This window comes from Oryctolagus cuniculus, chromosome 2, assembly GCF_964237555.1.
Source record: "Oryctolagus cuniculus chromosome 2, mOryCun1.1, whole genome shotgun sequence".
NCBI classification, from domain to species: Eukaryota; Metazoa; Chordata; class Mammalia; order Lagomorpha; family Leporidae; genus Oryctolagus; species Oryctolagus cuniculus.
This window is the reverse complement of record NC_091433.1, coordinates 66,967,568-67,544,283: the sequence shown is the minus strand read 5'-3', so window position 1 is coordinate 67,544,283 and position 576,716 is coordinate 66,967,568. Positions and strand designations below refer to the sequence as shown.

General features: G+C 42.5%; 10 protein-coding genes and 3 long non-coding RNA genes across 37 annotated transcripts; 7 read left to right on the top strand and 6 right to left on the bottom strand.

The window, feature by feature from the left end:
- Positions 1–1,928: 1,928 nt before the first annotated feature.
- LOC103345694 (uncharacterized) lies at positions 1,929–52,634 on the bottom strand. Its single transcript, XR_011386819.1, has 5 exons — positions 52,483–52,634; positions 52,153–52,392; positions 49,834–49,914; positions 2,595–2,680; positions 1,929–2,329 (listed from the first exon to the last, which is right to left on the bottom strand). It is a non-coding gene; the product is annotated as an uncharacterized lncRNA (long non-coding RNA).
- PDLIM3 (PDZ and LIM domain 3) lies at positions 52,262–84,611 on the top strand. Of its 3 annotated transcripts, XM_008250698.4 has the most exons (8): positions 52,262–52,725; positions 62,350–62,501; positions 63,716–63,800; positions 73,596–73,663; positions 78,619–78,882; positions 80,419–80,546; positions 82,610–82,721; positions 83,896–84,611. In XM_008250698.4, the coding sequence occupies exons 1-8, from the start codon at positions 52,633–52,635 to the stop codon at positions 84,083–84,085; spliced, it is 1,092 nt and encodes a 363-aa protein (XP_008248920.1). In that variant the 5' UTR covers positions 52,262–52,632; the 3' UTR covers positions 84,086–84,611. The 3 variants fall into 3 exon arrangements, with proteins under 3 accessions (XP_008248920.1, XP_008248927.1, XP_008248924.1); XM_008250705.4 differs by lacking the exon at positions 78,619–78,882; XM_008250702.4 differs by lacking the exons at positions 73,596–73,663; positions 78,619–78,882 and adding an exon at positions 73,038–73,225 and having other exon boundaries at positions 52,343–52,725.
- Positions 84,612–106,875: 22,264 nt separating this feature from the next.
- On the top strand, positions 106,876–120,551 carry CCDC110 (coiled-coil domain containing 110). The gene is made up of 8 exons (XM_051833153.2): positions 106,876–107,034; positions 107,315–107,419; positions 113,713–113,768; positions 114,139–114,204; positions 115,712–115,822; positions 115,907–115,966; positions 117,695–119,807; positions 120,476–120,551. The coding sequence occupies exons 1-8, from the start codon at positions 107,025–107,027 to the stop codon at positions 120,523–120,525; spliced, it is 2,571 nt and encodes an 856-aa protein (XP_051689113.2). The 5' UTR covers positions 106,876–107,024; the 3' UTR covers positions 120,526–120,551.
- Positions 120,552–124,022: 3,471 nt separating this feature from the next.
- On the bottom strand, positions 124,023–147,892 carry CFAP96 (cilia and flagella associated protein 96). Its single transcript, XM_002709497.5, has 8 exons — positions 147,524–147,892; positions 144,068–144,248; positions 141,619–141,838; positions 137,736–137,873; positions 136,913–136,988; positions 133,591–133,770; positions 129,307–129,476; positions 124,023–124,257 (listed from the first exon to the last, which is right to left on the bottom strand). Exons 2-8 carry the CDS (start codon positions 144,165–144,167, stop codon positions 124,209–124,211), a joined length of 933 nt encoding a protein of 310 aa, XP_002709543.2. The 5' UTR covers positions 144,168–144,248; positions 147,524–147,892; the 3' UTR covers positions 124,023–124,208.
- A 214-nt stretch (positions 147,893–148,106) lies between these two features.
- UFSP2 (UFM1 specific peptidase 2) lies at positions 148,107–171,625 on the top strand. Its single transcript, XM_008250630.3, has 12 exons — positions 148,107–148,244; positions 151,815–151,893; positions 156,472–156,655; positions 156,736–156,802; positions 159,081–159,238; positions 159,603–159,795; positions 161,913–162,059; positions 165,444–165,608; positions 165,788–165,912; positions 168,074–168,150; positions 168,991–169,115; positions 171,461–171,625. The coding sequence occupies exons 1-12, from the start codon at positions 148,122–148,124 to the stop codon at positions 171,545–171,547; spliced, it is 1,530 nt and encodes a 509-aa protein (XP_008248852.2). The 5' UTR covers positions 148,107–148,121; the 3' UTR covers positions 171,548–171,625.
- On the bottom strand, positions 170,574–174,950 carry ANKRD37 (ankyrin repeat domain 37). Of its 7 annotated transcripts, none has more exons than XR_011386314.1 (5): positions 174,628–174,849; positions 174,034–174,343; positions 172,844–172,954; positions 172,140–172,343; positions 170,574–170,806 (listed from the first exon to the last, which is right to left on the bottom strand). XR_011386314.1 is itself a non-coding variant. In XM_070068375.1 (5 exons), coding segments are annotated over exons 1-5 (930 nt in total). In that variant the 3' UTR covers positions 170,574–171,907. The 7 variants fall into 7 exon arrangements, 5 of the variants coding, with proteins under 5 accessions (XP_069924476.1, XP_069924475.1, XP_069924477.1 ...); XM_070068375.1 differs by having other exon boundaries at positions 170,574–171,908; positions 172,844–172,935; positions 174,628–174,950; XM_070068374.1 differs by having other exon boundaries at positions 172,844–172,935; positions 174,628–174,950.
- LRP2BP (LRP2 binding protein) lies at positions 174,334–194,767 on the top strand. 5 transcript variants are annotated; one of them, XM_070068377.1, is made up of 11 exons: positions 174,341–174,470; positions 176,542–176,621; positions 179,014–179,095; positions 181,022–181,148; positions 182,229–182,341; positions 183,485–183,598; positions 188,588–188,730; positions 188,816–188,921; positions 190,896–191,119; positions 191,853–192,027; positions 194,640–194,767. In XM_070068377.1, the coding sequence occupies exons 3-11, from the start codon at positions 179,051–179,053 to the stop codon at positions 194,703–194,705; spliced, it is 1,113 nt and encodes a 370-aa protein (XP_069924478.1). In that variant the 5' UTR covers positions 174,341–174,470; positions 176,542–176,621; positions 179,014–179,050; the 3' UTR covers positions 194,706–194,767. The 5 variants fall into 5 exon arrangements, with proteins under 5 accessions (XP_008248892.1, XP_069924478.1, XP_051689171.1 ...); XM_051833211.2 differs by lacking the exon at positions 174,341–174,470 and adding an exon at positions 175,892–176,028; XM_008250670.4 differs by lacking the exon at positions 176,542–176,621 and having other exon boundaries at positions 174,334–174,470.
- A 2,720-nt stretch (positions 194,768–197,487) lies between these two features.
- On the bottom strand, positions 197,488–349,781 carry SNX25 (sorting nexin 25). Of its 3 annotated transcripts, none has more exons than XM_051833125.2 (19): positions 349,064–349,781; positions 315,181–315,265; positions 294,732–294,948; positions 289,038–289,210; positions 286,981–287,167; positions 269,188–269,258; positions 241,232–241,413; positions 228,301–228,432; positions 226,408–226,680; positions 223,258–223,422; positions 218,191–218,322; positions 214,304–214,444; positions 213,419–213,532; positions 210,126–210,290; positions 208,455–208,572; positions 203,136–203,202; positions 199,239–199,420; positions 198,692–198,792; positions 197,488–198,088 (listed from the first exon to the last, which is right to left on the bottom strand). In XM_051833125.2, exons 1-19 carry the CDS (start codon positions 349,481–349,483, stop codon positions 198,005–198,007), a joined length of 3,009 nt encoding a protein of 1,002 aa, XP_051689085.1. In that variant the 5' UTR covers positions 349,484–349,781; the 3' UTR covers positions 197,488–198,004. The 3 variants fall into 3 exon arrangements, 2 of the variants coding, with proteins under 2 accessions (XP_051689085.1, XP_051689100.1); XM_051833140.2 differs by lacking the exon at positions 349,064–349,781 and adding an exon at positions 348,701–348,887; XR_011386313.1 differs by lacking the exon at positions 203,136–203,202.
- LOC138848483 (uncharacterized) lies at positions 200,116–211,561 on the top strand. Its single transcript, XR_011386316.1, has 2 exons — positions 200,116–207,336; positions 211,143–211,561. It is a non-coding gene; the product is annotated as an uncharacterized lncRNA (long non-coding RNA).
- On the top strand, positions 348,969–402,028 carry CFAP97 (cilia and flagella associated protein 97). Of its 10 annotated transcripts, none has more exons than XM_051833193.2 (7): positions 348,985–349,103; positions 355,129–355,284; positions 356,112–356,401; positions 366,795–367,855; positions 384,931–385,199; positions 396,345–396,495; positions 399,337–402,028. In XM_051833193.2, the coding sequence occupies exons 4-7, from the start codon at positions 366,811–366,813 to the stop codon at positions 399,462–399,464; spliced, it is 1,593 nt and encodes a 530-aa protein (XP_051689153.1). In that variant the 5' UTR covers positions 348,985–349,103; positions 355,129–355,284; positions 356,112–356,401; positions 366,795–366,810; the 3' UTR covers positions 399,465–402,028. The 10 variants fall into 10 exon arrangements, with proteins under 10 accessions (XP_051689121.2, XP_051689153.1, XP_051689124.1 ...); XM_051833164.2 differs by having other exon boundaries at positions 349,056–349,195; XM_017338577.3 differs by lacking the exon at positions 356,112–356,401 and having other exon boundaries at positions 349,056–349,195.
- Positions 402,029–417,992: 15,964 nt separating this feature from the next.
- On the bottom strand, positions 417,993–421,517 carry SLC25A4 (solute carrier family 25 member 4). Its single transcript, NM_001082686.1, has 4 exons — positions 421,394–421,517; positions 419,703–420,189; positions 419,031–419,171; positions 417,993–418,172 (listed from the first exon to the last, which is right to left on the bottom strand). Exons 1-4 carry the CDS (start codon positions 421,502–421,504, stop codon positions 418,015–418,017), a joined length of 897 nt encoding a protein of 298 aa, NP_001076155.1. The 5' UTR covers positions 421,505–421,517; the 3' UTR covers positions 417,993–418,014.
- Positions 421,518–448,955: 27,438 nt separating this feature from the next.
- LOC138848482 (uncharacterized) lies at positions 448,956–488,425 on the top strand. Its single transcript, XR_011386312.1, has 3 exons — positions 448,956–449,080; positions 449,186–449,408; positions 488,315–488,425. It is a non-coding gene; the product is annotated as an uncharacterized lncRNA (long non-coding RNA).
- Positions 488,426–550,274: 61,849 nt separating this feature from the next.
- HELT (helt bHLH transcription factor) lies at positions 550,275–552,062 on the bottom strand. 2 transcript variants are annotated; one of them, XM_051833099.2, is made up of 3 exons: positions 551,662–552,062; positions 551,292–551,388; positions 550,275–550,935 (listed from the first exon to the last, which is right to left on the bottom strand). In XM_051833099.2, the coding sequence occupies exons 1-3, from the start codon at positions 552,055–552,057 to the stop codon at positions 550,436–550,438; spliced, it is 993 nt and encodes a 330-aa protein (XP_051689059.2). In that variant the 5' UTR covers positions 552,058–552,062; the 3' UTR covers positions 550,275–550,435. The 2 variants fall into 2 exon arrangements, with proteins under 2 accessions (XP_051689059.2, XP_017196423.3); XM_017340934.3 differs by having other exon boundaries at positions 550,275–550,932.
- Between the last annotated feature and the right edge of the window lie 24,654 nt (positions 552,063–576,716).

Below are 576,716 nucleotides of genomic sequence, written 5' to 3'. Positions count from 1 at the left end.
CACAACACCAGCCCCCTGCAAGCCTTTTATTTATTTTTCTTAAAGACTTATTTTATTTGAAAGGCAAAGTTATACACACACAGAGAGAGAGAGAGAGAGACAGAGACAGAGACAGAGAGAGACACAGAGAGAGAGGGGAAGATCTTCCATACTGTGATTCACTGTACAAATGGCCGCAATAGCCAGAGCTGGGCTGATCCAAAGTGAGTAGCTTCTGCTGTGTCTCCCCAATGGGTGCGGGAGTCCAAGGACTTGGGCCAACTTCCACTGCTTTCCCAGGCCACAGCAGAGAGCTGGATCAGAAGTGGATCAGCCAGGTCCCAAACCAGCACCCACATGGCATACTCCCACTGCAGGAAGCAGTTTTCCCACTACACCACAGCACTGGTCCTCTGCCTCCACTTCTGATCCAACTTCCTACTAACGTGCATGCTGGGAGACAGCAGATAACGGCTGAAATAGCTGGGTCTCTGCCATCCATATGGGAGACCCAGATGGAGTTTTAAAGTCTGGCTTAGTTTTGGCTGTTGTGTGCATTTGACAAGTAAACCAGTGGATGAAAGATCTTCTCTACTCCCTGTCCCCAGCACTCTGCCTTTCAAAAACAATTTTCAAAAACTTACAAAAGATAGTTGACATTAAAACTTACAGTGTTCTTTTCACATCAAAGTTCCATGTGTTTCCTGCAAATTCCTTCCAGGATTCTGCACACAAAATCAATGCTTAGAGAAGGCTTATTTGGAAAGCAGAAAAGCAATCAAGGCATTCTACCCTATTAAGTCAGCCAAAAATGTAGTGGGCTACTGCTAAAAATGAAAAAAAAAAAAAAGAAAGAAAGAAAAAGAAAAATCTTCAGCCTCTGAGAACCATGGGATCCTAATGAGGGCATTGTAGTGCAGTGCTTATGAGTACAGTTGTGACACAAACATGGACTCAGGCCACAGCTTCACCATCTACTATGTGTTTTGAATGAGTTAATTATGCCACAGTGTCTTTGTAGAACAGCATAATGGACAGTACCTACCAGGGGCCCACACCGTGGCACAGTAGGTTAATCCTCCACCTGAGGCATCAGCATCCCATGTGGGTGCCAGTTCTAGTCCCAGCTGTTTCTCTTCCAATTCAGCTCTCTGCTGTGGCCTGGAAAAGCAGTGGAAGATGGCCCAAATCCTTGGGTCCCTGCACCCACATGGGAGACTAGGAAGAAGCACCTGGCTCCTGGCTTCGGATCAGCTCAGCTCCGGCCATTGCAGCCATTTGGGAAGTGAACCAGCGGACAGGAGACCTTTCTTTCTGTCTCTCCCTCTCACTGTCTGTAACTCTACCTCTCAAATAAGTAATATTTTTAAAAAAATAAACAGTACCTACCGGCTAATACTGTCCTGAGTAAAGAATGAGTTGATTTATCTGTCAAGAGCACTTAGCATTGTACCTGCTACCTTGTCAGCTGTTGTCTACACGTCATCCAGTGTCATCAACACAGCCAGCATCCATCGCTACTCTCATCTGGTGCTGTGAGATGCTTATCCTACTCTGTGAGGCCTCTTTTTTGTTTTAAGATTCACTTATTTTTAATACAGAGTCACAAGAGAGGAGGAGAGGGACAGGGGGAGGGAAGGAGGGGAGAGAGGGGAAAGGGGGAGAGGGGGAGAGGGGGAGAGGGGGGAGAGAGGTCTTCCATCCGCTGGTTCACTTCCCAAATGGCCGCAACAGCTGGAGCTGAGCTGATCCAAATCCAGGATCAAGAAGATGCTTCCAGGTCTCCCACACATAGGCCTCCTTCTTAATAAGCATCATTACAGGGCCTTCTATTGTGTCCCAGGCATGCACTGTATTTGTAAGATGAAGAACCCAAATAGCCACTGTCTTGGTCCGTTATGTGCTGCTGTAACAGACTACCTGAGACTGGGTAATATACGAAGCAGAAGTTTCTTTTTAAAAATATTTTTAAATTACTTTATTAATATTGTTTGCCTTATTTGGTCATTTTTATGGGGTAGAGTACAACCTTCTGGCACAGACAAGTATTTCACCGTTTTGAGGCTGGGCAGCCCACAGTTGAGGGGCTCTCATCTGCTGAGGGTCTTCTTGCTGTGCTGCCCCATGGCAGAAGGCAGAAGGGCAAGAGAGCACATGCACACGTAAGAGAGAGAAAAGGAGCCAAACATCCTCTTCTCAGGAGCCCCTCCGTGCAGTCAAGGCCTTCATTCATCCACGAGGGGAGAGCACTTGCTCATCACTTCCTGCGGGTCCCGTCTGTCAACACCGTCGCTCTGGGGCTTTAATTTTCCAACACATGAACTTTGGAGGCACATCCAAACCATCGTACCTGCTTACACATGGATGTTAAATAAAAAGACACTACCACCATCCTCCTCTCTTTTCGCAGCATAATGACTTTCTGAACTTCAGCCCAATCCCCCACCATCCTAATCCAGGTCAGAAACATCAGAATGAACAAAATCCAGCCAAACAAAGGGGAAAGGAGGTGAAAATGAATGGACCCACCCCTGGCTTCCTTTTATGGGTTCCTGACACCCCAATCTCTGACCCAAAAGTTAAAGAAAATGGATACAAATGTTGAGTTCTGATACCTGTTAAGCAAAATCTTTGAGATCCAAAAGAAGACAGTCCCATCAAGTCACACAACCCTGGCTGATTTCTGGACACAAATTTGTCCCTGAAAGAACAAGGAAAACACCTTTTAACAAGATGTCAAGCAATCCGTGGACCCACAACGCCAACCACTGCTCTCCAAGGCCTCACTGCGAGCCTTTGTCTTTCAGGGCTGCTGATTGCTGGCCGTCTCCCAGGCTCCCCCCGGGACAGCACCATATTTGTCTTTCTGCTGCCACTATTTGTTAGCAGTCTATAAACAGAGAAGATTCTTTCTTAGTAACCACTGGGGAAAGTAAAGCCACCTCCTATCCCAAAATAAAGCCTGAAAGGAGGCAAGGAAAGAAAATGAACTTGACTCGTGAAAGTTGAAAATGACAATCCAATGAGCAAAGTTTCAAAACTGCTGGCTGCCTTTGGCACAGGGAGAAAGGAAAAACTTCTCAAGCAGCTTGCAGAAGGCAGCAGCCAGCAGATTAAAAGACGACCAGAAATGATCTCACCAGCACATGGAGACGTCTGGCCACACGGGTATCTGTGAGATAACCAAGAATAGTCCAGTTACGTTGGAGTTACACTATCCGATCTGATTTCCTCCAAGAATGCTTCAGAGTTCATCTTGCTTTTCTCAGTCTTCACCATCAAATGCAAGCACGGCCACGGTAGTTCAAAGTCAGGTGCTCATCTAGAACAGGTAAAACTTCGGGAAACTAGGATCACCAGCAACGCAGCCGGAGGTCAGAGCATTAAAGGAAAGAAAACGGGCCTGTTAGCTGTAAGTAGCTGTAGAAAAACTGCCAATGGATGCTGTGTTTCAGAGGCAGAATTATCGAAAATCATCCTATTTGTAGAGAAAGCAGAAACCTTGACCTTAACAAAGAACACTGCCGAGGGTCTGTGGGAGTGCTCCCAGCCATCTAATCTTGCAGGAAGTTTGAATGTTTCTGGAGTTGAGTCAGCTCACTCTTGCCAGCCTGAGGACAGCCAGTTTGGAAAACAGGACTTGTAGACATGGAAACAACAGGCATCTTGGTAACCAAAGTCATGAGAGGGTTTACTACGTAAAAACTACAGAGTCTCCAAGAGGGAAGGGCAGGTTGGTGCAATTCGCTGAGGCCATAGTCTGTAACAAAATCTAAAACGCAGATAAGTCAAACATGCTGAGAGTCACCCAGTGAAGGGAATGAGTGTGTTAACCAGGATCTTGCTCCTCCAAGGGCAACCTTGGACACCCAGAAGAGTTTTTTTTTTTTTAATCCTATTTTCTCATTATGCTCTGGAAGACATATGACAATTAAGAGACTGATCAGAATTGAACTCTCACAGATGTTGTTTCAAAACCAGAAAGTGTGAAAACACTGAGCGAACAGCCCTTCAAACGCTGGCTGTCATTCGGATCCTCATGCTGCCCTTTGATCTGGATGCTAGCACTGCTGCAGGCAGGTAAGGGAACCACGGCCCACACCAGGTGGGGTCAGGAAGCAGCAGAGCCAGGCTCTGGGCTCACGCCAGGCATGGCTCATTCACCGACACGTGCTGAGATCTCGGCAAGGATGTGCAGATGGGGCTGAGGCATCCGGGTCCCCCAGGTCCCTCCTGTGCCAATCTTCACGATGGCATACTGAGGGAGAGAGGGGTTCCTATTTTTCCTATAAAACTGAGAAAGATTGTTGTGTGCCACCTTTTTATTTTTTTAAGGAACAGAGGGAAGGAGACAAAGAGCTCCCATTCACTGACTCACTCTCCAAATGCCCACAATGGCCAAGACTAGACTGGATCAAAGCCAGGAACTGGGAATTCATGGAACTCCCCTGTAAGGATGGCAGGAGCTCAGCTGCTTAAGCCATTGCCTCTGCCTCCCAGGGTCCGCATCGGCAGGAAGCTGGAGTCAGGGATCAGAGCCCGGAATTGAACCTCAGCACGTCAATGTGGGACACAGGTGTCTTAACCAAAATTGAACCACTAGGCTGAATGTCTATCCCTCATTTTTGTATTTTTAAGAAGCTTTTTTCTTTCGTCATAAATTTTTCCTTCTGTTTTTTTCTGTCCCTCTCCTTTTCTTTCCTCCTCCTCTTTTGCACATAGATCTCACACCCTAACTCCACCTGCTCTTAAACATGAGCCCACACTGAACTCAAGCCTTCCCAGTATACTTGCTATAGCCAAATGGTACTTCAGGGACGCCCACGCATATCTTCTTACCCACCCAGGACCTCTCTGCTTTGCTCTACTTCCGGTTGCTGATAACTTCCTGGAACAGGCAAGAATGGGCAGCAAGAAAGCCTTGAGGCAAAGTAGAGAATTCGTCACAATTGCCACCAACTTCTCCTGAACCTGGTCTCATGGAAGACCCTGTTAGCTTGTCCAAGACAACTATGAAGCATGGAAACCTGAGGGAGAGCATCCTAGGGGCTTTCCAGGGGGGTGTGCCTCCGTGTGACTGCCAGCCTTTGAAATCTGTCCATGGAGTTCAAGTTTACGGTCAGCAATATGACCACACACGATCCTAATCACCACCTTCTAACCTACTCTCCCCTCCTCCACACCCAACTTCTAATCACGTTTTTTTCTTCTCCATTCCCCCAGATATAACTTAAACATTTAAGAAATAAAATTTTTCATAGCAGGATACTAAAAGTGATGTCTTTTTTTAACCACATCTATAATGGGTTAAAGGGTTCCCTGGTGGCTTGAAACATAGGAATTTTCTTTCCTAACTGTCTGATATAACATCAGAACAGAACAGGAAAGAAGAGACTCAAACACGTCTTCCATCACTAAAATCAAAACTTCTACAGAATTATTGGAAATATACATAGTTTTATATATTTATACACATTGACTGGCATGAAGTTACACCTTAAGAAAATGTGATTCAAGCCAGCACCACGGCTCACTAGGCTAATCCTCCACCTTGCGGTGCCGGCACACCAGGTTCTAGTCCCAGTCAGGACGCCGGATTCTGTCCCGGTTGCCCCTCTTCCAGGCCAGCTCTCTGCTGTGGCCAGGGAGTGCAGTGGAGGATGGCCCAAGTGCTTGGGCCCTGCACCCCATGGGAGACCAGGAGAAGCACCTGGCTCCTGCCATCGGATCAGCACAGTGCGCTGGCCACAGCGCGCCGGCCGTGGCAGCCATTGGAGGGTGAACCAACGGCAAAAGGAAGACCTTTCTCTCTCTCTCTCTCTCTCTCTCACTATCCACACTGCCTGTCCAAAAAAAAAAAAAAAAAGAAAAGAAAAAAAAAGAAAATGTGATCCACACAGACACTGCCTAATGCTGAAGATGTAGAGTAACCAGAAGACCTGAACACTGCTGGCAGGAATGCAAAATGGTTACAAGCACTCAGAAAAACCACAGGGCCATCTCGAGAAGCACTATGCCTTCCATAGGATCCAACCAGTCCACTCACAGGTACCCACCCAAGAGACGTGAAAACAGATGTCTACTCAAACACTTGTACGTCAATGTTCACAGCAGTATTTATAATCATGAAAAGTGAAAAATAACATTCATCAACAGGTATAGACAAGCGAACTGTGACAGATCACAGATAGAATAATACTTAGCCAAAAAAGAGACAGGGAAAGGTGGTGAGGGGTTGTGGCAATTATGCAATTATGTGGGTGAATCTTAAAACCACTAAGCCGAATGAAAGAAGCCAGACACAGGCATCTCTATGGGATGATACTGTTGGCAAAAAGTTCTAGCAAATGTCAACCAAGTCCAAAGTGCTGAAAGGCAGAACAGTGGTTGCCTGAGGCCGGGGACTTGGGGAGAGAAGAATTTCAAAGGAACAAAGGAAGCGTTCAGGGATCCTGGAAACATCCGTATCTTCACTTGGGCAGTGACTGCATGGGTGTGTACCACTGTCTAAACTCAGCTAGCTGTGCCCTTTAAACGAACGATTCATTTTAAATGGATGTCTTTTGCTGGATGCAAACTATGTCTCAATGATAGTCGTTATAAAGTATCACTTAACGAATTAGGGGTCGGTGGGCATTTGCCCCAGCAGCTACACTGCTGGTCAGGACCCCCACGTCCTGTATCCGAGTGCCCGAGTTTCATCTCTGCTCCTGATTCCAGCTTCCTGGCAATGTGCATCCTGAGAGACAACAGGTAGCGAGTGGCTCAAGTACTTGTATCCCTGCCTTGCACGTAGTAGGCCCAGAATGAGTTCTGGGCTCCTGACTTTGGGCTGTCCATCCCCGACTGCTGTGGGCATTCGGAGAGTGAACCAGCAGTAAGATTGCTTTCTCTCCTTCTCTCCCCGCCCCCCCCCCGCCTCTCAAAAAATAAAAACTAAGAAAATCATGAGTATTTGTACTGATCAACATCCCTCTTATCCTGAAAGAATTCCCCCATGTTAAATATGGTTTTATCTGCAAAAGTAAGACAAAGGATTTCAGCACAGTCTTTTACACGTTGGTTCCTGCATATCATGGGAACCTCAAGGTCACTCTGTTGTGGCATGTGTTCAGGCTCATCACAGCCCTAGGTGTTATATTTCTAACACTAGTGCCACTTGTCTCAATATGCATAACTGTCTGGGTTCCATTCTGCCCTAAAATGCTCTTCTTTAAGCACCTATCATAAACCCCACCAAGGAGCACATAAAGCTGTAGCAAGCTTTGCTTCACTATCAAATGTGTTGATGGGCTAATGCTATTTTATCCTTGCTAAATACCATTTCCCTTCCTAGAGCTGTCTGGAACTTCCAGAGTAAGCTCGTCTCTGGCCTGGAATGATTACGTTTTCCCAGCAGCTCATTCCTGATCGTGAGGAACAGACACTGGCAAACACTCCCTCGCTACACAGAGGGCAGGGTGTGGCTCCTGACAAAGGCTCAGAACCAGAAGTCTGACTGAAGGAGATGCTTTTAAGATCTGAGAACCTGACCTTCATTCTCAGAGCAGCAGGTGCATACTTAAGAGATGAGGCTAAGTACTTCAGGAAGAAATGTCACCCCAACATCAAGACATCATGATGCACAACCCCACCTGAATGGTAGCATTTTGGAGTGAAACCCTGTAGCATCACATCACTGACAAGCAAAGCCAGCTGTGGAATGTTTTTTTTAATCTTATTTATTTGAAAGGCAGAGTTAGAGAGAGAAAAGAAAAGATAGAGGGAGAGACTGACAGACTTATCTTCCATCTACTGGTTCATTCCCCAAATAGCCTCAATGGCCAGGGCTGGGCCAGGCAAAGCCAGGAACCAACAACTTCATCTGGATGGTCCACATGAGTACAGGGGCCCAAGCACATGGGCCATCTTCTGCTGCTTTCCCAGGCCATTAGCAGAGAACTGGATTGGAAATGAAGCAGCCGGGACAAGAACCAGTGCCCATTTGGGATGCTGATGTCGCAGGCATTGGCTTAACCCACTATGCCACAATGCCAGGCTTCCAGTTATGGATTTTTAACACATGAAGAGAATTAAATGGAAACTGGGGCTAGCACCGTGGCATAGTGCGTAAAGCCACCGCCTGCCTTATCGGCATCGTATATGGACGCCGGTTCAAGTCCCGGCTGCTCCACTTCCAATCCAGCTCTCTGCTATGGCCTGGGAAAGCAGTAGAAGATGGCCCGAGTCCTTGGGCCCCTGCACCCACATGGGAGACCCAGAGGAAGCTCCTGGCTCTTGGCTTTGGATCAGCACAGCTCCAGCCATTACAGCCAATTGGGGAGTGAACCAGCAGATGGAAGACCTCTCTCAGCCTCTCCTCTCCTCTCTCTCTCTCTCTCTCTGTCTCTCCTCTCTGTGTAACTCTGACTTTCAGATAAAAAATAAAATCTTTTAAAAAAAGAAAGAAATGCAATCTATTCAAAAAACACCTGAGAACAGAAGTAGTCCTCTATAGGTAAGCAGCATTATACAAGCATAAAAAGTTCATGGTAAAACAGAATTAAAAGACAAGCGCATGTGGATAAGAAAATATTTTTGAAATGTATGTATGGTCTTTTCATTATACACATTTTCCACGAACTTTTTGAAGATCCCTCGTATATGGCATCTAGTCATCCCCATATGGATCTAAATGACATCCCTTTGTTACTTGCTCACAGGTTACAGCACGGGAGTAACTAGGACTCCCAGTGGAGTCCTAGACCCACCAGGAGAGACAGGTTGTCACTTTCCAACAACACAGCCATCCGGATGCCTTCCCCTACGCATCTCATTTTGCAGCCACCAATTTTTTAAGAACCGGGACAGCTACAAGAAGTAAGATTAGGAGCCTGGCCCTTTCTGTTGAAAGACTAAAACTACCAGTTCGAAGAACGGAGTAACCCGAGGTGAGACCCAGGAAGAGAAAACGACAGCAGGCACATCCATCCCAAGGATGGGGCAGGGATGTCTGGAGGGTGGATCCAGACACTGCAACGGAACCTAGGTAACGTAGGAGATTTCCTGCCTTGCGGCACATGCTGACGTGACATTGCTCCCGTCAATCTGAGGCAGTGCACCCACTGGAAGGTAATAGCTGCCCACAAGAATGGAAAGCATCTGGTACTGAGGGCTGCAGCAGCAGCAGAGATGTCATCAAAGACAGGGGGTCTCTGGGAGCTTTGCTGAGGGATGTTTTTGGCTCAACATGAGATAAGGGACCACCAGAAAGAGAAAGCCCAGTCAACTCCCCTGAGCACTGCAGGGAGCCCGAGAGGCTGGTGGCCAGCAAGACCTGGAAGAGCGGAATCCAGCCTCCTGAAGCCAGTGTGCTGATCAGCTCCAAGCCCCCATCTTCTCCAGGAATGCGGAGGGCCCACCAGTTAGGCAAACGCAGTCACTGAAGTACCAGTGAAACAGAAGCAGGTGCTGTCTCGCCACTTGTTTCTAGGCTGCCTTCAGCTTGGGAGGAAAACAAAACTGAAAAACACAAAATTAGATCAGTCCCGTCGTGTTGAGAATTAGTGCTCACGGAACGAAGACACAGATCCTTTGTGAAAACAATAGCGTTAGAAAGTATAGAGGCTGGCACCGCAGCTCACTAGGCTAATCCTCCGCCTGCAGCGCCAGCACACCAGGTTCTAGTCCCGGTCGAGGAGCTGGATTCTGTCCTGGTTGCTATTCTTCCTGTCCAGCTCTCTGCTGTGGCCAGGGAGTGCAGTGGAGGATGGCCCAAGTGCTTGGATCCTGCACCCAATGGGAGACCAGGATAAGCACCTGTCTTCTGGCTTCTGATCAGCGCTGTGCGCCGGCCATAGCGGCCGTTGGGGGGTGAACCATCAGAAAAGAAAGACTTTTCTCTGTCTCTCTCTCTCACTGTCCACTCTGCCTGTCAAAAAAGAAAAGAAAAGAAAAAAAGAAAGCTTAGAGCAAATCCTGCCCCCAAGCTCTCCAATCCCTCAGACATGAACGGTTCTCTCTAGCAGACTCCAGCAGCACATCAATGCCGACAGGAAAAAAAGAATTGGCAGCAAGGGGACCCTAACGAGGAGAGAGAGGCGTAGCCATTTCTGTACTGATCTTTAATATTGGCTTTCCGGATATTTCCCAAGTATAAATGCAAATATATCAATTAATGCTCAACATCGCATATTTGAAATTTATGGTTTTATTTGTAACTTATTCACTAGCGCAGTCTGGGCTTAGTTAGCTGGCCAAGTATAGGGAAACAAGGAATGTATATTCTTTCCAGTTTGGAAAGGAAAGTGTATTTCATGCACATTACTCTTACTTATCATGTTTGCTCAGTTCTAAGGTTTTTGCTCAGGAACCACAGATGGGTTTAAATGAAGCAAAAAGGAAATTGGATTCCATCAATCAATATACTAAAACACAACCAAAATTAGATGTCATGAGGTTACACCATTTCATCACTTGTAATTAATATTGTCTGTGCATGCCCCTTCTGAGAAAATATTTATACAACATTCCATTTCCTACAAGGAAATTCATCTTCTGACTTCCCCACAAACTGAAAAATCACCTAGTGAGTTAGACAAAGAGAAAACTATTGTAGTCCTATTGCTTAACTTTAAAGTGAAATTTATTACAGAAAAATTTTCATCCATCTAAAGCAAAGATGTATTTACTTTGGAGCCTTGTCTACTTTTATTAAGCAAAAAATCTGACTTTAAAATAACTGCAGTTTTTAGGATACATAGTTATTATTTAGCTCAAGCCAAACTTCAGCACTAATATTTAAACCAGAAAAAGTTAAAAGAACATTTCTTTGGTGTACATTTTTGTTTTTTTTATTTATAATTTTTATTTCTCAGATGAGGAGAAAAATTTTTTTCTTCTGTTTCCCTCCCCAAGATACAGTATCCAAGGATACCACACAGATATTTAGTGAAAACTCCTCCCTGGGGGACATGATACCCTGGCTTCTATCCTCTCCCAAGACAAGCCAAGGACAAGCCACTGTGGTACCATCATCAACTGCTCTTGTTTCCTCAAGTAGGACCTGAGTCAGACAGCCCCTGCTATAAATATTTGCTGACTGTGTGATCTTCTGCCAATCTGTTACCTCTCGGAGTTCCAATTTTCTCAGCTGAAAGCAGAGCTATGACTGGACTTACTCTACACTGCTGCCATGTAGCAGCTCAGTCAATGGTATCTGGCAGAAATGTAGCAGTGATTATGCATCAAGGGGAACTGTAGTGTCTTCTGCTTTCTTTCTTCAAGCAAATGCTGAGTAGGAATCAGATGTGTGTGTTACTTAGTCAACTCATAAACTAATTTGAATGAAGGCTTCTACTGTGGAGGAGCTCCTGTGACAGAATTGGCTTTTTCTCTTCTGGGAAGTAATTTCTCATGAGAATTTAACAATTCAGAAGCCCTTGGAGTATATACTAGGAATGAGTTGGTACAAGGCACACAGATATTACAATCCTAATTTTGGAATGCTGAAGGAGGAAGACAATCACCAACAGGAAATTTCCCAAAGATTCCACATCATAAGCAAACTATACAGAATCAACCTTTACAACAATGGTTAAGATATAAGCATGGGTTTCAGAGTTATATCTGCCTGGCTTCCTGCCCTCTATGAACTGGGCTACCCTAAGGAAGTATTTACATTCTTATCTTGGTTTCCACATACATAAAATGGGGCTGTTCATGGCACTTTCTCATGGTATTATGGAAAGTATTCAATGAGTTAATAAACGTCTACAGAATGTAGAACAGAACCAAAATATGGCCAGCATTCAATAAACTAACATTTGTAAGTTCAACCAAAGTTTGAGTTTCTACTACATATCAAGCTTTGAATTGAGCATTGTAAATAGAAAAAGTGATAATGAACAAATTAATGTTTATTTCATTTCTATAAACCAGTCACTATGATAGGTGATGTGTATATTATATTAGGTTTTTGATTAGTAATATAATTAGCTAGATAATATTTGCCTTGTTTTATGAATAAATAGAGTGGAACAAAAAAAGTTAACTATGTTTCTTAAAATCTGAGAGCCAAAACAGCTCAATCCTTACATTTGTTATAGGTACAAGGGTAGTTCAAAAAGTTTGGGGGGAAATGTAATCATAGGATAAGTTTTATTTATTTATTGCAAAAAAATTTGAAATCCATAAATAGCTTTTTTATAATAGGCATTTTTCATGAATATTTTGAAAACTCCTCATAAGTCACAGCCCCTGACCTTGAAGAAAGAGCAATCTAGCGCTGTAAATGACGAAATGTAGTAAGATGCAAGTGCCAGAGTAAACAAATACGCAAAGTAGAAATATTCAGCAAGAGGAGTGAAGGTTGCCTCTAGTGTTACAGAGGTGACATCTGAAGGATGAAAGTGGCTTCAGGCATTCATAAAGTTCACTATTCAGCTTCAGAGGCAAAAAATGCCAGAAGTAACAGAGAACCAGCAAGGGCAATGACCCAGAAGGTTGCCTCCATGAACCAGAACCTGGTGACAGTCCAACAGCCTTTTCCCACAAAGCTTATTGCAATGATGCCAAGGATTCGGCTCTACTTACAGTGTCAATGGTTTCCAATTGTCTGCGGTCACTGCCTTTTTCTAGCAGATCGAACCTGGATCTACCGCACACCTAAACTTCAGCGCATCTTCAGGTTGTTTCTACCGCCCTCTCGGCTGCTACCCAGAGCAGTTCATGTCACAGCATTCACTCCGTTCTCATGCGGCCTGGACTATTCCACAATAGCACCTACAAGCCTGTTTCATCAGTTCTGCCTTCTAAAGACATGTCTTTTTCCCAAGACTTTTCAGGTCTGCTCTCATTCCAGGCAAAAATCAATCTTCTGCTTAAATCATTCTTCATTACTAGGCTGTTTTCTGCAGACCATTTTTAGAGCTATTATTATGTTGTAAGAGAGTATCTATGTGCAACTCTCCTCTATCATGAATTCCTGAAAGCAAGCACTGTTCTTATTCACCTCTGTGTCTATTGCAGGACCTAGTGCAGACACATTTGATAGATGATCAAATGAATGAATCTGAGTCAATGAGTGGATGGATAATCACCAAGAGACCCTTGCCAGACACTTAAGATCTTCCATCAGATGGAACCTAACATATTCAATCTTTCCTTTATTTGAGAGGCAGAGAAACAGAGAAGAGAGGGAGGGAGAGAAAGAGAGGGCTTTAATCCACTGGTTCATTCTGCAAATGCCCATAATGACTAGGATGGGACCAGGCTGAAAACAGGAGGCAGGAATTCAATCCAGGTCTCCCACACAGGTGGCAAAACTATCACTTGGGCTCTCCACTGTTGCCTCCCAGGGTGACATTAGCAGGAAGCTGGAATATGGAGTAGAGCCTGGACTTGAACCCAAACACTCAGATATGGGATGTAGGTGTCCCAAGCAGCAGCTTAACCCACTAGGCCAAACACCAGCTCCAAGAAAAGTTTCAGACTAATCGTATTACTCAGTCTTCCTCCTATCATTGCAATCTTTGTCCAAGCTCCCAATCCCTCTTCCTTTACTTTCAATCCACACAGGATCCTTTTCCCTACCTACGCAGTTTCGATAATGTTTACCATGCTGCAAAGCTAAACCCTCTCTTTCCTGCCAACTGAAACCAAACATTTCCCTCACGATGTGCAAAACACTCAGGTACCCTTCCCTGACTACTCCCATCCCTACAAGTTTTCTTTTTCAGAATTATCTTTAACTTTTGGAACCTCTAACACTCAGTTTATTCTTGTATTACCTTTCATTTATTTTGTGAAGCATATCTTGTCTTCTCAAAATCAGAGATTGTAATTTGTTTTTTTAAAGATTTATTTATTTATTCAGTATTTCATTTGCAAAGGAGGGAAGGAGGGATGGAGAGAGAAGGAGGAAGGGAGGGAGGAAGGGAGGGAGGAAAAAAAGAGATAGGTTGATTGATTGATTTTTCTAACCGCTGGTTCACTTCTCAAATACTTGCATCAGCTAGGGATGGGCCAGAATGAAGCCAAGAGCCAGGAACTCTATCCCAGCTTCCCATGTAAGTGGCAAAAACCCAAGAACTTGGGCTATCATCTACTGCCTTCTGGTGTCCCAAGTAGTGGCTTAACCAGCTGTGCCACAGCACCTGCCTGGAGGTTGTCATTTCTTGTTTCAATTTTAGCTATCATTGCACATCACTAAACACGTAGAAGTTTGATCAACAAATAAGCAACAAGTTGGTGAATTCACAATGGCTACTTAATGGCTAGTTTAATACAATATTACCTAAATTATTTCTTGTAGTGATAGCATATTATTACCATTATCGTTAGTCTCATTTGGAACTGAGCTATACCAACCCTTGTCATGGTTAAATGTTTTCAGACGATATGATGCAATGTGCCAAGACTCAATGCTGTGCAATTGTTCCATGATTGGGTTTTGTTGGCTTGAGATGTGAAGGTTTGATCTGTTAGCACACAGGTTCAAGCCCATAGATTTCTCCTGCATCCCTGTGGTCAGCTCTCATACTGTGGCCCTCATTCTGACCCCTGCTGCTCTGGCAGACACGCACACTGTTCCAATCCAATCCATCTCTTCTGGAATGAGCAGACCCACCTTCTTTGCCAGAATGGGATTTAACCTTAAACTGAAGAGCGCAGGTGTTTGCCAAACTGGGAGGTGACGTTTCGTTCTAACAATCAGCCTGGAACTCGGCCACTGAGGAGTGGAATGACAGAATGGAAAGCAGTGATGCTCAGTTTCCAGAGTAACAGCCATGATGTATTTTGGATGAATCTATCCGGATGGGTCCAGCCCGTAGGGCACACATAAAACTCACCCTCATTATGTTCTTTTTATATGTCAGCAAAGAACGTAAATGAAATATTTCCTTTTATAAATGCCTCTTTACAAAGTTGTAAATTTTAAAAATAAGGAAATGTTAAGCATTTTTAAGATGAATAGGAGGAAAATTTAATGATTCAAAGAAATGGAGTGATTTATTCATTGATTCTCCAAACACCACAAACACCAAAATTTAAGCTGTGTACCTGGCCCCAACTGACCAAATATCATTCTTAGATTGTTCTAGCCTGTGATGAAAAGGGGTCACAGTTAAAGACAGAAGACTACAACAGTTGTGTAGGAACTCCAGCTTCCCTTGAATTCTTTCACAATTCTCTTTTACGTCCCTAGACATCTCTCACATGTGTTCCACAATACCTTCTCTCACAGGCCTGCTACTACAACCCTTCATTCCAATAATAGTAGTTTAAGCCAAGGTTCTAGATGGAATATATACTAATCAGGATTCTCTGGAAAAATATAACCAAAAGAATACACAAGGGTACTCCAAAATGTTTATGGAAAATAACATTTAAAAATTTATTTTGACATGAAGAGATTTTGAAATACATGCATGAGTTTTCAAATTACATGCATGAGTTCATAGGGAATTCATTTTGCAAAAAACACTGTACAAAAATTTTGAACCAAAATAAACTTCTCTTAGTTTCATTTTTCACAACCTCTTTGAAGCATCATCTTATATGTGAATATGTATGTCTATTGATAGCGAGATGAAGAGATTTATGGAATACTGCTCATGCAATCATGGAGGCTGAGGTGATCCATGATCTGCCATGAGCAAGACGGAGACCCAGAAAAGCACAGATTCCAGAGCAGGAGCGAAGGCCTGAGAGGCAGGAGACCCAGCCCAAGCCATCAGGCAGAGCTCTCCAAGCTTCCTTCACCGTTTTGTTCTATTCAGGCCCTCAGTGGATTAGATAATCCCAGCCACCAGGGGGACAGCCATCAGTTTACTCAGTCCTCCAATTCAAATGCTAACTGCTTCCAGAAATGTTTAAAACAAACATTTCAGATAATGTTTAATCCTCTATTTGGGCATTCCATGGCCTAGTCAACACATAAAATAACCATCGCAAGAACAGGCATTTCAGGGCTGCCACTGTGGTGCAGTGGGCTAAGCAGCCGCCTGTGATGCCAGCATCCTATATGAGCACTGGTTCAAGTCCTGGCTGCTCCATTTCCAATCCAGCTCCTTGTTAATGTGCCTGCAAATGCAAAGAAGATGGTCCAAGTCCATTTGCAAGACCTGGATGGAGTTCTAAGCATTGCCACTGCAGCCATTTGAGGAATGAACAGCAGAGGGAAGATTTGTATTCTTTCTCTCTTCCTCTCCCTCTTTCCACCTCTTTGTCTCTCTCTCCCTCTCAAATAAACTTTAAAAATTAAAATTAATCATCACAAAGTCAAAACCACCAACACCCAGAGAGGCTGCCATCATCACTGTCAATATCCAGCACATATTGAGTCACCCATCCCGATAACAGCTCCCAAGAGAGTAGGCAACAAGGCTGGGTAAGTTCATGATGTGCTCACTCCCAGCAACGACAGTATTGCTACAAATGTCTACCTATTTATGTTCCAAGGCTGCAAAGTCCTAATAAATATTCATGTCTTTTGAGGGTACTGTTAACTAAGGAAATTGTCTTCTGAAACTGCTGGTTTTCTGGTGCCAGGATAACTCGCAGTCTGTGTCCTAAAATCTCAGGTCTTTTCATGAAATCACTCTTTCTCATTCATTTGAGAAATAACTTCTTTCTTTAGGACTCAGAAATGCATTGATGGGGTGGGCATTTAGCCTAGTGATTAAAAAAGACTCATGTGTCCACTTCTGAGTACCTAGGTTTCATTTCTGGCTCTAGCCTGACTTCAGCTTCTTGTAATGAAGACCCTTGGGGGCAGAAGTGGTAACTGAGTCCCTGTTACCCAAACAGAGACATGAATTGAGAGCCCAGCTTTGACTGGGCCCATTCCCAGACACTGCAGGAATTGAGGGAGTAAACCAGTAGATGGGATCTCTCTCTCTCTCCCTCTATCTCTCTCCTTCCATCCCTCCCTCTCCCCTGCTCCCCTTCCCACCTTTACCTCAAATTTTTAAAATTTTTAAAAAGAAATGCATTGACATGGCTTATCTGAAGCAACTACCATCTACATTAACATTTAGAATAATCTCTCTTAAATCAGTCTATGGAGTTTTACCAACCTTTCAGTATTTATCCAACCTTTTATTCTCTCTTCCCTTAGGATGAGTTTCTTCAGGAGGGGTTACTCACGTGCATCCTCTTCACTAAATACCTGCATAGCACCCAATGTACTCACAAGTCCTCCATATATGATCAGACCATCTTGAACTACAAGGCACATCTTTCAGAAAAAATGTATTTTCTCTTATTTAGAGGGCTTAATTCAAAAAGAGACCCCATAAAGAAAGCAATGCAAAATGGCTTTTCCTTTATTCAAAAGATACAGATACTTAAACGTTCAAAACTTGAGTTACAAAAACAGGAAAACTGTGGTTCCAAGATGGTGGAGTAGGGAGGGAGCTTACTGCTCTAGCTCAGGAGAAGATAGTTTAAAAAAAAAAAGTGTAGAGAGTGTAGTCCCAGGAAAGAGGGAGAAAGCAGCAGAGGAAACTCTACAAAAATTAGAGGGACACAGTTGACCCACATGGAGGGTGTGGGCTCCCACGGCTTGGGACTCTAGCAACCAAGAATCTAGGCACCAGCATTGGAAAGTGGGGCGAGACCAGACCCCAGCAATCCAAGCCGCTGGTGAGAAAGCCGCAAGAAGAGCCTAGGGGGACTCAGACTTAGAGTCCCATGGGGGAAAGTGTACCAGTAAACTAGAGGAGAGATAAAAAAAAAAATAAGGATGGGACAGACACGTTTATCTCTCCCTGATTACATTACAATGGCATCCTGTAACAAGCCAATAGAGCGCGCACCATTTTGGACATAACATTGGATGTAACAGCTGCGCCAGCTTCTGTCTGTATCCGGCAACCAGCCAAATGGAGACTCCTGACTCTGGTAGGGAGAAGTAACAGGGGGATAGAAGTTTGTGACTGTGGGAGCTTCTGTACCGAGACTGTGAAAAAAACTGAGGGTGTATGGGAGATCTAAGTGTGGCTGGGAGTTTGAAGAGTCACAGTGGGAGACTCCACAAGCTTGGGGGTTCCTGGTAACCTGGTGAGAGACACTGCTGGGGAATCTGAACTTACACTGAGCACTGCACAGATCCTTGGTGTAACCCTTGGGACAGAGTGGACCAGGGCTAGTGCTCAGGCACTGGGCTCCACTCAGGAGAGGAACTCAGCTGACCAGAATAAACCTCCCTTCTGATTAAAAAAAAAAAAAAGAAAAGAAAAGATTTACCACACCAAACATGGGTGTGTCACTTTAGGTACACCCTTAATCCTGGAGAACAGAGCGCTTTGGCCACAATCACTATAAGTCACTAGAGATTCACAGAAAGTGGATATTCTACTTATCTACAGATAAAATGATAAATGATAAAAGCTGCCGGTGGGGAGGGGGACCAAACAACAAATGCACCAATTCAAGAAATGAGAATAAGGAAGATAACATGACACCCCCAAAATAATATGACACTTCAACACTAGATTGTGAAGACAATGAGATAAAAGAAATGCAAGAAATGGAATTAAAAATTTGATAAGATTACATAGAAGAAGCAAATGCACAAACTCCTGAAATCCATACAGGACATGAAAGAAAATTTCACCCATGAAATTGAGATCTTAATCGGACTTGCCCCAAATGGTGGAGTTAGAAACGTGCCAGGGGATTCCAATACAATCCCATCAAGGTGGCATGTACCAATACCATCTCACTAGTCCAAGTGATCAACTTCAGTTCACAATTGATCACACTGATAGGTCTAAGAGTCAAAGGGATCACACAAACAAGACTAGTGTCTGCTAATACTAACTGATAGAATCAAAAAGGGAGAGAATGATCCAACATGGGAAGCAGGATACACAGCAGACTCATAGAATGGCAGATGTCATAAATAGCACTCTGGCCTCAGAATCAGCCCTTAAGGCATTCGGATCTGGCTGAAAAGCCCAAGAGAGTATTTTAGGCATGGAAAGCCAAGACACTCTGGAAAAAAAAAAAAAGACAACCTAAATGAAAGATCTCTGTGAGTGAGATCCCAGTGGAAAGAATGGGGCCATCAAAGAAGGATGTACCTTTCTCTGAAGGGAGGAGAGAACTTCCACTTTGACTATCACCCTGTCAGAGTAAGATCGAAGTTGGTGAACCCAAAAGGCTTCCATAGCCTTGACAACTCATGACTAGAGCCTAGGGAGATTACTGATGCCATAAACAAGAGTGTCAACAACAGGAGTCACTGTGTACTTATTCTCATGTGGGATCTGTCCTTAGTGTGTTGTCCAATGTGAAGTAAATGCTATAACTAGTACTGAAACAGTATTTTTACATTTTGTGTTTCTGTGTGGGTGCAAACTGATGAAATCTTTACTTAATATATACTGAATCTATCTTCTGTATATAAAGATAATTGAAAATGAATCTTGATGTGAATGGAATGGGAGAGGGAGCGGATGATGGGAGGGGTGCGAGTGGGAGGGAAATTATGGGGGGGGCCAATGTAATCCATAAACTGTACTTTGGAAATTTTTATTTACTAAGTGAAAAAAAAAGAAATTGAGATCTTAAAGAGAAATCAAAATGAAATGAAGAATTAAATAAATCAAATAAAAATGCAGTGGAGAGCCTACTGGACTTAGAAGACAAAGCACAGGAAAGTATGCAGTCAAACCAAAGACAAGATGAGGAAATTAGAAAAGTAAAAAACACTGTTGGAAATCTACAGGATACTATTAAAAAAAAAACCAATATACAGGTTTTAGGGGTTCTAAAGGGCATTGAGAGAGAGAAAGGATTAGAAGGCCTTTTTAGTGAAGTAATAGCAGAAAATTTCCCAGGTGTGGAGTAAGAAAGGACATCCAAGTACAGGAGGCACTCAGAAATCCTACTAGATATAATCAGAAAAAATCCTTGCCATGACACATTGTAATCAAACTCACCACAGTGAAACATAAAGAGAAGATTCAAAAATGTGCACGAGAGAAATGCCAGATTACTTTCAGAGGATCTCCAATTAGACTCACAGTGGACGTATCAGAAACCCTACAGGCTAGGAGAGAATGGAGAGATATTTTCGAAGTCTAAGAGAAAAAAAAAATGTCATCCCAGAATATTATACCCTGCAAAGATCTCATTTGTTAATGAAGGTGAAATAAAGACCTTCCATAATAAACAGAAATGGAAAGAATTTGTCACCACCCATCCAGCCCTACAAAAGATGCTTAAGGATGTGTTGCACACAGAAACACAGATACATGGTCATCACTAGAAAGAAGGTAAAGGGGTCAGTGCCGTGGCTCACTAGGCTAATCCTCCACCTGCGGCGCCAGCACTCCAAGTTCTAATCCTGGTTGGGGTGTCGGTTCTGTCCCAGTTGCTCCTCTTCCAGTCCAGCTCTCTGCTGTGGCCCAGGAAGGCAGTGGAGGATGGCCCAAGTGCTTGGGCCCTGCACCGCATGGGAGACCAGGAGGAAGCACCTGGCTCCTGGCCATTTGGGGGACATTTGGGGGGGGGACACCAATGGAAGGAAGACCTTTCTCTCTGTCTCTCTCTAATTCTGCCTGTCAAAAAAAAAAGGTAAAGGAAGAAAAATTCAATAAAAGTTCAAAGTAAAAAATAGTATTATTTTTGGGAAAATGGCAGGGCAAAGTTGTTACTTATTAATCATCACCTTGAATGTAAATGGCCTCAACTCCCAGTTAAAAGACAGAGACTGGCTGAATGGATTAAAAAAATAAAACCCTATATGCTGCCTAGAAGAAACATCTCACCAACAATGATGCATGCAGACTGATGGTGAAAAAAATGGAAAAAGATATTCCATGCCAACAGAAACCATACAAGAGCTGGTATAGCCATATTAATAATTACCCAAAATAGACTTCAACACAAAACTGTTAAGAGACAAAGAAGGGCACTATATAATGATTAAAGGATCAACTCAACAGGAAGATGTAACTATTATAAACTTATATGAACTCAATTACAGGGCACCTGGCTATTTAAAAGCAACGTTAAGGGATTTAAAGGGAGACTTAGACTCCAATACAATAGTATTGGGGGACTACAGTACTCAACTTTCAGCAATAGATCCACCAGACAGAAAATGAACAAGGAAACAGCAGATTTAATCGACATTATAGACCAAATGGATGTAACAGATACCTACAGAACTTTTCATCCTACAGTAGCAGAATACACATTCTTCTCACCAGTGCATGGAACTTTCTCTAGGACTGACCACATACTAGGCCATAAAGCAAGTCTCAGCAAATTCAAAAAAAGGAAATCATACCATGCATCTTCTTGAACCACAGTGGAATGAAGCTGGAAATCAAAACTCAGGAATCTCTAGAGCATATGCAAACACATGCAGACTGAACAACATGCTCCTGAATGACAGTGGGTCATAGAAGAAATAAAATTTCTGGAAGCAAATGAAGGTAACAACACAACATATCAAAACTTATGGGATACAGCAAAAGCAGTGTTAAGAGGAAAGTTTATAGCAATAAGTCCCTACATGAAGAAATTAGAAAAGCACCAAATGAGCTATCAATGCATCTCAAGCATCTAAAAAATAGCAAACCAAACCCAAAATCAGTAGGAGAAAAGAAATTAAAATGAGAGAATGAACAATTGAATACAAAAAAAAAAAAAACAAGCAAAAAATGAAGAGTAAACCAAACCCAAAACCAGTAGGAGAAAAGAAATAATTAAAATGAGAAGAAATGAACAAAATTGAATCAAAAAATACAAAAAAAAAAAAAAAAAAAAAAAACAAGCGAAAAATGAAGAGCTGGTTTTTTGAAAAGAAACAAAATTGACACACCATTGCCAACTAACCAAAAAAAGGAGAAGATGCAAATCAATAAAATTAGAGGTGAAAAATGAAGTTTAACAACAGACACCACAGAAATAAAAAGAATCATCAGAAATTACTACAAAGAGTTGTATGCCAGCAAACTGGGAAACCTAGCAGAAATGGATAAATTCCTGGACACATACAACCTACCTAATTTGAGGCATAAAGACATAGAAAACCTAAACACACCCATAACCATGACATATTTTTAATAAGCAATAAAGGCCCCCACAACAAAGAAAAGACCAGGACTGGATGGCTTCACTGTTGAAATCTACCAGACATTTTAAGAATTAACTCCAATACTTCACAAGTTATTCAAAACAATTGAAAGAGAGGGAATCCTCACAAATTCTTTCTAGGAAGCCAGTATCACCTTAATTCCTAAACCTGAAAAAGATGTAGAGAAACAGAATTACAGACCAATTCCCCTGATGAACATAGACACAAAAATCCTCAAAAAATTTTAGCAAATAGAATCCAGCAACACATCAGAAAGATCATCCACCCAGACCAAGTGAGACTTATCCCTGGTATGCAAGGATGGTTCAACATTTGCAAAATCAATGTGTTACATCACATTAACAAACTGCTGAACAAAAACAATGATTATCAATAAATGCAAGAAAGCATTTTGCGAAATACAACACCTTTTCATGATGAAAACTCTAAGCAAATTGGGTATAGAAGAAACATTCCTCATCACAATTAAGGCAATTTATGACTAACCCATGGCCAGCATCTTTTTGAATGGGGAAAAGTTGGAGGCATTCCCACTGAGATCTGGGAACAGACAGGGATCACTCTCACCATTGCTATTCAATATAATCCTGGAAGTTTTAGCCAGAGCCATTAGGCAAGAAAAAGAAAATCAAAGGGATACAAATTGGGAAGAAGGAAGTCAAACTATCCCTATTTGCAGGCAACATGATTCTTTACACAGGGGATCCAAAAAACTCCACTAAGAGACTATTGAACTCATAGAAGAGTTTGGTAAAGTAGCAGGATATAAAAATCAATGCACAAAAATCAACAGCATTTGTATACACAGATTATGCCACAGCTGAGAAAGAACTCCTAAGATCAATCCCATTCAAAATAGCTACAAAAAATACCTTGGAATAAATTTAACCAAGGATGTCAAAGATTTCTACAGCAAGAAATATAAAACATTAAATAAATAGAAGATACAAAAATGGAAAAATCTTCCATGTTCATGAATTGGAAGAATCAATAGCATCAAAATGTCCATTCTTCCAAAAGCAATTTAAAGATTCAATGCAATACCAATCAAACTACCCAAGACATTCTTCTCAGATCTAGAAAAAAAAATGCTGAAATTCATATGGAGGCACAGGAGACCTCGAATAGTTGAAGCAATTTTATACAATAAATACAAAGCCAGAGGCATCACATACCAGATTTCAATACTTACTACAGGGAAGTTATAATCAAAACAGCCTGGTACTGGTACATAACAGTTGGATAGACCAATGGAACAGAATAGAAACACCAGAAATCAATCCAAATCTCTAGAACCAATTTGATCAAAGAGCTAAAACCAATCCTGGGAACAAGGGCAGTCTCTTCAACAAATGGTGCTGGGAAAACTGAATTTCCACATGCAGAACTATGAAGCAGGACCTCTACCTTACACCTTACACAAAAATCCACTCAACATGGATTAAATATCTAAATCTATGACCCGACACCATTAAATTATTACAGAACATTGCAGAAACCCTGCAAGACATGGCATAGGCAAAGATTTCTTGGAAAAGACCCCAGAGGCATAGGCAGCCAAATCCAAAGTTAACAAATGGTATTACATCAAATTGGGAAGTTTCTGTATGGCAAAAGGAATAGTAAGGAAAGTGAAGAGGCAACCAACAGAATGGGAGAAATTATTTGCAAACTATTAACTGATAAAGGATTAATAACCAGAATCTACAAAAAGAACAATAAACTCCACAACAAAACAAACAACCCAGTTAAGAGAAGGGCTAAGGACTTAGACATTTTTCAAAAGAGGAAGTCCAAATGGCCAACAGACACATGAAAAAAACGTTCAGGATCTCTATCCATGAGGGAAATGCAAATCAAAACCACAATGAGGTTTCACCTCACCTGGGTTACAATGGCTTTCATACAGAAATCAAAAACAAATGCTGGTGAGGATGTGGGGAAAAAAGAATCCTAATCCACTGTTGGTGGGAATGCAAACTGGTAAAGCCACTATGGAAGACAGTATGGAGATACCTCAGAAATCTGAATATAGTTCTACCATACAACCCAGCCATCACACTCTTCAGAATTTATCAAGGGAAATGAAATTGGCAAATAAAAGAACGATCTGCACCTCCATGTTAACTGCAGCTCAATTCACAGTAGTTAAGACATGGAATCAACCTAAATGCCCATCGAAAGAAGACTGGATAAAGAAATTATAGGTTATGTACTCTAGAGAATACTACACAGTGGTTGAAAAGAACCTGAAATTTGATTATTTGTAACAGAGTGGTTGAATCGAAAAAACATCATACTTAGTGAAATAAGCCAATCCCAAAGGGACAAATATCTTATGTTCTCCCTGCTCTGTGACAACTAACAGAGCACCTCAAAGAAAATTTTGTGGAAGTGAAATTGACACTATGAGAAGCAATGACTTTATCAGCCCTTGTCCTGTCAAGGGACAGTTTATTATTTTTTTTTTTACTATTTTCTTTTTCTACTTACTACCATTGGTTGAACTTTTTGCTTAACATAGAATTATTCAAATGTGTTTAAATCCAATTGAAAACAGATCCCAGTAAAAAGAGAGGGATGAGATGTACAGTTCAGCACATGGTCCCATGGACTTACCTCTTAAGGTTAAGGCTAAAAACTTTCCATGGGACTCCAAATTCCATTAAGCTGGCGGTACTAATGCCATCTTACATGTTAAAGTGATCATTTTAAGTGCGTAACTGACCATATAGATGGGAATAAGTGTCAAAGGGATCACATAAATAAGAACAAGTGTCTGCTAATAATAATTGATATAATTAAGGAGAGAATCATCCAACATGGGAAGCAGGCCACACAGCGGACTCATAGTATGACAAACACCCTAAACAGCACTCTGACCTCAGAATCAGCCCTTAAGGCATTCAGATCTGGCTGAAAAGCCCATGAGAGCATTTCAGGCATGGAAAGCAAAGACACTGGCAAAAAAAGGATCTACATGAAGGCTCTCTGTGAGATCCCAGTGGAAAGAAGGGACCATCAAAGAATGAGGTACTTTTCTCAGAAGGGAGGAGAGAACTTCCACTTTGATTATGGCCCTGTCTAAATACTGATGGAATGTGGACTCAACAGGCTTCCATAACCTTGGCAGCTCATGACAAGAGCCTCAGTTGATCACTAACATCATAAATAAGAGTGTCAATTGTTAAACCAACAGGAGTCACTGTGCACTTGCTTCCCATGTAGGACCTCTGCCCTTAATGAATTATACTATGAGAATTAATGGTAAAATAGTATTCAAACAGTACTTTATACTTTGTGTGTCTGTATGACTGCAAACTGTTGAAATATTTACTTGGTATAGAGTTGGTTCTGTATATAAAGATAGTTAAAAATGAATCTTACTGAAGAATGGGATGGGAGAGGGAATAGAAGGTGGGACAGGAATGGGGGTGGGTAGGTGGGTATGTGGGAAAGAACTGCTATATTCCTAAAGCTATACCTATGAAATTTGTATTTATTAAATAAGCTTTCTAAAAAAAAAGGCAATCGATTCCATTTTGATCTACTTGATTATTCTGCTTTTCCTTCTGTGTATTCCCAGATGCAACACCATAATTTTTAAACATGAGGATACTCCAAAAAGTTATAGTAAATTTATTTATTTTAATTTATTTATCATTTTAATTTATTTGAAAGACAGAGCAATGTATATATATATATATATATATAGAGAGAGAGAGAGAGAGAGAGAGATATCTTCCATCCATTGGTTCAATCCCAAAGTGCCCTCAATAGCCAGGGCAGAGCCAAGTTAAAGCCAGGAACCAAGAACTCCAACTAGTTCTCTCAAATGAGTAGAAACCATGATCTGCTGCCTACCACCATGCCAAATATTAGGAAGCTGGATGGGAAACAGAAGTGGGACTTGAACTCAAGCAATCAGAAATGGGATGCTGGCATTCTAAGCAGTGATTTAACTCACTGCTCCACAATGCCTGCCCCTATATTATCTTTTAATTCTATTTTTCTTTTTTTTTAGCTTTTATTTAATGAATATAAATTTACAAAGTACAGCTTATGGATTACAATGGCTTCCCCCCCATAACTTCCCTCCCACCCGCAACCCTCCCCTTTTCTGCTCCCTCTCTCCTTCCGTTCACATCAAGATTCATTTTCAATTCTCTTTATATACAGAAGATCAGTTTAGCATATATTAGGTAAAGATTTCAACAGTTTGCACCCACATAGAAACACAAAGTGAAAAATACTGTTTGAGTACTAGTTATAGCATTAAATCACAATGTACAGCACACTAAGGACAGAGATCCTACATGAGGAGTAAGTGCACAGTGACTCCTGTTGTTGATTTAACAAATTGACTCTCTTGTTTATGGCATCAGTAATCTCCCTAGGCTCTTGTCATGAGTTGCCAAAGCTATGGAAGCCTTTTGAGTTCACTGACTCTTATCATATTTAGACAAGGTCGTAGTCAAAGTGGAAGTTCTCTCCTCCCTTCAGAGAAAGGTACCACCTTCTTTGATGACCTGTTCTTTCCACTGGGATCTCACTCGCAGAGGTCTTTCATTTAGGTCTTCTTCCCCCGCAGGGTGTCTTGGCTTTCCATGCCTGAAATACTCTCATGGGCTTTTCAGCCGGATCCACATGCCTTAAGGGCTGATTATGAGGCCAGAATGCTGTTTAGGACATCTGCCATTCTATGAGTCTGCTATGTATCTCCCTTAATTCTATTTTTCTATGAAAGTTTTGAAGCCCCCTCATAAAAGCTGCACATTAAGCCTGAGAGAATGCATCAAAACCTTTTTAGAAGATATGAAACTTAATGATATCAATAAAAGAAACTCCAAGTTTCAACATTCTGTTAAAGCTACAGTAATCAATGAAGTTTGAATTTCATAACTGGGTACAACAACGTAAGAATCCTAGGCCCTTCTAAATCTGACTGCCTCTGTGGAAAACCTAGAAGACACTATATCACTTTGGACTCAAAGTGTCCTTTTACCACAGCTCTGGCCTGCCCATCACAGCTGGACAGACTAATATTAATTAGTATTAAAAGCTCCTGGACAAACTAATTCTGTGTCTTCTAATTTAAATTAGTTTTAAAATGAAATGGACCTGCCTGCAATTCTAGGAATGCCTGTTAAGCCTCACACCAACCTCTCCAATCAAGGACCATTTCATCCACTTTCAAAGAACATTTAGCTAAAAGACATCTTGATTCCAATTAAGAACATGCACATTAATAGGCTACATTTGACCCGTAAGAACAATAATGCAGCATTCTCCTACAACAATGGAACTTATTTCCACTAAACAGAAGCCTACATAGCATGCCAATAGTGGCAGTCATTACAGTTACTTCATTATGACATTCACTGATGTAAATTTCTTTCTAATCTCAGATTCTTTTAAATATCATGTGCCAGGGAAATGCACAATCTATTACTTATATTTCACTTGAAGACTAGCATCGTGTACAAAATATTTTTCTTATCTTTTTAGGCAGCACACTATCTTAAGAAATACATAATCAACCAACATTTTTCAAGATGTCTGACACAACTCAAAATAGATTTAGCATTTAATTTTCAGGCTATTTGTAATCTGTGACAAGGCAGTTCATTAGCTGGAGAATGCAAATCGAATTAATGCAAATCAAATGATTTAACTGCCATGTTAACAAGCTGGCTCCAACCCCTTTCTCTGCCACAGACCACAGCCATGAGCCCTGCCAAGTATAGAAAGCATGCAGGTTGCTAGTTACAGGGAAGCTAGAGATGAGAAAGTATGCTCAAGATAGCAAAGCATCACTATCTTTTTTAAAAAAGAATTATTGTATTTATTTGAAAGGCAGAGTTACTGGGATGGAGACAGAAAGAGAGAGAGAGAGAGAGATGTTCCATCCACTGGCTCACTCCCCAAATAACCCCAACAGCCAGAGCTGGGCCAGACTGAGGCCAGGAACCAGGAGCTTCTCTCGGGTCTCCCATGTGGGTGCTGCCTTCCCAGGCACATAAGCAAGGAGCTGGATTTGAAATGGACAAACTGGGGCTTGAAGCAGTGCCCATTTGGATGCCAGTATATCAGGCAGTGGCTTACCCACTATGCCACAACACCAACCTCAATGATAATTATTAAAAAAATTCTTAATAGCTGGTCATATTTGCACTTCTATCTACTTTTCCAATTTTCCAAGAATATCAGAGTCCCAAGAACACTGGTACCTCTCACCATATCAAGGACTAAAACTACATGCCAATCTGATATGCCCCATTTTTATCACTAAAAGAGATCACTTCATGATCACAGATCTCAGCTGAATATCACACTTGCAAGTTTACCAAAACATGAAAGAACTCCAGCTACCTCAATGGACATCTTCTGTAAGTTGAATCACAACATACGTTTTATGAGTCCAATCTCTTCCGTGATCCAAATTAACTTTTGATAGTAAGACAGGAAGATTTGGAGACTTTCTTAGGTTTTCTGACTCTTCTATAAAGAAAGATGAGCCAGGAATACTAAATTTCCTATTGGAGTTGTATATCCAAAATTATTGAACACATTTTACATATCGGGCATCATATTAGGTATGAGAAATGGGAAGAAATTGACACTGGCTTTACTGGTAAAAGGCTTAGTATATTTAGAGTGGCTGCAGTCCAACAGTGTGAAATGTGAAGGGTATGTGGAATGCAGCAGCTTTATCTGTGTCAGAAAAGACGCTTACGAAGTGACTGCAGTACGGCTTAGCAGGTGCTAGGGGAATGCACGTGGGCCTGTGGGAAAACAGAGGAATGGCAGATTCCTCCTACTGGAGACTGAGGAGGAGCTCCGAAGTTTTCTTAGACAAAGTAACGCTGGAGCTGAGATTTGAAGACTCTGGAGTAGGCTAAATTAGCTTCAAAGACGGAAGTCTAAACAGCACCCTTAGTGTGCCAAAGCTGACTGAGGAAACATTTAGTTTGTAGTCAGCTTGCTAACACTCTCTACCCCAATCCCTGCTCATCTAAGCCCTGCCCGCTCCAGTCTGGGCACTGACTCCATGTGGAAAGCTTGGGTCTGACGAACAGGCTTATTATCTCACACTGCGGCTGAGAGCAGAGGGAAGAAAAAGTGCAGTCTCCAATCCTCCGACTTTATTAATAAGATGGTTCAGTTAAATGTGGACCGGGGCTAGTGCTGTGGCACAGGTTAATCCTCCACCTGCGGTGCTGGCATCCCATATGGGTGCCAGTTCTAGTCCTGGTTGCTCCTCTTCCAGTCCAGCTCTCTGCTATGGCCTGGGAAATTAGTAGAAGTCCCTGGCCCCTGCACCCACATGGGAAACCCAAAAGAAGCTCCTGGCTTCAGATTGGCCCAGCTTCGGCCATTGCAGCCATTTGGGGACTGAACCAGCAGATGGAGGACCTTTCTCTCTGTCTCTCCCTCTCACTGTCTGTAACTCTCTACCTCTCAAATAAATAAAATCTTTAAAAAAAAAAAAAAGTGGACCAAGTACAGAAGGGGGGGGAACATTGATCAATGGGGACTAAGTCACAGATAGAAGTCCATTCTGGTGTTTTATTGCACAGTCGAGTTTATACATAATAATGTACTCAATGGCTAGAAGAAAGGATATTGGATGCTCCCACCACAAAGTAGTACAGTATTGAGATATAGATATGTTTACCCTGATTTGAACATTATGCAATGCATACATGTACCAAAATATCACATGGTACCAGATAAATACATAGAATCTTTATGTCAATTAAAAATTCAACTTAAAAAAATAAATGTGGACCGGGGCCGGTGCTGTGGCACAGCAGGTTAACACCCTGGCCTGAAGCGCCAGCATCCCATATGGGCATCGGTTCTAGTACTGGCTGCTCCTCTTCCGATCCAGTTCTCTGCTATGGCCTGGGAAAGCAGTAGAAAATGGTCCATGTCCTTGGGCCCCTGCACCCACATAGGAGACCCAGAAGAAGCTCCTGGATCCTGGCTTCAGATCGGCGCAGCTCCGGCCATCTGGGGAGTGAACCAGCGGATAGAAGACCTCTGTCTCTACCTCTCTCTGTAACTCTTTCAAATAAAATAAATCTTTAAAAAATAAATAAATAAATAAATGTGAACCAATGGCTTTCAACTACCAATCAAATACCACTACCATACCCCTCCCTTCCATGCCTGTAATAGTCTCTTAACTGGCCTCCCTACTTCACTGTGTTCATGCTCCACATAGTAGCTGGAATCATCTTTTTTTTATTATGATAAAATATACAAAATTGCTTCCTCAAAAAAAAAATCTTAGGTTGAAGCCCTAAGCCCCCAGTGTGACTGTTTGGAGTAAAAAGCTCATTAAGGTTAAATAAGGTCATAGGAGTGGGTGTGAGAAATCCCACAGGAGTCCCAGAAGAGTTACAGAGCACCGCTAAACCAAAATGGAGTTACTAAAGCTAAAGCCACTAAGCACCAGGAACCGTCCAGACCATCTGTCAGAACAGACTCAGGTGGTGAGGCCTGATAGGGACTGGAGGACATTACATCACAGGAAGCAGCCAACCAGCTGGCTACTGTATTACGTCTCCCACACTACTGCACCACGATTGGCCATACCCAGAAGACCCCTAAAAAACACCATTGGTCACACCCAGACACCAACATCTGGTGACACCCCAGAAGATGAGTTTGTGATTGGTGACACCCCAGGGCACCTTCACCGCCCACCTACCCCAGAGGGGGGATGAAAAGGCAAGCCTCACAACTGCTCTGCATCCCCTCGGGGACCATGGCTCAGTGCAAGGGAAACCCTGCCCTTGTCTTCGCTGACTGAAGCTCTGCTCACCACTCTGCTGGAGCCAGCCTCACCGGGACACCCCAGCTGCTGCCGGAGCTGATATCAGAGCCAAACCAGACCTCTCATCAGAGGACCTCTCCACCCCTTCACCTGATGTCCATCTGGGGACTCCGAGCCTACTACCCAGAGTGCCAGCCATTCCACAACTCCTGCTCGTAAGTGACTGTTCTGAGATCTGGCTTTCCAAGTGGTATTGGAGACTTTAGACTCTGGACTTTGGACTTTGACTTTTTCGTGACCGTGATACAAACCTTGAGAACACAGCATTCATATTACATCCTTAGCCATGAGTGTTTAGATTGGTTATGCTTTTATGCTTTGTATGTGTTATATTCATTACTATTGCTGCATATTTCTGAAAGTTGCCTTACTCCTAGAGGTGTGTTATGACCTGTGGACTAATGACATATTGAGTGGTGTTGACCTTTAGATGTGTGGTATTGAATATTAAATAAATTATATTGAAAAGACTATCACGATTCCGTGGGATTCTTCCCCGTGCTCCGACACGTTGCATTAGCCTCATTGAGCTGCATGACAAGTGGTGCTCGCGACAGTGGGGCTTTGATTTTCTAGGATGAGAGACCCTGTAAGAGGAGACATTAGAAAACTGCCTCTCCTCCCATCTCTCCCTCCCCACCACCACCCAATCACACACCGAGGGGAATCCACAGGAGCACCCAGGAACAAGAAGGCAGCCATCTGCAACTCAAGGGATGCGTCCTCCCACACGTCAACCCTGCTGCCATCTTCATCTTGTACTTTCTAGACTTCAGAACTAGGAAAAAATCGGCTTGTGTTGTTCAAGCCACCATGGTATTTTGCTACGAAAGCCCAAGCAGACTGATACATAAAACGTGAGATTTACCACTTTAATCATTTTAAAATGTATAGTTTAGTGGTAGTGAGTACATTCACAATTTGTGCAACCATCACTAGCCTCTAGTTCCTCACGCCAAACGGAAATCCTGCACACATTAAGTAGTCGCTTCCCGTTTGCCATGCCCTCCAGCCCTGAGAACTATTAATCTGCTTCCTACCTTTATAAATTTTCCTTTCCTGGAGATTCACATAAACGGAACAATGAGTGGTCTTTGATGTTTTTCTTTCATTTAGCATGGTGTTTTCAAAGTTAACCTATGCTGTAATATGTATCAATATTTCATTCATTTTTTGGCCAAATATGCCATTGCATGGTTTAATTAATAGCTAACTGGGTTATTTTTATTTTCTGGCTATTTTAAAATAATGGTGCTATAAACATCAGTGTACATGTTTGCATACTCGATTTCAATTATTTTGGTCATATATCTAGGTGTGAATATGGTGACTCCATGAGATAGCTTTGGGGAACTATTAAACTGTTTCCCACAGTGGTTATACCAATGTTCATACAGGATGCCGGCATCACAAATAGCAACTTAACCTGCTACCCCGCCACACTAGTGCACCAGTCTGCTTCTTCACCTTTTTCTCTGACCACGCCCTCCATCAGTCTCTGAACTGAAATCACATTTACTTTCTAGATGCCCCTCTAGAATACTGAGGGCGTTCTTGACTGACAGGGCTTTTCCACCTGCTATCCCCCAGACTTCATGGCTCTCCCTTCCCAGCAAAGATCTCCATGAAAACAGCCTTCTCAGGAGAACCTTCCCAGAAGGCCTTGTCTGAAGAGTTTCTGCAGATTCATAAATACCTATTAGTATTTTCTATCTTACTACCCTGGTTCGTCACCTTCATGACTGACAGAGCTGCAGGAAATGCACTGTCTGCTTGCTTGCTGTCTTGTCTGTCAGAATGCACCTGTCATGACAGCAGGACCACTGTCATGTGCCATTCACTGCTGTAGCCCCAAGCACTGAATGGTCACTAATACAGAGTAACCACTCCACAAACATCCATCAAAGAAATAATTCAGTAACTGAATGAATAAATGGATTCCAAGCCAAACAAGCACCATGGGCTGGCACTTATCAACCCTAAACAGCTCTGTGATTGCTATTAGCAACAAGACATTTCGCATGGTTGCAGCTTGGGTGTTAGAGGCTGTAGTCTGAAGCAGAGCTTTAGGGCCTTGTGGACAGAGCTAAGGAGTTTGATATTTACCCTGAACCCCACTGGGGAGGCTCGGAGGACTTTTAAACAGATAAGGCACATGGTTGCTCTTATATTTCATAAGTGATCACGGTGGCAGCAGTGTGCAGAGTGAACCAGAGGGAATGAAACCTAATACAGGGAAAGAGGCAAGAACATTCTAGCCCCCTCTAAAAGAAGAGACATGGAGCAGTGCACATTTGGCCTAGCAGTTAAGATGCCAGTTAAGACACTGACGTCCAGGGCAGATGCTGTGGCACAATGGGTTAAGCCTCCGCCTGCGGCACCAGCATCCCATATGGGTGCCCATTCAAGTCCCAGCTGCTCCACTTCCAATCCAGCTCCCTACTAACACACCTGGGAAAGCAGCAGAAGATGGCCCGAGTGCTTGGGCTCCTGTCACCCACGTGAAAGACCAGAAAGAAGCTCCTGACACCTGGCTCCGGATTGGCCCATCCCCAGCTGTTGCGGCCATTTGAGGAGTAAACCAACCTATGGAAGATCTCTTCACCTCTCCCCCTCTCTCCCTCCACTCTCTGTAACTCTGCCTCTCAAAGAAATAAAAAAAGAAGACATTTCTGTAACATGTTGGAGTACCTGGGTTCAAGTCTTGGCTATACTCCTGATTCTTGCTTCCTACCAATGTGAAATTTGGGAGGCAGCAAGTGATGGCTCAATTAGTTGGGCCCCTACCACACATGGGGGAGACCTGGATTGAGTGCTCCTGGCTTCAGTCTGACCCAGAGCTGGTTGTTACAGGCATTTGAGGAATAAACCAAATGGATATAAACTTTAGCTCTCTTACTCTGCCTCTTAAATAAATGAAATAATCTTGTAAAACAAAATGGACCTGGAGACAAGGGTTTAGATACAAGAGACAGTAACATAGGGGTGTGAGCTATGACACTTGGTGACCCTTCATATATTGGAGGTACTTGAGGGAAGAAGTGGAAGACAATGCTCAAAGCAGAGCGTTGCTCTGCACTAGAACAGAGGGGTCAGGAAGGGAAGGAAGCAGAAGATTTTGAACAAGTTTGAGTATTTCTGAAAGAAAAAGTTGACTAAACACTTCAATACATGGAGCTCATGTCCAACAAAAAAAGAAGAAAACAACAATGGGGGGATATAGATTTGATGAAGGATGGTCACCCACTAGCTTAGTTGGCAGAGCATGATATTTGATTGGGGGTGGGGAGGGGTCTTAGTTTTTAAATAGAGAAACTAGTGGGTTTTTATAGAACCACCCAGTGAGATTCCCAAGCCTGGTATGTGTCTGGGGGTCATTGACATTTAAGATGCAATAACAGAACTAAGGAGTTTCCAGGGACCTATTTATGTCAGAGAAAATCTAGAAGCTTCTAGTGTGACAGGATCCAAAAATGAATGATTTTTTTCTTTCCTTTCTAATTAATTATTTAACTTATTTATTTGAGAGGCAGAGAAAGAAACAGAGCTCCTATCCATTGGTTCACTCTCCAAATGCCTGTAAAAGCTAGGGTTGGGCCAGGTCAAAGCCTGGAGCCCAAAACTCAACTGCAGTTTCCTGTGTGGATAGTAGGAACCCAAGTACTTGAAGCATCACTTGTAGGTGTGGAACTGGGACTCAAACCCAGGCATGTTGAGGGATGTGGGCATCTGAACCAGTAGGCCACATGCCTGCTCCAGAAGTGAGTGATTCTCAATAGCATCCATAGTCCCAGATCCTTCACTGAGTTTGACTTTAATTTGTGAAACGAATATCCAACCCAAGTCTAAAACTAAATGATTTCATTATTCTAAGCAAGTGTCAGCAAGTGCATTTTCCTTGAATATGTCTTTACTGTCAAGAGAAGACTCTCCCTCCAACTATGACCTCCTGGCCAAGACATAAAACCTAAAATGGTCATTTGCTACCCAGTGTCACTAGAAAACTGGAGAGGACAGAAGTGATAATTTTCCTCTGCTCCTGAGTCTCTAAGAGGAGTCTGAGCCCAGTATTTTCCATTTAATTTAAATGTGAAATGAAGTAATTTTGTTTTTAGTTATTGCCCTATTTTTATCTCTAAAGAACTTTAAAAGAAAGGAAACTAGACAGCACTAAGATGCCCATATATGGAACCCCGTTCTCTCTCAACTGACATGTCTGGTACAGAACACACACGTTTTATTTGTTAAGAGACCACATGGATTCCAGCGGTGAAACAGGTGGGAATGCTCAGGGAAAAGGCCAAAGCAGCTGAGGCAGATTAAATGCTCACATTAGCGCTTCCCTTCATACCTCCTGAGTCTGAAGTGAACCAAACCCAGGCCAGCATTTAGCCATCCAAACCAAGCACACCCTGCTCGGTTCCCCAGGGTCTCCATTCACTACATCCTCATCTGAAATGTTTTTACAGTGATGATAAACTGACTCCAAATAGAAAAGGCCAAAAACACATGGTCTCTGTTACTCAAGTATGGGTTCAGATGTGTTTCTATCGTAAATATGCATCCTGGTTCTTCTGATATTCTGCAGTATTGTTAAAAACATGCAGAGGTACCTCGAGAGAGACTCTGAGGCCAATTAACCCCAGCAAGTAAAATATCATGTGACTGAAGATCAGGTCTTGTTGATTTTCTGAGACACACTTGGGCCAGAATTTCTAGGCTCCTGATATTAGCATTCAGAAGCTGTGGGACGTGAAATCAATTTCAGCTTTCAGAAGATTCCTTCTCCATGTGGAGTCTACCTTCATCCCCAGAGAGAATGAAGCTTCAGTACAAATAGAACTTGGCTTTTCACGAGCTCAAACCATTGCACTAGTCAGCAGAGGAGGTTAGAAAAACTCTAACATCAGGCCAGGCACTGTGGCATGGCAGGTTAAGCTGCCGCACACAATGCTGGTATCCCATATGGGTGTGTCCTGGCTGCTCTACTTCTGATCCAGCCCCCTACTTATGCACCTGGGAAAGGAGCCAAAAATGAGCGAAGTGCTTGGGCCCCTGCATCCATGTGGGAGAACCAGATGAGCTCCAGGATCCTGGCTTCAGCCTGGCTTGACTCAGCCCAGCTCAGCTCAGCCCAGCTCAGCCCAGCCCAGCCCAGCCATAGTGGCCATCTGGGGAGTGAAGCAGGGAACAGTAGATATCTCTGTCTCTCCCTATCTCTTTCCATAACTCTGCCTTTCAAATAAATAAGTCTTTAAAAAAAGGAAAAAAAAAGCTAGCTAGTTCTTAAGTCAATAAACCTTAGCAAATGTGCATTCTTTTTTTTTCATGTCACAAGCAATTTTTTTTATTTTTAACTTTTATTTAATGAATATAAATTTCCAAAGTACAGCTTGTGGATTACAATGGCTTCCCCCCATAACATCCCTCCCACCTGCAACCCTCCCCTTTCCCACTCCCTCTCCCCTTCCATTCACATCAAGATTCATTTTCAATTCTCTTTATATACAGAAGATCAGTTTAGCATATATTAAGTAAAGATTTCAACAGTTTGCACCCACATAGAAACACAAAGTGAAAAATACTATTTGAGTGCAAGTTATAGCATTAAATCACAATGTACAGCACATTAAGGACAGAGATCCTACATGAGGAGTAAGTGCACAGTGATTCCTGTTGTTGACTTAACAAATTGACACTCTTGTTTATGGCATCAGTAATCTCCCTAGGCTCTTGTCATGAGCTGCCAAAGCTATGGAAGCCCCCTGAGTTCACCGACTCTGATGCTATTTAGACAAGGCCATGGTCAAAGTGGAAGTTCTCTCCTCCCTTCAGAGAAAGGTACCTCCTTCTTTGATGACCTGTTCTTTCCACTGGGATCTCACGATCTCACTCGTGGAGATCTTTCATTTAGGTTTTTTTTTTTCCCCAGAGTGTCTTGGCTTTCCATGCCTGAAATACTCTCATGGGCATTTCAGCCGGATCTGCATGCCTTAAGGGCTGATTCTGAGGCCAGAGTGCTGTTTAGGACATTTGCCATTCTATGGGTCTGCTGTGTATCTCACTTCCCATGTTGGATCGAAGAATCTGGACGTGGCAAAGAGAGGCAGAACTGGGTTTGAATATAACTCTGCCATTCATCAGGTATCTCTTACAGTCTCTGTAACCCAGGATAAGAGTATCTATTTTGAAGAATTGTTTCTGGAAGGAGGATTAATTCAATTGCTAAATGCTTAACACAATGCCTAACAATGCCTGACACTTCATGGTAGCTCTTCCAATCAAGTTTATTTTTGCAGAAACAGATAATTAGTCCACGAAGAAAATATATCTTTCTCAACCCGCCAGTGGCAGGAAGCAGCATGTCCTCATTCAGCTTGAAATCCAACAGAAGACAATCCAGTAAGGGTGGAAATGCCTCAGGGAAGCTGCTTACGTGGGAATGCACATTAAAACCTCCCCTACCTGACCAACACACACAGGCAGGTGACCTCTTCCTTCACAGTTCTGCAATTAGCAGAAGCACTGGGAGCCATAACAGCCACAGGAGCTGCTGCCCAGAAGAGGGCCCTGTGGGCTGCTCACCCCACAACGCCTCTGACCATGTTTCCCAGAATACTAATGATTCCCGCCATTGTTATTAGTTAATGCAGGACAAACAGCGGGGAAACTCAGTGACATTTCAGAGGGGAATACCAAATGAACTTGAGCTGAACCATCACATCGTCCCAAGGAGTGCGATGACGTGGGAATGAAATGATAGAGGCTCCTGCCAGCACTGAAGGCAAACACAAAGCGTGGAATTCAGTGTGGCTAATTCCCCAGAAGAGATTTCAGAAGGGCCCAAATCCTCCAAAGCATGAAAATTGCATGGACTTCTACCAAAGAGGAAGTCAGACACAATGCGTGGAAGGGCTTGGGAGCACTGGCTGGCTGCCCAGACCCTTGGGTAAGTTGGTTTGTGCAGCCAGACCAGCAAGTACAAGCAAATACAGCCACAGCAAGGTGAAGGTGAGGGAGATGAGTTTGTAAACAATGGGTATAATGGTAATTGTCAAGAAAGGTCCTTCTTAGGATTATTGTTGGAGGGAGAACTTGAGAAGGAAGAATCCACTTCCCCTCGCCAACAAATCTCGGGACCAAAACTTGTTTCTACCGATTAGTAACAACTGACCACTTCCTCAATGCCCAGCCCTGGGATGGCAGCTGTGGATGGTCCCAAAGAAAGACTGCCTGTACTGGAGGAACTTATTGTCTGATTGGGAACACAAACAGCAGCCCTGTGCTGAAAAGGCATCCTGTGAGATCACGTGCCTTCAAACTTTCAACCCATGCCTTGTTCCTCTGTCTAAAACCAGCACCTATCATATGGTCAGATGCTTGGCTGATATAACTGTGTTACATTACCTAGATATGCATTCAGTGAGAATGTGTGTTGTAAAGATAGCCAACCACGTCTTCCCAGGAAAAGAGACAGAGGTCTAATGGAGGGAAGAGAATATCCCAGAAAGAAAGAATAACACATATAAAGACAGTATAAGAAATTACGTGCTGATTTGAATTACTGTATCTTAATGTGTGGTCCCCAGACCACCCACAATGGATTTTGGCCCCATCAAATGAATTCAGATCTCTTGAGTGTGGAGCCCAGGAATTTGCATTTGTAACAGGCACCTATGCTTTCTTAATGCACTGAAAAATTGAAAACCACTAGTTTAGGGAATCACGGCCTTAAACAAATACATATTCTTCCTTTAAAAACAGTCCAAAAGAAAAGGAGGTAAGGAAGGAAGGGAAGAGGAGGAAAAGGGGCAAGGAGAGAGGGAAGGACAGAATGTTTAAGTTGTACAGAAAGCAACTTCAGGAGAGGGGTCAGAGCCCACGTGCCAGTCCCGACAATGCGATGAGGAGACCAAAGCTGGACAGTTTTTGTGGCACACATCAGAAGATGAGAGGCCCAGGGGCTCCAAGCCCTTCATGAGCAGGGCTGGGCTATGTCCTAGGAGCGAAGAAGCACCAGTGGAGGTCCCTGGCCCACAGAGTGGCAGTGTTTCAATCCAAAAGCGATCTGTGAAGTAGAAATCACAGGAGATTTTTTTTTATTCATTTATTTGAAACTCAGAGTGACAGAGCGAGGAAGAGAAAGAGATAGATGCAGAGAGAGAGAGATCTACTATTCTGTTTTAGTCCCCAAGTGGCTGCAATGGTCCAGTCTAGGCCAGGTCAAAGCCAGGAGCCAGAAACTCCTTCCAGGTCTCCCACGTGGGTGGCAGGGGCTTTAGCACTTGGATCATCATCTGCTGCCTGCCCAGGTGCAGTAGTTAAAAGCTGGAAGGGATGTCGAACAGCCGAGACTCTAACCAGTGCTCATATGGATGCTGGTGTCACAGGTAATAGCTTTACAACTCAGTACCAGCCCCACAGGAGGGATTTTTGAAAGAAGGTGATCCCAGAACACCTGCTACCATCAAGAGGAAAGACCCTGAGGACCTGAAACAGACAGCTAGAATTTAAAACTAGACAGGGGGTAGGTGTTGTGGCCAGCAAGTTAAACCACCACTTTGGATTCTGTCACGCCGTTATCAGAGAGCCAGTTTGAGCCCCGGCCTCTCTGCTTCTCATCCAGCTCCCTGCTGATGTGCCTGGGAAGCCGCAGAAGATGGCTCAAGAACTTGGGTTTCTACTACTCACATGGGAGACCCAGATAGACTTCCTGGCTCCTGACTTCAGCCTGGCCCAGCCCCGGCTGTTGCAGCATTTGGGGAGTGAAGCAGCAGATGGAAGATCTCTCTTGCTTGCTCTGTGTGCGTGTATAAATGTGTGTTACTCTGCCTTTCAAAAAAAATCAGTAAAAAAAAATTTTTTAATAGATAACCTATTATCATATTACTAACAACCCTCAATGTACGGGAACTCCAACCACTGTCGGAAGAAAAGGTGTCTGCCCTGCTAAAGGCCAGTCAACCCACCTGTCAGTCAATCCTCTGCCACTGCTTCTGGCTTCAACAAACCTCACCAAGCCCCTCCCATCTTGAATCTTAGAGGCTCTGGTGAGCCGCATGCACCTCAGCTCACTGTCCTAGGTCTCCCGCTCCCTTCCATTAACAAACCCCTCGGAAGGAGCCTCTGCGTTCTTCTCTCCTCCTGGTATTCTTCAAACCCAGGCGGCCGGCCTCTGTCCCCGCCACTCTGCTGGCACTGCTTTAAGACCGCCAGTGACTTCCTAGGAATCTAGCAGACACTTTTCACTACACCTTTAGTTCACCTCTCTGCCGTGTTTGCCTTCACTCTGCCTATAAAAAAAAAAAAAGTTATGTTCAATAAATATAATAAATAATATAATAAATAGCCGTAAGATCACACACAGCAAGTACAGTGGAGTTAGGCTATCACCCAAGCAGGCTGGCTTAAATCTTAGTCTTTTATCTAGCATCCTACATGGCACATCCAACAGGCATTTCAAAGTCAGCACAATCAATACAGTGCTCTAGTCCCTCATTCCCTAATTAACACAAAAAGTTCTTGCTGCATTTTTTTTAAAAAATCGATAAAACAAGTTTAACTTCTCTCAGAAGATCATCTCATGAGATCTAAATGCATCTTTGATCATTTTCAACAGGTGGTGTCACCCTACGGGAGCCCCAAGTCCAGGAGAGCTCACACAGAGTGTTCGTGCCTTGCAAAAAATACCACCTGACAGTGCAGTCGGGAGAGACATTTACGCACGCCTGGCCGACCTGGGTGCGAGGCGCTCAACAGCACAGAGGTTGACAAGCACAGCCTGGCTGCTCTACAAGCCACAGCTGCAGCAGGCTTCCACCGCCTCCCCACAGGACTCCACTTAAGATGTTTACCCTGAGAACAGGGAGGGAAGCCCTGGCCCAGACTCCAGCCCCAGGGCATGGAATGCGCTTGTTCAAGGGGAAGGCGCAGCCTCAGGAGCTTTCCCTATGGATAGTTGAACCCTTTGAAGGGAGACTTGATCAACACATGGATAAAGGAGTGGAGTATAGCCTTCCAGGATCCCATTGAGTCACAGCATGCGGACTTTACCTGGGAGTGACACTAGCAGACAAACTAAAACAGCACTTGACTAATAAATAACTAAAACGGCATCTTATTGCTAGAACAAAATACCTGACGCTGCCTCCTGTGAAGAAAGAGGTTTGTGTAGCTTACAGTTTTGCAGGTTCAAGGGCGCGCTGCTGACATTGGCTCTGCTCTGGGGAAGCGTCCTCTTGACTAGGTCACATCAAGGCAGATGGCAACAGCCGAAGGCCCTGTGGGAGCCGGTGCCTGAGGCTCCATCCAGGAAGCAGAGGAGAAGCTGAGTAGGGCCCACCCGGCTAAAGCTTTTCAACAGGAGGCCCACAGCACTACCATCAGCCCTTTTGAGGGCCTGGGCTCCAATGACTTACCAGCTCCCACTAGGCACCACCTCTTAAAGGCTCCACAGTACCTCCCAGCACCACCGCTGCGGAGACCAGGCTATCAACACCGAGACCCTAGGGGGCCAACCACATCCCAGTCATTACAGATACACACTGAAATGCTTACAGACGAGTTGGTAAGCTGCCTGGAAGCTTATCCGAATCATCTGATAAGAAGAACGTGTTGGGGGCAGTGTTGTAGTTGCAGGCAAAACACCCACGAGCAACGCAGGCATCCCGTATGGGCACCAATTCACCACCCAACTGCTCCACCTCCAGTTCAGCTCCCCACTAATGGCCTGGGAAAGCAGCAGATGATGGCCCAAGTACCAGGGTCCCTGCTACCCACGTGAGAGACCTGAAAAAAGCTCCCAGCTCCCAGTTCCCAGCCTCAGCCTGGCCCAGCCCCAGGAATTGCGGCCATCTGGAATGAACCAGCGGATGGAAGATCTCTCTTTTTCTTTGGAACTCTTTCAAATAAAATATAAATCTTGAAGGAAAAAAAAAAGAGTGGATGAAACCAACTGGCTTGAGGTTGATAATGTTTTTTTTTTTTTTTTAAGATTTATTTATTTATTTGAGAGGCAGAGTTTACAGAGAGGCAGAAGCAGAGAGAGAGGTCTTCTGTCCACTGGTCCACTCCTCAAATGGCCACAATGGCCAGAGCTGGGCTAGTCTAAAGCCAGGAGCCAGGAGACTCCTCTGGGTCCCCCACACAGGTGCAAGGGCCCAAGGACTTGGGCCACCCTCCACTGTTCTCCCAGGCCATAGCAGAGAGCTGGATCAGAAGGGGAGCAGCCAGGACTCAATCCAACACCCACATGGGATGTCTGGATTCAAATAGACTCAATGGAAGCAGACTGGAACCTACTAAACAACCTGAGAGAAATCTGAGCCACTGTCTGTTTCTTTATGGCCCACAAATGTATTTGTTTTTACAGATGAACATGTGTAATTGATTTGATAAAGATCCCTGAACCTCAACTAAGGAAAATATTATCACCTTCCCTTTCAAAAGAAAAGGAACTGGGGCCGACGCCGTGGCTCACTTGGTTAATCCTCCGCCTGCGGCGCCAGAATCCCATATGGGCACCGGGTTCTAGTACCGGTTGCCCCTCTTCCAGTCCAGCTCTCTGGCCCGGGAGTACAGTGGAGGATGGCCCAAGTGCTTGGGCCCTGCACCCACATGGGAGACCAGGAGGAAGCACCTGGCTCCTGGCTTCGGATCGGCATAGCTCCAGCCATAGCGGCCGTTTGGGGGGTGAACCAACAGAAGGAAGACCTTTCTCTCTATCTCTCCCTCTCACTGTCTGTAACTCTACCTGTCAAATAAAGAAGAAGAAAAAAAAAGGAACTGTGTTCTTCTCACTTGTAGATTCATGATACAAAGACTATAGTCAATTTTCATTATTATGGTCTGAATTTTAACAATAAACACTTGCAGAAATTTTTCTCCCTTTTCAATAGCATGCTTGTATAATGTCCTCAATTATTCCTTGTGGCTCACAAAACCTAAAATATTTCTTACTGGCTCCTTACAGAAAAAAAAAAAAAAAAAGAAAAGAAAGAAAAGATTTTAGCCACTGAGACAGGGCTTACATATACAAAATAATTCTTACAAATGTAAAAATATGTTTAATTTCCCAAACACGTACAATAAATATTTTACAAATACATAGTAGTATAATTTAAATGCATACAAATAATAATTAACACTTCCATAGTTAAAACCTTTAAAAATTTGTAGCTTATGATTAGGTATTTCATTAATGTATTTGTGTACACTTTTAAAAAAAGATTTATTTATTTATTTGAGAGGCAGAGAGAGAGAGAGACCAAGTAAGAGAGGCCTTCCATCCACTGGTTCACTGCCCAAATGGCCGCAATGGCTAAAGTTGCACCGATCCAAAGCCAGGAGCCAGGAGCTTCTTACAGGTCTCCCACATGGGTGTAGAGACCCAAGGACTTGGCCATCATCTCTGTATTCCCAGGCCATAGCAGAGAGCTTGATCAGAAATGGAGAAGCTGGAACTCAAACCAGCGCCCATATGGGATGCCAGATCTGCAGACAGCAGCTTTACCTACTATGCTACCGCACTAGCCCTGTACACATTTTAATTGTAAAATAATGCCTGGAAATTGTATTATCGAAAGAGAAGGGTAAGATATGAAAGCTGAAAGACTTCCTTTAGTCGCTTTCCAAACCCAACACAACTCTCTGGAGATAACTTTTAACAATTTCTCTTCTAAACTCTGTGCTCACTGCCATGATTCTAAACACACTTCTTCCCAATTTATCAGCTTTAGATGTCAACTTGTTTCCTTTACTACAAGATGAGAGACTTGGCCTACTTCATGCTTCCTCATCCCACCCTCTGTCTTCTTTGATTAAGGAAAGTTATTATTTTAGTTCTATTGATATTATTGTTCCTTTCAATAATTTACATAAATGCACAGTTCTTTTTCTCACATTTTTAATCTTCCCTTGAAGCCGCAGTTTGTTAAAATCTCTGTTTTTGCCTACCCATCACTTCCAGAGCTCTTTCTCTCATCTCTGTCATCTATACCTTTATATTTATACAGGAAAGATGATAGCATTTGTATTGAGATTTGTAAATGTTCCACATTTTTTTGTGTCTTTGAGTCAATTTTCACATTTGAAGATGATAAATATTTCACTTTCCCTCCCCTACCCCACAAGCCTAGTACAGTAATTTCTCCAAGGAGAGACTTACAATTCAACTGAGTTCAGTAAGACTCAATCCTTGATCTTTTGTCTTAACTGTTAGAAAAGAGACACTTTTTAATGGTCACAGATCTCTCCTTTCAAAACTTCTATTATATGTTCTTTTGGGCCATCAGGACCTAGCCTCCATTTCTACTACTGTTTCGTTTATATGACCTCTTTGTCTTTTTGTTCTATATTCTGGGGAATTTTTTGTACTGTATTTTATTGTTGTTTTCATTATTTTTTCAGCTGAGTAATGTGGGCCTCACCTTAGTGGATAGTTACCTGACCACCTTACTTTGAATTTCCTGGAATTATTTGTTAATCTCTGTTGGCTCCTTTTCAGAACAACCTCTTTTAATCTTATGTAACTGTGTTCTCAAATCTCTTAAGAACTTAGAACTGTTTAAAGATTTTTATTTTTTTATTTTATTATTTTTGTTTCCCTCACGACCATTGATCCTCACAATGGTGGTGTTTGTCTTTCACAATTCTTATGTTCCACGAACATCTAATTTCTGCAGAGTTGGACTGTGGTTCCATTTACCATCTTGCTTGGTCATGAAACATCATGGAACATCATACATGGGATTTGCAGAGTGAGGCAGAGAAGTGAGATAAGAGATGATCACCTTTCTCACAAAGAGAAGGCTCCTTTAAAGCATCCAGAGGTCAGAGGGGCATCAATGAGACAGTGAGAGCGATGAAATTCCTGACTCCACCTTCACCTAGATAGTGGGACTCCATTTGCATTCCAATTGCAAGATGTGGGAAAAATACAAAGGTGAGGAACACTCCAACTGACTAAACTATGACAATGGTATAAGTGACCTAGGAACATTCACTGCTTTGAACTTACCAGTATGTTGGGCTACACAGCTGGGCTAGAATTTTGTTGAGGATTTTTGTGTCCATGTTCGTCAAGGAAATCGGTCAGTAGTTCTTTTTCTCTGTTGCATCTTTTTCAGGTTTAGGAATTAAGGTGATGATGGCTTCATAGAAAGATTTGGGAAGATTCCCTCCCTTTCAATTGTTTTGAATAGTTTTAGAAGAATTGGAATTAGTTCTTGTCTAAATGTCTGGTAGAATTCAGCAGTGAAGCCCATCCAGTCCTGGGCTTTTCTTCATTGGTAAGATCTTTATTACTGATTCAATTTCTGCCTTGTTTATGGGTTTCGGTTTTATATGTCTTCATGGCTCAATCTAGGTAGGCTGTATGTGTCCAGGAATCTATCCATTTCTTCTAGTTTCCCAGTGTATTGAAAACAGCTCTTTGTAGTAATTCCTGATGATTCTTACTATTTCTGTGGTGTCTATTGATACATTTCCTTTTCATATCTAATTTTATAAATTTGGGTCTTCTCTCTCCTTTTCTTTAACTAATTGGGCCAATGGTGTGTCAATTTTGTTTATTTTTTTTCAAAACATCAGCTCTTCATTATGCTGATCCTTTTTATTATTTTTTTTGTTTCAATTTTGTTTGTTCTCTAATATTAATTATTTATTTTCTCCTACTAATTTTGGGTTTATATGCTGTTGTTTTTCTTTTTTTTAAAGATCTATTTATTTATTTGAAGGTCAGAGTTACACAGAGAGAGGAGAGGCAGAGAGAGAGAGGTCTTCCATCCACTGGTTCACTCCCCAATTGGCCGCAATGGCCAGAGCTGCGTTGATCCAAAGCCAGTAGCCAGGAGCTTCTTCCGGGTCTCGCTTGGGCCATCTTCTACTGCTTTCCCAGGCCATAGCAGAGAGCTGGATTGGGAAGAGGAGCAGCCGGGACTTGAACCGGTGCCCATATGGGATGCTGGTGCTTCACGCCAGGGCGTTAACCTGCTGCGCTACCATGCTGGCCCCTGCTGTTGTTTTTGTAGGTCTTTCAGATGCATGGATAGCTCATTTATTTGGTGCTTTTCCAATTTCTTGATGTAGGCACCAATTGCTGTAAACTTTCCTCTTAACACTGCTTTTGTTGTATCCCAAAGTTTTGATATGTTGTATTGTCATCTTCATTGGTTTCCAAAAATTTTTTGATTTCTCTTCAATGACTCACTGGGCAATCAGGAGCATGTTGTTCAGTCTGCATGTGTTTGCATATGTTCTAGAGATTCCTGAGTTGCTGATTTCCAGCTTCATTCCATTGTGGTCCAGGAAGATGTATGGTATGATTTCAATGTTTTTGAATTTGCTGAGACTTGCTTTATGGCCTACCATGCATTTGCTGAGACTTGCTTTATAGCCTAAGATATGATCATTCCTAGAGAAAGTCCATGCACTGGTGAGAAGAATGTGTATTCTGCAGCTGTAGGATGAAAAAGTTCTATAGGTATCTCTTAGGTCCATTTGATCTGTAGTGTCAAACAACTCTGTTGTTTCCTGGTTGATTTTCTGTCTGGTTGATCTGTCCATTGATGAAAGTGGAATATTGAAGTCTCCCATTACTGTTATATTTGAGTCTATGCCTCCCTTTAAATCTCTTAACATTTCTTTTAAATAGCCAGGTGCACTGTAATTATGTGCATATACATTTATAATAGCTATATCTTCCTGTTGAATTCATCCCTTAATCAATGCATAGTGCCATTCTTTCTCTCTTTTAGCAGTTTTTGTGTTAAATTATATTTTGTCTGATATTAGGATGGCTAGATCAGCTCTCTTTTTGGTTTCTGTTAGGAATTAGGATTCTTTTTAAAATATCTTTTTCCATCCTTTCACTTTCAGTCTGCGTGCATCTTTATTGGTGAGATGTATTTGTTATAGGCTGCAAATGATTTTTCAATCTATTCAGCCAGTCTGTGTCTTTTAACTAGAGTTGAGGCCATTTACATTCAAGGTGATTATTGATAAGTAATGACTTCGCTCTTTCATTTTTCCATAAATATTTCAATTTTTTACTTTGGATTTCACTTGTACTTTCACTAGGAGATTTTCTGCCTTTTACCTTCTTTTGTAGTGATGATCATGTTTCTGTGTTTCTATGTGCAGAACATCCTTATGCATCTTTTGCAAGGATGGACAAGTGGGACACATTTTTTCAATTTGTTTGTTATGGAAGGTCTTTATTTCACCTTTGTTCATAAATGAGAGCTTTGCAGGGTACAATATTCTGGGTTGACAGTTCTATTCTCTTAAGACTTGGACAATATCATGCCAATCTCTCCTAGCCTGTAGGATTTCAGATGAGAATTCTGCTGTGGGTCTAATTGGTGATCCAGAAAGTAATCTGGCATTTCTCTTGTGAACATTTAGAATCTTTTCTTCATGTTTTACTATGGTGAGTTTTATTAGAATGTGTTGTGGTGAAGATCTTTTCTGGTCATGTCTATTAGGAGTTCTATGTGCTTCCTGTACTGGGATGTCCCTTTCCTTCTCCAAATTAGGGAAGTTTTCTGTTATTATTTCACTAAATTTGCCTTCTAATACTTTCTCCCTTTCCATGCCTTCAGGAACTCTTAGAGCCTGTATGTTGGGTCATTTGATAGTATCCTGTAGATTCCCAATAGTGTTTTTTAGTTTTCTAATTTCTTCTTATTTTTTATCTGACTGTATAATTTCCTGTGCTTTGTCTTCTAAGTCAGATATTCTTTCTTCTGCTTCAGAGATTCTGTTGTTAAGGCTTTCCACCGTTTTTTATTTGACTTATTGAATTCTTCAGGTCCAAGATTTCATTTTCATTTCTCTTTAAGAACTCAATTTCATGGGAGAAATGTTCTTTTCATGTCATGTATGGATTTCATTAGTTCATGCATTTGCTTCTTATTCTAAGTAATCCTGCGAACAATTTTTTGAATTCCACTTCTAGCATTTCTTCAATCTTTTCATCTTCATAATCTAGTATTGAAGTGTTGTGTTCCTTTGAGGGCATCATTTTGTGTTCCTTATTTCTGTTTCTTGAATTAGTGTATTTATTATTCAGCATTTGTGGAGATACTCCTTGGTTTCTTCTTTGTTTTTTCTCTGTGGTGGCTTTTATCTTTGGACTATTCCTCTGTGGATTAGTGGAGTGTCTACTTTTTCTGTGAATACCTAGAGGCATGTGGTGGGTGTAGCCAGCAAGCACTGTTCAGTGCTCCAGGGTGAAGAGTGTCCAAGGTGATGCCCAGGTTGGGCATGGTAAATCTCCTCTTTATTTTTTTAATCAGAGGGAGGTTTGTTCTGCTCTGTTAGTGTAGACTAAGCTCACCTCCTCTCCTCAAAGGAGACCAGTGCCTGGGCACTAGCCCCACTGGGTATAATAGTCATCTGCGCTGCCACAAGAACTACACAAAGGATCTGTGCAGTCCTCGGTGTTAGCACAGAATCCACAGCAATGTCCTTCACCAGAGGACCAGGGAGCCCTGAGCATGTGGAGCTGCCCATGGTGAGTACCCAAAGTCTCAGGCATACCCCGAGACCTCCCATGCAGCCACAGTGTTTCCACAGTTCCAGCACACAAGCTTCCCACAGTAATGAGCACCCAGCCCCCTGTCAGTTCTCCCTACCAGACTCAGGAGTTTCTGCTTGACTGGTTGCTGGGTGCTGTCTCAGCTGTTACATATGTCCAAAATGGCATGCACTCTCTATCGGCTTGTAGGAGGATGTCATTGCAGGGTGATCAGAGAGTATCATGCTCCCCCTTTTTTTCTCCTCTAGTTTGGCAGGTATATTGTCCCCCACAGGGCTCGATTCTGGATTCCCTCCAGGCTCTTCCTTCAGCTTTATCACCAATGGCTTGGGCTGCTTTTATCTGGTTTCACCTCACTCTCCAAAGCTGGTGCAGACTTTTGGCTACTGAGGTCCTGAGTTGTACACATCCACACCCTTCATGTAGGTCCAGTGTCCTAATTTGTATGGAGTTTCCTCTGCCATTTTCTCCCTCTTTCCTGAGATTATACCCTCCCACTTTTTTTAAACTATCTTCCCCAAGATCAGAGTAACAAGCTCCCTCTGTACTCTGCCATCTTAATCCAATCCCTTGCTGTATTTCTTAAACATTTTCTTCTTTTTAGTTATTCCACCATTCATGAAAACCCCAACACAGAAGTCTGGGAGCCACACAAATCTCTTCACTTCTCCCTAGTCCCTCATGTGAGATTTGTTCCCAGGCTGTGTCTATGAACCTCTGAACAATTCCCCTATTTGCCCACTCCTCTGAATCCCAATTGCCTGGATTATTACAGTAAGTTTTAACTGGACTCCCTGCTTTCCATCTTCTTTTAATATGTTTCATCCTCCTTCCCCCACCCTGAGGAAGCTGGGCCAAGGCCAAAGCTAGGAGCCAGGAATACAGTCTAGGTCTCCCAGCTGGGTGGCTGGAACCCATTTACTTGAGCCATCACCACTGCCTCCCAGGGTTCAAATTAGCAGGAACTTGGAGTCAGGATCCAAAGCCAGGTGCTGAACCAAGGTACTCTGATATTCGACGTGTCATCATAAACAGTGGTTTAACCACTAGGCAGGAACCTGCCCCCAGAATGGTGCTATTAAATGTGAATTTGATTATTATACTTGTTTCCTAAAACACTTCAAAGGCTCCTACAGAATAACATCAACATTTTCAAGTAACATACAAAATCCCTTCTGATATGACCCTTGACTACCATGACCCTTGCTTCCTACCTAGCTCAACTCAATGCTGAGCTCTATCCAGCTATCTATTTCCTAAATAGCCCTCTGCTTCTTGCCTCCCTAAACAATCCTAAACAGCTCTTTCTTCCTTACATATTCTCCTCCTATTCTCCTCCCAATTCCAGCTACCGGGGAAGCTCTTACTTACTCTTCCAGATCCAGCTCTGACATCCTCTGGAGTACTTCACTCTTACTCCACCTCTGTGCAGAACAAATGTCCCATTGTTTCCTTTAGAAAGGAATCAAGAAAACAAATGGAAGAGTCATGCCAAAAGGACCTCCTCCTCATAGATCAGCACCCAAATGGAAAGCAGAAACCTCTAGGAGAATTTAGGAGTGGGCCAGAGGTTCTTCCTGACAATACTCCCTCACAGCCCTTCTCAGTCCACTCTGACAGCCACCTCTGATGGCTTCCTATTGACCTCAGGACACCTCAGGACATAAAAAACTGCCACTTTATGTCCCCACTTGCCATACTGCACAGCCTTAAGAACTCACCAGGTAATATATTGATATTGTGCAGAGCTTGCCTACATCTAACTGATGCCAAAATGACCAGTTAGCAGAGAAAAAAAAAATATCAGATAACCACTGGGTTACACAAGCCAGCACATGTGGTAAGGTATAAACAAATGATTTTTTTACAATTTCACAACATCAAATAATTTGTCTGATTTTTTTTTCTGAATTGACCTCTGTGTGTGTCTGTGTGTGTGTACCATGCCAACACAGCCAGTTTCTGACAGAGGAAATGTGTTCTGCACTAATACAGCCAACCCAAATAGGCAAAATCAACAAGAATATATGATGCTTATTTCCCTGATAATCCAACCCAGGTGGAGCACTGGAAAATGTCTGGAACTAAGTAAACATGCTTCCAATGGGACTTTCCTATGGTCCGCCACAGTAGGCAAATAGTACCATCCTGGTTCTGTGATTTACACTTCTCCAGGCAAGTCCAATTTGCCTGTCATTCCCTAAATCTCTTTCCTTTCCTCCATCATTCTAAAAAAAAAAAAAAAAAAAAAAATTACTTCCAAACAGACTGCTCTCTTCAAACTATGTAGCAGCTCTGCAATCCTAGACTGATCATGTTGGCTCATTCTTGGGCCTTTTAGACATTTCGTATTTCTCTTCCTTCAGCCTCCCCCCGGGTCAGTGGCCATCAGGCCATGCTGAGGCATAACATAAGAAACACGTGATCCCACACAGACAGAAACAGAACCCTACCCAGATTCCCCCTCACCTAGCACACACTGGAGTCAGGCAGACGTGGGTTTTCAATTTTAGTTCTACCTTCTATCAGCTGTGTGATTTTATGTAAGTTCTTAACGTCTAAGAATTTATCTCCTTACCTGAAAAAACTATGGGTGTCATGACAGCAATCTGTTGAACACTAAGGATGAACTAAGACCACGTGTGTGAAGCTGTCACTGCAGCTCCTGGTCCACTGAGATGCTCAAAGAACAGTCCTCCCCTTCCTTTTCCTCCCTGCCGTTTCATCTAGTTAAGCGAGTTCTCCTGGCCTGCCTTATTCCAGCACCACTGGGCACACCACTTGCTGCAGCTTGACGCCTAGATTAGTGCGACTGAATTTAAGGGAGGTGACACCTGCTCCATTCAAACTTATTTCTATTTATATTGAGTATGTTGATTAATCATCCATTCATATGCACGTCTAGATGGTTCCATGAGTTGGGAATGTTTGCACATTTTTACTTTTTAGATTTTTCATTTTTTAAATATTTGATTTATTTATTTGAAAGGCAGAGTTACAGAGAGGGAAGGAGACACACACACACACACAGAGAGAGAGAGAGAGAGAGAGAGAGTCTTCAATCCACTGTTTACTCTCCAAGTGGCCCCAGTGGCCAGGGCTTGAGCCAGACCAGAGCCAGACCAAAGCCAGGAGCCAGGAGCTTCATCCAGGTCTCCCACGTTGGTGGAAGGGGCCCAAGCATCTGGGCCATCTTCAGCTGCTTTTCCAAGACCAATAGCAGGGAACTGGATGGGAAGTGGAACAGCTGGGACTCAAACCAGCAGCAAGACGGGATGCCAGCATCACAGGTGGTGGCTTTACTTGCTATGACACAACACCAGCCCCAGCAATGTCAACTCCAGATTTCTTCATTTTAAACAAATAAAGTTTGTATATATGAAGTTCATAAAAATGTGCAATCTCAATTCCATGTTCCTACTATTTTTAAAATTCTCATATCTGCATTGATGTGTAATACATACACATAAATATATACAAATATGTAAATATTTTTAAATATGGAAATACTTGGCATTTATTATTTAGACCACACCAGGCACTGTGCAGGGATGCCTCATTTAATTCTCAGAAAATTCGCACGGTAACTCAATGAGATGGGTACACCTATTAGCCCTATTTTAGGAAACTGGGGCTTAAGAACCTTAGATAACTCGACCTAAGTCACACAGTAAGTTCGTATCAACATACCCAAAATTCCTAAAAGAGTAGTTGCGTTGACGAAGCCTCTGTTTAATCTCAGTTGAAAGCTCGGAGGCTGCGGTTTGAGTGCTTTTAACTTGCAGTAAAGCGCACTGCTGGACTCGGAGAGGGAGATAAACAGGAGGACAGGTGTTAAAGACTGCGATGGCAGCTGTAACCCGAGGCCGGCTCCGCGCCCGCCGCAGCAGGGGTCTGCGAGGCCGCACCCAGCCGGTGCGCGTCGGTGGACTCCCGCGGCCCGGGCGCGCCTCTCACTTCCAAAGTTGGAGCTCTCCCGGGTGGGAGGGGGCGGGGAGGAGGGGAGGCCGGTGACGTCACGAGGGAGAGGGGATAAAGCGCCCCCCGCCGCTGTCCCGGCGAGGACTCTGCCCGGGGTGCCGAGTGGGCTGTCCCTCTCGGGGGAGTGAGGGCCGCCGGTCGCTGCGTCCCGCCGCCTGGGAGCCCCGGAAGGCCGCGCCAGGAGACACCATGCCCCAGACCGTAGTCCTCCCGGGCCCTGCGCCCTGGGGCTTCCGACTCTCGGGGGGCATAGACTTCAACCAGCCCTTGATCATCACCAGGGTAGGTGTTTTGCGGACCCCGGCCTCCGGGCAGGCGCGCACAGAGCCAGGGAGGGCGGGCGGGATGGGGGTGCCGGGGGATCCCCGGGCCTCGGGCTCCCAGCCGCTGGGGCAGCAGCAGCGCGACAAGTGGAGGCTTGAAGGATGCTGCGCCGTGTGGGGAACCTGCAAAGTCGGCTCGGAAGGTCCCGCACCCTCTCGGTCCCCAGCAGCTTCCCAGGGGAGCGCTCCAGGACCGCTGGAGGGCTGCGGAGCCTTCCCGTCTTCCGCACCCCATCTCTCTTGGGCCACAGTTGGGGTGCTGGCATGGGGAGGTAGGGACGCAGGCAGGCGGGTGCTTCTTGGGGCTGGACACGCACCTCGGCGTCTTTTCTTGTCTGGATGTAAACTTCAGCAAGGCGCTGTTCGCGGGGCACAACCTGGCTTGGCCAAGTTGGAGCCGCTCGTATCAAACCAGGCAGGGAAAATATTACTAATGTGTGTTCCTGGGTTTCCAGGCATTTTGAACAAATATTTTCCAAAGCTGGGGACTTGGCTTAGAAACCATCACCTATAATTCAAACTATACAGAAAATGAGTCTGATAGGTTAATTTTCCTGATAGAAAGTAGCCATCCAGACTAACTCTGGAAATAATACTTTAACACACTGTCAAGCTTTTCCTTCCTTAACAGTCTCTAACGTCTTTTCTAATTAGAAGAAGGAAGTAAATATAAAACCTAGTTTCTAGAATCAATATGCTAAAGTGTAAGTCTCTTTGATTTTTTTCCAACTTAGTATCTTTCTCTCTAGAAAATTATTGTTGGTGTTTCAGTTTCTACATATAAATCATTTTAAATTAATTTCAATGCATAAACTTTCAGGATATTATACTTTTATTTTCAAAATGACATGGTATTTTCTTCCTTTATGTTGCTTATATTGTATTTTATAAATGTGTACTATATCATCTGACATAGATTTTGAACAAGATAATACCTTTTAAATTATGTTCTATTTATATATATATCTGTGAGATTTGGGAACCCATGTCCTTTCTAAAACTTTTCAACACATGTATCACACACATGTATACAGTGGATGGAAGATTTCAAGCTTTGTTTCACATTTTTCCAGAACATATAAACACATCTGACATGTGTTTTTATATAAAACGTGAAAACAACGCACCCCAAAAAATGTTCCTAAGTAAATTAAGCAAAAATGCTTCAGTGATCTGCGCCAAACAATTCCTTTTATAGATTTACCAAAGAAAACAGTTTCCATTATCTCTACAGAGAAATATTTTTAGTTTCTGGAGTGTGGTTTCCATTTGTTTATATTAAATGAAATAAACTTTGACTCCTACAAATCATATTTACATTAAATCCTAAAGAGACAACTGTCACAAAAATCCTTTAAGAGATTTATAAAAGAAATATTTTGTTCTTACTAGATAACATGTCAATATAATTAATTATATGTTTCAAATTTTGAGTGTTGACATTATAAATGTTTATTTTAAGACAGTATTTACATTCTAGAATTGGACTCAGCACTACAGCAGTTATTAGTAAATGCATTTTATATAGAGACAGTGATTATTTAAGAATCCAATTCTATCTCAGATTTCTAACTCATAACTAACTGTGTCATTCATTTTGACATTCGGTTCAATAACAGAGCATGACCAGATATGATTATTTCATTTGAATATGCCTATTTCTCTTCCATTAATTTAACCCCAAGACAGCACATAAAACTAAGTTATTTTCTAGCCCATGTGTTCCCAAAGCCATGTACAAGGAGTTCTTGGAAAATGGAATTAAAAGAGAATGTGACTTTCCCATGAACTTTCTGAAGCTTTTTTGTACATAATAGATCCTTGCTGAGACGTGAACACACAGTCACTTGGAATTTTATGCCTAGGTGAACACCGAATTGAGAATATTTCCACTGAAATCATGAGAGTACTTAAAATCATTTGGGAGGCAGAAACTACTGAAAATAATTTTAGAATGCAAAAATAATGATTAGTGTTATTAGGTAGCAGAATTATTCTATTACATTTACATATTTTTAAAAAGGGAGTAAAGTTGTATTTTATTATTATATCTTATGTTTGCCATCACTCTTCTCAGCACTTTTTATCCACTAACTCACTGAAATCTCACAATGACCCCATGAGAGCAGTAGTAGTATTATCCTCTTCTGCAGATGAGGCTAGTGAAGTTTCCAGAGTCCATTTGCCTGCCAGTAATCCAAGTGGCAGGACAGGATCTGATGCCAGGTCTAACAGCCTCCAAAGCCTTCATTCTGAAGTCCACAGAGGTGAAAAATCCCACAGAGGATTCAGATCTTTCTAGATAGGTGTTTTGTGCCATCCAAGTCATCACTGCTCCTGTTGTTTCTGTCTTCAAGATCAACAACTTTCCTTTTTTCCACCACTGTTTTTATTCAAGATGTCAAACCTTCACACCTAGACATTTGTCCTTCTCCAGTTCACCCTGCATATTCTCACCAGCCATCTCTGTTTGCATCACCACTCCACAGAGAATAAAATGTGTGGCCTTTAGCATGGCACTTGCGGTTTTTTGCCTTTTGTCCTAATCTGAGTTTCCAACTGCATTTCCCCCATCTCATCCTTGTCTCTCTGTTCTTTCCCTCTTCTCTCTCCACCCATAGGGAGTAATGCTAGGTCATGTAGGATTTCCCTCGTGTGTCTCTGCTTCTGAAATCATTTCCCCCCAGAATTCTCTGCCCTCCCCCAATGTCATCTCTGTCTGCAGAAACACAAATACTTCTTCCAAGCCTTCTTCTAGTAACAATAATTTCATCCATTTGATGACCATAGAAGGAATTTTCTAATTTGAGGATCACTTAGTGCCCAGTACAGTGTCTAGAAAATCATAAATATTGTATGGTAAATAAATACACTATGTGAATGATTGACTAAATTGTCCTCTCTTTATATAACTGGATTGTCATAAATAGATACACATTGTATTCTCAAAAATACTCCACAATAAAGATAAATGAAACTTGTTTTGCTGTTAGTTGATTTATCTGTTTTAGGTAAGTTCTTAAGCATATAAAGAATTGAACTATCAATGTCTACACTTAATGTCAAAATTTTCTTGTAAACGAAATGAATTTCCTGAAGTCAATTAAATCAGCTTTTGTCCTCCTACAAGCTGTATTCTCCTCTCCCTGCCCCACACTATACAAATGCAGACTATAGAAACTCATAACCAATGGTGCTCCAACCAAAGTTTGTAGGAGGGAGGGCGATGAATACAATTCTCTCCATCAACTGAAATGACTGTTCACAAAATTAGGACAAAGTGTTCCCACCCCACAATGTTTACAATCCAATTAATCAACCAGGTAAATCTTTGTATCATAAAAACATGAAAAGTAAACTACATTCAGACACTGGATATCCTAAAACGAACTCAGTAATTAGTTGTGATACACACAATTTATAGGAAAGTTATTCCTAGGCAATAACTGTGTTATACTTTGTGCAATAGAAAAACCTAAGTTTTGGATCTTCAGTTTAGTGGTTATTACAAACACCATATATACTGGTCTTGGCATTTCACAGAATAAAGTTTAAGTTTCACATATCTAAGTGAGCTTCTATTCTTCCTCTTTGAAGAAGATTCTGAGAAGTCCCTCTCTTAAGTTTTTGGAACATCCAGAAGGTGGATCTGCTATCATAGGTTACATGTTTATTGTCTGCTTTCATAAAGTTCCAGTATGGGTAGGAGGCAAGCTGCTTTTGTGTACATATATAAAGCGATTGTATACCTCAGATGATAGTATGCCCTTTCTCATCATTTCTCTCTTCCCCATCACCACTTCCCTCTCTCACTCTTCTTTTCTATTCGGAGCACACCCAGGGTCATTATTAGAATCCTAACATGAACTTGGGGACCAACAAACGAGTGTCAGTGCATTCTTAATTTTTGCATAGAAAAGTGTATAACTTTAACATCTTTCATATTTAAAATTTGAACTTTTAGAAGGAGTATTTACAGTTGAATGCAATCCTATTCCAGGCTGAAAAATTATAATAGAAAGGTTGATTACCTTTTTTTCTGTTTCATTTTGTTCTAACAAAAATTGTGTCTACATGAAAGCACTGGTTCATATGTTCACAAGTGTCAGACGTCTTCCAAATGTCTACCTAGTGCAGAAGGTCTTGTATATGAAACGCACTGTGAAGGATACAATCACAACTTAGATGGATTTCCACCCTTTGAGAAGTCCACATATCAGTTGAAGAGAAGGGACATGACACAATCTTTCCAAGATCCCACAAGAAAACCAAAGCCAATGAGATAAGATGAGGCAGGGGAAGAGATTACTTGTAGGAGAGGCATTGTGGGATAGTCGAGGAGCTTGGGCCATGAAGTGAGACAGACCTAGGTGGGAACTTCAGGTTTTCACACACTGGATGTGTGACCCTAAACAAGATTCTTATACTTCTGATCATCCATTTTCTCATTTTAAAATAGAGATAAGTATTTCATAAGATTGATTTAAGAAGTAAAATAATATAGTCAATAATAATACAAAAGTAGTTCTCAAGCTTGGTTGTATATTAGAACCACCTCAGATAACTTAAGAAAACATTCAGGGACAGGTGCACACAGAAATTCTGATGTAACTGGTGTGGGGCATGGCTGTAAAAATGCCCATTGCAGCCAAGTGCATCCAGTGCAGGAGGCTATGGATGTCAGATGAGGCATGCGGAGCTTATTACGCAATGGAGAACAACTGAGTGATGGAGTTTGTCACAGTTTTGCTTTGAAGGGCAGTGCAGCCCTTCAGTATATACTTCTCTTGCCCCATAACTATTTCAATCGTTTTTATTCTTAGCATAAAAATCATTTCAGAGCCATGTTTTTATTTCCCTTCTGTCTCCCATGGTAAGTAGAGCACTACAGATGCTTAATCTGTACTTTTAAGCTAATTTTTCTCCCAAACTGTACCCAAGTAATGTGCTGATGTGTTTAACAGAAACCCTCTGACACACTTGTTTAGAACACAAATTCCATGGCTCCTCTTCTCGAGACTCTGATGTCTAACTCCAGACTTCTGGAGTGGGCTAGAGGTCTTTATGTTCAACAGGGACCCCAGGTGATTCTTAGAATCAGACAAGTTTGAAATCATGGTGCTCAGTGGTTGTTGGCAGTACTCTATCCAGTTACCTTTCTAGTAGTTTCAATAGTTATGATCATGATCATGAGTAATAAATAACACATTGAACAACTGTCTGCCTCTTTGTAGCTCTCTTCTAATTTGGGAAAACAGTTACAATGAACTGTGAAAAATAATACAGGAATCATACAAGGCTATAATATTATAATAAAATAATTCTGGGAAATAACAGATTTTTGTGATTAAGCAATAGTTTAACTTACTAAAACCAGGCCACTTTTACATTCACTTTTTGGTCACTAGCATACTAAAGTTGAAATGTAGGAAGAAGTAAAGTCATCTGTCATGTTTTCTCCTCTCATTCCTCTCTCTACATTCTTTTTTCTTCCTCACAACCCCCTTCAGGAACTGAATACAAAGTCAGAAGTGAGGTCTGGCATCACTGTCAACCAGTTCTCCTACCTGATTTCTGAAACAGCTGGTGACATAGCTATGCAGTTTTTCCTAACTTAGTAGAAAGCTGCAGTTACCTTACATACCTCTCCCCCTCTGAAAAATAGAGGCAGTTGTCTTTGTCCAGCCTCTCACAGAGCTGTTGTAATGGTCAAAAGTGTGTTAAGGAGCTTACAAATGTAACATTTTGCATCAATATAAGGTAGTATTGTTAACTTGAGTATTAATACTATTAATACATTTCAGTTACATTCAATATCTAAAATGTTTGACTGAGGTATTCATTATCTGAGCTCAATGGATATCTAAGTTCAGATATCCTACTTCTCATTCAACCTAATAGATCTAAAAAAATGCTCAGTTTTTCACTATCAGAATTGAGTATTATGTAATTTCAAGCTCCTTAAACATATTAGAAAAGCTCAGTGATGTGTTAAAAGTGAACATATTGGGATGGACATTGTGATGCAGGGGGCTAAGCCCTTGCTTGGGCACACACATCCAAGGAATCAAGTCCTGCGTCCACTTCCAGTCCAATTTCCTACAAATATGCAGCCTTGGAGGCACAAAATGATGGCTCAAGTAGTTGGTTTCCTGATACTCACGTGAGAGTGTGGGAGTCTTGGATGGAATCCCTGGCTCCTGATTTCAGACTGGCCCAGATCCAGTTGTTGCAGGCATTTAGGGAGTAAACCGGTGTTTGGAAGATCTCTCTCTGTCTCTTTCTCTTCCTCTGCCTCTCAAATTACATTTATTTATACACATATGAATGTATATATAAATATTATTTTGTAACTATATATTAATGCACTATACACAAAAATATGTTTACATATCAATTAAAGGAAAATATTTTTAATTAGTAAAAAATGAAGGCAAACATGTTTAACCAAGATTTCTGGTGTATTAACTCAAAGAAAAGAATCCTGGCTTTAGATATTTCAGAATACAAGGTACTGATTTTTAACAAGAGAAAATTAAAAGTTTAGGATTATTTTTATCCCTACAAGTCATGCTGAGAATGGACACTCTTGTTCTTCTAACAGTTCTGGGACTGGGAGGATTTCTACATGGAAAATGAAAATCCTTCTAAAGGCTAAACTGTAATAATCCCTGGTTCTCTTCTCCCAGAGTCTATCAATTGTTCCTATTGAAAAATCAACATAATCCCTAAACTGAGATGATTACAGAACTAAAATTAGTACAATAAACATTTGAGTGATAAAATGGAAGATCTAGGACACATAAAAATGTTTCATTTTGGAGATTTTATTTATTTAGATTAACTTGTATCTCTCTTAGAACCACAAAGTCAAATGGAATAGCTAGAATAAGCAAATTGAAAAAAAAAAAAAAACAATTAATGACTAATTCTCAAATAAAGCATTAGGAACAATCTAGTTTGTTCCTGGATGAGTTTGAGATTTAAGTCCTTTGTGTTTTTCTGATCTAAACTGTGGGAATTTCCTACCATTACAGTAGGTTGACATTAATAGCCACAATCTTTGAGTTCATAGGGACTAGTTCATTCTGAACTATGATTTAGGGGGCTTGTTCAATCATTCTTCAATTAAGTGTTCATTAATTTTCTACATTGGGGTATACAATGAGAAGCATTAGAAATTCTATAGGCAATGGGTTACATCCCAATAACCCATAATAAATTGAAAATATTGTAAGTCAAAAAAAGCATCTAATGCACCTAACTTGCCCAACACTGTGGTTGTTTACACCTATGATCAAGTAGCTGACTGGGAGCACAGCCCATTGCTGCTGCCCGACATCTCCATGACCAGTCTGGGAAAAGATAAAAAATCAAAATATAAAGTAAAACTTCCATTGAATGCATATCACTTGTCCACCATGGCAAAGTCAAAAAATCCTAAACTGAACTGTTATAACTCAAGTATCAAGTGAACACATACTATGTACAGCCTCAAGAGCTTCCAGTCTTGTTGGGAAGACAGACAATGCACAAGGAAACAAGCAACAGTACAAATGCTTTTCATGAAGGAACTGAACAGAGCACAATGGTGAAGAATGGTGGTGGGCGAGACAGCAGAAGTTACTTCAGATGTGTAGGGAGATTTCTCTGAGAAAGCAGCATCTGAAGGACGAGAAGGAGCAACCAGGCAAAGAGTGGGTGTAGCATTTCAGGCAGAAACACCTTTGCCTGAAAAGGCCCAGAGAGAGTAAAAGCTGAGTCAACTCAAGGAGCTGAAAGGAAATCAGGATTATTACAGAGCCAGCAGCTTTGTGAGAAGTAGGCAGGGTAAGGCCTACATGAGGCTTAAGCAGAGTAGGTATAATGATTAAGGTAATCATTGCCTTTACTTGAACAGTCAGCATAGTACTAATTTCAAATTTTCTATTTTCAAATATTTAAAATAGTAAACCATATTCTCCCCTATGTCCTTAAGTATTCCTTTTCTCCCCCACCTCAGAAAAAAACTTGTAAATTTCTTGTAGAAATCATAAAATTGGTCTTGCATTTGAATCTAGTTTGATAGTCTCTGTTTTTTAATTGGTGTATTTAGATCATTTAGATTTAATGTAATTGTTGTCATTTCATTAAAATCTACCATTCTGTTAGTTGTTTTCTGTTTGCTCCATCTGTTCATTCATGGAGAAGAGACAATGAGTGAATGTAAATTTCCCTTGTGTCTTTAGTTTACAGAGTTTTATATGCTCATGCTAATTAGTTATCAATTTTCAACAATTTCTTAATAATTATAGATGAATTCTTCTTAACAGCTAATATAGTAGCCACATCTTCCTCCATGCTCTGCTACAGGTGAGCCTGTGTTCACATCTTATCTTTCCTGGAAGGCATTTGGTTTTCCTTGGATTTCAGAAGAAAAGTTACAATTTTGTATATTACATGACTTCTTGTAAGTGCAAGAGGAATTCTTTCTTCCAATTTCTCCACCTTATGTGCCCTGGATTTGTTTAGTCTATTATAACAAAAAAGATAGATTAAGTATCCTATAAATAACAGAAATTTTTTTCTTATAGTTCTGGAGGCTGATCAAGTTACCAGCATTGTTGAGTTCTAGTGAGGCCCCTTTTCCAGGTTGCAAATAGTCAGCTTCTTGCTGTGTCTTCATGTGGTTGAAAGAGAATTAGTAACTCTATCTGAATCCTGTTTATAAGTGCACTAATCACATTCATAAGGGCCCAACCTGACCTAGTTACTATACAAAGCTCCCACCCCCAATTACCACCACATTTAAGATTAGGATTTCAACAAATGAATTGGGGAGACACAGCATATAGTCTATTGTATGCTCTCATGTGAATTTCTAAAGATGATAAACTATTGGAATGCTAAAGCAATTTCAATTCAAATATAAAATTATTTAAATATAGTAAAACTATATAAAGTTCTGGATGACAAAAAAAGCTAAAGAAACAAATTACTAATTTAAAACAGTGAAAATGTGATTCAGACAGGGAGTTATAGAAGATGTTTTCAGGGGCCAGCATTGTGGTGTATTGGATAAAGCTGCCATCTGCGATGCTAGCATCCCATGTGGGCACTGTTGTGAGACCCAGCTGCTGCACTTCTGATCCAGTTCCCTGCTAATGGGCTGGGAAAAGCATTGGAAGATGGCCCCTGCCACCCACGTGGGAGACCTGGAAGAAGTTCCTCGCTCCTGGCTTAGGCCTGGGTCCACACTGGTTGATGCGGCCATTTGGGGAGTGAACCAATGGATGGAAGACCTCTCTCCCTCTCTCTGTAACTTTTTCAAATAAATAAATAAATCTTTAAAAAAAGAGAAGAAAAAGTTTTAAAGAGAATAAGAGATGTGATGTTGGATGAAATGTGGTTAGTAGAAACCAGATTTTTTAACATAATAGGAGAATAGAGTTAACACAGTTAATTAAGAGCTATTGGAAGTTAGATTTAAGATTACCCACCCAACAAAACATGAAAAATGTTACCAAGTTGAAATACAAATATCAGATGCAAAACTCAAGATATTACAAGATTTTTTTTTTAATGATGCCATGATTTCTTCCAGATTACTCCAGGAAGCAAGGCGGCAGCTGCCAACCTGTGTCCTGGTGATGTCATCCTGGCTATTGATGGCTTTGGTACAGAGTCCATGACTCATGCTGATGCACAGGACAGGATTAAAGCAGCAGCACACCAGCTGTGTCTCAAAATTGACAGGTGCTTCTTAATTGACGGTGTCAAAATTTGATCTGTTTTGCAGGAGAACCTGAACCAGACTATAAATGGTTCCGTCCTCCCAGTGTGAAAGAGTGTCACAGGGCTTGGAATTTTGATTGCCTTTTTTATGTATCAGTCGCATAAGTCTCTTCTTCCCTAACATCAGTCAAACCGGTTGTTGACAAACCATTTCTAAAAACAATTCTCTGGGATGTGAGAGGCTAAAAAAAATTTTTTTCCTGTACTAACACAGTGTATTGACTATGAAAATACACCACAAAGCTCTGAACAGCTCAACTAGTTATACTGCTGTTCTCAATGTGGTTGGAGAATGGGATGGAATTTAAATAGCATCCTAAAAGAATCACTTGATTTTCTAAAATATGATCATGTTAAAAACTGGTTCCTGGACGCTGTTGGTTGTTTTGTATACAATTCGGTCCAGAAGAATGTTAGAAAGTATATACATGAATGTGTTAGACACTGGCACATTTCTGACCAAAAAAATAAATAATAGGAAATTGAACTTAATCTCTTGCCATCAGACCCATAATCTGAAACTAAGCCATGAAAATAATGATGTCTTACCATGGGAATTTGTGGTTATCCTGTCACCATGTGTTGACACTTTTCCCGGCTGTGGTACAGAAGGCTCATCCAGCCAATCTGCCATTTCATGGGGTGAAATACATTCTTTCTCTATCTATGCATAACCTGTGTTCCTACCAGGCATGCAGTCCCTTTGGAACCACACGGTTGTAGGTTGATGCATGAGAAGGGTTGGACAAAGACATTTTTCTTAATGCCAATAGCAAATGCACTGGGCAAATCACCTATTGTCTCCCGTAGTAGCTTGGGTAGGCCAGAATGGAAGTAGAAGAGATTCAGGGCATTTGCCTCATGGCGATCTACACAGTGCACCTTCAGAATCTCTCTTGTACTGTTTCCCACATGCAGTAGAAGCCAACTTTCTCCAGAAACTTCACAGTGTACTCCATGCAGCCTTGATCCATTCTAGATTCCTCAAAAGAACACTTAAAGTCAAAAAATAATTGGGTGGGAAAATAGGGAATAATGTTCATAAACAAAAAAATTGCTTTGTCTAAATTAGTGTGAGTTGCTGCTATTTTCACAAACATAATGGGAAATTAAAGTATGCTAAAACTGGAAGTACCATTCAGATTTGGAGTTTATGAAATTTATTTTCTTTACAGAGCGGACACTCGCTTGTGGTCCCCACAGGTCTCTGAAGATGGGAAAGCTCATCCTTTTAAAATCAACTTAGAATCAGAACCACAGGTATGAATTTTAGAGTACATGATATATTTCCTTTTAAATGATGGGAATGCCTTCCCAGAGGGAGAAGAGGCAAATGTAATCACTGGAACAGGTCACCCAATGAAGCAGTTGTGTCTTTACTCTCTGTGATTAATTTACATTGGCTATGTCTTCTCAAACCAAGTGAAAAAGAAAAGTATGGCTAGGCAAACATCTTATTAAAAGACAAATATGTTCTCATAAGGAAAATTTGGCTAAACCTCCACAGAGTGCACTTTTTCAGTTCTTATGATGAACTTCTGCCAAATGGCTGTGAGGTAATCCAAGAAATTCAACTTGTTAAAGCAAAGTAAAACAAAAAGTGGAATTTACCATTTGAAACAGGTGTCTCCAATCTAATAGTTATTGTGAACCTCAACCCTTCAAGATCTTCCCCAGATCTTATTTTACATTCTTCTTTAATTCTAAATTCTGGCATTCTATAATTAGATTTGCTCTAAGAAGAGTTTTACATTGTGTTATCATAGTGAGATTCTGCCCAGACAGCTGAATTGCAAAAGATAAAGGATTTCCCCTTGAGGCAATTCTAGCTAGAGAGCTAAACTAATCTAATCTGATTATTTATCTAACTGTGGTCAGTGTCAAAAGGTCCAAGAAAAACCAAAATTAAATCAAACCTCGATTGGGATGTACTGAAAAATCTAATTAAGAAAAGGGAATTAGAACTTCTACTTCGAAGCTCCCAAGGTATAGAAGTGCAGAGGTTTAAATCTAATATCTCCTTTGAAACAAGTACTAGTCCTAAACTGAGTAGATGTTATGAGTGTGTGGTTTTCCTATGCATCTAATGAAAGTGAATTGAAGACACATTTGTTGCAGCAATGCTTCCCCTGTCAGGATCAACTTCTGAATTTGTTCTTTCAGCTTTCCATGGTCTACTTAAGCTTCTATTTTCTTCTGCATAAAATAAATATAAAATAACAGGGCTTTCCCAATGATTTAAACAAAATAATGCAAAGAACTTGGCACATTGACTTACTCAGAGAGATACACAACTAGGTGGGAGCATTCACTCTTAGTGAGGTTCCCCGGTGCCTCCAAGCTGTGACCAGGAAGCCTCCTGCCCTTTCTCAGTGGTGACCCAAGAAGCTGTCTATGTGATAGGGCTTCCTAGAGACCAGGAACTCCCTCCTCAAGACTGTAACAAGGGCCATGACACATCATGTGTACCAAAGCTCTGTTTTTCACTAAAATACCCCTCATCCCAGGGTAGAGAAACATCCCGAGTAATATAATAGTAATATAATATTATAATAATATAATAATCTTTAGAGGGAATGAGTTAGATTTTAAAATTAGATTTTTGTCCTAGACTTTTTGACTGAAGGGAAGTCAGGGTCTGAGCCTAAAATTTGTTAAGAGCAAAAAGAGGTGCAAACAAATCCAAAAGGAGTGAATGGATGTAAAATATTCATGAAAGCAGGAGCCCTGAGTTTGTTCTCTTCTCTTTGGATTCCCAAGGCAGAGCCCACAGTGGGCACTCAATAAATAGGTGATTGGTGAATGAAAGGAACTCAAGGGCCTATAGATGAACTGTGCCTTTTCTAGCACTGCCCTGGACCAGTTCTGAGGACCAAACGTACACATGATCTTGGGAGTTGAGAGGGATATTGAGACTTTTTGCTCTTCAGGGTGAGTGAGCAAAAGTCAAAGAGGAGGGCGAGCACTGTGGCATAGTGGGTTAAGCATCCACCTGCAGCACAGTCCTGGCTGCCCCAATTCCAATCCAACTCCCAACTGATGGTCTGGCAAAGCAGTAGAAGATGGCCCAAGTGCTTGGGCCCCTGCACCCATGTTGGGAAACCTGGAAGAAGCTCCTGACTCCTGGCTTTGTATCGTCTCAGCTCCAACCATTGCAGCCATTTGGAGAGTGAACTAGCGGATGCAAGACCTCTCTGTCTCTACCTCTCTCTGTCTGTAACTCTGCCTCTCAAGTAAATAAATAAATCTTAAAAAAAAATTTTAAGTTAAAATGGATGAAACAGGTAATAAGTATAGAGAAGGGATCTGAATTCTGATGGGGGCTTACCCTGTTAATCCAAAGTGGATTGGTGAATCATAATATCACTAATCAACATTTTCTCTGATAGGATAAAAGGTTGGGAAAGGGAAACTAGAGTTCTCCCTGCAGGGCTCTCACTTGCATATTGCCCTTAGCAGTAAAGCCCAAGCCTATTTGCTTCCTCCCACCCTCATCAGCTAAACTCTTGGAGACAGACAGGAGAAAAAGAGACTGAATGGTGCTGCAACAAAGGGGATGCTTAAGGCCCACACAAATTCATTTATTGGCCACTCAATCTCTTATTATCACCAGGACAAACTGGATGTAATTCTTATTCCCTTTCCCATGTACACCACAAATCCAAAATTGCACTTTTTCCTTCTGCAAACTAACTTTTCACTCAAAACTTCTTCTAATTTTTAAACTGATTTTTATCAATATAAGATAAAAGATATGGAGCCAATTAGACAGCTTTGGTCAAAGTACCAGCTCTCCAGTGAGCCTTACTCATGGCTGCATCTCCCACCCTAGCATGCAAGTGATTCAGCAAGTATTTACTTATTATTTATTTTAAAGATTCATTTATTTATTTGAAAGGCAGTTTCAGAGAAAGGGAGAGGCAGAGAGAGGAGAGGTCTTCCGTCCTCCACTAATTTCACTCCCCAAAGGGCTACAATGGCAAGGGCTGGGCCAGGCTGAAACCAGGAGCCAGAAACTATCCTGGTCTTCTGCATGGGTTGCAGGGGCCCAAGTGCTTGAACCATCTTCTGCTGCCTTCCCAGGCTCAGCCAAGTATTTCTTATGTATAAGACAACCTAGACCATGCTGGGAGCCTATGTGTTGCTAACCTCCCCCCCAGAACTGGAGTCCAAGGGTAGTTCTCTGAAATGCAGCTCCAACAAGGCCTCTTTTAGAAACCTACAAGTATTAATCATTGAATATGACTATTCCAAAAATTGGATATTAAGGTATAATCCTAATTTTAAATATTCTGTCCTCTCATCAGTCATTTATTAGCCAATGCATCCTGCATTTGGAGGTTAGAAATTATGGGTATTTGTGATACCACAAATGGGAGAAAAGACAGGAAATTGGTTTTTTAAAAAAGGTAAAGATTAGATTAAGGGCTACAGCAACCAGTCAGACAGAGCCTTTGAACATTCCATTAGTTTGAGTCATGACTAATTCTTACTGGCATCCTCCAGAGAGGCCAGTGTTTGAGGAGCTCAGCGATAAGAACAATTTCAGTTCTCCTCCTAATGGACCAAAGGATTTCTATTCCCTATGAGATTCTCAGGGCGGATTTCTGCATGACCAGTTCACATGATTTGGTACTTCCGAACAGACATTCCCTACACAAGATAGCTACATTTCAATGCATCCTTTGCTAGCTGAAAATCCTATAGCACAAACTAGAACAAAACATGATGATAAAAAACAAAGAGTAAATTTAATTTGTGAACTGAGACTGAAGAAAAGCTAAGCAATGGTTATATACCTTAGCTTTTCTTTAAGTGGTACAAAGCATGCATAAAGATAGCTTTCCCCACACAAACACCCAAACAGAGTAGGCTAGAGACAGGTGAATCTTCTAGACCACAAAGCTGTGCAGTCTGAGAAACAAATGCTAATTTATATTGTGCTCTAATGTGTGAATATTATAGATGAAAAGTTAAATGTCATTGAGCAATACAATATTTAAATTCTCACTTCTCAACCCATGTCAAACACTTATTGTTAAGTTATGTGACCTTTGCCTTTAGAATAAAATACTCTTTTTTGTTTGTTTTAAAAGTGGTAGCACTAGCTAAAAAAAAATCTGACTATCCAAGGCCAGTCGTAAATGATAAAATGTTTGTGTATTTATTTTTTGTCTTTTTCCTGATATGTAGATTTAGGCTTATGGAGCTTTTTCTTAAATAGTTATAGTGGTAATTGATATAAAATTTTACTATTTAATTTTTTTCAGTTTCGCATGCTATCTCTAAATAGTTAAACTTTGTTTTTATGAATTTAGACATGAATCTTAGGCTTCAAGGAGACCACAGAAGTTGTTTAGAGCAACTCCCAGCAATTGAATCAAGTTCTGGCACACAAGCCTGAAAATAGTCCCTGAGCCGCATACGTGCATTTCTCTGTACCAGGCATCACTGAAGGCACAAGTGCCTGTCCCTTAGCAAAGCTTTCATTCTCATATGGACCATGATCCTCATCTTTTTAATGTTAAACAACTCAAAGGCATAATGGGCCTATCACAAAAGAGGAAAGATGATCTCAGAAACAAAGATGATTCTTCTCCAACCAAGAAGAAAGCTGTCTCCTTTCACATATAAAGGATGGTGTCCTTTCATAATAAAGATGTCCTGCCGTGCACAGGCCAGTGGTGTGGGAGCTAACTAGTTTACATTTTCAGAAAATTACCTTCAGTCTGCAATATTTTGACAGCTGAAAGGCAGCCTATATGAAGTAAACGTTCATAATCACTATTTCCACTGACTCTTCCCCAGTGAGATGCAGGAAACACTTGAAACAAACCATTGGAGGGAAAAATGATTAAAGGTCAACTTTCTTTTCCATTTGAGAGGTGAGCATGAGGAGGGAGTGATTGTTCATAAATTTCATAAATTGCTGAAATACAGTAATTTCCTCATTGTGTGCTCACTTCATGCTTCCACATCATTTTTCATATATAGTTGAATCAAACACTAGGTTTCCATTGGAGATGGTAATTGCCTGGCTGCTTATCAGGGGAAGGTGGCCGTCTTTGAGTGCTGTCACTGCTGGGGTCATTCCAAGGACTTGGGAGGCCACTGGGAAAAGCCCTGTTCTCCTGGTGCCTGCACACTCTGCCGAGTTCCTTAGCTTTCACTCTGGCAGCTTTAGCATCCCATTAACTCAAAATAGTCTTTCTCACTATAAGCTCCTAACATTGAATAATAATAATTTTAAAATGTGTTAACTATTGGAATAATGACTTACTGAATTCCTAAGAGACAAGAATCATTTGGATGGCTTTGTCTGGATAGAATAAACACAAGAGCTGGACTAAATGAGGTACTTCACAAGGTTTATGGAAAAGGCAATTAAAAGATAAGTTTAGGGACAGGTATTTGGCCTAGTGGTTAAGATGCTAGTTAAGAGGCCCATGTCCCATATCAGAGTGCAGGGGTCTGAGTCTGAGTTCGTGTCCTGATTCCTGCTTCCTGCCAATCAGACTCCAGGAGGCAGCAGTGATGTCTCCTCAAATGGCTGAGTCCCTGCCAGCCTTGTGGTTACTTAGACTGAGTTCCTGGCTTCTGGCTTCAGTCTCGGGAGTGAACCAGCAGATGGGAATGCTTATCTTTCTCTCTGCCTGTCCCTGTCTCTGTCTCTCTGCTTCTTGAATTAAAACAATGTTTAACCAAAAATATAAATTTATTGTGGTGCAAAAAAAATTTGAAACCTATGCATAGTTGTTCATAATATAAACGTTCGTGAACGTTTTGAAGGCCCTTCATGTGCTTTGCACCAGGGCAGGCATTGTGGCACAGCAGGTGAAGCCACTGACTGTGATGCCGGCATTCCATATTGTAGTGCTACGTCAAGTCCAGACTACTCTGCTTCTGATCCAACTTGCCCCAAATGCACCTGGGAAGGCAGCAGAAAATGGCTCAAGGGCTTGAGCCCTGCCACCCATGTGGGAGACCCAGATGGAGATCCAGACTCCTGGCTTCAGCCTGACCAGCCTGGGCCATTGTGGCCATTTCTCTCTGTCTATATGTTTCTCTCTCTCTCTCTCTCCCTCTTTCTCACTTTTACCATTCAAATAAATCATTTTTTTTATTTTGCACCAAAAAAACTTACCTTTTAATTCCATTTTCTACAAACCTTTTGAAGTACCCTCATATTAACTGCTAGATTAAAAAAAAATCACTGGTATTTTCTGTCCCTCATGATTTTCCAGAAAAAGTAAAAAGGAACTATAATGGAATGGCAAACTTCTAATTGGCTTTGTCTTTTGATTCTGTTTGACCATCAACGATGATGTAAGACTTGGATAGAATATTGCCTCTCAGTGCCATACTTAAATTGGCTGTTTAGCTTTTGTGTATACACTGTATTGTGCTTTTTGGAATGACTTTAGAAGCCCATAAACTAATGCTTTGCAAAGCCTAAATAAAAATGTTTGAAGCCCATATCAGAAACCCTTGCTTTTATGATCTGAGTAGAAAAGAAGGATTTTTAAAACAAATTACACATTTGTGACCTTTGTAATATATGTAACCAAAATGAAAATGGCAAAGAAAAAGCTTGAGCTAATTAATTTATGTGCTATTTGGAAGTAATAGTAGACATTATTGTTGCACAAACATTTTCACAGGAGCTGTCTCATTTACAGGACAGTCACTGTCCATGTTATCATTTTAAGACTAAGGAGAAATAAGGGCAGAGTATTTTTCCCCATAAAGCCATCGTAAAGCATGCCATACTTTCTTAAAAGAGAGAGAGAGGGAGGGAGGGAGAAACCTAAGTTCCACAAAGTCTAATTTCTTCAATCCTGACTGATTCACTCTTCAGCAAGCCTGAAAGATTTATAATCCACCAAAACTAAATTAGGCAATTAGCCTTTTATCTTCTTTCATATCAAAAAGTTACAAAGACTTGTATCAAAACCATTGTCATTTACTTACAATTATTTCCAGCCATAATAATGGCTGATCACAACCAGAAAACACAGACAATCCAAATTTAGTGTTAAATCAACCAAAAGACTCAGATTGTACCACTATAAATGCACACATTTTTGCATGTCCTAGGATTTGGCGTTTTTCTAAAGCCACATTTGGTTGTTGCAGTCATTCTGCTCTCTATTGCCAGCAACAATAATGCCACTCAACTCCTCAGCTATGAGCCATGATTATGGAGCAAAAACATCCAGTGAACAGGGAATCAGAGCATTTGATCACGAGATGGACTCATCAGCCAGATTTTATTCAACTCAGGCCCTCCTTTTGGGCTAAGGAAGCTGTACAATCTGCTGCCCAAGGCTGATGAGAGAAATGCTTTCTTTGCCACATCACAGGTGTCAAGTACCAGGAGAGTGGGGGCTGCTGGAGTCAGACTCCGTGGCCTGGTGTTGGAAGCCCCGTTTTCCCTGTCCTGTTTTCCAACAATTAAAGGAGTTACTAACAGGCTGAAATGGGGGAAAAATAGCATGTGTGATGGTTATGCCTGCTCACGGAAACCAATAGCAAGCATTTTGCAGCCTGAGTCTCTACAGGAAGTTGTTCATGTTCACAGGACAAGAATCTCCATGCAAACCTCTGGTTCTAAGAGAAGCAGACCCTCCCATACCTCCTCCCATCATTATTCATCTCTGACAGTCTCTTTTCTAACAGAAATCCCCATGCCACCGCTGACTCATCTGTACGAAAAGAAGAAAAACATGACATAAGCAAGAATGTTACAGGATCTTTTCATTTGTTAATGACAATGACTTCTTTCAGTATTATTTCAAGAGAATACATATGGTGGCACAGGTACAAAAGTAAATGAAATTGACATGGATGTGTGAATGAAAATGATGTTATCAAGGGTTACCTCACTAAGTCTGCCAAATAGAAGAGTCTGTAAAGAGAAACAGCACACATGTACTTTTAAAAAAAAGACTTATTTATTTATATTGAAAGTCAGAATTAGAGAGAGAAAGAGAGAGAGAGAGGAGAGCTCTTCCATCCACTGGTTGACTTCCTAGATGGTCACAACAGCCAGTGCTGGACCAGGTCAAAGCCGGGAGCCAGGAGCTTCATCCAGGTCTCCCACGTGGGTGCAGGCACACCAGCACTTGTTCCATCTTCTGTTGCCTTCCCAGGCACATTAGCAGGGAGCTAGATTGGAAGTGGAGCAGCCAGGACTAGAACTGGTAACCATATGAGATGCCAGCACTGAAGATAACCTGCTGTGCCACAGTGCTGGTCCCCATACTGTTTTTGTTGAAAGCAGGGTATAAATATGGCATAACATGGAATTCAGCACATGTACTTTTGCATTCCCTTTTGGTTTTCTTCTGTTGCTTAGGATAAAAAGTCAAACTTTGTGAAACTGAATAAGCATGAAGAGCTCTTTAAACACACAGCACGAGACCATCACAATAAAAAGGAAGGGCTTCCACATAATCCTGCTTTCATAAAATGCCTTCTAGTTTGCACTATTTTCCTAATTATTAAGGTGCTAGCATAATCCAAATTAAGAGTTTGGGTTTTTTCTTATATGTTTTTTATATGTTTTTTTTGTTTTTTTTTTTTTGTTGTTTTTTGTTTTTTGTTTTTTTTTTTTGGCAGGCAGAGTGGACAGTGAGAGAGAGAGACAGAGAGAAAGGTCTTCCTTTTGCCGTTGGTTCACCCTCCAATGGCCGCCGCGGCCGGCGCGCTGCGGCCAGTGCACCGCGCTGATCCGATGGCAGGAGCCAGGAGCCAGGTGCTTTTCCTGGTCTCCCATGGGGTGCAGGGCCCAAGCACCTGGGCCATCCTCCACTGCACTCCCTGGCCACAGCAGAGGGCTGGCCTGGAAGAGGGGCAACCGGGACAGAATCCGGTGCCCCGACCGGGACTAGAACCTGGTGTGCCGGCGCCGCAAGGCGGAGGATTAGCCTAGTGAGCCGCGGCGCCGGCCTCTTATATGTTTTAAAAAAATAACAAGATTTTACCCAGGTTAGTTAAAATGACTCAGTAAAGTTATTCATAAATGCTCATTCTCTTGAATGTTTAATTCCCCATTTCTTAAAATGAGTGGGGAGTTTATTAAGCCATAAAAGGAAAATTATGTGTAAGCTCTACTTATGTTAAGAATAATTTTTCTATGCCAAAAATCTTATTTCTGACACAGAATTTTCAAATTCAAACATGTCATTAGATTTTCTTAAAGGCTCAAGACAAAGAATTCAGTAGGAGACAGATGAGAGACCATGCTTGAATTATTTTATAACATTTAAAATCCGGTGAATTCCTTTGCACCTTGACATTTGGCAGATGAACAAAGCACATGTAAACTTGAGAAGAAATCATAGAAAGGTTGATGCATAACTGCTCCTTTAACCCCTGCATTAATCTCGTAGTGGGTAAAGATGCCTGTATTAACAATAACGAGGCTGTTGATTTCGCTCATTAATGGCTCTGTTGTGCACTCTGGCTCTGTGTGTTTTGTCTGCCACTGTACAGGAATTCAGACCCATTGGTACCGCGCACAACAGAAGGGCCCAGCCTTTTGTTGCAGCAGCAAACATTGATGACAAAAGACAGGTAGTGAGCGCTTCCTATAACTCACCCATTGGGCTCTATTCAACTAGCAATATCCAAGATGCACTCCATGGACAGCTGCGGGGTCTCATTCCTAGCTCACCACAAAAGTAAGTATTGGATTCTCCATTCTGGCCACAGTGTTCTTGACAATGAGACAATGACAGCACAGTTTCTTTTCCTTTCCCAAGTCCAGCTCTTGTTGTTTTGTTATTTCCTGAAGGCACTATCAGATTTTTCTTTTAAAGACATGCATCTAAACCATGGTTCTAATTGTTCTGAAGCCAAATCAGCCAGTGCCTGAACACTTGGTGAATACATGGTTGAAAGGAAGAAATCACTGTGGTTCTGCCACCACCCGTGTTAGTAGTCTCAATACATGGTGGTAAACAATCCTCTCCGTATAATTACTGTTCATTTCATTTTACCTACAAAATTCATGTTCCACTGAGGGACTCTTTTAACCCTTTGTTTTTACAGGATGTGAACTACTTTGAACACAAGCACAATATTCGGCCCAAACCTTTCATAATCCCAGGCCGAAGCAGGTCATAAACTCTGAGATTGTCAAGTTTGGAATGCATGCTTCTCTAATCAGTGCTTGCTAATCACCAAGAAAAATTAACTTTTAGATGTTTGGAGTGGACTTTTCTCATTGTGCAATATATTTCAAAAGCAAAAAGGAACAAATCTGCTTAGCAGAGAATAGCAGCCAACTAACCTCTATCCCTGAGAGTAAATATTGACAAGATCACAGAGCTGTGAAATGTTAGGCGATCACCATGTATATTTATAACTCATACCCTGCTGCTCTGAGGAGCCTATCCAGAGCACCGTGATATTTGAGTCACACAGATGCACTCTGTCCCAGGTCAGGAAAGCCCAGCCAGCAGGAATGAAATGGAATCCCAGCTGAGGTCAGGAGTAAGGAAACAGACAGGGCACACATGTGAAACACGTGGCAAAGCTGATGTCACTTTAGCCTTTTAACAGGCTCTGGTCTTCCCACCCCAGTACCTGTTTCTCATTGCACCTTCAGATTCTACTAGTGCTAGCTGTTTGACAAAAGTAAATTTGCATTATTATGGATCCTGCAATGGAAGAGAGTCCACTTGAAAAGCAACTTTTTCATTTGGGCTAAAATAAGTACAAAGTAAGAGTTAGGAGGAAGGAAGACATCTTGGTTACCCTCATGGACAGTATTGAACAAATCAGGATAATAAAAAGATACTTCCTCATGCTTTCAGATACCTTCTCTAGGGATTGAACTCCAACCCAAAGGGTGAAAGAAACTAATGCCTTGTGTCCCTGCATCAGAAAATAGTGAGTTCAGGAAATCTCAAACCCATCCCTGTGATGTTGGCATTGGATTGATTGATCCTAACAAGTTAGCAACATTGAATGATCTACATCAGGTGTACCAACCTGGTGACCCATACATGGATTCAAGTTACAGGCAGGTTTTAATGAATCCTCTTTAATTGAAAAAAAGAATTAATATGCCTTTAGATAGGACAGAACTCAACAGCTGTTCAGCATACCTGTAACTCCTAAGTGTATGATACCTGGCCCATTCTCATATATATATATATATGACCCTCCTGGCCACTAGAAATGCCTGAGCTTACAACTCTTGCCAAGCAATCATCACTTGGTGCATGATTTATGATATATGATTTCCATCTGCAAGTGTTTCAGTAAGCTAGAGGCAGGACCAGGTTATGTCTCAATAAACCAGACAATGTTTATGATATCAGACCCAGGAAGAAGCACTAGAATAGGAGAGGGGGGAAAGATGCTAACAAGGCAATGACTACCAAATACATCTTTCCCACAAGAATGTAAGCTCCGTGTCTACAGGGTCCTAGACCACCTGGATCCATATTATATCCTCACCTCCTAGAAATGAAGCTGGGCAGAATAAATGTTCAATAAACGTCCAACTGATAAAAGAAAAAAATCCTAAGGGTACCTGTTAATATTTCCTGAGTGACAAGAAGAATGAAGAGCCATTCTCTCTCCTTCATCCCTGTGAGCCTGCACAGTTCTTCTTGGTTTGTCCCCTTTGTTCCCATTTTGCTTCGCTCCAAAGTTCTTCCCTGTTTCTCCATTTTCAATAGCATAACCCACAACCCCACCCACACCACCCCAATAACATAACCCCAGATTAAAAGTTAGAATGCTATTTAACTGTTGAATTACAAATATATACAACTTTCCAAAGAAGCACAGTAGAATTAATATATGTGGATTCATTTTTATGTTTATTTTTATTTACTTAAAGAGCAGAGAGAAGGGGACAGAAAGAGAAGACAGAGAAAGAGAAAAAGAACGAATATGAGTTTCTTCCACCAACTGGTTTACTCCGCAACTGCCACAACAGCCAGGTTGAAGTCAGGAGCCAGGAAGTCCATCCAGGTCTCCCCTGCAGGTGGCAATGGCCCAAAGCCCTTGAGCCCTCATCTGCTACCTCCCAGGGTGGATAAGCAGGAAGCTGCATCAGAGGGAAGGAGCTAAGATTCAAACAGGCACTCCAATATGGGATGCAAGCAGCTGTTTTCACCTGCTGTGCCACAGCACCTGCCCCTACTTGCATTCTTTTGAAGTTAACCTGATTGTAAGTCCAACTCCAGCCACAGGACTTCGGAAGGCTTGAAAAAAATGACACATTAGATATTCTGCCTTTGATCAAGACTTATAACACATTTAATTTTATAAAAATCCAGAGACCCAAGTATATAATCCCTTTGTTTTATGTTTTCATTTAAATTTAAATGTGTTAATAACGAAAAGCCACTAATAATTTTTGTTATTTGAAGGTACCTTTTAATGTAGAATAATTTGGTGGAGGGAAGGATCACAAAGGAGAGGATTTGCTTAAAAATCCATCTCCAGTACACAGATCTGGTAGTATTATAAGGACGCCTCTATCTGTGCCTCTCACTATTTGCTCTAGCTTCACAACTTCTTACAAAACAATTCTTTATCAAAGTGTAATTTTGAGTGGCTACATGCCAAGCAGTCATTATACAATCAGTGAACAATTTCTTTGATCAGAAGTAAATTGCTCATGCTAAATTTTTAATATGTTCATCTCCCTGGAGTTTTACTACTATCTGTGGTTCTTTTAATTATTTCATCATAGTTGAAACATTTAAAAAAATCAAACATGTAAACTTTAAAATATGTAAAATGTAAAACCTACAATTAAAATATATACAAAATATTTTAAGATCTAAAAAATAAAATACAAGCCTGAGAGTGGTTTTTTGCTCAGGTTGCTTCCAGAAACATGCCCCAGAAAGTCTGTACACACTCCAAGGAAGTTAGTTCTTTGTCAGATGACCTATGTGAGTTGAAGTGCATCACCAACCTCATGATTGGTCTTTGACAAGTCATTGAGTCACCCTCTGGAAATCTCTTTAGTACCTGCATGTCCAGGTCATCAGGAATCAGCCATGATGACTCAGGATGATACCCACAGGGACTGGAGTCCAAGAAAATCATTTTATTTTAAAGCATCAGTTCAAGGGATCTTTAAAAATTATTCTAGAAAATTATAAATGATCATTCTTATTGGTGTAGGGCTTCTTTCCCAATGATTTTGTACACATGGTCCCCTAAATAAAATGATAAGGGAATTAGGAAATAGAAGACACAATTCTTGCTTTATAAGTCCCAGGTTTTCAATTCTGTGAATATTTCAATTATATAATATTTATTTCAAAGTTACCATAAGTAAAGCATATTAAATTTATAATAGTTTATCTAATGGCCACTGGCACAAACAGGAGTCAGTGTAGTTACAAATGCTAGTTCACGGCTGGCGCCACGGCTCACTAGGCTAATCCTCTGCCTGCGGCGCTGGCACCCCGGTGTTCTAGTACCAGTCGGGGAGCCAGATTCTGTCCCAGTTGATCCTCTTCCAGTCCAGCTCTCTGCTTTCGCCAGGGAAGGCAGTGGAGGATGGCCCAAGTGCTTGGGCACCTGCACCCGCGTGGGAGACCAGGAAGAAGTACCTGGCTCCTGGCTTCGGATTGGCGTAGCTCTGGCCGTAGCGGCCATTTGGGAGGTGAACCAACGGAAAGAAGACCTTTCTCTCTGTCTCTCTCCTTCACTGTCTAACTCTATCTGTCAAATAAATTTAAAACAAAAAAAAAATCCTATTGTCAACATCAGCTATCTAAATTAATCAAGCTGCAATGCTGATGCAGTAAAAAAAAAAAAAAATCACTGCTAATGTCACTATGTGTTTTTCCCTCCAAATGGAATTGACGTTAGCATTAAGAGCCCTAGAAAGTAAATGTAGGTATGGGACCATACTTGAGACCTGAGAATACTGACTTCAAGGTAAACACACCTTATAAATCCATTTTCTCTTTTATTTACAGTAGCGCTGATTGGCAGGGATGATAGATATTGACATTAATCCTAATATTTATTTTGCTTTGTTTTAAATGGCTGTGCTTTTTTAAAAAGTTGCTTAATATATTCCTTTGCAGCACTGAAAGTGCACAATAGAAAAATGACTTTCTAGTTACTCGCATGTCAGGTGTGACTTCTTCCTATTGTTTCGTGGAGAATGTGAAATTTCTCGATATCTTAAATTCGCATGATTGGCCTTTCTGATGTTTTAATAAGTCCCTTAAACTTGTCTTTAAAATAAAATGAGAAATATACATGGAAATATATGCATGCTTCTGAAATTTTACATGAAATAGCTATGTGTAAAAGAAATATATCTTAGCCTTAGGGTAAGAGCCAAAGACTCTGAGACCATCTTATTTGTCCTGTAATCATTAATTTTGAGGTGACAAGCATTTATTGGCTATTTCTAGATCCTGTGTTAAGCCATTGAACAGTTTATTAAAGTTATTTTTCACCAAATGAAAAATACAAAATATTGAAATAACAATAAAATGTTACAAAATAGTCTTAAAACATCTAAACCATTTCTCCTATAAGTTGTCATTTATTATCCAAGTAAAGTTCAACTGTGTTACTGAAACCTGCTTATCTTCATGCTGCACAGTTACTATTTCCTCAAAGATTATTCATTAATATCTTCATCTTAAATATTGTACTTTAGGAACGTAAAATGATATCCAGCCAATGTCCCTGTATCATTTGTCTACAATATTGTCAACTTTAAAATGAGATGGCCTATTTTTAAAAAGATTAGTTTCACCTTTTCAACTTACTTCCTATACAAATTTTTGTACATGGATTCCTCAACTTACACATCACTTCATAGAACAGAGCCAAAAAATGCAGTCACCTATACTTTTCAATTTTATTAAGCTTTTTTCAATCATAAATTTTTAAAGATCTTCCCTTTCTAAAATAAGTTCTGGCCAGAAATAAACATTTTGCATTAGTTTGCTAGCATTCACCCCTCACTTCTGGTCTTCAATTCCTTTTAACCTCTCTGTCCTTGTTCTCTGCACTCTTCCCACCTTCGGGTTCCTCGTGTCATCTGTGTGTAATGTGGTCATTAACACAGTGGATGCAGTACGCCCTCCGGAATTGACGGCGGCAGTGGACGTAGCACCCCCTCTTCTGTCAGTACTCTTAGTACTATTTGCCCAGGTGACTTGAAAGTTGCTGCTAAGATGGCCCCTAACATTCCTTTGGAAATGGAACTTCCTGGTGTGAAGATCGTACATGCTCAGTTTAATACACCTATGCAGTTGTACTCAGATGACAATATTATGGAAACACTGCAGGGTCAGGTTTCAACAGCTCTAGGGGAAGCACCCTCAATGAGGTAATACGAATCTTTTTGAACCATGGGCATATTAACTAAACACATGGGCAACGTCAGCTTTACAGTGTCTTTTAACATTGTCTTAATATTGAAAGAAAGTTACATGGAGCTTTAAAAAAATGCTAAAAGTTTATTGCAAATATCTAGACCTGATGATAAAGGTGATCTGAGGAATTATCTAAGTTGACCTTAATGTAATAGATGGCAATAAAATCAACTCATGTAAGGACCAAAGGCATATGACCTTTGAAAGCTACAATGTATTTTATTTACAATGTCTGATAGAATACTGACAAAAGTGATTTATAATCTAGTAACCAGCATGTCTGTCATTTGGGAGTCAAAAATTAGGAAAAGTATCATAGGGTTCAGAGGGTTTTTATCAGAAACGATACCTCTTCTCTCTTCTGATAGAAGCTTGTGGGAAAGTAATTACTTTTCCACTTAAAATGTTTGTCAGGCAAAAAGTTTTATATGTGAATATTTCAGGCTGTTAATGTCGATATTTAGTTTCCATTGGTATCTATTTGACTAATTCCTTCTTTATTATGAGTATTTGTTAAGAATACTTTTGCCATCAAGCTTTTGTTAAGTAAGAATTTTAATTATGGGATAAAATCTTTTTACTTCTTTCAGTGTTACATAATCACTTTTTTATAAAGTATTATGAGGCTGAAGACTGCTATGTAATAATATCCCAATGATATCTCAGACTGAATACACTGAACTAGTAAGACGATATGCCTCAAAATCATTTTGCAAAGAACTTAATATATGTAAGATGATTATTTTCAAATATGATATAGGAAATAAAAATGTGTGGATTAACTTTTCTAGATAATGTGGTTAGTGATATAAAATAATAAAGTAGTATTATAGTGGCATTTTTATTGCTCATCATGAATATATTTGTAGAATGCAAATTAAAGTTATTATCATTATAAATTAACTATAATGTGGCTATTTAAAAATATAGCATCATCAAAACGGGTGCATGTTTATTAAAGTATATGCATGATGTGCTGTCAAAGACTGTCAGGCTGAACCTCTTCATCTTACAAGTTCAATGATATCTGTGTTACTTCCAGGAGTTAACAAAACAATTCATCTTAAACACGAAATTAAACCATGTACTTTTAGTTTACTATCAAAAATGAATCTGGATTTTACTGACAATTTTATGATCAAGCTGGGTTCACTCCTGCACTATCACACAGGCATTGTGTTTTGCCAAGGAACTTTACTTATGTTCCCATCTGTAATTATATATTCACCAGCCCCAAGCCTTGTTTCTTAAAAGGACCACTTAAAAGTTTTCTCCAAAGTGCTTTCCCAAATGGAGAGGTGCTGATGTGACTCCTGAGGTTATTGTTCAGTGATATTTTGAAGGCAAGACGTGTGTTCCGTGGTACCAGAGGGTCAGGGGAAATGACCAAGGCTCTGCAGGGGCTACTATTGATACGGTGATGACTGTGTATTGAGGTCTGGCCCTCACCACGCTCCTGACCATGCTCCGCCTGCCATCCTGTGTTTCAGTGAATCCACAGCCTCGGTGCCCCCCAACTCGGACGTGTACCGGATGCTCCATGACAACCAGAATGAGCCAACGCGGCCCCGCCAGTCAGGCTCTTTCCGAGTGCTCCAGGACTTAGTGAGCGAGCCCGGTGAGCAGCCGCTTAACACCGTCCTGCGGAAGTGTCGCCATACAGGTTCCTGGGAGGGTGGAACATATTGGGAAAGGCTCAAACCCAGTTTTGACCAGTCATCAAATGAGTCTTTGCACAAAGGCTTTTGGTGACTCCATGTTTAGGAAAGGATTTTCCAGGACGTGTCCCAGTAGCCACTAACTGAAACCAAAGACAAATTGGATCCATACTGGTCACAGGCTAGCCCAGCTGATGCATGAGATGTATTTTAAATGGGCACTGTAAAGTTTCTCAGTCTCCCCTCCCCAACCTTAGGGTGGCATAATTACTAAAAAAAAAAAAAAAAAAAAAAAAACCTATAATGAACACTTACTATGTTCCAAGTTCTGTGCTCAGCACTTTGCACACATTATCAGTTATTCCTCACAGTAACTCAGTGACAAAGGAGCTATTGCTTGCTGTATTCAACAAATAGAAATGGAGGTACAGTATTCAGGCTTTGCAATGTCACTCAGCTTTTCCACTCCCCCAAATGTATACTATCCTTTAAAAAAATCACACCAAAATGCAAAACATCCCATTAGGGTTGCTACTATAAAAAATGGAAAATAACAAATGCTGGTGAGAATTTTGGAGACATGAGAACTCTTGGACATTTCTGATAAAAAAAAGTAAAATGGTACAGCCACTGTGGAAAATAATACAGTGATTATTCAAAAAGTTAAACATAGAATTAACAAATGAGCCAGAAATTTCACTCCTAGATATACACCCCCCAGAGAACTGAAAGTGGGAACTCAAACAGATACCAATATTCATATCATTCATAGTAGCCAAAAGGTAGGGAAAATCCAAATGCCCATCAACAGGTGAGTAGATAAACAAAAGGTGATACAAATTTACAACCTTGAAAAGGAATTAAATTCTGGTACATGCTATGACATGGATGCACCTTACCATGTTAAGTGGAAGAAACTGAACACAAATATTGTATGATTTCATTTATATATCAAAAATAAGTAAATCATAGTAACAGAAAGTATAAAAGAGGTTACCAGCCATCAAGGCTGGGAGGAATAAGGAATTATTTTTTAGTGGGGATTCACCTTCTGTTTGATATGATGAAAACCTTCTGGAAATGAATATCGAGGCTGATTGCATAACATGCGAATATACTTAATTCCACTGAATTGCACACTTATAAGTAGGTAAAATAAGTTTTACGTTATAGTGGATGGGTTTTTTGGCACAGCGATTAAGATGCCACATGCAGGGGTCAGCATTGTGGCTTAGTAGGTAAAGCCACTGCCTGCATCCCATATGGGCACTAATGGGATTAGAGCCTGTCACTTCCAAACCAGTTCTTCGAAAATGCACCTAGGAAGGCAGCAGAGGATGGCCCAGGTCTTGAGCACCTGCATGCATGTAGGAGACCCAGATAAAGCTCCTGGCTCCAGCCCAGCCCAACCCTGGCTGTTACATACAACCATTCAGGGAGTGAACCAGCAGATGGAGGAGTCTCTCTCTCTCCGTCTCTCCAGCTCTGCCTTTCAAGTAAATAAATAAGTCTTTAAAAATATGCCACTTGGAATGCTCATATCCCACGCTGGAGTGCCAGGGTTTGATTCCTGGCTCCTCCTCCTCTTTAGCTCCAGCTTCCTGCTAATGCACACCCTGAGAGGCAACAGGTAATGACTCAAGTAGTTGGGCCTTGGCCACTGTGTGGAGACCCAGATTAAGTTACGGGCTTCTGGGCATTCAGGGAATGAACACATGGATGAAAGGTGGAGTTTATGTTGTGTATATTTTAACACAATTTAAAAAAAAAAAAAAAAGGAAACTTCCCTCTGTTCCTCTGAGCATTTTCTAACAGCAACAACCAATTTTTTAATTACTCATGCTTTGTAAGGCTCTATTTCACAACAAAGTGTCTATGCTTGAACTGGTCCTGCTCCTTTTGAAATGACAGTGTGGAAGCGACTTAAGAATTCCTTGAGTTAAACCACACACTTTAAATAGAAGCCAAGTACAAGCTCCAGCCAGCTGTTCCTTGCCATAAATGGAGACGCTGTGTTTTTCAGATGACCGTCCTGCTGGAACCCGGAGTGTGAGAGCTCCAGTTACAAAAGTCCATGGTGGTGCTGGCGGTGGACAGAAGATGCCATTCTGTGACAAGTGTGGAAGTGGCATTGTGTAAGTTTTATTTTTAATCCAGAAATACACTCTAAATCTTGGTGGCAGTTCTTTATTTCTTCCACATTAAAACTTAATATAGAAATGGCAATTACAAAAAACAAACTTCTGTTCATCAACTTGAACTATAATGTCCATGATATGTTGCACATTTTGGCCAATCCCCAAAGGGATATAGAGTGTGAATCAGACATCTTGGCTGGTGACTTCAAATGCATACTCATGAAAAAAAAATCCTAAATGTATATTAAAAAAGTAATTTTGAAGAATCATAACTTCATTCTAAAAAATCTTTCTTTTGCTAATGTCTAGTCTTTGAATACTTTCTTTTCTGTATAAGTCCAGGGAAACAAATTACAGGGCCATCAGCATAATTAAACACATTAACTTTACCCAATTTCCTGTTAGCCAATGTTGAAACAGAGTGTTTAAAAATACAGTCACCTAATAGCCACACTAGCTAGCTCAAATCCTCACGAGAACCAGAGAGGGTTTTAAGCACATGCGTCCCACAGGGCCTCTACTGCATTCTGTCCCCTGCCTTTAGCTCACTCTGGAGGCACTGCCTGTGTCGAGTTATCCAGAGTAACCCCAAAGGGTAGAGGCAGATGGGCCTGGCTAGATGAATGTGAGACAGCAAAAGGCAGGCAGGGAGCTTGGGAGCAGAGAAGGCATTGATAAAATATAGTATTGTAGTTGATGTCACCAAAAGCAACTTTGGCTCCTAAATCCCAATACACTTTTGCAGTAGAGGCATAGCCACCGCCTGCCTGGCAATTCCATCACACTCTTTGCTGTGTTTTCTCTGAGCTCCGTGGAAGAGACGCTGGGCCCCACCAAGAAAAGCCAACAGCGGGACTTTTCCCTGTGCACACAGCTTTGGCCAAGTCAGAGTACTGCCCAGGATTTCTTTAGTCTAAATCATGCCTGCTTCTTTCAAGGAAGCCATGGGGAACATTCATGAAGTAGGAACCTACCATGTTTCTGTAAACTACTCACGTGAAAATGTCAAAGTATGCGCATTTCATCGTCAGAAAGCAGGCAATGATTCCTTGTGGCTATCTGGGACCCTTGTGCCACCGTCATGCACTCCACAGCGGGCGGTGGTTGTGTCCTGAAAGGGAGAGACCACACCTGCGTCACCTGAATGTTCTCTCCCTGTGTGTCCCGACAGCGGTGCGGTTGTGAAGGCGCGGGATAAGTACCGGCACCCCGAGTGCTTCGTGTGTGCGGATTGCAACCTCAACCTCAAACAAAAGGGCTACTTCTTCGTGGAGGGGGAGCTGTACTGCGAAACTCACGCGAGAGCACGCACGAGGCCGCCAGAGGGCTACGACACCGTCACTCTGTACCCCAAAGCTTAATCCTGTGCAGGCGGAGCACGCATGCACGCACCCCGGCACACGGGCGCAAGAAGACAGAACGGCGTTGGGCAGGAACGTGCAAACCATCAACTGCAAAGCTAGAGCTGAGGCCTTTAGACGTTTATCTTATCGTGTATTGGGGGCGGGGAGGGGCGTGAACGGGAGAGAAACTCCTGCTATAGCACAAAAACATGCCTTTAGCTGTGTTTTACTACTCTTTTTATCTTTGGGGCTAGCAATAAAGACATTTAAAATGGTAAATTTTTATATATCATACTCCACAATTTATATCATAACCATCAAACATTTAGGGGAGTCTGATCCTCTTTCCTTGACAAGTTCATTTAGGCAATTGTGGTAAATAGCAAATAGTACTGTATTCTAATGGAGTCTGCTGTTGTCTGTGTTCTATTATAATGCATGTCAGGGAGACAGCGCCTGAATTTCTCCTGTTTCCTCCTATTCAAGTAATTATACCACTGAATGCAACAAGTGTAATAAATACATACATTTTTTAAATACCTAACGAAGTGGCATTCACTGAATTCAGATAAGAGAAACACTAATGAAGGTCTTAATAATACGTTGACACGGCCGGCACCGCGGCTCAATAGGTTAATCCTCTGCCTGCGGCGCCGGCGCCAGCTTCTGTCCCGGTTGCCCCTCTTCCGGTCCAGCTCTCTGCTGCAGCCCGGGAGGGCAGTGGAGGATGGCCCAGGTCCTTGGGCCCTGCAGCCGCATAGGAGACCAGGGGAGGCACCTGGCTCCTGGCTTCGGACCAGCACAGCGTGCCAGCTGTGGCGGCCATTGGAGGGTGAACCAACGGCAAAGGAAGACCTTTGTCTATCTTTCTCTCTGTCCACTCTGCCTGTCAAAAAATAAAAATAAAAAAAAAATACGTTGACACACTAACATATTTTAGGAAAAATGTGGCTTCTTGTTTTTATTAACTCACAGTTTCTTATGAACCAGAACTGTCTGCTGATAGGATGGGTGTTTAAATTTGCTAGTTAAAAGTAATTTATTCTCAGGCCGGCGCCACGGCTCACTAGGCTAATCCTCCACCTTGCGGCGCCGGCACACCAGGTTCTAGTCCCGGTCGGGGCGCCGGATTCTGTCCCTGTTGCCCCTCTTCCAGGCCAGCTCTCTGCTGTGGCCCGGGAGTGCAGTGGAGGATGGCCCAAGTGCTTGGGCCCTGCACCCCATGGGAGACCAGGAGAAGCACCTGGCTCCTGCCTTCGGATCTGCGCGGTGTGCCGGCCGCGGTGGCCATTGGAGGGTGAACCAACGGCAAAGGAAGACCTTTCTCTCTGTCTCTCTCTCTCACTGTCCACTCTGGCCTGTCAAAAAAAAAAAAAGTAATTTATTCTCTTTCCAATTAAAACAGTTTCTTTTGCTTTGACATAGGCTCTTTGAACTTAAACATCTCTTTTGGGTAAATATTCATTTAAACTGAAGGTTCGGAATCCATCAGGGCTGTTTCTCTGTGCTCAATGGTTTACTATTGAGGGAAATAAGTTCACCTGAGACCACCTACCCACCAGAGGATGGATTCAGAAACATGAAGGAAGCAGAAAGTGAAGCATTTATTGTTACCTGGTCTCAAGAGCAGTGACCCACAGGTGGGAGCACACCTCCCTTAGAAATTCAGCTCCTTTTACCCTACCACACTGAGGTACCTTTCCCCAGTTCCTTGTTGGTTGAGCAACTTGGGAGGTAAAATCTAAACTTGACATGGTGCCTAAAGGGTGGGGTAAAGGGGATGAGTGTGTTTGGGCAGATTTAGGACAGGGGAGGGAGGGAGGGAGTTACACTGTGACTACAGCAGGGCTTCCAGGACCTGAGATGGGAGAGCATTGTGCACTGTGTACCAGGCATGAGGTGGTTACAGATTACAAAATTACTGAAGGTTACAAAGATAACAAGTGGTGCTCTGTTTGCAAAGCAAGCTCAGCAGTTGTCCTACTTGGGGTTTTTGCAACCCTCCTTCCTACTTGCTACTGAGGCCTAGTATCGTGATTGCATGAAGACTCAGCTAAGTAAGTCTCTTAGGAAATTACACCATGGGGTCATTTCTCACAACCACCTCCTCCGGTGGCATCTCTGACAATTTAGGAACTCTCCCAAGAAAGGCATGAACTGCTGTTGTCCAGAGGTTCTGCTTGTAGCCGCTGCTGAGATCCATGTTTCCCTTGGGGTCTGTTTTCTTGACATAGTTGGAGCCAGGCAATAACCCGGCCTCCACTATCACCTCCAAAACTCTTGGCCCAGCCTCCCTGAAGTCGTAGATCCTTCGCACCTCGGCTCTGAACGCTGTGTACCCCCACCACTCCCCAGCTCAGGCAGCCTGCCATGCAGATTCTGCTGGGAGTTACCTGGCCTCTTCCAAAGTGGCCCCACGGCAATGCCCTTGACTTACCTCTCTCATCTACTTTCCATGCTCCTCACTGGGGACACACAGAAAGTTTTGAAGCTTTCTCCTCCAAGTACAAACCTTGGCAAGTCAGCAGAATGGGGAGGTGGGGAGGTGGGGACTGCTGGAGCCCTCTGATACAATTCTGAAGTTTCAAATTTCAAAAGAATTCTAAATTCATGCATAATTATGTAATAATGTGCATTTACCATGAATCTCTTAAAGACCCCTCTTATGTATGGATTTTAAAAAGGTTTTGAATCAAAATAAGCACCTTTTAATTCCATTTTTCAAGAGCTCTTTGAAGTGTCTTCATTGCCATGGAAAAGACTGAAACCAACCCGATTACTCTAGAATCTTGAAAAGATGGGATCTGACAGCATCAGGCATTTCTAGACTGGAGTAGAAAGGTGGGGTGACGATAGGGAGGATTGAGAAGCAGCTCCCTGAGAAGCACTTCACCTCAAGGTCTCCCTGTCCCCCTGACACACACATTCGATGACGTTTCCTAGCGAGTATGCTGGGTATCACTGGAAACAGGGAGGCAAATCTCTGAATTAAAGACAGAAGCACAGTTGACAATATGTGTACCATACTGACAAAAAGACAAAAATGAAAGACTCCTGAGCAATCTTCACATTGGATACTGTATTATACATTGTGTATATTCTTAAAATTATATTTTATATGTTATGTAGTCAAGTACATGATGGACTACTTAAGTTCAAATGTTTAAAAAGCTTTTTGTAGTTAAAAAAGTATAATTCTAATCTAAAATTTAGGAAGAACAGAGCTTAAATTTGATAACTTACACTGTGTGATTAAGGCTGTGAAGCATCTCCCAAAATGAAATGTTTATTACTTTGAATAAAAAATATTCTTTTGGCATAATCACAGAGGATTACTATGAAATTAATAGAAATTAATGTTTTATGAAAATTGTTTTAACATGTATAAGGTACAGAATGAAAACATCAGTGTTGAAATGAAGAGGAATTAAAACTTTTTTTAAAATAGCAAACAAACAAGAAAACAGTATTTTCCCCATCCAAGCATTTTTGTCCTTCACACCAGGAATTCTATAGGAATTCAGGCCATGAACAAAGAATGCCAAATAATATTATCAGAAAACAGATTTAGTCACTGTGTTTGGATTTAGAGTTAAAAGCTAATAATAATCCATGCAACTATGATGGCGATCTGGGCATCTATGAACTTTGCACTCATGATTAACTAAATTGCTGTTTGTTCAAAGTAAACACAGGATAGAGTTGCTATACTCTATCAATAGGGTGACTGACTGGATGACAACAATTCTAGTAACCACATAATTTTGCACCTGAGTAAACAAAGAAGAATGAAGCTTAATGGCCAAAGTGACCCATAGTTTACTCATCTCTTCATGAGATAATGTTTCTCAGGGGCTCAACCTGGGAGCTCTCCACGATAAGCAGAAAGGAGCTTTGGCTGTCTTCTGTTAACAACTCTAGTTGCCAGTTTGTCAAGTTGCCCATTAAACAGATCTCATTTCAGTCCTCAGAAAAACTACCACTCATAACCATTACTCTTTAATAAATCATGTCATTATGGCCAAATGTTCTTTTCTTACACTGTGTCATCTGTATCTTAAGCATAAAATTTTTTTAAAAAAAGATTGAAGAATAAGGACTTGCAGATAACTCAAGTAAATAAGCAATTTTCTGTCCTATGTGACTATTTCAAGATAATGCTCTTAGGTCTCTACTCATTTTAAAGAACACTAAATAAAGACTTATGAGGCACCTGCCCAGTAAGAAATGTTGAAGTCTAGACAGAAAAAGATAAGCTTTTGAATACTTTTGTCTATACTTAGAAATGTACACTTTAAAACAAAGCATCTCTTTGAAGTAGTTGCTTGGGGCCAGTGTTGTGGTGTAGTGGGTAAGCCTCCAGAGTTCAGCATCCCATGTGGGTACTGGTTCCCAGCTGCTCCACTTGTGATACAGCTCCCTACTAATGGCCTGGGAAGTTGGCAGCAGAAGTTGGCCCAAGTGTTTGGGCCTCTGCCAACCACGTAGGAGACCCAGATGAAGCTCTTAACTCCTGGCTTTGGCCTCGACTAGCCATGGTTGTTGAGGCCATTTGGGAAGTGAAACAGGTAGATGGAAGAACTCTCTAACTCTGACTTTCAAGTAAATAAATAAATCTTGTGTTTAAAAAAAGGGGCTGCTTTATCATATTTTTAGTCATATAATTTATTTTAAGACATAAAATCAAGCATAAGCATTAGCTTTTGAAAAATACCTGAAAATTTGACCTAAGTGTGCAAATAATGTCTAACAGTATGTTTTAATTTGAATAAGGCACACCTTAACTTATGAGAGCCAAAAGGAAAATTCCATTATCCATTAGCTGAAGAATAATACAATATCCAAAACCTAATTGTTACCCCTATCATAAATCCCTTGTTTGAACATATTTTAAATTAAAATTAAATAAAACACCAATATTGACTTGGGGGTGAAAATTACTTCATTCATTCATTTCTTCAATTATTCATCTGATTAAGTGAATAAGAATACACAGGATATTTACCTCTCCTCCAAAAGCAAATTATATTGTGACTTTGAGAATTTCTTCCCACGAGACAAAGTTCCCCTTCCACCTCATTTTCTGAAGAATTCAAATTAAAAAGCACAGGTGTGGATATAACTCATCAGATGTGTCTGTATGTACCAAGGTGTGCACATATCTGAGGTTCATTATTGCACTGAGGATGTGCAACCAATGTCACATGCAGGAGTCTGCACTATGTACAGTTATATGATGTGACGAGTAACCACACAGAAAGGTGCCCAGCATCATAAGTACAACTCAAAACCACAATGAGATAGCACTTCATTCTCACTAGGATGACTATAATTGAAAAGATAGATTAATATAACATATGTTATAGATCGGTCTAAGTTTAAAAGGGATGATATAAATAACATCAAGTACCCGGTAAAAATAATAGAATTAAAAAGGAAGGAAAGACCAACATGGGAAGCAGTCCACACAGCAGACTCCTAGAATGACATTCACTGTAAATAACACTCTGACCTCAGAATCAACCCTTAAGGCTTCCTGGTCGGGCTGAAAGACCTGCGAGAGCATTTCAGGCATGGAAAGCCAAGACTCTGTGACAAAAAACACCCTACATGGAGGATCTCTGTGAGACCTCAGAGGAAAGAAAGGTCATCAAAGAAGGATACACTATTCTCTGAAGGGAGGAGAGAAAATCCAATTTGCTTATGGCTGTGTCCAAATACAGATGGAGTCTATGGTCACAAAAGACTTCCAAGCCTTGGCAGCCCATGGCAAGAGCCTCTGATGATTACTGATGTCATAAAAAGAGTGTTAGTTGTTAAAGGAGCAAGAGTAGTCACTGTGCACTTGCTCCCCATGTAGGATCTCTGTCCCTATTGAATTGTAATATAAGAATCGATTGCAAATTCTCTCCCCAAACTGTATTCTATATGTTGTGTGTGGGGGCGTGCAAATTGTTGAAGTCTATGCTTAGCAAGGACTTAGTCCTCTGTATATAAAGTCATACTAAAAATAAACCATAATGAAGAAGGATATGGGAGATGGAGGTGGGATGGGAGCTGGGGGGGAACAGTTTGGGGGAAAGAAGCACTATATTCCTAAAGTTTTATCTATGAAAAAATGCACTCATTAAATAAAAACTAAAAAAAATATAACATATGTTAAGGAATGTGGGGAAAATTGCATAAAACTATGTAACTGTTCTGGAAAACAGTTTGATCATTTCTCAAAATCTTGAACATAAGATTACCAAATGACCTGACATTTCCCTACCTAGTATGAGTACATACAAAAGAAAATGAAAACATAGGTCCACATAAAACTCATACATGAGTGTTCCTAACAATGCTATTCTTAACAGCCAAAAAGTGAGAACAATGCCAAGTTCACTGATGAATGGATAAACAAAATGTCCTGAGGTACCGTTCAGCCTTTAAAAGGAATGGAGTACTGATATACGTGCTACCACAGGAACACAAAGAGGAATCCAAGGCTTCTCCTGTAGCAAGTGGTACAGCCAGAATTTGAACCTGGGTGGTCTGGCTGTAGAACCCATGATCCTTGCTTTTCATTTGGGATGATTGTAAGGTTTTCATGGGACAAGAAGGCCCTCGGTAAGCTCTGGAGAAATCCCATTGAATGTTAATTTACTCCAGGTATTAGAGCTTGGTTGCTACAAAAATGGGGTTTGGACTCAGGCTGAGCTAACTGAATCCCAGCTCTATATATTCTAGCTGGAAGATACAGGGAAATCATAAAACCCCTCTAGTCCTCAGTTTCATCAACCATAGATTAGGACAGTCATGGGGCAGGTACTTCATCTAGCAGGTGAGACTCCTGCAGCCCTATCAGAGTACCTGAATTTGAGTTCCGGCTCTGCTCCTGATTCCAGCTTCCAGACCCTAGGAAAAAGCAGCTGATGGCCCAAGTATGGGGTCCTTGCCTCCCATGTGGGAGACCTGGAATTCAACCCTGATTGCTGGCTTTGTTTTGGCCCAGTCTCAGCTCTGAGGGCTTTTGGGGAGTGAACCAGGAGACAAGAGCACTCTCTCCCCACTTCTCTTTCAGTTGCTCTCACTGCCTCTCAAAAAAAAAAAAAAAAAAAAAAAAAGAAGAAGAAGAAAAGAAAAGAAAAATAGGACAATCCTACATAACAGAGTTGTTGTAAGGATTAAATTAAGGTACTTCGTATAAAATTGTTGCACATATTACCTATCAAGCACTGTGTAAACACTTGTTTGTAATGTAAACCCACACTATTATTACATATACTTCTCACTGTTCAATCCCAGATGCAAAACGATGTTCTTATTTTTTCTAATTATCCTTGGGTATCAAAAACCCAGGGCTGATTAAATAAACACGATTGTATCAAGTTGGAAGGCTCCTATAGCTGAGGATCCCAGGAGAGTTGACATTTCTCACTGAATCTGATCAAGTTCATGAGACTCACTTGAACTTTTCTTCATTTGAGGAAGATAATTTTTTTTTTTTTTTTTTGACAGGCAGAGTTAGACAGTGAGAGAGAGAGAGACAGAGAGAAAGGTCTTCCTTCCATTGATTGACTCCCCAAATGGCTGCTTCAAGTGGTGCGCTGCGCCAATCCAAAGCCAGGAGCCAGGTGTTTCCTCCTGGTCTCCCATGAGGTGCAGGGCCCAAGCACTTGGGCCATCCTCCGCTGCCTTCCTGGGCCAAAGCAGAGAGCTGGACTGGAAGAGGAGCAACCAGGACAGAATCTGGAGCCCCAACCAGGACTAGAACCCGGGGTGCCAGTGCCGCAGAGAGGATTAGCCTAGTGAGCCGGCTGGAAGATAATTTTTAAAAGCCTGAGCTAAGGCTGACATTTGGCCTAGAACCTAGGGCACCAGTTAAAATGTCCACATCCCATGTCAGAGTGCCTGTGTTCTAGTCCTGTCCCAGCTCCTGGTTCCCTGGGAGGAATGAAGATAGCTCCAGCAAGGAGATTCTTGTCATCCACAAGGGAGACCTAGATTCAGTTCCTGACTTCCAGGTTCAGCCCTACCCAGTATCAGCAGGCATTTGGGAAGTGAGTCTGTGGGTGGGAGCCCTATTCTTTCTTCTTTCTTCTCTCTCTCTCTCTCTCTCTCTCTCTCTCTCTCAAATAAACAATTTTTACAAAGAAAATCTTGAGCTTACATGCAATGTGACTCTACCAAAGACTCACTGGCAATATTCTCTCTCTTATGCCAAATGGCAATTTCATAGGAGTTCTTGGGTACCTTAAGGGTTAGAGGGTTAAAGGCGTAAGTTGACTCTGAATAACAATTCCAGTTTCTCACACAAAGCAAAGAATGTCAGCAACAACAATAACAACTGTAAGTTATATTCTTGTAGGTATAAAGACTATAGGCTAGATGTATTTTAATGTATGTATATTTTTGTTGACTTATTACATTAATTCCTGACAAGATAATATTACTCATGTTCATATGTTTTTTATCTTAATTACAACTTTGTCAAATAATTATTATACCCATGGGGAAAAGCTTCAGAGAGTTTGACTTTTTGTATAGGGTCAAACTAAAGGAAAAGACAGCATTTAAACTTAGTAACAGGGGCTAGTGCTGTGGCATAGTAGGTAAAGCCATTGCCTGCAGTGCCAGCATCCCATATAGGCACCAGTTCAAGTCCTGGAAGCTTTACTTCCGATCCAGCTCTCTGCTATGGCCTGGGAAAGCAGTAGAAGATGGCCCAAGTGCTTGAACCCCTGCATCCAGAAGAAGCTCCTGACTCCTAGCTTCGGATTGGCTCAGCTCTAGCCATTGTGGCCATTTGAGAAGTGAACCAGCAGATGGAAGATCTCTCTCTCCCTCTCTCTCTGCCTCTGCCTCTCTGTAACCCTGCCTTTCAAATAAATAAATAAATCTTTTTTAAAAATTCAATAATATTCCTTAGTAATAAGGAATATTGTTTGGAAATCTTTAAACCTATGAAGTCTAAATATTATAGTGGGCCGGTGTTGTGGTGCAATAGTTTAAGTTAACCTGCAAAGTCTGCATCTCATATGAGTGCTGGTTCAAGTCCTGTATGCTTGCTTCCAATCCAGCTTCCTGCTATTATGCCTGAGAAAGCAGCGAAACATGACCCAAATTCTTGGACCACTGCCACCCATGTGGGAGACCTGGATAGAGTTCCTGGCTCCTGCCTTGGGCCTGGCCCAGACCCAGCTGTTGCAGCCACTTGGGGAATGAACCAGCAGATGGAAGATTCTCTCTCTCCCCCCCCCTCTCTCTAACTCTGCCTTTCAAATAAATAAATCTTAATAAATAGATACATAAATATTATTATAACCCATTTTCTCTATAGCATTATTTTATTTATATCACCATTAACTTGCAGTCCATGCTTGTTATCTTTATAATAAAGATCTTTTCTTCCATGAGTGAAAGAAGAAGTAGTGTGGAACAAAAGATTAAGAAATGATTAATAATTAAGTAAAATATTGGGGCCAGCCTTGTGGTGCAGCAGGTTAAGCCATCACCTGTGATGCCAACATACCATATGAGAATGCCAGTGTGAGTCCTGGCTGCTTCACTTCCAATCCAGTTCCCTGCTAATGTGTCTGAGAAAGCAGCAGAAGATGGTCCAAGTGTTTGGGTCCATGCCACCCATGTCAGAGACATAGATGGAATTCCAGGCACCTGGCTTTGGCCTGGCCCAGAGCCAGCCATTGAGACCATTTGAAGAAATAACCACCAGATAGAAGATTTCTTTCTGTATCTGTATCTCAATCACTCTGCCTTTAAAAAAATAAAGCTTTAAAAATTAGAATATTAAGATATCAGGGAAGAACTCTGGGTAAAGACTTGGATTCTAATTGTAGCTCTGCCACCAGCTTCACCTTCCTCATCTGCAGAATGAGGGAGATGGACTGAATGACCTCTGAGACCTCTGGCAGCTCATTCCATGATCTGCACTGGGTGCTGTGCTCATCAGTGTTAACTGGGCTAACTATTCCATTTAGTGAGGACATGATGATAGTGTGGTCATGTACTACTGATATGCTGATAGTGTGGTTCAATGTACTACTACTATTATTTAATTAATTTGTGAGACAAACAGACAGAGCTCCCCTCCACCAGTTACTCTCCAAATGTCCTTCATCAAGTGTCAAAACCAAACAGCAGGTTAGCATCAGCAAGCAGGGCACTCATGACCTGGGTTGAAGACTCCCCAGTTTCAAAGCAGCTGCAGAGACTGTCGCCTCCAAATGTACTCAAAATGATCAACAACCACTCGCCCTCAGGAAACCTCTCAAGTAGACACTCATCTGGAGTAAGTGCCTTCTTAGAGAGAAAGTGCACTTCCTGTCGCTTCTGCCTCTGTCATCTCTACCCAATAGCAAACCTTTCCACCAACAGGCTGTTAGTCCCCCGTCTTCTTCTTGCTCCATGTCATATTCCTCAAGTCCTTTTTCCAACTTGGGTTTCTACTCAGTCTCCCTTTGCCACTGACTCGCATTCGCAGCCTACACACATGCTCGTTTGTACTCTACCCCAGGCTATACAATATCTCACTCCCTAGCATCTGTTCTTTCTCAAGCTTCCATGATATTTCTCCATACCTGTGACTTTAGCACACCAAATTTCTTAGAGTGAAACCATCTCACTTAGAGTGAAACCATACTCATACTCATAGAGATGAGTATCCCCACTACCCCATCCAGTAGTCCTCTTAAAAGCAGCAATCAAGAGGCACGTGTTTGGTGCAGTGGTTAATTGCTGTTTGGGATGTCCACACCTCATATCCCAGTACTTGGGTTTGAGTCCAGCTCAGCTCCTGAGTGCAGTTTTCTAGTAATGCATACCTTGGGAGGTATCAGAAGATGGCTCAAGAATTTGGGTCCCTATCATCCACAAGTAAGACCCAGTTTGAGTTCCCACCTCACAGCTTCAGCCAGGCCCAGCCCTGGTTGTAGTGGGCATTTGAGGAGTGAGCCAGTGAATGGGAACTACCTCCCCCAATACTGGCTGTCTTTCAAATAAATAACATACATTTTTTAAATTGAAAAAAGGGGCCAGCACTGTGGCGCAGTGCGTTAAAGCCCCAGTCTGCAGCACCAGCATCCCATAAAGGTGCCAGTTTGAGTCCCAGCTGCTCCACTTCCAAACCAGCGCTCTGCTGTGGCCTGGAAAAGCAGTGGAAGATGGCCCAAGTCCTTGGGCCCCTGCACCCTCGTGGGAGACCTGGAAGAAGCTCCTGGTTCCTGGCTTTGGATCAGCACAGCTCCACTGTTTCCAGCCAATTGGGTAGTAAACCAGCAGGTGGAAGACCTCTCTCTCTCTCTCTCTCTCTCTCTCTCTCTCTCTCTCTGCCTCTGCCTCTCTGTAACTCTTTCAAATAAACAAAATCTTCATAAAAAATGAAAAAATAAAAGCAGCAATCAACTTCCTAAGAGCTAAAACAGGAATATCCATAGTGAGTTATGGCATCCAATTCTCTTCTACAGATGAAATCAGGTTAAAATGTAAATAAAGGCATCTTAGGGAAGGCTGAGTGGGGGGGTTGTTTGCATTTGGATGAAGCTTTCATCTGTGGCAGGCAGGCCCACTACTCACTCAAGACTTCCTAAGTTACTAGTACAAGGATTCCCCTCCAGGATCAAAACACAAGCCAAGGGACAACTGCCCAAATTTATTACATCCTAAGGATGATTTGGTCACTCTTCATACTACTATCGATTTCATCTATGATTAATGGCAGTCTTGTAATCTCAGATTTCAAAACCCAGAGGTATTTTAGTCTGGTAATATGTGGCTAAGAATAGATTTGACTAGCTTGTTTTTGTGCAATGCTCTTGAGTTTGTTCCAGATTCTTGAATCTGCAGCTGTTAGTCAACAGGTGAGAGTAAATTTTCCACGAGTAGCCACTATTTGAAATTTTTGAAACATTGCCACTCACAGATTGTTTTTTTAATTTGGTAGTACGTATTCTAATTCTGTCCTTTAGCAATGATCTTCACTATCAAAAAAGTCAAAGAATTTTCAGGGAAGCTGGTGGACTGGCTGACATACACAACACAAGAAAACATATTTCCTTACAGAATATGCTCTACTGTCTATCTGATGGGAGGCCAAGTGAAAGAGAAGCAGCCTTACCACATGAGAAGGCAGTGCAGGAGAAGGGTGATATCATATCAGGAAACAGAGCTTTTAGCTAGCATTAAATATATCTCTATCTCCTTCATGCTTTTGTAAAAATTAGGTGAAATATTGACCTATCTCACAGAATTACAACTTGTTAGGAGAGCAGGGTGGGGAGATCTTTAATATTGGCTGATTTGGGCAAAGCCAAAGTTTTAGCACCAGGAATTCTAATGCAATTTTAAAGAGCTTTTGAAAAGTTCCTTACCCTTCAATTTTCCCTCATGTAATTCTGGGAAACAACCTTTTTCATAAAATTCTACAATTCTTGTCACCATGAGGTATAAGCAAGACTATTTCGGGAAAGGTGTTTGGCCTGGCATTTAAGATCTCAGTTGAGATACCTGCATCTTATATTGGAGTACCTATGCTCAGTACCTAGCTCCACTTCTGACTCAAGCTTCCTGCAAATACAGAACCTGTCAGGCAGTAGTGATGATTCACATACTTGTGGGAGACCTGGACTGTGTTCTAGGTCCTGGTTTTGGTCTAGCCAAGACCCAGCTGTTTATCTGAGGAGTGAACCCATAGAAGGGAGCTGTCTCTGTCTTCCTCTCTCTACATCTCAAATAAATAAAAATAAAAATGTTTTCTTTAAAAAAAGAAAAACAGAAGTAAACTTTTTTTAAAGAAAGCATATTTCATAAAAAAACTTAATATTGAAGAGATAATTACATTATGGGAGAAGGAAATTTAGCATTCCCAGAGTAAGTGTTTTGATATGGTAAACTTTTTTTGTACCTATATCATATGAGGCAATGAAGTATTCAGCATCACAGGATCAGGATAAATGGGTTGCATTTTTTTCCCAAGCTTTTCAGAAGCTCATTAGCCCTTTATTCCCACATATTGAAAATCTGAATGTTTAGAAGACTCTGGATGCTCAACAGTAATGGAAGAATCTGAGAATCTCAGGTTTCTCCTGGTCTCACTCAAGAAAACAGAACTTCCTCCATTCTGGAAGTTTAAAGAAAATTGCATTGCATTGCTTCTTTTGATCTCAGCTAATTCTAATTTGCTTCCTGAGAAGCAGGTAATCATTTTATGGAACCTTAACCATTTGGCATTGAGGAGCACTGGGATCCAGAGTGTAGACTGAAAGCACATGTGAGAGAAGCACACTTCTGTAACGTGTTAAAAACTACAACTGGTGTGAGAAATTACGCTTTTTACAATGAATGGTGGAGGACTGGTGAGCCTTAGGTTTATTAGAAGTGGATATTGGCCCCTACCAGCCACACTATACAAAGATCAATTTTAGAAGAGCATAAATCTAAATGTGGGCCGGCGCTGTGGCTCACTAGGCTAATCCTCGCCTTGCGGCGCCGGCACACCAGGTTCTAGTCCCGGCCGGGGTGCCGGATTCTGTCCCTGTTGCCCCTCTTCCAGGCCAGCTCTCTGCTGTGGCCAGAGAGGGCGGTGGAGGATGGCCCAAGTGCTTGGGCCCTGCACCCCATGGGAGACCAGGATAAGTACCTGGCTCCTGCCATCGGATCAGTGCGGTGCGCTGGCTGCAGCGCGCCGGCCGCGGCGGCCATTGGAAGGTGAACCAACGGCAAAGGAAGACCTTTCTCTCTGTCTCTCTCTCTCACTGTCCACTCTGCCTGTCAAAAAAAAAATTTTTTTTTAAATCTAAATGTGAAAGATAACACAACAAAACTTTTTTTTTTTAAATGGAAGAATAATTTCTTGACCTTGCAAAAAGTGGACTTTGAGTATGTAATCCCAAAGAGGAAAGGAAGAGCACCCACATGAGAGGAAACACTGGCGTCTGTAGTCATAGCTCAGTGGGAGCAAGCAGGTGGTCCTGCGTGGAACCGCCTGCACATGGTATCTGAGCCCAAGTAGGATGTAAGGTCGTCCACACAGAGAAGAGGCCCGGTCCTGGATGACAGAACCCAAGCAGGGTGAGCATGGTTCTAACTGGAGGATAGGCCTAATAAAAGGCTCAGCATCATGAAGTAGCAGGGAGGTGGTAATGAGGGATATTGGAACCTGAATGTGATGACAAGTGTCTCTAGATGGGGAGCAGGGTGAGGCACTGGCTTGAGAGAGGGATATTCAGCGGCCAGTGCTGTGGCGCAGCAGGTTGAAGACCTGGCCTGCATCCCCTATGGGTGTCAGTTCTAGTCCCGGCTGCTCCTCTTCCTACCCAGCTCTCTGCTATGGCCTAGGAAAGCAGTAGAAGATGGCCCAAGTCCTTGGGCCCCTGCACCCACATAGGAGACCTGGAAGAAGCTCCTGGCTTTGGACTGGTGCAGCTCCGGCAGTTGCAGCCATCTAGGGAGTGAACCAGCAGATGGAAGACCTCTCTCTCTCTGTCTCTACCTCTCTCTGTAACTCTGCCTTTCAAATAAATAAAAATAAATCTTAAAAAAAGGAGAGATATTTAAATCAGTAAACCTACAGAGAACATGGGAATTTGAGAGTCATGTTTCTCTCTGTTGGTATAGAAAATTAGACAGCACTGTGATGTTGAACTGGAATTGGAGATATCATAAACTTATGGTTCTCAATATATATACAGAAATACAAAAATAAATATGGATGAAAATGTGTTCCTATGTGTGCTTGTGTGCATATGTGCACCTACATACACATACAGGCATTCCCTAGCTCTACCCACTAAATGGCCTAGGAGTGGTTACCCTCTGATAACCATACATACACACACACACACACACACACACACACATGCTTAACACTCACATTTTGGCTTCTAGATACTATTCTCTTCTACAAGAAACTAAGCATCCTTGGAGAAATGGCTGGTTTCAGGGCTAGGACAGGGGAACCCTAAGATGAGCCTGAAATATCTGCTTGTGTCAAGATAAGAAAGAAGTGCTTTGGTAATAAAGATATCTCAAAGTACATAACTTGTTTATCAACTAAAGAAACTGCAAATTATCTATTTGAGCTACAGTATAAATAATGTTAGCAACAGAAGATAATCCATTGTAACTCATTTAATAATATAATATCTGAGTCCAAACAGATAATTATAAATAAATGAATTGGGTATTTACATGATTCAGACTATGTCTCACTAAAACACTTATGAATTACTAAAGGGTCAAACCAAACTCATGTGCCTGAGAGATTCCAAGATGGTGGATTAGAGAATGACATACTATGCTAGGCTAGGGATAAACAGTGAAAAAAAAAAAAAAAAAAAGGAAGTGCACTCCCAGAGGAAAATTAGAGAGAGAATGACTCTGGAAATTCTACAAAAGGAAGAGGAACTCCTTGGACCTGTGCAGAAGGTGCAGACACACAGCATGAACATGGACACAACACACAACTGCAGCAGCTGAGGCAGAGCGGGCAGCAGCTTAGAGATGGAGATGAGAACAGATTACAGCAACCAGTATGATATAGCTGGAGGGAGAGTGGTGCTTGAGTCCAGACTGGAGTGAAATAATGAAGGTGAAATAAAGATGTCACCACTCCCCCAGCCTTACAAAAGTTGCTTAAGGATGTGCTACACAGAGAAGCAAAGAATGATAGCCATCATTATGAAAGAATGTGAAGGCAGAAAACTCCACAGTAAAATACAAAAGAAATTTTAAAAATTGGAATATTTATGGGAAAAATGGCAGGGCCAAGACATTACTTATCAACAGTCACCTGGAATGTAAATGGCCTCAACTCTCCAGTTAAATGATACAGACTGGCTGAGTAAATTAAAAAACAGGACCCATCTACTTGCTGCCTACAAGAAACACATCTCACCAACAAAGATGCACGCAGACTGAAAGTGAAAGGATGGAAAAAGATATTCCATGCAAAGAAGGGCAAGTGTAGCCATCCTAATATCAGACAAAATAGACTTTAAGACAAAAACTGTTTAAAGAGACAAAGGTCAACATGTAATGATTTTTTTTTTTTTTTTGACAGGCAGAGTGGACAGTGAGAGAGAGAGAGAGAGAGAAAGGTCTTCCTTTTACCATTGCTTCACCCTCCAATGGCTGAAGCAGCCGGTGCACCACACTGATCCGAAGCCAGGAGCCAGGTGCTTCTCCCGGTCTCCCATGAGAGTGCAGGGCCCAAGCACTTGGGCCACAGCAGAGAGATGGACTGGAAGAAGAGCAACCGGGACAGAATCCAGCGTCCCGACCGGGACTAGTACCCGGTGTGCTGGTGCCGCAGGCAGAGGATTAGCCTATTGAGCTGCGGCGCCGGCCAATATGTAATAATTAAGGGACCAATTCAACAGGAAGATGTGATTATAATAAATTAGAGTGTCTGGCTATTTAAAACAAATGTTAATGGATCTAAAGGGAGACATAGACTCCACTACAATAATAACAGGAGACTTCAACACCACCCCTTCTTCAATGGACAGATTAACCAGACAGAAAATCAACAAAGAAACAGCAGAGCTAGTCGACACTATGGACCAAATAGGCCTAACTCATATCTACAGAACTTTTACCCAACAGCTGCAGAATATACATTCTTTTCATCAGTGCATGGAACTTTCTCTAGGATTGACCACATACTAGGCATAAAGCAAGTTTCAGCAAACTAAAAAAATCAAAATCATACCATGCATTTTCTCTGATCACAATGGAATGGAGCTGGAAATCAACAACTCAAGAATCTCTAGATCATGTGCAAACACATGGAGACTGAACAACATGCTCCTGAATGACAATGGGTCATAGAAGAAATGAAAAGAGGCTGGCGCCACTTCCAGTCCAGCTCTCTGCTGTGGCCAGGGAGTGCAGTGGAGGATGGCCCAAGTTCTTGGGACCTGCACCCACATGGGAGACCAGGAGAAGCACCTGGCTCCTGGCTTCGGATCAGCGTGGTGCGCTGGCCACAGCACGCCAGCTGCAGTGGCCATTGAAGGGTGAACCAATGGAAAAGGAAGACCTTTCTCTCTGTCTCTCTCTCTCTCTCTCTCACTGTCCACTCTGCCTGAGAAGAAGAAGAGAAGAAGAAGAGGGAGAGGGATAGGAGAGGGAGAGGGAAAGGGAGAAGAAATCAAAAGAGAAATCAAAACATTTCTGGAAATGATGACAATACATCATATCAAAACTTATATGATACAGCAAAAGCAATGTTAAGAGGGAAGTTTAGAGCAACTGGCACCTACATGAAAAAAATGGAAAGGCACAAAACAAATGAGCTATAAATGTATCTCAAGGACCTAGAAAAACAACAACAAAATCCAAATTAGTAGGAGGAAAGAAACAATTAAAATTAGAGAAGAAATAAACAAAACTGAAACAAAAAATACAAAAGATCAATGAAATGAAGAGCTGGATTTTTGAAAAAAATAAACAAAATTGATACATGATTGGCCAAGCTATCCAAAAAAAGAGGAAGATTACCCAAATCAATAAAATCAGAGATAAAAAAGAAAATGTAACAGATACCACAGAAATAAAAAGAAACATCAGGGATTATTACAAAGAGCTGTATGGCAACAAACTGGAAAACCTAGAAAAAATGGATGGATTCCTGGATACAAACAAACTACCAAAATTGAGCAATGAGGACACAGAAAACCTAAACAGACCAATTACCAAGATGGAGATTGAATCAATAATACAGATCCTACCAACAAAGAAAAGCCCATGCCCAGATGGCTTCACTGCTGAATTCTACCAGGCATTTAAATAATTAACTCCAATCCTTCTAAAGCTATTCAAAACAATTAATACAGTCCTGGAAGTTTTAGCCAGAGCCATTAGGCAAGAAAAAGAAATCAAAGAGATACAAATTGGGAAGGAGGAAGTTAAACTATCCCTATCTGCACATGATATGATCCTATATAGATACATGGGTATAAAAGACTCCACTGAGAGACTATTGGAACTCATTAAAGAGTTTGGTAAAGTGGCAGGATATAAAATCAACACACAAAAATCAATAGCTTCTGTATACACAAACAATGTCGTGACAGAAAGAGCTTATAAGACCAATCCCATTCACAATAGCTACAAAAAAAATTAAATATCTTGGAATAAATTTAACTAAGGATGTCAAAGATCGCTACAATGAGAATTACAAAACATTAAAGAAAGAAATAGGTGAAGACATTAAAAAATAGAAAAATCTTCCATGTTCATGAATTAAAAGAATATTAACAAAATGTCCATGCTACCGAAACCAATTTACAGATTCAATTTGATCCCAATCAAAATACCAATGACATTCTTCTCAGAAGAATGCTAAAATTCATATGGAAATACAAGAGACCCCAAATAGCTAGAACAAACTTATACAACAAAACAAAGCCAGAGGCATCACAATATTAGATTTCAAACAGCCTGGCACTGGCACAGAAACAGAAGTATAGACCAACAGAATGGAACAGAAATCTAATGTGAACTAGTACACTGTGGAAGACAGTATGGAGATACCTCAGAAATCAGAATATAGATAGACCTACCACATGATCCAGCCATCCTGCTCTTGAGATGTTACCCAAATGAAAAGAAATCAGCACCTGAAAGAGTTGTCTATACCGCCATGTACACTGCAACACAATTTCACAATAGCTACGATATGGAATTAACCCAGATGTCCATCAACTACTGACTGGATAAAGAAATTATGATACACACACACACACACACAAAATGGAGTACTACTCAGCTATATAAAAAAAAGAAATTATGTTTTTGTAACAAAATGGATGCAACTGGAAACCATTATACTTAGTGTAATAATCCAGTCCCAGGGCTGCCACCACAACTCACTTGGCTAATCCTCCGCCTGCGGCGCCGGTACCCGGGTTCTAGTCCTGGTTGGGGCGCTGGTTCTGTCCCGGTTGCTCCTCTTCCAGTCCAGCTCTCTGCTGTGGCCCGGGAAGGCAGTGGAGGATGGCCCAAGTGCTTGGGCCCTGCACCCGCATGGGAGACCAAGAGGAAAGGGCCTGGCTCCTGGCTTCAGACCAGCGCAGTGTGCTGGCCGTAGCAGCCATTTGGTGGGTGAACCAATGGAAGGAAGACCTTTCTCTCTGTCTCTCTCTCTCACTGTCTAACTCTGCCTGTCAAAAAAAAAAAAAATAATAATAATAATCCAGTCCCAAAAAGACAGATACATATGTTTTCCCTGATCTGAGGTAAATAATAGAGTACCTAAAATGTAATATATTGGAATGAAATGGACATTTTGAGATTTGATGATTGTTCACAGTCCTTGTCTCTTCTGTTTTGGAACAATGTTTTTTCCTTTATACTATTTGTTGAAATCTTTTACTTATTATAGGGTTAACTTTACAACCATTAAGTAAACTGAAAGTAAGTCTTTGTAAAAATTAAGAGTGGGAATGAGAAAGGGAGGAGGAAGAAGTGCTGGAGCATGGGCAGGAGGGAGCGTGGGCTGGGCAGTATCACTATGTTCCTAAATATGCATATATGAAATTCATGAAACTTGTATAACTTAAATAAAATTTAAAAAGAAATTCATGTGCCACCTGATAGGAAACAATGAGAAGGACCAAATGTCACTTTTTGAACAAATATGTACTATCTGAATTTAATCACTACAAAACATCCACAAAGCCACAAGAAGGAGCATTTCTAAAATAGCTGGCCTAGAATCTTTAACAGTGTCAAAATAACAGAAGTCCAAGGAAGACTGGTAAACAAACTGCTCTGACTGAAACCTATTAGAGACATGTTATGACAACGAAATGCTATGCAAAATCTTGGATTGGCTCCACTTTCTATAAAGGACAACACAGGTAGAACAAGTGAAATCTGAATGGGATCAAAGGACTAGAAGGTAGTAATGCATCAGTGTCAATTTCTGAAGTTTGGTGGCTTTATTGATGCTTATGTTCTTATGCTTCTTGTAAAGACAGAGGGGACGTCATACAAACAACTCAACCTTTAACAACTGAGGAGAAAAAGAACTCGGGGGAGCAGGGTGCTGGCGCTGTGGAGTAGCAGGTAAAGCTTCCACCTTCAGTGTCAAGATCCCATATGGGCACAGGTTCGAGTCTTGGTTGCTCCACTTCCCATCCAGGTCCCTGCAAATGGCCTGGGAAAGCAGTAGACGATGGCCCAAGTCCTTGGGCCCCTGCACCTGTGTAGGAGACCCCAAAGTAGCTCCTGGCTCCTGGCTTCAGATTGGCACAGCTCCGGCCATTGCAGCCATCTGGGGAATGAACCAGCAGATGCCTCTGTCTATCTGTAATTCTGCCTTTCGAATAAATAAATAAATCTTAAAAAAAAAAAAAACAGAGATCATAGCATCCTTGAACTTTACTGTAAGTTGGTGAAGAACTGAGAGCTAGCTCAAGCCCATTTTAATACTGAAGTAAAGATCTAAATACAAGTGGTGAGTAAAAAGAGAAAGCTGTGGAATAAACTATAAACTATGCTATAACTTATAAAAAGTTTTAAAACAGAGAACAATGACCTATGTTAATCCTGAGCACATTAAAAAAAAAAAAACTGAACTGGAAGACAGCATCCCAAATTTGTGGTGATGTTTTCTTACGGGAAGAACATGAGGAATTAGGAATAGGATAAGAGATAGTGGAGAGCGTCCAACTCTACATGTTTTATTTTTCTGAATAAAAAAACAAATATGGCAATAGAGTGATCACTGTTAATTCTGTGAGATGGAAGCCAGAAGTTAGTTACATCATTGTATGTTTCATTATTTTTAAATTTCTCAAAAAAAGACTTAACAAACAAGATTCTGGAAGGACTTTAAATTTTATAGGCCACCTAAACATGCATTTATGAGAAACCTGTAAAATTGTTCAGGTTTTTAGAAGTTTAGCAACTTCAACAAAGCTGATACATAATACAAATAACAGTCTCCTGAAAGCTCTTCAAAATATACCTTTCCAAATCATATCTGACCTAGAATAGTTAAATCTTTTCCGATTGGAGGAAAAATGTCAACAGTGTTTGGAAGCTCACCCTAAACTCTGGTGTGGAGAGCTGCCCTTCACCATTCGCCTTTTATGTAACTACGGCACCCATCGGAGCAGCGCCCTCTGCCTGGAGTTTTCCTCAGCCTTACCACAACTGGTCCAGTGTTGTGCAGGTAAGTACATCCTGCTCTGAGAGGTCAGGTCTCAGGTCATCCTCAACCTCAACCAGAAGGTTCAGAACGGAGGTAGTTTCCAAGTGTAGGTTGGGATGGGGGACGATGGTTTTAAGTGAGTAGGCATAACCAAACAAGGCTTTTCTCTCTGCACACACATTTCATACCTGCAGTGAGTGCCCAGTAGAGCTGGGTCCACCCTCCACTGCACTGTGTAAGCAACATGTTCATTCTCTTGCTACTATTTCCAGATTCTCTCCTTAAATAACAGGGTCACCCATGCAATTATGCCCTAAGGCCTTTCTAAAGGGAATGTCATTTATATTGTAGAACTCTTCATTTTTAAATCATCTTTCTTAATTTATTATAGTTTTATTAACTTCATAGATAGGGTTTTATATATTAATTACAGTAACTTTCTGACAAGTCAATTGCTTTCTTTCCTAACTAGGAATATGTGTAATTAAGTTTACAAAAGGAAAATGATCTTGATAACCAAAAGGTCTTATTGATCTAATATCTAGCATAAAACTTCTAGTACAAGGCCTGCTTTTCTGACTGGTGAGCTGATTGGGAGGCACTTACAATGAAACTCTTTAGAGACTAGGACACTGGCTAAATTTGAGTTTGATATTATAGTACTCACCATCTGATTTTTATATTTTATGCTAAATGGTGTAACTGACACCTTCAATTTAGACCCACAAGTAATTTCTACGTACTATCCAATATTGATTTGCCAACATAAGTTACAATTACATAACAAATTATAGAATATTATAATAATATTATATATTAATAGCATAAATTATTTGTTAGAAAAAATCCATTTGTATGAAAACTAAATTGTTAAGAAATAGTGACTTTTTAACCTAATGTGGTAGAGGCCTTTGTCTTTTAATTAAACTTCTTTTAACTAGGGCAAACAAAAGTCTTTTCATCATTTCAGCCTCGGGCCAATCCTGGAATGAAACAAGAGGAAGGAAACTGAACCAAAGTAAACCTTGGGGCGGCCACTCCTCAGAGTGTGCCCGTGCCCAGCGCCGCCGCGTCTCCAACACAGCTGAGCTCCCATAGCTATCGGGACGACGGAGAATCCCCAAGGCCAAGGTAGGCAACCGGGTGGGCGCGAGAGAAGAAGGGGGCGAGGGGTCCCTGCCAGCACTCGGCTGCCCGTGGGAAGAGCGTCGGGCCCAGCGGACGACCAGGAGCCAGGGCCCCGGGCGAGCGCGCGCACCTGCGCCCGCGCCCTCCTCACCTGTGCCCGCCCTCACCTGCGCCCGCGCCCGCCTCACCTGCGCCTGCCTCACCTGCGCCCGCGCCCTCCTCACCTGTGCCCGCCCTCACCTGCGCCCGCGCCCGCCTCACCTGCGCCTGCCTCACCTGTGCCCGCGCCCTCCTCACCTGTGCCCGCCCTCACCTGCGCCCGCGTCCGCGTCACTTGCGCCGGCGCCCGCCTCACCTGTGCCGGCCCTCGCCTGCGCCCGCGCCCGCCTCACCTGTGCCGGCCCTCACCTGCGCCCGCGCCCTCCTCACCTGTGCCCGCCCTCACCTACGCCCGCGCCCGCCTCACCTGCGCCCGGCGCCCGCCTCACCCGTGCCCGCCCTCACCTGCGCCCGGCGCCCGCCTCACCTGCGCCAGCCTCCGCTGCGCTCGTGGCCGGGGGGCGGCGCCCAGCGGCCCCGTTACCAGGCAACGGGCTGCCCGGGCGCGAAGCGGCGGAGCCGGATGCGTGGGGGAGGCAGTTGGGAGAGAGGCCTTGAACAGCAGACATGAGCCCCGGTGAGAGCCGGGCTGGGGCTGTTTCCGAGGGGGGAGCCGCGGAAAGTCGGAAGGGGAGGGAGAATAAAAGTGCGTGGCCCGAGGCCCGTCAGCCCCAAACGCCCGGGATTCCCGGGTCCACCTGGAGCGCACCCCGGCCGGCCGCTGCGGGCGCGCCGCTCTGGCGCGGCGGCCGCCTCTCCTCCGCTGCGTGGCCCGAGCGCGCCCTCCAGCGGCCAGCGGCCGCCAGCCGCGCCTCCCCGCCAGGCGGGACCCAGAGCGCAGGGCGCTTCCCTTACAGAAAGGCATCCTGAGGAAGGGGACGACGTCGACTCCGTTCTCCTGTCAGCGGCTAAGATCCTCAAGTCCTCCGAGGGAGGAAAGGAAGGTGGCGGCAGCGACGCAGGTAAAACCTCCCGGGCGAGGCCTCGGGGGCAGCGGTGGGGCGGCCCCGCGGTGCCGGCGGACTGCGGGTCACTGCGCAGGCGACGCTGCCCGGCCCGCAGGGCTTGTGCGGACACTGCTCTAAGCTATCTAAGGGGGCGCTATCGTCGTCCCTTTTTACAAGTGCGGAACCAGGCGCAGAGGGGTTGGCTGAGTCCCCGAGTCACAGGGGCAGCGGGGAACAGAGCGGGCAGGTCCGGGCTGCGGACCTTCGCCTCTGGACAGCACCGCCACACAGCTTCTCTGAGCGCCAAGACTTGTTGGTTTTCTTGAACGCTAAAAAGATACATACTTTACCTCAAAAAATACCCGAACTTCGCATTCGTGTTAAATGTTTATGGGCTACAGGATGTCGTGTGGGAAGGAGGATGTTTGCGGTAACCACTTAGCTTCAGATTTCAGGCCCCACAGGAACCGCGCGTGAGATGCGTGTCGGTGCCCAGCTGAGAATCCTGAGACTCCAGTCTCACTTCCTCCAGAGAAGCCGGGCGAGACTGCACACCCCGGAGGGCCCTGCTGTCAGCATGGCAGGCCAGGGAAGGAGGCAGGGGCCAGAGCCAAACTGATGGGCCGAGTTAGACGCCCCGACACGGTCACCTGTACGCCACGTGGGGCGGCCAGACCCTCCCGACACAGATGTGCTGAGAGGAGCCCGCAACCTGACGAGGCCAGCCTCAGGACACGAGTTCTGCATCTTCACAAATGCCTGTGGAGGATGGAACACATCCCATCACCACCTGGGTGGGCACCGTCTCCTGGGGCAGCAGGACTGTGCCCTGACCGGTCCCCTCTCTGCTCCCTGCCTGCCACCACCCGTGAGGACACAGCAGGACTGTGCCCTGACCGGTCCCCTCTCTGCTCCCTGCCTGCCACCACCCGTGAGGACACGCCGGCTTCCCTGTGCAACCGGGAGGGGGAAAGGGTCTCCATAGCCTACTTGGATCTGAAGTTTGCCCGGTATTTGCCTCTAAGAGGGTATTTATTGTCAGAAGAAATGGAGGTACCTTAATTCACAAGAACATGTGTTTTCCAATATGAATGAGATATAGGGCTCTGGAGAAAGAAGCCAGCACGTAAAGATAATATACACTGTTTAAGAGTTATAGTCTATTTATTTATTTATTTATTTTTGACAGGCAGAGTGCACAGTGAGAGAGAGAGACAGAAAGATCTTCCTTTTTGCGTTGGTTCACCCCACAATGGCCGCTGATCTGAAGCCAGGAGCCAGGTGCTTCCCCTGGTCTCCCATGTGGGTGCAGGGCACAAGCACTTGGGCCATCCTCCACTGCACTCCCGGACCATAGCAGAGAGCTGAACTGGAAGAGGAGCAACCGGGACTAGAACCCGGGGTGCCAGCGCAGCAGGCGGAGGATTAGTCTATTGAGCCACGGCACCAGCCAAAGAGTTACAGTCTTGTTAGCCATGGTGATTGCAAGTGTGTAGGATGGAGCACAGAAGGGGAACTCAATAGATGCTAGCTATCATTTTCCTAAGACAGCAGGAATTGCCTGCCTGCGACTCCCAGCCCAATGAGGAAGCCTGACTTTGAGCCCTCCCCTCTTCCTGTCCTCAGCTCTGCATCTCATTACATCTCCATTCCTAGAATACTGACCAACAGGATATCATCCTGATTAGCATAAATAATGCTGTTACAAGAGTTGTATAATATTCCTAAGGTCTTTGAGTTTAGAACAGTAATTAATTAACCCCCATTAAGCCTTGATTGATTGGAAAGGGTTTTTTTTTTTTTTTGTGCGGGATACTTTTGAACTTCAGGGTGACCAGCATGTTTTACGTAGCACCCCTGATCTACCCAAGCTTTCATGCATACATCCATCACACATGTGAACATCTATTGTACACATATTTTTTAGCACTGGCTATGTATCAAGTGCTGTTTTAGGTGCTGGCATTCCACAATCCCTGTCCACGTGAAGCTAACGTTCTTGCTGTAGGGACAGACAAAGGATGCTGTGTGTGAGCTGGGAGCAAATCCTATGGAGAAAAGTAAGGCAGAGAGGGGGAGAGTAGCAGATGGCTGTCAGAGTCAGGGAGGGAGTGTGCAATTTTCAGCAGGGTGGTAGGAGAAGCGCTCACTCAGCAGGTCGCATCTGCACCAAGAATGAGGTAAAGGAGAAATCAGTGCACATTTCCAACGCAAGCGCACAGCCCTGGGGTGTGGGAGCTGTCCTGTTTCAGGAAGAGCTGTTGTGAATGCAGCAGACTGGGTAAGGGGAGACTGGGCAGGGGGCTTTGCAGTTCCATGTAAGGGCATGGGGTCATATTCTGAGCAACCCTGGAAGCACTGGGGAGTCCTGAGCAGCCTTCCTTCCCATTAACCAAGCCATCATCAAATTGCCTCTGCGATAATGATTCAAGTAAATGTTTCCCAAGCATTTAGTGTATACCATGTACCATGCCGAAGAGCTCTACCTACAAACTAGACATTTGCCCAGAGTTAGCCCTCAAAGAGAGGTGTGGGAAAGCCAGGGTTCAAACCCAGGCAGCCTGACCCCACGGCTCACACTTCTGCTGACCATGACAGCGCCTTGGGCACAAGGTTTTGTGAATCAGTAATTTCTAGAAATGAACTTGAATTTTTGTAGTGATCTCAGTATTTGAGCCAATCTTCAGAGGGACATCCTATACAGAATCATCCCATGTTGCATTTTTAAATTTGTTCTGGTTCCATTAGCTCTGGGTATGCCCTTAATACTTTCCAGATACGTTGACTATGACATAACTTTAAGCAGGCTTCAGAATAAACTCCCCTTATCTTTAATTATCTCACAAGTCATCCTGTTGATAATTGTCTTGTTTTTCTGCTTTTAATACTTAACTATGAAACAGCTGGAGAATTTCAGTGGACTGTAATAGGAATGCTCTTTTTTACATTCCTGATAGACTGTAAGCTTGTTGAGGGTTGGGACTGTCTCCTCCACTGGGTCTGTGTGCCTCCCAGTGTCGAACGTGTAGCTGAGAGTGATTGTGCTAGGTCTCCTGCAATTCTTTGATAATTTCCCTCCACATAGTTCCATGTGGCTCTTTAAATATTGCTGGATTTAAAAATTACCAATCCTTTGGGGGAAAGTAGCAGCCAATGCTTCTGAAACTCATCAGGAAAACAAGTTATTTTAATAGCTTTTAAAAATAGATGAACCCAGCTCCAGGCCTGTTCTCTGCCTGCACTGAATCATGTGGGTATTGCTGGAGAAAAAGGCTGACTTCTGAGTCATCCCAACTCTGAAATAAGCACCGAGAGCTTCTAGCAAATGTCTTTTCCAGTGCTCTCCAAGTTACTCCACTCCTCTTGGTCCTCTCGCATCTCCAGTGCCTCTTCTTCACCACCTCCCGACTCCTGCCATGATCTCATGCACTGTGAAAAACACAGAAGCACTCAGAACAAAACTCCATCATCCTTGCATTTGCATATCCCTAAACAACGGTCGGCTCCCCCAGATTCTGTCGCCCTGGAATTCCCCAGCACTCAGCCCCTGCAGTCAGCCTCCCTCAGTCTCCAGAATTAACCTTTCTCTCCCTTTATGGTTCTTTTATCTCGCTGTATTATTCCAGCAGTGACACGCTTGTTACTCTTCCATGGTTAAAAAAAAAAAAAAAAAAAAAAGAAATCTTGATTTTCGCATCTGTTCCAAAATGCACCATATCCCTGTGTGTATCCTGTCCCTTCCACAGTAAAACTAGAAGGAGTGGACCATCCTCAATGCCGAGTCTTCACATTCCACTCTCCCCTTGAGCCACGCCACTGGGGTTTCTGTGATGTCACTTCACAAGCACTGCCCATCTCTAGGCCAGCAGTGACATCCACAATGCCCAATGAAGAACTCCTTGTCACTCCTGGGGACCACAGACTGGTATATCCATCTGGCTTTTGATATCAGTCCTTGGAGATCTAACAGACAAGCTTAACATCTAAAAGCGGCTTTTCTCCTATGTTTCTATCCCATTTTCAATTTCAGTAAGTGATATCATTCATCCATCTGCTCTCATCAAAAACCAGAGTCATCCTGCATTCCTCTCATCCAGGCCCATCTAACGTCTAACAGTACAGTTGGCTTTATCTCCAAAACAAATCCCAAATTCACCTACTTTTCTCCATCTCCTTGATTATTGTTCTACTCCAAAATATCTTCATCTCACTTGGATTATTGCAATAACCTGGTAATCTCCCCCCCTTACAATCAATTATCATGTAATCTGTGAACTTTTCCAATCAGACTTGAATCATTCCCACCATTGAAACCCCCCGAAGTTTCACTTAAAAGCCAAACCCCTCTGCTTGGCCTGCGAGGCCCTTCACAATCTAGCCCCGTCTCCTGCTCCAGCATCTTCTCAGCCTGTGCCCCCGTGGGTCCTTAAGCTGCAGCCGTGCTGACCTGCTTTCTGTTCCTAAACACACACAACATGTTCTGCTTCAGGACTTGGCAATTTCCTCTGCTCAGCTCCTTCCCCACAGAGTCTCAGGGACTCAGTTGCCCTCTCAGCCCTCTCACCAAAGGTGGGATTCCCAGCTGACGCTGAAGCAGTGCTGGCAGGCTTCCAAGCCACAGGAGAGGATTTGTGGACCTCTCTTAAAACCTCCTGTGGGGGCAGAAATTGTCAGCCTGAGGGAGCATCCAATCCCATCTCTCATTTCATTCAGATACTGACAGTCTATGAAATCCTCTAATATAAAATGTACAGAGAAAGCAGGTAGTCTAACATTTGGACACAGAGGGATGTACGTCAGGAAATTCACCAACACTGTAAAGTGTCTCCCCTGTGGCAGATCTGTAATCTATCTCCTGGAACGGTAGTGAGCCTGTGCCATCTGCTGTCCATCCTGGAGAGAGCTCCAAGCACTTCCACTCACCAAGTCTTGGTTTCAGAGTCACCAAGGAAGACAACATATAGTTAAACACTGGATAGAGCACCGCTCTAGTCACAAGGCAAAAAGACACATCAAGGTCAGCCTCAGCAGTGGCCATCAGTCCCTCAGGGCCAACAGGTCCCTCCTGGAAGCCAACGCAGGGCAGTGTGTCAGCCAACACCCCCAGGTGCTGAAGCAGAATAACTCTGTCCTCTGTCTTCAGGAGACAGATAGTAGGGGTTGCCTAGGCATCATACGATGCACATGCTGCGCAAAACAAAGGGGCACACGAGGTAATTCTTAAGTTCAGGGCAGGCTGCAATCATCTCTCTGTCAGGAAGAAAGTGTCCATGGCCTGCATCCCATTCTCATGTGGCCAAGCCAGGGCTGAAGGGCTGTGCACATGTGGCTGCCTTTCCCAACAGCAGGAACGTATGGACTTTTTAAGAGCAAGGTAAAAGTCATGCTCTATTAATCCAACTTGGTTTTTGTTTTTATTGTGGTTTTTTTTGTTGTTGTTGTTTTTTTGTTTTTTTTTTTTTTTTTTTTTTGGACAGGCAGAGTTAGTGAAAGAGAGAGACAGACAGAAAGGTCTTCCTTTTTTTCCTTTTTTTTTCTGTTGGTTCGCCCTCCCTCCCCACCCCCCCCGCCCCCCGCCAGTGGCCACTACGGCCAGCACGCTGCACCGATCCGAAGCCAGGAGCCAGGTGCTTCCTCCTGGTCTCCCATGCGGGTGCAGGGCCCAAGGACCTGGGCCATCCTCCACTGTCTTCCTGGGCCACAGCAGAGAGCTGGCCTGGAAGAGGGGCAACTGGGACAGAACCAGCGCCCCAACCAGGACTAGAACCCGGGGTGCCGGCGCCGCAGGCGGAGGATTAGCCTAGTGAGCCGCGGCGCTGGCCAATCCAACTTGTTTGCCATGACAAGGACACAAACATCACAGGCAAGTTCCTAAAAACTGAGGCCCATATGATACCTTGTGAAGGGTCTCCCATAACATGAGGACTGTTAACTTTTCTTTTTTTATTTTTTAAGCTTAATTTTATCACTCTTATCAAACACATCAGAAAGCATATCAATGACTGTTACCTTTTCTTAAGGAAAAGAAGATGTAGCCTATATACAAGAAGCAAACAAAAAAAGATATTTGAATTTAGGAGAGTTCCAAATTTGGTATTGTTAACTTAGTGGTTCATTTTACAAGTAAACACTATTATAATCCTCAAGTAGGTATTCTAACTCAAGGAAGAATAATAAGTTTTGTGACTAGCAAGGAGTATATATCAAATGTTCCCAATATCTGTCTAATAGACGCTGCTTTCTATTACAGCTGTCAAGATATAAAATTTAAGAATGAAATCACATGGTTTTTCAATTTTGCTTTTTAGAATATGGCTGCATATCAGAGTCAGAAAATCAAATCCAACCACAATCAGCATTGAAAGTAGGTATTTTTTTAAATATATTTTTTCCAAATTCCTTTCTAAAGGCTGATCTTTTTCAGAATAAATACATCCTAAATATATATGAATTCTTCCACTTTATCCTCACAAACATCTTCTGAAAGTGCATTGGAGGGCTTGCAAAATGACAGAATGTAAGTCACCTGGCCCTCTTGGGATCCTTTTTGGTAAGATGCAACTTTGGGAGATGTAAACTAACTCTCTGTGTCTGTCTCTGTCTCTCTCTCTCTCTCCCCTCCTCTCTCTCTCTCTCTCTCTCTCTCTCTGTCTCTCTGTCTCTCTGTGTGTCTTAAATTCAAGAACACGTTCATCTACCTAAAAATGTTCGATTTCATACTTGGTTTGCCCTAGGTCCTTCAGCATCAGTTGGAGTCATTTCAGGCTCTGCGAATGCAGACTTTGCAGAATGTCAGCATGGTATGCTTCTTCTAATTTTTTAAAAAATATTTATTTATTTATTTATTTGAAAGGCAGGGTTACAGAGAGGTAGAGATCTTCCAACTGCTGGTTTACTCCCCAGATGAATGCAATGGCCATGGCTGGGCCAGGCTGAAAGCAAGAGCCAGGAACTCCATCTGGGTCTCCTACATGTGTGGCAGGGGCCCAAGAACTTGTGCAATCTTCCACTATTTTCCAGGCACATTAGCAGGAAGCTGGATCAGAAGTGGAATAGCCAGATACTGGGACTCATATGGAATAGGGCTTTAGGGTTAGGGTTAGGGTTAGGGTTAGGGTTAGGGTTAGGGTTACGGTGTCTCAGGAGGCAGCTTAACCCACTGTGCCACAATGCCAGCCCCTTCTGATTTATATTTAGGGAATACTCAAATTTTAATAACCATTAGAAAATTGATGCATTAAAATGCAATTTAATATAACAGAGGTCAGAATATATTCTAGGCTCAAAATTTGTTTTCTGGGTTATACATGTTTTGGATATAAGCCAAAAAGAAATATCGCTCACTGATCTTTTTAAATGCACACTTAAAGTGCTACCTATATATGGTCTACAAATAGAGACTCATTGTAAGTCATACAAAATTTAAGTCAAACTGGCCTAGGGAAGAAATGCACTTCAGTAGCTCATGTGGATCTTTTAGAGAGAGCTCACTTCAGGATGGCTTAATCCATGCCACCAGGATTCCTGTCAGGAACAAGTCTCATGTTCTGTCTTGGCTCTGCTTTCCAGACTTCATATGGTGGCAAAAGGGCTGCTAGAACCCACAGGCCTTTATCCCTCCAGATTCAAGTCAGAATCAGAGCAGACCATGCTTTGCTCTTACTAGTTTATATTAAGGTTCTTGGCCTGATTGGGATTGCCTGAGATCACATGATAAGCAGTGCTTGGAACTGTCACCAACCAGAGGCAGGCAGCTGCCGATGAGTTAGAGATGAGTCACATTCCCATCCTTGGACTACAGCTGGAATCAGTATCATCAAAACCACAGGGGCTTTACCCACAAGAAATAAGTAGTAGTATAACTAGAAGGATACGGTATAGATAAGGGGGTGTCCACAACAACACATAATCACTGTCCCAGTATTCTTGCCCTAAAAGTTACTTCAGAAAAGAGGTATAGAAGACACATACTTCCTGAGGGTGCTCATAGAATTGATACTGTTCTGAGGATAGAAATCAAAGATCTCTGACTTAGTCAACAATGCAAAATCAGATGTCTCAAATGATTTGAATATAGCTCATAAATGTTTAAGTCTTTCTGTTATTATAATTGTAGAATAAAGGCATAACTTTCTTAAAGATCCCTTTAGAGATAGTGATTTTTGTAATACATATTCTATATGCTGGGAAATAATTAAATTTAAAAGTAAAACTAAAGGTATCTTTAAAATTATATCTTATTTCTGAACATTAGTGAGTTTATAATTCTAAAATCAAATTCTAACAATTTCAATTCATCTTTTAAAGGTACAATCTGAAATCAGCGAAATATTGAACAAAAGTATTATTGAAGTAGAAAACCCACAGTTTGGCTCAGAAAAAAATCTAGCATTCAGCACACACAATGAAAAGGATTTGGTATGTTATTCTCCACACATTTCTAACTTCAAAAATGTTACTATAACCAGTTTATCATCAGCATTTACTTTCTCTCCTTCACAGGAAGAATGGACTGACAGAGGTGAAAATCAGGAAATTCCTGTCCTGAAAACCTTGAAAGAAGTGCGTTTATCCCCACACTTCTCTAATTTTGGCATTCCTCTTAAGAGAATCCATGCAGGACATCTAGTACAAACACCCAGAGATCCCCAAGTAAATTCAAACTCAGTACAGCTAGTTTTTAAATTTTTATTTAAATTTATTATTTTTATTTTTATTTATTATTTATTTGAAAGGCAAAGAGGGAGAAGAGAGACAAGGGCAAAGATAAAGAGGGAGGGGCCGCGCTGTGGCTCACTTGGTTAATCCTCCACCTGTGGCGCTGGCATCCCATATGGGCGTCGGGTTCTAGTCCCGGTTGCTCCTCTTCCAGTCCAGCTCTCTGCTGTGGCCTGGGAGGGTGGTGGAGAATGGCCCTTGGGCCCCTGCATCCGCATGGGAGACCAGGAAGAAGCACCTGGCTCCTGGCTTCAGATCGGCACAGCGCCAGCCATGGCAGCCATTTGGGGGGTGAACCAATGGAAGGAAGACCTTTCTCTCTCTCTCTCTCTCTCACTGTCTAACTCTATCTGTAAAAAAAAAAAAAAAAGAGAGAGAGAGATACAGAGGGAGAGATTTCCCATCTGCTGGCTCACTCTCCAGTTGCCTGCAACAGCAAGGCCTGGTCCAGGCCAAAGGCAGGAGCTTGAAGCTCCATCCAGGTAACCCACCTGGGCGGCAGAAACCCAATTCCTTAGGTCATCCCTGCTTCCTCCCAGCATGTGCATTAGCAAGAAGCGGAATCAGAAGTGGAGACAGGACTTGAAAACAGGCATGCTGATATGGGATGTGGGCATCCCAAAAGGGCTCTTAACCACTGTGCCAAAGGCCTGCCCTGCAAGGGAGTTTTCATAGCCTACCTGTCCACTTAGGAATGGCCTATACCCTGAGTGAATTCCCCAGAACAGCTGCAAACCAGTGATACCCTCAGGGGGTCCACACTAATTAGAATTCATGTGTCCAGGATAATCACAACCTTAAAATCTGAAACTAGGAATGCAAACTCAGATTGACAAATACTAGACCAGAGTAGAAACACTGTTTCTTTAAACTCCCATCTGATCTGTCATTCCTTTCTTCCCCATCTGTCAAAGGATGCTAAATTGCTGTTTCTTAAATTGAGGTGTTGGCCCATGTATTTCACCCTGTAAGGAAGTCAATCAGATTTGAAGCAAATTGTGAAGACCAGAATTACCCATCACAAAACAACTGTTAGAGAAAATGAATCTTATTTGTTAGGCTTCTTTCCTATAGATGGATAACATTCTTGTTTGGATTGTCTAAATAAATTCTCTACTAAATATTATCTTACTTTCTTGTTCATTTGGCAAATGATAGTGCACTTAGACTGGCACCGCGGCTCACTAGGCTAATCCTCCACCTTGCGGCGCTGGCACACCGGGTTCTAGTCCCGGTCGGGGTGCCGGATTCTGTCCCGGTTGCCCCTCTTCCAGGCCAGCTCTCTGCTGTGGCCAGGGAGTGCAGTGGAGGATGGCCCAAGTCCTTGGGCCCTGCACCCCATGGGAGACCAGGATAAGTACCTGGCTCCTGCCATCGGATCAGCACGATGCGCTGGCCGCAGCACGCCGGCCGCGGCAGCCATTGGAGGGTGAACCAACGGCAAAAGAAGACCTTTCTCTCTGTCTCTTTCTCTCACTGTCCACTCTGCCTGTCAAAAAAAATAAAAAATAAATTAAAAATTAAATTAAAAAAATGATAGTACACTTAAACTGGGCTTTTCATTTTTACTAGCCTAAAGAGAAGCAAGAAGTCACTTCTGTGGAGAAAATCCATCATTTTGAGGATTTCAGAACTCTTCATTCAAAGGAAGAAAAATTCAGCAGCGACAGTGTTAACAGTCTCTCTCAATGTATAAATGTTCCAACCCAGATACATCCCAAGGATATATTAACTCTGAGAACTTCAAAAGATAATTCAGCTTCAAACATAATTATGAATCCTTCAGAAAATTCTGACATGTTGAAAAATCATAACAATTTTTATAGCTTTCTACCTTCTGTGCCTCAACATGTGACATCTCAAGCTGACCCAGGAATTCTGGATAAATCCACAATTACTGTGCCTTTTCTCAACCATGGATTTTGTGCAAATTTAGATGATATTTGCCACTCTATCAAACAAATGAAGGAAGAGCTTCAAAAGTCACATGATAGGGAACTAGCACTTACAAATGAACTTCAAATTTTAAAAACTGATACAAATATTCAAAGTAGTGGTAAATATGACCTGTCCCCCATACACAAGGAAAGAACTAACTTTATTAAGGAAGAAAACATGGAAGGTAATTTAAATGAAGATATAAAATCAAAGAGAATTTCAGAATTAGAGGCACTAGTCAACAGATTACTCCCATTCAGGGAAACAGTGTCAAAACTCCACTTGAATTTTTGTAGGAAATGCAAAAAATTATCTAAAAGTGAAATACACAGAGGAAAGAAGAGTGAGAAGAACAATAAAGAAATTCCCATTACTGCCAAGAATATTACAGATTTAAAATTCCATTCCAGAGTTCCTAGACATACACTGTCTTTCCTTGACCAAATGAAACATGAAATGAAAGACAAACAGAGGCAACCATTTGTAGTACAACAAGGATCAATAATATTTGAAAATGAGAAGACATCCAAAATCAATTCTGTTACTGACCAATGTGTTGCAAAAATTCAATACTTACAGAATTACCTAAAAGAATCTATGCAGATACAGAAAAAAGTAACCGAACTAGAGAATGAAAATCTAACCCTTAAGACCAAAATTAAACCTCTAGTCATTACCATGCAATCTCTGATACAGAAAGTTGAAACTTATGAAAATCAAATTAAGAATTTAGTTGAAGAAAACAGTACCATTCAGTCCAAGTTAATTAAAGCAGAAAATGATGGCAAAGAATGTCTTAAAGAATTTAAAAAAATAATTAGTAGATATAATGTTCTTCAAGGCCAAAATAAAACTCTAGAGGAAAAAAATAGTCAACTTTCTATAGAGAAGCAACAAATGATGGACGCATTGGATCAACTAAAAAGTAAGGATCATAAAACTCAAAATGATATGGCCGTTATCAATAATGAAAATAATCGAATGAATATAGAAATGGAAGCAATGAAAACAAATATTCTATTGAAACAAGAGGAGAAAGAAATGTTAGAGAAGAAAACATTCCAGCTTCTAAAGGAAAAAAGCTCACTTGAAAATGAAATGAAAGAAAATAAACTAGAGATCATGCAGCTAAGAGAGAAAGAAAGATTGGCAAAAACTGAACAAGAGACACTTTTACAAATAATAGAAACAGTGAAAAATGAAAAACTAGATCTTGAAACAGCACTACAAGAATCTACTGCTGCTAGAAAAATGATGGAAAGAGAAATTGAGAATATTCAGGCCTACCAATCTACTGCAGAAGAGAATTTTCTGAAAGAAATTAAAAATGCAAAATCAGAAGCAAGTATATATAAGAATAGCTTATCAGAAATTGGCAAGGAATGTGAAATGTTATCAAAAATGGTAATGGAAATTAAGACAGATAATCAGATTCTAAAAGAAGAACTAAAGAAACATAGTCAAGAAAATCTGAAATTTGAAAACAGTATCAGTAGGCTTACTGAAGATAAAATACTTTTAGAAAACTATGTAAGAAGCATAGAAAATGAAAGAGACACCTTGGAATTTGAGAAACGGAATCTTCAGCGAGAGTATTTAAGTTTAAGTGATAAAATCTGTGCTAAGCAGAATGACCCATCGAAATCAGCTTACATCTCAAGAAGAGAGAAATTCCATTTTGACAACTATGATACTTACGAAGACACTTCTAGTCCTAGAAGTAGGCCTTTACCTCCTGATGTGAAAGGTTTGTATGTTGTAGTGGATCAGTAGCAATATGTTCAAGATTCTTTTGTCTTATTGGGTACCAGACAGAATACAGAAGAAGCAAACAGTAAGTAAGATATTTAGGGTTTTTAAAATTTTTTTTTTATTTTTTGACAGGCAGAGTGGACAGTGAGAGAGAGAGAGAGAGAGAGACAGAGAGAAAGGTCTTCCTTTGACGCTGGTTCACCCTCCAATGGCCGCCGCGGCCAGCGCACTTTGGCTGGCGCACCGCGCTGATCCGAAGCCAGGAGCCAGGTGCTTGTCCTGGTCTCCCATGGGGTGCAGGGCCCAAGTACTTGGGCCATCCTCCACTGCCTTCCCGGGCCACAGCAGAGAGCTTGCCTGGAAGAGGGGCCACCGGGAAAGAATCTGGCGCCCTGACAGGGACTAGAACCCGGTGTGCTGGCGCCGCAAGGCAGAGGATTAGCCTATTGAGCCGTGGCGCCGGCTAAGATATTTAGTTTTATAAAATTTGTATTCCATTCATTATATAGTGGAACTATTTAGCTATTTTGCTGTTTAGATTAAAATCATAGAATTCACATTACATATATATGTAAGGCAACTTTGGCAGGGAGCAGGGGTTTTTAAGTTATTTTTCTTAAGTATGTTAGCATTCTCACCTTTTAAAAAATTATTCTTTTCCAGGAATTCCAAGTAAACTCTATCAATTGCTTCCATCCAAGATATGTAAATAAACGTCTAAAATCAATGTTTCAAAAAACTTTGTCCAAGTATTTTTTTCCACACAAAATATTTTTAAGTTTATTTGTTATCTATTTGAAAGGCAGAGTGACAGTAAGAGGGTTCTTCCATATGCTTATTCCCTGTCCAAATGCCACAACAGCCATGGCTGGGGCATACTGAAGCCAGGAACCAGGAGCCACATCAAGGTCTTTACCCGGATGGCAAGGGTTCGAGCATTTGAGCCATCTTCTGCCTGAAAGGCAGCCATCTCTGCACCTCCCAGGATGCATTAGTAGGAAGCTCTATTAAAAGCAGAGGTACAAGGACTTGAAATAGACACTGAGTTACAGATGTCCCAAGCTGTGACTTAACGCACCATGCCACAATGCCCTCTCCCCACAAAATAATTTTAAAGTCACATTTACATATGATTACAATTTGTAATTGACTAGAGTAGATTAGATTTTAAAATTAGAAACCAGAATTAGGTATATATTTTTATATTGTCAAAAACTGAAGAATCTGAGGTTTTGGCCAACTAGTTAGCTAATTTGGTAACTTGCACAGTTTCATGAATTTTAGTGAAAGAAATGAGACAGGTAAAGGTAAAGAACAGTTTCTTATTAATAATAGCAGTAGCCAGAGTATTAGCATTTTTCATCAGTTCTCCGCCTTAATTCCTGTAGGCAACATGAAGAAGGCTACACAAGGGATTGTTCAGGGAATTCAAATATTCTATTATGTGCAGTAAACATGCCTGCCCTTTGTTCTGGATGGACATGTTATGGTTTTTATGCTGGGCAGTATGTTTGCCTGCCAAGGTTCTAAAGAGAAAGTATCTCTGTTGCTCAAGGCTGTAGGTAAACCTGCCCTTTGCTTCAGAGGGTGACCTCATCTCTTTCCTCCAAAATTACTTGTTATACAATTCCTTGTCAAATACTTCTGCATTTATTTAGGTGTTCATGTGTTTTTTATATTAATATAGTAAATTATAGTAATTCTGGGACCATTATACCATCCTGCATTCCTGGGATAGTTGTGTTGTGCTATTCTTTGAGTATATATACCTCGATTCATTTTGATACTATATTATTAAGGATTTCTGCTTCAAAATTCAGAAAGATACTAGTCTGAATTTTCCCTTAACGTCTTAGTCGGGTTTCAATACCAGGAAATTCCTAGCCTCATAAAACATGGTGAAAAGTGTTCATACCTCTGTTTTCTGAAAGAACTTACATAGGCTTGGTACTATTTCTTCCTTAAATATGTAATAGAATTTGCCCAAGGGCCTAGAGTTTTCTGAATTAGAAGGTCTTAAATTGCAAAAGAAAATTGGTTCATAAATACAGAACTATTCAGGTTTTCTATATTTTCTTACATCAGTTTTGATGATTTGTGTTTTGAAGAATCTGCACATTTCATATAAATTCTCAAATATACTGGAATAAAGTTGTTCATAATGTTCCTTATCTTTTTAATGACCAGAGGACCTGTGATTACATACTCTTTAATTTCTAATATTGGTCTCCTTTGCTAGAGTTTTATCAGTTTCATTGCTTCATTTTAACTGAAGTGAAATGAGTCCTCATTGTGGCTTTTATTTACTTCTCTGATGGCTAGTGTTTGTGTGCATTTTTTCATATGTCCATTGCCCATATGTATTTCTTCCTTTGAAAAATGTCTATTCATATCATTTGTCCATTTCTTAACTGGATTTCATTGTTGTTGAGTTTCTTGAGCTCCTTATATATTCTGGATATTAATCCTTTATCAGATGCATAACTTGAAAATATTTACTCCCATTCTGTTGGTTGTCTCTTCACTTTGTTCATTGTTTGCTGTGTAGAAGCATCTTAGCTTGATACAGTCACATTTGCCTATTTTTGCTTTTATTGCCTCTGATTTTGGGTCTTACCCAAAAAGTCTTTGCCTAGACCAATGTACTGCAACATTTCCCCTATGTTTTCCTCTAGTAGTTTGATAGTTCCAGGTCTTAATTTTATATCCTTGATCCATCTTGAGTTAATATTTGTCTAGGGTGTAAGGCTGGGATCTTGTTCCAAACTTCCACAAGTGGAAACACATTTATTTTGATAACATTTGATGAAGAAACTGTCCTCTCTCCAGGGGATGATTTTAGCTCATTTGTCAAAAATTGGTTGTGGATGCATGGGTTTATCTCTGGGGCTTCTATTCGGTTCCACTGGTCTGCATGCCTATTTTTATGCAGTGTGATGCTGTTTTGACCATCATAGCCCTATAAAATGTCTGGAACGTGGTATTGCGACGCCTCCGGCTTTGTTTTTTATTAAGATTGCTTTGTCTGGCCGGCACCGAGGCTCACTAGGCTAATCCTCCGCCTTGCGGCACCGGCACACCGGGTTCTAGTCCCGATCGGGTCACCAGATTCTGTCCCGGTTGCCCCTCTTCCAGGCCAGCTCTCTGCTGTGGCCAGGGAGTGCGGTGGAGGATGGCCCAAGTGCTTGGGCCCTGCACCCCATGGGAGACCAGGAGAAGCACCTGGCTCCTGCCATCGGATCAGCGCGGTGCGCCGGCCGCAGCGCGCTGGCCGAGGCGGCCATTGGAGGGTGAACCAACGGCAAAGGAAGACCTTTCTCTCTGTCTCTCTCTCTCTCACTGTCCACTCTGCCTGTCAAAAAAAAAAAAAAAAAAAAAAGATTGCTTTGTCTATTCAGGGTCTTTTGTATTTCCACATGAATTTTTTTTATTATTATTATTTTTTGACAGAGTGGATAGTGAGAGAGAGAGAGACAGAGAGAAAGGTCTTCCTTTTTGCCGTTGGTTCACGCTCCACATGAATTTTAGAACTGTTTTTTCTACAGTTGTGCAGAATGTCCTTGAGATTTTTCTGGGGATTGTATTGACTCTATAAATTGCTTTCGGCAGTATGAACTTAAATTTTCTTTTTAAAATACAAACGCCACCACCTTCTTCCCCTATTGAATGAGGACTATTGATAAAAATCTAATTTTGAACCACAGTAATATTAGGTCTTTTACAAATAGATATTTTTAAAAGGGCAGAAATAACTTGGGAACTAGTGGATAAAACCTGGGTAGGATGCTCTGGGAGTAGGAGCTTTGGACACAAGCACATTCTATTCTCTCTCCCCAGCAACTCATTTTGGGGTTGCCACTGACTAAATAATCCTATGCTTTACAAAGCCATAAATAGAAGGCATAAATAAAGAAGCTGAAAACATTCACTTCACTACATAACATGCCTGAGTATGAACCTATGCAACATAAATGGATTGAATATTTGTCTTTGACACTTGAGTAGCCATCAATCAGTCCAACCTCAGGTACCCCTGAGAAGGAAGAGTAAGTTAAGAAATTACTGTTTTCTACCACTCCAGCCTCAGCACCAAACCCTCACTTTTTTTAACATTAGGAGTAAAAGCTTTCAAGCAATCAAGTACACTTCAAGATTTTATAAAATTTCTGAAAACATGAATCTAAAACCAAAGTAGCACTCACACATCAAATAATTAGCAAATACTATTTATTAACAAACTAGTAGTAGTAAAATAAGACTTTTAGATTTGGAGCTTTCAACTTCTTTTAAATACTTGAGCAGTCTTTTCCACAACATCTTACATTTTTCCACATACTTAGTCTTGATAATGAATTGATAGTGACTAATATCTAGAAAGCTACTCATCTTCCAGTTGCTAATAGGACTGTACTGAGGCACTCTTGTAGTTCTTCGAATTTAGTGCCCTAAAATAAGAAAATGAATGCATATTTAAGTTTATATGTTCAAGTAACATATCTGTACATTCTCATAAAAAATTTTGCACTAAAAGATTTAAAACAATTGTACAACATATTAACAAAAAACAAAATTTTCTCACCAACTTAACTTCTTATTTTAAGTTAGAAATACTGAGAAAATGCTACGATTTTATGGAATCAGTTTCAAATACTACTATGTAGAGGTTTGCGTGTTCTGAAGTTAAGGTAAAAGAAGTTAAAACCTGATTTAGGAAAATATTTGTTATAATATGAAAAGAAAATTTTCAGTAAAAAATTTATTAAACAGGGGTGTGCATTTGGCCTAGTGGTTAAAACTGGTGAATTAGCCTGTGTTCCACATCAGAATGCCTGGGTTTCAGACTGCTTCTGCTTCAGACCCCAGCTTGTTGATGAGGCAGACCCTGGGAGGGTGGCAGTGGTGATGGCTCCAGTAACTGGCCCCAGCCACCCATGTTGGAAGACCTGGATTGACTTCCCAAATCCCGGCTTTGAGCCAACACAACCTTGGCCATTGCAGGCATTAGGAGGGTGAAACAGCAGATAGCAGCTCACTCTCTCTATCTCTACCTCTAAAATTAAGAAAAAAAAATCTTAAACAGAAGATAAACTTGTGGTTTTTCAAAAGAACAATAACTTACTCTGGTTTCCCTGGTCCAAATATATATATATATAGATATATAGATATATATATATATATGCTAAGGTATCTCAGAACTTTCTCAGGTTTGTGCTCTGGACAGAAAAGAACACAGAGAAAATTTTTGAACTGCCTCCCCTCACTCCCCCCTGCCACTATTTCATGTATTTGAGGGTGAGTGCAGTGAGAAAAATTCCAATTTTACTGGCTGTGCTATTGGATAAAGTTGGGTAGATTACTGCTAGGTGGCTCACCAAAGCATTAGGTCAATGGACACAGGGGAAAAAAGTTCTCTATCTTCTTGTTTCCAGGTCTAGCACTCTACCAACTAGTCTACAAAGAAAATCATTGCTACAACCGTGGTTTAAATGACATGAATTTATCCCAAAGTCTAGGGGAAATCACTTGGCTATATAAGAAAGCCCAGAGGCCTACATCAGTTCTTTCAGAAAATTTGAATTTTGCTGCATCAAAATAAACTTTCTTTACTTCACCAAAGTGCTATAAAGGACAGATAAAATACATATAAGTCAGTTATGCTGTCATCAATGTTAGCTTTTTAAAATGAAGGTTAGTTTGACATAATTAAAAATACATTTCCAAAACCTACTTTTTTAATCCACATAAAAAATCAGCAATACATAGTACACTTGGAAATCTTGATTAACTAATTATTACATTAAATGAGAATTAGTCGCTTCACCTACACTACTTCACTCATAATAGCATTCCATAAGTCAATAATTTTGTATTAGTTGCATCATTTAACTTCTTTTCATAACTTCTGTGGTTTCATAACTATTAGAGATTTTTTTTTTTTTTATTTTTTGACAGGCAGAGTGGATAGTGAGAGAGAGAGACAGAGAGAAAGGTCTTCCTTTGCCGTTGGTTCACCCTCCAATGGCCGCCGCGGCCGGCGCGCTGCGGCCGGCGCACCGCGCTGATCCGATGGCAGGAGCCAGGAGCCAGGTGCTTTTTCCTGGTCTCCCATGGGGTGCAGGGCCCAAGCACCTGGGCCATCCTCCACTGCACTCCCTGGCCACAGCAGAGGGCTGGCCTGGAAGAGGGGGAGATTTTTTGTTTTTAAATTTATTTGTTTTAAGATTTATTTATTTATTTGAAAGGCAGAGTTACAGCAAGGCAGAGGCAGAGAGAAAGAAAGAGAGAATGTCTTCCATCTACTGGTTCACTCCCCAAAGTGTTGCTGTTGATTTGTTCCTGAGAGGATTCATTCCTGAGAGGAGGAGCATGGTGGGGCCAAGAGGCACGGAGTCACCACACAGACCCCAGGAGTCGGGCGAAAGCGGGCAGAGGCGAGCAGCCCGCAGACTCGTTTATTTCAGTTGGTACAACATCTTATATAGCCAAGACAGCCAATCCAGTCAAGGGGTGGTCTATGCCCTAACCAATCACAGCCTGTTGCCAGGCAGGCTCCGAAGCCATCCAATCACAGCCTGTTGCCAGGCAGGCTCTGTTGCCAGGTGGGTTTCAAAGCCATTCCTGAGTAACTGATGCTGGCTTGCCAGCAGCCATCTTGGCATGGCCTTCTCATTCCATCACACCAAAGCAAAAGCTGGAGCTGCACAGATCCTAAGCCAAGGAGTCAGGAGCTTTTTTCAGGTCTCCGATGCGGGCACAAGGGCCCAAGAACTTGGGCCACCATCTACTGCTCTCTCATGTCATAGTAAAGAGCTGGATCAGAAGTGGAGCAGCTGGGACTCGAACCGGTGCCCATATGGGATGCCGGCACTGCAGGCAGCGGCTTCACCCACTATGCCATAGCGACGGCCCCCTGCTCCATTTCCAATCCAGCTCTCTGCTGTGGCCTGGGAAAGTGGTGGAGGATGGCCCAAGTGCTTGGGCCCCTGCGCCCACATGGGAAACCCAGAGGAAGCTCCTGGCTCCTGGCTTCAGATTGACACAGCTCCGATCGTTGCAGCCAACTGGGGAGTGAACCAGCAGATGGAAAGACCTCTCTCTCTCCCTCCTCTCTGCCTCTCCTTCTCTCTCTGTGTAATATGCCTTTCAAATAAATAAATAAATAAATAAATCTTTGAAAAAGAAAGGGTGCCTGAAAATAATAACAGGAAGACAGCATTAAAGTGGGTACATGGGGCCAGCATTGCACTGCAGCAGGTTGGGCTACCACTTGCAATGCCTGCATCCCATATGGAGTGCCAGTTTGTGTCACAGCTATTCTACTTCCAATCCAACTTTACTAATGTGCCTGGGAAGGCAGCAGAAGATGGCCCAAGTGTTTGGGCCCTTGATACCCATGTAGGAGACTGGAATGGAGTTCTAGGCTCTTGGCTTTGGATGAGCCCAGGCCTGCTGGCTGTTGTACTCATTTGGAGAGTAAACAAGCAGATGGAAAATAAGATGTTCTCTCTCTCTCTCTCTCTCTCTTTCTCTCTCTCTCTCTCTCTCTTCCCCCCATCTCTCTCTCCCCCTCTTTGCGTTTCACCTAAATAAATAAATTAGTATATATTTTTAAAGATTTATTACTTATTTACTTATTTGAAAGGCAGAGCTACAGAGAGGCAGAGGCAGAGAGAGAAAGGTCTTCCATCTGCTAGTTCACTCCCCAGATGGCCACAACAGCCAGAGCTGAGCCAATCCATAGTTAGGAACCAGGAGCTTCTTCTGGGTCTCCCACATGGGTGCAGGTGTCCAAGGACTTGGGCCATCGTCTTCTGCTTTCCCAGGTCATAGCAGAGAGCTGGATTGGAAGTGGAGCAGATGGGACTAGCACTGGCGTCTATATGGGATGCCAGCACTCTAGACAGCAGTTTCACTCACTACACAGCAGCACTGGCCCCCATAAATCTGTATATTAAGAAAGTGGCACATCATGGTGGCTGGTGGTACAGAACTGCCACATGTCCAACCCCGATGGCAAATATGGGGAAACCAAGCACAGTGAGGGGTGAACTGGGAGCCATGGCAAAGACATGAGTTCTCCATTCATTACATGGAGCTGAAAACCCACCCTCAAGGCTAAAGCAAGGAGAGTATCTTGGGCAGAAGGAAGTGGAGGCAAGACAAGAATGTTCCGGTGGCCCATTTGAACAGCCACTGCAGGAGACAAGATGGCGGGGTGGAGGCTGTGGAAGGTGGGGCGGGTGGGCAGAGGTGACTGAGGAATGGACACTCGAGTGTCATTCATTGTCCCTCGTTTCTGAGACCCCTGGTCACTAACCCACAGAAGACAGCATGTCTCCAAGCGTCATGGTGTCTATCTCCTTTTTTTGGAGCTCTGCTAATACAAATCTCTCTAGGAAGAGGCACCAGAGAGCCGTTCTGACTCTGGGGAGTCAGGGCTGAGGCAACCTGATGCTTGTTACCTCCCCTCCCCTCTGGGTTTTGAGGGAAAACGTGCAAATTTTCCCACTGTAACTGCTAGCCTACGGGGAAGAGCAAGGGGAATCCAGAGGTGCTGAGATGTGCTCACATTTAGCCAAGTTGGGCCAAGTATCCAGCAGGCTGGAAACCAAAGCTCCTTTTCCAGTGCTCCTTTTAACCGCCCTCCTCCCCCGTCATTCCCACAGTCACTTTCATAGAGCCACATATGTGCTGGATGGGTTATCACTCACTTCAGCTCTGAGTAATTTCAGTCTCTGGACAACTGGGCCCTCTCAAGACTCTTCCCTTGCCTGCCTTTCACACCTTTTCCTAATCTACTGGGTGACTGCATCAGAGTTAGAGATGTGTGGATTGATTTAACGTCATTACCGACTTTCAATGGATAAAAGCATCAACTGAATTCTTCCACTTTATGATTTCGCACACACATACACAAAGAATGACTGATTTTTTCTAAGTTCGTATTCTAAACTCCAAAGAATATTATCAATTTTGAGAGTGCTTAAAATCTGGACAAAATTGAAGTTTTAAGATATTTTGACAATATATATACCTATGGGGGCATTTCACATTTTCAATCAGAATATTTCCTGTTTTCACAGAAGGTTGTTTCAAAGTTAGAAACAGAACTCTCCAGCATCATGAGGGTTCCCCACAATTATTGAGAAACAGCCAATGTTCACAGGTACTGCAAATTGAACTACAAATACCTCATCTCCAAATGATTCATAGTAATGTGTTATTGATCTGCTTCAGAAATTATGAACAGAATAGTTTGGCATAAATAAATTAACTTCTTTCAATTAGAAACTTCAGGAGATGAAAAAGAATTTCTGCATTGGGGGGCAAATATATTGAGGGGGCTGAGATTTGTAAAGTCACACAAATTCATCATTTATGTATATATGTGTGTGTGTATGTATATATATATAAACAAGAATATTATCTTGGAAAAATCTAAAAGGTCAAAATAATTTTTCTTGGTTTATGAACTAACTGTCAACTCTCCTTACCTTTTGACATTCAAAGTCATTATACTTTCAATCGGCCTGCTTTTTGGTCCACTTGGTGGATGGAAAATCTTACCACCTTTGCCAGAAATCCCTTTTACCAATTTCACCATATAAGGGTCGGCAGAATGTGATGGATAAGGGTCAAATGTCCCTGCCTTCATTCCACCAGCCTACAAAAAACGACATAAAAAAATTGCTGCGTTTTTGTAAAATGCTTCTTCAAGAGTAGGTGATAGAGTTCACACATATTTTTGTAGTGTGTGGAGTTGGTTTTACATTTAAATAAAGTTATCTATACTGTTTAATTCAATACAAGCAAAGAGTCTCCTGACCACCGATTCTACAAGATTGAAACTCAACAATTCCAGACATTCTCTGTAAAAATGAAAATGTTCAGTCAGATCATAATCTAAACTATTACCAAGTATTGGTATTTTAGTAAGAATTTTTTTTAGATCAGGTTATCACCTAGTTAGGGGATGAGCCTATGTATTACTGAGAGAATGAGACATAGGTAAAAGATATTTTCATAAGGAATGAGGAACAGGGAGCCTAGCATAACATAAGTTTACAACATGCCAGTCAGTGATGGGGAAGATTTAAAAAGAATTTTAAAGCAATAATACATAGAAAGAGATGATAAGAAAATTAAATGTACTTTATAGTTTTCTTATCATCTATAAAGGGAAATCAAAACATTTTTCTACCTAAATACAAATATTCGCTTTAACATTTTAAACTGAGTTGATGGGATTTTTATCTTTATAGTCACCAAGAAAATTGTAAAGAATAATAATAGGCCGGCGCCGTGGCTCAATAGGTTAATCCTTCGCCTTGCGGCGCCGGCACACCGGGTTCTAGTCCCGGTTGGGGCGCCGGATTCTGTCCCGGTTGCCCCTCTTCCAGTCCAGCTCTCTGCTATGGCCCGGGAGTGCAGTGGAGGATGGCCCAAGTGCTTGGGCCCTGCACCCCATGGGAGACCAGGAGAAGCACCTGGCTCCTGGCTTTGGATCAGCGCGGTGCGCCGGCCACAGCGCGCCGGCCACAGCGCGCCAGCCGTGGCGGCCATTGGAGGGTGAACCAACAGCAAAAGGAAGACCTTTCTCTGTCTCTCTCTCTCTCACTGTCCACTCTGCCTGTCAAAAATAATAATAATAATAATAATAACCCACTTAATTAGGTTTAATTTCAATGTAGTGTCTAAATCAAATATACATGAATTTAAAGTTGATTTAAAACACGCTGCTTCAAAAAGTTCATGGAGAAAGAAATGAAAAGATAATGTAAATTTTCATGAACTCTTTGAAGACCTTTTGTATGGTTATAATTTTTCAAGTTTTCCAGATTGAGGACCATATGGATTATTTTGAAAAGAAAAATAAGAAGAAATGTAAGATAAGTTAATTTTTCAATGTAAACGCAAAATTAAGGAGTTAAAAATACAAATATATATAAGGGGGTCTCCAAAAAGTTCATAGAAGGAGCAAGTGTTATGGCAGAGTTAAGCTGCGATTTGGGGCACTGGCAACCCCTACTGGAGCACCTGGGTTTGAGTCCCACCTTCATTTCCAATCAGGCTATCTGCTACTATGCTTTGGAGGCAGCAGGTATAGACCAAGTACTTGGCTCCCTGGTATGTATGTGGGAGACTTGGATGAGTTCCCAGCTCCAGGTTTTGGCATGACCAAGACTTGGATGTTTCAGGCATTTGGGGAGTGAACTAGTAGATGGAAAATCTCTTCCTCCCCTCTTCCTCTCCCTTTCTCTGCCTCTCAAATAAATACATAAAACTTACAAATACTCATGGACAACATATGTTATGAAAAAAACTATGCATGTATTTTGAAAATTTTTTGCATCAAAACATACCAACTTGTTATAACATTTATTAACAAGATCTAGAAGATCCAACAGAAATTATAATAGACAGCAAGTATTGGTGAGAAAGTAGAAAAAAGGCAACCCTTACACACTGTTGGTAGAAAAATAAATTTGTAGAAGCAGTATGTAAAACCTTATTGAAGTTGTTTGAAAAATCAACAGATCTACCTTGTGATCCTGTACTCTAACTTCTGGATATATATCTAAAGGAAATTAAATTAGGAACGAGAGCTATCTGCACTATCATTCTGCACTATCATATTCATTGCAGCATTATTCACAATTTCTAAGATATGGAATTAATCTAGTTGCACAACAATGGATAATAGAAATGTGCTACATACTCATATACACAATGTATTATTGTTCAGCCATAAAAAAGAACAAAACTCTGTCATTTGTAGCAAAATGGATGGAGCCAGAGAACATCATGTTGGTGAAATATTAGACACAAAAGGCAATGTCAAACGTTTTCTCTAATATATGGAAGATTAAAAAATTGATCTGAACATAGAATAGTGATTATTAGAGACTGAAGAGGGAGTTAGGAGGTGGTCATTGAAGAGATTGGTTAATGGATACCAAAACACAGGTATAGTAGAAATAAGTTCTAGTGTTCTACAGCAAAGTGAGGGGACTATACTCATAGTTGACACTATCTATTTTGTGAAAACTACAAAGTAAAAGTTTAAAGGCTCCAAACACACTGTGATTAGGAAATAGAAACATTCATTACTGGGGCTGGCACTGTGGCAGAGCAGGTAGAGCTGCTGCCTGCAGTAACCAGCATCCCATATAGGCACCAGTTTGGGTCCCAGCTGTTCCACTTCAGATCCAGCTTTCTGCTATGGCCTGAGAAAGAAGTGGAAGATGGCGCAAGTTCTTGGGCCCCCCTGCACCTGCATGGGAGACCCAGAGGAAGCTCTTGGCTCCTGGCTTCGGATCAGCTCAGCTCCAACCATTGCAGCCATTTGGGGAGTGAATCAGCAGGTGGAGGGCCTCTCTCTCTCTCTCTTTCTCTCTTTCTCTCTCTTCCTCTCCCTCTCTGTAACTCTGACTTTCAACTAAATAAATAAAATCCTTAAAAAAAAAAAAAAAAGAAGAAGAAGATCTAGTTTGAGGCACTAGGAAGGATATGACACCAATGTGAAAAAAGCCCCTGTCAGAGCATCCATTGTGCTAAAATTGAAGAGAGAATATCAAAGTTATATTGGAAAACATGGGTAGAATGGTGAAATCACTGATGCTTTCTGAAAAGATTATAAGGACAATGCCTCCAAAAATCGGCATGTTATAAATGGATACTTTGCTTTAAGAAGGAATGACGGGGGGGAATTAATATGGTGGAGTAGAGAGGGAGCTTACCACTCTAGTCTAGGAGAAGATAGTTTTTTTAAAAAAAAAAGTGGAAGGAGTGCAGTTTCAGGGAAGAGTTGGGGAGAAAATGGCAGAGGAAACTCTTCTCAAATTGGAAGGACACAGCCAACCTACAGAGGGTGTGGACATGCACCAATCAGGACCCCAGCAGCCCAGAGCCTCCGCACCAGCTTGGGAGAGCGACTCCAGAATGCAAAAGCCCAAGCCACTGAGAATAAAGCTTCAAGAAAAGCCTGGAGAGAATCTGGCTTGGAGCCCTGTGGTCGATAGTGTACCTGCCAAACTAGAAGAGAAATAAAAGGAGGGAGAGCACATTCTCTCTCCCCAGTTACCCTGCAATGGCGTCCTGTAACAAGCCGATAGAGAGCGGGTGCCATTGTGGACATATGTAACAGCTGTGCTAGCTGCGCAAGCTCCTGTCTGCGCCCAGCAACCAGCTGAGCAGAGACTCCTGAGTCTGTGCCTGCCCTAAATTATTAAATTTCCAAACACAAAATATCGAAACAAAGTCAAAATCCAACAGACTAGAAAAATTACTTTCAACACAAATGACAAAAGAGTAGTAGCCTTAATACATGATCTTGTAAATCAGTATGAAAAACTACAAACATCCTAATATAAAGTCCACAGGGAAAATGAAGAAGAAATTCATAGGGGAAAAATTATAAAATAAGGTTTATAAAGTGTCAGAGCATTTTAATTTTTATTCTCATTTGTAAATTTCTGTAGTAAGGAGGTAGCTCAGAAACAGGAATTTTTTTGAGAAACACTAGGCCTAGCATCTAGAGAGACACATCAAAAATTCATTGTCAATTCACGTGCAATTGAAGTGATTAAAAATCCCTTCATTACAAAAGCTTCATTATCCTCTACACTAGTCATGCTTTGTGACTTCTCATAATTCTATAAGTGTGGTTCCATGATTCTTGGCATCCATATGAATAAGTTTATTATTTATGTGGGTAATAAAATAATTTGACAATAAGAGACAGGATTTCATTAAGATGCTCCCAATTTTTAACTTACCTTTTTACCAGGAGAAGAGGGTTTAAAAGGGCTTGAAAGCACTTCTTTCTTTTCCACTTTTTTAATGGGTGGCAAAGCTTTCTCAAAAGAGTAAGGATTGGTGTCAAAATAATCCTTTGGATAAAGATTTAACTTGAAAGGTGTTCCTTTGAGTAAACGACGGTGTGCTTCATTCTCTTTCTGTAAATCGAGGTCAAAATTACATAGCAGAATTATGCAAACTGGAAATAACTTAGAGTCAAACCTTCTTTTAAATCTTTTTTTTAAGAAACTTTTTCTCTGTTTTTTTAAGATTTATTTTATTTTATTTATTTGAAAGACAGTTACAGAGAGAGGTAGAGACAGACAGAGAGAGAGGTCTTCCATCCGCTGGTTCACTCCCCAGATGGCCGCGACGGCCGAAGCCAGGAGCCAGGAGCTTCCTCCGGGTCTCCCATGCGGGTGCAGGGGCCCAAGGACTTGGGCCATCTTCTACTGCTATCCCAGGCCATAGCAGAGAGCTGGATTGGAAGAGGAGCAGCTGGGACTAGAACTGGCACCCATATGGGATGCTAGCGCTTCAGGCCAAGGCTTTAACCTGCTGCACCACAGCGCTGGCCCCACCTTCTTTTAAATCTTAATGTAAGCATGTAGATTATAGTAATGGAGGAAGTTTTTTAATAAACACATTCCTTAGTTAAATTCATTTTTATGACACTAAAGATATGCCTACTTATGAATAAGCATAGCTATTATTCATTTTAGATATGTTTATTTGAAGTGTAGTGATCTATTTATCATCTAAACAAATCTCCATTAACTCTCTGAGCAGAATGATGTAGTTAAAAAAGGACTGGTCTTTGGTTCAAACCCTACCTCCTTACTGACTGCTGTCATTTCTCAGGCAGGGACACTGGAAAAGTTACCCCTGCAGAGTCACATCTTCAACTGTAAATGGGGGTGATATCATCTCCCCCCCTTTTTAACACCATTGTAAAGATTGATTGAGATTATATAAAGCACTCAGCACATGGTAAATCTTCAACCAATGCTAGTTTCTTCTAAGAATAAAAAACACTGAATTTTCTCATAACGTCTTTCTGTTATATTATTTGTATCTACCTAGTATTCAAGCAAAATGGGTCATTTCCACCCCTCTCGTATTGCAGATTTTTCCATGGGACAACACTAAGTATAAAAATCCAGAGCCTGGCGTGGGTATTTAGTCTAGAGTTAAGCTGCTGGTTCAGATGCCTGCATTCCACTGGAGGACCTAGGTTCCATCCCAGGCTCGGTTCCTGACTACAGCTTCTTGCTAACGCAAGCGCGGAGAGGCTGGGGTGAGGGCTCAAGTACTTAGGTTTCTGTTGCTCACATGGGAGACTTTGATTACATCCCTGGCCATTGTAAGCATTTGGGAAGTGAACTAGAAGATGGAAAATCTCTGTGTCTCTCTTTCTTTCTCTCTTTCTCTAAGTAAATTAATTTTTTTCACAGCCAAACTGAATTTATTCAAAGAAAATAAACTCAGATTGAGCAACTGCCAGCGTGCACACAGACCAAACACAAGGCAGAGGGCCCAGACACCAGGGGCTGTGCGTTTTTATATCTTAGGTAGTCTAGGGGTAGGGGTGGGGGACGGTAGGTAGAGGTGAATTCCTTCATACAGATTCTTCAAGTTTGGCCCCCAGAAATTAATGTTTTTAAATTGCTAGCTGTTGGGACCAGTGCCGTGGTATAGCAAGTAAAGCCACAGCCTGCAGTGCCAGCACCCCAAATGGACTCCAGTCCGAGTCCTGGCTGCTTCACTTCCAATCGAGCTCTCTGCTATGGCCTGGGAAAGCACTAGAAACTAGCCCAAGTGTTTGGACCTCTGCATCCATGTGGGAGACCAGGAAGAAGCTCCTGGCTCCTGGCTTCAGATCGGCACAGCTCTGGCCATTGTGGCCATTTGGGGAGTGAACCATCAGATGGAAGACCTCTCTCTCTGCCTCTCTTTAACTCTGCCTTTCAAATAAATAAATCTTTTTCAAAAAAAAATGCTAGCTGTTAATAAAGTAACAAAAGAACTTAGGATATGAAATACAAATTTTAAAAAGAGTAAAATTCTTGATACACTTTTTTCACTCCTTGCAAATATGAAACTGGTATTTTATCATTCAACAAAGTGAAGAGAAAACATCTGAGAAATGAAATCTAAAATAGTTATCCCAGAGAAGACTTATTTTCACTACAGGAATTCTGCTGCAGCACATTCAGAAAATTTTTTCTCTTTTCAGATTTTTCTTTTTTTTTAATCTGTCCAGCCTGTAGAACACTCACTCCTTGGCAATCGGCTCTCTCCTCTTCTCCATCACAAGGGTACAGATAATTCATTTGTATTCTGGTTTTCCTTTGAGGATGTGTCTCTCAAAATTGTTTTCATGGGAAGCATATGGTAATTTGTAATGTTGCTATGGTGGCTTTAATTGGCTGCAGTATTGTGAGACAGGACAGTGGCCAATTTCACAAATGGGTTATGCCCACACCCAGGACAAGTGTTCTATGGATAATGGGTACCACAGTACAGTTCGATGGAAAGAGTAAGTTCCAGGCACCACAACACACTAGGTTGACTCTAGTTTACAAAAGCTACAGATTTTATAAAGAACTGCAAAAGAGGTGTTGGCAGCTTCCCAGCACGAACAACAGATAAACATTTAAGGAGACAGAAATGCTAATTATCCTGATTTGATCATTGCATATTATATACAAGTATCTAATTATCACACTGTACCCAGTAAGTACACGCAACTATTATTAGAACTGAGAGGCTCATATTAATTGTGGAGGCAGCGCTGTGGCTCACTTTGTTAATCCTCTGCCTGTGGCGCCAGTATCCAATATGGGCGCTGGGTTCTAGTCCCGGTTGCTCCTCTTCCAGTCCAGCTCTCTGCTGTGGCCCAGGAGGGCAGTGGAGGATGGCCCAGGTACTTGGGCCCTGCACCCGAATGGGAGACCAGGAAGAAGTGCCTGGCTCTTGAATTTGGATCCGCGCAGTGCCAGCCATAGCGGCCATTTAGGGGGTGAACCAATGGAAGGAAGACCTTTCTCTCTACCTCTCTTTCTCTCTGTCTATAAATCTACCTGTCAAATAAATTAAAAAAAAAAAAAGAACTAAGAGGCTCTACAGCAAGATGTGGGAATCTAGCATTAAAAGGCAAAATTATCACAATCCAAACACATCAGGCTAGTTCTGTCCAGTGACATAAACAGATCAAACAAAAACATAATTTCACCACAAGTGAATTCTTCAAGTCCACCAAATAAAGGAAGTTTGAAAAATTCAAAATAGATATTTTACCTTATAATTTACTTTGGGTGCATCATAGAAATCAGCTGAATGTGAAAACTGTTTACCTATGGTAATATTTGCGTAGCTAAGGAAAGAAAATAAGTAATGGTCACGTTGAGGTTCAGAAATTTTATTTTTTAAAATTCAAAACAAGGGGCTGATTCTGTGTAGCAACACTGGTATCCCCTATGGGCACGGGTTCCTGTCCCAGCTGCTCCACTTCCAATCTGGCTCCCTGCTAATGCACCAGGAAAGCAGCAGAGGATGGCTGAAGTCCCTGCCCCCATGTGGGAGACCCAGAAGAAGCTCCTGGCTCCTGGCTCTGGCCCGACCTTTGCGGCCATCTGGGGAGTAAACTAGAGGATGGAAGGTGTCTCCCTCAGTCTCTCCTTCTCTCTCTCCCTCTGTAATTCTGACTTCCAAATAAAATAAACAAATCTTCACCAAAAGGAAAAAAAAAATCCAAAACAAATAGGTCCAGCATTGTGGTGTAGTGGGTAAAGCGCCACCCCTATGGGCACTGGCATCACAAGTGTCTGTCTGCTCCATTTCTGATCCAGCTCCCTGCTAACGGCCTGAGAAAGCAGCAGAAGAGGGCACAAGTCCTCAGGCCCCTGTCACCCATGAGAGACCTGGATGGAGATCCTGGCTCCTGGCTTCGACCTGGCCCAGCAGCAACCTGGAGCAAAGCAGCAGATGGAAGGTCGGTCTCTCTCTCTCTCTCTCTCTCTCTCTGCTCCCCTCCCCCCGCTTTGTAACTCTGACTTTCAAATAAATAAACAAATCTTTAAAAAAAATTTCAAAATTACATGAAAGTATTAAAATATCTTACCCATATCCAGTTCCTTTCTTTCCTGGGTTTGTGTATAAGTTCTTTCCAGGTGCCTCATATTTTTCTCTGGGTTTTGATTGTGCACTGAAGAATGGAATTGGACCACCTATGGTTCCATAGTAGCTTCCTAATCCACATCTTAAAGACAATTTTGTGTTTTGATTAAATGATAAATTTCATGTTATATATATTTTACAACATTTTTTAAAAGATTGGAAAAGGAGAAAAATACAATGGAACTAAGCTACCTGACTTTGGTACAAAAAAAAGACACATTTTGTTAGATTTTAATCTGATTTGGGGAGGCCAACGCTGTAGTGCAGTGGGTTAACACCCTGGCCTGAAGCGTGGGCATCCCATATGGGTGCCAGTTTGAGACCCGGCTGCTCCATTTCTGATCCAGCTCTCTGCTGTGGCCTGGGAAAGCAGTAGAAGATGGCCCAATTCCTCAGGCTCCTGCACCCAGGTGGGAGACCCTGAAGAAGTTCCTGGCTCCTAGCTTTGGATTGGCGTAGCTCCGGCCTCTGTGGCCAATTGGAGAGTGAACTGGCAGATGCAAGGTTTCTCTCTCTCTCTCTCTCTCTCTCTCTGTAACTACCTCTCAAATAAATAAATAAAATCTTAAAAAAAAAATTCAGTAAGAGAGAATATTCAGGGGCCAGCGTGGTGGTGCAGCCAGTTAAACTGCCGTTTGAGAGGCCAGCATCCCACATGAGCACCAGTTTGAGTCCTGGCTGCTTCCAATCCAGCTCCCTGCTATTGCACCTGGGAAAACAGCAGAAGATGGTCTAAGTGCTTGGGCCCTGCCACCCATGTGGGAGACCTGGATGTAGCTCCTGACTCCTGGCTTCAGCCAGGCCTAGCCCAGCCATTGTAGTCATTTGGGGAGTCAGCCAGCAGATGAAAGATCTCTCTCTCTCTCCATCTCTCTCCATCTCTCTCAGTCTCTCTGTAACTCTGCCTTTCAAATAAATAAATACATTTTTGGAAAAAAAAGATATCCATTAATTCCTGTCTATGAACATATATGCAGGCAGTTCATAAAGTTCACAGAAAACAGATGATTTTAGTCCAAAACACTTTTGAAATCCATGCATAGTTTTTCATAATATATATCTTACATGGACTTTCTGAGGACCCTTCTATGCATGAATTTCAAATTTCAAAATTAACTTGTCTTTTTTTTATTTTTATTTATTTATATATTTTTTTGACAGGCAGAGTGGATAGTGAGAGAGAGAGACCGAGAGAAAGGTCTTCCTTTTGCCGTTGGTTCACCCTCCAATGGCCACCGCGGCCAGCGCACTGCAGCCGGCGCACCGAGCTGATCAGATGGCAGGAGCCAGGTACTTCTCCTGGTCTCCCATGGGGTGCAGGGCCATCCTCCACTGCACTCCCTGGCCACAGCAGAGAGCTGGCCTGGAAGAGGGGCAACCGGGACAGAATCCGGCGCCCAGACCAGGACTAGAACCGGGTGTGCCGGCGCCGCAAGGCAGAGGATTAGCCTAGTGAGCCGCGGCGCCGGCCTAACTTGTCTTTTGAGTCCATTTTTCCAAAAACTTCTGAAGCCCCTTCATGTCATAAAACTCCTTTAAAAAAAAAAAAGATTTTGCCGGCGCCGCGGCTCACTAGGCTAATCCTCCGCCTAGCGGCGCCGGCACACCGGGTTCTAGTCCCGGTCGGGGCGCCGGATTCTGTCCCGGTTGCCCCTCTTCCAGGCCAGCCCTCTGCTGTGGCCAGGGAGTGCAGTGGAGGATGGCCCAGGTGCTTGGGCCCTGCACCCCATGGGAGACCAGGAAAAGCACCTGGCTCCTGGCTCCTGGCTCCTGCCATCGGATCAGCGCGGTGCGCCGGCCGCAGCGCGCCGGCCGCGGCGGCCATTGGAGGGTGAACCAACGGCAAAGGAAGACCTTTCTCTCTGTCTCTCTCTCTCACTGTCCACTCTGCCTGTCAAAAAAAAAAAAAAAAAAGATTTTATTAATTTGAAAGGGAGAGAGAGAGGGAGGAAGAGAGACAGAGAGATCTTCCATCTACTGGTTCACGCCCTAAGCGGCCACAACAGTCAGAGCTGGGCCAGGCTGAAGCCAGGAGCTTCCTCCAGGTCTCCCACGTGGGTGCAGCAGCCCAAGGACTTCAGCTGTCCTTTGTTGCTTTCCCAGGCACATTAGCAGGGAGCTTCATTGGAAGTGGAGCAGCAGGTACCCAAATGGGATGTCGGCACTGCAGATTATGGCTTAACCCACTGCACCACAGCACCAGTCCCTATGTCATAAAATTCTAAAATACAGTACGGGAATAAAGCAATGATATTACAAACAAAGGGACAATTATACAGTAGCATAATTTAAATAGAATGTGATTTCATGCAATAATCAAAATCACTATACTTAGAATTTATTTAATGTCTCTGGTTATATAATTTGGTGTTGAATAAGTGCCCATGTAAGAGTTTTGTGTTTACATCATGAATCTCTCTTTTTGGAAACACTTTCTGTAACCCACAAAATTACAGAGGTTTCTCACATATCTGTGAACTTCAAAAAGAAAGCTAGTCTAATTATAAAATTGTTATAATTTCTTGACTAACAAATATAAGCATATTATAAACTAATATATCAATGCAACAATTTCCAGATATTACTACATGGATCAAATTTCATCATAGTTGAGGGAAAGACTAAAAATTAGGAAACAGTTATTTAAAGATAAAATACATACAAAGAAATAGCAGTTTTGAATTAAATCTAAGAAGAAATGAAGTCTAGAAAATAGTAAAAATAAATAATTAAAATCTACCTAAACAGTAAAAAAGATGGAACGACAGTAATAGCAGAAAAGAAGAAATTCCCCACTCTTAATAAAGACAGTTGTTTTGGCTGAGAAGAGAAAGTGCCTGTTAGAACTAAAAGAAGGTTGAATCAAGAAACATGGTTTTCCTAGTCTCAAGAAAATACAGCAAATAAACACAAAGTTAGACCTCAACCAGCTCTCATCCACCATCAATTCTAAATTGAGAGACTCAAAGTTAATAAATGTGAAAAGCATCATATTTCAGATCTCAGCTATATAACACAAAATACTTGGTCTTATTTGTTAAACTCATGATTTAAAGGTAAGAAAAAACTGAACCTTTACATTGATAACTGTCAAGATTAAAATATTTTTAAACCCCATGAAAGTGTCTTCACAATAAATTTAAGATAATATATTTATTTTTTTATTTGACAGATAGACAGTGAGAGAGAGAGAGAGACAGAGAGAAAGGTCTTCCTTCCATTGGTTCACCCCCCAAATGGCCGCTATGGCTGGCGCTGCCCCGATCTGAAGCCAGGAGCCAGCTGCTTCTTCCTGGTCTCCCATGCAGGTGCAGGTACCCAAGCACTTGGGCCATCCTCCACTGCCTTCCTGGGCCACAGTAGAGAGCTGGACTGGAAGAGGAGCAAGTGGGACTAGAACCCAGCGCCCCATATAGGATGCCGGCACCACAGCCGGAGGATTAGCCAAGTGAGCCACGGCGCCGGCCAAGATAATGTACTTTTTATAAACTATTTTCTTTATCAAAAAAGGGCAACTTTTTCCTCAATCTTTAAAGTTTTTTAACAAATTTATTTATTTTTATTATTTGTTTTTTATTATACAAGCTAATAGGGAACAGTAACATATATAAACCAAAGCATAATATGAGAATGAGAATATACTTAATCAAAATTAACCTGTCAATCTAAATCATCCAATCTGATTCCACCTAAGACAAAGTATCCTGAGAATAGTACTTAAAAATTAATTTCACATAACTGAATCCTAGAGAAAAATGAATATTTCATTTAAGCTAAATAGAGAGCGGTGCAGAAGATCCACTTAAGACATTTTCCCAAACACTTACGGCTTTTTATCCCCGCTACTAGGGAGGAAGGCTTTGCCTAGATTTTTTTTTGCTTCTTCCATCATATGCTGTCTCTTCACTTGATTCAGATTTACATAGCCTTCACCTTCAAAAATCCTTCCAAATTGGGAATCAAAATAACCTGCCTGGAGATCAGACATTCCTTTGGATCCCCCAGGTAACATCTGTCTATTTTTGCTTGCAGCCTCATTGAAAGGTCCTTTCAAAATAAAATAGGAATACTATAATTTCGAGCTCACTGGTAATTAAAAGACATGAAAAAATCACTTGTAAAAGTTTCCAAATGAGACTTAGGCTAGTTATGAGTTTTGAGGTCTTATTAGAGCTTTAAAACGTTCACAGAAAGTTCTGTGTTAAAGGCTTTATTGACTGTAAGTCCTAAGAGATTGTCACTAATTTTTTTTTTTTTTGGACAGGCAGAGTGGACAGTGAGAGAGAGAGAGAGAGAGAAAGGTCTTCCTTTGCCGTTGGTTCACCCTCCAATGGCCGCTGTGGCCAACGCGCTGTGGCCAGCGCACCGCGCTGATCTGATGGCAGGAGCCAGGTGCTTCTCCTGGTCTCCCATGGGGTGCAGGGCCCAAGCACTTGGGCCATCCTCCACTGCACTCCCGGGCCACAGCAGAGAGCTGGCCTGGAAGAGGGGCAACCGGGACAGAATCCGGCGCTCCGACCGGGACTAGAACCCGGTGTGCCGGTGCTGCTAGGCGGAGGATTAGCCTAGTGAGCCGCGGCGCCGGCCTCACTAAAATATTTTAACACTAGGGTAAGGGGTTGGTTATACACTGTGGATTTAAGAGCTGGAAGAGACCTTACAGGTTACTGAATTCATTATTGAATTCATTGTTCTCACTCCAATATACTCTAACATACTAGGGACCCTGGTGCAAGACATCAGAAAGAATGTGTGTGAGGTTGAAGGGCTATACCCAATTCCCTTCCTAGGTATATTCAAGACACATGAATGCCCATGTCCACTAAAAGACACGAAGGTAAATGGTCATAGCAGTTTCATTCAGCAACATAAAAACACAACAGAAAGCCCAAATGTCATCAAGAGGATTTTTTAGCTCATGACATTTATACAATGAAACACTAGCAGCCAAGTAATTATTTAGAGGCTGTTTTCATAAGCATTTGAACTTCCTTTTTAATTTGGATCTAAGAGAACTCAAGTTGAGAAGGCCTTCAGCAATGTGAAGAATTTTTTGAAAAGCACACAACACTTAATTCAACAAGTGTGTTGCAACGTTAATTTGTATCACTGATTCTTTAACTTAAATTTCAAAAATATAAGAGTACCTGTGGCCGGTGCCACGGCTCAATAGGCTAATCCTCCGCCTTGCGGCGCCGGCACACCGGGTTCTAGTCCCAGTCGGGGCGCCGGATTCTGTGCTGCTCCTCTTCCAGGCCAGCTCTCTGCTATGGCCTGGGAGTGCAGTGGAGGATGGCCCAAGTCCTTGAGCCCTGCACCTGCATGGGAGACCAGGAGAAGCACCTGGCTCCTGGCTTCGGATCAGCGCGATGCGCTGGCCACAGTGCGCCGGCCATGGCAGCCATTGGAGGGTGAACCAACAGCAAAAAGGAAGACCTTTCTCTCTGTCTCTCTCTCTCTCACTGTCCACTCTGCCTGTCAAAAAAAAAAAAAAAAAAAAAAAAAAAAAAAAAAAAAAGAGTATATGTGAGACATTCACAATTTCCACAGTCAGTAACACACATTTTCACAGAAAGTCTTTCTCTCACACTTGACCACCCAGTTCCTCTTCCATAGGCAACAATATTAATTTGTTTTCCAGAGAATGTTTAGGTATGTTCAGTTGAACATTTTCACACATATCCTTTTCCGTGTTTAATGCCTAGCATAGCATATACACTATTCTGCACTTTATTTTTTTATTCAGCATGCATCTTGGAGCTGTTTCCATATCCATATATTTGTTTTACTCTTGCATTGAAGTAATTGGATATTCAAACATTCAATGTACTTTAGCTCCTTTTATTATTTATGACTTTCCCAAAACCCCTTCAGCTATTCATTTAGCATTTTATTATTCAGGAAAGTGATAAGAGATGGCCTTCTTTGATACAAACATACATGCTGTTTGCATAGGACAATGTCCCATCTAAGCAAAAACACAAAACAAGCAAATAACAACAACAACAAAACAGCAAAACCTAAATATTCTGCCATGCCATGTTCCTTTAGAAAGAAATAAAGTTTCCTGTAAGAACAATAAATGAGGGAGTGTAGCCCCATAAAATTAGTTTCCTACTTAAAAAGTTATCTTTTAAAATTTCACAAATTAATCAACTTAGAACCTTAATGCTTTAAAATATAGACTATCAAAAATATCATTTAACTTAAAAACTAAATTCAAAACTTATATAGTACATACCCACTATTCAGTTAAAAATACAGGTAAACACTTACTATTAAATTGTGAGACATATTTATCACCAACAGTAATGTATTCCATCTCACTAAAGAGGCCAATCCTCTCCATGTCAGTCTTTCCTCCTTCGAGAGGCATGGTTGCTTCTTAGGGCGGTTTGCTGTATCCTGCTAACTTTGAAAGTCTCTTTAGGGCTGCTTCTTTTATAGAAAAAGCCTCCTTTACATAGAGAAATACAGGAAGAAAAGAGAAAAATGATTCTCAATTTCAGTCCAACTTTCAGTTTGAGAGTTGTTATTCTTAACATTATTATGTGAACGGTAGAGAGACAGACAGAGATCTTTTCCATCTGCTGGTTCATTCCCCAAATGCCCAGAAAAGGCACAACTTGGCCAGGTCAAAGCCGGAAGCACAGAGTTCATTCTGTGTTTCCCACGTACACGTCAGGGATCCAGCTGCTACACCATCATCTGCTGCCTCCCAGAGTGTGCATTGGCAGGAATCTGGAATTGGAAGCAGAGCCAGGACTCTAACCCAGGCACTGATACGGGATGCAGCATCCCAAGTGGTATTTTAACCTCTGCGTCAAACACTCGCTCCAAGTATGAGAGTTTTAATAGTCACTATAAACAATCTAAAACTGTGGTGAAAGAACACTCAGTGGGCCAAGGGGAGGAAACTGGAATTCAAAATTACCACGAGGGCTGGTGGTGTGGCACAGAAGGTTAATTCGCCTCCTGCAGTGCCGACATCCCATATGGGCATGGTTCGATCCCAACTGTTCCACTTCCTGTCCAGCTCCCTGCTAAAGCATCTAGGAAAGCAGCAGACAGTCAAAGACCTTGGGACTCTGCACCCACGTGGGAGACCAAGAAGCTCTTGGCTCCTGGCTTCCTGGCCCAGTTCTGCCAGTTGTGGCCATTTGGCATTTGGGGAATGAACCAGCAGATGGAAGACTCTCTCAGGGACGGCGCCGTGGCTCAACAGGCTAATCCTCCGCCTTGTGGCGCCAGCACACCGGGTTCTAGTCCCAGTCGGGGCGCTGGATTCTGTCCCGGTTGCCCCTCTTCCAGGCCAGCTCTCTGCTGTGGCCAGGGAGTGCAGTGGAGGATGGCCCAAGTCCTTGGGCCCTGCACCCCATGGGAGACCAGGAGAAGTACCTGGCTCCTGCCTTCGGATCAGCGCGGTGCGCCGGCCGCAGCACGCTGGCCGCGGCGGCCATTGGAGGGTGAACCAACGGTAAAGGAAGACCTTTCTCTCTGTCTCTCTCTCACTGTCCACTCTGCCTGTCAAAAAAAAAAAAAAAGGAAGACTCTCTCTCTCTCTCCCTTTCAAATAAGTAAATCTAAAAAGAAAGAGAATATAAATTACTTTTAAACATCATCATGAGACCTCTTTTTTTTGGACAGGCAGAGTTAGTGAGAGAGAGAGAGAGACAGAGAGAAAGGTCTTCCTTCCTTTGGTTCACCCCCCAAGTGGCCTCTCTGGCCAGCGCGCTGCGCCGATCCGAAGCCAGGAGCCAGGTGCTTCCTCCTGGTCTCCCATGCAGGTGCAGGGCCCAAGCATCTGGGCCATCTTCCACTGCCTTCCCGGGCCACAGCAGAGAGGTGGACTGGAAGAGGAGCAACCGGGACAGAATCAGCGCCCCAACCGGGACTAGAGCCCAGGGTGCTGGCGCCGCAGGCTGAGGATCAGCCTAGTGAGCCGCGGCGCCGGCCTGAAACCTCCTTTTGATTATGTGTTAAGTTCCCACAAAGTACAAAGGAAGATGTAAGCCAGCATTTGTTTTACAGCCATTATCTGTTGGAAATGATAAAATTGTTGCCATGGAGTATAATATATAAACAACATCCTTTTTTTTTTTTTTTTGAGAAGTTTAAGGTAGACCTCAAAGTTTTAGTAAGACTTTGTATGGTTTAGATAAAATGATACATACATACTGCATTACCCATTGTATTGAAAGCTATAACTTAGGTTTTCAGAATGTACAATTTTTCAGAATAGCCCTGTTTTTGAGTTTTCAACTTAAATGGACTTAAATAAGAAATGTGCCACTGGCAAAATCGGTCAACAGAGGGAGAGAATTGCTTAGGCAAGATAAAAACAAGGAAACAAATCAAAAATCTACAATGAATTCTGAGTATTTGTTGTAGGGCAGAGTGCAACTTGAATTTTCTTTTGAAATGATCACTTCAAACAAAAGTCTAAACATTAAACATGCATCTATTGGGGCTGGTGCTGTGGCACAGTGGGTTAAAGCCTTGGCCTGAAGTGCCGGCATCCCATATGGGTGCCAGTTCAGGCCCTGGCTGCCCCTCTTTCAATCCAGCTCTCTGCTGTGGCCTGGGAAAGCAGTAGAAGATGGCCCAAGACCTTGGGCCCTTGTACCCGCGTGAGAGACCCAGAGGAAGCTCCTGGCTCCTGGCTTCGGATTGGCACAGCTCCAGCCATTGTGGCCATCTGGGGAGTGAACCAACGAATGGAAGATCTCTCTCTATCTCTGTAACTCTGTCTTTCAAATAAATAAAATAAATCTTAAAAAATGTGTTTCTTTTAAAAAAATGCATCTATTAACTTAGAAATCAATTTTTATATCTTAGAATTGTTCTAAAAAGGAGGAGCAAAGAACTAGGAACACTCGCCTCCATTTCTTCCTAATGGTTTGTAACACCAACTACAAACTAGGCACTGGGCACAGATCAGCGTATAAAACTCGCACTGGCTTTCGCTTCCCGAGAAGAGAGCTCTCCCCTCCTCAAGTGCTCAGCCTACTTGCTCTGAGTACGAGTCACTGAGCATGACATTGCTGATGTGCACCGTCAAAGGGTTATATGAAGACGCAGTTTAAAGAACAAGAAAACAGAACGTCCTTCCCCTCTTCACAACTTCTCCAAATCTAAACATCAGCCATTTGGGGATGTGGTATTCTGTTTATGCTGTTTCATCTCCACTGCCGTGTTGCTCCATGGCCTTAAATCCTTTCAATGACCCAAAGGTCTGCCATCCTTACGAGAACCCTGCTCCTCGCCTCTGGGCTGCTGTCTCGGTGGGCTTCTTCTCTCCAGCCACAGGACCATTGCACATGCTGTTACACAGCAGGACGGCTCTTTCCGATTAGCACCAGGTTATTCGCACTTCCTTAAGCCCCTCTCTCAGAGCGGCAAGTGCGTCCCCTGCTAAGCCCTCACCACGCGTATCTAACAGATCCCCGGTACAGGAATCCCTTCATTAACAGCCTGTAAGCTGGGCTCCGCAAAGGCAGGACCTGTGGTGAGAGCTGGGCGGTTCTTCACCGCGGTATTCCCGGGGTTGCGCGGCTCAATCAAGCGCGCCACGGACCGAGTGGAAGAGGAGGAGGAAAGGGGAAGACATTCCTGCCTTGAACCTTCCCACTTCCCAGGCTTCTTGCTCCGCACTGACCACTCGCTCGCCCACTCCTTTGACACACATCGCGAACCGCCCTTCCGGGAGAAGCTAGGGCCTCTCATACTTACGAGGCACAGATCTGCCCTCAGGGAGCGCACACCTAGTTAGACAAAATGAATGAACAAGTGGACTTTGGCAAATTCCCTTCGAAAGGCACAGATGAAGTGTCGTGGCGGCGACGAGTGAAAAAAAAAAAAAGGATATTAAAGCTCTGAGGTGCTGAGAAAACGTTCCCACTAGGGAGACGGAGGATGCGAAGAGACAAGTGTCCAAGGGCAACGCCTGGTGTCCTCGTGGACCAAGTCACCTCTCCAAAGAGCGCCTGACCCGGTACCGAGATCACGCCATCACAGCTCAGCCCGGGTTCATTCGGCTCCAGGAGCGCTTCCCGCGCGGGCCAAAGCTGCCCAGGGTTCTGCGAACGGCGGGCGATTGTTGTGGTGCGTTGCCCTGGAAACGGGAGAAACCATTCCAAGCACGAGAGGGCAGGACACGCGAACAGTCCACTCTCCACCGAAGAACACACAGAAGGATTTCAGAGCATCTGCATCAAACGAAAGATTCAACCAATAGATTTCATAGAAAGTAAGTCTTGTGCTTCCCGCCTTTCCTGCCTTCGGCCAGAAGTTGTGGCGTGGTACACTCCGTGACGCAGTGCTGCCGGGCATGTTGGGAGGCGTAGTCTTTCCTCCCAAGCCTCGCCCCCGGGGGGATGACGCTACTTCCGGTCTGGCTCCGGAGTTCGCGGACGGGGGTCAACGAGTGTGTTACTGCCACGTCGCGGACGTGGTAAGTATCGCCGCTCTTCCCCGACCCTCGCGTTTCCCCTCCGACTGAGGCAGGTGCCCTGTGTACAGCTCCCGAGCCCCTGAAAAAAGCCTGTCCCGCCGGCGTCCTGGCTGCAGCTGCGAACTCCGATACGGCCCTCGGCCTTAATGCCCTGTAGGGTGGCAGGGAAGCCGCCCGCTATAATCACTCGCTCCCCGCCCCTCCTGCTTGTTTCCAGACTGATTCTTTACTCGGCGCTGTGGGAGGCTTTGCAGAAGCATTTAATCTGGGAAACGGGTGTAACTTTGTTCAAATGTGCTATCCATAAGCCTCCGTGACGTCACACGCTCCTGGTGCGCCGCCTGTTTCGTCACTCTGCCCAGTTCTCCAGCCCCGGTGCTGGTTGTCGGTCTTCCTAGGGACACTTTGTATCCTATACCTCCGCCCAGATTTGCATCTCCGGCTTAGGCCTTTCTTTGGGTCTTCAGTTCCCCGCAGCTGCTGACTGCGCCTCCGCTTGGACAGCCGGCATTTCACAGTCAGCAAGTGCAAAACTGACAGTGCCCTCGCCCCACGCCTGCCTTTCCTCCAGGATTCCCCGTTTCTGCAAACGGCACCGCTGTCCACTGTGCCTGCTAAACACCTGGCCATAGCCCTTGACCTCTCCCTCTCCTCAACTCCTGAACAGCCCAGCGATAACCAAATCTGTGCGTTCTACTGCTAAATGTTGACCATACTTGCCACTACCGGAACTCTCTGGAATGGTCGCTTAAGTACTCTTAAGCAGACCTTCACCAGGGTGTCTGCGCTCCTTGGAATGGATTCTCCCACCTTCACCCGCCCACCACCATCTTTGTTTTGGGATTGTTGATATTTAAACCGAGTTAGCCTTCAGCTCCTTGCTTAAATATTACTTCTTCAGAGAGGATCTCAGTTCAGAGATGTAGGGAGATTCTAGTGCTTGCTTTTCTTTCTTTCTTTCTTTTTTTTTTTTTTTTATTAAAGGTTTATTTATTTCAAAGAGTTACCGGGGTTGAGGGGGGAAGACAGAGAGAGAAAGATCTTCCATCTGTTGGTTCACTCCCCAAATGGCTGCAAAGGCCAGGGCTGAGCCAGGGAAGCCAGGAGCCAGGAACTTCATCCTGGTCTCCCATGTGGATGCACGGGCCCAAGCACGGGCTGTCTTCACTGTTTCCCAGGCCATTAGCAGGGAGCTGGATCAGAAGTGCAGCAGCCACAATATGAACTGGCACCCAAATGGGATGCTGGCGTTGCCAAGTCATGGCTTTACCCAGCCTCCCTAGTGCTTTCACACATGATCTTGGGAATCGACAAAATCCTGGTAAGTCACATATTTTTTCCACTTGACAGAAGAAAAACCATGATTAATGCAATTACACAAAATCATACAGTAAGTAACAGAACTAAATTGCTCTCACTTTTCCTTTTATCTTCAATATCTAAATATGTTTTTTCAGCTGGGCATAAACTATTTTGCTTGATACTCATTTAACTTATTGATAGCTATTTAAATTGTTTCCTTTTTATTTTATTTTGATTTTATTTGTATGGTGGACAACAGAAGGGTAAAGGGACAACACTGAAGCTAAGTTTTTCCTGAACTTTCTTATAAGTTTTTCCTGACTGATTTCTTATAATACATTTCTAAAACTAGACTTGGGAAACAATATAACTTTTCAATAGTTTGCATTTTGTGGAATAAGTAAAAGCCATCACTCCTAAAGAAACATGGTAAAAGACTTGAAAATGAGAAAATGTATAACTATATCTACTTCTTGATCTTTTGAGGATCAGAGTTAACATATGTCCATCATCTAGCACAGTTCACATTGTAAGAACTCAGTGGGTTTTAGTACTTACTTAGCAAGTATTTCAAAATATAATTCTTACTGTGCTGTGTGCTGTTTGGGACATATTTTGAAGATGTGATGTAATCTTTGAAATTTCTCTCGCTAAATATCTTTCTGTCCTCTCCTTCCTGTCCCCTCCCAGTCTTCCTTCCCCCACCCAATACACACACCTGCAAAACAATGTACATCATTTGTCATATATCACCAACTACTTAAAACTGAGCATATGGACTCAAGTAAGGATCCATTCCATTTCACAAGTGCTTTTTTTTCCCCTTTAGTTGCAAATATTGCCCTGTGGTATTCAATTTTCAATTAAAACATGATTTTTTTCATAGCTGTATGATATCCATGATTACTTAACCAATCTTAGTTGGCATTTAGGTTAAGATTCTTTTCTTTTTCTTTTAAGGATTTATTTATTTGAAAGTCAGAGTTACACAGAGAGAGGAGAGGCAGAGAGAGAGAGAGAGAGAGAGAGAGAGAGAGAGAGAGGTCTTCCATCCAATGGTTCACTCCCCAGATAGCTGCAACGGCTGAAGCTTTGCCAACCCGAAGCCAGGAACCAGGAGCTGCTTCTGGGTCTCCCATGTGGGTGCAGGGGCCCAAGGACTTGGGCCATCTTCTGCTGCTTTCCCAGGCCACAGCAGAGAGCAGGATCAAAAGTGGAGCAGCCAGGTCTCGAACCAGCGCCCATAGGGGATGCCGGCGCTTCAGACCAGGACGTTAACCACTGCGCCACAGCGCCGGTCCCAGGTTAACATTCTTATACCTGAATCTTTGTGTGTTTTGCTGATTTCCTTAGACTAAATTTATAACCACAGAATCTCTCGGCCTAGGGTGTGAATACAAGGTTTTCTTTCTCACTGCCACATTCATGGAAGGTTCTTGTCGTTCATGCTTCCATGTCATTGGTGTCTCAGTTTCCTCTCATTGCCTGGACCACCAGGTGTCATTAGGCTCAGTGCTCTGGTCACATTCATAAACTAGTTCTCTACCATGGGTGTTTTCATGTCATTGATAAAACCATCAGGACTATTTAGAAATGCTGTTTCTAGGGGCCGGCGCCGTGGCGCAGTAGGTTAATTCTCTGCCTACTGCGCTAGCATCCCATATGGGCACTGGTTCTAGTCCCGGCTGCCCCTCTTCCAATCCAGCTCTCTGCTGTGACCCGGGAAAGCAGTAGAAGGGGGCCCAAGGACTTTGGCCCCTGCACCCACGGAGACCCGGAAGAAGCTCCTGGCTCCTGGCTTCGGATCAGCGCAGCTCCAGCCGTTGCAGTAATCTGAGGAGTGAACCAACGGAGGAAAGATCTCTCTCTCTGTCTCTCCCTCTCTCTGTCTGTAACTCTACCTCCCAAATAAATAAATAAAATAAAATAAAAAAGCTGTTTCTAATGTCCCTTAGTTAGTGGCTGTCAGCCGTTTACTTTAGTACCACTTTCTGGGACTGGAGGGTGCTTTTAGATATCCCTGTGCCTGGGCCCATGTTAGAGCCCCAATCAGAATCTCTGGGAATGCAGCCCAAGTATCAGTATCTTAAACACCCCAAGGGATTTCAGCATTGAAAAAGATTGCTAACTCCTGCTTCAGAATTTAGGGGATTTTTGTCTCGTTTATATCAATAAAACAAGGAATGAACTCATGAAATATTACCCCAGATTCAGTTATATTTTAATTTACTCTGTTTGACAAGGGAATTTTGGTTTTATTTCTTCTAGGTTGTCTCAGAAATTATGGATATACTCTTCAGAGTGAGAGGAGGACTTGATCTAGCTTTTCAGCTAGCTACTGCTAATGGTATGTCTTCCAGAGAATTCTCCCTTTTTATTACACAATTGATGATAAAATATTCTCAATCTCCATTTTGCAAATGAATCGGAGAGATTCCCACCTCAACAACTCTTGACTGCAGTGCCCTGTTTATACAGACCCTGGGGGCAGTGGTGACAACTGAAGCAATAAGGTTCCTGCTACCCACATGGGACACATGGATTGAGTTAGTGGCTCTGGCTTCAGCCTTGCCCAGGCCCAGCCATTTTGGACATTTGGGTAGTGAATCAGCAGATAGAAATGCTCTCTCTCACTCTCTCTCTCTCTTTCTCCCTCTTTCCCCTTCTTTCCCCCCTCCCTCTCTCCAACCCATCTCTTCAACTAAAATATTATTCTCAATCTTGGTGCATATTCGAATCCCTACTAGCAGACCAACTAAAGTTTCTGGGATGGAGACCCAGGCATCAGCACTTTTTAGCTGATGTCCTGTCAAGGTGAGGACCATTTTACAAGGACCAAACCAAGCTCATCTGCTGTCTGATCTTACTAGAAAAGTGTATCAGTGCCCTAAAATGTGATTGGTGTGGATAAAGCCTTGCGTTTCAGAACGTGGTATATACTGTGAACTATTGCAGCATTTAATCCATTAATTCGCAGATACTACAGCCCCAGCTGTTGTGGGCATTTGGGGAGTGAACCAGAAGAAGGAAGATATCTCTCCCTCTCCCTTTCTCTCTCTTTCTCTGTCACTTCACCTTTCAAATAAAAAATAAATAAATAAGTCTTGGGGAAAAAAATAAAGAGGGGCTGGTATTCTGGCACAGTGAGTTAAATAAATCTTTTTTAAAAAATATCAGCAACAAAAAAAAGTAAAAAAAATAAATAAAAGATATCAGCACAATTGTGAAATAAATATCTAACCACTGGAAAAATAGGTTTAGGATTTAGGTATATAAGGTTAAAATGAGTATCTAGATGTTGTATTGTCTTCTTTTTTAAAGATTTATTTATTTGAGGGACTGGTGCTGTGGAATAGCAGGTCAAGCTGCTGCCTGCAGTACCAGCATCACATATGGTCGCTGGTTCGAGTCCCAGCTGCTCCTCTTCAGATCCAGTTCTCTGCTATGGCCTTGGAAAGCAGTAAAAGGTGGTCCAGGTCCTTGGGCCTCTACATCTGTGTGGGAGACCCAGAAGAAGCTCCTGGCTCCTGGTTCCTGGCTCCTGGCTTCGGATTGGCAGAGCTCCAGCCATTGCAGCCATCTGGGGAGTGAGCCAGTGGATGGGAGATCTCTCGATCTCTCTCTCTCTCTCTCTCTCTCTCTCTCTGCTTCTCTGTAACTCCGCCTTTGAAATAAATAAATGAAGCTTTAAAAAAAAAAAGATTTATTTATTTGAAAGGCAGAGTAACAGAAAGAGACTGAGAAACAAAGAAAGAAAGAGATGGCTGAAGCCAGGAGACTAGAACTCTCCAGGTCTCCGACATGAGTGGGAGGGACCCAAGCACTTGGGCCATCTTCCTCTGCCTTCCCAGGCGAATTAGCAGGGACGCTGGATCAGAAGCAGAGTAGCAGGGACTCCAATATGGAATGCTGGCATGCCAAGCAGCAGCTTAACCTGCTGCACCACAACACTGGCCCTGTTTTCTCCTTTGCATGTGTCTTCTTACACTATTTTGACTTTGAAACCTTGAAAATGTTTCCCAGTTGAATATGTTGAATATTTTTTTAAATATTTTTATTTATTTATTTGACAAGTAGTTACAGACAGTGAGAGAGAGAGACAGAGAGAAAGGTCTTCCTTCCATTGGTTCACCCCCCCAAATGGCCGCTATGGCCAATGCGCTGTGCTGATCCGAAGCCAGGAGCCAGGTGCTTCCTTCTGGTCTCCCACACGGATGCAGGGCCCAAGCACTTGGGCCATCCTTCACTGCACTCCCGAGCCACAGCAGAGAGATGGACTGGAAGAGGGGCAGCTGGGACTAGAACCCGGCACCCATATGGGATGCCGGCGCCGCAGGCAGAGGATTAGCCAAGTAAGCCATGGTGCCGGGCCCAAATATGTTGAATATTAAAAATATTTGAATTTTTAAAGTATTTCAGTGTATTCAAAAAATACTATTTAATTAAAAGGAAACCCTGGGGCTGGCACTGTGGCATAGCAGGTTAATGCACTGGCCTGAGCGCTAGCATCCCATTTGGGCACAAGTTTGAGTCCCAGCTGCTCCACTTCTGATCCAGCTCTCTGCTATGGCCTGGGAAAGCAGTGGAAAATGGCCCAAGTCCTTGGGCCCCGCACCCTCATGAGAGACCCAGAAGAAGCTCCTGGCTTCGGATCAGCGCAGCTCCGGCCATTGCAGCCAATGGGGGAGTGAATCAACGGATGGAAGACCTCTCCCTCTCTCTCTCTTTCTCTCTCTGCCTCTCCTTGTCTCTCTGTGTAAACTCTGACTTAAAGCATATATCCTAACTAATACCAGCTTGATGGTATACCAGAGAAACACTCAAGACTTAGTCTGTAAAGAAAAAGATACAAAGAAGTTTAAATTTCATTCGATAGTTTTATTGCTTTTAGTAATGTGGCATTCTGGAAGTATTAGAATCCCCATACATCGCTGGTGGGAATATAAAATGCAGCTGCTTTGGAAAACGGTTTGGCAGCTTCTCAAAAACTTAGGAAGTTGCTGTCTGACCCAGCAATTCCTTTCCTAGCTGGACATTGAAGAGCATTGGAACCGCATATGCACACAAAACCTGTACATAAATATTCACAGCAGCATCATGCTGTGACAGCCAACAAGTGCAGACACCCCAGACGTACATGAACGTATGACTGTCCACATACTATGATGGAATATTGCTGTGCCATAAAAAAGAATGAGGTACTGACTTATGCTCCAACATAGATGAGTCTTGAAGACACAGTGCTGAGTGAAAGAAGCCAAAAGACAAAAGGCTGTGAGTGAGTTAAGCATGAAAGGCCCCTGATAGGTAAGTCCATGGAGACAAACAGCAGATAAGTGATTACCATGGTTACTATTCTGACATTCTCCACGTTTCAAAAGTGATTTATTTTTGTATTTGAAAGGCAAAGTAACAGAGAGGAGAGACAGAAAAAGAGATCTTGGATCTGCTGGTTCACTCTCCAGATGGCTTCAACAGCCAGGGCTGGTCCAAGCCAAAGCCAGGAGCCTAGAATTCCTTCCTGGTCTCCTACATGGGAAGCAGAGGCCCAACTGCTCAGACCATCTTCTGCAGCCTTCGCAGGCGCATTAGCAGGAAGCTGGATCTGAAGTGGAGTAGCCAGGACTCAAACCAGGTTTCTGAAATGGGATGCCGGTATCACAGGTGGCAGCTTAACACTGCTGCGCCACAATGCTAGCCCTGAGATATCTCCATTTTGCTAGTGAAACTGACTGAGAGATTACATAAATTAAGATTATGTAGTTAGTATGTGGATTAAACAGAATTTAAACTTAGCCTTTGTCTCAGGACTCCCACCAGCCCTTGGGACATACTGCAAATAGGAAGATGAAGAAAATAACATTTTCAGTAGAAAATATAGCTTGAATGAAGGAGTGACTGATAATACAAAGATGCTTCAAAAAGTTTATAGAAATAGAATTAAAAGATTAAACATTCATTTTTCTGTGAACTTTCTGAAGACTCCCTTTGAAGTGTAGGTTTTCATCCTGGGTTGATAAAAATGTTCTAGAATTAGATGGTGATGGCTGTAAAATTTTGTGAATACACTAAAAGCCACTGAGTGGTATACTTTGAAAGAAAGGATTTTAGGGTCTGTGAATTTATCTCAATTTTTAAAATTTATTATTTAAGTGAAAGAGAAACAAACGGAGAGATTTCTCAACCATTGGTTCAGTCCCCAAATGCCCACCACAGCCAGAGCCAGATCGGGCGAAAGCCAGGAACATGAACTCAATCCAGGTATCCTGTGTGGATGGCAGGGACCCAGCTGCTTGAGCCATCACTGCTGCCTTCCATGGTTCCCTATAGCTGGGAGCAGGAATTGGGACCAGAGCCAGAACTCAAACACAGTCACTCCAATATGGCACACAGGTGTCCCAAGCTCTGTCTTAATGGATCCACCGAACACTTACCCCATATCTCAGTTTTTTAAAAAGACAAAAAATATTTTCTTATAATTATTAAATATTGGAAATGTGCATTTGAGAGTTATTTTTTGTTTTAAAGATTTACTTATTTGTTTGAGAGGCATAGTTAGAGAGAGAAGAGGTCTTCCATTTGCTGGTTCACTTCCCAAATAGTCACAAGGGCTGATCTGAAGCCAGGAGCCAGGAGCTTCATCTGGGTCTCTCACATGGGTGCAGAGGCCCAAGCACTTGAGCCATCCTCCACCGCTTTCCCAGGCCATCAGCAGGAAGCTGGACTGGAAGTGGAGCAGCCAGGATTTGAACCAGCGCCCCTATGGGATACCAGCACCATAGGTGGATGCTTAACCTACTGCACCACAGTGCAGGCCCCGAGTGTTAATTTTAGTAATAATGCTTGGTTTTGTGTATGTTTGGAAGCATTCGTGCTGCAAAGTGTAAGATTTTTCTTAAATTTCATTTATATTCTTTTAATTTAGAAATTTTTATCAAGAAGGCACTAAAACATGTGCTAAGTGACCTGTCAGCCAAGCTTTCTTCAAATGCACTTGTGTTCAGAATCTGCCATAGTTCGGTTTATATTTGGCCTAACAGCGACTTCAACACCATTCCAGGAGAACTGACTGATGATTCACCTTGTAAGAACATAATGCGCTTTATTCAGTGAGTATGTGTGAAGTTTTCTAGAAACATTTTCAAAATAGCACTTCATATTATAAACTTCTTGATGTATGAAAATTTAGACTTGAACAGGAAGAAGATACAAAACGAAAATTCATGAGAAAGAAAGAAAAAAAGTCATCAGACATGGTAAGGAAATCAACTATCTTTATTGATAAATTGTATGTATTTTTCTATTGATAAAATTTGAAATCTTTGTATTTGGAGCTGAGTGAAATCCTAAGAGGTAATTTAAACTAACCCTCTTATTTTTACACTTCTGTATTGAGGTCCAAAAAGATTACATGACTTGGCAAAGGTCATATGTCTGTTTTGTAGATCTAAGCTTTAATCCCATTATGATACACATTTTGAAGGTTTTCTCTTAATGACCTTTTGCTCCCACAAAAAATAAAATTCCCTGAGTATATTTACAAATTATTTAAAAATAAATAAAAAAGAGCCATTCTAAAACATGACAAAGTAACCCATTATGCTGTGTAAGGTAATAAATGTAATAAATGATTTGTTTTTATTTATACTGTTCTTGGCTCTCAAGTTTTTAAAAAACATTTTAACTGATACATAACAATTATGTATTTTTGTGGGACCAAGAGATGTTTTGGTACATGTATACATTGCATAATGTTCAAATCAAGGTAAACATATCTACTCATTTATCATTTCCTTATGGTGAATACATTCAAATCCCTGTATTTTTATATATACAAAGATTTTAAAATATATGTGTTTATGATATGTATATGTAATATAATTGTTATCTACAGTCACCCAACTGTGCAACTGAACACCAAAACTCCTTTTGCCTAACTATAACCTGTTAATCAAACTTTCTCCATCCTTCTCTCCTCTGTACTCTTCTCAGCCCCTGGTAACCACCATTCAACTCCCAACTTCTATGAGATTATTGATTTTGAACCTATCTTATTGAGTATCTACCATATGCTACAAACTTTACCAGAAGTTGGAAATAAAAAGTGGAGCTAGTTCTTCAAGGCAGGAAACTCTATGAAGTTAATGACTAGTGTTTTCCCAAGCTGGTCACGGGGAATGGGTCAGCATGAATTTGAAACGGTGGTCTGAGGCCTCTTCAGGAGAGGTGTACCTCAACCACTGGTCATGGCAATAGAGAAGAAGGAATGGATATAAGAGATATGTAGGGGAATGAATTGTACTTGGAAATTAATTTGATATGGCATGACCTGTGTCTTGTTTGCATTAAGATGGTAGGAGGGATATGGGGTCACTTTGGGTCATGTTTAAGACACTAGTGAGAAATACAGGTGACTGTTAAGTTTATAAATGTGGAATGCACAAAATTGTGGGGTGGAGATGATTTGAAGATTACCAGTAGCTGGAGCTATATATCTTATTTTTCATCAGAACACTGCTTTTAGCATCCAACAGTAATTTTTGCCAGAATCCAGTACTAATCTGGTGGTTCCAAAGTGGTGATTTTTCTAAGTCTATCATTTCCTTCAACATTTTTTTTGGTGACATTATACCATGAGGAAGAGCTCTTCCAGTTCTGTGTTGATTAGGTGCATTAAAGTATAGATGCTTATTTTATGCAAAGGGATATAATCTGTTACTATCATTTGTTATTTTGAAGCTCACATTTTCCAAGATTTCTCTAATAGATGCTATTCAAGCTGACTCCAGTGTCCTATTGACATTGTATTTTTGAACACTTCCTGCTTTCTTCTGTAAGATATCCCAGGTATAACATGTCCTTTCCCTGCTCCAGCTCAGGAATGAGTCCGTACTCCATAGAGCACACACACATACATACACCTGTAGTCCACATCTACACATACATACACTTGTAGTATTACATATATTCCTGTTTGTGTAAATCACATTGATAGCTCCAGTGCAACATCAACCCCATGGAGTTCCTAGCTTCCCATTGAGAAGCCTGACTCGCAGTAGCCTCAGTGTTTTCACTACACAGGAAGTAGTTTTGGAATTACAGCCCATGCTACTTAAAAATCAAACCCACTAAATGGAGTTTAACATTTGTTAGTAGCACTTTACATTTTTATTTCAAGGTACATAGTTACCTGTTTAAAAGTTCCTTTGATATATGGTTATTTTATAATATTTTTCATTTGATTTTTTAAAAAAGCATTAAGTGGTAAGAATGGTTTAGAGACCCCCAGTGAACTTTAACTTAGATTTAACATTTGTTAACATATTGTCAATCTATTGTCATCTTTACTTCCTGTTCACTCTTCCCTCTTGCCCCAGATTATTTTGAAGCAGAAAGGAGTTTCTCTGAACATAAGATTTGTGCTTTGAAACAATTCCTATAATATAGCATTATTTGTGATCCTTTTAAAGTCCTTTTAGTTACCCTTTAGTGTTGAATTTACTACAAGTTGACTGTTACTGTTTATCTATATAGCATCAAATAGTAAATATAGATCTTATGCTGGAAATGTCAACCTCTCTGGCAGCTGTAACCCCCATCATCGAGAGGGAAAGCGGAGGACACCACTATGTTACTATGACTTTACCTGTCGATGCAGTTTTATCTGTTGCTCCAGAAGAAGCATGGGGGAAGTAAGTATTTTTACAGTACTACTGCCTCATATAAATGAGGACCCTTCCCCAAAGAAATCAGAGCCCATTTTTAAATATCATGTAGACATATCCAGGTGGTGGTTGTTTTTACTATGATTTGTTTCTTGTTATTAACCCAAGAGTCTTCTAGCAATTAAATATTTGAAGGAAGGTAGCGTAGCATGCAAAAACTTAGAGGGTTTCCCTTTATCCACACAAAGCAAACATTGCTTGATTTAGACTTTTGTTAACAAACCTGATCCAATCAAGTTTTTACCGTATCAGGGATGTGTTAGCTCCACACTGTGATTTGTAGTAGCCGCTATAACTTTCTTATAACATACTTGTATATCTCTCCCTACAGAGTTCGTAAACTTCTAGTTGATGAAATTCTTAATCAACTAACTGATATGGAAAAATGCATTTTGAAATATATGAAAGGAACTTCAATTGTGGTCCCTGAACCATTGCACTTTTTATTACCAGGGGAAAAAAATCTTGTAACAATTTCGTATCCCTCAGGAATTCCAGATGGTCAACTGCAGGCCTACAGAAAGGTAAAGCCAGTTCATTTACTCTTAGAAAAAAAGATAATAACTACCACTCATTTTGTATTTCTAACAAGTAGAAATCCTTTTGTGATTTAATTTAAGTGTGGGAGTAGACTATTAGTTTTACATATTATTTACTTTCTGTTCTCATGGAACTTCTTTTAAAAATATTATTCATTGTTGTAGGCAGTCATATAGTATAAAATTGATTAAGTTTGTGAGCTGGAAGACCACGCCTTCACCACACCCTTGTGTGACCTCATGCCCCTGCCTGACCACACCTATGTTCCCACCTGCCAATCAGGCTAATCAACCACTCCCCTTTGGAAGCAGATTAAAGGCCTGGGACATGATGGGCCCACCCCTTTGCCTTCTTCCTCACTGCCCTGAATCCACTTGCTGCCCTGCACCTTCAGGGCAGAGCCAACGGCCCCACACTTTCTGGCCTGCACACTACTCCAAGTGGCTGGCTCCTGGTGCTCGGTATGGATCCAGATTTGCCCCTCTCTCTTGGACAGAGCCCTCACTCTCCTATACATCTCTCTCACTAAATAAAAGGCTTAAAACCTAAGTATTATTCATAAAAAAATGTCCTAAGACTAGCTGTAACATTTTAACTCAAATACTCAGTGTGGTTTATATATTCTCAAAATACTTACATTTTTCCATAATGAAATACAGAGATGAAAAGATGCTTACATGCCTTGAGTAGCTGATGAATATTAACAAATTTCTCTTCTCTTAGGTTACCTCCAGATTTGTGAAGGAGACAAGATTGCAATTAGGGAAGAGAAATTAAAATTTATGCTAATTCTGATTAAAATTTATGCTAATACTCTACTGTAGGTAGAGTTATTTTGGTTTTATTGAGGGAATTTTGGGGAAAACCTGACCTGGGGCTTTGCTTGTCACCTGTGCCCGTTATATCCTGAAACATCTTCTCAGGAGCAGTGTCACACTCTAACCCCCTGTACCTCTCAGTCAGTGTGAAGTGTATTGATTTGCAGAGGCAGCAGCCAGACGAGCAGACCTATTCAAACTCGAGAGTACATAGAGGGTATGACAAAGAAAGTGTCAGACTTTTCAAAGTAACTATTACATGTTTTTATACAGTTTGGGAAAATAACACATTTTAGACACCTACATTTTTATTTTCATGCCATGTTGGCTTGGTTTTATCCCACCAACTTCTACTCCATAATTGCTACCCCTTATATTTGTTAAGCACTGTAGACATGAGTTTTCAAAATAATATAATTTTATCATTGTTATTTTTCTTTGTTCCCTTACAATTTATTTTTTTTTCTTTTTAAAATTTATTTATTTGAGGGGCTGGTACTGTGGCATAGCAGGTAAACCCACTACTTGCGGTGCCAGCAGTCCGTATGGGCAGTGGTTAAAGTCCTGGCTGCTCCACTTCTGATCTAGCTCCCTGCTAATGTGCCTGGAAAAGCAGCAGAAGATGGCCTGAGTACTTGGGCTCCTGCACCCACATGGCTCCTGGCTTCAGATCAGCCCAGCTCTTGCCATTGGGGCCATTTGGTGAGTGAACCTGTGGATGGAAGATCTCTCTCTCTAACTCTTGCCTTTCAAATAAATAAATAAATCTTTTTTAAAAATTATTATTTGAAAGGCAGGAAGACAAAGATACAGACACAGAGAGATCTCCCATCTGCTGTTTGACTCCCTAAATGCCCATGACAGCCAGGGCCAGGCAGAAGCTAAAAGCTGAGAACTCAATTCCAGTTCCTCAGTCTGGGTCTCAGGGATGGCAGGGCCCCAACTTCGTGAGCCACCATCTGCTACCTCCCAGGGTGTGCATTCACCTGGGACTCAAATCCAGGAGCTCCAGTATGGGATTGTGGGTGTCCTAAGTGGCATATTAACCACTGTACCAAATGCCTGCCCCTGTCTCCTTCCAGTGTGTATCCATACACGTGCATAGACAAAAGTAAATCTTATTTGGTTTTAGTTTACTTTTCAACATCTTTGTCCTTAGTGAGCTCACTCAGAAGTATGTTTGAAGACTTTTATAACCAAGTATAGTTAATTTTATAATTTATTTTTAAGTTTATTAACTAGGAATCCAAATCATTAACTTTACTGATTTCAATTTAATTTAGGAGTTACATGATCTCTTCAATCTGCCTCATGACAGACCTTATTTCAAAAGGTCTAATGCTTACCACTTTCCAGATGAACCATACAAAGATGGTTACATTAGGAATCCACATACGTACCTTAATCCACCCAACATAGAGACTGGTATGGTGAGTTTAACTGATTATTTATGTGAGTCAGTTGATCATTAATGTCATTAGTAGAAGCTGTTACAGATTGATTCATAATATGTATTATTCCTATAATCTAATTTATCATCCAGCTGTCATTCATGTGGACTAGAAAGATTAGAAATAGACAGTATATGCCACATTTCTCTTACTGAACTCCATCTCTGATTTAAAGTTTGTCTCATTTTTTTCATTTTGAACACATGAGAAATCATGCTAATTAAGGGCATAGTCTGTCCAAACCACACTATAGGAGGGATCTAATAAGAGGCTTATTTTCTGTGTATCGTGTCCCTAGTTGGAAGGGATGCAACCTCCTTAAAGACAGCTTGAATAAGAGGATTGGCAGAGGGTGGGGAAAGGCCATTTGGGGAGTGAACCAACAGAAGGAAGACCTTTCTCTCTGTCTCTCCCTCTCACTGTCTGTAACTCTACCTCTCAAATAAAATCTTTTAAAAAAAAATGTTTCTTTGAGGGGCCAGTGCTGTGGCAGAGCGGGTTAAAGCCCCGCCTGCAGCGCCAGCATTACATATGGGCACCTGTTTGAGTCCCAGCTGCTCCACTTCCAATTCAGTTCCCTGCTAATGTGCCTAGAAAAGCAGCAGAGATATAATTTTCTCTTTTTTAAAAGATTTATTTATTTGAAAGGAAGAGTTACAGAGAGAGGTAGAGACAGAGACAACAAATAGCCCCAGATAGCCCCAACAGCTGGAGCTGTGCCTATCTAAAGCCAGGAACCAGGAGCCCCAAGCCTCTTCTAGATCTCCCATGGGGGCCATCTTCTGCTGCTTTCCCAGGTGCATTAGCAGGGGACTAGATCAGAAGTGGAGCAGCCGGTTCTTGAACTGGTGCCCATATGGGATGCCAGCACTGCAGGTGGCAGTTTTTTCATTACACCACAGCACTGGCCCCATAAAATGAATCTTTAAGAAAAAAAAGAAAGTGTTTCTTTGTCACAGTCATAGAATCATAGAATAGGAGTCTCAAACAGTAGAATTCTAGATGGCTTTTTGGTTGATTATTACATAACTGTTTTCTCTCAGACTATTCAGAGCTCTAGAGTAGGGAGCATTTTTAATATATGCATTTTAAATTCTTAATAGTTCCTTACAGGGGCCAGCGCCATGGCTCACTTGGCTAATCCTCCGCCTGCGGCGCCAGCATCCCATATGGGCACCAGATTCTAGTCCCTGTTGCTCCTCTTCCAGTCCAGCTCTCTGCTGTTGCCCAGGAAGGCAGTGGAGGATGGCCCAAGTTCTTGTGCCCTGCCTCCGCATGGGAGACCAAGAGGAAGCACCTGGCTCCTGGCTTTGGATGGGCACAGCGGGCCAACCGTAGCAGCCATTTAGGGGGTGAACCAATGAAAAAGGAAGACCTTTCTCTCTGTCTCCCTCTCACTGTCTAACTCTGCCTGTCAAAAAAAAAAAAAAAAAAAAAATAGTTCCTTACAAAGAACCTGGATATTTAAGGTGCTAAATGAATGATGATGATTTTTGACAATAGGTTTCTCGTTTGTATTACAAAGATGCAAAAAGCATTTTGTAAGTATTTATTTTGTAATCTTTGGTATACACATATAATATCCATGGAAGTTTTAAAGCATGGTAAGGAGATGAATATCAGGGAGCCCTACCAATTTAAACCCTGGGACATTCCCAATATGAACATGTGTTCCCTCCTTATCACTCTTCTGTTTCCCCAGCATAGTCCCAAGAGGAACTATTATGCTGAGTTTTGTGTTCATCATTCCTTTCCTTTCTTAAGAATTAGTTTCAGCACACATGCACGTATTACCTCAATAATTCAGGTCTTAGTTTTGCCTTTTTTGGAATTTTACAAAAATTGTATCATACTATATGTGGTCTTCTACAACTTGCTTTTCCACTCAATATTATAAATATTAATATTTACCCATGGTGGTTTGTGTAACTGTAGTTCAGTTATCTTTATCATACCTGTGCATGATTTTTCCCAGACTTTTTGCTAGACAATCCTCCTGTGAATATTCTTGTATATATCTCAAATGCACCTGTGCAGCAGTTGCTAACACGTGTGTCAACTATAAAAAGGACCTGTTGTAGAAGCTTGCATTCATAAATGAATTAAGACACACTGCATGTTCTCATTGAGCTCACATATTAATGTGGGTAAGCTGGTATTTTTAAAGTAATAAGAAAAATTTCAAGTGCTTTGAAAAAAAAATAGAGGTTAACATTGTGGCACAGTGAGTTAAGCTGCTGCCTGCAATGCTGGCATCCCATATGAGTGCCTGTTTGAGCCCCGGCTGCTTCACTTCCAATCTGGCTCCCTGCTACTGTGCCTGGGGAGGCAGTGGAGGATGGCCCATGTACTGGGGCTCCTCTCATCCGTGTGGCAGAAGCAGAAGCTTCTAGCTCCTGACTGCAGACCCACCCAGCTGTGGGCCTTGCGGCTGTTTGGAGAGTGAACCAGCAGATGGAGGCTCTCTCTCTCTGCCTCTCTCTTTGTAATTCTGTCATTCAAATAAATACATCTTTAAAATAAAAAATAAAGCAGGCTGCCAAAGCAGAGGGTGGGTGATAAGAGTGAGCATACTATTGTTAGGTTGGAAGACCTGTTGCTAAAACTTGAATAAGACCTAAATGAGGTAAGGGTGCAAGTCATGATATTACTTGGGTAAAGGGTATTCTAGGCTGAGAGAACTGTAATACTCTATGGTCAGATGACCCCTGGTATATTTGAACCTAAAGCAGAGGAAGCAACAGAGAAAAGTGTAGGAAATGCAGTTGGAGAGCCGCCAAAAGGCAGGTGTGGCTGGGCCCATGGTGAAGACTTGGGACCAGCCGGTGCTGTGGTATGGCGGGTTGAGCCGCGTTGCTGCCTGCAGCACATATGGGATGCCAATTCGAGTCCCAGCTGCTCTACTTCCAATCCAGCTCCTTGCTAATGTTCTTGAGAAAGCAGTAGAAGATGAACCAAATTCTTGGGCCCCTGTACCCACATGCGAGACCTGGAAAAAGCTTCAAGCTCCTGGCTTCAGCCTGGCCCAGCCCCAGCCATTGTGGCCATTTGGGGAATGAACCAGCAGATGGAAGACCTCTCTCTCCCTCTCTCCTTTTCTCTCTCTCTCTCTCTCTCTCTCTCTTTCTCTTTCTCTCTCTGGCTCTGCCTTTCAAAATAAATCTCAAAAAAAAAAAAGAAAAAAAAAGACAGGACTTGGGACTCTTATAAAACCAATGCGTATATAATGTTGAACCACAGTTCTGTAGAGGCATTTTTATAATGAACTGTATAGACTATAGCTCTGAGAACCTTAGACATGACTCAGGTGTGGATATAGACAATGTGCTTCTAACTAAGTATTTTACTGTTCTTTTTGCATAGATTCACGTCGTCCAGGGCATATATGGTTATCATCACTATATGCAGGATCGGATAGATGACAATGGCTGGGGCTGTGCTTATCGCTCACTGCAGACTATCTGCTCTTGGTTCAAACATCAGGGGTACACAGAGAGGTCCATTCCAACACACCGGGAAATTCAGCAGGTACCGAGCACCCCATTTTAAATGACTAGCTGATATACCATCAATACTTACTACCTTGTGGTACAGATTTATTTCTGTTTTGAAGAAAGAGATATAGCAGTAATCAGAGAAAATGCTCTAAATGTAATTTTTAATAGCTGTTTTGTGTATGGATTTTGTTATTTTTTAAATACATAAAGGCACTAGTTGATGCCGGTGACAAACCAGCAACATTTGTTGGATCACGACAGTGGATTGGATCTATTGAGGTACAGCTAGTACTAAACCAACTGATTGGGATAACTTCAAAAATACTGTTTGTCAGGTAAGGACACTTCAAAAAACTAATCATTTAAAGTGATAAGTTGTCATTTTTATTAAAATAAAAACTTCTTGTTACTTTTTGCTGTCGTTTATTTTTGCTCCTTTCTCTTGCTCCAACTACCTTGTTGCTTTGTAAATCTCATTTTTTAAAATACTAAATATTTTTCTTGGTGGTTTTATAGCAAACTTTTCTGTTTATAAGTAAATGTTCTGATTTTCACCTGTATTGCCTAAGCCTAATTTTAGCCTAGAAGAGGAAAACTTTGAAATATATTAACTTTGAGTAAGGTTATAGAAAATCATTTTTTTAATGCTCAAGTCTTAAAGTCTTGAAAGGAGAGAATCAAATGTTGATCCATGACTGGAGCTTTTTGTTTGCCTCCTACTTTTTCTTCCCAAAATATTAATAAGCCAATACTGTGTCCAATCTATTCATTTTATTTTTTCCAACAGTTTAAGCATGATTATAATATTAGAATATGAGAAAATATAAATAACACCATTTTCTATCACCATAACTAACTTACTCCAAATTATGAGCTTAAGTTTTAAAATACATTTTTATACCTATAGTAACATTATCTATAATTATCCAAGTACTAAAATATGTCTGATCTTATGATTGAAATTTGGAGTGGCTGTAGGAATCAGTTCTTACAAATGATAGGTTAAGTACTGAAGACCTGCTGAAAAGTGAAAGCTTGGGTACATTAATACCTTATTTATACATCCTTTATAAGCAAGAGCGAAGTTTTAGTGCCACCTGACACCTCCCTCCAAAAATATGTCCCTTCTCTTCTTGAAAGTACAGGTTGTGTAGTGTGTTGAAATATTCCCTAACAGGGAATACATTGTACTTGAAAACCTTTTGCAGTTTCCACACTGGCTTCCCAGACATGTGCGTTAGTCCTGGAACCCTCCTCTGTCTTATCCATAGGACGGGTCTCACTGTTCCCAGTGTAAGCATGAGAAAACACAGACTCAGAAGTCCGACAGCAAGGACACAAGAACGCAGGACTTAAAACTCGTCCTTCTGCCTTTCTCCCTCCCTCTCTCTCTCTCTCTCTCTCTAACTATCTGTCAAAAAAAAAAAAAAAAAAAAAAAAAAAAAAAGTCCTGATAATTCAGTCCACCCATAAGAACCCCCTTAGTGCAGCTCAACCAATTCCAACCTCATGGTAAAAATTCAGCACCTTAGTTACACAGTTCTTAAAGCAGCAGATCAAGGTTTTCTTACTGCTTTCCTAGGATTTTAATGGCCTTAAGTACTTAAAAAGTTTGTGTTGCTTTGAACTGTTCGTTAAGTCACTTCCCTAAGTGTTTTTTTCTATAACAAGCTAGAAAAGAAAACAAAATGGTGGAAAACACTGACTCCTCAAGTTTATTATATGAGCCTAACATTGAAAGTAGTTCATCTGATCATGTTTTCCTTGATCCAGGGTAACTAATAGAGTACCTGAAATGTAATGTATTGGAGTGAAGTGGACATTTTTCAAATTTAATGATTGTTTACAGCCTTTGTCTCTTCTGTTGAGGAACGGTGTTTTTTTCTTCATATTATTTGTTAAACTCTATTACTATTATTATTAGTATAGGGTTAATTATATAATCATTAAGTAAACTGAAAATAGACGTTTGTAAGAATTAATAGTGGGATGGCTGGCGCTGCGGCTCACTAGGCTAATCCTCCACCTGCAGAGCCAGCACCCCGGATTCTAGTCCCGGTTGGGGCGCCGGATTCTGTCCCGGTTGCTCCTCTTCCAGTCCAGCTCTCTGCTGTGGCCCGGGAGTGCAGAGGAGGATGGCCCAAGTGTTTGGGTCCTGTACCCACATGTGAGACCAGGAGGAAGCACCTGGCTCCTGGCTTCAGATCGGCGCATTGTGCTGGCCGTAGCAGCCATTTGTGCGGTGAACCAACAGAAGGAAGACCTTTCTCTCTGTCTCTCCCTAACTCTGCCTGTCAAAAAAAAAAAAAAAAAAAAAAAAAAGAAGAAGAAGAAGAATTAATAGTGGGACTGTGAGAGGGAGGAGGAAAGGTTGGAGCATGGGTAAAGTATCACTGTGTTCCTAAATCTGTATATATGAAATACATGAAATTTGCATAACTTAAATAACATTTTTTTAAAAATTGGTTCATCTGATGGAAAATGATTTCTTTCCAGCCAGGGTTCAGAAATGGCCTCTCAAGGACGGGAGCTGGCCAGTCATTTCCAGAGTGAAGGAACTCCAGTAATGATTGGTAAGGTGTTTCGGACATGTTGGGCTCTTACTGTGGAGAAGAGCGCAAAACGAATCATTGATATCAATATTTAGTATAAGTCACTTTAAAATTAACTTTTACACCTCTCTAAGTAGTAAATAAAATACCAAGGTGGCAGAAAAGTTATTAAAAAGATTATAAGAAGAAGAAATAAAGGTGAAGAAGAGAAATGATAATCGTATTCAGTCATTTAAAGAGCTGAGAACAGTATTTAAAAAGAAGCTCGTTCCCTGAGCATCGTGATGGCTCTGTCACTGACTTGGCAGGCTGTGTGACAGTGGGCACCTTACTTTTGCTCTCTGGGCTTTATTTGTAAAATAAGAAGACAGGATTAGCTGATCTGAAGCTGCATGATTGTGTGAAGACAAGATTTGTCTTGTGAGGTCAGAAGCTAAGCTGAGGCTGGTGTCCTCCAGGTAATCAGAACGAGCTCCAGGAGCGGCAGGTCCGTATTCCTGGAGCTTCCCGGAGCAGAGCCGCAGGGTCGTCTGCTGGAGGTACCGCAGCACGCAGCACGCAGCGCGGCACCGCTCTGTAGGGGGGAACGCGGGCCCTCTCTTGCCCTTCCTGAATTTCTCTTAGTTCTATGGATGTGGTAGTGGAGTATAAACTTGGTATGATTATATAGGTATCATGATATTTTTTATGGGCTACAGTTAGAATTTTGTCTTAGTGTATTTGACATTGTGGTTTTTCATGTTGTAAGTAGCCAATTTTAATGCTGTCTGGGATCAATGGGCAAAATAATCTTGTAAAATTTAAATTGAATAAGCAACTGAGATTCCTTTATGCCTTCTTTGTGTTTATTTTCTTCTGCAGGGGGAGGAGTTCTGGCCCACACAATACTAGGAGTTGCATGGAATGAGGTCACAGGGCAGATAAAATTTCTGATTCTAGATCCACATTATACAGGTGCTGAAGATTTGCAAGTTATTTTGGAAAAGGTAAGTATCTGTTTAAAATTTAGACTCAAGGCAAAGAACCTAGAATGAAGGCCAGCAAACTGGCTGTTACCAGTGCCAAGAGCCCTTCCTGTCGGAAAGGTCTCTGAGAGGCTGACGTTAGCTGAAAACAGCGGAGAAGCCAGTCGAAACACATTCTCTGAGCAGGAGACCCAGATTTAGTTCCGGGCTCCTGGCTTTGGCCTTGCCCAGCCCCACCCATTGTGGGCATTTGGGAAACAAGGCAGAGGATGGGAGATGTCTGTTTCTCTTTCAAATAAAATGTCCTTTTAAATTCTCAAGGAAAAAGAAATGGTGTGTAAGGTGGGTTTTTAGGGCTGCTGCAGAGGCGGCGGAAGAGGGGGAGCAGGGCTTATTTGCAGAACTGTCTATAGGTAGCTGAATGTGCTGGCAGCACCGAGAAGAGGTGCGGCTGCAGGGGCAGACAGGAGCTAACGCAAGAAAGGTAGTCCTGGTGAGCCAGGCATGCAGAGGAGCAAGACCCGGAGATCTTATCTGAGACACAAGGAGCCCCTGAGTTGTTTTCATTGCAGGAGTGATACAGGTAATAATCTTAATTCCTTCTGGCTGGCTTCAGGAAGAAGGGATTGTCTAGGTAAGGGTTTCTCAAGGCATCTTCCCTGATAATTTCTCCGGGAATTGGGAATTGTAGTCTCTGTCTTCGCTACTTCTGGTTCTGCAGAACTTTGCAATGGTAGCACCCCTCCTTACTCTGTCAGGGCACCGAAACACTAAGAAGCCAGGGCCGAGCCATCAGTGGAGCCACTGACTCTCACTTGACCCTAGGAGTGTGGGAGGCCACGGGAGAGTTCTGCTTCTGCCTGCCCCCTCTTTCCTGCAGTTTTCCTTGCAGAAGCTGTCAACCAAGCATTGCAAAGGGAAGAGGCATGCTGCCCCTGATACTCTGATTTGGGCACCCTGTCTGGCCATTTATTTTTTTTTTAATTTCAATCCTGTTTCTCAGAGAAGGCATACCTGTGTGAATGACTAAATGGTTGCCAGGATATCTGGCCAACCACTACTGCCTCTCATTCAGTGGCATTTTAAGGGTCCCTTGCTGGCCTCCTCCCAATGCATTTTTTTTTTTTTAATATTTATTTGAAATTCAGAGTTACAGAGAGAAGGAGACAGGTGTCTTCCATCTGCTGGTTCACTCCCCAACCAGCCGCAAGGGCCGGAGCTGCGCCGATCCGAAGCCAGGAACCAGGAGCCTCTTCCTGGTCTCCCACGCAGGTGCAGGGGCCCAAGGACTTGGGCCATCTTCCACTGCTTTCCCAGGCCACAGTAGAGAGCTGGATCGGAAGTGGAGCAGCCAGGACACAAACCGGTGCCCATATGGGATGCCGGCACTGCAGGTGGTGGCTTTACCCGCTATGCCACAGCGCCAGTCCCCCAGTACATTTCATTTGAGGATGATACAACACACACTAGTCATCAGCCTTTTCTTCAGATTTTTTTAAAGATTTATTTATTTATTTGGAAAGCAGGGAGGGAAAGAGAGAGAGAGAGAGAGAGAACGAGATCTTCCATCCGCTGGTTCACTCCCAAAATGGCCACAGCAGCGGGAGCTTGGACGGTCCAAAGCCAGGAGCTTCTTCTGGGCTTCCCCCGTGGGTGCAGGGGCCCAAGGACTTGGGCCATCTTCTGCTGCTTTCCCAGGCCATAACAGAGAGCTGGATGGGAAGTGAAGCAGTTGGGACTGGAACTGGTGCCCATATGGGATGCCAGCATCTCAGGTGACAGCTTTATACCTACTACACCTTAATGCTGGCCCTTTCAGATTTTCGTAAGAAAATTAAGCAGTGGCCCTAGAAAAATCTCACAAACTTTCATATTCCTAATGAGATTTTGTTTGAAAGAAAAAAGACAAAGAAAAATTTTGTCTGCTGGGAAAAAGGATTGCTTCTGACCTAAGGCGTGCAAAGTGAAATGGGTGTTAGCCGGAAGGAAAAGAAGACGTAGCATGTGACCTGGGGCAGGCTCTGACTTGTGAGTGCCATGCTTCATCAGCTGTACCTAAGAGAGCCCGTTAGACTGTCTCCTGGTAAAACCAAACCTCTTACTGTCAGTAACCTGTGGAATCTGCAGGAGCTGTTACTGTAAGGAAGGTTTTATTTCTGTTGTTAAATATGATAGAATTTAAGGTTTAGAAATCTGCCTTGAATTGATCCAATTATGTTTGTATATTCAGTAGGAATGAAAATCTTTGAATTACACAACTATTCAGAGACTTATTCCAACTCTTGCTCATACAGCCTCAACTTAGGATTTCCATCACGTGGTCTTTAACTTTGTAAAAGTTTTCCTTTCCCTTCTCCCAATTCCAGGGCTGGTGTGGATGGAAGGGCCCAGACTTTTGGAACAAGGATGCTTACTATAATTTATGTCTTCCTCAGCGACCAAAGATTATTTAAAATACCCAGGGACTCAAAGCCTGAGTGAAGTGGTATTATAAATTTGTTAATAAAGAATAAGCTTAATTTCAAATTAAATTAGATTCTGGGTATAGTTTGATGGTTTAAACTAAGGTTTTTTCAAAGGCTATAAATACTACAGAGAATTTATTTATTCCTTTAATAACTTAAAAGACAAAGCATACACAACAAAATATTATGGACATGTAAATACATGTATTCCTAAATGCTATCTTCACTTGGAAGAGAAAGTTTTCCTTCTCCTTAAATGGAGTTGAGATGTGTATGGTAAACCAGAAGCCACAGCTTGTAGACCGGCACGAATGAAGGCCATCCTCAAACTTCATAGCCACCATGACATCTGTTTTTAAAAAACATGTTGACATTAAAGGCTTTTTAAAGGAAAAAGAAAAAAGGTTGTCTCCCCAAACTTCCACCCTGCTGACAATATTTGGTCTCTAGAATCTAATTGTAGTAGTCACTGTGACTAGTATTAAGCGTCAGTAACAGTGTCAGAATTTAAATGGCACAATAAATTCTATGTTAAATGCAGGAGTCAGGAGAAAGAAAGCTGCAGTTAGCAGTTACTTACCAACACTTCCTTTTCCCGTTTGTACATTCCACGTTTCCAAACCTTCGTTTTTGTCTGAGCACTGGAACACAATGATCCTTGTTGGGTTGTTCATTTGATTTTATTGTCTGCATAGATTTAATTGTTGTAAGAAATTTGGCACATTCCAGAAATCCACATGACCAAGCAAGATCTTCAGCTGTTTGCCCATTTTTGTTACATAAACTGGAATTACAACAAAAATTGAATTAAATGAAAATTCACCATTGTTTAGTTTTTTTGGATATCTTTAACAAAGGAATTTGAGACGCATACAAATGCTGGTTGACAAACAGGAGAGGTAAATTTCTTTTTTCTCATGGTTGGATGCTCAGTGGCTAGCAGAGTCCAGAACAGAGTAGGAATTCCATTTTTGAGTGAACACAAGAGTATTTGGTGTTCAGTACAGTGAATGAGTACTCAGAAGTAGTCAGTGAGAAGTTCTATAGAAGGGTTTTCCAAAACTAAAACAAGAACAGAACTGGCCTCCGCCACTCAGGATCCATTTTTTTTTCTTTTACTCAAATTGATTATTTACTAGATGTCCCTTAAGAGCACATGTTAGCATGTGATAGGTACCAGTTAGACAAGCATTATTTTATAAAGCCCATGTAATAAAATTAGAGAAGTCTGATGACTTTAATCCAAGAAAAATTCGAGTGGGAAGCTGTTGATTTTATACTCACTCAATTTGGGCATCATTGGCTACAAGCAGGCTAAGGCATTCCAGGCTTCCAACCCTGGCAGCCTTGTGTAGCGGAGCTTCTCCCAAAACATCCTGAAAGACAACACACACACTGTCCAGAAGTTCCTCTGTGAGTCCTAACAAGCTAACTGAGGGGGATAGTTAGGACTGCGGTGTACTGGGCTGATTTTAAGATTTGTGTATTTGAAAGGCAGAGTGACAGAAAGGGAGAGATGGGAGATGGAAAGAGAGACCTCCCATCTGTTGGTTCACTCCCCAGATGGCTCCCAGGGAACTCTATCGGGTCTCCCACAAGGGTGGCAGGAACCCAAGTACTTGGGCCACCCTCTGTTGCTTTCCCAGATGCATCAGCAGGGAGACAGATCTGAAACAGAGCAGCCAGGACTCAAAGCCCCCGTACTCGGATATGGGATGCCCATGGTACAAGCTGCTGCTTGACCCACTGTGCCACAACACAGGTCCTTGGACTTCTATTCTTGATAAAGTTCCCTTAGTGTGCTCTTTAATACAAGTTTTCATTAGTGAAAACCTGTGCAATGTGCAGCCGCAGTCACATACCTTAACCTTTAAGTGACTACAAGCAACACAGAGCTCCTCAGAAGTCAGAAAGTTAATTTAAAATTCACCAGACAATAATATGCAATGGAATACGCAAGCTGCTGTAGGAAAGTTCAGTAGGAAACGTGTGCCGCTGGACAGCCTCACAAGTGTTTCAGTTGTCATACTGAGACTATGGCAATGTGGTCATTTTGAAGTGAACTAGTCTTCTGCTGTCCAGGATGACAGCCAGTAGCCCTTTTTGACTAATGTGCATACAGGAGGTGGTACCCTGAATTGGGATACACTGTAAGAATAAAAGGAACCCAGACTGAGGCAGCCTATGAGAAGAAAATGTAAATTAGCTCATCAGTCAGTGCCTAACAGTGACTACATACTGAAATATTTCGTTGCAGAAGTTACTAAAATCAATTTCATGTTTTGTTTACCTTTGTTAGCGTGGCTACTAAGCTTTTATTACATACATGTTTTCATTCTATTTCTGTTGGGATAACCCTGCCACAGACATGCTTGCCGCCACTGAACCCACTGAGTATGCCGGCGTATGAGACACGTTTGTGGGTCTGGGCGGAGGAGAGGGTTGCTCACAGCAACAATCAGTTACCTAGTTACCTGTTGGTTGAGGTCAGCGCCGGTTTGCAGCTGCCAGAGAAGAAAGTGAGCAAGGCCGCCACCTGCGGCTAAGTGGACAGGTGACTGCTCACAAGGATCTGGGGGTGCGTTGACCGAAGCCCCCGTCTCCAGCAAATGCTTCAGACTGTCCACCTGCGGGGAGAAAACAGATCCCGCACCCTTTCTCCAGTCCTGCGCTGTCTCTGGGTTGAAAAGCTTCCTGCTCCCCAAACCTTCCAACCCTGACGAAGCTGACTCCGCCGCGCCCGGCGGTCTGTCCGCTGTCACTCTCGCTAGCGATCCGGGAAGCCTGCAGGACAAAAGGGGCCCGAGTCTCACCTCCGGGTTACAGTCAAGCAACAGCATTTCTCGCCTATCGCAGGTGAGAGGAGTCCCTGGAAGCGCAGAGAGCTGGGACGCCCACTGCAGACTGGCAGGTAAGCATGCACAGGCTCGCCCCAGTGCAGGAAAATTTAAAGACCGCCGGGGCTAGCGGGCCGGCCCCAAGCCGCCGCACCCCAGATTTGGCCGCGCCCCAGCAGTTGAATCCTTAGCTGCCGGGACTTCCCCCTGGCAAGCAGCCGCCGCACGTACACAAACACTGCCACGTGCAACCCGGAACCCGGGGAGACCGAAGGGGAGAGGGGAGGAGCAAGCGCGGACCCGCCGGCCGATTCGCCAGCCGCCGAGGGGAAGGCCCACCCACCTCGGGGCGGGGCCATCGTCCGGCCCCCGGGAGCCGCAGCACGCGTGCGCGGTGAAGGGCGGCAACGGGGAGGGCGGGAGTCGGAGCGGTGGGGCTCCGGCGGCCGCCATGAGACGCGCTCGGTTTGGCACGTCTCACATAGCGTGCCCAGCCCTTTAATCCCTCTGGGGAAGCTGGAGTCGCGGGCGAAGCTTTGGTTTTCTGTTTCCATGCACGTAACCAGGAAACCGAGGCGCTATAAGTACTCTGCGCGGACACTTCCTTTGGAAATCTGTGCGCGTGGAGCTGGCCCGCGTCCAGTCCCCAGCCGCGAGAAGGGACAGGTCCTTTCGCCTCGCGCTCAGAGTCGGCCCTCTCCCGGGGTCCGCGAGCCCCGGGGCGTTGGAGGGCTGTGACCCGGAACCCCAGCCCACCCCGACATTGAACGGACCGTGGGGCCAGGCCCGTGTTGGGAGTTCGTGAAGCCAGCCAGCCGTTGTAGCGGGTCGCCTGGGGGAAAGTCCACGTTCGGAGCTTGCCGAGAGGCAAGAGGAGGGCCCCTGTGACTGCCGCGGAGTCCACGGAGGATGGAGCCGCAGCCGGGGCCGTTAGGACCTCGGGGTCTTCCCGCTGGGAGGAGCCGTGACCCCGCGCCGCCGGGCCGGCAGGGCTGGGGAGTGGCTCTCGGGCGGCGGGCACTGTCAGGGTTTGTTTCCCAGACCGGAGGCAGCGGAGCCCTCCTGACGCCTTGAGTTTGGATTCCAAGCCCAGAACTTTTTGAGAGAATAAATTTCTGTTCCTTTAAGCGGCGAAGTTTTTGATAATTCGTTATAACTGCCCTGGGAAACTAATACCAATAAATATCGACGGAATTTTTTTAGACTAGAAGGCACCAATCCAAGATTTAGGAAGCACACTTTTCCAGTGTTTAATTTCTTAGTCAATCAAGAGTAGCAAATCCGTCAGAAGGCAATACAGAAAGAAGCCTTAATAAAGTAGAATGACCGTACAAAATAAAACATTTAAATTTAGGGTTACTGAATATGAAAGAATAACAATGTTCCAGTAATAAGGAAGATTATCACCCTGAGTATGAAAAGTGAATTGACAGATCTAAATGTGTGCTACTAACAAGAGCTATAAAGCAACAAAACCCAAAGCCAAAAAAATAAAACCCAACATTAAACAAAGAAGTATGAATGGCCAAGAAATATGAAAGAATCGTGGGGAGCAGGAGCAGACTGTGCTGAGGCAGGTGAGGATGGAAGCAGAAGTAGGTGGTCCGCAGGAGATGTAAAGTTACATTAAAGGTAATGTTTTTTAAAAAGTACTTGAAAATTATCTTGTATCTTCAATTTTAATATTTTAACTTAAAATTAATTTTTTAAAGATGTAGTTATTTATTTGGAAAGAGTTACAGAGAGGGAGGGAGAGCAGATCTTCCATCTGCTGATTCACTCCCCAGATGGCCCCAACCACCAGGGCTGGGCCAGGCAGAAACCAGGAGCTTTCTCCGGTCTCCCAGGCTGGTAGTAGGGGCCTAATCACTTGGGCCACCTGCCACTGTCTTCCCAGGCACGTTAACAGGGAGCTGGATCAGGAGTGGAGCAGCTAGGACATGAACAAATGCCCATATGGGATGCCCTTGTTGGAGGAGGAGGCTTTACCCACTAAACCACCGTGCTAGTACCAAAGTTTTTTAGCCTTGTGATTGGCTTAATCATTCCTCCCCTATATATGTATGTCTTTTTAGTTACCAAGATCTAATCTATTCCAAACAGAAGCTTACAATTTCTTTTTGTTTTCATTCTGATCCTTGCTAGAGCATAACCACACAGGAGTCATAACTTGCTTGGACCTTTGGGAGATAGTCATTAGTTTTCATCTTGTTCTCAGGAGGCAGGTACTGTCTGCGATTCTGTTTGGCTAATTATCGGATAAGCAGATCTAACATCTCCAGTCTATAGAATCCCCCTACTCTCAAATCATTCTGTTCTTGCTTTTCTGTCACTAACATTGTAAATAAGATTATTATCCTTAGGCTAATGTTAGTATTATTACCAATAAAATATTTTTATTGAAAAATTCACATACTATGCCTTGCATACTACTTAACAGGTACTCTAACACTTTATTGGAAGGAAAGTTGCCCTTTATTACACTAGTTTTAGCAACATAATAAATACTGCTTGTTCCATATGTCTATATTAGGGTGAGCTCCCTAGTAACAGTCCAAGATGGCAGTTTTGTTCAAGTGACAATTTGAAGAGGATGCTCTTAGCAGAAAGGAAGTGAGAGAGGTAGACAGGACAGAGGGACAGTACTCACACGAAACCAGAGTGTGGACTCAGGTGTCAACTTCATTCCAATGGCACAGAGCACAAATTGCAGCGCCTACACAAACTCACCCTGAGGCAAAGGAAGTGTCAAGTACTATGTGTTGGGAGCTCCCATGCTTCCCACAGAAAGCAAATACCAGGAGCTTCGTCTTTCAAAAAGGAGAAATGTATTTATGTGACCCAAAGTGAAGGGGAAAGATCCCAAATCATTCTCCCTGTAAATGGGGCATGACAGGGAAACTGGGTGATGGGACAAGATAGGATTAAAGAAAAAGAGTGTGGAAAATCCATTTATGCACATTAGCCGACCATCCATCTACATGTGTCACATGTTGAAAGATGGCTGACAAGTTGTCAGCAAGCGTGCATCATTTCATATAATACACTGACTCCAGTCTGCTATCTTGGTCATTACCTAGTTCTGTCCAGTATTAATTAGCAGGTGTTTTCCTAAAAGACAGCTGAGCTGAAGTTTAACAAAGACAACTATTATTGGTTACACTAGGCTAACGAATGATGATTGTGGATTGTTAGGTGCTAAACAAGGAGAGAGAGCTCCTTTATCGCCCACAGTTTCATGTGCAGGGCCCAAGATTCACACTAATAAGCCAGCCGTTTTCATAGATACTGGCAGAAGATAGGAGACTCCTGGATCAGAGATAAATGACTTCATTATTCATGGCAAAAGCCATAGCCAAAATGTCAACTTGGTGTTTGAGCCAGTTCCCCATGCCCCTCAGTTCTTACAAAAATGACCCAAAGAGCGCCGGATTCTGTCCCAGTTGCTCCTCTTCCAGGCCAGCTCTCTGCTGTGGCCCGGGAATGCAGTGGAGGATGGCCCAGGTCCTTGGGCCCTGCACCCCATGGGAGACCAGGAGAAGTACCTGGCTCCTGGCTTCTGATCAGCGCGGTACACCAGCCACAGCGGCCATTGCGGGGTGAACCAGCGGAAAAGGAAGACCTTTCTCTCTGTCTCTCTCTCACTGTCCACTCTGCCTGTCAAAAAATAAATTAAAAAAAATTAAAAAATTAATTAATTAAAAAGAAATGACCCAAAGAGCCCATAATCAATTCCTGTATGCTCAGAAGGCTTCATTGTAAGAGAGGAGCACTGAGTTTAAGGAATTCACTGCTTTTTAAGAAAAGTACACCTTCTGTTTGTGCAGAAATATTACTTTATGTAATGAGGTTACCTGCTGCAAACACAACTGGGAGAATGTGCCACATTAAGACCAGTTAGGACTTTGCATTCTGACTCATTCAACAACAATGTGGCAGGATACTCAACCGCATGATTGCCTCTCCTGGGGGGTGGGGGGTGGGGATGGTTTCTAAGTGTTCTGTCTGCAGGGAGAAAGCAAAGTATCCCAGCTTGAAGGAACGCCTGTTTGCCTGGGGACAAAGCCACAGGGAAGGAACAGCTCTGAGCTGTTTTACCATTCCCAGCAGCTGGGGATCTGGGCAGTAACTCATCAGGAGGGTCTAAGAAGGGCACCATCAGCATCCACTGCACCCGCCTTTCACTTTGAAATCAGATTTCTTTCAGATTCTGTATCATAACGAATGTCGACAATTTCTATTACAGAATATTCTAAATTTACAGCATATGATGCAAGCAGTCGTCAGGTTTGCAATGGTGATTTTATAAGAAATCCCAAGATTTTGGCAGAAATAAACCTATTCTCTTGCTTTTTTCAATCTTAGTTTTCATTTTCTCAAAAAAGTACTGAATTTGGGGTTAACTTCTTACAGGAGTCTTGCGACGTTACAAAATCACGTTAGGGGGCCTGGTAGTTAAGGACGCCTGGTCCCATAGTGGATTGTGTGGCTTCTGCTTCTTGCTAAGGCAGCAGTGAGGGCGCAAGCCGTCGTCTTCCTCCTGCCCATGTGGGAGAACTAAATTGCCACTCTCAGCTCCTTGTGAATGCTCCCTGCATCTCCATTTTCACTTTCCAGACCTCTCCAACGCTTCTGTTAAGCCACAGCAGCAACCATGTGCAGTCCGAAAACCGCAGACGACAGCGTGAGTTTGAATGAGGTAAGGCACTGTCTTCTCATCTCGTTCGTTTTGATGCCCTTCCTGAGCATGCCCAGTGCTTCCTTAGCCCTTCTGAATCTAGTAGCACTCTGGGCTGATGTCTCCAGTGAAAAGAAAAAACCCTCTACCTCTAGTTCCTGAGTAATAACTGATGGTGCTGTCTGCATCACCCTATTCGGATTGTTTTTCTTCCAAATATCTTACCTAATAGTGCATCATCCTAAAGTTCACTAGGAATTTTTATATTCACTAATGCAACCATAAAATTTTGAGAATTACATAATCAATGGTTTTTATATATCTTGGAAGAGACTTTTGGGAAAAAAAAATCCCTTAGTTCAAACTACGTATTGTCTAAGCTATAGGTAAGGAAACTGACTCCTAAAAAGATTAAATGAATCTTCCAAAGTTATAAAAGTAGTTCAGGCCAGCGCCGCGGCTCACTAGGCTAATCCTCCACCTTGCAGCACTGGCACACTGGGTTCTAGTCTTGGTTGGGGCACCGGATTATGTCCCGGTTGCCCCTCTTCCAGGCCAGCTCTCTGCTGTGGCCAGACAGTGCAGTGGAGGATGGCCCAAGTGCTTGGGCCCTGCACCCCATGGGAGACCAGAAGAAGCACTGGCTCCTGCCATCGGATCAGTGCTGTGCGCTGGCCGCAGCGCGCTGGCCACGGCGGCCATTGGAGGGTGAACCAACAGCAAAGGAAGACCTTTCTCTTTCTCTCTCTCTCTCTCACTGTCCACTCTGCCTGTCAAAAAGAAAAAAAGTAGTTCAGTGATTTTCTCCCTAGTCTATTGAATTATAATGAAGTGGTTTATTTTCTAAAATAGTATCATGTAATTATTATTTTTTTAAAGATTTATTTATTTATTTGAAAGTCAGAGTTATAGAGAGGCAGAGAGAGGAGAGACAGAGAGAGAGGCCTTCCATCCACTGCTGCACTTCCCAGATGGCCGCAGCGGCCGGACCTGCACCGATCTGAAGCCAGGAGCTTCTTCCCTTCTCCCACGTGGATGCAGAGGTTCAAGGACTCAGGGCATCTGCTACTGCTTTCCCAGGCCACAGCAGAAAGCTGGCTCGGAAGTGAAGCAGCCGGCATTGCAGGCTGCAGCTTTACCCACTAGGACACAGCGCCGCTCCGTATCATGTAATTATGTAACTGCAGCTCTCCAATCACACTAAGGGTCTTGAGTTCTTTTCTTGATCACCAATCAAGACTCTTTACTGGAAGCTTGTTCCTGATTGGTGAAAGTAAACTATAACAGTAGAATGCCAAGGAGTAAACACAAAAGCATAGCAACAACTGAGTTTGCTGCCTCAACTACCCTCAACCTAGGCCAACCTGGACTCCTTCATCCCAAATGAGGCGGCCTCTGCTTTTTATATGAAGGTTCTGATTTACCATTCAGCTGCAATCCATCTTATAACATGGCAATCCAATACAGACAAGAAGATACAACTGAATGACACAGCCAAAATAGAGTATAGTTCCAGGTAAAATAGGCAGATGCTTTCATTCGAAATTATTAATCTGATGGTGTTCAGTTACAAGAACACAGGAAGGTGCCAGTGCACAAGAGCTGTATCTACGGGAGGCATCCCTGATTCCCACTAAATGGTAGCAGTGGTGGTAGGCAACAGACTCATTGCATTGTATGAACTTGAGCCAGGCAGGACTTGCAAACAGGTCTCATCATTAACTCCGTGCTGTGGAAGCAGATGTGGGAAACAGCTGTCTCAGAGCTGGGGAGGGTCCTGGTTCCTGGGAAAGAACCTTTGACATGTCAGAGTTGGGAATTTGCTCTCCTCTCTCTAGCAGATGGAGGGAGGATGCTTTTAATGAGTGCCAGCTAGGAATGGAGTCTGTTTTTGCACTTTTCTGGGGGAAAGGTTTCTACTATCATATGTTTTATTCTTGTTTACAGAATTCACATTGTGGAAACAGGATGAAGTTGATCAGTGAAAAGTTGCCCAAGAATCCCTTTTATGCCTCTTTATCTCAGCATGCTGCTAAGAACCAAAAGTTCTTCCAGTGGAAGAAGAAGAAGACTGGTATAAATTTAATCTTCCTTGGAGACTATTTTTATTAAAAGTTTATTCTGACCACTAAAGCAAACGAGACAAGAAATTCGCGAATGATTGCTTTGAAGGACTTGGTTAATTTACACTCCTTTCTAACTTTTCCTACAAGAATCTGAAATTTCTACTTCATTTATTTGGTGGCAAATTAACAAGGAGTCTTACAACTCCGTACTGGTCCTTATTTTACTCACAGGACTGAGGGGCATCCCTCCCAAAAAGAGAAGTCAGGTGTCATGTCTTTTAAAGAGAATAATGAATGCCATGCTTTCCTTGAAGCTGGCATTGAAAGCTACCATTATTTTATTCTACAGACTTTAAAAAAATTAGGGAGGGCCGGCGCCGCGGCTCACTAGGCTAATCCTCCGCCTAGCGGCGCCGGCACACCGGGTTCTAGTCCCGGTCGGGGCGCCGGATTCTGTCCCGGTTGCCCCTCTTCCAGGCCAGCTCTCTACTGTGGCCAGGGAGTGCAGTGGAGGATGGCCCAGGTGCTTGGGCCCTGCACCCCATGGGAGACCAGGAAAAGCACCTGGCTCCTGGCTCCTGCCATCGGATCAGCGCGGTGCGCCGGCCGCAGCGCGCCGGCCGCGGCGGCCATTGGAGGGTGAACCAACGGCAAAGGAAGACCTTTCTCTCTGTCTCTCTCTCACTGTCCACTCTGCCTGTCAAAAAAAAAAAAAAAAATTAGGGATTGTTCATTCGATTACAGTAGTTCTAGCTAAGACTTAAATTAAGAATGTAACTAACCCACAAGAAAGCTTTGCCCGAAGAAAAATCTGATGCATGGATATAGACTGCATTGTTAGAACTCCTACCTTGCAGTGAAGTTAGTTTGAAAAACCAATCAATAAATATTTCTAAATTATATAAGGTATTGTGGTAATGCAGTTTGTTTGTTTTGAGGATAATGCTTTTTCCATGAGCTAAGGAGGTCAGTTTTAGGAATGAGAACTAGGAATGAAACTAGTATTAACAGTGTCAAATGAATTCTATACAATTTAATGCTCAAAAAACTCTTACTGTTTATTAACACTTTTACCTTTTTAAATTCAGATCTTTATAGCCATGCTAACCTGGTGGATAAGGCACTGCAGATCTTGAAGGAAAGGATAAGAAAAGGGGATGGTCTCGCATATTTTCTACGAGGTCAACTCTATTTTGAAGAGGTATCCTCTTTTGTTTGTTGCTATTTCCTATAATTCTGTTAGATCCCCTCATAGCAAAATCTCATATAGAGTTCCTTACATTATTATGCCATGAAAATTCTTTCAAATTACATATACCTGCGGGCTTACTCTTGATATACTTCCACCAGCTTAAGGAGATACCTGACCTCTGTTAAAAAAGTCAACCTAGGCTGGCGCTGCGGCTCACTAGGCTAATCCTCCACCTGCGGTGCCAGCACCCCAGGTTCTAGTCCCGGTTGGGGTGCCGGATTCTGTCCTGGTGGCTCCTCTTCCAGGCCAGCTCTCTGCTGTGGCCTGGGAGTGCAGTGGAGGATGGCCCAAGTCCTTGGGCTCTGCACCCGCATGGGAGACCAGGAGGAAGCACCTGGCTCCTGGCTTCGGATCGGCGCAGTGCTGGCCGGCCGTAGCGGCCATTTCGGGGGTGAACCAACGGAAGGAAGACCTTTCTCTCTGTCTCTCTCTCTCTCTCTCTCTCACTGTCTAACTCTGCCTGTCAAAAAAAAAAAAAAGAGTCAAGCTAATAAATTTATGGTAGTCATTAATAGGAGTCATTTTGGCATAAAATCCATTTTCATCCTATAAATTAAAAATATATTATGTCTCACAGTATTTAATAATTCATAAAAATATTTTCATATCAATAAAAATGAAGACCGTGATCTCATCTAGTACTTATAAGTTGCCTCTGTGTTCCTACATAGAAAGAGGAGAGAATTGGCCTCTTTGTTGACCTGCTGGGATAGCCTGGGAGGTAGACCCAGAGGAACCGTGCAAACACCATCATTCTGACTTCAGTTCTTCACAGAATGCCAGGGACAGATTTGAAAAGGGTCTGTCTCCAATCCCTCAAGATCCATAGACTATTTGGGCAGTTACGCACCTATATCCTACTCATTGTCTAAACGTTCAGTGGTATTTTCCTTTATTCTGGAAACAAATATCTGTTGCGGACTCGTCTTACGGTTGCCACTCTGAGGCTAGCATAGCGTAGTGGCTGACAGTGTGATCGCCCAGCTTTGGATGTGACTTACTTCCTGGGGCTCAAAGAGCCTCTTGGTGCATCAGCTGGTATTAATTTAAGATTGTAATAAAAGTAATTGCATATTTTCTGGGAGCTTATAGGGATGGTATGAAGAAGCACTCGAGCAGTTTGAAGAAATCAAGGAGAAAGATCATCAAGCAATTTACCAGCTAGGAGTAATGTATTATGATGGACTGGGGACCATACAAAATGCTGTAAGTTATTGTTTGGTTCACAGTGTTTAAGATTTTGTTGTTCATGGATTGTTTTATATATAAGTTAAATTATATTTTAGTATAGCTTTATCCTATATTTTAATAATATATAACTTTTTAAAATTTTAAAGGACATCAACATCCTTTTTATATTTATGTAAAAAACAAAGTCAATTTCTGTTTGCCCCACTTCTCCTTATCTGTCCTCAACTTAACGTTTCCAGATTTTTGGCTGAGTTCAGCTATACAAAAGAATGAGCCCCTTTTTACATGAGCTTTTGATGTTTACTTTGCTCCACCCCCAAATGCTAGAGAACTGCTTAATCTTTCCAATAATTTCCTCTTGTATGCTAATAGTGAACTAGTGCTATTCTGCTGGAATGCCTTCCATATGGAGTTGTTTTTTTGCTGTTTGTTTTTGTTCAAATGGTAGTCAGAATGAAATAACCATCTCAGCGGCTTCTTGGTCATCAGCTTTTAGGGCAGTTTGTCTCTTTTGGAGCGTACAGCTCTACCACTGAGAATTCACTTTATTGAGGGGAAGAAGGGCAAAAGTTTCAGATTCCTATTTTAAGTATGGTTCTCATAATTAACAGCAGAGAATCTTTGACATGCTAAAATATTTATGAAAAGAATATAGCAATTTATGCCAAATAAACTACCCCAAGTAAAAGTGGATTTTATTATATACTGTATAAAGAGTAAACACATCTGTAGCTGTAAATTTTGGAATATCATATTAGAAGTACTGTGGGAAATTCAGATAATTTGGCGGAGAAATTACAGTGTCATTCTGACGTGAACTTTTCTCATTGCACAATTTGAATCTCTAAGGATCAATTAGAACTTTTGAATTCTCTAATTTACCACTGAAAAATGTTCCTTGCTATCATTAGCTGTCAATAATATTTCCATTTAAAATGCTTTTCTTTATTTTTAAAGTTACATGTAGTTCCAAAGCTACATGAACATTGATAAAAATAAGAAAATAAGCAAAAATAGAATCACTCCAAATTCTACTCTCAAATATATACTTATTACTTTAATATATAATCTTCCATGTATTATCTATGCACATAAATTATATATAAATCCACATATACATGTATATATATGAATGTAGATTTACAGTTGGATTCCGCATCCATGAATTCAACCTACCACAGATAAAAATATCCAAAAAAATCGATTCTGTACTAAACATGTACAGATTTGTTCTTTGTCGTTACTTCCTAAACAATTATTTACATAGCATTTACCTTGTATTAGGTTTGATAAGTAATCTGGAGATGATTTGAAGTATAGAGGAAGACGTGCAACTTCTTTTTATTGCTTTACAACATTTTATGTAAGGGCATCTTGAGCACCTCTAGGTTTTGATATCCATGCGATTCCTGGAACCAGTCCTTTAGGGACACTGAAGGACAACTACACACACACACACACATACACACACACTTTTTCAACAAAGGACCACACTATAAATACAATGGTGTTTTATCTTATTTTTACCTAACAATTTTGAATGTTCTTCCTTGTAAATAAACATAATGTATATCATTTTAATAGCTGTACTGCAATCAATAATAGTGTATTTCTAAGCCTTATTTATTTTGGCATGTTTGAAAGAGAATAAGCTAAATTATGATATTTAGAGATCACTATTACAGTTTTCTCTGTTATTTATGATTTTTAGTTGACTTTTTTTTATAGATTTATTTCTGGGGCTGGTGTGTGGCAGGTAAAGCTGCTGCCTGAGGTGCTGGCATCCCATATGGGCACCAGTTCAAGTCCCAGCTGCTCCACTTCCAATCTAGCTCTCTGCTATGGCCTGGGAAAGCAATAGAAGATGGCCCTTTTGGGCCCCTGCTTCTGCGTGGGAGACCTGGAGGAAGCCCCTGGTTCCTGGCTTCAGATTGGTGTAGCTCTGGCCGTTGTGACTGTCTGAGGAGTGAACCAGCAGTTGGAAGACTTCTTTCTCTCTGCTTCTGCCTCTATCTAACTCTGCCTTTCAAATAAATATATTTTTTAAAGCCTTTTATCTCTGAGTTACAGAGAGAGAGAGAGAGAAAGAGACAGAGAATGCTTCCATCTTCTGGTTCACTCCCCAAATGGCTGCAATGACCAGGGCTGGGCCAGGCTGAAGCCAGGAGCCAGGAGCTTCTTCCAGGTCTCCCATGTCTGTACACGGGCCCAAGTACTTGGGTTATCTTCCACTGCTTTCCCAGGCCCATAGCAGGGAGTTGGAAGGCAAGAGGAGCAGCTGGGACTCGAGCCAGTGCCAATATGGAATGCTGGCATTGGTTTATGTATTTCATAGTCTCCAGGCTTACTGGGCATTGTCCCCTATTTGTCAGTGCCTCTGTTTTCCAGAGACACTATTTCTACATTTTCCTCTATGTCCTCTCCAGATTCAGCTTTATATATTTAATGCAATTAGACTCAAATTAGAGACAGGATTTTTTATGGCACTTGGCCAACTGCTCGTAACATTAATATGAAAGAGCAAATGGAGGTGGCATTGTGGCACAGTAGGTTAAGCTGCTGCTTGCATTGCTGGCATCCCATATCAGACTGCCAGTTTGACTTCTGCCACTCTGTTTCCAGGCCAGCTCTCTGCTAATGCACCTGGGCAAGCAGTGGAAGATGTCAGAAGTTCTTGGGTCCCTGCCACCCATGTGGGAGACCCAGGTGGAGTTCTTGGCTCTTGGCTTCCACCTGGGCCAGCCCTGGCTGTTGTGGGCATTTGGGGAGTGAAATGGTGGGTGGAAAATTTCTCTCTCTCTCTCTCTCTCTCTCTCTCTCTCTCTCTCTGTCATTCTGCCTTTCTGATAAATGTATAAATAAATAAAAAGAAAAATCAAATATACAATAAGCCAACTTTAAAGAAAGAACAAAGGGAGAGGGACTCAAACCACTAAAGAGCCCAATATAAATGTGTAATACTTTTTTTATTTTTTTTTTAAATTTTTTGACAGGCAGAGTGGACAGTGAGAGAGAGAGACAGAGAGAAAGGTCTTCCTTTGCCGTTGGTTCACCCTCCAATGGCCCTGGCGCACCACGCTGATCCGATGGCAGGAGCCAGGTACTTATCCTGGTCTCCCATGGGGTGCAGGGCCCAAGCACTTGGGCCATCCTCCACTGCACTCCCTGGCCACAGCAGAGAGCTGGCCTGGAAGAGGGGCAACCGGGACAGAATGTGGCGCCCCGACCGGGACTAGAACCCGGTGTGCCGGCGCTGCAAGGTGGAGGATTAGCCTAGTGAGCCGCAGCGCCGGCCTAAATGTGTAATACTTAAAACAATGTGGTATTTATTCAGAAATAGACAAATAGATCAGAACAACCAAATGGAGAGTCCAGAAAGAACTACAGAGAGGTATGGGGTATAAGTATTTAATATAAATTTGCTATTTCAAATTTATGAAATCTTACTTTAGAGAGTAAGGTATGCAGAGTTTACACAGAGTTCACATTGGACTACTTCAGGCAAAACAGAGTCGTCTTGCAGAAGTGTGTTTTCATTTACTCACCCCCATCCTTGGTGCTGTTTGTATAGATTTATGTTTGTTGTCACCCCAAAACAAAGCACAGTTACGATTTTTACTGTACTCACAAAGCTTTTGAAAAGTTGAAAGTATAAACACACACACCGGGACGTGTTTATGTGTGTGTCCTCACACTTGCTACCTATTTATCCATTCTGGTGCTCACCATTCCTTCCTCTCAACCTGAGTTGCCACCTGGCACCATTTCCCACTTCCCTTCAGCCCAAAGAACTTCCTCTAAGGGCATTTCTTGTAGAGCAAGTCTGCATGTGTGAATTACCTCCAAGCTTGAGTATCTTAAAATGCCTCCAATTTGCCTGTACTTTTGATGTTTTCCTAGTTACATTTTTAAAAATACGTCATTCAGAAATCTTTAGGCCTTCATTGTGTCTCCTGAGAAGTCAGTCTCCACTTGTGTTGTCGTCTTTCTCTTTGGCTTTCAGCAGTGTGGCTGTGGCTGTGCTGAGTGCCTAGCAAAGGGTTTCCTATGCCCCTCTTGCCTGAGATTTGTTGAGCTTTGTGGGTCCCAGCTGCACCGTTGAAGAGGAATCTCTTCTCTAGCTTGCATGCTTTCGCACACTTCACAGTACCTTTGAAGTCCTTGTTGGTGCTGTATCCGGATTTAATCATTGTCATCTGTGGGAGGACTTGCACAACCACTTCACTGAACAGCTGTTACCTTAAATTCCCTCCTACTACCTGTTTGGGCGGGGGGTAGGGGGAGAGGTGGGCAATGTAGACACCCACTCAAGTATTTACAGAAATAAATCTGTATAACCTGGAAATCACCAGCAGTAAGAGACCCTAATTTCTCAGCTGTTACGTGGTGGTTGGCCGGCAGCAGCACTTTGAGTGTGATGGGAGGGTGCCTAAAGTGTATCTGTCCTTAGTATTTTCTTCTTGTGAGAGACATTTGAAGGTTTGTGTCTGATGGATTTCTTGGAGGAAAGTGAAATTCTTTCCTTGCTAGTGGTTAGAACATCTGTGCTTTGCGACTGTGTAGCAATATCCGATGCAGATTGGTATATTGGGTGAAAATGAGCACTGAGCAGTTAGTGAAAGTAGACTTGAAGGGAAGATAGTATTTGTTAGGGGCCCACACGTGCACTCAGACAGCTATAAATACGGACGTCATTATGGCTATCTTCGCACTGGGATAAATTTGAGTAAGGACTGTAAGGTGGAGGGCTGGAGAGAAAGAAGGAAACCCATATGAGACTTAGTGCAATCAAATGGAGGACATTTCTCTCCCAGAGCTCCTGGGGATGCTTGATGAGATGAGAATGTTACAGATGCTTCCCTCATCTCTAGCCCAGCAGAATCCAGAACAATCAGACTCCATGAATAGAAATTCATGATATTACACATCACATGAAAAGGCGAACACAGTTGGGGTAAGATGAAAAACTCGGGCTGTTTGTTTGTGCTTTTGTTTTTGTGGAAGGAAAAAGGCGTGGACTACATGAAGAAAATTCTTGATTCTCCATGTCCCAGAGCAAGACACTTACAATTTGCAGCCGCTTACAACCTCGGCAGGGCTTATTATGAAGGCAAAGGTGTTCCACGATCAGATGAGGAAGCTGAAAGGTAATCTCGGCAGCGAGTAAGGCTTTGTTTTTGTGAAATGCTGAAACAAAGAATCCAAGAATGACTTTCTTGCCTTCTCTTTCAGACTGTGGCTGTTTGCTGCAGACAACGGAAATCCAAAAGCTAGTGTGAAGGCCCAGAGCATCCTCGGATTGTATTACTCAACAAAAGAACCTAAAGAGTTAGAAAAGGTAGCATTTCTCTTTCTTCTTCTTCATGGTGGCATTACGGTGATATTAATATTTGTTTCAGTATTTCTTGAATGAGAAATAGGAATGAGTGCATAGTTTTGAATAGATATAGATCTTATCTTTCTTTAAAAGATAAGGAAAGCCTACATTTTAGGCTAAGGTCAGTCCACACCTTTTGCTTATCTATAAATGTTCCCATCCTGACCGCTCCCAAAGGAGATCATGTATGTGTTGTATAGCTATAAAAAGCTACATATACAAAGTATTGCACTATAAAACAAAAAAAAAAAAAGAATTTTGAAATTAAGGCCCAAATACTTTTAAGTATGAATAGTACCATTTTTTAAAGATTTTATTTATTTATTTATTTGAGAGATAGAGTTACAGAGAGAGGGAGAAACAGAGAGAGAAGTCTTCCATCCTCTGGTTCACTCCCCAAATGGCTGCAGTGGCCGGAGCTGGGCCAGACAGAAGCCAGGAGCCAGGAGCTTCTTCTAGGTCTCTCATGTGGGTGCAGGGGCCCAAGCACTGAGCCATCATCTACTGCTTTCCCAGGCCGTAGCAGAGAGCTGGGTCAGAAGTGGAGCAGCTGAGACTTGAACCTGTGCCCATATGGGATGCTGGCACCGCAGGTGGAAGTTTAGCCCACTGTGCCACAGCACTGGCCCCAAATAATAGTACCTTTGATTTCAGGAAGTAATAAGTGGTACTAATAAGTAAAATATATTAAGAACTACTTAGAAGTTAAATCCATTGAAGATTTTCACAGAAATTCTTTTTAAAAAAGATTTATTTATTTGAAAGGAAGAGTCATTTTTTGTTTGCTCCTCAATGGCTGCAACGGCCAAGGCTGGGCCAGGAGCCTGGATCTCCATCCAGATCTCCCACATGGACACAAATACTTGGGCCATCTTCTGTTGCTTTTCTAGGGTTTTCCTGTTTTCTAGTAGGGAACTGTCTAGGAAGCAGAACAGCTGAGACTTGGACCGGTGCTCCAATACTGGATGCCGATGTTGCAGGCAGCAGCTTATCCTAATGCTGGCCCTAAAATGTATTCTCTTTAATCATCAAATAGCGGAAACATTTTCTCAGAAATCCTGCAGGGAGAGGGAATGTGGGGCCGAGTCCAGCTTGTAAGAGTGGAGTTTGGGGCCAGTGTTGTGTTGTAGCTGGTAAAGCTGCCACTTGCAGTGCCAGCATCCCATATGGGTGCCGATTTGAGTCCCGACTGCTCCACTTCCAATCCAGCTCTCTGCTATGGCCTGGGAAAGCAGTAGAAGATGACCTGAGTCCTTGGGCCCCTGCATCCATGTGGGAGACCCAGAGGAAGCTCCTGGCTTCAGATCGGCACAGCTCTGGCCATTGCTACCTCTTCTTCTCTCTCTATGTAACTCTGACTTTCAAATAAATAAATAAATCTTAAAAAAAAAAAAAAAAAGGAGTTTATGTCCACTTTGTAAGAGACACTTAACTAAGAGCAACCTCAGATAACCGAGCAGCCGCTTGGAAACCATTTTTTAAATGAATTCAGCTTCACTGTAGTTGAGCATAAGCGCGGGTGCTAGAGACAACCCCCAGCTTTTATCCTGGGGTCAGTGATCTTGACGGCTTCCGTCTGAGATCCACAGGGAGCCCCACCTTTTCCTCCACATCAGTAGCTCTTCCCTCCTGCCATGCCTCTTAGCAGGTGTGCCTCCGGGCCTCTCCCACACTTAGTTCCTGCTAGGCCTTCTCCATCCTTACTCTGAAGCCTGGACAGCCGACCCTCCCCTGCTGTATTCTGAACTGTGATCTCACCGGCAGTGGGCAGGCAGCAGAGGGACTCACCTTAGCATCCTCCAAGGCCTGTGGATTGGTGCTGGAAGGAACTAGAACTGTTTTTCTAGAGGGGAACAGTAAGAGTTTTTCTTTTGGCAATTTTGTATCATTTAATTTTGTCGATAACAAATAAAATGAACTTGTGCTTTTTCTTAGGCATTCTATTGGCATTCAGAAGCATGCGGCAATGGGAATCTGGAGTCCCAGGGTGCACTTGGTCTCATGTACTTTTACGGCCAGGGCATCCGCCAGGACACTGACGCTGCCTTGTATTGCTTACGAGAAGCAGCAGAGCGTGGCAATGTCTACGCTCAAGGGAATCTCGTGGAGTATTACTACAAGATGAAGTTTTTTACAAAGTGTGTTGCCTTTTCCAAAAGGTGAATGCCTTCGTCATTGTTGTGTGCTGTAACAGGATGCCGTAGACTGGGTAATTTAAAAGGAGCAGTGATCGACTTCTCGCAGCTCTGGGGTCTGAGAAGACCAAGATGGAGGCCCTGGACAGTGTGCTTATCCGACCAGGGCTGCGTCCCCTGGAGACCTGGCAGAGGCGGCAGGGAAGGCTCTTGTGTAGGGTCTGGATCTCAATCACAAGGGACTGGGACGCGCCTCATAAAGGCCCTGCCTCTTAGGACCATCACATTGGTAGCACCCAAATTTTGGAAAGGGCGAATTCAAGGCAAAGCAATACAGATTGAATACGAAACTTCAGTGAGGGGCCAGCACTGTGGCATAGTGAGCTAAGCCTCTGCCTGCAGCGCCGGCAATCCCGTATGGGCACTGGTTCATGTCCCGGATGCTCTTCTTCCAATCCAGCTCTCTGTTATGTCCTAGGAAAGCAGTAGAAGATGGCCCAAGTGCTTGGGCCCCTGCACATGTGCGGGAGACCCAGAAGAAGCTCCTCTCTCCTGGCTTCAGATCAGCTCAGCTCAGGCTGTTGCAGCCATTTGGGGAGTGAATCAGTGGATGGAAGATCTTTCTCTCTGTCTATAACTCTACCTCTCAAATAAATAAATAAAATCTTAAAAAAATTTTTAAATGAAACTATTATGACAATGTCTACCATATGTTTTATTCTTGTCTTTTTGATTTCAAAATTTAATGTCTTACCAGGATTGCTGACTACGATGAGGTTCACGACATCCCCATGATAGCCCAGGTTACTGACTGTCTCCCGGAGTTCATTGGCAAAGGCATGGCCATGGCGTCCTTCTACCACGCACGGTGTCTGCAGCTGGGCTTGGGGATTGCAAAGGATGAAAAAGCTGCTAAACACTATTATACTAAAGTAAGCGTTAGAGCAAACTATAAATTGATTCCAGTAGAAACTGTTAGGCTCTTGGCTGATTCTTGAACAACTTTATGCATTAGTATTTGTTCCTACTTAATTACTATGCAGATAATTTCTGTCTACAGAGGTTGTAAGATTGCAATTTTGTTAGATTCTTAACATAATTAAGCTCATGAGATAAAAAGTCTTATTTTGATGCAAGTTATTCTCTTTCATTCTGCTACTACATGGGTAAAACTTCAAAAAGTTCATGGAAAGCGGAATCAAAAATGAGTTTATTTTGGTGCAACAGTTTTTTGAGGAACGAGCCTTTAGCCCACCAGTTAATGCCACATCCCACATCAGAATGCCTGAGTTCAAGTCCCAGCTCCAGCTTCTGATTCCAGCTTCCTGGTGATGTAGTCTCTGCAAGGCAGTAGTCATGGCTACAGCAGTTGGGTTCCTGCCACCCACGTGGAAACCTGGATGGTGCTCCCACCTCCAGGCTTTGGCCATGGCCATTGCAGGTATTTGGGGAGTGCACCCGCAGCAGATGGGTGATCTGTGTCTGTTCCTCAAACATAATTTAAAAAAAATGAAATCCATGCAGTTTTTTCATAATATACATTTTCTATGAACTTTTTGAGGATCACTCTTTGGCACTGATTTCATTTTTTTGCATAAGAATAAACTTATCTAGTTCTATTTTTCATTAACTTTTTACACTGTCATATCTACAGCCTAAAGCCCAGCATCAAGACCTCAAAGCCAAAAAATTCATCTTTTACCTAGAAAAAGTATGAACCTGTATTTTCATTCTAGTCCTTGATTAAATGTAGTTTTTTTTAAAAAGGCTTTTTAATGCATTACATATGCCAGATTTAAAAGAAATATTCATTTATTTTGAAGTAATCAGTTGAAATATGCCTTTTTGTTTTAATCCACGTGATATTTGTATCCCAGATTTTCACATCTAAAAGTAAAGCAGTTGTTAAAAAGTCAGGGGTGGGAGACATGTCTAAGTACTAAAATCACCTAGGGATCTTTTGCATATGTTAAAGTCCAGGCCTTATTTCAGAAGTATTAAACCATGTTACCTGGGAGTGAAACACGAGCATATTTGTTGAAGCTCCCAAGAGGACTCCAGTGTGTGTATTTTGTTTGAAATTAAAATTTTCAGAGTATCAAACCCATTTAAATACATAAATAAAGACACACAGTACACAATATACAAAAAATGACCCTTGAGGTATTTGCCATTATACCATTTTATTTGAGTGGCTAATAATCATTATTAACTTTTTAAAAATCTGAATGCTGTATTATTCCAATTTCCCGGTGATCTCACTTTTAAGTTTTATGCTATCCTTAGTATCCTTCCCAAACAAACATAATTAGAGAAAATCCAGGGTCAAAAGTGTCCTGATATGTAGCATATATCCATCTGAATAAAATGGCAAAAAAAAAAAAAAAAAAAAGATGGCAAACACAGAGCTGTTTCCATAGATACGAGAGAAGAGCCCCATTACTCTGCACTGACAAACCACATCGAGAATCCTGTATTCAGTTTTGGCCGCTGTATATTACGAAGGATGCTGATACGATGGAGGAAATTCAGAGACCGCCATCCAGTGAAGGATCGGAATCATGTCACAGGAGACAGGAAGAAGAAACTGAGAATGTTTCATTCACAGCAGAAGGGCAGAGGGGGTCCTGAGAAAGGTTTTCACTGGGTTGACAACGTGCCCTATGGGAAAGGCACTACTGGTGAAGAAAACAGACGATGATGGTGTGTTCTGAGAAAGGGTGGGGAATCAGGTGGTGAACCATGGCCCCGGGCAGCAGAGCCATGCCTGCTCTCACCTCTGCTTCAGCGACACAGCTGGGTGACTCCACCAACGACCTTCCCTCTTAGAGTTTCTTTGAAACCAGCATTGTGTGTTCTCCTAGGATCCTTCAGTGGCTCTAAATGACACTCAGAGGGAAACTTCAGTTTAGCATATGGAAGAATCTTCTAATGGAACTGTTTAGGAAGCAAACAAAACCAACTTTTCTCTATAATGTGGTAATTTCCTGCCTCTAGAAGCAACTAAGTAAATACCTAGTTGATTGTTGTGGGTATGGAAGGGACAATTTCTGCATGAGTTAGTTTTGGATGAGATAACCTCTGGTCTCTCTCCCAGATTCTTGACATTTTAGGAATTATGCACCTTATCACTGTTTGCTTTAGGCAAAATAAAAGCAACTAGATATTTTAAAATAAAATTATTATAGATGCTGCCACGCACATAATGAGATCACAACAAGCTTGAGGCCAAATGTGAATGTTTTTATTTTCCTTATTCAATAATTCATAACATCAGTGCTAGCCTCAGTGCTTAAATTCCCTTTACTCTTGGCACTGATAAAATTTTATCTTTCAAACGATAACAACATGGTTATTTTAAGTATTTTATGTAGGTCAAATTTGAAATTTCCTTATTTCAATTAGGAAATCCGAATAGAATGTATCTTAATTAACCACTTCCCTTGAAGTTCACTATACTTTTCTTAGAAACGAATGAAATAGAAAATGGAAAGGAAGGATCCACACAATTAGAATTTTCTAAATAACTGACTCTGATTTGCAGGCTTGTCACCTGAATCCGGAGCTGGCAGATGGACTCTACTCCCTCCTCATTCACCAAGGAATTTAGACAACAGTGCATTGCAACAAAGACCAGCAATCCTAACACCCTATAATACCTGCATTTTTATGGTAGCTATGATTGGTTATTTTCTGCATTCAAGTTACATTATCTTGGGTAATTTACAGAGGTTTCCTTCTTAAATTTGCAAGCTGTACTTTTTGCAAATTGAAACCTATCCACAGGATCAAATTGCTTAGTACTCAGGGTATATTGAAACCATGTCATAAAGCAAGTATCTTTCCTCTCTTTAACATGAAGTGTCTGAAAACACTGAGAGTGTTTTACTTTAATATATTCAGAAGAATAAATGCTATAAACTTCTTTAAGACATCATTTGAAAATGTAATTATTTACATTTATTTGATCCTTAGTTTTGTGAATTTGGAAGAATGAATTTTTAATTTTAATTTTTTGTGTCACTTAAAAAAATTAAAGCTCATGAAACTAAAGAGTTTTAAAGAATTACACATAACATTTTGGTAACTGTGTATATAGCATTTCTACTTCTGAAGTTATGAAAGCTAACAGAATCTAAAGATTTTAGCTTATTAGAAATTTTTAAAAAGTCAGTTTAAGAAGTTGTTTAGAATACTGCCCCTCCAAATTTTCCCTCGAAGATTTTAATTTAAAGAGCAAAACAATTACTATTCCTGATGAATATTCACAAGGTAATAAATTAAAGCAAGATGTTTCTTTGTGCTTCAACTCATTTTCTACATTTTTCTAAAGCTTAGATATATTTCAATGCAAAAATAAATTATGAAATGATACAATTATAAATATCATCAAAAATAAATTAACTTAGTGGCTTTCCTTCTATCAATGACATTGATGAAGGCAAAAGATCACAGCAAAACCAGTAAGGTCCACATGCATAAGATGACATAGTGGTATTTATTAGCAGAAACAAATATGACTTGAGATATTTTATCCCTTTCTATCAATACACAAAATCAATGTGTCTATTTTATAAATCATAACCATTCTTTCTGACAGTGGATTTAAACAGTATCTCTTCTTGGTGAGAAAATACAATTAATATGTAGGTGATAGTCACAAAAGAGCTGTGGTAGAGCAGAAATTACTTCTCTTGCTTATATTCTGGTTTGCCTATATTACTTGAACTTCAAATGTCCTCAGTCACATATTTGTCTTATATCATTTAAAAAATATAAACTTAAACCAGCCCAAACCCCAATAGAGCTCAGAAATCCTAAATGTAGGAATCTGACATGTACCCTGTATGATAACACACCTAAACGTCTTCAGTGAGCCCAACGTGGAATGCACACTTTTAGTTTACGGTAGTGTGGTAAAGGCGATGCTCCCGCACAGGGAGCCCCTGCGTACTGTCACAGGGTGTGTGCCCCGTGACCTGTGAGGGGAGTCACTCTGAATGAGCTGAGGCTTCCAGATTATTCATATTAAAAAAAAAACTTCCATAAGACACTTATATCAGATATCTCATAAAATTTATCTTAAAGAAATATTGAGTAGCCCGGCGCCGCGGCTCACTAGGCTAATCCTCTGCCTGCGGCGCTGGCACCCTGGGTTCTGGTCGGGGTGCCGGATCCTGTCCCGGTTGCTCCCCTTCCAGCCCAGCTCTCTGCTGTGGCCAGGAGTGCAGTGGAGGATGGCCCAAGTGCTTGGGCCCTGCACCTGCATGAGAACCAGGAGAAGCACCTGGCTCCTGGCTTCAGACCAGCGCAGCGCTGGCCGTAACGTGCTGGCCGTAGCGGCCACTTGGGGGGTGGACCAACAGAAGGAAGACCTTTCTTCTGTCTCTCTCTCTCTCTCACTGTCTAACTCTGCCTGTCAAAAAACAAACAAACAAACAAACAAAAACCAAAAAAAAACAAAACCAGAAATATCGAGGAGTCAAAATAATAATTACTTTTTTCATTTACAGTAATCATTTAACAGCTACAGTTTGAGTTATGCATACCACAGATATTTCCAGTAACTGTTATGAGTTATTTTGGCTTGGCAAATTTATACTGCTTCTCTTCCTTGAATATGTATTTTATATTTATGTTGTCTTTTCAATATCTCTTCAAAGAATAATTCTTATCCACATAAATAACTGGGCTTTCCAAAGGGTCAAACATGATCCTGGTTTGCAAAAAGGATCAAAGAATTTTAACTATAAGAATTTCAAATATAAAATTTGTTTTGCTAAGTTTTAGTTATTCATGTTTCAGAACTTGTTTCTTATCAAGAACATAGCAGGTATGATATATCCATAATAAAGCCTATGCCACTTTTTATGTATATATTCTTTGCTGAATTAAACTGATTTTTTTTACCTTACAATTGCTTTGTTTCTGGAATTTGAGGGGGACAGTATTTTATTATTTTTGCATAATAGGTAATAAACTCTAGGAAAATTGGTTAAGTAACTTGGCCATGGCCTCACTATCAACAGCAAGAGAAAATCTGTACATTAATTACCTTAATGCCGATGATAGAATCCAGTACCTAAACTCCCTGAGTGCCTTTTTCTCTTTTTTCTGTTTTCCTGCCTAATCCAAGGTTCAGCTCACATCTTACCTACCTAACGTTTCATTTTAAGCACTAATTTGGCTCTTTTCATTCATGAAAAACCATATTATTTCATATGTTTATTTCATATCTGGAGAAAGGGAGCACGCTTTATACATCCATGCTTAAGTACTTAATTGCACAATGTTTTCCATTAAAAAGGCACTCAATAAATATTTGAACTGCCCAAAGTGTTTCAAACGTTTTTCTGAGATGTAAGTATCTTAAAAATCAAAGAGCACTGTGATTCATTTTTTGTATTTTATTGCTTCAAATGCTTCAAACTATGGGAAATCTTTGGTAAAAATAAAAACAATAAAATTTTCACAATAACTTTACACAAAGCATTGCACAACAATGTTCTTCAGTACACATGAAATAATACAGGAATGTTCAGAATCCTCAGTGAGGAAGTTACCTGTACAATATTAATAGTTCTTCATTTTAAAACAAAACTGTTCTCATAAATATTTAAAATATTTCCTAGGTTCTTATCACATATTAACATTTGTATTTCAATCAGTATATTGAACTTTGTTATTATTTAAATTTAAAAAATCAATAAACAGAAGGATTGTTCTTCATGTTACCTATTACAGCATTATTTCCCCCTCCTCCTAATTCTGCTTATTTCTCATAAAACTAGAAGGAGGTAACTAAAATAAAAGCCGTATGCTTCTCAGTCAAGCCCTCTGCGGAAAAGAGGAAAATGTTTCATGTCTATTATGACACAGACATTTCTCTGGGGGTTTATTTGTGCAGTCTTAAACTTGGCCAGCTTTGAGATGGTCTGCATGATGAGTCCTCAGCTCAGGACACAGTTCAATCAGCAGCAACTCCATCAGCACCTGAACCAAGAAAAAAACATAGGAAAATCTGTTCTTTTTTCCTTCAAAGCCTTATTCAAAATACATACCTACATTTATGACAATAGTCTACTTGTACTAAGATTATTTTTAGTAAACACATGATTCTCAAGCAAAAGGAATTAATGCTGTATAAACTCCATTTACCAACAGACTGACTTATTTCATGGGAACATACCGTAGAATTATTTAATAATATTTAATTAATATTAATATTTAATACTGATAATTCGTATAATATTTAATATTGATAATATTATTAATATTTAATACTGATAATTATAATCAGATGTTTGGGAAACAGTCTGCTTGGCTGCAATAAGAAAACCAAGCAGTCATGCAGGGATGTGGCATCAAAACTCAACAGACAACTAGTACGGGAGAATGAGAAAGTACATCCATCATCCACTGGGGTGCTTTTATTCTTCTCAACCAAATGAACAAATAATATCGATGCCGAGAAAATGAGACAGAGTTATTAAACAGGCGTGATTAAGAATACAAAGAGTAAAGTCTACCCCAATATGTGGACAGAAACAAAATCCAAGAACTCATTCATCCTCTGGGAGCTTTGCATTTACTCACATACAACAGATGCTTATTAGCTCTTGTTTCTTGCAGTGCGTTGAATATTTTTATTATGCCATGGCGGGCATTTTGCTGTCCAACAAGGTTCTGAAGCATATCTGGAAAATTGAGTTTATATTGTATGCTGTGATTGCGACAGTGAGCAATGCACAGATACCCAGTGAAGGAGATATTACATGGCACATACACAACACCAAAGCATAAGGAACACAAAAGGTCAATTCTCTCAAAACTTTAGAGTGAAACTTCAGAATTTTCAACATAAAGCATTTATGCAAATTACAATGCTTAATATATCCCTAAAAATAAGCATCTTAAAACAGTTTAGCAAGATTGCTATCACAAAATTTATTATCTGTGCTGAAGTTCTCTTAGGATTCTTAATATAACTTGTTAACAAGTAGCAATGCATGGCTTAAAAGAAAAAAATTTTATATTTTTCATTGTAAATATTTCCTGAGAAATAGAAATGAAAAACATCTTAATAGGGTTAGCAACACCCCCTTTTTGTATCCACACTGTCAGGAGAAGGACCCAGCCTCACCTGGAATGTTTTCAAGTAGCTTTTGCTGTGCTCTCTGTTTTGTCTGCTGACTTTGTTGTTCACTTCTGATTGTGGTCGGTGGTGCCAACTTCCCATTTGGCCAAAAAGCATCACGGAAAACACTGATGTAGTAAACCAACATTTGCTCACTGAAAATCCAGTTCACTGTATCCCGGATTTGTCTTTTAAGAGAAAAATATTTTTTAAATGAAGATTTTTAGAATGTTACACTTTATTCTCAAAAGGCATTATCCATGGGTAGGTGAAGATACAGCTGGATCTAAATGTCTGAGGAAAAATCTACAAAGTACATTTTTAAACTCTGACTCTGAAAGTTTTTTTTATTTTGGTATACTGGACAACCATTTATTTCTGGAGCTCCTGTTTTCATTGGCACTAACTGCTCCAAATGGGCCACACAGTACTTTCCAATATGTAAAAACAAGAACTGAGAGACAGACAGTAGCTTGCAACTACCCTAACTGTACAGAGTATTTTAAAACACTGATTTCTGCAACTGAAATGAAAGGCCACATATAGCCTGGAGGCCGGCGCTGCGGCTCATTAGGCTAATCCTCCACTTGCGGCGCTGGCACACCGGGTTCTAGTCCCGGTCGGGGCGCCGGATTCTGTCTCGGTTGCCCCTCTTCCAGGCCAGCTCTCTGCTGTGGCCAGGGAGTGCAGTGGAGGATGGCCCAAGTGCTTGGGCCCTGCACCCCATGGGAGACCAGGAGAAGCACCAGGCTCCTGCCTTCGGATCAGCACGGTGTGCTGGCCGCAGCGGCCACTGGAGGGTGAACCAACGGCAAAGGAAGACCTTTCTCCCTGTCTCTCTCTCTCACTGCCCACTCTGCCTGTAAAAAAAAAAAAAAAAAAAAAAAAAAAAAAACACACACAACAACAACAACAACAACCTGGGAAACCTCCCTGAGCCCCTGAAGCTGTCTCTTAGTGTTGCTAGTGCAGGTGATGCAGCAGCAAACATGATGCAGAGGAAGCCTCTTGTGTACATGAGGTCAGGAAAACAGACGCCTCCCTTTGGACAGCCCACTGCAGGTCTCCATGGCGATGACAACCGGGCAGACACCTGACTTGCACTTCTGCATGAGCAGCTTTTATCTGGCTCCCCAAGTCTTCCCACAATGACTTTCATTAGTCACCGGTCAAATTCTAATCAATTACAGGTCTTCTACTGTCATGAGACAAGTAGACACAATTCAGTGATTCCAAGAGTGGCTGTGAGATGGAAGGGGGAAGTTTCTCTGTTGAAAAGGGGAAAAGAATCAATCCTCTTAGACTATTATTGCCAAGAAGACTTGAAACTTCAAACTTGGTTCAGGAGTAGTAACAAATTAAAAAGCTCTTTAAGAATTTAACTTTCCAACCCGATTTTAAACGGGATGATTTAAGGTTTCAGAATAGTATGTTATATAGGTATTTCAAGTCTAGTACCTTGCACACAGTAATCAGTCACTACTGCTGACTGAATATCTGAACTCCTCTATGAGTCAAGTTATAATGTTAATTCTGTTTGTAACTGCTTGTCTCCTAAGATACTTCCCACACTGTTTAGAACTCTACAATTCAGACCTAGATCAAATACAATTTTTTTTATGAATTTAAAGGGAACTTCTGCTTTAAGAAAGAACTTGCCTACCTGCCTGCCTACCATTCTAACAAAAATCTACATAATGCCTACATCATGCTTTCTTTCTGTACTTTTGTTTTGTGTTACCCAATGGCACTACATGAAAGAAATGTAGTAAGAAAATTTCAAGTTACAACTTAAAATTTGATAAATGACTCTTAACCAAAAGCTCATCACCTTGGTACTTTGTGTCCATTTATATCTGACTTTCTATTTAGCCAAAACCTGTGGGAAGCTTCTGAAGCAAGGTGAAAACTGTAGTCACTGCAATGCTCTGTACAGTTAGGGTAGTTGCAAGCTACTGTCTGTCTCTCAGTTCTTGTTTTTACATATTGGGAAGTACTGTGTGGCCCATTTGGAGCAGTTAGTGCCAATGAAAACGGGAGCTCTAGAAATAAATGATGGTCCAGTATACCAAAGTAAAAAACAACTCTCAGAGCCAGAGTTTAAAAATGTACTTTGTAGATTTTTCCTCAGACATTTAGATCTGGCTGTATCTGTGCTGTGCTACTGCTTAGCTTTATGATGTGTCATCATCTGCTACAGGCAAAAATAGCAAAGGCCCAGGTGCTCCATAGTTCGCTACCTGATAAAATCCCACTGAAATGAATAGCCTGGAAATTCTGTGCACAACACCTCTTCTCCATGCCCATGAAAATAACTGCCAAACATATTTACCACTCACAAAACTCAGCTGCTCTCTTTGTAATAAAGAGCCAATATCATAAATAGGAGCAAGGAAAGTATATGTGCTTTGCTGCAATTGAGAAGGAAATTAAATTACCAAGTCTTGAATACTAGAAAAATAAGGCCATGTTAGAAATTTCTTTATCTAAGGTCTGTAAATACTACAGCGGTTCGCCTAGATCAAAACCGTAAGTTACACATTCCATTTCTCTGATAAAAACAAAAGCATACAATACTAACTCAAATAAGCATCTGATGGGGAATACAACTATTTCTTTAAAACCTTAGAAATAAAATAGAAGTAAGCTTCTTTATGACAAGAAAATATATTCTATTTGCAAAGCAATAACTAAGAGTAACAAATGCTCTTTACAATGTCTCCTATAAAAATTTATAAGCTTTGTCTGATAGAACCCTCATCACTCTTATTACATGTTTGACAGCTAAATCTTTCATTTGGAAAAATATCTGATAATTTTATCATAAAACTTATTTTGCCACACACACGATGTTTTCTCCATTATTTCTAGAAGTTGACTTACATGCCTATTCTTCAGGAAGTCATAATGTTTATCTCTGGAAGAATTCTGGGTACAGAGTTACTATTTAAAGACTGATAATAGCACTTCCAAGTTCCAGGCACAGAGACAACAAAAGACACAGCAGAAGGAAGCAGGTACTAGGCCAAGAGGCCAGGCTGGGTCTGCTGAGCAGTCTGCTGACCTCAGGGCACTGGCTGTCTTTGCTTGTCTCCTCACCAACAATATGAGGAGTTAGACTCATCTCTGAGGCTCCCTTCAGGCCTGAACTCAGCTACATAACTTGATTTGACTTTTACTGACTACCTGATTTTGCACTTATGAAAAATTCAAATAATTTCTCATCAATTAATATTAATTAAATTAACTGCAACTTCTTAATAATAGACCCAGGGCTTTCATAAATGATCCAATTGTGGTTCAGTTTTTATGAACCTAGAACATTCTGTGAAAGATGTATATGTACATATAATACTTTTATATATAGGTACCATAATATAGTTTAGTATATTCATATGGCTTATATAGTATTACATGATACACATCCCCAATAGATACTCAAATATTAACAAGAAGAATTAACATTTTAATGCTACTCCAACTCTAAAAAAGTTAACATATGGTTTATGTTTCCCTGTAAGTAAACACCTAGCATATAATCTCATCCTACTTTTTTTGGTTTAGAGTCTAAACTTTACCCTGATTCCTAGCATCTGAGATAAAAACACTATATGCAAGATACTCAAACCAGTTATGGTCGGGGGGAACTTTATGGAATACCATTTCAGCTCTCATCAGCCAAAATGTTGGAGCCAGCTCATGCTTCTATCATCTAACTCACTGGGCGGCCTGTGGAAAAAATTCTTTCAGTAATCTACTCCCCTAGACAATCTTAGAAACAAATCAGAAATAAAAAGTACAGGTAAATAAAATACTTCAGTTAAATCATTGGCCACAATACCAGACAATCTTTTGATTAAAGCAAAAAGTAAGCCATTGAAGCATCAATTTCATACAACTCACTTGTTGATGGTTCTTCCAAAAGTGACCTGAACAAGAGCAATTAATGTTCTTCTCACCCATTTAAACACTAAAATATAAATCAGAGGAAAACTTTTATCACAGGATAGCACAATTATGAAATTTCCATAGCTGTTCAAAGCATAATTCTTACCATTTAACTCAATCGGTGTCCTAACATCAAGACAAGGCTATGATACCAACAGACTTTGAGTCTAGGCCCACAAACTTCTAAAGCTACAGTTTTTTTCTTTGTTTTTTTTTTTTTTTTTTTTTTTTTAATTTATTTATTTGCAAGGCAGAATGACAGAAAGAAGGAGAGGTAGAGAGAAAGAGGAGGTCTTCCATCTGCTGGTTCACTCCCCCAAATGGCTGTAATGGCTAGTGATGGTCTAGGCCAAAGGCAGGAGCCCAGAACTCCATGCAGGTCTCCCCACGTGGGTGGCAGGAACCATGTATTTGGGCCACCTTCTTCTTCTTTTTTTTAATTAAGATGTTGCTAAGGAAAGGCTTAGGCAACATTCATATGCCTGTTTCTTTCTTTTTTTTTTAAGTTTTTATTATTTTATTTGAAAGTTAGATTTACACAGAGAGAGAAGGAGAGGTGCAAAGAGAGAGAGAGAGAGGTTTTCCAAAGCTGGTTTTCCATCAATTGTTTGCAATGGCTGGAGCTGCACTGATCTGAAGCCAGGAACCAGCTTCTTCCAGGTCTCCCACACAGGTGCAGGGGCCCAAGGACTTGGGCCATTTTCTACTGCTTTCCCAGGCCATTGCAGAGAGCTGGATTGGAAGTGGAACAGCTAGGACTTGAACCAGTGCCCATATAGGATGCCGGTGCTGCAGGCGGTGGCTTTACTTGCTGTGCCACAGTGCCAGCCCCAGGCCATCTTCTTCTGCACTCTGATAGAGGATGCTAGCATCGTAAGCAACAGCCTAATCCACTTGTACCACAACACTCGTCCCTAGGTTAGCAAACTTCTGCTCAGGAAAAATCTAAAATTTCATTTTCTACTAAGCAAATGACAAGATGAAACCTAAGAGTTGGACAGCTTTTTAATGCCTAAACAACAGCTGAGCCAGCAAGTGGAAGTAATACTTTACTTTACATGTCCCTGGGCTACTGACAACACGTCTGTTTTTCACTAGCAGACAGTGTCGAATTGCTATTTTAGATCTCTGGCTGGCTTGCTGAACCTGACTTTCTAACACATTACTCTGAATGAGAAACATCTGTAGTCAAACGTTGACAAATGTTTTGAAATATTAATGGGTTGATGGGACTAACTGTTATTTGAACAGCAGTTTGTTGATCATCATGCATTTGTACAGATTTTGTTTTTGCGGAAAGAAAGTGAACTGCAAAGCTCCACAATCTTAAGCGAGGTGTGAATTCAGCAGTCTCCTGGCCCACCTCTGATGGCAGGTGGACAGGCGTCCCCTGGGACTCCCAGTTTTCTCATTTGTAAAAGGATGGTGTTAACATGTGCTTTCTTCCTCCCTTTTGTGTTTTTGTTTTTGTTTTTGATTTGAAGGTCTTTGTGTGTTAAAAAAAAAAAACACACACACACACTGCAGGAAACTACGTTGTGGCATAGAGGGTTAAGTCACCACCTGGCAACATCCCATATGAGTGCTGGTTCAAGTCCCAGATGCTCCACTTTCAATCCAATTCCCTGTTAATGCACCTGGGAAAGCAGTGGAAGATGGCTTGAGTACTTGGGCCCCTGCCACTCACCTGGGAGACCTGGATGAAGCTCCTGGCTCCTGGCCCAGACCCAGCCATTATGGGAGTGAAGCAACAGATGGGAGATTGCTTTCTTCCTTTCTCTCTCTAACTCTGCCTTTCAAATAAACAAACAAATCTTTTAAAACAGAAAGAAAAAAGCACTGCGACAAGCTCTACAGATCCAAACTTGGATGGAGACACATCTGATGAGTATGAAATCTGTGCATCAACCAAAAGAAGGCAAAGACGCACTGTGAGGATATTAGAGGTCAACAAACTGGTTTCATTTACATATTAAGCTCCACCCACTGAAATGCTTGGTACTGACACATGAGGAAAGAGAAATTCAGGAGCTGAGTTCAGGGCCTCTGCACCTAGTAAGGAAACCTCAAATGAGCAAATTTACAAACATCTCTGTACAAGGACAGCCACACAAAAAACATCAATAACCAACACAGACTTGGTACTAGGGTTTAAGACATTTCAAAGTCATTTCTAACTTTTTAAATGTATCTAAATGTCCAGTTAAAACAGTATTAATCCTTCAAGAAAAAAAAATCAAGTCTTAGGCTCAGTGTTGTGGCGCAGTGGGTTAAGCCACCACTTGCCACATCTGCATCCCATCTTGGAGTGCTGGTTGGAGTCCTACCTGCACCACTTCCAATCAAGCTTCCTGCTAATGCTCCTGAGAAGACAGCAGAGGATGGCTCAAGTAGTTGGGTCCCTGCCACTCAAGTGGGAGACCAGGATGGAGTCCCTGGCTCCTGGCTTCAGCCTGGCCCAGACGCTGTTGCTCATTTTAGGTTGGTATTTGGGCTGGGAAAAGCATGCGTGTCAGTGATGACACCTTCACTCTGCCTTTCCAGGGCTGAATGAGGTCTGAGGGCCAGTGCAACCATGGGAAGAATGCTTGACAGCTGTTTTTTGTTTTTTTTTGTTTTTTTTTTTTTTTTGTTTTTTTTTTTTTTTTTTTTTTTGACAGGCAGAGTGGATAGTGAGAGACAGAGAGAAAGGTCTTCCTTTTTGCCGTTGGTTCACCCTCTAATGGCCGCTGCAGCTGGCGCACCGCACTGATCCGATGGCAGGAGCCAGGTGCTTCTCCTGGTCTCCCATGGGGTGCAGGGCCCAAGTACTTGGGCCATCCTCCACTGCACTCCCTGGCCACAGCAGAGAGCTGGCCTGGAAGAGGGGCAACCGGGACAGAATCCGGCACCCTGACCGGGACTAGAATCCGGTGTGCCGGCGCTGCTAGGCGGAGGATTAGCCTAGTGAGCCGCGGCGCGGGCCGCCGGTGGTTATTTTAAACATGGCTGTTTCTGGCATTTTTCTGCATACTAAACTACAGCAGGAACTAAAACTGAGCTACAGTTTCTCTCCCACCACTAACGTCTCCTTGCTCTGCTACTTTTCTCTACCCTTCCCCAGCCCCTAGCCCTCACGCTCTCACAAAATAGCCCCATTCTGTCGCTCCTTCCAAAGTCTCATGTGTTCAGAGTCACAGAGGCTACAACAGCAGTAGCAGGATTTTGCTGATGGCAAATCTATCACATCTCATTATAAAGAATGTTCTATTTACTCCCCTCTGAAATGTCACTAGCAAAACCAAATAGGCATGTGAGCAGGCCTGAGATGGAGGAAGTGCATGCTGCAAAGACAGGGTGTTGCTGAGGCCCACTCTAGCCGTGACTGGCTCTGACGCATCTACACATCTTTTAATCTCTTCACATCTGTGGCAAAGGGCATGCTGTCAAGGCTAGCACAGCGCTGCTTCATTCTTATCGCTCCAAGAGAAAACAGGAGGACCAGCAATTTGGTGAGGCCTATCTTACTGAGGAATTCAGACATTGGGTGAGTACTGTTTTTTTTTTTTGTCTATATTGAAATAACTGAAACATCAGTATATATCTTAAAGTATTAAAAGCATGGAAGGCTACAGCTTTTTCATCTGAAGGCTGAAACATTTGGGTGATACTCCATTATATGTGTATTTCTTAAATAATTTAACTATCCTCCATTTCTGAAGATTATCTTAATTTCATTACTTACCTTAGTTTTCATTATTTCATTATTGAAATTAGCTAAAATGAACAAATACCCTTATACATAAATTTCTACCTGCAGCTCAGAATTTGGTATTTTATAATTCTCTTAGGTTTGGCTTAAGGAAGGAAAAAGTTCCGTGACAAAACATGATTAATTTGACAGTTAACCTTTTGTCTATTGACTCACCTATGTGAGGCAGGCATTTTTCCAATCACCTACTATAGACTGAGTAGTACAGTAGACATGCTCAGGTTTACAATAGCACTGGAATTTTTTTCCTGAGCCAGTAATTCTTTGAGTGACATGAGAAGGAATGCAGAGCCCTACTTCCTATATAGAATCAACCCTTAGCCTGTCTATCTCCTTTGCCCCAAGGGAAAAGATGCTAAGCTGAATGCGGAGAGCCCAGGACATTCAGGGGACAACACTTTACAGGTCGGTGGCATTCATGTGCTTCACAAACCCTTGCCCTTCTCGTTTTCCTCATCCTGGAAGTTAGGTGTGCCTGCAGGCGTCTACCATATCTCTGCTTACTAGTGGGGCTCTGGGTAGGACCAAGGACACTAGTCTCATGAGGCAGAGTATGCAGGACTGTGAAGGTGTCCTGTTCAGGACTCAAGATTAGGCCACGTAGTCCGGTTCACCTTTCACCAAAGCAGGCATGTGTGCAGATCTTAATAAAATGAATTTTGACTTCCATTTTGCTGTTGTTTCTTCTAAGTGTATCACCTTCAGGAATCACCAGGGTCGGATTTCTCAACCCCAGCATCACTGTCATTTGGGCAGGCCAGCTCTGTTGTGTGAGCTGTCCTATGCACTATAGGGTGTTTATCAGCAGCTCTAACCTCTACCACTAGATGCCAGTAGTACTTACTCACCCCAAGCTCTGACAACCAAAATGCCTCCAGACTTCACCATACTGTAAAATCACCAGTCAGTAAAATGTTGCCTCATCAATGTCCTGGGCTTTGTCCACTCAGCTTAGTATCTTTTCCCTTGAGGCATGGGAGGCTGAGTTGGTCCTATATAGGAAATGTAGCTGTATGTTCATTCTTACATCACTTAGAGAGTTAGCAGAGGAGAACTGCAAGTGCTATTATCCCATGCCATGTGCAGCTCCTTTCTTCCACTGAGAACCACTGATCCAGAGGAAGAAAGGCAGTGGAAAACAGGGCTGGGACATTCCTGTATTCCTCGTCAATACCATCCTAGCACAAAACCCCACCTTCAACAACAGGGCTCTTCCTCTGCCCTGCAAAATAATTTTGGTATAATTTTTGGTGATCAGACAATGAAACTATGCTGAGTCATGCAGAACAAAATTCAAGGCATTCTACCTTTTGTATTCAGAGGAGCATGGTGCAGGGTGAGTCTGTCCTATGGGTATATCATCAATACCAAGCACAGTATCTGACTGGCCCTTAAGAGTATCTGGTGAATGAATGGATGTATCAACATGAATACATGTCTCTGTATTTCAGGAATAAAGGGACATATTCTGTGTGTGTACTAATTAACCAGCAAATACCCTGAATAATGACAAAGAGGCTTACTTCCTCGAAGTTCAAAAATCTCCCCAATCAACATGAAACATGGTTCAGCCAAGGAGTCTTTCTTCCCATCCATATCATCACCATAGTCTGATAGGTCACTGTCCTCCTCCGTCTCCTCCTGGGGGCACAGCAGTCACAGGGAACAGATCACTTATGAAAGACAATCGTGGAGTTGTTCTCGCTTTTTAGTGTAAATTCCAAAACTATTTGCTCACATTTCAGCCTTACCTAATCCTTCACCTCTCATGCAGAAATCCAGTCATTTTTAACATGGAGGACAGAATGCTCTAACAACAAGGAAGAGCTTGATTCTAAGGCATTATTCAGGATTTAAAATAAGCTCATTTAAATAAAACTTGTCACTGTATCAATAATCAGAAAATCAGTAGCTAATAAGTTTTCTAAAAACTGTAGATTTTGTTTTAAAACTTACATGATTGTAGGTTCATTGTTGGTTTAAAACATGTGCATTTTAGAGTACCAAGTTATTTTGAAAAGCTCTCATTCAAGCTGTTATTGTGTGCTTCATCTGGTCTCATTTCCTGATGCACATATCGGCAAGTTTTGGACCAAAACTCATTATATAGCAGTCTCCAGGCAAGTGCAAATGAGTGAGGGGGATCCACTTTGGGCGGCCCACAGCTATCTGGGGAGGCTGACAGATACTCCAGCAGCTGGGTCTACAGAGCAGGAGGAAGTGCTGTCACAGAGGGACAGACATTCAGCAGGGGAGGGACAGCTGTGGAAGTTCACCCTAATGCCTGCAGGGCAGTCAAAGCAGATGTGGTGGGACTGGGCCGAGGGCAGAGGGCAGAGGGCAGAGGCAGGAACTGGGAGACATCAAGTGAGCAGAGGAAGCACTGAGATTTACAGAGGCAGGAGGAGTTCCCCATGAACTTGGCCTGGTGTGAACCTTGACCTCCTATCACCTGCCTTATCTTTTATTAGAGCACTACAAAAATCCTCCCCAGCAGTCCAATGACTGGCTGCCACTACATGGACACATCCCTCTCTCCTGAACATTTCATGCCAGTCCAGCTCCTCCACAGTGGCAGCCCTCATGCTGGCTCCCCACTCACAGGGACTGGCCCCCCGACCTTGTGTACAGGGGCTGCTACAGAACTTCCCAGCCACATTTTTTTGATTCATTTTATATTTTTATTTATTTTTAGCATTTTTAAAAAATTTATTTAAGGTATACGAATTTCATGTATTTCATATATATAGATCCAGGAACACAGTGATACTTCCCACCCTACTCTCCCTCCTACCCATGCTCCCACCCTTCCCCCTCCTCCCTCTCCTATTCCCATTCTTACTTTTTACAAATATCTATTTTCAGTTAACTTTATACTCATAAGATTAACTCTACACTAAGTAAAGAGTTCAAAGAATAGTATGAAGAAAAAAAAAAAAAACCTGTTCCTCAACAGTCATGATAAGGGCTGTAAACAAGCATCAGAACTTGAGTCTCTTTCACTTATTCTTTCTGTATCATCTCTTCCCAGCAGGTGTCCCAAAATATGACAGTGAAAATAACTGAAAATGGACACATTTGTTTCCCCCATTAGTAGTATGCTTCCATCAAATAGCTGTAACTTCACCTAGCCTTTAAGAAGACATTTGCTAAGACATATGCAATCAAAATGGCACGACCTTTAGATGGCTCACCTCCTGGTGGGAGAAGAAGTCACGAGGAAGTCTTTCTAAAAATGAGGATAATGAAAAGCTGGGTTTTTTCCCCTGCACATCGATAACCTTGAGGTAGTCAGGAGAAGGGCTCAAAAAGGCATAAAGTGCTTCGCTCTGACACAGTCTTTCATCTGAAAGTATATTCTGTGGAAGAAAGAGGTTCATTACTCCTACAGCAAGCTGTGCTACTGGGAGCTGGCAAACAAGGTGGAACTGACTGTGTCATGCATTTATTTTCATCATTATTCTGAACCTAAACTCGCTTCTCTTTTCCTTGTATGTAGGTGAATTCTCAGTGATCTCCACACAACCAGTTAACGTAACGCTCCAGGTTAAGTGGTAGTGCCCTCCTCACTGCGCATGGGGGACACCGTGCAGACAGCAGAACTCGCTCCACTCTGCACTATCTGCTTATGGCTCACAGGTCTCCCGAGCCACTGCTCTTGAGGCACAACATACCTGTCATTTATCTGTGTTTGAATAACTTAATTTTTGGGGCAAATTACACATGAAAACCACTACACTACTTTTTTTATCGCTACGTCCAGACTCCATATATCAACTCAAACAAAGACCTTCTGGGTTATCACACGGTGGCACTGTCTGCCAGGTAATAGCTTCATGTTACACCCTTCCAAACAGTGCTCTACTGGCCTTAAGCTGGAAAATTTCCCAAGTTCTGTATGTACTTATCTGGCCTCAGGAACAGGAAAAGCAGACCATAAATCAATTTGTTTATACATTAAGCAAGTGCTACAGTATGACAGTAAAATTAACAATGTGACCACAAGAATGCCTGGGCGTCAGTATAAGACATAGGGTGCAGGAATAAACAAACCAACGGGAACTGTCATCCATTGACGATGTATCCCCCTTTGGGGAAATGAACACTGGGAAGCTGACTATGCTTCTGAGGACAGAAACTGGAGTGGTAGGGGAGGTTAGGCTCCAAGCTCAAGGGAGTTGGTCCATGACGTTCACATCCTGTTTTTTCAGATGGCAAATGACCTGACAACCCCAAAGGCCTTCCCTAAGTATCTTGGAGGGGCCCAGTATCTCCAGACTGCAGATAAGGGGCCCAAGGCACACCATCATCATGCAGTGGTAGTCACCTCCATGGATCCTGCAGAGGACTGCTCTGAACATGGGAAGCTCCGGCTTCAGCCTTGGGAAAGGGGATGATGGGAGGCAGCAGCAAGTGCCATGTGTCATTTATAAACATTTCAGAAAAACAAACTCAATGGAATCCTTTTTTCTGGAAGATCCTGTGAACCTAACAATATCTGCCTTTCAGATGAGTCATTCTGCATCTTGCTTTTCCTGTCAGTGGTGTGTGGGATACCTGAAATTACAGCCTGCTATACAGCCTACCTAAATGTGCTGATCACAAATAAAGTCTTTAAGGAAATGAGAAATAATGGAAACTTTTATTTCCTGACTCAAAATCCTTTTAATTAAATGGTAAGTGACCACTTGAGACTACTGCTGCATCTGGCTTAATTACAGATTATTCTTGCACTTAACTCCATCCAAACTACATACCAGCAGTGCACCAGTTGGCCCACTTCTCTAGGCACTGTTTCAGAACTCACCAAACCACTTCCACCCCAGCCAGCCAGTAAGAGCACTGACAATCCCTTCACCCTCCCTCACCCCTGCAATGTAGAGCAGTCCCAGCAACACACCAGGCAAAGCAGCTGAAGGGTTGGGAGGACCAAACAGAGGACCCCCTGCCCCCAACCCCCACAGCAGAGGCCAGGAGAAAACCCAAGCATCAGCTGAAGGAGTCCTGAGCTCCATATCCAAGGCTTAAAAGTCTTGCATTTTGAAATATACCTTTTTGTTTCACAAACATCATCTTTAACTCATCTGAATTATTTAACAGGGTTCAATGTTGGAGTGAATGTAACACCTGCTAGACATTCTGAGTCAGCAACAAAAATGGTAATATTCTAGTTTTAAATTCTCTCCTGTTAGGAGCACTAAAACATTAGTGGTTCTCTGCCCCAGTCCTGACATAATTAAGTTGAACAGCTTTTCCAATGATTTTATTTCCTGAGGAAAATTTACTTACTTACTCACAACACACACATACACACACACGATAAAATGAAATTAATACTTCCCAGGCAACTCTGGCTTAAATATATCTATTTTAGTTATGATATGCAAATCTGATTCAATCAGTATGTTTTAATATAGCCTCTAGTAAGCATCTGGCAACATCCAGAGCCCTTACATGCTGAGGGTGAGACTATAAAAATAGCTACAACCAATTTAAAACTGAAAAATCCTAATCCCTAGGAACTAGCCAACATATACCCACCAAACATCAACCACTAGAAGTTTACAGCAGTGCTTTTTGTAAGAGCCTTAAACTAGAAACTAGCCAAATATCCATCAACTATGGAATGATTAGAATGTAGTGGGGGCGGGGGCAGCGCTGTGACGCAGCAGGTTAAAACCCTGGCCTGCAGTGCCAGCATCCCATATGGGCACCGGTTCTAGTCCCAGCTGCTCCTTTTCTGATCCAGCTCTCTGCTGTGGCCTGGGAAAGCAGCAGAAGATGGCCCAAATCCTTGGGCCCCTGCACCTGCGTGGGAGACCCGGAAGAAGCTCCTGGCTCCTGGCTTTGGATCGGTACAGCTCCGGCTGTTGCAGCCAATTGGGGAGTGAACAAGTGGATGGAAGACCTCTCTCTGTCTCTACCTCTCTCTGTAACTCTTTCAAATAAATAAAGTAAATTTAAAAAAAAAATAGAATGTAGTAGGTTCACACAATGAAAAATCTATGCAGCACTGGGAATGAGTTGCTATGAAGCACTGGGACTTACAACTAAAGCTACACTATGGATGCCTCCCATATGCAGAACAATGAGTGGAAGAAGTCAGACACAAAGGAATCTTTATGATTCCATTTAGATGAAGTTCAAAAGCAATTTCAAGTAGTAAAAGTCGCTTGAAGTCAGGACAGTGGGTAGCTCTGGTGGAGGAGCAGTGATGGGAAGGCAGCACGAAGGGCACTGGTATCCACCAGTTTCTTGGACTGGGTGCTAGTTTCATGATGGTGTTCAGTTTGTGAAAATGGAGAGTTATTTACTTAGGGTACATGTATTTCTTGTAGGTAGACTATAATTTTTTTTAAAATACTAAAGATATTATGAGAATCTCACGACTTGTGAAAACAAAAAAGCAAACCAGCAAGTTTTCAGAATGACAGCTTACCCCAAATAACTGATTTTTCCTCTCATATCCAAAACTCTACTTGCTTACCTGTAAAAACTTATTTAGTTGATTCTTTGACTTTTCCATAAACTTGTGATCTATAGATTTGAAAGGCAGCTTGCTAAGAGAAGGCAACTGGACTTTTTTTAAAGAAGGGACACACTGTGGAGGGAAAAATTCAATGTTAATTTTGAAATTACATTTTAAATAAAAAAATCAAAGTTATAATTAGAACAAACCAAGTGTCTTCCTCCTACATTTGTTCCTCTGAGATTTAAGACCTTGAAAAGCTACCTGTTCTAGTTAGGCTCAAAGAACATAGAGGAATGGAACCTTTGATGAGAAAAGTTAAAGCTTATCCCCAGGCCTACAAATACCAAGAAGCTGGTAAGTTACGAAGTTAGGTTGATAAGATGGATTTGTACAACATGCATGGTAGCATATTATGCTAGGAACAGAAGCCCGCCTCACAGGAGAGGGAGTTAGGATTCAAAGCCAAGCAGACTGGCTGTCTAGGCTGTGCTTTCAGTGAGCACAGTGGGCCACATCCTTCAGTGTATGTGATGAATTCCCATACACTTCTACTCTCTTTCTCAAATTGCTGCAATTCATAATTAATTCACTTCATACTCATTAATGTGTCACACTGGCAGCTTCCCTACCACTGGCCCTAGATGATCGTTAGGTCTCTTCCACTTCTGGGGATTCTATTGCTCTTTACAATGGAAACCAGTTATTTATCTTGAAGGATTTAGACTAGATGGCTTGATCTGTGGGTAAATTTCCAAACATCAGGCTGAAAATGCTAAATTGACAGTGTCTACAGCAAAGGGGAAAGATGAATCAGTCTCCTTATATATAAAAATTGAAATGAGCTCTTGGATTTCTTTTTTGCACAGTAATTCTAGAATCTTGTGTTCATAGTATTCATACCTCACTAAGTTTCCGGTGTAAATTCTGAAACTCACTGAGCCTTCTTGGGACTGTCCAGTTCTTAGTTTCAACTCCTCCAACTTCTTGTAGACTTACCATGACAAAGTAACAAGGCATTTGCTCACCATTCTCTTCTGTAACCTTGAAAAAAATCAAAAACAGCCACAACAGAAAGCATGGTGAGTGGATATGGTAAGAAGATTTTTAAATGCCCCTGAGCTTTGCCCCTTGCTAGTGTACCATGGCTGGTGCCCTGCACAGCCCTTAGGACTGTGCCTATGCTAAGTTTTATTCTGACAATTAGGTTCTATCAGGAGGAACAGTAGACTCTAAAATATGATGATTATCTGGGTTGGTCTAACCTAACATGTGAGTCTGTTAAAAGCAGAGAGTTTTCCTGGTTAGTAACAGAAAAAGGAAGTCAGAAAGATGCAAAGCCCAAGAAGGAATCCAGCAAGAAAACAGACCTCAGTTCTACAATCACAAGGAACTACATTCTGTCAATAACCTGGATGAGGCTGGAAGTGGTTTTTCCCCAATGTCCAGACAAGAACTCCGTCTGGCCAACACCTTGACTTCAGCCTTGTGATACAGTGAGAGAGAGCCCAGTCATACTGTGCTCCACTTCTGACCTACAGAAGTGTGAGTGGATAAATGGGTGGTTTTAAGCCATGAAACTTGTTACACAGCAGAAGAAAACTAATATAGCAGACTTCACATCCTGACTGTATTGCCTTGAAGACACAAATTAGTAGCAAGCTAACAGGTATCAGACACATCAGAACTTTTCTCAGAAAAGATGGAGGGTTCCTTGTTTAATATTAGGATTCAACAACCCATTTTTTCAATTCTCAAGAAATTTCACATTGGGATATACAATTTCCTTCACCTCCCAACTTAGACATTTCATGCATACACACATTCTCTATCTCTTCCCCACATACCTCATCATAGTTCAGCATAGGTCACTAGTAAACAGAAAATTAAAAAAAAAAAAAAACCAGAAAATTGAATTTGAACTTGAATTATGGTCATACACGAAAGAGAACGAATTCAGTAAGAAAGGCAAAGGGAAGAGACAGCAATTTACTGAGCACACTGCTAAGCCCTGTGTGGGTAAGACTACGGCCCCAGGGCTGGCGCTGTGGCTCAATAGGCTAATCCTCCACCTTGCGTCGCAGGCACACGGGGTTCTAGTCCCGGTCGGGGAGCCAGATTCTGTCCCAGTTGCCCCTCTTCCAGGCCAGCTCTGGAGTGCAGTGGAGGATGGCCCAAGTGTTGGGCCCTGCACCCCATGGGAGACCAGGAGAAGCACCTGGCTCCTGCCTTCGGATCAGTGCGGTGCAGCGACCGCAGCGCGCCGGCTGGCAGCCATTGGAGGGTGAACCAACAGCAAAAAGGAAGACCTTTCTCTCTGTCTCTCTCTCTCACTGTCCACTCTGCCTGTCAAAATAAATAAATTAATTAATTAAAACAAAAAAAAGACTACTGCCCCACTGGAAGGATGTGGGGAGCAGAGAGAGGCACACCAGGGTAAAGACCATCCTAGGATCACACATCTAGCAAGTGGGTCTCAAAACTCATGAGTCAGGCTGGCTGTAAAAGCATCTTTTAAACATTCCTCCATGGGAGTGCTTTGTGAGCTCTGGCAGTCAGCTGACTACACAGTTTCTGTTTCCATTATCTTTCATGTGAGCAAGAAACCACAACAAACTCCTGTAATACCTGATTACCAGGGCAAAGTGATTTGATGAGGATTTCCACTCCTTCCCTCCATCCCTCAATGCTTGCCTGTGGAGGGTGCCCTAATATATTGTGAAATATCAGAGGCAGCTAGTGCTAAGCAAGACTGAGGCGGTAACATATTTTTGTGTTCTTTCTGTCCCACAGGCCTCCTCTATGACCTCTGGCATTAAATACCCCAGAACCATGCTAGACTCCACCCAAGCAGTAACAATATCTGCAACTATCAAGAGATTCAGTATGGTATCCCAAGGTTGTACACACCTTCCCTGACCCATTGTCCTCTACCTCCCTTAAAAAGGGTATATTGGTCTGTGGCTGAGCTTAATGGGAATGCCAAGTGCCATAAACATAGGGCAGGTACTTGGCTGTATGTTCTTTCAGGGTAGCTCTTAGAGAGCTTGCTTTGTTTTGCTATCTCTCCAGAAGTGAACTTGAGATTGTGCCAAGCCAAGGGACTGGTGTTGTAGTGTAGCAGGTACAGCCGCTCATGGGCCCAGGTTTGTGTCTCAGCTGCTCCACTTCTGATACAGCTCCCAGATAGTGGTCAGAGAAAAGCAGCATACAATAGCCCAAGTCCTTGGACCCCTGCTACCCACATGGGAGATCTGGATGAAGCTCCTGGCTCCTGGCTGTGGCCTGGCTCAGCCATGACAGTTACAGCCACTTGAGGAGTGAACCAGTGGATGGAAGACTTCTCTGTGTCTTCTCTCTATCTCTCTCTCTTTCTCTGACTCTCAAATATATAAATAAATATTTTTTAAAAGAAAAGATTATGCCAAGCCACCAAGTTCATGGGAAAAGCAGGAAGAACAAAGACAAACCATTTGAAACAATGACAGGGCAAACATTAACCCAATTTGGCTTAGGACCACTTGACTGGGTTTTCACTTGCCTGATAGTAGGGAAGGTGGGAAGGAAGAAGTTGTCAGTAGTGACATTATAAATGCCCATAAGTACTTTCCTTCCTAAATAAAATTATTTTTATAGGCCAATGGAAAGGAATACAGTATATTGTGCAAACTGTAATCCCATATTCCTCAAAGAATAGCAATGATTAAAAGGAAAAATATTGGAGCCAATGTTGTGGTGCAGTGGTTAAGTTGTCGCCTGCATTGCTGGCATCCCATGTGAGCACCAGTTCAAGTCCCAGCTGCTCCACTTACCATTCAGCTCCCTGCTAATGTACCTGGGAAATGCAGTGGAAGATGGCCTAACTGTTTGGGCCCCTGCCACCTACATGGTAGACCTAGATGGAGTTCCTGGCTCCTGATTTCAGCCTGACCCAGCCCGGGCAGTTGGGTCCATTTCGGGGAGTGAACCAGCAGATGGAAGATCTTTTTCTCTCTTGCTCTGTTTTTCCCTCTCTCTCTGTAACTCTGCCTTTCAAATAAATAAATAAATATTTCTAAAAATAAAAAAATAATAAAAGGAAAAATATTAGAGTGATCTTAGTGCTACTCGGATTTAAGCAACCAAAGTCTGCAGGATGGAACAAAGGGATGTGACTTTAAAATTTTTTTTTTCATTTATTTATTTGAAAGGCAGACAGAGAGGGAAAGAGAGAGAGAGAGAGAGAGATATCTTCTGTCTATTGGTGCACTCCCCAGATGTCCCCAACAGCTGGAGCGAGATGAGGCTGAAGCCAGAAGCCAGGAACTCTATCCAAGTTTCCCAGTGGGTGGCAGGAACTTAAGGCCTTGGGCCATGATTCACTACTTCCCAGACACAGCAGCAGGGAGCTGGATTCCAAGTGGAGTAGCCAGGACTCAAACTGGCACTCCTGTATGGTCATCCTAAATGGCAGCTAAACCCGCTGCACCACAAAGCCTATCTCTGGATTTTAATCTTTAATTTTTCATCTCTAAGTTTCAAAAAGTGCTTTCCATTTATTTCAACCCTCAGTGGGAATACAGGTTGGTAATTCAAGGACATTAAATGTTCCTGTACTCGAGTTGCTTACGATTTTATGGACCAAGGACAATTTTCTGTCTCGAGCTCAGTCTCAGGCTGGCACGGATCCCTGTCATGGGTGAATCAGAATAAACACACGGGGAAAGGGAAGGAGGACCAGTGTGGTCCAATATCAGCACGAAATTCTGTCCTACAAAGTCAAACTTTAAAAAAAATGCAGTCAAACCTACCTCTCCACTGGTGATGGAAGCTTTCCACAAGCCGAGGTTTTCACACCACCAGTCTGTTCTCGCCATGTGCAGCTGAAGGTCTGTGCGTTCTTTCTCTATGAGAATGATTTCATCCTTCAACTTGGAAACAATCTGCCACAGGGAAAACATTCTGGGGGTTATGAAAACACGTTTAAAACACTGCACAGTTGAGCGACTAAAGTAGCAGGACATAAATCAACACACACAAGTCAACTGTGCTTCTGTGTACTAACAAGGAACAATGCAAACAGGAGATTATGATGGTAAATTCTTTTACAATAGCATCAAAAAGTATAAAATGCTTAGGAATTATTTTAACCACAGAGGTGAAAAATTTCTCCAATGAAACCTACAAAACACTAATGGAAAATATTAAAGAAAAATATTTATTTGTAAAGACATGTCATGGATTGAAGACCCAAAACAATCTAAATTCAAGTCAATATCTATTAAAATCTCAATGAGATTTTTGCAGAAATTGAACAATCCATTCAAAAACAAAAATAGAACCTCCAGGAACCCCAAATAATCAAAGCAATCTTGAAAAAGAAGAACAAAGTCGGAGGAGTCACATTTCTTGACTTCAAAACTTACTACAAAGTTACAGTAATCAAAACAGCACGGCATTGATATAAAGATAAACACAAAGACCAATGGACCAGAATAGAAAGCTCAGAAATAAACTCCACATAAATGTCAAATGATTTTTTTTAAAAGGTGCCAAGACCACTCAGTGGGAAAAGGACAGTCTTTACAAGAAACATTGCTGGGAAAACTGGACATCCACATGTGAAAGAATGAAGCTGGACCCTTACCTAATACCATACACAGCAATTAACTCAAAATGGATCAATGACCTAAACAGAAGAGTTCAAAATTATAAAACTGTTAGAAAAAAATCATAAATGGAAAACTTCAGGACATAGATTTGGCTGTGATTTGTTTGCTGTGACATGAAAGGCACAGACAACAAAAGAAAAAATTGAAAAATTGGACTTTATCAAAATTAAAAATTTTCATGCATCAAAGAACACTATTACCCCATGTAAAAGTGCAAAACAGAGAATGGAAAATATTGGCAAACCATGTATCTGTCAGAGGTTTAGTATTCAAAATATACAGAAAATTTTTAAAAGTCAACAACAGCAAGAAAACAATTTAAAAATGAGCAAAGGACTTGTTTAAACATTTCTCCAAAGGAGATATAAAAATGACAAATAAGCACAGGAGAAGATCTTCAATATCACTAATCATTAGAGAAATGCAAATCAGCAAAACGAATCTATTAGAACGACTACTACTCAAAAAAAAAAAAAAAAAGGAAAGAAAACTAGTATTGGAAAGGTTATGGAATGCTGGAAACCCTGTGCACTGTCATGGGAATGTAAAATGGTACAGGTGCTGCAGAACAGTATGATGGTTTCTAAAAACACTAAAACAGGATTGCCATATAAACAATTCCACTTCTGGGCCTATACCCATAAGAACTGGAAGCAAGGTCTCCAAGAGAGATTGGTATGCACATGTTCTTAACAGCCGTAGTCACAGCAGCCAAAACATGGCAGCACTTTAAGTGTCTAGTGATGGATGAATGAACAAATGAACCAAAATGTAGTAAATACATGCTATATTAGTCAGCCATGAAAAGGAAGGAAATTCTGACCCATACCACAATGTGGATGAACCTAAAAGACATACACTAACTGAAACATGGCATTCACAACAGCACAACTACTATGTGATTCCACTCATCGATGTCCTTAAAGTAGGTAAAATCATAGACACAGAAAGTAGAAAGGTGGCCACCTGGGCTGGGAAAGCGTGAGATGGGGAGTTATCATTTAGAGAGTGCAAAGTTTCCAGTTTTCATGTTGAAAAAAGTTCTGGAGATGAATGGTAGTGATGTGCATGTACAATGTGCATGTACTTAATGCCACTGAACTGTACCTGGAAAAAATGGTCAAAATGCTAACTTTTGTTATCTCTAGTTTACCACGATCATTAAAAATTGCAGTGCCTGCCATCTCCTGTGGAATTATGTCACTGTGTAGTTTGAGGACAGAAGCATTGCCCCAAAACTCCTGAACATGCCGTCTCCAAGATCTCTCCATTCTCAGAAAGCCTGGAGGAAGCACTCCTTGTCCATACCACAGTCCTGCCTTTCGTCGTCAACAAGGGCCGTAACTGTTTTATTTTCATGGGAGTGTATTCTGATCTGTACCCAGCCTGTCTGCTTGGCTCTTCACAGTGACGAGCACAGCATCCCGTGTTTATTCATCACATGTATGTTATTGACATTCTTCCTGGTCAAAGACTAACCCCTCACATTAACCTAGAATTGAACAGCTCGCTCCAGACTCACAAAACCTCTGTAGAGAAAAAAATAAAACCTGAGAAATAAATTTCAGGAAACCAAACTAAAAGGTTAATTTTACATCAGGTAGCTGCTTATACTGCTGGTGCAGAGACCTGAAAGAGGACGGCTAAGCAAATCCCTGACTTTCTTTACTGAAGGGAAGAAATCCACGCCACTGTTATATGAATGGGTAGATGATCTGATTCATATCTGATCCTGAGAAGTCCTTCTATATTAAGATTGGTTTTGGTGCGTAAGTGAATTACTGATTGCTGAAAATTTTTTAACAACAATTAAATTAGCTTGAAAAATATTATTTACTAAATAGAATAATTATTCTTGTCAATATGAATGAAAGACACAAGAGGAAGCTGTTTCCTTCTGGAGGAAACCATCAACTCCTGTGCATCCATGGAGTCCTGTGCGTCTTGCACACGGGCACCAGAAGCAGACTGCCCCCTCCAGCAGCCTGTGGGCAACGTGATGCAACAGGAAATGCAGACATCTTTACCTCAACCAGAGATCAGTGTTCAACCCAGGTTATAATATCAGAATTATACCTCAGAATGTTTATTCCATGGTTAGTAGAAGTTCTTTTAAGAAAGGCTGAAGAATGTCTTTCAACCAATGAACCAAATCAATAATTTGATGACCATTCCTTAGCTCATCTTTCATACTGTTACCCATAAATACATTTTAATGTATAATGAGATGAATCCAGAATAAAAGATAATTGTTCATAAAGAACATGCCAGACTGCAGATACTGGTCATATACTATGCCAGCTAATTTTGTTTTCATCTCAAAGATATTTCTGTCACTGGGAAGAATACAGGACTTTGCAAGTTCTATACATTCTGAGAAGGACTCCATGGAAGGGGAGAATGACTGTGTTTCTTTTTTTTTCTTTTTTTTTTTTTGACAGGCAGAGAGGACAGTGAAAGAGAGAGAGAGAAAGGTCTTCCTTTTCCATTGGTTCACCCCCAATGGCCGCTGTGGCCGGTGTACCGCGCTGATCCGAAGCCAGGAGCCAGGTGCTTCTCCTGGTCTCCCATGCGGGTGCAGGGCCCAAGCACCTGGGCCATCCTCCACTGCACTCCCTGGGCACAGCAGAGAGCTGGCCTGGAAGAGGGGCAACCGGGACAAAATCCGGTGCACCAACCGGGACTAGAACCTGGGGTGCCAGCACTGCAGGCAGAGGATTAGCCCTATTGAGCTGTGGCGCCGGCCAATGACTGTGTTTCTTATGGCACCCAGGACACTTGGCTATTCGATTCCGTTTCAGAGGATCACTAGCAATTATTAAAGTGACCTTTACATTAACTCTCCTTTCCCCTCACAATACTTATAAAAAGATTACTACTAGCAAAGATGATACACCACTGCAGGACTTTCTGCTTCTTTGTAAAGAAAATTCACTGGATTAACTAGACAGCAGCTGGATTATGAATGGTTAAATATTGTACCTGTAGATTCTCAACAGGCTTATAATATGTTGTTCCTCACACTGTTTTTTCAAGAACATGCTCCCACTGCAAAAGTATCTGAATGCCCATGAAGAAGTACTACGGAAGGTTAAACAGGATTGGGCACATGTTTAAGGAAAGCCAATGTGATTTGCTGAAGCTGTTTTATTGTTTTATTCAAAGTTGTTTTCCCCTAGTCATGCTTGAAATCCTCAAACACACATTCAAAGAGTACCAAAGAGTGTCAGCCATACCTAGATTACAGAAATCTCTATGGAATCCAAAGAGGCATAAACACAAAGCAAAAAACCACATCACAGCTTGGGTTTGAGAGATGCCATTTTGGTGAGATGCTGTCTGTTTATGTATTTTAAGATTTATTTGATTTATTTGAAAAGTAGAGTGACACAGAGAGAGAGAGACAGAGAGAGAAAAGAGATTTTCCATCTACTGGTTCACTCCCTCAATGGCTGCAAAGGCCAGGGCTGGGCCAGGCAGAAGTCAGGAGCCTGGAACTCCATCCAGGTCTCCTATACAGGTGGCAGACCCAAGTACTGAGGCCACCCTTCTGCTGTTTTCTCAGGTACATTAGCAGGGAGCCGAAGCAGAAGCAGAGCAGCTGGGACTCGAACTTGTACTCCAATACAGGATGCAGGTATCGTAGGCAGTGGCTTAACCTGCTGTGCTACAAAGCTGGCCCATTTATATAACTTTTAGCTTTCATATTCTGCCACCTTTCAGCCCAACAACTTATTTTTTGCACAGTTCTGCAAGGTTCTCTAAATTGTACTTGTGGCAGTTGAGAGAAAAAAACAAATTTTTTCCCAAATATTGAACTCACTTGAAAAATTACTTTAGTACATAAGAAAGCTTACCCCCATTCCCCAAAGATACTGCAGGCAAGTCAGATACAAAGAACACAGAGTTAACCACAGCTGATGAATGAGAAAGAACTCAAATTCATAAAAGATAGAAAACAAATTTTTTTTCTAATTCTAGCCAAGCAGTCAAAAAAAAATAATGGAACTTGTTCACAGTTAAAATTCCTTTTAAAGAAAGTGACATTTTATACAATAAACTATTAATCATTAATTGTTAATAAATAATAAGTATTATTTATTATAAATAATAATAAATTAAGAATTAATTATTAATAAACTAACTATTAATTATAATTAGACCGATGGAAACTTTCAGAAACAACCTTTAAAGCAAAGAAGTTACCTTCTTGTCAGGTTTTGGTGCATTTTGAATAGAATTTAGAGCTTGCCTTTTGTATTCAAGTTTCTCATTTAGTTCTCGGAGTTTGTTTACAGCAAAACTGGCTTGTTCATTAATCCGACTGGTGCCTTCATCTGCAGCTTCCTCACCAGCCTCAACTCCTGGGCCCTGGGGGAAAATGTTATATACAACCAAATCTTACAAAGATAGAAAACTCAGTAGTTACTATCCAATATAAGTGTGCAGATTCTATATCATTATCGTATACTGTTCCAAAAAGGAAAGAATACCATAATAGAAAGTACTAGGTTCCAATAAGGAAAGAATACTATAACAGAAAGGACTAGGTTCCAATAAAGAAAGAATACTATAGCAGAAAGTACTAGGTTCCAATAGGGAAATAATACTATAGTAGAAAGCTTAGAAGCAGACGGCTTATCTCAGCAAAGAGAATAATCAAAGTATTTGTATCCAATGTAACTAGGGTTTAATATTTTAGTGAAAAAAAAAAAAGAATCATTCAATAAACCAAAGAAAGGAGGGAAAAATCCATTCCATTTTTTCCTAAATAATACACCCAAGGGACTCTCCATGGAAAAAGAGAGGCAACTGTATTATCCTCTCAACTCAGTCTGAAAATATTCTGCCCCTCATCTTTGACAAAGACAATGGTATCTGGCTTCTTTTCAGTCTCCTTAGATGAGGATGAAAAACATGTGCAAGTTCCTTTTAAAAACAAATCTTACAAATTTCCACTAATAAAATTATTTTCATCATACACTTTGCTCAGTCCTTCTCTTGAAGATTTATTTTACAAGTAAAATGGCATTTGGAAGGGACTTCAGACTCATAAAGAACCATGTAGCTTGGAACAATCTGGGCAGAGCACCAAGCAGCATACAAAACAGATTCGTGAGCGGCAACAACATGCAGGGCACTGCAAAGAACTGCCGAGAACCACCTTCTGTTTCCTCCTTCACTCTCTTCCAGGTTCAATATAAAATACTGAATCCCAGAAAACATACTGCTTTCGTTTTTGTATGTTCATTTCACTTGTTGTCTCTAATTATACATCAATCTTATGACAAAATTCTCTACCTTCTATTCATATTTGAGGGGGTATCTGTTTTATTTAATATAATGCTGTATATTTCTAGGTTTTCAGTCATCACAACATTATAGTTCCGATGACTGGATTGTATTCTGTTGTACTGGTCATTTATGAGGGCATATTCCCATTAATGCTCTTGCTATGGCTTGACTTTTCTTTTTTGCAATCCTAGATGTGCTAAAACAAACTCCATCATGCTTAAACTTACTTTTCCCTACATTTTCATTACTTCCTTACAGCAAATTTCCATAAGCTCAAACTCTCAGGGATTTTCAGAAGAAAGAGTAGGAGCTCTCAAAAGGTTAGTAAGCCATATTGGCCTTCTTTGACTCCTAGGTGATATTGTGGACATTTTTTTCACATTTGTACATTACTACTTTTTTTTTTTTTTTTTTTTTTGACAGGCAGAGTGGACAGTGAGAGAGAGAGACAGAGAGAAAGGTCTTCCTTTTTGCTGTTGGTTCACCTTCCAATGGCTGCTGTGGCCAGCACACCACGCTGATCCGAAGACAGGAGCCAAGTGCTTCTCTCGGTCTCCCATGGGGTGCAAGGCCCAAGCACTTGGGCCATCCTCCACTGCACTCCTGGACCACAGCAGAGAGCTGGCCTGGAAGAGGAGCAACTGGGACAGAATCCAGCGCCCCGACCGGGACTAGAACCTGGTGTGCCGGCACCGCAGGCAGAGGATTAGCCTAGTGAGCCGCGGTGCCAGCCTGTACATTATTACTTCTAACATTAACAGTTCAAGTTCTTACTCAATTTATCTATTGGAAATTTATGTTTTTTATTAATTTTAAAAGCCTACAACATTTGCTATAATATTAACCATTTTAATTTTTGAAGTTGAAAAATAACGAAGTAAACCATAACCTATCTTAAAAATAAAACACAATGGGGCCAACGTTGTGGCTCACTAGCTTAATCCTCTGCCTGCGGCGCTGGCATCCCGTATGGGCTCCGGGTTCTAGTCCTGGTTGCTCCTCTTCCAGTCCAGCTCTCTGCTGTGGCCCAGGAGGGCAGTGGAGGAGGGCCCAAGTGCTTGGGCCCCTGCATCCACATGGGAGACCAGGAAGAAGCACCTGGCTCCTGGTTTCAGATCGACGTAGCCCCAGCCGTAGCAGCCATTTGGGGGGTGAACCAACGGAAGGAAGACCTTTCTCTCTGTTTCTCTCTCTCACTGTCTAACTCTTATCTGTAAAATAAATAAAAAAATAAATTAAAAAAACCACAATGACTGACGAGCTTTATATAAAGAACTAAGTAATGAAACATTTTTCAAGGCCTAAATGAAGGTCATCCAATTTAACAATAAGTTAGAGACCTCAAGCTGACTTCTAATACCATCAGTATTAAGTACCTGATTCTTCAGAGCTGGAGATATAGTGACCCATGCAGATAGAAAGAAATTCAAGATAAATGACAATCATTCTACATAAGGTGACTATAAAACACTTTGCTTCCCTCACAAATTTTAAAGTAACTATAAATCATTATTAGTGAGTGAGATGGCACCTGGAGCTATTCAGAATAATAGACTATATTATGAGAAAGTCAGGCTTAGATATGACTTAGCAAGGTTTCTCTTGGCACTTTGCAATTTCATCTGATTTTTTTTAAAACTCCAGAATATTTCCCATTATTCCTTACACACTCCTGACACCTCCTCATATTTTCCTTCCTTATTCTGGGGTTGGACTATAGTTCTACTGATTGTCATAGCTGGTCTAAGATACAAATGGCCCACTACATAGATTTTTCTGTAGTCAAACCAGGAATATGTCTAAGGCAGACAGAAGGCAGGAAAAATCTTTTACTCAATGTGGGCAGGTGGCAACAAGTTGATCAAAAGGACAAAAAAGGGGGAAAATACAAAAGCCCAGAATCAATAAAGGTATAATTTAAGTTTACTGTTTATTCTACTTAAGTTCCTGCATATTAAAATATAAAGGTGTGCATCAGACTTGGCTCATACCATATATACCCACCCAATCATATTTAAATCTCATACATTCAAAAGGAAGCTGAAAGTAAATGCCACTTACCATTTCATCCTTGTTAGAAATCAGCTGTGAAACATGTTTTTCTTCTTCTTTTATCATCAATTTCTCATACAGGTCACTGACAATAAATGAAGGGTAATACCTATCCTTTAGGGTCTCATAAACATCTCCTTGGATTTTGTAGAACACCTCAATACCTTTGTTTCCCACAAGACACTGCTGGATTTCTTTGTAAAGTGATTTTTCCACAGCTATTTCTTTGCTTTCCACAAAGAAATTCTGATAAATTTCACCAACTAATTGTGGAATTTCATTCTGAAAGGACATGGAGATGAAGAAAGAGAAGGTTAAAGAATAACATCTCTGAAAGAAATGATCGTCTTCTGACTTCTCTGAAGACACTGAGGAAATACACAGGCTCTGGAGCCACTGTGGGGCTTGGGCTCATGTTTCCACTTTCAGAGCTGAGGGGTAAATCTGAGACTCCGAAACAAACCTACTGTTTACTTAAAGTGAACACTTTATGTTGAACAGTTAGTGTCTGCAATTTCTTTTAAACACTGGAGAAAAAAAAAAAAAAGCATGAGAGCAGTTCTATTCTAACAGATTGCTTTTCATAAATCCAAATACTACTAAAATTAATCCTTTTATCTAATATAAGTGATGGAAAGTGCCATTTCTTATCCCAGAAAGAAGTCACTATAATAACTGTGTAATTTTTAAAAACAAGAAAAATATTTCTCAGAGCAATCACACTGTAATCAGGTTATTTTGCACAGCTGTCTGAAACAGTGCACTTGGGTCATCAGCTATCCTTTGGAAACACAAACATGTCTGCTGATTACCATAATCTTTACATTTCCTCCAGTGGCACTTCACTAAATCTAAGAGTCTAGCAATAAAATTATTAAGACATACATTCTAATCAATATGATTAATTTAACAGACATCCCAAAACACTTTACATCCAAACCAGTGTTGCTAGGTCAAAATATGGCAGTTCTGGGGCTGGTGCTGTGGTGCAGCGGGTAAAGCAGCTGCCTGCAGTGCTGGCATCCCATTGAGCACCGGTTGAAGTCCCAGCTGCTCCACTTCCAATCCAGCTCTCTGCTATGGCCTCAGAAAGCAGTATAGGATGGCCCAAATCCTTGGGCCCCTGCACCCACGTGGGAGACCCAGAAGAAGCTCAACTCTGACCGTTGCAGACAACTGGGGAGTGAACCAGTGGATCCAAGACCTCCGTTTCTCTCTGCCTCTGTGTGTAACTCTGACTTTCAAATAAATAAATAAATCTTTTTAAAAAATGGCGATTTTGAGGAAGTTCCTATTCTGTTAAATTTTCTCAGATTGTCTTCATAGTTTAATACATTTCTCAAAATTCCATACATATATGGCATATTATATGTTATACAGTTATGTTGTTTACAGATATATGCATATATACATATATGTATAAACACTTTAATTTTTAAATATATATTGAGAATTTTCCCCATTCAAAGTAGAACGTTGGGTTTTTTAAGAGGCACCTGTAACCAAAAATGTTTATTTTCCTTTGGAGATTACTCCAAAATGCACATTATAATATTACAAATGCAAAGTTATGAGACTGATGTGTAAATGGCAAGGTCAAGTTCACTGTAATAGCAAATGTTGATATGTATGAGTATATGCCTTTTCACAGTGTGCTAAAAATTAGTTACCATTGTTGGTACATTTATAATTCTCTTTGTATCTTGACTACACATTCAAAGGCATCTTCTGTAAAAAATATAATTTTATTTGTCATTGTGGGCTAAAATATAATGCCAATATTGTACTTGGTTTCAAATAATCTTTTTAAATTTTATTACAGTTATTGAAACAGATACAATGCCTAACAAGCAAGCTTTCGTCAGCTAGTGATTCATACCCCTTTGAGCCTATATACGTTACCTTGTTAGCACTCTTTAAATGTTCTACAGCCTCCCAAAAACCAATCAGAGCTCTCTTGTCTATCCTTTCCATGTATAAGTGAAAGTTCTCTCGGTAAGAAGCATTGGCCAAGATGTCTTCAAATTGAAGAATCTGTTAAGAGAATTTAAGAAAAATAAAAATTTAAATGTCAGTTGCTCTAAATTCCAAAGGATTAATTTCATTGGGGGGGGGGTACATTTTTAAAGTGATAGCTAATGTGATATACAAGGGATTGTCAAAAAGCTCAAGAAAAATTTATGCTATGAAAACAAGCCAAGCATGGACTTCAATAATTTTTTGTCAAAAAATTAACTTAGCCTTTAATCCATTTTGCCATGAACTTTTTGAAAGACCCTCATAGTGGCCAGCGCCGTGGCTCACTGGGCTAATCCTCCGACTGCGGCGCTGGCACCCAGGGTTCTAGTCCCAGTTGGGGCGCCAGATTCTGTCCCAGTTGCTCCTCTTCCAGTCCAGCTCTCTGCTGTGGCCCGGGAAGGTAGTGGAGGATGGCCCAAGTGCTTGGGTCCCTGCACCTGCATGGGAAACCAGGAGGAAGCACCTGGCTCCTGGCTTTAGATTGCCGCAACACACCAGCCACAGTGTGCTGGCTGTAGCGGCCATTTCGGGGGTGAACCAACGGAAAAGGAAGACCTTTCTCTCTGTCTCTCTCTCACTAACTCTGCCTGTCCAAAAAAAAAAAAAAAAAAAAATACCCTCATAGTATCTCTGATAAATTGAAATGTTTCTTCGCTCACCTTCCTAAATTTTAAATGGACCAAAGCTTACTTAAATATTCAAAATGCATATATTTTAAAAATCAATTTTCTATTAATCATTTACTCATTCAGCAATGATTTACTTGGCATCTACCTGGTATCAAGTTCTAGGAAGTAAAATGTAAAACTCTGCCCTTCAGGATGTACATTCTAAACTAAAAGTAATAGGAACCATGGTTAGGAAAACAGAAAAGAAATGTATAAAAGACCAGGAAGTTGGAGTCTAATGGTTTGGCACTTTTTTGTTTTCTATCTTATTTTCATAGAGTTCAGGAATCTACAAGTGATTTTATATTGTGCCTTTTGGTTTACAATATCATATTCATTTAAAAAAATTTGTGGCATCATTTTGATTGGTCCATAATATTCCATTGTAGGACACACCAAAACCAACTCAATTACTCCTTTGTGAACTATTTTGCAGGCTCACAGAAAAATAAAAGCAATCTAAGGCCATAGCAGGAACAATCTTTGGTGTAGAAAACTGTAATATGAAAAAGAAGTTGACCTTCACAATAATTTGTGACTCAATTCATTAAGAGAAATGCCTCTAGCTTAAAAGGAATAAATGGCCTGTATCCTTAGTCTGAATCAGTAATAATAATAAAAAAAAAAACACATCTAAGGGCAATTAAAAATACATCTAAGTGTAATTAAATAAAAAACTTAAGAGATTCTTAAACTTAACATTATAATAGTTGGCAAATTTTCAGAAATGCTATCCATAAGCTATTTCTAAAATCAAGCGAAGGGGCCAGCGCAGCAGCCAAATAGGCTAATCCTCCGCCTGCGGCGCCAGCACCCCAGGTTCTAGTCTGGGTCGGGGTGCCGGTTCTGTCCCGGTTGCTCCTCTTCCAGTCCAGCTCTCTGCTGCGGCCTGGGAAGGCAGTGGAGGATGGCCCAGGTCCTTGGGCCCTGCACCGGCAAGGGAGACCAGGAGAGGCACCTGGCTCCTGGCTTCGGATCAGCGCGGTGAGCCGGCCGCAGTGGCCATTGAGGGGTGAACCAACAGAAAAAGGAAGACCTTTCTCTCTGTCTGTCTCTCTCTCACTGTCCTCTCTGCCTGTCAAAAAATAAATAAATAAAATAAAATAAAATCAAGCGTAGGGGCCAGCTTTTGGTATAGCAGGTAAAGTTGCTGCCTGGGACACTGTATCCAATAGGGCCCCAGTTTGTGTCCTGGCTGCTCCATTTCCGGTCCAGCTCTCTGCTAATGGCAAAGCAGCAGAAGATGGCCCAAATATCTGGGGCCCTGCCACCCACGTGGGAGACCCAGATGAAGCTTCCAGCTCCCAGCTTCGTTCTGACTCAGACCTGGCTGTTGCAGCCACCTGGAGAGTGAACCAGCCTATGGAAGATCTCTGTCTCTTCCTCTCTCTGTGTAATTCTGACTTTCCAATAATAAAAAAATCTTCAAAGCAAGTGAATTTATCTTGCAAATAAAGATTTAATTAAATAGATAAATAAATAAAATAAAAATGGATATAATCAATGTACACCAGCTCTTTTAGCCCTCAATCTGTTTTGTGAGCAGAAAAGGGAAGATATTTTCTTCCTTCCTTTTTTTTTTTTTTTAATTTACTCATTTATTCGAAAGTCAGAGTTAACACAGAAAGAGAATGAGGGGCAGAGAAGAGAGAAGAAGTCTTCCATCGCTGGTACACTGCCAGACTGGCTGCAATGGCTGGAGCTACACTGATCCAAAGCTAGGAGCCAGGAACTTCCTCCAGGTCTTTTTCATGGGGGTGCAGGGGCCCAAGAATTTGGGCCATCTTCTACTGCTTTCCAAGGCCACAGAAGAGAGCTAGATTGGAAGCAGAGCAGCCAGGACTCAAACCAGCACCCATATGGGATGTTGGCACTGCAGGCGGTAGCTTTACCCACTACACCACAGCACTGGCCCTGAAAATATTTTCTAACAACCTTTAATAATTGATTAAAGGAGTAAGCTATCCTTACTATAGACCATTAATGATTAGTTTCCATAAAGATTTCAGACCAATACTATTTAATTAATTAACTTTTTTTTCCCAAAGAAAATTTTTATTTAAGGAATATAAACTTCCTGCATTTCATAAGTACAACTTTAAGAATATAGTGCTTTTTCCCACCATACCCACTTTCCCATCCATTCCTAGTCCCATTCTCCACTAAGATCCATTTCCAATTAACTTTATACACAGAAGACCAACTCTATACTAAGTAAAGAGTTCAATAATTTGCACACACACACACACAAAACTTCCTCAACAGTAGAGACAAGGGCTGTTCAAAGTCATTGCATCTTGAAGTTAATTTCACTTTTTTTTTTTTTTAGAAACTTAATTAACTTTAAAGAAGCACCCAAGGATTATACATCTTTTGCGAGCACTTAGACATAACTAAAACTTATGAGACATAAGAATATTCTCCTCTTAATACACTAAAACAAAATAAATCTTTGAGAACAAGTTTTTTTCTTGAAAAAGAGATTTTATTTATTTGAAATACAGAGTTACAGAGAGAGGCAGAGCGAAGTGAGAGCGAGAAGTCTTCCATCCTAAGGTTCACTCCCCAGATGACTGCAACGGCCAGAGCTAAGCTGATCTGAAGCCAGGAGCCAGGAGCTTCTTCCAGGTCTCCCATGTGGGTGCAGGAGCCAAAGGACTTGGGCCATCTTCCACTGCTTTCCCAGGCCATCACAGAGAGCTGGATTAGAAGTAGAGTAGCCAGGACTTGAACCGGCGCCCATATGGGATGCCGGTGCTGGTGGCTGGGGCTTTAATCCACTGGGCCACAGTGCCGGCCCCAAGTTTTATTATTAACTTTCATAATACAATTTTTTGAGGATAGAGGTCCTGAAGAGGAAGTCAGTGCACAATGACGTTGTTAATTTTTTTAATGATTTTTTTTATTTGACAAGTAGAGTTACAGAGAGTGAGAGAGAGAAACAGAGAGAAAGGTCTTCCTTCCATTGGTTCACCCCCTAAATGGCCGCTACAGCCGGTGTGCTGCGCTGATCCAAAGCCAGGAGCCAGGTGTTTCTCCTGGTCTCCCATGCAGGTGCAGGGCCCAAGCACTTGTGCCATCCTCCACTGTCCTCCTGGGCCACAGCAGAGAGCTGGACTGGAAAAGGAGCAACTGGGACTAGAACCCTGTGCTTATATGGGATGCCGGCACCGCAGGCAGAGGATTAACCAAGTGAGCCACGGCACCGGCCCTCTTGTTAATTTAACAATTAACACTCTTATGTGTGACGTCAGTGATCACCCAAAGCTCTTAACATAAGCTGCAAAGGCTATGGAAGCCTTTTGAATCCACAAACTCCATCAGTCTTTAGACAAGGCCATAAGCAAAGTGGAAGTTCTCTCCTCCCTTCAGTTAAAAGTACCTCCCCCTTTGATGACCACTTCTTTCCACTGGGTTCTCACCCACTGAGGTCCTTCATGTGGGACTTTTTTTTTTTGCCAGAGTGTCTTGGCTTTCCACGCTTGAAATGCTCTCGTGGGCTTTTCAGCCAGACTAGAATGCCTTAAGAGCTGATTCTGACGTCAGAGTGCCACTTAAAGCAATTGTCATTCTATGAGTCTACTGTATGGACTGCTTCTGATGTTGGAGCATTCACTTTGTTTTAATTCTATCAATTATTATTCTTAGACATTTAATCCTATTTATATGATTACTTTAACACTTAATTTTATCCATATGATCACTTTAACACCTAAGATGGTATTTACACCACTCAGCTGAGGGGGATTTGGGGTCCCATGGCAAATTTTTAAACTGTACCCTTAAAGCGAGATACACAGCAGACTCATAGAATGGCAGATGTCCTAAACAGCACTCTGGCCTCAGAATCAGCCCTTAAGGCATGCGGATCCGGCTGAAAAGCCCATAAGAGTATTTCAGGCATGGAAAGCCAAGACACTCTCAAAAAAAAAAAAAAAACCCTAAATGAAAGATTTCCGCGAGTGAGATCCCAGTGGAAAGAACAGGTCTTCAAAGAAGGAGGTACCTGTCTCTGAAGGGAGGAGAGAACTTCCACTTTGACCATGGCCTTGTCTAAATATGATCAGAGTCGGTGAACTCAGGGGGCTTCCATAGCCTTGGCAACTCATGACAAGAGCCTAGGGTGATTACTGATTCCCTAAACAAGTGTCAATTTGTTAAGTCAACAACAGGAGTCACTGTGCACTTACTCCTCATGTAGGATCTCTGTCCTTAATGTGCTGTACATTGTGATTTAATGCTATAACTAGTACTCAAACAGTATTTTTCACTTTGTGTTTCTATGTGGGTGCAAACTGTTGAAATCTTTACTTAATATATGCTAAACTGATCTTCTGTATATAAAGAGAATTGAAAATGAATCTTGATGTGAATGGAAGGGGAGAGGGAGCGGGAAAGGGGAGGGTTGCGGGTGGGAGGGAAGTTATGGGGGGGAAGCCATTGTAATCCATAAGCTGTACTTTGGAAATTTATATTCATTAAATAAAAGTTAAAAAAATAAAACTAATGGGAGTATTAAAAATAAATAAATAAATAAATAAAATAAACTGTACCCTTGGAAGTAAGTCCATAAGAATGTATGCAGAACTACACAGCTTTACAAACTTCACATACCTCATAATTACAACTTTAGGAACATGGTGATTTTTCCTACTGTGCACATCTTCCAACCCCTCTTAACTATGTCTTTACTGTGTATAAATCCTACCAGTGGAGCATTTTGAATCACAAATTCTAACTGCACATGCTCCAAAGAGGTTTAAAGGAATTCTTATCAGCTTTGGCTAAGGAAGACAGATGAGCAATTCCAGCAGCAGAAGAAAGAGTGAGAGGATCTCTTCACACTTCAGTATGGAGTCTTGGGCTACACTCAATAATGTTTATTTTGGATTGGCCTTGAATCAAATAAATACATTCATATGCAAGCTGACCTTAAGGAAAAGGTCAGATATTTATTACTACTAATTTACAACCCCATTTACTTTCATTTTTTTATATTTATTTATTTATTTATTTGAAAGTCAGAGTTACACAGAGAAAGAAGGAAAAGGAGAGCGAGGTGGGGGTCTTCACTCCCCAACTGGCCACAATGGCTGGAGCTGTGCTGATCAGAAGCACAGAGCCAGGAGGTTCCTCCAGGTCTCCCATGTGGGTGCAGGGGCCCAAGGGCTTGGACCATCTCCTACTGCTTTCCCAGGCCATCGCAGAGAGTTAGATTGGAAGTGGACTTGAACTGGCACCCATTTGGGATGCCCGCACTATAGGCAGCAGCTTTACGCAGTATGCCACAGTTCCGGCTCCAACCCCATTTACTTTCATTTCATCCTCTCTGTTCTTTTCTTCAATTTCTCATTCTATCTTTCCATTATGGGGCTATTTGGGTGGTGCTAAAATAAGGCATAAGGCAGAAAATAACAGTTTTAGATCTTATGTTTTCATGTTAGGATGAAAACAATGCAAGATAAGAAGGCAACAGTGCAAATTTGTTCAGGCTTTGGAATTAGAGATACCTAGGTTTGAAACCTGAGTATGCTACTTCCCAGTCCCATGAGCCTTATGTCATTCCACTACTCCAAACCTCAGGTTCTTCATCTGTAAAATGGTAATATCATCTATGTTCTTGTGATATTTAAAGTAACTGTTGTAAATCACAACAGACAACAACAAAAACTAATCAGGAAGAGCTGGAACCATGATGTTAGCTAAAAAAGAAGGCACTAGTAAGTGCCTAAAACCAAATAACTAAGAGGTCACTTTCTAGTTAACAGACACAGATATAAAGATTAACAGTCGATTTTAACTAGGATCAAAAGAAAGATTACAGGGCTAGGTGTTATGGCATAGTGGCTAAAGCTGCCACCTGCAACACCTGCATCCCATATGGTGCTGGTTTGAGTTCTGGCTGCTCCACTTCCAATCCAGCTCCTTGCTAATGGCCTGGGAAAAGCAGCAGAAGATGGCGCAAGTGCTTGGGTCCCTGCCACTCATGTGGAAGACCCAGAAGAAGCTCCAATCTCCTGGCTTTGGCCTGGCCCAGCCTCAGCCATTGCACCACCTGAGGAGTGAACAAACGGATCAAAGATTTCTCTCTCTCTCTCCCTTTCTCACTGTAACTCTAATTTTCAAATAAATAAATAAATATTTTTTAAAAAAGAAAGATTACAAAGGGTACAAGAAAATTTTGAGTATTGAATATGGTTACTATCTTAATCATGGTGATATGTCAAGAGTATATTCATATATCAAAACTTATCAAATTGTGCACTTTAAATCTGCACAGTTTACTGCATGTCTTTATAAATTAATAAAGCTGTTTAAAAAACAAATATCCACCAAGCCTTAAAAACAGTATTATAAATGAATTAAATATGCAATTTTTATACTAAGGACCCACCATCAGGAGAACACATAGTGAAGTTACTTTTTATTTATAGAATGCTGGATTAGATTTAATACTATTTTGTAAGGGCTTTTTTAAAAATATATTTATTTATTTATTTTAAAGGCAGAGTTACAGAGAGAGAGGAAGAGAGGGAAAGACGGAGAAAGAGGGAGAGAGAAAGAGAGGGAGAAACTTTCATCTGCTGGTTCACTCCCCAGATGGCTGCAATGGCTGGATCTGAAGCCAGGAACTCCATTTGGATCTCCCACATGGGTGCAAGGGCTCAAGCACTCGGGCAATCTTCCTCTACTTTCCCAGGCACCTAGCAGGGAGCTGGATTGGAAGTGGAGCGGCTGAGTCTTGAACCAGCATTTATGTGGAATGCTGGGGTCACAGGAGGCAGCTTAACATCCTGTACCATAAAGCTGGTCCCTTATAAGTATTCTTTGTTAGGGATATAATGGATATTAGTCTGTCATTTTCTTACATTTTTCTCTGGTTTGGTATCAGAATTATGTTAATCTCCTATGGTGAGTTGAAGAGTTCCCTTCTCCATTTTTTCAAAGGGTTAAGAATGTTACTATTCTTTCCTTAAATTTTTAATGGAATTCCCTAGTGAAATTATTTGAGCCTGGAGTTTTCAGTATGGGAAGGTTTTAAATTATGAATTTTAAAAGATTTCTTTATTTATTTGAAAATCAGAGAGAGAGAGAGAGAGAGAGAGAGAGAGAGAGAGAGAGAGAAACTTCCATTCTGCTGGTTCACTCTCCAAATGGCTGCAATGACCTGGTGTGGGCAAGACTGAAGCCAGGAGCCAGGAGCTCTAGCCTAGTCTCCTTCATACGTGCCAGGGGCCTGAATACTTAGGGCATCTTTGGTTGGCTTCCCAGATGCATTAGCAGGAAGCTGAATCAGAAGCAAGGTACCCAGAACTCAAACTATCACTTCAAAAAGCAGTACCGGGGCCCGCACTGTGGCGTAGCAGGTAAAGCCACCACCTGAAGTTCAGTCATCCCATGAGGGTGCACTTGGAGTCCCAGCTGCTCCAATTCTGATCCAGCTCTCTGCTATGGCCTGGGAAAGCAATGGAAGATGGCCCAAGTCCTTGGGTTCCTGCACCCACATGGGAGACATGGAAGATGCTCCAATCTTTAAAAAAAGATTTATTTAAAAATCAAAAAAATAATAATAAGCAGTACTTGCATGCAAGTCATGGCTTAACCCACTTGCCATATGGTCCCTGAATTTTTTAAAATATATCTAGAGCTATTCCAATATTCTATATCCTTTTGAATCAGTTTTGGCAATTTGTTTCTCAAAGAATTTATATATTTCATTTAAATTGTCAAATTTATTGGCTTAAAGTCATTCATAATATTCTCTTGTTATCCTTTTAATGCTGGTAGCACTTTGAGTGATATCCCATCTCTCTCATTCCTAAAACTGGCAATTTATATCTTCTCTCCTTTTTTTCTAATTAATGTAGTTTTAACTTGTAGCTTCTAAAGGTGGAAGCTTAGATTGCTGAATTTACATCTTTCTTCTTTTCTAATATAAGCACAAAAAGTACATATTTCCTTTTAACTGCATCCTACAAATATTATATATTTTCATTTTCAATCCATTCAGAAGTTCCTTTATGATTTCTTCTTTGCTAAAAGCATGTTTAGACATGTTGTGGGGCTGGCGTTATAGCACCTGTGACACTGGCATCCATATGGGCATTGGTTTATGTACTGGCTGCTCAACTTCCAATCCAGCTCCCTGCTGGTGGCCTAGGAAGGGCAATGGAAAATGGCCCAGATGTTTGGGTCCCTGTCACCCAGGTCAACACCTAGGTGAAGCTCCTGGTCCAGGCTCTGGCCTGGCTCAGCCCTTGTCATTGCAGCCATTTGGGGAGTGGCCAGTAAATTAGTTATATATGTTTTTCTCCTTTGACTTTTACAAATTTTTGCTTTATCTATTTTAAAGCTCTCTTATTGACTGCATGTAATTTAGGGTTATGTCTTTTTGATGAATTGACCCCTTTTATCATAATGCAATGATCTTCATATCTGGTTATATTCCTTGTTCTGAAGTCTACTCTGACATCATTATTACCTATAGCAGATTTCTAATGCTTAGTTTTGCATGGCATGTCTTTTTCCCCTCTTAATGTTTAATCTATTTGTGCCTTTATGTATAGTTTCTTATAAGCAACTTTAATTAAATTTTGACTTTTTAAAAATTCACTCTGGGGGCTGGAGCCGTGGCTCACTTGGTTAATCCTCTGCCTGCGGCGCCAGCATCCCATATGGGCTACAGGTTCTAGTCCCGGTTGCTCCTCTTCCAGCTGGGCTCTCTGCTGTGGCCTGGGAGGGCAGTGGAAGATGGCCCAGGTGCTTGGGCCCTGCACCCCATGGGAGACCAGAAAGAAGCACCTGGCTCCTGGCTTCGGATCGGCACAGCACGCCGGCCATAGTGGCCATTTGGGGAGTGAACCAGTGGAAGGAAGACCTTTCTCTCTCTCTCACTCTCTCTCTCTCTCTCTGTAGCTCTACCTGTCAAATAATAAAAAAAAAAGAATAATTTGAAAAAAAATTCACTCTGACAATCTCACTGTTCTAATTGGAGATTTTATCTAATTTGGAAATCTAAGTTCTGAAATAAATTTGGTGGTAATTCTTCTGGTTCAGATGTGAGGCCACAGCAAAAGTATTCTACTACCTACAAAGATATCAGAATTACCCCAAATTAATCGAAGTCTTACCTTTAGAATAGGAAATCCCATAAATTTGTAAGATTATCTGAGCCTTCTACCTTGGAAAACTAGCAGAAATGGTTTTACTCTGAAGATAACTTACTGGAATAGGAATGGGTTTCTTTCCTTAATGTCTAGGAAAAACCAACCAAAAAAAGGCAGCTGGCACTTCTAGTAGACACTGCCAGATAAATGTACCCAATTCTCCTAAAATATGCTTCCTTGACCTTTCTTGAGGTTTTCTTGTACCATAACATCTAGAAGTGTATCATCTTTCCTTGACTATGCAGCAAAACGTTAAATACCTTTACTAGGTATATATCTCATCTCTACTAGAGCACTTCTTTTTCTTCCTTTTCTGTCTCTCTCTCTCACTGTCCACTCTGCCTGTCAAAAATAAAAAAAAATAAAAATAAAAAAATTATTTATTTGAAAATCAGAGTCTCAGAGGAGAGGTAGAGACAGAGGCAGAGGCCAAGAGAGAGAGAAGTCTTCCATCTGCTGCTTTACTCCCCAAATGGCTGCAATGGCTGAGCTGGGATGATCCAAAGCCAGGAGGCAGGAGCTTCCTCTGGGTCTCCACGTGGGTGCAAGGGCTCAAGGACTTGGGCCATCTTCCACTGCTTTCCCAGGTGCATTAGCAGGGAGCTGGATCAGAAGTGGAGCAGCTGGGACTGGAACCGGTGCCCATAAGGGACGCCAGAGCTGCAGGCAGAGGCTTCACCTACTAACCCACAGCGCTGGCCCCACACATTTTTATTTTATAATTATATGGGGCTCTTTGAAAGTGAGGATTCTATCTTATTCATCTTATATTCTATTATCTAGCACTATAGTGTGATACTGCAAAATTCTGTGCAGGCCCTCAATAAATGTTTGTTCAATGAATGGAGGAATGAACAAATGAACAGGACTTAAGACAAAGACTTCATCTATGATAAATGTGGCTTGAAATTTATTTAGGAGGGGTGGGTGCTTGGCTCAGCAATAAAAAGATGCCACTTGTGACACAGACATCTCATATCACAGTGTGGTTTCAGTCCTGGCTCCACTTCCCATTCAACTTCCTACTATCGCCCATCCTGGGAGGCAGTAGTTGGGTCCTTGTCACTCACATGGGAGACCCAGATGGGGTTCTAGGTTCCTGGATTTGGTTTGGCCCAGCCCTGGCTGCTGTAAACACTTGTGCAGTGAACCAATAGATTAAAGATCACTTTATCTCTCTGTTTCAGTATCTGCACCTTTCAAGTGAAAAATTGAAAATAAAGACATAAACTTTTTTAAAGAAATTTATTTTAGAGGCTAAAAGCTGAGGGAGAAGAAGAGGAGCAATATTCAACTTGCCAAATCTATTCTTTCTCTGAGAGTCACCAAAAGGTAGAAGCTTTCATTTTGTTCCACAAAGCCAAAAATTCCAGAAAGGTACATATGCTTATAGTGAAACAAACAGCTCTCCAGTGGTTAGGAGATTCCTGTATAAAACAAGAGTTCCGTGGGGCTGTATCTGTGCTATTTGGGTAAGATGCTACACAACTATGGCTTGTTCCAGAGTTGGCCCAAAGATAGGACTAAAACCTTCCTGAAGAGGCTCTGATGACAACCAGGTCAGAAACAAGTGAAAAGACACACACCCATCTCTGGAAAGGGGAGGCAAGGGAAAGTCACAGGTAAGCATCTGAGCTCAAACTGAGAACTGAACAGGAAATGATTAAGATACCAGAAATCAGAATGGATGAGGTTAGAGGTTATGGCCAGGACTAAGTAACACTGATGTTGGCTTCTTTGTGGTTAAATGGCATCTTACAAGAGAGAAGTCTGGCTTGTGTCTTGAAGTCTTATTCCTAGTTGGTCCAGGCATGCTCCCAAGGGAGTGCATGATGACAGTTTCCTTCAACACTAGTTTGCTCCAGGTCTTGGAAGACAAGCCAGGACTTAACGTTAGCACAGGTACTACAGGAGTAGTGGAGCAATTACTTATACTCTATCATTTAAGAATCTGGTATCAACAGACAGTTCAAAGTTTTGTTGTGCAAAAACAGTCATATATCTGTGTGTGTATATTATATGTGTGTGTATTACATATATATATATATGATTTAATGAAAAAACATTCAGATTTGTAAAATTGACCAGATAGAGGTTTTTGTATAGCTCTGCCTCTTCCTATCTATGTGGCCATGGACAGGTTATTTAAATCTACTATTTTATCACCTGAAAAGTGAGGATAGCAAGTAATAGAATAATTTATAAGATGCCTTCCACTTCAGAGGTGGTGATTTCTATCCAATTAAGAATGGATGACTTCATTAGGCCCTTACAAAAGGGGGATGGAATAACACATACATACACACACACACACACACACACACACACACATTCCCCATGCCTACCTATCATACCTACTGCCATTCACAGAAGTCAAGGACACCAAGCAAAAAAAAAATATATATATATATGTGTATACAAACACATATATATATTTACAAACAAATATATTTTTGCACATACACATACACACTTAACCCTTAAGCAGAAAAGCTCCAACATGCAAGTTCATAGTTATAAAACATATGCCTTAAGTCAAATATTAAAAAAGTTAAAAAACTGTATGTGGTTCTGTCAGTATTTATAATAAACTTGATAAGGCTGAAACAAGAAATACAAAGTTGGGGCTGGTGGTGTGGCATAGCAGGTTAGGCCTCCATCTGCGACACTGGCATCCCATATAGGCACTGGTTCGAGACCCTGCTGCTTCACTTCTGACCTAGCTCCCTGCTGATGATCCTGGGAGAGCAGCGGAGGGTGGCCCAAGTACTTGAGCCCCTGTACCCACATAGGAGACATGGATGGGGCTCTTGGCTCCTGGCTTTGGCCTGGTCTGGCCCTGGCCATTGCGGCCATTTGGGAAGTGGACCAGCAGATGGAAGATATCTCTCTCTTTCTCCCTCCCTCTTTCTAACTCTATCTTTCAAATGAATAAAAAATAAATCCTTTTTTAAAAAAAGAAGAAGTACCAAGTTCTACCTTCTGGTTTGGAGGCCCTTCACCCTCATCCAATGTCCCATCCTCTTGCTGGTCATAGGCAGGACCTCCCAGGATTCTGATTCTCTTCTCGCATTGCTTCTTTGCCACAGTCAGCTGGTTAATATACCTTTTCATATTCCTGGCCCTCAGGAGATCAGCTTTCATTGCAGCAGTCTCTTTACCTTGAATAGGAGTGATGAACAGTGCCCAGTCAGAAGACAAGGTACAAAAGAGGGAATTCGACAACTCTGAACCAGATCAGTGTCTGATGTACTACATGTTGAACAACAGTGGATTATAAACAAAATAACAAACAGAATTCATGCTAAATACATATGTACTCCTAAATACAAATATCAGCAATTTCTAAATATTATTTCTGAATATCATCAGCAAAACTTACACAAGTGTAAAACACATTTCCATAAATCTCTGTACACACACACTCACAAATTAATGTGGCTGTGGATGTGTACTAACAGAAGTATATCATTCTGTGTGTGTGTGTGTGTGTGTGTATGCATACTTATTTACAAGATGCATTGAGTGCTCACTATGCATGAGGAACTGCTAGGCTTTTGAGATTCAGAACCAATTATCTGTTCTCACAGAACTTCTTGGTCTAGCAAGTAAGAAATCCAAAGAGTAAGGACAATTTGAAGTGTAAAATGGGCTACAAAACAAAATGAGCAAGCACCACTGAACTATTTAACAGGAGATTCAAAGCAGAATTCCTTGAGGAAAATACACTCAAACAAAAGTGAATAATGAGTACAGTACAGCAAACAGCAAGAATAGCAGGTGTGAAAGTGCGAATGCTGAGACAGGAAAGGAAACAGAGCCGTTTAGCAGATGCAGAAGGAGGCAGAAGATCCAATATGAATCCGAAGCAGGCAGGATCCAGAAGATGCAGAGCTTTAAGCCAGAGAAAGAATTCTAGTCTTTAGCCCAAGAGTACTGAGATGCTTTTAATAAAGGGATGTAAGCAGGAGTACGACAAATGTATAAACTATAATTATATAGATATTTGAAAAGATTACATAGGAAGAAGGATAAAAAAAATAGACTGGAAAGCAAAAGACTGCTAGTAGGAAAACCACTTGGGAAATGATCACAATAAAACTGAGGAGGGAGAATGGGGACTAACCAAGGGTGATGGCAATAGGGAGAACAGGAAGATCTGAGAACGACAGGCTCAATGACTGGACAGGGTGAAGGACAGGCTACCCAGGAAGAAAAAGAAAAAAAAGAGAGAGAGTGAGAGGGAGAGATGGCACATGGCTCCCAAGTTTCAGCCATGGAAGTAATAAGGCCAAATACAGAATCAGAGAATACTGGATAAAAACAAGTTCATGGAAGACCTTCACCTTTGGAAAATGTCACAGATATATCTTCCAAAGCGGTCTGCAATACCTTCCACCTCACACACTCTTTTTACAGTGTCACTCTGACAATTTTTGCTCTGAAAATTAGGATATGTGCTTCCTTTTCTTGAATCTGGGTGGGCTTATGATTAAGAAGTGATGCTATGACTTCCAAGGCTAGATCGGTAAGGTCCTAAAGTCCATGGTCTTGGAGCTTTGAGCCACTTGCCCTATCACTTCCACCCTTTGGCAAAGCCTAAACAATCAGTCAAGGGAAAGATTTGTATGGGAAGGAAATGAGGCTCCCCAATCTACAGCCCTGGCTGAGATCTTGGCTCAAGGTGAGTTTGTCATTTGGAAAGTGTATCATTCTGCCCCAGTCCAGCCACTTGAATTGATACTCTATGAAGCAGAATCATTTCTCCCAAACTGCAGATATATAATCCAAATAAGTGACTGCCGAGATACTGTGTTTTAGGATGTTTTACATAGCAGAAGATACCAGAACAGGCAAAAATGAATCTGAGGGTTTTTAGCTGAGTGGAGACATAATGTCTGGAGTTCAGAAATGTTCAGCTCTGGGATGGTAACTAGCATCATGTGACTGGGTAAGACAACTCAGAAATAAACAAAAAGATTCCAGGACATAATCTAAATATACCCTACATTAAATAAGGGGCAGGGGAAGGAAGAGGCAGGCATGTTATTTATTTACACAATGCTGTACCTCCAGCACCTACAATAGTACTGGCAACACAAAAGAACTCTAAATATTTGCTGACTAGGTTAATGAACTTTGTCAAATGTTACTGAGAGGTCAATAACAATATGTATACTTAATTTTAAAAGATGACAAAGCATTGAAAAATATCTTGTGAAGAGTGGGTTGGCTTTGCATATACAATTTTTTTTTTTTTTTTTTTTTGGACAGGCAGAGTGGATAGTGAGAGAGACAGAGAGAAAGGTCTTCCTTTTGCCGTTGGTTCACCCTCCAATGGCCGCTGCGGCTGGCGTGCTCCAGCCAGCGCACCGCGCTGATCCCAAGGCAGGAGCCAGGAATTTATCCTGGTCTCCCATGGGGTGCAGGGCCCAAGCACTTGGGCCATCCTCCACTGCACTCCCGGGCCACAGCAGAGAGCTGGCCTGGAAGAGGGGCAACCGGGACAGAATCCGGCGCCCCGACCAGGACTAGAACCCAGTATGCCGGTGCTGCTAGGTGGAGGATTAGCCTATTGAGCCGCGGCGCCTGTCAGCATATACAACTTAAAAGCAGGCTAGGGGAAGTAGAGGCATTTATTTTTTAAAGACAGAATTGAGTTGGCTTTGATGCTGATGAAAATAAACCAGTTAAAAATTAAGAGAGATGGTAGATAGCAAATGGAATCCAGAATACAAGATGAAGAGATTAGGTCTGGAAAAAGCCCGTGCTGTTCACTGTAGTAACACGGAAGGCAGAACAGACAGATGTAGACAAAGGAAGTTTGGAAACATGGCAGGAGGCTGGGGTATTTCCTTCTTATTGATTCTGTTTTTCCCAAGTAAGTGAGGTTATCTGCACAGAATGAAGTGGGTAAAAGGGTGTATATCAGAGGCCTGAGAAAAGCTGTGGAAATACGAAATCTGTGGGATGCAGAAGAGCAAATTCACTTCAGATACTTGGTAAGATTGTTAAGACAATGTTCAGGGTCTAGGTTGAACACTCAATATAAATATTCCTTCTTAGGTATGGTACTCATGTATTTAGGCAGCTCATATCACATTCTCTGGAGGTAAATCCTTATAGACCAGGCTTAGATTCAGAACTGCCAATAACAAGAAGAGGGTCTATGTTTTGTTTCTTGGTGCTAAGCCATGCTTCCACACATCCCAGCTGGAAACCTCCCAGTCCCTAGGGTGACCATTTACCCTCTCGAGTCCCACTTAGTCAATATGTGCAAATGCATAAAAGAATCTAGATAAGATGAGAAAATTAATTTTAAATTAATTTTAAAAACCTAGACACAACACCATGCACTGTCAAGGGTAGCTTTTTTAGTACTTAACACAAAACATCAGAGGTAGACATCAGGTCAGTAGAGGACCTTGTTCCAGAGACTCTGTCAGATATTATAGGATGTTTTTCCATATGTGTGCTAAGGAAATGTTTGCATTTGACTTTGAACCTGTCCTATTCATGGCTATTAGAGAGACCCTGATCAAAGAACTCACTAATTCAGCACTTATCTTAACAAGAAAAAACAATATTTCACTTTTTTTTTCACCTTTGTAGATGCATAAAGGTAAATGGATTTGGCCCTAAATTTAGTCTACTGCAAACTAAGGTGCTTTGTAGGTGTACCTAAAGAAGAGCTCATTTTTAAGAAAAATTTTTAATTTTTAAACATACATCCTTAAACCCTAAATTTTGTGCATAACATTTAAATAACCCTAAAAATCAGGGACAAAAGTTATCTTTTATGAATCAAACTTAGACCTTAATTTAAATTTTGTGTTGAAATATGCTAATAAGGAGAGACAGACAGCTATAAGAGGAAACCAAAACACATTTATCAACCACTATATTCTTTGTCCCTCAAGAAAGCTTAAAAGCCTTTCTAAAAAGGACAAAAAAAAAAAAAAAAATAGAAGAAAATTCCAAAGAAAAAGAAGAAAGACAGAGAATAAACCTTCCCCTAAAACCCAGCTGCAAGGCTGAGAAGAATATTCTCGTGTTCTGCTTGAATGTGGCCTGCTCACGTGAATGCATTCTGTTTGTTAAAGGGCAATACAATGCCATTGTCTGATCACAAAGCTTGCTGCTAACAAATGCAACAGCAGCTTGTTGCTTAGACAATTCTGTTTATCTTTTCCTTAGAAAAGGAATGCCACATTTAGAGCTGAATGACTAACATGAACTTCGTGCAGCCCAACCTTATGGTGTGCAAAAATCCTTGTAAACCCAGTGATGCAGAAGAGTAAGTTTCTTTGTGGCCTTAAAACCCATTCATCCAAGCAATATTCGCATCAAGAAAAGTCTAGGCCAGAGAGTGTGTAACAACTCAAGCCTGACCCATGTGGCGGTTAGTCTGCAGGTACCAAGGCACTGCATTGTTAAAAACTCCGTTAGTCACACAACATTTGATCTAGCTTTAAAAAGAAGGCCAAGATGATAAACCGTGGCCAGTGACACACTAGATGGCAGTGGCCCTTCAGACTCTCAAAGAATGGATGCACAAGTGATGTAATATTCTAAAGCAATTAATTCTAAATATCCACTGCTTTTTTTCTCCTACAGAGTCCAGATTGTACTTAGATCAGAGCAAAAGGAAATGGGCTAATTTGTTGAAAAAGACACTTAGATTGGACATTAGGTAACCCTTCTGGCTATAAAAACATCACAACAGATTTACTAACATCATGGAAATGCTTTTTGCTATAAATCTTCTACCCATGATAGAGTTCATCTTCAAGCAAGTGAATTGCTTGCCATAGAACAAAAATGCCAGCAAGTAACTGTTGAGTGCTATTTCCAATGAGGCAACAGAGAGTGAAGTAACACAGTGCAAACTAAAGACTCCAGAAACAGCACAACTGGAATAAAATGGCACCACTGTATTTCTTAGGCAGTACAAAATGTCAACAGTAGAATATTTTTCTTCTCTCATAGCATGCTGTCACATTCCAAGGCATATACTAAGAGCGGCATCATCAGGAGGTGGTCTGAGGAATTCAATGGATAACATGGAGTATGTTTTCTCAATCTCAGCATTACTGACATCTGGTCTGGGTAATTCTTTGAGAGGAGATGGCTTATCCTGTATATGATGGGCTATTTAGTAGCATCCCTGGCCTCTACCACTAGATGCCAGTAGTACCCCTTCCCACACAGGTGACAACCAAAAATCCCTCCACACACTGTCAAACTTTACTGAAGGGCAAAAGCTCCCCCAACTTGGTGCCCCTGGGAAATACTGATACAGACGCATGACTTCTGTGAGGAGGAGAAGGACAAGGCTGTACACTCCCTCTTTTCTCCAACTCCTCAGAATGGGTTCTCCTCTCCAGACTCTCCCCAGAATGCCACAGGTCTTCTCAAGATCCCCTGGGCAATGGAGGTGAAGGAGTAGAGACTTAACTGTGCTAGAAAATGCTCGACCTCCACTCCTCAACCTGCAAGCATATGAACAGACTAATCAGTCTTTGGATCTTCCTTGTACATTTAAAGACAAGTCCTACCAAATCCTCTTGATAGGAGGATTCAAGAAACAGGTATGCATTTACTTAGTGATTAGGCAAGATTCAAAATGAGAAATGGTGCTTGACTTCTTAATGTGAAGCTGGCAGCAATTCTCGGTAGTAACTAATCATTACAGACTTCTTCAAGATTACCTGAAAATCACCTCAGAAGCTGCCTAGGAACTCAAAAAAAATATTTACTTTACTTTCCAACTTGAGGCTGGTATGTTCTTGCGTAAAAAGAACAAATGGGATTCTCTTATCACACCAAACGCCTGAAATTTCAGTCTAAAGTATCACTCCACTTAAGTGGAAAGTATATTCAAAAAATAAGCAGAAATCACAGCAGGAATTGGTAGTTGAACCACTCACTTTATAAAGGGGAACACTAAAGAGATTTTACAGGGCTTATATAGCCTAGTCAGGATGTGTCTACAGCTTTCCCTTTAGTTCCTTCAGTGTCTCAAGTGCTGGAACTTCTAGCTCTTTCCTTTGTTTAAGGTCTTCCTTCATTCTTGCAGCATATGCTTAAATATGATATCAATTAAATCCACATGTTACATTTTTTTGTTGTAAGCAGAATCCTGCCCCCAAATTAATACAGTGAGTTGGGAAGATTTGAGATACACACTTAGGATATAAATTTAACCCATAAAATTTCTAAGTTTTGAGCATGATTCTCAAACATCTACCCGTGTGAATGTGTAACAGGAGAAGAGTCCAGGACCAGGAATTAGAAGTCTGGGATTTAAGTTCCAGATGTGTGTGTGATGAACCAATCCTATTCAAACTGGGTAAACTGTTTAATGTCTCTGGATTTGAACTTAATCTGTATAGAATGCAGGTGTTAGAAAATATGATGACTAAAGTATTCTTGGGAGAGAGAGTAAGAACAGAGGTGGCTATACAATCATGAGCCTATAATGAGTGAAATCGAAGTGCTGAGCTCTAAGTCCTTCGTGGCAGAGAAGGGATGGGAGTAGACAGTGATGTTGGGAAACAGACAGCAGGCACTGGAGGCTATAATACTCACAGCATGAGGGCAGGACAGGAAGAAATTGACAAGAGCCCCTGCACCAACTTCAGAGAAACAGCCTGAGGTCCTGTCTTAGCCAGTTCAGCCTGATGTAACAAAATAACCACAAACTGGGTAGCTTATAAGCAACAGAAATTTATTTCTCAAAGTGCTGGAGGTTGGGAAGGGTAGGGCAGCCTCCCTGACCTCTTGTATTAAGGCGCTAACTCCACTGATGCAGTGGACCTAGTCATCACCTTGTGATTAGGTTTCAACATATGAATTTTAGGAGACACACATATTCAAACCATGGCAGGTCTGCTCTTAGATTGGGTCATTCACAAATTAGGTACTATTTGCATTACTTTACACAATGCTAGAAAAACATACTACATCAAAGCATTAGAAAGGACCCTGGGAAGTCCACTAGAGTCCACAGGTTAGATCCCTTCTTTCAGGCAGGGTACCTTTTAAATTCTAGATTGGACAAAGAAGGTATTACCATGGTAAATTAGCACTGTTCAACTCACAGTGCCAACTCATATAATACTGTTAAGAAATAATGCCCGGGGCCAGCGTTGTGGCCCAGCAGGTTAAGCTGCTGCCTGTGATGCTGGCATTCCATATGAGTGCCAGTTTGAGTTCTGGCTGCTCCGCTTCCCATCTAGTTCCTTGCTAATGTGCCTGGGAAAAAAAAAAAAAAAAAAAAAAAAAAAAAAAACAGAAAATGGCCAGAGTGCTTGGGCTCCTGCTGCCCACCTGGGAGACCTGGATGGAGTTCCAGGCTCCTGGCTTCATCCTGGCCCAGCCTTGTGTGGGCCATTGTGGCCATTTGGAGGTTGAACCAGTGGATTAAAGTTTTATCTCTCTCTCTCTCTCTCTCTCTCTCTAACTCTACCTTTCAAATAAATGAATCTTTTTTTAAATAAATAATTCCTAATGAAAATCATGATTCTTATGAGCAAGGAACAGTGCAGTGATTGTGTGTTTATGTGTGCATTCAAAGTGTTTTCAGAAGTCATGGAAAATGAAATTAAAGTGCTCGCTTCGGCAGCACATATAGTAAAATTGGAAAATGAAATTAAAACCTATTTTTCAGTTTCTATTAACTTTTGGAAGACTCCTTACATACACATATTGGATATATTCTGTAGTTCTACAATTCTACTTAATATATTCAATTCCAAAACTGTTTGGTTACAATCTGAAAAAAAAAATTTAGTTATATGTGGATAAGATGTACATTTTAACCAAATGAATAAAAAGACAAAGTCTCTACACTGTTATCATTCCAAGTCCATGTACTATTTATATATAGCAGTTTCCTGCACACTCAAATTAATTTCATGTCCTCTGCTGTAACCAGCTGCATGAATGTTACCCTCAAACCACTTTAACTGCTGTTGACATTTTAGGATTTAGAACAGTAGTGACTAAAGCTTTAGAGGGTGCTGATGTACTCAGCTTATATAGGTCAAACTGCAGGGGAAATTCTGCATAGATCCCATGACTTCTAGAATTCCTATACTTGGTCAGCTTATTTTAACATTTCTCAACTACTCTGGCTGTTCTGTGTAGTTGCAAATAAAAAGCTAAAGAACTGGGGACTAAAATGCAAATGTCAATATTTCACTGTCTCTGTATCAACTACAGTAGCCTTTTTTTTTTTTTTTTTTTTGACAGGCAGAGTTAGACAGTGAGAGAGAGAGACAGAGAGAAAGGTCTTCCTTTGCCATTGGTTCACCCCCCCAAATGGCCGCTACAGCCAGCACACTGTGCCGATCCAAAGCCAGGAGCCAGGTGCTTCCTCCTGGTCTCCCATGCGGGTGCAGGGCCCAGACACCTGGGCCATTCTCCAGTGCCTTCCTGGGCCACAGCAGAGAGCTGGACTGGAAGAGGAGCAACCAAGACAGAATCCGGTGCCCCGACCAGGACTAGAACCCGGAGTACCAGTGCTGCAGGCGGAGGATTAGCCTAGTGAGCCGCGGCGCCGGCCCTACAGTAGCTTTTTAAGTATAGTTCCTAGATAAACAACAGCATTTCCATGGACTCCGTAAGGAATGCACATTCTTGGGGTCCACACTAGACCTACAGAATCAGAAACTTTTTGGTAGTGTGTAATTTGAGAACTACTGCTCTGCAGGTTAAGACTAAACATCATAGGACAGCTTCAAGGTTCTTTAGGGATGGCCCTGGTCTACCTATCAAGCTTATCTCTCCACTGTATGCCAAGCACTAGCATAGTGTCTCACCTGACAGAATCCTTAAGCATGAGACCATTTCACAGTTTTCTTTTTTGTGTATGTATATGTGGTACCAATCTACTCATATCCATCTGACTGGCACAGAGAGGAGTGAGTCACAAAACTGTTGTGACTCAATTCAGTCTTAATTTTAAGAGAAAGTCTTGCTTGAGCTCTGCACCATGTAGACCTGATCATGCCAATCTTTTTTTTTTTTTTTTAAGATTTATTTATTTAGGGACCAGCACTGTGGCATGGTGGGTAGGGCTGTCACTTGCAATGCGCGCATCCCATACAGGCACTGGTTCAAGTCCCAGCTCCTCCACTTCCAAGCAAGCTCTCTGCTATGGCTTGGGAAAGCAACAGAAGATGGTCCAAGTCCTTGGGCCCCTGAACCTGCGTGGGAGACCCGGAAGAAGCTCTTGGCTTCTGGCTTCAGATCGGCCCAACTCCGATTGTTAGGCCACTTAGGGGTGAACCAGCAGATAGAAGAGTTCTCTGTCTTTTTGCCTCTGCCTCTCTGTAACTCTCTGCCTTTCAAATAAACAAATAAATAAATAATTTTTAAAAAGATCTATTTATTTATTTGAAAGGCAAAGTTACAAAGAGAGAGGAACAGAGATCTTCCATCTGTTGGTTCACTCCCTAAATGGCTGTAATGGCCCAGGCTGCACCAGGCTGGAACCAGGAGATCTTCATCTGAGTCTCCCACGTGGGTACAGGGGCCCAAGCACTGGGGTCATCCTCTGCTACTTTCCTAGGTGCCTTAGCAGAGAGCTAGATCAGAGTGGAGCAGCCAGGTTTTGAACCAGTGCCCATATGGAATGCCAGTGTTGCAGGCAGTGACTTTACCTACTATGCCACAATGCTAGCCCCCTGGAACATGCAACTCTTACTACACTTATCAAATACCACTGTCATTTTATACACATGCTCACCTATTTCCCCATTAGACTATGACTTCCTTTAAGTCAAAAACAGTTGTACCCATTCCACTGCTGTACCTAATATATAATAGCACTCAAAAAATGTTTCCTGAACAACTGAAGGCCCTCTTCTGGTCATGGAGATACCACCTAGAGTACATTCTCTACTGATTGAGGGGTCCTAAGAGAACACAAGAGGACTGGGGAGTCAGTATTCAGAGAAGAAAAGAGACAACAGGTATAAAAGATAAAGGATAAGTAGGAGTTACCTAGGCAGAGTGATACTGAGAGTAAGGTAGCATTCCAGGGAGAGGAAACAGATTGTACAACAAATACACTGCAGGAGTAATGAAGGTGCATTTAGGAAACAGAAAGTTAGTGTGGCTGGGTGCAGACAAAAGAGGTGGAAGGCAGGAAATAAATCTGAAGATAAGGATCGGGGCCTGAGCAAACCGGACCTTGTATGTCACATCAAGGAGTTCATAAGAACTAAAATAAAAAGAAAATGAAGAGTTTTAGATGCAGAGGTGACATGGTAATCTTTTTTTTTTTTTTTACAATAACTATTACTTCAACATGAACAACATATTAAATAGGGGATAGAGTGTATAAAGAGGCCAGTGAAGAAGTTATGGTCATAGTTCAAGAGACTGGTAGTAGAAAATGATAGTTTACAGAAAGAGAACAGAGTTGAAATATCTTTATATGGTATTACCTGTACGAAGATAATGGACTAGAGAAGTTTACAAGGGAAAGGAATCAACCAGGGATTGTATAATGAACTAAATTATGTGTTCCCCCCAAATTCATGTTGAAACTCTATCCCCCAAATAAAAGTTTTAGGAGGTGGGGCCTTTAAGAGGTTTAGGCAAGATTTTGAGAGTGCAGCACGAATGAAGGGAGTAGACTGCTATAAAAAGAAGACCAGAACAGGACTCCTCCTCTCTCCCCACCCTGACTGAGGATATGGCAAGAAGGAGGCTATCTACAAACCAGCAAAGAAGGCTTTCATCAGACACCAAATCTGCACCACCCCGCCAGCCTCTGGAACTGTGAGAAATGAACATTTGTTGCTTAAGTCACCCAGTTCATAGTATTATTTTATAGTAGCTCAAACTGACTAAGACAGATAGGGATGCCATTCACTGAGACAAGAAACCAGCGGGAATCAGCTATGTGTGAATTTGCTTTGGATTTTTGTCAGATGGAGCTACATTTGGGATAGCTAAACAGAAATGCTGAGTAAGCAGAAAAGCAAGCATAGAGATCTATAGAAAGAAATCTGGAAAATCGTCAGCATAGAGAGAGTAAAGGATCATAGAGCAGTGCTACCCAACAGAGCTTCCCTGATGATGGAAATTCATCATCACTGTGTCACTGCTGAGTACTTGAAATGTGGGTGATACAACCAAGGAAATGGATTTACACTTAAATTGTCACACGTGGCTAACATCTACTACAGCAGACAGCACAGGTACATCTAAAAGCTGAATAGCGAAGTGGGCACTTGGAGTAGTGATAAAGTCATTATTTGGGACACCACATCATACATCAGAGTTAGGGTCTTGGCTTGAGCCTACTTTGAATCTTGGCTCTTCTATTTCAGCTTCCTGCTAAGGCACATTTTAGGAGGCAGCAGATGAAGGTTCAACTACTTGTGTGTCTGCCACCCATGTGGGAAACCTGGAATGAATTCTGGTCTCCAGACTGCAGACTGGCCTCCTGCTCTGGCCATTTCAGGCATTTGAGAAATGAGCCAGTAGATGAAAATGCTCTCTCACTCTCTGTCTCTCTTTTCTCCTTTCTTAAATAAAATGAAAAAAAAAAAAAAGGCTAAAGAAAGATAAAATAAACCAGAAAATCCAATAAAAAACTAGAATATGAAAGAGTGTTAGAGGGCCCATGCTGTGGAGTAGAGGGTAAAGCTGCTGCCTGCAGTGCCAGCATATGGGCGCCAGTTTGCATCCCAGCTACTCCACTTCTGATCCAGCTCTCTGCTGTGGCCTGGGAAAGATGGCTCAAGTCCTTGGGCTCCTGCACCCATGTGGGAACTCTTGGCTCCTGCCTTCCGATCAGCACAGCTCTGGCTGTTGTGGCCATCTGGGGAGTGAATCATCTGATGGAAGACTCTCTCCCTCCCTCTCTCTTTCTTTCTCTCTCTCTCTCTCTCTGCCTCTGCCTCTCTAATAAATAAATAAATCCTAAAAAAAAAAGAAAGAAAGAAAGACAGAGTGTTAGCCATGGCAACTTCGATTTTTAAGATAGGAGCAAACCACAATGTCAAATGCTGCCAAAAGGTCAAAGGTGTAAACTGAACAAAGTTCACTGAAATTAGCTAGTTGGACTAGCTAAACTTCATAAATCCCAACGGACAAGCAGTTGCTGTAACCAATGGTAAAATTCAGGCCCTCATCAGTACATTTGGCCAGGTTTGAATGATAACATAAAGTCAGTGGCGGAGCCAAGATGGCAGAATAGTGAGGGCACACACCAATAGTCCGGGAAAAGATAGTTTAATAAAAGTGGAGTTACGGTAGCCTCAGGAAAAGGATCAGGAAAAAACTGCAGAGGAAACTCTTCTGGATCTAGTGGCTGTGACTCAGAGGACCTACGGGGAGAGCAAGGTAGCCCACCGCATGGAAGCCGAGCCACGGGAGCCACTGGAGCCGCTGGAGCCGCTGGAGCCGCAGAGTCTGCGCGCCAGTGCAGGAAAGGGAGGTGAGACAAAAACCTCTCAGTAACCCGAGACACTGGCGGGGAAAGGCAGAAAGAGCCTGCAGAGAACGAGGCCTGAAACCCCACTGGGGAAAATTCACTAGGCTGGCTGGAGGAGAGAAAAAATTGAATAAATAAGGGGAACCTGCACGGACATTAGCCTCTCTCTCCACTCACCTTACAAAGCCAAGCAAGACAAAGGGCAGGTGCCATTTTACATAAGTAAAGCGGCTCATGCCATTTTGCATATGTAAAGTGGGTGCCCCGCATTAGCCAAGCAGAAAAACCTGACTCTGGTGGGGAGAAATAACAGGAGGTTAACACCTAATGAAACTGTGGAGCTAACCAACTGAGACTGAAAAACTGAGGGGGTGGGGGGGAAACGAGAGAACTCACCTAGTACACAAACTCCATAACCTGGGCAACCTGGTGAGAGACTGTGGTGAAATCTGAGACCACACTGAGGGCTGCATAAATTCTTTGTGTGGTCCCAGCGGTAAGCAAACGAATACCCACAGGGGCCAGATTTCATACATCAACTACTCTCAATTCCACTCAGCTGTGTGGAATTACTTCCCAACTGAGTCAAAAAAAAAAAAAAAAAAAAGAGAGAGAGAGAGAGAGCAAGAGAACAATCAGGGTGAATCACCTTTGGCACACCCTTAACCCTGAAGAACCAAACAGAGCTCTCTGGCCACACCCATCACAGCCTCTAAGGATCCATCAAAAGCAGACAGTCCTCTTAATCTAGAGTCACGGTATAATGAGAAAAAACACCACACCAAAAAAACCAAAGAATATCTCCAATATGCCAAACAACAAACGCAAAAGCCGAGGTAACAAGAACAAGGAAGACACTATGACACCCCCAAAGGAAACAGACACCCCAATTCAAGATTATGAAGATGATGAGATAGAAGAAATGTAAGAAGCAGATCTCAAAAAATTGATAAGAACATTAAGAAGTTCTCAAAAACAAATTCTCGAACTACAGAAATCCTTAATGGACAAGATAGAAAATCTCTCTCATGAAAATGAAATATTAAGGAGGAATCAAAATGAAATGAAACAACTAGTAGAACATGAAACTATGATAGTGACAAGAAATCATAATGAAATGAAGAATTCAATAGATCAAATGACAAACACATTAGAGAACCTTAAAAACAGAATGGGTGAAGCAGAAGAGAGAATATCAGACTTAGAAGACAGAGCACAGGAAAATATACAGTCAAACCAAAGAAAAGAAGAGGAAATTAGAAAACTAAAAAATATTGTCGGGAATCTTCAGGATACTATTAAAAAAACCAACATTCGGGTTCTAGGAGTTCCTGAAGGCGTGGAGAGGGAGAAAGGATTAGAAGGCCTTTTTAGTGAGATATTATCAGAAAATTTCCCAGGTTTGGAGAAGGACAGAGACATCCTAGTACAGGAAGCTCATAGAACCCCTAATAAACATGACCAAAAGAGATCCTCACCACGACACGTTGTAATTAAACTCACCACAGTGAAACATAAACAAAAGATCCTAAAATGTGCAAGAGAGAAATGTCAGATTACTCTCAGAGGATCTCCAATCAGACTCACAGCTGACTTCTCATCAGAAACCCTACAAGCTAGGAGGGAATGGCGAGATATAGCTCAGGTACTAAGAGAGAAAAATTGCCAGTCCAGAATATTATATCCTGCTAAGCTCTCATTTGTGAATGAAGGTGAAATAAAGACCTTTCACAGCAAACAGAAATTGAAACAATTTGTCACCACTCGTCTAGCCCTGCAAAAGATGCTTAAAGATGTGTTACACACAGAAACACGATCATCAATATGAAAGAAGGTAAATGAAGGAAACCTCACACCAAAAGATCACAGGAAGTTCAAAACATATATTAGAAGATATCTTTGGCAAATGGCAGGGCAAAGTTACTACTTATCAGTAGTCACATTGAATGTTAATGGCCTGAACTGTCCAGTTAAAAGACACCGATTGGCTGACTGGGTAAAGGAACAAAACCCATCTATTTGCTGCTTACAAGAAACACATCTTTCCAATAAAGATGCATATAGACTGAAAGTGAAAGGCTGGAAAAAGATATACCATGCCAACAGAAATGAAAAAAGAGTGGGCGTAGCCATCTTAATATTGGACAACATAAACTTTACCACAAAAACTGTTAGGAGAGACAAAGAGGGGCACTATATAATGATCAATTCAACAGGAAGATATGATTATCAATGTATATGCACCTAATTACAGGGCACTGGTTTATTTAAAGGATTTGTTAAGGGACTTAAAGGGAGACTTAGACCCCAATACAATAGTACTGGGGAACTTCAATACTCCACTCTCAGAAATAGACAGATCAACAGGACAGAAGAGCAACAAGGAGACAGTAGATTTAAACGACACTATAGCCCAAATGGATCTAACAGATATCTACAGAACTTTTCATCCTACACAGAAAGCATTTACATTCTTCTCAGCAGTACATGGGACCTTCTCTAGGATTGACCACATACTAGGCCATAAAGCATGTCTCAGCAAATTCAAAAGAATTAGAATCACACCATGCAGCTTCTCTCTTTTTCTCTCTCACTCTCTGCCTCTCTGTAACTGCCTCTCTATAACTCTGCCTTCCAAATAAATCTTAAAAAAATAAAAAGACTTCAGAGGGCACACAATCAGGTAACTTCTCATAGTCTGTTACATGGCATTTTATCTTTAAATCCTCAAAACATATTCATGACTGCATAACATGTTTCTTAATCATCAACCCTTACAATTTAAGAAGACTTGCCGGAAACATCTTTATATGTAGCAATAAAACTATTCCATCTGTTTCTTCTTCTTTTTTAAACTTCTTTAGTTTCTCACGTATACAAACAATATAAAGAGAAAGAACACTGGAAACAAAATTACTTGTAAAATATAGGCTTTTTCCTGATTCTTTGCTTGGTGGTATTTTCACTAGATCACACTATCTCTAAAATGCAAAGATCTTGCAAAATAATTGTGTTTTGGGAAATCTTTGGGGGACCTTTTATTTATTTATTTATTATTTGACAGGTAGTTATAGACAGTAAGAGAGAGAGACAAGACAGAAAGGTCTTCCTTCCGTTGGTTCACTCTCCAAATGGCCACCACGGCTGGTGCTACACTGATCCGAAGCCAGGAGCTAGGTGCTTCTTCCTGGTCTCCCATGCGGGTGCAGGGGCCCAAGCACTTGAGCCATCCTCCACTACCCTACTGGGCCACAGCAGAGAGCTGGACTGGAAGAGGAGCAACCGGGACTAGAACCCGGCGCCCATATGGGATGCCGGTGCCGCAGGCAGAGGATTAACCAATTGAGCCATAGTGCTGGCCCCTGGTGAACCTTTTAAATACTAAAAAATTGACTTTCCTTAGTAACTTTTATGGTGAGAAAAAACCAGATATTTATGTAGAGAAAGAATGACATAGCTACTTCTAATGCAGCTATCTAAAGCCAGTCTACCATTAACCTTTTATTTGCTACTCCCTATAATACTCAATAAGTTACTGAACATTGAATTAAAAGAAAAAGCAAAAACAATGGAGAATGACTCTTTTTTAATGAAAAAGTATTTGTGCTTAAATGGTAACATCTTAACTATTTAAAATGGGAACCGCCTACATCTGAACTTTTAAGGTGAGACAGCAGCTGGTATCGTGAGTTAGGGGAAGTCACTTTCCAAGGTTAACATATCTTTCTGCTCTAATAATCAGGCAACATCAACTTCACAAAGATATTTGACTTGGAGACAGCAGAAATAGAAGACTTTTAACTATTACCTCTATCCTGGTAATTCCCAAGTACTTCTCTTCACAGCTGTTGTCTCTCCACAGCATGAATCCCAGCTTAGAAATGCCAAACAGGCACTTTTCTATCCTCCTCCTGTCCCAAATCCAGTATGCCAAGACCAGTCCCCATCACTCATCCCATGACTCTGTCAATGTCTTCATTGAGAATGTTTTACAACTATCTAGAGGATTCAATCTAAGGGCAGAAAAAACTGAGTCCTAGAGAAATACAAGGACTTGTGCATTAGGAAGCAAGCAGCATATTCTAACTTGAACCAAGGTCTCCAAACTTCCGCTGTGACACTATTCTACACCCAAAACTTCACCTCACTAAACTGAATCAACTGGATGTAGAAACAAGAGCAGAAGTGACTATCTCAGACTAATTCACTTTCTCTAGATGGCCGTCTCTCATCTATAGAAATAGCCAAATGTGCCAGCACTACATTTTCCCTGAATCCTCTGTCCATCTGCTCACTCACCCTTATGTCCAACAAGTAACTAAGTATTATGCCATTTTTCCTTCTAACTTTTCTTATGTTACTTTCTTTTCACTTGTATTATCTACATTGTAGATCAAAATATCTTATTCCTAGTACATCACCTTCTTACTTGAAATATTCCCAAGATATTTTTTAAAATTTTGATAACTATTTTTTTATTTTTCTATTTTATCCCAATGTAATTGTGTTACAGGTTTTCTGACTCTTTTAGGGCCACAATCCTCAGTGGTACTTCATGGAAATGTTTTCATCATTATTAAACTATAAACATAAACAGGTTTGAATCATAACCATATCATAACCACAACCTGAATAAAATACTGAATACATTCTTTTGTTAAAAGTTAATTTTTTGAATGTTTTAAACATCTAATAAATTAAGTCACATTAAAAAAATTCAGCACCTTTTTGGTGGGATTAGACAACAAAAATATAAAATAAACATGACAACAAAATAGCCTAGCTATTTAATACACAGGATAAACTGAAAAGTTAATTATAGAAATTGTGTGGTCATACTTCTCATTTATTGGGTATGTGGGGTCACAAAAACTGTAAGAATTTGTCCTGTAAAATAATACAAAATTGGTTCTCTCCATAGATTCTCAAGCATACAATCTGTATCTACTGAATCATCAAAGTCCAACAAGAGAGCTAATACCATGCAACAAATTCAGTCACCTTCACTCTTCTCCTCTAAATGCTTGCCTGATATCTGTGTGCAGCTCTAGACACTAATACCTAAATGAAGGATTTCTAGGGTCCAAGAAAGCTTATAAGCCTAGGGCTCTGCTCTACTTTATGGTGGGTCTTTGACTCTCACTCTCATGTAGGTTAAATGAATCAGAAACTCTGAGCACAACCTGAAGCCACTCTGGCACTGACATCACTTTTCTTCAACTTTAAACCTGTGAGATCATTTAAAGCCAGTTTTCAATAAGCAAGGAGCATACAGGGTCCTATAATTTAAGAAGGCACAAGATCCTCTGGCTAGGACTAGCAAATTAAAATTTAGACTAAAACTTAAAAGAGAAATTTATTTGCTCAAAGACCTTTTGTAAATTAAGACTTTATTTATTATTCAACTTTAAGCACCTGCATGCCAGAAAGTGGAATATGCCAGTTCATTTAGTCCCGGAAGAAGGCAAGAAGGGTACTAGAAATTCCTAAATACTCCTTTGTATTGTTCAACACAGTGGCCCCTAGCCATATGCTAATACTAGTTTTGCCACAAACTGATGTTAACATTCTCTGCCTTCTCATTCTTGCTTATTTTAAAAAAAAAGCTTTACTGAGATATAATTCATATATCATTCATTTCACCCATTTATCACATACAATTCAATAGTTTTTAATATACTCAGAGTTGTATATCAGGCAGCCTAAATGTAGAACATTATCATCAACCCAGAGAGAAATAACCTATGCTCATTAGCAGTCACTCCCTACTTTATTTTCCATGCCATTTCATCTCAATCCTACTTACAGAGTACTAAGTAACCAATAATCTAAATTTTGGCTTTTTTTCATTAGTATAGTGTTTTCAAGGTTCACTCCTTTTTACTGCTGAATAATATTCCACTATAGGAGATAGCACATTTTGTTTATCAAGTCCTTAAAAAAAAAGATTTATTTGTTCAGAGAGAAAGGGAATGAGATCTTCCACCTACTGGTTTACTCTCCAAATGACTACAACAGTTGGGGCTGGGCTAGGTGGAAGCTAGGAGCCTGGAACTCCTTCTGGGTCTCCCAAATGGGTGCATAGGTACAAGTACTTCAGCCATCTTCCACTGCTTTCCCAAGCAAATTAGCAGGCAGCTGGATCAGAAGTGCCAGGACTCGAATTGGCACTCATATGGGATGCTGGCCTTGCAGGCAGCAGCATAACCTGCTGCGCCACAACAAGAGTCCCTGTTTAAACTACTCTTGTTTATCATTTGGGTTGCTTCCATTTTTTGCTTATTATGACTAATGCAACCACAAACATTAATGGACAAGTTTTTATGAAGATTCAACTTGATTTCTCATATAGTGGGAATGGTAGGTCACACAGTAATTCTAGGCTTAAAATTCTGAGGAATTGCCAAACTGCTTTCTGTTTCTACCAACAACATATATGGTTGTAATTTTGCCATATCTTAACCAACATATTATCATATGTTATTTTTCCTCTCTAGTAGGTATGGAGTAATATCTCATGCTTTCATTTGCTCTTTTTCTATATGACTTTTTAAATTTTTGAAAAAGTAATGGAAAGCCACTTATATGGCTTTAAACTGGACAGTGTCATGATGCCATTTAGGTATTTGAGAAAATCATGTTGTCAGTGTTATCGGTAAAACGGCAGGTCCTCTGTCTCACATCGAAGAATTTCCAGGCAGACAAGCAGAGAGACTTAAAAGCAAAATTGATTAGAGTTAAAGACCTCCAGCTAGAGTGGCATGGAGCGGGGCTCTGAGAGAGGCAAAACGTGAAGGGCCAGTGGTGCTGGGGTTTTTAAGCATGATTTAGGGGAAGAAAAATACTTGACATTCAGTTACAAGACCATCAAAAGACCTAATCTGCAATCTTTTTCCCCAAAAAGCCTTTTATTTAAGTTATAGAAACTTCAGCATTTCATAAATACAAGTTTAGGAACACAGTGATAGTGATTCTTCCCACTGTACCCACCATCTCACCCTTCTTCCTCCTCCCTCTCCTAGACCCATTCTTATTTTTTACTAAGATCTATTTTCAATTAACTTTATACACAGAATATTAACTCTATACTAAGTACAAGTTTCAACAAATAATATGAGAAAAAAAAAGTTCCTCAACAGTCTTTTGATTTCTCTCTTGATTTTCTCTATGGCCACTGTTCATTCAGGAGCATGCTGTTCAGTCTCCACATGTTAGCATATGTTCTAGAGACTCTTGAGCTGCTGATCTCTAGCTTCATTCAGTTGTGGCTACAGAAGATGAATGCTATGATATTGATTTCTTTGAATTTGCTGAGACTTGCTTCATGGCCTGGCCTGTGGTCTGTCCTAGAGACAGTTCTATGTATGTTCTGCAACTGTAGGATGAAAAGTTCTGTAGATATTGTTAAGTCCGTTTGGTCTAGAGTGTCAATTAACTCTTGTTTCCTTGCTGATTTGCTCTCTGGCTGATCTGTCCATTGCTGAAAGCAGGGTATTGAAGTCCCCAATTACTTCTGTATGGAAGTCTCTCTCCCTTTGGATCTATTAACATTTCTTTGTAATAGCCAGGTGCCTCGTAATTAGTGTGCATACATTTATTATAGTCACATCTTCCTGTTGCATTGATCCCTTAATCATTGCATGGTGCCTTTTTTTTGTCTCTTTTCACAGTTTTTGTGTTACAGTCCATTTTTTCTGATATTAAGATGGCTACTCCAGCTCCTTTTTCCTTTCTGTTACCATGGAATATATTTTTCCATTCTTTCACTTTCAGTCTGCGTGTATCTTTGTTGGTGAAATGTGTTTCTTGTAGGCAGCAAATAAATGGATTCTGTTTTGTTTTGTTTTTCCGTTCAGCCAGTCTGTTTCTTTTAACTAGAGACTTGTGGCTATTTATATTTAAGGTGATAAGTAACAACTTGGCCTTGGCCCTGCCATTTTTCCGTAAGTATTCCTACTGTTTACTTTGGATTTCCTTTGTACTTTTACTGGGAGATTTTCTGCCTTCACTTTCTTTCATGAGGATGACTGTGTTTCTGTGTGCAGCAAATCCTTAAGCATCTTTTGTAAGGCTGGACGAGTGGTGACAAATTTTTTCGATTTCTGTTTGTTATTAAAGGTCTTTATTTCACCTTCATTCATAAATGAGAGCTTTGCAAGGTACAGTATTCTGGATTGACAGGTTTTTTTTCTCATAAGACTTGGAATATATCTCACCATTCTCTCCTACCCTGTAAGGGTTTCCAAAGAAGTCAGCTGTGAGTCTAATTAAAAATCCTCTGAAAGTAATTGGCGTTTCTCTTGTGCAGATTTTAGGATATTTTCTTTATGTTTTATTGTGGAGAGTTTGACTATAGTGTGTCCCAGTGAAGATCTTTTCTGGTCATATCTATTAGGAGTTCTATGTGCTTCTTGTACTTGGATGTCCCTTTCTCCAAATTAGAGAAATTGTCTATAATTATTTCACTGACAAGGCCTTCTAATCCATTCTCTTTCCATGCCTTCAGGAACTCCCAAGACTCATATGTTGGGTCATTTGATAGTATCTCATAAATCTCCAACACTGCTTTTTAGTTTGCTAATTTCTTTCTTTTTTTTTTTGGTCTGATTGTAAAATTTCCAGAGACTTGTCTTCTAACTCAGATATTATTTCTTTTACCTCACTGAGTCTGTTAAGGCTTTCCATTGCCTTTTTATTTGTTTTATTGAATTCTTCAATTCTAATATTTAATTTTGATTTCTCTTTAAAATTTCAGTTTCATGAGAGAAATTATCTTTCATGTCATGTACAGATTTCTTTAGTTTGTGGATTTGCTTCTGGTTATTTCTAAGTAATCCTACAATCAATTTTTTAAATTCTGTTTCTGGCATTTCTTCAATCTCTTCATTTTCACATTCTAGTATTGAGTGTTGTTGTGTTCCTTTTGGGGGGGATATCATGTTGTCTTCCTTATTCTTGTTTCTTGAATTTCTGTGTTTATCTTTAGGCATTTGTGGAGATGTTTGTTGGTTTACTTTTATTTCCCTGTGATGGCTTTTATCTTTGGACTATACCTCTCTGGATTAGTAGACTGTCTGCTCTTTCAGGGTATACCCTGAGGCATGTGCTGGGTGTGGCCAGGGAGCTCTGTTCAGTGCCCCAGGGTGAGGGGAGTGTCCAAGGTGATTCACAAATTGTGCGTGGTAAATCCTTTTTTTTTTTTTTTTAATCAGAGGGGAAGTTTGTTCAGCTCTGTTGGTGTAGTCTCATGCTCACCAACTCTCCTCCAAGGAGACCAATGCCTGGGCGCAAGCCCCAGTGGGTACAATATTTATCCATGCTTCTGCAAGACCAATGCAAAGGATCCACGAAGCCCTCAGCGTGAGCACAGATCCTGTAGCAGTGACCCTCACCAGTGAATCAAGGAGCTGGGAGTGTGTGGGGCTACCCATAGTGACTGTTCAAAGACTCAGTCATACCCTGCGCCCTCCCATGCAGCCACAGTGTTTTCACAGTCCTAGCACACAAGGCTCCCATAGTCATGAGCAACCAAACCTCTGTCAATTCTCCCAGGCAGACTCAGGCGTCTCCTTTCGGCTGATTGCTGGGGGTGTGGACATGAGTTGGTGCAGCTGTACATATGTTCAAAATGGTACACACCTGCTCTCAGCTAGTTACAGGACACTGGTGCCAGCTGGTTAGGGAGAGAGAAACATGCCCCCACCCCTTTTTCTCTAGGTTGGCAGGTATACTGTCCTCTACAGGGCTCCAAGCCAGACTCATGCCAGGCTCTTCCCACGGCTTTCTTGCCAGTGGCTTGGGCTGCTGCAGTCTGGTCTCACCTCACTCTTCAAAACTGGTGCTGAGGCTCTCGACTGCTGGGGTCCTGAGTTGTGCATGCCCACACCCTCTCTAATTTGTGTGGAATTTCCTCTGCCGTTTTCTCTCTAACTCTTCCCTGAGATTGCACTATTTCCACTTTTTTAAAACTATCTTCCCCTAGACTAGAGCAGTAAGCTCCCTCCCTATTCTTCCATCTTCTCATTTGCTCTTTTCTAGCATGCAATGAGCTGTTACTCATTGCTTACTGGCATTGATATGTCTCTGTTGAATTGTCTATGTAAATCCTTTGCTCATTTTTCAATTGTGCTGTCTTTTGATCATTGAGTTTATGAGTTCTCTATTCTCTATGTATTCTGAATATGAGCTCTTCATCAGATTCATGATCTGCAAATATTTCTCTCCCATTCTGTGAGTTGTCTTTCCATTTTTGATAATGTCCTTTGACATACATAAGCTCTTTTTTTAAAAAAAAATTATTTATTTATTTGAAAGGCAGAGTTACAGAGAGGCAGAGGCAGAGAGAGAGAGAGAGAGAGGTCCTCCCTCCACTGGTTCACTCCCCAGATGATTGCAGCAGCTGGAGCTGGGCAGATCCGAAGCCAGAAGCCAGGAGCCAGGAGCCTCTTCCAGGTCTCCCACATGGGCGCAGGGGTTCATGGATCTGGGCCATCTTCCACTGCCTTTCCAGGCCATAGCAAAGAGCTGGATTGGAAGTAGAGCAGCTAAGACCCGAAATGCCACCAGTATGAGATGCCAGTACTGCAGGCGCCGGCATGCATACATAAGTTCTTTATCTTTGATGAAGTCTAATTTACTTCTTTTTTTCTGGTCACTTAGACTTCCCTTAATTCTTATACAGTTATACAATATGCCAAGAGCACTGATTCCAGGAAACCTATGTGTACTCTGGACATGAAGGCATATATCACCTATAGGCTAAAATCACCTATGTGATTTCAGCTATCCTACTTTCTTCTGAGATTTTATTTCTAACTTTGAATCTCATTATAGACTTAAAGGATTCCAATTTAGAAAATGCTAAATGCTGATACCAAAATTAACTCAAAAAGTAAGAAGGCAGCATATCTTAACGTGATCAGAAAACTTATTGTAAATAAGTACTTCTAGCATTTTCACAAATGTATATTGGAACTTCTCAGATATACTGTTGTGGATTGAACTGTGTCCTCAAAAAGATATGCTGAAGTACTACCCTCTGGTACCCATGAACATGATCATACTTGGAAACACAGTCTTTTCAGATGTAATCAATTTTTAAGACAAGGTCATGCTTAATTAGGATGAGTGCTAATCCAATATGCTGGTGTACTTATAAGAAAACAGAGACACAGACATAAGAGGGGAACACCATGTAGCAACACAGGCAGAGATAGGCAAAATGTGTCTAAAAGCCAGATATGCTAATGATTTACTGTAACACCAAAAGCTAAAAGAAAGTTAGGGAAGAGATTTCTCCAAGAGCATTCATAGAGCAACTTGATTTTAGATTTCCAGCCTACAGAACTATGAGGGAATGCATTTTTATTTATTGTTTAACCACCCAGTTTGTGGTTATTAGTTATAACATTTTTAAAACCCTAATAAACATAATAAAATACTTCAGTTATAATTACATTTCAGCCAGAATATGCCATATTAAGAATAAATTGCTCTTTAATGGTAGGACTAAGAATCAAAGGGATCACATAAACAAGACTAGTGTCTGAAAATACTAACTGATAGAATAAAAAAGGGAGAGAATGATCCAACATGGGAAGTGGGATACACAGCAGACTCATAGAATGGCAGATGTCCTAAACAGCACTCTGGCCTCAGAATCAGCCCTTAAGGCATGTGGATCCGGCTGAAAAGCCCATGAGAGTATTTCAGGCATGGAAAGCCAAAACACTCTCAAAAAAAAAAAATGACCTAAATGAAAGATTTCCGCGAGTGAGATCCCAGTGGAAAGAACAGGTCATCAAAGAAGGAGGTACCTTTCTCTGAAGGGAGGAGAGAACTTCCACTTTGACTATGACCTTGTCTAAATATGATAAGAGTCGGTGAACTCAAAAGGCTTCCATAGCTTTGGCAACTCATGACAAGAGCCTAGGGTGATTACTGATTCCCTAAACAAGAGTGTCAATTTGTTAAGTCAACAACAGGAGTCACTGTGCACTTACTCATCATGTAGGGTCTCTGTCCTTAATGTGCTGTACATTGTGATTTAATGCTATAACTAGTACTCAAATAGTATTTTTCACTTTGTGTTGCTATGTGGGTACAAACTGTTGAAATCTTTACTTAATATATACTAAACTGATCTTCTGTATATAAAGAGAATTGAAATGAATCTTGATGTGAATGGAAGGGGAGAGTGAGTGGGAAAGGGGAGGGTTGCGGGTGGGAGGGAAGTTATGGGGGGGGGGGGAAGCCATTGTAATCCATAAGCTGTACTTCGGAAATTTATATTCATTAAATAAAAGTTAAAAAAAAAATAAGTTGCTCTTAGATATCAAGGGCACACATTCTGTTGTTACAATGAGCATATAAGAGCTAGCCTTGGCAGTTTATATAATGCAGATAGTCTAAATTCTGCTGAAACATCATATTATGTGAACACAGAGACTGGTGATGACAATCACTGCTAAAAGCAACCTCAGGCCGGCGCTGTGGCTCACTAGGCTAATCCTCTGCCTTGCGGTGCCGGCACACCGGGTTCTAGTCCCGGTCGGGGCACTGGATTCTGTCCCGGTTACCCCTCTTCCAGGCCAGCTCTCTGCTGTGGCCCAGGAGTGCAGTGGAGGATGGCCCAAGTGCTTGGGCCCTGCACCCCATGGGAGACCAGGAGAAGTACCTGGTTCCTGCCATCGGATCAGCGCGGTGCGCTGGCCGCAGCGCGGCAGCCATTGGAGGGTGAACCAACGGCAAAGGAAGACCTTTCTGTCTGTCTCTTTCTCTCACTGTCCACTCTGCCTGTCAAAAAATAAATAAATAAATAAATAAAAAATAAATAAAAAATAAAAGCAACCTCAGAGAAGTAAGGAAATCAGTCTCCCATGCTTTCTATTCCAAGGCCAAACAGCTCCAAGGTCCCAAGACTGTTTAGTTTATTCGTCTTTTTGAAGAGTTGAACAGAAGGAGGTCAGGAAACAGAAGAGAATGATAAGGTCAGGTTGGATACAGAATGGAGCTATGAAAGTAAGAAGTATCATAGAGGGTGTGTCTTGTAGCATAACTGCCCTGGGCTGATCTGTGTCCTCCCCACACCTCTACAATAAATTCCTGTTCTGAAATTGCTGAGGTCTTCCCCAGCTCACTCTGAATACACAGTAGTCACCTCACCCCAGCAGCTGAACCAACATTCTTTGCTACCTCCCTCAGCCTCTCTACTCACACACTTTGTTCTTCTCCAAGGCACATATTGCCATCTGAATACCATGTATTTTAGTTGTTTATTGTATGATTGTCTACCAGCCTCATTTGGGGAGTTGGTGGATGCAGACATCTTGTGTTGTTTCTATTGTATTATCAATACCGAGGAAGTGATCAGTGAACACTGCTGGATGAACATATTTCCACAGTCTTCCTTACTGGGCTGACATTAACAATCTCTCTTATTAAGTAACATTTATAGGAGGACATTGGTTTGGACTGAACTCTGGCACATGGCTCATAATGCCAAATGAATATGGAGTTACTATGCTGAAGTTCCAGAAGTTAAATTGTTTACCTGATCTCCCAAGAAATCAGCAGGGGGAGAGATAATAGTCAAATCCCCAAACAAGTCAGTGTTAGTACTATAAGGAAGTCTCTTCTGCTTTAACCTTTACAAAAGAAGTAACTTTAAAACAACCAACCCACTTTTTCTTTTTTGTTTCTACTTTCCCCAGCCCCTCCTATCTATACAAGAAATCTCTGCTTGGCTCATCAGAACATATTCTGTTATGAAAGGAGGGGCAGCCCAATTTTAGAACTGCAAATAAAAGCAAGTGAGATCTTTGAAATTAATTTGTTGTAATTCTATCTTCTGGCACTCTTTGCAGTTTATACGTTCATTCCTTTTTTAACAGAGCTCCTACTTGCCGTCAGTGACTCAGGAAGACAATTGAAAGTCAACCACTCAAGCTTCATTTTGCCTCTAGGTGCCAGAGAGCATGTTTCCGAGGTTGTGGCCCAACTTTCCCTAGTTCTTTATCACTTTACTCCCTGGCAGGGACTCTGGGGGCCTGGAGATTTTTGTGCAAATCTAAATATAGGTAAAGGCAGGGTTGCTGCCTCTCAGCTGCAAATCAAGACCTGCCCTGCATTCTAGATTTTAAGACACCTCCAATTTCAAATATGTGAGGGGGGATATGCTAGAACAAGGCAAACTGTAAAGGAGTTGAGAGACGTCTTCACACCTTAATTATTCCTCAGGATCACTCATGGATAAAAATTTTTATTTTGGGGAAGGTACCTTGGTACCACAAATTAAGCTGCCACTGATGCCTGCACCCCAAATCAGAGTGTTTGTTTGAGTTCTGGTTTCTCTGTTTCTGATCCAGCTCCTTGCTAATGCACCTGGGAAGGTAGCAGATGATTGCCCAAGTATTTGGGCCCCTGTCACCTACATGGGCGACCTGGATAAAGTTTCAGGTACCTGGGCATTTAGAAAGCAAATCAGTGAATGGAAAATATCTCTCCCTACCTACCCCCCATTTTCAAACAAATAAATCTTTAAAAATTAAAACTCTTACTTCAACGGAAGAGAAACAAACATTTAGAAAATATAGATATGTTTTTGAAAAAATCTATAATAATATGAGAGAGGAAAAACACTATTAACCATCTAAATGTTTAACTAAAGGAAAAGAGTAAATTATGAAACATGAACTCTAATTAATTATTGAAATGACTATAAAGATTATGTTTCAAGATTAAAAAATTAGTGAATAACAAGACTAAATTTCAATGACAAAAAATTACATAATATTTATGTTATAAACAGAATAGGAACACTATATGCCCAAAAATCATGATTACAAATACACAAAATGTATAAAGGAATATGCTAGGAATATGTTATAAAGGAATATGTTACAATGAGATTAAATTTACTTTCTTTAATCATGCTATTCTATAATAAATTTGAAATACTGAAATTTAAGTTAGAAAAATGCTCATCTGGGGGCGGCGCTGTGGCATAGCAGGTAAAGCTGCTGCACGCAGCACTGGCATCCCACATGGGCACTGATAAAAGTCCCGGCTGCTCCACTGCTGATCCAGCTCCCTGATAATGCACCTGGAAAGGCAGCAGAGGATGGCCCAGATACTTTACCCTGCAGCACATGGGAGACTCAGAGGAGGTTCCTGGCTCCCAGCTTCGGCCTGGCTCAGCCCTGGCCATTGCGGTCATTTGGTGAGTGAACCAATGGAAGGATGATCTCTTTCTCCCTCTCTCTCTGCCTCTGCCTCTCTATAACTCTGCCTTTCAAATTAAAAAAAAAAAGAAAAAGAAAGAAAGAAAGGAAGGAAGGAAGGGGGGGAAGGGAGGAAGGGAGGGGGGAGGGAGGAAGGAAGATGCTCATTTTGACTAAGATTTGATAGGAAAGAGGAAAACAGGGATAAACCTGGGACTTTTAAAGCATAAAACTGAAGAAAACAAACTGGTTCTTACCCTTGTGCCTCTTCAGTTGAGGAAAGCTGCTAATTGTAGTTGCTTGGATTATTTCCACTACAATTTGATACCTGATGTTTAAAAAAAAAGGCAGGGGGGAGAAAGAGAAATGATTGAATAAGAAAATACTATTTTCAGTGATACTTTCAGACTGTATATATACTAAACAAATGTAACATGAGGGCTGTGAATCCTGCTCAAGTCTCACTGAAACAATCCAACATGGGTTGAGCACCATGATATGCTGGGCACGAACTATGTGCTAGTAACTTCTGAGGCTAGAGCGTAAGAATCATGAGTCTACTCCCCTACACTATTCCCTAAACCAGAAACATTATCACTTTCACTCTCACTGAAAACAAACTTTAAATTTTGCTTAACTCCTTCTCTTCCTCAACTCTTGTCTCGCCTTGGGACTCCCTGGTAGAGCCCATTGATTCCACTTCTTAAATCTACACTGTCCCATAAGATGGCCATGAGCTGCATAAGGCACTTTAACTTAATTAAATTAAAAATTTAATTCTTCAATCAAACTAGTTACATTTCAAGTGCTCAATAGTCACATGTGGCTTGTTGCACATATTGGACACTGCAAACAAAAACAACATTTGCATCACTGTATAAACCCTGGATGATATTATCCTAAAAGTTTCTCAAAGCTGTCCTCTCCCCTCCAGTTCCACTGCCGCTGCCTCAGTACGTTCCCCCCACTACTTCTCATTTAGAAGACCATCCTTGACTAATAGAATTGGTGGCTCTCTGCCATCAATATTTTTTTAAAGCTCCCCTGACAATTCTAATGCATGGTGAGAATTGAGAACATGAGAACAGAGAACCAGATATATTTATATGTGACCAGTAGGGTCTCTGAGTCAGGAAACATAAAAAAATCTTTGATATTTTAAGTGCTGGGTACAACTCTGGAATTGTAAAGGTTTGGGCATGGAAGTTTATCAATCCAAGTACTTATGGGCTGTGCAATGGTTACTAAGTATTGCTCTAACTAAACTAATCTATCCTGAATTTTTTTAGCCCTTAATTACACTGACTGACTAAGAATCTGTCAGTGATAAAGCTAATCAACATTATTTCTTACTTTGAACACAAATTCTGCAGCATTCTAAGATTTAATGTTATAGCTGGCTGGCTTTTAGGACACAATATAATCTGCAGTCTTGTCTTTCAACTGAAATCCAGAGGAGAAACACAAACTCATCATGGTTATAGATATTCATGGACTCCTCACCATTCACATTTTTAAAGTTTCTTTCACTTGTACAATATAAATATCAAGGCCAGACTCTCACTACCTCAAAGAATAGACTGTTAGGCGCTCCATCAGCACGCCACCTGGAGGTTGTGGCAGATGCGGCTGGTTGCCTATCCAACATCCATTCTCCCTTTCTTCTTCACCATCTGAACCACAGTTTTATCAAGGAAAGCAGTGCATCCAGCAACTAACAATGCTAACCACCTTCTCCCTAGCACTTAGGGATGGCCCTTCGATATGGTCCCGGTCTAGGAGATAAAAGTGGAAGTTGCTACGGCGGGGATTCCAGGAAAGCTTTCTCAAGGGGCAGACTCCATAGAAAAGCACTTTTAACCTTTTGTCCTTGCCCTTCCCTCATTTTCCTGTGTAAAACAAGAAAGCCACTGGGTAAAAGTACAGCAGTCACATGACAACCATGAAGATAAAAGTCCCAGGCTAAGGATGGTGAAGAAGGAAGACAGGAGGAGCTTAGCTCTCCAGTGATATCACTAAGTCCTCATAACAGCCTCAGGTTGCCTATTTCAGGACATGTTGTGTGAGGAAAACAAATCCCTAACTGCAGAAGTCACTGTAGCTCAAGTTATCTCATGACCAAGGCCAGCTGATAGAGGGAGCTCTTTGAGGACTCCAGAAAACATTTCTATGCTGAACATACACCCAAGACTTTAGGTTTCCAAACTAAAGCCTTGTTAGAATTTTAGTGATCAATAGTTTTCCAATGGAACTGCCTTCATTCCTGCAAATAATGGCAAAACACAAAAATAGCTAACTATGTGAATTTTCCTGCTGGTTACTAAGTGGTCGATGAAACAACCCATAAGAAGCATACACAAATCTGTATCCTTAACCAAGCCCTTAATATAACCTTGGGAGTGGTGGAAAGTACTCCTACTAGTGGAAACACTGACTTTTCACCGAATTGCAAGATGCAGCTCCAAACAGTCCCAGTATGTTGTGATCTAGACATCCTGCAAATAGACTTAATGTCCTTCTACACAGAAAAACAAACCAAAACAAACACACCCAAACTGTTATATACATATTTGTTGCAGCAACTTCTACAAAGAAAAGCATCGAAATAATCTGTGTGGTCTATTATGCTTTCACTAAATAAATGTTAATTTTTTCCTGTGTTCTAGACCCACAGAAATGAACACCACCACTGTGGTTCCTGTTTTCAGGGAACTCTGCAATAGATCAGTCAGCCAATGACATGGGAAGGGTACACTGGAAAGTATCATTATGCTCTTAAAATTGTATATACTAAATACATGAAAATTGTTTCCTTAATATAAATTTTAAAAGTAAAAAATTTTAAAATTTTAAAAGTAAAAAAATAACTGCATAAAGGTGGAGTCTATGACATAATTTCTAAAATGTGGAATGGCATGTACATTTATGATTGTAAATATGTAAACACATGGGTATATGAACCAGGGCTACAAGGCAAAATAAAGATGAAATCAGGTGCAGTTGTGTCAAAATGACGGAATTATGATTCATCTTCTAATTTTTTCCAAGCTGTTTATCTAACCAATTTACCTACAACTGTTCAAACTCAGCTTCTTTCTTACATAGTAATCTTTCCTCACCTCACCATTTCTGTGCTAGGTACCATCATTCTCTCAAAATCGTCCATCTTAGATATCTACCCTACCAGCACATGTTAGTCTCAAAGCCAAGGATTTTGGACCCTGAAAATCTTTAAATAAGTCCCTTTCTTCCTCTTCTGTCACTACCCTATTTCACGCCCTCTTCAGGTCCCCGCAGTAACTAAGCAGCTGTCTCCCCAACTTCAATCCTCCTCTCTACATCCAAACCAACTTGAGCACTTCTGTCAAAACACCTTCCTATAAACACACGCATCTCATCCTTCGCTCAACACCTCCAGCAACCTCCCAAAGGAGTAACCTACCCCAGCCTGCCATTCCCTCCACAACCTGCACTGACTCTCTTGTTCAAAGCAACTTCCTCTTCTCCTTGATTTAAATGTGGAAATATCATTATATTCTTAGAACTGTATCTATGAATTACAGGAAATCTGTTCTCTTGATATTAATTAAAAGTGTTTTCAAAAAATGTGTATTTAAGCCAGGCCAATTTTTACACTGCTGGCTCAAAATTATAGCTCTGTAGACTCTTGTTCATACTTTGGTTCCTTCTGGCTTTACTTGTCCACCTAACTAGACCTAACATATATTCTTCACTCAAGTTTTCCCCAATGCCTGTAATACATTAATATATGTCTTCTCTAAGGTCCTAAATTACTTCTGCTCTATAATAGTACCTATGTATTTACCGGTTACATTCTCTCAGAGAGTTCTGTGAAAAAAGAAAATGGTGTGGTCAGTTATTCCAGGGTCTAACACTCATTCAAAAAATAGCAGCTGGTGCCGTGGCTCAATAGACTAATCCTCCACTTGCGGCGCCGGCACACCGGGTTCTAGTCCCGGTCGGGGCACCGGGTTCTGTCCCGGTTGCCCCTCTTCCAGGCCAGCTCTCTGCTGTGGCCAGGGAGTGCAGTGGAGGATGGCCCAAGTGCTTGGGCCCTGCACCCCATGGGAGACCAGGAGAAGTACCTGGTTCCTGCCACTGGATCAGCGTGGTGCACCGGCTGCAGCGTGCCGGCCGCGGCGGCCATTGGAGGGTGAACCAATGGCAAAGGAAGACCTTTCTCTCTGTCTCTCTCTCTCACTGTCCACTCTGCCTGCCAAAAAAAAAAAAAAAAAAAAAAAGTGACACATAGGGCCGGTGCTGTGGTGTAGCAGGTAAAGCCGTCGCCTGCAGTACCAGCATCCCAAATGGGTGCCGGTTCGTGTCCCAGCTGCTCCACTTCCTATCCAGCTCTCTGCTATGGCCTGGGAAAGCAGTAGAAGATGGTCCAAGTCCTTGGGCCCCTGCACCCACATGGGAGACCTGGAAGAAGCTCCTGGTTCCTGGCTTTGGATTGGCATAGCTCCAGTCATTGCAGCCAACTGGGGAGTGAAACAGTAGATGGAAGACCCCCCCCCACCCCCGCCTGTCCTTCTCTCTCTGTGTGACTCTGACTTTCAAATAAAATAAATAAATCTTTAAAAAAAATAGTGACATATTTCTGAGCCCAAGGTAAAATGCTTTATCTGTATTAAAAATACATTTTTTTTCTCTCCCCAGCAGCATCAGGAGCCTCTTGAAAATAGAATCTGTATTCTCCTATGGTACCTTGCTTCGCATTACACATATGGCAAGCACTGAATACATATTAAAATGAGCTACATTAGTTAGAGTTAATACCTCTAACACCTAATGGGTACAAATAATTATCCTGAATAATTTGTTCTCTTGATATTCTGAGTGATTCCTGCTTGGGAAAAAATGAGTCATGAATAATATGAAGAAAATACACACCATCTGAGTAAAGCATTAAATTTTTTTAATGAGACCATAAGAGTATAATGTAATACCAGCTAGCATTTATAGATTCCTTTCATTAGGCACCAGGTCCCTGTCAGATACTTTAACTTACATTATCTCACTTAATCCCTCATATTACGGTGCCACAGTTTCTCCACATTATAGGGGAGGAGACTAGAGTTCAGGTAGATAAAGAAATCTGTGCAGGGTCCCATTGCTCATAAGAACTAGAGCCAGAATTACAAACGCTGGTTGCCAAACTCTAAAGCTCATGCCCTTAACTATTTTTTCTCCTACTCTAAAATTTAGTATAAGTCAATGCTTATCTTGTCAAGCCTTTTCAAAGTATACAAATATGGCCAATGCCAGATAACTTTTGCAGCCTTCTATATCCCTCTTGAATACTCTGTTTCTGCCTAAGCCAGACCACTGTAATAGCCTGAACAACCCTAGCTTTACTCTCACTTCTCCCTCTTGAAGAAAATCACTCCTGGAATCTGCTGAAATCTCAGCAACTTAAATTCTCAGCTCATAACCATCCCTCTCTATAGATTTCTTAGATTCTTCTCTTTTGTGAGATAAAATATTTGATGCTATCCACTTCTTTAGCTCTTTACACCCTGCTTTCAGCCTTTAATATCTTGCTTCCTACTTTGCTATTTAAATCCACATGGGTCTCCTATGCTGGATGACAAACACTGTAATGGAAGGAGGTGGATTCCAAGGATAAATAACCAATTCATCTTTGCATACAACAGATCTTCCTTATATCATGCTTTACACATAATAGGTGTCTGAAAATAATCATTACATTTGTTGAATTTATTCACTTGACACTAAAAGGTAAAAAAAGGCAATGGCTTTTTCACTCATTTTCTTAACAAAACCATACAACTGTGGCTGGCAATGTGGTGTAGTGGGTAGAGCCACTAAATGCAGCACTGGCATCCCTTATGGGTGCCAGTTGAAGGCCCAGCTGCTTCACTTCTGATCCAGCTCCCTGCTAATGTACCTGGGAAAGCTGCAAAGGATGGCTCAAGTCCTTGGGCCCCTGCACCCATGTGGAAGACCTGGAGGAAGCTCCTGGCTCCTGGTTTCAGACTAGTAGAGCTCTGGCCATTGCAGCCATTTGGGGAGTGAACCAGCTGTCTCTCCCTCTCTCTCTGTAACTCTGCCTTTCAAATAAATGAATAAATCCTTAAAAAAATATAACTCTATGTCCAAATGATGGATACCCTTGAGAGCCCAGACTTCCCGGAGATTCTTGGCAAGCACTGGACTTCCTCCAAAGGACATGGCCTTGCTCCTATAGAGTTTAAGAATCATAAGGACTGCTGGCGCCGCGGCTCACTAGGTTAATCCTCCGCCTGCATGCCGGCACCCTGGGTTCTAGTCCCGGTTGGGGCGCTGGTTCTGTCCCGGTTGCTCCTCTTCCAGTCCAGCTCTCTGCTGTGGCCCAGGAAGGCAGTGGAGGATGGCCCAAGTGCTTGGGCCCTGCACCCGCATGGGAGACCAGGAGGAAGCACCTGGCTCCTGGCTTTGGATCGGCACAGCATGCTGGCCATAGTGGCCATTTGGGGGTGAACCAATGGAAGGAAGACCTTTCTCTCTCTCTCTCTCTCTCTCTCTCACTGTCTATAACTCTCTGTCTCTCTGCAAAAATAAATAAATAAATAAATAAAATAAAAAAAAAAGAATCATAAGGACTGATATTTGTAACTGCACAGATTCTTGACATATGTTTTTCCAAAATAATAATGTAAATTCAAATACTAAAGAGAAGTGATGTTAAAAGAATTGTTATTTTATAACTGTGGCAATATTCTGCCCAAAGGTTTCCCGTGTCCTGGAAATCAGGACAAAGCCACACAAAGATGACTGGCACCTGTCACTCTGAGTCTCCATCTTGGCTCTCTTTAGTTTATGAACTCTTCCCACCAACCTGAAACCCACCTGGAAAGCTTCACAGGACTTCAAAGCAAATGCCTTAGAAATTTCAGACAAGTTCTCAAATTCTATTAGAATTTATTTCAAAGACATATATACACCAAAGGAAAAAATCACTCTCTTCATTTCATTAGGCACACCGTCACAGGTTTTAAGAAAGCCATCACTTTGCTGTGATGCATACACTGGAATTTCTTAGGAGAGTCAAGGCTGACTAACCTTAGTCTCAGGTATAAAAAATGGTAAATAGTTTTAAACATTGTTTTATGTTATCAAGGATATATTAAGGAATATAATCCATATACATATAAATGCTTAAGGAAAACTAAAATTTTAAAATAACGTTTTTCAAAGTTGCCACAGGCTAGGAAGAATGCTTTTGTTAGAAGAATCTCAGTCAAGCATTTAGAAGTAAAGCCATGATGACTTTAGCCAGCCAAGCTGAAGCCCTTTCTCACATCCAAGGCACGACTACAGGGGTCTGCTGGGTAGTTCAGGAAATGAATCAGAGCAGTTAAGAATGTGAGCTCTGGCATGGGCTGGCCTTTGTTCAAATCCTGTTTCTAACACATGCTATGTCATCCTGGGAAAAGTATTTAAGCTTTCTAAATCTCAAGCGTCCTCATTTGTGTGTGTGTGTGTGTGTGTGTGTGTGTGTTTTAAGTAGTAACAGTATTTTTCCTGATAGGGCTGTGATGTACATTGAATTAGGTAATACATTTGGAAATATTTGGAACAGTGTTTGCCAATATGCACATCTAATAAATGTTAATTGTTGCTATTTTTTCTTAATATTGCTCCTGACTCTTAAAAATAGATTTTGAGCCGGCGCCGAGGCTCAGTAGGCTAATCCTCCGCCTAGCGGCGCCGGCACACCGGGTTCTAGTCCCGGTTGGGGCGCCGCATTCTGTCCCAGTTGCCCCTCTTCCAGGCCAGCCCTCTGCTGTGGCCAGGGAGTGCAGTGGAGGATGGCCCAAGTGCTTGGGCCCTGCACCCCATGGGAGACCAGGAAAAGCACCTGGTTCCTGGGTCCTGCCATCGGATCAGCGCGGTACGCCGGCCGCAGCGCTCCGGCCGCGGCAGCCATTGGAGGGTGAACCAACGGCAAAAGGAAGACCTTTCTCTCTGTCTCTCTCTCTCACTGTCCACTCTGCCTGTCAAAAAAAAAAAAAATAGATTTTGAAACAATTATGTATTAATGCATAAAAGAGATAGCAGAGAGATTCCATGTACTTCTTGTTGAGTTTCTCAGATGTGCTCCAACCATGTTCCCCCTGTTCCCTACTGCAGCTGATCTGGGTCTTGCTGTGGAGGAGGAGGTGAACACTGGGTTCCTCTATCCAGCTATTTTGAATCTTACTCTTTAGATATGTAAAATCTAGGGAAATAGTACATACGAGGGACTTTCAAAATCTCATGAAAATGCATACTTTGTAATAACCATGCGTAGATTTCAAAATTTGTTTTGCCTCATATAAACTTTTCCATGAGCTTTCGGAAGCATCCTTTATACATGTTTGTAAAACATATGTTTAAAGTGGCATACTTTTCCCTGATTACAAGATTTTTAGCTCAGTCAACCTAAGACCAACAGGATCACTGTAGACTATTAAAATCAAGTGTATTGACCTACTGTAATGATCAAGAGACTGTTCATCAGAGAAATTGTGGGGCATCTCCCCAAAGGAAAAGATGAAGGTACTATGGGATTCTGGGAAGAGTGAAGTTCAGATGAAATTTCACTGAAGTAGTATTATTTATGTGTTTATTTAAGAGGCACAAACACACAGAAAGAGAGTGAGAGAGAGAGAAAGAGAGAGAGCACTCCTGTACACTAGGTTCACTCTCCAGAAGGACTGTGGCTCTAGGAGCCAGGAACTCAACCCATGATTCCCTTGTGGGTGGCAAAAACCCAACTACTTGATCCACTGTCTGCTGCCATTCAGAGTCAGCATTAGCAGGAAGCTGGATCAGGAGCTGGAGTTAGGAATTGAACACTTGTGCTCCGACATGGGACATGGGCTTTTTTTTTTTTTTTTTTGACATGGACATCTTTTTTTTTTTTTTTAACTTTTATTTAATGAATATAGATTTCCAAAGTACAGCTTATGGATTACAGTGGCTCCCCACCCCCAATGACTTCCCTCCCACCCGCAACCCTCCCCTTTCTGCTCTCTCTCCCCTTCCATTCTTATCAAGATTCATTTTCAATTTTCTTTATATACAGAAGATCAGTTTAGTATACATCAAGTAAAGATTTCAACAGTTTGTACCCACATAGAAACACAAAGTGAAAAATACTGTTTGAGTACTCGTTATAGCATTAAATTACAATGTACAGCACATTAAGGACAGAGATCCTACATGAGGAGTAAGTGCACAGTGACTCCTGTTGTTGACTTTACAAATTGACACTCCTGTTTATGGCATCAGTAATCACTGAGGCTCTTGTCTTAAGTTGCCAAGGCTATGGGAGCCTTTTGAGTTCGCCAACTCGGATCTTATTTAGACAAGGTCATAGTCAAAGTGGAAGTTCTCTCTTCTCTTCAGAGAAAGGTACCTCCTTCTTTGAAGAGACATGGACATCTTAACATCCAGGATAAACACCCACACCTGAAGCAGCACTTTGAAGAAGGCTCATGGTAGGGCTTGTAAAAGAATCAAGTTTGGGGGCCGGCATTGTGGTGTAGTAGGTTAAGCATCAGCCTGCAGTGCCGGCATCCCGTATGGGCACCAGTTCGAGTGTCGGCTGTTCCACTTCTGATCCAGCTCCCTGATGATGGCCTAGGAAAGCAGTAGAAGATGGCCAAGTGCTTGGGCCCCTGCACATTCATGGGACACCCAAAAGAAGCTCTGGTTCCCTGCTTCTGATCAGCCCCAGGTTCAGCTGTTGTAGCATTTTGGGGAGTGAACTAGAGAATGGAAGATACCTCTCTCTCTCTCTCTCTCTCTCTCTCTCTAACTCTGACTCTCAAGTAAATAAATAAATCTACCAAAAAAAAAATCCACTTTGGGTACATCCAGGATCCTATTTCCTCAGAAACTATAAAGTTAAGGTAGAGATGGTAGGTTTAGTCCAGAATGCTCTTATCTGCAGCTCTGCATCTGTCATAAATCACAGCTGTTCCATGTGTCACTCTGTCTTACATTCTCCAGCCAAGAGCAGGTTGTGTCATTCTTGCTGATAGAACTCCAAACAGCAAACTTTCTTATAGCATTTAGAGAACCAATTTTCTCAGTGAATAAGAAAGCTCAAAGGGGATAATTATGACATTTTATAGCCACAGCTACTTGAGAGAAATACTGTTTCCTGCTAACCTTGTATCTGGATTTAGTGTCTCTTATTCCAGATTTTACTTTCTCTGTCTGAGCCAATTTTTATTTTTCTCTGAAGTAACATATGTTCATTGGAACAAATGAGAAAATACACAAAGTACAACATTCAAAATTAACTACTATTAACATTTGGTGTATTTTTATAAGCTTTTTAAATGCAAGCACAACATTTTGTTTTGTGAAACTGGGTTTATGCTATACATACTTAGAGGTCTTTTATCGATTTGTAGTTAATATCTTCAAATATAATTATTCTAATCCTATACCATGAATGAAACATGGTAATATTTTTAACCAAACCCTTATTGTTAAATTGTTAACTGGTCCCTTGTTAGGCATTTTTATTATTTCCAGCCTTTCTCTACTTTAAATAAAATTACAGGGGCTGATGTTTGGCCAGCAGTTAAGATATCAGTCAAGACACCAATGTCCCATATCAGAGTGCCTGGATTTGATTCTTAACTCTGGCTCCCAATTCCAGCTTCCTGACAATGCAGACCCTGAGAGGCAGCTGATCCTGGCTCAGGTTCCTATCACCCATGTAGCAGACCTGGATTGGGTTCTCAACTCCCAGCTTCAGCCCTACTCTAGCCTCAAAAGTCGTGGGCATTTGGGGCATGAATCAGAAGCTAGGGTAAAGTTCTCTCTCAAAATAAATTTTTGAAAGAATTAAAGAAAAAATACAGGTAACATTCTGGAAGAAGTATTTTTATACATTCATAATCATTTTCCTAAGATAAATTATTGTAAGTAATAATCAGATCAAAAAGAATTCACATTCACACAATAACATTGTGTTATAAAAAAAGTAGTAATTTATACTACCAGTAGAAAATGAGGTTATTCTTACACCCTTCCTAATATGAGATTTCATTACATTTTAATCAATATTATGAATAAAGAAAAGGTATTCTGAAATGCTTTTATGTCTATGAGTACTACCAAGCATAACAACAAGGTTCTTAGCTATATATCGCAAAGTATTTTCAATGTAAAATATTTCAGTGTGAAAATATTCATTAAATATTCAGCACTTATCTGTTAGTAAGTGATCTATTTTCCTAATATTATGTACCTATATTTTTGTCTTCTGAAAATAACCACATATTAATATGTATATATATCTCTATATATTTCCCCCTAGTTCCCAGAGCACATAGAAATTATGTGTTACAGACATAACCAAAGCTATGTCACCACTGGCAAGTTAGTGTCTTTTTAAAAAATTATTATTAAACATGTATTTTAAAAGCAGAGTTACAAAGAGGGAGAAGCAAAAGCAGAGAGAGAGAGAGAGAGAGAAAGAGAGAGAGAGAGAGAGAGATCTTCCATCTGCTGTTTTATTCCTCAAATGGCCCCAATGACCAGGGCTGGGCCAGGCTGAAGTTGAGGAGTCAGGAGCTTCATCCAGGTCTCCCAGGAGGATGCAGGGGCCTAAGGACTTGGGCCATCTTCTACTGCTTTCCCAGGTGCATTAGCAGGGAGTTAGATTGGAAGTGGAGCAGCAGGGACTCAAATTGGTATCAATATGGGATGCCAGCACTACAGGTGCCCACTTAACCCACTGAACCACAGAAACTGCTGTGGCCCCCATGCTGCTGCCATCTAGTTAACCTCAAGAAAGTTGAAAATTTTCTTTCTGCTACCTACATCTAGTTTCTACTGGTATCCCTCATATTTTTGTTGGCTATAAGTATCATGTTGGGCTGGTACTGTGGTGCAGCGGGTTAACACCTTGGCCTGAAGCACTGGCATTGCATATGGCTGCCGGTTCGAGACCCAGCTGCTCCACTTTCGATCCAGCTCTCTGCTGTGGCCTGGGAAAGCAGTGGAAGATAGCCCAGGTCCTTGGGCCCCTGCACCTGTTTGGGAGACCTATAGGAGTCTCCTGGCTCCTGGCTTCAGATCGGCGCAGCTCTGGCCATTGCAGCCGATTGGGGAATGAACCATCGGATGGAAGACTCTCTCTCTCTCTTTCTCTCCTCTCTCTGTATAACTCTGACATTCAAATAAATAAATAAAATCTTTTTTAAAAAAGTTTATATGTACAGTATTAGTATGTTTCATTCTTAATTTTTTAAACTTTTATTTAGTAGATATAAATTTCCAAAGTACAGTTTATGGATTACAATGGCTTCCCCCCCCACATAACTTCCCTCCCACCTGCAACCCTCCCATCTCCCGCTCCCTCTCCCATCCCATTCACATCAAGATTCATTTTTGATCATCTTTATATACAGAAGATTAATTTAGTATATATTAAGTAAAGATTTCATCAGTTTGCCCCCACACAGAACACAAAGTGCCAAATACTGTTTGAACACTAGTCATATCATTAATTCACATTGAACTACACATTAAGAATGGAGATCCTACATGGGGAGTAAGTGCACAGTGACTCCTGTTGTTGACTTAACAAATTGACACTCTTGTTTAAAGCGTCAGCAATCTCCCCAAGCTCCAGTCATGAGTTGCCAAGGCCATGGAAGCCCCCTGAGCTGGCTGACTTTGATCTTATTTCACAAGGCCATAGTCAAAGTGGAGGTTCTCTCCTCCCTTCAGAGAAAGGTACCTCCTTCTTTGATGGCCCATTCTTTCCACTGGGATCTCATTCTTAATTTTTCTAAAGATTTTATTTATTTATTTGAGAGAGTTACAGAGAGAGGGAGAGACAGAGACAGGGGGTCTTCCATCCACTGGTTCACTTCCCAAATGGCCACAATGGTCATAGCTGGGTGGATCCAAAGCCAGGAGCCAGGAGCCTCTTCCAGGTCTCTCACATGGATGTAAGGGCTCAAGCACGTGAGCCATCTTCCACTGCTTTCCCAGGCACACTAGCAGGGAGCAGGCTGAAATCTTTACTGAATGTGTGCTAAACTGATCTTCTGTATATAAAGAGAATCGGAAATGAATCTTGATGTGAATGGAAGGGGAGAGGGAGTGGGAAAGGGGAGGGATGCGAGTGGGAGGGACGTTATGGGGGGGAAGCCATTATAATCCATAAGCTGTACTTTGGAAATTTATATTCATTAAATAAAAGTTAAAAATAAAAAAAAAGGCAGGGAGCTGGATCAGAAGTGGAGCAGCCAAGTCCTGAACCAGTGCCCATATGGGATGCTGGCAACACAGGCAGAGACTCAACCTACTATGTCACAGTACTGGCCCCTCATTCTTAATTCTTACATTAAGCATTTTTGTTCAGAATATTTACTGAATGTGTAAGTCAGCTTTTTGTTACTAAAACAAAATAACTGAAATGAGGCATCTATAAAGGGAAGAGAGGTTTCTTTAGCTCACGGTTTTACATGCCTAAATTTTTAGGAATTTAACCTATCATTAAAAAATTCAATTTACAAACTTACAATTAAACAAATTATATTTTACAACGGTAACAAAGTATTTAAAACTCATCATTTCCTAATGATTTTATTCACTTACCTATGCTCATGAAGTTATTTATGTCTATTATAGCAATAAAACAGAAATACTATACCAAGGTCTTCAAAAAAGCTCATGAAAAATGAGTACTATAAAAAACTATGCATGTTTTTCAACATTTTCACATCAAAATCAACTTATTTTTTAATTCAGCCTTTCCGTAAACTTGTTGAAATACTCATATATAGGGTATACACACAGCAGTGTGCTAACGACAATCTATTGCCAACTCCATTTTAAGTGGCATCATGCTGGAGGCTTTAAATTGGCTGTGGCTGGAATATGAACACCACAGAAATCAGCAAATGCTACAAGTCAGTTTCTCATCCTGCCCCAAAGCCAGTTGTTAAGCATCATCACTTCTACCACCCTTCACTACCTTTCTTTTAATAGACCTTGTGAATCACAAAATGCTTTTCTGCTAAGTAGGGACCTAGCACCATTACTTTTTTTTTTTTTTTTTTTATGACAAGAACATTACACCTCCAAGGCTTGATGCTTTATCCAAGTAACAGAAGCCGCAATCCCCAGTCTCTAGCCTCACTTGCTCTCCGCCAGTGCAGGAGGAGGAGTGTTATAACCTGATCACAGAGAGGGATGAAGTGGGGGCACATGAAACACGGCTTCCCTCTCCTCCTTCCTCATAAGGGCATGCCCCTCAGAGGGCAGCCAGCAGGTAGACTCTGCACCTGCCAGGGAGATGAGGAAGGAGGAGGAAGTAGGGACAAGGAGGCTTTGTTAGGTGGGAAAGGCCAACCCTAAGTCTGAGTTTTGGAAAGTATACTACTTTCACATAAAAACCATATTCTCCATTACCTGTCAATAATAATAACAGTGACATTTCAGTCTCTGCCTTTTTCCTCAGCTCTAAAAGGGTCTAGAGTTCAGGGTAGAAAAAAGAGTCATGTTACTGATTGGGTCTCCTCAAACTCCAAAACTTGACAGTGCACTCTGGTTGGCCACTAGTCACTGATTAGTGTTCACAATTAAATTAAATACATTTGCCACCTTGGTCTATAGTGATAGCAATAATAGTAGAAGCTAACAATTGGGAATATGCTAGATCCTGGGTTAAGTACCTTATATAAACTGACACATGGTTGTAACACTCATAAAGCAAATACAGGTACCCACAGTGCCAGTGTCACTCCAATTACAAACACATGATTTTTTTTAATGTCAAGAGATCACAAGCTAGTTTATAGCAAAATTTCCTGTTTTTATATTAAGTTTTATGATGCTGCTAATATTCAATTATCTTTCCTCCTATCTGAAAATAGTGTGGCTTTTCTGATAGGTTTAACACCCACTCTGTGCCCTCTGCTAGACACCAACAAAAGGAACTATCTGTGGAAATCAATGTACTTTTATTTCTCATCAACCTGAAAGTTCTTTAAAGAATATTTTTGTTAAGCAGCCTCACTTCACTGCATTTTTAAAACCAAATTTATATTCATTTATTCTTTTTGTAAAAATCTGCCAGGATTTTTTGTTTCATACTTTATGATTTATCATCTCCTTCTCCACCCACACTAACCTTTTCCTTAGCAGTTTGTGTGCATTTATTGACTCTGCACATGGTATATTACTTTGTCTTGAGGTATATGTGATTTGTTCTTTCATCTTCCTCTACAATGTAATCCCATTTTACTGCTCATGATTCATAACATTTTCAGAATAACTTTTCAAAATACTAACATTCAAATAATTTACATTCTTCACAGAAGCATGCAATTTTAATATATTATGTTCATATATAAATGCATTTAAACTATTCTCAGCACTAAAAATCCATTCCCTTAATATCTAAAAAAATACTTAGCAAAGCCACTCAGTAACCCACTCCATTGTTAATTATGATCTCTTAAATTAACCCACTGCTTATGCCTACTTCCTTTGATTTATCTTACTAAAACAGAAAACCACCTCAATCTCAGTATGTACTTGACAAATATTTCATTTTCTTCTCCAAGCTAGGTAATTTTTTAAAAGATTTATTTATTTTATTTGAAAGATAGTTACAGAGAGAAAGGGATAGACAGAGAGGTTTTCCATCCATTAGTTCACTCCCAAATGGCCACATCTTTTTGCTAAGATGTTAGTTGATTATGTCACCACATGTGCAGTGCTGGAATTGTTTGTGTGGCACATAAAATAGAACAACTAATACTGATTCACTTAATCTGCCACTATTGACTCTAGATTTTTATCTTAAACTTGCTTGGAGGTTACCAAATAGTCCATATCTAACTTTACTGTGGAAAAACTATTTAAAGAGAAAAAATTGTTAAGATTTCAGTGTATCCCAGCAGGCTCATAGAATGGCAGATGTCCTAAACAGCACTCTGGTCTCAGAATCAGCCCTTAAGGCATTCGGCTAAAAAGCCCATGAGAGTATTTCAGGCATGGAAAGCCAAGACACTCCGGAAAAAAAAAAAGACCTAAAAGAAAGATCGCTGTGAGTGAGATCCCAACGGAAAGAACGGGCCATCAAAGAAGGAGGTACCTTTCTCTGAAGGGAGGAGAGAACTTCCACTTTGACTATGACCTTGTCTAAATAAGATCCGAGTTGGCGAACTCAAAAGGCTCCCATAGCCTTGGCAACTTAAGACAAGAGCCTCGGTGATTACTGACACCATAAACAAGAGTGTCAATTGTTAAATCAACAACAGGAGTCCCTGTGCACTTACTCCCCATGTAGGATCTCTGTCCTTAATGTGTTGTACAATGTGAATTAATGCTATAACTAGTACTCAAACAGTACTTTACACTTCGTGTTTCTGTGTGGGTGCAAATTATTGAAATCTTTACATAATATATACTAAATTAATCTTCTGTATATAAAGATAATGGAAAATGAATCTTGATGTGAATGGGATGGGGGAGGGAGGAGGAGATGGGAGGGTTGTGTGTGGGAGGGAAGTTATGGGGGGGAAAGCCACTGTAATTCAAAAGCTGTACTTTGGAAATTTATATTTATTAAATAAAAGTTAAAAAAATATTTCAGTGTATCCACAAATTAGCAACATGAGGTGTCTTCTCATAAACAATGTCTTAGGAAAAAATTATAATTCCAGAGAGTGGTCATCAAGTTGCCTTGATCACAGCACATTTGAGAACAGTGGACATGAAAGTACCCAATGAATGAACACTAATAAAATACACCAATTTGAATAGTATCCACAGAATCATAGCTTATTGAGTTTGTAGAGTTTTACGGAGAAGAATAGGCAACTAGGGTGTTCTGTCACTGCTCATTCACTTTTTATGGAAAAATACTTGAAAAAGAATTAAAGAAGCCATTGTAAAGATGACCTTTCAACAAACATAATCTAAAAGAAACAAACCTGGAACATAGATTCTAGGGTTCTCTATCAGCTCAAGTGTCACAGTTATCAAAAAAGAATAAACAATGAAATAAAACCTATAGCAATCATAAATCTATAATAACTGCATTTAGCATATTCTAGATTATGCATAGAAAAAGAAGCAAATAAAATCTCTGGATATTATATTCCAAATAATTAAGTTACTTGTAAACAAAGCCATACATAACACTTATAGGATCAAAATTAACATGTGATACAGTCTACAAGAACCCAGTGCCATTTGCAGCATACGTCTCTTAGATGGCATGTTATCTGCATGAGAAAACTAAGCAGCATAAGTCATCTTAATGTTAACTCTAGTTCAAAGGCAAATATGACAAATTTAAATTCCTCAAGTAGCTTAAACACTTAAGCCAATATTTTACTTTTCAATCAATGATTTACCAAAATTACTAATGAAAACCAAAATGACAACAGTTTCACTTCTTTCTCAACTATCATCATTTGGGACAACCATAAAGAAAGGTGAGCAGAGAAGCAGAAGTCTAGAAAATCCACAGAGTACATAATAGCGTATAATTATATTGCTCCTGTATGTACACACACACACAGCATAAAAAGAAAAATAAACACACAAAAACCACAGCTCACCACTAAAACATCTTAAGAATGATAATGGAGACTGTTCTCCCCATAAAAGACTCCTGTGGCATTTTTCCAACGTATTTTCTCAAAACAATTAGTTAAGACCCCTAATTCTCAAACCCGTGCCTCTGAATTCCTCAGAAAAAAGATCCACAGAAAGTATCCCCTTCCAATGCTCCTCAAAGACAGGCAACTGAGCAGCTGAGTAGGTATTCCTAACAACTAACGGACTTTCAGTCTATCATAATCGAATTATTTGCAAAAACAACACTCTAATTCTAATTCCACTGCTAAGGAGAAGCTGGGTAAATTTAGTTGTCACTAAGATTTGTGGACTTCTTTCATTTCTGCTTACCTAGCAATCAAATTAAAAAAAAAAATCTAACTAGACAGCAGATAATAATCAGTAGCTAGTTTTGTGCTATAACCAAATACCTTAGTTGCTTCAAGAACTCCACATCAGAGTTGCTGTTAATAAGCTTGATGAACTCTTCATAAGAAGGCGCATAAGTGTAGGCTCTCTTGTGATGTTCATTCACCTGTTCTCTGTACTCCAACTGGGCAAGCAGCATTTGGTTAATGTAATCTGGATTGCTCAGTAATTCCACTACTGGCTTCAAGACTGTGGGAAGGAACAGAAAGCAGCACTGAAAAACATTTTCTTCATTAAGGGAATTGTTTTTATATCACATAATTGAAACTATATTTGGAAATCTTTCTTCAACTAGACAAACTGAAGAAATTATAAACAATTCAAGCATTCCAAGATGTGCACACACACACGAAGGGCTGCCTATTCTTACAGATGTGTTATCTATCATAGCTACAATCAAATGGTCATTTTAATAAGAGTGAAATATAAAGGAATAAGGAAAGGAAGTCATTTAGAACCCAAGTTGCTAACTTTTGAAATTTGCTATCCAAATCAAGTACATGGTTTCTTTTTCTTCTTTTTACAAGGTTCAACATATTTTGACCAGGTTAGTTTGCCAAAGGATGAAAGCCAGCATTCTCCCAACTAGTCAAAGCAGATCTCAAGGAGGAAGTTGTTAAAAAAAGAATGTCAGTTACACTATTACAAATCCATCCTACTAACTTTAGACTGAAAAGTTCCCCTTTTCTCTGTGGTTGTTGATATCAGATGGGCACAGCTGGCTAATCTTGAGATAAGGAGACATTCAATCAGTGCATTTCAAATGCAATGTTACTTGTTTGAAATTGAAATAGGGAAACTTTTCCTTGGCCTTACTTTCTTCCATTTTTATTATCCTGGCTAAGCATTCCCCCCCCCGGGGGGGGGGGTTAACTTCTTTCTAGCAATCCCTTTTTTTTTTTTTTTTTTGACAGGCAGAGTGGACAGTGAGAGAGAGACACAGAGAGAAAGGTCTTCCTTTTCTGTTGGTTCACCCTCCAATGGCCGCCGCGGCCGGCGCGCTGCGGCCGGCGCCCCGCGCTGATCCGATGGCAGGAGCCAGGAGCCAGGTGCTTTTCCTGGTCTCCCATGGGGTGCAGGGCCCAAGCACCTGGGCCATCCTCCACTGCACTCCCTGGCCACAGCAGAGAGCTGGCCTGGAAGAGGGGCAACCGGGACAGAATCCGGCGCCCCAACCGGGACTAGAACCCGGTGTGCTGGCGCCGCTAGGCGGAGGATTAGCCTAGTGAGCCGCGGCGCCGGCTCTAGCAATCCCATTATAAGGTGGCACAGTTCATTTATTCCAAGCTCACAAAATTATGTATAAGTATTATCAATGAATTTTATAGCAAAGATTTTAAGTAAATGCTAATTGGGGTTTGAATACATATATATGTATGTTGTGTGCACATACATCACACATAGACACTTTTATTAATGCATACACTACTGGTATGTAAAACTTCATAACTAATCCAAATGAATGCAAATGAGAGCATAAGAACTGATTCTCAAGTGTCAAAATAAATAGTAGAATGGACTGTGCATTTTTCAGTATGTTATATAAAATATTTAAGATTATCACAAATGGTGGCCAAATGCTTTCTTTGAGTGACATTTAAACAACATTTTGGGGGCCAGCGCTGTGGTACAGCAGGTAAAGCTGCTGTCTGCCGCCGACATCCCATATGGGCCTGGTTCAAGTCCTGGCTGCTTGATTTCCAATCCAGCATCCTTGCTGATGCACCTGGGAAAGCAGCAGAAGAAAGCCCAAGTCCTTGGGCTGAGGAGATGTAGAAGAAGCTCCTAGCTCCTGGGTTTCAATCGGCCCAGCGCCAGCCACTGTAGCCACTGGGGGAGTGAACCAGCAATGGAAGATTTCCCTCTGTCTCTGTCTCTCTCCCCCTAACTCTGACTTTCAAATACATAAATAAAGCTTTTAAAAATAAACTTAATATTTTGAAAATATTTTAATTCCCATATCTTTCACACAGTATACAAATACTAACACATTAGTATCTAGTATATTAGTTTGCACACTGATTGATTGCATTAGTAATAGTAAATCTCATAAATCTACCTTTTGTTGTGAGAATTTCTGCAAGCATTATACGTAAGCTGAGAGACTGGACATCCTTTGAGGGGAGCAGACAAAACACCAGGACCCGAGAACACATTTGCAGGAATCTTACTTCATCATCTGAGTTCCTCAAGCACATATGTAACACAAAAGGCCTCGGCTGTTCTTCATGTCTGAAAAAATAAACAAATGAAGATAGGGGAAAGGAAAGAAATTTCTGGAAACAATTCAGATATGTACCATTAGACAAAAAACGGACAACACATTGGTTAGAATAACTCTGCCACTTCTTCATCAGTATCAGTGTTTTCCTCAATCACAGACTAATATGGAAAATGTATACTGGAATAAATGAAAATACATGCCCTTTGGGGATTTCAAATTATGGTAACTACCTCCAGTAACATCAAAAGTTCTAACTCTCAAATCATAGCAACAGTTCAAGAGTATGTCTTCTCAAATGTGCTCGCTCTCTCTTTAAAAAAAAAAAAACTTACTTTTAAAAAAAAGCTTACAAAGCATAAAATCAGGGTTATCAGCAAGCTTTCTTGATTGGAAGATCATAGTATAAAAAAAATTCTACAGGCATTTCTTGTGAGTAGACAGCCCATAACTTGATGCCACATAATTTTTATTTTTTTTTAAAAGATGTATTTATTTCAAAGACAGAGTAACTGAGACAGATAGAAAGAGATCTTCCCCCTGCTGATTCACTTCTGAAATTGCTGCAAAAGCTAGGGTGGCCCAGGCTGAAGCTAGGAACTCAGAACTACATCTGGGACTTCCATATGGATGGCAGGACACAAGTACTGGGGCCATTATTGACTATTTCCAAGTATATTAGCAAAGAACAGGGTTGGAAGCAGAGTAGCCGGGACTAAAACCAGCAATCCAATAAGGGATATGGGTGTCCCAACCAGTGGATTAACCACCTGTGCTACAATACCCTAACCTGATGCTACCTATATTGATGGTAAACTGCCTACTGTCAGCCTCCCAAGTATTTTCCAGCCAGTCTTGCCAACCTTGGTCATGAACTTCTCTGTTGGTGTTGACCCCATCCCAGGGTCATTAATTTGGTGGACCTAGAGGAAGAGGTGTGAAAAGAAACTTCCATTTTTCCCTTTTCCATAGTATATTTTTAAAGATTTTATTCATTTATCTGAGAGGTGGAATTACAGACAGGCAGAGGGAGAGACAGAGAAAAGTCCTCCATTCGCTGGTTCACACCCCAAATAACCGCAATGGCCAGAACTGGGCCAATCCTAAGCCAGGAGCCCGGAGTTCCAGCACCTAGGCCACCCCTCACTGCTACCCCCCACCCCCAGGCCACTAGCAGAGAGCTGGACCGGAAGAGGATCAGCCAGGACAGGAACCAGTACCCACACGACCCAGCCTACCACACCACATAGTATCTTCATAGCAATTCAAGAAAGACTAGGATGCTAATTTTTCTAGTAACAGGCACAGTATAAAAGATTCTTATAGTAACTAGTGGCCAAAACTGAGGGAAAAAGAAAAACAGAGAGGGGAAAAACACATTGGGCACTACACTGGCAATGGAAAAAACCCCATGAATGTGTATCAGTGCATTTATAACCCATGTGTTTCAGCAGTTAATTGCAATTTCTTTTTGCACTAGAGATGAAAGACTAAACCATAAAAAAAAGTTTCCTCTTCTTCTATAATAAGCAAGAGGAAATCTATACTGATGTGTGAAGCCAACAACACCAAAAAAAGATTTTTAAGAGTAAGTCATTATGCATGAACTGATACATATTGAGTTTTTTAAAATGGCATTTTCAATTATTTTAAACTCTGTCAGTTAAGAGTTACTATTTCAAAATAGTATCATTAAGTGCCTTTGTCATGTCAAGTACTTTTAAAAATAATTCTTGTGGCCTGTGCTGTGGCATTCTGGGTAAAGTCACTGCCTGCAGTACCAGCATCCCATATGGGCACTGGTTCATGTACCGGCTGCTCCATTTCCAATACAGCTCTCTGCTGTGGCCTGGGAAAGCAGCAGAAGATGGCCCAAGTACCTCCCTCCCATGAGGGAAACTCAGAGGAAGCTCCTGGCTTCTGGCTTTGGATCAACCCAGCTTCGACCATATTGGCCATTTGTGGAGCAAACCAGTGGATGGAAGAGCTCTCTCTCTCTCTATTTCTCTCTCTCTCTCTCTCTCTCTCTCTCTCTCTCTCTCTCTCTCTCTCCCTGCCTTTCAAATAAATAAATAAATCTTTTTTAAACAAAAAATTCTTTACTTTAAAACATGAGCACATTTGGGTAATGCTTATGGGAGTTAAGTTGGCCAAAAGAACCAAAATCTACTTTTATAACAGAGGCTTTAAATAACATCAAAAAACCCTCTCAAAGTAAGCACAATCCCCCATCCACACTAAGGGAAAGAAGGTTACAAAAGGAGCCCAGACCCCAGACTACATGTTCCTCTACCTTGTAGGCCTGAGTTAGGAAAAATCCTCTGAGTGAGCCAAAGGCCAGAGGGTTAGTCAGACAAGCTCAATCTCTGGAAGAAGGATGTGAGTGCTTTCCTGGAATCCCTCTGCTAACTCTGTTCAGGATATCCCTAGGATGGCCTCTAGAAAGTGGCTATCAAGTTGCTTTAGAAGCCAAGAATCATGAGTTCTATGGCTACTTCTGAATCAGGATGTCAAGCTGGCCTTCTGTTGAGCTGCAGCATTAGTCTTTGTAGCATCTTTCAGTCTATACAGGTCCATCACTTGTTTACTGCAATTCCCAATACTTACCTCTGGGTTCCCACTCTTTGGGTAAGAAAAATGATGTCAACCTTTTATAAGTTTCATGTGTCCAATATTACCTGGGGGCCAGCATTGTAGTGTAGCAGGTAAAGCCACCACCTGCAATGCCAGCATCCCATATGGATGCTGGTTTGTGTCCCAGTTGCTCCACTTCTGATATAGCTCCCTGCTAATAGCCTAGGAAAAGCAGGGGAAAACGGTTCAAGGGTTTGGGCCCCTGCTACCCACAGAATCTTCTGTCTCTTGGCTTTGGCCTGGCCCAGCCCAAGCAGTTGTGGCCATCTGGGGAGGTGAACCAATGGATGGAAGATGTCTCTGTTTCTCCCTTTCTCTCTGTAACTCTTTAAAAATACATAAATAAATAATTTAAAATTATCCTCCCACCTACACCAAAAAGTAGATAATCTTCAACATTTGATAGATTAGAAAATTAAGATCTGAATGCTTAAGTGAATAGTCAAAATCACAGAAGTAACAAATGGTAGAAATTCCTCTCAAGCACCATTCTGTCTGACTCTCAAGCCCAAACTACACTATATCATGACCAGGGATTGCAGAGATGAAATGGAAAACAATTTTAGAGATAAAGAAGGAAAACATGAGAATAAAAATGTTCTCTCTCAAATGGCATGAAAGTATTTGACTGGCAAACAAAATGCAGAGATTCTAAGGAGACAATGAAATTAAATACTCCATTGAATTAATAGCATAAAAGCAATCATTTTTAGATTTCCCTGAAACATGCTGGAACAAGACAGATGGGACAACGGAAGAGGAAGCAGAGGCAAGAATTAAATGGGATCTGGATTGGCTTAAAGTAGCAACCGAATGAGGGCCTGGAAAGAAACACAGGCTGACCGGAAAGCTGCCTCCACAAAATTGCCTAACAGTTAGTCAGAGGGTGTGCTGCTTTTATTAAGGCAATTTATTATTCTTGTGTCTGATAGCGGCCAATTCAACTGCACGCTCTGCAGGCTACCAAAGTTGTTTTGTGGCTCACGGAGATCCACACACCAATGGAGGTTTCTGGGACAATAGTACCGTTCACCTGGGGCAGGCAGGCAGACACAGTCCTCAAATCTGGAGTCACTGCTTGCCAGTATCACTGTGATTCGTATAACACCAGTTCTTCAGATAACAGATGCACAGATAATTCTCATTCTTTAGGGTATGGCCATCTACATGCAAAATACCAGTGACCTACTGTCATTTCTTCAAATATTAAAAATCCCTGAAAACATCGAATTTTTTCTATGTTTTTTCTTTATCCTTTTATTATTATTTTTAATCATCAACTAGGGCTTCTAGGCATAGCCTGGATATGAGTAAAATCAATCTACCATTGGCATAAGAAGACTAGAAGCTCAAAACAAGAAGCTTCTAATATGGAATCAGGACTCCGTTTCTATTATTCTGACACTTCACCCATAGATATCTTTATATTATCCACAAAAGCAGCAATTTCAGAAGCTGGTAAATGTCTCAGTGAAAAATATGTTCTCAAGTTGAAATTAAATAACAATTTGAAATTAAATAATCATAAAAACATGAGATTTCCCTAATCACTTGCTCTTTTCCCAAACCTAAATCCATCAGTCTCTTAACAGAATAAACACTGATTTAAAATACTGTCCTCTATTAGACTATAATTTAAATACTTTAAAATGAGCTTCCACTGAATTCAAACAAGTCTGTGACAGATCCGAGAAATCGGATATACTTTATATAGTGAACACCACAGCAAATAAGCAGGTGTTCCAGGCAGTAGAGCACATCAAAAGGAAAGGCTGATGCTTTTGAGACACCCAAGAGTCCCAGTCCTCTAACTTCCCTTTTTAATTCAAACTCTCCACAGCAAAACCCTTAGAGGAAGTTACTTTCTGTACAAGCAGCAGATTTCGAAGGGTAGTTCAGACTCCTTGGCATCCCCAACACTCTTTTTCAGGGACTCTTGTAAAGTTAAAATTACATTTATGGTAGTATAAAATGTCATTTTCTTTTTCATGCTCATTCTCACAAGCATAGTTGAGTTTTCCAGTGGCTACATAATGTGTGATGACATCACCACTCTGGAGGTTAATGGAAAGTGTAGTGTGTACCCCTGTACTTTTAAAATGTCTTGTTTTAATATCTCAATATTGTAAATATTGAAAACTAACATCAGTGGTAAGCTGATAAATGTTCAACAATTGGCTCTCTAGGGGGAAAAATTCTAATTTGGAGCATTTTCCTGTTTCACAGTATAAATACTGTCACAGCATTTCAAGTTACTAATATGATATCACTGAACTAGGGGTTAGGAAGAAGTGTGCACAGCTATTGCATGTCACTACAAGTTGGCTACAGCACACTACTAGATATAACGCATATAAACAGAAGCTCAACGAAGTATCTTTAGTTAGACCCCACAAGCTCCAATGTAAAGTTTCTTTAAAATCTAGTTTTCACGATCTTGTGATGCAATAGAGCTCTTAACACAGGACTCAAAGCAGAAATATGACCTATATTTAATGTTTATAAAAACTGCAAATTCATTAACACTAACATCATCATAAAATATTATAATATTAAAATATTATAAAATAATGTATTAGGCTTTCTACCTCTAGGTATTAATGAGTTCATCATGGCACTGGCTCAGGAAAATTCATTTCACTATTTAAATTATTTGACAAACTAAATGTATCTAGAAAGTGGTTACCACTAAGAAATTTACAAAGAAAAATCTGCTCTATCAGAACACAATAATTATTAACCCAATAATACGTCTACACTTTTAATCCAAGTGCGAGAAAACTGGCAGACTATCCTAGAGTTTTGTCTTGACTTTGGCTCCTCAGGCAAAAAGGAAAATCGTTTGATTTAAAAAAAAAAAAAAAAAAGTAGGAGAGTTGTTCATATTACAATAGTTACCTGGCATTAGCAGCTTTGAGGTCACAGAAATGAGTGAGTAAAGTCCTCACAACATCATTGCAGACAACTCTAACCACATCCACGTGACTCAGTCTATGGCGTAGCTGCCTGGCAATTTCCCAAAAGTCTTCTGAGAGCAGATGGTAAAGTTGTCCCTCATCTCTGCTGAGGTTTCCATACCAGGACAGAATGTAATCTCTATAACTGTAGTCGAACACTACCAGGAATAAACAAAGCAATGAGTAAAATGTAGATGAAATTAGTAACCACTGACACAGCATTTCTACTGAAAATTGATCACCTACTGTTTAATAGTCATTGCTTACGATATAAATAGAGTAGAAAGCAGAACTCAAGAGAAGACAGTGATCTTTCCTAAACCTTTTAAAAATTAAAGATTCTTATTTAATCATGTTTGGGTGTGGTGACTGCGTATCATAGATTATTTTCAACAGTCTAATTTTTAAATATTCCATCTTGGTACCTAACCACCAAGATTTATCAAGAAATAGATTACCTTACACAGTGCCAACACATTTACAAAGTGCGCTAGTTAACAATCTATTACCTCTCTGCTCCAAATTCACTCTTTTTTTTCCTGTTTTCTGATAGTGGAACTAGACTCTGCAAACATTTCTTCTTTGTCAATTGGTATAATGCAAGTTTGTCAGTTGGGCATGCTGGAGAGGGGAAAGGCCTTCTATTCCTGGTTCCTGTGTGTTCTCTGATTATTCCTGCCACAAACAGCAGACAGCTGCATGCAAGGCACCCAATGTTGCTCACTCCCAGGGAGTTCCAATGGCACCCACAGGGTGGCCTCTCCTAGTCTGTAATACCTCCCCAAACTTCTTCCCATCATGTGTGCCAACGGCATGGCCTCTCCAATGAGGAGAGCACCTCAGCCCTGGCATGAAGAAGGGAACTTCTTTCAATTTACTCCATCCTAAAGTAATCTGACTCAAGTCTTAGGGGCAGTGGCTATTCTCATTATCTGCTCTTCCTTTAGAGTTTTCTTCACTCCTAACTAGTTAATCCTATGTTATAAGTTAGTAATTACTTTTTAACTTGGCAGATTGGAGCACTGCAACCCATTGGTTCACTCCCAAATGCCTGAAATGGCTGAACTATGTCAGCTGAAAGCCTAAGAGATGGGAACCCAATCCAGATCTCCCACATGGGTGGTAGAACCCAACTACTTGAGCCATCATCACTGTCTCCCAGGGTCTGATTTGTAGGAAGGAAGAGTAGGGAGCCAAAGTTGGGAATCCAAACCAGGTATTCTGATGTGGGTTGCAGATGTCTTAACTGCTAGACTGAATGCCTGCCTGTACATTAATAATTCTTTATATTTAACTTTCCCTGTTCAATTACTTGGTGGTTTCTATCTCTTAGAAAAACTCCATTGGTGCAGGAAAAATCCCATCTACCAGGCTCAGATATTTCCTTAGATTCAGTATCAGTGGTCAGTCATATTCTTTGGAAGACTTCTAGTACCTATTTTCTTAATCCTGGATCAATTCCATGCCTTAGAATTGGAAAACCTTAGCTCTGTACCAGCACTATATAATAAAAATATGAGAGCCGTGTATATAATTTTTACAGTCACATTAAAAAAGTAAAAACAGGTAAAATTAACTTTAATAATATAGTTCACTTACCATAACATATTCAAAATTATTTTAAAATAATATGTAATCAGTATTTGAAATGAAATATTTTGCATTTTTTATACTAAGCTTTGCAGCCTGGTATATACATCTTGTCCAATCAGTGATCTCAATCTAGACTAGGTACATTATTGGTACTCGACAGTTACATATGTCCAATGGTTAATGCACTGGACAGCATAGCTCTAGTCCATATAGATCTTCCCAAGAAACTAGGTTTTTTGAAAAATACTGATGGGCTTAATGGTGACTTCTTAATACCGAAGGGAGGAGAACTTTTTTTAAGTTTTATTTTTTATATACTTGAAAGGCAAAGTTACAGAGAGAGGGGAGAGAGAGAGAGGTCTGCATCTGCTGGTTTACTCTCCTAATGGCCATAATGGCTGGGGCTGGGCCAGGCCGAAGCCAGGAGCCAGGAGCCAGGAGCTTTTTTAAATTATTATTATTTTATTGATTTCAAAGACAAAGTTACAGAGAGAGAGAGAGAGAAAGAGAGAGAGAGAGGGAGAGAGAAAGAGAGGTCTTCCATTCCGCTGGTTCATTCCCCAAATGACCACAATGGCCAGAGCTAAGCTGATCCGAAGCCAGGAGCCAGGAGCTTCTTCCAGGTCTCCCACACAGGTGCAGGGGCCCAAGGACTCAGGCCACCCTCTACTGCCTTCCCAGGCCATAGCAGAGAGCTGGATGGGAAGTGGAACAGCCAGGTCTTAAACCAGATCCCATAAGGGATGCTGACGCTACAGGCTGGGGCTTTAACCCACTGCATCACAGTGCCGGTCTCCAGGGAGCTTCTTGTGGGTCTCCCGTGTGGGTACAGAGGCCCAAGCACTTGGGTCATCTTCTACAGCTCCCCAGGCATATTAGCATGGAACTGGATTGGAAGTGGAGCAGCTGGCTCTCAAATTTGACACCCACAGGGGATGCTTTCCAGGCAGAGGCTTAACATGTTATGCCACGATGCCAGCCCCAGGAGCAAAACATTTAGCCACACAATCCTGTTCCAGTTCAAGAACACCAGGTTATTTTTACCACTTTCTATCTTTCAGTTTTTAATTTATCAAACACCACTTTATCTGGCATAATTTCAGATACGGTGACACATTCTTTTGTGTAAATAATTTATCCTCTTAGCTGTCAGCATACTACTTTATCCTCAGGAATCCTGAGGAGTAAAATGTAACTTGTGAATCAGATCTACTACACACCAGGCACAGATGATTAACCTGTAAAGTCAAGCAATCTTTTAACCTAGGATTCTAGGCTCTTTGTATTCATCTTAGCCACTAGATACCAACTTAGAGACTTGAAAGTAAATGTAAGTGAGGTTTTCTTGGAAGAAGAGAGAGGGAAGAAGTGATGTTTCTTAGAAATGGCATGGCAGGTGGAATGTGAGCTCAGGATGCACACTCACCATATGTGAGAATTCTACATAGCTGCCACTGCTCACAGGTCGAAGCAAACATCACTCTTGTTTTAATATTCTAATGACAGCTTATTCCTCAAAATATCTACCACGAAAGTATACCCAATGCTTTCCACATTTCCAGAATTTCTGCAATGCAGCCTTACAATAATTTTTAAAATAGCATCTTAAATCTCATAGCTCAAACACATACACAGAGTATCATGAATTTTGTTCACAGACACGTATATAAAAGTTGAGATAAATTCTCAATGATTACATGGGCCTCAGTCATAAGGATAAGATACCTACAAAGCTGCCTGCTAGCTGAAAACAACTGCTTACTAAAGGCAGGGAAAAAAAGAATACCACCACAACTTCAATCATTCATTAAATAAATATCTACAGAAGGCTTCCAGTTTGTAAGCTGGAATCAAGTCACATCACTAATTACTGTACAGTGAGGGAAAACAGGCAAAACCAACAAACAAACCATCTCCTAAAACTCTGTCATTTTCTAACCACCAGACATTAAACTGAATAAACAGCTGTTATGTTTTCTAGAGTTTTGTAAAAAGTAGCCATATCTCATGCCTAATTGGACTATTACATTAAGACAGCAGAAACACTTTCTGACCCAGATGTAACAAACTATGGCAAAACCAGGAACGGGCCTATTCTATAATCTTATTTATTGGTAACAACAACAAAATAGAAAGTATGGTTCCTATGCAGTAACTGATTTTCATCCCTTTAGGAAATTGAGGCTCAAAAGAAGTGAAACACTGTGGCATAGCTGGTAAAGCTGCCCCTATAATACCAGCATCCCATATGAGCATTGGTTTCTGTTCTGACCGCTCAAAAGCCAATTCAGCTCCCTGCTAATGGCCTGGGAAAAGCCGTGGAAGATGGCCCAAGTACCTGGGCACTTCCTACCTATGTGGGAGAGTCAGATGATGTTCCTGTCTCTGGGCTTTGGCCTAGCCCAGCCATGAATGTTGGGATCACTAGGGAGTGAACCAAGGGATGGAAGATCTCTGTCTCTTCCCCTCTTTCTCTGTAACTCTTTCAAATAAATAAAGAAATCTTAAAAAAAAAAAAAAGGTGAAACAATTTGCTGAAAAAGGTGGCAAAATCAAGTCTCCTGACTGTCCATCAAACACTCTTTCCTTTCAGCACACTAAAGTCCTGTGCATCCTGTACACTGGTAGAACATAAGTCACATAAGTAAAAAAGCCATGAGAAACATGAAATAGCATTCTTTCACACTGTTATCCAACCTTTCAAAAAACATCTGTATAGAAAAACTATGAAAAAAGTTATGCTCTGCAAAATTGCTCTGGGAAGTACAAGTAACACCAATAGGTAGAAATCATGAAGAGTTGTTTTAAGTTCAACAAAAAGAGAAACTAAATAAAGACATGAAAAGTGGGGTGGGCATTTGGCTTAATGCCCACACCCTATATTGGAGTACTTGGATTCAATACCCAGCTCTGGCTGCTTACTACAGCTTCTTGCTAATGTAGACCCTAGGAGACAGCAGGTGATAACTCAAATAATTGGGTTCTAGCCATCTACATGGGAGTCCTGGATTGAATTCCTGGCTTTAGTCAAGCCCAGCCCTGGCACTGCAGGCATCTAAAGAGTAAATCAGGCCGGCGCCACAGCTCACTAGGCTAATCACAGCTCACTAGACCCACTAGGCGCCGGTACCCCGGGTTCTAGTCCCGGTTGGGGCGCCGGATTCTGTCCCGGTTGCTCCTCTTCCAGTCTACCTCTCTGCTGTGGCCCAGGAGTGCAGTGGAGGATGGCCCAAGTGCTTGGGCCCTGCACCCGCATGGGAGACCAGGAGGAAGCACCTGGCTCCTGGCTTCGGATCAGCACAGTGCACCGGCCGTAGCGGCCAATTGGGGGATGAACCAACGGAAGGAAAACCTTTCTCTCTGTCTCTCTCTCTCACTGTCTAACTCTGCCTGTCAAAAAAAAAAAAAAAAAAAAAAAAGAGAGAGAGAGAGAGAAAAAGAGTAAATCAGTACATAGGAGCGCTCAACCTGTGAGAGTGTCAGAACTACAAGACTGCTTGATGTGTGGGGAAAAACTCCCACATATCTGGTATCCGAAGTGAACCATGGCTTCACATGTATAATAGGAGAGACTGAGTTTTATTTTTCCACTGTATTGTCAGAAAACCACTTTTCCTCTTCACTAAAAGTTACATTCAAATTATAACAGGAAAGTAAGAACAATATAAGAGGGCCGGAGCCGCGGCTCAGTAGGCTAATCCTCCGCCTTGCGGCGCCGGCACATCCGGTTCTAGTCCCGGTCAGGGCGCCGGATTCTGTCCGGTTGCCCCTCTTCCAGGCCAGCCCTCTGCTGTGGCCAGGGAGTGCAGTGGAGGATGGCCCAAGTGCTTGGGCCCTGCACCCCATGGGAGACCAGGAGAAGCACCTGGTTCCTGCCATCGGATCAGCGCGGCGCGCCGGCCGAGGCAGCCATTGGAGGGTGAACCAACGGCAAAGGAAGACCTTTCTCTCTGTCTCTCTCTCACTGTCCACTCTGCCTGTCAAAAAAAAAAAAAATATATCTTTTTTTTTTTTTTTTTTTTTGACAGGCAGAGTTAGTGAGAGAGAGAGACAGAGAGAAAGGTCTTCCTTCTGTTGGTTCACCACCCAAATGGCTGCTATGGCCGGTGCGCTGCACTGATCCGAAGCCAGAAGCCAGGTGCTTCCTCCTGGTCTCCCATGTGAGTGCAGGGGCCCAAGCACTTGGGTCATCCTCCACTGCCTTCCCTGGCCACAGCAGAGAGCTGGACTGGAAGAGGAGCAACCGGGGCAGAACCGGCGCCCCGACCGGGACTAGAACCCGGAGTACCAGCGCCATAAGCAGAGGATTAGCCTAGTGAGCAGCGGCGCCGGCCGATATATAACATCTTTAAAATAAGATCTTGGTTGGCCTTTTAAAGGCTCAATGTGAAGAGCAGATCACCTGCATAAAGTCCCAATACATTTGCTATCCATATCGCATACACTAATTAATACAACTCTAAAAAATACTCTGTTGATAATGCATTTTCATTAGTGACTGATTACAAATGAATACTGGCAAACATTTGTGCTTAGTAATAAAGACAAGTATGTTCTATCAGCACCCTCTACAAGCTATGCATCTTAAAAACATATGTAACTTTGCCAAGGCGCAGGTTAATCCTCCTCCTGCGGCGCCGGCATCCCATATTGGCGCAGGTTCCAGTACCAACTGCTCCTCTTCCAATCCAGCTCTCTGCTGTGGCCTGGGAAAGCAGTAGAAGATGGCCCAAGTCCTTGGGCCCCTGCACCCACATGGGAGACCAGGAAGAAGCACCTGGCTCCTGGCTTTGGATTGGCACAGCTCTGGCCATTGAGGCCATTTGGGGAGTGAACCAACGGAAAAAGGAAGACCTTTCTCTCTCTCTCTGTCTCTCTCTCTCTCTCTAATTCTACCTCTCAAATAAATAAATAAAATCTTTAAAAAAAATAAAAACATATTTAACTTCACAAAAAGTGCAAAACAAACCATGATTCTGAATACACATAGTCTCCAAAAAGTGCAGAGAAAATTCATATTATAAAAAAGTTATGTGTGGATTTCAAATTTTTTTGCAGCAAAATAAAATTTGCTTTATTCCATTTTTTCCATCAATTTTTTAAAGTAACATCATGTTATACATATCCCCATGTTATAGCATTTACAAAAGTACACACATCAACAAATATCTTAAAACATACCCTATGACTCACTTCAAAGAGACAGAAATTCATGAACACTACATAGTGGTAAAAAAAAAAATGAAATCCTGTCACTTGCAACAAAATGGATGAATCTGGAAAAAAACATACTAGTGAAATAACCCAGTCCCAAAGGGACAAATACCACATGTTCTTCCTGACCTATGATAACTAATAGAATACATATAGGCAATCTGTAGATGTGAAACTGACACTTTGAGAAGCAATAATTTGAACAGCCCTTGTCTTGACTGTTGATGAACAGTTTTCTTTTCATGCTATTTGTTGACCTATTTACTTAACATAGATTTAATCATATGTATATAAAGACAATTAATTAAAAACATATCTCAGTAAAAAATAAAAGTGGGAATAAGAAAGGGAGGAGGAAGAGGGGTGAGAGGGTGGACACAGTGGGAAGAATCACCATGTTATAAAGTGTATGAAGTTTGTAACTGTAAAGCTGTATAGTTCTGCATAAAAAAAAAACAAATAAACAAAAGACAAATTCATGATCATAAAATAATTTTATGGTCTTTATTAAGAAACAAGCATCCTTTGTCTCTTTCACTGTCTATAACTCTATCTGTCAAATAAAAAAAAAAAAAAAAGAAGCATAAAAGGGGGCTGGTGTTGTGGAGCAGTGGGTTAAGCAGCCACTTGTGATGCCAGAATCCCATATAAGCATCAATTCTAGTCCAGGCTGCTCCACTTCCAATCCAGCTTCCTGCTAATGTGCCTGCGAGGGTAACAGAAGATGGCCAAAGTACTTGGGTTCTTGCCATCCTTGTAGCAGACCTGGATGAAGCTCCTGTCTAATGGCTTCAGCCTGGCCCAGCCCTGGCCTTTAGGTTGTTCATTTAGGGAATGAACCAGCAGATGGGAGATTTCTCTCTCATGTATGAATTGTGTATTTCTTCCTCTCTCTGTAACTGTACCTTTCAAACAAATAAAATAAATCTTTTTAAAAAATAAATATAAATAAGTAACCAAAATGAGAAATGAAAACATTGATTCTCACTGCTAGACAAAGAGTCTTGACTCTCAAGGTACAGTAACAGTCAATAAAAATTCAGGTGTTATTACTACTGAAATATATTTTCTGGGACTATTCTCAAAACAGTATGTAGGGGTCGGCGCTGTGGCACAGCGAGTTAACGCCCTGGCCTGAAGCGCCGGCATCCCATATGGGCGCCTGTGGGGCCTCATGGGCTGGCCAGCCATGGGGTCCCCATGTCAGGGTTTGGTCTGATAGCTGTCGTTGTGTCTTTATTGCAAGGCGGATGTTGCTAGTTTTGGTTAGGGCAATGCTTTCCAGCAGTTGGGACTTTCCAGAGAAGTTCAGCCTGTCTCGTAAACAACAAGATGGCGCCGAGGACTGTGCAGTGAGCCTGCCTGCTGCATGACACTTCATCTGATTGGCCCGAGGACGCATGCACACCGCGTGAACAAGCAGTGGATTGGAGTGTTCCGTGCATGGACTAGAGCCCGCTTGCGATTGGTTGAATTTCGTATATAAGCTGTGTGCCCAGGAAGGAGGGGGCTTTTTTCTCTCTCCTCTCTTCCTCCTTTCATGCTTTCTCTGTCGCTGTTATTTTCTCAATAAAAGTCTACTAAAGACCGATAAGCTGCGAGCAACATCGTTCCTTTATGGGCAAGGGAACGGCAGGCGCCGGTTCTAGTCCTGGCTGCTCCTCTTCTGATACAGCTCTCTGCTATGGCCTGGGAAAGCAGAAGATGGCCCAAGTCTTTGGGCCCCTGCACCCACGTGGGAGACCCGGAAGAAGCTCTTGGCTCCTGGCTTCAGGATGGTGCAGCTCCGGCCGTTGCACCCAACTGGGGAGTGGAGCATAGGATGGAAGACCTCTCTTTCTCTCCCTCTCTCCTCTTCTCTGTGTGTATCTCTGACTTTCTTTTTTTTTTTTTTTCTGATTTATTTATTTATTTTTTTTTTTGACAGGCAGAGTATACAGTGAGAGAGAGAGAGAAAGGTCTTCCTTTTTCCGTTGGTTCACCCCCCAGTGGCCGTTATGGCCGGCGTGCTGCGGCTGGTGCACCGTGCTGATCCAAAGCCAGGAGCCAGGTGCTTCTCCTGGTCTCCCATGCAGGTGCAGGGCCCAAGCACTTGGGCCATCCTCCACTGCACTCCCGGGCCACAGCAGAGAGGTAGACTGGAAGAGGAGCAACCGGGACAGAATCTGGCGCCCCGACAGGGACTAGAACCAGGGGTCCCGGCACCACAGGAGGAGGATTAGCCTATTGAGCTGCAGCACCGGCCTCTGACTTTCAAGTAAATAAATAAATCTTAAAAAGAAAATGTAAAAAAGCCAATGGAGATGATAAAGAATGAAATAATATATGATTGGAATTTTAGCCTTAGGTTAATCTGAAAAGAGGAGTTAGGGAACAACTGAAAGTAGAGAGACAAGATGAACAACTACTACTCCAGACAATGAGCTATTAGGTAATCTACAAATCTGCACAAGAAGGAATGACTCAAGTTAAGTAAATAAGAAAGAGAACCCCAAGGAAGCCATATTTTCTGTGCCTGGCTTTCACTCAGAAGAATCCAGAGATATCACTTGTTCTATCTGTGAGGTAGAGCTCCACAACTCACAAATGCCCATGTCTTAATTCTCTTAGGACAAAGAAACAGTCATCGTTCAACCAGAAATTAGACTAAACTAAGGATAAAAAAAATAACAATTCCACTGTTCATTTAGATGGCCCTTAATGGTTTGCAAAATTCTAAAATGTAATGAAAAGATATCCTCTGGGAAGATCTGATGTTACAAGTTTATGTCACTGATTGATCTGTTTATTTGTTTATTTGTGTTTTTTTTTTTTTTTTTGTCGTTTTGTTGTTGTTGTTGTTGTTTGACAGGCAGAGTTACACAGTGAGAGAGAGAGACAGAGAGAAAGGTCTTCCTTTTTCCATTGGTTCACTCCCCAAGTGGCTGCTATGGCTGGCACATTGCAGCTGGCAAGCTGCGCCGATCCAAAGCCGGGAGCCAGCTGCTTCTCGTGGTCTCCCATGCGGGTGCAGGGCCCAAGGACCTGGGCCATCCTCCACTGCACTCCTGGGCTACAGCAGAGAGCTGGCCTGGGAGAGGAGCAACCGGGACAGAATCCGGCACCCCAACCAGGACTAGAACCCGGGGTACCAGCGCCGAAGGCAGAGGATTAGCCTAGTAAGCCGCGGTGCCGGCTTGATCTGTTTATTTGTTCAACAAAAAACAGTATACATACTGCATGCCACTGAACAGAGTCATGGACTAAGACAGCTGAGCTTAAGGCAGAGGGAGAAGCCGTGGATTCCCAGGAGAAAGCCCTGTTTCTTCTGTGACACCATCTAATTCTTGGACAGCCTAACAGCTTCAGGAACAGCACTATTAAGAGATGTGGTAATCACCTAATCTAGCACCTAATCCAAAGAAACTACAAGTTCTATTATACTTGCAATATCTTCTGTATTCATAATTGTTTTCAAGTTAGATGCTTTGTACAACATCTACAGTTTAGTTAATAGGCACGGTTACCCACTGAAATTCATAAACAATTAAGAACCAATCAAAACTAACAAATACATTCATTTAAAAATGTACATGTAAAAATTAACTACATTTGTAAAGAACACCACAAACATTAGTCTGAGGGCAGCACCCCCAACACTTTCAAAAGAATAAATTTTGTGAAGAAGTATTTTTTAACACAATAACTTTCAACTGAACATTCAGTCCACTCATTGACCAAATAGCAAGTGTTCAATAATTATTGAATTAAACTATCTGGCCCACATCAGTGAGATAATTCAGGGTAGCCTAGTGAAAATTACACAATAGATATAATGAGATTAATAAGAATAATTTTTTTTTAATTAAAGAAGCAGAAAGATGGAGCTCCCATCTGTTGGTTTGCTTCCCAAATGCCCAGAATGGCTTGGACTGGGCCAAGCTGAAGCCAGGAGCTAGGAACTCACTGTGGGTCTCCTGTGTGGGTGGCAGAACCTAGAAGGGGGTTTGCATTAGAGGGAAGCTGGAATCAGGAGCAAAAGTTGGATTTCAAACCCAGGTACTGTGATATGAGACATGGGTACTTTTCATTTTTGTTCTTTTTTTTTTAAAGATTTATTTGCTTATTTTTATTTTTTAATTTTTATTGTGAAAATCAGAATTAGAGAGAGAGAGAGAAAGAGGGAGAGTCACAACACGCAGGTTTGGGCCAGGTCAAACCCAGGAGCCAGGAGCTTCATCCGGGTCTCCCACATGGGTACAAGGGACCAAACATTTGGGTCATCTTTTGCTGCTTTTCACAGGCCATTAGAAGGGAGTTGATTTGGAAACGGAACAGTCAGGACATAAACCAACATCCATATGGGATGTCGGTATCACAGGCAACAGCTTTACCACCTAATAAGCCACAACACCAGCCCCCATAACATGGGTATTTTTAACTGTAATCTTAACACTAGGTCAAATATCTGCTAACATATGCCCCCCAAAAAAGATTTTTACAAGGATTTTGATTTTCTATCTTCTCTCAGTTTTCCAGGAAATGCAGCTTTTGTTGACATTTGTGAAGTTATCTGGTAAGGACAATTTTCTGAATTCTCAAACAGGCATACATAGTTGTTTATTCATACTATATCTGAATTTCTAAAATATGTGTTTTTGAATTTTTTAATTGGCTAACAAAACAATAAAATATGCTTTGATCGCCTAATCCAAATGTGCCACTAAATTTCAGCATTTGCTGTTTTGATAATTTTTTATTAAAAAATAAACTCATAATTCTACAAACTTTAAAAATTTTTTTTTCATTTTATTTGAAAAGCAGTAAAGCAGAGAGATAACAGATGGAGAGGGATCGTCCCCATCTGTGGGTTCATCCAAAAATGCCAGCCAAGGCTGGACCAGGCTGAAGCTAAGAGCCTGGAAGTCAATTCGGGTATCCCACATGGGTGACAGGGACCCAATTCCTTGAACCATCATTTGCTGCTTCCCAGAGTGTGCGTTAGCAGTAAGCAGTATTAGAAGTAGATTAGCCAGGATTCAAACCAGGCACATAATATGAGATGCAGGCATAACCAGAGATAACTGCTACAACATACTCCCACCACTAGTGATTCTCATTGGTCCACAAAAAAAGTCTATGTTTTAAATTTTTTTTTTAATTTATCTTAAAGGCAGAGAAACAGAGAGGGAGGTGGAGAGACAGTTTCCATCCACTGGTGCACTCTCCAGATGTCCACAATAGCTGGGACTGGGTCAGACTGAAGCCAGGAGCCCAGAATTCAATCTGAGTCTCCCACATGGTGGCAAGGAACCAACTACTTGAGCCTGCCGCCTCCCAGGGGCACATTAGCAGTTAGATGGAACTGGAAGCAAAGCTGGGACTCAAACCTAGGCACTCTGATACGGGATGTGGGCTCCCTCAAGTGGGTCTTAATTGCTACTCAAAACACTGGCCCCGGTGCTTCATTTTTGGCTATTATGCCTTTCTTCTTTGAAATGTTAATTTGTACGGAATTAAGACGAATCCAAATTTATGCTGAACAACAACACAAGTACACATTGGTGACCAAAAACAAAAAATCCACACACACAAACATATAGAACACTATATAGGTATAGACACACACATGCCTTATACTTTATTCAACTCAGAATAAAACTGTTTTTAAGTTCTACATACTAAAAGCAGTAAATAGACATAAAAAATTAAACAGTATAATAATGTTATCTATAAACTAACTTTCAGGAGGAAATCTTTTAGTAAATACTTCATAAACATCTCTTACTAGCTGAACACAAATTACTGTAACTTTCATAAGTATATTGCTATTTATATTTTTATAAAATACAAATATACCCTTAATTTTATCAAAATTAATTCTACTATAGCTAATAACATTCTGAATTCCAACTAAGGTACTGGCAAATCTTAACAATCTTAGAAATGTAAATGAAAATACTCCATACATGCAAAATCTAATCACTACAGATAAGCTAGATGCTTATGAAATTCCTCTCAACCTTATCAACATACATTTCTAGACTCTAATTCTCATTAAATTTAATGACCAAATTTTTTTAGAAGGTGATTCTAGTTTTGGTTTGTTATTGTTGTTGAATAACTACTTCAAAACACACAAATTTGATTCCCAATAAGTGATGTGATCTCAAGTGGCATAATGTTCTCCTTTTGCCAATATCTCCTTTTGGTAAAGAAATGCTCAATTTCCCTGAAAATCATTTTGCTTAAAACAAAGCACAGGAAATGTGAACATTAAGACATAGTTTAAATAAAAAGAACAAAATCATATCAAAGTGTAATTAAAAAGCTCTTACCCAAAGTCTTTCTATAACATTTTCCTTTCAAAAGAAATCACTGCACAGAAATTAGCTTGAGGATAACGTGTTGTTTGCTGTGTCAACTAGTCCTCTGTCCTCCGCCTGTCTTTTCTTTTTTCATAAACACTTCTGAAACAAACTGGCCTATCCAAGATAAAAGGCCACATCTCAATGCAGAGAAATTTCTAAGTCTTCAAAAACTAAAAAATACACCCATGTTTATAACAATATCATTCCCAATAGCCAAAAGGTGGAACTAATCCAAATATCCATCAACAGACAGATGGATAAACTAAAAGTGGGGTATGTGTATATGTGTGCATGTGTGTGCGTGTGTGTGTATAATGGAATATTATTCAGCCTTAAAAAGGAATAAAATCATATCACATGCCACAACATGGATAAAACTTGACAACATTTTTGTAAGTGAAATAAGTCTAACTCAAAAAAACAAATAATGTATAATTTCATTTATGTTAGGTACTTAGAGCAGGCAAGTCCATAAAGACAGAAAGCAGAATGGTGGTAACCAGAGAATGGAGGAAAGGGGATTGTCATTTCATGAGTACAAGATTTCAGTTTTACAAGTTAAAAACAAACAAACAACAATAACACATTACCCTCAAGCTAATTTCTATGCAATGATTTCCAACCACTAGCCCACTCCCCAAATGCCCACAAATAGCGGGGGCTGAATCACACTAAAGCCAGCAGCCTAGAATTCAATCTGGGTCTCCCACATGGGTTGCAGGGACCCAACTACTTGAGCCTGCTGCCTCCCAGGGTGCACATTAGCAGGAAGATGGGACTGGAAGAAGAGCTGGGACTCAAACCCAGGCACTCTGATGCAGGACATAGGCTCCCAAGGAAAGGAAAATACTATATGAAAACTTCGAGCAAGAGCTTTTTGATTACACTTTGATACAATTTTGCAAGTTGAAAAAACTTCTAGAGATTGGTTATATAAAGATGTGAATGTATTTACCACCACCACACTACACACTTCAAATGGTTAAAATGATAAATTTTATGTTATATATTTTTTAGCAAAGTTAACATTTTTTTAAAAAATGGAAGGACAAAGTTTTAGTTTCAGGGATGGTAGAATAGCGTATAGTAGACTTTCTTACACCAAATAAGTGGGAACTCTGGGGAAAAAAACCTAAAGAACCATTTAGAGACACTAGAGAGCAATAAAAAGCAGGTAGAAATTAGAGAGCAATTTCCTCTAGAAAGAAGGGGATGGCACTGGATAAAATCCATGTGCACACAATTCTCCCCTGAAGATCACAACAGTTCTAGGCACAAGGCATTACAAACCTAGACAGAATGTCGACCTCCTTTTTTATCCCCCCTTTTCAATTCAAGATATCAGAAAACACAAGTACAAGCTTCCAGAGCAAATGGAATAAAGGCAGGAAATATTTAAAAAGATGGAGCCACAAAATCTGGTTGCAAACTCTCAAAACCATTTCTGACTCCAAGCCACAGGGGTATAGGGGCAAGACTACAAAGACACTGGTGGAAAGCAACAGCAGGAAGACGGAAAGAGCTGAGCAAATTCTTCAACTACTGCTCACCACAGGGAGACAAGAGTCTAGAGTTGGAGTTTCACCACGTTGGAGGTCTGACCATGGGCTTTCCTTTGAAAGAGTCAAGAAGTAGATGGGTTCTGCCTATAGCTCAACACAGAGAGATTCATCTTACAGTAACAGAACTGCCCTTAAGGGGGCTGGTGCTATGGTGCAGTTGGTTAAAGCTGCAGCCTGCAGCACCAGCATCCCATATGGGCACTGGTTCAAGTCCCGGCTGCTCCTCTTCCAATCTAGCTCTCTGCTATGGCCTGGGAAAGTGCCCATGTGGGAGACCTGGAAGAAGCTCCTGTCTCCTGGCTTCAGATCAGCTCAGCTCTGGCCATTGCAGTCATTTGGGGAGTGAACCAGCGGAATGGAAGGTCTCTGTCCTGTCCTGTCCTGTCCTCTCCTCTCCTCTCCTTTCTCTCCTTTCTCTCCTTTCTCTCTCTCTCTCTCTCTCTCTCTCTCTCTGGCTCTACCTCTCTCAGTAACTCTGTCTTTCAAATAAATAAAATAAATCTTTAAAAAAAAAAGAACTGCCCTTAAAAAGTGAATGAAACAACTATATTCAAGGTGATCAGCTAGTAATTAAACTGTATACAAAAACAAAAAAGCAAATCTTAAGAAAACAGGATCAAGAACATGCAAGTTAGCATCCATATTGCTCAATACCCAACTAACACTATACATAAAAAGAAACCCCCCAAAATATGACACATAGCCCAGAGAAAAAGAAATCTATAGAAACCAACCCCAAGATTATGTATATCTTAGAACTAGCATACAAGGACTTTAAAACAGCTATTATAATTGGGTTCAAGGAATTAAAGATTTTTAAAAATGGTCATAGTGACAGATGGGTGATCTCAGCAGAAACAAAAACTGCAAGAGAAAAAAAAGACAAGGCCGGCGCTGCGGCTCACCAGGCTAATCCTCTGCCTGCGGCGCCAGTACTCCGGTTCTAGTTCCGGTTGGAGCATCAGATCCTGTCCCGGTTGCTCCTCTTCCAGTCCAGCTCTTTGCTGTGGCCAGGGAAGGCAGTGGAGGATGGCTCAAGTGCTTAGGCCCTGCACCTGCATGGGAAACCAGGAGGAAGCACCTGGTTCCTGGCTTCGGATTGGCGCACGCGCAGGCCGTAGTGGCCATTTGGGGGGGGTGAACCAACGAAAAGGAAGACCTTTCTCTCTGTCTCTCTCTCTCTAAGTCTGCCTGTCAAAAAAAAAAAAAAAAAAAAAAAAAAAAAAAAAAAGAAAAGAAAGAAAGAAAAAATAGAATTTCTAGACTTAAAAAAGATCAGAAACTGAAGATGGAAGAATAAAAATTAACCAATATAAAGAACAGACAGAAAAAAAGAACTGGTAAATTAGATACAATGAAAATTAAAAACTTCTAGTCAAAGACATCATTATGAAAATAAAAGGCAATTCAGAGTATTTTCATTATACCTGTATCTAGCAGAAGACATGAATCCAGAATATACATTTTATAATGAAAATTAAATTATAAGTTTAAAAAAGAAAGACTTGAATAGACACACCACAAATAAAGATATGAAAATGGTCAACACATGAGGAAGTGTTTAATATCACAGTCAACAGGGATACATAATTTAAGGCCACAACAAAATACTATTTCATGCCCATCCAATAGTTAAAACAGAGAGTGACAACAGTGAATTCTGGCAATAATGATGAAACAACTAAAACCCTCAAACACTGCTGGTAGTTGTCTAAAGAAACAATCCCCAGAAGGCGGTGCTATGTCGCATCGGGTTAAAGCCTGGCCTGAAGCGCCGGCATCCCATGTGGGCGCCGGTTCTAATCCTGGCTGCTGCTCTTCCGATCCAGCTCTCTGCTATGGCCTGGCTTCAGATCGGTGCAGCTCCGGCCATTGTGGCCATCCGGAGAGTGAACCAGCGGATGGAAGACCTCTCTCTCTGTCTCTACCTCTCTATCTCATTCAAATAAAAAAATAAATATTTAAGAAAAAAACAATCCCTTTGGAACATTATAAATTTAAACATACAACTTTCCTATGATTCACCAATTCTACAGCTAGGTATTCATTTAAAAGACATGAAAGCATATGTTTACAGAAACACTTGTTTATAGCAATTATTTAATGAGTTCCCAAAAATTAGAAATAATCCAAGTGTGTAATAGGATAAAGGATAAAAAAATAATGACATAGTCATATCAGTATAATGGAATATTACTCAGCAATAAAAATGGACAAACTGACACACACACAATGTAGATAATCTCAAAAACATTATTCTGAGTGAAAGAAGCCTGGCAAAGAGTGTTCACTGTATGATTCCACTTGTGTGAAGTTTCAGCATAGGAAAACTAATTTCTAGTTACAGAATGCAAACAATAAAGAGTATGTTGTTTTTTTTTTTTTTTAATTATTTATTTGAGAGACAGAGAAATGGACAGGCAGATAGCACCCATCTGTTCACTCCTCAAGTGCCCACAACAGTGGGGCTGTGCCAGGTCAAAGTTGGAAGCCAGGAACTCAATCTAGGTCTCCAACATGGGTGGCAGGGACACAGCCATTTGAGCCATCACTTGCAGCCTCCCAGGGTGTGCATTAAGAAGAAGCTGGAAGTAGGAGCCAGAGCTTTCCTATGTGAGACACAGGCACACTAACCGGCATCTTAACTGGTAGGCCAAACACCTGTCCTAGAAGGTGGGTATTGATCAAACCACAGCATGAGACAGATTTTCTGGGGTAAGAGAAGTATTCTTAATTTTTTAAATTTATTTATTATTTGAAATGACAAAAAGAGGGAAAGACAGAGACAGAGATAAAACATGCTTCCATCTGCTGGTTCACTTCCAAAATGCCCACAACAGCCAAAGCTAAAGCGAGACAGAAGCCAGGAATCTGGAGCTTCAGCTGAGTCTCTCACACGTGTGGTAGGAACCCAAGTGCTTAGGCCATCATCAACTGCCTCCACGACACATCAGCAGGAAGTTGGATCAGAAATACAGAAACGCAGTGACACGAACCTGGTTCACCGACATGAGATGTGGGCATCCCAAGTAGCAGCTTAACCTCTTGTACCACAATGCCCATTCCAGAAGTGTTCTTATTTTGATTGGGCTTATAGTTACCTGATTATAAGCATTTATAAAAATTGCTCAATAATGAACTTAAAATTTGTGGACTTCAAAGTATGTAAAATTCATTTCAATCAAAGCAATGAAAAATCAGTAATTTTTAAAACCACAATTTTCAAATTGTGAATAAGTCGAACTTTAAATCCAGTTAAGTGCTATTAGTCACTGGAGTTTAGCCACTAATACAACAAATATTCTTAAGGTCTTTTTATAGCTCCTAAAAATCTACAAATCCACACAATTGAATTGTTTCTGCACTTAAATGGTACTCATCTTCATGTTTTAATATGGTGACTTCTGTGAAATTCAGCAAGTAAAAGACTTGTTTTTGTAGGCATCATTTGCTTAGTTCTCTTTTAACTTCACATTTAACACTATATACATTCACCTGAAATAATCACTTTTTTTTCCTGCAGAATATTTGAAGTTATCGATGTTTTTAGATATTTGATTTTAAAAATCTTTTTAAACCTTAATCTGATCTTCAAAAATATAACCTTTCTAAGCCGGTGCCGTAGATCACTAGGCTAATCCTCTGCCTTGCGGCGCCGGCACACCGGGTTCTAGTCCCGGTCGGGGCGCCGGATTCTGTCCCGGTTGCACCTCTTCCAGGCCAGCTCTCTGCTGTGGCCAGGGAGTGCAGTGGAGGATGGCCCAAGTACTTGGGCCTGCACCCCATGGGAGACCAGGAGAAGTACCTGGCTCCTGCCATCGGATCAGCGCGGTGCGCCGGCCGCAGTGTGCTGGCTGTGGCGGCCATTGGAGGGTGAACCAAAGGCAAAGGAAGACCTTTCTCTCTGTCTCTCTCTCACTGTCCACTCTGCCTGTCAAATATATATATATATATATATATATATATATTATATATAACCTTTCTAAACTTCAATATTTATAAATAATTTACTTATTCCCACTTCTAGCTATACAATCATATTGTATCTTCCATAATACCCCCTTTTAGTCTCCTTTAATACAAGCTTCACATATGTGTCTTAATTCTCTGTAAAGCTGATTGCAATAATTAATTTGCTTGTCCATAAGTAAGCCTGAGTCCATTCATCCCTGCTGTGGCTTGGATACCATTTGTCCCTCAAAGGCCCAGGTTTTGGGAGTTTGTTCCCTAATATGACAAGGATGGAGCTGATCGAACATTTAAGAGCTGATGGACGGAGCTGAAGGAACTAGGTCCCCAGGACCTAGTCTGGGGGATACAAGTCAGGGTGTGGAGTGGGTCCTTAGTTCATTGGAGGTATGCCCTCAGAAAGGATTAAGGTATTTCTCCTGAGATCCTTGTTAGTTCTCAGGAGAGAGCTGTTATGAAAGCCTGAGGATGGACCCACCCAGCTCTCTCTTGCTTCCTGTCTGGTGATGATTATGTGCTCTCAAACAGAATGAGCTCAATCCTCAGCTGCTGCCATCCACCATGATGTGATGAGCCAATGCAAGAGCCATGCCCCTTGACCCTCCAAAGCTGGTGGTAAAAAACATTTTCTCTTCATAAATAACTTGCTTTGGGTATTCTGTTATAATAGTGAAAAGCTGACTAGCTTTTCCTCAATACATCTTCCCCAGGTTATTATCCCTGTAAGAAAAGTATTTCCTAAGCCGGTGCCGAAGCTCACTAGGCTAATCCTCCGCCTGCGGCGCCGGCACACCCGGTTCTAGTCCCGGTCGCAGCGCCAGATTCTGTCCCGGTTGCTCCTCTTCCAGTCCAGCTCTCTGCTGTGGCCCAGGAGTGCAGTGGAGGATGGCCCAAGTGCTTGGGCCCTGCACCCCATGGGAGACCAGGAGAAGCACCTGGCTCCTGGCTTCGGATCAGCGTGTGCGCCGGCTGTGGTGGCTATTGGAGGGTGAACCAACGGCAAAAGGACGACCTTTCTCTTTGTCTCTCTCTCTCTCACTACCCACTCTGCCTGTCAAAAAAAAAAAAAAAAAGTATTTCCTGGGTCCAGTGCCATGCGCAGAAAGTTAGTTCTCTCCCTGCAGCACCAGCATCCCATGTGGGCGCCAGTTCTAGTTCCAGCTGCTCCTCTTCCAATCCAGCTCTCTGCTGTGGCCTGGGAAAGCAGTAGAAGATGGCCTACATGCTTGGGTCCCTGCACCCACATGGGAGACCTGAAAGAAGCACCCGCCTCCTGGCTTCGGATCAGTGCAGCTGACCATTTGGGGGATGAACCAATGGAAGGGCCTTTCTCTGTGTCTCTCCCTCTGTAACTCTACCTCTCAAATAAATAAATGAAATCTTTAAAAAGAAAGAAAAGTACTTATTTCCTGATGTTGATTTTAGGGAACACAGAGTATATTCATGCATCATATGGTGGGGCTAACTCCACATGACTGGCCAGCTTCATGTGATCTGAAAATTCCTACCCAGTAAATGTTTACATTCCTTTCATTAAACACTGATGTATCTATTCAGTCATCAAACACAAACTCATTTAGAAATAAATTCCTAAAGGCATATGCAGAAAAGAGGACTATTAAATTTGCTAGAGACAGCTATTTTCCTTTTAGAGCACAAGGAGTTGCTGCACATTTAACTGTACATTCTCATTCATCCTTACCTTCTTTCAGAGCTTTATCCATGTTATGAGAAATTACTACCCTTCTAGATTGAACTGTCTCCTGTGAGTTTCCACATATAGGACTCTGAAATGTAAGGAAAGAAAAGACAGATTACTGAATGAATAAATTACATATAAAAAAAAATAAATTACATATAAAAAAAATTACATATAAAAAAATTACATATAAAAAAAAGCATTAAGATAAAGCTTTAATAGATTATAGTTCTTCTGGAAAAGTAAATAAATGCTTAGGATTAGCTAAAAAATTTTTGGAAAAAGAGAACTGAGGAAGAATGTTCATTACCAGAAATCAAAATAACATGGCAACATTGTATTAACAAACCAACAGAATGATATAAAATACAAAACAAAGCTATTCGTATTTTGGAATTAAAAATATAATGAAGCATTCGAGGGGGCCGGTGCTGTGGCGTAGCAGGCAAAGGCACCGCCTGCGGTGCCAGCATCCCATATGAGTGCCAGTTCAGGTCCCAGCTGCCCCACTTCCTATCCAGCTCTCTGCTATGCCTGGGAAAGCAGTGGAAGATGGCCCAAGTCCTTGGGCCCCTGAACCCACGTGGGAGACCCGGAGGAAGCTCCTGGCTCCTGGCTGTGGATCGGCACGGCTCTGGCTGTTGTGGCCATCTGGGGAGTGAACAAGCAGATAGAAGACCTTTCTCTCTTTCGCTGCCTCTGCCTCTCTGTAACTCTGCCTTTCAAATAAGTGAGTAAATCTTTAGAAAAAAAATTTGATCAATAATGAAAAAATACACTTCAAAAAATTTGATATTTGTGTCGGAAAAAAGTTATACAGACATTTTATATAAACATGCATGTACATGCATATGTAACTTCATATATAAATATATATATACATATATATTCAAAACTCCAAACTGATTAAGAATGAAATATTTTTAATCTAAAAATCTATTAAAAGAAAACAAGGGAGTGCTATTTATAATAGACAAGGCCTTCCCCAAATAAAACACAAAGTCTAAAAGTTTTAAAAGAAAAAAATGACAAATATGGCTATGTAAAATAGAAAACTCCTGCTTGACAAAAAATGCTATAAACAAAATATTAATGATAGACTAGGAGACAACATCTACAACCTACATAGCAAATGACTAATATACATACAGGTCTTAAAACAAGAAAATAACTGAACCAAGCAAATTAATTCAAAGGACAAGCATAATACAAATGTCTAATAAGTACATGAAAAAAAAGCTACCTTGTTTCGATCAAAGAAATACAAATTGGAGCCAAACTTGGTCTGATCACCAGGCCACACCAACTCAATTATTGAAATGAGTTTGTAGAAGTAGGAGTTTATTTGCAATTCAAAGAGCAAGGAGTCAGGCAGCTATTGCTCAATTGCCTGACTCCCCAAGGGATTAAAAGCAGTGAATTTTACAGATTACATAGTGGGTGGATCCGTGCAGGATCAGCTCCTGTGTGGGTCCCTGGTTAGTCGACAGGTTACGAAGCCTTCCTTTGATTGGTCAGTGATGAGGGCCAGAGTATTTGTTTTGTGAAGACAAAGATGGCCCATGGTTTATGGGCACATTGGATATTATGGCATTTGAATGGGCCTGTGAGTTCCTGTGAACCTGTCCAAATATTTGAGATGTTAACTACATTCCCACATGAATATCAAATTATCCTGATATCATTTATTGATTTCAAATACCTTCTTTTCTATATTCTTAATTCCTTTATATGAGTCTGTGATTCAGAATCTTGGCTCTGGTTTTACCCTTGTGTTACTTCTTTAACGAGTTAATATTTATAGAAAGAAAATATATTCCTTTATGCTGCCAATTAACATATAGCAATCAATATTTCCCCAATTTAAAAAAAATTTGCTGTCACATAAATTTAAGCTATGTATTGCATAAAAGAAAAAAATACATACTCTCAACCATTTAAAAGTATTTTCTAGTCCCTGGATAGATCTTTATGAAATTAAATGGTCAGTAGATTTTACAGTAATTTTGAAAAATTTTTATAGAATTCATGAAAGAAAAAAATTGAGAAAGTGAGAGAAATTTTAAAATTTGAGTGATTTTTAAAACATCTCACTAATAATTAAAGTTTTTTTCCTAGTCCTTGAGTTAATTACTTTTAGAGGGCTATATTGATAAATAATTTTAACCACAACTTTTCAAGGCTTTGGCAAATAGTCTGGTTATAGTTTTCCAAACACAGGTATGGTGGTTATAGTGAACAATACTGATCAGATGACATAAGCAATGCCAAATACTTGTTTAATAAGTTCCTGAATTTGAGATTTTAAAGTGCACAGTGACATTAAGGGCTGGGAGAGAAAGTTTGAATGTGACTGTCGGGCAGTTCATGCATATTTGAGACACATATGTGCAGACAACCACATCTACACAACCACATGCAAAACTTTTTAAAATGTTTCCTTTCCTTCACTCCCCCCCCCCCTTTGTGACTCCTCCATTAAGGATCAATATCTCCCAACACAAAGCTGTGTCTTTTGTCTTTCTATTTCATATTCAGATATACTAATGCATTTTGTCACTAAGGACTATATTTGAATAGTCTCTTTAATTTAAAAAGCTTGAGAAACAAAGTAAAATGGTGGTTGCCAGCGGCTGGGGAAACAAAGAATGAGGAATTTTTTTTAATGGGTACAGAATTTCAGATTACAAGATGAAAGAGAGTTTTGGAGATGGTGGTGATGACTGTACATGATGAATGCATTTAGTACCACTGAACTGTACACTGAAAATTGACTAAGATGGTAACCTTTTTTTTTTTTTTTTGACAGGCAGAGTGGACAGTGAGAGAGACAGAGAGAAAGGTCTTCCTTTGCCGTTGGTTCACCCTCCAATGGCTGCCGCGGCTGGTGCACTGCGGCCAGCACGCTGCGGCCGGTGCACCGCGCTGATCCAATGGCAGGAGCCAGGTACTTATCCTGGTCTCCAATGCATTGCAGGGCCCAAGGACTTGGGCCATCCTCCACTGCACTCCCTGGCCACAGCAGAGAGCTGGCCTGGAAGAGGGGCAACCGGGACAGAATCCGGTGCCCCGACCAGGACTAGAACCCGGTGTGCCGGCGCCGCAAGGCGGAGGATTAGCCTAGTGAGCCACGGCGCTGGCCTAGATGGTAACCTTTATTTTATGAGTATTTTACAATAAAAATTAGGGGGACAGGAGCTTATGAGAATAACATTTTCTATTTTTAAGCAAAATTCCTATCATTTCTTTCATGTTGATTTTTCAATCTGGCTCTGGATTTTCCCTCACCCTACCTTTTAGGAGTCACTGGCCCTTATTAGAAAAAAAAATAATTCTGCATCCCTGCCTCATCCTCACACCCTGCTAAAAAGTATGTATGTAAGGAAAACAGGAAAGATAAGAACAATGAGCCAAAAATAACCGGATTACTACACATGGAAATTCCTTTTAAGGAATTTACTATTTATGGAGCCAGAACCTTCTCAAGGCTCCGTAAATTTAAGTTAGCTACTAATACTCTCTTTTTCAGGTCACAAGAATAGAATTTACCAATCATTTCTATAAGGTGGATTTTCAGAAAGAAAGGAAGGGCAGAAGAAGAAAAAAGAAAGGGAGGGAGGAGGTGTGGGAGGAAATTAAAATTTAAACAAATGAAAAACATAAATAAAATCTTGAACAATTGTCTTCATTATCCTAGTTTGAACAAAAGACACTCCACAAGGCAGACCCCCCCAAAGACTTGCTCTGTACAGCTAGTGCTAATTTCCTCTTGGTGTAATAACACAGGCCTCACTCCTCAGGTAAAGCCTACCTATTCCTGACCATCACTTTCCTAAACTGCCAGTTTTAGGAAAAGATGAAAGGCAGACACATTTACTTTAACCACTGTCACAAAGAAGATATGTGGTAGAAATCTTCAATATTCTAATCCAGAAATCAAGACTTCTAATGCAGTCCGATCACTCTGCTCCTGCTTTAGGTTTTTAGTGTCCATATCACAACATTAACTCCTAAAAAGCTTTGGGTGAACCAGACCACTATCACGTAAAAAAAATATATTTTAAAAATTTTAATTAAAGTAAGTGAAGCCTGTCTAGCTTAAAAGCTACTCAACATCATTTTTTAAAAGATTTATTTATTTATTCTTTTTTTTAAAGATTTATTTATTTATTTATTTGAAAGGCAGAGTTACAGAAAGGCAGAGGCAGAGAAGAGAAAGAAGTCTTCCATCCGCTGGTTCATTCCCCAAATGGCCACAAAGGCTGGAGCTGGGCAGATCCAAAGCCAGGAGCTAGGAGCTTCTTCTGGATCTCCCATGAAGGTGCAGGGGCACAACAACTTGGGCCACCTTCTACTGCTTTCCCACGCCATAGCAGAGAGCAGGATTTGAACCAGCATCTACATGGGATGCCGGTACTGCAGGCAGTGGCTTTACCCACTACACCACAGCACCACCCCTCAAGATAATTTTTAATCACTCAGTGAGTTCTTTTGAAGAAAATGGGGTCTCCACATATAACTGCTCCATTTAAAAATGTTTTCCAAAGACACAACAAAACCCGAAAGCCTTTCCCTAATACATGTTATCTAGATTCTCAGCATCAAGAAGAGTAGCTATTACATCAATGAACCCTTTTCATAGAAGCTTCCCATTTACTCCTGAACATCAGCCTTAACACACTCAAAATGTCTTTGTATCAAGGCCAAAGGCACTCTCTCACAAGGAAACAACATCCAGACAGACGTCACGCAAACAAACCTGGGAATTCTGACACCATTAGCAATAAACAAGCAGGGAACCATCTGGAATCCAGCCATAGATACACCTCATTGCCCATTGCTTTTAAGAATGACACTGCTCACCATGTTGCTGCCTATGAGAGCCAGAACAGCCAATCCATGGCTTGCAATTCTTTTTATACTGATTACTATTCAAAAAAAAAAAAAAAGTGCCTCTATTCTTTATCATAACATATATATTTTTCAAATATTTAATGTATTTTGAAAGAAAAACAGTTGAACAGAGTTCACAGGTTGGTGGGTGTAATTTTCTGTAAAGCTGTTGAACTGGCAAATTATCTTATAAAATCAAACCATCACTAACCACATGGAGCTGTGACATGGCTGAGTCTTTCCAACTATTCCCAGCATCTAACAATCTACTTGAATCCAATGACTAATATTCTCGTTCTTAAAACTACGTTATTTCTCAAAACCATGGTTCCTTTCAAAACAAACATATTATGTCTCAGCCTAAAAAAAAAAAAAAAAGTGATTTAAATCCAAAGAAATGGAGGAACTATACATATCCTTCCTCAGAACAAAAGGAAGGGACTAAGAAGCACACGATTTGATTAAGAGTGACATGAACAACAAACATTCCCAACATGGAAGCCTTGGTAAACAGCGATGGGGGTGGGGGGGGGGCGGGCACCGGAGGAGAGAACACGGGCTCTGAAGTCAAACAGGCCCGGGCTGTGCCATTTACTAATGCTGGATTCTAGTCCTGGCCACTTCCCCTCTAGGCACTTCTTAAATGTGTTAATTATACCTCAGAACTTAAAGAACGTAACTATATCAGGGGTTCAAAAAAAGACAACAGGCACCTGGTAAGACCATAAATGAGTGAAGAGGGTTGTGGCTGCTGTACAGCTAGGTGTCCTGATTTTTTTTTTCCTCAACAACAAATAGAAATCAAGAATTTTAGATGGCATTTCCAACTAACTCAATTGCTGCTCTAAACACTGTGAGTTTACACTGCATAAACTGACCTGTGAGCCATGTCTTGACAGAATTGTCTGCTCACATAAAGGACTTAGCAAGAATGTCTGGCATACTGTCACAGTATGGCTATTATCACTAAAAAATTCAAAACGCTACCAATTTTCAGTTGCTTGGTTTGGATGCCTGATTGGTTGCTTTTTTAAAGGGACAGGAATGGTGAAAATAAAAGCAAGAAAGAAGGGCTGAAAAGTTAAGCAACCAAAGAAAGATTTAAACAACAAACGTATCATTCTTGAAGTATTTTTGCCTTTAAGGCTGTGTTTTACAGAAAGCAAAGTGCACATTTTCTGGAGATGTCCTATTGTTACAGGTAACTTGTCACTTTCTACTGTTGATAAAGTACTAAAGTACCCAAACAAAACCCAGTCTTTCAAAGATAGTTCCCTGGATCCTCTTTCATTATGAACTGAAGAATACCTTGTTTTGCATATCAAGAGAAGAAAATTTTTGAACACACATACTGAAAGGTTATCATCCAGGGAGTTTTGTACTGAGACAAAGTTGTGGTATATGTGTCTTTCTTTTCCCCTTGTAATTAAGCATAATTTCTACTTTAGATATGAGAAAGCTGTTCTTTGAAATTCTAACCTACAAAATTTTTTTTCATATTGTTGCTTTTCTGAACATGCTACTTTAAAAAAAGATTTATTTATCTTGAAAGTCAGTTACAAAGAGAGAGGTCTTCCATTTGCTGGTTCATTCCCCCAGATGGCCACAACAACTAGGGTTGGGCCAGGCTGGAGTCAGGAGCCAGGAGCTTCACCAGCATCTCCCACATGGGTGGCAGGAGTCCAAGCACTTGGGCTACCTTCTGCTACTTTTTCCAGGCCCATTAGCAGAGAGCTGTATTGGAAATGGGGCCGTAGGGACTCAAACCAGCACCCATATAGGGTACAAGTGTTGTAGGTGGTGGTTATGCCACAATGACAACCCAAGAGGATGCTTCATTTTTAAAATGTTATCTCCAATTACAGCAGACATATATTCTATAATATAGTACATTATAAAAAATTAAATTGAACCATAATACTATCACCCAGAGATGATCATAACTGAGATTTTGAGTATTTTCTCCTAACTTGTGTGTCCAACAGTTACTATGTAACATAAACTGAGCAAGTTTCTTTTTTGTACCCTGATTTCTTCATCTACCTCTCTGTGTTAGTATGTATAGAAAGTTAATACATACCAAGCACTTTTAACAAGGTCTGATGACAGTTATTTTAGATTATTATTGGTATTTTCCCATTCACATACTTTTTTTTTTTTTTTTGACAGGCAGAGTGGACAGTTAGAGAGAGAGACAGAGAGAAAGGTCTTCCTTTTGCCGTTGGTTCACACCCCAATGGCCGCTGCGGCCAGCACACTGCGGCCGGCGCACCACACTGATCCGAAGCCCAGAGTCAGGTCTCCCATGCAGGTGCAGGGCCCAAGGACTTGAGCCATCCTCCATTGCCTTCCTGGGCCACAGCGGAGAGCTGGACTGGAAGAGGAGCAACCGAGACAGAATCTGGCGCTCCAACTGGGACTAGAACCCGGAGTGCTGGCGCCACAGGTGGAGGATTAGCCTATTGAGCCATGGCCCCATCCCCTTCACATACTTTTACAAAGAAATTAGGAACTAGTACCCCACAATTCTGTAGCCAGTCTTTACATTCAGCATTATATCATGAACATCAAGTAATAAAGTACTTGGAAGCCAGCACCGCGGCTCACTAGGCTAATCCTCCGCCTTGCGGCGCCGGCACACCGGGTTCTAGTCCCGGTCGGGGCGCCGGATTCTGTCCCGGTTGCCCCTCTTCCAGGCCAGCTCTCTGCTGTGGCCAGGGAGTGCAGTGGAGGATGGCCCAAGTGCTTGGGCCCTGCAATGCATTGGAGACCAGGAAAAGCACCTGGCTCCTGGCTCCTGCCATCAGATCAGCGCGGTGCACCGGCTGCAGCGCGCCGGCCGCAGTGCGCCGGCCACGGCGGCCATTGGAGGGTGAACCAATGGCAAAAGGAAGACCTTTCTCTCTGTCTCTCTCTCTCACTGTCCACTCTGCCTGTCAATAAATAAATAAATAAAGTACTTGGAATGCAATGTTATAAATGGCTTATACCATAATTTAACTGTTCTTTTATTCTACATTTAGTCTGTCTCCACCTGCTTTTTTCTATCTGAAATGAAATATTTTACTTTCTATCCTATTGATCTAAGGATAAGACCATCAAAAATGTTCTAAAAGATATTAGTCATAGAAAGTAAATGGTACTAAGGTGGAAAAACATAATCCAATTACAGTATTTAGGAGGTGAGCATACTGGAAGGTCTTTAGGTTAATGGGTGCATGCCCGCAGAAGGTAGTTCTTGGCAGCAGCCAAGAGCTGGAGCAGGAGGTAGCTTGAAGATGAAGGTGAGACTGGACTGCAGCAACCCGTGGTGATATAGCTAGAGGTGGACTGTGGCATGAGTCCAGACTGGAGCCCTGGGGGCCAGAATTTGCTAGCAGCTGGCTGCAGATCCAGTAAAAGTAAATGGAACACATTATCTTGCCACAACATCCCCACAACAGTCCCTGCTGCCCAACTGAGAAAGGGCAGTTCCTGAAGGTATGAAAAGAGAATGGATCAGAAGGCCAATTTATTGAAATAATTACAGAAAACTTCCCCAATTTTGAGAAGGAAAGGAATGCCCAAATAGAGGATGCACATAGAACTCCTAATAGACATGAACAGAAAAGATCTTCACCATGACACATTGTAGTCAACCTTTCAACAGTAAAGCATAAAGACTCTAAAATGTGCATGACAGAAATGCCAGATTACTTTCAGAGGATCTCCAATTAGACTCACAACTGACTTCTCATCAGAAACCCTAGAGGCTAGGAGAGAATGGAAAGATATATTCCAAGTCTTAAGAGAAAAAAAAAAAACTGTCAGCTCAGAAAACTATCAGGCAAAGCTCTCATTAATGAATGAAGGTGAAATAAACACCTTCTATAATGAAATTGAAAGAATTTGCCACCACTCATTCAGCCATACAAAAGATGCTTGAGGGGCTGGCGCTGTGGCTCACTTGGTTAATCCTCTGCCTGTGGCATATAGCATCCCATATGGGCGCCAGATCCTAGTCCCGACTGCTCCTCTTCCAGTCCAGCTCTCTGCTGTGGCCCGGGAGGGCAGTGGAGGATGGCCCAGGTGCTTGGACCCCTGCACCCGCATGAGAGACCAGGAAGAAACACCTGGCTCCTGGCTTCGGGTCGGCGCAGCGCCAGCCGTAGTGGCCATTTGGGGGGGTGAACCAATGGAAGGAAGACCTTTCTCTCTGTCTCTCTCTCTCACTATTTATATCTCTGTCCAAAAAAAAAAAAAAAAAAAAGATGCTTGAGGATGCTACAAACAGAAATGCAGAAAGATAGCCATCATTATGCAAGAATGTGAAGGCAGAAAATCCTCCAGTAAAAGTACAAAAGAAATCTAATAAAAATAGGAATATTTATGAGAAAATGGCAGGGCAAAGTTGTTGCTTATCAATAGTCACCTTGAATGTAAATGGCTTCAATTCTCCAGGTAAAAGATACAGACTTGCTGAATGGATTAGAAAGCAAGACCCATCTATTTGCTGCCTAAAAGAAACACTTCTTACCAACAAAGAAACACATGGACAGAAAAGTGAAAGGATGGAAAAAGATATCCCATGTTAATGGAAAGCAAAAAAGGGTAGGTGATGCCATCCTAATAACAAATAGACTTTACCATAAAACTGTTAAAAGAGATGAAGAAGGGCACTATGTAATGATTAAGGAATCAATCCAACAGGAAGATATGACTATAAGAAATGTATATGCACCCAATTATAGGGCACCTGGCTATTTAAAACAGATGTTAATGGATCTAAAGGGAGACATAGACTCCAATACAATCGTAATGGGAGACTTCAGCACCCAACTTTCAGCAACTAGACAGAAAATCAACAAAGAAACAACAAAGCTAATCAACACTATGAAACAAATGGACCTAAACTGATATCTACAGAATTTTTCACCCCACCCTTAAAGAACACATTCTTCTCATCAATGCATGGAATTTTATCTATGATAGACTATATGCTTGGCCATAAAGCAAGTCTTAGCAAATTTGAAAATACTGAAATCATACCATGCATCTTTTCTGACCACACTGGAACACAATAGAAACTCCAGAAATCAATCCATGCATCTACAATCAACTTATCTTTGACAAAGGAGCTAAAATCAATCCCTGGAGGAACGACAGACTCTTTAACAAATGGTGTGGGGGAAATTGCATCTCTACGTGCAGAAGTATGAAACTAGACCATACCTTACAACTTACACAAAATTCCACTCAAAATGGATCAACAACCTATATCCATGACTTGATACCCTCAAATTACTAGAGAACATTGGGAAAGCTTTGCAAGACATTGGCACAAACAAATACTTCTTGGAAAAGACCTCAGAAGCACAGGCAAAGCCAAAATTGACAAATGGGATTACATCAAACTGAGAAGCTTCTGGACTGCAAATGAAACACTCAGCAAAGTGAAGAGGCAACTGACAGAATGGGAGAAAATATTTGCAAACTATACAACTGATAAAGGCTTAACGTCCAAAATTTATAAAAAGTTCAAGAAATTTAATAACAATAAACAATCCAGTTAAGAAATAGGAAAAGGACTTGAACAGGCATTTTTCAAGAGAGGAAATTCAAATGGCCAACAGACACTTGAGAAAATGCTCAGAACCACTAGCCATCACACAAATGCAAATCAAAACCACAGTGAGGTTTACCCTCACTCCAGTTAGAATGGTTCTCATACAGAAATCAACATATGACAAACGCTGGTAAGGATGTGGGGAAAAAGGTACCCTGGTCCACTGTTGGTGGGAATTTAAACTGGTGCAGCCACTGTGGAAGATAGTATAGAGATATCTCAGAAATGTGAATATAGACCTACCATATGACCCAGCCATCCCACTCCTGGGAATTTACCCAAACCGAAAGAAATCAGCATATGAAAGAGTTATCTATACCCCATGTTCACTGCAGCACAATTCACAATAGTTAACATATGGAATCGACTCAAATATCTATCAATTGAAGTCTAGATAAAGAAATTATGGTATACATACACTATGGAGTACTACTCAGCTTTAAAAAAAATCCTGTCTTTTGCAACTAGATGCACACAACTAGAAACAGTTATATTTAGTAAAATAGGCTAGTTCCAAAAAGACAGATATCATATGTTTTCCATGATCTGAGGTAATTAATAGAATACCTGAAATGTAATGTATTGGAGTGAAATGGACATTTTGAGATTCAATGATTATTTACAGCCCTTGTCTCTTCTATTGAGGAACCGTGTTTTTTTGTTTGTTTTCTTCATTCCATTTGTTTTACTAACTCTTTTACTATCTGATCATTAAGTAAACTGAAAATAGACTTTTGTAAAAATTAAGAGTGGGAACGTGAGAGGAAGGAGGAGGAAGGGATGGAGCGTGGGCAGGAGGGAGGGTAGGGGGGGAAGTGTCAGTATATTCCTAAAACTGTATATATGAAATACATAAAACTTGTATAACTTAAATAAAATTTTTAAAAACAAGTTAGTTCTTAGGAAAGGGTTGATTATAAAAGCCTGAGTATGGGCCAGCTGCTTTCTCCTCTTCTGGCTTGCCGTATGAGCCTTCCTTCACACGCTCCACCATTACCATCTTCCCATCAGGAGAAGCCAAGCCAAACCACCCATATTAGACTAGAACCTCCAAAATTGTGAGCTAAATAAAACTTTCTCTTTATAAGTTAGGTGTTTCAGGTATTTTGTTATAGTGAAGAAAAGCTGACTAACATGGTGGGTTGGGAAAATCTCTCTGTCCAAGTCTCTCTCTCTCTCTCTTTTTTTTTTTTTTATTTGAAAGGTAGAATGAAAGACACAGATTGAGATATTCCATCTGCTGGTTCATTTCCCAAATGGCTCTGATATTTGGGGCTGGGCCAGGCCAAAGACATGAGCCAGGTGTCCTACATGGGTGGCAGGGCCCAAGTGCTCTAGTCATCCTCTTCTGCCTTCCCAGGCACATTAGCAGGGAGCTGAATGGGAAGTGAAGCAGCTAGATCTCAAACCTGCACTCAGATAACTCATTGCACCACAACACTGGCCCCTCCAAAACCTGTTTGACCAACACGAAGCTATGCACCTTGAAAACCCAGGTGCACTGTGTTGGCTACATCCAGACAGAAAAATGAGTAATGAACACTGAGGTGGGATGAAGGGGCAGGTCAGGGTGTTCTCGACCCTGAGAGATACTCTGACAATAAAGAAAAGCCAACTCAGTCTCCTGAAGTAGAAACCTCTCTAATGATTTTATCCAAGATGAACTTGGCAACATGAATGGTAAATTAGATCATCAATAGTTTCTATAGCTTATTACACCATTTATCAAAGTGTCTGCTGTGTTCAGGCTAAAGGCCAACCCAACCTACATGCATCTCTGCTTACATTTCCAAAGTGTAAGATAATCATCCATTAAGATAGAACCTAAGACCAGATGCTATAAAGGGTTATGAAATCAGATCTTTCCTCTGAACAAATATGAAATTCAAAGTGCTGGCACACAATCCTTTATTATTACTTTGGCAAAAGCATATGACATTATAGTGGCACGAGCATTTGATTAAAACCCAGGGGAAAAAAAAGTAGGCTGTAGTTGATTTGTTGCTATTTACTTGCTGAGTTAAAATGCACATGTCCACCTCTTTGAGATTCACCTCAACTTAAGTTAATGTCTGCATTATTTAAATTAAAGGATTGCTATGCATTTCAAGGAGGACAATAACATGTAAAAGTCCCTTAAAATTATTAATTAATATGTAGATATAGGTTACAATTTTGGTTCCAAAAGTCATAGTTGGGGCCATAGTGGCATAGCTGGTTAAGCTGCCAGCTGCAAGGCTAGCATCCCATATGGGCGCCAGTTTGAATTCCAGCTGTTCCACATCCCATCCAGCTCCTTTGCTAACAGGCCTGGGAAAGCAGCAGAAGATGGCTCAAGTGCCTGAGCCTCTGCCACCCATGTGGCAACCCAGGTTCCTGGCTTTGGCCTAGGCCAGCCCTGGCCCTTGTAGTCATTTGGGAAGTGAACCAGCAGATGGAAGATCTCTTTATCTCTCTCTCTCTCTTTTCTTTCTCTCTCTTTCTTTCAAATAAATAATAAATCTTAAAAAAAGAACAAAAGTCATAATCTGAATTTTTTACAATGTTAATTTCCTTCCCAAAAAAAGATTATAGTTTTGACATGATTTCAGATTATACTGTCACAAGCAGATTTCTTGGTAATTAAACTGCTTTCTAAGAGAAAAATGAACATTAACACAAAGGAAAAATCTCTATTAACTGATCAACAGAGATAGATTCTGAAGTAAGTTAATAATACTTAGGACAGTTTTACATTTAGTTTGAAGCATTAAACTTATGAGGGCAAAAACATATTTTATTTCTAATTTCAAAGATTCAAATTTGGGTGTAGGCATTTGACGTAGTGGTTAATCCATCACAGGATGATATATTCCACATCTGGGTGGCTGGTTTCTTTAAGTCCCTGATCCCCTCCTGATTCTAGCTTCCTGCTAATGTTCATCCTGAGACACAGCAGATGATAGCTCAAGTAGATGGGTCCCTGCAACTCACATGGGATACAGGATGGAGTTCTAGGCTACTGGCTTTGGCCTGGCCCAGCCATGACTTTTATAAGCATTTGAAGAGTGAATCAGCAGATGGATTCATTCTCTCACTTTCTCTCTCTCTCTCTTTCTGTCTTCCTCCCTCCCTTCCCCCTCTTTCAAATAAATTTAAAAATCATATTTTCTTAAAAAAGATTTCAAACCTGAAGATCCTTAGATTTGGAAAATGAAATACTAACATGCACTTGAAACAGGCAGAAAGCAATTTGCCTAAAGTGTAAGTACTGGGTATTGGGCCTGCAGAAAAGAATGAACAAAAAGCCAACTGACTTAGGAAAAAGTAACTGAAAACTACAATATCAGCTTATTGCATTCCTGAAAAAGTGTGAGTGTCAAAAAAAACTATAACCATTTCATTACTGGTTTCTATTGTAATTTTGAGTTCATATGGAAAATCACAGGTTTCTATGATAAGAATCACATTTTCATTAATTCATTGAATCATCTAACATTTACCAGGTACTCACATTGTACGCCTGGCGCTTGGTTGGGTACTGGAGAGAATCTGTGCTTAAGGGGCTTAATCTATTCTTGATGGAAGCTCTTAACAAGTTACTAGTGAACCATATTAGCATGTGTTTAGGAATTCAAAAATTTTTCCTGTTCTGGTACTGTTTTTCACTCTCCAGCCCAGGTCACAGAAAAGTTACTCAAATATACAATCAATCCAGGACATCATTTCATAAGGATTTTGAAGTTCAGACACACTGAAATATGCTGCAAAAATAATTATCATTTCCTGAGTTCTCACTGATACCACTGAGCATAAATGATGAAGGAACCAGAGTAAGCTATTCCTGCTTCAAAGCTTCATGTAACTCACCAACTAGATGAGTCACACAGAATAGCTTTCTTCATAACAATTTTTAGAAATGAAAGCAATCACTGTTTTCTACTCCATTACTGCCTTGCAATTCCATAATGCCATTTCCTTATTAATTTGTTGACTAGCTTTAAAATAAAAACTGGTGATGAAATATTCAGTATTTGGTTAAAAATATATTACATTGGTAATTTGATTCAGTGAGATTTCTACTTCCATGGTTCCCTTGAAGCAAAATATTGAATTTCAAAGAGAATGGCCCAAATAACGCTCATGTGTAAAATATACAAATGTGAGAAGAATTATTGCAATAAAATACTAGTTGCATAAACCTAAAAACACAATTCAATTGAATCTACTCAAAGAGACTGACTTTTACATCCCTTCTAACCGATAAGGAAAGGTTATCTGATCCCAGACTAGAAATAGATCATAAAAAATATTTATTCCATTTCTAATTCAATCACAAAATTAAAACTCTAAAATCTCCTCTTAAAAGAAACATGATATTAAGACAGGCATTTGTGCAGCATTCTACTCAAGAGAGTAGAACAGGTATGTAAATATATGTGAACATGAAATGAGGCTGAGTTTTCTTGGTTTTTATGGACATTAGGCAGCTTTTGTCCATAGCTTAAAAGCAATGTAAACAAGTTTTCAAGACTCAATTAGGGAGGCCAGTGCTATGGCACAGCTGGTAAAGCTGCCACCTGCAGTGCCATCATTCCATATGGATGCCGGTTTGAGTGTCAGCTGCTCCTCTTCCTATCCACCTCTCTGCTATGGCCTGGGAAAGCAGAGGCAGATGGCCCAAGTCCTTGGGCCCCTTCAGCCGTGTGGGAGACCCAGAAAAAGCTCCTGGCTTCTAATCAGTGCAGCTCTGGCTGTTGAGGCCAGTCAGGAAGTGAACCAGTGGAAGGAATGTTTCTCTCTTTCTGCCTCTGCCTCTCTGTAACTTTGCCTTTCAAATAAATAAATAAATAAATCATTAAAAAAAAGACTCACTTAGGGAATTTGTTCAACATGCAGATTTAGAATCCCTACTCTCTAAGATTCTTAATTCAAAAAGTTCAGGATATGTCTTTAGAACAAGTATATTTTTAAACAAAAATTTCTAATGAATTTCTGTGATCTTCAGACCACATTAATAAGTGGATCACATGATAAAAATTATGATCTCTAAAGAAAAATGAGAAGTGTTTTATTATTAGGAATATCAAAACCTTTTAACATAAGAGCATAGCAAATAGGGCCGGTACTTTGGCGCAATGGGTTAAGCCACTGCCTGCCACGCCAGCATCCCATATGAGCACTGTTCATGTCCTGGCTGCTCCACTTCCGATCCAAATCCTTGATAACGCTCCTGTGGAAAGCAGCAGAAGGCTGCCCAAGTGCTTGGGCCTCTGCACCATGTGGGAGACCCAGATGAAGCTCCTGGCTCCTGGCTTTCGCCATTTGGGCAGTGAACCAGCAGATCAAAGATCTCTGTTTCTCTCCTTCTCTCTCTCTCTCTCTCTCTCTCTCTCTCTCTGTAACTGCTTTTGAATAAATAAAAAGATTTTTAAAAGAGAGAGAGAATAACAATCATTCTACATAAATTAGGAGAAGAGTCACAAAAGAATCACTCATAATTTAGACTTAGTTAAGTGAAATTATTATAATCTTTCCTTTGTAATCTCATAAAGAAAGGAGGTAATAGGTACTCTTTCACTACAACATTTCTTTTCCATGATAATAGTAACAAACCCTTAATCACTTTAAAAGAAAAAGAAATAAATGAAAAGTGATTTTAAATATAGCACTTGAGTCAAAAATTATTTAAATTCCTGGAATGGTCTACACTGTCTAAGCACTGAATAAAACATTTCTTGGAAATTTAACACAGTTAAAATATACTTCACTAAGGTAGAATAACAACTTTTTCCCAAAACCTAACTTTTATTGCATTTAATCAGTAAAACCATTCCTTAGCACAGTTAGAAGCAAATTCCATGAATGACACTGGTACAGCCAGAGGTAGGCAGCTGTGGGCAAAACAGTCAAGAGACAGAAACCCACACTCTTCCCATCCCACCCCCAGCTTCTCCCATCACCTATAATTTCATAATGTACACTGAGGTCTTCCTTGTCTGACAGCATCTTGACAGAGAACTTCTGCAGCCAATACCTCCAATCAAAAGTGAAATAGGACAATGAACAATGTGGAACCCTGGGGTGGATCACAGCCACACAGTGCCTGGACCTCAACTCCAATGACTCTCCTCTCCTCTCCACTCCAGGTACCCATTCTCAGGGCCATGTGGAGGCTTTGCACGTAGTTAGGATACCTCCAATCCTTTTGACCCTCTTCTCTCCTAAGCTCTCAGCTCCTTCCAGGCCTCAGTCGTCCCCTGGCTGACAGGGTGGGGCATGTCAGCTCTGCAGGCTATATAAGGCCTGCAAAATCATTTGGTGTGGTACTACCAAGGCAACCACAGGCAGGATGTGAAATTTAGTAAAAGCTATAACAGGGAATTTTTAAGTTGATAACTGGGTATGGCCTGCAAATGATGTCATCAATATCCAAATGGCCTCGACAGAAAAAGGGTTTGCCACCCCTAGTAGATGATACCTGAGCAGTTCTCATCAGTCTTGTACCTTGATCTTCTGTCACACCATGAAAAGGCAGAGCCACCCATCCTTTAGAAGCTCTGTCATCTTTGGGCAGTCAACTTAACCTCTTTAAACCTTGTTCCTAATCTACAAAATGGAAATAATAGTATCTATAACATGAGATATTGTGATGGTTAAATGAGAATGTAGAGCACTTAGTACAGTGCCTAGTATACTGTAAGGGCCCAATAACCATTTTGTTGGTATTTTTCCTTTCTATTTTTTTTTCAATCCTTTTTCTAGCTCTTAAAATTATCCTTCACAGAATGTCATCCTCTTCACCATCAGTAATTAATTTTGCCTCCCACTTATCAAGATATTTGAAGATATCCAGCTTGAAATATCTTAATTCCTGTCAACCTCCTACAAAGTTCTCTATGTGCTCCCATTTTTTTACTTCTTTCCCACTAATCTCAAGTCTGAACCCCTCATCTGTACTCCCATCCTGTCATCCTCTGAGACATTCAGGCTCTTCCTCTCTTCTTTTCCAGCTTCCTCTTAAATTAGCGATGTATTTAAGCTCTTCCATAAGAACAACAACAACAACAACAACAAAAGTCCCCAACACAAACAAGCTCCTATCCTCTACAGGCTGTTTTCTATGCTTCTCAGCTAAGCTTCTGGAGAGCACAGTCCACATACTACCTGCCCTCACTCTCTAACCTAAGAAAAAATATTTCCGCACCCATGTCAACCCATACCTCTCCACTCCAAGCCCCAAACAATACTAGCATGGGTTTCCAAAGACCTCCAGGTTACCAAATCTAGGAGACATCCATTGTTTCTGGTCCTGACACTGCTGGCCATTTACTCTCTACTTCTCTGGGCTTTTTCCTCCTCCTCATGGTTTCTGATTGTTCTTTCTCTCATCCTCTGGGGGATGTTCCTCCTTTGTCTGCCCTTTGGTTAACTGCTTTCAACCATTACATGGCACTTCAGCAGTCTCATCAAACTTTCAGGTTTTTGTTTTGTTTTGTAAAAAGAAAGGGTTTGTTGCAAAAAGCCAGCAGTCTTGCGGGAAGAGAGATCTCTGGATCCAAAATATGCTCTTTCCCATTAACTCTATAGTTTGTTTTTTTTTTTTTTTTTTTTTTTAAGATTTATTTATTTATTTGAAGGCAGTGTTACAGAGAGGCAGAGGCAGAGAGAAATTTTCCATTCACTGGTCCACCCCTCTAAATGGCCTCAATGGCCAGAGCTGAGCTGAGCTGAAGCCAGGAGCCTGGAGCTTCTTCTGGGTCTCCCACACGGGTACAGAGGCCCAAAGACTGTGGCCATCCTCTGCTGCTCTCCCAGGCACATTAGGAGAGAGCTGGGTCAGAAGTGGAGCAGCCAGGACTCAAGCCTGCACCCACATGGGCTCCTAGCACTGCAGGTGGCAGCTTTACCAGCTATGCCACAGGGCCAGCCCCCAACCTTACAGTCTTAACTATCATATACACATTGCCTAACACTGATCTCTCCCTCAAATTGCAGACTTGCATACCTAACTGCAAGCTGGATATTGCCACAGATCTAAAAGCGACATGGCCAGACTCAAAACCTACCAAACTCTAATCTTCCAGTATCACAAACCTATACAAATAGTACCTAGCCATTCTACCACCCAAGCTTGCAACCTGGAATCATCCTATTCTTTGCCCTCCTCCCCTCAATAAATATTTACCAGGCATAAATGAAGAGCCTGATAAAGTTAACTGAAAAGAAGGATAACTGAGTGGACCTCCAACAGTAAGCAGAACTCAATGTATAAGAATAGGGGCAAAGGCCTTAGGGACATATGCGCACCCACACACAGATGCCACACAAAGGTAAATTCGGGAACAGCATGTGGTTTACTATAAATGAGGGATGAATGAGTAGAGGTGCAAAGGCAGGTCACAGAGAGAGGTTAGCTCTAGTCCTGTAGTCCCTCAGTGCAAGGTGAGGTGCTCACTGTTTTCACTACACAACCTCCTTCCTCTCTACCGAGCAAGGCCAATTTCATCAATCCTGTCCTCCTTGCCAGCAATTCTTTAGGAGTGGATACTTGTTCAAACCTGGCCAATAGTTTTGAGAGGAACATTGCCAGGGGCATTTCTAAGAATGTTTTCCTTGTCCCAAAAAGAGACTTCCTTCCATTGTCTATCATCCTGTGTGCTTGTGGTGCCCGAAGCTGATGCTTCAGTTAATCCAGCTCACAGGAGAGAACAGAACTAAGACACAGAAATATCAAAGACTTCCAGTGCTCTACAGGTAGCCAGTCCTACCACTTGACTGTGTCTTATTCCTTTTTAGTTATTGTTTACTTTATTTTTAAAAATTATTAATAGAATAATTGGAAATATCTATGGCATACAGTGTGATATTCGGATATATGTATACAACCTATAATGATCAAATCAGGTAATCAACATATTCAGCATCTCAAATATTTATTTCTTCTTTGTGTTGAAGACATTCAAAATCCTCTCTTCTAGGTATTCTGAAATATACAGTGAATTATTCTTTTCTTTCTTTCTTTTTTTTTTTTTTTTTTGACAAGCAGAGTTAGAGAGAGAGACAGACTGAGAGAAAGGTCTTCCTTTGCCGTTGGTTCACCCTCCAATGGCCGCTGCGGCCGGTGCACCGCGCTGATCTGAAGCCAGGAACCAGGTGCTTCTCCTGGTCTCCCATGCGGGTGCAGGACCCAAGCACTTGGGCCATCCAACATTGCACTCCCGGGCCAAAGCAGAGAGCTGGACAGGAAGAGGAGCGACCGGGACAGAATCCAGCGTCCCAACTAGGACTAGAACCCAGTGTGCCGGCGCCACAGGCGGAGGATTAGCCTATTGAGTCGTGGCGCCGGCCAGTGAATTATTCTTAACAATAGTCACTCTACTATGTCTGTGTGCCTTAACGTCAGAACTTAATCCTCCTATCTAATTGTATTTTTGTTTTCATTAATCAATCTTCCTCTATCTCTTCCCTTTTACTCCAAGCCTCTGCTAAACCACTGTTCTACCCTCTATTTCTATACCTTTAGCGAAATAAGCCAACTACAGAAAGACAACTAAAGCTGATCTCACAGAAGTAGAGTACAATAGTGTGTGTTAATCCTGAAGACAATAAATCTCCTTGTTGGTTAAAAACAAAAACAAAAGTGTTAGGAAACACTGGATTAAAAAGAGTTAAACAAGGTTCTTTACAGTAAGATTTCTTAAAATGTTAATAATGCATATTGTAAAGCTTCAGGAATTTTTTTTTCAATCTTAGAGGACCACCAAATCAGCCTCTCATCCCTCTTATTTCTTTTCATAAAATAACTAAAAGAATCTCCTAGAAGTAAGTGTTAACGGATGGTAGTCTGAGAAACTCTGATTTTTACCAGAAGAGCTAAAGTATATGACAGACTTTTATAATACAGTAAAGTGAGGATAGAGTAGCAGAGGCACTCAAAGGGATATGGAATCCAAAGGAATCACTGCCATTCTACCAGGTTCTCACTCAGAATGGCAGATGAGTTTCACATCGTATGCCAAATCCAGTGAATTTTCAGTGACTGAATGGAATGCTGTATTAAGAGGGATGCTGCAGTCTCATCTAGATGTAACAATTTAAAAAAAATAGCAGCTTTACTTGATTAGCAATGATTATGGATATAGAAGGGACAGTTGTGATATCATTCAAGTTCATTCTGAGACCTCCAAAGTGATACTAATTCTTCAGCATATCCTAGAATAGTTCCAAAGATACTCATTAAAAAAAATACAGAATCAAGCTGGCGCCGCGGCTCAATAGGCTAATCCTCCGCCTAGCGGCGCCGGCACACCGGGTTCTAGTCCCAGTCGGGGCACCGGATTCTGTCCCGGTTGCCCCTCTTCCAGGCCAGCTCTCTGCTGTGGCCAGGGAGTGCAGTGGAGGATGGCCCAAGTGCTTGGGCCCTGCACCCCATGGCAGACCAAGAGAAGCACCTGGCTCCTGCCATCGGATCAGCACAGTGCCGCGATGGCCATTGGAGGGTGAACCAACGGCAAAGGAAGACCTTTCTCTCTGTCTCTCTCTCTCACTGTCCACACTGCCTGTCAAAAACAAAACAAAACAAAACAAAACAAAAAAAAAAAAAAACAGAATCAGCCATGATTAACTTTTATTAATTAAAAAGGTAATAAAGCCATTAAGAATGTGGACTACTCCAGTGTAAAAGAGATCTGGCTTTAATTTTTAGTTCTTTCACTTGCTATGTAGCTCGGACATATTTAGTCTCTCCACACCTCAGCTTTCCTATCTGTAAAATGAGAATTATAGGACCTAACTTATATGATAGAGGTAAAAATTAAATTGGGTACTATACAATATGCACCTACAAATAGTAAGTGCAATTAATATTAAGTTCAGCTAAATCGATTGAGCAGAAAACACTCAAAACAAGCCTGAAACACCTTCTTATAGCACACAGCAAGAAAACTCTCAAAAGGGTCATGAAAAGAGAACTCAAGAGCCAAGTGAAAAGAGCTCCCACTGGTCAAAGATGGGACAATATAAGCTTCAAAAAGATAAGAATTACAACTTAGTGAAACTTATCAAATATATTCACATTCCTGAGTTCACAACAATACATTCCTCTTAAATACACAGCTAATCAGTTACCTTCAGAGACTCACAGGGAACCAACTCATTATCTTGGAAACCAATAAAGTGAAAGAATCAAGCATTTTTCTAGCTTTTCACCATGAATTGTACCACTGTGCAATCAAATAACAGATGAGGGAGAAAATGTCTCTTAAAAATATTTAAACTATTAAGCAAACAATACATGACAGAATTAAAATACCACCACTGTGTCATCTCTAATAAACTAATGCATCTAGGAATTGACTATCAACAGCTACTAATATCACAAAAAGAGATTTCCACATACTATGGGCATCCTGATAAAACAGCACACTACAAAACCATAGTCTTTCCAAAGAATCAATCATGAGTCCAATCAAGTCTCTGGATCCAATTGCTAATCTGCAGGCTACGCACGAGAAAGAGGAACATGGCAACATACATAATTCATATGCAATTAGCAAAATTCAGACTATAGGCCACTCTACAAGGCAAATGCTCCAGGATATTCAACAGATAAACCACAAAGAAGGAAAGAATAGAGGGGATTTTTCTTTTCTGACGGACAAAACTAAAGTATCATGTCCATAGCTGCACAATAGAGAGATAAAGCTATAATGATATGCAAGGAAATTGTTACTGTAAAGTCAAGAGGGGATTACTTAGGTGGGAGGGAAAGCATTGACATTAGGATAGAGCAGCAGAGGGGCTTCTGAAAGTTTTAAGAGTTTTCTCTCTACAATCATCCATCTAACCATACACACTCTATTCTGTATTTACAAATACTATCACATTGTTCCAAATAACCCTGAAAGATATTTATTATCTCCATTTTTTAGAAGAACAGAGCTTATAAATCTTAAGCTGGTTGCACATAGTCATAGAGACATTAGGGTACAGCCAAAACTCAAATACAAACAAATGACTGACTCCAAAACCTATTATCTTAATGCCTATGCTCTACTGATTCCCAGTTATTCATTCATGCAAGAAATACTTATTGTTCAACTACTAAGTCAATCAACAAAGTATTAGAGATACAAAGGGGAATTCCTGCCTCTGTGGAGTTCAAGGTTTAATGAAAAAGGAAGAAAACTACCCCAATGACTGTAAGTTATAATTGTGGTAAGTTCAATGATGAGAAGCATATGATGCCAGGAGATTATATAAAACTGGAAGAGAGGAAGAGTTTCTCTGCAAAATGATGCCCGAGGTCTGAAGGGAGAGATGTTAAGTAGGTAAAAGGGGTGTCAGAGTGTTCAAGGGGGAGAATGCATTACATAAAGTCCCCACAAACAGAAAGACTGGCACTTTGAAAACTGAGGAAGGTAATTATGGCAGGTAGGCTAAAGAGCAAAGAAAAGCAGCAGGAAGGGTTTTAATTAAGTATACTGCTGAAGAGGGATTTAATAAGGCTTACATTTTTGAAAAAATCAGTTGAAGGGAGGCCAACATGGAGGCAGAGAGTCAACTGAAAGGCTACTGCAGTCATACTAGGTGGGTCATAATGAGAGCTGGGACCAAGGAGAGCTGGAAAGCAGATGGGTACAAGGCTGCTCAACAGGTAAGACAGGACTTGATGATGGAATGCATATGAGATGAGAGGAAGAGATATCAAAAAGGACTCTTGGGCCTCTGGCTGTGGGACTTGACTTTTGAAGGTGTTAGCCACTGACACAGGAACTAGAGGAAAGGAGGCACTGATCACAACATATCTTAGATTCACGTTTCAAGTACCACAAGGGTTGCCAAATGGAAATGTCAGTTTAAGCAATAGAATAAACGTGAGTCGAAGGCCTAAAAAAAGACCTGAGCCTGGGGAATGAATATCTAAGTCATCAATGTAGACATGGTTATTGTAGCAGGGTCAAGGTTGAAACTGTCCATGAGTAAAAGAATTAAAACAGTGAGACTTTAAGAATGACAAAAATTCAAATCTGGAAAACAACAACAACAACATCCTCAGCTACCTAGAAGCCAAATCTCAGAAAATTTAAGTGAAATGGAAAAAAATCAGAAGGGAAAAAAATAGAAAATTAAACTTCTGCTTCAGGAAAAACAGACAGAAATTTCTGGAATACTGAAGATGTTCATTTCCTATCTAATGAGTTGGAAAAGCCTGCATACATCAGGTAAGTATTTGTGTGAGTTAATTTGCATAGAAGGAAGAAGCTGTCCAGGTAGTGGCTTTCAAGCAAGAGTTCAAGCCTGAAGCCCAGAGAAAGTTCTAGGTTGACCTCAGGAGCTGATCTGAGTGAGATGCTGAGAGGAGCCACGAGTGAAAAAAAGAAGCTGTCTTCACAGGAAGTACAAACAGAGGCATAAGCTCCTCAGCTTCCACACAAAGTGAATTTTCTTAAAAACATGGCTGAGTGAAAGAAACAAAGCTATACTCCCAGCTTCTACAGAGTATATATATAATGTGGCTTTGGCTCACAAATAAAATAAAAAGGCCAAGCGCTGTGGGACATGCAGTTCTGGTAGACACGCAGTAGTCCTCCAGCAAGAAGTGCACTTCTTCAGAGACTGGCAGTGGTGGCACTGCACAGAAGCCTCTCTCAAGTGTTTTGCAAGCCCCAGGAAACACAAGAACATAAGTGAGATTATTCACAAATATATGGGACTCTGCATGTACACACCCAGAAAGGTCGAGGGGAGAGGTGGGCAGAAGGTTGTAATACTACAAGAGGATGAGGTTGTATATGAGCAGATAGGAGTAAATGCCTATAAAATTTCAATTCCTACTGCCTATATAAACTCACTCATACATACAGGTTGTTAAGAACTGCAGAAATTCAGGTTACTTTAGAAATGAATATCTATAAAAACTGATATAATTTTCCAAGATGTACATTATACACAGAAAGTTTATTAAATAGATCTAGTAGTCTAAATAAGTTGATATGTGCTATCCTAAAGTTGCATATTTCATTTAAAAAAATTTTTACCAAAAAAAAGAAAAAGATAGAGACGCACAAAGAGAGAATTCCCATCAGCCAGTTCGCTCCCTAATACCAACAACAGCTAGGGCTGTCTCCCATATGGTTAGCTGACACTCAACTACTTGAGCTATCATCTGCCATCTGTTGCCTCTCAGGATGTGCACTAGCAGGAAGCTGGAATCAGAGGTAGAGCTGGGACTGTTCCCCACCCAGACACTCCAATATGGGATGCAGGTGTCCCAGCCAGCTGAACTACTAGGCCAAATGCAGGTCTGGAATTCATTCCTTTTTGTCTCCTGTGGCCTCAGAGGTATTTTACTTGGAGTTAGTTTACTCATTTTTGGCTGACAAATATATCAGGACTGGCCAGTGCCTCAGAGTTGGTAAGTGAAAGCAAGCCCCAGGGACATCACACACTCCTAGTAATACTTTCCAAAAGCAGCACCTGAGCTGAGAAATGCACCAAAATGCAACCAAACCTTCTGGGTTTTCTAGAAATCTCCTCAGTACTTGAAGCAACTATAAAAGCACACACCCAGGACTAAAGCAGGGTGTGGCTTGGACCTAAATCCCGGCCTGCAGAGTATTTGGAAGAGCCTTGAAAACTGTAGCCTATCTACCCATCACCTCCATGCAGCCAACAAATCCTAATTCAGAAGGTGAACTAATGGTGACGGGGAAAAGCACAAGTTCCAAGTTTGAAATATGTTTTTTCAAAACGTAAATTTCAATTAAAAACCAATCATCCCACAAAAAAAAAAAAAAGTTTGCAATCATTTTCAATCTAATAGCTTTCAACAGACAACCATTATGTAGCCTGCACCCTCAGCACCAGATTTGCTGAATCATTTTTTAGTACCACTGTCTGTACCATTCTGACAAGGAAAACCCTAAGTGACATGACTTGGAAATGAAACCCAAGATATTTTTAAGATATTTTATACATTCAGTTACCAAAGTGACATCATAGTATGTTTCAAAAACAAAAGCAACTTAAGATTCAAGAGCGTTAAAAAAAAAAAATAAAAGCCTTGGGAATGACCAGAATTAAGACAGATCAAGGCAGACTATTCAAGTTTTCAGGCTACATATTTGTGGATTAACAGTCTGACCCTTTGGTTGGAGACTGAATTTATCGCCTTAAAAGAATGTTAAGACACTCTTAAAAATATTCTTGAACCTATCTCTAATGGTAACTAATAACTAACATAAAAAAAAATCTCACTCACTCTTGAATTCTTTGCCTCTTGTATCCCTGCAGCTACATGATGTTACTTCTTGTAAGTCTACCCCAATCACATTTCCAATTAATTTTTCTGAAGCCCAGCTTTTATGCTATTGCTCCTGTGCTCAGAAAATGTTAATAGCTGCCATGCCTACAATCTAAAATCCAATTTGACTCCCTCATTTGAGGACTTCCACACCTGGCCAAATCTACCCTTCCAATCCTAGCTCCTATGACTCATCTCATTTACTCACTGGCAACCCAAATCTCAGATGATATCTGTCCACCTGTCCCTCCTTTTGTCTCTAAAACGGCTTTTGAGATTTTTGGTTTTATATTTTTAACAATTTATGAAAATATACATTGCTTTCTTTAGAGTTTTATTAATTTCTAATACACATTTTCCTCATTTCCTAGGATACATCTGTTGTGCTTGTTTAGCATTTTTATATGTTCCAGGTTTAATCATGTATCTTCCTATTTTGAAGTTATCACTATTGATATATAACTTCATCTACTGCTTATCAACCTTAAGGAATAGTTCCTTCATAACAGGAGATAAAGAAAGTAAAAAATTTTCCCTTATAAGTAATCATACTGTTCATATAACAAATTACAGCTTTCAAAAACTTCTTCTGACTGTAGAAAAGCCCTTGGCAATAAGTCACATCTCAGAATGCGTCAGAAAATTCACATCAAGAAAAACCTTTTAGACATAATGACTTGGAAAGCTTTTTCCCATAGTTCAGCCCTCATTGCACATCATCTAATTCATATGGGGGAAAACACTTTGGATATAATGCATATGGAAAAGCCTTTATCCATAAGTAACACCTCATAAAACATCAGAATTCACATGGGGGAGAAACCGTATGAATGGAATGAGTGTTGGAAAACTATGCCAAAATCACAAATATAACATCAGAGAATTTATTACATGGTGGAAATCGTGTAATAAATGTGGGAAAGCCTTTTGTCAGAAGGAATACCTCATAACACATGTAGTTCAAACAAGGGAGAGAAATTAAGAATATAATGAATGTGAAGAACTTTTTCCAAAATCAACATAACCATGTGACAGAGCCTTTTGCTGGAAATTACATCACATACAATAGGTACTCCCATAAGGAAGAAAGGTTGGGACCAGCTCTGTGGAACAGTAAGTTAAAGCCCTGGCCTGAAATGCCGGCATACCATGTGGGTACCGGTTCTAGTCCCGGTTGCTCCTCTTCTGATCCAGCTCTCTGCTATAACCTGGGAAAGCAGTAGAAGATGGCCCTGCACCCACGTGGGAGACCCAGAAGAAGCTCCTAACCCCTGGCTTTGGATCGCTGCAGCTCCAGCCACTGCATCCATCTGGGGAGTGAACCAGTGGATGGAAGACCTCTTTCTGCTTCTCTGACTCTCTGTAACTCTGTCTTTCAAATAAATAAAGTAAATTGTTAAAAAAAAAAACTTCTTCTGAAAAACATATCTGTACTTGGTTGAGTATGCATAAAAGATATCTGAAAAAATAAACTGCAACTATTAATAGTGGCTGCTAAAGAGTTATTAGTATCCCCCATGTTTATAGAAGCTCAAGTCACAATAGCTAAGATATGGAATCAACCCAGATATCCATCAATTGATTACTGGATTAAAAAAAAAAGTGGTATATATACACAACAGAATACTACCCAGCTGTAAAAAAGAAAGCCTGTCTTTTGCAACAAAATGGATGCAACTGGAGATCATAATGTTTAGAGAAATAAGCCAGTCCCCAAAAGATAAATGTTATGTTTTCTCTGATATGTGGTAGTTAACATAGAATACAAAAACAAAAACAATGTGTAAGAATGAAGCTGGGGGCCAATGCTGCGTCTTGCTAGGCTAATCCTCCACCTAGCGGTGCTGGCACACCGGGTTCTAGTCCCGGTCGGGGCGCCGGATTCTGTCCCGGTTGCCCCTCTTCCAGGCCAGCTCTCTGCTGTGGCCAGGGAGTGCAGTGGAGGATGGCCCAAGTGCTTGGGCCCTGCACCCCATGGCAGACCAGGAGAAGCACCTGGCTCCTGCCATAGGATCAGCGCAGTGCACCGGCAGCAGCGCGCTGGCCGTGGCAGCCATTGGAGGGTGAACCAATGGCAAAAGGAAGACCTTTCTCTCTGTCTCTCTCTCTATCCACTCTGCCTGTCAAAAAAAAAAAAAAAAAAAAAAAAAAAAAAAAAGAATGAAGCTGGGTGCCAGCATTGTGGTATAGAAGGTAAAGCTACCACCTGCAGTGCCAGCAAACCATGAGGGCAACAGTTTGAGTCCCAGCTGCTTCACTTCAGATCCAGCTCTCTGCTATGGCCTGGGAAAGCAGTAGAAGATGGCCTAAGCCTTTGGGCCCCTGCACCCACATGGGAGACATGGAAGAAGCTCCTATCTCCTGGCTTCGGATCTGCTCAGCTCCAGCCATTGTGGCCATTTGGGGAGTGAACCAGCAGATAGAAGACTTCTCTCTCTCTTTTTCTACCTCTGCCTCTCTGTGATTCTACTTTCAAATAAAATAAATAAATCTTTTTTTTTTTAAATGAAACTAATATCTTGTGATTTAATTATTATTATAGTCCTTGTCTGTATTCCTGCAGAACAGTGGTATTTCTACTTTTTACTTGTTGAACATTACGGTTCATGGTGCATTAAGCTTGTGATTATAAAGTAAATTGAAATTATGTTATTGCAAAAATTAAAGGAATAAAAAAAGATTTTTTTCTCAGTGTAGGGGCATTGAGAGAGCAAGGGAGGCAAGTATGGATAGTTTCTTGGAATTTTATCTTTGAAACACATGAAAACTATTCTCTCTATTAATACAAAAAATTTTTAAAATAGTGGTTGCTTACATAGAAGGTTTTTTTTCCACTGTATTTTTTTTTTGACCTTTTTTTTTTTTTTTTTTTTTTGGACAGGCAGAGTGGACAGTGAGAGAGAGAGACAGAGAGAAAGGTCTTCCTTTTGCCGTTGGTTCACCTTCCAATGGCCACTACGGCCGGCGCACCACGCTGATCAGATGGCAGGAGCCAGGTATTTCTCCTGGTCTCCCATGGGGTGCAGGGCCCAAGCACTTGGGCCATCCTCCACTGCACTCCCTGGCCACTGCAGAGAGCTGGCCTGGAAAAGGGGCAACCGGGACAGAATCCGGCGCCCCGACTGGGACTAGAACCGGGTGTGCCGGCGCCGCAAGACGGAGGATTAGCCTAGTGAGCCACGGCGCCGGCCGTCCACTGTATTTATATGCTTCTTTTAATCATGTGAATGGATAACCTATTAAAAACTAACCTAAAAAATCACTTGTGTGAATTTAAAGTAAAACAATTCTTACACCACAAAGACTTAGGTATGATTCTATAATTTAAGGGATTTAAAAAGCCACGTTCCTCAAAATTATTTTTTCTCACTGGCCACTACAACTTAATCCCCTCGTTAAAATGCAAACAAATATCCTGAAGGCAGTAAATATATTATACTATTCAGTACTTCAAACGATTAAGGAATTGTTTATCAAATCAGTATAATAAAAGAAAGCTATAAAGAGGCTATGGATAGTCACCCTAATTCCTGTTTCTTTTCCTTTTCCCCTCAAGTAACTAAATTAAGTTTGTTTTACTCAAAGAGCATTTGTGTTAGTAAAAGAACTCATTTAGGAATTCTACAAGTCTGATCCCAGCCAACTGGAACAGTTGATAGCTTTGTGAATGTTTTTACTGTCTCTGCAAACATCTGCCCTCCCATCCAGTCTTTCTCCATCAGTCTAATCTGTCAGGTCTGAGAGAACAGGAACAAGGAGTATTCCTGTTCATCTCAAGTCCTCTCCAAGACCAAAAACACTGTCATGTACTTCCAGGAAACAATTATCCAAGCTCTTACTGATCCTACTGCAAAGCTCTAACTCTTCTCTAGGAAACTGGTTGAAACTTCAATTCTAAAAATGGCAATTAGATGCTTAAATTTGTTCTCATCAAAATTCATCAAGAGCATACAACGTGCTCAACATAGCACCCAACAACTAACAAAGCAAAAAATTATCTAATGGGATCTGAATATGAAATATGTAGCAGATATTCAGTAAATGCTTATGAATTGGATTTGATGAACTTCTTAAGCATCTTATCTGGTTGATCTTCAAGTTTTTCTTCACCTGACAGTGGCTTTTAGTTCCCCTTATGCTTTTAAACACCAAACTTTTGTGGCCGCCATTGTGGTGCAGCAAGTTAAACTACAGCTTGCGATGCTGGAATCCCTTAAAGGTGCCAGCTGTTCCACTTCTGATCAGCTCCCTGCTAATGTGCCTGGGAAAGCAGTGGAAGATGGCCCAAATACTTGGGCCCCTGTCACCTAAGTGGGAGACCTGGATGGAGTTTCTGGCTCCTTGCTTGAATCTGACTCAGCCCTGGCTATTGTGGGCTTTGGGAGTGCACTAGAGGATAGAAGATATCTCTCTGCATTTCTCTCTCTCTGTAATTCTGGCTTTCAAATAAATAAATAAATAAATAAATCTTTAAAAAACAAACTTTTGTGGATTTTCTTCTATCAGTTCTCCAAGCTTCATTACTAAAATGCTTATTTATTTTTGAACTTGTAAGACATAAATCAAGAAGTATCTAGAGCAAAAAAATGTTTATTATTTGAAGTGGTGGACATTTTAATTAGCTTGATTTAATTATTTCACATTTTAGGGTCATAACATTACTTTGTACCCCATAAATTATAAATGCCAACTTATAATAAATTTTTTTATGTAAAGAGAAAAATCCAGACCAGACAATGATAGAAAATTTGATAATTATTCTCTCTTACCTTCCTATCATCAAAATGTAAGGCATATTTCCTCTTTCCTATTATGAGAAGACGTACTTTTAATTACTGGTCTTATACTAAGTTCTCCTAAACTATTGATTCACTTGTACCCTACGTTTCTTGATATTATTTGGTTGGATCAAGTGCTGGTGTCCAGTAACTGTGGCTGGTTAATCTGAGGCTCAGACCCAGAAGAGGTAATTGGCCTGGCAGACACCAAACTACAATCCTGGTCTAGGAATACCACACTATGACAGTCTACGCAGAAAACCCGGGCTAACAATTATCACACCAGGAGCAGACTGGGCCCAGAGCATCACAGCTCCAGTCTGCTGGCCTGCAAAAAACTCACATTTTTCTCAAATGGAGCCCAGATATCAACAGTCAAGACTTCAGCATCAACCTTTCTGAGTTCACACAAAAGTTGCCCTAGAATCTGAAAATACCACTGGATATCTGGGATAAAATTTCTACCTGGGATAACATGATGTTTACTACTTTAATGAACAGTAGTTCTCACCCAAGTGAAATCAAAAGCTGTGCACACAGGAGGTGCCCACTAGATACCTGGAGAGCTAAGCAGTAAGTTACTGACCACAAGTCATTAGCAACCATTATCACAAGAAAAACCCCTTGACTCCTACCAGGTACAAGGGATAACGGAAGTGTAGACCACAATTGATAACTATACCGTGAAGTATCTGAACACTCCTAGATATGCAACATCTTTTCTGCTTCCATGTAGGCTTCACTGGTAACCTACTTTTGGCAGCCTATGCATTTTTTTTCCTCTGCAGAAGGAAGCCAAAAGAGAGGCCCGAAGAAGGATGTTCAGATAGACAGAAGGATGGATTCCTCTGACAAATCCAGGTCATACTATGGGAATTCAAAATGTACTGCCTAAGAATGAGGATTTGTTTTCTTCATACTGGATCCCAATTTCTGTAGAAGTCACTGTTATCCTGAGAAGCTCCATGTGGCTGATTGCTAAACAGCCTCCCCCTCTACATATGTTAGATGACCTCTGTGATCCATCCCCTACCCCCACAGAACTGACACACATTTTATACTACACCACATGCTAATGCTCCCTTCCCATCCTTCCATTCATAAAGAAGAGCACATTTACACACACACACACACACATTACCGCAAGTACAACAGAGTAAAGTACAACTTGAGTAAACAGCACCAGTACTATCAAGAAAAGAGAATTTTATGTAAATGTGGATTCCAATTCTAAGAAATAAATAACTTACAAAGTAATTTTTGGGGCCGACATTGTGGTACAGCAGGTTAAGCCACTATGTGCAGCACCAGCAATCCTATATGAATGCCAGTTTGAGTCCTGGCTACTCCACTTCTGACCCAGCAACCCTGCTAACACACCTGGGAAAGCAGTGAAAGATGGACCAAGTGCTTAGGCCCCTGCACCCACACAGGAGACCTAGAAGAAACTTCTGGCTTTGACCTAGCCCTGACCATTGTAGCCTTATTTTTGGGAGTGAACCAGTGGATAGAAGATACTCTCATTCTCTCTCTGTAATCCTTATAATAAATTTTTTTAAAAAGTAACTTCCTAATGTACTTACAGAATTCAATTTCAAAAAGAATAATTAAGAAATTACTTGTTTCAGATAATACTTTACCGCTTCTGTTATCTGAAATATTCAGATACCATACATGAGACTGCACATGCTGCTTTATTTTCTGTGTCACCTTTAAAGTACTAATTTCTCTAATTCCTTTTCTACATCATCTTCCTAGATAATAATGCAAATTTTACCTATGCAGAGGTGCAGAGTTTTCAGGGAATATATGGCTTACAACAAGAGAGATCTAAGCACTCAGAGGTGGCCTGCAGTACCCTGACTTTGACCCCGACCTCAACATCTAAGCTTCTTTCCCCTACCACCCAGTCACTCACACTCACTTACTCTTAACCATTTTTCACTTCATAAGCAAGTTTCACTATTGCAAAGTACTTCTTTGTTACTGTCTGGCCTCATAGGAATATTGTGTTTTATTGATTCAACCCCAGTTTTCAGAGTGCTACCTGGCTTGTGTAAGATGCTCAAAAACATGTACTAAATAAATTATAAATTCTTACAATACTCAAGAGTTGATCCTTTAGCAGTCAATAAGCAAGTAATAAAATCTTGGGGCCCTTACTTATCAATGTAGAAAAAAAAGGCAAGGAAAAGAACACATCTACCTACCAACTCTTGTTAAATTAGGTGTTAAAAATGGACAGCTAGGTGAAGGTTTTTAAGAGAAATAATCATTAAATTTTTTTGAGACTACCAATTTTGAAAACAGAGGTTTATTTAATCAACCTACAGAATGAGGACTCCCGACTGCCTTACATACAGCCCTCCAGCCATTACCCCAGCCAGTCTGCACCGTGAAGTGGCAAATTCAGAAAAGCAATTCTGGAGAGCAGCATGATGCTTTCTTTTTTTCTAAACAAAGGAGTAAGCAGGTCGTAGAGTGAGCAGATACAAATCCTGCAAACAATGGTCATTCTAACATTTGTAGGAAGTTGAGCCACTGTCATTGCCCTCATCCCAAAGGGCTTGGACAATCAACTTCAGCTTAATGAAGGTATCATTCAGTCAAGCTACCATAAACCTTGTAGAGGATTATGAAGAGAAAGCTGGGAGACAGAAAAAGTAGTGAGTTTGGCATTGAGGGAGAGAGGAGGAACTCACTGCAAATATTGTTCTTTGCTAGATCTCTAACCCCAGCCCTATCGCCCCATACCTCAGAGCTCTCCTTTTGTTGCAAGCAACAGTGGTTATTGGCGTCCCCTTCCTAAATTACGGAAACCAGTGAGGACTGCACCACTACTTAACAACACGGTGTGGTAAGAAGTGTATCCGGTTTGGTCCTGGGCGGCTGACCTAACCAAGTTTCTTCTGGAAACGGTCCTTAAGTTACCTCCCACCGAGAAGGGGCAGAAGAACCAACCGAGAGTGCGGTGCAGACTGCGGTGGCTGTCTCCGGCTCACGGGAGATCTGGGACGAGATCTGGGATGTTCACCCAGCTCTCAAGGTGGGGACCGGGGACCGCGGCTGAGTACCAGCCTCTCACCGCGCCAGGTCCCGACCCGTCGCCGCGGGGAGCCCACGAAAGGCTCGCATCCACCGGCCGGGCCCACACGCCCCAGCCCCGCTTCTCTCGGACTTCCAGCTCCCGGGTGGGGAGCCGGGGCCCGCGAGGAGGACCACGCCGCCGCCAGCGGGGTCTCCGAGAGCCGGTGGCTCGCACCGGAAGCAGGGAGGGCCGCGATGAGGCCGCGGGCGCTCGAGGCAGCCGAGACCGGTACTCACCTCCGGCCGGAGGCGGACGGCCGCGGCCAGGCGGCTCCAGGTAGCGACGAAGTCGGGCGGAGGGGCTCGCCGGCTCCGGCAGACCAGAGCTAACAGGGTCCCCAGCAGGAAGGCGGCCGCGGCGCAGCTCAGGTACAGGGTGAGCCGGAGCAGGACGGTGCACGGCCCCGCGCCTCCAGCCGTCTCCCAGCAGCCGGGCGCCAGAAAGGAGAGGGCCACGGCAGCGACTGCGGCCACGGCCACGGCCACTCGCCAGCTCCTGCCGCCCGGGTCCCTCGGCACCGCCGCCGCCGCCTCCGCGTCCCCCCGGGACTCCCGCCGCCGTTCGTCCCTGGCGCCCGGGCTAGGACGGCCGCCGGCGCCTGTGGCCGGCGCGGGGCTGAGGCCGGCGCCGCTGCTGTCGGTGGCATCGGGGTGCATGCTGCTTCCTGTGCCTCTAAGGACAGGCACATCTCCTGCCCTGCTGGCCCCCGGCGCTGCCCTGGACGGTGGCCTCTGCGCGGCGCCTCCTGCCCTCGCCACTCCCGCCGCCACTCCGGAGGCACGGGGAGCCCGCGCTCATGCCCTCGCCGGCGGCCCACCGAGGGAACGGCTCCAACAGACGCCGCCGAGCCCCTCCCAGCGACCCCTCAGCGCCGCCCGCCGGCGCCGGGCCCGCAGCTGCCGGCCCAGGCGCACCCAGGTAGCCGGCCCGTGTTGTGACTGAAGCCGGCGATGCCTGACGCGGGGCGGGGGCGAGGGCGGCCCCGAAGTGCGTGTCAGGCGGGGGGCGGGGAGCGACCGGGCCTCTGACTGACAGCTGGGAGGTGCCGGGCCGGTGTCCACCCACGGCGCGGGGGCGGGGTCCGGTCGGCCGCTGCCCCACGGGGAGGGGGCGCGACCAATGGCTTCGAGAAGTGCTCTTTCCCGCGCTCCCGCATCCCCTCCCCCGCCCCCGTACGGTCGGTGGATGGAAAATTTTGCTGCAGGTGTTTGTAATCTTCGAACCCAGGTGATCCCGTAATTCTCGCTCTCGGCTCACCGGTGACAAGTAACGTCCTCGCCGGGCCCATAACCCCCCAGATTTCTGTCTTGCGTCCTCCCCTTACTTAGATTCAACGGCAACCATTCTTGATCCTCACTTTTCATAGCTGCTAACGACCTTCCCTTTCCCACCGGGGGCCTCAGGTAAGGACTGGGCGAACGTGGAGTCAATGAAGCCTGCAGTTCTCGGTTAGGGAAAGGCCCAAAGAAGTCTGCCTGGGGCCAGATTTCTTGCAGAGCTGCCGGAGTCACTTTGGCTCCAATCTTGGGCTTTGGTTGCCAACTCTTCTGTGCAAACGCTGTTATCTATGCAAACGGAAGTGGTCCAAATAGTGCTGAGAGTACATTTTTGCCCCTTCTCCTCACATGGTCCCAAGACGGTAATATTCAGATAATGCTTGCGAGGAGGTAGATGCCAGTGTGCTACATAAACCCTGGCAATTACTGCTAAGCCCTAGAAAGCAGCACAAGTATCTCTAGTGGATAATGGAAGTAAAGGAATACTGAAGAGACTACAGATTGTTTATTTTAAAGAGGAGGAGGGAAGGCAAATCAGGAATGAGAAGAGGAAGAGAAGAGTTAAAAAGATTAGGGGAGCAGTGAAAAATATAAGGATGTGGGGAACATTTGAAGGCAAGAGACCAGGAACTCTCTCCATGTCACTCTAATAAAGAATTTGAGTACATGGATCTATACCTTGTATATTATTATGTTTTTGAAAAGGAATCTGTGAGTGAGTTTTAATAGTGTCATTGCAACAAAGGAAAAATACAATATTCATATGAAGGAAATAAAATATTTAGTGGATATTGATTGCTTTGAAGCAAAGTATTACCCAAGAGGTTGCTATTCAAAAGAAAAAAATTACTGGTATCCACAGATATTCGCAGTCCACCTATGTATTCAGTCCACATCTTCATGATAAATTTCCCTGGAATGGATTTCAAGTGGGAGATTAAGTCAGTCTCTAACATTTAGCTAATAATATATCCCGAACAAATTGATATAGTAGTGAATTACTTCATATATCTACATAAAAACAAATCTAGTCACATTTGTTATTTCTATAAAGCTTTGTTTTTCAATATTAATTGGTATTCATGGGGCACTTCATTCTCTTATAGCTTGTTAAGTCAAAAATTAGGAAATAATGAGTTCCTGTTCTCTCTCCTTTAAAATAAAGCATAACTGATTTTTGAAGAAGTCTTTTGTCTGCAAAACAGTTGTTAATATTCATCCCTTTGGGGCTCCTCAAGACTGTAGGCTACAAATCCAAATTGTTTCAAATAAAGCATAGTAGTTTGTTATTACCAACAATCATATCTATATTTTTTATCATTTATGTGCCAAGAGCTGAATGCCTAAGGCTTTATACATTTTCCAATTTAAACTCATAGCTAACAATAGTAGTAAGTAATTGAGCACTTAACTGTGTGCCAGCTACTGTTCTAAGCACTAGATAAACTTCGTTTAATCATGACTACAACCTGCTATATACCATCAGGATTTGATTCTCACTGTATGTGGATTAGTTTCAGAGCTTGTGAATTGAAGCACTACACCACAGTGCCTCCTCAAAACTCTGATTTAGTCATCGCATACAGGTTTTAGAGAAAAGCACAGTTTAAATCCATGAGCCCAAGACTTAGATTCCATGTTTGAAAGTATTTAGTTTTGTTGCCTTCTGAGAAGACCAGAATCTTCACTAGCCCCCTACAAGTGCTGACTATAACTTCCATAACTAAAGGGGAAATTGGTCTGACATTTTGTTGACAGCCCAATCTGTAACTTTTTTTTTTTTAAGATTTATTTATTTATTTGAAAGTCAGAGTTACACAGAGAGAGAAGGAGAGGCAGAGAGAGAGAGAAAGAGAGAGGTCTTCCATCTGCTGGTTCGCTCCCCAATTGGCCACAACAGCTGGAGCTGCGCCATTCGGAGCCAGGAGTCTCCTCCGGGTTTCCCACGTGGGTGCAAGGGCCCAAGGAGTTGGGCCATCCTCCATTGCTTTCCCAGGTCACAGCAGAGAGCTGAATTGGAAGTGGAACAGCCAGGCGCTGAACCTGCGTCCATATGGGATGTGGGCACTGCTGGCAGTGGCCCCACCCGCTACGCCACAACGTTGGCCCCCCAATCTGTAACTCTTAAGATCATGGGCTTTCTGATACAGCAGTATGTTGTTCGCAAGAGTAACACAGATCTGAAGAAATGTAAACCTGTAGTCAGAAAACCACTTGGAAGTTAAAGCTATACTGCTGCCAAGTCAGCAGTGACAATCTCTATCCTACTCATGACTGGAGAAAACACTGGAGAGGCAAAGCTAAGATGAGGGTTACCAGGGGCCAGTGCTGTGATGTAACGGGTAAAGCTACCGCCTGCAGTGCCAGCATCCCATAACAAGGCCAGTTCAAGTCCCGGCTGCTCCACTTCCGATCCAACTCCCTGCTAATGAGCCTGGGAAAGCAGCTGAAGATGGTCCAAGGGCTTGGGCCCCTGCACCCAACGTGGGAAACCCAGAAGAAGCTTTTGGCTCCTAACTTTGGGTCAGTTCAGCTCTGGCTGGCTCTTATGGCCATTTGGGGAGTGAACGGCCATTTGGAAAGTGAACTAGTGGATGGAAGATATCTTTCTCTCTGTAACTGCCTTTCAAATAAAATAAATCTTAAAAAAAAAAAAAAGGATTAGGGGTTACCAGGGAGTGACTGCAATCAGGAGGTACTGAGGGAGATAAAAATCCTAGCTCAGGTTTTAAATTAGAATCTACATGTTCCTTCCCAATAGTAAGTGTGGAGTGTGTGGAGTCCTAACAGGTCGAAGGATTAAACAGCAAATTAAATAGGGGTGTCTTATTTAAATTCCTTATGGCCAGTACATTCAAACAGAATGCTCCATAAGGTTATCTTCATTGTTCTCTTAAGATGGGAATGTCATCTGCTTTACTTCCAAATGTAAAATTGAGTGGAAAAAAATGTTTAAAATGCTGGACAGCCACAGGTGTTGTGGCATAGTGGGTAAGGCCGCCACCTGTGACGCCAGCATCCCATATGGGTGCTGTTTTGAGTCTCAGCTGCTCCACTTCTAATCCAGCTCCCTGTTCATGGCCTGGGAAAAGCAACAGAAGATAGCCAAAGTGCTTGGTTCCCTGTCACCTATGTGGGAGACTGGATGAAGCTCCTGGCTCCCGGCTTCGACCTGGCACAACCTCAGCTGTTGCAGCCATCTGAGTGAACCAATGGATGGAAGATCTCCTTCTGTCTCTTTTCTCCTCCTTCCCTTTTCCTCTCTCTCTCTGTAACTTTAAAATAAATCTTTAAATAAAAAGATGCTGGACATTGTGAGTAGACCACAACTGATTTCTGTCTCAATGAAACATCTTTCTTCCACTATTTAGTGTGTTTCTCCTTCAGCTTCCTGAACCTCTGTCCCACCCCAGATTTAAGCTAGGACCCCAAGATGAGACAAAACTTATAAATTCATAGCTCCCAAGAAATAAGGTAGTTTGAGATATAATAAATTCCTTGATGTTTTTATATTCTCATTACAAAAATAAATACAACATAAAATTTTCCATATCAATCATTTTGACATGGAGAGTTCAGTAGCTCTAAGGACATGCACATTGTTGTACATCATCACTATCCATTCTCCAGAACCTTTTTATCCTCATATTGAAACTCTGCATCCACCCCTGCCCTTCCGGCCCTAAGAACCACTACAGTGTTTTCTGTCCCTATGAATTTAACTACTCTAGGCAACCTCTAAGTGAACTCATACAGTATTTCCCTTTTGTGTCCAGCTAATTTCACTTAGTCTAATGTCTTTCAGGTTCATCCATATTACATAAGCATGTATCAGAATTTTATTTCTGGATTAACATTCCATTGTATGTAGAGTATTTGACACATTTATCTACTGATGCACATGGGTTGTTTTGACCTCTTGGCTATAGTGAATAATGTAGCTATGAACATGGTGTACAAGCATCTTTGTGAGAGTCTGCTTTCAATTCTCTTGGGTGTGTATCCAGAAGTGGAATTGCTGAGTAATATAATTCTGTGTTCAAGGAAATGCAATACAGTTTATACAGCAGCTGTGCTACTTTACAGCCCCACAAGCACAAGGGTTCCAATCTCCCCATGTCCTTGCCATCCTTGTTATTTTCTGGTTTTTGACAACAGCCAAGTTAGTGGGTGTGAAGTGGTATCTCATATGGTTTTGATTTGCATTTCTGTAACAATCAGTGACAGTGGAGCATCTTTTCATGTGTTTATTGGCCATTTGTGTTATCTTTGGAGAAATTTCTGCTTAAATACTTGGTAAAAGAAACTTCTACCCACAGAGTAGAAAACCATCCCCAGTATGGTGCCAGCATAGCTTCATTAAGCAGCATTAAGTGGAATCCTTTCTTTTGGCTAACAAAAAGAATAGAAGTGATTCTCCATTTAAAGTACATGATGTATTGTGAATAAGAATAGAGACAATTTCTCAATCGGATTCCCTAGGTTATGGATAAATGAATTTCCTACCTTTATACTGTCATGTGAACAACACTGAGTACTTATGGTATTAGTGTCCTATAAACTACTACAAACTTTGTGGTTTAAAACAACACAGGGGTCTAAAATCAAGGTATTGGCAGGTCTGCATAACCTCCAGGCTTTCTGAGAGAATCAGTCCATTCTTTTTCAGCTGCCAGAGGCTACCCTGCATGCTTCTGCTCATTGCCTCTGCCTCGCAAAACTCAACCTGTAGCTTCTGTGTTTACAGCTCCTACCATTGACTTTGAACTTCCTGCCTGTCCAAGGACTCTTGTGATTACCTTAGACCCACTACATAATCCAGGTTAATCTTCTCATTTTGACCCTTAATCACATTGGCTAAATCCCTTCGGCAACCTAAGGTACCATATTCATGTGTCCTCGGAACTAGGAGGTGGATGTTTTGGGGTGCCAGTATTCTCCGCGGCTACTCTGTGCCCGAAGAGTTAAAGAAATTGTGGCATGCAGTATATTCTGCAGAGATATTTTCTTTTTCTTCTCTTTAGTTGTTTAAACTGCCCAACTCGTTTACCAGCAGGCAGAGGACTGCCCGGCCCGCGTCTTAACTTTCGCTGAAATTTCACAATCACCTCTCATCAGTGTTGTTTTTGTAAAACAAAGTCACAAGATGATTTAGCCGCCTCGCCTGCTAACGTCCCAAGGTAACTACTGCGCCTACCCTCTTTGCGGTAACCCGTCGTCGAGGCCGCGGGCTGCAGCATTCCTTTTTTTTTTTTTTTCTCAAGCCCGGCCCAATCGTGAGGCCCTCAGCCGGCCCTCGGTTCCCTGGGCCTCAGGGAGAGCCCCGGCTCCCGGCCGCCGGCCCTCGGCGCTCTGTGACGCGGGCCGCCCGCCCGCAGCCGCGCGAGGCGGGCGCTCGCCCGGGCCCCGCCCCCTGCCCGCCGGACGCGCGCTCGCGGCTCTCTCACCGCCCACACGGTTCCTTTTCCGCTCCCTCCGCCTCCGGAAGCTGCCGCTGGGGGCTCGGGCGCGCGCGCGCCGCCGGGAGCCGCGTGCTGGGGCTGCGGGAGCGCGCGGACGCGGGAGCGAGGCTCGGAAAGCCGCGGGCGCCTTGCGGAGGGGCGGTAGTGGCCGCGGCTCCCAGGTGAGCGTCGTGCGCGGGGCCCCTTGCGCCCGGCCCGCGGCGCGTCCGCCGCCCCACCCCCACCCCACGGGCGAGCCGTTTTCCCGCTCCGGAGCCCAGGCGGCGGCGAGCTCCCGGGGTTGGTATAACGAAGCCTGCGCGGGAGGTTGGGAAGGCGGGCCGCGGGGGCCCCCAGCCGTGTGCTCCGCCACTCTCCGCCTGGCCAGCCCCTGGCGCGGCGGAGTAACCACAACAAAGGCGCCCTAGCCCGCGGCCGGCGGGGCCGGGAGGGCCGGTCTGGTCCTCCGGACGCGTTTGGGGTGACGTGGGGGTCAGGGGCGGCTCTGAATTTAGGTGTGGTCGCAACCGGGGCTGGGCTCTGAGCGCTGCCGCCCACCTCTGCAGGCTGGAGCCGGAACCTTGAGGCCCGAGGGCAAGCTGTTTACCTTCTGCTTCCTCCCGGGAGTCCGAGGGGGTCGGGATTCGAGCCCCGATTTCCAGGAAAACAGGTGTTTACTTTGGCTCGAGATTGTCGTTTACCCAACTGGCATCTTCTTGAGGACCACAGAAATGTAAGGTCACAGTTAACAGAAATGACAGTTTTTGAAAATGACAGACTGATTCTGGGTGTTCTCCTGAGGTGTCGGGAAGGCACTAGTATTTTTATTGCGGGCGCTTCAGGAGCTGTACACACGGTGAGTAGCTCCGGTGACTCCCAGGCAGCTTTGGCCTGATTGAGCACCAGGGGGTATTATGATCTGGCAGATTATCGCTTCATTTTTGCCCTTTGCCAGTGCACTATAAAGCGTTATCTTAATTACCTTCATAAGCCACCATTTTTCTTAGTTGTACCGCGGTGTAAATTGACTCGCTCACTAAGGTTGAGGTAAATGTTATCAAACGGATTGTTGCATACATAGCCATGTAAATTAAGTTCAGCCACCTGAGTGCTGAAATCCTTACTCTCTGTTGGGTGTTAGGAATAGAAAATTAAGTCTGTGAAGGCTGCCAGGCACTGGGCTATGCACCAGCTCTCATGGACTGTGGCCACTTAGGGAGCCTGACCCTTGCGACCACTGGGGACTACCTGACTGTATCGTGGACCTGCAGACAAGGGGATGGTTCTGGTGTGTGTGTCTGTCTGTCTGTCTGTCTGGAGAGGGTGAAGAAAGAAGGCAGGAAACTTAAGTTGGAAATGATGCTATTTTTCTATGTAGTTAGCAAAGAGCAGAACCAGGGCTCCATGTTCAGTGTTTTAACTCTAGACTCTTGTCAGATAAACGGTTCTTGGAATGACTGATAAAGATGAGCAACACACTGGGAACTGGTTGGGTGACAAGTGTACAGGAGAGGGGAAAACTTTGCCTTGGGACAGACCTTGTGTGCCTGCAGGTTGAGCTGCTGCTGCTTGGGAAACCTCCTGTATTGGTGTGTCTGGCCTGGAGTCCCACCTCTGCTGGCAGTCAGCTGGTGGCTGCAGATGCTGGCTCGGGCACTTTGCTGCTTTGGTGGATGGGGTCCCTGGCCTGGAATCAGCCTGGCCCTGGCTATTGCCTGCATTTGGGGAGTGAACCTGTTGAACAGAAGCTTGATCGCCACCTCCCACTCCCACCCCTACTCCCATCACTTTTCTGTGTCTCACCCTCTCTCTCACTTGAAATAAATAAGTCAATGTGTTTCTTTAAAAAAATAAATTTAAAAAAAGCCTTTATTTAGCCTTTTTTTTATCCTCTTGGGTTCTGCTGCCAAGGCCCTGGAATTAAACTGACAGGGCTGATGGAACAGGAGAAAGGTCAGGCAGATTTTACTTGATGTTAATTTTCCCAAACTTGGGACCTTCCTGGAAAAGAAGACCCAAAGAAATGAATAGGCCTGTAAGTTGATAGCCCATTTTTAACAAAGAATGAAAAGTTGTGAAGATAAACGGTTTTAGGTCTTTGGGGGCTGTAAACTATGAAAAGATAAATATGTGGGGGAACTAATGTAAGGGAAGGGCTGTCTGAGCAAGGGTTAATTGTGCTGGTCTAGCTCATTGCCAGCCTAGTCATCAAGATGAAGAACCTTCTCTGGGAGATGACTGAGGGCAGTCCTCGTTTCTCGGAGGTTTCTGCTCTTAGATGAGTGAAGTTCTCTAAAGGCTTTTACATCTGTTGATATTTTTAGCTCAAAATGATCATTATGCTAAAATGGCATTTTTTTTAAGATTTATTTTATTTCAGAGTCAGAGTTACATAGAGAGAGGAGAGGCAGAGAGAGAGTGAAGTCTTCCATCCGATGGTTCACTCTCCAGATAGCCACAATGGCCGGAGCTGTGCCGATCCAAAGCCAGGAGCCCCATGCAGGTGCAGGGGCCCAAGGACTTGAGCCATTTTCTACTGCTTTCCCAGGCATAGCAGAGAGCTGGATGGGAAGTGGAGCAGCCAGGTCTTGAACCGGTGCCCATATGGGATGCTGGCGCTTCAGGCCAGGGCATTAACCCGCTGAGCCACAGCACCGGCCCCAAAACGGCATATTTTGCTGTGATGTATTCTGATCCTTTTCACAAGCTAGATGGGAAACTTAACTATGAAAAAAAAAAAAGGATTCACAGAAGTATCTGTAATCATTTGATTTTGGGACTTAGACCTAGTTCAGGGTTTAGAAAGATTGTAGCCTCCATATGTATGAACTTACTTGCCGCACCCCAGCAAATGCTCATCCAGTCTTTGCTCCAGCATTTCTAGTGACTCAGAGCTCATATTAGAAGGTAGCATTTCTGCTTTTGAGCAGTTCTGTTAAACTCAACACCTTAAAAGTACTTAAAGGCCAGCACTTGGCATAGGAGGTTAAGCCTCCGCCTGTAGTGCCTGCATCCCATATGGGCACCAATTTGTGTCCCGGCTGCTCTAGTTCCATTCCAGCTCCCTGCTGATGGCCTGGGAAAGCAGTAGAAGATGGCACAAATGCTTGGGCCCCTGCACCGACTTGGGAGACCCAGAAGAAGCTCCTGGCTCCTGGTTTCAGACCCACCCAGCTCTGACCGTTGTGACCATTTGGGGAGTGAACCAGCGAATGGAAAACCTGTCTCTCCCTCTCTCTGTAACTCTGCCTTTCAAATGAATAAAATTTTAAAAAATTAAAACAGTTTTAAGTACTTTCATCTGCTGATGCAAGTTCTACCTCTGAAACTACAAATAATAAATCTGCAAACTTTTTTTGATATCACAGTTCTGAACCTTTTAATCAAGAGTCCTCAGGGCTGCTTCCCTCTTTACTGTCCTTCATGTGGATCTGTGTGTTGCTTTGGCTATTTTGGAATATTCCTTCCTGCTAGGATTTTGGCTTGTTGCTTTTCCTCTGCTTGTTTCAGTGTAGTGTTTGTTAAGAGTGCTAAATCTCCGGCCAGAATGCCTGGGTCCAAATCTGGAATGCAATTTCTCGATGTGTGATCTTGAGCATTTTGATTGTCTGCCGCAATTTTTTTTTCCCCCTCCAGTTCACAAGTTTGATAAAGGCTGAAATCATTAAGGAAAAAAAAAGTGTATTTACCACAGTCCAAGAAGTGGGATTCAAGTAACTTGAATTTCTAGGCTTAGTTTCTTCATTTTTAGTGTAAGGTAGATGTACTTAGTTGGGAGCTTTACCAGTTCTCTAGGTATTCCTTAATCCAGTCAAACTGACACATGAATTCCCCATCACAGAAAGCCAAGTCCTTTCCGTTCAGGACTATTGGGAAACTGACAGGTATTAGCTCCAACATTTATTTTGTGCCATACACCATCAGAAGGAACTTTACATAGGTCTCAGTTAAGGTTATTAGGTTGCTATCATAGAAAATCGTTTGTGTCATACACACAAAAAAGAGGCATGCTGGCAGTATTTCAAGTTTAGAATTTCAGAATTGTCACTGTTCTTGCCAGAGATGTTCTTTGGAAAGGGAGTTTCCTCATAAGCCCAGAGTAGGACAGGGGAGTTACTAGTTAATTCAGAGCTCTAGATTCTTGTTACCTAGGGCTACTGATTCACTTAATTTGTGGTACCAAGGAGGTTTCTTCCAGTTACTTTGTCAGAGGAAAACTACGTGACAAATAAAGCCAGCAAAATGTGGCAAGCACTAGCTTGCCTTTACAACTTTAACTGTACAAATCATCCTTTTAAACAACACACTGTTCTTAAAATCATGTTGCTAACCAGGTCCAATTTTCCTTTTAAAAATCCCCATGGTGGAAAGGTCTTTTTATCTGACTAATGTTTACCCTCAAACATCATAAATATTACAATATATGAAAGTAAAAAAAAAAAAAACAAGCCTCAGGTTGTGGTCTTATGGAAGGATCATACTGAGAATCAGGATAGAACAGTAGTTAATAATAGGATCTTAAAATATGCCTGCTTTTAGAGTCCTGGCTGGGCCACCTGCAGTGTGACTGTGGGAAGGTTCTCTGCTTCAGATTGCTCATAAACAGCAATGATAAAACCTCTTAAAAGTTGCACTTTGAACGATGCTGTTACATAGTAAACACTACATTTAACTGCTAGAAGTAGAATAACATAAAGCACTAACACAATTGAGGCTTGTTTATGCTGGTAATTTTATTTCCATACAAGTATTTCTGAAGCATAAGGGTTGGAATGATTTAGATGATTGGTTTTTTGAAGATTAAAGAAACAGGGGCCAGCACTGTGGCAAAGCAGGTAAAGCCACCACCTGCAATGCCGACATCCCATGTGGGTGCTGGTTTGAGTCCTGGCTGCTCCACTTCCCATTAGCTCTCTGCTAATGTGCCTGGGAAAGCAGTGGAAGATGACCCAAGTCCTTGGGCCCCCGCACCCACATGGGAGACCTGGGAGAAGCTTCAGGCTCCTGGCTTCAGATTAGCTGAACTGCCATTGCAGCCATCTGAGGAGTGAACCAGCAGATGGAAGATGTCTCTCTTTCTCTCTGCCTCTGGCACTCTGTGACTCTGCCTTTCAAATAAATAATAAATCTTTTTAAAAATTTTTTTAGTAAATCTTAAAAAGATTAAAGAAACAATAGCCAAGAAAAATTTAAGCTTTCTATCAATTTATTTCCCAGAAAAAAACAGAAACTTTTAGAGGAATATTCACATGTCTGTTAATAAATTTATATAAAGATGTGCTAATTTTGGACCAAGCACTAATAACTTTTAACTTATGACTTAATAACATTGTTTTTTATGCTTTAAGATATCTTCATTTCTTCAGATTCTGTGATCCTCCATCTCTTATACTTTAACAACTTCGGTTTCAGTTTTTTTTTCAAAGTTCAAGAAAATATTCCTTCTATATTTAGAGTTTAAATTACAACTTTTGTTTTTTTAAAAAATATTTATTTATTTATTTGAAAGAGTTACACAGAGAGAGAAGGAGAGGCAGAGAGTCTTCCATCTGCTGGTTCACTCCCCAATTGGCCACAACAGCTGGAGCTGTACCAACCTGAAGCCAGGAGCCAGAAGCTTTTTCCAGGTCTCTCACTTGGATACAGGGGCCCAAGGGCTTGGGCCATCTTCTACTGCTTTCCCAGGCCACAGCAGAGAGCAGGATCAGAAGTGGAACAGCCAGGACTCCAATTGGTGCCCATATGGGATGCCAGCACTGTAGGCAGTGGCTTTATCTGCTATGCCACAGCATGGCCCCACAACTTTTCTTAAACTCTGGTTCTTGATGACGTTTGACACTGTCTCTAGTACTGTCCAAAGTTTCAACTTTCATTCTAGTTTCTTAGTATTGTAGTACATTAGCTTTTGATCACAACTTCTCACTAGCATAGACCAGTGGCATTTCACACTCCTGAGACCCTGTAAGAGATAGGTTTTATATCAATGCCTTGTATATATATAATGCATTTAAGTCATGAAAACAAGTTTCATGAGACATTACTTTTACAATTTGATATGCACTATTATTCTGTATTCTGATTCTTTTTCTAAATTTTTACATTTATTCTTTTTTTTTTTTGGTTAAATATTTATTTTTTATTTGAAAGGCAGAGTTAGAGAGAGGGAGAGACAGAGAAAGAGATCTTCCATCCGCTGGTTCACTCCCCAAATGGCTGCAACAGCCAGGGCTAGGCCACACTGAAGCCAAGAGCCAGGAGCTTCTTCTGGGTCTTCCACATGGGTGCAGAGGCCCAAGCACTTGGCGTATCCTCCACTGCTTTCCCTGGTGCATTAACAGGGAGCTGGATTGGAAGTGGAGCAGCCAGGAATCTCATTGGTACCTATATGGGATGCAGGCATTGCAAGTGACAGCTTAACCCACTACGTGACAACACCAGCCCCATTTTCAATGGCATGACCTAGTGAATTGATGTTATATTGGATTGTGATTTGCTGTCCATGAAATATTGGTCTGGAGTATGCTTTGGAACAGTGTTTTCGAAATTTGAAGAAATTTATTAAAAACTTTTAATTGCTAAGGGATTTTTAACTATATAACAGAGTGAGAAAGGAAAAAAAACAATAACCACAACTTACTTATGACATTTTATTTTCAAGGTGAATTATCCTACAAAAAACGGTAACTTTTTGGATAGGTTAGTGACAGTGTTATGAAAGTATTCACTTTAAAGTGGCTATTTTTATTTTTTTTTCAGTTAGAGTGGGCAGAATTGGATTAATAATGATCATACTGTCTATGTTTGTGGTGCTTCAGAATCACAGATCTTTTCTCAAGTCTGTTTCTCCCCATTTTTCCCCTTCCCAGCCACTCATTTCCTTCTGCTTTTCGATGTTTACTGCATGCGGGTCAAATCCATGCTTTATAACTTTGTTTCTATGTCTTTGCCCACAAAGGCCATAGTATTGTGTATTTTAAGTTTTTTGTTTAATTAAGATTTTTTTTTTTTTTGACAGGCAGAGTGGACAGTGAGAGAGAGAGACAGAGAGAAAGGTCTTCCTTTGCCGTTGGTTCACCCTCCAATGGCCGCTGCGGCCGGCGCCCTGCAGCCGGCGCACCGCGCCTATCCGATGGCAGGAGCCAGGTACTTCTCCTGGTCTCCCATGGGGTGCAGGGCCCAAGTACTTGGGCCATCCTCCACTGCACTCCCGGGTCACAGCAGAGAGCTGGCCTGGAAGAGGGGCAACCGGGACAGAATCCGGCGCCCCGACCGGGACTAGAACCCAGTGTGCCGGCGCCACAAGGCGGAGGATTAGCCTAGTGAGCCACGGCGCTGGCCTGTTTAATTAAGATTTATGTATTTATTTGACAGGCAGACTTACAGAGAGAGGCAGAGCCAGAAAGTGAGATCTTCCATCCACTGGTTCACTCCCCAAATGGCCACAACAACTAGGACTGAGCCAGGTTAAAACTAGGAGCCTGAAACTCCATCCAGGTCTCCCATGTGGTTAGCAAGGGCCATCATTCCACTTCTCTCCCAGGTACATTAACAGGGAGCTAAATCAGAAGTGGAGTGGCCAGGACTGAAACAGGCACCCTCATGAGATAGCTGGGGTCACAGGCAGAGGCTTAACCTGCTGGGCCAGAACATTACCCTCATGTTTTATACAGTTACATTGTTACTCATCTAATTCTGTTTGTTTTCATCATCAATATCTTTGTAGATCTCCATTTTCCTCTTAGTAGACATTGAGGTAGTTTCTAACTTTTTGCTATCACAGATAGTGCTGTGATTGACATCCTTGTACATATGTTCAAGATCACACACCACTAAGTTCAGGGCTAAATTTTGAGCCTGGGTCAGTTTCTGACTCAGTTCATTCTTTTTGAAACAATGAGTAAACTTCCACTCATCATTTAAGTACTGAATGTACTGTATAAATATCATCACAGTAATATTAGTGGAAATAGTAAAAATTCAGTGGAATTCGTGGTGGTTTTTCTTCTAAAGATCAACTCTTTTTTTTTTTTTTTTTTTTTTTTTTTTTTTTTTTTTTAAGATTTATTTACTTACTTGAAAAGCAGAGTTAGAGAGAGAGGTAGGTCTTCCATCTGCTGGATCCCTCTCCAAATGGCCACAATGGCCAGGGCTGGGCCAGGTGGAAACCAGGAACCAGGAGCTTCTTCCAGGTCTCTTACATGGGTGACAGGGCCCAAACACTTGGGCTGTCTTCCAGTGCTTTTCCCAGACCATTAGCAGGGAGCGTGATCGAAAGTATAACAGCGAGGACACAAACCCTGCCTGTATGGGAAGCCAGCATCACAGACAGTGGCTTTACCTGCTGTTCCACAAAGCCAGCCCCTTAAGATCAACTCTTGATTTCTACTTTTCCCCCAAAGTTTTTGCTTAAATGTGTAAATTGTATAGATAATAACTTTGTGTTCTGTGTTTTTGATTGTTGATATATTATCTAAATCAGATGTCTACAGACTTTTTCAGTAAAGGATCAAGTGGCAAATATTTTAGTCTTCATTGGTCTTACGGTCTCTGTGATAGCTGCTCAGCTGTGCAGCTGTCATGTGAGAGCTGTCAGAGACAACACCCAAATCCATGAATGGGCTGAGTTTACGTGAAACTTTATTTACGACAACAGATGACAGGATTATTTGACCCATAAGCAGTAGTACTCTGTGATCTAAATAATTATTTTAATGGAATTTTTATATTTCTCTATACAGGTTTTTCAGTATTACAGAAAACACAGTAAATAATATCATTTCTTCTTTTTGATATTGAAATTTCCAGAAGTTACTGATTCTAAACATTTGTGTCTTAAGAGTTCTGAAAATTAATTGCCCAATGTCTTTTAAAACAGGTTTCAATTTTTATAAGTTAGTTAAAAGAATAGACTGATTCAATGTGGATAAATAAGATATCCAAAACTGAGCCGGCGCCACAGCTCACTAGGCTAATCCTCTGCCTTGAGGCGCCGGCATACCAGGTTCTAGTCCCGGTCGGGGCGCCGGATTCTGTCCCGGTTGCCCCTCTTCCAGGCCAGCTCTCTGCTGTGGCCAGGGAGTGCAGTGGAGGATGGCCCAAGTGCTTGGGCCCTGCACCCCATGGGAGACCAGGATAAGTACCTGGCTCCTGCCATCGGATCGGCGTGGTGCGCCAGCTGCAGTGCGCCGGCCGCAGCGACCATTGGAGGGTGAACCAACAGCAAAGGAAGACCTTTCTCTCTGTCTCTCTCACTGTCCACTCTGCCTGTCCAAAAAAAAAAAAAAGATATCCAAAACTGTATTAGTTATTTCTGTTCTGAGGATTTGGGTAGCAGGTGTATCCCCTGTCAATTCTGATTTTAAAATATGAAGATGGCATTAATCTATGATGTGGAAAATATTATGGCTTCTGTTTTTAATATTTATTAAGTATATATAACAAAATTTCCTAAATGTTAGACTTAGACATCATATTTTAGCTGAAATTAATAATTTTGTTTTGGAATTTTAAAACTCATTTTTACTTTAATCGTCACTTGGCTTATAACAGTATATCACATTTTCCTGAACAATGTACACTATTACAAGTTTACTTAATAACACAATTTTTATAATTGATTTCATTAAGGGTCTCAAACACCTGACAAGACACACTTAGCAAATCTAACAAAGGAAATCTTTCTAAGCACTGAGACATTGTTTATAAACCTAAGCCTAAACTTTCTGACTTAGTCAATCACAGCCCCTTAAACCTTTTGTTTTGCTTTCCTTAAGTCTTTTTTTTTTTTTTTTTTTTTTTTTTTTTTTTTTGACAGGCAGAGTGGATAGTGAGAGAGAGAGACAGAGAGAAAGGTCTTCCTTTTCTGTTGGTTCACCCCCCAGTGGCCACTGTGGCCGGTGCACCGTGCTGATCCAAAGCCAGGAGCTAGGTGCTTCCTCCTGGTCTCCCATGCGGGTGCAGGGCCCAAGGACCTGGGCCATCCTCCACCTGCACTCCTCAGCCACAGCAGAGAGCTGGCCTGGGAGAGGAGCAACCGGGACAGAATCCGGCACCCCAACCAGGACTAGAACCTGGGGTACCAGCGCCGAAACAAAACAATGGTCCCTGTCGCACACTACAGGCAGTCACTTGGAACATTTTAATCCTTATTTTCTAATATTTACTTTCATGTGTCTGTCTAATACATGTTGATTTTTCCATTTTATACATCATTGGCCATCTGTTGTGAAATGTCTCTTACACCAGACCCCCTTAACTCAGTGAGACATAGATACTCTTCTCTTGCTGTCTTCTATATGTGATTATGTCACAGTTTGTGATTAAAGATTGAGAAATTTAATTCCAGGCTACCTATGCAGCCTATATGTACCTTAGAGTTTTTATCCTCTTTAAGAAGTGCTGGGCAGGAGCTTTTACTTTTAATGGGAGTCATCTCCTTTTTTTCTGCTTCTTCCTCAATAACTGTAGTGAGGGAGCTGAATAGGACAAAGACAATAAGTACTAAAGTCTGAAAGTTTAGCAGTCTTCATTGCATTACTTCCAGAATACTATGTGTGGATTGACTTAGCCAATCCTGTGAGGTTTTAATACCATACTTTTTTACTCTAAACTCTTAACTGTGTAATTTATAGAATACAGAATTTCCTTGGTATTCACCTGGGTGTCCCTGTTTGTGATATACTTGCCTTGATGATCAGTTATTTTCTAGTGAACTTAATTATTGGACTTATTTATTTTTCAAATAATTGGTACAACCTGATATTACTCCTGTTAGACCCACCAACAATTCACTGAGTTATTTGTTTATTTTAAAACATTTCTCCTCGGGGCCGGTGCTGTGTGGCACAATGGGTTAAACTGAGGCCTGCAATGCCAGTATCCCACATGGGCACCAGTTTGTGTCCCAGCGGCCTCACTTCTGATCCAGCTCCCCGATGATGCACCAGGGAAGTTAGCAAAGGGTGGCCCAAGTTCCTAGGTCCCTGCTACCCACATGGGAGACTAAGAGGAAGCTCCTGGCTCCTGGCTCCTGGCTTCAGCCTGTCTTTCCCTCTCTCTCTCTCTCTGACTCTGCCTTTCAAATAAGTGAATAATTCTTTTTAAAATGTTTCTTTTCGTATATTAGCCAAATTTCTCAGCTTGGAAAAATTATATGGTGTTTCATTTACCATTGATTATGTAATTATATTAAAATGAAAAGTACTTGGAAATGACTTTTAGTTTGATAGTTATACTTCACTCCTTTTCAGATATATTTTTGCTATCATGGATCGGTTCGGAGATATATCAGAAGGTGAAGTGGACCATTCTTTCTTTGACAGTGACTTTGAAGAAACAAAGAAATATGAAAGTAATTCAGTTTTTGACAAGAAAAATGTTGATGCTAAAGAGAGCCTAGATAAAGGTACAGAAAATGTAAACCTGAAATTTGGAATACAAACAAAGGAAAATTATCTCACTGATAAGGGAAATGAAAGGAGAGCAAAAATTCCTCTAGAAGAAAACCCAATAGAGAGTGATATTGTACAAACTGGAAATTCTTTATCTTTGACCACTTCTTCAAGATCAGAAAAATTGTGTGATAATACAATAGGACATAAAATACACCTGCCCATGTCCCGCAGGATTCCCAAAGCTGTAAAAGATGCTGAGGATGACTACTATACAGATGGAGAGGAAAGCAGTGATGATGGGAAAAAGTGTCATGTGAGGTCCAAGTCAGCTAAGCCGTCTAATAACTTTAAAAAAAGCATAAGTAGAAAGTATTCCAAAATTATTTCTTCTTCTTCTTCTTCTTTGTCTTCTTCATCTTCAAGTTCAGGTACAGATTGTTCAGATGCAGGGTCTGATATCTCCAAATCTGATTCCTCTCCATCATCAAAGAAACATGTATCTAGTGTAACCCTCTTATCACCAAAACAGAAATATAAAACAGGAATAAAGTCAACAGGAAAACGACCTTCAACTACTAAACCAAAAGTTGATGACTACATTGAGGAATCTGAAGATACTGTGACTGACGTAACTCCTTTATCGACCCCAGACATCAGCCCTGTTCAGTCTTTTGAACTGGGGGCATCAAATGACCAAAAAGTAAAAGTTAAAAGGCAAGAAAATGTGAATCAGGAAATAAATGAAGATGTTGAGGATTTAAAAAATAATTCAAGGTGTTTGAAAAGTGCCAAAAAAGGGAAAGAAAAACAGGAGCCTAATGTTATCTCAAAGTCTTCAGTGTTAGATTCTAATTTAGACCACAGATACAGACAGAAAGTTTTACATGACACAATGGACCTGAATCATCTTTTGAAAGGTAATATTCTTTTTAAGTTTTGTATGCTAACTATATTCTAACTTTAAATGCATTGAGTTTGCACTGGTTTTTTATCTTTTCAATCTTTTATTGTTTGGGATTATTGATACTAGGGTAACTTTACCAGATATTCCATTTTACCATAAAAATACCTGGTATATCATTTGTGTTATCAGGTAAGAAATATACTCCAAAGCTGGTCAACTAGGACTACAGACTTGACACTGATTTTATTTTAGTGTCTTACAAACTTGGAATGCCCACGGGGAACAGATGGAAATGAGAGAAATAGTGCCAGATGTTTTCCCACTTTTGATAGAGATGGCATAATTATCGCTTTCTTTAAGAAAGGCGGCAGCACTAAGGTTAAAATAACCTGCCCTGTTGTTTTCCTATCAGGGAAAGTGACAAGAATGCTGGCAATTGAAAGAACTCAGAGTAAATTACAAGGGACTGTTCACATTGTAAGTTAAAGGCCAATGAACATTACTTAAAAATAATTACCAAATTGATGAAGTAGCATAATTTAAGTTCCGTTATGTTATAAAATATTGTTTAATTAGAATAATCTTTATTGCTGTGTTTCTGTATCAATTATCCATATTCAGTTGAATATTTCAGATGAAATAAAAGCAACTTAAGACTTTATCTTTGTGGTTTATTGGTCTTGCAGGATAGGTTTTAGATCAGGAGGATAAATTTTTTTTAAGTTGCAAAAAAGGATCTCTTTGAAATGTTAATGAAAAAATACTTTGCTAAATAACTTACATATAGTGGCAATGTTAGAACATAAATAACGAGAGTGGTCAATAAGCTTGCATTTGTGAGTGTTCTCTCTTTGTTGGGAATACTTTCCCTTTGCTTTGTTTATACCTATTGATTGTATAGTCTGAAGACTCTCCGTATGGACCGTCACCATCTCGTTGCTAAGCCTCTACCCAATATATCTTTTCTGAAAAATCGTTCATTCAGTTTCTTAAACTTTCAAGATTGAGTTTTTTTATTCCTGGTGTCTACTTCCTGTAACAACCAGAGACATCTTTTAAAAGGGAATGTTTTTGTTTAAAGTAAATTCTACTAGGTTATTTTTTAACTCTTCAGCGACTTATTAAAAGTGAAATCCAGGAATGGGCATTTGGCCTTGCAATTTAAAACCCGCATCCCATATCAGAATGCCCGGGTTCTACTTCTAGCTCTGGCTCCCTGAAGCCAGCTTCCTGACACTGGGCGGTAGCAGGTGATGGTTCAAGAAGTTGGGTCCCTGCCACCCTGGAGAGACTCTAGTTGAATTCCCGGTTCTCAGCTTTTACCTGACCCAGCCCAAGCCTTTGCAGGAATGGGGGAGTGAGCTAGCAGATGGGAGCAATGTCTGTCTGTCTTTCTGCCTTCAAGTGAATTTTTAGAACTAAGTAAATCTAAATTCCTTACCCTAGTGTAACAGTCTTTATATCTTTGATTTTCAACCCAGGCAATACATTAGGGTTGCCTATTATCTAATCTAAATCCTTTACCCTAGTGTAACAGTCTTTATATCTTTGATTTTCATCCCAGGCAGTACATTAGCATTGCCTATAAAACAAATACTGATGCCTAGGCCCTAGCCACTGGAATTGTGAGGCAATTGATCTGATACACTTTTTTTTTTCTCGTAAGTGAATAAGTGAATTATTTCTTCTTTTCATTTGTGAAAAATGAAATGTGAAGCATGGTGGGGCTTGCAACAAACACTCTGAAATGTCTTCATCCTTCTTTAAATAAGAATTCTTTCTCTCTCTGAAATTTATCCATTTGAAATTTCCATAATCAACATATTATTTCACTTTATGATATTCCACAAATCCATGGATTATTCATTCTTTTTTATTCTTTTTTCTTTTTTTTCCTCCTATAAAATTTTATATGACTAGTGTTTGAATTAGCCAATTCTTCCTTCTTTTTGATCAAGTCTGCTTTTGAACTCCTATAGTGAACTTTTAATTTCTAACATTATTCCTACCTCCAGAATTTGTTTCTTTAAAATTTCTGTGTTTAATATTTTTTTCTTTTTTATCTGTCCTTTTCATTTTTTAATTTTTTGAAAATTTTATTTAAGGTTTACAAATTTCATGTATTTAATAGATAGAGATTCAGGAACATAGGAACATTCAGGAACTTTCCACCCTACCCTTCCTCCCACCTGTGCTCCCACCCAAGAATGATACATCTTATAGGAGAACTTAGACACAATTATAATACAACTCTTTGAGGACAGAGGTCCTGTATGGGAAGTTAGTGCACAGTGACTCCTGCTGGTTTGTTGTTTTTCTAGATCCTTGAGATGCATTGATAGCTCATTTATTTGATGCCTTTCTAATTTCTTGATGTAGGCACCTATTGCTATAAACTTTCCTCTTAACACTGTTTTTGCTGTATCCCATTAGTTTTGATATGTTGTATTGTCATCTTCATTTGTTTCCAGAAATTGTTTGATTTCTCTTTCTATTTCTTCTATGACCCACTGTTCATTTAGGATTATGTTGTGTAATCTCCATGTGTTCGCATATGTTCTAGAGATTCCTGAGTTACTGATTTCCAGTTTCATTCCATTGTTGTCTGAGAAGATACATGATATGATTTCGATTTTTTGAATTTGCTGAGACTTGCTTTATGGCCTAGCATGTGGTCAATCCTAGAGAAAGTATCATACACTGGTAAGAAGAATGTGAATTCTGCAGCTGTAGGATGGAAAGCCATGTAGATGTGTTTGTCCATTTGGTCTGTAGTGTTGATTAACTGTTGTTTCCTTGCTGATTTTCTGTCTGGTTGATCTGTCCATTGCTGAAAGTAGGGTATTAAAGTCCCCCATTAATATTGTATTTGAGTCTGTGTCTCTCTTTAGATCCCTTAACATTTTTTTAAACAGCCAGGTATCTTGTAATTGGGTGTGTTTACATTTATTATAGTCACATCTTGCTGTTGAATCAATTCCTTAATAATTACATAGTGCCCTTGTCTCTTTTAATAGTTTTCGTGTTAAAGTCTATTTTTTCTGATATTTGGATGGTTTTACTTCCTCATTTTTCCTTTCTGTTAACATGGAATATCTTTTTCCATCCTTTCAATTTCAGTCTGCCTGCATCTTAGTGAGGTGTGTTTCTTGTAGGCAGCACATAGATGGGTTTTGTTTTTTAATCCAGTCAGCCAGTCTATATTTTTGAACTGGAGAGTTGAGGCCATCAACATTCAGGGTGACTATTGATAAGTAATGACTTGGCCCTACCATTTTTGCATAAATATCCCGATTGTTTACTTTGGATTTTCTTTTTATTTTACTGGGAGATTATCTGCCTTCCCATTGTTTCATAATGATGACTGTCTGTGTTTCTGTGTGTAGCACAACCTTAAGCATCTTTTTAAAGGCTGGATAAGTGGTGACAAATTCTTTCGATTTCTCTTATGGGAGGTCTGTTTCACCTTCATTCATAAATGAGAGCTTTTCAGGATACAGAATTCTAGGTTGACATTTTTTTTTCTCTTAAGACTTGGGCTATGTCTCTCCATTCTCTCGCTAGCCTGTAGGGTTTCTGATGAGAACTCAGCTGTGAGTCTAATTGGAGATCCTCTGAAAGTAATCTGGAGTTTCTCTTGTGCACATTTTACAATTTTTTTTTTTTAAGATTTATTTATTTGAAAGAGTTACACAGAGAGGGGAGAGGGAGAAAGAGAAAGAGAGTGAGAAGAAGAGAGGTCTTTCATCCGCCGGTTCACTCCCTAATTGGCCACAACAGCCAGAGCTGCGCCCATCCGGAGCCAGGAGCCAGAAGCCTCCTCTGGGCCTCCCACGCAGGTGCAGGGGCCCAAGAATTTGGGCCATCTTCTCTCTGCCACAGCAGAGAGCTGGATTGGAAGAGGAGCAGCTGGGACACGAACTGGTGCCCGTATGGGATGCTGGCGCTCCAAGCCAGGGTGTTAACCCACTGCGCCACAGCGCTGGCCCCTACAATATTTTCTTTATATTTTACTGTTGAAAGTTTGACTGCAGCATGTCATCTGAAGAGACTTTCTGATCATGTCTGTTAGGAGTTTCCACATGCTTCCTCTTCTTGGATGTCTCTTTCTTTCCCCAAGCTGGGGAAGTTTTCTGTAATTATTTCACTAAATAGGCCTTCTAAATCGCTCTTTCCATACTTTCTGGAACTCCTAAAACCCATATGTTGGGTCATTTGATAGTATCCCATAAATCTCTAACACTTTTTAAAATTTTTCTAATTTCTTCTTTTTTATTTATTTATTTTTTGATCTGACTGAAATCTTTCAAAGATTTGTCTTCTGGCTTGGATATTCTTTCTTCTGCCTCACCAAGTCTGTTATTAAGGCTTTCTATTGCAATTTTTATTTGACCTATTTAATTTTTTTTTTATTTATTTATTTGAGAGGTAGAGCTACAGACAGTGAGAGGGAGAGACAGAGAGAAAGGTCTTTCTTCCGTTGGTTCACGCTCCAAGTGGCTACAACTCTCCAAGAACTGCGCAGATCCGAAGCCAGGAGCCAGGCGCTTCTTCCTGGTCTCCCATGTGGGTGCAGGGGCCCAAGGACCTGGGCCATCTTCTACTGCTTTCCCAGGCCACAGCAGAGAGCTGGATTGGAAGAGGAGCAGCTGGGACTAGAACCGGCGCCCATATGGGATGCCGGTGCCACAAGTGGAGGATTAACCTACTGTACCACGGCTCCAGCTCCATGGCAAAATTTTCATTCATGTCAGATATAAATTTCTTTAATTTGTGGATTTACTTCTCATGGCTTCTGAATAATCCTATGATTAATTTTTTGAATTCTGTTTCAGGCATTTCTTCAATCTCTTCATGTTTATATTCTAAAATTGAACTGTTGCTGTGTTCCTTTGAGGAGGTCACGTTGTCTTCCTTAATCTTCTTGAATTTCCGCATTTATTTTTAGGCATACTTGCTAGTTTTATCTTCCTGATGCCTTTTATCTTTGATCTGTGCCTCTGTGCTTAGTGGAATGCCTATTCTTTCAGTGAATACCTAGAGGTATGTGCTGCGTGTGGCCAGGGAGCTCTGGTCATGTTCCAGGGTGGGTTGAGTAAACAGGGTGACACCCAAGTTGGGCATATCTGGTTACATAGGGTGAGGTGTGGTCACCTCTGTGGTGCGAACATACCCTCACCTTCTCTCTTCCAAGGTGATCAGTGCTCAGGTATTAGCCCTTTTCTGTGCTTCTTCATGAACTGCACAAAGGATCTGTGCAGTCTTCAGTGTGAGCTCGGGTCCTGCTGCAGTGACCCACCCCAGGCAGTCAAGGAGCTCTGTGTGGAGCCTCCCACATTGCCCAGAGACCTACCTACACCTTGCATCCTCTCATGCAGGCCCAGATTTTCCACAGTCTCAGCACTAAGGGCTCCCTCAGTCACAGGGTGTAGAAGATTCACTCCAACCAGCTGGCCTGTCCCATCCACAGAGAGGCTGAGGTGCTCCCAGAGCCAGCTGCCTGTGGGTGCTCCACTTAAATGGTTTGAGCCCCAGAGCCTGTGCTAAGTTAAGAGGCTGAGAGCACCTCACAGTCATATTTGGGTGCCCAAACCCTTTCTCAATCCTCCCAGCCAGACTCAGAGTCAGAGGGGAGTGCATATTTCTCCCACTGGTAAAATCCCTGGATCACAAGTGTGCACAATACTCGCTGGCTGCAGCCCTACTCATTTTACAGTCGTGCTGGGCATGTGTAAGAGTCTCTGCATCCAGTACTTATTTCGAATGGCTCCTTCTCCCCGTCTGTTTCCTGGTTCACGTGGCAGAGCTGCTGCTGTTGCCTCTGCAGACAAGATGGTGACTGTCCCGCCAGTTGCTGGGTATACACACAAGACCTGCAGCAGCTGCTACCTACTTAAGTCCCAAATGGTGCCCGTCCTCTGCCAGGTGTTGTCTTGTTGGTTGGGGGGCGGGATGGAGAGAGAGAGAGAGATGTCCCCTTTTCTTTGTCTTTGGATGAGCAGGCATGCTGTTCCACTCAGGGCTCTGGGTCGCACTCAGAGACAGTGTAATCTGCTAGGCTCTCTCTCTAGCTCTGTCACCATTGTCAGGGGCCACTGCATTCTGATCTCACTTTGCTCTCCAAAGCTGATGCTTTCTCGGGCTCAGGGCTGCTGTGGTCATATGTTGTGTCCATGTTCATTGCTAATCTGATACACTGTTAATGTTAGTGAGAACCATTGCTTTTTACATTGTATGGAAATGGTTTGCAATTTTACATCATATTACTTACTGTGCTCCAGTATACTCCTTCCTTACTGTTCTCACAGTCCTTCAACTTCTTTTCCACTGATTGTGTATTTGCACTTGCTGTTGCCTTTTTCTTTGCATAGGCCACTTCTGTTTGTCAGGTCTCAGCTTATGTATCACCTCCTCAGAGAGACTTTTTCTGAACATTCTATGTTTGGTGGCTTTATAGCCCCAACATCTGTCTTATTACAGTAGTCAGAACTCTGGAATTAGCATGGTATGTTTGCTTCTCTCATTGGAGTGTAAGTGTGAAGGCAGGGTCTTATTTCTTGCTAGAATGGCAAGCATTGGCACCTAGTAGACAGTATTTGCCCACTGAAGGGAGGGAATGTCAGGAACCTTCACTTATTGAAAAGCTCAAATAGGAAAGGATAGCAAAGGCATTTCATACATTTCACTGAGATTTGATTTCATAACAATGGCCCTTAGTCTTAGGTTACCACCTGAAATATATACAGTATGTCTATATCTGTCTCTACATTATAACCTTTAAAATAACTGATTAAATATCCCTGTCTGGATAGCCCTTAGTCCTTACTAAGCCTTCCAGAGTGACATTTCCATTTTTTCCTTTTAATTGGTATGACCACTTTCCAGTCTGAATATTCATTAATTAACTTAGATTGGATCATACATCAAGTTGATCATTCATTTGTTAAAAACTAAGTCTATCTTTTTTTCCCCCTCTGGATTTCCAATACCCTCCTCAGTGCTCTATCATAATAGTTTTCTTTATTACTTTTTTTTTTTAAAGATTTATTTATTTGAAAGGCAGAGTTATGGGCCGGCGCCGCGGCTCACTAGGCTAATCCTCCGCCTTGCGGCGCCGGCACACCAGGTTCTAGTCCCGGTCGGGGCGCCGGATTCTGTCCGGTTGCCCCTCTTCCAGGCCAGCTCTCTGCTGTGGCCAGGGAGTGCAGTGGAGGATGGCCCAAGTGCTTGGGCCCTGCACCCCATGGGAGACCAGGATAAGTACCTGGCTCCTGCCATCGGATCAGCACGGTGCACCGGCCGCGGCAGCCATTGGAGGGTGAACCAACGGCAAAGGAAGACCTTTCTCTCTGTCTCTCTCTCTCACTGTCCACTCTGCCTGTCAAAAAAAAAAAAAAAAAAAAAAAAAAAGCAGAGTTATGGAGAGAGAGGGAGAGATCTTCTAACCCCTGGTTTACTCTCCAGATAATTGCTATGACTGGGGCTGGGTCAGGCCAAAGCCAGGAGCTTCTTCAAAGTCTCCAATGTAGGTGGCAGGTGCCTAAGTACTTGGGCCATTTTCTGCTTCCTTTCTAGGCGCATTAGCAAGGAGCTGGATCAGAAATGGAGCAGTGGAGACAAGAACCGGTGCCTATATGGGATGCTGGCATTGCTGGCTGACTTAACCTACTGCGCCACAGCGTGGACTCCAACATTTTTCAAACTTTTTGATTTTAAGACCCTTGTGTATTCTTAAAAATGATTGAAGGATCAGAAGAGCTTTTGTTTATGTAGGTTATGGCTTATTTCTGTAACTGTTTACTGTATTAGGAATTAAATCAGTGGCTGGCATTGTGGCCCAGTGGATTAAGCTACTGCTTACCACACCAGCATCCCATATTGGAGTACCAGTTTGAGTCTCTGCCACTCTGCTTCCTATCCAGCTTTCTGCTAAATGTGCCTGGGAAGACAGCAAAAGATGGCCCACTGCCACCCTTGTGAGAAACCAGGATGGAGTTTCTGGCTTCTGACTTCAGGCTGGCCCAGACTTGGAGGTTGGGACCATTTGAGGAGTGAACCAGAAGGTGGAAGATCTCTCTTCTCTCTCTCTGTCTTTTGCTCTACCTTTCAAATAACTAAATAAATCTTTTTTAAAAATTAGATCAGAAACGTAATAATTTTTCTAATCTCTAATATCTGGTTTAATAAAAGATGGCTGGAGTCTCAAGTCAAACTCTGCATGAAATCTGTTGGCTCCTATTAAGAAAATCTGGCTTAGGGACTAGTGTTTGGCACAGAGGTTAATACTATGCCAGTATGCCATATTGGAGTGCCTGGGTTTGAGTCCTAATTCTGCTTCAATTCCAGCTTCCTGCTAATGAGTATCCTGGAAGGCTCAAGTACTTGGGCCTCTGCCACCTGTATGGGAGACCTAGATAGAATCCCAGGATTCTGGCACAGCCCTGAGTGTTATTGGCATTTGAGGAACTAGTCAATAGATGGAAGATCTCTCTGTTTCCTTCTTCCCTCTCTCCCTCCCTCCTTCTTGTTACTACTCTACCTTTCAAATAAATAAATGAGAAAAATCTTTAAAAAAGGAAAGAAAAGAAAACATAAAATCCCTGGTACTACTTCCTAGTGGTTCTCTTAGGTTAGGGGTGCTTCAGTTGCACTAGTATGAATAAAGCTTGTTTATACATCTATGTTGAATTTTTTTTTAACAGTGTTTCAATTTAGTCACAGGGAAACCTAAAGAATTTGGGGTAGAATTATTTTTCCCACTTAAAACTTAAAAATGTATAAATTCTCTATATCCAAGTTTCAGAACTGGATTAGGTAACATTAGTGAGAGATGCTTTATTTATTTTACTTTATTTTTTAAAAAGATTTATTTTACTTTATTTATTTGAAAGAGACAGGTAGAGAGAGAGAGATGTCCTCCATTCACTGGTTCACTCCCCAAATGCCCACAATGACCGGAGCTGAGCTGATCTGAAGCCAGGAGCCAGGAGCTTCCTTTGGGTCTCTCACATGGGTGCAGGGGCCCAAAGGCAGGCTATCCTCAGCTATTTTCCCAGGCACATTAGCAGGGAGCTGAATCGGAAGTGGAGCAGCCAGGACTCAAACCAGTGCCCATATGGGTTGCTGGCACTGCAGGCTGGGGCTTTAACCTGCTGCGCCACAGTCGCCTTACTTATTTTAAATGGAACCAGATAATTTAGTGTGTTGATATTCAGACTATGGTCTTCAGATCAGCAGCATTGATATCTTCTGGGCACTAGTTGGAAATGTAGCTAATTGGGTCAACCCAAGTTTTACTGAACCAGAATCTGCTAGGGTGCTGTGTATGCATTTTAAAGTTTGAGAAGCTCTTCCATTGATGGCAGGAACCCAAGTACTTGGGCCACACACTCCCAGGGTATGCAGCAGCAGAAAGATAGAGAAACTAAGGTTCGAACCAAGCAAACTATTTGATTCATACCCACCAGCTGTCATCACCACTTCCTCATAAGGGTTTGCTTTGACAAGAAGCTGGAGTCAGGATCCAGAGCTGGGAATCAAACCTAAGCATTGCCATGCGGAGCATGAGTATCCTAACTGCTAGGATAAATGCTGCTCCCAAGCTTATCATTCAGTGCCACTTGTCAGAAACTTCTGACGTGTTCTGGTGTAATTGGTTTATTTTTATTTTCAGATGAATTTTTTCACTTCTAATTTCTAGTGTGATACATATTAATAGATGTAATCCACATACATATTCTTTGGGGTCCTCTATCTTAAGGCATATAATGGGTCCTAAGACTGAAAAATTCAAGAAATTCTAGAAGAATATGACAAGAATATGTCATTATAGTATTCACAATACTATAGTACCTTGATGAAAATTTTAGAAAAATTTTAACTTGGTCAAAATTAACTTTTGGTTTCCAAAACAAAAAAATGAGAAAAAAGAATTTTAATAAAAGCAGTTAAAAAAGAAAAAGTGGGGCTGACATGGTAGCACAGTGAATTGAGCTGCCACTTGTGACATCAGTGCCAGCATATCATATTGGAGTGCCAGTTCAAGTCCTAGATGTTCCACTTCTGATCTAGCTTCCTGCTAATGCGTCTAGAAAGCAGTGATGGCACAAGAATTGGAACCCCCCTGCCACCCTAATGGGAGATTGAGATGGAGTTCCTGGCTCCTGGCTTTAACCTAGCACAGCCCTGGCTGGCATGGCCATTTGGGGAGTGAACCATTGAATAGAGGACTTGGAGATATTCTCATATTCATTCTCTCTCTCTCATTCTCTCTCCCTCCCTTTCAAAGAAGTAAACAAATAAATCTTTTAAAATGGCAAGAGTGTAGAAAAAGAGGCCAAATAATACAAATGATTGGTTCAGATTATCAGAGCACATTATCACTGCATTAAAAAGTTAAACCAAGAATATTATTCAGCCTTGAAGGGAATTCTGGCATATACTGTAACATAGATGAACCTTGAGGACATTTTGCTAAGTGAAATAAGCCAGTCTCAAGAAGACAAATGCTACATGGTTCTATTTTTATGAGATGTTTAGTTAAAATCAAAGAGTGAAATTATGGTTACCAGGGATTTAGGGAAGGCAGCAAAGGGAAGTTACTGTTCAATGGGCATAGTGTTTCAGTTTTACAGGAAAAAGAGAGGTGTGGAGGTGAATGATGGTGATGATTGCATTTTATGAATGAATTTAATACCCCTGAACTAGATACTCAGTGATTAAGATGGTAAATTTTGTATTTTGTGTATTTTACAAGTTTGAAAAATGGAAAATAAACCACACTAGCCCTTTCTAATAGCGATTCAGTTGTGCTAACTAGAAGTAGTCAATAAATTAATTTAGGAAAAAAAAAACCCAAACTAAAAAGATAAATAATATAGAAAAAGTAAGACTTGAAAAAGATATGCCAGGCATATTTTCCTTAACAAGGAGAAAATGTTATTACTATGCAAAAAATAGGATTCAAGATATGAAAAGTACTAAAAGTAACTAATGAAGGTGTTTCATAGTAGTGAGACAATTATATCAAAAAGATGTCATTGATTTGAAATGTGTGATAAGTGCAAAATAGAATTAGATGATGAAATTGATGATGACATAATCACTGTAGCACATTGATAATGAGACCAAAAATCAAACAAAAAACGTGTTTAGTGTCTGAACTTGTCCCATAGATATTTTCTGTCAGTTTTTTTTCAAGTAAGAAATAATCAGTTACTATTGCAACATAACAAATTGCCCCAATTTAGGGGACAGAAAGACTCAAAAATAGAAGTGACTTGACAGTGAAGGACTAGAATCCTTGTGTGATTGTTTACTCACGTGTCAGGAGCCTGGGCTTGGGTGAGCTGGAGACTGGGACTGCTGACCAAGGGGCCCACACACGACTTCTTCATGTAGCCAGGCTCCCTCAGATGTAGCAGCCTTGGAGCAGTTGGACTTCTTACATGGTGGCTCCGAGTTCCGAAGACAAGAGTTCTAGAAAACAATAGAAACCTCATCACCTTTTATGACCTAGCCTCAAGTCACAGAGCATCATTTCTTTCATATTCTGCTGGTTGAAATGGTCAGAAAGCCTCCCAGGTTTAAGATGAAGGGGCATAGACTCTTCTTAATGGGAGTGTCAGCTTATGGATATATATATCTTAAAATCTCTTCAATCTAACTTCTAGCTACGTTTTCCTTACATATGCAAAAATACTTTTCCTCTTTCCAGAGATGCTACCAGCCTCAAGATTGAGAATCTGAAATCAGGTCCAGGTGCGGCTGAGATTCCTTAAGTGTGGTTGATTCCTCAGTTATAGCTCTTTGAGTACTTTGAGAAGCTGCTTCTGGGAGAGGCTAGGGATGAGGAGTAGTTTAATTTTTGAACCACATAGTCTTTTCCTTCTAAATTTTGCTTGAAAACTGCCAGTTCCTTTTATTGTGTTTTTTTTTTTTTTTTTTTTTTTTTTTTTTTTTTTTTAACCTTATGTGTCTCTATTCTGCCTTTTACTGTGGGTTAAATAAACCGTTGTTGGAGATCTGCTTAGCCAAATCCACCAGTGTAGTTGGGATTTGTTCCATTTCCCTGTTGCCACAGGCATCTCTATCAGGAATCTTTTCCAGGTGCAAGCTCTCCTTGCCAACAAATCTCAAAACTAGTGCTGTGTATTTTAGGTTTTTATAATAGTAGAGGTTCCTGGTCCCATGTTTTGTTTATTAGTTACATTCACTCTGTTAACAAATCAGTACAAAATTTAGTTGTGTAAAGCAGCAGTCTGAGACGACTCAAAAACCTTGATCAAGTGCCTGCACATGGCCTCTTTATGAGGCTTGATAACCTCACAGCATGGCAGACTCACAGTAATTAAATGTGTATGGTGGTTCATGACTCCAAGCCAAGTATTTCAGCAAACAGAGCGGGGGAAGGGGTGGCGAGGGAAGCTGCATCTTCTCTTGGTAATCATCCTTGAAAGTCACTTATTATCACTTTGGGCCTACAGGCCTTCCCAGATTCAAAGGAAGGGAGCAGGAAGAATGTCACGGAATTTCTCATCCGACAAGTTGTTAATAAACAAGGCAAAGAAATGTAGTAAGTTTAGTTATTTTTTCTTGAATTATAACTAATCAGTTACAAGTGTTAGATTTTTTAAAAATTTAAAATTCAATTTAAACAGCTAATGCCATTTTTAAAATAGGGATCATGAATATGCCTGCATGATGAATTTTTTTAAAAGAATTAATATGAATAAGGGCTTGATATAACTTGGGGTAACGTTTCCAATGATAGCATCACATATAGATGAAATTCTTTTTTTTTTTTTATTTTTTGAAAGGCAGAGAGAGAGAGATCTCTCCCATCCTCTGGTTCACTCCCAAGATACCTGCAATAGCCGGGGCTGCAGCTGGCTAAAGCCAGGAACCAGGAACTCAATCTAGGTCTCCCATGTGGATGGCAGGAACTCAGGAACTCAAACTGTCACCTATTACCTCCAAGGGTACTTATTAGCAGAGAAGGGAGCTAGAATCAGGACCAGAGCCCCAGAACCCAAACCCAAGGTGCTCTGATATAGGATATCATCCCAAGTGATGTCTTGACTGCTGGACCACACTCAACCCACACACATAAATTTTTTAAAATCCTGCTGGTATTTCAGATAGCTTAGATACTATAGTAAATGGTGGTAGACGACTTAAAAAGTGCGTAGAGTTGATGGACACTGAAATTAAAATAAATGTTGGAGAAACGGAACAAAATTATTTGATTAAAATTAGAGGGGCAGGCATTTGGTGCAGTAGTTAATTAGGATGCTACGTCAGAGAGCTGTATCCCATATCGAAGTACATGGGTTCAAGTACATCGGAGTAAATGGGTATACTTCCATTTCAAATCCCTGCTAAAGCACACTCTGAGAGGCAACAGGTGATAGCCCAATTGGTTGGGTCCCCACCACCTACATGGGAAACCCAGATTGAGTTCTCAGTTCCTGGCTTCAGCCTGACCAGGCTCTACAGTTTGCAGGCATTTGGGGAGTGAACTCGCAGATGGGAAATCTCTGTCTCTTTTTCTCTCTGCCTTTAAAATAAGATGTTTTAAATGAAAGAAAAATAGGGCCGGCGCCGCGGCTCACTAGGCTAATCCTCCGCCTAGCGGTGCCTGCACACTGGGTTCTAGTCCCGGTTGGGGCGCCGGATTCTGTCCCGGTTGCCCCTCTTCCAGGCCAGCTCTCTGCTGTGGCCCAGGAGTGCAGTGGAGGATGGCCCAAGTCCTTGGGCCCTGCACCCCATGGGAGACCAGGAAAAGCACCTGGCTCCTGCTATCGGATCAGCGCGGTGCGCCGGCCGCAGCGCACCAGCCGCGATGGCCACTGGAGGGTGAACCAACGGCAAAAGGAAGACCTTTCTCTCTGTCTCTCTCTCTCACTGTCCACTCTGCCTGTCAAAAAAAAAAAAGAAAAGAAAGAAAGAAAAATAAATATTTGAATATGTAAGTTTAAATATGTATATACTTATATATATATATGAAAGTTTATTCAAATTAAAAATTTGTTTAGATCCACTCAATGGGAAAAATCAATCAGTCCTGTGTTTGAGGTTGCCGTATACTAAGCCATGCTATAAAGCAAATAGCATCATACTAAAGCAAGTAGTCATTTTAGAAATATGGAATAGTCCCGCCTTGCGGCGCCGGCACACCGGGTTCTAGTCCCGGTCGGGGCGCCGGATTCTGTCCCGGTTGCCCCTCTTCCAGGCCAGCCCTCTGCTGTGGCCAGGGAGTGCAGTGGAGGATGGCCCAGGTGCTTGGGCCCTGCACCCCATGGGAGACCAGGAAAAGCACCTGGCTCCTGGCTCCTGCCATCGGATCAGCGCGGTGCGCCGGTCGCAGCGCGCCGGCCGTGGCGGCCATTGGAGGGTGAACCAACGGCAAAGGAAGACCTTTCTCTCTGTCTCTCTCTCTCACTGTCCACTCTGCCTGTCAAAAAAAAAAAAAAAAAAGAAATATGGAATAGTCGTACTTGATATTCTCATGTAAGTGCTCCACATATATTTTTTAGATGAATTCAATTCAGTTTTTTTGGGGGGGCTTTTTTGTTTGTTTTTTTGCTATTGCCTTATTTTCCTTTTAAAAATGTCTTTTAAATGCTATTAGGAAAACAGAGCTTATAATTTCCTTCAGAATTTAATTTTATAGGGCTTCTACATATAGCTAAATTAATTAGAAGGCTTATTAAATTCTATAAAATGGGTATTTCTTGGAAGTAAGGTAATTTGAACGGCATATTTATATCTTTCAAAATGTGTTCTTATTCAGGTTTTCCAATAACTTGATGTGATTTTCAACAAAATATCAGCCATTAATTTCATCATGCTGTTATAATAACTTTCTGGGATCTTTTACAGTCTTCAGTTTAAATGTAGGAAGGTAGAATTTTGTGACCTTGACCAAATTGGTACTGTATTTATTTTAAATGAGAATAAAAGTGCTGGGGCCAGTGCTGTGGTGTAGCAGGTGAAGCCACCAGCTGCAGTACTGGCATCCCATATGGACACCGGTTCAAGACCCGGCTGCTCCACTTCCAATCCAGCTCCCTGCTTTAGCCTGGGAAAGCAATAGAAGATGGCCCAAATTGTTGGGCCCTGTACCCATGTGGGAGACCTGGAAGAAGCTCTTATCTCCTGGCTTCGGATTGGCCCAGTTCTGGCTGTTGTGGCCATTTGGGGAGTGAATCAGTGGATGGAAGATCTCTCTGTCTGCCTCTGCCTTTCTGTAACTCTGCCTTTCAAAATAAATAAATATTTTTAAAAGTTGAGACTCAGGAGAATTTTTTAAAAAGTGTCATTTCTCTTTAAAGCATTATGGTTTTAACAGGACAAAATGCTCAACATATACAAAGAATTGACATAGTTAAGCATAAATATAGTATAATAGGGGTAGGTACTTGGCCCAAGGGCTATGACACCTCTGGAGACACCCACATCCCATATTGGAGTGCTTGAGTTTGAGCCCTGGCTCTGCTTCCAGTTCTGCCTGCCAGTGTGCACCCTGAGAGGCAGGAGGTGATGACTCCAGTGGTTGATCCCAGCCAGCCCAGTGGGAGAGTGAGATTGAGCTCCTGTATCCTCTTGGGTTTACACCCAACCCTGGCTGTTGGCAAGCATCTGGGGAGTGAACCAAGTGATGGAAGATATTTCCCTGTTTCTCTGCCTTTCAAATAAATAAACTTTTTAAAAATTTAAGAAATAGTTCAAACTTCAGAAATTATCTTAAAAAATTAAATATACTTGTCTGATGTAGTTTTAGATTTAAACATACTGAACCTGAAACATTCAACAAGCTTATGATATTTAGAAGCTTTTCATCTGGGATTCATAGTAATTATGTTTATGAAAATGGAAATTATAAATTAAACATGTTGGTAAAAATTTTCTTTGATAATCATATGCAAAATATTTTTCTTAATTAAAAATACCTTTTATAGGGTGGGATCACTTTTGTTTTTGTTTTTGTTTTTTTAAGATTATTTATTTATTTATTTGAAAGGCAGTGTTAGGCCGGCGCCGCGGCTCACTAGGCTAATCCTCCGCCTTGCGGCGCCGGCATACCAGGTTCTAGTCCCGGTCGGGGTGCCGGATTCTGTCCCGGTTGCCCCTCTTCCAGTCCAGCTCTCTGCTGTGGCCAGGGAGTGCAGTGGAGGATGGCCCAAGTCCTTGGGCCCTGCACCCCATGGGAGACCAGGAGAAGCACCTGGCTCCTGCCATCGGATCAGCGTGGTGCACCGGCTGCAGCTCGCCAGCCATGGCGGCCATTGGAGGGTGAACCAATGGCAAAGGAAGACCTTTCTCTCTGTCTCTCTCTCACTGTCCACTCTGCCTGTCAAAAAAAAAAAAAAGAAATGAAAATGAAATGCAGTGTTAGAGGGAGAGAGATCTTCTATCTGCTGGTTCACTTTCCCTAGATGGCCACAATGACCAAGGAAGCTCAGACCATAGCAGGAGACAAGAGCTTCATCCAGATCTCCCACATGGGTAGCGAGTACCATTTTCTGCTGCTTTTCCTAGGCCATTAGCAAGGAGCTGAATGGGAAGCAGAACAGCCAGAACTCAAGCAGGTATTCCAGTATGGGATCATGGGATGCCAGGTGGCTTAACCCACTGTGCCACAACACTGAGCCCTAAAGACATTTCTTTTAACCATGCCCTCCAACTAACAAAAACTATACCTAAATTATGTGTTATATTGATGCATACAACTCAGGGGCTTCTAACCCATCCAACTATTACATTGCCATAGAGAGCCATAATAGACTTAACAAAGTCATTTTTCATAAGTTATATCTGCCTAGAAACCAATACCATATACATTTCTTAAGATTTTTTTTATCATTTTGCTAGTAGCTTTCATGTCCAAATAAGCCAGAGAGTAAACCTTTAAACTCCTTTAATTTTTTTCCTATACACAGTTGTCATCTAGAAACTATTAGCTTTATTTCATACCTACCTTTCGTGAATTGATATAGCCTGTATTTTTAAGGGTGAAAGCATGTGCTATCATAGCTACTGTGTTTAACCACTTTTTCTCTCTTTCCTTTTTGTTCACTTCTGTAGCTTTTCTGCAATTAGATAAAAGGGGACCACAAAGACATCACTTTGATCAGCCTGCAGTAGTACCTAGGAAAAACTACTCCTTCTCAAGAGAAGAAGTGAGACAGATTGATCAGGAGAATCAGAGGCTTTTGAAAGAACTGTCAAGACAGGCTGAAAAACCAGGAAGCAAAAATACAATTCCCAGAAGATCAGTTGGTCATCCCCCTAAACTGTATCATAGTGCTCTCAACAGACAGAGGGAACAACAAAGGATTGAAAGAGAAAATTTGGTAAGTAACTGAAATTTTTTAATTGTCAAAGAAAATGCATTTGTTCTGAGTTCACTGTCCAATTTATAAGAACCTGAATTTCAAATTTTAATATATTAAAAGCAAATATACATACATGTAGCAGGAAATCTGTAAAGAGCTATGAGTTGGAAGATGTGTATTTTTTATCCAACAAACTACATATCAATATATATAATTATACTTTGATATTCTAAGAGAAATATATGGGGGCTTTTGAAAATCTTCACACTTCAAATTATTGTTATAACATACAATTTTCTTCATAAAAGACTGATTTTAAACCCAGGTGTTTTTTTTTTTTTTTTAAGATTAATTGATTGATTGATTTGAAAGGCAGAGATACAGAGAGGAGAAGAGAGAGATTTTCCATCCGTTGGTTCACTCCCCAAATGGCTGCAACGGCTGGAACTAGGCCACACCAAAGCCAGGAGCCAAGATCTTTTGGGTCTCCCACGTGGATGTAAGGGCACAAGGACTTGGGCCATCTTCCACTGCCTTCCCAGGTCATAGCAGAGAGCTGGATCGGAAGTGGAGCAGCGGGGACTCGAACTGGTGCCCATGTGGGATGCCTGCGCTGTGGGCAGAGGCTTAACCTACACCACAGCACTGGCCCTCCTAGGCAGTTTCTTAACCTAAACATCTTAAACTATAATTAGATCCTTAATGAGTACATAAATTCAGAGCTAAAGTAATTTGTAAAGCTATGAAAATTATTAAGACTGGGGCCAGCTTTGTGACCTATAGTGGGTAAGCACTGCTTGTGATGCTGACATCCCATATCAAGTGCAGGTTAGAGGCGCAGGTACTCTGCCTCCAGTCCTGCTTGCTGCTAATGCACCTAAGAGGGCAGTGGAGGATGGCCCATGTACTTAAGCCCCTGCCACCCATGTGGGAGACCTGGATCAAGTTCCTGGCTCCTGGCTTCGGCCTGGCCCAGACCTGACTGTTGTGGCCATTTGGGAAATGAACTAGCAAATGGAAGATGTGTCTCTCTCCTCTCTTTCCCTCTGTCACTCTGCTTTTCAAATAAATAAATTTTTTCAAAAATTAATTAAGACTTTTTAAAAAATTAACCTTCATTATGTTTTGTCACAACTGTGGTCCTACTTAACCATGTACTTACCTGAACTTATAACAACTCTTGTAAATTTCTTTGTTAACCATCACCGCAAGAGTTGGGGAGCTGGAGTACTATATTTACAAAACAAACAGTAGTCTTGAACTCTTCACCAGTGTTAACCCTGCATGTGGCAAACAGTAGACAGCAATAAAGCGAGCTGAAGTGAAGCTTGTGGGTGGTGAGCTAAGTGATAGCTCTGTACCTCACATTAGCAATACTCAAGATTCATGTTTTGAGAAAATTTAAAATCACTGTGCGTCACAAACATTTGGGTTCACTTGCTGTTTGCACTCTCACTTGTCTTTGAAGCCTGTTTTATTTACTAAGCAGCTATGTCATTTATCCTATTTTACAAATGTTAGGTCATTGGATCCTCATAGTAACCTTATGACATAGTTATTGTTATGAAGAAAACTGCTCAAGGTCAGCCTGTATGTGGTGGAGCCCAAATTCAAATGCAGGTTACCTATATTAGGATTTTGGGTTACTTTTTTTTTTAAGTTTTTTTTTTTTTTTTTTTAATTTGAAAGACAGAGTTAAAGAGAGAGGTAGAGACAGAGAGAGAGGTCTTCCATCCGCTGGTTCACTCCCCAAATGGCCTCAATGGCTGAAACTGCACCAATCCGAAGCCAGGAGCCAGGAGCTTCTTCCAGGGTCTCCCACGTGGCTGCAGGGGCCCAAGGACTTGGGCCATCGTCTGCTGCTTTCCCAGGCCATAGCAGAGAGCTAGATCGGAAGAGGAGAAGCCGGGACTAGAACCAGCGCCCATATGGGATGCCAGCGCTTCAGGCCAGGGCTTTAACCTACACCACAGCGCTGGCCCCTTGGGTTACTTTTTTAAAACAGCTTTATTGAGATATAATTCACATGCCATACACAATTAAAGTGTACAGTTCAGTATTTAGTGTATAACTAATTTTGTTAAGTTGTAGTAAAATGCATATTATATATATATATAAAAAGTTGCCATTGTAACTATCTTTAAATATATGGTTCAGTTGAATTAAGTACATTCTTAATGTTGTACAGCCATGGTAATCACTATTTCTAAAATTTTTTCACCACTCCATACAAGAAACTCTACCTTTTAAATAATTCTCCATTCTGCCTTCCCCTTAGCCCAGGAAAGCCTCTGATCTCTCTTCTGTCTATACATTTGGCTGTTTCAGATATCAGAATCATAATATTTGACCTTTAGTGTCTTATTTCAGTTAGCATAATGTTTTTAGTTTTGTCCTAATGGATAAATGGGGCTTGAAAGAAAAAATTAGGTTTTTTTTGTTTTTGTTTTTGTTTTTTTTTTTTTGACAGGCAGAGTGGACAGTGAGAGAGAGAGACAGAGAGAAAGGTCTTCCTTTGCCATTGGTTCACCCTCCAATGGCCGCCGCAGCCGGCGCGCTGCGGCCGGCGCACCGCGGCCGGCGCACTGCGCTGATCCGATGGCAGGAGCCAGGTGCTTCTCCTGGTCTCCCATGGGGTGCAGGGCCCAAGGACTTGGGCCATCCGCCACTGCACTCCCTGGCCACAGCAGAGAGCTGGCCTGGAAGAGGGGCAACCGGGACAGAATCCGGTGCCCCGACCGGGACTAGAACCCGGTATGCCGGCGCCGCTAGGCAGAGGATTAGCCTAGTGAGCCGCGGCGCCGGCCTAGTTTTTTTTTTTTTTTTAAGACTTTCAAACATGTATTACTTTCCTATATCACCAGTCATGGATTATGTCATGATTATGAGTGACTGAATCTTATCTCTCCTCAGGAAAACACAGTATTGTGTGACTGATATCCTGTGGAGAACTTCAGTCTTTGTTCATAGCATTTAAAGGTCTTGGTTTTGCAGCTCAGAAACCCTCTTTAAAGTGACCTATTAGCATAATGCTTTTAAGTTTCAGCCATGGTGTGGCATGTATCAGAACTTCATTTTTCTTATCTAAATAATATTCCATTTTAGACTTGTAACACATTTCAGTATCCACTCATCTGTTGATAGACACTTGATCTGTTTGACCTTTTGGCTATGTGAATTAAGCTAGAGGAATATTGACAGAAAAGTATATCTGTTCAAATTCCTCCTTTTAATTTCTCTGGGTATTACACCTAAGAGTAGAATTACTCTATCATACAGTAGTATTTCTGTATTCCTTTTTAAGGAACCTGGGTTTACTTTTTCTTTTTAAAGATACTTTTATATATTTGAAAAGTAGTGTGACAGAAAAGGAGAGAAAAAGAGAGAGAGAGATCTTCCATCTACTGGTTCACTCCCCAAAAGGCTACAACAGTCAGAGCGGGATCAGGCAGCAACAGGGAGCCAGGAACTCCATCCAGGTCTCCCAAATGGGTGTTGGGCCTAAGCACTTGGGCTGTCCTCCACTGCCTTCCAGGGGCATTAGTAGGGAATTGTATCAGAAACAGAGCAGCCAGGACTCAATATGGGATGCTGTTGTTATATGTGGCAACTTAACCCACTGTGTCACAATGCCAGCCCCAGGGGCTTACTTTTGAAAAGTTGAAGCCATTATTGTCTATGACTATTCTGTGTACTTATAGGGCAAAACTGTCAGCAGCTTCTACTTGCAGCTTTTATTATTCTCCAAATCAGTTGTGTATTTCACCTATTATAATCCAGCAGAAAGTTATTAGTGTTTTATTCTTTTTTACTTTCTATATGTAGTAATTTGTATATATGTACATTATTTTTCTCCATTTGATAGTAAGAATTTATTTGTTAGATTCTCAAACAATAGAAACATGATATAAGCCACTTGTATAATTGTAAATGTTCTAGTAGTCGCATTAAAGAAGTCAAAGAGGTATGGGCATGTGATTTAGCTTTTAAGAGCCCATGCTCTATGCCAGAGTGCCAGAGTTTCATGCTTACCTTCAGCTCCTGACTGTAGCTTTGTGCTGGTGCAGACCCTGGGAGGCAGCAGTAATGACTCAGGTGGTTAGGTCCTAGCCCACATGGGAGATCTCTGGATTTAGTTCCTGGCTTGCTGTGCTTCTTCATTGACCTCAGCCTCTGCCTTAGCCCAACCCTAGCATGCAGGTATTTGGGAACAATGAATAGGAGTTCTCTCTCTCTCTTTCTTTCTTTCTCTTCTTCCTCTCTCTCTCTCTCAGCCAAAGCTAAGGCTTCTACACCACAGCACAAGCCCCTATACTTCTTTTCTGAAGATTTCTTTATTTTTGAAAGGCAGAGCAAGAGAGATCTATAGAGAGAAACTGATCTTTCATCCATTTGTTCACTCCCCAAATGCCCACAACAGCTGGGACTGGGCAGGCTGAAGCCAGGAGCCCAAAGCTCAGGAACCTCAGCACTCCAATACGGGATGTAGGCATATTAACCTCTGTACCATAACACCCACTCCCAAGTATACTTTTTAACCTGTTTCTAGCGTGTTTATATTTAAAGCACTCATTCAGGTAGACATACACACACAAAAAATTTCTGTAATTATTTCTGTGTCAGATGAACACACAAACAGGGTCCATTACTTTATATTTTTTATGATTTGAATTCTTTAATTTGCTCCATCTCCTGTGACAGAGACAAATTCAGGTGGCCAATAGGCAGTTAAAAGCATTTATCTTCAAGTGCTCTCACAAGAACCCAGTACTAACTTAGAGGCTGTTTAAATGGAAATAATTCAGGGCTTCAAAGAAGTAGTGCTGTACAGAGGAGGAGAACAGAGATATTGTATGAAAGCCAGCCCTGTGCCTCACGTCAGCAGCGTGCTGTTTTCCATCTTCCCTTCTGGTGAAGCTGAGCACCTTCAGCTTCAACAAACTTCAGCCAGAGAAAATTAAGGAAATAAAGAAAGGTAGCTTTGTCCAGTAGAGGGCGTGCTTGCTCCACATGGATTCAATTATATTAGAACTTTATTTCTAAAAAGGTGACTGGTGTTTTAACTTATGAATTTTGAAATAACCTCATTTAAACCATATCTTAACTTCACTTGAACATTACATGAATCTATTTTTCTGAAAGAGAATAATAATTTCAGAAAGATATACTCATTTATTGTTACTGTTTACTCTAATTAGAAGTAAGAGTACTTCATTTTTAAAAAATATGTAGTTTTCTCAGGTGTAAAAGAAGGGGTGGAGGGAGAGGAAAGAATTGAAGCAGTTAGGGAAGAAGTAGGATTCCTGCAGGAGTATATCAGGATTAAAGCCTGAAATTAAAATGGAGTTAATGTCTTTTTTTCTCTTTTACTTTATAGGTTTTTACTTCATAAGGTATTATACACACATACACACACACACATAGCATACATATATAAAACACACACACATATATATAACATACATGTACACAATAACGCACAAATATAAAATAACCACTGGTCAGTTGTAAATCCAGAAAAATACAAATAAGTGGACAATGAAGTAGACTATGATATTTCCACTGAGGAGTTCACATATTAAAATATTTTTAAAGTGAAAATATTTATGTGTGTAAATTAAAAATTTTTAGATAAATTATAAAACTTTAAATAAAAACTAAAATCCTCTTTGTCTCCTGGCCTACAGGAGTAATTTTAAAATTCATACAGAATAATTAAAGGGACAATGATACGTTGTCACAAAGATGAAGATTTATAGTGTTTGTAGTGGATCTGAAATGTATGAATTTTTTAAACAAACAGACTCATTAGAGAGGAAGAGACAAGCTTGACTTTTTCTTTCTTCTTTTTTTAAAAAAAGATTTGTTTATTTGTTTGAAAGGTAGAGTTACAGAGAGGCAGAGAGAGAGAGAGGTCTTCCATCTGCTGGTTCACTCCCTAGAAGGCTGCAACGACCAGAGCTGTACTGATCCAGAGCCAGGAGCTTCTTCCTGGTCTCCGACGCAGGTGCAGGGGCCCAAGGACTTGGGCCATTCTCTACTGCTTTCCCAGGCCACAGCAGAGAGCGAGATTGGAAGTGGAGCAGCCGGGACTTGAACTGGTGCCCATATGGGATGCCAACACTGCAGGAGGCTGCTTTACCCACTACGCCACAGCGCCAGCACCATGAATGTTAATTTGTTGATTAATAAATATCTTTCAGATCTTGAAATAACTTACAGTTCATTTAATCTGGTTTTCTTTCTTTAGTTACCACCTATTATTTCCTTCCAAAAAAGACAGCAAGCTAATGATGAATAAGTATGACTAGCTATGAGAAAATGGAAGCAGTTGTTTTGATTTGCCCTGGATATAGGACACCCAATAGTTTTTAATGTCCTGACAGAGTTTTGCCTCCATCACTTTAGAAACAATAAAGCAACCTGCCTTTGCTAACAGCTGCAGAAATCACTAACACATTATTTTCTTTCTTCTTTTTTTTTTTTAGAAAGCTTTTATTTAATGAATACAAATTTCATAGGACAGCTTTTGGAATATAGCAGTTCTTCCCCCCATACCCACCCTCGCATCCCCACTCCCGTCCCACCTCCTATTCCTTCTCCCATCCCATTCTTCATTAAGATTCATTTTTAATTATCTATATATAGAAGACCAACTCTGTACTAAGTAAAGATTTCAATAGTTTGCACCCACACAGACACACAAAGTATAAAGTACTGTTTGAAAACAAGTTTTATAGTTAATTCTCATAGTACCACTCATTGAGGACAGAGGTCCTACATGGGAAGTAAGTGCACAGTGATTCCCGTTGTTGATTTAACAATTGACACTCTTATTTATGACGTCAGTAATCACCCAAGGCTCTTGTCATGAGCTGCCAAAGCTGTGGAAGCCTCTTGAGTCCACAAACTCTGACATTATTTAGACAGGGCCATAATCAAAGTGGAAGTTCTCTCCTCCCTTCAGAGAAAGGTACCGCCTTTAATGGTCCCTTCTTTCCACTGGGATCTCACTCACAGTGATCTTTCATGTAGGTCGTTTTTTGCCACAGTAGCACATTATTTTCTACATCAAAAGATGGGGGGAATTCAAGCTAGGTTAATTGTATTTCCAGAAAGAATGATACTTCCTAGAAGCTTAAGAGATTTGAACAAGTACACAATACAATAGTGTTCACCACACTCACTAAGCCTTATGTGAGCTCTCCAGAATATACATCTTGCATAACTGAAACATTACCTTGTATTTTTGAAATTTGTTGAGATAAATCTCATTCTTTTTTTAAAGTTTTTTATTATTATTATTTATTTGAAAGGCAGAGTTACAGAGAAAGTAGGAAAGACAGAGAGAGACAGAGCCAGCGAGCTTCCATTCACTGGTTCACTACCCAGATGGCTGCAGTGGACCTCCTAGCATCTAATGGAAGCTAGGAGCCTGGAGCTTCTTCCGGGTCTCCCATGTAGTTGCAGGGGCCCAAGCACTTAGGTCATTTTCCACTGCTTTCCCAGGCAGATTAGCAGGGAGCTAGATCAGAAGTGGAACAGCCAGGTCTAGAACCAGTGCCCACGAGATGCCGATGTCACAGGCAGAGACACAACCTGCTACACCACAATGCAGACCCCAAACCTGATTCTTAACAAATATACACAAAGTGGTAACTGAGAAAATAATTACATTAATTAGCTTTATTGTAGTGTTCATTTCACAGTATATATGTATATGAAAACATCAGGTTGTTTACCTCAAATATATACAACTTTAAAAAAGAATGCAGGAGGCTGGAGCGATGGCAGCAGTGCCGCCTGCAGTGCCTGCATCCCATATGGGCGCCGGTTTGAGTCCCGGCTGCTCTACTTCCGATCCAGCTCCCTGCCTTGGCCTGGAAAAGCAGTGGAAGATGGTCCAAAGCTGGGCCCCTGCACCCACTTGGGAGACCCAGAAGAGGCTTCTGGCTCCTGGCTTCAGATTGGCCCAGCTCCAGCTGTTGCAGCCATCTGGGGAGTGAACTGAGGATGGAAGACCTCTCTCTCTCTCTCTCTGTAATTCTGACTTTCAAGTGGCCGGAGCTGGGCCTATCTGAAGCCAGGAATCAAGAACTTCCTCCTCCAGGTTTCCCCACGCTAGTGGCACAGGGGCCCAAGGACTTGGGCCATCTTCCACTGCTTTCCCAGGCCATAGCAGACAGCTGGATCAAAAGTGGAGCAGCTGGGATTTAAATTGTATTAACAGAGAGACTAGAACTCCCTCCTATCTGCTGGTTCATTTACCAAATGCCCACAATGGCTGGGACTGGGCCAGGTCAAAACCGGAAACTGGGAACTCAATCCAGGTCCCCCACCTAGGTGCTGGGTAGCAGGAACCCAACCACTTGAGCCATCACCTGCCTCCCAGGGTCTATTAGCAGGGAGATGGAGCTGAGTATTGAACTCAGTTATACAACATGGGCATCTTAACCAATAGACTGTCTGCCCCTTGAAATGCGTATACTTTTGATTTTAGTATTTACACTGTAATTTTTTAAAAGATTTATTTATTTATTTGAATGTTAGAGTTACACAGAAAGAGGAAAGGCAGAGAGAGAGAGGTCTTCCATCAGATGGTTCACTCCCCAATTGGCCACAACGGCCGGAGCTACGCCAATCCGAAGCCAGGAGCCAGGAGCTTCTTCTGGGTCTCCCAGGCAGGTACATGGGCCCAAGGACTTGGGCCATCTTCTACTGTTTTCCCAGGCCATAGAAGAGAGCTGGATTGGAAGTGGAGCAGCCGGGTCTTGAACTGGCACCCATATGGGACACTGGTGCTTCAGGCCAGGGCGTTAATCCGCTGCACCACAGTGCCGGCCCCATACACTGTAATTTTTTTAAAGATAGATTTATTTGAAAGGCAGAGTGGCAGGGGGAGAGACAGAGAGTGATCTTCATCTGCTGATTCACTCCTCAAATGGCCACAACAGCCAGGTCTGGGCCAGGCCAAAGCCAGTAACTAGAAGCTCCATCCCCATCATTCACATGTGTAGCCGCGGCCCAACTACCTGGGTCATTATCTGATGCCTTCCCAGGCATATTAGCAGGGAGCTGGATCAGAAAGTGGAGCAGTCAGGACTCAGACTGGCACTCCGATATGGGATGCCCACATTGCAAGCCGAAGTTTAACATGCTGCACCACAACACTGGCCCTACCACTTCATGTTTTGAAAGTACTAGCTGTTTCTCAAGTCATTACATTTGCCTTTGCTTAGTTTGTTATATTTATATGATACCCAGATACCCAGACATGATTCTGTGTTGAATCAAATCATTTCTCTTATTTCCTTAAGTTTCTGCATGTATGTAAACTTGATAATGGACATATCAGGCTACTGATTTTTAACCTTATTATCAAACTGTTTCAAATTGACATTCAGCTTACCTTATATTGTTTTACATGTGATGAATAATCATTGCAGTTTGTTAAAAATTAAAAAGTAAAACAGACATCCACCCAAACAAATTTAGGAAAATAGGCATGGTTAAGCATTGAGACTTTCACTACCAAAAATGAAATGAATATAAACTAAAAATAGCAAGTTTTCTTTTCTTCCCACTCCAGCACAGCTCAATGAGTAATTAATTGGATAATCAGAAAAAACCAGCAGATGTAGATGTGATACATAGGAAACTTCTTGCACAATTATGAACTGCAAGATTATTCACTAGCTGGCGCCGCGGCTCACTTGGCTAATCCTCTGCCTGCGGTGCCAGTACTCCGGGTTTTAGTCCCAGTTGGGGCGCCAGGTTCTGTCCCAGTTGCTCCTCTTCCTGTCCAGCTCTCTGCTGTGGCCCGGGAAGGCGGTGGAGGATGGCCCAAGTGCTTGGGCCCTGCACCCACATGGGAGACCAGGAGGAGGCACCTGGCTCCTGGCTTCGGATTGGCATAGCTGGCCGTGGCAGCCGTTTGGGGGGTGAACCAACGGAAGGAAGACCTTTCTCTCTGTTTCTCTCTCTCTCGCTGTCTAACTCTGCCTGTCCAAAAAAAAAAAAAAAAAAAAAAAGATTATACACTTTTGTCAACAAAGGAAGGAAAACCCATAGACTTCACAGTCAGCTGGAACAGTTTTCAAATCATAATTCTTGGTTCAGCAAAGAGAGCCACTAACTCTAGTTTGGTAAGACTTCACTGATTGATTCTTTCCTAAGAAAACTGAGAAAGGGCATTTTATGCAAAAGGAGTTGCAAGTAAACCACTCTCTCCGGAATGTTTGGCTTGTTCTCCCCCCCACCATCCCTTCTTTGGAATTGCTCAGGCATGCACTAATGGAGCCTCAGAATAGAAGGGCAGGAGATAAAACTGGTAAGAGCAGGAACACTGAGTTGTGGAAGTTTGGAAGTGGCTGGTGTTAATGATTCACAACAAAGTGAACTTAGTATGAGTTAGTGTTTTATACCGTGGAACTGTACACTTACAAATTTTAAAATGGTAAATGTTGTGTATATTTTAGCACAATAGGAAGAAGGAAAAAAGATTATATGGAGAAAACTTGTCCTGTAACTAAATTCATGAGGCTAAATTTTTTAATGTGAATCTTAATGCAGGTCATTACTGTGTTTGCAAATAAAGGTCAGCTTGCTTCTGAGAAAGTTCAAATCAATAAATGATAAAATTCAACCGGGGCAAGTTCCCCAAGCCATTTGGTTTACCTAAATATTCCTTTCTCAACACTTTGTTGGTGGTCATTTTTAAGGTTTAACAATGGACTCAGCATTATAATTCCCATTATGTTGCTTCATAACTTAATAATTAACCTCTGTAAGATATATATATCTGGAGAGATATACCTATAAGAAGCTGTTTAATCATGGCGGTTTGGTTAACTATAGAGCTAGCAAAAACCCTTGAATTTTTTTTAAAGTATATTTTTGAAGTAATTCAGTGATTGGGTCCTTGCCATACATGGGAACGAGCTGCATTGAGTTCCTGGCTTCTGATTTTGGCCTGGCCCAGATTGAAATAGGGTGTAGGGGTGTGTGTGTCTCTGCATTTTGAATAATTTTTTAAAAATGCATAAAATCTTTCCTACTTTATGAGTATTTAGTGAATCTTAAGTTCTAGAAACTTTTTGCCTTTTAAAAATACTGTCCCTAGTTTTCTAACAGTGACTTTGGAATTGCTTGTCTTTAATGAAGGCCTTACTGAAAAGGCTTGAAGCTGTGAAGCCAACAGTTGGTATGAAACGTTCAGAACAACTAATGGACTATCATCGTAACATGGGTTATCTCAACCCACCTCCATCCTCAAGACGAGTGAGATCGACTCTTGGTCAATATAGCCCATTAAGTAAGCATATTCACATTTATTTTATAATTGTTCATATCTTCTATCATTTTTTAAAATAATATATTCTTCTGATAAATTTTGCAAAAACTAACTCCTAGAATATATTCTTTTTCACTGATATATTTTGTTTTGTGCTAGATCCCTTAATTTGAGTTTTCATTACAGCACGCATGGCAGCATAAAAAGAAAATCGAGAGATATTAGTAATTTCTTGGGTAATGGACAAGGGACTTTTAATTTCAATATTTCTATTAAAAGAACAAATAAAAAAAGAAGGAAGAAATGAATAGATGTGCTATTTCAAAATTGTTGGAACATTCCTCTTAGCTAGCTAAGAATTATTGCTAATACTTCCAGCCATTATGTGTGCTGTTTCTTTCTCAGTGGATAACTGAAGCAAAATTTGCAAACTATAGAATTACCAGATATAATAACTCAGTGCTTGATAGATGATCTGGTACAGACTTAGCCAGGAGCATACCCAGCGAAGATAGGAATGAAGTGACCGTTTAGTGCCAGAATATTCAACCTCTAGAAAGGCCAGACACTTTGCTTTACAGAGATCTGTGTATGCATTCATGTATGTATCCTAAACTCTGTGTGGATGTGTACGTGTACATATATATGTGTATATGTATATATATATAACTATATATATATATAAAACTAATACTGGGCCAGCGCTATGGCATAGTAGGTTAATCATCTGCCTGCAGCCTGGCATTCCATATTAGTGCAGATTCTAGTCCCGGCTGCTCCTCTTCTGATCCAGCTCCCTGCTATGGCCTGGGAATGCAGTAGAAGATGGCTCAAGTACTTGGGCTCCTGCACCCACATGGGAGACTCGGAAGAAGCTCCTGGCTCCTGGCCCAGCTCCAGCTGTTGCAGCCATTTGGGGAAGTGGACCAGCGGATGAAAGACCTTTCTCTCTCTCTCTCTTTCAGTCTCTCTCTCTCTCCCTCTTCCTCTGTCTGTAACTCTACCTCTCAAATAAATCAATAAAATCTTTAAAAAAAAAAAAAAAAGCTGATTCAAGTAAGTAAGGTTGGAACCATTTACAATGCTATGGCTTCCCAGTACTCATGTGAGTTTTAAACACTTTTTAAAAAAAGTTTTATTTATTTCAAAGGCAGAGTTAGAGAGCGAGGGAGAGCTCTTCCATCTGCTGGTTCATTCCCCAAATGGCTACAGTGGCCTGGGGTTAAGCCAGGCTGAAGCTAGGAGCCAGGAGCTTCTTTGGGTCTGCCATATGGGTGCAGGGCCCAAGCACTTGGGCCATCTTCTGCTGCTTTCTCAGGTGCACTGGCAATGAACTGGATTGGAAGTGGAGCAGCCAGGAAGTGAACCTAGCCCATATGGGCTGCTGGTGTTATAGGTGGCAGCTTAACCTTCTAAGCCACAACACTGGCCTTGGGTCTTAAACACTTATTTTTTTTTTTTTTTTTTAAGATATAGTTAGTTAGTTAGTTGAAAGGTAGAGTTACAGAGAGACAGGGAGAGACAGAAAGAGATCCTCCATCTGCTGATTCACCCCCAATTGGACAAATGGCCAGGACTGGGCTCAGTCAAAGCCAAGATCCAGAACTCCATCCTGGTTTCCCACATGGGTACTTGGGCCAAGTACTTCTTCCCCTGATTTCCCAGACACATTAGAAGGGAGCTAGATTGAACTCGAGCAGCTGGAACTCGAACCGGAGCTCATATGGGATGCTTAACCTGCTGAGCCACAACACTGACCCTTACTAGTCATTGTACTTACTCATTCTACAAACATTGCTTCCTTAGATAGTGACTAAGATGAGGTCTTGGTTCAGTAACCTATATTAATATTGTACCTTGGATATAGCAAATCATTTGTTGAATGAGTATGTAAATAGTTGTACAACATAGAGTTTTGTTGTTATTGTTGCAGTTGCATCACTTGAGAAGTGCTTTTTTTTTGTAAAAGGTTATTTATTGATTCATTTGTAAGGCAAGAATGAGAGTGAGCAAGCAAGCTCTTCCATCCTCTGGTTTACTCCCCTAATGGCTGCAATGGCTGGGGCTAATCCAGGCTGAAGCTAGGAGCCTGGAACTCCATCCAGGACACCCACATTGTTGGCAGAGGCCCAAGCACTTGAGCCATCTTCCACTGTTTTCCCAGGCACATGAGCAGGTTGCTGGATTCAAATCAGAGCAGCCAGAAACTCAAACTGGCACTCTCATATGGGAAGCCAACATCACAAGTGGCAGCTTAATCTGCTGCTCCACAATGCCAGCCCTTGAGAAGCTTTTAAGAATGTTTATCTCCACTCTAAATTTCATGCCAAGTCTGGGCTTATTTGTTACTACACTTCAGCGTTACACAGGGAATTAGGAAATGCGTTCCCAATTAAGAATCATTGCATTAGCCTATTAGACACATGTGGGATAAGGAAGAAAAATTGGTCTAGACCGTGGCTCACTTGGTTAATCCTCCACCTGCAGCGCCGGCATCCCATATGGGTGCAGGTTCTAGACCTGGTTGCTCCTCTTCCAGTCCAGCTCTCTGCTGTGGCCTGGGAAGGCAGTGGAGGATGGCCTAAGTGGTTGGGCCCCTGCACCTGCATGGGAGACCAGGAGGAAGTACCTGGCTCCTGGCTTTGGACTGGTGCAATGCCGGCCGTGGCGGCCATTTAGGGGGTGAACCAACGGAAGGAAGACCTTTCTCTCTGTCTCTCTCTCTCACTGTCTATAACTCTACCTGTCAAATTTTAAAAAAAGGCAAAGACTCTCCTTTAAAACAAAAAAAAGAGAGGACATTTACCAGGTGATACTATATGTATCCAGCTTAAATAATTGAATTCTTTCTTGTATTTTCAGGAGGAGCTTCTAGGACATCCAGTGCAACCAGTGCCCTCAGCTGTAAGAGTGAACGATCGGCCTTTGACAAACCCAATGGCCTGTTGCTGAGACCTAAACCCCCGGATGTCCGTACAGCTTGGTTATAAACCTTTCTTTCACTTTAAACATTGCTCATACAATTTTTATCGAAGTGCCCTTGTATATTACTGTAATTCTTTGTGTAAACATCTGTAATACTGGTTTAAGCAACTTGAAATATACAGTAAGTTCTAATTTATTGTTATTCAGTGCAAAATTGTCTAAAAGACAATTTAATGTAAAATCAGTGTTTTTTAAATGATGATGTAATTATATGAGATGTATGTGTGTTTATAGAGAAATGATAGTATGCATGAGTATTTTCTCAGGACAGAAATTATTTCAGTTGTCATTCTGACAAAATGGTGGTCATTAGTGTCATTGCATGTTGGACCCAAGGTGTTTGCTATATAGTTCTCATTTTATGCTGTTTTCATTTCTTGTAAGCTTAAACCGTGAGCTTAGATGCTAAATTTGACTGAATTTGTTTTCTGTTTGCTTTAGAACTAATGTGGCATGACTCAAAATTTGATTCTATGAGAGCCACACTTTATTATAATGAAACAGATCTTGAAATTTGTTTTCATTGGTGTAGCTGATTTAGATTTGATGAGCAGGTGGGGAGAAGCCTGTGCTGGAGTGCTGGAGCAGTCCTTGGGATTTGCCAGTGATGTCTAATATTTCTCTAGAAGTGCACTGAGTTAGATCTCAAAAATTAGATTAACCATTCCAAAGCATTGCAAACAGAATATTATAAAACTCAACTTAGAAGTCCCTCTTTCCTTCTTTTTATCTTCTCTGTGTTTATGTAAAATGCACCTAATGAGTCTGAGAAATGAGATGGGCTCTAGAGGTACTGTCTGCTCCTTTGTCAGTAGTTTAACCACAGACCAGATCAGTTTCATCAGCAGCAAAAGTAAGTTGAGTCAGTAAAGTAGCACCACCAGTTTAAAGAGCCAAGAAGCAGATCCAGAGGTGTGTCAGAACAGTGTTTTAATTGATACCAGTTAGCATGTTGGGCTGTGAGTTAGTATTGTATTAACAGAGAAGATTCAGAACAAAAAAGAAATGTTTAGAAATTCCAACTAGTGTCTGTAAGGGCTGAAAAGGAAAACTAAACTATAAATAATAAGGGGAGTAAATCACATATTTGTTGGTACTACTGCTTTAAATATTAGCTTATTTTCTTGTTTTGTTTTGGTTTATTTGTTTCAATCCTAAAGTTTCATATTTAAAGGGCTAGAAATCTTGATGAAATCAGTAATGACAAATAGGGTGTTTGTTAGTCTCTTATTTCCTATAGCAAAGTATATTTCATAGTTATCACTGTTTTTCGTAACTGGTCTTTTCAGTATAATATCCTTAGAATATATTGGAAAGTGTTCATATTAAATGACAAATCTTTCTTCTTTTAAAATGAATTTCTAAGCCATAATAAGGAGATTTGTTTATTTTTCAGTGCTCAAACTGTGTAGCATATATGTTGAACTTTCTTAATACCTTTAACAGTAAACTAAACTGCATTTTGCTTAACATCAATTCAGATACCTTGGTCTTAGTTTGTTTTGATGGATTTTTGTTTATGATAGAGCACAGAACAGTATGGTTGAACATTTTCATTTAAACACAACCTGGCTGTGAGGTTTGTTTTACTGCTACTTTGGGCTATAACATTCATCTGAGGTTATTTGATGCTTTGTTCCTAGTGAACAAGTTTTTTACACCCACTTTATATATAAGATTTAGCTATAGTAAACCAAGGTTTTCTTTTTTTTTTTTAACTTACTGCACTTTTAATGTTTGTATAACAACACATCCTTGAGGTAACATAATAGATTTACAACTCAGCATCTGGACATTTGCCCAATAATGAATTAGTTTTTAGATCTTCCTTAAAAATTTGACAAAAATATGTACATAAAACCTTTATGTTCATAATGGCATTAGTTTCCAAGTACATTTTTATATGGCCTTTGCTACCACATATGCAGATATAACAAATATACTTTTAAAGACAAAGCTGTACTCTGATTTTAGATACTAATTTAATGCCTTTCATTTTTACTACTTCAAAAGAGGAAGTTCATGTAAGTATTACTGATTGCAAGGATTCAACTTGAGTGCAAGTTAGGAAGAGCAGCCACTTTCTTAAACAATTGATAATTCTATTGCCATGGTTACACAAACACACACATATATAATAGAAATAGACAATGAAAATTTTGATATTTTCTGATATAAGTCAGTGTGGTTTGAATTTGTGGTCCAAGAGGCATTTTTAATAAAAGAGTATAAGTACATTACTCTCTTTGTTTTCAAGAACATAAAGTGATGGATAGTCCAGCACTATTTTATATTTGGTTGACTTGTATTTAATGTATATACTTTGAAGATTTACATCTGTACCTAGAAAGCATACTGATCTGAGGTCTAGTAATGAAACTAGATTCTTATTGAGAATTTTCATCTATGTCAAATGTTAAAGTTGCCTCCTTTTTAATAAGATTCTGTGAAAGATAATTATTAAAATTATTTCTTCAAAGTTAGCTATTATCTCATTCTTCTTCAGTATCCATTAAAAGTTGCTTTCTTAGTTACTACTCCAAATAAAATTTTCTGATTTGCTTCTAAATATAGTATAATGTAATTATTTTCAGCCATTAACTCAAGCATATAAAATATCTAAACAATTTCTAAAATATGGTTGTGATAGATATGATTGTGTACTTTTCATCTTCAGACTTAAATCCTTCATACTCTGAAAAACATTTAAGACCAATGTAGAGTTGAAGATGCTAATTTACTATATTTCCATACTTAAATTCATAAAATTTTTTTTAAGATTAATTTATTTATTTGAAAGGCAGAGTTACAGAGGCAGAGGCAGAAGAGAGAAAGAGATCTTCCATCTACTGGTTCACTCCACAAATGGCTGCAACTGCTGGAGCTGGATAGACCCAAAGCCAGGAGCCAGGAGCTTCTTCTGGGTCTCCCAAGAGGGTGAGGGGCCCAAGCACTTGGGCCATCTTCCACTGCTTTCCCAGGTACATAAGCAGGGAGCTGGATCAGAAGTGGAGCGGCTGGGACTAGAACTGGCACCCATATGGGATGCTGACACTGCAGGCAGTGGCTTTACCTGCTACACCACAGCGCCAGTCCCCATAAAACATTTGATATCTTAAATGATGAAGTCTAAACCCATAAATGAGTGTATACCATTGTAGAAAGTATACTTAATGCTAGTGGCTACTTTAATGATTCCTGTAAGTAAAGATTAGTAAGAAACTTAAAAATCAGCATCCTTTTAAAATTTCCTAGCCTGTTGTATTTTAAGCATAAATATTGGTTTGCCCTCATGTAGAAAGAAAAAGAATTGGGGCCGGCACTGTGGAACAGTGGGTTAATGCTCTGGCCTGAAGCACCGGCATCCCATATGGGCGCTGGTTCAAGACCCGACTGCTCACTTCCAATCCAGCTCTCTGCAATGGCCTGGGAAAGCAGTAGAAGATGGCCCAAGTCCTTGGGTCCCTGCACCCGCATGGGAGACCTGGAGGAAGCTCCTGGCTCCTGGTTTCAGATAGCACAGCTCCAGACATTGCGGCCATCTGGGGAGTGAACCATCAGATGGAAGAACTTTCTCTCTCTCTGCCTCTCCTCTCTGTGTAACTCCAACTTTCAAATAAATAAAATAAATCTTAAAAGAAAAAAAAAGTAACTATGGAAAAAAAGAAAAATAATTAAAATGAGTTTTAATACTGTTTCTTTTCCCCCAAAATAGACTTGTTCCTATTTTTAAAATCGGAATAACTCCTGTGTACCTTACTAGACTATGAATTACTGAGAATGTCAAGTTGGGAGGATATCAGCTTTTACACACACACATCTGAAAGTATGAATGTATGGGAAAGAGTTTTCTTAGAATGACATTCTTTTTTTTTTTTTTTCCCCTTTTAAGACTTATTTTTTATTTATTTGAAAGGCAGAGTTAGAGAGAGAGGTCCTCTATCTGCTGAATCACTCTTCAAGTGGCCACAATGGCCAGGGCTGGGTCAGGCCGAAGCCAGGAGCCAAGAGCTTCTTCTGGGTCACCCACATGGGTGTAGGGGCGCAACCACTTGGGCCATCCTCTACTGCTTTCCCAGATGCAGGGAGCTGGAGTAGTCAGGACTCAAACCAGCACCCATGTGGGATACTGGCACTAACGCCACAGCACTGGCCTCTCAGTGATGTTCTTGGTAGGCATTTTTTAAACCACATCATCTGTATAATGGATACTATTAGAGCTTGAAGGAATATGTTTTTAAAAGTTGCTATGCATATTACCATTTCATATGTATGATTATATATGAGTTAGACTCTTTTTTAAAATGTTGATTTATTTTCATATACTTGAAAGGCAGAATAACAGAAAGAGATCTTTCATTGGTTTACCCCACAAATAGCCACAATAGCCACAGCTGGGCCAAGCTGAAGCCAGAAGCCAAGAATTCCATCTGGATCTCATATGGGTGGCGGGGACCCACCTGGCACTCTGATATGGGAAGCAGGTATCCCAGGTGGCACAATGTGCCACAGTGCCTACTCTGAGTGATAACTTAAAGCATCACTTTAGGATTTTTTAAATGAGAAGGTAATAAAAATACTACCCTTGGAATAAATCACTCTGTAGCTCCTACAGTGAGGAGTTCTCAATGGATGCTAAAAGGAAACAGGATTATATTATGACATAAATTTTTATTCATTTTTTTCCCTTTTTATTTGAAAGGCAGGGAAACAGACATCTGCTGATTCACTACACAAATGTCCAAAACACTTGGGGCTAGGCCAGGCCAAAGCCAGGAGCTCAGAACTTCATCCAGTCTCCCGGGTATGTGGTTGTAATCCAAGTACTTGAGTCGTCACCTATTGCCTCCCAGGGTACACATTAGCAGGAAACTGAAATCAGGAGCAGAACCAGGAGTCAAACTCAGGCACTCCAATATGGGTTGCAGTCTCCTAAGCAGCATCTTAACTGCTAGGTGAAATGCACACTCCTTTTTGATTTTTAAATTCTGGCAACAGTTTTTTAATCCACTTTGAAATATTTTTGTAGCCACAATAATAGAATCTTTTTAAAAAAGATTTATTTGAAAGGCAGAGAGAGAGGTCTTCCAATCACTGATTCAGTTCCCAAGTGGCTGGGGCTGGGTTAGGCCAAGGCCAGGAACACAGAACTCCATCCAGATCTCCCACAAGGGTAGCAGGAGTCCAAACACTTGAGCCATCTTCTGCTGCCTTCCCAGGCACATTAGGGAGCTGGATTGGGAGTGGAACAGCCAGGAATGGAACCTGTGCCCCATACAGAATGATGGCATAGCCCACTGCGCCTCTGTAGTAGTGTTCATGTTTAGTGCCTTTACTTAAATTTCAGAATCCACTTGGTTTACATAAATTGTACTATTTGTGCTACATGAAGTTTTTGAAGCTTTACTACTTTACAAAAATAAAAAAGAGGTAGCGTGTCTATTTTACTCTTGACAAGACACAGTTCTTTTCATAAGAATCTAATTCTACATCCACTGTTAATAAAGATAGTAAAAGAAATTGGATAGAATTTAAAAACTGGTTGTGAATTTTTTTAAAGATTTATTTATTTATTTATTTTTAAAGATTTATTTATTTGAAAGAGTTACAAAGAGAGAGGGAGAGACCGAGTGAGAGAGAGAGAGAGCAGAGAGATCAATCTTTGATCTGCTGGTTCACTGCCCAGATGGCCACAATAGCTGGGGCTGGGCCAGACCAAAACCAGGAGTTAGGAGCTTCTTCCCAGTCTCCCACGTGGGTGGAAAGGGGTCCAAGCACTTGGGCCATCATCTGCTGTTTTTCCCAGGCCTTTGGCAGAGAGCTGGATCAGAAGTGGAGCAGCTGGGATGTGCCCTGGAGCCCACATGGGATGCCAGCATCACAGGCGACAGCTTTATCGACTATGCCACAACACCAGTCCCTGGTTCTGAATTCTTATTAGATATATATTGCAATGATAGTATTCAGCAAAATCCACACATATTTATTTCATAGATTTGGAATTACAGCTAATCAAGGTTGGAATGTGCTATTTTTGTCTTGATTTCATTCATGTAGAATATATACAGAGCTAAGCAAATACTCATGTATCCACTTATGTAGTTACTTATACTACCAAAACCTAATTCTATTATTAACCTAAGAAGATTCTAAATTATATTTTGGGGGATGTGAGTGAGACTTGGTCTTTTAGGTGAATATATACCAGAAAGTGGCACTTTATAAGAATTTGGGGTTTTGTTGTTACCTGTTTATCAAAATATTGCAGAACTGTGGAAAAATAGTACAAAATATAAATGTACAACTTTTAAATAGCCAGAAATCAGATACTGGCTTACCACTCACCAGATGAAGGACTGGAATAGTGCCAGAACTCACTGGGTTCCTGGGATCTTGCTCCCAGCCTTTCAATCCTTTGTCTGCCAAAAGGTAATTACTCTCTTTCAACTTTTAGTTTGGTTTTGTTTGTTTTTGAGCATCATATAAATGGGACTGCAGTCTTTTGTGTGTGACTTTTTTACTTCCCTATCCATGCTTGTGAGATACGCTTAATTTGTTCATTCTCACATCTTATTTTAGTGCTTAACTGTGTATAACTGATTTATCCATTCTGTAGTTGATGGACATTTGGGGGTGGTCTCCAGGTTTTGATGATTGAAAATAATGCTAGTGTGCAGATGTGCCTTGACTGGCCTGCATGTGCGTTTGGCTGAGCATATACGTAGGAATGCAGTTGCTGGCTCCTGAAGCATGTATATGTGTGTTTTGTGTGTGTGTGGTAGGGAATGCTCGAGTTGTCCATAGAGTGTGCCAGCTCTTCATCCCACAGAAGCACATCACTTCCTGTTGCTCCACAGCTTCACCAATATTTATTATCAGTCGTTTTGTAAGCTTAACAATTCAGCTTACTGGAACATATCTCCCTGATTTAAAGCATTACTTTGGGGCCGGCACCGCAGCTCACTTGGCTAATCCTCCGCCTTCGGTACAGGCACCCCAGGGTTCTAGTCCCAGTTAGGGCGCCAGATTCTGTCCTGGTTGCTCCTCTTCCTGTCCAGCTCTCTGCTGTGGCCCGGGAGTGCAGTGGAGGATGGCCCAGGTGCTTGGGCCCTGCACCCACATGGGAGAAAAGGAGGAAGCACCTGGCTCCTGGCTTCAGATCGGCGTAGCGCGCCGGTCGTAACAGCCATTTGGGGGGTGAACCAACGGAAAGAAGACCTTTCTCTCTCTCTCACTATCTAACTCTGCCTATCAAAAAATAATAAAAAAAAAAAAAAGGCATTTCTTTGACTAGTGATTAGATGGAAACTTTTTATCAGCTACTAGAATATCTTCTCTCGTGAAGTGCCCATTCAAGTTTCTTGCCTATTTTGGTTAATTTTTTTATTTACTTATTTGAAAGGTAGAGAGAAAGATTCATTTTCCATCTGCTGGTTCATTCCTCAAATGCCCACGACAATCGGTGCTAGGCCAGGCCAGAACCAGAAGCCTGAGTCTCCCACATGGACAGCAAGACCCAAGCATGTGAGCCATCATCTGACTTGTCAGGGAGTGCATTAGCAGAAATCTGAGTCAGAAATAGAGACTAAACCCCCCCCCCCCCACCCAGGGACTCCAGTATAGGATGTGGGCATCCCAAGCAGTTTCTTTTTTTTTTTTTTTCTTTTCGTTTCTTTTTTTAAGATTTATTTTTTTATTTATTTGAAAGAGCTACAGAGAGAAGGAGGGACAGAGAAATCTTCCATCTGCTGGTTCAGTTTCTAAATGGCTGCAGTGACCTGGGGCTGGGCCAGGCAGAAGCCAGGAGTCAGGAGCTTCATCTGGGGCTCCCACATGGGTGCAGGGGCCCATGTACTTGGGCCATTTTCTGCTGCTTTCCCAGGCAAGCAGGATCAGAAGTGGAGCGGCCAGGTCTGGAACCAGTGCCCGTTTGGAATGCCAGCATCGCAAGTAGCAGCTTAACTGCTATGCCACAATGCCAGCCCCCAAGCAGTGTCTTAACTGCTACAGCCTACTACCCCTTGCCTATTTATTGGTGGATCACATGTCTTTTTCTTATTGATTTGCAGGAGCAGGTATGTGTTCTGTGTTCATTACAGCCCTCCTTGTAGGAGTTATGTTACACTGACTTTTTCAGTCTGGCTTTCCTTTCTACTACAAATGGTGTCTCAAGAAATTCTTATTTTCACTTTAGTCCAGTATATCAGTCTTTTATGATTACTACTTTTTTAATGTTGAATCACATATAATTTACCTTTACCTTAGGGCATGAAGACCTTCTGCCGTATTACTTTCTTTCAAGAAGTTTTGCCTTTCACATCTATTTGTGTAACTTGCCTGGCATTTTTAACTGTCTCTTTTTACCAGTTCTTCAGTTACCTTAATTATATCCTTCCACCTCATTCTTGAGATAATTTGCTATTATTTCTCTGATGTCTTGAGGTAGATGTGCAGCTCACTAATTTTCAGATTTTTTTTTAAGATTTATTTATTTATTTCAAAGGCAGAGAGACAGAGATCCTTCATCCACTGGTTTACTCCCCCAAATGGCCACAATGACCAGGGCTGGGCCAGGCCAAAGCCGGGAGTCAGGGAGCCTGTTCTGGATCTCCCACGTGGGTGCAGAGACCCAAGCACTTGGGCCATCCTCTGCTGCTTTCCCAGGTGCACTATCAGGGAGCTAGATTGGAAGGGGAGCAGCCAGAACACTAGTGCCCATATGGGATGCTGGCTTAACCTTCTACGCCACAGTACCTGTCCCCTTCTTTTCTAATAGATGCAGTGGAGGCTATAAATTTTTGAGCATAGCTTTAACTATTTTCAACAAGTTTTGGTAATTTGCTATTTTTATTTTCATTATGTTCAAAATGTTTTCAAATTTTCATTGTGGTTTCCATTTCTTACCCCATTGGGCACTTTAGAATATATATTTTAATAGGACTTTTAAAAAAGATTTAAGGGCCACCGCTGTGGCACAGCGGGTTAACACCCTGGCCTGAAGTGCTGGCATCCCATATGGGCACTGGTTCGAGACCCGGCTGCTCCACTTCCCACTCAGCTCTCTGCTATGGCCTGGGCCCCGGCACTCACGTGGGAGACCCGGAAGAAGTTCCTGGCTCCTGGCTTCGGATCGGCACAGTTCCAGGCGTTGCGGCCAACTGGGGAGTGAACCATCGCATAAATTGGATAAGCCAGGAGCCAGGAGCTTCATCTGGGTCTCCCATGTGGAGGCCCCATACATTTCCAAGCCTCGTTAACTCCTCAGTGCCTTCAAGCAGCTTTTTTGTGGTAAATAGTTAAACTCTCATTTCTACTTGGCTTTTGAGGGAGGATTGGTTTACATTACCTAGTCTACCAAAATCCTAGGTAGACCGTTAATGTATTATTGTTTAGAAAGATTTATTTATTTATTTGAAAAGCAGAATTACAGAAAGAGAGGAAGAGACACAGAGAGATCTTCCACCTGCTGGTTCACTCTTTAAATGGCTGCAATGGCCAGGGCGTGGCCAGGCTTAAGCCAGGAGCCAGGAGCCAGGAGCTTCATCTGAATTTCCCACGTGGGTGCAGGAGTCCAAGTACTTGGGCCATCTTCTGCTGCTTTCCTAGGTGCATTAGTAGGGAGCTGGATCAGAAGTGGAGCAGCCGGAACTTGAACCTGTGGCAATATGGGGTGCTGACACTGCAGGCAGTGGCTTAACCGGCTGTCAACAACCAGTCCCAATATGTTCTTTTTAAAGTTCGTTCGTTCTTTTTTGTTTTTTTTTTTTTTGTTTGTTTTTGTTTTTGTTTTTTTTGACAGGCAGAGTTAGAGAGAGAGAGAGAGAGAGAGAGAGAGAAAGGAGGATCCCCCCCAAAATGGCTGCTATGGCCAGCGCGCTGCGCCTATCCAAAGCCAGGAGCCAAGTGCTTCTCCTGGTCTCCCATGGGGTGCAGGGCCCAAGCACCTGGGCCATCCTCCACTGCACTCCTGGGACACAGCAGAGAGCTGGCCTGGAAGAGGAGCAACCGGGACAGAATCCAACACCCTAACCGGGACTAGAACCTGGAATGCCGGCGCCGCAGGCAGAGGATTAGCCTAGTGAGCCTCTGTGCCGGCCTAAAGCTATTTCTTACATATTACAGTGAAACTCTGCCAAATGGGTTTTGTCAATCTTGAATCTCAGGGTGTTTGGGCAAACCACTGTGTCTGCACCTGATTTGGAAACAGTGACTAAGGTGAACTTTTCCATTTCATCCAAACCTCTCTGCTGCTCACTCTTTCTCCTTTAAACCACTCCAAGCCCCATAGATGTCTTCACATGATCCTGTTGTTTCTGCTTTACTTTGGCCCTAATTGCTCCTCACCTGCATTTCTGGCTCCTTGCCGCTTCTATTTTCCATACCACAGCTAAGAATGTGTTAAAAGTGAAATCCGATATGCTATGCCCTTGCTGAAAAATAATAGCCCTCTATAGATCATTTTATGAAATAGAATTTCTCCTGGAGACTGCGCTAAGCACTTTATTCTTGAGCCTCACTTCCTATCATTTCCCTCAGATCTCTTTCAAGATACAGAATGCACCTCTGCTTTTTATAATGCTGAGTCAGTAATGCTGACTATACCCTCTGCCTTCCACCCCTAGTTAAAGATACTCATTATTAAACAGAGCATTCCCGGACTATAAAATCCTTTAAAGCAGATGCTGTATCTATTTGACTGTATGTTCTCCAGGCTCCTCAGGGCCTAGCACAGTGCAAGTATTCAAATCTTGGAAAGGAAAGAATTGTGGGTGAACTGCAGTGGCCCTGTCCACACTCAGCCCTTGCCTCTGCTTGTCCCATTTCTCTCTGCTCTTCCTCACGGGCTTCAAATGTGTCATCTTGCCTAACTTAGGGGACGGAATCCCTGTTATCTGACTGATGCTCTAACCACTATCCTTTCTACCTTTGTACTCAATGAGTTTGGTGTCTCATCTCTGTACATACTGGTCCTTCTGCCTCCACTGCCCTCCTACCTGTGTCTGAATTTGCCTTTCTAGAAGCCCAAAGGTGAAAAGTCTGCATTCTTCTCAGACATCTCCCTGTACAAATCACATACACCCAGCAATCAGTCACTTGGTTTTTGTCTCCCACTGTCCCTCGTAATGGGACTTCCTGTGTTCCGTAAGTTACCGCACTGCATTGCGACCGTCTTCTCTATTAGACTCCTCCTCAATGGCAGGGGCTGGCTCAGCCTTTGTGGCTCCAGTGCCTGCCTTGCTACTTGGACCTGTGGTTGGAGTGCTCAGCAAGCGTGCTGCGATGAGTATGTATTGTTAGTCCAACATACACTCCCTCCATAATGTAAAAAAAATATAGGTTATTTATCTGAAAGGCAGAGCAACAGACAGAAGCAGAAACAGGTCTTCCATCCCTTGGTTCACTTCCCAAATGGCTGCAACAGCCAGGGCTGGGCCAGGCTGAGGCCAAGAGCCAAGAACTCCATTCATGTGTCCCAGCACGTGGGTGCTGGGAGCCCCCGCCGTTGGGCCATCTGCTGCCTCCCAGGTGCATTAGCAGGAAGCTGGATAGAAAGCAGAGCAGCTAGGACTCCAACTGGCACTGAGAGAGGGGCTGCTAGCCTCACAAGCTGCAGCTCAACCTGCAGCATCACGATACGGACACCCATAAACCTCTTTAAAACCTTCACTGCTACCATACTCCAAATCTCAAAATCTATTTGACTCCATTGCATTTTTTAACCTTTCTGCTGCACCTGGTATTATTTAAATAATCTTCTGGTTTGATGACAGAAACATGACCTCGATTCTTTTCTCTAACTTTTGCTTCTGAGGACTCCTGCCTTTTCTTTGAGCTTGTCACTGCTGACTGTTCTTCAGAGCTCTCATCATCTTTGCTGTTACCGTCTTGCTCATTTTACTGCGTCTTAGGGCCTACCATAGTTTCCACGCATTATCTAGTCTTCTGTTCTTTACCTAGTCTTTTAGTTGTAGGATCCCTCATGGATATGTTTACCATTAGTACCTGCTTTTCCCAAGTGCTGCCTCTTCAATTAACTTGCCATCAGGGTAAGGTTATTTTTTTCTCTCAAACATGGAGACATAATGGGTCGCTATGTGGCACAGTGGGTTAAACTGCCTCCTATGATACCAGCATCCCATATGAGCACTGTTTTGAGTCCTACCAGCACCACTTCTGAACCAGTTCTCTGCTAATGCACCTGGAAAAACATTGGGAAATGGCCCCAAGTGCTTGGACCCTGCTACCCATGTGGGATGCCCAGATGACGTTCCAGGTGCCTAGCTTCAGCCTGGCTCAGCCCTGGCTGTTGTGGCCATTTGGAGTGTGAACCAACAGGTAGATTCTCTGTCTCTGCACACTCTGTCTTTCAAATAAATAAATAAATCTTTCTTTAAAAAAATCACATGGAGACATAAAACATTGGCATTCTTACTAAGATTTTTCTTTAAAGTCTATCATATCCTGAGTGATCTTCAAAATAGAGCATATCCCTCATTTTCACTGCTCTAATTTTAATCCATTCAGGCTAATGTAAAACTATAGCATGTCACTCCTACATGTGATAAATCTATGATTACAAAAAGTGGGGGAAGTAAGCAATAAAGTGTTCAAAGATGCTCTAGTAAAGAGCTGTGAAATGAAAAATGTGTAAGTATAACAAGTAAAAATCATATACAGAGAGGTGGAGAGACAATTAGAGCTCCCATCTACTGGTTTACTCCCCAATTGCCTTCACTGGCCAGGGCTTTGCTGGGAGCCCACAACTCAAACCAGGTCTTCCACATGTGAGGCAGGAAACCAAGTGCTTGGGCCAGCACCACAGCCTCCCAGGAGCTGGAGCCAGGAGTCAAACCAAGGTACTTCAATGTGGGACGTGGGCATCCTAGCCAGCATCTTTTTTTATATATATAAGCTTTTATTTAATGATTACAAATTTCATAGGTACAGCTTTTTTTTTTTTTTTTTTTTTTTTTTGACAGGCAGAGTGGACAGTGAGAGAGAGAGACAGAGAGAAAGGTCTTCCTTTTGCCGTTGGTTCACCCTCCAATGGCCGCCGCGGCCAGCACGCTGCGGCCGGCGCACCGCGCTGATCCGATGGCAGGAGCCAGGAGCCAGGTGCTTTTCCTGGTCTCCCATGGGGTGCAGGGCCCAAGCACCTGGGCCATCCTCCACTGCACTCCCTGGCCACAGCAGAGAGCTGGCCTGGAAGAGGGGCAACCGGGACAGAATCCGGCGCCCCTACCGGGACTAGAACCCGGTGTGCCGGCGCCGCTAGGCGGAGGATTAGCCTAGTGAGCCGCGGCGCCGGCCTCATAGGTACAGCTTTAAGAGTATAGTGGTTCTTCCCCCCATACCCGCCCTCCCACCCCAACTCCCATCTCACCTCCAACTCCCTCTCCCATCCCATTCTTCATTAAGATTCATTTTTAATTATACAGAAGCCCAACTCTATACTAAGTAAAGATTTCAACAGTTTGTACCCACACAGACACGCAAAGTATAAAGTACTGTTTGAAAACAAGTTTTACAGTTAATTCTCATAGTACCACTCATTGAGGACAGAGGTCCTACATGGGGAGTAAGTGCACAGTGACTCCTGTTGTTGATTTAACAATTGACACTCTGACTAGCCAGCATCTTAACCACAAGCCCAAACACTTGCCCCTACAAAACGTTTTATGTGAGACATTTTACAGGTAATCTTACTATACTGATTTTAACTTTAAAAATTGTAATAAATTGATTCTTGTTATTTGCAGTAGTTATGTACTAAAAAGTCAAGGCAAACACTGACTTAGCAAATACTGAACTTGTGGGAAAATACAGTTAGGCTCTATGAACCTCTGTTGACAATGTTTTCTCTAACTGATCAACACACAGCCTTGTTTTACTGCGTGTTTCCATTTCCAGAAAGCAGATTTTGTTGATTCATTAATATCAAACTCAAACAAAAGCACTAGACTTGATGGAAGCTTGTCCAACACAGGCATTTTTCCCATAAAGCACATCTGAGTCTTCCCGGGCCTAGGAACCCTAGACAGTGCTTCCACACTATGCTTGGGAATTACTTGAAGCAACAAAATTACCCACAGAAATGCAAAAGCAGTCATACTTAACAGACTGCAGGGAGGATACTTGTTTGCTGTGTAAGAGCTAAAACTGCAAGGCAGAGGGTGGCTCATTTTGTTCCACGTGGGCTGGAAGTGTGTGTGTCCAGCACCTCACTCTGTGCTTGTCTGAGGAGGACCATAATAAACCGATTACAAATAACTTTTGCAATAATGCTAGTTTACAAATGTAAAATCCACAAAAATGAGAACATATACTTTATCAGGGATCAACAAAATCTCTGACCTTCAGAAGGGGCAGAAAAGCTAAGTAAGTGTGGAGGAACTTATGGTATAGTGGGCTTTGTAAAATTTAGGGGCCAGCACTGTAGCACAGTGGATTAAAGCCCCAGCTACCAGCACCAGCATCCCATATGGGCACTGGTTTGTGACCTGGCTGCTCCTCTTCTGAACCTCTCTGCTGTGGCCTGGGAAAGCAGTGGAGAATGGCCTAAGTGCTTGGGACCCTGTAGCTGTGTGGGAGACCCGGAAGAAGCTCCTGGCTCCTGGCTTCGGATCAACTCAGCTCTGGTCATTGTGGCCATTTGGGGAGTGAACCAGTGGATGGAAGACCTCTAACTCTTTCATGTAAATAAAATCTTTTAAAAAATTAAAAATTGTATATTTATAGACTTAAAAAACTTTTACCCATTAGATTGTATGACCCCAACACCCACAATAATTTGCATGTTGGAAAATCTCCTCTAAAGTCAAACTTGCCTTTCTCCAGATATTCTCTGTACTTTTAGGATATGCCATTCCCTCCTCATGCCTTTTTGTATCCAACAATCAACAACAAATCCATACTGGGTAAGCACCTTCCATGGCCCAGGCACTTTTCTAGATCCCCGGCAAATGGCCATGAAAAACACCAGTTGTCCTCGTTTGAGCTTATAAGCCTCATAGTCCAATTATCGCCACAGGCAACACTGCATATTTTACAAAAGGAAAATGGAATGGACACAGTAGTCCAGTAAATTGAGATTTCAGCATAAATATTCGAGGCAAGTTTTTCATGTCTAATTACTACCACTATGGACTCACTTCTGTACATCGTATATTTTTCTCCTATATTTAAAATGTAAATGAAGATGGTTAAAAGATATGTCTGTAGGTCAGGCTTTAGGGAAGAAAATTCATAAAAGATGATGGGGGTAGGGCTGGCACTGTGGCGCGGTGGATAAAGCCTCTGCCTGCAGTGCCGACATCCCTTATGGGTGCCGGTTCGAATCCCGGCTGCTCCTCTTCTGATCCAGCTCTCTGCTATGGCCTGGGAAAGCAGTGGAAGATGGCCCAAGTACTTGGGCCCCTGCACTCACATGGGAGACCCAGAAGAAGCTCCTGGCTCCTGGCTTCAGATCAGTGCAGCTCTGGCCATTGTGGCCATTTGGGGAGTGAACCAGTGGATGGAAGACCTCTCTCTCTGTAACTGTCTTTCAAATAAATAATTCTTAAAAAAAAAAAAAAAAAAAAAAAAAAGATGGGAGTTAGACACCTTTGTGGGAAAAGAGCTAGTGAGAAATCCCTAGGGGGTGGGTACCGTGCATCCAACACTTGGTTCCAAGTTGTCACTTTAATGTAATCCCCCTATCCTCCCAGGTGTTCCAGCACAGCAGTCTGTACAGTGAGAGTAGTATGAGAACTGCAAGGAGAGGAGAGTGAAGGGAAGAAGCACCAGCCCCCGCCCCCTGCTGGATCGCAGCATCCTCCCAGAGTTCTAGGACTTGCTGTGGAATGGAGCTGCAGTGGACAGGGACCGACTCAGTAGAACTCTGGAGACAAAGTACAACACAGGCAGCCTCAGCAGGAGGCGGAAGGCCAGCTCTGGGTCACAGGCAGCATGCAGAAAATGTGCACTGCTTAATACACGTCAACTCCTCATCTCCCCTCCCTATCACAAGCCAGGGAAGACAGAATCAAAGACCAGAAAACAATTTGGTTCTTGGTTGGGCTGGAACAGCCCACAGTCATTCACTGCTATCGCTATCAGTTCACAGCCTTGTCTTGACCCTAAGCTCTTAGGTTTGAAAAGACCGAGAAAGGACTGACCTTATTTTTAACAAAGGCTCACAAAAAAATCTGCCTTGGTGCCAGCACTATGGCATAGCAGGAGGTTAAAGCCCCGGGCTGCAGTGCCGGCATCCCATATGGGAGCTGGTTCGAGTCCCGGCTGTTCTACTTCCAATCCAGCTCTCTGCTAATGGCCTGGGAAAGCAGTGGAGGATGACCCCTGCACCAGGAGACTAAGAAGCTCCTGGCTGCTGGCTCCTGCCTCTGGATTGGCTCAGTTCTGGCAGTTGCGCGGCCATGTGGGGAGTGAACCAGTGGATGGATGACTTCTCTTTCTCTCTCTCTGTAACTGTCTTTTTTTTTTAATTTTTAATTTTTATTTTTGACAGGCAGAGTGGACAGTGAGAGAGAGACAGGGAGAAAGGTCTTCCTTTTGCCGTTGGTTCACCCTCCAATGGCCGCCACGGCCAGCGCATCGCGCTGATCCGAAGCCAGGAGCCAGGTACTTCTCCTGGTCTCCCATGGGGTGCAGGGCCCAAGGACTTGGGCCATCCTCCACTGCACTCCCTGGCCACAGCAGAGAGCTGGCCTGGAAGAGGGGCAACCAGGACAGAATCTGGCGCCCCGACCGGGACTAGAACCCGGTGTGCCGGCGCCACAAGGCGGAGGATTAGCCTACTGAGCCACGGCGCTGGCCTATAACTGTCTTTCAAACAAGTAAATCTTTTTTAAAGTACAGATTTTTAAAAAAAACTGCCTTACCAGTCTCCCCGACTTTTATGTTCTGTGAGGCACATGAGTTGACCCATTTGTATCATCCTTAGAATGAAAGCAAAGCCAGGACAATGCACATTTGTTACCAGGCCTTGGAAAGACAGGACTGAGATACCTTCAGCACTAGATGGGGTTAGATCTAACCTTGGCTCTGGTAAAAACCTTTAGTTAATGTGCAAAAGCAAGGCAGCCAACACTTTATTGGAAGATAGGAGTGAGGATGTTAAAGGGCTTGTGGGCAGGAAGGTAAAGAACTGGCAGTACAGACACCACCCCTCTCATACCACCTGTCAGGAAAAACACATTTGCTTGCCTTTTAAGCTGTGCCTAGGATTTAGGAGCTTGTATCTACCAGATCAGTCACCACAAGCTAGGGCTATATTAACTGTCTGGTCCAAAGGTACTTAATTTCCAACCTGAAATTTTAATGATTGTCTTCTTGCTCACAAGTCTCTGAGTCACATCCAAAATAGACCTTCCCTCTAGCTATGGATATACTGTTACAAGAAAGTACTTACCACGCCCATGTGTCTGTATCAAACATGACATTATTTAACAATGCCGTTTCACCCTTTCCCTCACTGGCCCTTCTTTGGGGGCAAGTGTGTCCCTCTGGAAATTCCTATGTTGAACTCTTAGCCCTTAAGGTGATATGTTAGGAGGTGGGGATTTTGAGAGGTGATCAGACCATGAGGGTGGATCCCTTATCAATAGGCCTGCCCTCCCTTAAAAAAGGGACTCCAGAGCATGCTCTCATTTTCTTCCACCATGTGAGGCTAGAAGCATCCGGTAATGCACAGTCTGAAAGAGGGCCCTCATCAGCAGCCAACCATACTGGCTTCTTGATCCCAGCCTTCCAGCCATAGAACTGTGAGAAAAGTTTCTGATGTGCATAAGCTACCACGCCACGGTACTTCATTACAGAAGCCAGAACTGATGCAGGCAACTGACTTTCCATGAAAATTGTCTACCTGTCATAGAATCCTAGGCAATACAGTTCTCTAAAAGGACTAAAAAGATGAATCCCTAATCACGCAAGATTCTTGAAACTGATTTAAAGCTTCTAGCAGAACCTTAGAACCCCTAACCTTTGCATAAAAAAAGGTGGGAATACAGAAGCCCATGTTCCATGATACTACTTTCCAGTCTGCAACATTATATGAGTCAAAACAGAGCACATAACTGGCTTAAATTTAAAAAGCAGAACTTTAGGCTTTGTAAGTATTCACATATATTCTGTACAATACTTGAAATTTAGAAGCTCAGCCACTGATTTAAAAATAAGACTAGAAAATACATATTTATGGGTCTTTTTCAAATATCCACTTAGCAGTTAATAAGAGTTCAATAACAGAGAACATGCATTAAGTGATCTTTATTGATGTTTTACATTCAGTTATTCATTATTAATTCTTCAGACAATCATACAAGTATGATAAGTTATTTTCTATTTGCTGTGGGGATTCAAATGTAAAATAAATACAAAATACATTGTGGTTCAACGAACACTTAATGAAGCATTTTTTTTTCTGAGGTATTCCTTTCAGTCTGGTATTTCAGATCTTTTTACTTCCCCCCAGAATTGTCTATTAAACCACATAATGGATCTGTGAACTGGTGATCCAAGTCCCCTGTGAATCAATGAACTTGATTTTCAACTGCATTAGACATATTTTTTGATCTCATCATACAACACCAATACAAAAGCGCCACCCATGCCTCTCAACACATTGGACCAGGCACCTTTGAAGAAAGCCTTGGCTCCTTCATCTTTTGCAATCTTCTTCCAGCAGTCAACTGTCCCCGTGTACATAATGTCAGCTGTGAAAACAAACAGGAGTAAAGGCTCCGTAACTCTGGAACAAAGATTTTTTTTTCTCCCTAAAAGACATCTGCACACAGTGTTACCAGTTTCATACAATCAGTGTCTTGAGCATTAAGCCCTATCTCTATGCAATACTCAACTGGACACCTTCCTTGAAAAATGGTTTGGCTCCTGCCATGACTGTTCGATCTCCAATGATTCTGACTCCTTTAACTCAGATCAATGAGTAATTGGAGAAATAAAACCAGGTACTTCAAGCTGTCAACCTAAAACCAGGGAGCATTATGCTACACAATCACCTTTTATATGGAAGACAAAACTGAGGCCTAATGTCAAGTCATACTGCTTAAGATTGATTATATGGCTAAAATAAAGGGCTGTAACTGTCAGGTTGAACCATGTCAAATGGTTAATACCTGACTTTAAAATGGCAATCTTACATGTTTCAACCTGTAGAAATAAAAAGTTTTTCCACCACAATGGACTGAGGCCATCTCTCTTCCAGCTAAAAGCTCCTCTCCCAAATACTCCTGCAATAACTAGATAAGGGAATCCTTAATTCTTTTTAAACAACCAGCTAATTTCTTCTTTTTCCTTGCTTCTACACCAAGGCTGTAAGGGCCCAAGGTCTCTATCATGCTGGATACCTGTTTAGTTCATCTGTAAAAATCTCATCCTTGATGGTCTTTATCATTTCTTTAATAGAAAAAAAAAAAACTTTTCCTAAAGGAACAGTTCAGAATATTAGGGGAAATTAAGCATAATCTTTCTTTCCTAAACCTTTCTTACCACACAGTTTTGGTCATCTGGAATAATGAAGATTGAAAGGAACACTTAACAGGGTTCAGGCTTACCCCCTTTCCGGCCAGACTGCATCATCATCCTACGACGAACAGTGTCAAAGGGGTAGGACACCAGCCCGGCCACTGCCGTCACGGTCTGGGCGATCATCCAGCTCACGATAATGTGCACGTTCTTGGGGTCAGGCAACATCCCTGCGGGCAGAGCCAAGCAGCCAAACAGCCGTGAGATGAGGACTCCTTTCAGCTGCTGGGCCAAGAGCAGGTGGGCGGAGGTGGGAGAGAAGGGGCATCTACTTCTCCAACTGCACTCTGCGGGCCTCGCCCCCCCCCCCCCCCGGGTGGGGGGAGACCTCAAAGCTACCGGGGCAGCCAACAGAAGCCTGCTGCTGCCCCTTCTGGATCCAGGGATGCCAGCACTCTGCAGGCTTTGGTTACTTCTAGTTTAACTGGAAACTGGTATGGCTGTGTCAAAAGGGAAGTTAAGTTCCCTCTTCCTCTCTGAACAGCTCAAGGGCAGAGTTAATTTCAGTAGAGGACACAGAGAGTCCTTTAGCTATTAATGTATCCACACCACATTCAGAAGCCTTGGGTTAGCCCAGTGACTGGAAAAGAAACAAGGTTAATAAATGTGAAGTCCTCTGGAAGCTACAGATCCCACAGGCCCTTCTCTCCACACACCCTCCTCCTCCCCGCGCCCCACCCCCACCACAGCCCCTCTCTCACCCTTGGCAGTATCATAGACTCCGAAGTAGGCAGCTCTGTAGATAATGATGCCTTGCACAGAGACATTGAAACCCTGGTAGAGACCCCTCAGGCCATCAGACTTGAAGATCTTGGTGAGACAGTTGCCCAGACCACTGAACTCACGCTGGGCGGCACCCTTGCCCACGTCGGCAGCCAACCTGGTCCTGGCAAAGTCCAGCGGGTAGACAAAGCAGAGGGAGGTGGCCCCAGCTGCCCCACCGGAGGCCAGGTTACCAGCGAAGTAGCGCCAGAACTGCTTATGCCGATCCACGCCCCCCAAGAAGATCTGCTTGTACTTGTCCTTGAAGGCGAAGTTGAGAGCTTGGGTGGGGAAGTACCGGATCACGTTGGCCAGGTTACCCCTCCAGAAGGAGAGAAAGCCCTGCTCCTTGGGGATCCTCACCACACAATCAATGATCCCTTTGTACTGCTTCTCAGCGCTGATCTGTTTGCTGGCATGCTGGACCTGGGGGAGTGGAAGGGGAGGGGTGACAGGGGACAGGCAGGGAAGGGAGAAGGGAACAAGACGGGAGAAAAGAAGGTTTGCACTCCCTCCATTTCCTTTTGAGAATACAGCTTGAGAAAACCAAGCCGATACTGAGAAAATGTAAACATATATTAGCTACCAGGAAAACCAGCCCAAAACTCCAATTTTTGTCTCAATTGCCAGGGCCTTTTTACAGAAATGTGTGCCCTAGATTAACTGAAAGGGCCCTTTTATGTAAAGATGGGCATTAATTGATTGCATTTTCCCTATACACCAGGCTTACTGGAAGACAGAAACGACCCAAGCTACATTCCCCCAAGGGCTGGCAATGTAACAGGCGTGCAGGCAGGGGATGGCACTCCTCAGTGCCACTCAAGTCTCCCTGGAGATGAGGCTCTCTCAGGGGAAGAAAAAACCCACTAGAGCCTGGAATTTTGCAAGAAACCAGTTATTGAGGGGTTTGTTGCCCCAATGAGGAATTTGTTGGGGTTTGGTTGTTGATGATCCAAATCACAATTGGGCAATCTGGAGCAACACAGGACGCATGGCCGTCATGGGCCACTCAAGGACCAGGCGTGGGGAGAAGCAGATTCGGAGATTTTACATATGGTGATCTGAGTTTATTTGGAAAATTGTTTCTTAATTTCTCAAAACCCCAGCTGCTTTTGTCTGTAAAATGGGGGAAAAGAGCATCCATGTCGTAGAGGTTATATAAAGGTGAACGAAATGATGTGTCCGTCTCTAGCACAATGCCTGGGACACGGTAAGAATCCTCGAGTCACAGCGATCATTTTGACGTTTTTATTGTACAAGATGGCTGCAGATGAAAAGAACACTGAAAATCTGGAGAGGCCAGCTTACGAGGCCCTAACTGGAGCGCGGGTGCTGTCACGGGCGCAGGACCTGGCAGGCTGCAGCCGACTCCGGGGGGGTTTCCATATATAGACACCCTACCGCGGGGGCGCCACCCGACACCAGGAATCTGCTACTGACGCTGGACCGGTGTCTGCGCAGAGGGCACCTTCCCCTTAGCGCGGGCCCAGCGTCGGGGCCTGCGGCCTAGAGCAGATCTCCTGCGGCTCCCCGCGCCCCGCGTCGCTGCGGCTTGCACCATACCCCGGCGCCGTGCCGGGCCCGCGCCCCGGCAGACCGCGCACCGCGCCCGCGCCCGCGCCGTGCTCACCTGCAGCAGCAGTTTGACCCTCTCGATGGGGGCGACCGCAGTCTTGGAGACGGCAGCGGCGACGCCACCTGCCAGGAAGTCCTTGAGGAAGCTCAAAGCCTGATCACTCATGATGACAGCAGGGCGCACTCAGTCTGCAAGGAGCCGCCTCGCGCTCGCGCTCTCGTTCTCGCCTACGCCCTAGCCAGGCACCGCCACGCCGTCCCCGTCCCCTGCGCGAAGCGAAGAGGCCGCTTGGCTCGCCGCAGCCCTCCTTATAAGCCCGGCGCGGCGTCTCGCGAGAGGAGGAGGTCCCGGGCCGGAGCGCGCATTGCGCATTGGCTGCGCAGGTGCTGGACACCCCCTCCTCGTCCCCCTCCTCCGCAGAGGGCATCGGGGGCGAAGCCGCTTCCGGGAGGCAGGGGTGGGCCGGGGGCTGTGCCTCCAGCCTGGGACGTTTAAAGGGCACATTCGGGTTATCTGTGGCGGCGAGCAGAGGGAACACCGTGTCACCGCGGCATGTGGGCCGCTGTATTTATAGCACACGAAGGCTTAGCCCGGGGACGGACACGGGACCCGCCGCCTGCAGCCGTGCTTTCTTTAACCTCGGGCCCGCACGGGACGCGCTCCGGGCCAAGGGAGTGGGGGCTATTTTCTTGTCCTGTCTCCGTGTCCCTTGCCAGCCCTGCTTGGATCTCCACCTCTTCAGAGCTGTGCGCTCTGGCAAATCCATTGTGATCCTCCTAAATAAATGTTAACGTCACTTGGTGCTGCGATCTCCTCCTCAGATCTGGCAGCCGACTGTCCCCCCCTCTCCATTCAATCTTGCAGTCATTCATGCTGCAATCGAATACCGTGCACCGGGCAGTCGGGGGCCCAGGGAAGCCCGGCGCAGGGCCGTAGCTGAAGCTTGCAAAGGGCGTGTGGGGCCTCTGAGGCTTGCTTCTCTGCTAGGTCGGCCCGCCACAGCCCGCTGACTCAAAGACCCGGGGTGCTTCTTGGTAAGCTCCTTGGTACAGCTCAGAGGACACTCCTTTTTTCACCCCCACCCCACCCCAGGGCTTAATGTGCCACCGTGCTCTCCACTCCGGGCGCGCAATCTGGGCAGAATGTTCTCAATCAGCGAGTGCCTTCTTGAGGGTCAGGGCTCACAACCTCTCCCAGGTTGGATCCCTGGCTGTATTGATCTCATTGTAATAGGAAGATGGGGTTGCGGAGATGCCAGGCCCAAGGAACTCATTGCAATCATAGTTAAAGTATGTCATTCTGGGCTTTCATTTCTTTCCCCCAGGAGTTCACATAAGGCGCACAGGTTTTCAAATGCAGCTGATCTGCTTCTGCCTTCCAAATACAGCTGTTCCTTTCGCTAGAATGAGGGCCGAAAGTTTTTGACCTCAAACTCTTTACTCAACTCTCTTTCCATGTTTGCTAATGTCCATTTGTGCATTTGCAAAGGTTTATGATTTTTTTTTAAGGAAAGAGCTTGCTGATGAGTACGGAAGTCATGGTAAGTGTTTGTTGAGCCGCAGCCGTGTGTCACTTTGGGCGAGCAGAGGTCACCGGTGGCATGCCAGGCCATAGAGGATACGCATTTACCCGAGGAGAGGCAGAAATCATGATGAGCAGAGCAATGTGAAAGCTAGGAACCACTGCACAGCGGCCAGAGGTCAGAGCAGATAGAAGGTCAAGAACTTGGGAGAGACTCACAGAAGAGCCACTTACACATTCATTCAACAAACACTTGCGGAGCATTTGCTGTATAAACCACAACTAAGCGTGGCCCTGTGGAGTCCACGTGAGTAAGACGTGGCTTATTACCAAGGATCTTGTGGTGGAACGTCTTTGGCTTGATCAGCTTTATTTATCACACCTTCACGTATGGATTTCTATGGATCAGAAGAATCTTATATCACTCATTTGTACCTACAATAGTGTACTATGTTCCAGCCTATTAATATAGAGCACCTGTTTAAGCCATTTTCTTTTTTTTAATTTTTTTTTTATTTTTTGACAGGCAGAGTGGACAGTGAGAGAGAGAGACAGAGAGAAAGGTCTTCCTTTTGCCGTTGGTTCACCCTCTAATGGCCGCTGCGGCCGGCGCACCGCGCTGATCTGAAGCCAGGAGCCAGGTACTTCTCCTGGTCTCCCATGGGATGCAGGGCCCAAGCACTTGGGCCATCCTCCACTGCACTCCCTGGCCACAGCAGAGAGCTGGCCTGGAAGAGGGGCAACCGGGACAGAATCCGGCGCCCCGACCGGGACTAGAACTCAGTGTGCCGGCGCCACAGGCGCAGGATTAGCTTATTGAGCTGCGGTGGTTGTTTCTTATTGTCATCATGAAAAAAAAATGCTGTTAAATAAACGCACAAACTTCATTGTATCTTTTAAGTTTTTTCCTTTTCATGTACTCCCAAAATGGAATGCATACATTGAAGGGTTTAACACTTTGCAGCTCCTGTTAGATATTGATAAATTGCTCTTCAGAAATCTGAACTCACCAGCAAAATAGGCTGGTGCTTTTTATTCATAGGCCCTTCTTCAACAACGACAAAACCCTTTTATTCATATTATGAGTTTCACTTAGCTCTTCTTTAATTACTATGAAACCGTACATATTCCAAATGATTCAACTTAATTTGTTAAGTTTTCTTACTGTGTAAACTTTTAATCTTCCTCAACCAATTTATAATGAAAGTATTTTTACTAACAACCACTCTTTATATATTTGGGACAATAAACAGATGTTGAGAACTTTCCATTTTGTTGTTTTTGATATTTATTTTATACTCTTGTTATTCTCCCAATGTTATTTAAATATCAAATATATATTATGATAATATGCCTTATGATTTTCTATGACTGTATCTGTTTTACAAATACATCAGTTTATTCTACCCTAAAAATAGATATATTAGTCTATTTTCCTCTTGGTAGAAAAGATATCTTTGGTTATTTTAAAAATATCTAGCAATAATTATGTATTATAAGGATATAATTTCACATTCTTCCTTACCACTCTTGGATATCCCAACAGTAATTCTTAAATAAATATTTTTTCTCTCCATTATTTATTTTATAGTATTAATTCTAGTTTTCAGATAATGATTTATAATAGCTTTAATTTATTCAGTCTCCATACTATGACATTTGGTGATCATAATTATTTAGGAAAAAAGCTAATACATGTTTCTGCAACTACTTAAAAGATAAAAAAGTTTTATCTGCTTATATATCTTGATTTATTTTTACTTTCAAGTTGTTCGATTATTTAAACATTGCCAGAAGAGTTTTAACAGACATTTATATTAAAAATTAACTTAATATAATAATTCTAGAAGTATTATCATCATTGTTATACTTTCTTTTACCAATCCAAATTTTTTATATTTTCTAAGCAGGAGATGTATTCCTCCTGGGCTTCTCGCCAATTCTCCTGTCATGTAGAGGGAGCTGTAACCGGAATCCTTGACAAGGGGTTTTCCATGGAAGCCCATACGTACAGCACTCCCTTTTCATGGACTTTCTCAGAAAAGAGAGGCCTCAGATGCCCTCTGGGGCGTGAGCTGCCCGGGATCACAAGATCCAGGTATCACTTACACAGGCAGAGGAGAGGAGAGAATGGCGCTCGGCACAACATGTGTCTCCTGGCCAGTCCCAGGACGGAGTGGCTGTCTGCCAGCAGGAGGATGGACAAGGCATCTCGGGGATAAGAGAAAGCACTTGACTTCCAAATGTGGCATGAAGTCCTGGAGGCTGGGAGGACAAGCTACACGGAAATGGGGGTAGGGTACTGAGCTGGATTTCTGCACTTCTGGGGGCTTTTGTAGAACTAGTAGCTTACCAAACTGAGACTACAGAGTGGGAGCTGCTAAAGAGTAAAAGGCAGAGCCAAAGAGTCAAAATAAAGGAAAACACTTGAGGATTTGCTGGTGTGATGATAATGCCATGCCTATGTGCAGGTGTACATCTGAAAGAGTTAGGAATTAGAAAACACTCCCACTATCTGTACACATGGGACGTGTTAGCATTAAGCAAAGAGGATCAATACATTTATTTCTCATCACTCAAGAACCCATATGAATTGCTGGATGTCAATCAAAGGAAATTATTAAGACTCATTCACATTGATGCACTGCTTTGAAAGGACAAAACAAAATGAATGAATATTTTCCACAATTCTTGCTTGGGTTAGCTTAGTGAATTAGAACAACACTCCACTTAAAAATATCCTTTATAATGAATTTTCTTTGTATAAAGTCCATATTAGAGGGCCCACACACCAACCATATCTTCACAAATCATGAATATTCATGGAAATTCCTCCAATCACCAGTAGTTATCTAATGTAAGTGACATTGTAAAACTGCAACATGTCTCTCTCTTTTTTCTAACTCATTTTGTTCATTCTAGGAACTTCTACCTTTTAGTGGCCAACTCCCTCGGGTATTTAATTTCCTCCCATTGTTCCTCATTAAAATTGAAATGATCTGAACCACTTATACCGCATTAATTCATTCATTCATTCATTTTTTCTCTTTTCATCTTCCTACAAGGATTACTGAATACGTACACTGGACACCATGCCCTCTCTGGGGTAGGATAAGATCACCGCCTGGAGAAGCTCACATGCCAGAAGCAGATATTCTTGTTCTGCTTCCAAAGCTGTTTCAACACGTGTAGGGCCCAGAAGTAATTCAGTGTGAAATCTCAGTTAGAATTTGTGTGACTTTTCAAAGTTACATTATTTTTAATTGACAGAAATATTGTATATATTTATTATGTACTACAACATGATGCTTGGATGTACATATACATTGTGGCATGGTTAAATCTAGCTAATTAACAAATGTATTACCTCACATAGTTATTTTTGAGGTGAGAACACTTAACATCCACTCTTTGCAGAAGTTGTATTTCCAGCATTTTATGGATGCTTCTGAAAGAAAAAGCTTTGCTAGAAGTATTTTACGCCCTATTATTTAAAAGAGGAGACTTTGAGGGGGGCAGAAGAGCCCCTGATTCGTGGAAAAGAGGTCAGAGGGATCCTTCCGGAAGGCTCTCCGCCTCCAGCCCCTGCAGCCCACCCCAGCTGGCACAGGCAGGCCGCACACTTCCCAGAGACAGATTCCTAACTCCCTTTCTCCCACTCCAACCTTAGCAGCTCTGCTTTACTCAGGACTGCAGTGAGCACATTTAGTATCTCACGACACAACTAAACCTGCACTTGCACTGTAATCACACCTCTGTGGCCCTCCACCACTCACACTGACACCTTCCAGTTTCACTGACACACAGCCTCCCGAATAAGCCCGGTAATCGCTGAACGTTGCCTTGATGGATTTTTTTTTTAACTTTTATTTAATGAATATAAATTTCCAAAGTACAGCTTACGGATTACAATGGCTTCCCCCCCATAACTTCCCTCCCACCCGCAACCCTCCCCTTTCCCGCTCCCTCTCCCCTTCCATTCACAGCCTTGATGGATTTTCTAAGTATATTTTGAAACGACTTCCCCAGGGTTTAAGGGTTCCATTCTACCAATCATGAAAAAAATTTGCTTTATACCTACTATTGAAATCAATACTATCAGAGAGATCATCTTTTGCCATACGTACTGTTGAAGAACGCTGTTTTGCTATTTTAATGTCTGTGGGCTTTCTCCTATATGCTTTCTTTTTTTAATTTTTTTTATTTTTTGACAGGCAGAGTGGACAGTGAGAGAGAGAGACAGAGAGAAAGGTCTTCCTTTGCCGTTGGTTCACCCTCCAATGGCCGCCGCGGCCAGCGCGCTGCGGCCGGCGCACCGCGCTGAACCGATGGCAGGAGCCAGGTACTTATCCTGGTCTCCCATGGCGTGCAGGGCCCAAGCACCTGGCCATCTCCACTGGACTCCCTGGCCACAGCAGAGAGCTGGCCTGGAAGAGGGGCAACCGGGACAGAATCCGGCGCCCCAACCGGGACTAGAACCTGGTGTGCCTGTGCCACAAGGCGGAGGATTAGCCTAGTGAGCCGCAGCGCCGGCCTCCTATATGCTTTCTATTATTCCATAACTCCTCATATAATTGCTCAACTTTTTGTGTCATTGCCACAGGGAAAAGAAAAGACTCAAAAAGTGGGGAAACATAGAGTCTATTCTTGGCATTAGAATTTCCAAAGGAAGAGATAGATTTCAAGTATAAACAGTAGAGGGGCTACAAAGCTTCCAATCCAGCCACACTTCCAAAGATTACACTAAGTTTTCCCAAACCTGGAAAGAAAAGAACAGAGAGAGAAAGCAAAAAATGATGTGCCAATGTGAATCCCTGGGAGAGAGGTGGGGCATGTAATTCTGTCCTGGGCTAGGAGGGCAAAGATTGGTGCTGTTTGGGTGCACACCAGAGGCAGCCTCGCAGGATTAATTTAAGAGAGCAAGAGAAGAAGTACCAGACGCCTGCACGTTAACTTGCTAATGGCAAAGAACCTTAGCCCCGTTACGTTTCTCCTGGTGTGGGAGCAGCAGATTCACACTCTGTACCTGGGGACACGAGTGGTAGCTGAGAGCGAGAGAGACCTGAAGAGCCGCATGGCTAGAAAAGAGGAAAGTGTCAGAAGTGACCCTGATGGGGCAACAGCTGCAGGCCAGAAGGAAATAAGGACCGGGAAGCTGAGGCCAGCGTGGACAGATGGAGATTCAGACCACATGGCCCTCACGCCCACCCTGTGTTGGATGTGGAGTCCTTCTCTGTGGATGTCTATGAAATTCCAGCCTATGCATTTCTGTTACATGGCTATGGTACACTCATAACAAAGTCTTTCCATGTATGAGCTCCATGATACCTTAAACATAAGAGTTGTTCAGTCAGCGCCGTGGCTCACTTGGTTAGTCCTCTGCCTGCAGCGCCGGCATCCCATATGGACACGGGTTCTAGTCCCGGTTGCTCCTCTTCCAGTCCAGCTCTCTGCTGTGGCCCAGGAAGGCAGTGGAGGATGGCCCAAGTGCTTGGGCCCTGCACCCGCATGGGAGACCAAGAGGAAGCACCTGGCTCCTGGCTTCGGATCGGCGTAGCACTGGCTGTTGTGGCCATTTGCGGGGGTGACCCAACAGAAGGAAGACCTTTCTGTCTCTCTCTCTCTCATTGTCTATAACTCTACCTGTCCAAAAAAAAAAAAAAGTTGTTCATCAAATGTAATGCACTTCAGTTTCTAGAGCAATGGCTCTCAAAACTTTGCAACAACAGAGCACCTGGAACACACTGTGTGTTTTCTGTAGCACAATGAAACGCAGATATATGTAACTTGATCATAAACTAAGAGGAACTGTGCCAGCAGAAATAGGATTTCCTAACATCTCTGTCTACCATACAAAACATAGCCATTTTAGTGGTGGGCTAAATGTTCATTTATGTATTTTAAGATTTTGTTTTTAAAGGCATGCAAGATTTGAATTGTTACTTCTTGTTGGGGTTAGCCTTATGTCATTAAATTATGGCCCTCTGTATCAGTAGTAATAGTACTTCTTGCCTTAAAATTCTTTCTCCCTAAATTGAAAAAATTCTTACTTTCCTTTGATTTGTTTGTGCCTGGTTTATCCTTTTCTACTCTTTCAACCATTCTGTGTGTTTTAGATATGTTCTTTGTAAAGCTCCATGTTTTCTTTTTCCTTTTTATTAAAAAAAAATCCAAGTTGACACTCCAATCATTTTACTGCAGAAATTGGATCCATTTCCATTTATCATGAACATTAATATTTAAACATTTTTATTTTGAAATAATTGTGAATTCAAAAAAATCACAAAGGAAATGACTAATGTGTTTTAAGTCTTTATTTCTGCCACCTTATTTTGTGCTTCCCAGCCCTCTTTCTGGTTGTCCTTGAAGTTATCATTTCCATTGCTTGCTTACCATGATAACCTAGGTAAGCCACTCTGTTTCTGGGTTGTGCATTAAAGAGCTACTAACTGCACAGTTGTTATTAATCATTTTAGGTGGTTACTATGTTGCCAGATTCTGAAGGTGCCAAGTTTCTCCTGGCCTAAGTGGCTCTCAAAACCATATGTCATTGTATACACTTCTGCAGAAAGCATTTAAAGTCAACTTAATAGGGAACTGATAGATACAATTGCCAATTATTCCCGGCTTCCCACGGAGAAATTCGGCTCTGGTGAATTGACTTCTACGGCATTATTTGAAATGGCCACAAGAGGGAGATCACACATAGCTATTCTAGCTATTCTCAAAATACTGGTTTTGGTTACTAATTTTTATCAAAAAATCTGTCAATAGTACACAAAATTAAGAAAAAATCCCTATTTTAAAAAGTCATACTTTTTAAGACATACAATTGTGGCCTAAAAACAGTGGACAAAAAGAGTTCTGGCCAAGTAGGAATTGTCACATTGGAAGAGCAGGCAAGACTCCAATATATGCTGCAACAAGAAATGCACTTTAAATGTGAAGACAAAAAAAGGTTAACGATAAAGAGATAGAAACAAGAACATCAGAAACAACAGTATTGAGGATGAAGAAGGTTATTTCATAAAGATAAGAGGGTCCTTAGGACATACACTAGGACATAATTCTAACTGTTTTTATAACTAAAAGCAGAGATTTCAGATACAGTGAAATAAAAAGTGACATAACGTGAAAACAGACAATTCTATAATTAGAGATTATTGTGTCTTCGTATTGGGTTTGTAGGCTTGCTGTAACAAATTTCACTCAGTTCTTCATATGTACAAGTTCCACATCCACAGATTTACCCACCACGGATTGATAATATTCAGAAAAGCGTTGCAATAGTACCGAATAGACAGACATTTTTCTTGTCATTATTCCCTAAACAAATAGCAACTATTTACATAGCACTTACACTGTATTTGGTATGTAAATTATCTAGAGATGATTTAATTTATGTGGGAGGATGTGCACAGATTATATGCAAATACTATACTTTTTATATAAGGGACTTCAGAATTGATGATTTTGGGGACCAATGGAGACCAAAGGATGACTTTACCAGAAACTGGACAGCTTTACACAGCAAAAATTCATTCTCATAGCTCTGGAGAGGCTCAAAGTCCAATATCAAAGTGTTGGCCCAGCTATGCTGTCCCTAGAGACTGTAGGGAAGGATCCTTCCCGGCTTTTTCATAGATTCTGGAGATTGCCAGTGATCGTGGTGTTCCCTGGTCTGTCAGGTGCACCACTCCAATCTCTGATTCCATGGTCACCTGGTCTTCTCATCCTTCTGTTGTCTCCATCTTCACATGGCATTCTCTTCTCTCTGTGTCTCTGTCCACATTGTGTCCATATTTCCATATGTCCTTATTGTCTGTATGCCCACAAATATGTCCATATTTCCTCCTCTTATAAGGTCTCCAGTTATTGTATTAGGCCCACCAAAATCTAGTCTGATCTCATCTTATCATGATTAAGCCTCTAAAGAGTTTCTTTTCAAATAAGGTCCTATTTGCAGATACTAGTGATTAAGACTTGGACATATCCTATGGAACACTCAATTTTTAAAAAAAGATTTACTTACTTATTTGTTTATTTATTTATTTGAAAGATGGGATGGGGAGAGAGAGAGAGGAAAGAGAGAGAGAGAATCTTCCATCTGCTGGTTCCCTCCCCCAAATGCCTACAGCAGTTAGGGGTAGACCAGACTAAAGCTAGGAACCAAGAACCCTATCCTGGTCTCCTACATGGATGGCAGGGGACCAGATACGTAAGCCATCATCCACTGCTTTCACAGGTGCATTAGCAGGAAGCTGCATCAGAAGCAGAGTAGCAGGGATTTGAACCAACACTCTGATATAGAATGCCAGGATTGTAGGCAGCAGCTTAACCCACTGCCCCACAATGCAGACTCCTGAGCACTCAGTTTAATGCATAACACTCTTTCAGTAACTGATAGCAAATATTCAGGAAATCAGAAAGCATATAGAAGACTCGAGTCACATTATCAGCTTCATTTAACTGATATTTATAGAACATTCCACCCAACAAGTGTGTATGGACTATCAAGATAGACTGTTTCTCAGCAAATTTATAGCACTAAACACCTAAACACCTATACTAGAAAAGAAAAAAAAAAAAAGGCTTAAATCAATGCCCTCAGCCTTGATCTCTAAAAATTAAAGAAAGAAAAGCAAATTAAACCTAAAGTAAGTAGGAGAAAGGAAATAACAGAGATCAGAGTCCAAATGAATAAAATAGAAAACAAGACAACAGTAGAGAAAATTCGGAAATAAAAAACTGTTCTTTTAAAATATCAGTGAAATCAATAAACCTCTAGCCAGACTTATCAGGAAAGAGGAAGGCCGTATCGTGGAAGAGTCTACAGACGCAGTCAAGGACTACAGGGTGGTAAAGGAATTTCATGAGCAGCTTCTGCCAACAAACTCAACAGCTTAATTTGAAAGTACGAATTCCTCGAGAGCACTACCAAAGCTCATTCCAGAAGAAATCAATAATGAGAATAGTCCTACACTATTTCAAAAAGCCAGTCTGTATTTAAGATCTTCCCATGAAGAAAATGCCAGACCCTGTTGATATCAGCAGAGAATTCTATCAAACACCAAGAATAATAAATAATACCAATTTTACACAAATTCTAGAGGACAAAAAGTACAAAACATTTTCAACTCCTTCTTTGAGTCCAGAATTCCCTTAATCCAGAAACAGAAAAATATATTTTGAGAATAGAAAGTTGAACATAAGTGAACACAGGTGTAAATATTTTAACAAGGTTTTAATAAATTGAATAAAAATATTATATCATGGCCAAATGGGATTTCATTCCAGAAATGCAAGGTAAATTAACATTAGAAAATTAATCAATTTAATTCACAATGCTAACACATTAAGAAAGAAAAATCATAATACTTACAGAAGCAAAAAAAAAAAAGCCTTTGATAAAATCTTACATCATTCCTAATAAAAACTCTCATCAAACTAGAAATAGAAGGGAAATTTCTCAATCTGATAAACAGCTCTCATGAAAAACCTACAGCTAATGTCATACCTGATGGTAAAAGACTAAATGATTTTCCCTCAGAGCAGGAAAAAACAGAAATATCCCCTCTCACCACTTCTATTCAACATTGTACTGGTAGCTCATGGCAAGGCACAAAAACAAATAGAAGGCCTCCTGATTTGAGAGGAAGGAGCTTCTGCTTGTTTGTTTATTCACAGATGGCATGATCATTTAAATGAAAGACTGGATGGAATATATTTTTAAAAAGCTCCTAGATCTAATAAGTGATACAAGATCAAAGTACAAACATTTATTCTACTTCTGTATAGCAAGAATGAACACTTGGGACTTGAATTAAACATATAATTTATAATAGCATAAAAATAGGAACTATTTTTTAGGGATAAATCTAAAAATTGATCCAAATCAACCACAATCAAGATCTCTGCACACTCCCCCTTTTAATAGAAATGGACAAACTGATTCTAAAATTCAAATGGAAATACAAATAGCATAGAATAACCAAAACAACTCTGAAAAGGCAGAACTAAGTTAGAGGACCAACCTTACCTGCTTTTGACACATTTTAAAGCTTCAGTAATCAAAACATATTGTATGGTATTGCTGTGAAGACATGCACACAGATCCATAGAATAGAATAGAGAGATCTGGAATAAGTCTGCACATATACTTACAATTAATTCTGACAAAGGCAATTTAGTGGAAAAACGATAGCATTTCAACAAATGATGCTTGAACCACTGGATATCCTTTTTTGTTTTTTCAAAGTAGCAAGGTTTTATTGGGGACAGGGCATCCATCAGAAAAGAAGGGACAAAGAGAGTGCTGGTCAGTCAGACTGGGGGAAAGCGGGGTCACGTGGTTAGATGGAGAGAATATACCTGGCAGGCAGGCAGGCGGGCCAGGCGGGTGGCTTAGCAGAGAGCAGAGAGATGAGCACCTCCATATTTTTTTTTAAACAGGAAGTAGTCTTTTATTATTTATGCCAGCATAAGGCTCAGGTGGAATTTTTTATCCAAAAGCCTGAGCCCTGAACAGATTTCCTTATGTGTGGTTTTAGCTTCTTTGTCTCCCTTATATGGTTACATGAATGTATTTGATCGGATATTCTAATCATTTTTTAAAAATACTTTGCTCCGTATCTTAGACCACTTACAAAAACTCAAAATGAAGCACAGACCTACATGAAAAATACAAACGGGCCGGTGCTGCAGCTCACTAGGCTAATCCTCCACCTAGCGGCGCCGGCACACCGGGTTCTAGTCCCTGTCGGGGCGCCGGATTCTGTCCTGGTTGCCCCTCTTCCAGGCCAGCTCTCTGCTGTGGCCAGGGAGTGCAGTGGAGGTTGGCCCAAGTGCTTGGGCCCTGCACCCCATGGGAGACCAGGAGAAGCACCTGGCTCCTGCCATAGGATCAGTGTGGTGCACTGGCGCAGCACGCCAGCCATGGCAGTCATTGGAGGGTGAACCAACGGCAAAAAGGAAGACCTTTCTCTCTGTCTCTCTCTCTCACTGTCCACTCTGCCTGTCAAAAAAAAAAAAAATACAAACTATTAAACTTTTTTTTAACTTTTATTTAATGATTATAAATTTCCAAAGCACAGCTTATGGATTACAATGCCCCCTCCATAACTTCCCTCCCACCCACAACCCTCCCCTTTCCCGCTCCCTCCCCCCTTCCATTCACATCAAGATTCATTTTCAATTCTCTTTATATACAGAAGATCAGTTTAGCATACATTAAGTAAAGATTTCAACAGTTCGCACCCACATAGAAACACAAAGTGAAAAATACTGTTTGAGTACTAGTTTTAGCATTAAATCACAATGTACAGTACATTAAGGACAGAGATCCTACATCAAACTATAAAACTTTTGGAAGAAAATCTTGTGACCTGGACTCAGGAAAACTTCTTAGGTCTAACATCAAAAGCATCATCCACTTAATAAACTGGATTTCATCCAGATAGAAAACTTTTCTTTGAGAGATACTGTCGAGAGAAAAAAAAGCTGAGCCATAGATTGGTAGAGAATATTTTCAAAATATAGATCTGAGAAAAGACTTGTATTCAGAATATACAAGTATATAATTTAGGACCAAAAAGATTTGAACGGACACATTACCAGAGAAGGTATACAGATGGCAAATGAGCAGCATCGCTGTTCACTAGAGAAATGAAAGTCAAAACCGCCATGAGGAAGTACTTCTCATCCACGAGAATGACCAAAACGTAAAAGAACAGCCGATCAGGTGTCCACAGGGATGAAGAACTGGAACGTTCTCATTCACTGCTGCTGGCAAACCCTGACAAACAGCTTGGCAGTTTTCTAGAAAGTTGAACAGAAAACCACCACATGGCCTAACTATTTTATTGCTAGAGATGAGCCCAAGAGAACTGAAAACATTTGCTGTTATTGTTATTTACTTACTGGAGAGGCAGAGATGTGTCGCTCCCCGTCTTCGTGGAGGAACGACACAGGACCCTGCGCTGTTCTTCTGTCTGCTCGGCCCTCCCCGGGTTTGCTGCTGGTTCTTCCCGGGTTGGCTACTATCCCTTCCACCTCCGTGGAAGGGCAGTTCCCCCTGGCCACATTCCCCACTTCCGCAGGGGAGCGGCACACCGCCGGCCGGCTCTTCTCGGGGGCTGCACAGGTGTTCCTTCAGCTAGATGTTCCCCTTAGATGTTCCCCATAGATGTTCCTCGTGCATGCCGTCTCTCTCCTCCTTTATAGTCCTCCTCCGCCAATCCTAACTCGGCTGCCCACACGCCGAGTACGCTGCTCTCCAATCAGGAGCAAGTCCTACAGTTTATTGGTTGAACTGGAGGCAGCTGTGTGGAAGCTGTTTACTTCTCTCCCAGCGCCATATTGTGGGAGAGCAGATGCATAGAATAAGTCTTAATTCCAGTAACTCAGTCTAGTCCGGTTTGCTCCCCACAGATCCCCCTTTCTTTTTATTTTTGGCGTTGATATGCGCCTGTCTTCGGTGTCCCGCGGCACACACTCTGCTCTACTTGCTAGAGTTGCCACAGGTTCTTACAAGTCCTATCAATCAGGCAAACCGAATCCGGGTCCTCTCTTCGCCATGTTGTGAGGAGGTTTTTAGGCGCTGATGCGTGCCTGTGTTCGGTGCCCTGCAGCGCATGCTCTGCTCTGCCTGCAGGGGCTTACAAGCCCTAACAATCAGGCAAACCGAATCCAAGCCTTCTCATTGCCATATTGTGGGGGAGACTTATTAGTGTTGGTTCGTGCCTATCTTCGGTGACCTGCAGCTCATACTCTGGTCGAGCTGCTTGCTGGTGCTTACCGCCTTAATCAGGCAGACCGAATCCAAGCCTTCTAATTGCTGTATTGTGGGGAGGCCTTACTGATGTTAATTCGTGCCTGTCTTCGGTGACCTGCGGCGCATAAGCTGCTAGCCGCCCGCAGGTGCTCATCGCCTCACTTAATCAGGCAGACCGAATCCAAGCTCTCACATTGCAGTGTTGTAGGGAGGCCTTTCTATTTCTCTATTTCTCTATCTCCGGGCATTCCTATTTCTCCCATTTTACTTCTATCTTCCAGCATTCCTATTTCTCTCACTTTACTTATAAACTTCTGTTTCTCTTATCCCTGCGGCTTTCCGGCACCTCGCCCCGCCGGCGGGTTCCCGGCTCTGCGCCGCTTCAGCCAGCGCCTCTCTCATCTGCGTGGCTCGGCTTTGCACGCGCACACTCCGCGGTCTCGCACTTAACCCTTTCGCGTCTGAACCATGGCCTCGCGCCAGCCCGTTCCCTATCTACTTGTGCCCCGCACGCTCTCTCTGCGCACGGCAGCCTCCGCGAGTCACACAGCGTAGCTTACGTGTCCGCCACTAGCATTCAATCTAAGTTCCCTGGGCTAGCCTGGCAAATTCAACCCAGCTTACGTCTCCGCCCCACGGTTTGGCTTCCCGTCCTTTGCTCCCCGGGCTAATCAGACGGATCCCAATCTGGCTTACGTTTCAGCTTCTGGTTTCAACTTTTCGCCCCCTATTCCCGGGCTAACTTGAGAACCCCAAAGTGGCTTTCGTGTCCGCCTTGGCCTGCCCCCCGCAGCTTCAATTTCCCTAACATTTTTCTCTACCCGGTATGTTTCCCTAAGTTTTCTTCCAACAATATTCCTCCCTCATTTCTCCTGGCCTCTCCCCACAGTCCGCATCCGAGTCTTTTTGTTCTAGCTTTCACTTTTGCTTTCGACCTTAAAGATTTCTCCCAGCTTCCCCCCGTAGTCCGTATCTGAGTCTATGCCTAGGCTTTCAATAACTTCTTCCGGCACCTCTTTCGTCCGGCTTTTCCCTAGGCTGTTTGCTAGTCTCTCTCTCCGATATTTTCCCAGTTCTTCCCGTTTCTTCCCTCCTAGGTTTCATTTCCGTCCTAAGTTTCCTATCCGAGCTAGGTTTCCTATCCGTCCTAGGTTTTCTAATCCGAGTCACGGCCCCATTATGTCGCTCCCCGTCTTCATGGGGGAACGACACTAAACCCTGCCTAGGCTTCATATCCGAGTCACGGCACCATTATGTCGCTCCCCGTCTTCGTGGAGGAACGACACAGGACCCTGCGCTGTTCTTCTGTCTGCTCGGCCCTCCCCGGGTTTGCTGCTGGTTCTTCCCGGGTTGGCTACTATCCCTTCCACCTCCGTGGAAGGGCAGTTCCCCCTGGCCACATTCCCCACTTCTGCAGGGGAGCGGCACACCGCCGGCCGGCTCTTCTCGGGGGCTGCACAGGTGTTCCTTCAGCTAGATGTTCCCCTTAGATGTTCCCCATAGATGTTCCTCGTGCATGCCGTCTCTCTCCTCCTTTATAGTCCTCCTCCGCCAATCCTAACTCGGCTGCCCACACGCCGAGTACGCTGCTCTCCAATCAGGAGCAAGTCCTACAGTTTATTGGTTGAACTGGAGGCAGCTGTGCGGAAGCTGTTTACTTCTCTCCCAGCGCCATATTGTGGGAGAGCAGATGCATAGAATAAGTCTTAATTCCAGTAACTCAGTCTAGTCCAGTTTGCTCCCCACAGAGATGGAGAGAGAAGAAAGGGAGATCCCTTGGGTCACTCTCCAAATGCCCACAACGGCTGGGACTGAAGTCAGGAACAGGACATAATCCAGGTCTCCTACCTGAGTGGCAGGATCCCAATTACTTGAACCTCAGGAAGCTGGAATTGGGACCAGAGCCAGGAATTAAACCCAGGCATTCTGATGGGGCATGTGGGCCTCTTAACCATTAGGTCAAGTGCCCACTCCTGTAAATATGCGTTCTTACAGTGATCTGTGCATGGATATCCACAGCAGCACTGTTTGTGATAGGCCAAACTGAAAAAACACAAATGTCAAGGTGAGTTGTTTCTAAACTGTGATAAAGTTAACGTTAAGTGAAGGGTTACCATCAATTCAGCAGTGTTACCTACACTCACGCTGTTGGGTAACCGGTCTCCAGAACTCTCTGCACCTTGCAACACTGGAACTCTGCATTTGCCAAACAACAGTTCTCTTCCCCCTCCTCAGAGACCCTGACAGCATAACTCTACTTTCTGTCTCTAAAACTTTGACTACTCCATGTATCTCATGTAAATGGAACTGGATGGAATTTGTCCTTTTGTGCCTGACTTCTTTCATTTAGCACAATGTCCTCAAGTTTCTTCCACATTGTAGCATGAGTCAGAATTTTTTTTTTAAAGACTAAATAGTATTCCATTGAATGTACTTTTATATTCATACATTGGGAGCTGGACACTTGGGTTCCACTTTTGACTGTTGTGACTAATGTTGCTATGAACATAGGCCACAAATATCTATTTAACTCCCTGCTTTCAATTTCTGGCATATATACTGAGAAGTGGAATAGCTGGACCACAGGATAATTCTATGTTTAATATTTAAAGAAACCACCATACTGTTTTCCACAGTGACTGGACCATTTTACATCCCCACCAGCAGGGCACAAGGCCTCCAATTTCTTCAGCTCAGACATCAAATTACCTACAAATCATGACCATTTTACTTCTTTCTAATCATTGCCCTTTGCTGTTTTTTTTTGACAGTCACAAATGAATTCTATCGAAAATGAGAAGCAAATGAGAGGCAAGATAACTGATCAGGACTGGCCACCAATTGGGACCAACACTCCTTACCAGAGTGCGGCCCCCAACAGCAGGTTACACTGCTTTGTATAGTATTCTGTCCACTAGGGCTCACAATTTAGAACCAGACCCCTGGTATGCAGTGAACAATAAAAAGGAAAAAACCAGAATATGGTTGTAAGATAACAGTTAACAATAACAAACCCAATAACAGGTCCAAGATATGGTGGTAAGATAACAGTGAAGGACACATTTCGGTCAACCTAGTTCCTGGGAATTTGGGCCCACATAGTTTCACAAGATACACCCTTAGGCGGTAGCAAGCAAAGCTAATATGTACAGAAGCAAGAGGTCTGCAATTAGCTTTTAGCCACACTCACTCCATTTTGATTCTGATTTTACATTTCCCCCTTTTCTAGACACTAATCAAACCTTTGATTCACATTCTTCAGTACTTTTTTTTTTTTTTTTTGATAGGCAGAGTGGACAGTGAGAGAGAGAGACAGAGAGAGAAAGGTCTTCCTTTGCCGTTGGTTCACCCTCCAATGGCCGCCGCTGCAGCCGGCGCACCGCGCTGATCCGATGGCAGGAGCCAGGATCCAGGTACTTCTCCTGGTCTCCCATGCGGGTGCAGGGCCCAAGCACCTGGGCCATCCTCCACTGCACTCCCTGGCCATAGCAGAGAGCTGGCCTGGAAGAGGGGCAACCGGGACAGAATCCGGCGCCCCGACCGGGACTAGAACCCGGTGTGCCGGCGCCGCAAGGTGGAGGATTAGCCTATTGAGCCACGGCGCCGGCTCCATCTTCTTCAGTACTTTTTAAGGATTCATAATTTGTTTTCAGGACCATTAATTTCACTGTGCTAATTCTCTCTCTAACGTATCTAGTAACACAGTTTCTAATGCACAGTACTATAAGCAGGGATAGAAAAATCAGAATTACAGGGCCAGCTAGTGCCAGCAGTAGAGTAGTAAGCCATGGCAAGCTGGCAACCCAACCTTGGAACCACCCATAGGTTTCTTATCTAGTTACAGTTGCTTCTCTATGTATCCTAAGAATACCCTAGGCCAATGATGTCCTAGTCTACAGTCAGCCACTTAGGACTCCTTCTGAAACAAAAGTTCAGGCAGCTGCCAGACAGTTCCCAGAGGTAACTGTGGACACCAATCCAAGGACAAGAAGCCCACAGGAGTGGAGGTCAGAAGACCTGATTTTCCTATCTGGTTTGCTCATGACAAAAGAGTCCTCAGAGGGTCAGATACCTAATTTGTTTATCAGTAAACAAGGAGCTGTTCTCATGATAAAATTGGGACAGGATAGAGAAGGGCAAATACCAGTTGGAGGACAAGGGCTAGAAGGTGAAAGCCTGGAAATGGCCATTCCCAAACTTGCGAGAGGATTATTGATAAGACAGGGGGAGTAGAGCCATTGATGTAAGAGTAGAGGCTATGATTACAAAGGAATGCGGCCCCAAGAAGGCAAGACAGGGTGTAGAACAAAGGACAGAGTCATTATTAGAGGACCTAAGAAAGGTGCTGTCTAAGCCAAATAGAAACTGACAGAAGAGGCTTGATAATAATCCGGTGGGCTTTAAGGCTCTGTCAGTTATGAGGCCCAGACCTATCCATCTCTTCACATGGGGTACATCCTAAGGGAGGTGTGAACCTCCCTGGGGAAGGCACCCTGTTATCTTTCATTACTCAGCTGGCCTGGCAGGAGAGCTGGCCAGATCAAGGCAGGTGGCATCTCTAACAGGAAATTTACAGTTCTGCCTGCAGTGTTGCTGACCCTACTTGGCCGTCCCCTCCTCAGCGGTGGTCACTTTGGAAGCCAGGCCAAGAGAAAGGCTTTTCAGCTTGGAGCCAGCAAGATCTGTGGCTCTGACCTGGGCGTCCTTCAACTCCAGGGCAGGTCCATTTCCAGTGATCCAACTCTTGGCTGGCAGAGCTGCCAGGGCTCTTCATAAGTTGACTTCTGCTGAAGCCCTAGATTTCCATGTTGAAAACCAAAGCAGTGGACCGGCCTGCTGGGTTTCCTTGAGGGCAGATCACTGTACAGAGCTGCCTTTAATAGGCCTGCCAGCTATCTTCACATTGCTTCTGATGCCTAGCTTACTTTTCCTCCTGGTTTTTATTAAAGCAGACCAGAGGATGCAAGTCAAGGGGGTGCTCAAGTCCCATCTCTAATCTTTATGGCCTAAACTAGAAGTCTATAGTCACAGGCCTGTTCTGGTAGTGGTTTATTTTGAGGTAGACATGCCCATGAGGAAAACTATGTTCTCACTTTAAAACTTTCTTTCCCTTTGTTTGGTCTGAAAAGGAGGGTTTGCCTACTTACTGTGCCCATGGCAAAGTAAATCTAGCTGTGAAATCATAATTTAAGCTCTCCTTTTGGCTATACTATTATTACAAAAAATGTTATCCATCCCTTTTATAAGATCTTAAAAATCAAATTGTGCATCTTGGAGAGTCCTTCAGAATAGTCAGTTTCCCATCTTAAAGAGAATAGAGAAATGAGGGAGCAAGTCCCAGATTGCTTGCTGACAATAGCAATAGCAAATGAAAACTTAGCAAGCGATTTCAACCATTAGATAACAACTTAGGAAAACATTTACCAGAAGGTCCAATGCCTTCTATAAATTTTAAGAATACATGTATTTGGAAACATTTCTTAAATATCTAACAGGGTATAACTTGTTTAACCAGCAAACTCAAGCACAAACATATAAAATGTTTTTAGTTTATTTCTACCAAAAAGTTTAAAACATCTGATACAGAGATTCAGGCCACATGAATCAAAATGTATCTTTGATTAATTTCAGCAGTTTAAATTTATGAACAATCTTATCTATAGGCCAATTAAAATAAAGCTCTTAATAAATTTTCCTGTGTAGACATACAGTATGTATACACATAAAAAATACAAGATAAAACAATAAAACAGTTTCAGTAATTGCTTTTTTAAAAATCTTTAACTCCTTTTTATAAATTACCAATTGATTCGAATTACTTTCTGCTCTTAGTAACCTCAGCTAACCACACTTTCTCTCAGTTGGTACCTGTAATACATTAGTGGCTTCATCTGTTTACAGAGTCATCCCAAAGTACTGAATACAATAGAAGTGGCTGGAAAAAGTCCATTGGAGCCTATACAAAACTGGGGACAAAAGACTTTAAGTTGTCACGTTTAAAATTATAAACTCATTATAAACTCAAGAGGCACTTGCTTACTTCACACAGCATTTTTGAAAGCACCTATAGGATTTTACGAAGCATTTAACTCTTTTTAGGCCTTTAGGGCTTTCTCATTAAGATAACCATCATGTCTAGTAACATAAAGTCATTAGACTTTTTAACTTTCAGACATTTGTATCAGTAGCATTTTTATTATCAAAACTTAACCACCATGTAACATAAAGTTATCAAAACTTAAAATTTAGCACCACTTCACATAATCCAAATAGCCTGATTAGTTGGTGTCTCTACAAGAATGCCAAGAAATATCTGGTTGAAATAAGATCCCTTAACATGATGATATAATATAGACAAAATTTGATCATTGTTACAAGGTGATTATTCAAATGTTTCAGAATAAGCATATATTCAAACAAATCATAATTCTTAATAAAAACTCAGATGTTTTAAACAATTGGAATTTAACAGAGATATCAAGAGAACTTAATTACTTTAGCATTTCACAAAATCTGTGTCTCTTTGGTTGTTCCAAAAATCAGAAATAAAACCTTAAATTTAAGAGCTGGTGTACTGAATCAAATCCCATCATTTGGAACAGTTTTAACAGAGTCAGAACTAGAGAGAACTTACTGGAGTTTGCTAAAAAACTAAACAGAGTCACCAATTAAACTATCCAAAGGAGAGGCTACAGATTTTAAACAGATTTCTAATACAATTAAAAAATATTTATTAACATATATATTGCAGCCGGCGTCGCGGCTCACTAGGCTAATCCTCCGCCTTATGGCGCCGGCACACCAGGTTCTAGTCCCGGTCGGGGTGCCGGATTCTGTCCCGGTTGCTCCTCTTCCAGGCCAGCTCTCTGCTGTGGCCAGGGAGTACAGTGGAGGATGGCCCAAGTGCTTGGGCCCTGCACCCCATGGGAGACCAGGAGAAGTACCTGGCTCCTGCCATCGCATCAGCGCGGTGTGCCGTAGGCCATTGGAGGGTGAACCAACGGCAAAGGAAGGCCTTTCTCTCTGTCTCTCTCTCTCACTGTCCACTCTGCCTGTCAAAAAAAAAAAAAAATATATATATATATATATATTGCAAAAACCTCATTGCTTGATTAGATTCTAATTCTATGTTAAAGAGAAATAGATTAGTAGCTTTTGTATCCAAAATTTCTTTCTTTCATAACCTTTTGTGACTTCTACATACCCTCTTCATTTCCATTCCAGTCTAGAGTAAACCTGCCATCAGGATGAAGTAATTCTTACAAACCATGTCCTTTCTTTATTCAAAAAAAAAATCATCTCTTTCCTTCTTAATCTTCCTTACCAAGTGCATATTTCTATACTTGTGATGTTTTCCATCTGCCAATTTCCTTCATTTACATTTTGAAATAGCCTGTTAAAAAAATCTCCAAATTAAGACAACATTTCTAAACAAGGTACAACATCAAATTTCAGCCTTAGTTACTTTCAAGTGATGTTGAACTATTTTTCATATGGACAATCTATGAAAACACATTAGCAAATTCAAGTAGTTTTTCTATAGAACATAAGGTGTTGAGGGTACCAAAGTTTTACATTTAGAAACATTTATCTCATTCCCCTTTACCCAAAACAAACTGTAAGTGAGTTTGGCAAGTTACAAAGCAAAATTTTTAAAGGTAGTGATCTTTCTAGATTCAAAGAGAAATTTCTTTAAACCCAGTGTCCAGTTTCTGTAGATTTTTCTGGATATCAGAAGCTGTCTGTGAGACAAACTGCGCTGCTGCCTGGAGGCCTCCCAACAGAGTGTGGGGAAAACAGATTAGAGCTTGCCTACCACTCATGGAATTTGGATTGCAGTCAGGATGGGCTGCAGGAAAGACATGTTCAATAAGGATCGGGTCCTCTGTCGGTTGTCTGTCCACATTGGTAACAAGTTTCTGAGTCTCGAGACAAATTTTTCTCTGTCTTCCGTGGTGAGCAGTCGTCCCAAGTAGGCTGATGAGTGACAAAGACAGTTTCTGAAAGGGAAACAAGTGCCTGGGGTTTCTCAGAAATTGGTGGGTTTTGGAGCTTCCTGTGTTCCTAACCCATGCTGTAAGAAAAGGTAAAAGCAAAACAGACGACACAAACAGAGATCACAAACAGGACACGAAACGTGATTGTCTAGAGATCTCGAGGCTAGTAAGCCATGGCAGCCACTTATCAGGAGGATCCTTACCCAGATACCAAACCAAACCAAAGGGCCCACCGGCGTCCCAGTAGGAGCCCTGACTCTAGGCTTATAGCTGCGTCCGGCTGACCTTCGTGAGCCATCCAGGTGCACCACCAAAACAAGCCTTACCTCTCCAATCCAGAGAAAGGACCCTGTTTCAGACCTTTAACTTTCCCGGTCCAACGCACCATATGTTGCATCCACTCGTCAGCTAAAACAAAATGTTACAAAAACCAGTGACAGTCACACATGAATTTTATTGAAAACGAGAAGCAAGTGAGAGACAAATGAGAGGCAAGGTAACCGATTGAGACCGGCCACCGATCGGGACCAATACTCCGTACTAGAGCGCGGCCGCCCTTGGCTCTTTTTATTATCTGATTACACTGACATCAACATCACCACAAAAATTTTAATAACAGTGGAGATAACAGATAACCTATGTTCATTAACTATATATTTTTTAAAGATTCATTTTATTTATTTGAAAGAGTTACAGAGAGAGGTAGAGACAGAGAAAGGGGTCTTCCATCCACTGGTTCACTCCCCAGATGGCTGCAACAGACGGAGCTTCGTGGATCTGAAGCCAAGAGACAGGAGCTTTTCCCGGGTCTCCCACATGGGTGCATTTTTTAATCTTTTTTTTTTTCTTTTCCTTTTTTTTTTTTTTTTGTTTTTTGACAGGCAGAGTAGACAGTGAGAGAGAGAGAGAGAAAGGTCTTCCTTTTGCCGTTGGTTCACCCTCCAATGGCTGTCGCAGCTGGCACGCTGCAGCCGGTGCAGATCGGATGGCAGGAGCCAGGTACTTATCCTGGTCTCCCATGGGGTGCAGGGCCCAAGGACTTGGGCCATCCTCCACTGCACTCCCGGGTCACAGCAGAGAGCTGGCCTGGAAGAGGGGCAACCGGGACAGAACCCGGTGTGTCTGTCGGTGCTGCAGGGCTGAGGATTAGCTTAGTGAGCCACGGTGCCGGCCATCTTTTCCTTTGTTAAAAAAATTTTATTGAAAAAAAAAAAAAAAAAACAAAAACAAGCCCCCTGTGCAATACTAAAAAGCAATTCAGCCAGCTGGAGCGACAACAGAACCAAGGGGAGAGAGGGAGGAAACAGACCCAAGGATCCACCCTCCCCCCACCCCCAGCTGCTCCCAGCCCACCGGGCGAGCAGGTCTGGGGCCATGAGTGGTGGTGGGAGGGAAGAAAGGCCACGCACCAAAAAACGAAAAACAGGCAGAACAAAACATATATATATATATATACACACACACACACACACACACACACACACACACATATATAGGAATAAACACCTGGTTGGGCCGAGGAGAATCTTGGGGCATCTCCCTAGCCCCCTCCCCCCAATTTTTTTCCTTTTTTTCTTTTAAAAAATGTCCTGGGACCGGAGGGAGGGACCGGGCTGACCTCCAAGGGGCGAAATGAACAGGCCAGAGTCCCAGGCCACATCCGGGCTCCAGGAGGGTGTGCTGGGGCAGGTGCAGAGACACACACGGGGTGGGGGTGGGGGGCAGCGATGAGCACAGCAAGGCCCCGCCCCCTACCAGAATCAGGGTAGGTCCGCACCCCTCGCCTCCCCGGTCCAGCTCCTGGCCTCTGGGGCACCTTGCGTGACATGGGGGCAGGAATGGGTCCCAGGCGGGGTGGGGGTGGGGACAAGGGGCGCGGTGGCTCTGTGCTCAGCCCAGGAAGAATTCCGGGTCAGGGTCATCATCCTCGAAGTGACCCTGCTGCAGCACCTTGATATGGTGCTCATAGATTTTCAACGCTGGCCCCAGGCGGATGGACAGGCCGGTGAGGACATCGGTGCGCTGCATGAGCAGCAGGGACTTGCCGTCGGTCTCCTGCTCTTGGAAAGCCGTGACTTGCTCAGGGAAGCCCGCCTCGGTGAAGTACTCCACTACGTCCATGACCGTCCACTCCTCCGGGTCTGCCGGCTTCTCTTTGCGCCCGGCAGGGCAGCTAAAGGGGGTCCCGTCGGCTCCTGGGAGGGCTGGCTTCCCGGGGGGCAAAGGCACCGGGGACGGGGAGTCAGGCCCGGTGGTCAAAGAGGCTGATCCCCCCCTCCTTACTCAAGGCCGCCATGGAGAACACCTGGCGGGTCCCAGTGCTGGCGGCCGGCCCAGCCCTTTCTCCTGGCCCGGGTGGGGGCCGCACAGCGCCCACTCCTTGGCCTGCTCCTTGGCGGTCTGCGGGCCGCGCTCGCCGCCATTCAGCTGGTGATGCTGCCCGCAGGACGGTCTCTCTCAGGCACCTCTAAGCCCTCAGACACGAGGTCGTCGCCATCGTCGTCCTCGTTGTCTTCCTCCTCCTCCATCTTCTACTGCTTTACCAGGCCATAGCAGAGAGCTAGCTGGGTCAGAAGAGGAGCAGCTGGGATTAGAACCGGCGCCCACATGGGATGCTGGTGCTGCAGGCCAGGGCTTTAACCCGCTGTGCCACAGTGCCGGCCCCATTCATTAATTATAATACTGCTATATTTCCTTATTAAGCATGATGTTGGTTTGTAGTCATATATTATTTCATTAGACCTTTAAAAACCATCCATTTTATTCTATCTTATGCTTTTTTAAAAAGTCAAGAATGGGGGTAGGCCGGCGCCGCGGCTCACTAGGCTAATCCTCCGCCTAGCGGCGCCGGCACACTGAGTTCTAGTCCCGGTCGGGGCGCCGGATTCTGTCCCGGTTGCCCCTCTTCCAGGCCAGCCCTCTGCTGTGGCCCAGGAGTGCAGTGGAGGATGGCCCAGGTGCTTGGGCCCTGCACCCCATGGGAGACCAGGAAAAGCACCTGGCTCCTGGCTCCTGCCATCGGATCGGTGCGGTGCGCCGGCCGCAGCGCGCCGGCCGCGGCAGCCATTGGAGGGTGAACCAACGGCAAAGGAAGACCTTTCTCTCTGTCTCTCTCTCTCACTGTCCACTGAGCCTGTCAAAAAAAAAAAAAAAAAAAAAAAAAAAAAAAAAAAAGAATGGGGGTAGATACTTAGCTTATCAGTTAAGGCACTCTTTAAGATGACTGGGTCCCACACTGGAGACCTCACTTGGATACCTCTGGCTCCTCACTCCAGCTGCCTGCTAATGCAGACCCTGGGAGGCAGCAGTGATGGCCCAAGTAATTGGGTTCCTGCCATCTATGGGAGACACCTGGATGGAGTTCCCAACTTTGTCTCCAGCCTGGCTCAGCTGCAGCCACTGAGGGTATTCAGGGACATGAACCCCATAGATGGGAACACTCTCAGTTTCTTTCTGTGTTTTTCAAATTAAAAACAAAATTGTAAAAACCCTATAGATATAAAAAATAATTTTTTACATAAAAATAAATCATTAGGAATGAAACACTGATAAATTTGACTTCGTTGCACTTTTTTTTCTTAAAGATTATTTGAAATGCAGAGTTAGAGAGAGGCAGAGGCAGAGAGAGAGAGAGAGTGCGAGAGAGGTCCTTCATCTGCTGATTCACTCCTCAAATGGCCACAACAGCCAGAGCTGTGTGGATCCAAAGCCAGGAGCCAGGAGCTTCTTCATCTCCCATGTGGGCGCAGGGTCCCAAGGACCTGGACCATCTTCTGCTGCTTTCCCAGGAACACTAGCATACAGCTGGATCAGAAGTGGAACAGGTGGGATTCGAACTGCTGTCCACATGGGATGCCAGCACTGCAGGCAACAGCTTTACCCACTACACCACAGCGCTGACTCTTGAACTTTCATTAATAAATTACATCATGTATCGGCTGGCCAGGACATAATAAGATACCATCAGTCAGGTGGTTTAAGCCACAAATGTATTTCCCCACAATTCTAAGTCCAAGATCAAGATGTTGGCAGGCTCTCCTAAGGCCTCTTTCCTTGGCCTGTGTGGATGGCCACCTTCTCACTGTGTCCTTACATGGTCATTTGTGTGTGTGTCTGTATGCTAATATCTTCTCATAAAGACACCAATCATATAGGATTAGGGCCCAGTCCAATTACTTCATTTAACTTAGCCCCTTTAACAGTCCTAGCTTTGACTAGTCACATACTGAGATATCGGGACCTCAGCGTTTAGCTTTTGGGGGAACACAGTTCAGCCCATCTGACACCATTCAGAATGAAGATCAGAGAAGAAAAAGACAGGTAAGATAACCCGTTGTAAAATGGGATGAACCTTTAACAGGAACGTAGCATCCCAGAAGGGAATACTCTCACACCTATGGTTAATAAGCAAATGAAAAGGTGTGCAACATTCACGGCTCACCAGGGAAAGGCAAACTGGGTCGAATCTTATGAAACTGCCCTTCTTGTAAGCCTCTCCAATGACTGATTATTAGCTATTTCTAATAATTCAGCCTAAAAAGGCCAAAAACCCAGGAAACACCTGACTTTTATAATGAGACACCACCACACGCACCAGAATGTTAACATTAAAGAGCAGAGCGCCACGTGTTGGTAAGAATGTGGAACAACCAGAATCTTGGGGCACTGCTGGCGGAAATGTAAAATGGTCCAGCCACTGTGGGAAACTATGTAACAATATCAACTAATGCTAAGCATGCGTCGAAGCTACCATCCACCAATTCCACTAAGATTCACAACCGTGCGTTTGGCTTGAGTAGCGTACAAACCATCTTGGGGAAATGCTAACTAGAATGGCCTGGTCAAGGAAGATCTGTTCAGCTCTTCTCACTTGTCTCCAGACGCTGCAGAGAAAGGCACAGTCTCGGCCCTGATTTTGGGCAAGTGGATACAGCTGGGACCACTTTTTAGAAAGCGCTTGTGACGCAGCACCAAGGCGCATCGCTGGGCCATCTCTGGCCATGGCTGTGATTTGCTTAATGTAGAAAGAGTTGGGTTAACCTCACATGAACTCTTTTCGCACGGTTTCCTCCCCCGCCAGACCCATCTTTTGGGGTCCAGAGAATCCTGAGAGTTCTGCTTTGGGAGGCACAGATACAGTCGGGGCCTGAGCCACAGGTACCGCTGCGCATGGGCGCGACAGGTGCTTGAGCGGGGGTTGTGCGGAAAACTCCCGCCCCTAGGCCTGCGCCACGCTGGGTGGGGTTGAAATTGACCTCCTTGGCTCCCCCTGCCTCTCGGCTCCTATCCCGGGCTTTCCGGCTTCTGCAGTTCTGCGGAGAGGGAGGCTGGGCGCTCGTGCGCCCTGGCCGGTGGCAACCTCCGCCCAGCGCCTCGCAGGCCCGCAGGAGCTGTAAAGGGGACTCTGCAAAGGCAACGGTGGCTGGCTCGCAGCTGGTGGCGCGACGAGGGGTCTGCCCTGGGAAGGGGAGCAGCGGGGTAGTCGGGAGGAAACTGGTTCTGATCCGAACCGTGGGCTTTCCACTCTCAGTCTCATTCCCGGTTGCTCCACCACAGACCCCAGCCCAGGAACGAAACGCGATCGGCTTGGAACGCGGCTCCTGCGGGGACGGTGGCCTGGGTATTCGCCGCGCTCAGACACCTGCAGTCCCGCCACGGCTCCCGGGATCCGTTCTGCCTGCGAAGCACCGCCTGGGGTAGCGGGAACTCCGGGAGAAACGGTGCGGGAGAGCAGCCTGGCAACAGTCGCCACTTCGCCCCAGGCCGCCTCGGAAGCCAGGTGAGTGGGCGCGCCCGGGCCGGACCTTGTACTTTTTCCACAGGGGCTCGGAAAACAAAGGTTCCTCTCAACTAAATCCGCCTTCCTGCTCGCCCGTCGTAGGTGCCCAGCGGTTCCCTCCTTGGCTCTGTCGCTTTGGGGGCCGTCGGAACTCCCTGTCCGACTTAACTCATCCACTGCTTTGGGCTGAGCACCGTGCTAAACCCCTTTCCGTGGCCACGTTTAACCTCTTCCGCAAAACCGCGAGGCAGGCGGAAACGCCTCTCTGTTGTGAGTGATTTGCTTGAGGCTGGTGAGGACCCTGGCCCTGGTGCCAGGCGGAACCGTGGGCGCTTCCAGCTGCGTCTTTGGTGTCTGCCTCCGTCGGGGTACTGCTTTTGAAGCCCACCGTGCGTACCTGATGTGGTTCTGTGCAGAAAAATGTTCTCGTTTTCTTTATATGAAACCGCCGGGCATGGACCCTGACACCAGGGATGGAAAGAGTCAGTTCATGGCGGCGCGTTTCCTTTGAGGGGTACCTCCATTCCCAGTTTTCTGTACGTCTGGGAATCCCTTGTCTTCTCACCTACCCTCGATGTGGAAACTTGCCAGCTGGTACTCCTGTGTATTTTCATAGTGAGGAACTGGCTACTAGCACTGTGATATGGGATGCAGGTGCCCAAGGAGCCACAAACTCCGGGTCTCCCATGTGGGTGGCACGGGCCTAAGTACTTGAGCCATCATTTGCTGGCTCCCAGGGTGCACTAGCGGGAAGCTAGATCAGAAGTGGAGCACCTGGGTCCTGAACTAGCACTCTGCTATGGGATGCTGGTGTCCCCAGAGGCAGCTTAACCGGACGTGCCACAATGCCTGCTCCTCAAATGTTTTAACTTTTTCATTTCCTATATGAATGATGGAAGCTCGCAGAATGATGTACTAGGGCCCCCATGATGAGATGGGTCTGTGCTAACAACTTAATTGAGCCACTTGCACCTTGCCCTTGGTGTGTAGTGGCCAAGCAGAAGCTCATCTTTCTCCTTGCCTGCAAAAGGTAACCGGAACTATTTCATCGCCTTTGCAAGCAGAGGTACAATTCTTCAGTGACCCAAAGCATTACCTGTCAGTGGTCTAATAAGGGGTGGGCATTCAGACTAGCAGTTATGGTGTTCATTAGGATGCCTGCATCCCACATTGGAGTGCCTGGGTTTGATTCCCAGCTCCAGCTCACTCACAAGGGGGAGGGGGGGAGGGGAGGGAGGGAGAGGGGGAGGGGAGGGAAGGGGAGGGGGGAGAGGGGGAGGGAAATCTTCCATCCACTGGATGGCCAGAGCTGCACTGATTCGAAGTCAGGAGCCAGGAGCTTCTTCTGGGTCTCCCACACGGGTGCAGGGTCCCAGGGACTTGGGCTATCTTCTACTGCTTTCCCAGGCCATAGCAGAGAGCTGGATTGAAAATGGAGCAGCCAGGACTCAAACTGGTGCCCACATTCTAGATTTCTTATGTCTTTGATTCGATTTTGGTGGATTATATGTGTCTAGAAATCTATCCAGTTCTTTTTGACTTTCCAATTTGTTGGTATACAGCTGTTTGTTAGAAACTCCTGATGTTTTTTTTTTTTCTGTAGTATTCATTATAGCATCTCTGATTTTATTAACTTGAGTCTTCTCCCTCCCCTCTTTTTGAACCAATGGTATATCAATTTGATTTTTTTTAAAGTCTTCATTTCATTGATCTTTAGTACCTTTTTTTGGTTTCAGTTGATTTCTTTAATTTTTATTATTTTCTTCCTCTTATTAATTTTAAATTTGGTTTGTTCTTGTTTTCATAGATCTTTGAAATGCCTTGTTAGATAATTTAATTGATACCTTACCAATTGTTTTTGTTCTTACTTTAATTTTTAACAGATCCAATAATTTGCAGATACAAGTCTAAAAACATAATGACATTCCCTTCTTCCCCCCACCCTCCTTCCTTTCATTTTTTTTCAGTTTTTGAGATAGCATTTTAAATTTAAAATTAAATTGTGATAAAATTTTAAATTTAAAATTAAATTGCAATAAAAAGGCTTAATAATTCACCAAATAATAAGTTTAATAAGTAAAAAGAAAAAGACCATAGTTAAGTGGGAATATAGACAATAGCTATAAACAATAATTGAAAAAATGACTCACTCATACAGTTTTTTTTTGCCAATTAGTCATTCATTATTTCTGTCAAATAGAACCAATGACAGTGTAACAGAACTATTTCCTGTGTGGTTACAAGTTAATACTTAAGTTTATTTGGACTTTAAATCATTTCCATTCAACAGTCTATGCATCACAATGCAAAGTTACACATTACATTTTCTGTACTCTACACAGATCAGGGATAGCATGGTATTTGTTTTTTTGGGACTGGCTTATTTCACTAAGTATAATGGTTTAAAATTGGATCCATTTTGTTGCAAAAGACAGGATTTCATTCTCTTTTACAGCTGAGTTAAATATTCAATGGTATATGTATGTATATACCATATACACACACATATACACCACATATAAACATATATATCACATATATATCACATTTTCTTTATCCAATAATCACTTGATGGATATGAGTTGATTTCACATTTTTAAAAAAGATTTATTTATTTGCAGAGTTACAGACAGAGGAAGAGACAGAGTTCCTCCATCTACTGGTTTACACTCCAAATGGCCACAACAGCCAGAGCTGGATCCATCCAAAGCCAGGAGCCAGGGGCTTCCTCTGGGATTCCCCACTTAGTTGGGCCCAAGCACTTAGGCCATATTCCACTATCCTCCTAGGCCACCATCAGAGAGCTGGATTGGAAGAAGAGCAGCCAGGAAATGAACCAGTGCCCATATGGGATGCTGGCACCACAGGCAGAGGCTTAACCTGCTATGCCATAGCATGGGCCCCTGATTCCATATCTTATCTATTGTGAATTGAGCTGTAATAAACAGAAAACACTTTAATATGCTGCTTTCATTTCCTTTGGGTAAATTCCTGGGACTGAGATGGTTGGGTCATATGGTCAGATTTCTGAGGAATCTCCATATTGTCTTACACAAGGACTGTGCTAGTTTGCATTCCCATGAACAGTGAATTAAGGAGCCTTTGACCCAACAACCTCACCAGCATTTACTGTTGTGGTTTTTTTTTGTTTGTTTGTTTCTGCATGACAAATTTTGACTGGTGTGAGGTGAAATCTTATTTTGGTTTTTATTTGCATTTCTCTGATGGCTAGTGATCCTGACCATTTTTTCATATGTCTACTGGCCATTCGAATGTCATCTTTTGAAAAATGTCAGTTCAAGTTCTTTGTCCATTTTTAACTGGATTGTTTTTGTTGAGTTTGAGCTCCTGATAGGTTCTAGATATTAATCCTTTATCTGTTGCATAGTTTGAAACTATTTTCTACCATTCTGTCAGTTACCTTTTACTTTGTTGAATCTTTCCTTTGCAGTGTAGAAGCTTCTTAGAATGATGTAATCTGATTTGTCTATTTCTGCTTTTGTTGCTTGTGCTTCTAGGGTCTTTTCCAAGAAGTCTCTGTCTATGCCAATGTCTTGCAAAGTTTCCCAAATGTTCTACTCTAGTAATTGTTGGTATCAGGTTATAGATTTAGCTCTTTGATCCATTTTGAGTTGATTTTTGTATGGGTGTAATGTAGGAGTCCTGTTTCATATTCGTGTACTTGGAAATACAATTTTCCCAGCACCATTTGTTGAGGAAACTGTCCTTTCTCCAAGGATAGATTTTGGCTCCTTTGTCAAAGATTAGTAGGTTGTAGATGAGTGGATTGATTTCTGGGATTATGTTCTATTTCATTGGTCTACATGTCTATTTTTGTGCCAGTACCAAACTTTTTGATTATAACTGCCTTGTAGTATGTCTTGAAATCAGGTATTGTGATGCCTCCAGCTTTGTGTTTTGTTGTATAAGATTGCTTTAGCTATTTCGGGTCTCCTGTGTTTCCATATGAATTTTAGCATAGTTTTTTTGTAGAATTGAAAGGAATATCATTGGTATTTTGATCAGGATTGGAATGAATCTTTAAAGTGCTTTCAGTAATATGGATGTTTTAATAATATTCTTCCAATCTATGAACATGGAAGATTTTTTCCATTTTTTTGTGTCTTCTATTTCTTTATTGTTTTCATAATAAAGATCTTTCACCTCCTTGGTTGAATTTGTTCTTCGATATTTAAAGTTTTTTTTTTTTAGCTATTGTGAATAGTATTGATCTTATAAGTTCATTCTTAGCCATGACATTATTTGTGTGTACAAAGGCTATTGACTTTTGTATATTAATTTTATATCCTGCAACTTTACCAAAACTCCCTTATGAGTTCCAATAGTCTTTATTTTAATTTTTGAGAGGTAGAGTTACAGATGGAGGGAGGGAGAGACAAAGAGAGGTCTTCCACCTGCGGGTTCACTCTCCAAATGGCCACAACAGCCAGAGCTGGGCTTATTGAAGCCAGGAGTTCCTACTGGGTCTCTCATGTGGGTGCAGGAGTCCAAGTACTTGGGCAATCTCCCACTGCTTTCCCAGGCCATAAGCAGAGAGCTGGATCAAAAGATGAGCAGCCAGGACATGAAAAGCACCCACCCACTAGTCTTTAAGTGGCATTTTTTTTGGAAAACATATATAATATCATGCCATCTGCAAATAGAAATAATTTGGTTTTCTCCTTTCTAATTCATCCATTTGATTTCTTTTTCTTGCCTAATGCCTCTGGTTAAAACTTCTAGGACTATACTGAATAGCAATAGTGAAAGTGGTCAATCTTGTCTGGCTCTGGATCTTAGTGGAAATACTTCCAGCTTTTCATCATTCAATATGCTACAGGTTATGAGTTTGTAATATATTTGTTTGATTGTGCTGAAGAAAGTTCCTTCTATAGTCAATTTGCTTAAGGTTTTTAACAAATTATGCTTTCTCTGTATCTACTGAGATAATATGTTTTTTTTTATTTTTTTTTATTTTATTTTATTTTTTTTTATTTTTGGCAGTCAGAGTGGACAGTGAGAGAGAGACAGAGAGAAAGGTCTTCCTTTGCCGTTGGTTCACCCTCCAATGGCCGCCGCGGCCGGCGCGCTGCGGCCGGCGCACCGCGCTGATCCGATGGCAGGAGCCAGGAGCCGGGTGCTTTTCCTGGTCTCCCATGGGGTGCAGGGCCCAAGCACCTGGGCCATCCTCCACTGCACTCCCTGGCCACAGCAGAGGGCTGGCCTGGAAGAGGGGCAACCGGGACAGAATCCGGCGCCCCAACCGGGACTAGAACCCGGTGTGCCGGCGCCGCTAGGCGGAGGATTAGCCTAGTGAGCCGCAGCGCCGGCCCGAGATAATATGGTTTTTATTGTTCAGTTTGTTAATGTGATGTATCACATTTGTTGATTTGCATATGTTGAACCATCCCTGCCTACCAGGGATAAATTCCACTTGGTCTGACTGAATGATCTGATATGTTGTTGGATTTGATGAGCTAGTATTTATTGAAGAAATTTGCATCTATGTTCATTAGAAATACTGTTCTCTAATTTTCTTTCTTTGTTGTATCTTCTTCTAGTTTTGGAATTAAGATGATGCTGACCTAAAAGAAGGAATTTGGGAGGATTCCCTTTTCAGTTGTTTTGAATAGTTGGAGAAGAATTTGAATTAGTTCTTTTTAAAAAAATTCTGGTAGAATTCAGCAATGAAGGCATCCAGTTCTGGTCTTTTCTCTGTTGGAAATGTCTTTGTTACTGATGAAACCTCCATCTTGGTTATTGGTCTGTTTAGGTTTCATTTTTTTTTTAAATTTTTTTTCATTGTTGTAGGCTGGAAGGTAAATAAAAAGATACTTTCTATCCTACTGTACCTCCTAGCCCCTTTTAATGCCCCCAAATGTTTAGGTTTTTCAATGTGTTTGTACCTCAATTTTGGTAGATTATGTGGCCAGATATCTATCCATTTCTTCTAGATTTTCCAATTTGTTGGTATATAGCTGTTTATAGCAATTCTTTGATTCTTTTTATTTCTGTGGTATCCATTGTAACATCTTTGTTTTTAATGTTGATTTTTTCTCACCTCATTTTTTTGTTTGGTTAGTTAGGTCAATAGTATATCAATTTTTCTTTCAAAAAAACTCTTCATTGATTTTTTTTATTCATTTGTTTCAATTTTTTTTCAATTTTGTTTCAAAATTTTCTCAATTTCTTTTTCTTTCCTCCTATTCACTTGGTTTGGTTTGTTTTTCTAGGTCCTTGAGATACATTGATAGCTCATTTATTTTAGGCCTTTCCAATTTCTTAATGTAGGCACTAATTGCTATAAATTTTCCTCTTAACATTGCTTTTGTTGTATCCCATAAGTTCTGAATGTTGCATTGTTGTCCTAATTCATTTAAAGGAATCTTTTGATTTCCCTTTTGATTTGTTCAGTGACCCACTATTTATTTTGTTCCACCAGAAACCTTTTATTTAAGGAATACAAACTTCATATATTTCATAATTGCAACTTTAGGAACATGGTGATTCTTCTCACCATTTCTGCCCTCCCACCTACTCTCCCACCCCTCTTCCTCCTCCCTCTCCTATTTGCATTCTTGTTTTTTACTAAGATCTATTTTCAATTAACTTTATATACATAAGTAACTGTTAAGAGCTCAACAGATGACTTGGAAAAAAAAAAAAACTGTTCCTCAATAGTTGAGACAAGGGCTGTTCAGTCATTACTTCTCAAAGTGTCCATTTCACTTCTATAGATTGCCTTTTAGGTGCTCTATTATCACAGTCAGGGAGAACATATGGTATTTGTCCTTTTGGGATTGGCTTATTTCACTAAGTATGATGTTTTCCAGTTTCATCCTTTGTTGCAAATAACAAGATTTGATTTTTTTTTAAAATACTCTGTAGTATTCCATGGTGTACATATCCCATAACTTCTTTATCTAATCTTCAGTTGACAGGCATTTGGGTTGATCCATATCTTAGCTATTGTGAATTGAGCTGCAATAAACATGGGGGTACAGATCACTATTTCATATGCTGATTTCATTTCCCTTGGGAGTGGGATGGCTGAGTCATATGGTAGGTATATATTCAGATTTGTGAGTTATCTGCATACTGTCTTCCACAGTGGCTTTACCAGTTTACATTGCCACCAACAGTGGATTAGGGTACCTTTTCCCCCATATCCTTGCCAGCATTTGTTGTTTGGCTTTCATACAGAAATCAACATTCTAACATGACCCACTGTTTATACAGGAGCATGTTGTCAGTCTCCTTGTGTCTGCATATTTTCTAGATTCTTAAGTTGTTGATTTCCAGTTTCATCCCATTGTGTGTTTTTTTAAAGATTTCATATATTTATTTGAGAGGTAAAGTTATAGCCATGAGAAGGCGAGATGGAGAGAGAGGTCTTCATCCACTGGTTCACTCCCCAAATGGCCACAGTAGCTAGAGCTAAGCCAGTTTTAAGCCAGGATCCAGGAACTTCTTCTGGGTCTCCCAGGCAGGTGCAGGAGCCCAAGCGCTTGGGCCATCCTCTATTGCTTTCCCAGGCCATTGCAGAGAGCTGGATCAGAATTGGAGCAGCCAGGACATGAACCAGTGATCGTATGGGATGCTGGCACTGCAGGCAGAGGATTAACCTACTGCGCCACAGCACCAGCTCCATCCCATTGTTGTCAGAGATATATGGTATGACCTCAATTTTATTAAATTTGTTGAGACTTACTTTATGGCCTAGCATATGGTCTGTCCTAGAGAAAGTTCCATGCACTAATGAAAAGAATATGTATTCTGCACCTCTGGGATGAAATGTTCTGTAGATATCAAATCCATTTTGTCCATAGTGTAGATTAGCTCTTGTGGTTTGTGTGTGTGTGTAATTTTCTTTCTAATCAATCTGTCCATCAATGAAAGTGGGGTGTTGAAATCCTCCATTACTATTGTAATGGAGTCTGTCTCCTTTAGAACTATTAACATTTGTTTTAAATAGCCAGGTACCCTGGCATTGGATGCTCATACATTTATGATAGTCACATCTTCTGTTGAATTGATCCCTTAATCATTACATAGTGCCCTTGTTTGTCTCTCTCTTTACAGTTTTTGTGTTAAAGTCTATTTTTTATGATATTAGGATGACTACAACTGCTTATTTTTGCTTTCTGTTAGTATGGAATATCTTTTTCCTACTCATTTTCAGTCTGCTTGCATCTTTGTTGATGAGGTGTCCCTCTTGTAGGCAACAAGGAGATGGGTCTTATTTTTTAATCCATTCAGCTAAGCTGGGTCTTTTAATTGGATTATTCAGGACATTTACATTCAAGGTTACTATTGACAATTAATTACTTGACCCTGCCATTTTTCTGTAAATATTCCTATTGCTTGCTTTTGTACTTTTACTAGGAGATTTTTTGCCTTCACATTCTTTTCATCGTGATGACTATCTTTCTGTGTTTTGTGTGTAGCATTTCCTTAAGCATCTTTTGTAAAGCTGGATGAGTGGTGACAAATCTTTCAATTTCTGTTTGTTATGGAATGTTTTTCTTTCACTTTCATTCATAAATGAAACTTTTCAGGGTACAGTATTCTGGGTTGAGGGTTTTTTTTGTTGACAGAGTGGACAGTGAGAGAGAGACAGAGAGAAAGGTCTTCCTTTGCTGTTGGTTCACCCTCCAATGGCTGGCGCGTTGCGGCCGGCGCACCACGTTGATCCGATGGCAGGAGCCAGGTACTTATCCTGGTCTCCCATGGGGTGCAGGGCCCAAGCACTTGGTCATCCTCCATTGTACTCCCTGGCCACAGCAGAGAGCTGGCCTGGAAGAGGGGCAACTGGGATAGAATCTGGCGCCCCGACCGGGACTAGAACCCGGTGTGCCAGCGCCGCAAGGCGGAGGATTAGCCTAGTGAGCCGTGGCACCGCCTGAATATGCCTTCTAATCCATTGTCTTTCTACACCTTCAGGAACTCCTTAGACACATATATTGGGTTGTTCCAGATTTTCCCATATTTCTTGAATATTGTTTTAAATTTTAAAAATTTCTTTATTTGAGGTATTTCCTAAGATGTGTATTCAAGCTCAAATATTCTTTCTTCTGTCTCATGAAGTCTATTGTTAAGGCTTTCCACTGTATTTATTTATTTGACATTGAATTCTTCATCTCTAATATTTCAGTTTGATTTCTCTTCAAAATATGTTATGTGAAGATTTTTCATCCATGTCATGAGTGGATTTTTTCAACTCATGAATTTGCTTTTCATTGCTTCTGAATGACCCTATGATCATTCTTTTGAATTCCTTTTCAAGCATTTCATCAATCTCTTCACATTGTAATATTGAAGTGTTGCTTCTTTTGGGAGTCATTTTGTCTCTTTGTTTCTTGTATTTCTGTATTTATTTTTAGCCACTTATGAAAACACTCATTGGTTTTCTCCACTGATAGTTTTTATCTTAGAACTATGCTTCTGTGGCTTCTGTGGCTTAATGGAGTGTCTGGTCATTCAGTGAATACCCAAGAGGTGTGTACTGGGTGGGGCCAGAGATACCTGGTCAGTTCTCAAGGTTGGGTGAGAATTCAAGGTGACACCCAAGTTGGGCATGGTAGTCCTCCTCTATTGTCAGCAGGGAGTAGGGTATGGTCATGCATATTGGTGTAATCATAACCTCACTTCCTTTCTTCCAAAGTGATTAATGTCCAGGATTAGATCATAGTGGGCACTACCCTCACCTGTGCTAGAGCATGAACCAAACAAAGGATCTGTGCAGGCTCTTGGCTGCTGGGGTCCTGAGTTGTGCATGTCCACACCCTCTATGAGATCTACAATGTCCCTCTAATTTGCTTGGAGTTTCCTCTGCAGTTTTCTCCCTAACTCTTCTCTAAGATTGTACTCTCTCCACCTTTTTAAACTATCTTCCCCTACACTAGAGCAGTAAGCTCCCTCCCTATTATGCCATCTTAGAATTTCTCCACCAAACTTCTTAACTGAAGAATCAACATGGGTGAGAAGAGAGAAGATAAGAGATGAAGGCATGTGGTGGAATGAGAAGGCCATGTCAAGATGGCCACCAGCAAGCGAGTGTCAGTTACTCAGGAATGGCTTTGGAACTGACCTGGCAATGGAGCCTGCCTGGCAACAGGCTGTGAATGGCTAGGGCATAAACTGCCCCTTGACTGGATTGGCTGCCTCAGCTATATAAGCGTCTGTACCAACTGAAATAAACGAGTCTGCGAGCTGCTCGCCTCTAGCCCACTTTCACTTGACTCCTGGGGTCTTTGTGGTGACTCCGTGGCTCTTGCCCCACTGCGCTCCTCCTTTCAGAACAAATCTACAGCAACAAAGGCAAAGTCATTTTTGTGATGGAAATCAATCTCAGTACCGTCAACAGTTGACATTGCCAGACTTCCTTCTTTGCTTATTTCATATTTGGTCCTGTGCACCCTTGAATTCTTAGAGGTGTGCTTCTCATAGTTGTCTAAGTTTCTGAGATGATAAATCAGTCCCAGACAGCATCCACCTACTTTACGCATTCTTGTTTCCTTCCTCCTCCCTGGGAAAAATCTAAATCTGTGATCTCAATGTTAGAAGTTGACTCTGGGCCAGCACCGCAGCTCACTAGGATAATCCTCCTCCTGCTGTGCCGGCACTCGGGGTTCTAGTCCTGGTTGGGGTGCCAGTTCTGTCATGGTTGCTCCTCTTCCAGTCCAGCTCTCTGCTGTGGCCTGGGAGTATAGTGGAGGATGGCCCAGGTGCTTGGGCCCTGCACTTGCATGGGAGACCAGGAGGAAGCACCTGGCTCCTGGCTTTGGACCGGCGCAGCACGCCAGCCGTAGCAGCCGTTTGGGGGGTGAACCAATGGAAGGAAGACCTTTCTGTCTCTCTCTCTCTCACACAGTCTAACTCTGCCTGTCAAAAAAAAAATTAGTTGGTTGTAGATGTGTGAATTGATTTCTAGGGTTTCTACTGTGTTCCTTTGGTCTGCACATCTACTTTTGTGGCAATCACAGGCTGTTTTGATCATAACTGCTTTGTAGTATGTCTTGAAATCTAGTATTGTGATGCCTCCAACATTGTTTTTGTTATTTAATATTGCCTTAGCTATTCAGGATCTCTTGTGTTTCCATGTGAATTTTAGCTTTTTTTTTCCTTGATCTGAGAACAATGTCATTAGTATTTTGATTGGGATTGCATTGAATCTATGAATTCCTTTGTGTAGTATGGACACTTTGACAATATTCTTCCAATCCATGAACATGGAAGTTTTCTTTTGCATTTTTTGTGTCTTCTACTTCTTAATGTTTTGAAATTTTCATCAGATCTTTCACATCCTTGGTTAAATTTATTCCAAGACATTTGATATTTTTTGTAGCTCTTATGCATTAGACTGATCTTAGAAGTTCTTTCTCAGTTATGGCATTGTCTGTGTATACAAAGGCTATTGATTTTTGTTTGTCCATTTTCTGTCCTGCAAGTTTACCAAACTCTTATGAGTACCGATAATCTCACAGTGGAGTCTTTTGGTTTCTCTATATGTAGAATCAAGTCATCTGCAAACAGGGGTAATTTGACTTGTTCCTTTCCAATTTGTATCCCTTTGATTTCTTTTTTATTTTCTAATGGCTCTGGCCAGATCTTCCAGAACTGTATTGAATAGCAATGGTGAAAGTGAACACCTTGTCTAGTTCTGGATCTTAGTGGAAATGCTTCCAACTTTTACTCATTCAATAAGATGATGGCTGTGGCTTTGTCATATATTGCCTTACTTATATTGAGGAATGATCATTCTATACCCAATATGCTTAAGATTTTTATCATGAATGGATATTGTATTTTATCAAATGCTTTATTTGTATCTATTGAGATAATCATATGGCTTTTATTCAGTTTGCTAACATGATGTATCACATTTATTGATTTGCAGATGTTGAACCACACTTGCATACCAGGGATAAATCACACTTGGTCCAAGTGAATGATCTTTCTGATTGTTGTATTCAACTAGCTAGTATTCTTGAGGATCTTTGCATCTATGTTCATCAGTAATATTGGTCTATAGTTTTTTTTTCTTTATCTTTTTCTAGTTTTGGAATTAAGGTGATGCTGGCCTCATAGAGGGAGTTTGAGAAGATCCTCTCCATTTCAACTGTGTTAAATATTTTGAAAAGAATTGTAGTTACTTCTTTAAATGTCTGGTAGAATTCAGCAGCAAAGCCATCTGTGCCTGGTCTATTCTTTTTTGGCAGGGTCTTTATTACTGATTCAATCTTTATCTTGTTTATTGGTCTGTTCAGGTTTCTATGTCTTCATGACTCAATTTTGGTAGGTTGTATTTGTCCAGAAATCTGTCTAGTTCTTCTAGATTTTCTAATTTGTTGGTATATAGCTGTTTGTGGTAATTCCTAATGATTCTTTTTAGTTCTGTGGTGTCCATTGTAACATCTCTGATTTTATTAATTTGAGTCTTCTCCCATCTCTTTTTTTGGTTAGTTGGCACAATGTGCATCTTTTGTATTTTTCTTTTTTATTATTTGACAGAGTTAGAGAGAGAGAGAGAGAGAGAGAGAAGAAAGATCTTCCTTCCGTTAGTTCACCCCACAAATGGCCATTATGGCTGGAACTATGCCGATCTGAAGCCAGGAGCCAGGTGCTTCCTCCTGGTCTCCCATGCGAGTGCAGGGCCCAAGCACTTGGGCCATCCTCCACTGCCTTCCTGGACCACAGCAGAGAGCTGGACTGGAAGAGGAGCAGCCGGGACTAGAACCCAGGGCCCATATGGGATGCTGGCGCAGCAAGTGGAGGATTAACCAAGTGAGCCACGGCATCAGCCCCCTGTATTTTTTTTTCAATTTTGTTGATTTATTCTCTAATTCTAATTATTTCTTTCCTTCTATTTTTGGGTTTGGTTTGTTGTCTAAGTCCTTGAGATGCATTGATAGCTCATTTATTTGGTTCCTTTCCCTTTTACCAATGTAAGCACCAATTGCTATAAACTTCCCTCTTAGTACTGCTTTTGCGGTATCCCATATGTTTTGATATGATGCATTATCTTCATACATTTACATAAATTTTCTGATTACTCTTTTGATTTCAATGACTCACTGTTCATTCAGGAACATGTTGTTCAATTTCCAGGCCTTTGTATATGTTCTAGAGATTCTTGAGTTTTTAATCTCCAGCTTCATTCCATCATGAAAAATGCATGATATGATTTCTATTTATTGGAATTTGTTGAGACTTGCTTTTTGGCCTAGTAAATGGTCTATCCTAGAGAAGGTTCTGTGCACTGATCAGAAGAATATGTATTCTGCCCCTGTGGGATGAAAAGTTCTGTAGATATTGATTAGGTCCATTTGGCCTATAGTTCTGATTAGTTCTGTTGTTTCTTTGTTGATTTTCTGTCTGGTTGATCTATCCACTGGGGAAAGTGGAGTATTGAAGTCCCCCATTACTCTTGTATTGGAGTCTATGTCTCTCTTTATAAACATTAACATTTCTTTTAAATACTCAGGTGCCCTGAAATTGGGTGCATATACATTTATTATAGTAAGATCTTCCTGTTGAATTGATACCTTAGTCATTATATAATTGCCTTCTATGTCTCTTTTAACAGTTGTATTAAAATCTATTTTTCTGATAATTAGGATGGGTATACCTGCTCTATTTGCTTTCTGTTATCTTTTTCCATCCTTTCCTTTTCAGTCTATATACATCTTTGTTGGTGAGCTGTATTATGTGTATTTCTTGTAGGCAGCAAAATAATGGGTCTTGCTTTTTAATCCATTCAATTAGTGTGTATTTTTTTAACTGGAGAGTTGGGGCCATTTACATTCAAGGTTACTATTTATAAGTAATGACTTGGCCCTGCTATTTGCTATTTCTCCATAAATAAATAGTCCTATTGTTTCCTTTGGATTTCCTTTGCACTTTTACTGGGATATTTCTGCCTTCACATTCTTTAAAATGGTAACTGCCTTTCTGTGTTTCTATGTGTAGCACATCTTTAAGCATCATTCACATGGCTGGACAAATGGTGACAAATTCTTTTTTTTTTTTTGACTGGCAGAGTGTACAGTGAGAGAGAGAGAGAGAGAAAGGTCTTTTTCCGTTGGTTCACCCCCCCCCCCCCCCAGTGGCTGCTGCGGCTGGTGCGCTGTGGCTGGCACACCGTGCTGATCCAAAGCCTGGAGCCAGGTGCTTCTCCTGGTCTCCCATGTGGGTGCAGGGCCCAAGCACTTGGGCCATCCTCCACTGCACTCCTGGGCCACAGCAGAGAGCTGGACTGGAAGAGGAGTGACCAGGACTAGAACCTGGCACCCATATGGGATGCTGGCGCCACAGGCGGAGGATTAACCAAATGAGCCATGGCACCGGCCCCCCAAAGTACAACTTTTGAATTATAGTGGCTTTTGCCCCCATAACCTCCCTCCCACCTCCCACTCCCTCTCCCATCCCATTCTTCATCAAGATTCATTTTCAATTATCTTTATATACAGAAGATCAACTTAGTATATACTAAGTAACGATTTCAACAGTCTGCACCCACACAGACACACAAGGTATAAAGTGCTGTTTGAGTAGTAGTTTTACCATTAATTCGCATAGTACAACACATTAAGGACAGAGACCCTACATGGGGAGCAGGTGTACAATGACTCCCGTTGTTGATTTAACAGTTGACACTTTTGTTTCTGGCATCAGTAGTCACCCTAGGCTCTTGTCAGGAGTTGCCACGGCTATGGAAGCCTCTTGAGTTCACCAACTCAGATCTTATTTAGACAAGGCTATAGTCAAAGTGGAAGTTCTCTCCTCCCTTCAGAGAAAGGTACCTAACGTGGAGCTTATTTTTAAGCTGTATTTATTTTTTTTATTTTTTATTTTTTTTTTTGACAGGCAGAGTGGACAGAGAGAGACAGAGAGAAAGGTCTTCCTTTGCCGTTGGTTCACCCTCCAATGGCTGCCGCGGCCAGCGCGCTGCGGCCGGCGCACTGCGCTGATCTGATGGCAGGAGCCAGGTACTTCTCCTGGTCTCCCATGGGGTGCAGGGCCCAAGCACCTGGGCCATCCTCCACTGCACTCCCTGGCCACAGCAGAGAGCTGGCCTGGAAGAGGGGCAACCGGGACAGAATCCGGCGCCCCGACCGGGACTAGAACCCGGTGTGCCGGCGCCACAGGCAGAGGATTAGCCTAGTGAGCCGCGGCGCCGGCCTAGCTGTATTTATTTATATGACATGCAGAGTTGGAGGGAGAGGGAAAGAGGGAGGGAGGCAAGAAAGGAGGGCTATCTTCCATCACCTGGTTCAGTCTTCAAATACCTGCAATGGCCTGGGCTGGGCCAGGGGCCCCAGAAGCTCTCTGGCCACCTTCAGCTGCCTTCACTGGCACAGCCGCAGGGATCTGGATAGGAAGTGAGACAGCCAGGACTCCAGCTGATGCTCATATGGGATGCCAGCATCGCAGGTGGTGGCCTAATCTGCACCACAACACTGGCCCCTAACACGGACTTTTAACTCTCCAGTTACTATGGAAGCCTCTGCCACTAAGTGACTTTGACTTCAGCACCCTCTTGCTTCTTATGCATACATTACAGGTAGCCTAAAAAGGCACTGGGTGCATTCCTGAAATTCTTCTTGACTCTCCTCTTGAGATTCTTCACTAGAAGAAAATGTTTAAAAACCCAAACCTATGATTGATGTGGAAACTCTTGGGTACTAGTGGCTGCTTGCACGCTCTCTCTGTCTCTCTGAGATTAAAAAGGAAATTTTCCTTTCAGTCCTGAAGAAGTTTGACTTTGACCTGGAAGAGTATTTTTGACAAGGTCCTGAAGTTGGGGGGGGGGGTGCACCTGTGGAAACAGCCTGACTGGCCTCAGTTGTCTGAATTTCCTGAGACACTGCCTGGGTGACGGGTGGAAAGGACCCGGCACCAGCTCCTCGCCCTGCCCGGGCACAGGTGCTACTGCTCCTCAGGGCTGGTGTTGCCATCCTTCTAACCCACTGGGTCCTACCAGGCCCGAGATAAACTTCCTTAGACTCCGTGCGTCTTGGTGGATCTGTGTCTCCTGGGAAGTCAGCTGATGGGAGCAGAGGTGCTACAGGAATGAAACTGCTGTGTTCTTTCTAACATTATTAGTGCTGTTGTTAAAATGACTGACATGGGAGCAAGGCTGCCACTGCTGGCTGCCGTGACCATCACAGAGCCTGGGAGGGCAGAGAAGGACGCAGTGGGTGGGGCTGACTCCCCCCGCATACCTCCTGCATGTCCCTCCGTGCCGCACTTTATTTTTAGGTTTTACCTTCTGCAGCACTTGACCTTTTGCCTGGATAGAGCAGCGTGCTTTGGAGCTCAGACACACAGCCCTCCCTCTCCCATGCAACCCGGGGGATGTACATGTACTTATTTTTGAAGGCATGTGTGGATATAGTATATATTTTGGAAGTAATCTTAACAAAAACCCAACATTTTTATGTTAGGATTTGAAGGAGAATATACCCCCAAAAGTTTTCCTGTGACTCACTCATGGAGTATTCTAAATCACTGTGAAAATAATAGCAGGTGTTTTTATCAAATGGTAGTCTACTTTGTACTACCTCACGACTTTTAAAATTGATGTTACTGGCCGGCGCCGCGGCTCACTAGGCTAATCCTCCGCCTAGCGGCGCCGGCACACCGGGTTCTAGTCCCGGTCGGGGCGCCGGATTCTGTCCCGGTTGCCCCTCTTCCAGGCCAGCCCTCTGCTGTGGCCCAGGGAGTGCAGTGGAGGATGGCCCAGGTGCTTGGGCCCTGCACCCCATGGGAGACCAGGAAAAGCACCTGGCTCCTGGCTCCTGCCATCGGATCAGCGCGGTGCGCCGGCCGCAGCGCGCCGGCCGCGGCGGCCACTGGAGGGTGAACCAACGGCAAAGGAAGACCTTTCTCTCTGTCTCTCTCTCTCACTGTCCACTCTGCCTGTAAAAAAAAAAAAAAAATTGATGTTACTGATATGAAACTTAGTGGATTTATGTACACAGAAATGACTAATTTTCTGAAATGTAGAAAAAATTATCACATTGTTATACTTTTTAATGGTTGCAAGAGACCAAGTAGTACCCCAAATTAAAGTGCTAAATATCCAAACTGATAAGGAATATACTTAAATGCACTGCTCAATGACAGCTTAAGTTCTGGGTGATCTCACTATTGTGCAAATATTAGAGAATGCACTTAGACAAACTAAGACAGCTAGGATGTGACTGGGCGATATAATCTTAGGGGACCACTGTGTTGTGCGAACTCTGTCGATGACCAAGAAGTCTTTGTGCAGCACATGACTGTAATTTTGGGAAGCATGCGCTGGAACCTTGTTCAGTATTGTCCCAGGATGAGTACTGGGACACCAGGTACTCAGCAATGTAATCCAGTATGACAGGACTCCTTGCTGCCTCGTCCCTGTCACCTTCAACCGTGTCTCCACCGATATTTCATCATACAGCTCAAGCATTTTCTAAATGCTATGCCTCTAAGAACCCTCCTAGGGCCTTGCAACTTGTTCTGGCAACTTTCTACCCCTGTCTCCCTGGCAAATTGTTTCTGAAGAGTTAGCTGCTCTTCCTGCTGTCCATCGTCATGCAGTCCGTGGGCTGCAGCGCTCCCACCTGTTGGAGATGCGCTCTCCCTGAGCTTGCCATGGACCCCCACGTTGTTAAATAAATCATGTGCTCTAGTCCTTGTTTGATTTCTCTGAAATATTTATTTCATTGCCCACCCATGCCTTTCTGAACGCGTATTTATTTAGCTTCTATGATGTAATTCTCCTGAGTTTGCTCTCTCTCTGGATTTTCCTTTATGGATTCCTTTGTAGGCTCTAGTTCCTGTCCAGTGAGTTTTCTTCTTTTGTGTGTTCTTGGAAATTCTCCCACAGTCGCCTCCAGTGGTGCCTTTCCTGTCTCCGTGAGAGCAAAGGCATGAGTTAGGGCACAGAGTGAATGTGCTGATAAAATGAACACTCTTCACTTTGCAGCTAGTCCAGCCCGCCTTCCTCACCCCTACCCCACCTCTCCACCACCCCCACCCAGAGGGAGAGGTGCTGCTCAGATGGTCCTCGGCCAATACTCTCAGGCCTATTGGGTGTCCATTGGCAGTCCTCTGGGCAAAGCCCAGATGGAGTGGGACACTCCTGGGGTAGCTGCTTCCACAGTAGCAGGTGTGTGTGTGTAGGGGGGGCATGCCACTTCTCCTCTGCCCTGTTTCCTGTATTTATCTTGCTTCACTACTGTGGGGAGCAGCCCGGACTGGACTGAGTTACTGGAATTAAGACTTATTCTATGCATCTGCTCTCCCACAATATGGCGCTGGGAGAGAAGTAAACAGCTTCCGCACAGCTGCCTCCAGTTCAGCCAATAAACTGTAGGACTTGCTCCTGATTGGAGAGCAGCGTACTCGGCGTGTGGGCAGCCGAGTTAGGATTGGCGGAGGAGGACTATAAAGGAGGAGAGAGACGGCATGCACCAGGAACATCTAAGGGGAACATCTAGCTGAAGGAACACCTGTGCAGCCCCCGAGAAAGCCGGCCGGCGGTGTGCCGCTCCCCTGCGGAAGTGGGGAATGCGGCCAGGGGGAACTGCCCTTCCACGGAGGTGGAAGGGATAGTAGCCAACCCGGGAGGAACCAGCAGCAAACCCGGGGAGGGCCGAGCAGACGAAAGAACAGCGCAGGGTCCTGTGTTGCTCCTCCATGAAGAGGGGGAGCGACATAATGGTGCCGTGACTCGGATATGAAGCCTAGGCAGGGTTTAGTGTCGTTCCCCCACGAAGACGGGGAGCGACAACTACCATCCCAGGTGTGATAGAACCAAAACAGAACATGGGCTGGCTGTCTCTGGTGGGTTATTTTCCTTACCATGTGAGAGCACCACATGGGCATACGTCCTCTGGGATTGGGTGACCACGTGCTTCAGGGCCAGAAAAGGGAGTTTGAAGAGTTCTTCTTTTCTCTCTTCTTTTGATTTATTCATTTGAAAGACAGTGTGGAGAAAGAGAGGTCTTTTATCTGTTGGTTGACTCCCCAAATGCCTGCAACAGGTGAGGCTGGGCCAGGCAAATGCCAGGAGCCTGGAATATCAACATTAGCCTTGCTTTGGACTTACGTGTACACATATCTGGGTAACAACTTATTTTATTAATATATTTCAATGTGTTGGGTTTTTTCTCTTTTCATAATCATCTGTAATGCAAGAAAAGAAACCCACAAACAAAACCCTCTAAATTTTAGAAGAGTTGTTTCTTTTTGTTAAGAAATCCAAACATTGGGAAGATTAATCAAAGTAAAGCAGAAAACTAAAGGAATAGTTTTAAGTCAGTGGAAAAGAGAACGAAGCCAAGGCTGGGTCCTGACTCTGTATCCTCTTTTCATCCTAAGGCCTTAAGTGGTATTCTTCACATTACATTTTAAAATAGATTTTATAATGACAGAAGAATCAGCTCCACCTCCACTGTATCTGGAACCGTAGACAAATTGGTGCACTTGCTTCGCCATGCCAGCATCTAGCTCCCTGCTAATGCACCTGGGAAAGTAGTGGGAGATGGCCCGTGTGCCTGACCCCTGCTACCTATGTGGGAGACCCAGGTGGAGTTCCTGACTTCTGGCTTCAGCCTGGCATAGCCCTGGCCTTTGCAACCATTTGGGGCATGAACCAGAGGATGGAAGACCTCTATCTGCAATTCTGCCTTTCAAATAAACAAAATAAATCTTTTTTTAAAGGATTATTTGAAAAGCAGAGTTAGAGAGGCAGAGGTAGAGAGAGTTCATTCCATCCACTGGTTCACTCCCCATACGGCCACAACAGCCAGAGCTGACCCTATCAGAAGCCAGGAGCTTCCTCTGAGTCTCCCACGTGGTTGCAGGGGCCCAAGTACTTGGGCGATCTTCTGTTTTCCCAGGTCATAGGAACGAGCTGGATTGGAAGACTCGAACCAGTGCCCATAAGGGGTGTCAGTGCTGCAGGCAGTGGCTTTACCCACTATGCCACAGTGCCAGCCTCCAAAATAAATCTTAAAAAATGAAATGGTGGAGAATCCTAAACCATCTGCAGTTTGGTTTTTATGTCGCTAGTTATCCTGTAGATTGTGAAGCTGCATCTTGAAAAGATGCTTTTCTTCCCCCTTCCTCTACCAAGCTGTCTAAAGAACACATATGACTGCACACAAAAGTCAAAATTATGGCCGGCGCCGCGGCTCACTAGGCTAATCCTCCGCCTTGCGGTGCCGGCACACAGGGTTCTAGTCCTGGTCGGGGCGCCGGATTCTGTCCCAGTTGCCCCTCTTCCAGGCCAGCCCTCTGCTGTGGCCAGGGAGTGCAGTGGAGGATGGCCCAGGTGCTTGGGCCCTGCACCCCATGGGAGACCAGGAAAAGCACCTGGCTCCTGGCTCCTGCCATCGGATCAGCGCGGTGCGCCAGCCGCAGCGCACCGGCCGCGGCGGCCATTGGAGGGTGAACCAACGGCAAAGGAAGACCTTTCTCTCTGTCTCTCTCTCTCACTGTCCACTCTGCCTGTCAAAGAAAAAAAAAAAAAAGTCAAAATTACTTATCCTACAAGTGATTTTATCTTTTTTAAAAAGATTATTTATTTGAAGGAGTCACACAGAGGAGAGGCAGAGAGAGAGAGAGAGGTCTTCCATCCACTGCTTCACTCCCCAAATGGCCATAACAGCTGGAGCTGCGCCAATCCGAAGCCAGGAGCCAGAAGCTTCTTCGTGTTGCCCACATGGGTGCAGAGGTTTAAGGACCTGGGCCATCTTCTACTGCTTTCCCAGGCCAGCAGAGAGCTGGATGGGAAGTGGAGCAGTTGGGACTCGAACAGGTGCCCACATGGGATGCTGGCATTGCAGGTGGCAGCTTTACCCGCTATGCCACAGCACCGGCCCCCAATGATTTTATCTTAAAGTTCTATTACCTTGTAATATGAAGGAATGATTGAACACTTTTTCAGGAAGTTAGAACTGCAGCTACTGGATTTCCTAGGGCAAGCTCCATATTTCTTTGTTTTTCGCTTTTTTTTTTTTTTTTAGCAGAAAGGTTGGTAAATTGAAAGAAAATATTGTTAGTCAATAGAAATTCCAAACACCCTTTTAAAGCAGGTAATAAATCTATGTGTGCTATGTTTCAATAAAATATAAATAACGGAATCTTTGGTAATTTCATTTTCCATGGCGTACACTCATGAAACATTTTTTGTCTTTCCATGCCAAATTACAGAGAAAAGTTGTTTTTAAATAAGGTTATCAAAGAAAACTCAGTGAACTATCATTTTAAGAATTTCTGAAATCAGTTGACCAAGGGTGAGAGATGTTAGGTGTTATCCTACCCAGCAAAAAAACTACCAATGATAATTTCCTAAATTGTAATTACAATATGAAGAATTAACCATTTTATTTCCTTCTCTATGCACACATCTTGTAATCAAATGACTCACTTCTGCTTCTATATGGTGTGAATCAGTTCTTCATCATGCATGGTTGGAGCAGGAGAGACTTTTATTGGTGCTGCGATGATGAAAACCTTGAAGCCACCAGATGGCAGAGTGTCCTTGGATTAGATTGGATGCTGCATTTCTCACCGTGTCAAATGTAGCTTCCAGCTGTAGAGCAACCCTCATATCTTTTACTCATGAACCCCTAAAATAATTTTGAAACATGTGTATCACTCAAAAACTCTTAAGTTCATTCAAAATTATTCAACGAGAAGTTTAAGTAGGGGCTGACATTTGGCCTAGCAGGTAAGCTGCTGGCTGGAGCACACACCTCCTGTGTTGGAATGCCTCAGTCCCCTACTCAGCTCTGCTCCAGGTTCCAGCTTCTGCTAATGAGCACCCTGGGAGGCAGCAGTGATGGCTCAAGTGTTGGGGTTCTTGCCACCCCGCTAGGAGACCTGGATTAAGTTCTCAGTTCCTGGCTTTGGCTTACCACAGTCCCCAGGTACTCAGGAGTGACCCAGTGGACGGGAACTTTATACCTCTCAAATATATACATTTTAAACATGAATTTTGAATTTAAATAACTAAAGAGAAGTAACTTCTGAAATATTGTAAATACTGAAACTTTAAAATTGCTATATTATTCTTTAATTGATTATGGAATAGCACAAGGATTTGACAACCACCATCTGTTTTTTCAAAATTCTAAAATAAGCTCATCTTTCACAGCTGAATACTTAATAGCACTCCTTTTTTCCTCACAATAGGTTTTTCTGTTTTCCTACACAGAATTATCTATCAAATTTTAAAAAATCTATGGAAAATGGAATTGAAAACTAAGTTTATTTTAGCACAAAATTTTTGAAGAGGGCATTTAGCCTAGTGGTTAAGACTTGCACAACCCACATTGGAGTACTTGGGTCCCTTTCTTGGCTTTGGTTTCTGACTCCAGTGTCCTGTCAGTGACGACACTGCCACTGAAGACAGTGTTAACAGCTCAGATCACTGGGTCTTTGCCTCCTACTTGGGAGACCTGGATGGTGTTTCCAGCTCCTGGTTTTGGTCCCAGACCACTCCTGGCTGTTGTGGGCATTTGGGGAGTGAACCAGCAGATGAAAGCTCTGTAGGTTTGTCTGTTTCTGTTTGTCTGCTTCTCAAATGAAAAAATTTTGACATCTGTTTTCACAAAGTTCATGGAAATTTTATATTGTGACAAAACTATACATAGATTTCAGACTTTTTGCACCAAAGTAAACTTATCTTTTAATCCCATTTTCCATGAACTCTTTGAAGTTCCCTCATAATAATATAAAAATTCTAAGATTTAAAAAAGATATAATCACCCTGTTATACTTCTCTGCTAGGTATGACTATATAGCTAGAGCCAATGCTTCGTTATTTCTTGTAACCGTAAGATGTTAAGTGTCCATTTTTCACTACTGTATAGTTAATCCAACATCATAAACATTAATATTGATTGGAAATGCGTTTCTAGATGGGATAGGTTTTTTTTTTTACACTCCCAGATGATGCACCTGGAGGGTTCTGGATGGGGGAGAATCAAACCTTTCTTTCATAACCTGGGAGGAGGACCCTCCTGAAAGAAGAGAAAGGAGACTCAACACAATGTAAGCTTATTAACTTTACTATAGGAGAGCAGGTTAATTTTAGGAAAGAGTATGTGTGTGAATTAGGGATCTAGAAATGGGTTTCCTTCGAATAGTGGTTCTCAACTGATCATGCCCCCTAGGGGAAATTTGACTGTGTTTGGAAATGTTTTTTGTTGTCAGAGCTGGGGGCAGGGCTGTTGTTAACCTACCCTGTTCCCCAAAGCCACACAGCTGCGACCCTAAAACCTACCCAGTGCTCAATAAATGTTTGTGGCAGGAAGCAGAAAAGAGGGCTGGAGGTGCACGACTACTGCAGGAAGAGCTCCACTCGCTGTCTGGGGCTCTTGCAGTTAAAGTCGCTGACGTCTCCAGAGTACGGCCCTCTCTTGGGTTTTCATACGCTTTTCTTAACCAAAAGAAAAACTTCCAAGAATGAAATAAAAAAATTTCTGAATTCTCCCAGTATATATTCGCTCTTGTATTAATTTGAAATATTCTGAAAAACATAAAAGGACAACAATGACTCATAATGACACCACTTAAATTGTACCTCTAGAAAATAATAAATACCAGCCCCTGTTTTGCTTAGCCATACTTTGCCTAGATAATGTCTGCTAATTAGTTCATGCCTATTCTCTGTTTTTCCTAGGTTCATAAAGACCATTTTATATTTTTAGAGCATTAAGATGATTCCAAAAGTCTTTTTAAGATTCTTTCCTTACTAGCATTAAAAGCACTTTGTTCCATTGAAATTATGTGTATACACAGACACACACACGTTATATGTGCACTATGAGGAATGAAGAACCACATTTTTAAAAAAATTCATATTTATTGGGACACATTGTTAAGTATGGATTAACACAGGGAAAGTTTGCAGGTTGAAATCAGCCAAGGAAGGAAGTACACGAGGCACAATCCAAGAATACTAAACATGGAACTTCCGCTGTCCTGCCCCCATGGAGTCCCAGACATGTGATTTTTTCAGTACCGTGGGTAGTACTATGCATGGAATATTGCCATCTGGGGGAGCTCAGCTGAGCCTGGGGATTCTAAGTGTTTATTGTACATGTGACTGATTGCCTGTCTGGCTGATCTCAGTCTCCTTGTCTTCAGCCTCCTTGGTCTAGTAGATATTTTGTGACCCAAAGCCCTCACTCTCACACTGTTGGTCATTGGGATGCAGTCAGCCCCACCCTAAATGTTATCTGGTGTGGTCCACTCTATTCCCACCTTACATTGTCAGACTACCAGGATAATCCAAGCCCAGGACATCAGAGTCCCCCATCTCCCATGACATCCAAGGGCATGGATGTTACCTCCCAGAAGTCGAGGGCAAAGCCAGACCTCTTTAGGGGTAAGGTTAAAGTCTCTACTACATAGACATACAGAAAGTATATATGCACCCATTTCAAAACTAGTGAGTTTTGCAAGAAGCATACATCTGTTAGCTATCACATCAGTCAATATAAAGACAATTCCATCACCCAGGAAGTTCCCTCATGAGAGGGAGAGAGAGACACTATCAAGCAATGTGTATTACATGGAGTGGTTTCTTTCGTTCGGCAAGTTTTTGTGATCCACTCATGATACGTAAGTACTTCGTTAGTGCTAGTTAGTAGTTAGTATTCCACAATACAATATGGCACAATTTATTCACCTGGTGAACATTATGGTTTCCAGGTCGGGGCTATTTTGCACAAAGCTGCTTTCAACATGGATGTATAGGTCTTTGTGTAGTAATATTTTCATTCATTTTGGGTAAATAGTTAAGAGTGGAATTGCTGGATTGAATGGTAAACATGGCTTAATTTACAAGAAGCTGCTGAACTGTTTCCAAAGTGGTTGTAACATTTCACATTCCCAACAGCAATTTAAGAGAATTCAATTGCTTCATCGCCTCTCTGACTCACGATGCTGTGAGTCTAATTTAGCTATGTTAGTGGATGCATAAAGTAGTTTCTCTTTGTGGTTTTAATTTGCATAGATGCTGAATATCTTTTCATGAGTTTAGCAGCTGCCATACATACCCTTTTGTGTGTCTAATGATTTTTTGCCTATTTTTTTAAAAAATATATTTATTTGAAAGGCAGAGTTATAGAGAAAGACAGGGAGAGAGGTCTTCCACCCATTGGTTCACTCCCTGAATGGCCGAAACTGGGTCGATTGGAAGACAGGAGTCAGGAGCTTCTTTTGGGTCTCCCACATGGGTGCAGAGGCTCAAGTTTCTCTTTTCTAGTTTTTCTTGACATAGCAGTCATATAAGGACAACTAAGAAAACCTGATGTGCTAAAGTAACTATCTGTATGGATACTTTTATCTTTGTTCACACACTCAGGTGAGAAAGTAAGCTTCAAAGAAATTAAACACCCGGACCCAGATTCCACAGCTAATTCCAAAGCCTGTGTTCTTTCTTATTATTCTGTGCATGTGCTGGGTCCGTTTGATTTTAGATATACTGAGTGTGTATTTTGGCAGCTTGTGGAGGGAGAGGCTGAGAGGAGGATGGGGGAAGGGACTGGATCTGGGACTTCTGTTGGCCCAGGTTGTTCTGCCTGCAGTTACTAATCCCCTTCATGGATGGGGAACCTTTGTTTTGTTTTGTTTTCACCAAGGATCATTTGGATATCTATAACATCATTTGCAGGCCATATAAAATAATCAGCTTAAAAATTAGCCTGCTATAGGTTTATTGAGTTGAGTCCCAATCTGAAGTGGCTTTGGCAGGGCCAGACCAGATGCAGGCCTTGGGTGGCCTGCAGGCTGCGTGTTCCCCAACCCCACAAGACTGGGTAACTCAGGGAGGCTCCAGGAGAGCTACGCCAAATGGGGCCAACAGAAACAGAAAATCAGAAGCCCAGCTCTTCAGGAAGTCTAACCACTCAGCAGGCCAGTTAGGTTGTCACATGCTCTGCCACAATGTTTAAGATCCTCCTTTTGTTTAAAAATATTAGTGACTTCCTGAAATTGTAATTAAGACTTGAGCTGCAGTTTTATGCGTAATCAATAGTTTTGTTGGTACCTCTGTCAGATTTCCTCATTCAAGTCATGGAATTCTTTGAATTCTTATTCTAGTGACTAACCCTATTTATGCTCAACTCCCTTTTGAAATCTTTAACACACCGTTAATTCCCAACTTGGCAGATGTGGAAGTTTTACCTACTTATTCTGCAAGTTGGAGACACTGGCAGTCTCATTACATTTTATTAAGGTCTTTCTACTTGATGACCTGAGTCTCTGTAAAGTGCACAGCAAAGATCAAATGCTCATTGGAATCATGAAGTTATAGTCTCTTAAATCAACACTACAGTATCCATTATTGAATAATCCTACTGGATTCTGGGTCTTGGGGATTTCCTTTCTAAGACTGCTGCATCTGAAAATCCAGAGGATCACAATTAGACTGAGTGAAGAGGCTGTGCATATTCAGATATGCACAATGTGTCAGTTATAACAAATTTCAATAATTTTTTAAAATTAGGATTTGAAAAATTGACGAGCCACTTTTCTTTCCTTTAAACCTACCCTCCCCCCCAAAAAAAATCTCCACTGAAAGAAGTCTTCTTTAAAGACATATATTGTCTATACTTCATAAACAAGAGCTAACTCATTGAGAGTGACAGGTAGATATGGCAGTAAAAACCAAAAATGAGTTTTATATCCATATATATATATGAAGTCAGATAAAAATATATGTACTAAAAAAGGAAAAGTGACCAATGATGAAATAATAAATTGCTTCTTTGGAATCTTTTCAAAGTGTTTTAAAAATGTCCATTCTTACAGTATTCTGCAAGAAGGTATTATACAGTCTTGGTATTTGATAACTAAGATCACAAAGATGTAAAATGCACTTTCCCCTCCTCCTCTGAGCCTACAGCTGAAGCAGTGAGGGAACCAACATCCCACAACTCTGCCTTGTACTTGGACCATGCTTTACCCTGCTCACTGTGCTGTGCCTGGGGATGCAGATACCCATCCCACCCGATAGGGGTTAGCTGGGCCCACTGAGAAAGGGCCATGACAAAGAATAGCTTAGACATCACTCCACGTCAGGCACAGAAAGAGAACAACTAATGGGTGAGAAGAGTCAAGTGATACTGATTGGTGGCTCCCCAGGGTTGAATTCAGAACATGTTCTGCTGTCTCCTGAGTGCCAAGATTTGATGGAAAGGGCAAAGGACAACTTGAACAATGTGGGCTGGGCGGGTGAAATCTCCATTCATTGTTGTTCACGTGGGAATGGAGTGCTGAGAGTGAGAGAGCTCTTGACAGGGCTCCCTGCCAGTAGCAGCCCCTTGTCCCTTATCAGAAACCTAATGCTCGCTGTCTCTTTCCCTTCCCTGCTGAAGTTGGAAGAGTGTGAAGAGAGCATATTGGTACCAGAGGGGAGAGATTCTGTAAGAGGGCCTTTGTCCTCAATGGGAAAAGAATAGGCAAGTGGGGAAAAAAGGAGATCCAAGAAGAAAGAAGAGAGTTAAAAGTCAGAAAAACATTTTGGAAAATAGGCTAAATGGGAAAAAAAAAAACTTGAAAATAGTCCTGGGTCACTAGAACACACTTTTATTTTTGGGTTGGGGGAATGGGAGAAGCAATGGAAGAGAAAAAAGACACAACTCAAGAAGCTAAATTTTAAAGAGAAAGTGAATATAATCCATATATGTGTGTTCATATATATATATACATTAACAGAGGGTTAAATAAATTATAGTATATGCCCACAATGGAATACCATATAGATTTTCAAAATTAATGTCTACAAATATTTCTATAAATATCTAAGATTGATTTAATAAAGTAAAATGAATAATTTTTAAAATATAATTTTATTAAAAATAATGTTAGTCTATGGGAAAGAATCTGGAAGATGAAGCGTCAAGCAGCCAAGGATATTATTTCTGATGGAAAGGAGAAAAAAGGAGAGCAATCGTGGGAGGGGATTATATTTATATTATATATTTTTTAATTGTTCAAAGCAATTTTTATAAAGTCATAATTTTGTGTATCAGGAAAAAATAAGTATAGAAATAAGATGTTTCCAAAAAAAAGTTGGGAAGAGAACATTTTGTAACTTGCAATAAAACTAAATGTTTGTACACATGTGCATATACACAGATGTATGTATCTATGAAAGGGTGATCCCAATGTAAAGTTTTAATTTCATTTAAAGAATGTTGTTCTTATAGATGCTAAACTTTTAAAATATCATTATGGTTATAAATGTATTCTATATTAACTCTAAAACAGAATAATCCATAGTAATAACTTGATCAATTGATGGCTAATATTTTTCAATGATTGGATATTTTCTACTGATTAACTTCAATTAGTTTTCAGCTCTTCTGAAACATTTTGTAAATCTCATAAAGCAATTACAACTGCTTTTAATTTAAAGACAGTTCCTCTCACAAGAGATTCACAAAGTACTAAGAAAGTGACACCAAAACATTTTACATATATATTGAAATCCACTGACACACTATTTGAAATCAGATCTTTAGAAAACAGCAGAATTTGGATGCTGGGCTGGATTGCAGTCATTCTACATAGATAGACCCAAATGTTGTCACTTGGGAAATGATGAGTAGGTTACCCATGAAAAATCGAGTAATGGCAATCACTTCACCTTGACCTTTGGGTATCCTTACACTTACCATTTAGGAAAACCTCCTATGTGAAATAAGATGAACATTTTAGTGTATTAGAAAATCGCAGCCACAACTATATCCCCCCCAAAAGTATAAATCATCTGTTGCGTTCAAAGCAACACAGGCACCGTGCTTGGCTGGCCTGTTGTGGTCTGGTCGGTGTCCTGTTTAACAGGAGTTCATCAGTAATCCGCTCACACAGGGCTGGGACTCTGCCCCAAACGAATGTTAGCAGAACACGAATGGTCTGCAATGGAAAAACGTACACTGAGACTTAAAATACGATTTTGGAAACTTTTGAAGGCCTGTATTATCCATTTCAGGTCGAAGACATGTAAAACTTGAGACATTTCTCCCTATAGTATTGTAAAAAAATAAAAAGAATAGCAGCAAGGCTGGGAAAGTCAGGACAGGTGGGGGTCGTTAACACCCGGGACAGTATGAAAAGGACACAGGAAATGGTCCCTTTTCGGGCCACCTGGACCAGGCTGAGGTCCTGGGGCAGCTCACCAGGGGACACATCTCTTGGCCTGGAGAAGAAATACTGATTTGTAATGGCAGCTATGAAACGGACACCATGATAATTTTACCTCAGAGATAACAAAAATTACCACTGCTCTTTGGGCCCTTCCTCCTCAGAAGCACCCAGTGCCCCAATTTTTCCTTCTGTCTGAGGTGGCCGCCTTCCCGGCATGCCCCCACTTCCGCTCCCATGGTGCGCTGCCTCTGGGACTCCTGGCAATCGGTGCTCGTACCAGGAGATTTCCGTTCCGTGCATCAGGAAGGGGGCCTGCTGTGAGGTAACAAACCTTCCTCAACCTTAGATTTCCGCTGAGTTCCCTAATACATGGAAAATCTCCCTCACCTCCTCCCACAGCTTCCCATGTGACCTTCCAAATCCTGAGCCGCCAGCGGCCCCGCCCAGCGTTTGTCCACCAGGGAATGAGCCGCGTTTCCACAAATCAACCACCCTCCCGTTAGACAATCTAGGGAGAACACCTGTTTAGGATCAAAACATTTCCTCTTCATTCTTTGTATAAATCTCCAGCCTTGTCCTGTCTGAGCTGTTATTCACTGTCTAATTGCCTTGTTTCCAGTAACTCAAATGAAAAAAATTGTGCAGAAACTGAGTTTTATTATGTCTTCAGGAACAAAGAATGCAAAGGGAGTCTGAGGAAGCCGGCCACCCACTTTTCTTCAGTTGTAGTGTTGAGGGGAATGCAAACTTTACCCAATTGTATTGTTAATATGAATATCTGACATTAAGAATTCAGAAATGGGGCCGGTGCTGTGGCATAGCGGGTGAATCCCCTGCCTGCATTGCTGGCAGCCCATGTGGGCACTGGTTCGAGTCCCAGCTGCTCCAAGTCTGATCCAGCTCTCTGCTATGGCCTGGAAAAGCAGTGGAAGATGGCCCAACTGCTTGGGCCCCTGCACCCACATGGGAGACCTAGAGGAGGCTCCTGGCTCCTGGCTTCAGATTTGCCCAGCTCCAGCTATTGTGGTCATTTGGGGAGTAAACTAGTGGATGGAAGACCTCTCTCTCTCTCTCTCTCTCTCTCTCTCTCTCTCTCTCTCTCTCCTCCCCCCCCCTTTCCCTCATTCCATCCCCATAACTTTGCCTTTCAAATAAGTAAATCTAAAAAAGAATTCAGAATTTATGATTTTGTGTGTTTACAATATTTTATGGACCAGTTTGTATCTAGAAATAATCCTCTTGGTAGATTGTGTTTATCTTGCTCTTTTTATAGATGAAGGTACAATATCTGAAAGATTAAGTGACTTGCTAAACACATCTCTTAAGTGGCAGAACCGAGAACTCAAACTCAGGACTTTTCACTTTATAACTCATGCTTAGAAATTCCTTTTTGAATGTGTTCATATTCAAAGTCCTTCACTTGTATTCCTGTTGGTTAACATAAGTAAGGATCCAACCTATGATATCAAATATCCTTTTCTTTTTGACAGTAATATGATAAACAAAACAGAACCCCATATAGAGTATAGCTCAAGGAAGTCCAGTTAAGAGGTCCTCTCTGGGCTTGGGCTGACCCTGGACTGCTTATGGTTCGTAATACTAGGATCACACCAGAAATGCATGTCCCTTAGACTCAGCCCCAGCTCCCCTATGGAGCCTTTCAAGCTAATGGATCTCCTAGGATGGTATCGGCCTTACTTTTAGCATGGAAGGGAGAAAAGACAAGACTAATACTCAGGACATGTGGTGGGTATGTCACATGCCAAGAGATCTGTCCTATATGATGAGGGTTAATGGATTTTCCCGTCACCCTGGGTTTGATCAGGGTTCTCTAGATGTTGTGCTTCTGTTTAAACATCTAATAATGTTGGAAAAGTTTATCTGGAACATTTGTTTAAGGTCTGGATTATTTCTCCATTTTGAAATATAGGCTAAAGATACTTGGACCAGAGCTTGAGAGTTTATTTCATAATAGTACCCAGATGTTTTCTGAGGGAACATAGTACTAAAGATTTTGACAATGAAAGGAACAGAGGTGATGAACAGTTTTTCCTGTACTATGTATCTTTGTATTTTATAAACAAAGTGGTCTGGTTGGGAAAGAGTCAGAAATGACAGAAAGTTTTAAAAAGCCCCAAATATTTCTTTAAAGAAGTTGAGGATCATCTTTAAATAATTTTGAATATTAAATATTTAATTATGCTGTAAGATAAATTTAAGCATCCAATTAAACAGATTTATTAGCAAAATATGTGATACTGTCTAGAGATTTGGTTGAACAATACTAAAATGCAATGAAATAAATCCAAGTTTGTGACAAGTATAGCATTACCATTGTTCCAAAACATATTATTGTCTTTGATATATTGAGCTAATACAGATTGTATTTTTTGTTTTTGTTTCTGAAAAATATGTCATTAAGTAAAAATTACTAAGTTCTTAATGGAAGGCTCAGAAGCACATCAGCTGTTACTTGCAGGAGAGAATAAAAGCTTTTCATTAAATGTCAGGCCTCATCTTCTCGCCTTAAGTCTTTCAGGTTCCTTGGAAATGCCACTTCTCTAACAACAAAGTCTGATGGTTTATGTTTTTACTTGATTTTTAAAGTTACTTTTTGCATCCTGTACACAAATATTATGTTTTGGTATTTAAAACTGATGAATAACAGAAAAGGAGAAATTATATACTAGGATTTCTACTTTTTTGTATGTATGAAAGTTCTTTCCCTTGCTTATTTGTTGTACAGAAAAATGTATAGAGTAAATTAAAAAAATCAAGATATTGCTGGTTATGGAATTTAAAACAGCCTGCCAGTGACTGACTTTTTTGTTTTGGGGGAGAAATATCCGAAGTTAATTTTCTCCCTAAAGGAAAATTAAATTTACTTGTGACAGGTTATTATTTAGGCGCACTGGATCTGTTCTAAAATACTATCTTTGGGATATATGCCTTAAGTCTACCTTCTAAGTGATGAAGGTCTTTGAGATACATTAAAATGGAGTCTCTTTTCTAAAGTCTAGGGTGCACTATCGTTATTTCAAAATCCACTTGTATAGTGTTAAAGTTTAGCTTTGGATGGATGGACATTGTCATAATGTTACCATACATTAACGTTTATCTATGGAAGAGTATTGGACAGACATTTTACTGTAAGGGAACATATACTACATAGGAAAGGAGGGAAATGACAGTCCCGCTCAAGCAGTAAGGATATTTGAATGATCATTTTGAAGGCACCAGAGTTAGTACACAGGGTTCAAATTCAAACTCTACCAGATACTAGCTATGTGAGGTTTCACTGTACATTGCAGATAATAGTAGTCCATACCTCACAGTGTCCTTGTAAGGATTAAATACAGCAGTACATGTAATGTGTTTGGCATGTAGTAAGCACTCAATAAATGTTGACTATTATTACAGCTGAGAACTTAAGCTACTTCCCCATTACTTGTAGAGACAACATTTGAGGAGCCCAAATAGGGGCTAGATGGCTATGTTTGAGATTTCTTTTGGAATCTAAATCTGTGTGACCTTACCCATTTTCCTGGGAAACCCTTCAATTGCCTAACCTATATATGATGTCCAGATTTTCTTGCCAAAATGCTCCTCTGGGTTTTTGTCCTTCATCCAAATTCTCATTCCTTTCCTTCCTCTGAAATCCTGCTGCTGTGCCCCTAGAACATCCAGTCCATGAGAAGCAACCTCTGCTTCATTCTCCAGATCTGCTAATGCTGCCTTACCCTCTGGTTTAATAAGACCCTGGCTCCCTGCCAAGGGCACTGCTTCCCCTGAAGCCATTTCAAAAGGAAGCCACCCATTCTGTTCACTCACGTCATTTCCAGACTGTTTCTCTTTAGACACACTATTGGGACAGTGAGGTGATACGGATCCTTAATAATTGGCAGGGTTATATTTTGATGACAATGCATGAAAAATGTTTAGCACACTATGAAGCATGTTAAATCCTCAGTGTTAGTTTTTACCCTCGAGTCTACCTTTTAAACAAAAGACAGCTTTGAGACAGTTAAGAATGTAAGCTTTCTTGGGTAAAGTCCAAAATAACTACACCTATGAAATCATCTATTCAACCTATCCCTGGCTAGTGTTTCTTACCTGTTCTAGCCCATCCTACTTTCCCCCTGTTGTCACCACATAGCTGTTCTCTCCAACCTGGAACACAGCTCAGATTCTGTTTCCCACATTAACCATTTGCTTGTCAATATTCAAAACTCTTGCTTTTTTTGTCTCCTGTTCTGGCATATTTACAAACCTGGGTGGGCCCAGCTGCTCCTCCTTGCTTCACCTGCACCCAGGCTCCTTAGTGCTGCTTGCGAAGATCCTCCTGGCTTCACTCCCCCACACTAATCTCAGCAAATAATCTTGCATCCTACTTCATAGTAAAATAAGAAAAACGGGCCATATGTTTAAAAGCTATAGCTACATACTTCCTCATTTCAGTGGAAGAGAGATTTTTTTCTTCTGTCTACTGTATTCTTGATCTTGCTTTCACAGGATCCGCTGACAGTTTCTTCTCTTTTGTTCTGTTTTTAAATTCTGCCATGGTACTACCCCATCAGCATTTAACAGTGCTTACATTCCTCATCTTTAAAAAAAAAAAAAAAACAAAAAAACAAAACACTCCCTGATGCTAACACCACCCACTTCCTGGTTGTTTTCTGTTTCCTTTCCCCTTGTTTGCTAAATTTCTACAGAGGGGTTTACATTCTCTGTTCTTCCTGTTCCGTTCACTCCTTGTCCTGCTGTAATATGAGCTGGAAGCCCTTCACTCCACACCTGCTTTCACTGGGGCCGTTAATCACATCTGTCTAGATTCAGTGGGAATTTGCCACAGCTGCTGCTGCTGTCCTCAACCAGAAATTTTTCCTCTTCTTGAAAGCCTTGGTTCTGCTTCTAAAGCCTTTCAACTGATTAAATCAGGCCCACCCCTTACTGAAACTCAACTGCTTAGGAATTTTAATCATATTTGTAAAATACCTTGAAGTATCACCTAGATTAGTGTTTGATTGAGAAACTGGGGATTGTTAGCCTAGTCAAATTGACACGTCGAAAACAGCATCTCTAATAGCATCCTAAGCCTTCCGAATAAAGCCCATGCTTTTAAACATTAGTTGTTTATCATGGCTACAGTCTGGCACCTGTCTGGTCTCTCCCTTCTCTGGCCTGAACTTTAGGCTTTAATGAGATTAGAATCCGTTGGTTTCTACAATGTGCCTGTTTTCTACCTAGAATGCCCTTTCTCTCTACTTACCTAACCAATACTTTGCTCATCCCTTCCTTACAGATGCCCTTAATCAGAGTTAGGCTGGGTTGTCAAAAACCTCCCTTAATATCCTGTATGCTTCACCACATTTTATTACAACTTTTTATTTACTGTTTGTCTTTCCTGTTACAAATGAAGCTAGGACTTATCACTGTATTCTAAGTACTTAATATAGTGCCTAATCCATATTTCATGCCTTCCAGATATTTGTTGAATAAGTAGAATAAAGAATAAGAGTGGTTTCAGGGACAGGAATTTGGTGTACCAGTTAAGATACCACTTGAGACACCTGCATCCCATATTGAAGTTCCACATTTCAAGTCCTGGCTCCATTTTCCATTCCAGCTTCCTGCTAGTATGTACCCCAGGAGGCAGCAGACAATGACTCTAGTACTTGAGTCCCTGCCACTCATGTGGGAAACCCGGATTGAGTTCTGCCTGGCCCAGTCCTGCCTGTCACAGGCATTTGGGGAGTGAGGCAGTAGAAGGACAATCTCTCTGTCTCCATCTGCCTGTGTCTCTGCCTTGCAAATGAAATGAAAATAAATAATTTTTAAAAGTTCATGAAAAATTTATATTGAAAATATGTTTTCAATGTTATTTTACTCTGTTAGAAATCTAGCTAATTTGTGACTGAGCTTTCCATATTTAATAAAAAGTATAAAATGTATTCCAAATGAAACATGTCTGACTTTATTTTTCACTGTATAAGTCATTCACTCTCTATTAGAATGGTAATAAATAGAAGCTTTTAAAAGTTGCTCCTTGGGCCAGTGCTGTGGCATAGCGGGGTAAAGCCACCACCTGCAGTGCCAGCATCCCATATGGGCACTGGTTCTAGTCCCAGTTGCTCCACTTCCAATCCAGCTCTCTGCTATTGCCTGGGAAAGCAGTAGAAGATGGCCCGAGTCCTTGGGCCCCTGCACCCATGTGGGAGACCCAGAAGAAGCTCCTGGTTCCTGGCTTCGGATCAGCGCAGCTCTGGCCATTGCGGCCAATTGGGGAGAGAACCAGTGGATGGAAGATCCCTCTCTCTCTCTCTCTCTGCCTCTCCTCTCTCTGTGTAACTCTTTCAAATAAATAAATAAATTTTTGACAAAAACCATTTCTCCTTGTAATGTTATTTCAATATTGTCTTAAAATTTTTATTTATTTGAGACAGAGAAAAGAAAGAGAACACATGCTCTCCCTTCCAGTGTTTACTGTCCTAATGTTTTCAATGACCTGGAGAGCCAAAGTGGAGCAGGGCACTCAACTTGGTTCTCCCACATGGGTGGCAGGAGCCCAGTTACCTGAGTCATGCTGGCTGCCTCCCAGGGTCTGCAGTGATGGGAAACTGGAGTCAGGAGCTGGAGCTGTGTATCAAGCCCTGGTACTCCAATGTAGGACACAGGTGTTTTAGTGGGTATCTTACCCACTAGGCTAACCACTTGCCCCTATTCTTTCGTAAATTGACAAATAAAACTTGTATGTATTTTTATATATAACATGTTGTTTTGAAATATATTTACCTTGTGGAATGGCTATTGATTCAATTAACATATGCACTACCTCACAACCTAGAATTTCTTCCTTCCCCTTAAGATTTATTTATTTATGTGTAAGGCTGAGTTTACAGAGAGAGAGAGAGAGGTCTTCCATCTGCTGGTTCACTCCCCAAATGACTGCAATGGCCAGAGCAGGGCTGGTCTGTCCAAAGCCTGGAGCCAGGAGCTTTTTCCAGGTCTCTCACATGGGTGGCAGAGGCCCAAGGACTTGGGCCTTTTTCTGCTGCTTTCCCAGGCTTATTAGCATGGTGCTGGGTTAGAAGTGGAGCAGCCAGAACGTGAATGAGCACCCATATGGGATGCTGGTGTCACAGGCAGAGACTTAACCTGCTGGCCCCAGGAGTTCCCCTCTCTCTCTCTCTCTCTCTCTCTCTCTCTCTCTTTTAAGATTCATTTATTTTGTTTGAAATGCAGAGTTAAAGAGAGGGAGAGGGAGAGGGAGGGAGAGAGAGAGAGGTCTTCCATCCACTGGTTCACTCCCCATCAGCTGAAATGGCCGGAGCTGGGCCGATCCAAAGCCGGAAGCCAGGAGCTTCCTCCAGGTCTCCCACGAGGGTACAGGGGCCCAAGGACTTGGGCCATCTTCCACTGCTTTCCCAGGCCACAGCAGAGAGCTGGATCAGAAGTGGAGCAGCCAGGACTCGAACCGGTGCCAATATGGGATGCCAGCACTGCAGCGGTGGCTTTACCCGTGACGCCACAGCATCAGCTCCTCTTTTCATAAGTACATGTACCCTTCAGTAGATGTGAGTTAGTCATTTGTTCATTTATTAAATATTTATTGAGCACCTTCCAGTCATTGTTATGTAAGTTCAGGGTTGTAGTGGTGATTAAGACAAGGCATCTATTTTCATGTAGCTTACATGAGAAGTGAAGACAACAGACAGTGATCGACTAGACAATAAACCAGTAGGATAGCTTCAGGTGGTGGGAAGAGCAATAAGGAAAATAATAAGTGTGATGATAAATAGTGACTGGGATGTTGAGGTGGGAGGGAAGTTTGTGGTTATGGAAAGCCTCCTTTTATCAACAATAAGACGAAGGTATTTGAGCCATTAGGAAAATACATTTCCCAATAAAGGGAGTATGTGCATATTATAAAAGTTAACATCCCTGCACCCGCATGGGAGACCAGGAGAAGCACCTGGCTCCTGGCTTTGGGTCAGCGCGGCGCGCCGGCCGCGGCGGCCTTTGGAGGGTGAACCAATGGCAAAGGAAGACCTTTCTCTCTGTCTCTCTCTCTCTCTCACTGTCCACTATGCCTGACCAAAAAAAAAAAAAAAAATTAACATTCCACTTTCAAGGTTATCTTTCTTTTCATACAAATGAAATCAAGGGCTCAGGGAATTAAATTGCCCAAGGCCTTGTACAGCTACAAAGTGGCAAAGCTGCCATCTGAATGTAGATCCAACTCTGAAAGCCCATGCTGTCTCCACTGCATCATATTGCCATTCATGGAGAAGATTTGTGGAGAAGAAAAAGGCTGCCTATGTTTCTGTTAGGTTTGAATGATCTACTCGGGCATATTTTTTGTAGAATTTTTTAACCTGTTCTCTATGTCAATAATAAAACAATATGCAACACTTACTTGATACTTCCTGTTGTTCAAGACACTATTATTTGCTTTATCTCACTGTCTCATGATCACTCAGTAAGATATAGAGGAGTTGCAGGCCACTGGAGATTTGAGACAACTGGACTATGAAAGTGAAGTAGTTTCTCCATGATTGCATAGCTGTATAATTATGTGTAATGATGGATATAAGCCATATATATTAAACTAATATCTATATATTTTTTAATAAAGTCTCTTGGCTTTTAATCTGGTAATATTTTTCTGGTATGTCTATAAAGAGAATCTGTGTCTTTAGAAATACCAAGTTTAAATCTAAATAAAACTTCAGAATTTTCATTTCTCAGGCAAAATGCCAAAGATTTACCCATTAACAGTAGGAACTCCATTGATAGGGAATTATAAATAAAAGAGAATAAAGAGAACAAGAATAGAAACTAAGTGTAACTTTTTTCTACCTTTTTCCCCCTAATTTTATACAAGTGAAAAAAAGCCCCCAACTGCAGAGCCCCTGACATGCTGTTCAAATTCAAGTACTTCTGAAATACAAATGTGTGATAACTTAATTCTTTGCAGCCTAAACCATTTTTGTTTGTTGTGATGTTGGTTTGTGTGTTTTATAATTATCAAGAAAGTAATAATGAAAATGGAAAAAAAAAACACTTTTTGATGTTATTCTTCCATTGCTTTGCCAAAAGAAAATATATTCTCCTCTTCCAAAAGTCAGCTGGGTTTTATCAGCTTTGCAGAATCGTGAATGAATGCCTTGTTCATTATTATTGCTTAAGTCATTCTTATTTATGCCAGTGATTCAAGGATTATGTTTTGATTGTTCTTGAGAGATGAAAACACTTTCTTGCTGATGAATAAACACTGCCACTTTTAAAATATTTGTATGCAAAATGTCCTTAAAGCCATCGTGGAATGCTTTGCAAGAGCATTAGGAAGCTGTTTTTCGAAAGGCACTTTTTTTCTTTACCTTTTTTTTCTCGTGCTAAGCAGTCCAATTGAAAGGCCTTTCAGAGTTAACTTGTTTAAGCAATACCAGTGTTTTAGTGTAATGAATAACTTTTGATAGAAGACAATCACACGCAGTTCAGCACGCCGGGGTATTTCTATTTCTGTGCACCACCAGTGCGGGGATTCCGTGGTAGAATCTCTTTCTTTGAGAAAGCTGAAGCCATCAAAACCCTGATTAACCTCTGATATTCACGTGGTGCTCTTGATCTTGAGGACCGCCGCAGTAACAAAGCATTAATGGCAGCCATATGCTTAGGGTATTGTGGGTCGGGGTGACCCAGATGTGAACTTGGGGGTGACTGATGCTAACTGCCGTTTGTTTCAGGTTTGGTGTGGAGATTACTGATGAAGAGCTTGAGTTGCTACTTGACAGAATCCCCCTTGATGAAGATGGGAATGTCACATCTCCCCAGCTCGCGGCCATGTTGGAGTCCTGGTAACTCCTCTTTCACATTTGCTCAGTCCTTAATAATGGTTTTGCTTGACATTCAGAGAGCATACCCCCTGAAAGGATTAAGATTATTTAGAATGTATTGCTTTGTATCTCATTTATGAATATTTTAAAGTGACAGGAAATTTCCAGAATATGATTACCAATGTTTTTATAAAGTAGAATCTTTTACTGTAGAACCACGACAATATATTTTAAAATATTTGCTATCTCGGCACTTAAAAATTGGTTATGGGAGAAGACAGTGTGACTGAGATGACAGGGGGTGTGTAAACCATGTTTTCCACGTTGGGAAGAAAATTGCTCTAAGTAGCAAAAGTCAGGTGCTAGAGAAGGACTTTCCCCAGCTACCCCAAGCACTCTTCCACACTCTTCCTCACTTCCCTCTAACTTTTCCCCGCTTATAAGACTTCTCGCTCCTTCCTTCCCGTGGGGTCCAGCTTGGACAGCAGCACATATGGCTGTTGATGATGGATTGTACTGAAAACAGCAAGAATGCTAACTGTAACTATGTTTTCTATTTATATTTCTCTGTCATGGAACTCCCCTTTTTGCTCTTTTCCAACATCCCTTTATGGATTTTGTAGAGTGGTTAGAGCTTAAGTATTTAAATGTGGTCAGTGTTGACCATTTTATTCCTCAAATACCTCAAGGCATGTTGTAGTCCTAGGCAGTTGGTGTTTTTGGCTGAGGCCACTGATAGGTGAGGTCCTTCTTCCTAAAGACGCTTTTTTTTTTTTTTCCCAGAGCAATTTCAGGAGATAACTACGAATATCTTCATCCTGTACTCCCCCTAGATTGTCACTGGTCTCATGAATGTACTCTGTAACCCTGTAACTTGTTATTCCCTGTGTGTTCTTGCTAGCGAAGTAGACTATTATCCATCTGGTTTGATGATCTGAAGGGTGTGATAAAACTATTTCCCATCCCACTTCCCAGGTGGTCTGAGATTAGGGACCAAGCTCTTTGAGTGGGAAGGCGGGCTGATCTTCAGGAGAAGCTGTTAGCTAGGCTGAGATCCCTGAGGGCGATAATACACTCACTTCCTGGTCACTAGTGCTGAGTTTGGCATTGCCCGAAGTGTGCCGGGGGAACATTGTTTTCTTAGGATGATCAAAGCTCTTGTTCTTTTTTTTTTTTTAATTTTTTTAAATTTTTATTTATTTATTTATTTTATTTTTTTGACAGGCAGAGTGGACAGTGAGAGAGAGAGAAAGAGAGAAAGGTCTTCCTTTGCCATTGGTTCACCCTCCAATGGCCACCGCGGCCAGCGCGCTGCGGCCGGTGCACCGCGCTGATCCGATGGCAGGAGCCAGATATTTATCCTGGTCTCCCATGGGGTGCAGGGCCCAAGTACTTGGGCCATCCTCCACTGCACTCCCTGGCCACAGCAGAGAGCTGGCCTGGAAGAGGGGCAACCGGGACAGAATCCGGCGCCCCGACCAGGACTAGAACCCGGTGTGCCAGCGCTGCAAGGCGGAGGATTAGGCTAGTGAGCCGCGGCGCCGGCCCAAAGCTCTTGTTCTTAAAAAGCTTCCCATGGCCAAATAAATTTGGGAAACTCATGAAATAAGGTTTAGATTTAAAAAAGTTAAATGAATTCATTTCCTGAAAGAGTTCATATAGTCTCTAACATTGCTAGTGTGTTTTGTGAGTCTCCGAGAAGAGAAGAAATGGATTGCAAGACAGATAGTTTATTTCAAACTTGATCCCAGGAACCACTGGTAAGGTGTTGGGAGAATGAGATATGGAAGGGAAGGAAGAATATAGGATGTATTAATTGGCAAGCAATTGATGTGGTATCTGGGATGTTCATTTTTTGAAGATATTTGTTTATTTGAAAGAGAGAGCGAGCCTCCATCTGCTGGTTCACTCCCCGGTGGCTTCAACAGCCCGGTCTGGGCCAGGCCAAAGCCAAGAGCCAGGAGCTTCTTCTGGGTCTCTCACGTGGTCAGCAGGGGCCCAAACACTTGGGCCATCTTCTGCAGCTTTCCCAGGCCATTAGCAGGAGCTGGATCAGAAGGGAATAGCTGGGACATGATCCAGGGCCCCTACGGGAGGCCGGTGTTGCAGGTGGTGGCTTAACCTGCTACAGCACACATCGGCCCCTGGGGCGCTCATTTTTGCAGGACCTCTGCATAGTTGTATGGTACCTAGAACTGTGCCTGCTGAGAACAAAGAAGCTGGAGTAGCTAAATCCACCAACTCCCACCTGTCATTGGGTGTGGGCTACTGTCGGTAGCTAGATCGCCTTGGCCTGCACCGAGACGGGCAGAGCATACGGCAAGTCAGAGAGTGTCCACAGAGTCGCTAGTGCTGGCGGCAGGAGGCCCCCAGCATGAAAGGAACCAGGAGTGCTGAGATACCAGCAGCAGACCTCATGGAAAAGTGGGTGTCTGCTACTGTGGGATGTAGTCTAGAGCATTCCCCAAAGTTATTTGACCTCCTGTCTTGGAGCATCTTAGAAGCTCCATAACCAAGATCAGGTGCCTTAGAGAATGAAGTCAACGAGGAGAGTTGTTGTTGTTTAATGTGGGGCTGGGAGGGAGAGACATAAGCATGGTGCTGCAAGGGGAGTCTCCTGAATACCCGAAAGACAGTGGGGCAGGAACACTCATGCCAAAGGAAAGGTGGGGGGTAGAGTAGAAGGGAGATGGAGTTGATGTGAGCCTGGTCCTTTTGCTTCAGTTTTACGCGAACAAATGCGAATTCTGTAACAATAGCAGTAATAATAGTTTCATTTCCCAGGTGTTTATTGTGTGTTCTACATTATGCTAAGAGCTGTATATGCATTTTGAAATTTTACAGTAAAGACCATATCTCTGCATTTTGCTACAGTTCACTGACCAATTGCTAACTGTCCACTCACCTGCCAGACAGGTGATTATACTTACTTTTTGGGGTATGAAGGCCCCTCAGCGGGGAGCAGGAGTTACAGCATGGACTTCCGTTTGATGGCTGTATGACCTTGGTCAAGTCTTTACTATCCCCTTGCCTTGGTTTTCTCAGCTGTAAAATAAAAAGTTGAGATCAAGAGATCTCCAAAGTCCTTCCTGGGGACGAAGTTCTGTTTGAAACAGTTCACACTCTTATAAATGTTAATGGAGATTTCAAGATACATTGTTACCCAGATAATGCTGGAATACAAGCATATGTTTTCCTATTAAATAAGAACTACCAAACCATAAGATTGAAATAATAAATAATAAATTTGTTATTCTGGAACCATCAGATTAAAATCAACACAATAATCACTTATTATTTGTTTGAATTACAATCAACTGAGCATTGTTGAATTAGGAAAACAAATGTTCCTTTTAGAGAAATTATTTCTTTGCTGATTTTGTCACAAAGCCTACATTACATATGACTGACAACTTCCTTTTTTAAGTGTAAAAGATAAGAACATAGTTGTTAATAATTTATGAGAATGAAGAACTCTGAAAAACATTATATAGAATGGCTAACAGTCCCAGGAGTATTAGCAATGTAAAATCCATATCACTTTAGGTTATTTTTATTTTACTTTATATGTCCTACTGTTTGTGCCCTAGTTTTTAAAATGCACATAAGTAAATACTAAAAATTCTTTAAAAACCAGATTAAAGTTTTGATCACAATAGGATATTTGAAAAAAGCTGTAACCAAAGAATGACCAAGTCCGTTAAAAACGAATGGTAGACTTTGTGACATGTTCACACTGGTTTCATCCCCGAGGAACCAATGAAAATTGTTTCTCTGGGTTGGCGACTTAGCTCCCTTACTTTGCAGGCAGCTGTCCCACCAAGAATTCCTTGTCCAAGGCTGAGATTCTCCTTCCAGAACGTATCCTCATATGTGGAGTTGAGGAGCAGCCAGAAAGCTCTCTGGGAATTGGGCTGCCCGGACGTTATAAAAGCCTCCTGTGATTCCCTGCGAAGTTTGTGGTTGCTGGGTTGTCAGTCATCCAGAACCTGGCTGTTTGCAAGACTGAGTGCTTGCTTCCGTTGGGGTAAAGGTCCCTCTCTTACTTCCCTGGGGTGTCATCATGAAATTCCACAAGCTGGGCAGCTTTTAAAAACAGACAATGATCCTCTTACATTTCTGGCTTCCAGAAGTCCAAGTTCAAGCTGTAGGCGGGGCTGCGCTCCCTCCAGGTAAAATCCTTCAGAGGTCAGTGGTGACTACTTACCCACAGCATGCCTTGTCTGGTCTCCCAGTCTGGCACCTTCCAGTCTCTGCCCTTGCTGTCATTTGGAGCTTTCCCTGAATGTGTCTACAAGTCCCTCTTAGAAGGACACCAGTCATGTCGTATGAAGGGCCTGCTTTGCTACAATACGACTGTGTCTTAACTAATAACATCTCCAGCTACCCTATTTCCAAATCAGGTTATGATGTAACGTTCTGGAAGATAAGGACTTCAAAATGTCATGTTGGAGACACGATTCAACATGTAATGAACCCTGTTATAGACCTGACGTGTCTAGTTTCTTACAGACTTTGGGAGGAGGGTATTGTATGTTCTCTGACAGTAGCATTAACAATAGTTAATTTTTAATGCCTACTACTTGGTAGGCACTAACTATTACTTCATTTCATATTATTACACCCTGTTAAATATTTTATGTGCGAGAAACTTGGGTCACATAAAAGTACATTGCCCACTGTTGCCTAGTTAGTAGTAGTAAGGCCAGGCTGCAAACTCAGACTAGTCTCTGGAACCCACAAGCCTAATATTACCCTGCCTTTCTGGACAGTGAGTACGGTATGAACAATTATATATGGGCTAATCTGTGAGGTTACATGTGGCTAATGAGCACTTAAAAAATGTGGTTTGAAATGAAAGGCTCAGAGATTCCAAGCAATTCATATTTTCTAACCACCCATTATTAATATTTTAAAGTCTGAATCGAAATGTTATATGTAAAATGCTGAATTTCTAAGAATAAAAAGTATTAAAGCATCTCAATGATCTTTTACAAATATTGATTACACATAGAAATGATTATGTTTGGAATATATTGGGTTACATAAACATTAAAATCGAATGCACCTTTAAAGTATGATTTTAGCATGCTGCTAAAAAGCTTTGAATTACTTGTGTACCTTGCAGTCCATTCTGTTGGACACTGCTGAATTAACAGAATTTTAGAGTTAGAGTAGGCATCATAATGGAAAGAAGGAATTGTTTCAATCGTTGATGCCAAGTAAATCAGTTCCTAAGAGCTCTGTGCCTCAGTTTCTCTATCTGTAAATTGCGATTCAAAAAAATTGAATGTTCCTCCCAAGTTTAATTTAATTATCAAATTGAGCAAAAGTAATCATCTTCCCCAATGTTTGTGGAAGACTAGACAATTAGCACCTGAAACAAGAATATTGTAAAAAAGTAGCTAATCCAGATAAAATATAAGTTTGTTTACTTGTTTTCTTTTAGCAAAAAATGTTCATCTTTGAACTCCAGTGAACCTAGAACAGAATATTTCTGTGCTGAGAACATTCACTGTCATTTCTGTCTTCATCATTTTAACAATGATAATTTACTTTCTCTAGGTCTACGGGGTGGCAAGGGCAAGTTCTGTTATCTTCATTCTACACATTTAAAAACTCACTCAGAGGGATAGAGGCAGGGCTGGCACTATTGGCCCTAACACCAGTACTTTTCTCATTATGGTTTTCCAGTTAAAGGAAACTATGGTTAGTAATTTTTAGGTGTGATGATGATCAGCTCTTCTTCTGCCTAGGACCGGAAGATGTACATAGGTAAATCAGACTTGAGGTTAAAGCTTTTATGCTTTTACCTGAGATGATGTATTAACTTGTAGAGTCAATTTTTTCGTAAACTAGACTTCTGGAACTTTTGTTTTGTTTTTTTGCTGTACTAAAGTTGCCACAGTGCCCCTTTCATATGAATAGTCTCACAAAATATAACCACTTAGGGTAAAAGGTTTAGATATTCAAAGCAATTCATGTATTCTGGCCACTTACTAATTTTTAAGCCAGAAAAGCAATACGTAATTATTACAAATATCCTAATACATGTAAAGTCAAAAGGGAGTATTTCTGCCACTCTCATTTTCCTTCAAATCCAGCCTTCAGAAACAACCAGCTGATTACTAATTTTAACACAGAAATTGGTACACTAGTTTCATGGCTCTAAACGTTTAATAAATTATCTCAGTGCTTAATACAGACCATCATACTATTTTTGACTTTATATTGAATAGAAAATATCCTATAATAATGTTATATGCATACAATTTGTTGCTTTTCCTTTATGGTCACGCTCTGGATAAAATATATATATTTTATATTCATTAAAGATGGCAGTTTGACTCAAAATATGTGTAATTTCTGAAATTTCTTTTTCCAGAAACTAAAGAAAAGCTTCTTTGAAAGAATGATCTGAAGAGACAATTGTTTGACAACTCAGGTGCTTTTTTACACATCACAATTTCTCTGTTTGTTCAGCATGGCTTATTACAGGGTTTGGAAAGATTATCTGTGTGGGCTCGTGAATGGAGAAGCGTGTCCATAAAATTATATTGGCAGTTGCCTTTGTTTGGGCTTGTTTTGGAGGGTAGAGAGATGACATTATTTTATGATATTAATAATCCATGGAAAAGGAATAATTAGGCCATGGTGGGGATTAAGGTATAGAATCTTCAGCCTCAATACCATATTCAGCACAAGTCATTTGAAACATCAATGTAAATATTTTATCCCACACATATTATTACATAAAAATTATAAATACATTTCTCCCTCCCCTAACATTAAGGGGAATTCTTTGTAAGCGAATTAGATTTGGACCTTAGGGGAATGCTCCAAGGTAGTGAGCCATAAGATTTCCAGCCTCCCCCCTGCCCGGGTGGCACTTGAGTTACATCAAATGGGAAACAGCTAGTGTCTCAGCATCATAATTACGGAGTTTTGGGAAATTTATTGATAAATTATCTAATTCTGAACATGTTATCTGAGAGCAAGAGGACAGAATTTGCAAGTCAAATGATGGCAGAATCTATTGTCAGACAATTAAAACATCTTCACTGAGACCCGCCGAACCAACTTTTGTGTGGTCTCGTTCTCAGATGGAAATGGTTCCTAGACAGTTGACAGCATGAATTTTGAGACAACACTAAATGTGTGTGGGAACTTGCAAAAACAAATCTCTAAGATTTAAGAGCAGCATTTTCTTTGCTACTTTTTTACCGTGGTAGGGTGGGAGTGGGAGCTGGGGCCAGGGCTTGGGGGAGGCTCCAGAGGGAAAGGTGACGTTAGCGATGCTGGTAAAAGTTAGTCCTGGTCAAGCCCAGGGTGAACAATGCCACAGTGTTGTTGTGGGCTGCCTCCACGACTTAGATATTCTTCCCATGTCAGTATAATCACTACTGGGAGGTAGCTCGATTAAGGATTACCATATCATTAATAGTATCCATGACTTTTGTTCAAAGGCTACTTGTGCAATGTTGCCTTGTGGATGAAGGCCGTAATCCTCTGAGCCGCAGCTGTAGAGAGGGAGGCTCCTCAGAGCCGCCCACACTGACTTCCCTGTCCTCTCGGATCAGTTCTAAAAAACAGACAGAAACAACAGTCAACTCAAAGCCAAAAAAAAGAAACATCCATTCTACATTTCCACATTCATCCCCAAGCTTCAATCCCTGCCAATGTCTCCCATTCATCTCTTCTCTAACATCCAGATCACCACTCGGATGGTGGCCAGATTAAAGGGGAACAATGCAGTTTTAAATGTAAAGTTTGCATCTAATTTTTTTCTTTGCATGAGAAAAAGCGCATTGATTCTATCTATGTGTCTGTCTACTGCTCAGCCTGTAGTTTGTCCGTTCTTTCTTATTTTCTTTGGCAACGTGAGGCTTGCTTGTGTCTTCCAGCCGTCTAGGTTTTCTCAGTTTATTTGGGGGAAGACACTTTGAAATTTGTACTTGGGTAGAAAATTATATACATAGTTAATAAACACTGGGTTTTTGCTCTGTTGAAATTGTTGCTATCAATAAACTTCTTCTCCAATGCATTTGAATGCCGAGAGAAATCAAAACACTTAGCAGTAGCTTGAAACCTAAGCAAGCCTACCCAGATAGTGGAGATTGGGCAGAATTAAATAAGCAGGTGAAGCCCATGTGGTAAAACTCCAAGTGGTGGAAGACAGGGAGGAGTGGGTGTGACCCTCAGAGCACATTCCATTCCGTAAAGCTCACCCCCTCAAAAAGAAAGAGGGAAAAAAATGACCGTTATTATTTGGCAAAGGGAACTGTTCAAAGGTGAAATGAAGCCTGGAGTTCCGTTTCTTGCCTTATACTGAATAATCACACAATTACTCCAAACCAAAAAAATTTTGCCTTGATTTACTCATAAATGATTATTTTAAAAAGTTTTATATTTTAATCTCATGGCTTCATTTAAAAGCACTGTAACTTGAATTTTATAAGAAATACTGGTAACTCTTCTCTATCCCAAGTTGTTTTTCACAGGAATATATAAAAAGATTTAGACTGTTGCCTTCAGATCAGAAACTCTTAAATCCTTTCTGGTTGCCAGAAGAATTTTGTCTCTCTCAAATAAATAAACTTTACTTTCTTAGACCTCGCTTAATGGTGATACCCTTTTTCCCCATCTCACCCTTTTCCGTGGCGTTGACATCCCGAGTATGCTGTAACCCGAATGCCATGAACAAATCTTAAGAGGCATTTTTTGGGATGGAAACACATAAGCCTTGCTACCTCATACACTGTCAGTGTGAGAACATTTACCTCTTGGACATGTGAGAAGACACAGGAATACTTTAGCACTTCTTTAGGCCAAGGGGATCTTTTCAACAGGTGCATTTATGTTTGTGAAGAAAGCCTTGACTGAATCCAGCAGACTTGAATTTAGATTTACGTATAATGCTGCTTCATCTTGTAGGTGGTGTTTGAGAGAGAGAAAAGCAGGGGTATGTACTTCTGACTAGGGAAAACATTCTAGTTCTAATCTTTGCTGGTCTCATATTGGCCACAGTACTTTTCAATTCACATAGACTGGTAGTTGTCTAATACAAGCCTCCAATTCCATCACCATTCCAGAATTTGTCTCTGTTGAATAGAATGGGTGTAAACAGAAATTCTTCAACTTAGGAGTACTTTAAAAAGGATCATTGTGCCTAACATAGCTAATAAGTGTCAGATTTTTTTAAAGGTTTTTGATTTATTTCAAAGAGTTACAGACAGAGAGGGAGAGACAAGGAAATACAGATCTTCTATCGGCTGGTTTACTCCCCAGTTGGCTGCAACAGCCAGGGCTGTCAGGCAGAAGCTAGGAGCTTCATCCAGGTCTCCCATGTGGGTGGCAGGGGCCCAAATACTTGAGCCACCCTCTGCTGTTTTTCCTAGGCTGTTAGCAGGGAGCTAGATTAGAAGTGGAGCACGTGGGACTCAAACTGCGCCCACGTGGGATGTCGGCATTGCAGTGGTGGCTTAACCCACTGCACCACAATGCTGGTCCCCAAGTGTCTGAGATTTTTAGAAAATAATTATAAATGTTAGGATAGTACTTGCAGGTTAAGGCAAGAACTATCCAGGTAAAGAGTGTTCCAAGCAGATGTTAACATATGCAAATGCTGAACATAATGTATACCACAATATTTCATTCATTAAATCTTAGACACAGATTACACAGAATATTTTAGTAGTGCAAATTTCATAAAATTGGTACTACATTAACATGACATCTTGAGCAGTACAACAGAGTTTATGTTTAGTGTTAGATGGAGTATTATTTATTTATTTATTTGAAAAGTAGAGTTACAGATAGAGGGAGAGACAGAGAGAGAGGTCTTCCATCTGCTGGCTCAATCCCCAAATTGCTGCAATGGCCGCAGCTGTGCGGATCCAAAGCCAGGAGCCAGGAGCCAGGAGCTTCTTCCAGGTCTCCCAGCTTCGGACTGGCGTGGCTCCAGCTGTTGCGGCCAAATGGGGAGTGAACCAGCAGATGGAAGACCTCTCTCTCTCTCTCTCTCTCTCTCTCTCTCTCTCTCTCCGTAACTCTGACTTTCAAATAAATAAATAAATCTTTAAAAAGAAAAGATATTATTTGCCGGGGCCAGCGCTGTGGCACAGTGGATTAACGCCCTGGCCTGAAGCGCCAGCATCCCATGTGGGCACAGGTTCTAGTCCCAGCTGCTCCACTTCCAATCCAGCTCTCTGCTGTGGCCCAGGAAGGCAGTAGAGGATGGCCCAAGTCCTTGGGCCCCTGCACCCATGTGGGAGACCTGGAAGAAGCTCCTGGCTCCTGGCTTTGGATCGGCGCAACTCCGGCTGTTGTGGCCAACTGGGGAGTGAACTAGTGGATGGAAGACCTCTCTCTCTCTCTCTCTCATTTTCACTCTCTCTCTCTCCTCTCTGTAACTGTTTCAAATAAATAAGTAAATAAATCTTCTTAAAAAAAGATGTTACTTGCCTTTTCCACTTGTGTTTTGGCAAGCATAGTAATTCCAGAGACTTCCTGATATGTGATGATATTCTGATGGCTACTGGAAATTATACTTGTATATTCTTGTACTTGAAAAATATCTTTTAATAATGATAAATATTGGTAGTTATAATCGTTGCATATATTCTGAACTTGTCGGTGTTAATTGTATTTAAAATTGTATCTAATATACCAATGTATATATTTTCTACATAAATCAATGCTCTTTGGGGTCCTCACTGACTTCAACAATGTGAAAGAATTCTTAAAAAGTTAAAAAATTGCTACTCAAAATTCTAATGGGAAGACAAGCGCTCTTGCCTCATTAGATGCTGCTGGATGGCTCGGTTACAGAAATGTGTAAGAGTGACCTCAGGAGCTAGCTCAGCTCTGTGATGTTGGGCCTCTCAAATTACCCAATTGAAAAATGGAATAGATTAATTCATTCACTAACTCAGTATTCACTGAAGGTCTTCTGTGTGCTGGGCACTGTCTTCCAGGTGGGGCAATTTCACTGCCTTCTGGAAGTTCACAATCAAGTGAGGGGAACAAACCACCAAAGAAACAATGATAATAGAAACTGCCAGGTGTGCAAGAGAAGTGGTGGGAGCTCAGAGGGGCGCCTCCTCCAGGGAGCAGGGAGAGGAATGGACACTCTGTTCTAAGTCTTGAAGGAGGACAAGAATTGGCTAAAGGAAAGGTGAATGGTAGGCTAACTAGAGACATTAACATGTGCAAAGGCCTCATTGTTTTTGAAGGGGTTGGCTGGGACCCATTTGGAGGTCCTAAAATCAATTTAATGTGTCATCACCATCACATTATTAAGAAATGATGAATAGAAAATTTCTCAGTGAATCTCACATGATGTGGATTTTTTTAAAATATTTATTTTATTTATTTGAAAGAGTTACAGAGAGAGGTAGAGACAGAGAGATCTTCTAACCATTGGTTCACTCCCCAGATGGCCGCAATGGCTGGAGCTGCACCGATCCGAAGCCAGGAGCCAGGAGCTTCCTCCAGGTCTCGCACTTGGGTGCAGGAGCCCAAGGACTTGGGCCATAGCAGAGAGGTGGATTGGAAGAGTAGTAACCGGGACTAGAACCAGCGCCCACATGGAATGCTGGTGGTTCCAGCAAGGGCTTTAACCTGCTGTGCCACAGCGCGGGGCCCCAGTGTAGATATTTTTTTCATGAAACCTTTTCTTCCTTAGTGTGTGCATATGTGGCATATGTGTATGTGCAAATGTATGTATGTGTGTAGACCATTCTGGGTTAAATGTAATATGTCTGTTTCTTATTGTTGGTTGAAATAAAAAATTTTTTTTAAAAAAAAACCAGTGGTCTGGAGGCATAAGAAGTAATGTTATGTGTTCAAAGAGTTAAAGCAGTAATTCAATAATGTGTGACAGGATGCATGTAGGTAGTGCTGCCGAAGAAACAAGGAGGAATCCGATTGTAGTGACTTACTAAGAAGTTTATATTTTATCCTGAGGGCAACTAAGTACTATTAAAAGAGTTTTAGGATGAGGAGTGACATGACCAGGACATAAAGGTTGAATAGAAATCATTCTAACAGTTGGAAAAAAGATGGATTGGGGATGATGAAGGCAAAGTCTCATGAGGAAAACTCTTACTCAGTGACTATAAAAATTCAGGGCCTGAACTAAAGCCCTAGAAACAAAGATGGATATACTTGTTTGAATTTATTAGAGTTCTTTTTAAAAATTTCGTGTATATTCCTTATACAAGATTTTCTTCTAGCTTTAAAAATTTATACACTAGAATACAAATTCCATGAAGACAGGAATTTTTTTTAAAGATTTATTTATTTACTTGAAAGAGTTAGAGAGAGAAGGAGAGGCAGAGAGAGGGAGGTCTTCCATCCACTGATTCACTCTCCAATTGGCCTCAATGGCCGGAGCTGTGCTGATCCAAAGCCAGGAGCCAGGAGCTTCTTCCGGGTCTCCCACGTGGGTGCAAAGGCCCAAGGACTTAGGCCATCTTCCACTGCTTTCCCAGGCCACAGCAGAGAGCCAGATCAGAAGTGGAGCAGCCAGGACTCCAACCAGCGCCCATATGGGATGCTAGCACCACAAGCGACGGCCTCACCTGCTATGCCACAGTGCTGGCCCTGAAGACAGGAATTTTTTAAAAATTATTTATTTATTGAAAGGCAGTTACAGAGAGAGATCTTCCATCCACTGGTTAAGTCCCCAAATATCTGCAATAGCTTGGGCTAGGACAAGCGGAAGCCAGGAATCAGGATCTTCTTTTGCGTTTCCCACATGGGTGCAGGGGCCCAAGCACTTGAGCCATTCACTGCTGCTTTACCAGGCACATTAGCAGAGAACTGGAGAGGAAGTGGAGCAGCTGGATCTCGAACTGGCGCCCATATGGGACATGGGCATCACAGATGGCGTCTTAACCTGTTATGCCACAACACTAGCCTGAGGACAGAAATTTTTAAATCTTTTTTTAACTTCATCGTCCTCAGAAATGAGAACAATGCTTGGGTATGTCAGATGCTGAATGTGTCTTTGTTGAATGAGGGTTGAGCATTTGGCCTAGCGGCTGAGATGCCAGTTTGGATCCCCACGTCCCGGGTGTGTGTCCTGCCTGCACTGCCTATGCTTGTGTGCCAGCGTAGTGATCTGCCTCTGTTCCTGATTCCTGTTCCCTGCTAATGTGCTCCCTGGGAGGACACAGGTGGAGTCACTGCCATCCATCTGAAATACCTGGATTGGGTTTCTGGCTCCTGACGTTGCTTCAGCCTGGACCAATCCTACCTAGCTGCTGTGGGTATTTGGGGGATGAACCTGCAGATGGGGGCTCTCACATGTTCTCTCTCTCTCTCCCCCGTCTCTCAAATAACACAATCTTTGTTGAATAAATAATAAATGAATCTGTTTTTATCCTGGAAGATATTAATATAGGAGATTGTTTTGTTCTGGTCCCATATTATCTCTGTAATCTATTCTTTTTTGTTGCCTTTTATTGTATTTTGTTTTATTATCTCTTTCATGTTAGAGACTTCCTTAAATGTTTAGTAGTCTTCTTGTTATTTTATATTTAAAAGTAAGGCATTCAAGTCAATTGAAAGCTCCCTGTTTCTTGGTGGGAAGACAGTAATTGTTGAGGGTCCAGTCACTTCATTGGGTGACCCAATGTCAATTTCTGTATGTTTTATCTCTAGTGAGTGTCACTTGCTTAACAGATTTCTCTGATCTTCAGCCTGGGGACTATAACCTTGACAAGTGGTATTACTGGAGCCAAATAGGATCAAATACTTCAGTGTTAAGCCATTGAGGAGGGTAGACTTCCACTTCCTTCTTATTTTGAGTATCACCTCACTCGGGGCCCAGTTTCCCTCATGTCCTCAGAGCCAATTCTTCACTCTTCAACTCCTGCGAAGAGTGACCTCCTCTTTCCTTGGTGGGGCAGGGGAAGGAGCTGTCACCTGCTGCATGGGATCGGGCAGCTCTGTAGTGAGCTTTCTACCTCCGTTTCTCAGCCCCTCTTATCCTTGCCTTTCAAGATCTTTGGTGCACGCACATTCAGAGCCCCAGGGGTTTGTGTTGTAAATCCTCTTCCTCAAGTCTCCATAACCCTCTTCAAGTAATGAGCTTTCACCTCTGCTCCTCAGTTGCCCCCTTCCCAGGGTGAAAATATTGTCGCACTCTCATATGATGTCGTCTTCATCACTGTTCTCTTTGCCCCAGGAGTTTTATATCACATTTATTCTTTCACTGACCTTTTAGAAGAGTTTTAGGGGAGAGTCGAGAAAAATTCACGTATCTAGTCATTCATGTTTAAACAAAACTTTTTTTTTGACAGGCAGAGTTAGACAGTGTGAGAGAGAGAGAGACAGAGAGAAAGGTCTTCCTTCCGTTGGTTCACCCCCGAAATGGCTGCCACAGCCGGTGCGCTGTACCAATCCGAAGCCAGGAGCCAGGTGCTTCTCCTGGTCTCCCATGCGGGTGCAGGGCCCAAGCACTTAGGCCATCCTCCACTGCCTTCCCGTGCCACAGCAGAGAACTGGACTGGAAGAGGAGCAACCGGGACCAGAACCCGGGGTGCCGGTGCCGCAGGCAGAGGATTAGCCTAGTGAGCTGTGGCGTCGACCTAAACAAAACTCTTAGAATGGTTTTTTAGAGAATAGCTTAATGACTAATTACTAGTCTCATTTTCTTCTTCATTTTTTTTTTCAAGTTAAATCACATTGGTTTGGGGCCTACACTGTGGCATAGTGGGTTAAGACTTGGCCTGAGGTGCTGGCATCCCATTTGGGTGGTGGTTTGAGTCCCAGCTGCTCTACTTCCCATCCAGCTCCCTGCTAATGGCCTGGGAAAGCAGTAGAAGATGGCCCAAGTGCTTGGGCCCCTGCACCTACGTGGGAGACTTGGAAGAAGCTCCTGGCTCCTGGCTTTGGATTGGCCCAGCTTCGGCCATTGCAGCCATTTGGAAAGTGAACCAGTGGATGTAAAACCTGTCTCTGTTTGTAACTCTGCCTCTCAAATAAATAAATCTCTTTTTTTTTTTTCAAAAAAAAATCACATATGTTTGATTAAGTTAATTTAAGGAAAAGAATCTATTTGCTTGGATCTTAGCAATAATTTTTTTTTCAGTGTAAGGGGTGAAATGCTATGATTCAGTGATAATTCTATCAGAACATGTTGTATCACATTAATGTTGACATCCATTAATAAAATTAACCAGTCAGTAAATTTAGATTTATATACTTAGCAGTGCTGATATGGAAAAGTTTGGGGATGGGGAATGACTGACGCAATTTTAAAACAAAAGATTTTATGTACTTATTTGAAAGGCAAAGACAGAGAAAAAAAGATTCTTCCATCCACTGGTTCTTTCTCAACTTTGCCACGGATCCAGCCTAAAGAGCCTGGAACTCCATCCAAGTTTTTCACATGGGTAGCAAGGGCCCAAATACTTGAGCCATCTTCTGCTGCTTTCCCAGGCTCATTAGCAAGGAGCTGGATGGGAAGCAGAGCAGCTGGAACTGGAACCTGCTCCCCGATATGGAGCACAGGCATTGTACAGTGGCTACCTAACCCTCTGTGCCACAACCCTGACCCTTATTGACACAGACTTGAAATATTATATATAGGAAAAAAGTTAGAGTTACTGATCTTAATATAGATAGGAAAATGCTGCCGAGGCATTCATCAAAATGCCTAAAGAAATACTAGACATATTATTATCCTGACATTTGTGTGCAACAGAACCGTAGGGTAATAAGTGTTGGAGTTTTAGAGACTTTGGCCGTGTAATTCCACATTAGAGTCCCTGTTAAATACACTCTAGCATTCTAGCCTAATTCCAAGTGTTACTCACCACTGAATGTGTTCCATAGAGTTGATGATGAATGCTGGGTGACGTCACTAAATGGTCTGATGGCTACATTAGTAATCAAGACACTGATTCCAGCCAGGGCATAACATATGTGTGTGTGAGTTACAATGCCCAGACAATTGGATTAAACAGGATTATCTGGTTTGTACCTTCTGATGTATGATTTGTTAAAAATTTTGACTCAGCTATATTGAGGTATAATTTAAACAGAATAAAACTTACTAACCCTTTGAGGCATACAGTTTAATGGATTTGATAAATATGTACCATCTTCAAAATATAGATTTCCCTTGGCCTTTATAGTCCATCTCCCCTGGCCACAGGACCCCTGATCTGGTCACTGTTCCCGTAGTTTTGGCCATTTCAGAAGTTGCCTGTGTGATTTTTGCCTTTTACCATTTTGCCTTTCTGACTGTGCCTTAACACTCAAGTTAGTGTGAAACCACCTAACACACAAGGAGCAGGTTAGCAGGAAGTCACAACCCATATGGTGTGCGTCCCAAGGTGCCTTTTCCCACCTCTTGCGCTCTGACCTTTGTTATGCTTGCCCAGTAGGTTCTTTTGGATGAATTGAAAGAATCTCAGACGCTTAGAATTCCAGGAACTCAAAGTGTATCTTATGAGACTGCCGGACGCTCGCCAGCGAGAGTCCAGCGTAGTAAAGACACGATTGCTGCTTACTCGGTTCTCACGGTACTTTATTCATCCAGATGCAAGGCAAAAGAAAAGAAGCCAAGCCCCTCTCTCTGCACAATACTATCCCCCTTATATACCCAGGGTTCCCCTAGCAGGACGCTCCCAGCCAATGGCAAGTCTGTTCACATGCAGTCCATGCAGGCACAGTCCAATCAAGTTGAAGGGCACATAGTGCCTCAAGTCGAAAGTTCGTCTTGCTCCATTGGGGTTGTTTGTGTGTCTTCAGGACATCCTGTGGTTAGCACTTCTTTGACTTGTTTTGCTCAGCAGCCAGCACTTCCTTAACTTGTTTTGCACAAGTTGTTACAACAGGCCATGCAAACAGTAAAGTGAGGAAGTTCCCACAGGTGGCCAGCCTGCGGTTCCAGGATCTCAAAGTAGATAGCTCTCCATTGCCCACTGGGGCAGGAGCATGGCAGCTGCACTGATTTCCAAGCCGCTGAAGGTGGTTTCAGTTTGGACAGGTGAGGTTTACTGCTGGGAACGAACGCATGTGGAGGGGTTTAAACAAGTCAAAAGCAGAAGGACCCTGTGATCACTTTATTTCCCACAGCATTGCATTTAACAGCTTGTTGGGATAAGGTTGGAATGTGTTTCTCTGAGCCAGGGCAGATATCCAAGAGTATCTGTATCACGTAGGTCTATTAAAAGTATTAGCAATAGGCAACTAGTCACATGCCAAGTCCCTTATGATTTCAACAGTACCATGTATTTTTAGTTCTAGCAGGGTACTTTATAAGCTGTAAAGGTCTAAAATAGCTGGCAACTTAAAATCTTAAAGGAAATTTCCTTTGTCTCTGTATCCAAACCATTTGCCCTTACTACATTCTGCAATATGTTTCCTTTCAGCAAATCTGAAGGCAACACGGAGACTCAGTATGCACACATTGTGTTTATTTTTATTTTTGTTATTCCCAAGAAAACATATTCTTAGCAAGCTAACAGTAAAAAAAGAAGCTCAGTGGTCATATTGAGCACCTTCTTTCTGGTACAGGGAAGGAATTTGAGACTCAGAGAGGTGAGGTGTCTGAAAAGCATATTTTTAGAAAATAATTTTTGGCCGGCGCTGCAGCTCACTAGGCTAATCCTCTGCCTTGCGGCGCCAGCACACCGGGTTCTAGTCCCGGTCAGGGCGCCGAATTCTGTCCCGGTTGCCCCTCTTCCAGGCCAGCTCTCTGCTGTGGCCCGGGAGTGCAGTGGAGGATGGCCCAAGTGCTTGGGCCCTGCACCCCATGAGAGACCAGGAGAAGCACCTGGCTCCTGCCTTCGGATCAGCACGGTGTACTGGCTGCAGTGCGCCGGCCGCGGCGGCCACTGGAGGGTGAACCAACGGCAAAAGAAGACCTTTCTCTCTGTCTCTCTCTCTCACTGTCTACTCTGCCTGTCAAAAAATAAATAAAAAAAATTAAAAGAAAGAAAATAATTTTTAGGTGAATCTGAGTGTTCTCCTCAGTCATTAAATGTCTCCAAGGCTAACTCAGTAATACATGTGCACCAGAGCTCAACCAACTGACCCGTACTTTATTGCACAGTGAAGCTGTGTTTGGGACAACTCCTCAACATGTGGTCTATCCTATATCACCACCACCACCAAACTTCTATCACAGGTATAAAGACCTTCAAATTCGTATTTCCCCAAACATCTAGTAACTGTTTATCTGCACACTGCCTGGAGATAGCCAGTATATTATTATGGTCTTTAAATAACTCTTGAGAGTGCCTAGCACATTTACTAAAATCTTTATCTTTTAAAATTAATTTATTTGAAAAGAGGTGGGGGTGGAGAGAAAGAGAAATACCTTCCATCCACTGGTTCACTTCCCAAATGTGTGTAGCAATTGGGCTGGGCCAGGCCAAAGCCAGGAGCCCAGAACTTGGTCTGCATCTCCTGGGTGGGTGGCAGGGACCCAGTTACTTGAGCCATCACCTACTGCTGCTGCCTCCCAGTGTGCACATTAGCAGGAAACTGGAATCATAAGTGGAGCTGGGACCTGAACCCAGGCACTCCCAGATGAGTGCCTCAAGTGGTGTCTTAACTGTGGCCCCACACACCCACACTAAAATATTCATCTTATAAATGGTCAATAAGTGCTGTATTTTTTCTTAAGACTTATTTATTTGGAAGAGTTACAGAGAAGGATAGAAAGAGATATTCCATCTACAGGCTCGTTCCCTAGATGGTCGCAATGGCCAGCACTGGGCCAGGCCAAAGTCAGGAGTTTCTTTGCATGGGTAGCAGGGACCCAAGTACTTGGTCCATCTTTTGCTGCTTTTCCCAAGCCATTAGCAGGGAGCTGGATTGGAAGTGGAGCAGCTGGGACATGTCCCAGCACCCCTGTGGGATGCTGGCATTGCAAACTGTATTTTTAAGTGTCACATTTTTAAGAATTTTAAAAAACCGCAGAATTTTTTGAGCAACCCCTTGATGGACTAGGTTTCACTTTATAATAATTCTCCGATCTTGATCTTGGAAGACAGCAATAAGATTTTGGAAGTGGTCATTTGTTTTATGTGTGTACTTAAAATTTGCTGCCTCACTAGGGAGAAGTCATTAAGTGTACAGTTCTGTGAATCCTATCATTGAGATGACTTCCAGTGTAGCAGCTATAGTGGCCATTAACCACAGCTACTGAGTTCACTGCATCCTCTCTGCTGATGCTTTGCACACATAGTGCTGACTGTAACAGAACCTTACTTCCTGTTCTCCTCTTGTTCTTTTCTATGTTTGTTTTTAAAATTTATTTATTGTTTAAAAGGCAGAGTTACATAGAGGCAGACAGAGAAGTCTTTCATCTGCTGGTTCACTCCCCAAATGGCCACAACAGCTGGAGCTGTGTCAATACAAAGCCAGGAGCTTCTTCTGGGTCTCCCATGTGGGTACAGGGGCTGAAAGACTTGGGCCATCTTCTACTGCTTTCCCAGGCCATAGCAGAGAGCGGGATTGGAAGTGGAGCAGATGGGACTAGAACTGGCGCCCATATGGGATGCTGGCACTGCCAGCCGTGGCTTTACCCACTATGCCACAGCGCTGGCCCCTCCTCTTGTTTTTTAATGTCTTTAGAGGAAAGAGTCCATTGGATTCTTTTTTTTTTTTTTTTTTTTTTTTTTTTTTTTTTTTTTGGTCAGGGGGTGTGGCTGTTAGGATGAGGTTCTATGTGAGTAAAAGACACTTGGCTCCTATATTTAAATAAGATAGAAGTGTGCTTTCCTATCCCATGAAAGAAGAATGGAGGCAGGCAGCCCCGTGCTGACACACACCACTAGGATGTTGCTGGATCCAGGTTGCTCTACCCTCCCCAAGTTTAGTTTCCATCTGCAAAGGTCACTGCTGGTTCTGTGGACGTGGAAGCTGTGGCCTTCATGTTCTACTGGTGGGCCTGAAGAAGGGAAAGAGACAGACAGGCAAAAAGGGGCTTCTTTTTGGCTAAGTCTGTTGCCTTTAAGCACTGTTCTCAAAACTCTCCCACAAGACTTGTAGCATATGGCCAACATTTAGTCATATGAGTAAACCTAGCTGCAAGGAAGGCTGGGAAATATATTCCTGGCCAGCTAGGAACGAAGAAGTGTGAGGTGAGATGGATGTTGTAGTCTAGAACTAACCGCAAGATAATGATGGTAGAATATGCTATCTGTGCTATGGAGCCTAACCTCCTCATAAATAGGGACCACTATTTTGCAGAAATAGTATCTGTGGGTCATGATTGATGCAATTAGCTCAGTAGGCAGTTATTTGGGCATCCTCAAAGAAACTCAGATGGTTCTTGTGTCACATACAAGTAGTGATTCACTCTCAGCTAGACTGCTTTCAGTTGTAAGAATTCAAGTAAAGCAAAGCAAACTAAAATCACAAAAAAAATTTACCCTATTTATTTAATAAAGCCTTAGGGAATATCATAAACTGAAGTAAAACAGTGAGAAATCCAAGACAGCGTAAAAGGCTATAAATAATTAGTAGCTGCTTATGAAAGAATTAAAAAGTATGGTTGCATTATGCAACCTTCCAAATAAACTGCTTGCTAATTTTTAGGGAGGTCGGGGAACTCTAAAAGCAACTTATAGTCTACTTGCTGTCTCTTTTACAAAGATTTGGCAATCATAGATCTTTCAAGATACATTTTCTTTTCTTTTCTTTTCTTTTCTTTTCTTTTCTTTTCTTTTCTTTTCTTTTCTTTTCTTTTTTTTTTTTAAGGGGAAAGGGTTTATTGGAGGAAACTGACAAACCAGAGGGAAGGGGCAAAGAAGGAAAGAGGGAAAAGGAGAGCATAAGAGAAAGATGGAGAGAAAGAGACAGAGAAAGCCATGTGTTCAGGAACAGGTCCTCTTAAAACTCTGCTGGGTTGGGGGGTGCAGGCAGGGAAGTAGGAGCAGCGAATCCCATTAGGGTGGGGGTAGAGCTTGACACTGTTGATTGGGACACGGGGTCACCTGGCTTCCGGCCATGGCGGCAGGGACTAGAGCCTAGGATGGTGTCAGGGTGTAGATCGCGCCATAGATAAGACTGCTCCAGTTTCCTAACATTCCCCCCTTTTGTTTTTTATAAAGCAGGAGTTGTATGGGATTACATTAGTCCCAAAAGTCCAGGAGGGGTAGAGAGACAATGATCTGTCTTTAGAGCTACTTCCTGCTGACATGGGGTGTCGAGGTACTCTTCGCTGGCATGGGGCAATGTCTCAAGCCTCTGTCTCCTGGGCGGGGAGCCGAGTATATCCCTGTAGCAGCATTTGGTTGACAGCCGGGTTGCTGAAGGCCTTGGTTCGTTCATTATCACCTGCTGTAAACACTTAAACAGACACTGTAGTATACAAGTCAGGGTGAGAATAGCAACCAAAGATCCTAAGAGTGGCATTAACCAAGTAATGAGAGGATTTCATAGAGGAGAGGAAATGGGGGAGGGGTCCTCTGGACCCTTGTGGAGACTGATGGACGTGGTTTAAAGCTGATCTCAAAAAAAAAAAAAAAAAAAAAAAAGCTGATCTCAACCAAGACTGGGAGCAAGGCCACTCATCTTTTGTGGGTAGAGGGGTTTGTCTGCAGAGAAATTCTGAACAATCATGCAACAGTAAGTGGGGGAGAGGACCATCAATACACACAGGTCAGGAGTAGAGCCATTGATGTAAGAGTAGAGGCTATCAAGATACATGTTCTTTATATTTTATCCTATCATTTAGAGGCTGTGTGATTCTAAAGGCAGGTTCACTGAAGTATAACTTACTGCCGTAAAGGGGACCCATTACGAATGTACAACCCAATGGCTTTAGCAAGTTTATTCAGTGGGGATCCATTGCTGCAATCCAGTTTTAGGACATTTCCCTCTGCTGTCTGTATAGATTTTTTTTCCTGTATGTTAATCATGCAATGTGTATTTTGTATTTAGCTTTTTTCACTAAACACAGTGCTTTCCAGGTTCATCCATGTTGCAGAATGCATAGGAATTCGTGCCTTATAACTGCTGAAGAGTAGTCCACTGTGTGAGCAGCCCACATCTTGTTTATCCATTCACCAGTGGATCGACATGTAGAGGGTTTCCAGTTTTTGACTATTATGGATAATGGTGCTGTGAAAATTTGTGTACATGTCTTTATGTGGATATGTGTTTTCATTCTGATAAATTCTTAGGAATAGAGTTGCTTAATTGTATTTTAAGTTTATGCTTAACTTCTTAAGAAACTGCCAAACTGTATTCAAAATTGTTGTACCATTTTACATTCCCACTAGCAACATATGAGGATTTCAATGCCTCCATTTCCTTTCTGACTTTGTTATTGTCTATAGTTTTTGATGATAGCCATCCTAGTGTTATCTCATTGTGACTTTAATTCACATTTCCCTAATGATGAATGATTTTGAGCTTTTTGTGTCTATTAAATATTCATATTTCTTATTCAGAGAAATATCTACTCAACTCTTCTGCACATTTAAAATATTTATTCAAAGCCTTTGTCCATCTTTTCATTGTTTGTCAAGCACTTTCTATATATTGGTCATTCTAAGTACTTCAAAATGTATTCTGAATTTAAATCTTTTTTTTTTTCAGATATATGATTGCACATGCTTTATCCCAATCTGTGGTGTGTCATTTTACTTCCTTTGTGGTGTCATCATCATCTTTTTTTTTTTTTGGAAGATTTATTTTATTTATTTGAAAGAGTTTTATATATAGACATAGAGTTTTATATATATAAATATATATATTATATATAGTTTTATATACATATACATCATTTTATATACATATATATAGTTTTATATATACATATATGTGTATATATATGTATATATGTATACATATGTATATATAAAACTATATATATGTATATAAAACTATATATATATAGAGAGAGAGAGAGAGAGAAAGAGAAAGAGAGAAGAGAGGTCTTTCATCCACTGGTTCACTCCCCAAATGGCCGCAATGGCCAGAGCTGAGCTGATCTGAAGCCAGGAGCCAGGAGCTTCTTCTGGGTCTCTCATGTGGATACAGGGGCCATGGACTTGGACTATCTCCTGCTGCTTTCCCAGGCCATTGCAAAGAGCCAGATCAGAAGTGGAACAGCCGGGACTTAAACCGGCACCCATATGGAATGCTGGCACTGCAGGCCAGGGCTTTAGTCCGCTGAACCATGGCGCCAGCCCCTGTGGTGTCTTCTTAAGTGCAAAATTTAAAAGTTTGATGTAGTACAAGTTAACAGTGTTTTCTTTTAGACTTGTGCATTTGGTATTGAGTTACAGGATTTTGATCGATGGCCAGCGTCTCCAAGCCTTGGTTCCTTTATCTGTAGAATTATTTAAAATAATCCTTACCTCAAAGATAATTATGGTTTAAATCAGATATCTCAGGACAGGAATTTGGCTTAGTGGTTAAAATGCCAGTTGACATCTGTATCCCGTATCAGAGTACCTGTTTTCAGGTTCCAACTCTGCTTCCTATACCTTCTCCCTGTTGAGGCACACCTTGGGAGGTCACGGGAGATCATACAAGTGCTGGGTTCCTGTCGCTCCTGTGGGAGGCGTAGGTTGAGTTCCCAGCTCCTGACTTTGTCTTAGCCTCATCTTGGCTCTGCCTCAGTCATTGCGGGCGTCCAGGGAGTGGGCCAGTGGATAAGAGCTCTGCCTGTCTCTCTACCTCTCAAATAAATAATAATCTTTAAAATATGTTAAAATAAAGTGATCAACCTGACTGAATCTCTTATCTGTTTGGAAAGTGAGAGGTCTAAGCAGTGACTGCAAGTTCAATTTTCAACTTGCTCTTAGGTTTCTTAAGTTCTTGAAATCTATGGCTGGCTTTTTGGTAGGAAGGGTCCAGCTATGTGTACAAACTATTGAATGTGACTGCTAAGCAATCTTGCTCGCATCTTCTGATGAGATCCAAGAGATAAGCTTCATGGACAGAATGGAATGAGTAGGTTGTTGGGAGGGGTGGAAAATTAAAATACATAGTGGAGTGAAGAAGGAAGTTACTGGGTAAGGAGGTGGGGCCGGGTAGGAGGGAGGGGTTATGCAAAGGCTTATAGAAACTTTTGGGGCAATAGTTGTGGTAATAATCCCGATTGTGATGATGGTTTCAGAAGTGTATACATATGTCACAATTTACCAAATTATGCACTTTAAATATTTCTATTATGTCAGTTACCTCAATAGAACTTTTTTTTAAAGGAATGGTCATACCCATTATGATTTTTTTTTTTAAAAAAAGCATTGTTGAGGAGGTAGAGACACTGAAGCAAAGAGACCTGAAACACTGCTGGCAGCAATGTGAAATGGTGTAGACACTGAACAAAACAGTGGGCAGTTCCTGAAAGTGTTAACCATAGAATAAACATATGATCCAGCTCTTCCATTTCTGGGTACATATCAAAAGAGTTGAAAGTTTGGGGCCAGTGCTGTGGCACAGTGGGTTAATCCTCTGCCTATGATGCCAACATCCGGTATGAGTGCTGGTTTGAGTCCCAGCAGCTCCTCTTCTGATCCAGCTCCCTGATATGGCCTGGGAAAACAGTAGAAAATGGCCCAAGAGCTTGGGCCCCTACACCATCATGAGAGATCTGTAAGAAGCTCCTGGCTCCTGGCTTTGGATCGGCCCAGCTCCAGCCGTTGTGGCCATTTGGGGAGTGAACCAGAGGTTGGAAGACCTTTCTCTCTGTCTCTCTCTCTCACTGTCTGTAACTCTACCTCTCAAATAAAATCTTAAAAAAAAAAAAAAAAGAATTGAAAGCTAAACCTTTAACAGGTATTTGTATTTCAGTGTTCAGTATCAGAAGTATTCACAACAGCCAAAAGATGGAGACAGCCCAAGTGTCTTGTGACAGCAGAATGTATAAACAAGATACAATATGTACATACAATAAATGATTAATCAGTCTTAAATGGGGAGGGGATTCTGACACATGCTGCAACATGGATAAGCCAGTGAATATTGTATGATTCCATTTGTTTGAGGTTCCTATAACAGAAGTCAACGAGACAGACAGGAGAATAGAGATGACCAGGAATCAGGGAGAGGGAAGAAAAAGTGAGGAGTTGTTCAGCTGATACAGAGTTTCTGGCTTGTGATGGTATAAAAACTCTAGAAATGGATACTGGTGATGGTTTCACAGCATTACAAATGTACTCAATGCTACTAAATTACTGAATTGTACACATAAAATGGCTAAAGTGGTAAACTTTGTTTTCTTATAATAAAAATGCAATGAAAAAAATGAGATGGATGAGGTGATAGATGTATAAGCTTAAGTGGTAGTAGCAATAGAAAATGTACAATTGGAGGTTGACAAGTCAGCCCCAGGGATAAAGTCAGAAATAGGCGGATTCTGGTTCCTTTATCCTAACACTCACACCTATCAATTAATATAAATTTATTCTACTACTTCTTCACTCCCCTGTCTTCATGTGCTGTATAGGAGCATGGAGAGATGTAAAGTGGAAAATAAATTGAATGCATTTAGCCTGGGGAGGAGAAGACTTGGGGGAGACCAGGACAGCTGTGCTTAGATATTTACAGGGCTGTCAGGTGGAGGGAAGAGGAGGCTTACTCTGTGTGCTGCAGACACAGAATAGGATTTCATGGGGAGCAGATCTCTCTTGCCTCTGAGAAAAGGAGTAGCTTTTTAATAACCAGAACAGTCCTTAAATGGAGTAGAACTGGTAGGCACAGGAGAGTGACCACTGGTGGGATCGCAGTGTCCAGGCAAGGAAGCAACGTGGGAGAGCTTCCTCTCTGCCTGCCTCCTGCTGCTGTCCTCACTCATTAGCAAATGCATCAGGAGCCAGAGGGCAGAGACGCTCAGTGATGCAGCTTGTGGGGAGGGATGCTGAGCAGGACCAAGAAGTGCGTCTCTAAGCTCCCTTCCACGGAGAACTTTGTGAATTTGAGGCTGCGATGCACTTGATTCTCACAGCAGACAGCCCAATTTTCCTGCCCCAGCCAACTGGAAAAGAGTAAAAGATCTGGAGATTATACCTGATACTGTAAGGTACTTGGGGAGTATGGCAGTGTCCATAAGGGTCGGGAAGTGCTCTTGACAGTTGGAAGGTGGGAACAATGCTGTCAGTCACACAACTGGAGCACCTGCTCTCTGCTAGGCTGTAAATGCCGTAGTTTCAGTAGTGAGCCAGTCAGAGGTTCCTCTCACACAGGGGCAGGTGATAAGCACATAAGCAGATTATTCGAGATGCTGTCATGTAAGACAACAAACTGGTCAAAATCCAGAACCCTAACATTTCCTAGTTGTGTGATCTTCGTTAAGTTCCTTGACCTCCAGTGTCTCAGTTCTGCGTCTGTAAATGGGGATGAACAGTCGTACCATCTCAGTGAGGTTGTTCTGAGGATACCACCAGTCAGTATGTACAAAGCCCTTAGAACAGTGCTATATATAAATGTTTGCTTTCATCTTCATCATCATCAGACACTATTAGGAGATAATAAGGCAGGAGCTGCAGAGAAGAGAATGGTGGGTGTGAAGATGATGGCAGTGTGGGGATAGGGAGCTGGCATGCTAGAGGAAGGGAAGACCGCAGCTCCTGAACCTTCCTCACGGTGCCGTTACAATCTGGAACAAACAGCTACAGGAAGTACACTCTGATGGCCTGTATAATGACAAACACAAGGCTTAGTAAATTCGAAGCCACTTTGCAAAATGGATTCCAATAATTTTTAGTCCTTTAAAGGCAAACAACAGAAGCAAAAGGTGCTTACAAGGGGCAGAGGCAGGGGGTCTGAGATCTCAGGCTCGACTCAGCCTGGCACAAGGTTGAACCCCAGCTCTGCCATTTACTGTGGTCTGACCTGGGACCAGTTGCTCAGCCTTGCTGGTGACAAGGTTCCTCCTTTGGACAATGGAAATAATCACACCGACTTCACAGGTTCAGTCTGAAATGAAAGCGTCAACTGTAGTTGCTTAGCATGATTCTAGAGTATTCTGAGGAACTGATATGTGTTATTGTTGCTTACCATTGTTTTTATGAAAAGAGAGAAGCAACAGCTGTGCCTGACTTGGAAAGGGTGAGCACAATAAAATACTGACACATTCTTACTCCTTGCCCTGACATCAGGGTTCATAAAGGATAACTTTTGAATTTTGTGGCCGACTCTGAGGGACAGCATCCCATGATGCACTCATAAAACCAGAGCACCTGCGGGTGCTCTGCATGACATTAATCCACAAAACAATCTCCTAGAGCTTAAAGCAGCAGCTAAATATTTTCATGACAAAATTCAGCTCTTGGGGCTGGCGCCACAGCTCAATAGGCTAATCCTCCACCTAGCAGCGCCGGCACACTGGGTTCTAGACCCGGTCGGGGCGCTGGATTCTTTCCCGGTTGCCCCTCTTCCAGCCCAGCTCTCTGCTGTGGCCAGGGAGTGCAGTGGAGGATGGCCCAAGTGCTTGGGTCCTGCACCCCATGGGAGACCAGGAGAAGCACCTGGCTCCTGCCTTCGGATCAGCGTGGTGCACCTGCCGCAGCGTGCCAGCTGTGGCGGCCATTGGAGGGTGAACCAATGGCAAAAGGAAGACCTTTCTCTCTGTCTCTCTCTCTCACTATCCACTCTGCCTGTCAAAAAAAAAAAAAAAAATCAGCTCTTGGGATGTGTTTATTTTTGAATCACTTTCACATTTCAAGCTCACAAGTAGCATTAGTGAAATGGACGATATTTGTGCATACTAATTGGAAAATTGGCACTTAAAATTTTTTGGATTTTTTTCTTTTCAGTGATCTCCTTTCTGAGCAAAATCTATCCCCCAGAGGGAGTCTCCCTGAGCTGATTTTCAAATTGGGTCTCTTCTTAGGAGACCTGCTAGTATCTTCCCTGGTAGCTCCAGCAAATCAAACTTCATAGATGAAAAGAGTAAGAAACTGATCGAAATTCTCCTTCACTCCTCTTCAGAAACTACTTGTTTGCAAATTTATCTTAGAGCACAGATCGATGCATCAGTGTTAAAGCTTTGTTTTTAAATGACAGGTTCTGTCTTGCACCAATAATAATAAGCTGCTATATTCCTGGGTAGCATTTTTATATATAGAATACATTGGAATAGGTCTTTTGTTTGCCCCTATCTATCTTGTTACTAAAATAAAAGCTTATTAATTTAGAATAATAGGAAAGAAGGCTAATCGATTCATTAGGGTGGAAAAGTTCAGTGTACAGCTTTAGTCACACATAGCTCCATTCAGATTGGAAGAGAAAACCTAAGTAGGACAAGAGTGCTTCCTAAAATCCTGTACCAAGCAAGCATAGATTCCGCCGCTGAGTGCCACAAACGAAATGCAACTTTAATATATGAAAAGTAATTATGGGATTCAGGTACTGAAAACAAGTCTAAGGAATTCATGGCTTTATGGAGATTTTCTTCAATATAGCTATTGATTTTAGATTGATCAGGCTTTGCTCCTAGTATATCCAAAATAATTTATGAGGGGATAAGTTGTTCTGAACTTTTTATTCTTTGGACAGTTTGGTATTTGGTGTTAAAATCCCTGGAACTTTCAAAATAGTGGAGAATGAATTAAGGATTCATTCAGCAATACCGAAAAGTCCTGAGTGTTTTTCCTTTTCTCCTGTAGAGCTTACTAGTTGATTTAGCCCTGCGTGCTAACCTCCGATCCTCATATTTTAGGGACCAAGAACAGCTGAGTGTGTGAAAGAAAACCTTGCTGTCATGTGTGAAGAAGTTTCCTTTGGTTTTGCATTACCTTTTTCTTTCTTTTTTCCTCCCTTTTGGGCAAAGCTTCCCTTTAGGAGAGGTTCCTAATTCGCCTCGAGAGGCAGCTATATATTCTAAAACGCAGCATTTCCTTAGTCAAATCACTCCCTTTACCAATTCAGTAGAAAGACGGTCCTCCAGGGATGCTGGGTTGTCACAGATTTCTTTGGCGAAGCAAGCGGGTGGGCCTTCCTCCTCCAGGAAGGCTCAAGGCTTGGGGTTACTGCCTTCAGTCGTGCGACTTCTTGTCTGCGTCTCTCCCGCTGAGTTCTTGTGTTCTGTGCTCACGAAGGTCATGTCCTACACAGCGTGCCCACCGAGCTGGGTCAGCGGGAACACAGGATGACCATTTCGCTCATCATCATTTGTCTGAACCTAGAGAACAGAAGATCCTTATTGATTTCACCCGCGGGTTTCCCTACACGCTAGGTTGTGTGCACAGAGCAATTGTTTGTTTTCACCCCTCAGGCGTGCCTAAGAGGTAAAGATGCATTCTCTGCTTTTCAGTTTGGGCAGGACACTATTGAATAGTGAACATGATACGGAGAATGGCTGCTTCAATCTCCTTATTCCTTCAGGAATCACACTGAGACTATTTCAAGCACGTAGAAGATCAAGGGCGCATTCGACTTTTTCTCTTTTGGTAACTCTTGTGGGTTTCCATAGAACTCCAGAAGTGCTGTGCCCTCTTTCAAAAATTAAACTACTCAAATTAATTAAAAAAAAAAAAAGGCAAAGAAAAAGAGCCTGCAGTTTCTGGGGGTTTCCTTAGAGGCTGTTTTTTTTTTTTTATCTGTTTAACCAGGGATTTTTCACATATTGACATAAGCATTCATTTGCTAATTTGTTGGACATTAAACTGCATGGTGCCTCCCCCAGAATCTTGAATGAAGCTGAAATACTTGGGTCCTTAGGGCTGCTCAAGTCCTGCACCATTCCCTGCACACATATGGTTTTTCCTCCTCTCTCTCCTTAGATAAAAGTCAGTGCTGATCGCCTTAAGGAAAGAATGAGTTAAATGGACCAATATTCCAGGCCTGGATCTAAAAAAAAAAAAATCCCAGCCTTTTCAGAGGCCCCTGAGCACCTGCAGCAGCAAGGTCATTTGCACATACATAAATAAATAAATTAACAATGAATAAATAATTTAATCCTGGTCACACAATGCCACCTTACAGATTTGATCCTTTGCAGCTCCCAGTGAATTTGTCCATTTCTAATTCTTTTTGATAAAGTCCTCAGATACTTGCTGACTGTCAGGCTCATTTTCTTATTGTTTTCGCTTGATTAGTTCTGTATGACCTAAGGTCGCCCTTAAAATCCACATCTCTCGTGAAGACTCCAAAAAGCCTTCGTTTTTAGCACACACACACATACACACGCACCCGCCCCAAAAGCCATAGAAAGTGCCTGCCATTTCTGCACACAAAAGCCTGGAAGGGTTTTCCTCATCAGCCTCCCGAAGCAGCCCTTCGCTCACCCAAGCGCAAAGATTGCTCGTTAAGGGGTGCTGTGTTTTTGTAGCCTCTTTATGCGGTGCACTTGGGGGTGCCTGTGTCAGGCCTTCCACGTCCTGGAGGAGGCGAGCCACCTCCCCTTTACCCTTGTTGGGCAGTGGGGTCAGTGACACCATCAGGCCTCGGCACCTGTCCACCCACAATGAGTGCCCCGGGCCATGTGTCCCATGGTCTCCAGAAATGCTGCTGGCCTGGCAGGGAGGTGTGGAAGCAGACTGCTTTGCTTTTTCTTAAGCTGATGGGAGAGTTGAGGCTGGTCCCTATGTTTAGGCTGCATGTCCCTGTGGGCCCAGGGGCAGGAGCCTATATCTGACTCTCAAGTGTGTGATTCCCAGGTCTGGGCTGGGTCTTCACCTTGGGTGGTGGAAGCCTCCTTGCACTGTAGCATCACTGTTCAATCTGAACAGGCCATTCTCTTCCCCTACCAAAAGGTCTGCTTCTCAAAAGGGGGTGGGGGTGAGGATATTTTTGGTTGGCTGAATATAATAGCTTTAATTAGTGGGAAACTCTTTTTACCTTAGCAAGTGAATTGAAATTTGAAGAAGAAACTTCAATTCTGGTGGTCCGCATGCCTCCATGAAAACATAGGCTTGCTCCTGGCATTTTTATTAATTCTTAGTATAATTGAACACAAATTTTTAGGAGTAAGTAACTAGAAATTTTGATTTTTAAAAAATGATTACTAAAAATGCCCATAATACTACCAGAACTTCAATTTAACCAAATTCTTTACTTTTGTCTTACTGAAAAATTCACAAATCTGTGTAAATCAATTGTTCAGTATTCTTCAGCATTTAGATAAGGTTTTCTATGTCAAATCTTTTATATTTTTCAAGAACATATTCTTAGTACTTTTTCTTCTTTCTTTCTTTTAGACCCATCACACAAAAACTGCTGTATGATATGGAGTATTATAATCGTTACCTTTTAGCAACCATGAGTCTTTTAGGTACCCAAGGAAGACGTTAATGAAAACCGTAGTGTCCTATGAAAGTCTGAGAAAGTAGATTCCACTGCCCACATGGAGAGCTGTACAATCACACTGTAAAGCCTCACTATGTATTTTCTTTTTGGTGAGGAAATTGTTATTTTCTTAGGTGAGGAATTTTCATGTATCTTGATCTATTTCAGGAATTTTCCAGAACAAATTATCTGGGCTGAATTGCCAAAACCCTTCAATAATTGATTCCATAATTTGTATTATTTTTTTTGAAAAAAGATTTATGTATTTGAAAGGCAGAGTTAGAGAGAGACACACAAACACACAGACAGAGGAGAGACAGAGATCTTTCATCAACTGGTTCACTCCCCAAATGGCCACAATTGCCAGGTCTAGGCCAGGCCAAAGCCAGGAGCTTCATCTGGGTATCCCACGTGAATGCAGGGATCAAAATTCTTGGGCCATCTTCTGATGGTTTCCCAGGCACATTAGCAGGGAGCTGGATTGGAAGTGGAGCAGCCAGGACACCCATATGGAAAAACAGCATTGCAGGTAGTAGCTTAACCTGCTATGTCACAATCCTGGCCCCTATTTGTATTTTTTCTCTTTTTAAAAAAATATTTATTTTATTTATTTGAAAGAGTTATAGGGAGAGGTAGAAACAGAGATAGGGAGAGAGAAAGAGAGATAGGGAGAGAGAGAGAGAGAGAGGTGTTCCATCCACTGGTTCACTCCCCAAATGGCTGCAACAGCTGGAGGCGAGCCCATCTGAAGCCAGGATACAGGAGCTTCTTCCAGGTCTTCCATGTAGTTACAGGGCCCCAAGGATTTGGGCCTTCCTCTGCTGCTTTCCCAGGTGCATTAGCTGGGAGTTGGATCAGAAGTGGAACAGCTGGAACTTGAACCTGTGGGTTGCAGGCATCTGGGGAGTGAATCAGAGGATGGAAGATGGCTCTTCGCTCTGTCTCCATGCCTTTCAAATACATTGAAATTTTTTAAAAAAATTGGGGAGAGAAGCATCTTTGTGGTTATACCATAACTAAGGCAGTGGAGGAGGGCCCAAGTGCTTGGGCCCTGCACCCGCATGGGAGACCAGGAGGAAGCACCTGGCTCCTGGCTTCGGATCAGCACAGTGCACCTGCCATAGCGGCCATTTTGGGGGTGAACCAACGGAAGGAAGACCTTTCTCTTTGTCTCTCTCTTTCTCTAACTCTGCCTGTCAAAACAAAAACAAAAACAATGTAAATGGTCCCAGATAAAAGTCAAGATATTCTTGTCATTGCGACACCTTAGCTCTGGAAGCTGGATGAACATACTGATGTTGTAATGCACCTCAAGGTGAACTCTGACCCCCATGTGTAATGGAAATTCCAGCCCAAACAAGCTCCTCCAGCAGCAGGTACCAAAAGTCTTGAATTTACATAAGTTTGTTTCTTCTCTGGATCATTTTAAAAAGAACACTTCCAACCTCTGAAAGGTTGATCATCTTGGGATAGTAACAGGAAAGAGAAAATGCAGCTTCAAGGAGGTCCATTACCGGTTTGTGTTCAGTGTTTATCATTCTCCCACTGTTGTGCTGGACACTCCATGAGGCCCTGGGGCCCTGGGAGCATCAAACATTATGTTGGGGCGGGCGCTGTGGCATAGCAGGTGAAGCTGCCGCCTGCAGTGCTGGCATCCCATGTGGGTGCCAGTTTGAGTCCCGGCTGTTCCACTTCTGATCCAGCTCTCTGCTGTGTCCCAAGAAAACAGTGGAAGATGGCCCAAGTCCTTGGGCCCCTGCACCCACGTGGGAGACCCGGAAGAAGCTCCTGGCTCTGGGCTTTGGATCTGCTCAGCTCTGGCCGTTGCAGCTATTTGGGAAGTGAACCCGTGGATGGAAGACCTTTCCCTCTCTCTCTCTCTCTCTCTCTGTCTCTCTGTCTCTCTGTCTCTTTGTCTCTCTCTCTCTCTGCCTCTGCCTCTGCCTCTCTGTAACTCTGTCTTTCAAATACATAAATAAGTCTTTTTTAAAAAATTATGTTACTAAAGAAGGAAAAGAGTGTTTTGAAATGATTGCCTTTTATTTCAGGAGAGGGATGCCCAGTCTTAGAGATGTCGACTCTCTCCCAGATGTCTCTAAGCTCTATGAAGACAGCGGTGTCCGCTCCCGGGGAGAGGACTGCAGCAGAGAACCTCAGAAATGGTACACCTGCTCTGAATGCAGCAGGTGCTAAGTCAGGATAGCGATTCTCACCCTTCCTTATTTTGGACGTATTTAAAATGTGTAGAAAAACGTAGAGAATGATTTGGCAAATGCTCATTTACCTACTACCCAGGTTCATCAGTGTTAACATTCTGCATCTTTGCTTCAACTCTTTTCCTTTTAAGAAAGCAGACTTTAAAAAAAATATTTTTCTTATTTACTTATTTATTTGACAGGCAGAGTTAGAGATAACTTCCATCCAAATAGCTGCCATGGCTGGGGTCCCCGCTGAAGCCAGGAGCCAGCAGCTTCTTCTTGATCTCCCACGTGGGTGCAGGAGCCCAGGCACTTGGACCATCTTCTGCTGCTTTCGCAGGCACATTAGCAGGGAGCTGGATTGGAAGTGGAGCTGTGCTCATATGGGATGCCAGTGTTGCAGGCCACAGCTTAACCCACTCTGCCACAGTGCTGCGCCCAAGAAAGCAGAATTTAAAGATGCAGCTGAAGCCCTCCTTGTCTCCCTCCTGGTAGGTGCCCTTTACTTCCTTTCTTCTGGTCTCCTAGTGTACCTACTAAAATGAAAGTACGGTCCCAACACACACACACAGATAGAGCACATAGATACAGCTCTATCTGTGAGCATATACATGAAAAGGCTACCAGCTGATATTTATCAAATCTGGGTTTTTTCTCTTTTGTGCTTGGATATATTTCCCCCATGCTCCTGCTGATCTTATGCTTAAGTGATGGTGAGTAATGATAAAGGGATAAATAAGTAATAAGAAAAATGTTAACACCTTTTTTTTTTTTTTTTTGCAAAGGGAGAAGTGTCACAACAGTGTGTAAAACTATGCGAAGGCTCTTTCTGCCTCAGGTGGCTGTGGGAAGCCCGCCTGTACAAAGCAATCAGAGCCTGCTCTGAACTTCGTGGTAGCCACATCAGCCAGAAAACAGACATCCATAAGAAAAGAATCAGGCATAGATGTAAACCGACAAGCGGGTACCAGACTAATTCCTAGGAGAACATCATTAGCTTTGAGAGTCTATAAACTTAGAAGCTTCTTATCCCATGGGAAATGGAATTTAAAAATAAGTTTATTTTGGTGCAAATTTTGAAAGCCATGCATAGATTTTTCATAATATACATTTCCTACGAACTTTCCAAAGGCCCCTCATAAATCAGTAAATATCGGGGGTAGCTACACCTGCATCTAATGATAAAGGACCACATCCTGTTAGTTCTGGTGCCGCTGTGCAGTGCCAGCGTGTAAAACTACCCAGCAGTCTTGAAAGCCGGTCTCTTTTATGCTCCTTTAGTCTCATTCCCACTGTTCTCTGGTTCTTTGGAAATGGCCCCGCATGCTCTAGCTTCTTACAGTGAAACACAGGTGTGAGAGGAGCAGGTTGAGCTGTTCTCAGGACCTGCTTCGGCCCCGCTCTTCACACTGAGCACACTTGGAGCAGCGATGCCTGCAGTCTAGTCTTGCTCTGCTTTAGTAGTCAGCGTTGACACCCACGCTTGTTAGAAGTGTTTACTTGCTATATTTCATCGTCTTTCTCTGCATTTCCCTCCAAATCTCTTGAAAATGGATAGTTTAAAAAGGATTAGGGTATTCTTATTTCTCATGTAGTTTCTTAGCCATACTCCCCCATGTCAACATTTGTCATAGTCAGTGAACACACAGTTAAACATAACTTACTTTGACTTTTTAGCTTGACAGAGGCATCTGTCACCCACTCTACAATAAAAAGTTGTTGTGCTTGGGTGGGGAGTGATAAAGTAAAAGGCATTGTCTTGACCCTTCTCTCCCTAAGTGGCTCTGCCTGAGCGCCACCAGAGGCCAACAACTTTGAAGTTCGCAGTCCTTTCCTGAACTTCACATCTATAGTGACAAGGGAACAGTGGGCATGTCCTTGGACCAGAATCCTTCCTGAACAGTGGAGGATCATTCTGTATGGGCCTCTTAGCTATGTATGTAGTATCCCACAAATAGCTGGGATAACCATTGGGTTTGTTACTCAACTCATGTATTTTAATAGCTTCTGAGGGTAGATATTTGCATTATCAGTGGTCCAAAATTGTTATATTAAAAGATATCTAATTATCATCTTACCTAAATTCCTCATTTTACTGAAGAGGAAATCAAGTCTCAGAGAGTTGGCTTGATTTAGCTCTACTCTACTCATTATAACAGTTGGGTAAACATTGCAGAAAAGGAAACACATTTCTTATTGATGGGTATATTGATATAAACTTCATATTATGTTGACTACTTATGGTGTGCTGTGATTCTTCAGGATCACAATAATTTGGGATTTCTTGTGAATTTTAATACTTTATGTAACCCAAATAAAAGTTGGAACCAAGTTCTAAGATTTCTTATTACAATTGAGTTAAACCAATATTTACAAAACAAAACTTCCTTTATGCTTTTCTGTTCTTTCTTTATGAATTTATTTAAGATAATTAAAACTTTGGTTTCCAAACGCTACTGGGCAGTAGAAGAAGAATTTGAAGATTTAGATGAAATGAGCATCAGACATTTCACACAGGAAAATATGTATGTCCTTCTGAAGAGATAAGCAACCTTATTATATTGTTGAAAGAGGGTTTTTTTTTTTTTTTTTGGAGGTGGGGGGCTCATGCAGTTGTATTGCTTTTCTCTCCTATAATTTCATTTCTTTACAAAAGTACACTTTATCAAATAATCAATGAATTCTAGTTTGGAAGAACTAACAGATATGAGGGTGCTTCAAAAACTTTGTAGAAAATGCATATTTATGGAAAAGCTATGCATGGGTTTCACAAAGTTTTTGCACCAAAGTAAATTTTCCTTTTAATTACATTTTTCTATAGACTTTTTGCAGGACTGTCATCTTTTAAAGAAAATTAAATGTCATAGTGTGTAATTCATGAATCTGTTTATTTCATGGAGTTTATTGAAAACACCCAGTTTATTGTATGGCAGGTCACTCTCTCTTTTTTTTTTTAATTTATTTTTCCCCCAAATAAACCTTTTATTTAAAGAAAACATACTTCATGCATTTCATAAGTACAACTTTAGGAATATAGTGATTCTTCCCACCATACCTGCCCTCCCATGTACTTTCACACCCCTTCTCCCTCTCCCTCTCCCACTCCCAGTCCCATCCTCCACTAAGATCCATTTTTGATTAACTTTATAGACAGAATACCAACTCTATACTAAGTAAAGAATTCAACAATTTGCATGGGAAAAAAATCCAAAAAACAAAGCAAAACAAAAAAAAAAACCTGTTCCTCAACATTAGAGACAAGGGCTGTTCAAAGTCATTGCATCTTGAAATTAATTTCACTTTTTTTAGAAAATTAACTTAAAAGAAGCACCCAAGAATGATACATCTTTTGTAAACACTTAGACATAATTATAATACAACTCGTTGAGGACAAAGGTCCTGCATGGGAAGTTAGTGCACAGTGACTCCTATTGTTAATTTAACAATTAACACTCTTGTATATGATGTCAGTGATAAACCAGGCTCTTGACATGAGCTGAAAAGGCTATCGAAGCCTTTTGAATCCACAAACTCCATCAGTCTTTAGACAAGGCAATAATCAAAGTGGAAGTTCTCTCCTTCCTTCAGAGAAAAATACCTCCTTCTTTGATGACCACTTCTTTCCGCTGGGGTCTAACCCACTGAGGTCCTGCATGTAGGCCATTTTTTGCCACAGTGTCTTGGCTTTTCATACCTGAAATGCTCTCATATGGTTTTCAGGTAGACCAGAATGCCTTAAGGGCTGATTCTGAAGTTAGAGTGTTACTTAAAGAGATTATCATTCTGTGAGTCTGCTGTGTGGCCTGATTCCCATGTTGGAGCATTCCCTCCTTTTTAATTCTATCTATTATTACCAGACACTTAATCCTATCCATATGATCACTTTAACATTTAAGATGGTATTTTTACCACTGAACTAAGGGGATTTAGGGCCCCATGGCAAGTTTTAAACTGTACCCTTAGAAGTAAGTTCATAGGAATGTTTGCAGAACTATACAGCTTTACAGTTACAAACTTCATACACTTCATAATTACAATTTTAGGAACATTGTGATTCTTCCCACTGTGTTCACCCTCTCACCCATACTCCCACCCCTCTTACTCCTCCCTCTCTTATTTCCACTCTTATTTTTTACTGAGATCTATTTTCAATAGACATTATACACATATGTTTAACTCTATGTTAAGAGTTCAAAAATAATTTTTAAAAATCCCTATTCCTCAACAGTCAAGACAATACAAGAGCTGTTCAAATCATTGCTTCTCAATGTGTCAATTTAACTTCAGATTGCCTTTTAGGTGCTCTGTTAGTTATCACAGGTCAGGGAGAACATGTGATAGGGAGAATTCCCTTTGGGACTGGCTTATTTCACTAAGTATGATGATTTCCAGATTCATCTATTTCATGGCAAATAACCAGATTTCATTTTTTTTACCACTGTGTAGTATTCCATAGTGTACATATCCCATAATTTATTGATCCAGTCTTCATCAACGGGCATTTGAGTTGATTCAATGTCTTAGCTATTGTGAATTGAGCTGCAATAAACATGGGGGTGCAGATAACTCTTTCATATGCTGATTTTATTTCCCTTGGGTGAATTACCAGGAGTGGGATGGCTGGGTCATAGGGTAGGTCTATATTCAGATTTCTGAAGTATCTCCATACTGTCTTCCATAGTGGCTTTACCAGTTTACGTTCCCACCAGTAGTGGATTAGGGTACCTTTTTCTCTACATCCTCACCAGCATTTGTTTCTTGTTGATTTCTGTATGAAAGCCATTCTAACTGGGGTGAGTTAAAACCTCATTGTGGTTTTGATTTGCATTTCCCTGAAGGCTAGTGGTCCTGAGCATTTTTTCATGTGCCTATTGGCCATTTGGAATTCTTGTTTTGAAAAATGTCTGTTTAAGTCCTTTGCCCATTTCTTTACTTGTTTTTTGTTGTTGTTGTTGTTGTTGTTGTTCAGTTTCTTGAACTCTTTATATATTGTGGTTATTAGCTGAATAATTTGCAAATAATTTCTATAATTCTGTCAGTTGCCTCTTCACTTTCCTGAGTGTTTAGTTTGCAATACAGAACCATCCTTGCATACCACTTGGTCTGGTTGAATGATCTTTCTGATGTATTGTTGGATTCAATTGGCTAGAATTTTGTTGAGGATTTTTGCATCTATGTTCATCAGGGAAATTGGTCTGTAGTTCTCTTTCTCAGTTCCATCTTTTTCAGGTTTAGGAATTACAGGTGATAATGGCTTCATAGAAATAATTTAATATCCCATAAGTTTGGTATGTTTTATTGTCATCTTCGTTGGTTTCCATAATTTTTTTTTTATTTCTCTTTGGATTTCTTCTATGACCCACTGTTCCTTTAGGAGCATGTTATTGAGTATCCATGTGTTTGCATATGTTCTAGAGATTCCTGAGTTGCTGATTTCCAGCTTAATTCCATTGTGGTCCGAGAAGATGCATGGTATGACTTTGATTTTTTGAATTTGCAGAGACTTGCTTTATGGCCTAGCATATGGGCAATCCTAGAGAAAGTTCCATGCACTGGTGAAAAGAAGGTGCATTGTGTGACTGTAGGATGGAAAGTTCTTTAGATAGGTCCATTTGGCCTGTGGTGTTGATTAACTCTGTTGTTTCGTTACTGATTTTCTGTCTGGTTGATCTGTCCATTGCTGAAAGTGAGGTATTGAAGTACCCCATTACTATTGTGTTTGAGTCTTTGTCTCCCTTTAGATCCCTTAATATTTCTTTTAAATAGCCAGGTGCCCTATAATTAGGTGCATATACATTTATAATAGTTACATCTTCCTGTTGAATTGATCCCTTAATCATTACATAGTACCCTTCTTTGTCACTTTTAACAATTTTGTATTAAAGTCTATTTTGTCTGATATTAGGATGGCTACACCAGCTTTTTGGTTTCTGTTAGCATGGAATGTCATTTTCTTTTTTTATTTAATAAATGTAAATTTACAAAGTACAGCTTTTGCATTGTTGTGGCTTTTTCCTCCATAACCTCCCTCCCACCTGCAGCCATCCCATCTCCCACTCCCTCTCCCATCCCACTCTTCATCAAGATTCATTTTCAATTATCTTTATATACAGAAGATCAGCTTAGTATATACTAAGCAAGATTTCAACAGACTGCACCCACACAACCGCAGAAGATATAGAGTACTGTTCGACTAGTAGTTTTACCGTTAATTCTCATAGTACAACACATTAAGGACAGAGATCCTACGTGGGGAGCAGGTGCACAGTGACTCCTGTTGTTGATTTAACAATTGACACTCTTATTTATGACTTCAGTAATCACCTGAGGCTCTTGCCATGAGTTGTCAAGGCTATGGAAGCCTCTTGCGTTCACCAACTCTGAACTTATTTAGTCAAGGCCATATCACAGTAGAGGTTCCTTCTTCCCTTCAGAGAAAGGTGCCTCCTTCTTTGAGGGCACGTACTTTCTTCTGGGATCTCATTCACCGAGATCTTTCATTCAGGTCATTTTTGCCACAGTGTCTTGGCTTTCCATGCCTGTGAGACTCTCATGGGCCTTTTAGCCAGATCCAAATGCCCCAAGGGTTGATTCTGAGGCCGGAGTGCTGTTTAGGGCCTTTGCCATGCAATGTCTTTTTCTATGCTTTCACTTTAAGTCTGTGTGCATCTTTGTTGGTGAGAAATTTTTCTTGTAGGCAGCAAATAGATGGGTTTTGTTTTTTAATCCATTCAGCCAGCCTGTGTCTTTTAACTAGAGAGTTGAGGCCATTCAATTCAAGGTGACTATTAAGTGAATTTGCTGTGCCATTTTTCCATAAATATTCTTATTTTTTTACTTTGGATTTCCTTTTTACTTTTACTGGGCTATTTTCTTCCTTTACCTTCTTTCTTAGTGATGACCATGTTTCTGTGTTTCTGTGTGCAGTACATCCTCTTAAGTATCTTTTGCAAGGCTGGGTGGGTGGTGAAAAATTTTTTCAATTTCTGTTTGTTATGGAAGGTCTTTATTTTACCTTCATTCATAAATAAGAGCTTTGCAGGGTATAGTATTCTGAGTTGACAGTTTTTTTCTATTAAGACTTGATTATATCTCGCATTCCCTCCTAGCCTGTAGAGAAGTCCACTTTGAGTCTAATTGGAGAAATTAATCTGACATTTTTCTCCTGTACATTTTAGAATCTTTTCTTTATGTTTTACTGTGGAGAGTTTGATTACAATGTGTCAGGTGAAGATCTTTTCTGGTCATGTCTATTAGGAGTTCTATGTGCATCCTATACTGGGATGTCCCTTTCTTTCTCCAAATTAGGGAAGTTTTCTGTTATTACTTCATTACAAAGGCCTTCTAATCCTTCATTTTCTATCTCTTCATCTTCACAGTCTAGTATTGAAGTGTTGTATTCCTTTGAGAGCATCATATTGTGTTCCTTATTCTTCTTTCTGGAATTGGTATATTTATTATTTGGCATTTGTGGAGATACTAGTTGGTTTCTTCTTTTTTTGTTGTTGTGGTAGCTTTTATATTTGGACTATGTCTGAATGTATTAGTGGGGTGTTTGCTTTCAGAGAATATCTAGAGGCATGTAGTGGGTGTGGCCAGGGAGCTCTGCTCAGTGCTATAGGGTGAAGGTAGTATTAAGGTGACATGCTGGTTGGCTGTGGTAAATCTCCTCTTTTTTTTTTTTTTTAATCAGAGGAGAAGTTTTTCTGTTCTATTGGCATAGACTCAGCTCATTTCCTCTCCTCAAAGGAGACCGTTGCCTGGGCGCTAGCCCCACTGGATATAATATTCATCTGCACTTCCACAAGAACACGCAAAGAATCTGTGCAATCCTCGGTGTAAGCATATTCCCCAGCAGTGTCCCTCACCAGGGAACCAAGGAGCCCTGAGCATGTGGAATCTCCCACAGTGAGTGCCCAAAGTCCCAGCCACACTCTGTGCCTTCCCCCGCCGCCTCAGTGTTTTCAGAGTCCTGGCACACAAGCCTCCCACAGTCACAAGCACCCAGCCCTACTGTCAGTTCTCCCTTCGACTCAGGAGCCGCTGCTCTGCTGGTTGCTGGGTGTGGACACAAACTGGTGCAGCTGTTAGGTATGTCCAAGTGGTACCTGCTTTCTATCAGCTTGTTACAAGATGCCACTGCAGGGTGATCAAGGAAAGAGAAATGTGCCCCCCTCCTAGTTTGGCAGGTACACTATCCCTACAGAACTGCAAGCTGGATTCCCTCTAGGCTTCTCCTGCAGCTTTGTCACCACTGACTTGGGCTGCTGCAGTCTGGTCTCACTTCTTTCCAAAGCTGGTGCCGAGGCTCTCAGCTGCTGGGTCCAGCTTTGTGTGTGTCCACACCCTCCACATGGGTCTGCTGTGTCCCTCTAATTTGTGTAGAGTTTCCTCTGCCATTTTCTCCCTAACTCTTCCCTGAGATTGCAGTCTCTTTCCTTTTTTTAAACTATCTTCTCCCAGACTAGAGCAGTATGCTCCCTCCCTTCTCTACCATCTTAATCCAGTCAGCAATTCACTCTTGTGTAAAAACCCTTGATAGGGTGCTAAGACATAGAGAACTCAGTGGCACAAAACTGAACTAGCTGCATATTTCAATATAGTAGTGTGTTTACCCTAGTTTCTTTCAAAATTCAATCTCATACTCCAGTACAGTTGTGGCTCACAACATTTTATTTAGGTTCAGCATTCATTCTGAAATAACCCAAGGAGAGATTTGTACTTTTGGGAAAACACTGACCACACACTAGTACAAGACTCTGAACTTCATGGAGTTTGGAAGACATTTTGGCCACTCACCAAAATCTACGTGCTTTCCCACTGCCAAATCAGCTCCCATTGGAGAGATGACATCTACTTCAAGATGTGTTCTAAGACACTCAGCTGTGATTCAGACACTAATGGCTAGAGTCCCATTAAGACTTCACATCCCAAGCTACCCCTCTTGACCTTGTGAGCTGCCCAAGTTCCTGTGCACAGTTTATCCAGGGCTTCGCAGCTCAGTTTGCTGATGACTTGGTAGTATGCATGATCCTGTCTCCCAGGCTATGATTCAAAGGACATCATGGCAAGTGTACCAATGTAACTTTGTGATTTCTCCCAATAGGAAATACTCTTCTATTCATACCTCACAGGAAGCCACTTCGTATCCTACCCCTAAAATTGAGGAGATCGCTCCTGGTTCCCTTCACTCTTTCCAGTGAACAAGGACTATATTTCATATGTTCTTGAATTGTTCTGTGTTATTTCACCTAATTTTTTAAAAACTTAATTATTTGAGAGGCAGAGAGATAGAATGCTCCCATGTGCTGGTTAATTCTGTAAATACTTGCAGTGGCCTCCAACTGGGACAAGTTAGGTGTTAACTCAGTCAAAGTCTCCTACATGCGTGGCAGGAATGCAACTACTTGAACCATCACCATTGTCTCCCTGGGTCTACACTGGCAGTAGGCTGAAGTCAGGAAGCCAGAGCCAAAGATCAAACCAGATACTCAGAGGTGGGATGTGGGCATCTTAATCTCAAGGCTAAATGCCCACCTCCAACCTAATTTCTTAAAATATTATTTAAGTTGTTTTCCGATGAGAGTTTCACTGAGTATTTTAAAAAGACATTTAGAAAATTTACAAAAGTTTTTAACCCAGCTATCTAGTAACTTAGTTTTCATATATGAGAAAGATGGTTAGGATTGAGAGCTGTGATGGGCCTTGGGCACCCAGGAGTACCTTGGGTTGTTAGGGTAGTGAGGAGAGTCTGATGGTTTGGTTAGCAGGTCTGCATTAAGTGCTAGTTTGTATCAGTCCTTTAATATAACATTGATTTTGACCATTTTCATCTCTAATTGGATGACTGTTTTTTTTGTGTGTGTGCCCTCTTCCCTTTGTTTGGGTTTCTCTTTGATATTGTTAAATTTATACTTATTGCATTGTTATTTTGTGGAGGGGGCATGGCTAGTAATAGCTGCCCTAAAAAATCTCATGAGCTCCCCCTGCTGTTTTGAAACTGAAAATACAAGACCCTTTCGTTTTGATTCCCAGATGCATACAAGTAAAAGAATGAAAGACTACCCCATGTGGGTTTGCTTGATGCAAGAGACAGATGAGGGCTTGTTACCTTTCTCCTGAAGGTTTACAAAATCAGAAAGGAAGTGATGACTCTTTCAGTGTTTTATCTGGGCTATCCCTGAAGGTGGGCAAGGGGCTGGCCCCCTCATTTACTCTAAGAAGCAGGTCTGCACCATTTTGAATTATTACCGGTGAAGAATGAAGAAATATACCATGAAGGTACATCAGTGACTAAAACCTGGAAGTTACATTTTTAGTCATTTCATTCTTGGTCTGCAAAGGTTTATAAAAAGTAATATTTGTAAAATATGACCTTAATACAGTTTCTGTGGTGTTTAAGTTTTTCCTCCAACACGTCTTGAAGCTACATGTGGGTAGTCTTAAATTTATTTGCCTAATTTAATGTGAATTTTCAGTAAAATAATTAAATATCATAATGAAATCACTTTATTGATCAATAATTTCCATATAAGTTCAAAGGATATGATATTATAAATTTAAAAACCAGAAAATCTGCATTTTTCATGTCATAAATGTGTTATTTATTTATAGGAACACCGACTGATCTCCAGTCCCAGTGTAGATGCTTAGGATACATTGGTGGCCAAAACAGAGGTTTCTGCCTTTGTGTATCTTATAGTTTATTAGGACAGGAATTTATGAAATAAAACATTTGTATAAATTAAATTATTAATGATTTTTAGATAGGATACCAAAAACACAAACATCAAAAGATGGATAAAAGGCCGGCGCCGCGGCTCACTAGGCTAATCCTCCGCCTAGCGGCGCCGGCACACCGGGTTCTAGTCCCGGTCAGGGTGCCGGATTCTGTTCCGGTTGCCCCTCTTCCAGGCCAGCCCTCTGCTGTGGCCAGGGAGTGCAGTGGAGGATGGCCCAGGTGCTTGGGCCCTGCACCCCATGGGAGACCAGGAAAAGCACCTGGCTCCTGGCTCCTGCCATCGGATCGGCGCGGTGCGCCGGCCGCAGCGCGCCGGCCGCGGCGGCCATTGGAGGGTGAACCAACGGCAAAGGAAGACCTTTCTCTCTGTCTCTCTCTCACTGTCCACTCTGCCTGTCAAAAAAAAAAAAAAAAAAAAAGATGGATAAATAGGATTTTATCAAAATTTAAAACTTGTGTGCATCAAAGAACACTGTCAAGAGGGTGAAAAGAGCCCAGAGAACAGAAGAAAATGCCTGAAAAATGTATATTTGACAGAGTTACTATCCCTACAACTACACAACAAAAACAACAAAACCAATTGAAAAATTGGGCAGGGCACTTGAGTAGACATTTCTCCAAGCATATACAAATAGCTTACAAAACCATCAAGAGATGTTCAACATTAATGGAAATGTTGTTTGAAAAACACAAGATAGCAAGTGTTGTTTGGAACCCTTGTACATTGCAAAATGGAGCAGCTCTTTGGGAAATGGTCTAGGTGTTCCTCAAAAACTTAAACATAGGTACGGGTATTTAGCCTAGTGGTAAAGACACCCATATCTCACATCAGGGTGCCTGGGATGAATACAGGTCAAGCTTCTGACTGCAGCTTCCTGCTAATGTACACTTGTACTCTGTGGGAGGCAGCAGTAGTGGCTCAGGCAATTGGATCCCTCTCACCCACATAGGAGAGTCAGATTGAGTTCCTGGCTCCTCTTGGATGGGGTTCATCCCTGGCCATTTTGGGCATTTGGCTAGTGAACCAGTGGATGAGAGAGCATTCTCTCTCTCTCTCTCTCTCTCTCTCTCTCTCTCTCTCTCTGCCTCTAAAGTAAATTTTAAAAAATTAGTAACCTTAAACATAGAATTACTGTATGACCTAGCAATTCCACTTCTTGGTGTCTACCTAAAAGAATTGAAAGACTCAAACAGATATTTGTACACCTGTGTTCATAATGACATTGTTCACAACAGTCAAAAGGTAGAAACAACCCAAGTATGCACCAACAAATAAACAAAATGTAGTATATACCAACAGGGGAATAGTATGTAACTATAAAGTGAAGGTGACTCCTGACACATGTTACCACATGGAAGAACCTTGGATACACTCTGCTAGTGAAACAAGCCAGTGATAAAGGGACACGTGTTGACTGATTTCAGTTGTATGAGGTACCTCCAGTAGTCAAACTTAGAGACAAACCGCAGGATGGTGGCTGCCCCGGGAAAGGAGGATTAGGGAGCTAGGATTTCATCATACAGAGCTTCAGTTAGGAAAGATGAAGAGGTTCTGGCGATGGAAGGTGGTGATGGATATACAGCAATGTAGTGCCACAGAACTGTACACTTAATGATTTGTTTATGTTTTTATATGGAAGAGTGACAGAGGGAGAGAGGGAGACAGAGAGAGAGAGAGGTCTTCCATTTGTTGGTTTATTCCCTAAATGCCCACAAAAGCCAGGGCTGAGCCAGGCAGAAGCCAGGAGCCAGGAATTCCATCCTGGTCCCTGACTTGGGGGCAGGGGCCCAAATATTAGCAGGGAGCTGGATTAGAAGGGGAGCAGCCAGGACTCTGACATGGGATGCTGGTGTCACGAGGGGTGACTTAAGGTGGTGCACCACAGTGCTGGCCCCTTGTACATTTAAAAATGGTTAAAATGGTAAATTTTATAATATGCATATTTTGCCACCATTTAAAGTATCATGTGTAATTTGAAGGAGCAAAAAACAACAGGTTTCTCCCATCAAGAATTTAGTGGGTGAGAGGGCTCTAAGTAACATGAGGTGGTTAAGGAGGGCATTGTTCAGCCCTGAGAATGGCCAAGTGAAGTGGAGGAGAGCTTTGGAGGACTTGGGCACTTTTGAGGAACTGAGGGAACAGTAGAGTGATAATACTAGAGAGAATCAGGGAGGGCAGTAGTAATAAGCTTCTAATTACCACGGCCCAACGTAGTGTCTGAGCACCTGGATTATAGGCTGTGTTGATGACAGTAAGTGCCACGGGGCCAAAAGTGCATTCAGAAGACGAAAGGTGACACAAGGCTACGTGTCAGAGTTTTAAACAAGGCCACTTGAACAGTTCTCCCTTAAAGACCGTTTTCTTTTTCTTCAACATGATTGAAATAGAGAAGGCCCCTGATTTACGATGGTTGACTTAATTATTTTTCAACTTTCCAATGGTGCAAAATGATGCATTCAGTGAAAACATACTTGGAATTTTGAATTCTGATGTTTCCCAGCTAGCGATATGTGTCCAATTATTTACTTTTTTTTATTTTAGTTCTTTTTTAAAATTTTATTTAAGGTACACAAGTGTCATGTATTTCATATATACATATCAGGAAGATGGTGATGCTTCCCACACTATGCCCCCTTCCCACCCACATCTCCACCCTCCTCCTCCCTTTGCTATTTCCATTCTTAGTTTTTACAAAGATTTATTTTCAGTATACTTTATATTCATAAGATTAACACTACACTAAGTAAAATGTCAACAAATAGTATGAAGAAGAAAGCACTGTTCTTCAACAATTGAGACAAGGGCGATAAACAATCATCAAACCTCAAAATGTCCATTTCACTCCCATACATTATTGTTACCACAGATCAGAAAAAAACATGGTATCTGTCTTTTTGGCACTTGCTTATTTCACTAAGTATAATGGTTCCCAGTTGCATCTATTTTGTTGCAAAAGACAGAATTTCTTTTTTTTCTTTTAACTGCTGAGTAGTGTGACATAGTGTATCTTTTCTCACAATGCTGGGCCATCTCACTAGCCACTTTCCCTCAGCCCAATGACCCTGAGGAAACGGCCATCATTCTACTCTGTGCCGGCTTGCTGAGCTAGTGTGTTTGGTAGGTGATGGGTATTAAATGCACTTGGACTTAAAAAAAATTTCAACTTCAAATGGGTTTGTCAGGACTAGTCTGAGTGGGGCGAGAACTGAGTGGCCGAGTGGCTGCATCTTGGAACTCTTAGTGTTTGCAGCATGGCTGACCAGCCGACTGAAAAGCAGACTGCAGAAGTCAAAGAAGCTTTTTCACTATTTGACAAGGATGGTGATGCAACCATAGCAACAAAGGAACTGGGAGCTGTAATGAGGTCTCTCAGGCAGAATCCCACAGCAGCAGTTATGGAACATGATTAACAAACATCTGGATTATGTAATTTTCTTTAGGAACTGTCAGCATGTTGTTGTTGAAGTGTGAAGTTATAACTCTGCATGGACTATGGAGAGTCAACAATAGGTCCTTAAAAGTTGTACTATTGTGAAATGGGTGTATTATCCAGATACTTGTACACTATTCTTTTTTTTTTTTTTTGTACTGCTGGTCCTGTGCCTGAAACATTTTCTTTTATTGTTACTTGCTTTATAAACTTTGTTTAGCCTCTTAAAGAAAATCTGCTTATGGAACAATTTGCCTCAAATCCATTCCAAGTTGTATATTTGTTTTCCAATAATAAAAAATTACAGTTTACCCCCAAAATAATGGGTTTGTCAGGATCTAACCCCATTGTAAATCAAGGAGCATCTGTATTTGGGAAGAGCTGATGTACATGAAAAGAATATCCCTCCATTCCCTGATTCTTCGTAGGGAAGTGTCAGTGAATAAACTGGACTGGAAACTCCCATCTCAGGCCAGAGGAGCTTCTGCCTAAAGCTAAGAGACAAGTCACCCATCAAAAATAGTGCAGAATTACAAAGCTCAAGTAAGTTGAAGCAGGGGGCCAGCATTGTGGTGCAGCAGGTTAAGCCACTACTTATGACACCAGCATCCCATGTGAGTGCTGGTTCAAGTCTCGGCTGCTCCACTTCCAATCCAGCTCCCTGCTAATGCACATGAGAAAGCAGCAGAAGATGGCCCAAGTGCCTGGGCCCCTGCCACCCACGTAGGAGACCTGGATGGAGTTCCAGGCTCCTGGCTTCTGCCTGGCCCAGCCCAGTGTTTGCAGCCATTTGGGGGAATGGAAGATTTGGTGAGTGGAAGATCTCTGTCTCGCTCAGTTTTTCTCTCTGTATAACTACGCCTTTCCAATAAATAAATAAATAAATACATTTTAATAAATAAATAAATAAGTTGAAGTAGTGAATGTTGAGCTCTTAGAACACAAGTGTGAGGGGACACAGTGAGCATGTCCATGACTGGCAGCTGATGATATTTGCTTGAAGTGATTTTACATATCTTTGCTTAATTTCACAATAGAAAGATTTTTTAAAGTGTTTAAGTCTTATTAGGCTTTTATTATTTTTTAAAATTATTTATTTATTTGAGAGGAAAAGTTTCAGACACAGGGAGAGACAGAGAGAAAGGTCTTCTATCTGCTGCCTCACTCCCCAAATGGCCGCAAGGCTGGAGCTGAGCCAGTCCAGAGCCAGGAGCTTCCTCCAGGTCTCCCACACAGGTGCAAGGACCCAAGCACTTGGGCCATCTTCTGCTGCCTTCCCAGACCATAGCAGAGAGCTGGATTGGAGGAGGAGCAGCCGGGACACAAACTGGCGCCCACACGGGATACTGGTGCCATAGGTTGAAGATTAGCTTACTACACCACATTGCCACCCCCATTTTATTATTTTTATTCTCTTCTCCAACATTCCTAGTCTTGTCACCCTAACTTAGCAATGTGATTTGGTCATGGTTACTTCAGGTCTTCACTCCTATACGTATGTAGTTTACATTACTGAAACGATGGTTTCTATTCCCCTACTGTTTGCCACATTCTGCTACATTCTGGGGCTAAGAATATGACTGTACTAGCACTTTGTATAGAAGCTGGGGTCAAGGCGGTCCGCACAAGCAGTGAGAATTAGGAAACCAAATTCACTGACCACCGGGCTCCAGCTCTTCCTAGAGAAATCCCAGGGAAATGGGACAGACACTGGGCCCCCCTCTCCAGGCTGGCTCTTCTCCAGCTCTTTCTCCACACTGCAAGCAGAGCGTTCTCTCTAAGAGGTGATCGAATCAAGTGTTAAAACAGCTGTGTGGCCCTACGAGACAGCCACGCATCCCTCAGAAGCTCCTCTTCCATGCTTTGAGGCCTCACAGAGATTTTTCTGTCTACTTGAAGCTTTTCTGTTTCCTTTCCTTCCTCGACTCTCCTGGTTAATTCCTGCACTTTCTTCTGCTATCAGCTGGAATGTCACTTTCTCAGCAGCACCTGGACCGTGTGGAACCTCAGCCCTGTATTCGCCCTACCCCAGGCACCCTGAACGTCCTAACGCTTATCCTATTTTAGTAATGACTTACTCAATCCCTAACTCCAACAGACTGTAACTGCTGCCAGGACCTCGCTTGCCTTACTTGTCATTTTCTCGGTCCCTGGTGTGAATAGGCACTTAGTCATCTATTAAATGAATGCTAGGAATTTTGCCCAGGTTGTCACGAGGAACACATAGATATGGCATTATAATGAGATATGGAGATAGAGGTGGGCACATCAGAGAAGAATTTCCAAAAGAGCTGCCAGCTCCATCTTAGAGAGGAAGTCAGGATTTGCCCCTAAAGAAGCAGGTTGAGGGGACTGAGGTGGTGGCATGGCTTGGTAGTCAGAACAGAGAGAACACACAGAGGCAGGGAGGTGGGGGGTACATTCAGGAAACCGGAAGTGTTGTGGAAGACAGAATCAGAAGGGAGTGGGAGTGGGCAGGTTTGATTTACACGAAGCCCTACTGCTTCGAGAGTTGGTTTATGGCAAGGATGTTGTACACAGAGCCGTGATGTGGGCCATCTCTACTAACACACGTGCAGTCCTGCAGAAGGGGTCCCCAGTGTCATGCATGTGTGGTTTCCTGGCTCTCCTCGGGGGGTGTTTATGGACAGTCTCAGAAGTTTCAAGAACTCGATCACTCACGCTGGATGCAGCCGCAGCAGCAACCTGAATGAGAGAGGTGATTTTATCTGGCCTCCACAGCGATCTGAACGCGTGTGAAATGCTGGGGACGAGACGCGATGTTAAAGAAGATGAGAGGCTACTCAGATCTAGAGAGCAGGGAAAACAAGATACGGGCTGTACTTACTAAAACGATGCCCCAGCTTCTATAATTGGAATTTAACAATTACTCAGTTTGTCTGTCTGGAGAAGCAGACAGACACAGAGTTCCCATCTTCTGGTGAATTCGCCAAATGTCCACAAGGGCTAGGATTGGGCCAGGCAGCGTTGGGAGCTGGGAACTCAATCCAGGTTTCCCATGTGGGTAGCAGGGACCCAACCACTTGAGTCATCACTGGCTGCCTCCCAGGCACCTGGATTGAGGAGGCAGGGATGAGACTTGAACCCCAGGCGTTCTGACACAGCGCTAGGATATCCCAGCCTGTAGTGTAACTGCTAGGCCAAATCCCTGCTCTTTGACTACATATTTTTTAGATGTATTAAAAAAAGAAAACTATAACTGCCTCCTAGGAGGGGCACTGGATGGTTGGGAACAGACATTGGAAGAGGACTGACTTTTCATTGCATACCCTTTTGTAGTTTTAACACTTTGCTCCATATAAATGAATTAGCTATTTAAAAGTTGTTCCTAGGAAGGTTTTAATGACATGTATAAAAGTGTCAACGGAGCTTATATATTGATGGTGACATCATAGGTGCTTTTTTTCCTCTTTATACTTTCTTGTGTGTTTCCAAGTTTCTACCATTCGCAAATACCCTTTTTATAGTTTTATGCTTTTATAAACATATCTTTTAGTTCCATGAGCTTTTTTGAAAAGAATTTAGTTTATTTATTTGAAAGGCAGAGTTGAAAAAGGGAGAGGGAGAAGAAGAGAGAGAGGGAGAGGGAAATGGAGAGGGGGAGGGAGAGGGAGATCTTCCATCTTCTGGTTCACTCACCAAATGGAAATGGCTGCAATGGCCTGGGGATGGACCAGGCCAAAGCCAGGAGCTTCACTGGGTCTCCTATGTTGGTGCAGGGGCCTGAGGACCTGGGCCAGCTTCTACTGCTTTCCCAGGTGCATTAGCAGAGAGCTGTATTGGAAGTGGAGCAGTTGGGACTCGAACTGTGCTCATATGGGATGCCGGCACTACAGACTGTGGCTTTACTGATTATGCCACAACCCCAACCCCTGAAGTTTTAAAAAGTAATTTTCTTTTCTGAAACCTGGATTTTAGAGAATGCCCATGGGCTTCAATCCCACTGCCCAATTTTGAAGTCACAGAGGATCACGATTTTACACAAGCAAAGAGTATTCCTAAACTGATACCCAGAGCACACTATTTTAAGAAAGTGTGAAGAAGTTCCTGATTGTGGCAGTGACTGCGTAAGAGAAAGGGTGCTGGGCTGGCTCTCGTTGAAATCCTGGCTCTGCTTTGGGGAGACTGAGTCAGCCGTCATCTGCAAACCATGGGTGATGCTAGCTGCTGCACAGGTTCCTGCGGACACTCAGTGGTGTGACCATGGGTAAGAGCTCCAACACAGGTCAGGGGAGGCCTCAAGGGACACCCTTGGGGGACGGAGCCCCTCTGCATTTCCAGCCGGCCACCCCAAACAGGGGGATTGCTGTATAAAAGCTGCTTTAAAACAAATGCTGTCACTCTACTGCAACAAGGCAGCTGCTCTGAACTCTTTGTGTTTGAAACTTCTAGACCTGTCACCAGCACTTAGCAAGGCCTAAGGAAATCTCCCTTTTTCCTTTTCTCTCACCTGCTCTCTTCTCTGATACCAAAAGGAAAATATGAAAATTAAGACTGGTTCAAGGAAAAAGGGCAATGAACTGACAAGATAATTCCTTTTTCAAAAATTCAATATTGTGAATGGGTCACCAATTTTAAGGGAAACATTTTTGGTCCATATAGGAATCTCATGAAGATTTTGGTTAAAACAGTTGACAGCTACAGGGTACAGTCTATTAATCAGCACTGCTCTATTAACTCATTTAATCCTCCCATCAACCAATGGGATTGGCATGGCTGTTTAATTTAACTGATGGGAACCAAAGCACAGAGCTGTTAAACAGTTTGTTCAAGGCTATACAACTAGAACATGGCAAATTCTAGCCCAAGCAGGTGTGTTCCACAGCCCGTGTTATTTTTCTTTTTTAAGATTTATTCATTTATTTGAAAGAGTTACAGAGAGAAAGGGAGAGATAGACCTTCCATCTCCTGGTTTACTTCCCAAATGGCCACAATGGCCAGGGCTGGGCCAGACCAAAGCCAGGAGCCAGGAGCTTCATCCAGGTCTCCCCTGTGGGTGCAGGGGCCTAAACACTTGGGCCACCTCCTGCTGCTTTCCAAGGCCATTAGCAGGGAGCTGGATGGAAAATAGAGCAGCCAGGACACGAACCAGTGCTCATGTGGGATGTAGGCACCAAAGGCGGTGGCTTTACCCACTAAGCCACAACAACTGGCCCCATCCATGTTCTTAATCACCATTCTTAGTGATAATAATAACTAAGGTCCCACATAATGATATTTGATTACAAGCATTAAGAGAAGTCCCGAAAACCATAGAGCATAGATTTCATGTAACTTTGCTCATGCTGTGTACGTAGAGTTTCCAAAGTTGTTTCACAGACAGAGTTGGATGAATGGGTTCAATGTGCCTGCCATGATAACTGTCCCTTCACCAAAGGAGGTCAATGTCTTGTTAACAAAGAGCCAGCAGGTCTGGGTGTGCTGACCCCTTGCCTCGCGAAAGTGGCAATCACAGTAATCGGGCCCATAAGAGTTCTGTCCACCAAGGAATGAAAGAAGTCAGCATGCCCCCGTGTCAACTCTGGAGTAGCAGGCAGTGGAGGTCCGTGCAGGATGCAGGGGTCAGAGGCAAGGCCGCACAAGGAACATGGACTTTATGTTAAGACTACTAGGAAGACATTGAATAATCTTAAACGGAAGGATTTCAGAATTGTGTTTTTGTTTTGTTTTCATTTTAAATTACTCTGGCTGCTATGTTGAAAATGAATTAGAGAAAGCAAAAAGGGAGGCTTGGAGAACAGGTAGGAACTGGGGACAGGCATCTGAAGGGGGCATCGGCAGCCTGGGCTGTGGCTGTGGCAGAGGGCTTGGAAATGAGTGGGAGTGGGGTTCGGGAGAAGGGAGAGACTGATGGAGGGTGAAGTTGGGGGATGACAGACTGGGGGAGGCTCCTTCGAGGTGAGGCTAGGTCTGTAAATAAGATCAGAGTGCGTCCCCCTCTGTTGCCTAGGATGCTTTGCCTGGACTGAGGGCCTCCAAAGAACCCTTCAGCTTAACTGAATCCTACTGTGTAGGAGAAGAAAAGCTGGGAGCTGGGGTAAGATAGAGAAAGAAGGGAGGAGTGGAAACATTTCCATGTTGATTTGGGTAGAGTTTAACTGTCCAATAACTTTCCCTGTGATAGCTTCAGGGTGACTGGACACCTCCACGAGGCTTTAAGCAGCTGCATAGCGAGTACAGGCTGCCTTTCCTCCCCCGAATTCAGGTCAGTTCTTGAGCCCTGCAGCTTCCCCCCACAAAGGTCAGGTTTATCATGTCGTGTCAAAGTATCACCAAGTCGGGTGGAAACATTGACCTTAAGGCTTGTTGGGAAGAAGTTGGCAAGTGACAGCAAACGCCTGATGCCAGAAGGCCATCGTCAGGTGCAGTGCCACTGGGTCACACGGTCACATGTTGTCTTCACCCACAGCAGCGGCTGGCCGTGCTGCCCCCAGAAAGTCACGTGATGCTGCTCGGGCAGGATTGCCTCCAGAAAGCCAACCCTCAGGGCGCACGGTCACCTCCCCTGCTGGCTCCTTCTCTAATATGAAATTTGAAAGGTTGGTAAATGTTGTCTCATTGACTAATGTGTGTGTGTGTTTTAAAAAAAAAAATCAAGGAAATAGTTAACATAGTTCTAGTGTCAGTAGAGTGATGTTTCTACTTGAAATTGCATTCTAAGGAATTCTTAGCACAGGTTCTTTCCTATGAAGTTATTGAGGTAGAAATGAAATGTTTCCCCCCGCAGCCTTCCCTCATGTGCTCAGGCCATCATCAGCCTGAGGTTCAATGCCGGGAGAGCTGTTATTTAGCTCATGTGCCCCATGCTGCGTTCGCTATGGTATAGTTCAGATGACATTCCGTGTGTTCATGTCCACCTCTTTGCTGTAAGCCAGGGTAGGAAGGGTTTGTGAAATCAGGGCTTCTTCAGGACCCTCCACACTTACTACTTGTGACTTGTGGCCAAATTAGAAATTTTCAAATGGTGCTCACTCCGATTTTTTTTTCCAAAATAGCTTCTACAAGTACCTGGAACTGGCTTTATTAGACTTCCCCCCAGAATTGCTAGGACTGTTTGGTTTGCAATTATAGCTGTGCATAGAGCACATGATATATCCAAAAGGTACAGAGAAATATTTTAACTTGTAGTCCTACAACTTGCACCCATTTTCTCATGGCTACCCTCTATAGTATTTATTTTCTTAACTAATTACACTTAATGGTGTATTAGAAAGAAAAAAGCTAGACCACAAATTATATTTTTTTCAAGAAAACTTAGCATACTATTTTTTTTAAAAAAAAAACATTGTTTATTTGAAAGGCAGAGTGATGGAGAGGGAGAGAGAGAGCAAGAGAGCAAGTTTCATGTGGTTCACTTCCCTAATGGCTACAACATCCAGAGTTGGCCAGGCCAAAGCCAGGTCTCTCATAGGAGTGGCAGGGACTCAGATACTTGGGCCATCAACTGCTGCTTTCCCAGGTGTATTAGCAGGGTGCTGGATCAAAAGCAGAGCACCTGGGTCTTGTCTCAAGTGGCAGCTTTACCCATTGAGCTACAGTAGTGGCCCCTGTATTTTTTTAATGTTTATTTATTTCTCATTATTTGAAAGGCAGTGGAAGAGAGAGAGAGAGAAACAGAGAGAGAGAGAGACAGAGACAGAGAGATTCATCCCTCTGCTGTTTCACTCCCCACATGCCCACAAAAACCAGGGCTGGGCCAGATTGGCCAGGAGCCAGAACTTCCATCTGGGTCTCCCACATGGGTGGAAGGCGTCCACGCATTTGAGCCTTCATTTTCTTTCTCCTAGGTGCATTAGCAGGAAGCCAGATCAGAAGCAGAGTAGACTGGACTTGGACTGGTGCTCTGATATGGGATGTGGGCATCCCAAGAAGTGGCTGTACCCTGTTACACTACAGTGTTCTTCCCTCACAAATTTAATATTCTGTTGAAAATAAAATTGAAAGAATATTTATATAAAAAATGAAGTCTTGATACTAGTGGGTGGAAAATGAAAATGTTTTACAGTGAAAGGGCTCTACTGAAATAACTATAACAGAGAAATGATAGAGGAGGCTTACATCTGTGTCATTGAAAATGTTGCAGAAGGTTTCCTAGAAATCTTGTGGTAAGAAAGTTTCATTGTATTTATAGTTTTTACTAATATATTTCTATTGACTCTCACTTTTAAGCTAACACAGTAAATGAGGCTCATCGGCAATAGGAATAGCAACAAATGCTCAGGTTCTCAGTTGTCTCAGGGTCCTTTCTCCCCTCATCCTCTCCTTCTACTTAGGCCAGAGTTCTGCTTCATTAATTTTCCCACTCTCAGAATCCATCATTTCAGTCAGTTTCCCACCATCTTCCATGCCACTGTTCAGCATAAAACTGCCTAAGAGGGGCCAGCACTGTGGCATAGTGGGTAAAGCTGCTGCCTGTGATGCTGGCATCCCCTATGGGCACCAGTTCAAGTCCCAGCTGCTCTACTTCTGATCCAGCCTCCTGCTAATGTACCTTGGAAAGCAGTGGAAGATGGCTCAGGTCTTGGGCTCTTGGCACCTGCATGGGAGACCCAGAAAAGGCTCCTAGCTCCTTGTTCCTGGCTTTGGCCTGGCCCAGTGGCCATTTGGGGAGTGAACCAGCAGATAGAAGATATCTCTCTCTCTCTCTTCTAACTCTGCCTTTCAAATCAATAAAAATAAATCTCAAAATTAAAAAATGCCTAACACTGCTTCTGTTTTGATTCAGCTCAGCTACCATACAGGGGTCTGGTCAATGAACATAGCAGGATCTGTAGACCTTCACAATGGTTGTTTCTCATCTTCCAAGCAAGCCAGAATAGTTGGGTCCCTCAAGCTCTAACCTGACAGTTGGGTTCAGTGGGTGGCTCATGTCTGTGGCCACTTTTTCCATTCATGTGGATACCTGTGTGCAGAGGCAGGTGCCCTGGGCATACATGTGTGCAGTGCTTCTGGCCTGTAATGTTTAATGCATGCAGGGGTGTGTGTGTGTGTGTGTGTGTGTGTGTGTTTATCTCCAGTCCTAGCTGCACATATCAGCACTCAGATTCTGGGGTTTTAGGGTATCCAAAAAATAAAACTCATTTTCCCATTTTACTCTGCTCAGAACCTTCTGAGATACAAAGGTATATCCCAAAGTTGGTGGAAAAAGGAATTAAAAGGTAAGTTTCTTGTGGTGCAAGCATGTTTTGAAATTCACGCAAGTTTTTCCATAATACGCATTTTCGTAAGCTTTGTGAGGCTCCCTCATATAGACATAGGTGTCCTGTACAGATAAAAACGTTTATTGCAGCTGAGTGGAAGATGTGAGTGGATGGCGACAGTGGGCTTGCAACCCTTCCTCTTAGACTTAAACTTAGGTATGAAAAGCACAGGAAAAGCCACAAGTCCTACAAGCAGCCCAGCAGGGGGTGTTTCCCCGCCTCCTGTGAGCAGGTTGCTGCCCAAAGAGAAGGAGGCACACCTGGGTCCTTTCCAAACCCCCACAGTCAGGCATCTACAGAATATGAAAGCAGTGCTGAGCCATGTTAGGGTGCTGCTTTAGTGAGATCCCTCCCTGCAGCAATGCACACTGGGAAATCAAAGTTCCTCCTAACTCCAGCCCCCCCCAATACATCCCAATTCTTAACCAGGCCACAGATACTGAAAAGACAGGTATCAGGAGCCAAGGAACTAGGGGATGAAACCCAAAGGGTAAATGAGACAGGGGGTGAGAGTCGAGAAACTGAACACAGGGAGCTGGGGGTCTTGATGTAGGCCTTTTCCCTACACAAGGGCTGAAACCTCAGGACTGGCCCCCAAGCCAGGGGTGGGTTAGCAGGTAAAGAGTAGGATAGATCAAAGGGAAAAACTGGAAGGGGAGAAAATGGGGGGCAGTGCTGACAAGGGCATGTAACTGCCACAGAGTGTGCATCTGAACACTCAGATTAGTTCATGCCCGCTGTGTTGCAATGGCCACGTATCGTAGTAGGCACAAGAAAGTGTAGCTGGAGGGGGAATGGGGAGTGCAAGTATGAGAACTGATGTGTAAGGGCTGGTGCCTCGGCTCAGTAGGCTAATTCTCCACCTGCGGCGCCGGCACCTCAGGTTCTAGTCCCAATCGGGGCGCCGGATTCTGTCCCAGTTGCCCCTCTTCCAGGCCAGCTCTCTGCTGTGGCCTGGGAGTGCAGTGGAGGATGGCCCAAGTGCTTGGGCCCTGCACCCCATGGGAGACCAGGAGAAGCACCTGGCTCCTGCCTTCGGATCAGCGCAGTGCGCTGGCTGCAGTGTGCCAGCCACAGTGGCCACTGGAGGGTGAACCAACGGCAAAAAGGAAGACCTTTCTCTCTCTCTCACTGTCTACTCTGCCTATCAAAAAAAAAAAAAAAAAAGAGAGAGAGAGAACTGATTGTAATAATATAAGGGCAAATTTCTGTGTAGAAAGGAAAAAGAGAGAGAGAGAGAGAAAGAACTGATGTGTAATACTATAAGGGCAAATTTCTGTGTAGAAAGGAGCGAGAGCATTCTACAGTTACTGGAGGGGCTCTGATGATCAATGAGAGCTTGCAGTAGAACTCATAGCCTCAAGATCAATCATGGGAGAGAACTGGAGATCCACAGTCCCCAAGTGAAGAAAAGTGTCTTGTTCTAAAGCAAGTCTTAGAGTTGAAAAAATGGCCTGGGATTAAAGAGGTGTTTTTTTTTTTTTTTTTTTTTTTTTTTTTTTTTTTTTTTCCCATGATGGACCTCAGCATCTTGTTTCTGTTTGAGGTGGCCCCAAGGACCTGACTCTTTGGAAAGGGGGAAGGAATGGATTCTTCTTATTGATACCAGTTACTGACTACCCACGCTGGTGCAGACACTATCCAGAGTGCTTCGACTACGCCAACTCACTTAACCCCCATGGCAACCCTATAGGATATGCACTTTTCACATCTCTGTTTCAGATGATGAGACACACAGAGACACTTAGCAAGTTGCCAGAGCCACACAGCGGCCGGCCAAGCTGGAATGCAAATCTAGGCAGTGTGGCTCCAGCAAGACAAATTCTGCTGAACTCATGGAGCCCAGCCCAGCCCAGCCCTGCCCAGCCCAGCCTCGGGGCTTTTCCACAGCTAGTTCTGAATCCAAATCCTGGACTTGGGGCCTGCAGCAAGAGTGAGCCCCTTAGCCAAGCATCCACACACTGTCTCCCACTGCAGAGCACAAGGTAGACTTCCTAGGCAAAGGCCGGGCAATTGCTCCTTCCAATGCGTCTCAGTGTGTGGATACACCACAGATTTCGGGGCGAGGTGGGGTATATACAATTTCCCGTCTCTGATAGTGGAGGAGGCTGAGGGTAGAAACAAGATGGCGGGCAAGGACCCCATGCAGATTCCCCAGCAACTCAACACTGTGAGGCAGTTCATTCAGTCATTCCACAAACACTCGTTGAGCTCCTGCTTGGTCCCCCCATCATCTCCTTTTCTTGCTTCTCTATGCAGACACTGACAACCGCATTCCTAGGAGTCCCCCGACTTTGTGGGCTCTGCCACTGTCAACGGCAGCTCCCCCCTTTCTGGTTTCTAGCAGCCTAGCAGACTGGGGGTGGGGGCTGCTGCTACAGGGGGCTGGCTGTCTTTGTTCAATAACGCTTGGAAGCACAAGTGAGCTCTGTATTACTGCCCGTCCCGCCGAGGCGGCTTGAAGGCCTGGAAGCTACCAGTTGCAGCCCTGCAGAGCCATGGGGACGGATCCAGCTCACCAGCCATCAGCTTTGTGCCCGAAGCCTCTGGAGAAAACCTTTGATTTCATGGGGATGATTATTTTTATTCTTGCCCACTCAAGGATGAAGCCCAAGAAACGAGAGACTGCCCCTTTCAGAAGGCCGCACAATGGGTCACCTCCAGCCAAACCCAGTGGTTTTTGTTTTTTTGTTATTTCTGGGTTTGGTCGGGCCCCTCTTGGAAACCATTACTATACAACTTACTTAAAGGAACAGTGGATGGATTGGGCATAAGAGACTCAGACGGGGTGGGGGGGGCCAGGGTGGGGGAGTCTGGGGGCAGAGGGGCTGGAGGTAACGTGTTGTCAGGGAGAGCTGGAGGAAGAACACATTAAAGTCCCCATCTGATTTGAATCCATCCCATTCTGTAGTGACACATTCACTCTTTTGCAAAGTCAGACTATTCCAAGTGTGACTTTTGGCCATGCCTGTAGAACTGGGACTTCAGATGAAAGTTTCAGAAAAAGACACACACACACACACACACACACACACACACATAGAAAGGAGGAAGGAGAGAGGGGGAGGGAGACTTTTATCCCAAAGTCATTGTAAATCCAAAGCAGGGTTTTATCCCTTGCAGTTAAATGAGAAAGAAAAAAAAATCAAGAATACCAACATTTGAGGTACAAAGACTGTCATGGACCAGTGGAAGTTTGCAAAAATTATATGTAAATGACCAAAGTTTTTACTGTGGTGGCCCTGTGCGTTCCCAAAGCTAATCCCAAAGAGAAAATCTACTTAGTAAAAGAAAGTTTTGTCTAATTTGGTTAACAGTTGAGAAGTGACAAAAATGCTGAATATATTAATAATTTATATTTCCAGGGCAACGCTATATCTTTAATGCTTCACTGCCGAAGGGAATTCAGATGGGCTCAATGCCTCCTGAAAGGCCGCCTTCAGATTCTGTATCCAGCACCAATGAAAATGGGTGTAGGACATGTGTTCCAATAATGGACGCCATCCGCTCTCCCACTTCTGCATAATTTGTCTTGATCCTGTTTTGCTCAGTGTAGATGTGTTATCCGGTCTACCCGAACTTCCAGGCGCCAACTCCATCAGCTTGTAAGAGAGCAGATAGCTCGCATTTTATGGATATTTTAAGAAACCCTACGTGCAACTCCTTTCCTAAAGTTTATAGATTCGGCTCCTCCCAAACACACATATATACACCTTTTCATTTTATGAACAAGGTAATGATGGCCGTGTGTGTGTGTGTGTGTGTGTGTGTATGCACGCGCCTGTCTGTGCATAATGCAGTTTGATGGTTTTCAACCTGTGGGCCATTCCATTTCATGACCTCAGTAAACAGTGCAGGTCAGAGCTCTCTTAAACCCTGTCCAGAGAAATGGAATAAGTTCATTTACTGTCCTTCAGTTAATCTGGAAAAAAGCAAATCACCACTGTTTAGTTAAATGGTCTCTGAAGAGGAGAACATGCTACATAATTTTGAATTATTTATTTAAAGGGCATCAAAGTTAATGGGAATAAAAGTTCAAATAAGTTACACAGCTTTAGACATTTGGATACTTCATTTATCTTACCTATTTAAATGAAGGCCCATTTTGCTTGTTTGGGTCTTAGAAAAAAACATAATGTCAGCTTGCTATTTTAAATGCATGGCGATTTTGTGAGTAAAACACAGATCCACTGGAACTGAAATCCAGAGCCCCCTAAAAAGTGGCTCGCCGCGTCTTGCCTAGACGACAGGTTTTCCTCACGGTGTTCTGGGGGAAGGCAGAGGGGGCCGGATGGTGGGGATCGCCTCGGGGAACACGCCCCTGTCCCCACCCCAGGGCGAGCGCACCTCCCTGCCGGCCGGAGCAGCCCTCTGCCCCGGTTGCCCAGCGCCCTGAAGCCCAGCCAATCTGTGCGCAAAAGGCCAAGCCGGCTTCCTTTAGCGCTCAGGAGCGGAGTAGCGATCTTTCAAAGATAGAAGACTTCCACCGGTGTAGTTTCACGTCTTTTTTTTTTTTTTAACTAAAAAATTTGTTTCTTTTACCCATCACTCGTTAAGCCTGTGCACACAGCCGCGCGTCCAGAACGCCTGGGTTTCGCCGCGTGCCAGACCCGCGAGCGTGTTGTGCGCGCGCGTCGGGCGACGTGCCTCGGGGTGGGAAGAGCGCCCAGGTCCCAGCCCGCCAAAGACTGCTAATGCCAGTCTGGGGCGGGTCCTTCGATTTGTATTTTCTGAGAGCCAAAAGCCAGCCCTTGTGCCTAGCCTCCGCCCTTCTCCCAGGCAAGTGCCCAAGACGTGCGCGGGGCGGGTGCAGTCTGGCGCTCCCGGGAGGCCTCCAATCACGCCCGCAAGCGGTGCCTGGAACTCTGCTTAAGTCCCTATTTAGCTCCCCCGCGCCTCACACTCCGCAGCAAGCCTCCCCCCCCCCCCCAAAAAAAAGGAAATTCCTGGGAGCGGTCCCTGGGACCCTATTAGCTTCGCGCCCTTGGCTTCTCAGAGGGGTTGCGTTGTGGATGAGCAGAGGGTAACAAAGAAATCCACCTCTGTGGGTCTTTATGAGAAAACGTTTATTGCCAGGGGAGACCCTTTCGAAAATTCATTCGTCCCTGGTCTTGCCCCCCGCCTCCGCCAGTGTTTGGGGCCCGTTATTTACACCTGTACAGTATATACAGCATTTCTCCCCAGCAGCGCCCCACGCGCAAAGCGATCTGGCGGACCAGTGGGCGTCAGAGCACCGGGGGGTGCTGAGGCGTGTGCAGGTTGAGGGCATTGGGGTGCGCGTGGCCGATGAGGTTGAGGTAATGCCGGTCCAGACCCTGCACGGGCGCCAGGAAGGGGCTGTGCTGCTGCGCGGGGCTAGAGAGCGGCACCGGCGCGCTGGGCAGGTAGGGCAGCGCGGGGCTGCGGGCCGCGCCGTGCGGCCAGGGAAAAGGCCCCGAGGCAGCGCCCTGCGGGAACACAGCGGCCTCGCCGGGGTTGTGGCCGGCGAACTCGGGCCCCGCCGGGTGCAGCTGGTAGGAGAAATCCGTCTCCGGAAGGGAGCCGAGCGGCGGGAAGGTGGGCTCGGCGCCCAGGCGGGCCTTGGACTGCAGGAAGGCGAGGATGCGCGCGTACTTGGTGTCCTTGGTCTCCATCCTCTCCACAGTGGTGAGGTAATGCACCAGGTTCTTCATGCACTCGTGGTAGCCGTAGTGGAAGTAGTTGGCAAACTCCGCCAGGAGTTCTGCTGGAGGGACGGGAAAGACGGAGGGGAGAACCCTGAGCAGCTCCTTCCCCACGGGGAGTCCGAGGTGGGTGCGGGGCACCTCCCATCACATGTGCTGGCCCAAGTTGCCACTGGAGGCCTGCCCTCTCCTTCCTGCAGTCCAGAGACTGGAAAAGCAAGCAAACGACCTCCTTTTCCCTAAGAGCCAGACCCACCCACCCAACCTGAGATCGTCGGAACGGGCAGCCCTGGAAACCAGTTGCGCCCTCTCCGCTCCCGCAGACCGTTGCAGCCCCGTCGGGAGCGCTCGACAGCGCCCAGGGCTCCGCGCGGCGCACGCTTGCCACCCAGCTTTCCCTCCCCACAGCCGCGCCCACCTTTTTCCCTTCCCCGGGGAAAATCCGCGGAGTGCAGGGCTCTCAGGTACTGAACGGTCATCTCGAGGATCTCCGCTTTCTCCAGCTTTCCGGAACTCTGTAAAAGGGGAAAGGGCTCCTCGCAGCGGCCCCGAGGGCGCAGGCCGGCCCCAGCAGGCTGGGCGGACACGGGTTTTATCTGCAGAGGGCCGGCGAGCAGGGCGCTGCTGCTGCGGTGTGCGCCCGGGGGGCCACCGGGGGGGTGCTCGCTCGGCGCGCAGGCACTCGGAGAGGGAGGCCTGCACTGAAGGCCCCCGCATGCAACGCCTCCCCGAGCGGCAGCGGAGCGCTCCCAGCGCCTGGCACCCGGTTCCCAGGTGCCCACGGTTACCTGCTTCGCCAGGGCCATGGGCACCGTCTTGCCCAGCTCGTTCAAGCAGCGGTTGATCCGGTCCCGCCTCCGCTTTTCTATCACTTTATGAGAAACGGGGGTTCTCTGCGAACAGAGGTTTGGCGGTTTTAGACTGGCATTGCCCACGGGGTCACCGAGGCAGGGCCACACAGGAGCGGCGAGCTGTGTTCCTCTCAGAGGTCTGCCCGAGGAAGCGACCCCTGCCTGTCCGCCCTCAGGCCCGAGGAGCCCTGCCCTCTCCCGCCAGCCCGGCGCGCACCCCTCGCAGCCACCCTCTCCGCTCGGGCCACTCAGCCAAGCTGGGCGCCGGGGCTTTGGGGTGGTGGCCACAGTTTCTGGGCGTGGGTTTTTCTCCGGTTGAGAAATCTCCTCCATCTCCAGTCCCTTCCCAAACCTCCCGGAATTCCTCGACACGCAAAGTTCAGTGCGGCCACGTCCCTGCCCTGCCGTCGGTTCGGCTCGGCTGCCGACGGGTCAGTGAGACGCCTGCACCACCAGGGCGCAAGGACCGCTTGGGCCCAGCCGACTCACTTTGCGTTCCTTGAGCCTGTCTGACATGCTGGTCAGGACGCGCCCTCGCGAGAGGCGGTGGCGCCAGGCACCCGTCCGCTTCCCACCTCCTCGTGTGCCTCCTCGAGTGTCCCAGGTAGACTGCAGCCTCCCCGCTCCGAGGGACTGCCTTATAAAGCGGTCATTTAGGTCTCCAAGTGCATTCACGAGTTGAATTATTCCATAGGATTAGGGGAGCTGCGTTTGGAGGATGTATGCATTCAAGATCAGTTTTAAAGAAGTTAAGAAAAAAAATTTTTAGCAGCCGAGGGGGGCGATCTGGGGGCAGATCAGCTTTGTTAATCCACGTGGCCCTTCAAAGGACACGTGATCGGCCGGGGACTAACATTTGCATGGCAACAGCCCCGGCGGGGAAAAGGAGGCGGTAAACTGGGGCGGGAGGGCGAGCCTGCGCCTGCAGCAGGGTCTGGCGCGGAGCGCCGGCGCGCAGCGGCCACGGGCACCGGGGGGCGAGGACCCTCACAAAACAGTGTCGCCTGCTTCAGTCGCACCGCTGAGCCTCACACGATCGCCTGTTTACAAATCCCAGCAAGCCCGCCGTCCCAGCGCCGAGTGCGTTTTAAAGCCTGTCCAGAGTCATTAAAGTAATTAAGTAAGCCTTTAATAGGCTGTTCCGCCGGGTTCAAGGGAGAGCTCTTGGAGACGGAGGCGCCCCGTTTGTTCCCAGGCTTTTCTCACACGACTTGGTGACACGTCCGTCTCCCCCCTTTTTGTTTACCCCGCTTCATTTGTGCGGACATCCCGGCAGGTGTGGGGCTGCGGCTGGCACACGAGGCTCCCGCCTCGCCTCGCTCCTCCCGCCGGTCTTTGGCACGCGACGCTCCCCCCCTACGCCCTGACCACGTCGCTGGCTTTCTTTTCCGCCCCCCTCCGGCTCCCTCCTCGAGGGGGGAAGAGGCTCAATTTGTAGCCTATTATCCTATAGGAAAATGTCCATTGAAAAGTGTGAATAGTTTCATCGGGCTAAATTTTAATAACGCCAGGGGGTGGGGGAGGAGAGACAGGCGTGCGTGCGTGTGTCTGTGAGTGTGTGTGTGTGTGTGTGTGTGTGTGTGTGTGCTCGCGCGCGCGAGGGGGGTGGGGGTGCGGGGGCCGGGGGGCAGCACGGGGAAGAGTGGGCCGAGAATCAAAGGGGCAATGCAGCTGGCCCAGGCGAGCATTATGCGACGTCACCTGCGAGCCCGGGCGCCCACAGACCCCTATTCATTTGCCTAATTTTGGTCAATTTAACAAACTTCAGGAGAAATTATTGTGGCTTTGTCAGGGAGGGTGAAGCCTTCTGATCGAATTAACAGCATGTTTTGATCCGGTAAATGTCATTAGAAAGGGAGAAACAATCGCGCTCAGACGGCTCTGGGTAATGCGCCTAAGTGGAGACGCCAAAGCGCACGGCTCACAAAGGGAGCAAGTAGCTGCCACAGGGAACTTTTGTACCCGCCCATCGCCCAAGTTTTGACACAAAAAGGCATTATTTCATACTTGAATACGTTTAATCCAACGATTGTCTATTTTCTGCAAACATATTTTCACAGCATTGTTAACTTTTTATGTCCCCCTTTCGCGGGCGCCTTTTCTCAACGTTCGGGGGCGGGAGAGCGCAGACACTTTGGGCATCAATATTTGTCACTGAAAAGGGCCCCCGTGAAGTTAGGGAAGTTGATCTCTTTTTTATGGTTTTAGAAAGAGGAGATATCGGGGGAGGAGGAGGGAGGGAAGGCACGGACAGAAACCAGGGAGGAAAGTTGCTGGACGGGCCCGAGGGGGAGGAGGGGGGCGGCGGCGGCTGGGAACGCTCCGGGCCTCCTGCGCCTCTGCGGGCAGCCGGGCCCCGCGGCCCGCGGCCTCCTCCCCCGCGGAGGGGCCTCGCTCCCGTTTGCTACCCGGGAGCCCGCACTCGGGGGGCTCTGGGCTGGCGGGATGTGGGTGGTGGGTGAGCGTTAGTGCAGATGGAAACGATAAAAATGGGTTTTGTTTTATGGCCCCCCTCTGGAGCCACCGAGCTCTGGCCATCTTCTAATCTTTTCCATCTGGGAACAGCCAAGACCTCTCCTTCCATCTCCTTCCCTTCTTTCCTCCGCCCCCGCCCGCACGCTCTCTGCGTAGCTGGACAATGGTAGGGCCCCGTCTCTCGCTTCCGTGGGGTCACTCCTTGGCTGAGGTGGGCAGGGCGCAGCCCCGCTCGCCGGTGGGACCTGCGGAGCTCCAGGGCGCAGAGCCAAGCCCGGGACGTGCCCGGCCTGGGGGAAGCGAGCGGCCCACCTGCTGCGGCCCTGGAAGGGGTGGGGGTCGGACTGCAGCGCACACCCCTAGGGGGTCCCCCTCGGTCTTGCTTCCAGGCTCCTCGCGGCGTTTCTTTTCTACTTCACGCCAGATTGGACACTACCCGCACCCTCCCGCAGCTTGCTGTGCCAGCCGCCGGTGCCCTCTCCAGGGTTGCCGATTTCAGTACATTCACTCGCACACAAAGGGATTAAACACCGACCCTTATCATCCAAATTAACTAACGTCAATGGGGAAAAGCGAGCGCGCACGCTTCTCACCCCCACCCCCTTTTTAAGCCAGCGGACGAGGCGTTGATCCTCTTACCGCCGGTGTTAACCGCCAGCTGCAGGCACCTTCCACGGGCTAAGTTGCGTTCCCTGCGAGCTGTTTAATTTCCCGGGTTGGATCACAGCACTGGGCCCGAGGCTTGCCACGGCTAATGTTCCCGCGTGCTGAGGCGCGGGGGCGGGCGGGTGGAGACGCCGAGCCCGGGCGCGCGTCCTCGCCTTGGTTCCCAATATTGCGCCACTCCCTGGGCGTCAGGAACGTGCCTCCCTTCAGTTCAGAGACAGGAGATTTCCTCCCTCTCCTCCCGGCCTGAAGACCCGAACCTCAGGGCCCGAGGTGTGGCGGTCTTCCCTTGCCTCCTCCCTAGGGTGGTGAGCCTACTTCCTGATCTTGACCCTGTTTCCATCCAAAATCAGAGTAGCGAAGAGCATGGTTACTGGTGCCAAACCCTCTCCCAGGTCAAATCCCAGCTCCACCACCTACCGACTGATCCATACTCCAGGCTAGTGACCCGAGGCCAACCCTCAGTTTTCTCCTCTGTAAAATGGACACAAGTATCTTTTTCTGCCACCGTGCTCACTTGGGTGAAATAAGCAAATATAGGCAAGGCACCTTAAAAAAGTCATTACCAGTCAGGTGGTGGGTGTTTCTTGCCTGCTGTTCTTTTCTTCAGGGATCCTTAGTTTACACAGGGTACTGTGGGGTTCACACATACATGAACATGTTCACTCATTTCGTTTTTCTTTTCTCATCCCTGAGAAAGTTTTACTCTCCCTGAAAAGGCCACAATATCTTCCCCTGAAATGTGTTAAGTTGGCCCAAATCAGGCAGATGAGCTGGGGTCTTTGGGCAGCGCTCGCTTCAATTCTGGCCAGCTGTTCGCTCAGTGTGGTGAGGCTGGAGACAGCTCCAAGTGCTCACCGCAGCACATCTCAGGTGATGCAATATTAGCATCAACATTAAAGGAAAAGTAGGCAGAGGACAGGAAGGAGTGGGCCAAAGGGTGGTGTTTACAGCCTGACAGGAGCAGCAACTTGAAGAGATCTGTTGTACAGCAGGATAGCTGTAGTTAATGTGTTGTAATTTTGAAATCCACACGGTAAGAAGTGTTCTCCCCACAAAGATGATCACCATGAGAGGTTGCGCATTTGCTGATTAGCTGGATTGAACCATCCTGTGCCGTCCATACGGTTGGCCCTGTTTTTGGAAAAAGCAGAAGTGTGCCTGTATTGAACACGTATTTTTTTTCCTCTTGTCGTTATTTCCAAAATGATACAGTGTGACTATTTGAATAGTATCTGCCTTGTATTAGATGTTATAAGTAGTCTAGAGATGATTGAACTGTGTGTGGGAGGATGTGCATATGTTGTGTGCAAATACTACACCGTTTTATTATATAAGGGACTTGGGCACCTGTGGCTTTTGCTCTCCAAGGAAGGTCCTGGAGCCAATGCCCACAGATACTGAGGCACAACTGGATCACAATGCCGTGTTGTTGGGGATGGGCTCTTGGCACAGCAGTGTGGGTGCCTGGCTTCCAGCTTCCTGCAGAGGCACATGGGGCAGGGATGGGGGTGGTGGGGGGCAGAGGATGGGCTAAAGCACCTGGGTCCCTGCCACCCATGAGAAAGACCCTGATTGAGTTTCTGGTTCTGTGCTCCTGGCTTAGCCTGACCCAGCCCTGACTGTTATGAGCACTTGGGAAGGAACCAGCAAATGGGAGATCCTCAACTTTGGCTGTTGTGGGCATTTGGGGAGTGAACCACTAGATAGAAATTCTTTCCTCCTCCCCCATATCTACCCCCCTCTCTCTTAAATTATTATTTATTTTTAACAACATAGAGAGTGAGACCACTCGGGCATTGCTGCTAATTAATACACCTTGCGCTCAGGCTGCTAGCATGGAAAGACACCTGGTGGAGAATGCAGCGGGCATAGCAGGAAGAGTTTGGTGTCGTTTTTACCATCCCTTCGGCTCCATAGGTCTGACGTGTTCCTCAAACACTGAAAGATGGATGCTTTTGTGTTTCTTTCCAGTTTTAGAAACTGAGCACTTACAGGTTTTGGGTGGGGACAGGGAAGATGAATGGAAAGGAACAGGTGCCTTGAGGGTGTATTCATTTCCGCCCAGTGCTCACAAAATGTTCGGGGGGGGGGGGTTGTCAAATCCCTCCCTCCCTCCCCCTACCTCCAGGACACAGAGCCGACTTCCAGGATCTATGAACAAGCCTGGACATTGAACCGAGTAAGGGAGGACGAGGAGTTCTGCCCAAGGGCTGGGAGGCACCAGGCGGACGCGGCGTGAAGGGAAGCAGCTCCTGGGTCCTGTTCTGGAGTGGGGACAATCCCAGGCTGCACGTTCTGCAGGAGCCCAGCGCCCCATTGTATGGCTGAGGCATCCGGGGAGCACCAGGGAGTACTCGATGGCTCCCAGAGAGCTGGCACAGGGTATTTCTCCAAGGATTTGCTGTGTGCACACCGAGGCCAATGTCCCTGTCTGCTCTGATGCTGGGGAGGAGGGGCTGGTCCGTCTTCTGTGATTAGGGCCTGGCAAACATTCTGCAGGACACCTGCTGCCTTTGGCGAGGGGATCACTGCTAGGAGGCATTGGCTGTGACCTTGAGCGTCCTTCCTCCCTGCACCTATTCTCGCTTCAGGAGCACTGACAACGAGCCAGTGGCCAGGAACGCCAAGCAGAACAGGACGGAGCCCAGCCCTCCACAGGCCCACGCTCCAAGAAAGACGAGGTGATTGCGCTGAGGGTCCCAGCACAGCACAGGGTCACGCTCCGTGCCCATGCTGGCGGCCGCGGCATCAGATACCCTATCAGGATGGCAACGTCTCTGGACTCGCGCTTGCTCAGCAACCCTGAGTCTGGGGCTGTGTCTCCTCCAGCGGTACTCCCACCTTGAGGATGGCATCGCCAGGACACCTCTGGCAAGTGCACATAGCACCCCTCGGTGCTGCTGGGCCAGGGCAGGAGGGGCCTGGGGATAATGGGATCCCTCCAGCCTGGACAACGCACGTTGAAGGTGGCTGCTTGCATGGGACCCCGAGCCTGAAGGAAACGCAGAGACTTGGCAACCTGTAGCCAGATTAGCGTGACTCCCAGAACTTCCATCTCCATCTCCTTTGTTCTTGTCTCCGAAGCAGGTCCATCCTTGGCTTCCTAGCTCTGTTTTTAGGTTTTTGCTCAGCGAGGCAGCAGCACTGACACCTCAGGTGCCGGTCAGCCCCACACTGTCTCTAACGACTCAAATGCCTTCAGCCCCCCTGCCCTAGCCTTGCAGCCTTCCACTCACCCCACCGCAATCACGCGTCTTCAGAAGTCGGCGTTCAGGAAAACCTGAGAGCTCCAATTTCTTGCTACTCCAAGTGTGGTCCTCAGGGCGACCACGGCTCCTCCCTTGACTCTGGATTTGAACGTGAGCAAGATCTCCAGGTGTGACTGGTGTGCAGCTTGGAGTTTGAGAAGCGCTGCTCTCGCCCCTTGGTGTCTGCTGGTAGCTACCTGATGAGCAAAGCCCAGGTAGGAATGATGCTTGGAGAGAAAGGGTGGAGGGAACTTCCAGGCTGATCTAACTGGAACTAATTAACTCTCAACTTGGAAAGACTGCCCATGAACAAGCTGGGTTTTGTGGTTCAAATATGCCACAGGGTATTTGCAGTACTGGTGCTAAGTCCTGGCTGCTTGTATGTGCAGTTATTGCCTTCCTGCGTGTCTCTCTAGGGTTTGAAACATGCTCGGTACAGCTTTGTTGAATGAAAGAAAATTAAGAGAGGGCCTTCACGGATTATTTTTGTATTAGTGCTAGAGCTAATTCTATAGGGCATCTCCCATGTCAAATTTTACATAGCAATATTTTACAATTTATTTTTGGAAGGGGCATGAGCAAAATACCTTTAGGGAAATTTCAGGATAGAGCAAAGCATCACTTGCTGTATTTTTGTGTGAGGATTGCTTGGATGGTTCGTTGTAGATGCTGTGACTTGTCTCCGTTATGGGCTTTTCTCGGGGGGGGGTGGGGTGGCACTGATGATTCCAATGTCATGTGCTAATTTAGGCAGCCGCCCAGAAGTTAGCACAGTAGAGCTTTGGCTTACAATGTTGAGAGGAGGTTGTTTTTTTTTTTTTTTTTGGACAGGCAGAGTGGACAGTGAGAAAGAGAGACAGAGAGAAAGGTCTTCCTTTGCCGTTGGTTCACCCTCCAATGGCCACTGCGGCCGGCGCGGTGCCGCCCGCACACCGCGCTGATCCGATGGCAGGAGCCAGGTACTTCTCCTGGTCTCCCATGGGGTGCAGGGCCCAAGCACTTGGGCCATCCTCCACTGCACTCCCTGGCCACAGCAGAGAGCTGGCCTGGAAGAGGGGCAACCGGGACAGAATCCGGCGCCCCGACCGGGACTAGAACCCGGTGTGCTGGCGCCGCAAGGTGGAGGATTAGCCTAGTGAGCCGCGGCGCCGGCCGAGGGGAGTTTTTTTCAACTGGTCTCACAGAGGTTAGCTCTTTTGGATACGGGGCTGGTGGCGGGGTGTGTGCTGAGAATTTGGCACCGTGCTTCTCGGGCACCTGCATCCCCCATTGGAGTGCTTGTCATGGAGTCCTGCTTCCTGCTAATATGCACCTTGGGAGGCAGGAGCTGATGGCTTGAGTACTTGGGTCCCCACCACCCACATACAAGTTCCAGAATCCTGGCTTTAGCCTGGTCCAGCCCTGGATAGTAAATCAGCAGGTAGAAGATTCTCTCTCTCTCTCTCTCTCTGCCTTTCAAACACAATGGAAAAAAACTTTTTTCTTGAAAAGAGATCTTATCTGTTTTTCAGGACTAATTTTCTCAGAAAACTAAAAGGCATGTATTGCTGAAAATAAGAAATTATTGCAAGTTGCAAAGAGCTTAAAGAGATCCTGGTTTAGGAGAAATGCAGATTTCAGTGAGGTCTGTTGTATGGGCAGGAATGGAGTTGAGATGTCTGATGTTCCACCAATGCCATGACTTTCGCTGTGCACACGCCCTCCCTCCCTGGTAATAGATTGCTGACGTCATTAAGTGTCACTCACCACCAGGAGGCAGTGTTTACCGTGTGCGGGGACCCCGGGCTGGGCGACCTGGGAGCCACTGTGGACACAGTTTGGGAAGATCTGTAAGCTTCTGTGTGTGAAAAGAACCAGACTTGGTGGATGGTCATGGAGGGTGTGTCCCCTTCCCTAAATGGCACAGATTTGCCTATTTTGGGGTCCACCTGCCTAAAACTGTACCGTGCTGCCTGTCATTTCTGTTCAGTTTGTGTTTATGTTAATCTGACTCACTAGAGCTTAATTGGAGGCACTGTAAGTCCCCTCCTTTAAAAACTCAACTGCTTCTGAGAATGTCCAGTGGTCCCATCAGGGTGAGCTGACGGCCCTGGATTTTGTGGGTCCCCAGTGCCAAAGGAAAGGAGACTGTCAGAGTCACGGGGTGGAGACAGTTCGGGGAGAGCTGGTCTCTTGGTCATCTGTGGCTGCTCTGACAAATGACCATACACTTGATGGCTTACAGACAAGGAACTGTGTGCTCTCGCTGTGGGGGGATCAGAGCTCTGAAATCCGCAGCTCTGGGTTGAACCCCTGTTTCCGGCAGCGCCACACCCTGGAGGATCCAAGGAGACTTGGGTTTGCCTCCAGCTTGATGGCTGTGTGCATCCCTTGGCTTGTGGCCATGTCGCCACCAGGCTCTCCCTCCGTGATCACACTGCCTTCCCTATTTTCTGTGCCAGGCCTCCCTCTGCTTCCCATTTAGGGTCCACCTGGCAAATCTCTCATCTCAAGATCCTGACCTGGGTCGCATCCACACAGTCCTGTCTTGCCATATAAGGTAGCGTTCCCAGGTGCAGAAGTTGGGACCTGGATGTCTTGAGGCCATTCTTAGCTCCCCACACTTGGGAAGTGCCACTGTGGAAGCCACTTCAGCATTTGTGCTGTGGGACCCTCTAGGGGGCAGAGGTGTGGATAAGAAGGAGGTAAGGAGGCAGATGAGGAAGGCTGTTCTGTTTCTTTTTTTTTTTTTAAATTATTTATTTGACAGAGTTACACAGAGAGAGGAGAGAGGAGAGAGAGAGAGGTCTTCCATCCACTGGTTCACTCCCCAGTTGGCTGCAACGGCTGGAGCTGCACTGATCCGAAGCCAGAAGCCAGGAGCTTCTTCCGGGTCTCCCATGTGGGCGCAGGGGTCCAAGGACTTAGGCCATCTTCTGCTTTCCCAGGCCACAGCAGAGAGCTGGATCAGAAGAGGAGCAGCCGGGTCTCGAACCAGCGCCCATCTGGGATACCAGTGCTTCAGGCCAGGGCGTTAACCTGCTGTGCCACAGCACCGGCCCCCTGTTGTTTTGTTTCAAAACTGGAGCAGAGCGGTCCCTCTCCTCATCCTTTTCCCTCCCCTTCCCCCTCTTCATCCTTTCTCATCCTGCTTTCATCCCAGGCCTCAAAATGGAGGCTGCTGTAATAATTTTTTTAAAGATTTGTTTATTTATTTCAAAGGCAGATTTTTGCATCCATGGGGTTTACTCCCCAAGTGGCTGGGGCTGGGCTGGACCAACGCCAGGAGCTACATCTGGGTCTTCGAAGTGGATGGCAGGGGCCCAAATACTTGGACCATCTTCCACTGCCTTCCCAGGTTCATAGCAGGAAGCTGGATGGAAAGCAGGGCAGCCAGAACTTGAACCGGCACTCGGATATGGGATGCCAGTGTTGCATGTGAGGCTTAACCTACTGTGTCTCAGTGCTGGCCCCTGCTGTAATGTGTTTTTGCTGCATTATGAGCTTGACCATCTTGAGTTTACCAACCTACAGCCATGCCGCTTATATACACACACACACACCCATAATGGCTGTCTCAAAGCTAGCAACTCCTCCAGCATCCCCTCTTCTTCCTGTTGGCCTCTGGGATTTCAATAAGCCATGCCCAAGCTCCCTGAGGCCTGTGATTCTGCTACAGTTTGGAGATGGTTTATGTGGGTCCCATCAAAAGTTCACTTGTTGGAGGTTTGGTCCCCAGGGTGGCAGCCCTGGGAGGTGATGTAAGGGGTAGGGTTGGGGGCGGGGTTTGCTTTTGTGGTTATGATGCTGGTTAACACGCATCCCACATTGGAGTACCTGGGTTTGATACCCAGCTCTGCTCCAGACTCCAGCTTCTTGCTAACACATACCCTGGGAGGGAACAGGTGAAAGCTCAGCGCCACCCACATGGGAGACCGGGACTGAGTTCCTGGACCGCAGCTTCAGCCCAGGCCGTCCCTAGCTACTGTGAACGTGTGGGGTGTGAACCAGTGGATGAGAGCTCTTTTACTCTTTGTTTCTCTGTCTCTGCTTCTCAAAGGAAGGAATTTGGGGGAGGGACTTAGTGGAAGGTCCCTGGGTCAACTAGGTGTGTGCCCTTGGAAGGGATCCTGTGGTCCCAGTTTCTCTCCGGTTTCCTGCTTTTGGGATGTGGTCTTTCCTCCTGCTGGCATTCCGTTACCTGCCGTCGGGCCCTTGTAGGAGCCTGTACCGTGCTGTTTGGACTCTCAGCCTCCAAAGCTGTGAGCTAAATAAACCCCGTTTTTTCTTTATGAAGTTAGCTTGTCTCGGATATTTCGTTATGGCAATGACAAGCTAGCTAATGTGCAAGGGCTTTAAAATGTTCCTGGGAAATGGAATGAGAAAATCCTGCACGTTCCATGAAGGTTTTGGAATCCCCCACGTACAGCTGCAGACCGTGCTCACCGAATGGCCTTGGATGAGCAGCTCAGCCTCATTGTCCGCATTTACAAAGCAGTGCTGTGATGATGGCCCCTACCGCTAGGCTTGCTGACATCATTCAGTGTGGTCAGATTGGGAAGTTCCTGGTGTCATGTCTGGACCGGAGAGGCTACACAGGCACTGAGGTTCTCATGCATTGATCTGGTTGGGTTCCTGTTCAATTCCTGGCAATTACACCCTGCAATTACAATGCGATCAGAACCCAGGTTCCATCTTCCAGGAGCTTACAGAGTGATACAGACACAGGAGTGGGAAGGAGACACACCGGTGGCAGGGAGCCATCAGAGGGAAAGGGAAGGGAAGACTTCCTGGGGGAGGTGGTGTATAAACCGAGTCCTGGAGCGGGAGTCTGCTGGTTTTCTAGGTCTGGCATAACGCATTACCACAAACTTGGGAGACTTAAAACCATGGACATTTATTCTCACAGTTTTGGAGGCCACAAATTCAAGGTCAAGGCACTGGCCGGGCCACGTGCCCTCTGATGGCTCTAGGGGCATCTCTTCCCTTGTCCCTCTCGGCGCTGGTGGCCCCGGGGGGCCTTGCTTGGTGGCACCATTGCTCCCATTTCTACCTCTGCACAGGGTGGTCATCTCTGGGAGTCTCTCCTCTCTTTTACCTTTTCTTACAAGGATACGTGTGCGGACTGCCGATAATCCAGGATGGTCTCCACTCAAGATCCTCGGCTTAATTGCATCTTCAAAGGCCCCCTTCCCCAGTAAGATCATGTTCTCAGGTTCCAAGTGGACGATTTTTGTAGGGAAGAGTGGATGCCATTCAACCCACGGGTAAGGAAGCAGTAGCCAAGTAAAGACAGGTGGGAAGGGCGCCTTCACTGAAGGGACTGGCACAAAGCAAAGGGCAGGGACTAAAGTAGCTTTCACAGCTCAGGGGGCCACATGCAGTCTTAGAAGATGGTTAACCGTGAGGAAGAGTGTGCTGGAAAATGATGGCGAGGCAGGTCCTGTGCTGGGGGTCGGGAGTGGACTCGAGACCAGAGAGTTTAACTTCTTTATGTCCCAGTGGCTCAGGTGAAGATGATGTGGTTCTGAATTGGTGCTGGGGATGGACAGAATGTGTTTCCAGTCAGGGCCTGGGGAAGGTTTACACGTGGTGGGAGAAGAATAGGGAAGATGATTGCTGATCTCTGATGCGGGACTGGACGAGAAGGTGACCCTGGTAATTGAGATTGGCAAAGAGGAGGAAGAAAAAGTCATTTTGAGGGGGGTTCTGTATATAGGGCAGAGAGTGCAGGAGAAGATTCATTTAATTTTGCACATTTTAAAGAAGATTTATTTATTTGAAGGTCAAAGTTACACAGAGAGAAGAAACACAGAGAGATCTTCCATCCACTGGTTCACCCCCACAAATGGCCACACTGATCAGGACTGGGCCAGACTGAAGCTAGGAGCTTCTTCTGGGTCTCCCACATGGGTGCATGGGCCCCAGCACTTGGGCCATCTTCCACTGCTTTCCCAGGTGCATTAGCAGGGAGCTGGATCTGAGGTAGAGCAGCCGGGATTTTGGGATGCCAGCATTGCAGGTGGCAGCTTAACCCACTATGCCACAGCATGTTCATTTTAAGTTCACACTGCCAGCACCACACAAATGGATGTTCAGGAGATAGTTGAGATGTGAAACTGAAGGTCGGGGGCATCAAGCTGCAGGGACTGGCAGACCGGGAGTCTGGCTCGTGTTTCTCATGAAGAGCTTGGAGAAGGGCAATCGGCCCAGGATAGAGTTCTGGGCGACGCTGACAGGCGATGGGGTGAAGGACATTGTCCAGGAGGGTCGATGGGCAGGTGTGCAGAGACAGGACCAATAGCATATGTGTTCATATGATATGAGACAGAAGGTTTACTAGGGAACTGGCTCACACAAATACAGTGGCTGAGAAGTCCCATGACGTGTCACGTGCATGCTGGAGACCCTGGGATGCTGGTAGCACGGCTTAGTACAAATCCAAAGGCCCCAGAACCAGGCAAGCCCATGGTATAATTCTCAGACTGAGGCCCAAATCCCGAGGACCAGAAGAGGGGGCCCCTGGCCTAAGTCCTGAAGTCCAAAGGCTGGGGAATCTGGGGTTCTCGTGTCTAAGGCTAAATGCAGTATCAGCTCACAAAGAAAAGGAAGAAGAGACAAAATAGCCTCTATGTTTGTTCTTTCTGGACCTCCAGCACATTGGGTGGTGCGTACCTACAAGGAGGGCGGATCTCCGTAGCTAGCCCACCTCGCCTCCTCTGGAAACACCCTCACAGAGGCAACTCCAAGTGCTGGTCTCCCAGGTCTCTAGTTACCACTTCATCCAGTGAAGTTGACACTTCAAGTTCACCATCACAGAAGGGGAAGGCAGAAGAGGAGGAGGGCTCCAGGGTCCCCTAGGATTCCTAGGAGCAAAGGTGCGGATGGCTCCGAGGAGGAGAGGACCAGTAGGACCCAGCGCAGCAGAGACACAGGCAGTTTGTAGGGCTCTAAAGGTCTATTGGGTTGAACGTGAACGTCATCAAACGCTGCAAATTTCTGCAAAGTGACAGACACAGAGAGGAAAGCTTGCGCTGTCTTTCCTTGACCTGTATTCTGAGAGCCTGAGGGCTTCTCAAGTGATAAATTCAGACTGCATGTCTGAAGAGACAGTCCATGGGGCTAGCATTGTGGCACAGTCAGTTAAGCTGTTGTGACACTGGCATCCCATATGGGCACTGGTTTGAGTCCCAGTTGCTCCACTTCTTATCCAGCTCCCTGCTAATGCATCTGGGAAAGCAGTGGGAGATGGCCCAAGTGCTTGGGCCCCTGCACCCAAGTGGGCCACCTGAATGAAGCTCCTGGATTCCAGCCCTGGCCATTGTGGCCATATGGGGAGTGAACCAGCAGATGGAAGATCTTTATGTCTCTCTTTCTCTGTAACTATTTCAAATAAATAAAATAAATCTTTTTTTTTTTTTCTTAAAGAAGAGACAATCTTCCCGGCCATCCATCAGCTGGAGCCGAAGCAGGTGTATCATGTACCGTTGTCTCCCCTTGTCCTGGGGATGTCCCAAGAGCCCCAGGAATAACTGAAACTGAGGTAGAACTGAGCCCATACATGTGGACTATGGTTTTTTCCTTTACATACACACCTATGGTGAGGTTTAATTTATAAACTAGGCATAGTGCGACTAATAATAGTAATTAATTGTGAGATAGAACAGTTATAACAGTATACTGAGCTCAGATCACCAGCACCACTCCTGTTGCACTTTGGAGTCATTATTAAGTAAAATAAGCGTGACTTGAATGCAAACACTGTGATCCCATGACAGTCACTGTGACAGCAGGACAGTTAAGTGATTAACAGATGTACACAGGGTGGATATGCTGGGCGCAGGAATACCTCACTGGGAGGTTCAGGGTGGGGTGGAGCTGATGGTGCAACGTTTCTTTTTTTAAAAGTTTTCATTTTAATTTTAGTGAGTTTCATGGATTCGATGTGCTTTGTAGATAGAATTCTAAGAACATAATGATATTCCCTGCCTCCCTCCTTCTCCCCTCCCACTCGCCTTCCTTCTCCCTTTCTTTCTTTTTTTTTTTTAGTTTTTGAGATAATATATATTTAAAGTTACATTACAATAAAAAGGCTTAATACCAAATAAGAAGGCTTAAGACTGAATAAGAAGTTTTACAAGTAAAAAGCAAAAAGACTCTAGTTCAGTGGGAATATAGACAATAGCTACAACCGATAATAATGGAAGAATAATGGAAAAGTGACCATTTCATCCATATACATAAATGTTAAAGTAATCACAGATCATTAAAACTATAGTAGTATAATATTCTTAACTATTGGTTTCACAGAGGAATAAAACAAAGTTTTATAAAGCTAAATTTGCAACAATCCTGATTCACGCAGACATTTTGTGTGTGTGTGTGTGTGTGTGTGTGTTGAATTTTAGCTCCCACATATAAGGGAGAACATGCACTATTTGTCTTTCTGGGTCTGGCTTATTTCACTCAACATGATTCCTCCAGTTGTGTCCATTTTGCTGCAAATGATAGAATTTCACTCGTTTTATGTCTGAATAACATTCCATTGTGTATATATACCAAATTTTCTTTATCCATTCATCTCATGATGGACACCCTGGTTGTTTCCAAATTTGGGTAACATGAACAGTGCTGCTTTGAACACAGTGGCGCAGGTATCTCTTTGTTACATTGTGTTCAAGTCTTTTGGGTATATGCCCAGTAGTGGGATTGCTGGATCACACGGCAGGTCTATTTCTAGTTTTTAAGAGATCTCCACACCTTCTTCCACAGTGGCTGCACTAATTTACATTCCCACCAACAGTGTATAAGTTTACCCTGATGGTACAAGATTTCATTGCACTACTCAAAAGGGAATGCAATTTAAAACTTATGAATTATCTTTCTTGGAGTTTTCCATTTACTATTTCTGAGCTGCAGTTGACCCCAGGTAACAGGAATCCTGGAAAGTGAAACCGTGAACGAGGAGGACCACAGTGATAAAGGTCTGAGACTGCCCTGGCTGTGGCGCCTTGCAGGGTGGCAGCGTGGTCTCGTGCTTCTGTCTTATCAATTAATAAAGACATCGGTCAGGGTCAGCGTGTCCACAGTACCTCCGACCTCGCGGGCACTGAACTCTTCTGAGCACTGAGTTCACCCATTTAATTCCCACATCAATAAGATGACTATTGGGCTTATTTCAAGATAAGAAAAGTAAAGTGTGGGGAATTCAAGGACACTTGGCTCAATGGCATATAACAGTCAAGGGGTAGGCTGGATACAAACTGAGGCTGATGGAACTCTAAAACCAGTGCCCCTTCCGGCAAGTTGCCTGGCCTTGTTAGGTCCTTGATTCCGGGGGCAGGGAGGGTTGGAAGGGGGGGCGGCTGCTGGCATTTGTTGTGCACTGAGTTAAGCAACCACCTGCAATGCTGGCAGCCCGGATCAGAGCACCAGTTCCAGTTCCGGCTGCTCCGCTTCCAATCCAGCTCCCTGCTAACGCACCCAGGAAAGCAGCAGAGAAGATGGACCAAGTCCTGGGCCCCAGCCATCCCCATGGGAGGCCTGGATGGAGTTCTAAATTCCTGGCTTCTATCTTGCGTAGTTCTGATTGCGTGGCCATTTGGAGAATGAAAGAGTGAATGGAAAATCTCTCTCTCTTTCTCACTCTGCTGCCTTTCAAATAAATTACTTAGTTAAAAAACACAAAAGAAGTCCAGGGAGAGACTTCCTAGCTAACAGACTCACACATACCTTCCAACCATACAGTGCAGCAGCTGCTTCACCGAGCAGATGTCCCGTTCTCAATACACCTGGTGACGCGGTTCCTTTTCCTTCTCTCTTATAGCCCCCAAAGTTCCAGGTCTCCCCAAAGTCACCAGATACTTGAGTTCAATTCCCTCTCATTTATGCTTTCTAGGTTCTAATAATCTAATGATACGGCCATAGCAACCAAGCGCTTCTCCACATCAGAAGCCATTCGGTCACACATGTTCCTGGGCCCCACCCCAGACCCAGGACTCTTAGAATCTCTGTGAGTGTGACCTTGGAATCTCTATCTAAAGAAAAGAAAAAGCCTGGGTGATTCTGATGTTGTGGTCCATGGCACTGCATTTATTTGATACCATCGTTATACAGTGGTTTGTCAATACTGTGGGCTTGGGTCGTGGTTATATATCAACATTAGATTTTAGCAAAGGTTCTGAAAAACCTTCCGTGTCATTGGTTCTGATATAGTTAACAGTGAGCAATCTTTGGCCTCTTTGGGTTAGGACAGCTTGACTCCTTAATTTCTTATTGGCTCAAGACTAAAGTCTGTGCAACCGCTTTAAAGCTTGCCTGAACTGTAAGGCTCATTTTGAGAAAAGGTAAAGGTAGGAGTAGTAGTATCCTGGATCTGAGGCTGAGCAACCTAGCGCCCAGGCTTCTTCACCGAGTGGGCGAATTCGGTCAGATTGAGTGTTGGTTGGTGCCCTCTAGTGGTAGAAATGATTCAATTACATTGCTAAGAAAAGGTTGGCCCACCTGGGATGCTGGCTTGAAAGGTGCTAGAGAGAACTCTTGATGGATAAGCTTGATGACACACAATGGGACCTGGATACTTAGAAGACTGGTGTGAGCATAACTGCAAAAAATTAAAAATAAAAGTAAGTAGAGGTCTCAGTCTTCATGTCAGACAAGAAGGAATATGGGCCAAAAAATTAAATAACGGCACTTTTTAATGCTATTAGCTATACTTATTAAGAAGGCAAAATATCAATAGGGATTTGTGTACTGGATAACGTAATAGCTCCGTTCATAAAATAGAGATTGCTAAAAATGTAAGGAGAAATGGGAACTCCATTAGTAGTCTACTACTACTGTTTCAATATATGAAGTGAAAGAAATCCGATAGATATTGAAGTCTATGTCCCAGAAATAGGGAATACACCTCCTTTTTGGATGCTTGTTTATCTATGAATTATTGACACCAACTAATACAGAAAATATTCACTGATCATCATACACTAACATCAGACATTAATAGTAAAGTCACAGGCAAAATGTTCCTCCCACCAGGAAGTTAAAAAACATTTGATTTACACACTGAAATATTTACAGATAAAGTGATAGGGTGTCTGGGGCTGGTGCTGTGGCGTAGTGGGTTAATCCTCTACCTGCAGTGCCGGCATTCCATATGGGCACCAGTTCGAGTCCTGGCTGCTCCACACTTCCGATCCAGCTCTCTGCTGTGGCCTGGGAAAGCAGTGGAAGATGGCCCAAGTGCTTGGGCCCCTGCACACACGTGAGAGACCCAGAAGAAGCTCCTGGCTTCGGATCGGTGCAGCTCTGGCTGTTGCAGCCATCTGGGGGAGTGAACCAGTGGATGGAAGACCTCTCTCTCTCTCTCTCTCACTCTCTCTGTCTCTCTGTGCCACTGCCTTTCAAATAAGTAAATCTTTAAAAAATGTTTTTCTTTATGTTCATTAATTTGCCTGGATGGCCTTCCCTAACTTTCACTCCTAGGTAATTTTTGTTTGTTTGTTGGGACTTATGTATTTGAAAGGCAGTCTTTCTCTCTCTCTCTCTCTCTCTCAACACAATATACACACACAGAGTGAGAGAGAGGAAGCTTCTATCTGCTGGTTCACTCACCAAATGGCTGCAATGCTCAGGGCTGGTCCAGGCCAAACCAGGAGCCAGGAACTCTATCTAGATCTCCCATGTGGGTGCAGGGGCCCAAGTGCTCGGGCCATCTTCCACTGCTCTCCCAGGCCATAGCAGAGAGCTGGACTGGAAGAGGAGCAGCCAGGACTAGAACCAGTGCTCTGATACAGCATATGGTAGCTGAATGCTGTGTGCCACAGTGCCAGCCCCAGCTCTTGCTCCTAGTCTGAACGAGCGTTCTCTCCACCCAGTACCAGAACCAGACACCAGCAGCTGTGAGAGCCCCAGGCCCAGCCAAGGCCTGCATCAGTTTCGAGTCAGAGCCAGGAGAGCATTAAGGATGGCGTCGCATCCCCTCATCTGCAACCACCTCCACTCTGTCATTCTCTCTCCTTTCTTCTCTGCTTTCTCCCCTTGGCCCGCCCCGCCAAGGCGCTCCTGACTTCTGTATAGACATCTTCCACTCTTCCCGATTGTGTCAGGAGCCGAGCCCCTACCCTCCCAGGCAACTTCCTGGCCCTGTTGGAAGCGAGCACTTCCTGTCATTGTCTCGGAGCCCATCGCCCACACACCCCGGAGGCGTGCAGAGACGTCTGTACGCCTGGCTCCTCACATGCGAGCCATTGGTCTCAGCCTCTCTGTCTCCACGCTGCCTTAGCTGCCGGCTCTACTGCCCCACCGTGGGTCCCTCATCCCTTGGAATTACTCCACTGTAAGAGTGCATACGCCTCTCTGGCCATACCCCCGTGTCTCCCAGACCTCTCAGAAGCTGGTTATCTGTGCTGGGGACTGCGTCAGGCCCTGAGATACAGCGGCGAGCCGGGCAGACCAGGTCTGCCTCCACACGGAGCCGGCAGCTAGCCTGTGCAGGAGAACATCCATTAACAAGTAACTAAAGGTTTATTGTTCTAAAATACAGTTTTTATTTCTGAGAGAGAGAGAGGGAAAGACAGAGAGAATATCTCCCATCTAATGATTCATTCCCCAAATGCCAGGGCCCGGCTGGGCCAGGAATTCAACTGGAGTCTCCCCCTGGGTGGCAGGGATCCAACTTCCTGAGCCGTTACCTACGCCTCCCATGATGTGCATTGGCAGGAAGCTGGGACCTCAGGACTTGAACCCAGGCCCTCTGTTAGGGGATTGGGCGCCTCAGGTGGTGTCTCACCTGCGGTGCCGAACACCTGTTCCCTCCCCATTTTTCTGATCCCCACCCCCAGCTACCCCAAAAGCTTTTTAGCACTTCTCATAAACACATTCCAAATCTGAGCAGCAGTGATTCTTCCAGAAGTTCTCCCCACTGCTCCGCGCCGCCTCCAGATGATCTTAATCCCTCTTCCCAGGTGATGCCTTGGTGTCTCACTTCACACACAGAGCAGTTCCTGCCAGCATGAGCTCTCGTGCTGTCCTCTGTACCCAGCAGCACATTATTGCCTTATTGCATGACATCAGCCTCACCTCCTCCTTGGAAGGAGTCCCTCCTCTCTCAGGCCGAGTGCTGCTGCCTCCTGCCCTGACCCGATCTTCTGCATCCCGTTGGCTTCCTGCTTCTACGAGTTTGTTCTGTGAGCCACCCCTTCTTTTTCTGGATCATCCATTTCTCCACTAGCTGGCCCCTTCTCCTTAGCATATAAACAGGCTACACGTGTCCACTCCCTGAGACAAACGAATGATAATCCCCACCACCCTCGCCTGGGCTTTTCTTTGCAGCTCTCGTTCCTTCTCTAATTCTTAGCCAGCACCTAGCCAGAGCAGGCTCCTTTCTCTGCCTCTCTGCACCTTCTCCCAATCCCCTTCACCCATAAGCCCAACTGGAAGCCATTGTCACCACAGCGGGAAAGCCCTGCTGCGTCTTTGTGGTCACAGTCCCGGGACACTGGCTTTTCTCGGTTATCCGGTTCAGCTGAACCCCCCTTCCTCACCTGGTTTTCCTGGCACACCGCTGGCCTGGTCTTTGCAGTACACCTGACCTCTGCTCCGTCTCCCTTGTGGATTTGTTTTTGTCCTTCAGCCCGTTCCCTGCTGTCCGGGTCCTTGTTCCTCCTACTCAGCAGGGTGCTTTCCTTCACAGCCGGGTTTTCCAGTGTCACCTGCGTGCTCACGATGCTAGCGCCTCTCTGTCCGTGTCTGCACGCGGATGCGCCTCGGGCAGATCAGCTGGCCTCGCTCAGCACTTGAGGGCTGGTCCTGCATCCTCCTCCACGGCGTGCATGTCCTCCAGGGTGTCTGTCTCAGTGCACTGCACACAGCTGCCCAGAGGAGGGGACATTCTCGCAGGGACCTCTTCCCCTGCTTTCTGAGCACCGCTGATTCTTTTTTCTGAAATACCCTCCCCACTAGGGCCCTCTAACTGACTCCTCACTGCTCTGGCCTCCCTGCCAAACCCGTGGTTCAAGTGCAGAGAGCAGGGGACTCCTTTCAAACCCACTGCCTCCTTCTCTTCCCCCCATGCTAACCTCCAAACGGGGTCTTGACAGGTCTGTCTGTCCCAGGACTCGGTTAACGTGGTCTCCTCTGTAGAATGTGTCGCTGGCTCTCCACTGGCTTTGTAGGACAAAGCTTACATCCTTTCTACTGTGCCTGAGACTCAAGGCCCTTCATTGAGGTCCCTGCTGAGCTGTGCCCAGCAGCGCTGACCTGCTCACCCTCCTCGCTCCACTGAGTGCTCTCCCCGTTCACCCCTCAGCAAAGCTGCCTGTCCCACAGGGACGTGGCTTGCCCAAGCCTTTTGAGAGGCATGGACCCCTTCTCCACTCCCTGCAACCATAACTACCAATGGCAACTACCTTGCAGTGTCAGGCCCATCTGCAAGTCTGACAGCAAGCTCCCTGGGAGCAGATGCCCCACGCTTAATGCTGTCTTGCAGGAGGGAGGGGATGACGCTTGCTGCGGTGTGACTGGCTTAGGGTAAGAGGGCACGCACCCACTTGTCCTTCTGCCTTCTCCCCCTGAGGCGATGCGGTGTGTGGCTCTCACCAGAGCCCAGCAGATGCCGTGCCTTCCCTGTGTCCTTCATCAGCTACAGGTCTCAGCATTCTGTTAGAAAATGGACTGAGGCCGGCGCCGCAGCTCACTAGGCTAATCCTCCACCTGCGGTGCTGGCACACCGGGTTCCAGTCCCGGTTGGGGTGCCAGATTCTGTCTCAGTTTCTCCTTTTCCAGGCCAGCTCTCTGCTGTGGCCCGGGAGTGCAGTGGAGGATGGTCCAAGTGCTTGGGCCCTGCATCCGCATGGGAGACCAGGAGGAAGCACCTGGCTTCTGGCTTCAGATCAGCGCAGTGCCCCGGCTGCAGCAGCCTTTGGAGGGTGAACCAACGGCAAAAGGAAGACCTTTCTCTCTGTCTCTCTCTCTCACTGTCCACTCTGCCTGTCAAAAAAAAAAAAAAAAAATGGACTGAGACAATCTTTTCACATTTACCTGCCAAGTTTCTAATGTGGTGCCTGGTACCCTGCTGACGCTCAGTAGGGGTTTTCTGGAATTATCCTGATGTTCCAGACTCTGGGGTAGCTGCTCCCTAGTTTGCCTTTGCAGATACAGTGTCCACATCAGGGCCTGAGGGGCTGTCCCACATCACAGCGGTGTTTCTGTCCCTTCCTCCTCCTTTCTTGATCACTGAGGTGTCCTTCCTCCAGTCTCCCTGTTAAGAGAATTTCCTATGTCATGTCCTATCTAGAAGCTTTCTTAATTCTATGTCCTTCTGACCCCAGAGCTGGGCCCGGCTGTGGCAATGGCGTAAGAGAGACACCTGGCCCCAGGGTCGGGCAGTGTTCTGACCTGGCTCCGGCCTCCTTGCTGGCAGCAGCCCAGCGAATGGGCTTTTGCTCACCAGAGCCAGCTCCTGAGCTCTCCCCTTTCCCAGTCTTGGTTTCAAGCTGCTGCTCCGGACATTTATGGAGCAGGAAGGAAAGCAGGAGGAACAAGTCTCCCCTGAGAACGACATTATTAGAAAAGCACGTGTACTTCCTGGGGGTGGTGTGGCACGCCGGGAAGACGGGCTGGTGTTGCTCCAGCTTCTGCTCTCCCCTGCACGCCTCGGCCTTGTCTCCAGAGAGCACGGTGCCCTCCACACACCCTGCCACCCGAGTTTCCGCCAAGCTCCCATCGGCCTCCTTACCTTTACCTCTTATCAGTTAGTGAGAATGCTCTGATCCTCAACTCGGGACGTTCGACACAGGAGGTTTTCTTATTTGTGAATTTACTTGTATAGTAAGCCTTAAAAATTAGCATTGCATTTAAGTGATCTGCCTAGCAATTTTATTGAAAAGGGATAAAATCACACTGAATGGGAATTGTTCTAGAAAATATGAACTAGAGGGTTAGATTAGAAGATAGTTAGAAAAGGGAGGAAAACGAGACTTTTAGCCAGGTTTCACTGAGAGACTTTCTGAAGTTTAATACAGCTCAAGTTAGCAAACTGTGTGGTTATATATAATTTGCCATTTAAGTTTTCTTTTTTAAAAAAAGATTTATTTTATTTATTTATTTATTTGAAAGGCATAGTCAGAGGGAGAGAGAGAGAGAGGAAGAGATGGAGAGAGATCTTCCATGCACAGGTTCACTCCCCAGGTGGCTACAATGGCCAGGGCTGGGCCAGACCGAAGCCAGGAGTCAGGAGCCAGGAGCCTCTTCCAGGTGTCCTACGTGGTTACAGGGGCCCAAAGACTACAAGCCACCTTCTACTGCTTTCCCAGTGCATTAGCAGGGAGTTGGATCTGAAGTGGAACAGCTGGGACTCAACCAGTGCCCACATGGGATACTGGTGTCACTAGGGCTGGGTTAACCTGTTATGCCACAACTCTGGCCCATAAAATAACTTTCAAAATGAGTAAATGCACTCTTTCAATAAGAGAAGTGGGTGTTGTGAAAAGCCGCTGCCTAGGATGCCCGAATCCCATACTGGAGTGCTGGTTTGAGTCCTGGCTGCTCGTGATCCGGCTCCCCCCTAATATATTCTGGGAGGCAGCAGACAATGGCTGCAGTGCTCTGGCCCTGCCACCCACTTGGTACCCAGAGGGAGTTCCTGCCTCCTGGCTTTGGCCTGGTCCTGCCCCGTTAATCATGAGATTTCAAGAGTACAGTGGGTGGAAAGAATCTCTCTTTGCTCTGTTTTTCAAATGAGTGAAAAAACAAACAAGCTTTAAAAATAAGTTCCGGGACTTCCACTTTGATTATGGCCTTGTCTAAATAAGGTCAGAGTTTATGAACTCAAGAGGCTTCCATAGCCTTGGCAGCTCATGACAAGAGCCTCGGGTGATTACTGACGTCATAAATAAGAGTGTCAATTGTTAAATCAACAACAGGAGTCACTGTGCAATTACTCCCCATGTAGGATCTCTGTCCTTAAGGTGTTGTTCTATGAGAATTAATGGTAAAAATAGTACTCAAACAGTACTTTATACTTTGTGTATCTGTGTGGGTGCAAACTGTTGAAATCTTTACTTAATATATACCAAGTTGATCTTCTGCATATAAAGATAATTGAAAATGAATCTTGATGAAGAATGGAATGGGAGAGGGAGTGGAAGATGGGATGGTTGCGGGTATGAGGGCGGTTATTGGGGGGAAAGCTGCTATAATTCAAAAGTTATACTTTCAAAATTTATATTTATTAAATAAAAGTTAAAAAAAAAGTTCTGGGGCCGGTGCATTGGCATAGCAGGTAAAGCCACTGCCTGCAGTGCTGGCATCCCATATGGGCGCCTGTTCAAATCCCAGCTGTTCCACTTTCAATCCAGCTCTCTGCTATGGCCTGGGAAAGCAGTGGAAGATGGCCCAGGTCCTTGGGCCCCTGCACCTGCATGGGAGACATGGAAGAAGCTCCTGGATCCTGGGTTCAGATCAGCACAGCTCCAGCTGTTGCGGCCAATTGGGGAGTGAACCAGTGGATGGAAGACCTCTCTCTCTCTCTCTGCCTCTCCTTTTCTCTGTGTAATTCTTTCAAATAAATAAATCTTTAAAAAAATAAAAAAAGTTCCAGTGTTGCTAGCGTGTAACAGACAAAAACTCTGTTAAAATAGTATATACTAGTCAAGTTAGAGAATATTTTCTAACTATATGAAAATACATATTTTTTTAAGAAAAATACTTTTCAGATAAATTAGAAAAGCAGCAATGGCAAGGTATATGACAGAGAATTGCCTAAAACAGCTGTCACTCACTGTACACATCTAAGAAATCCAAACAAGTATAGTGTTAGAGGTCGATTGTGTTCTCCAAAAAGATATGTTGAAGTCCTACCCCCCAATCCTAAGCATATTTGGAAATAGGGTTGCCGGGACTGTAATTAGGTAAGATGATGTCATCCTGGAGTAGGATGGCCTAAGTAAATGCTGTCCTTACCAAAAGGCAGTGTGCAGGTGCAGACAGGACACTGTGACAGCAGAGGGAGAGACTGGAGCCGCACAGCTGCAAGCCAGGGAACACCAAGGAGCACCAAGCACTGCCATCGACAGCAAGGACTGCCATCAGGCTCAGAGGAGAAAATGGCCTAGGCACAGCCCTGCCCACATGTCGATAACAGATTTCTAGACTCCAAAATAGTGACAGAAGCATTTTCTGTTGTTTTAGCCAGTTAGTGGCAATGTGCAGTGGCAGTCCTGAGAAATTAACATGGGCAGGAAATGAACATCCAAGTCTATGAGTTTGTTCTCCTAAGTGTGGAACCCAGAGCTCCATTCTGGACCTGTTCGTGGTGCTACCCTTGTTAACACGTTGGAAGCCTGGCTGCCCCTGTGTGAAGGCAGCATTGAGAATAACTAACACCCAAGAGCTCAGGGCTGAGATGGGGAAGGCAGCTGTCTGCATGTCATGGTCCATTCACACAAAACTTACTGGTCTCTTGCCAGTGATGCCTGCTATGATCAGGCATCTTTCATTTGTGCAAGGGTCTCGGGTATATTGGTTGATGTTAGGTCAGTTGGCCAACATTTGATTTTGCGGAAATGAATTTGTCCTCGTGATCACATTTTATGGTTTACCAAAGGTATCATTCATGTAGAC

Coding starts and splice junctions, on each gene's coding strand:
- PDLIM3 (XM_008250698.4), top strand. CDS start 52,633: ATGCCCCAGACCGTAGTCCTCCCGGGCCCTGCGCCCTGGGGCTTCCGA. Junction 63,801..73,595: donor ACTTAGAATCAGAACCACAG/GTATGAATTTTA, acceptor TTGTTTTTACAG/GATGTGAACTACTTTGAACA. Junction 80,547..82,609: donor GGACTTAGTGAGCGAGCCCG/GTGAGCAGCCGC, acceptor TGTGTTTTTCAG/ATGACCGTCCTGCTGGAACC.
- CCDC110 (XM_051833153.2), top strand. Junction 115,823..115,906: donor CACACAATGAAAAGGATTTG/GTATGTTATTCT, acceptor TCTCCTTCACAG/GAAGAATGGACTGACAGAGG. Junction 119,808..120,475: donor TTTACCTCCTGATGTGAAAG/GTTTGTATGTTG, acceptor ATTCTTTTCCAG/GAATTCCAAGTAAACTCTAT.
- CFAP96 (XM_002709497.5), bottom strand. CDS start 144,167: ATGCCTCTCGAAGGAGGAAAGACTGACATGGAGAGGATTGGCCTCTTT. Junction 136,989..137,735: donor AAGAAAGGAACTGGATATGG/GTAAGATATTTT, acceptor TTCTTTCCTTAG/CTACGCAAATATTACCATAG. Junction 129,477..133,590: donor CCTCTTCTCCTGGTAAAAAG/GTAAGTTAAAAA, acceptor CGTTTTTTGTAG/GCTGGTGGAATGAAGGCAGG.
- UFSP2 (XM_008250630.3), top strand. CDS start 148,122: ATGTTGGGAGGCGTAGTCTTTCCTCCCAAGCCTCGCCCCCGGGGGGAT. Junction 148,245..151,814: donor ACTGCCACGTCGCGGACGTG/GTAAGTATCGCC, acceptor TATTTCTTCTAG/GTTGTCTCAGAAATTATGGA. Junction 165,913..168,073: donor TCAAAAATACTGTTTGTCAG/GTAAGGACACTT, acceptor ATTTCTTTCCAG/CCAGGGTTCAGAAATGGCCT.
- ANKRD37 (XM_070068374.1), bottom strand. CDS start 174,950: ATGGAAACAGAAAACCAAAGCTTCGCCCGCGACTCCAGCTTCCCCAGA. Junction 172,936..174,033: donor GCGCTGACCTCAACCAACAG/GTAACTAGGTAA, acceptor GTTGTCTTTCAG/GATGTTTTGGGAGAAGCTCC. Junction 170,807..172,139: donor AACGGGAAAAGGAAGTGTTG/GTAAGTAACTGC, acceptor CTTCCCATCCAG/CTCTCTGTTATGGCCTGGGA.
- LRP2BP (XM_008250670.4), top strand. CDS start 179,051: ATGTGCAGTCCGAAAACCGCAGACGACAGCGTGAGTTTGAATGAG. Junction 188,731..188,815: donor TCAGATGAGGAAGCTGAAAG/GTAATCTCGGCA, acceptor CTTCTCTTTCAG/ACTGTGGCTGTTTGCTGCAG. Junction 191,120..191,852: donor TGTGTTGCCTTTTCCAAAAG/GTGAATGCCTTC, acceptor ATGTCTTACCAG/GATTGCTGACTACGATGAGG.
- SNX25 (XM_051833125.2), bottom strand. CDS start 349,483: ATGCACCCCGATGCCACCGACAGCAGCGGCGCCGGCCTCAGCCCCGCG. Junction 218,323..223,257: donor CACCAAAACCTGACAAGAAG/GTAACTTCTTTG, acceptor TCCCTGTGGCAG/ATTGTTTCCAAGTTGAAGGA. Junction 203,203..208,454: donor GATTTTTGAACTTCGAGGAA/GTAAGCCTCTTT, acceptor TTTATATTTTAG/TGTTTAAATGGGTGAGAAGA.
- CFAP97 (XM_051833161.2), top strand. CDS start 366,811: ATGGATCGGTTCGGAGATATATCAGAAGGTGAAGTGGACCATTCTTTC. Junction 385,200..396,344: donor GGATTGAAAGAGAAAATTTG/GTAAGTAACTGA, acceptor TCTTTAATGAAG/GCCTTACTGAAAAGGCTTGA. Junction 396,496..399,336: donor TGGTCAATATAGCCCATTAA/GTAAGCATATTC, acceptor TTGTATTTTCAG/GAGGAGCTTCTAGGACATCC.
- SLC25A4 (NM_001082686.1), bottom strand. CDS start 421,504: ATGAGTGATCAGGCTTTGAGCTTCCTCAAGGACTTCCTGGCAGGTGGC. Junction 420,190..421,393: donor GGGTCAAACTGCTGCTGCAG/GTGAGCACGGCG, acceptor CCACTCCCCCAG/GTCCAGCATGCCAGCAAACA. Junction 419,172..419,702: donor AGTCTATGATACTGCCAAGG/GTGAGAGAGGGG, acceptor CTCTGCCCGCAG/GGATGTTGCCTGACCCCAAG.
- HELT (XM_051833099.2), bottom strand. CDS start 552,057: ATGGAGGAGATTTCTCAACCGGAGAAAAACCCACGCCCAGAAACTGTG. Junction 551,389..551,661: donor CCATGGCCCTGGCGAAGCAG/GTAACCGTGGGC, acceptor CCCCTTTTACAG/AGTTCCGGAAAGCTGGAGAA. Junction 550,936..551,291: donor TCCCCGGGGAAGGGAAAAAG/GTGGGCGCGGCT, acceptor CCGTCCCTCCAG/CAGAACTCCTGGCGGAGTTT.